Source organism: Colius striatus, chromosome W (assembly GCF_028858725.1).
Source record: "Colius striatus isolate bColStr4 chromosome W, bColStr4.1.hap1, whole genome shotgun sequence".
NCBI lineage: Eukaryota > Metazoa > Chordata > Aves > Coliiformes > Coliidae > Colius > Colius striatus.
Window position 1 is genome coordinate 40,969,618 of NC_084789.1, and position 556,661 is coordinate 41,526,278.

At 53.1% G+C, this 556,661-nt stretch overlaps 17 protein-coding genes and 1 long non-coding RNA gene across 24 annotated transcripts in view; 12 read left to right on the forward strand and 6 right to left on the reverse strand.

The window, feature by feature from the left end:
* Window positions 1-6,398: 6,398 nt before the first annotated feature.
* Window positions 6,399-320,422, forward strand: LOC104557525 (acid-sensing ion channel 2). Its single transcript, XM_062016739.1, has 10 exons — window positions 6,399-6,962; window positions 294,015-294,165; window positions 308,045-308,172; window positions 311,549-311,699; window positions 312,053-312,109; window positions 312,571-312,724; window positions 316,319-316,410; window positions 317,338-317,417; window positions 318,710-318,778; window positions 319,714-320,422. The coding sequence occupies exons 1-10, from the start codon at window positions 6,399-6,401 to the stop codon at window positions 319,813-319,815; spliced, it is 1,548 nt and encodes a 515-aa protein (XP_061872723.1). The 3' UTR covers window positions 319,816-320,422.
* A 17,214-nt stretch (window positions 320,423-337,636) lies between these two features.
* On the forward strand, window positions 337,637-353,458 carry LOC133628451 (SWI/SNF-related matrix-associated actin-dependent regulator of chromatin subfamily D member 2). Its single transcript, XM_062016611.1, has 13 exons — window positions 337,637-337,906; window positions 346,423-346,607; window positions 348,517-348,559; window positions 348,998-349,120; window positions 349,212-349,331; window positions 349,562-349,657; window positions 350,357-350,458; window positions 350,597-350,758; window positions 351,298-351,395; window positions 351,730-351,865; window positions 351,946-352,068; window positions 352,185-352,286; window positions 352,387-353,458. Exons 1-13 carry the CDS (start codon window positions 337,745-337,747, stop codon window positions 352,438-352,440), a joined length of 1,506 nt encoding a protein of 501 aa, XP_061872595.1. The 5' UTR covers window positions 337,637-337,744; the 3' UTR covers window positions 352,441-353,458.
* On the forward strand, window positions 338,033-339,226 carry LOC133628452 (uncharacterized). The gene is made up of 2 exons (XR_009820692.1): window positions 338,033-338,762; window positions 339,072-339,226. It is a non-coding gene; the product is annotated as an uncharacterized LOC133628452 (long non-coding RNA).
* LOC104563039 (26S proteasome regulatory subunit 8) lies at window positions 352,925-357,841 on the reverse strand. Its single transcript, XM_062016612.1, has 12 exons — window positions 357,595-357,841; window positions 356,257-356,328; window positions 356,066-356,135; window positions 355,840-355,937; window positions 355,488-355,544; window positions 355,169-355,399; window positions 354,952-355,078; window positions 354,472-354,662; window positions 354,287-354,385; window positions 354,079-354,189; window positions 353,899-353,985; window positions 352,925-353,641 (listed from the first exon to the last, which is right to left on the reverse strand). The coding sequence occupies exons 1-12, from the start codon at window positions 357,631-357,633 to the stop codon at window positions 353,588-353,590; spliced, it is 1,236 nt and encodes a 411-aa protein (XP_061872596.1). The 5' UTR covers window positions 357,634-357,841; the 3' UTR covers window positions 352,925-353,587.
* Window positions 357,842-357,974: 133 nt separating this feature from the next.
* Window positions 357,975-368,906, forward strand: LOC104562255 (pre-rRNA 2'-O-ribose RNA methyltransferase FTSJ3). Of its 2 annotated transcripts, none has more exons than XM_062016997.1 (22): window positions 357,975-357,992; window positions 358,999-359,103; window positions 360,173-360,278; window positions 360,394-360,440; window positions 360,613-360,692; window positions 361,233-361,332; window positions 361,421-361,615; window positions 361,730-361,845; window positions 362,271-362,375; window positions 362,499-362,599; window positions 362,679-362,759; window positions 362,838-363,002; window positions 363,265-363,400; window positions 363,517-363,731; window positions 363,814-363,934; window positions 364,027-364,120; window positions 364,381-364,531; window positions 366,442-366,518; window positions 366,632-366,734; window positions 366,813-366,996; window positions 367,088-367,182; window positions 368,434-368,906. In XM_062016997.1, exons 2-22 carry the CDS (start codon window positions 359,037-359,039, stop codon window positions 368,621-368,623), a joined length of 2,529 nt encoding a protein of 842 aa, XP_061872981.1. In that variant the 5' UTR covers window positions 357,975-357,992; window positions 358,999-359,036; the 3' UTR covers window positions 368,624-368,906. The 2 variants fall into 2 exon arrangements, with proteins under 2 accessions (XP_061872981.1, XP_061872980.1); XM_062016996.1 differs by lacking the exon at window positions 357,975-357,992 and adding an exon at window positions 358,784-358,897.
* Window positions 368,907-369,282: 376 nt separating this feature from the next.
* Window positions 369,283-376,541, reverse strand: LOC104561440 (1-acyl-sn-glycerol-3-phosphate acyltransferase alpha-like). The gene is made up of 7 exons (XM_062016578.1): window positions 376,357-376,541; window positions 373,432-373,565; window positions 372,950-373,125; window positions 370,847-370,942; window positions 370,416-370,488; window positions 370,112-370,228; window positions 369,283-369,296 (listed from the first exon to the last, which is right to left on the reverse strand). Exons 1-7 carry the CDS (start codon window positions 376,539-376,541, stop codon window positions 369,283-369,285), a joined length of 795 nt encoding a protein of 264 aa, XP_061872562.1.
* A 2,892-nt stretch (window positions 376,542-379,433) lies between these two features.
* On the reverse strand, window positions 379,434-382,510 carry LOC133628434 (proline-rich protein 29-like). The gene is made up of 7 exons (XM_062016580.1): window positions 382,498-382,510; window positions 381,535-381,620; window positions 381,071-381,173; window positions 380,739-380,854; window positions 379,928-380,082; window positions 379,744-379,814; window positions 379,434-379,607 (listed from the first exon to the last, which is right to left on the reverse strand). Exons 1-7 carry the CDS (start codon window positions 382,508-382,510, stop codon window positions 379,576-379,578), a joined length of 576 nt encoding a protein of 191 aa, XP_061872564.1. The 3' UTR covers window positions 379,434-379,575.
* A 10,698-nt stretch (window positions 382,511-393,208) lies between these two features.
* LOC104555978 (sodium channel protein type 4 subunit alpha-like) lies at window positions 393,209-420,716 on the forward strand. The gene is made up of 25 exons (XM_062016701.1): window positions 393,209-393,472; window positions 393,754-393,880; window positions 394,913-395,009; window positions 395,493-395,621; window positions 395,738-395,829; window positions 397,280-397,597; window positions 399,307-399,370; window positions 400,176-400,317; window positions 400,994-401,206; window positions 401,873-402,028; window positions 402,675-402,798; window positions 403,392-403,630; window positions 405,302-405,475; window positions 406,352-406,708; window positions 409,946-410,371; window positions 411,954-412,083; window positions 412,502-412,656; window positions 414,100-414,273; window positions 415,032-415,154; window positions 415,378-415,656; window positions 416,736-416,789; window positions 417,087-417,224; window positions 418,117-418,221; window positions 418,843-419,113; window positions 419,524-420,716. The coding sequence occupies exons 1-25, from the start codon at window positions 393,209-393,211 to the stop codon at window positions 420,714-420,716; spliced, it is 5,544 nt and encodes a 1,847-aa protein (XP_061872685.1).
* Window positions 420,717-425,066: 4,350 nt separating this feature from the next.
* LOC133628486 (B-cell antigen receptor complex-associated protein beta chain-like) lies at window positions 425,067-429,707 on the forward strand. The gene is made up of 7 exons (XM_062016709.1): window positions 425,067-425,126; window positions 426,943-426,961; window positions 427,273-427,302; window positions 428,042-428,347; window positions 428,814-428,932; window positions 429,224-429,265; window positions 429,609-429,707. Exons 1-7 carry the CDS (start codon window positions 425,067-425,069, stop codon window positions 429,705-429,707), a joined length of 675 nt encoding a protein of 224 aa, XP_061872693.1.
* A 4,157-nt stretch (window positions 429,708-433,864) lies between these two features.
* On the forward strand, window positions 433,865-437,359 carry LOC104563029 (somatotropin). Its single transcript, XM_062016581.1, has 5 exons — window positions 433,865-433,874; window positions 434,636-434,799; window positions 435,489-435,605; window positions 435,939-436,100; window positions 437,159-437,359. Exons 1-5 carry the CDS (start codon window positions 433,865-433,867, stop codon window positions 437,357-437,359), a joined length of 654 nt encoding a protein of 217 aa, XP_061872565.1.
* Window positions 437,360-439,660: 2,301 nt separating this feature from the next.
* Window positions 439,661-444,763, forward strand: LOC104555641 (RAD52 motif-containing protein 1-like). Its single transcript, XM_062016708.1, has 7 exons — window positions 439,661-439,747; window positions 440,578-440,757; window positions 441,117-441,239; window positions 441,386-441,548; window positions 442,032-442,130; window positions 443,006-443,094; window positions 444,596-444,763. The coding sequence occupies exons 1-7, from the start codon at window positions 439,661-439,663 to the stop codon at window positions 444,698-444,700; spliced, it is 846 nt and encodes a 281-aa protein (XP_061872692.1). The 3' UTR covers window positions 444,701-444,763.
* LOC133628484 (pleckstrin homology domain-containing family M member 1-like) lies at window positions 443,008-473,369 on the forward strand. 4 transcript variants are annotated; one of them, XM_062016705.1, is made up of 15 exons: window positions 443,008-443,094; window positions 449,314-449,388; window positions 451,876-452,967; window positions 454,385-454,809; window positions 457,803-457,949; window positions 458,454-458,701; window positions 459,615-460,223; window positions 461,305-461,644; window positions 464,724-464,964; window positions 465,475-466,407; window positions 468,377-468,522; window positions 468,706-468,899; window positions 469,528-469,591; window positions 470,227-470,384; window positions 472,482-473,369. In XM_062016705.1, exons 5-15 carry the CDS (start codon window positions 457,908-457,910, stop codon window positions 472,609-472,611), a joined length of 3,105 nt encoding a protein of 1,034 aa, XP_061872689.1. In that variant the 5' UTR covers window positions 443,008-443,094; window positions 449,314-449,388; window positions 451,876-452,967; window positions 454,385-454,809; window positions 457,803-457,907; the 3' UTR covers window positions 472,612-473,369. The 4 variants fall into 4 exon arrangements, with proteins under 4 accessions (XP_061872689.1, XP_061872687.1, XP_061872688.1 ...); XM_062016703.1 differs by having other exon boundaries at window positions 457,861-457,949; XM_062016704.1 differs by lacking the exons at window positions 443,008-443,094; window positions 449,314-449,388; window positions 451,876-452,967 and adding an exon at window positions 454,002-454,054 and having other exon boundaries at window positions 457,861-457,949.
* Window positions 473,370-473,672: 303 nt separating this feature from the next.
* Window positions 473,673-484,388, forward strand: LOC133628485 (rho GTPase-activating protein 27-like). Its single transcript, XM_062016707.1, has 16 exons — window positions 473,673-474,094; window positions 474,332-475,077; window positions 477,624-478,031; window positions 478,394-478,609; window positions 478,782-478,883; window positions 478,982-479,049; window positions 479,121-479,208; window positions 479,985-480,089; window positions 480,371-480,469; window positions 480,553-480,634; window positions 481,393-481,518; window positions 482,340-482,438; window positions 482,601-482,678; window positions 482,789-482,923; window positions 483,733-483,838; window positions 483,923-484,388. The coding sequence occupies exons 2-16, from the start codon at window positions 474,352-474,354 to the stop codon at window positions 484,098-484,100; spliced, it is 2,616 nt and encodes an 871-aa protein (XP_061872691.1). The 5' UTR covers window positions 473,673-474,094; window positions 474,332-474,351; the 3' UTR covers window positions 484,101-484,388.
* A 2,213-nt stretch (window positions 484,389-486,601) lies between these two features.
* On the forward strand, window positions 486,602-489,736 carry LOC133628559 (transmembrane protein 98-like). Its single transcript, XM_062016920.1, has 7 exons — window positions 486,602-486,647; window positions 487,748-488,002; window positions 488,128-488,259; window positions 488,589-488,622; window positions 488,697-488,812; window positions 488,916-488,975; window positions 489,470-489,736. Exons 2-7 carry the CDS (start codon window positions 487,872-487,874, stop codon window positions 489,672-489,674), a joined length of 678 nt encoding a protein of 225 aa, XP_061872904.1. The 5' UTR covers window positions 486,602-486,647; window positions 487,748-487,871; the 3' UTR covers window positions 489,675-489,736.
* Window positions 489,737-490,222: 486 nt separating this feature from the next.
* LOC133628542 (progranulin-like) lies at window positions 490,223-494,823 on the forward strand. Its single transcript, XM_062016851.1, has 12 exons — window positions 490,223-490,283; window positions 491,468-491,565; window positions 491,701-491,778; window positions 491,880-491,964; window positions 492,049-492,152; window positions 492,235-492,376; window positions 492,477-492,583; window positions 492,843-492,948; window positions 493,030-493,127; window positions 493,814-494,050; window positions 494,243-494,545; window positions 494,625-494,823. The coding sequence occupies exons 2-12, from the start codon at window positions 491,482-491,484 to the stop codon at window positions 494,742-494,744; spliced, it is 1,464 nt and encodes a 487-aa protein (XP_061872835.1). The 5' UTR covers window positions 490,223-490,283; window positions 491,468-491,481; the 3' UTR covers window positions 494,745-494,823.
* Window positions 494,824-494,953: 130 nt separating this feature from the next.
* On the reverse strand, window positions 494,954-502,302 carry LOC133628435 (protein FAM171A2-like). Its single transcript, XM_062016582.1, is given in 13 exon segments — window positions 494,954-495,275; window positions 495,518-495,684; window positions 495,686-496,106; window positions 496,108-496,514; window positions 496,516-496,566; window positions 496,568-496,826; window positions 497,526-497,652; window positions 497,739-497,855; window positions 497,980-498,156; window positions 498,249-498,407; window positions 498,500-498,592; window positions 499,872-500,099; window positions 502,203-502,302. Coding segments are annotated over 13 exon segments (2,361 nt in total). The 3' UTR covers window positions 494,954-495,220.
* A 596-nt stretch (window positions 502,303-502,898) lies between these two features.
* On the reverse strand, window positions 502,899-510,301 carry LOC133628562 (integrin alpha-IIb-like). The gene is made up of 30 exons (XM_062016926.1): window positions 510,120-510,301; window positions 509,916-510,046; window positions 509,745-509,842; window positions 509,489-509,654; window positions 509,372-509,421; window positions 509,037-509,082; window positions 508,776-508,904; window positions 508,646-508,693; window positions 508,437-508,480; window positions 508,279-508,338; window positions 507,959-508,011; window positions 507,609-507,826; window positions 507,303-507,485; window positions 507,135-507,180; window positions 506,903-507,007; window positions 506,727-506,782; window positions 506,484-506,635; window positions 506,265-506,378; window positions 505,642-505,712; window positions 505,403-505,550; window positions 505,108-505,200; window positions 504,940-505,019; window positions 504,751-504,825; window positions 504,566-504,668; window positions 504,334-504,486; window positions 504,149-504,250; window positions 503,936-504,049; window positions 503,492-503,599; window positions 503,297-503,419; window positions 502,899-503,077 (listed from the first exon to the last, which is right to left on the reverse strand). The coding sequence occupies exons 1-30, from the start codon at window positions 510,275-510,277 to the stop codon at window positions 502,988-502,990; spliced, it is 3,117 nt and encodes a 1,038-aa protein (XP_061872910.1). The 5' UTR covers window positions 510,278-510,301; the 3' UTR covers window positions 502,899-502,987.
* Window positions 510,302-511,296: 995 nt separating this feature from the next.
* Window positions 511,297-556,661, reverse strand: part of LOC133628535 (G patch domain-containing protein 8-like) — a 54,799-nt gene continuing 9,434 nt past the window's right edge. Inside the window, exons 1-8 of one of the 3 annotated variants that reach the window (XM_062016835.1) lie at window positions 550,973-551,047; window positions 545,234-545,251; window positions 542,721-542,793; window positions 531,057-531,124; window positions 530,501-530,587; window positions 526,847-526,990; window positions 517,412-517,542; window positions 511,297-517,027 (exon numbers count right to left, since the gene is read on the reverse strand). In XM_062016835.1, coding sequence (XP_061872819.1) covers window positions 513,211-517,027; window positions 517,412-517,542; window positions 526,847-526,990; window positions 530,501-530,587; window positions 531,057-531,083 — 4,206 coding nt within the window. In that variant the 5' untranslated portion in view covers window positions 531,084-531,124; window positions 542,721-542,793; window positions 545,234-545,251; window positions 550,973-551,047 and the 3' untranslated portion in view covers window positions 511,297-513,210. Of the gene's footprint in view, window positions 517,028-517,411; window positions 517,543-526,846; window positions 526,991-530,500; window positions 530,588-531,056; window positions 531,125-533,125; window positions 533,156-542,720; window positions 542,794-545,233; window positions 545,252-550,972; window positions 551,048-556,661 lie in introns of those variants that run through there. The other 2 variants (XM_062016834.1, XM_062016836.1) reach the window with 2 other exon arrangements.

Consider the following 556,661-nt stretch of genomic DNA (forward strand, 5'->3'; position numbering starts at 1 on the left):
AGAGCAGCTCTCCTGTGGCAAGTCAGTTGAAGGTGATTTCCCCCACTCCCTGGGGCCATCCTCATCCCAGTGCTGTAAAGGATGAGCATGTAATGGTGAGGAGCTGTAAATGCCTGACTCTGACACTCTGGAAGAGGATGGATTGCATTGCTATTGTGTTGTATCCAACAGCTCCTCCTCAGTTGACTCCTGGTGTCCCAGTAGGAGTGGAAAGCAGCTCATTGCCAAGGTGGGTCTCTCAAGGGTTGGATTGATGCCCATCAGATGTTTTCAAGGAGATGCCACCACCTCTTGAGGCTCTTTTCCTTGCTTGCTGTTGTTAAAACCCTACATCAGGTAAGAGGAAAGTCCCCAAGTCTTTTCCTGCAGGGCTACAAAGCCCAGACTGCACAGAGTTTGTAAGTAACTGATGCCAAAGAGAGTTGAGTTTGGCTTCTTTAGGCTCAAATGGGAAGAATCAAGTGCAGATGGAACAGAGCATCTCTGTGGCTTGAGCCCTTCTCCTTTGGGTTTCATTTGGGAAGTTTGGGGTGGGGGGTTTTGGTACCTTTGCAAAGATGCCCTTGGAGAAAGAGAATCTGGTGAGCTCAGGCTGGATTTTTCCCCCCACTGAATGCACTCAGGGAACCTCTGATGTCTCTCCATTGGAGCAGCAGAGCTCAACTCTCTTCTTTCACCTCTTCAGGCAATCTGAAGGGCTGTGTTTAGCCAGAGCATCAGTGCTGCTCAATTCAGCCAAGGAAAAAGCTCTGTGCAGTTGTTATTGTGTCACTTGGCATTAACTCCAATTCTATCCCATTATATTCCTAATTCCTCCTCAGAAAGGGTTTAAAGTCAGGCCACACCAATAGCAGGGTGTGTGTCACCCACTGACCTGGGAAGCAAAAGAGAGTGCAGCCTCCTCATGGGACAGAGCAATGAGGATTAACACCTCTGGGATTAGTCCCAGGCAGCCTCATGATTGCACTCTAATTAATTCAAGCTGGGATTTGCTCTTGGTACAAATGCAAGCAGAGGTTGGCCACTTGTTGGCTTTGCAAAGTCAATCAGGGCTGGGCAACCCTGCTGTGTCCTGGTGGGAAAGGGGGTTAGAAGTGGATTTGAAAGGTGTTTGGGGGCTGTGGTGTGGCAGGAGCAGAGCTCAATCCTTCTCTCTACTCAAACCATCCCCCTTTCAGGCTGGAAGTCTTCCCAAGGAGAAGCTTTTCCATGAGGGCAGCAGCATTTTCTCCTCTGGCTGGAGCATGTCAGTGGGATAAATCCCTCTTTGCTTCACCTATTATTGTGCTCAAGAGGTTTGGAGTTTCCTCTTGGTAATATCTCCTTGAGCAAGTGTTCCATCAGCATGGTGGATGTCCTGCTGGTGACAGGCTGTGACAATGTCCCCATGTACTGAGGACTCACTGTCTCCTTCTGAAGACCCTGAGGATTGGGTCAAGCCAACCTGGGAAGCTCAAAGAGCAACTCAGCTCATCTTGAAGCATCTCCTTGCTACCAGGGTTGCTTGTAGGAGCTCAAAGAGATGCCTTGTGCCAAGATGATGTCAAATGGCTCAGGGAGATTCCCCTTGGGGAGAAGCATCTCTGTGCCATCTCACCTCCCAGCTTTGTACCTCTGGCAGTAGATTATGTGTTAGATGGTCTTTTTTTGCCTCTTCTCAGTCCAGCCACTTGAGGAAGGACAAGCAGGGTTGCCATAGCAATGCAAAGGATGACTTCTTCATTTGTAGGCTTCTTAATTATGCTGAGAGCTGCATCTGGAGCATTTCAGCTGCTCTGGCATTGAAGAAGTTAAACACAAAGTGGATGAAGTTGGTTGAAGTTCTGGAGTTGTCCAGAAACAATAAGTCCTAACCTTGAATTATTCATGGGCAGTTGAGAGTGTTTGCATTGGCTTCTTGAGGAAGAAGAGGATGAGGTAGAGCTGACACATATCAAGCAGAATCAGATCATGTTGAGATGAACAAGGATCCTTTCAAGGTGCCAAAGGAGAAACATCTTCCTTCATCTCAAAGCTCAAGAGCCAGCATCATTACTTTCATCTCTCAAGGAATGAAGGCACCATTTGCTCCTGGGGATGGAATGAAGGGATGAGAGGCTCCCTGTAATCCCTCCAGCTTGCTCTGCAGGCTGAGCAGGTACCAGGCTCACACCAGCATCTTCAAACCCCTCTTGATGAGCATGACCTCAGAGAGAGGGCTGATAAATGGGAGTCATTGCAGAGAACCCAGGGACTTCAGAGTGAGAGGGACAGGCTGTGAGTGCCAATCAAAGCTGTAGACTGTGGGCTGATTTGGGCTAAGGGCAATCTCTGTGCCCTTGGGAAGCTTCTCCTGCCATCAACAGCAAGATGTAGAGGCTTGACTCTGCCACCACTGAGCTCTAAGTTGTGGAGGGTGAGGAGAAAGACATCTCAGAGCATCCTCTGTGCTGCTGGGGGATGCCAGGCACAGCTGGCAGAGAAATCATCCCCTCCAAATAGTTCTTTCACTGTAAAATGCTGACTCAGCTCTCTGGCCATGGCATGGGTTTAGCAGCAGGGGGATCAAAGTGAAGCATTTATTGTCTTCCAACACCTTCCTTTAGGTCTTTCCTAATGTGGAACCCTCTGAGTGCATTTGGGTTTCTTTCAAGGAGGCTTTAATTGCTTTCATCTTATACCCCATGATACATCCAAGGCTGGTGTTATATACACTGACATCTAGTCAAAAAGCCATTTAACTGAGCCAAAGCTACTTTGGAAGGGACTGGCTTCAAGGCAGACTGATCTAAGTAGCTAAGCTCCCTCTGCTAAGAAGAGTTCTGGGTCTCCAACAGTCTGAGGATCCTGACAACAGGCATTTCAGTGACCAAAGAGACCAAAAAGGCTGAAGCAAGACTGAGAAATAAAGAGAGAGACTTACAGGAGCATCTTGAGCAAAGTCCTTCTAGGTGTTATCCTCATAGGCCAAGTGTTCCCTGGGTTCCTCTTGTCCTCCACAGCCCCTGGAGATGAACATGAAAGCACAGTGGGGCACTGAGGGGGATGTTCTGCTGCTCAATGCCACCACACACATCATCTCCAGCTCTCCTGCACTGCAGCTGCCATTGCTGCTTCTTTTCCTTTCCCTTTTTCCCCTCTAACCAAGGCCAGGGCCACACACAAACCCACCCAACCCAGTGATCTGTGCTGCTAAGGACAGGGCTCTGGTCCAGGGCAGTGGGGATGCTGTGCTGAACCATGCAGAGGGCACAACCAACCTCCTTTGAGCCATTTCTCTGCCTGCAAAGCCAGTCTTGACTCTCTGAGTGCAAACCCTGCAGCTGGGACATGCTTCTGGGAGGGTTCAGCTGGGGCTGTGGGACCAGAAGGGTTTAATCAGGTGGGGAGACTCCTCTCCCATCTCTTCATCAAGAAACAAGTGGTTCAGAGCTGGGATCCCTCACTCTTAGGGCTGCACTATGGGTTTGGGACACAAGAGGGCAGGCAGAGGCTGTGCAAAGGAGAGAGGGCTCCAGAAGAAGTGCTGTCACCCCTTCTCAAGCATCACAAGCCATCTGTGCCACCCTTGTCATGCCATAGTGCAGCTCCAAGCAAGATCACAGCTCCTTTGCTCTGCTCTCAGGACACTGCAGGGTTGATGCCAGTTCCTAGGCACAACTTGAGCCACAGATACTTAACCATGAGCCAACAGAACCTTGCAGTGGTGCCAGATAGATCTGTTGGGTCAACCCTTTCTCCCTGCAGCCCAAGAACTCGACAGAGTTAAGTAACAAAAGGCAGCAGATGGTTTATGGTGGGAGATGCAGCAAACAGCATTGTAAAGGCAGTGCACATGGGGAGCAAATGAGAGCAAATCACACAGGCAGGGAGAGAAGAGACTTGCAGATGGTTTTGGTGATGGGAAGGGGGGAAAAGATCCTGCTCCTGCCAGAAAACTGTAGGGGGGAAGATGGTTTTGGCTCTGCCTTGGGATGATGCTGAGCACAAGGGGCAGTGAGGGGTGCAGCTCAGGACCAGGGATGCTGTGGCCACTGTCCTCAGCTGCTTTCATTCTGCTTCTCACACTTGCTGGGGCTGCTCAGGGTTGTCTTTTCCATCCTTCCTAGAAAGGGAATGAGAAGATGGAGGAGGTTTATCACACCTCACCTTGGCTGCAGGGCCCCAGCTCTGCTTTGTTGAGAGCCTGGCTTTCCATCTGGAGCAGAGATGCAGGAGGAGGGACCATTCCTCACCTTCAGGGCTGATGGAGAGCAGTGCAAGAGAGTCAATCAGCTTCCCATGGCTGCTCCTGCACCTCAGCTGTCCACTAAGGGCAGCTGCAGACTTGGTACAACCTTGAAGCCTTCTGGTTATGGCATTAAAACTGAGCTTTAAGGCAGCAACTTGGTACCTGGGAAGCCCTTTGGAGAAATGCAACTCATGGCTATGCTGCAAGCTTTCTGTGTGACTGCTCTGGAGCCTTTTGACCTTTCCCTGCCTCAGTTTCCCTCCTGTGAAAGGCAGAAGAGCATTGCACTGTGCTATGTGCCCCTGCCTCCTTCCAACACACATCTGGGAGCATCTTTCCTCAAACATCCCAGCTCCAAGTCTTTTAGAGGCTCCAGGAGCTGCTGGGCACAGCCCCATGTCCCTCCTCAGGCTCCCCTCCCTCTCTCCCTCCCCTCCCTGAGCTCAGCCCTGCCTCAGGGCTCCTGCTCCATGTGTGACTCACAGCTCCAGAGAGAGAAGAGCTGAGAGATGCTGCAGCCTCTCTCCTGCTGCTTTTCCCTCCTGAGTCCTGCTTGCTGTTTGCTTTTGGCTCTGAGCTGCACTGTGACAGAGCAGAAGCTTCATGCCATTGCTTTCTCCCCTGCTTGGGCTGCATCTATGTGTGTGCAGGGAGCTCAGGAGCATCCCCCCACCCTTTCCCTTTAATCTCTTCCTTCCAAGCCTTCCCTTTTCCCTCCCCTATTCTCCCCCTCCTGAATTAGCTGCCCACCTCTCCCTGCCAGCAGCCCTTAGCAATAACAGCAGCAGCACAGGACAAAGAGGGGGAAGGGGGGGGAGGTTTTGAGCTGCTGGTTTTTAAAGCCCTGCCTAAAAGGGAGAGGTGAGGAGGAGGAGAGATGCCTGAACCCTGCTTGTATCCCTAGGGCATCACCCCAGCGCTCTGCAAGCTCCCTCCTCCCTCCCTCCCTCCTGCTGTGCTCTGCAAAGCATCAGCTCCGGGAAGCAGCATCCTCAGGCTTTCAGGGCTGAGAATCTCCACAGCTCATTTTGAGCTCCCTCTCTTGCTTCTTCTTCAGCAGAGTGTGAGTGTGTGTGTGTGGAGGGGGGAAGGGGAAGGGGAGGACTTGCTTTCCCATTGGCTCAGCTTTACTTGCCCACCCCCAGCTCTTCCACATCACCTTGGTGTCTCCCTAAATAAAAGCAGCCTTTCTTATCACACCGAGGATATCAAGAGGGAGACTTTGGAATGGATTGGATGTTGCTAGTGAGCACTGTTGGGCTTGTGGGATAAACTGCCAGCCTCACACACCTCTCTCCTGCATCCAAAAGGATTCCTTTACTTTGGACCAGCCTCTCTGTCTTCTGCATCCAAAAGGGATCCTTTACTTTGGACCAGCATCACTCTCTCCTGCATCCAAAAGGGATCCTTTACTTTGGACCAGCATCACTCTCTCTCCTGCATCCAAAAGGGATCCTTTACTTTGGACCAGCATCACTCTCCTCTGCATCCAAAAGGGATCCTTTACTTTGGACCAGCATCACTCTCCTCTGCATCCAAAAGGGTTCCTTTACTTTGGACCAGCATCACTCTCTCTCCTGCATCCAAAAGGGTTCCTTTACTTTGGACCAGCATCACTCTCTCTCTTCTGCATCCAAAAGGGATCCTTTACTTTGGACCAGCCTCTCTGTCTTCTGCATCCAAAAGGGATCCTTTACTTTGGACCAGCCTCTCTGTCTTCTGCATCCAAAAGGGATCCTTTACTTTGGACCAGCATCACTCTCTCTTCTGCATCCAAAAGGGATCCTTTACTTTGGACCAGCCTCACTCTCTCTCCTGCATCCAAAAGGGATCCTTTACTTTGGACCAGCATCACTCTCTCTCTTCTGCATCCAAAAGGGATCCTTTACTTTGGACCAGCCTCTCTGTCTTCTGCATCCAAAAGGGATCCTTTACTTTGGACCAGCATCACTCTCTCTCCTGCATCCAAAAGGGATCCTTTACTTTGGACCAGCCTCACTCTCTCCTGCATCCAAAAGGGATCCTTTACTTTGGACCAGCATCACTCTCCTCTGCATCCAAAAGGGATCCTTTACTTTGGACCAGCATCACTCTCTCCTGCATCCAAAAGGGTGAGAAGCGAAGAATCACCATCCAACTTCCAGCTCCAGCCCAACCCCTCCAGAAGGATTGAATTAAGGGATCCCTCATGGATCTGAAGGACAGCACCAGTGAGGGCAGCATGAGCAGCCTGCAGCCTTCCAGCATCCACATCTTTGCCAACACCTCCACTCTCCATGGCATCCGTCACGTCTTCGTCTATGGACCAGTGACCATCCGTCGCCTGCTCTGGACTTTGGCTTTTGTGGCTTCTTTGGGTTTTCTCTTGGTTGAGAGTTCAGATCGAGTGGCTTTTTATTTCTCCTACCAGCATGTGACTAAAGTGGATGAAGTGGTGGCCAACAGTTTGGTTTTTCCTGCTGTCACCATCTGTAACCTCAATGAGTTTCGTTTCTCTCGGCTCACCACCAACGACTTGTATCACGCTGGGGAGCTTTTGGCTCTTCTTGATGTCAACCTGCAGATCCCTAACCCTCACCTAGTTGATCCAGCTGTTTTAAGCATCCTCCAAGAAAAGGCTAACTTTAAGCAGTATAAACCAAAAGTATTCAACATGCAGGAGTTCCTGGCAAGGGTTGGGCATGACTTGAAGGATATGATGCTCTACTGTAAGTTCAAAGGCCAAGAGTGTAACCATGAGGACTTCAAAACTGTGAGTATGAGCTGATGCTCTGCTTTTGGTCTCTTCTAGGGGTGTGGGGGGTGATGGTGGTGTTGCTTGAAGGTCATTGGTTAAGCTGTTTGGGGATAGTGTGATGACTGAACGCTGCCTGGAAGGAGGAAGAAGAGGCAGCCTGTTGGAGTTTGGTTGCTGGAGTCTTGATAGGGGCTGGCAGCAGGTCCAGCCTCAGTTCTGCATGAGGTCCATGGCTCCCAGGTAGCTGCTTGGTAGCAGATGGGTCCTGCTGAGCATCAGAGGGGGCTTGGGAGTCTCTTGCTCTGGCTAGTGAGCTGAAGAAAGTAGGGAAGGCTGGCAAGAGGCCAGCAAGACAGAGATGGGCTGAGTGCAGTCCATTAGGCACTTGTATTCCCCCAGGTGTTTGGAGCCCTGCTGAAGTCATGGAAGGAGAAGTTTAGTGCTTCCTTGGCTCATAAATCCTAGTTTGCTGCACAGTGTGGGCAGCAGCTGGGTACCCTCCTGATGCTGTGGTAGAGAGGAGAAGAAATGAGGCTTAGCTCTGTCCCCAGTGGGCTGGTGGGGAGGTGGAGTGAGCTGGGTAGCCTGAGGATCCTGAAGGAAGGAGACACTGCTGAGTTTACAGCTTCTGGATGACATTCTGATGGCAGGGCAGGCTGGCTGGGGGAGTGTGGCTGTTAAAAAGCAGCAGCTTCAAACACAACCAAAAAGGAGGTTGGCTGGAAGAAGTGATGCTGCTCATCCCCTGTGTGCTGCTGGGGTAGGTGAAGGTGCTGAGCTGGGTGAGGGGCTGCAGCTCCCACCAAGCTGCTGGTTTGAGTCATGTCCTGGCTGAGATGTAGGTTGGGCTCAGTTGGACTTTGCTCTCAGGCCAAGCTGGTCAGTCTCTTTGCACTAGCTCAGAGGGGTCAGTGAGCCTGGAGGGAGGGATGCTCCAGCTTGTAGGTGGTGGTTGCTCTGGGAGGGATGCTGCTTGTTCTGCTCACTACTCTGTGTCCTGCACATGGGATGGGTTTTGTAGCAGGTCTTGTGATGGTCTGGCTTCTCAGCAGCATCTTTGTTTTTTAGGAGAAGGGAATATTCTGTGTGGCTGATGCTTTTTGGATCTCCCAGCAAAATGAGTCCAAGTGACTCATGCTACAGAGTCACTGCCATCACCTGGACTGTGCTCTCTTAATGTCTGAGCTGAGTAATGTTATGCCTCAGTTATTGCTTGTGCAGAACCCTGATGCCTTGCCCATTTCCAAGTGGATATCCAGGCAAAGTGCTCCTTGTGCCTTGGGCAGATCTGAGTTGTAGACAGGTATGAAGAAAGTCACTGGGAGAAGAGCTTGCTAAAGAAAAGCTATGTGTGATCAGGTCAGGGGAATGGGACAGAAAGGACAAAGAGATGCAGAAGTCCAGGGGACAGAAGAGTTGGGGAGTGAGGATAGATGTCAACAGCATGGATAGACCTTCCCCAAACTCTCCACTGTCTTCATGGGCTTCCCAATAATGCAACAAGCAGCAGGCAGAAGCAAAAGCCTCAGAGCAAACAGCCCATCTGCAGGGCTTGAACAAGCAGATCTTGTCCTTAGGTAAGACAGGAGCTCTTGGCAGCCTCCTTGGGACATGCTGGGGTGTCATCTCCCTGATCATTTAGGTGTTTTTTGAGGTAGCTGCTTCTGAAACAATGATCAGTTCTGTCTTATATAGGAGTTTCTAGAGAGAAACATTGCCTGCTGTGCCTTTCTGCCAGAGGTGTTTCAGTCTCTCTGACTCCAGATAACCTCTCAGGTGATGGCAATGCAGGGAGTAGCACTCACAAGGCATCCAACAAGCTTGTTTTCCTTCCAGACTTTAGCTCTGAGAGATAAAAGGCAGTCAAAAAGGGTCTGCTTGGAAGATGAGTAAGTCTTTCCACAGGGATTATACCTCTGGGCTGAATCAGAACTTCATGTCCTGGATGACTTTTGCATTGAATCACCACTGACCTGTTGCAGCTGCCTGTGGGCTCTGTGACATCCCATCCTATTCTGCCACTTGGAAACACAGAAGCAGCTTCATTGAAGCCTCATCTCTTTCCTCTCAGGTAGCAGAGGGTTTAAATCCCACAGCAGGTTTGGCTCATGTCAGTATGGCAAAGAAGTGCCCAGATTCATGCCCCTGCCAGGGGGAGAGGCAGGAGCTCTGCACTAGGAGGCTGCATCAAAGCAGTTGAAGTCTGCAATAAGGTTTAGTGAAGGAGCTAAAGAAGTTAGTGCAGTGTTGCCAGCTGGTCAGAGGGTGCTGGGTGCAGTGTGTCCCCTTGAGTAAAGCACATGTTGCTTTTGGGAAAGCAGGAGCTGGAGTGGCAGTGCCTGGGCACTTGGAAAACACCACTTTACCCTCCTTCCTCCTTCACTTCCCTCTTTCAATCCTCTGTTGCTGCTTTATTAACAGGATTTGAGCTGTGCTTTCCTTCCACACTCTGCTTCTCCTCCCCAGGATAAGGCCTAATGCCTCTCAGACAACATTTCCCTGGATTGAATCCCTTAAGCTTTGCTGCAGAGCTCCATCCAAAGGGAACCAGCAAGGTCTTAGCTGCTGATTCCTCAGCTGGCATTGCAATGCACTGAGCAGCTGAGAAGATAATGCAGCTCTCTGCTGTAGGCAAAGCACTGAAGAGCAGCAAATTGGCACAATAAGCTTGAGCAGAGCCCATTCCTTTAGAGTATATGGAGGAGGGAAGCCTGATAAGAGCAGCAGCCAAGGAAATCCCCTCATTTGTTCTGCATTGCTCCTCCCAGGAGGTCTCAGTTGCAAATGACCTCACAGATGGCATTTTCCTGGAGTTGCTGTGCTCATGCTGCTTGACATGACATTAAGGTCTTCCCATCCTTACTGCTGCTGAGTGTGGGAAAAGCTGGGGCTCATCAGCTTTAAACACACCCTGGGGATGTCTGTGGGTGTGCTGGAGCTCTTTCCTTGGCCTGCTAGTGTGGTCCTTTGCTTTTCCAACATGGGATGAGCTGGGGAATGTTGTGTGTGTCATAGCACAGGGGAAAAACACTTGGGCAAGCCCATGAGGTGGATGCAGAATGTCTGCTGGGATGATAGCCAAGTAGCCAGGGGAAAGGGGCTACCTCAGTCTCACTCTTGCTGAATGAGCCCCCCAGACACAGAGACAGTGGGGATCCATCCTGGTGCCTGAGCATGTTTTTCAGGCTCACTTACTCAAGGGAATGTGTAGCTTGTGCTTCCTCACACATCCAGTTCCCTTGAGAGGGAACACAGCAGCTCAGCTGGTGCCTGCAATGCCTTTGTTGCAATAGCAGCAAAGGCTGTTTCACCTCTGCTTAGGTAAGAGAGGGGACAGTGACAGAAGGGGGTACTAGGAAAGAGAAAAGGCTTCTTGCATGGGATTTCATATGTTCAGACCCATCTGGGCATGTTCCTGTGCTCCCTGATCTAGGTGGGAGCTGCTTCTGCAAGTGGGTTGCACTGGATGAGCTCTAAAGGACCCTTCCAACCCCATAGAGTGGATGAGGAGATGCAAAGTGTGCTTGGAGCAGCCCTTTTGGCTCCTGCAGCTTGGTCAAAGTGGCTTCAAGTCAGCTCCACTGAGATGTTCAGGTTGGGGGGGGGAATCTCCTTGCAGCAGGTGCTGTCACAGAGCTCAGAAGTGATGGCAAGAAGCCTGTGAGGAGAGTGAGATGCTGGAGTTTGCACCATGCCATTGAGTTTCAACACATGGGCACAGGCACAGGAGGGAGTGGAAGGTTGTTGGTTGTGTCAGTTGGGTGTCTAAAGTGAGCTGGGTTGTTCCTGGGTCATGGATGTGGCTGACATGCAAACCATGCCCTTGAGAAATGCCTAAGTTTCTCTGTCCCTTAAGACTTTAGCTGTTGAATGAGCATGGCACTTGCTTCCCTATGGCACTGATGTGTTGTGTTTCCTTGGTTACTTAACCAAATGGTAGGATGATGCTTTAAAACCCATCCAAAGCTGCATGGGAAGGTGCCAATTGGCATGAAGATCTCATCATGCAAAAGAAACCTTGCCTGAGCCTTGGATGTTTTGAGTGCAAAGGGAGATGAGGCATCAGAGAGGGAATTGGAGGAGGAAAAGCAGAGCACTTGTGTAAGAGCTAGCTGTGGGCTCAGCCACCCCATGCCTGTGGCCTTGGCTTACCCCATGCACCTGACCATTTGAAGGAGAGCAAGAAACCACTCTTGTCTTCTGAGATCCCCATTCATCAGAGCTATTCATCAGGAGGCCAAGTGAGAGCTCCTTTGTAGCTCCATCCTTTGTACCATCCTTGCTGAAGGATTTGCAGGTGAAACAGCACCTGGAGCTGAAGCTCTTGAGACAAGGGAGAAGGGCTGAGCAAGAAGGGTGGCATTAGAGTAGCAAGGACAGAGATGTTTGAAGGCTTGCAAGGCTGTTTCAGAGCTCTCCTGGGAATTGCATGAGGTTTGCCTTTGCTTTGCAATTACCTCTGAGCTTGGCTTCTTGCATCTCAGCTCTAGGAGCTGTAAAATGAGGAGAAACAAAGGGGAAGGATGAGAAATGTCATTCAGCCACCATACCCTGGGGTTTCCTGAGCCCATGGCTCTCTGTAAGCAACCTAATTCATCTTACAGGGTTTCACCTCTTGGATAGAGCTCTCCTGCTTGCTGTCTGCAGTGGCTGAAGGGGGCACCTTGGAGAGGCTTCTTGACAAAGAGTAAATAGCCACCCAGATGTTCCCTCTTGCAGAATCTTTGTGCTTCTCTGACCAAGTGGAGTGGAAATCAACCACTCTGTGGGCTTCATCTAAACACTCTTGGCAAGGTCTTGATCAAGGTTCAAGGTCTGTGATCCCCATGGAAGGAGATGGGCAAAAATCAACTGCAATGGTTAGCAAATGAAATGGGAGAAGTGCTCAGTTAGAGGAGAAAATAGGTGTGGGTTCAGTGGTGGCTTCTTCAAGTCCTTTACAGCCAGAGATATTTAATGGTCCTACAATAACAAGCATGTGTGTGGCTGCTGTTGCTTAGCCCCTCTTGCTGTTTTGGGGTGAGCCTCATCCTTCTCATGCTAAATTCAGTGTCAGTCTTCAATGCAAGCATGAAACATATTGGAAGATGATGACCTGCCTCTCCATGAGCCTGGAAAAGAGTCTGAAGCTGCTGTAGTCCCAGCCCTGAGCTCACCCTGCCCAGCACTACCCCATGGCCCTCAGCACCTCAGCCCCATGGCTTTGGGATCCATCTAGGATCATCCCCAGCTCCCTGGGCAGCCTGGCACAAGGGCTGACATCCCTCTGAGGGAAGAAATGTTCCTACAAGATGAGCACAGCTATGAGAGAACCTCTTAGGGCTCACAAGCTCAAGAAGCTAAGCTCAAGTGCAGTTGAGTTCCTTGTAGGGTGCATGGGATTAGAGGGACACAAATGCCAGTGGAACACTACAGATGGCTGTTAAGGATGAGCTGTGGGAGAAAGCAAGTCCCAATCAATCCTGCCTCTCTTGAACTGCAGTGGAATTTGCCTCCCTAAAGACATGAATGAGAGGGAGATCATGCTGTTAGCTCCCAGAGCTGGGAAATCATTCATGTCTCATTAGCAGACCCTTGGAAGGCAGTTCTAGGACAAGATCTTTGCACATCTCTATGTCTCCAGGGGAAAAACATATCAAGAGGGAAAGGGTTTTTGTGTGGTCTGGACCAATGTGCAAGAAGGTGCCCACAGTGCATTTAGAAGGTTGTGTTACACCTCTGCTTCTCTTGGGGTGATGTGTTGAGTTCTAGCTCCCAGTTCCTCACTGCCAAGCTCTCTGGGCAGGGTGTGAATGAGGCATGAGAAAGGAATAGGAGAGAGTAATAAAGAGGGAAGGTGAGGCAGGAATGGGAGAAAACTGTGGTTGTGGCATGAGGAAGCAAAAGTGTGAGTTGGATCAGAAGCAAGCAAGGGGTTCCCTCTGAAACACAGCTTGGTGACCCTGGAACTGGGCTGAATATTGCTGTTGGAGACTTGTTTGCTGAAGGCAGAAAGTGGCACTGACCTGGCTGAGATCTCACAGGGAGGAATGGAAGCTTTTCCTCTGGGAACATCCCTGTCTTCCAGGCAACCAGTTGAAGAGAAATCCCAGAGCAAAAGACAATCTTGAAGCCCTGGGATGTCTCATGAAATGCAGGTTCTGACTTGCAGATGCTTCTGAATCTGGGAAAGAACAAGCCCATGGAGCAGCACAGGCTGGGGAATGAAGTGGTAGAGAGCAGGGCAGGGGAAAGGGAGCTGGGGGTGCTGGTGGGCAGGAGCCTCATGGCCAAGAAAGCCAATGGCAACCTGGGCTGGATGAGAAGGGCTGTGGGCAGGAGGTGCAGAGAGCTTCTGCTCCCCCTCTGCTCTGCCCTCCTGAGCCTGCAGCTGGAAGATTGTGGCCAGTGCTGGGCCCCTCAGTTGCAGAAGGACAGGGAGCTGCTGGAGAGAGTTGAGTGCAGGGCCACAGAGATGCTGAAGGGAGTGGAGCATCTCCCTTGTGCTGAAAGGCTGAGGGAGCTGGGGCTCTGCAGCTGGGAGAAGAGGAGCCTGAGGGGTGAGCTCATTCATGTTCCAAATGCATCAAGGGTGGGTGTGAGGAGGCTGGAGCCAGGCTGCTCTTAATGAGAGGACAAGGGGCAATGGATATAAACTGAAACAGAAGCGGTTCCAGAGCAACACAAGGCAGAATTTGTCCCCTGCTGAGGTGAGGGAGCACTGGAACTGCCCAGATGGGCTGTGGAGGCTCCTTGTCTGGAGCCATCCCAGCCCCAGCTGGATGAGTCCCTGTGTGCCCTGCTCTAGGTGGTGCTGCTCTGGCAGGGGGGTTGCACTGGATGAGCTCTAAAGCTCCCTCCCAACCCTTCACACTCTGTGATCCTGTGATCATCTGATGTTATTAAGGGAATTAAACAGTCCTGTCTGGCTTTCCCTGGACAGGGGAATGTCACACACTGCTTTCACATGACTCCTCTCTTTCAAAGGGCAGGTTTGAGAGCAAGATGCTTTCTGCTAGACCATCCTCTGAGCTTTCTGCATGTGGATCATTTGTAGCTTTATTTCCTCATAACAGAAGGATTCAGCATTTTTTCTTCCATTTCAGAGACAGTAAGTATCAAAAACATTTGCTTTCCACAAGTTCCATGGGAGTTGGCAGCTGGGAGAGACCCAACCCTTGCTGGGCTTTGCCATTCTGATCAGTCCCCAGTCATCCTGCTGGGACTGCTCCTGCACTTTGTAGCTCCCACCTCCCAAAAGCAGTGGGAGAAGGCACTCAGCTACACAGGGTATCTGAGCATCCACAGCTATTCCCAGCTCTGCAAAGCCCAGATGGCTTCTGCAAGCACCTTCAGGCTAAACAGCATCCCTGAATCAATTGGTGCCTCCCATGTTTCAAATCAGAATCACTGAATGGGAAGGGTTGGGAGGGAGCTGGGAAGCTCAACCAGTGCAACCCCAATGCCAGAGCAGCATCACCTAAGCAGGGCACACAGGGACTCATCCAGCTGGGGTTGGGATGGCTCCAGAGGAGACTCCACAGCCCATCTGGGCAGTTCCAGTGCTCCCTCACCTCAATAGGGGAATAATTCTTCCCTGTGATGCTTTGGAACCTCTTCTGCTGCAGCTTGTCCCCATTGCAGGGGCTTAAAGCACAGCTACCATAGGTAAATTCATGTTGGCCCTTATAGGTTCTGTTATTCTCATCCTTCCATGCTTAGTTTTTTTCTCTCTCAGGAGAAGAAAGCAATGTGTGAGTCAGGTGTGTTCTTGTCTTGCAAAGCCATCCCACCTCCCTTTCATCCCATGCACTAAACCCAGCAAACAGCAGTTGACTTCTTTGCTACAGAAACCTTCAGGCTGCCTCTCCTGAGCTGTGTGCCCAAGCAGCTCCATCTCCCTGCAGCATTTCATGGTCTCATTTGGAAGGGTTTCTCTTCACTTTCTCTCTGGGCAAAGCCAGGCTTAAGAATCATATGGGGAGGGGTTGGGAGGGAGCTTTAGAGCTCGTGCAGTGCAACCCCACTGCAGAAGCAGCTCCCACCTAGAGCAGGGAGCACAGGGATGTGTCCAGATGGGGCTTGAAGAGCTCCAAGGATGGAGCCTCCACACCCTCCCTGAGCCTGGGCCAGGGCTCCCTCAGCTCACACTGAAACAGTTTGGCCTTGTGTTTCAATGGAGCTGTTTGTGTTGCAGCTTCATCCCATCACCCCTTGGATACAACAGAACAAAGTGCTGCCCCAACCTCCTGACACCCACCAGTGAGATCTTGGTCAGTATGAATGAGCTCCCCCCTCAGTCTCCTCTTCTCCAGCCTATTGGTTGTGTGCCCAAAGGTCTCCCTCAGGTCACACCAAGGTGATGTTTTTCAGTCAAGGTGTTGGCTCCTGTCTCACTGCATGAAGGATGGTGATGATTCAGTGATGCAGATGATGGATGTTTCTGCACTAAGCCTCAGTTTTATGCATGTGATTCTTGCTCCTCATGGGGAATTCCTAAGATACCCATGTGAGCAGCTCCACAGAGGAGGTCTTTGCATCTTGCTGCTGTTCCTGCAGGCACCTGGGAGCTCTCAGATGTCCTTTGGACCAAGTGGCTGTGAAGAGCATGCTGGTGCCTGTGAGTTGGGTGGAAGCAATGTGCAGACCTTTGGCTGAGTCCAAGGATGAATCATGTGCTCCACACATTTTGCTCATGTTATTCCACTTTCAAATCCTGTGGTTTAAGCAAGTAGATAAATCCCACTTCTTAAAAACACAGCCCTAGCTGTGAAGCAAAGAGTCTCTTTCTTCTCAGGGAGCCATCCCTTATTCTTTTGAGCTCCATCATGGTTGTTGCTATGCAATGGGAAAGGAGGTTAAGTAAGTGCTGGGGTTCAACCAGGTTCAAGCATAATTCAGAGTGCCCTTGGCAAAGACAGAAGTGGTTTAGTGGGTCTCATTCTTTATTGCCTAGCTGCTTAAAGTGGTGGAGTGGCTCCTTCTTGGGTTTATATGCTTTTGTGAGTGCTGCAAAAGAGTCAAAGAGAAAAGTGCCACTCTTTTCCACCCTGAACCCACACTCAATAGGAAACAATAACACTGAAGACCTCAGAGTGCACTGTGTCATTCTTTCTCTTCAGACACCAAACTCCCCCCTATGAGTCAGGTGGAACAGCTCAGGCATTTGGGAGCTGATGCCAAGGATGCCAGCTGGTACTGCCAGCCCTGCCTTCATGACACCATCCTCTGCCCCTAAGCCAAGGGGGAGCTTTTCTCCTCCCTGCAGGTTGGAGAAACCTTCAGTCCATCCAGGGGATCTTTCCTATGTAGGGAGAGGCTGCACCATCACTGAGCAAAGACTTGCTTAGTGCTCCATCCTTGCCTCTTTGTTTTGCACATGCTGAGATGAGCAGTAGCTCTGAGTAGTCCATGCCTGAGAACTTCTGTGTGGCTACAAGGCAGAATGATAAGGGAGAGCTCCTGGCTAGTTTTGGGGTGTGTGGCTGCTTTATATCTATGTACCTTGCCAAGGATCTGGACATGGACAGTGGAGATGGGTCTAGACTTATGAGGAGCAGCTGAGAGAACTGAAGGTGTTGAGCCTGGAGGCTGAGGGGAGACAGGAGCACTCTGCAAGGAGCTGACAGGAGGCTGCAGAGAGCTGGGGGTCAGGCTCTGCTCCCAAGTGACAGGACAAGAGAAAACAGCCTCAAGTTGCCCCAGGGGAGGTTGAGATTGGAGCTGAGGCAGAACTGTTCCCCTGAGAGGGGTGTCAGCCCCTGTGCCAGGCTGCCCAGGGAGCTGGGGCAGTGCCCAGCCCTGCAGGGATCCCAAAGCTGAGGTGCTGAGGCCATGGGGTAGTGCTGAGCTGAGACTCAAGCTCTTTTCCACCCAAAAGCAGCTTCAAGGGCTTTTCCAACCACCACAATTCTATGTTGTGTGGTTTCTTTCTTAAGGAGATCAGGATGCCACTGGAGAACACGATGGCAAAAGCTAATGCAGAGTGAATGGTGCTCAAAAGCAGCTGAGTGAAGGGCTGTGATCTCTCTGTAGAGAATACAGCAGGGGATAAGCACTGAGAGGGCAAAGAAGCAATGTCAGCTGAATGATGGAGCAATTGGTCATGGATAACTTTGTGTTAGAAGTTAGAAAGGTGATGGGGGGATGAGGTTAATGCTTGAAGGAATGAAATCCTGAAGTAAGTGCTTGATGAGAATCATGGGGATGAAAAGCCAAGCAGGGTTTAAATCCCTTGTAGATGGGATTGTGTGATGTTGTTGCCAGTAACAGGAGGTTGTGTTCAAGGACCTCACCAGCTGGGTTCTGCAAGGTGCTGAGATGCCTGGGAAACCACAGACATGACTTGGAAAGCTCTTTCAGTTCTTGGGAGACACCTTGTGAACAGTGTGTTTGTTGATGGTGAGAAGGCTTTAATATACAGCTGGTCAGGTCTGGGATTAACTCAGACCCTGCTGTATGTCTGGATAGAGAAAGGAATGTCCAGTCCATCAGGGTGCAAGTCCTTTGGGTGCTCAACCTTGGCCAGTGCTGTGAGATGCCATGTGGAGGCTGAAGCAGGTTCTGTGGTTGAGGATGTTGCTGTTGTTTGCTATGAGCTTCTGCTCAAAACACAAGTGCAAGCCACTTGGAGATGATCTCAAGCCCCACAGTCTCTCAGACTCACATATTAATGGCAAATTGAGGATATCCCTGAGTGTCATTCAATGTTTTCACTCCAAGGGGTGGTACAGACCCCTGAGGCTTTTGCTAATGGCCCATTTGACTGAGATCAAGGCACTAAATGTGGGGTTTTTGTTTATCAGCTGTGTTGATGCAGCAATTGTGAGCCCTGGGAATGTTATTGTATTAGACATGGATCAGAAAGATGCTCTGTCATCTCTATTGCTTGCAAGCACTCTAATGTTCTCTCTGATTTAAGAGGTCTCTGAGCAGCAAAAGGAGATAGAAAGGAGGAAAAACATTAGCTAGGCTGATTCTGACCAAGAGAGAAATGCAAACCTGATTTGGAAAGACAATAACACACTCCCTTGGCAGAAATAAGTTAGTTGGTCTTCATTTTCTCCACCTAGGAACTCTGCTTATGGTCTCCTGACACAGAGCACCTGCTCTGTTATCCCATAAGTGAGTGAAAGCAAATGCAGTGTGTTTTCATCACAAAAGGTGGCTTCCCTGCAGGAACACACTGTAGAAGAGGAAAGCCATTTGGAAGTTTGCCCTTTGGTTTCCTAGAGAGACAAGGTTGTGGCAGCACTTAGAGAAATCATGTGCTCTGCCCACAGGGGTTTTCCCTTGCCATGGTTAAAAAGTGCTGCTTGTTGCTATTCATTAGAGCTGTATGGAAACACTTCCAGGCAAAGCTGGAGCCAAGGCAAATGTGCCTTGCAGGGTTGTGTTACTGTTGGCACCCTTTGGTGCTTTGCTGCCTTTACCTATGACCCATCTCCAGAGGGATGACTCTGATGTCATGACCTGTGACATCCCTGCTGCAAAAGGAAGGATGCTCTGGTTAACTAATGCAGCCAGCAAGGAGAGACAGGGAAGTAAATGCATACTGGTTGGTTGGTGTTCTTGCAAATGCAGTGGGAAATCTCAGGGATGCTGCTGATCCCACTGAAGTGCCCTTAAAGCTCCAGGTATAGTCTCAGTCCCTGGCACACTGAAGCACCTCCCTGGCTTCTGTTCCCCTCACAAGGTTTGTTATCTGAGTTGTTATTCCCATCATGCTGCTGGAGAATGGAAGCAAAGGAGGATTGCCTCTGAGAAATAACCTGGGAGCCCCAGAAGGATATAAACAGAGCCAGGATTGAATGGGGTTCTAAAGGCACAGGACTTGTGCAGAAAACACAATGCAAGTGCTATGTGAACCCTGTTGGGAGCCCAATTCACTTTGTTGATAGAGACAGCAATGCAAATTCATCATTACTGGAGATAAACATGTTTGAGTTAATTACTTCTCCCATTTGATGGCTGTGCAAATGATGCAATGACTAATAGAGGCTGCTTTCCTTTCTCCTTTGCTGTGAAAGCCAAGGCTTCATGTGCTTGGGACGTGTGAGGAAAGCCAAGGAGGAGCCAGAAGAGGGGATGGCAATGTCAAGCAGCTCTGAATCTTTCTGAGGGCACAAGCCTGTGACTAGGAAACTGGCCTTGGATTCCAGGAGCTTTTAATCCTATCTGTTTGCCCTCAAATACAGCTGCTGCATGGACAAAATCAGCCTGGCCTTAAAGTAGGTCAGACTTGTGTAGAACTGAAGTCATCTCAGGATGCTCTGTAGAAGAAGTAATACATGTCAGTGTGACACCACTCTGTAAAGTGGCTTTTAATAGACTTGCTCTCTATTTACTGATCCATGGGATTCAGGCAGTGGCTGTAACACAGAAGAAATGCTGCATCCAGCTGGGACAACCCATAGGTCACAAACCTCCCCTTGATGGGATGGACTCAAGTAGAGATGGAGGATGAACACAAGGAGTAAAGAATCAATTTCTCAAGCTGCTTCCAAAAAACCATGGACTTAGAGAAGCAGCATCAGGGTCCTGAGCAGCTTTCCCACATATTTAGGGTGCCAAAACCCTAGTAACTAGTTACTAGTGTAGTGGGTTAGTAGGGATAACTACTAGGCTAGTTAGTCTAGCAGCTCAAGGCTCTGGTGTGTCATGAAGTGACCTCAGATCTTTGTGCACAGTCTGTCAGCAATGCAGCCTGGCTGCTGCTTTAACATCTCAGATGCATAATTAGGCTTCTGAACAGCTCAGGAGCATTTTGGGAGCCAGCAAAGCAACACCACTGAATGCTCATTTGAAGGCACCTGCTCAGCAGCTGGGAGTTTTGGGTTCTCCCTGTTAGCAGTCCCATGGGAGCATTCCCATCAGCTTGGAGAGACACTGATGGTTTGATGCTGGTACTTCCCAGCAGCCAACTCCTTCTGCTTTGATTTGCCCAGAGGTAGCAGTGCCACTGCTGAGCTGCACTTTGCCCTGTTTGCTCTACAATCTGGGTTTCATTTAACACATGAAGCCAATCTGTTTCCTTAAGCACAACCCTCCAGGGCAGCTTGGGAGAGCTGCTCAGCTGCCACTTGGCTTTTAGGGAGGGAAGTGGAATGAAGAGGGAGATGTAAAAGCAGCTCAGCACTGTACCTCTGAGCAACTTGGCCTTCTCCCAGAGCCACCCAACACTCAAACACAAAAGAGAATAGAGAACTAGTATTTAGTGGCTCTCTGAGCAATGCAAAGCTGAAGCAAGCTCCATGGGAGGCATCTATGCATTATTGATGGCTCTGTGTGCTGCACCCCCAACCCCATGAGCAAGTCCTTGTTCAGAGAGGATGCTTTTAACAGTTTAAACCCTCATCTCTCTCTTCTCCACTGAGCTGAGACTGGAGGATATGAAGGCATGGCTGTGTCCCCTGTAGCTCCCCAGGGGGATTTATCAGCCCAGTTGTGTGTGGGATGTGGAACCAGGAGCCTTGAGAGCTCATGTTCCCTGGGCAAGGTTTGGCTGTTGGTGCTTTCACCAGCTTGATTGGAGAGCTGAGCTCTGCTGAGCCAGGCAGCAATCAGCCCTGTATTGTCCCTGTCTAGACAGGGTACTTCTGAGTCAAGATCTTCCAGCTGGGGTGGGTTTGTTTGCCAACCATGCCTGATGGTTTCCCTTTGGAAACGTTGCTGCTTGGTTCCTGCTCAAACCTGCTTCTCAAAGCATGTTGGGAAGCAATTCATGTTGATTTGCTCTGTGATGCACATGAAATAAATCAGAGCACCAGGGAGACAATGCTGCTGTTGGCTTCTTTAAAGTATGCAGAGGTGTGTGTGAGCATTGGTGGATGCACATGTAGGTAAAGAAGGGTTCTCTATGACTACAGATGACCCAGAAGAGCCTCCTTTAGCTGGTAGCCACCTGATCCACAGCCACTGTGGGCACACACAATGGAAAACATGCTGTAAAACACACAAGCACACATGGAGACCCTGTGCTGTGAGTGACTAAAGCCTTCTGTGTTGGTATAAACCACTCAGAGTGACAGCCTGGGACAGAAAGGGATTTCTTTTGCTGAGCTTTGTGTCTGGATGTTGGGTTTCAGAGATGCTGAGGGATCTTGCTAAGCTTCAGAGAGCCAAAGTGGAGCAGAGAGCAACTCAAGGAGGCAGGCAGCTATTTTGTTTCCCTGGAAAAACCTCCAGGAGGCTCATCTGGTCTGGTTCAGCTGCAGCAAAACTCTCTGAAGCAGCTTTGGGTTGAGATGTGGTCACAAATGCTCCAGCAGTGAGGGCTGCCTCTGGTACTGAAGGGGAGAGCTGTATGGAAACCCTGTGCAATGTGCTCTGCTGTCCCTGGCATCTGCTGATGTCTCTGTTTATCAGGCAAGACACAACCCCTGGGGAAGCCTAAGGACAAATTAGGAGCACAGCAAAGAGTGTGAGAAGCAGCAGTCACCTCTCCCTGCTGTGACAGCTGCCAGCAGGAGGAAGAGGAGGGTTGTTTAAGGAGCCAGGTTTGGGTTCAGATAGCCCAGAAGACACATCCTTTAAAGGAGGCAATAAGAAGGCCTCTATAAATCTCTCCAGTTTGTTGAAGAGTGATGGAGAGAGGCCAGTGCAGGGCTACAAAGGTGCTGAGGGGATGGAGCATCTGTGTGAGGAGGAGAGGCTGCAGGACCTGGGGCTGTTCAGCCTGGAGAAGAGAAGCCTGAGGGAGGAACTCATCAAGACTTACAGGTACCTAAATGATGGATGTGGAGAGGCTGGGGCCAGTGTTTGGTGTGTGGTGGCCAGTGGCAGAGGCACACAGACACAGGAGGAGAAAGTCCTTTGAGGTGAGGGAACCCTGGCCCAGGGTGTGCATATTCCCCAGGTCTCACTGTTCCATCAGCTCTGTGAGTTACCCTTACAAGTGCATCAAAGCTTTCCATTCAAGAAGAGCATTTCTGAAGCTGTTCTTTAAAGGCAGCTGTTTTCAAGACAGGATTTCTTAGACCTTGCTTAGGAGCTGAGCTGCTCTCAGGAGAGGAGCCACTTAAGCATTGTGGTCACTTGGGTAGCAGTTCTTTGGAACCACATATACACCTGGTGCAAGGAAGAACTGGGAATGCTCTTGAAGATGCCCAGGCAGAAAGCCCAAGCAAGAAGACCCACAAAGTCAAGAGCAATTGCTAAAAGCTTCTGTTTTACACCACTACTATTCATCCTACCCACATGCAACAAGGTGTCCCATATATCCAGCTGCACTCTTGGTTCTGAGTCTGCTTCAAGGATGTGCTTGATTTCTGAGCTCCTCACCTTCAAGTGGAGGTTCCTCAAACAGAAGAGTTCTTAATCCTACTCTGAGTCCCTAATCAGTGGCACATGAACCTCCCCATGGGCTCATTTGTCTTCTTTTAATCAGTGGGGAAAGTATGAAAGAGGGAAGAGGTTTCTTTTGGCTCTGCAAGCCATCAGTGGCAAACTGTCCCCAGCCTGGTGGTTAAACCACTGCAACCCCCTCCCTGCTTATGAGCCCAAGAAACTACTGTGGCTTGTGGCCACTCACAGCTGTGGGGTTTATGTTTTGAGCTCAAGAGCTAAACTCAACTCCCTACTCACACCAGAAAGCATGTAAGCCTTTAAAGCCATTTCTGCACCCAAGCACAGGCTGTCCAGAACAAAAGGATAAGCTGCAAATGACCCCCAGTACCTAAGGCACTTTTGAGGACAGTTAGCTTTGTGTTGAGGTTACTGAGTGGTGATCTGGGTTGCCCACATTAAAACATACAAGTTCAAACATACTCAGGTCCCATCAGCCCCAGGGCTCTGTAATTGTTCACACTGTCTCAGTGGGATTTAGTGGTAGGTTTGGCACTTTCTGGATCCTCATGTTTGGATGCTGTCCTGCAGTAAGCAGGTTAGAATACATGACTGCAGGTTATAATACAGCTATTTTGCAGTGCAGATAGTCTTTCCCATCACCCTGGCAAATGATCTATGCCAGACATTGCTTAATAACCCATCTCTAAATGTATTGATGCTTTGGCTGCTCTTCATGATCACCTTTGTGCTCCCTTGGTGGTGGTGTCACTGATGCAGCCTGAGCTGGTTCTAGTCTCAGTGGGGCATCTCCTTGTCTGGAGCCATCCCAAACCCAGCTGGATGAGTTCCTGTGTGACTTACTCTAAGTGGTGCTGCTCTGGCAGAGGGGTTGGACAAGATGATCTTTTGAAGCCCTTTCTAACCCTTAAGATTCTGTGATGAGCATGTGAAAGAACAAGGAACTTGTTAATAGGCTTTATATGCTTATGGGAGAGAAAGTGTTAAAGACAGAGACATTACAAGGCAAGTTAAGATTAACAAGTCCACTTTCAGCTTCTGTTTTGGAGCACAGAACAGATGCATCATATGGGGGAATCAGATACCTTGATTCTCTTGTGGTTTTTATTCACTCACTGAATTTACTGGAGGATGCAGAGTGCAAATAACTCAAGGGCAGGCTGGAAATTGATGTGGTTGCACAGGTCTAGGTATAAATCCCCTCCTGTGCTATAGGAGTGGGATAATCAACAGCAGAGGTAATGGCAGCTATATAGCAAGTGAGCTCTAGAACACCATCATATTACCAATGTGGTCTTGCTGACTGCCACTGAATGTGTAAAACACATTCTCCTCTTCATTTGTATTTTATGGCTGTGCTTCTGCTTCTTTCTGCCATGTGATGATGCCACTGGGTAGCAAAGAAGCAAAGAGAGGTTTGCACTGGCCTAGGGACAAGTGTGGGTCACCACATGTGATTGAGAGAGATTAAAGGCAAAGCAATTCAACCAGGGATAGAAGAGTGTTAATGCATGGAGAAACTGGTCAACACAGACAAGAAGCCACAGAAGCAATGGATTTCCCCTGACCTTCTTTGGGTTGCCTGTTTTCTGGTCTGGCAACACTCAGAATACACTGACCTGGCATCAGCAATGGCCACACAAGAGCAGGGAGCAAAGTGACCATCCTCCTGCTAGGGGTAATCATTGAGCCAGCAGTTCCTCTGCATACAAGTGGCCAAAGGTGCTGGGAGGGAAGCACTTAAGTGTATAAATCACTTGTAACTGTGTCCCCAACAAAGCAGCTGGGTGAAAGCTGGGAGAGCTACCAAAGCAACACCTTAGGCTGGTGCTCCTGATGCTCAGTGCACTTTGGCAAGGAGCCAAAGGCCAAGAAGAGAGCAATCCTTCTTGCTGTGGGAGCAGCAAGAGCTTGTTTGGGTGCACACAGGCATTTTCTGGCTGGAGCTGCTCCATGCTGGGTGAGAGCTCAGCTGATGGATGGTACCTAATGCAGCTTCAGAGCTGACAGTACTTAAAGGACCTCAGGCAGAGCCATGGCAGCTGGCCCATGCAAGGAGTGGCCATGACAGGCTATTATGCAGTGATTTTCCTTCAAGGCTTTAGCTAATATAAGAGCAAATTACCTGTGCTATGTTCTGGCCTTGCAAATACAGTCATCTGCCCCTGTTATAAGCATGAGAGTGGGGATAAAGTCTCTTAAGTCAAGGCTTACATCTAGATAGAAGCCAAAGACTATCCCTGGGATATGTCCCATGGGAGGCTCTGACCTTTCTGCAGTCATTCATGTAGTTGGAGGTTGTTTCATGTACTTGGGGATGCAAATTGTACCTGTTCATAGCTGTGCCTCTCTGCTGGTCCTCACACAGCATCACCACTTCTCCTTAGTGCACAGCATCCTTCTCCTCTCCAAAGGCATTTCACCACCTAGACAGCCTGTGGCTCTGTAATCAGTTTGTGATGGGAGATGAAAGGTGGGTTGGAGCTGCAGGAACCATAGGAGAAGGCTCAATGTGTTTGCTTCACATTTACAGCTCATTTTCTTTCCCTCACAGCACAATGTCACAGGCTTTCAGGTCCTGAATGTCATCAAGTTTTTGGGTCTGCAACCCAAAAGAGGGATGGTGTGGGGCTTTTGCCTCAGTTTGGGGTTATAACTTGATAGATCTGTTCCAGAGGGGAAAAGGAATGGGGTTTGCACAGGGAGCTTGCTCAGTTTCCTCTAGAATAAAGACAATTGCTGCATTGTTGCCAGTTCCCTGCCCTCAGAGCTCATTTGTGTCAGGTAGAAACCAGGAGAAAGCAGAGGGAGGAAGACAAAAAGAGACAAGGAATCACTATTGTAGGCTTCTAAGAAGTAAAGAAGAGGGAGAAAAGTGGCTTCTGTCCTTGGTGTTGGGTCATGTTAACAGCATCACAGCTCTACCAGGATTCAGGATGCTCTGAGATAAAGCCAGCAGAAGAAATGAATCCTAGTCAAGACTGGCTGGGATCATTAAGGCAATTTGAACCTAGCCTGGAGCTATGTACTGCAAACAGCTTAAATCACAACCTCTGTGTGACCTTGAGAAAGATTCTTCCCTGCTTGAAAATTCAATTCAGAAAGGGAGAAAGGAGAAAGCAGACAGAATGAGCACTCCAGACTAACCACAGAACACAGAGCTTCCTCATTCCTTCATGCAAACCTTGTTGTTCCATCCTATTTGCATCTGGGAGAGTGCCTGAGGGGTGATTAGGGCATTAGATGAAGCAGGTTTGCAGCCCTTGGTGTATAGGTAGAGTGAAAGAGGCTCAGCATTAGGGGCTGTGCTATCACCTGGCTGTTTGTGATGCAGATCCATACTCTGCATTGCTTGCCAACACCTCCAAGCTAAAAATAGCAACACAGTTGGCACTCAGAAAGAATCAGGCTGGGGAGTGGGGATAGTATCAAGTTGCATGGGCAAACCTCTCATTTGCTTAGTTGTACATGACCAAGTGGCATCAATGACAGAAACTATGAGCAGCATCAGCTACTTGAGAGCATCAGGAAGGTGAGAGTGTGCCCAAGAGCCTGTGCAAGATCAGAGGGGACAAATTAAGCCTCAGAGGTGTTCCTGTTGGGAGCAGAATGTTAAGTAGGTAGCACATGGTCTCTGCACCCCATGGGGAAAGAATCACCTCCATCCCTTCTGATTCACCTGAGTGATGTGAGGTGGGCATCTGAGGTGACATCTGAGGTGACAGAGGAGCTGGGCCACTTGGTTTTGCTTGCAGTTGAAATCTGAGGCTGAGTCCCTGTCCTGAGCTTCATGGTGGGCCACAACCACCCTGTGTCAGTTCTGGTGGCCAGTTGTTGAAGCTGTTGTCTGTACAATGACCACAAGAAGAAAATCACTGACCTAGGCAACTAGCTATGACCACATTTTAGGGTAAGTACCTGACAAGCCTGCTCAAAGAAAGGTTGGCAGGGAAGGGCAAAGGGATTCAGAACATTACTGAAGGGAAAGCAACAAACATGTCACACTGAAGTCAAATTTCACACCTTATTCTGTGACCATTCTGCTGGGTCTATTCATCCACTTCTGACTCTTCAGCCTGGGCCCCATCTGGTTTGCCACCACTGTGCTGAGCTGATGGATGAGGTGTTGTTGAGCCACAACTCTGCTCTCAGCAATGGAACCACTGCTATTTTGATTTCCCACCTTCTTCATCTCACTGTCCACAACCATATCAACATCTGGATTGCTCATCCCCAGCAGAGAAGGATGCCTCAGGGCTCTGGGCACATTTGGGAGTTATTCAGCCTCTTTGGGACCTCTGCTACATGACAACAAACTGGATGATGTCAGCAGCCTGCCAGGAAGAAGAGGAAGGCAGCTCTTCATCCTCTGAAGCTAAGGAGCCATAGAAAAACACTACCACCTTCTCACAGTGGTCCACAAACACTGATGATCCAAGAGAGCTCACATTCCCTTCCTCCTCTCTGCTATCATAGTGATCACAAGCACAAGCAGTGGGCACCTGGGAACTTTGCAAGGGGTGGCACAACAGGTCTTAACCTTGTTGAAGTCACTGCAAGAGTGGAGGATAGCACCCACTGCCTCAGAGGTGGCTGGCAGAGCTTTGTTGCTAGGCTCTTCTCATTGAAGTACCACTGGTTTGGATTGTTCTTGATGTAGTTCTGTTACAGCTTCACTCCCTTGGTGTGTTTCTGTGGGGCAAGTGATTGGGAATAAGTTGTATCCCTTTGGGGTTAACACTAGGCTAAGTCCTTTCTGCATGTGTGTTGCTGAGAGGTCACCTCTCCTCCATTACATTTGTAAGCAAGTGTGATCATGGTGAAATGCCTATTTACAGCCAGCCTTACTCTTTTTTAACAGGTCCATGTGCAGAGCAGCTTTTGCTTCTGGCAGGAACAGACAAACACCCCCCTCAGCAAATGCTAGAGCCACTAGGCAGCCAACCTCTCCACTTGCTTCTGAAGGTTCAGCTATTCTGCAGCTTGAGGTCCATAAGTGAGGTCCTGATGCCCACTGAGGAGGTGAAAGGCAGAGTGCCTGTGGTAATGTATATCCCAGGAGGGCTGAAGTCCTGATGTGACACTCCTGCAGCCTGGCTTTTGGTGTCTTAGGTCACAAAAGCACTTCATGAGATCAGCTGGAACCTTTGGAATGTTGTTTGCTCTGGAGGGAAAGGGGGAGGTAGAAAAGATGGAAGGGTGCTAAAGCTCTTTGTGTGCCAAAGGAGGTCATGGTCCTTTAACTGTGGATACTCCCCCAGGCAGCCAGAACTGGGATGTTGGCATGGGAGGAGCAAGGATTATGTCAGTGTCATGTGTTTCCTTTCTCCACAGCTGCCACTGGATGGGAGTAACATGAATTATGGCCATGCAGGGAGAAGGAGAAGCATTGAACCTGGTACTTGTCACCATGCCAAGCTTGGACCAGCCATCCCAAAGAGGGATGTCACTATGGGTGTCTCTACCATAGGCATTGCCCAGGATGGGGCCATCATTGCCCATAAGAAGAGGAGAGTGGTCCAGGAGTGACCCTGAACACCAGTCTGTGTTTTAAGGAGAGAACATGAGAGCTAATTTTGGATGTCATCTTTCCCTATTTTCTGTAGCAGTTCTCAGCTGTAGGTTAAGAAATACCTAAATACAGTGGCAAAAGCAAGAGCTCCTCCAGCAGAATCCAGGAGACCCAGGTGCTGCAATGACAGACTGAGATCTTCATATGAGAACAAACACAGCTCCTCAGTATCATGTTTTCTGTGGCCCAAGTGGCCTCCAAACTGCAGAGACTGAAACTCTCCTCAATGCATCCCTCTTGTCCTCCTTCCAGCAGTTGTAGTAGCATTCATTCCCTTTGTTGTTGTTGTGCCTTGGGCTGCTGATGTCCTGGTGTGTGTGTTTTGGGTCTCCCATGATGAGGCATCTCCTGTGTGGTTTCTAGGTGGTGATGTTTGATGGATAGCTATAAGATTTGGATGGTTGCAGGCATATCTGGTTCTTGTTCAGACTGTTCCTGGTTGTGTTGAGCATGTAGCACATTGAATTAGCTGGAAAAGGGGGCTGAGACTCCAGTGTAGGGATGTTAAGGTGCAATCTGCTTTCATTTCTGCTCAGGTACATGCTAAAAGGGAGCTATTTAGTTTCTCCTGCTCCAATATAGAATGGGTTGGGTCTTTTACAAATGATACTTGCTGTGAATGAACACTGATGATCATGGCAGAGGACTTCACTAAACATTCTCTCTCTTGGATGATGCTTGTGTTTCTCCCCACCACATTTAAGCTGCTTTTTCCTTGTGAGTACAAACTGGTTGCCAGAGTCTGTTGTGTGCAGCACTGCCTGGTAACAAGCAGCACCAGAAGTGAGCATGTGGCAACATCCCTCCAACTGCCAGACACAAAACCAAAGGAGGACAGATCTCTGCCACCAGGATGGGGAAAAGCTGAGGATATCTGTCATTGCCACTCAATATTTTAGGAAGCTGTGGAAATTGGGAGCATGGTTCTCTTGTCACACATTCATCTGGAGAGATCCTTCTGAAGAGATGTTTCCCAACCCTGCTACTCACCAGTGCAGTGCTAAAGGAGAGACCAGGCTCTGAAGCTCATCACAATCCATCCAAGAAGAGAAGAGATTTCAGGGAGCTGTTTTCCTTCTAGTTAGTTCATACAGATCCAAGCAGCCAGGCCAATCTTTGCATGGACCCAGGCCAAAGGCTGCACTTGCCAGAAGGTGCTGCAGAGATTTTGTGTTCCCTGAGAAAAGGGAAGCAACATCCAAGCACTCTGTGCCTGGTTCTGGAAGAGAAAGACACTAAAAGAAGTGGGATCTAAAGCAGAAGAGTAACTACACACAACTCTCCTCCAAAAAAGATGGCAGAGGTCTTTGCATTAGCTGGACCAGACCTGGAAAGTGAGCTAAAAAGAGGCAGAAACTCTTGCTACCAAGTCTTTCTTCCACAGTACAGTGCAGTGAAGTGTGAATACCACAAATTGCTGTGCTGGTGGGATGCTGAGCTGTCACTCAGTCATGGACATACACTACTCTGATCCAAGTTCCTTGGCAGACATCCCAGGGGAGCAGGTTGGATGGGTAACAAGGACCCATGAAGTAGGTTTGCAAGTTGCCCTGCTGCTAAATCAGATTGGTTTGGTGCTTGAAGCCTTGCAAAGCTTTGAATGCAGCAAAGGGTCACATTAGTAGATGGAGGCACATCCTAGGGTACCAACAAACCCATGCTCACCTCCTCCTGGGGCAGTTTGCTAGAGACAAGATGGGATGGGCAGCTCTAGGAAGGCTCTGGGGAATGGAACCACTGCAGCTCTCAGCCAAGACCATATTACCAGTCCTGGGATTCAGAGATTATCATGTGCCAACAGAAAAAAACCCCCTAACACATGAGATTTGTGCTTGTGGAGCTGCCATCCTGCACAGCTTGCATTGGCAAAGGTGCCCTGCTTCACAATCAGAGCTGGCTCAGAGCTTTCCAGCTCAATGAGTTTTGGTCTGGTTTAGTGGGATTTGGGGCTAAACTGCAATGTGGTGTTGTTTGCAAAAAGGTTGGTCTTTAGAAAGTAAGTTTTAAAAGAGGAATGTTCTACTTGCTATTAGTACAGCAAGACCTTGAGGCTTTTGGCTTTCTGTGGGGTTAAGTGGGCTTTTGCTTTGAGCCTCCTTTTGATTTGAAGGAAGAATAAAGCACCTCAAACCAAGAGATTCCATCTCCAAGAATTCTCTCTCTCTCTCCCTTCTTTTTTTTTCCAACATTTGGCTTGGTTCTTTGTTCAAACTCAGCAAAGAGCAACTGGCAAAATGCTTTGTGAGAGGGCTGGTAAAAGTTTGATAAGGCAAAATGCAGCATCTCTCTGCAGGCTCAGGCAGTAAGTCAGCCCTGTCCCAGCTCTCCTCCTCCCTCTCCTTGCTCACACCTGCACTAAGAAGCAATTGGCTGGTGATTCTAGAGAAATGGGGCAAAAAGAAAAGACAATTCCAGGTTTTCTTGAGTGGTTTTTTCAGCCAACTGAAAGCACTTTTGAAATGAAACATCCCTTCAAGTGCAAAATAATCAAAGCTTGGCTTTTTTTCTTCCAAGAGTCAGATTGACATACACACTAAAAAGCCTGAAATGTTGATGTTCTTCTTTTTTCCCTCCCCAATTAACAGCTTGAATTAACAATATGTCTTAGGAGAAAATGATTGGGGTTTTGTACAGCTGGAGAAAATGATGATATATCCCTTTCTCCACACTAACCATGCTTTACCTCCTACTTGTTACAGCCTTCTGCTCCTGCCAGAATTCAAACACAAGCTTAGTGTTAAAAAGTAATCAAAAGGAAAGAACAACTAAGAGATGCTGTTTGCTCTGATGAAGTGAGACAGTTGCCTTGCACATGAAAGGCAGTATGATAAGTTAACTTGAAAAGAACATCTCTTTTGCCTGAGATGTGCCACATTGGCATGTCACCTATGTTTGGCACTGCCAGCTGGTGTGCAGGGCACGTGGCACTTGCTGCCATGCCACTACTGTGCTTGTAGCCCTTCAATAGACCCCATTCTCCACCCTCATGGCTCCAGAAACTGAGACATGCTTGGGATAGCAGCATCCTGCATTCCTCTTGTCCTACCCTGAAATGAAACACTTTGTGATATGGAAGCTGAAGATCAGAGCACTGAAGGGTGGCACAGGGATGACCTTTCAGGCTACTCCCAGCTGTGCTAGATACAACAGCCAGGGTCACACAACTCAGACTTGTAACTTCTGTATGGCTCAAATTAAGCAAGAAACCCACTTGTAGCTCCTCTGCTCCCATCTGTTTGCTAGACAACAGCAATGTTGTAAAGATAAATAGAGCCTTCAGGTGAAGAGACAGCAGCAGAGAGGAAGGCAATAATGAGTTCTTATTGTCCATGGGGGATAACATGAGGAATAATGTGTTTGAACTGTAGGAAGAGAGAAGTTAGATGTTAAGAAAAGCCTTCTAATGGAAAAGAAAAGGAAAGGCTGGGCCAGGTTGCCTGGGAAGGGGAGTCTCCATCACTGCAGACTTACACAAACATCTGAAGTGGTGTTGGGGCTTGCTGGGGGGTGAGATGGCCAAGCTGACCCTGTGAATCCCATGGACTCTGCAGATGCTCCCTCATCCCTGCTCTGAAGGCACTGAGAGAGTGACAGAGAGGAACTGAGCAAAACTGGAGTTACCATATGGAATCATTTTGGTTATGAAAGACATTGAAGTCCCAGCCCTGCCCTCACCCTGTCAAACTCAATACTACCCCATGGCCTCAGCACATCAGCTCCATGCCTTTGGGATCCCTCCAGGGCTGGGCACTGCCCCAGCTCCCTGGGCAGCCTGGCATAGGGCTGACAACCCTCCCAGGGAAACAGCTCTGCCTCAGCTCCAACCTCAACCTCCCCTGGGGCAACTTGAGGCTGTTTCTGCTCCTTCAGCATCAGGTGAGATGCTCTCCTGAAGCTGAAAGTCCTCAAACATATTGAGGGAGGCACAGAGATGCCCTTGGAGGGAAGTTTTGCTCCAGGAGATACTTTCCCTGGGCACTTCCAAGGGCATTTGTGCTGCCCTCAAAAGCTAGTGACTATTGCCCTTTGGAAAGCCCTGGGGAGGAGATTTGGTTCTCAGAGTGGCTGGAGCATTCTGGAGTGGATCTTTCTGACAGCTCCTCCCAGCCCAGCAGTGCCCCAGCTCTCTTAACATCACCTACTCTGTCTCCTTAAGCTTGGCTTAGAGAGTAGCTTTGCTTGCAAAAGAGCTTGAAGCTGAGAGAGTCCCAGCCCCTGCCCTCACCCTGCCAAGCTCAGCACTAACCCACAGCCCTCAGCTCTATGGTTTGGGATCCCTCCAGGGCTGGGCACTGCCCCAGCTCCCTGGGCAGCCTGGCACAGGGCTGACACCCCTCTCAGGGAAACAGTTCTGCCTCAGCTCCAACCTCAACCTCCCCTGGGGCAGGTTGAGGCTGTTTCTTCTCCTCCTGTTGCTTGTGACTTGGGAGCAAAGATGGTCACTGCTCCCCTCAGGGAGCTGCAGAGAGGGCTCCTGGCTCCCCTCAGCCTCCTCCAGCCTCAACACCCCCATTCTCAGCTCCTTCCCATCATACTTCTGCTCCAGCTCCTTCCCCATCTCTGTACACACTCCAGCCCTTGTAGAACACATGGCACCTCAGCAAAGTACATGCAATACCTCTCACAGTCTGGGCACAGAGCAGAGTTCATGCTTGCCTGGAGATCACTTTTTCAAAGCTTCTTTTCAAAGGCTGAGTTCCTGGGGGTTTGGACATGAAATCCCTTTGGAAATAGCAGGTGTCTGAGAAACAACACAGCCCAGAAGCATACAGAGCTCCCTGGTCTGACCTGATGGCTTAGAGATGCTCTGAGAGAGACTAAGACACAGCAGGGAAGGAGTGAAATGCTGAAGAGAATTCACTAGCTGGGCTCTGCACAGCCCAGCAGTGTTGGGAGGGCAGCAAGGAAGCTGGATTAAAGTGATATCATCACCAACAATGAATGCCAACAGAAGATGGGAGAGGGCAGAGAGGTTTTTAGCTACACCTACAGATTGCTGCTAACTCTGCCTCTTGTGATTCAGCTTGTGGTCAAGCAAAGCTCAGCCAGGTATGAGCTCAAATGACAAGAGATGCTGCCACTTCTGGAGGTTAATAGGAGCTGCCAAGGGGTCTGTGCTGAGCTACTCTGGCTGTAAGCAAACAAAGCCTCTGATGCCTCTTGAGCAGTCCAGCTCTGAGAGTTAAATGTTTGACACTGGTAGGGAAGAGAAACTGCCTCTGGTCACTTCTGCATCTGTATGAGCCAGCAGGGCTTTGCAGCTTTTAATAGATTTAACCCTGTTAGTACCTCCTCCCCAGAGGAGCTGATACTCCCACTGACTTTACAGCTGGGATAATCAGACCCAAGAGAATCTGGCTGAATTTACAGACCTTCACTCCCATCCCAGGTCTACTTAAGCTTCATTAATCACTGCATGAGCAACACAAGCACCCTTGGCTGGTAGGAAGGTGCTGAGCTGCTGCAGCAGCAAAGATCAACTGCAGCAGCAAAGATCAACTGCAGCAGCAAAGATCAACTGCAGCTCTCAGTGCTGCATTCAAAGCAAGAGTCTCAGCCAGCAGCAGAGGGTTGTGTCTCAGTGGGACCCAAGTAGAGCTGGGAAGTTTTTAGTTGAGAGGTTGCTGAACTGAAGCATCCCCCTCAAGGCTTAACAGTTGTTGGGGCTGTCTCATCTCTGAATGCAGGTGAAGGCTTTTTGCTTTGGAAGGAGTCTTCCTCTCCCAGAGACTGTCTTGAAGCATTTCTTTCTGCATAGTCTGAGGTTTAGAGGGCACAGAGAACACTCAAATGCTCTGCTTGATGCCTACTCTGCAGTGTGGGAGCCCACTCACACTCCCAGGGTAACATACCAACTGGTTTCTTTGGCAGCCTTTCATGCCCTGTCTTAGAGAGGGTGATTTCTGCTACAGATTTTGGCTAATAACTGTCAGGACAAATCAATATTGTCCCTGCCAGAGCCAGGGAGTAGGCAAGGAAAGGAGAGAGTCTGTTTTGGGAAAGAGGAGGAGGATTTGGGGATGTTTGCTCCTTTCTGAAGACCAGGTTTCTCTAGCAGGACACTGACTTGATGGAAGGAAGGGGGTAAAGCCTTTATCCCTTGTCCCCTAGCTGTGGTAGGATGGGGAAGGCTCAGCCCACTGAGACTTAAGAGAGTAACAGCCCCTGCATGTGGCTCAGACAGCCCAATTGTGCCTGCACACAGGCTGAGGGTGCTGGAGGAATCTGCTCCAGTCCTTTAGCTGATCTGTACCTCTTCCACCATCACACTGAGGGTTGCACCACCTTGAACCCTCAGAAACCAACTGCTGCTCTTCAGCCAGGGCCTCAAACCTCCCTCTTCCCAGCCCCTGAGCCTGAGGATGCCACCTCTAGAGCCAAGACAGATCCTAAAGCCCCTAGGGCAGGCCCAGAGCTTAGGCTGCTCCACAGAAAGGCAATTTGCCTCTTACAGACAAGCCTGTAGCCTCAACTTTAATTATCAGCCAAGTCCAGCCAAGCAAATGCATCCAGGTTAATGAGCATCCCACTGGCACACACCTTATCTGGGCAGGTAGATGTTTCCCCCTCCTCATTGAAAAGAAATGCTAGTCACTTGGTAACAGTTACCTTAGTAAAACCTAGGGACTTGCTTTATGCAGCTAATGAGACCTCTCAGTCCTTCCTACTTTGCTGGCAGTATCTTCCCATGGAGGCACAGCCATGCTCCCAGGACATTAGACTCAAACACAGGCAAGTCTGGCTCCTTTGAGGCAGCTGATGGAGTTTGGGGTGCTCAGGCAGGATCATTGCCTCAGGGTTTCAGCTGCAGGCTCTGATCTCTCTACTCTTTCATTTATCCATGAATCCAACCTCTTGCCCAGCATCTTGTAGCCTGAGAAGGCAACAAAAAGATGGGGAGTGATGAACTGCTCCCAACCACAGGCTGCAGAAGGAGGGTGGAGGCAAAGGGAGCTGGGACAGCTCTGAGACTGTGCCCTGAGAGCCCAGCTGGAAGGCTTCAGTGGATTGCTCTGTCTAATCACTTGATATTCTTTCCAGTGTTCCCAAGAGCTCAAGAGAGGGAATGGATTAAGCTTAAAGATGATTGAAATGATGTTGTTGTTGTTGTTAGCTCTTAAGATAGGTGATTTGTGTCATGGAACCCTCTCCTCTAAAGACAGTGTAGGATCAGGTGTCTCAGGGTGAGATCAAGGCTGGGAAGGTAATGAGTAACCCTCCACCAGCAAATACTTTTCCTCTGGAAGACCTTGGAGCTTTGCCTGCTTGGCTGCACGATGCAAATGTCACTGCAACACTTGTAGGTGTGGATCAAAGTGTTCCAGGCATCTTACTCAGCTAGTAGAAGCTGAATATCTGTCCATTTGCACAGTAGCTGCATCCAAGTGATTGCAGAGCCCATGCAGATGGTGTTTACTTATGCAAATGAGCATGCAGATATGCTAATTGCTTCCATTTAGGAACCAGGGGAATCTTTGCTTTGCTGTAGCCATAACTTGCAGCTCATGAGGCAGCCTTGTCATCTTGACTCAGGGAAAGCCTAAACACTGTGAAGCAGCTTAAATTGGAGTAGTAGGAAACTTGCTAGAGCATTCCAAATAGGAAGGAGGAAGGGTCCTGGACAGTTGAAAATGGACCAGTTCACTGAGGAGTTTTGATCTGGGTGCCAAGCTTGCAGTGAGAAGTGGCATCCCAGGAGAGAAAATGAAATGAGACCTTTACAGAAGCATCCACCCTCCTCTCTGTGCTGCTTTGCTCTCTCTAAAACCACAAGCAAACCTTTGCATTAATCCCAGAGCTCAGGGATGGGTGAAAACAGGGAACCACACGTGGTACTGACCCAAGAAAGGTGAGAGATGGACAGATGAGGGATGGAGGAGCCAGAGGCAGCTGCTAAGGGAATCCCTGTGCTAAAAACCAGCAGGTAATCAGCCTATCTAATCATGCTTGATAGGCTCCTATCTCCTCTGCACTTCAGAGCCAGCAAATCTCTGCACTGCTATTGATTTTCTGTCTGGATCCTTAGGGGATGGTACTCAGTGAAGATAAGGGCTTTCCCCTTGAGCTGCACATGGAATGAGGCAGGGCTCTGGTGGCTGAAGCACAAGCACCTCCTGCTCAGCCCTTGTTGTAGAAAGAGGAATCATGTGCAAAAACCTCCTTGGCTGGGGAGTTTGTCCTGAGCCTGGTCCTGAGCATGCTGTTGCAGAGCCTCATGGACTTGAGAAGCCTGGGATTGCAAGTGCCACCTCATTACACCTTTGATGGAATCACTTAGGTTGAATAGAGTCACTGATTCAAGAAGGGAAAAGGATCTGTTTCTTGTTTATGGAGCCTAGAAGAAATAGTTTCCCTTTCAAAGCAACCCTCCTTTGTGCAGCAGACACTGCCCTTAGGGTGGCAAAAAGCTTGGGTTTGATGACTTGGCATTTTGTAATGGGAAAGAAAAGGATTGTCAGAAGAACTGGATGGTTTAGCAAGTCCTTGGCACTCCCTGTGAGTCGGTTTCACACTTGGGAGGAGAAAGAGACTGAGGCAGCAGCAGTTATCCTGCCTCTCCCTTGGCTTTGCTGTGTTGGGGATGGGAAGAAGGTTGACAAATTGCTGTCAAGGGCTCAGGCAAAACCCCTGTGGTTGCAGCCAGAGATACTTGCACAGCAAGCACTCTTGGCCCCAAGGATGCTCATGCCCCACATGCTTTGGGGTCCCTCTCATAGAATCACTTAGACTGGAAAAGCTAAATGTCCATGAACCAGCTTTTAACAGGTTAACAGCCAAACAGTTGGGTTTGCTGCTTTTAAATATCTCAATAAGAGGCCTTGAGTAACCTCACCAAGAGCTGAGAGCTGTGATGGGGAGGCTCAGTGCTGTATTAAGAGGCTGAAGGAGGATTTTCCACCTTGAACATACCTTGGGGAGGTGCATATTAATGACTCATTAAAGCAATATATAATGGGCTGTGCAACAGCTACCACACTTTGGCCCCACTCCTGGATTCCCTTCAGATTCAGCTCATCAAAACTTATTTACAACAGCATCTTGTCCTGTTTTGCAGCCTTTCTGTTGTACAAAGGGTTGGCAGGAAGGCTGCCCTGAACTAAAGAGTCATAGAATCACAGAGTCTTAAGGGTTGGAAGGGATGTCAAAAGCTCATCCAGTGCAACCCCCCTGCCAGAGCAGCAGCACCTAGAGCAAGGCACACAGGGACTCATCCAGCTGGGGTTGGGATGGCTCCAGACAAGGAGCCTCCACAGCCCATCTGGGCAGCCCCTGCCAGTGCTCCCCTAAATCCTTGCTCCAAATCCTTGCTGCAAACCCTTTCCTAGCTTGGTAGCCCAGCTCTGGATCCTCTCCAGCACCTCCATGTCCTTCTGGTAGAGAGGGGCCCAGAACTGGACACAGGATTTGAGGTGCAGCCTCAGCAAAGCTGAGCTCAGAGCTCCCTGCTCCTGCTGACAACTCTGTTCCTGAGCCAAGCCAGGATGCCCTTGGCCTTCTTGGCCACCTGGGCACGCTGCTGGATCCTGTTCAGCCCACACTGGCAGGTCCCTGTGTGCCTGGCAGCTTTGCAGCCACTCCTCCCCAAGCCTGTAGCTCTGTTGTTGTGGCCCAAGGGCAGCACCCAGCCCTTGGTGTCACTGAAACTCATGGCACTGAGCTGGGCCCAGCCCTGCAGCCTGTGTGGATCTCTCTGGAAAGCTTCCTCAGGCAGAGCCACACTTGCACCCAGCTTGGTGCCAGCTGCAAACTTGCAAAGGGTGCCCTGGATGCCCTCACCCAGATCATTGATGGGATGTAAAGCAGGAGTGGCCCCAGCACTGAGCCCTGACACCACTCATGACACCAACTGCATTGAACTCAACTGCCCATGACTCTTTGGCCTTGACCATCTCAGCAGTGTGTGGCCATCCCAGCCCAGAAGAGCCTATTTCTCTAAGAGAATGCTGTGGGAAACAGTGTTTGCATTCAAGACTTGTTTGCCAATTCTCTCCTCAAGTACTTGTGTGTGTTTGTTAAATAATCTGGCCAAACTTCAGCTTTGGCAGGGAGTTATCAGCTCAGCAGCTGCCTTTGCCAGGGAAAAGGGCTGGGAAGGTACACTTCAGATTACATGCTTCACAGCTCTAGTGATTCTATTATGTATCTTGCAAAACTTCATGTTTCCCTTAAAGCTTCAGCTCTGGTGATAGAATGGGAACTTGCACACTGATGTCATTACAAGGCTCTGGGCTCTGAGCAGAGCAAAGGTTGCAAGTTAGACTGCAGAGGCTGAAAAGCCAGACTAAATGAAAGGTAGTCTTGTTCCTTTGTTTCATCTCCTTCCTTTAAAGCAAAAGCTCATTATTTGGTGGATAACTAGACAGCTCAGCTAGAGCAGGGCTTCTGGAGGGGCTGAGAGCTCAGTACCTACCCAGACAGACGCAGACATACGTATAGACACACGCACCTGCAAACGTGTGAGCATGTGGAGCTGACAGCAGCACAGAGGGGCAGGGCTAGAGGCTGCCTGGCCACAAACCCCTCCCTGCATGGCAAATCCTCTGCTGGTCCCAACACCCTCCCTGCAAGGAGCTCTTGGAGTGCTGAAATGGGTTGTCAGAGCAAAATTCTCACTGCAATGTTCCAGGCTGCAGATGTCTCAACCTTTAAATGATGTAAAAGCTGATGTTCATCCCTAGAGATCTTGTCCCAGGTTTCTCCTTTCACTCTGTGCCAGAAATGTGAAGAGCCAGCCAGAGTAAATATTTGGCAGAATAGGATGCAAATACCTGCAAAGCCCACTATCCCCCAACCTCTGCCAAGCACTGCAGCCCTCTCTCAATCATCTATGGTGCTATTTAGAGAAACTCTGAGAGCTGCATGAGAAGATGGGAGGATAAGTAACAATTTGTGCTTTACCACAAGCTAGTAATCACAGGATGTCTGCTGAATGTGCTTTGGATGGCAGCAAAGCAAAGGTCCCCTGCCCTGTGCTTCCCTAAGCTGCTTCCCCAGCCCTTCCCAGAGAGCAGAGAAAAAAGTCTGTGGTTTTGATGTGTCACATCCATCAGTGGCTCAATCAGCAGAGATTGTGTAGATGCTGACAAGATGTTTTGTCTGTGAAACTGTTTAGACTGATTTAAAGCACTGGGGCTTGTGCTTTCAGGATGCACAAGTGCCTGGAAACGGTTGTTATGGCAAACATGGGAGGCCTGTCAGAAGCAATAAGCATCTGGAAGCTGGTGTGGGCTTGGGGAGGTGGGTTACTTCCCAGTGCCTTGTTCAGTGAAGGCAGAGGCTGTGTGTGGCTGGGGAGAGGTGGGGATGCTGCCTGTCTAACCTGTAGTCAGTGCTGCTACACCAGGCAAAGACACAGCAGGGAGGCTTTCAGGCAAAAAAGGTGCAAAGATGCATTTGGGACTGAGCCCAAAGTCCTTCAGACTTTGCCCAGTGTCTGGACTCAGCTGCCACGTGGGTGTGTGAATGGCCAAGGTGATGCATCTTCAGTCCATGGCCTCACCAAACACTGGAGAATATGGAAGTAACTCCTGTGCTTTGCTTCCTGAGAGCTGGAGGACTCTTCACAGGCCAGGTTCCCAATGCCTGTGAACTGTGATGGCTCTTTGAACTTAGCTGCTGCTTAAACCTGTGGCAAAGCAATTGCCAAGGCAGAGCAAGGGAGAGCCCTTGATGTGGTGAGTGAATGAGCAAACAGTCCATCCAAAGGGGAGAACTGGTCAGGAAGAAATCAGCTGCTTGAGTCCCCCTGGAGGAAGCAGCAGAGACTTTCAAAAGCAGATGGGTTTCCATAGAAACCTCAGGAAAGGGTCCTGTGATAATCTGAGGGAAGGGTGATTTTTATTCAGTCCAAACAGCTGCCATGAGGTTAAATATTGAAGGTGATACAAACCCCCCATCCCACAGCTGAGCTGGGGAGTTGATTTTCTCCATGCTAAGGTATGTGCCAGGATGAAAGATGAGGGAATGGATTAAGAGCATTTGTCAAGGTTAGATAATGGCCAGCTTCCTAGAAACACTTGAGCTGAAGCTGAGAGCTAGGAAATAACTGGCCTGGAGACAAACCCAACTGATGACAGCATGGTAAAATCATATTTCTTCTAGAAACAGATGATCTCATGCTTGTGTTGTCTGTGGGCCACAGCTAATAATGCTGCTTTCCAGTCAGGCCAGACAATCCTTCCAGGCTCAAGTGAAAATGTCATCAAGCCCTAAGATCAGCAGCACCAATATCTCTTTTACTTTGTCACAAGGCCAATCCATTTTTGCTGGCACTCTTCAGCATCATGGAGGCCACAGCAGGGCAGGGATGGATAATGAACTGCACTGGATTTGACCCTAACCATTCAGCTTTCTGCCTCAGTGAAGCACAAGAGTCATATCTTGAGAGACTCCTTCAAGTCTCTACCTTTTGTTTTGGGAAGCCAGGACTAGACACATGCAGTGGAACTGCACTAAAAATGGCAAAACCCATTGGCTCTATGTGATGGGTTTGTAACCAAGATCCTTGCTGGATGTAGAGACAGTTTTTGCTGGAGAGATCAAATAGTTTTCTGATTGAGAGCACACAAGAAAACATGAAAATCAACATCTTTCATGAAATCAAATCTCCCTTTGCTCACAAGGAAACTTTTTGCTCAACTCACTGTGAAGCTTTCAACTTTCAATGCAGGCAGAAGGATTTGCTTCACAACCAAAAGCACCTTGATCTGAGCTTCAAATGGTATTTCATTGCCAAAATGGTTCTGAATGAGTCTGAAATGAAACCTTTGGCTTTAAAAGCAAGGTCACAAATATTCCATTTCAGCTGTTTCCACAGCCCCACTTTCTTTCCACCCCATTAGTCCTTTTGAGCTCTCCACTTGAGCACTTGCTGACCAAGGATTTCACTCAACTCCCAGACAGGTCCCCTAATTGTAAGGGAGGTATATTTGCATTGCAGCACATTGCACAGACCCAACCCTCACAGCAGTGAATCAAACACTTGTTAATTCAGAGAGAAGAAATAAGTGCAACTCATGTTTCCCCAGATGTGTTATTCATTGTCTCTTGCAAGCCTGTTGAGGTTTGTGAACTGATTTGCTGGCATATGTTCAGTCAATAAAAACCTGCTGCTGGATTTCAAGTCACCCCAAAGTAATGCCTGGAATTAGCCATGCAGAGGGGTTTGTGCTTGCAGAGGGTTAGAACAAAGACCCTTGCTTTTTATCTCATTTGGCTACATTTTGTGTATTGGCTTTAAGTATCAGAGCTGGGAACTGTGGCTGCTGAATTCCACTTATCTCCATCACTAAGATAACACAACAGAGAGCACTTTTAGACATGGAATGGAATCCTCATTGTCTTCATTGAGAGAAATCACCTCAGTTGAAACTCACAGCCACCAATGTATGCCAGACTTAGGGTTAATCACACCATGGACACATCTTTGGGTTAAGATTGCAAAGTTTAGTTGCTCCTCTATAAAAAGGGAAGTGGGGGGAATCTTCTGTGACTTCTCCAGCATCTTTTCCAACAGAGAAGGCATTTGTGTGTGTCTCTATCAGCTCCCACACAACCTGAGCTGCTAACTCTTTGTTTCAGCAAGCCTTGGGCTTTTTATGGGAGTTAAGCAGTTATTTGATAGAGAAATAAGACTCTACATTGGCTCATCCTGTCAAAGTGAGATAATGAAACTGAAACATGTTCCTTTAAACAGTCCAGTGCTGAGAAAACAGTAGCATTTACCTCTGTGGACTTTGAACAAGGGAAGCAAGCAGGAAAATCTCCTAATGAGCAGCCAAACGCTGTAAGAATTAATAAGGATGGATCATTTTTATTGGCTTGACCCAAGGTGCTGTGCAAGTCATTGTGAGTCTCATCAAGGATGTCAGCTTGGGTAGGAGAGGTATAAATTGTCTTTGCAAAGTCAATGGGGATATATCGACCTGTAGAGCTAAACACCTGGCTCTGCCTTTGCTGCTGCAGGATCACGAGGCTGGGAAGTGAGCAGGCTTTAATTGGGAAGGAAAGCAGTTTGCATCTCTGTGCTTCTGAGGCCCTCTTCATTAAGCCAAGGATTAATTTGGAAAGCTTGTTTCCTTCTTTCTGAAAGTTTGGGTTCCACAGATACCCTCTGCTGAGGCCAAGGAGAGCTGTATGACACGCTGGCTGCAAAAGGCTGTTTGGAGAAAGACAGCAGGCAGCAAAGAGCTCAAATGTGGATGTTGATGAATTGCTAAGTAACTAAACAAATTTTCCCTCCTATCATCAGCTTGTAAAATGTGTATGTGGAGAGTGTTCAGGTGTTTGGGGACAAATCTGTCATTAGAATAAGTAAAGCTTGCCATCTGGAGAGGAAATCTGCTTCCTTCTAGATCCGGCTGAGGTCACAGGCAGCTCCACATATGCTATCAACAGAGCTTTTGCTTCCTCAGATGCCACCTGCTTGATAAGCTGTGTTTATCAATGAATAAGGGCTTTAGTTGAGGCCTGGGTATCAATGTGATTATGGTTTAGGTGAGGGGCTTGTTTTTCATGCAGGAGAAAAGCCTTGGGCATTGAAAATGATCCCTAGGGTGGAGTTGCAGGCAACATCCCATGCCAATCCTTCCCTTCCTGACCCTCATGCCTTGTGAGAATTAGTTCTGAGTGCTTTTGTGCTGCTGCTTGTTCCAACAGTGAGTTTTCCACTGACTTGGTTGCTAGGGGAAGCTTCAAACTGAGACCCAAGAATGACCTGTGAGTTCAAGCACAAGTGAGAGAAGCCAATGCTTATCCAACAGGCTTGTTTTCTGGGGAAGTGACTGTTGCTTGCTGCAGGGCCATGGCACCAATGTCTCTTTGCCCTATGGCCCAGAGCCTTGGGAATAAGAAGAGATCTACTGACTACACTTGGTGCACTGGGCAAGGACTGAGCTGCTGATGGCTCAGTGCAATGGGATCATTGGTTTGTCACCTGCCTTGTACCAGGAGGTTGCATATGCATTGCTCTCCTCTGAGAGGAGAAGCTGAAGATGTTGTCTTAGCCAGCAGGAGCTTCCACTGAGGAAAAAACAAATGGCTTTTAATGCTATAGTAAGGAGCTCTCACATCTTGTCTTGCAAGTGTAACAGAAGCTATAATGGGATGTCCATCTCCCTGCCAAGCTTCAGGATCTGGTGTCAGCCCCTGTCATCAATAGGCAAGTAAATGCCTCAATTATCCCAGGTGCCTATTCCTGCTGAGTAGGAGGAAGATACTTGTGGTTATTTTGGAGGTGTGCATTTGTTTGTCTGAAATGAGCTAAGAGATGTGAACATTTCCAATTCAATTCCTCTTTTCTGGGTGGGTGGTTTCCTTCCCTGTAACTGTGTCCTTGTGGCAGAGGAAAGGTGGTTCCTTGGCTGCTGTCCTTATCCTGACCTCATACATACATCAGCCCTGACCTGCTGGGGCACAGCATGACAATGCTCTTGGTGTCTCCAGTGAGCCTCTTACTGAAGGTGGCAGAGATCACCATACTTGTATTTTCAACAGGCACATGGACCCACTAGAGCTTAAATCCCACAATGATTGTTGACAAAGACCCAAAGACACCCAGGAACTGGCAGAGGCTCTCAGTTGCCATCTAACAAAGCAATTTGTTGTCAGTGCAACAAATTGTTGTCAGTCATCCAAGTGCTTGCCTTGACTTCTTTCTTCTGCACCAGAGACCTTGGCAAGCAAATGACATCAAGTCTCTTTTATTTCTCTGGTTTTGGTCCCAATGAATCACCTTTTAAATTAAGGTTCATGTCAGGGAGGTTGAGCCTAGGTCTCTGGCACTGAGTATTCTGCTCTTGCAGTGTGCAGTGTGTGAATGCACCTCTGGGAACTTGCAAAGCCCTATGAATACACACAGGAGATGGAGGCTTTCCATTTATCTAGGCAGAGTGTTCTTTGGTGTTGTGGAAGGTCTGAATGAGAGCTGTAAGGAGAAGAGCTGAACACATGGCTCTCAGTGCTACTGCTGCTCATTCCTTGTTGTCTGTCTCAAAGGGTTTATTCACACACTCAGAGCTCTGGCCTTGAGAATGCTTTGGGACATGTTGTGTCTCTTCAGGATCATGGGGCTGGAAGCAAGGATCATTCAGGCTCTCTAAAGGTTTAAAAATGGGGGGTTTGCATTCAATGCAACAAGCCAGAATTCAAAATCAATGCATTTTGATACTGCTGTTGGCCCTATCTGCTTTATGGAGGAATTGATTGTCATTCAGGTGCTGTCTATAAAAGATAAGGAAATGCTGCTCTAAAGGAGGTTTGTTCACAGAAGGATTTGAGGTTGGAAAATCACTTTGGACACTGTCTCCCATAACATCCTCATCAGAAAGCTCAGGCAGTGTGGCTGGGATGGGTGGAGTTGAGGTGGATGCAGAGCTGCTCAATGACAGAGCCCAGAGGGGGGTGATCAATGGCACAGAGTGGAGCTGGAGGCCTGTGGCCAGTGGAGTTGCACAGGGATGGGTTCTGGGGCCAGTCTTGTTCAACATCTTCATCAAGCACCTGGGTGAGGGCACAGAGGGACCCTCAGCAAGTGCCCTGCTGGCACCAAACTGGGAGCACTGGCTGATTGCCCAGAGGCTGTGCTGCCAGGCAGCCAGATCTCAACCAGCTGCAGAGTTGGGCACAGAGGAACCTGCTGAGGGTCACCAAGGGCAAGGGCAGAGTCCTGCAGCTGGGGAGGAACAAGCCCCTGCAGCAGCACAGGCTGGGGGTCAAACTGGTGGAGAGCAGCTCTGCAGAGAGAGACCTGGGAGTGCTGATTGATAACAAGCTAAATATGAGCCAGCAATGTGCCCTCATGGGCAAGAAGCCAATGGCAGCCTGGGGGCAGCAAGAAGAGTGTGGGCAGCAGGTCAAGGGAGGTTCTTCTCCCTCTCTACTCTGCCCTGCTGAGGCCTCATCTGGAGTCCTGTGTCCAGTTCTGGGCTCCTCAGCTCAAGAGGGACAGAGAACTGCTGGAGAGAGGCCAGTGCAGGGCCACCAAGATGATCAGGGGACTGGAACATCTTTCATATGAGGAAAGGCTGCAGGACCTGGGGCTGTTTAGTCTGGAGAAGAGGAGACTGAGGGGGGAGCTCATTAACATTTATAAATATCTAAATGATGGGTGTCAGGAGGTTGGGACATCCCTCTTTTCTATAGTAGATAGTAACAGGACAAGGGGTGATGGGATGAAGCTGCAACACAAAAAGTTCCACTTAAACATAAGAAGGAACTGTTTGAGTGTTGGGGTGAGGGAGCCCTGGCCCAGGCTGCCCAGGGAGGGTGTGGAGGCTCCTTCCTTGGAGCTCTTCAAGACCCACCTGGACTTATTCCTATGATACCTGATCTAGGAGGGAGCTGCTTCTGCAGGGGGTTGCACTGGATGAACTCTAAAGGTCCCTTCCAATCCCCACCATCCTGTGATTCTGTGTGTCTTCATTGGAAAATCAGCAATGTCTGGTCTCCAGTTCTGTTCCAGTGGTGTTTAGAGAAGGGAAATACTTTAAGGAAGAAAAGTCTCTGATTTCCTTGCAGCTCCAGGACTGGTGTTTGTGTTAATGTTGGGATTCCTTTGGAAGTTTCACCAGGAGGCTCGTTTTCTCTCTGAGACTGCTTTTAATGTCCTTTTTAAGAAGCACCCAAATAGCTAAAGAATAATCCAGCTCTCACTCAAGCATTCCAAATGAGCTCTTTTAGAAAAGGAGACAAGGATTTATGGCTGGTGAGTACTTGTTGCAACAAGCATGGAGAACTGTGGCTCTAATAACAGCAAGATTTATGGTTTGGAATCCATCAGTGCCCAAGTTGCACGAGAGGTTTTTATGACTGCAACTTTGTCAAGACAATGCAGGCACCTGAAGGTTAAGTCTTTATTTTCAGGAGTAAAAGTTCCAACTGGAGAGTTTTTGCTTAGCAGAAAGGATTCCTGAATCATCTGTAGATTAAAGGGGGGGAAATAGCTTTGGTAAGAGGATTTCTTGGGAGTGAAGTGTGGCTGAGGGCAGCAAGGCTGATGGGGCAGAATGAAAGGGAAGGATGTGCTCAGGTTGTTGCTTGCAAAAATGTTCTTCTTCAGGTTTGAAACCCTTTTTCAGTGGCTGCCAAGAAGGTGCTATGGTAGGTGGCTTGCTTTGAGACTCTGACTGTCACTTTGAGCCTGACACAGGGTGGGACAGGTGACAGCTTCCCCCTCTACAGCTGGGTGGTTTGGTTTTAGTGAATGTCATCCTTGCTTGCCATGGGGGTAAGTAATAAATGTCATGAGTGCTAAAGATCTGGCATGCAGGCTTCCTGCTTGTAAGTCAACCCTGTCCATTTACCTCAACTGGCCCTCAGTCTACTCAGCCACAAAGGGCACATCTTGTGTCCTGTTTTCACAGTGTCTCTGCATGAAGTGTGGCCAAGCTCCATTCCTTCTTCCCTTCTGGCTGAGAGGAATGAGCTTGGCTTGATCATTATGTGCCTTTGCAGAGTGATGAGTTCTGTTTCTGAGACCAGCCAGGCTATAGAGGAGGCCAGTGGAACTGCTGGAAAAAATGCCTTTAAGATCTTGCTGTTTGAATGAACTTGGAGTTCTCTTAGATTAAGGTTGTTTGGGGTTTTGTTTCTTTCTGTCTGTCAATATTCTCCTTGTGTTTGCCTTTCCAGCTGGGTTTTTAGGAGAGGTGTTTTCTCTGATGCTATATAAAACCCAAAGCTTTGGCACTAATTAAATGGTTGTGCATTCTGTTTGCCAGTTGGCCAAAAAGCAGCAACTTATCATAGTGTATTGTAATGTCTCTTGTCTAGGAGACACAAGGATAGGCTTTACCTGTTTTGCTTATAGAGATCTAAGTTCCTAAGAGAAGTAACTCACTTCAAATCAAGATGAAATCCTTGTTATTGTGCTGTTTTGTCTCCCAGCTTTACCCCAACCCCCCTGCTCCCCCTGAGCCCATGCTGTGCTTAATCCTGTTAAAGCTCTTTGGCTGCTCTGGATTTTGTAGGTCTGCTCCCCTCCTTCCCAAACTTGTTCATACCTGGAGGGGTTGCAAAGCTGATGTGTACAGGTTTTGTCTCTTCAATATGTATACTGTTTGCTGGGTGAAAATATAGAGCATCACTTTTACCCCAACCCAAAAACACTTCTAAGGAGCTTGCACTACCCAAAAATACCCCAGCACACCCCCCTTGCCAGTGTTGTCTTCTGCACTAGCTCACTAGTACTTCAGCCACAGCCTATGCAGTTGAGCTGCAGCCTTCCTGCTTTGATCCTGCCTCTCCCTGACTCTCACAGCCTTCCTTTTCTTGAGTACAAGATTTGTCTCCTCTAGATGCAGCTGTGCAAATCTGAAGCAGTCATTCTGGGCTTGTTTTGTAGTTATAGAGGAGTGAGATGCTCCCAGAGGGTGATTCATCTTCCCTATCCTACATCCACTTCCCACCAGAGGCATCTTGTGTCCTTCAGGGCTGCCTCCTTCTCTCTGTTAACTCCAAAAGGTAGCCACTCAGACCTAGCTGGTTTTTTGTTTGGCTCAGGCAGAGGAGATGAATGTCCTCACCTGTATAATTAAGCAAAAATACCCCCAATCCTATGTATGACATTGAGTAAACGAGCTGCAAATGTACAAATTAATTCCCCCAAGTCCAGTTGAGAAGCACAGCCCGTTGCACTTCAGCCTAAAGTTATCCTAAATAATTCCTGCTGGCACTTTAATGGTGCTTATTTTGCTGGAATGCTTCCTCTGTGACATTTGCAATGACCTAGTTGACTGTTTTTACAAATAATGACTTAATATTCTCTTTGAAGTAGGAAGTGAAAGAATAAAGGAGTGAAATCGAAACCTGGTAACCTTGCTAGATGTGTTTTAGGTCAATAAATTATCTTCATGCATAGCTTAGGATTTCAGCTTTCCACTTCAGTGGATGAGGGCTCTTTAATGCTTGTTAAAATAGAAGAGAGAAGTGATTGCAAGCTGAAGATGAAAAACATTGAATAATGCAAAGATCTGTGGATTTTGTGATTTTCTTTGGCTGGAGGAGAATAGAATGTTATTGTTTCAGGGCCAGAGAAGAAGCAAAGCTTTCTTTTCAGGACTTTGCACACTCTTGTGCCAAATCTAGTTCTGACAAAGTGGAAGTGTATCACTGAGGGACATGTTCCAGTTGAGCTATGCCAGGGATGGACATGGAAGTGATGTTCTGGATGCAGGTTCTGGAGCCCAAAGTTGATGAAGTAGATGAAGATCTGATTGTAAGAAGCACTTCAAATTGACATTACTCAAAGCAGAATGATGTTTCTCAAGAGACAACCAGGAGTTTTAATGAGGCAGAGATGTTCATGGAATGAGCCTGACTTCCCTCCTGGTATTGTTTTCTCCAGACAGATCCAAGTTGTCAAGGTCACACATTTCTTTAATAAGATATCAGAAAGTTCTGGCAAGAAACTCCAAACTTTTAATGAAAACCTAGTTGGCAGCTTTTTTCATTTCCAATCCTCTCTACAGTCTTTCTGATAAAGTGCAAATCAGATTCTCCAGGGTCTATCCCAGCTTCTCAAAGCATCAGTTTCATTTCTCTTTCTTTACAGCACCCATTTTCTGGGGCTCAGCTCTCACAGCACATGGCTATTGGTGCAATTGTGTTGTCTCAGCTCTTGCCTCCTGGAAGGATCATCTTAAGTGAGACCCCCATGAATCTGAACACCCTGCAACTGGCCATGAGCTCAAATCCTTGGTACTGAAGAGTTGCACTATATTTCTTTTCTGATAGACACAGATGTACTTCACATCTCTAATGTTTTATTCCCTTGTCAACAGATGAGAAAATAATAATTACACCCTGCTCTGCAGGACCAGGAATTCTAATCAACACCAAAGCAGGATCTGTACATAATTAGAAGCTTGTTTTAGTTGCTTTTTTAGAGCACATGAAGTTGCCAGTGTCAGTAAGCTTGATTTAACCACTAAAAGTGACACGTTGTTGTTATCATCTCATTGCAGCAGCAGTTAAAAGCTTCACCATTTGCTCCAAAACAATGAAGACCAAAGACTGTTGCACAAATCAGTCACAGGCACTGTCCTGTTGTCTGAAAAGCTTTTGGTTTTCAACCCAGATTTGCTCTTGAACCTTGTTATTGCAAGGCTCAGGGCTCTTTGTGCCACCCTAGGCTGCCAAGGAAGGTGCATTAGCCCTATAACTTGGATAACTGAAGCATGAAGGCAGATTTAGAAATGGAGTTGAAATGCACCAAAGAACTTGTATTTCACATAGATTTGAGCCAGTCTAGGGTTGGCACCCAATCTCATCAGAGCTTTTTAGCAATTACCTGACCATAGCAGCAGTTTGCCTGTGTCTCACAGGGATAGATGGTCTCCAATGGCTTCTGAAAGATTCACCTCTTCATTTACCCCATGGCTCTCAATTATGCCATGTTCAGCTGGCATGTGGCACAAGATGTTGGCCATGTCTGATGCTGGAGCATGCTTGGGCTCCTCTAGTCTTTAGGACAGTAACTCAAGAGGCAACAATTGGCAACATGCTACATGAAATAGTTAAGGCTACAGGAGCTGCCCATGCTAAAAACAAAGTGGGCTCAAGTCTTGGTGTGTAAACACATCAGAGCTTGGATGTTCACAGTCACTAGAGGTGGAAAAGCACCTGAGACAAACAATGCCATGCAATCTATTTGTGAGAGAGGGGCACTGGTTAGATGATGGTTCCTTAGCAGCCTCCTGCTAGCTGGATACAGTGCTATAACTGTGGTCTCATCTGCCTTGGCATGTCATATTCTCTCATTGACTTTCAGCCTTTAGCTGCTGTTAATTTAAGAAGCTCCCTTGTCACCTCTGATAGAGACTCAGGAGCTTTTCTGGTTGAGAAGAATTGGAACCCATGAAAGACCAATAAAATGCCTTGTATGGCACTGCTTTACCTGACTCCTCTGAATGCTTTGTTTTCTCTAGCTGCATGCTACTCTGCAACTTAGATGCAATGGATCCTGCAGCACTGCTCATGCCTCTGCCTGTGCTCATTAAGTAGACACACATCCTAAGTTGTCTCTTTTTTTTGCCCAAGCACCTGGGAAGTCGAAATGAATGTGAGAAGGCAGGAAAAGAGCTTTTAAACACATTATGAATCCCATTTTAACTCCAGTAATTATAGCTACAGTGTAATTAAGATATTGTGTAGGAAAAGAAAACAAATCTCAACCAGACTGAAATCCTCTGTTAGCATATTGCCATCTGCAGACTTCTCAATCACTACACCTTTTCTACCTTAGAGCAAAATGCTCAACAGCCTCTTTTGCCAGAAACATGGACCCTGCTAAGCACATCTCTCATGCTCACTGAGCCTTGGTCAGAGAGGGAAATGGGTTGGTGTCAACTTTCTCCCCCTGCCTTTCTTCAAGGTGAGAATAAACACATTCAAATGTTGCCAATTACAAATCAAAATGTCACACAAGGAGAAAAACCCTCGTTAGACAGAATTTCTCATTTCATATTGATTGGAAAGCTCCAGCAGCAGAAATGAAAGATGGTAAACTTGGCTTTGTGAACACACACTTTCTTCCAGTTACAAGCAGCAGAACAAGCCATCATGCCTGCAAAACAAATGTAACTGTTTCCTGAGCAGCTCTAACTCAGGAACTTCAAGGGTGATACATTTGCTGGAGGGAAAAAGAACCCCACACTGAATCTTTATCAGTATCACATAGGTGAAAGAAACCTGGAGGTAACAGATCTGAGAGAAATATATTAATGTATGTCAATCAAACTCTTTCAGTATCAAAGGGGTTGAATTTGCTTAGTGATAGGGGATATTCTTACTACAAAAAAAAGAAGGGAAGGATGGATGTTTCTCCCTGTCTTTAGCTTAAGAAGAACTTAAAGTGCTGCAGGGGGTGAGTTTCTATGTCTCGTGTGAAGCTGGAGGTCACAGTAGATGGTGATGATAATATTTCCTTCTAGCCTTAAACAAGAAATGCATCTGTGCAAATCCAATCAGAGCTGATGGGCCATTGAATGCATGTGCTCAGAAATGATATTTTAAGGGTAGAAATGACATTCTTTGCAAGAACAAATAAGCTGTGTCTAAAGGAGGCAGCGGTTGAGCCTGAGAATGGCTGAAGTATGAAGAGAGAATCCCAATCTGCTTCATTGCCTCACAAATCAAACACATGGGCAATAACTCCTGTTTAGGAGAAATTCAGATGAGGAATATGATTACTGCTCTCTGCAGGGGAAAGAAAAGAGCTTTGATGAAATGAAGGCTGGGTTTTTTCTCCAAGTGTCAGGGTCTGACATCACACCTTGGGAAGGTCAAAGCACAGCTCAGGGTGGACTCAGCAGAGAGGGCTTGAGTTGGTGCAGCTTCTCCCATGGATTGGGTTCATGTCCTTTGGTGTGTGCTGGGCAAAATACAGCCCTGTTTCATGGAAATTCAAAGGTGTATGGGACCAAACTTGTGTTTCTTGCCAGGAAAGCAGCTTGAGATTGTATTATTGGGGCAGCTGATGGAATGTTTGTATAGAAGTAACACCCAAGTGAAAGTTGTATCTGTGTTCACATGGATTCAACTTCCAGAATGTCCTGCACTAATTACCTTCCTCCAAATATGTTTTTCAGTCAGAGATAAAGTATGCTTTGCTCAAGCTGAGTATAATGAGCCTTGTGTAAATCCACTGCCAGCTTACACAGGCAGATTCAGCCTCTGCTGAAGTAACACTAGGGATAACATCTTATCTGATGGTCTGGGCTTTATAGAGGGGATTTTGAAGGGTTAAGAACAATTCCATATATAAACCCAACACAATACAAACACAAAGCAAAGATCTGGATGCAGGGGGGGGGGGGGGTTGTGTATCTTTGCACAGCTACTGGGGTTTGCTTTTGGCTGTTCTCCACTTGTTTCAGTGTCCATTTGCATATGTTCAATGCATCCTTGTGTGTAAGATCACTCCATGATGGAAATGCTTCCCATGCAATGAAACATCTGCAGCTGTGGCTGGAAGCAGGTGCTGTACAGCCTGTGTGCAAGTGCCAGCTCTTGGCTCATTTTGTTCTGACTTGTGTCTCTTTTTTTCCCCCTCATTCTGAGCCCTAGAGTTATTTTCCTTCTCCTGGAGAAGGAAAGATGCTCTGTTGTTGGCATTGAAAATGGCAGAGTGGCTGCTCCAGCATCTAACTGGGGAGGCTGGTCCAGCCAAACACCATGAGCAGAGCTGGAGCTGACTTTTATGTGGCACCTGGGAGGCAAGTGTGGGAGGCTAGGAGTGACAGGTAGGTGTGGAGCATGAAGGATGGGGTTCAAACCCCTCAGTGTGCTGCACAGTGCAAGGGTGAAGCTACTTTTAGGGGGTTTTCTTAGAATCATTAGAGGGATTAAGTGGTATTTAATTGGTGCTTTAGCCTTGAGCTGCCCTCAGTGTAGGAGCTGAAGAGCAGAAACAGCCAGTGCTGACTGCAAAGCCAGTGAACTCCAGCCTCTCACCTTCCCTGTCCTCTTGAAAGCAAACAAACAAACACTCTGTTAATTAACTGCAGATGCCCCTACTGGGATGAGTGGTACTGGAAGACATCACCCTGGAGACAGTAAAGTAAGGAGGCTGAAAAAGTCAGTCCAACAGAATAATAACCTCATCCTGGGTAGGAAAAATGAATCTGGGCTGTAAATGCCTCCTCATTCTTCATCATCTGCCCAGTGCTGGTGAAAAGGGCAAGCTGGTAAGAAGGACTCCTGCTCTGATTACCCATGTGAGGGCTTTCTTGCCCTTTGCTGTGGTATTTGCAACATCTGAGATCCATTGTCAAAGGACAATCCTGAGCATAAGGACTCAAGTATACCCAGTGGTAGAGGTAGACCTGGTGCTCAGCTTGCTTTTGGAGCAGTCCCAGTGATTTCCCACAGAAATCCCCAGTGCAGTTCAAAGCTTTCCATTTCCATCACACTGTAGAAAGAAGTTGTAGTGACCAGGGTGGTTTCCCTTCAGCTGCCATCAGTGCCAGAGGATAGTGTGGGACATGGCAGCTTTGCTGGTGTCAGTGCAGCCATGGGCCACTGCAGGGTGATGGACTGTTACATCGTGCTCAAACATTGAGCCAATATGTGTTTGGGTCACCCTGCCAGATCTGATCTGAACAGAAAGCTGTTCTCTGAGTTCCCTTTCAGCTCAGTCATTGCTTTGTGAGATTCAGCCATGGCTGTGTGAAGTAAAGCAGGCCAAGCAGCCACTGAGGTGGCTCCTGTTCCTAAACCTGCCATTTGCCAAGCTGAACAGCTCGATCTGATGCCTCAGTTGCTCCATCTGTGAAATGAAGTGCTATGTTCCTGCATAACTTTCTGGGAGATGTAGCCATGACAAGTGTTATGTGGGAACTGCTGTTCTTGTTCAGGCATACATTAGGTTGGGAGTCTGTTAACTCCCTGCTACCAAGGTTCAAACCATCTGAAAGCACAAACAAGAGAAGCTCTCCTAACAAAACTACTATCTGTACACCTTTTTGTTGGCTCATTTGTGCTCTGTAAGACTTTATTCTTACAGGGAACTCAAAGTTCACCTAGCATGGGGTAAATTTCCTGCATGTTCACAGCAGGGCATGCAGATGTTCCCTGCCACATACAGCACACATATGCTGAGTCCTTCCCATGGTGGAGACACACTCCAGGATCTGCTCTTGGCATGAGATGCCCAGTTAGTGCATTGACATGGGATCTCTAATATAGCCTAATGCTCAGAGGTCTGGATATATTCACCCACAGTTCTGGGGACCTACATATTCAATGACTTCTGAGCCCTTTGCCACACATCAGTGGAATGCTTGAATTGGGAAAGGTTTGTCCCTGGTACTTTTTGTAAGGCTTCTCTACTGTTATTTGGTCATTATTTTCCCTGCTTCTTGAATATGTCAATTGTACAGCTCCATCCAACCAAGAGTTTCACAGAATACCTGATTATTAGAGTTCTTATTCCCAACTTTTCACTCATGAAATCAATTTCAAGGCCAGCAGGAGCTGATGAGAAATGCCAACTGCCATTATACCCCTCTGGGTTTATTTTCTTACACAGGCTTGCACACTGTAATATTTTTCAAGGGAAACCCCAAAAGGCACAGAAAGCAAGGATGCATGGAGGAGACTTAGTGGGAAATGGCAGCAGTTTTGTGCTGTGATAGGATTTCAGACCAGGCAATGCAAGAACCCAGCTACCTGCAGTATCCCATTGATCCTGCTTTTGATTAACTGGTTTTGCAAACTTGAAGTTTCTCTTGTGGCACTCCTTCCAACACCCCTGAACCTCCAGTGAACTTCTCCCAGGGCTGTGCTGGCCATTGGAGGCTGGAAGGCAGAAATCAATCTGTCTTGATTTAATTGAGCTGCTAGCTTTGATTCTGGCAGGGAGATGCTCCCATGAGCCAGAAGAGTCTTGTGCAATTGGATGTTAGCTCAGGGCAGCCCCTGAGGGCCTTCACCTTCCTGCACTAGCCCAGTATCTAGTTTGCAAAGCAGGTACCTTCCAGGCTGATAGAAATCACTCTCAGCTGTTTTTCTCACTGGCCTTAATCCCTGTTGGTGGAGTTTGGCAAATGTTAGTGAAGGTTTAAATCCAGGGAGTGACTGTGCTGAGAAAACTCACAACCATCTGTCCTGGTCAGAGTGATTCCCAAGGTCCTGGAGTGTCTCCTGAGTTGGAAACTGAATGTGAATTGGTATGTGTGATGGCTGCTTCATTGTTAGGATAAACGAGCAGAACAACATCTTTTCCATACATGCAGTTCTTGCAGACTGTCTTAAAGTCTTCACTGTAAAAATACATCACATGCATGACCACTTTTGAGTCCACTCCAGATCCACTCTGTTAATATTACCTGTAAATGTGCTCCAACAGATAATGTCAAAGCAACAGCTGTCACAAAAGGGGGTACTGGACATGTTCCTATGTGATCTGATCTAGGTGAACCTGCTTCTGCAGGGGGGTTGGACTGGATGAGCTCTAAAGGTCCCTTCCAACCCCATCATTCTGTGATTCTATGATTCTAAATCCATGAAGACTGTGCATTCATGCCTGCTTCAAAGAGGTCTGTCTCCTGTCCCACTGAGTGATCATTCAGAGGGTTTCATTATCAGGGAAGACCTGGAAATGCCTGATAATTCCCTGGGGAGCAAGAAGGAAAAGGCATTGAGCTGTCAGCAGCCAAGAAAATATTGCATGGCTGAAACAGGGCACTGGCTGTAAGTCTGGAAGGGTAAGTGGGATGTGCACACATCCCACTCTTCTCCTTTGGTTGCATCTCTTCTGTGTTGAGTTCATCAGTTAGCCTTTAGAGGACAGAACAGAGATGCAGAGTTCACCTCATTTTCCTCTGCAGACTGTGGAAAGAGCTTAATGAATTTGCAAGATGATGTTTAGATGGCTCATGTGGGGTGTGATGGCCTCAGAACAGGGAAGCTTCACCCAGGGTTTATCAAGAGATATGTTGTGGAGTTTATAAAGAACTCTGGATACAGTGAAATAGTTTTGCCAAGGTAGCAGTAATCTTCCTCCAAAATGAGTATTACTGGGCTATTGTAAATGCCAGAGGTAAATTGTGGTGCATAAGGTCAAGGGACAATTGCTTTCATCTAGCTGATATATACTCTGAGAGCCTATTAGTGCATCATGTTTAGTGTTATCCTGGCTGAGTTAATTCAGTCCACCTCTGGCCAAGTGCCACCACATAAACTGCTGACATTTTCATTTCCCTTTCCAGCAGCCTTTGCTGGCAGCACAGCCTCTGATTTCCTCCCACTCAGGTCTGAAAAACTCTGGAAGGATCTCTTTGCAAAACAATTTGATCTTTCACTGCCCAAGGAAACATATTCTGTCAGAAACATCACTGAAAAAATAGATGTAACCAACTCCAAGGGGTTTTATTCTGTATTCTCAGCCAGCACCTCCTGGAGGGAATGGAAAGTGAGTTGGTAGAGGTCTTCACTTATTCTCTGTATCACCTTCAATGGTTGGTCACCCAGAGTTGTTGGAAGGGTCTTTCAACATCTGTAGGAGCTGAGAGGAATGTGTTTCCTTACAGGTTGACTCTTAGCCTCCATGCCTGTGGCTTGTACCACTGGTAACTAGGTTCTTCTGGAAATCCAACCCTCTTTCTCCAGTCCTTTACTCAATTTCCCCCTCAAACTATAATGGATGACAAGACAACACCAACAGCAGTTAGTTTTGGCTCCTATCATTCTGTCTTTACCTCCTCCACAGCACTGGGCATCTCGTTTGCTTTGTCACAGTGCAAAGTGATGAGCTGTGTCCTGTGGGTGCTTGTTTTTCTCCATTAACTGCCCAGGGAGTGCAGATAACTTGTTCAGATGGAGATGCCAACACTGAGCACATTTACATTTGGACAAAGAATATCAGTCCAAAGGGTCTAAGGGGTGACAGTCATCAAGACTTAGGTAGCCACAGAGTGCATGGCAACACCTGAGCCAAGGCATCTAGACAGTTTTCTTCCTTGACAGAGACAACTCACCCTCAGATGTTTGATACAATGACTAATCCATCTTTTGGCTATGCAAGGACTCTGTGGCTAGCTGAGATGCCAATACATGTTTTGCAGATGACTCAGGATGGGATTTAGCTGAAATGCCTCACACAGCTGCAGAGCAATGCCTGAGCCCAGGTCTATGGTCACACATCATCATTTGTCAGCAGCTTGTCTGGCTCTGCTCTGCTGCTATTGGCTTAGGGAAAAAATATCACCTGAGTCTAGTCCTTCTGAACCTGATGACTGATTTTCCCCAGACTCTAGCAATAGTAAGACCAAAATTCAACACCCCTTTTTGACTCTGGTGTTCTGTCACAAGAGTTGAACAGCAAACACATCACTCACATCAGGCATCCATGGCTCTAAACACGTGAATAGCTCAGTCAGAGCAAAAATGCCTCTGAGTAGATGGCTGGGGGAGGGTGGAGGATACAGAGGAAGCTGATGTTGGCTGTTACCTTAGCAACAATCTCCATCTGGTGGGAATCTGAAGCAGGCGGTCTGACCGCTGGCAAAAACTGTTGGAACGTTTAATGACTTAAATAACTGAGTGATTGCAGGCTCTTCTGAAAGGCAGCAGCGTGTAGCCTCAGCTCAACATCACTTGCAACCACAATGGCTGAAGTCAAGACGGTCTTGTTTCACATGCTTAGGCTTGGGCAAAGAAGATGATACAAAAGTATATGCAAGAACCTGTGTAGGAAAGAAAATGGGCCTGATTTTCTACTTAGACCAAACTTCTGCTATTCTAACTCCATGAGGAATTGTCAGTCTTCTTTCTAAAGGGAGACAAGATGGTTTGGGGTATTGCAATACAGGAATATTCAGCTGTTACATAGCATTGTTAGTCCATAGACTTCAGTATCCCATAATGGCACAGAAGGAGAGGTTGCAATTCCACTTGTGTTTCACTTAGCAATGTATTTTAAATATCTTTTCATTATTACTGTGTGTTTTGGTGTGGCTGTGCAACTCCACACTGATGCTCTGGAGAGTCTGGCTGAGCCTTGAGTCATGGAATTTCTGTAGGGCTGAAATCTGTTAATAGAAAAAGATTGGAGTATTGTGGCCACTTTTGGGCTCCCCAGAGGGACAGGGACCTGCTGGAGAGAGGCCAGCACAGGGCCACCAAGATGATCAGGGGACTGGAGCATGTTCCTGCTGAGGAAAGGCTGTGGGACCTTTACTACTGTAAATTACCAAGGTAATTTCCCCCCTGCAAATTGTTTCCCAGTTTACTTTTGCACAAAGTGAGGGTGAGGGAGCCCAGGCTGCCCAGGCAGGGTGTGGAGGCTCCTTCTCTGGAGGTTTCCAAACCTGTCTGTGCACATTCCTCTGTGACTTGATCTAAGTGGGACCTGCTTTGGCAGGGGGTTGGACTGGATGATCTCTAAAGGTCCCTTCCAACCCTCACCATTCTGTGATTCTATGATTCCATGACTGTACAGGGCTGCCTACTTCAGTGGTCCTACAACCACAAAGCTTTATGATCTATTCTAGAGTGCCATCTGTTGTTTCTTTATCTGCAATTAACTTATAATCAAGCAGAGACTTCCACTGGAAGATCCATATTATGTTGTGGAGATCCATATAGTCTAAACCCCTACCCAAAGCAGGGCTCACAGGGAAAAGCTCTTGCCACAGGCACATTCTTGACACAAGCTCTTCTCCCTGAACTAAACTGCTTTGCTCTGGGGGAGATTTCTGATTTCATGTGCATTTACTTTGTGGCTTCTTTCTGACTGACAGGAGGAAGAGAAATTGCAATAGGTTTGATTGTTTACTGTGTTCTGCTGGAACTTCTTCTTGCTATAGACCACCAGTAACTGAGTTATTTTCCTGGGCTCTGGTCCACCCTGCCAGCAGCAACCCTCCCCTTTGGGCTTATAATCCATGCTCCCTTCATAGTCTTGGGTCAATTCCCCAAGTTCTCAATAGTTCCTGGTAAAACAAGCTGAAATACTCATTTCTCTTCACTGAGCCCAGGACAACTACATCAGGAGGAAGGACCTGCATTAATCAACCATTTAACTCTGGCTGGATCTGCCTGGGTAACTGTCAAGGCTTCTTGCAGGATGCTTTCATGTGCTTCAAAGACTCTTGGCTCTGGAGCTGTGAGTGATGACAACTGTAGTGCTTCTCAGGATAAAAGGCAATGGGGTGATATGAAAGAAAGAGATAGAGGTGACAGTCAGGCTGTTCTCTGACCTACTCTCTGTTCTGCAATTTGCAAAAGGTGAGAAGGCTGGCACAGTTGTTCAACTAGGGGAAGCAGCCAGTCAGCACCTCCTAGTCCTTCATTTTATTTCTGTGCATCAGTGATTCAAAACTTGCTCCCTGGAAGTTGTCCCAGTTGTTCAATGATGAGCTGTGTGATATTTGCCTCCCAGTGCATCAGGCCCAAGAAGCTCATGTGCTTTGTGGCAGCTGAACGATTTCATTTGTTCTCAGAATGTTTATTTTGCCTTTTAATGTTTTAAGAAGATTTCCATGCAAGGCTGTCAGCATCATATGTTATGACTGAAATGCTATTTAGCTGGCAGAGCCATGCCTTGCCCTCCCCATACACCCAAAGGGTCCTCAGAGATTCAGCAGTTACTGGTTTTAATGAGAGGGAAGGTCAGAGGTCAGGACATTTTAATGAGCCTTATCAATCTGATGATAAATTTCAGGCTTGGGAAGCTTGAAAGTCCATGTAGGGTCCTGAGTTTGCATTTTATAACCTTATGAAACACAAAGCCTGGCTTCAGAGGAAGTAAGTGAAAAAGACTTTGAGCTCTGTAGAAAAAACAATGAAAACCAAACACAACTCCTTTAGATAAAACTCCTCTGGGATAACAAAGTGGGATGAGCTGTGGCCAAGTGGATTTTCTGCTAGCAGAGAAGCAGAGGTGGAGCTGTGGGGAAAAACACTGTGCCTCCATGCCTTGCACCTAGTCTTTGCCTTGGTGGCAACCACTGTCTGTGCCCTGTTCTGATATAAAACATATAAATCATCTCTTTTGTATGAAGATCTGGCTGTGACTTCCTTGGGCATCAGTAAAGCAAGGAATGAGGTCCTGGGGGCCACTTTGCCACTCCAGATACCTGCCTACTTTTGACTAAGGTCAGTTCAAGTCCCAGCCTTAAAAATGGGTGTTTGGGAATCCTAGTGCCTGGGGTATCTCACTTGCACAGATGAAGTCTGGCCTGAAGTGCTTGGTTCTGAATCCTCTCATGTTACCTACAGAGTGTTACAATTTTGGCCACAGATGAGTAGGGAAATGCACACACAAGTTTCCTTCACTCAGGTAATTTAGGTTTTACAAATGCAGTTTAAGGTTATCTCTAAACTCTCAGTGTTTGTATAAAGGAGAACAACCAGATAAAACCCAGATATCTTGAAGATCTTGTGACATGAAAAACCTTTGTAACAACTGTAGGGGGCTTGTTTTTCAAAATAGGACTCAGTTCATTACAGGTTTCATGTTTATATAAGGATCAGAAACAGGAGATTTCTTTGTCCCAAGCAAACAGATGAGTGTGAGAATGAATACAATGGCAAATGTAAGCTGAATAGAGATAGATTAGCTAAAAGCCTGGACCTTGAGTGTTCCATAGAGAAAATGAAATGAAAAACTTCTTTGCCTCCTTTCTTTTCCCTAAACCTATTGTTGGAAGAAGATTTTGGTCACAGTGATGCAAGATTCCTCCATCTCTATAACTAGCATGTTGCAGCATGTGGGGCTTGAAGATGGGAGGGGATGGCACCATGTTCAAAACACTCAGGACTCCATGGAGTGTGTTTTGTCAATGCATCAAAGCAAGGGCTCAGAGTCTCCCACACTCCAGCTGAGTGCTCCAGTGCTCAGGCTCTTCATCATTCTGGGATGGATTTTCTGTTCTTAATGAAATTTTTCAAAAGCTTTTGACTGTTCTGATGCAAAATGAAAACAAATGTGCAAACCTCAAATAGTTTCCCAATTCATCTTTCCCAGCCATGCCAGATTCATGGAGTGTGTCATTAATCTTTTCAGTATATAGCTGGATTTCTTACTAGGCATTTGCTTCTTGCTTACTTTAGATCTCTAAGTCTCTTGTGTTCTCCCACACTCAGAATATTAAGGGTTGGAAGGGACCTGGAAAGCTCATCCAACACCCCTGCCAGAGCAGCACCACCTAGAGCAGGGCACACAGGGACTCATCCAGCTGGGGTTGGGATGTCCCCAGAGAAGGAGCCTCCACAGCCCATCTGGGCAGTTCCAGTGCTCCCTCACCTCAGCAGGGAACAAATTCTGCCTTGTGTTGCTTTGGAACCTCTTCTGTTGCAGCTTGTCCCCATTGCCCCTTGTGCTGTCATTGCCCATCCCTGAGCACAGCCTGGCTCCAGCCTCCTCACACCCAGCCTTGATGCATTTGGAACATGAATGAGCTCACCCCTCAGGCTCCTCTTCTCCCAGCTGCAGAGCCCCAGCTCCCTCAGCTAGTGCAAGACCATGCCTTTGATCAGCTCCACGCTGCTGCTGCTGGTTAGGTCCTGCCTACCTGGCTCCTGGATAAACCTTCATCTTGTGATGCTTAAGGATGTCAATTGTGACATCCAGTTCCTGAATTCCATCAGTCTCATGGTTCTTTGTAACCCAAAAAGCATTGTGGGATTTGATTTCTAATTAAGTCTCCATTCTCAGACACAATGCTTCCTGCTTTATGAATGGCTCACAAACATGTCCAGTTAACAAACTGCTCCAACAGCAATGAAATCCTTCCACATTTGCCATTGTTACAAGACCAGATAAAACATCCATGGGGAAATGAAACACTGCCTGTGTGTTTGAGTTCCTAGTAGAGCTGTGGTCTTTGTCTATGGGGAGTAGAAATGTGTGGACACAACAGAAATGAAATGTATTAGGCTGGCTCCATGGTTACTAAGAAACAGAAAGATGGTTATTTCATTCCCAGATGAGGAAGGGATGCTCAAGCTGAAATAAAAGTTGTCTTTCTGTCATGCAAGAGCAAGTCCCCTACTAAACCTGCCCAGACAGCAAATGGTCCTGTTTGTTTCACACACTCTGTCCTTTCATGAAAAGTTGATATGCACCTTTGTTGACTTAATTAGTTTGTCTCTCTTTTATATTAAACCACATTGCCCTCAGCAGATCATGTTTTATTCTCAGCAGGAAAAAATAATGAGAAGGAATTACTCCAGATGAAGCAAAAGTTCCTACCTGCTTTGAAACCGAGCTTCAGAAAATCAGCAAAAAGTCAGCCACAGAAGCAAAGGCAAGTGTGAGGTTTGGCAAACACAATCTTAGGCTTCAAAGGGGTGAGGACTCATTCAATATCTACTCAGACACCTCTCTCTGCAGGGAACACCAGACTCACTAGGCATTCAAGGGAATGGAGGAGAAGCACTGCTGCTATTTCTTCCTGACCCTTGGATTTCAACTGCTTGGGAAACATCCCCACTGCCTCAAAACCACTTGGGAAGGAAGGCACCAGGTTGCACTGTCACAATAAACAACAAAACACTTCCCTTGAGTAAGGTTTTCCCACTGCCACTCACTGCAACTCTGGCAGGCTCCTCGCTGCCTCCATTAGTCATCCCTGCCCACCCGCTGATGTTCATCTGATCCTCCTTGCCTACAGACCCATTTCTTTCTCTATGGTGAGCCCTGGCAGGGAGTTTCATCCCATTCAGCTGTTAATATCTGATTATGCCTCTAGTGAAGTGAACACTCATTAAGTTAATTTCAGCAACAATATAAACAGCAGAGGACTAAATTAGTTGTAGGAGCAGAATGTGACGGGCTGGCATCGATGCTTATTTATTGCTTCTTAATGTTGTTGCTGTTGAGGACAGAGTGTGGCTTTGGAGCAACTTTTAGTTGCCACACTTCAAACCTGACTTAAAAGTCCTACAGAGGAGAGTAGAAGTTTGCAAGACCTGGCACAAGTGTGAGGTCTGACTCTCCTGAAAATAATGGATGTAGAGAGAGTTAAGATTGTCTTGTGCTCATATCCCTCCAGCAGACTGACAGCTCTCAGCTGCTTTGTGCTCACTGGTTCAGGCTGGTTCTGGAGGATTTGGGATCATTTCAGCTCACTCAGAGTCTGGTATTTCTAATAGAAAGCTGTGTTCTTTTGTTCTCTTTTGTTTCTTTTTCATTTTCAAATGCCTGCAATTGATTTCCATTAAAATTGTAACTACATTAACATTTGGTGGGGATGGTTTTATTCCCACTGTCTGCAGGACACTGAAATGCACACTCTTAACCTTTTGCTTTCCTCTTGCTGCTGCCTCATTGCCACAAGCTAAAGGCTTTGACTTTTGCTAAAACAATTTAAGACCTGTTACTGTTGATGATGAATGTTGCACAGTCACTGTATTTATAGTGTAAAGTAGCACTGGGATATGTAAATGTTGCCATTAAACTTTCCAAACAAAGCTTAAATGTTGCCATTAAACTTTCCTATTTAAACAAAGCTGGAAACAAACCATTTCCACAGTTCACACCTGCTCCTCTGGAAATGAGAAACAGTGAATTTTTGATGCTTGTTTTGATCTCAAGTTGCAGCAAATATCATTTACTCCTGAAAACATTCTTGTTTCTGTTACCTTCCTTGAAATAAGCAACCTGGCTGTGTTTTCTGGTGCCACTCTGCACTTGGTTTCCCAGTTGACCCAGTTCCTGACTGGTGCTACCCCAGCCCTGGCAAGCTGCTGGTTTCTCAGGTTTCAGGAGCACCATTACTCTTGAGTTTCACAGTAGAGCACAGGAGGACTCTGCAATTGGCAGAAGTGAGCTAATTGATTGCCTCATTTAGCTCTTTGAAGATTGAAACAATTGCATGAAGTCCCTGGCTCAGTGATGGATGGGAACCTGGAAGAGGACAAAAAGCTTTGCTTGTGTTGGGCATGACGTATCAATATAAAACCTGTTGTTTTATCTCCTGTAAGTGTAATTACCTAGTCAGATGAGAGATTATAGCACCCACAGCACTTGCTTTGGAATTAAAGCACTTGCAAAGGCCATGAAGTACTGTATATACTCTGGGGAATCAAATCAACTTGATATCATGGATCATAAAGTCAAGGAGTCACAAAATATCACAGTGGAATTTACGGTCTTGAAGGGTTTCATGGGTCTCACCTTTGCTTTTCCTTCCCCTCCCTGCATTTTGGGCCATTCTCATTTCTCCCAAGTGCTTCATCTGAGATTAGGAGACTCATCAGATGGATGAAGGGGGCTGTAACCACCCACTGCAGCCTTCCTGCCATGCAAACACCTCTCTATGACCCCAGACCTTAATACAACCTTCCCATTCTTCCTGTGCATTTCCCACTCTCTGTTCAGATGTTCAGGCACTGGAGATGGGCAGCTACATGTTGCCACATTCTCTGCATTTGAGTTTTGCCCCAATCTGGCCACTGTTGCAGTTGCAAACTCATTCCTCAAATCCAAAATTCACTTGAGAAGCATGTTAGAGGGAAGAAATTATTTACACCCCTTGCCTCTCTTCTTAGCAATGTCTTTTCATATCTGCATTCTCCTTGAATGCTTGGCAGAAATCCTTTTTAGGTATTCTAACTATTGGCAGCAAGTTGCAGGTAGCAGGACAAGGATTATTGCCTTACAAATGGAACTGCCTGCTTGCTTTCCCCTTCTGCAGGGGAATCCATGAGAAATGGCTGAATGGTGGGCTGAGAATGACTTGGGAATGGCTCATGTACCTTCTATCAGGTTATTTCCACTTCACATTCTAATAAGTCTTGGCAAAAGGATCATGCATTTGCTGGAGTCATACCTCCAGCTCTTAGAGCACATGTATAGAAAGAGCATTTTATAATCACTGTCTTTGCTGTAGACATGCTTTAAATCTCTTATGTTAATGTGTGATGCTTGACAACTCAGAAATCCTCGAAGAATGCCTGGCTACACAGGGAAGAACAGTCTTAGGAAACCACACAAGGCTGGGAATTGCATCTTCAGGGCCCTGTTCTGCACTTCAGAATTAATCTCAGTGTCTTAATGCCTCAGTTTACCCATCTGAACATTAATGTATTCATGGCAAGGCAATGAGATGCTTTGGTTATGGAGCCTTGCACAGGTAGAAATGCTGCTGATGTTTTATTTTAGCATGGGACTGTCTGGCTGAGATCCTGCAGAGTTGATCAGAGTTGATCTTAATTTTCTTTATTGCAGGAAGTGTTACTGTTTTCCAAGTGGGGGGTTTTATTTCTCTCAGCAGTGAGCATTTGAGGTGCACTGAAATAACACACAGAGAAGACAGTTGCAATGTTATATTAACTCCTCCAATGTCACTAACTAAGGTCCAGTGTAAGTGGAAATTCTGTTAGTCCAATTAACTAAAGCAGACACTATTTGCTTTTTTCTTTCTCCCTTTTCCTTTCCATCAACTATTTAACAGGAGACAGCAGGTAAAAGTGAACACACACTGTTTTTCCCAAACATGCTCCAGGCTGTTGAATGTGCTCTGAAGTGTTAATGCTGAATTTGGCTTGTTAAATGAATAAGCCCAGCTAGCTGAGGGGGGGTCTCCTTGTTTCCCTTGCATGGTACCCCAGGTGCTGAGCACAAGGGAAGATCAGCCCCTCTTAGCAAGTGTGAGTGCTAGAGGGGTCTCAGCAGCACTCCCACACTGCCACTGGGATTGTGGCTGCAGAAGAAAAGCAATTGTCACCATGGACACCAAACCAAGGAAGACTAATCAGAAAATATTGATAGGGTAAAATGTCAGTGACTGAAAACTAAACTGGCATGTGAACTTTAAAGGAGAGTGGTGAATCATCTCTTAGAGGTGATCTCTGACTGCAGGGAAGCTTTGGCTTCAGGGAAACCCAAGGGGTAATTTGCATCTTTCATTATTATTAATAGCAGTGTTACAGTGCTGGAGCAGCATCCCAGTGGGCTTAGATGCTGGGTAAATAGAAAACAAAACTGGTGTCAAGTCCTATGAGTTTAATGTCTGAGTACCAGGCAGGAACTAGGAGGTGCTGGAAAGACTGAGCTCAGACCAACATGTCTTAGGACTGCTGAGCCCTGGTACTTTCATCCCCAGACCCTGGAAGGAGCATCATGACAGATACTGACTTTGTCATGACATAGGAAGGTTGCTTCTTCAGGTGCTGCCTTGTCCAGTCCATGCTTGGAGCACTTGCTGCAGAGTAACAGAGCCCTGATGTTCCCTTGGTTAAAACATGTGACAAGATCTTTCAGCCCCTAACAACTGCCATGGGACAGCTGAGATCTGGGAAGAAAATACAGTCTGCTCTCCCAAAAACTAACAAGGACCTTACAACTTTGCCCATTTATCACTCATCAGTTTTCAAATCAGAACCTCCTCAAACCCCAAAGCTAATCAGACACTGATTTACTGCTTGGTTTTCCTATGTAATGTGCAAAAATACATCCACAGGCTTGGCTGTAATGGCATCCTGCAATCCTCTGGAGATCTCTGATCACGTTAGTGTTGAAGCAGTGGTCAAATGCAAAGGGCAGCTTCAACAGAGCCAAGTTTAGAGGAAGTGAAGTAGGAGAGAGGGAAGGCAAAAGTAATTCATCAGCTAATGCAATGTTTTATTGCATGCATGCTAGGCACAAGTAGGTACTTTGCAAACACACTTTCATGTATTTCTGCTTCTCTCAGAATACTGAAATGGTCTTAATTGTGAAGCATCAACCACTATCTGTCACACTGAGATCTGCCTCTGTGTTCAATAGAAGTGTCCCAGAATGGGCTTTCCTGTAGCATGAGATGTGACTGACAGAGACAGGATCTGAGAGATTAAGAGGCCTTATCTCGTTGTGAAAGACAGGGGAACATTGTGAAGTCTCCTCATCAGTGTGAGTAAGCCTGCAGGTACAGCCTCATGCACTCTCAACGTGTCAGGGATGAGTGACAGGGAAGGAGCTGATTCCTAAAGTACAGATCAGGTTTTAGATCAGTTGTCTGAATTCCCTTCTAGGAAATCTCATGAGAACAACACATTGAGAGGATTTATTGTCAAGGAGAAGAGCAAGATAGGTTTGTGGTAATAGGGTAGTTTCCTTTCAGAAGCTTCCAGGGTGAAAATGAACCTTCTTGAACTTAGAAAAAGGAGGGGGAAAAGAAGAGAAAAGAAGAAGAAGACAAAGAAGGTATTTTGTGCTTTTTAGGAAGGTTCAATTGAGGTCTCCTCTCCATAAGCAAACACTGGTTTATGCCCTTCCTTTCCTCATCCCCTCCCTGTACCTCTCAGCAGGTGTAACTACCAGCTTGGGCAGAGCCCTGAGATCATGGAGGTGATGTTTTTCCTTCAAATGACCAAGATGCTGTTACATACTCACTCTGCTCATCTTACTGCAGGGCACTGGTGCTGTGAGAAGGGGAGAAATGGGTCATAAGGGAGACAGCAGGGGAGAGGGAGGGAATGCAAGTCCCTGGGAGATAACTGGTCACTTGGAGACACAGGGTTGTGCAGTTTGCCACCTGACAAGACTGAGCAAACACAAAACATTTCATTTTCCCTATATATTGTTTCAATAACTTGCTAATGCTCATTACCACGGTGTTCAAAAAGTGTGGCAGGAAGAATAGCCACTTAGACAGTCATGGTAAGATTTCAAGTGGTTATTCATGCTGTTAGCTCCAGTTCTGATGTAGATATTTGGGTCATTTGATCCTGTTTGCAAAGATTATTTTCCCCTCCACTTTAATTTCAGGAGATTTTCAGATCTGTTCATCTGAATGTGTTAAATGAATGGTGGTCATTCTGCCTTCTAGGCAGACTCTGAGGTGCCCCCTGAACTCTATGGCAGTTGCATTGTTATTGCTGGATGTTATGATGCTGATTTGTTTTGAAAGACTAAAGGAGTGAGAAGGAAGTTAGATTGCACTATAATTGATGCAGAATAAATCTGACTGCAATCAAGATGCTTTGATTGCAGTCTAGTGGGATTTGTGGGTGTCCTTTTTAGCCATGACATCATGCAAACCTGCTTTTGACACTGTTAGAAGGAATCCAGATGGGAACTGAGGGTGTTGGAAGTACTTCTTTCCAAGTAAGCCTACAGGAGAAGACCACTCAAACCCAACTGGCCACTTTCTGCACAGGGGGAGAGATCAAGTATCTGAGGAGACAGTTAAAGGGACAAATGTCCAGATTCTGCTCCACAATTACTGAGCTTACATTCAAAGCTACAGTGATTTTTCCCTATCAGCATTTCCAACAAAATTCCTCCTAAAATGAGCCAGATCACCCTTTGTTGCCTCAAAATCACCAAACTGCCTCCTCTCATAAAGCTAACATAGGAGAGATTGCTTTGGAATATTACTTATAATCCTTGACATCAGTTCTTAACAGTCAGAGCAGGTGCCTCAACTATTCAAACACAGCAGACCTGAGCTCAGCTTAGCATTTGCATTGTTCTAGATTCACCATGGTCATATTTTTGAACCAAATCCTGGCTGGTGGCCTGATAGAAATGGCCAGAAGCTAAGCAGTACTTCCTTCCCACTGAAATATTTAGACACAAGTAGAGTGCAACTCTCCTCAGTAATAAGAAGAAAATAGTTGAATGTGGTTTAAAGGAGGAAAACAGCAGCTGGACCTTGGAGAATGGCTCATGCTTTCTCAAGGTGATGGCTCCTTCTCCAAGTGTTGCAGTTGCTTCCCCTTGTACATTAGGTTTAATATTACAAGCTGTTCAGTGGAGGTCCAGGAATCACTCCAGCAATGCCTGAGAGTGGTGCAAGCACACATAGGGAGGTGCAACCACATGCTGAGTGTACTTTGTCAGTATTGAGGAGCCAGCATCCTCCAGTCTTCTCACTCAAAGCCAATCAGCAAGCTAAGCAGTTCCTGTGGCATGGGAGTCAGTGATATCTGTGGCAAAACCTGACAATATCTTCTCTGCTGTCTGAAGAAAAGGGGTCAGAAAGAAGAATATTTCACTTACAGCCTTCACCAGTGACTGCAATTCCTTGGAGATTTTTGAAAGAGAAGGACTGCTGTGCTGACAGGGAATTCTTCCTTTTTATTGTGGCACTGGAGCATAAATGAGAGCTGACAGAACATCTTCAGCTCGCCTTTGGCATAGTTTTGTGTTAAATGCTGCTTTAAGTGGAAAGTTTCCTGCCTGGCAGTGGCAGGACACATCAGGCCTTCTTTTCTGTGTAAAGACCTTTCTCCTTTTTCCCCATTTGGGTTGAATTTATTTCTAGTAGCCTTCTGCCTTATTTTATGTTGAAGTATTAAACTGAATAAATAGGGTTGAGATGATTAGAATCCCTAGGTGTACATCTAAAGCATCTCACAAAGCCATTAAGGATAGATAAGAGCTTATTTGGGTTGTGATGAGGTCCTTATGCTAGAGCCTATATAGCTTTAATAGGTTTGCCTTGGTACCAGCACTTAGATGTGTGTCATAGAATCACAGAATGATAGGGGTTGGAAGGGATCTTTAGAGATCATCTAGTCCTGCTGTTCCTTGACCAAAGGCCACATGAGTTGAACTCAGCTCTAGTGCCCTGGACTATATTGGGGGAGATACATGGTGCCCCATGCTTATAGGAGAATAAGGAATTTGCCCTCCAAACTCCATCTCTCATCAGATACAGCATCACAGAACAGAAAACTCAGTAATGCTACAGTTTTGCATGCTGGAGAACTTTGACATCTTTGCTTTTTAATGTGTGGTCACTGTGAAAAGTATTAAAATTGCTTCACAAACCTCCCATCATTTACCCAAAGCTTCTGGAACACAATGCCTCTGTTGCAAATCAAAGACAAGCACTGAGGCCAGAGCTAAGAGAAAGATCTGCAACTTCATGGTAATTAACAAAGACAATTACATTCTTCTAATGAAGGGCTCTGTGGTTCTAATTCTAATTAGGCAGTCATACATACACATGTCTTGCAGGCCACTGAATTGAACAGTAAGCTTTTATCAATGCTTATGCACAGAAATGTGTGCAGTCCCTGTCCCCAAATAATGACAGAATTAATTGTCTTTGTCTGATTCACTGACTTCTTTGTTGTGCAACAGACCCACAATTGAAAGCTGAAATTAGATCCTTTTAAGGAGAAAAAGATAGTTTATGATTCAAGGCTGTGCTGGAGAGAATCTGCTTGTGTTTGAGAGCTGTGGAGTCCTTTGGGAGTTCACTTGGAGGTTCAAGAGCTGAAGGAGGGATTTATGGAGGGTGCTCGTGGAGCTGCTTTCCCTGGAATCATGTGAGGAGTGGCATAGGAAAAAGACACAATAGTTATTGTTAACTCACTGTCCACTTGGTGGGAATGGAATGTAACTTAACAAATGTGAATGAGATATAGGAAAACTCTGGAGTACAGCATTTCCAGGAAAGGAGATCCTACAGTTGCCTCAGTTACAACCTCTCTATATACTCCAGACCTACACAGACAAACACCAACATGGGACTAAAAGTTCTCCAGGTCCCATGTTGTTCTGGCAAGTTGAAGCAGGAGTCTGGTCTCACAGCACCCTGTCTGTAGCTATGTGCCTGGGCATATTCTTGGTCCAGCTTTCTTGGGAACAGGATCCAAACTGATGGTAATACTGTTATGTTTCTGCAGACATTGCTGCATAGAATCCCCAGGGAAAGGCTTTGGAATAACAACAGAGGGGAGAAAGGGGAGGTCTCTTGGCTGAAAAGCATATCTCACTGTCAGTCCTTTCTCTTAGTTATCCAAGGCCAGGGTCATTCACTGGGGTAACTATTCCTCACAGCTCCAGGCAGCTGGAGAGAGAAAGAAATGACAGCTGGCTTCACAGTCAGCTGCCAAGGCTGCTACATGGGCTGTGCAGCTAGAAAAGCCATGACACCAATGAACATTCAATGGTGGGCAGCCTTGTGAAATCCTAGTCACCTTGCTCAAGTTGCCCCAGAAGTGGAACAAGTTTCACAGCACTACTCACACTTAATAGACACCTAGAAGTGACTACACTCCCAAAAGAGTAGGGAGATGGACAAACTGACTGGCTTCAGTAACAATATGTGGGAGTTATGACACCCAGGATTTATAGCCCTGATGTTAGCTTGCCTGTCACAACTCTGCCTGTCACCACTCCTTGTGATGATGATGCCTTCACCCCATCCCTTGGGAAGTGTGCTGAGTGCCCAGCTGCTCCTTCTCTTTATCATATTGTCATCATGTCTCACCTAGAAGGTCTTTTATTTTCCTGGTATTGTTCTTTGCCAGGTGCTGACTCAGCACAGAGTTTTGCTAATTGTATTCAAATTATTCATTGCAGTTCAGATGGAGGCAACCAATTAATCCATTAGAATGTGAAAGATCCCAGCACCTCATCCTTTGTTCCATTTGCAAGGGAAAGCAGCAACCCAGGCATCTCTCAGAGCATGAGTAAAAGGTACCAGAAGCAGCTGATTGAAAACTGGACCTTTCCTGCTGCAGAAAAGCAGTAATATTTTCTTCCTTGTTTGTACTTGGGCAAAGGATGAGAATGGAAAAGGTCAAAGGACTTGTGTTAAAAAGATGTTTCTGACACTATCACACAGAGCAATTTCTGTACTAGTTCAGTTCTCTTGTTTCCTTCTAGAACTGAGACTCCACACCTTATTCCCACTCATTCCTGCCTTGAACTCCTGGAAGTGTTGAAGCATCAAAAATGGAGCAAAGCCACATTTTCTGTCTGAAGCCTGAACCAAGCCTGAGCCATTTTAGCCCAGGTCACTGAAGCTCACAGCTACCAGTGACTGCTATTAAGTCCCTACTTGCACATGAGAGGTAGAGAGGCAAGTAAGAAGTGGCTTTGACAATATATTGAATTCATTACAAAGCAAGGCTGATGGTTTAACACCACATGGGTCTATGATCTATCTCTGGCCTGGCAGCTGGTTTGCTCTTAGCTTCTGAAGTGATTGCAGCTGGCCTCAGAAAGCCTCTGAAAGGCAATAACTTTCCTGAAGGACTTGAGAGTGGATAAGAATTAGAGTGAGATATTTGTTGCTTTCATTTGCTGTAATAAAAGTACAGCAACATTGTGGCTTTCAGTTATACAAGAGAATAATGAGAGGTGCATGTAGAAATACCTGTAAGTGAGGACTTTGACTTCTACCCATCAGAACATCTAAGCTCTCCCACAGAAAATCCTTTCCTAGATTCCATCATCTATGTTGCCTCAAATCAGTTTAGCTCCTGGTCTCCAACAAAAGACTAATTTCACTCTGGCAGGCTGTTCTGGTCCCAGGTCAAGTCACCCTGGTGAGGGCAGGCAGTAGAAATGACAAATGCCTCAAAGGCTGCAATTGTGAGCTTCAGGAGAAAACAAAACAAAGGAGTGCATGAAATAATGCCAGTGTAAAGAGAAATAATGCCAGTGTAAAGATGTTAGACTGGACTTTGCTATTTATCCTTTGTGCTGACACATGGAGTAGGAAGATACTTCACCTGAGGGATCACTAAGGGATTAAAAATGTGTTAGTGAAGTTCCTCTTAGTTACCTTTTGTTCTGAGGGTTGAGGTGTTGAAGGGAATAAAGGTGAAAAAATAGAGGAAAAAACAATAGTACAAAACTGATAAATATCTGTTTGAGTCTTGAGATTATCCAGATCTACACAGGCAGGCCTCAGTGCTTTTACAGGGATATCCATTCTTGTGCTTCCACTGAAATCCTACTCTGCTGATACAAAAGCTTCACACATACCAGATATTTCTCAGTCCACCACCTTAATACACTCATACACCTATTGCCTTTGTATTACAGCCATGGTACCAAAGCTGTGGCCTTACCATCAGTCTCCCTGAAAGCCTTTGGAAAGCTTTGCCTTGAATGATTTCTCAGCCATAAATTCCCAGTGATGGGGATAGACACTTTCTTTCTGGGTGGCAGCTATCTCTGGGATGCAAACTTGCTTTGGTCATGACTTTTTTGGCTGCAATAAACTAGAAGTGAGACAGACTCTGAGAGAGAGACTGTACATGACTGTAGTTGGACATCTTTAGCTGACAATCTCTGATGTATTGCTATCTATCTGTGAAGCTCTTTCTCCCAATCATCACAGTACCTGCCTGCCAAAGCTAATGTTTTACTCTTTTCCTGCAGTTGTGACCAGGGAATAGCTCAAGTTTCGTGACCCTGGAGGCCCCATCAGGACAGATGGACTCACAGTAAGCTGCTGTCCTTACTCTTCTGGTAACTCAATGCCTTTCCCTGTTTTCCCCTGTATTTCTGAAGTTAAGACTTAGACCCTACAGAGCAACATGGATACTTCTGGGCTTATCAAGAGGGATTGGTGATTGGTGTTCTTGGCCAATGTTCTTCCTTCCCCTGAGGATAAGCCCAAAATATTGGAGGTGAGGAGGACAGGAGCTAAGGATATTGTACCCTGTGAGCCTAACTGCCCTCTCTTATCACCACAGCTCCTTCCTCCTCCCACCTGGAATTGCTCAGCAGGCTGTTTCCTGATGCCAAGCTGGTTGCCTGATACATTTTAGCCAGGGATAGAGGCAGGGGTTCAGGAGGGAAGAAAGGAGGTTGATTACTTCTTTGTTCTGCAAAATCCCACACTTCAGATCCCTTAAGGGAATGTACATCTGTACTTGGCTGACTCATCTGTCATCCCAGTAAAACAGCTTGACAGCTTGCTGCTCACGCCTGTGTGCAGACATGGTCACCAGATCAAAGCACAGAGGGTATACATGTAACTTTGGGAACTCCCAGTTTGCTTACTGCTGCTTTCTGCAGAGCTTCTCCAAAGGCTGGGATTATTTTTCTTGTCTCTCTGGATTTACTTGAAAGTTATCTTCTCCTGGTAAAGTACATGGCAAATGAACACACTGATGGTGCTGGCAACTGCAAACAGGCACTTGGGATGACTGGGGTGATGACTGAGAACTTGACAGTGGAAGAGAGAAAGAACAGTACCTAAGGGCCAGATACTTATCCTAGTTGTTCCTTAGGTGTCAAAGGATGTGCACCACATTTCTCAGAAAGCAAGTCAAGTGGATTGAAAGCTGCTGCTCTGAGACTGCTGGGACTGCACACCCAGTGAGCAAATAGCTGACAAGTGACAGGCCAAGTGAGAAGTGCCTGCTCTGTTCATCTGAGGTGGGCTTCAAAAGGAGCTGGGTCCTCCCCACCACACAGGATGGGAGCTGCCAGAAAGTAAAGGTGACCCTGGGCTGTTGGTCTTTTTATAAAACACAGCCAAGGCCTGCTGAGTGCATTACCTCTAATACACCAAAGGTAATTGCATGCTACCTGATTTTGTCTAGCCAGACTTGATTAGTCTGTGTTTGACATATTGATCATGTAATTTCATCAGCCAACTAACCAGCTGGGGAGAGGAGAAAGGATATTAAAGTACTGCATTTTTCTGCCTGAGGGAAAGACAATTCTGTGACAAACCATGTCTCTAAGAGATGGCAATGACAGTGTTCCCTCTGGAGAAGACTCCTGTGGTGGTCCAGTCTTGCCAGGTGTTCAAATCACTTTCTTCCTCCTCTCCCTGTCCATCATACCAGTCTTTACCTGATATTTAATTTGCTCTTCTGCCAAGTGAGAGGTGTCTCACACAAAGTGCAGCATTTCTTATAGTCAAGGCCCTTCAGACTGGGGATCACTGGAGGGGGATACTTAGGGAAATGGTCTAGTGGTTGATAGGGCTGGGACAAAGGCTGGACTCGATCTTAAAGGTCTCTTCCAGTCAAAACTATTCTGTGGTTCTGTAACTTTTCTTGTGTTTAGCTCAGCAGACTGATTGCCCAAAGAACTGCAAGGAGCTGAGAAGCCTCACCCTCCCTGCTGCAGGCCCTTTAGCTCCTGGTGTTCCAACACAGGATTTCAGGGGATTTCATTTCCTTTGCTTAACATAAATTTCTTCCTGGGAGCACAATTTACCATCCTGCTCATCTTACCACCTGGATGCAGGGACCTTCCTCACACAACACTCACAAAGCCCTCCTTTGGCATGCCCTTAACATCAATTCAACTCCTTTGGCCCACTCTTTTAAACAGAGCTTCATTAGCTATTGAGCTGGTGGAAATGTAATGCCTAACCAAGAGAGAAATCTTGCTGCAGTGCAATTAGCTGAAAATTGCACAAGCAATAAGTCTGTAATTGAATTTTTACTAATACACTTTGCCTACATTCTTAATTTCTTTGCACAGAATGTTTAGCTGTGTTTTTCTCTCCAAGAACTAGAGCAACTTTTTTCTTTCCAAGGCAGTTATTATCACACTTCTGCAAGGGAAAGTTAAAATGTAACATTTCACAACTATCTAATTAACTTTCTTTTTGCTCTGTAGTTAAAAGGTAGTTAAACCCCTAAGCAGTCATTCAACTTTAATGAGGATGGCAAAGTAATTGCATATGTATTTCTGTATAATTATGACTTTAATTGCACTACCAGTAGATTTATCTTTTGCTTATTTAGCCAAGCTCAGAAAAGAATGTCTTAAGGATGAGTTGGTGTTTGTTTGGACTGTTTCAAAGAACAACACGATCAGAAACAAGAGTATTCTTGCACATGAGTGTATCTCAGAAGCAGAGGTAGTATTTTTTACAGGTTTAGCATAGGCTTTTCCTGAAAGACAGCTTTAAATGCTCGTTATCAGCTGAGGAGATGTTCAAACTCTTCAAAGATCAGCAGGAATCCAAGGTATAAATCTTTCTAACATCCATTTGTCTGCCTAGTTTGGAAGATTTCAGACAGCTTTGACAAATGATCCTGATACTTAGTTGTCCCTTCCAAAACAACTGAGGCATTGACAACATAAATTTTGCAGGTCTGAGGAGAACCACTTCATGTTTGAAGTAGCTGGGAGTCACTGCAAAGTGTTACCTTCTCAACTTTGCTCTGTCAATGTGGTCCCGTGTTGCTGTGGAACACATGGATGCTCCCTAAGGCCTGGGAAGACAATTTGTCTTGCTGAACATGCAAGTGTAAAAGTCAGGGAAATGGTAATCCTTGTGCTTTTCAAATGAATCCACAAACTCTTGTTATTTCAAGGGGACTGGAAGAAGTCATTTTACAGTGACATTTCAAAGAGCAACAAATGCTACTGAGATAATAAGGCTGTATCTATACTAGTAAATTCAAGAGGCTCACAGGGGTAACACTGATTGTTGCTAAACCCATGTAACAGTCTCTGAAACAAATTTGTTCCATGTTAAGTGGTTTTCTGTATCTCTTGTGTGCCCTTCCAGTAATGATATTTCCTAATGCTCTTCATTACAGCCCCTGGCCCTCAGCTGCTGGGGAATGTGCCTGAGTCTGCATTTCAGCAAAGCTTGTTCATGCTACATGTCTACTTCATATTCTTTTCTTTCAGCAAGATCTGTGCAGTATTTTTTCCATCAAGAAACATACAATAGTGTTAGAAAATACTATGTGAAGGCCAGCATAAAATGAACTTCTGCTGGGTCACATTTATCTTGTGAAAGACATGTGTGGATTGAAGTTCAGAGGAAACCAAGTGCCTGGTAGTATTATACAAAGCAATAAAAATGTGTCAAGATGAAACTGTGCTCTAAAATATTTACCCCTTGTGCTCATAAATATATGCACCATGTATACTCAATATTCTTTCACATCACATTTTTGATATTGATTTCATTCTGGTCTTAGAAATTATCCAGTCACTTCTCAGAGATTCATGATCCTTTGTGAATGGCTCTTTCATTCTCCACACCACCTAAATGTCTCTAAGTTTCTCTGGAAGAAGCTTTCCTTACTCAGAACTTTGTTTCTGACCTCAGAGAAATAATACTAATGAAAAACAAACCCTAAATTTAGATTTTCATTAAAAAGAGCCATTTTGCTCAATGCCTATCACCACAGAAGACCAGCTCTGCAGAGGATGTAAATGCAGAATTGTCATGGATCTTTAGTATAGCTTAGAAAAACTCTTCTTCTGGATCTATGCCTGAGCATTTGGGCTTTGGGAAAGGGTCACTTATGAGTTCATTACAACTGAACCCTGCCTGACATTTCTGGGGAGCAGCAGTATATTAAAAAGCCAGGAATGTGTGGGAAGGTGACCCACACTCACTGCATATAGCTAAGCTTTGTAACTACCACTGCAGTCAGAAAGAGACTGAAAGTCCAGGACAGCAGGAAGACAAAATCAATAAGTGCTGGGATCAGTCTGAAGAGGCTGAAAAGGAAGGATAGAGGCTGAGGGGGGACAGTGGTTTATATCACAGAGAAAGAGCAGCCATGAATATGGTACCTGCTCTGCAACTCAAGCAACCCAAACACTGCAGCTGTTCCTGAAAGAGGAGGAAGCTGTGGTGGGGTTATAATTGAGATGGACAGTGTACACTGCCTGCAATGGGCTTTCCCTGCAAGGATGGGGATGTGGCCCACAGGCTCTGATGACTGGAGCTGAAATGATAGTTCTAGACCCTGTTCTCTGTTTCTCCAGCCTGCTGCCTTATGTGCTATGCCTTGGTAGAAAATGAGCCAGAAAAAGGAGGGGACTCAAGCTGCTGCTTCAGGGTTAAAGCAAGCATTGGTCATGGCACTGGCTGTTCAATACCACCACTGGAAGTCTGTTCCTTTGCTTCTCAGCCACAGAGTCCCACACTCTGTCCATCCCATGTCCATGTGTCCCTCAGCACTGGGCAGGGACAGACTGGGAACAAACACTCAGGCAGATGGAGAGGTCTGGGCAGTTGTTTTTCTGCAGCAATGCTGTCTCAAAACCACTTTAAGAGGTATAAAATGACAATGTAACAGAGTATTAGCTGTGAGTGTAAATCACTGGCCTGGCCAAGAACCCCCTCAGAGATGGAGACTCAGTGTACTTGTGGAGAGGAGACCACTGCCTAATGAGGGGGTAATGAAATGCACCAGAGTTGTCATGAAGTAGTTATTGATCATATTTGCTCCCCTTCTTTCTCTCTCACCTGACTTCAACCATGTCAAGTCTGAAATCATCAGGCTTGTAGGGAAGACAGTGGCCTGCCTACTGATGAACATTACAGGGGACTGTGCCTGGCCAGCAAGTGCTACAAATGCATCTTGTGCACATCCCTGAGCAGAACCCTCCTGGCTGCTGCAGAGGATTTCTAACTCAGGGAGAGTGCTTCCTTTGATCCTTGAGCCTGGCACACTGGATGTGTTGACAAGGACTTATCAATACATAAAAACTGTCAACAGTCTGGCTTTCAGAGCCTTTGCAAATCAGTGCCCTGGGTCCAAGCTATGCAAGCTTTTGCACGTGGAGGGAGTGTTTCAGACTGGCCAGGCAGATAAAGAACAGCTCTTGCAGTGTCACAGGCATGAGATCATTGTCTGGAGAGATGCACTTGCATTGTTTTATCTGTTAAGTGCTTTGAATTCCGTTGTTGCTATATATTTCACAGGCAAACACATTTCTCTTGTAAACAGGGTATCTCTTTAGATGGGGATTGAGATTCAGATTGCCTTTAGTACTCTCAATCCAAGCCACAGCAGACTTTTGGCATATGAGTTTAGGGTAATTAATTTTATCTGCTTTTATTCACCAGATGGCTCCTGAGAATACTTGAAACTAAACAGATGTCTCCATTTGGAATCACAAAGGTGACTGTTTCCTCTTTATCCCACAGTAGATTCTTGGCTTCTAGACTTCACAGAGCATCCCAAAAAACTCATGGCTACATCTTTGTCACTACTCAGTGACCCACAGCAGCAACTGAAGAGTTTTATCAAAGAGAAGGCAGTAGAATTTTCAGAAGAAAAAGCTTGGCAAATAGTTGTTTAAATTGCCCATTCAATTATTTTAGTCTCTATCTCTTAAATTCTGCTGCCTTTCAGGTGGCATCTGCATCTTTGCACTGTTCCTCTCTGCCAGACTGCTATGGTGAACCTCTCTTAAGTGAAGAATTCACTCAGTTCCTTGTTTGGGGCAAGGTGTTCTGTTCTCCTGCCTTTTCACAGTGGTTAGAGGACTCAGAAGGGTCTCCAAGCAAGAACTAAAGCCAGGTAGACTCAGGGAACACAATGTTGTTTGTAATCAGTGTAAACTGGTGGCCTGTGCCCCAATCTAAAATCTGCTTCTTAAACTGTAGGTGTATGATGGGAAAGTGTCAGGTAGATGATGGGAAGTATCAGATGTTGAAGTATTAGAAATCCAGAGGTTTTGCCTGAGGTAAGAAAGGAGACTGAACTTTGCCTGTCAGCTTCCTTCTAATCTCTGCCATGGCTCTGCTCTTCTAGAGATCAAGTTGTCACCTACAAGCTCAGTTAATTAAAGAAGGTAACCCAACCTACCAATCTGCCTCAGCACAGAAGCCCCCAGGCCACTTTGTGTTCATTCATGCTCTGCTGACTACAATGGGGAGCAAATTTCTATCACCAAAGTCAACATCTACATTTAGTGAAATGCACAACACCCAAACCCCATTTAATACATCTCCAGTGACTACAGACAGGCTTCTGAGCTGCTCAGGGTGAATCCCATCCTTTAACCTCTCTGCATAGTCAGGGAAAGACAAGAGGCAGCTCCAGAAGCAAATGAATCCCACATGTTTTCGTTGCTTTCAGAAGGAAAACTGCCTTTTCTGTCTCCTCCTCTCACAAAGTAAAACTAGAAATCAAGGAGACAAAGTTTGGGGGAGGGGGAAAAGCTGTGTACATTTTCTTTGGAGGATAAATGTAAAGAAATTCTATTTGCTTTCCAGCTGTCAGTCCTTCTCAGCACATTTGTGTGATATTTTCCTACTTCCTTTGCAATACAAAGCTACAAATACCCTTCTAAGTGCAAACTGAGATTCTCACACAGTTATGTGTTTCCAAGAGCTGTGGCTGAAAAAAAAACAACCCCTCACTCTAAACCTTATGATTCTTATTTAAAAAATGAAGAGTGCTAGAGACATCAACACCATTGAAATGTGAATTTGAGTTACAAACTATTTATAGAGTGAAAGAGGGAAAGAGAAAATAAAGCAGGATTCCAAATGCTTTTAGAGAAAAGCACAGTTTGCATTTGGATTACTCCTGTGGAAGATAATGAAGAAATAAGTGATATTTGAGGGGAAAAGGAAATCTCTGTAATAAATCATGTCACTTGGCTCTTAGAAAGTGGAATTCATCATCACACTGAGAGCCAACACGTGGCCACAGTCTTTACACTGGGGGTGTCAGAGATCACACAGCTCTTGAGACAGATCCCCAGAAGAGGTGAGTCTCTCTCTTACCGAGCAGATGACTCCTGGCAGCCTTTCCTTCATGAAATGGAACATTTCTTCTGATTATGGTTATCAGCCACCTATTTTTACTGAAAATGGTTACTGAAGTGAGACAGCAGTTATCAGCACAGGTGAATAGCTGTTCACTCCCAGCTCTCTATAAATACACAACTTCTGGTTAAAAATTCAAGGGCAGATGAATAATGAATATCAATGGACACTCATGCATTAAAATGTAATACCAGTAAAGGAAAATGGAAACAAGATGTTTGCCAGGGTCCTGCAGAACAATTACAAGCACTAGTATTTCTCTCTAAGCTTCCTCCACTGAGGTCTTCAGGGATTTCCCCCAGCACTCCTACAAACACACAGGTGAAAGCAGACATCTCAGTAGATAAAGGTGCAGAGGGCTTGGGGCAAAGCTGGTTTTTCTTAATGAACTTCCTAACTGGAATTACTCATTTTAAAACCAGATATGAACATTAGAGGAACACTGAACAACACTGGGAAGCAAATGCCATCTCATTGCTCTCCTCTTCTAGACCACAGAGCTTTTGGGAAGATCTTAGAGACATAGTCACTCCAGCTTATTATGCAAAAGCACAAGTTAAGATGATGACAGGAGACAGCTTAATTCCCTTTCCAGTTCCTTTCTGCTGCCTGGCAGAGCAGCAGGAACTATGGTATTTACACAGTGCAGCTTGGAGAATTGCATTTTTCCACTTACTGTCTTTTCTTCCTCCTTCTCCTCTTTGCCTAAACAGTTTGATTCAAGCTGCCACTCTGAGGTGTTGATACTTTTAGTTGTGGATCCTGAGGAGTCTGAATGTGCCTTAATGACATCAGCTGTTGTTTAGCAGGGTAGATCAAAGGAGGGACTGAGGCTGATGTGAATAAAGACAGAAATCTCCTGTTTACAAGACAAGACTACTCCTTGCCTTGACTTTGTTACAGCCTCCTGATAGTTGCAGCTGGCTGTACTGAGTCATCCACCAGTGATCTGGGATGGGATGTGCAGGGTGGACACAGCTGATGATTTGTATTTATATACAGGTTATTTCAGTTTCCTTGGCCTATCACTTTCAAGCACCTTTCTGACATGTCCTGTGCCAGCAATGACTTTGCTTCACAGGTGATACAGTTCCTGCATATGGATAAAGACAAGCCCTAAGAGCCTCACTGAGTTCTTGGTCCTTCACTCTGGGTTTTGATGCATTAATGAAGAGAAATATAATCCTGCTGTCAGTTTATCCTTTCCCTTCAAGATTTCCACCACTGTTGCAAAGGCAGTTATCTTGTGAGGCAGGTACTGACCCTCACCATGTTATTTAACATTCTGCACTGTTGTTTAGACAGATTAGCCATGAAGTGAGAGCCAGAATTGGGAATGGATTTAGTCCACCAGAAGATATAAATAGGTGTCTGGGGTGGTGGTATTTGCAAAGACTGGAGCTAGATTCCTACTGCCTTTCAGTAAGAGCTAGATGTTATTTCTGCTAAAGTGTCACTGCCTAAAGCTAGGAAGATGTTTTTTTCCCTACAATAGCATTGGGGTTTTGGGACTTCTCAGTGTGGCAAAGAGAAAATGCATCACACAGAAGGGTGTGATTTGGCTTCAGTCCTTGGGTAACCCTGAGCTCTGGCAGTGGTTCATATTTAGCAGCTGCCTTCCTGGGGCTGCCCAGCTCTGCTTTTGCAGTCTTTGGGGCACCCAGAGCCTGGGATTCAAAGACAGACAAAGCTCTCAAGAGGCAGGGGAGTCTTAGCTACATTTAAGAGAAGACTGTAGCAGCACAAGTGCCCACTCATCTCAAAAGGAGGAATTCAGAATAGTGCTGTGCTGTCTCAAGGAGCAAGAGATGTGAGAGACTAACAGTGCTTAGTGCTGAGGCATGACATCAGCTAGGTTTGAAGAAAACCAGGATTCTGAGTCCCATTAACTCAATAACTCCTGTAGCATCCTCTCTACACCAACATGCTGATACAGAATCCCAAAGGGGACAAAAAAGCTCTGCTAGCAAAACATTTTCAGGTGACTGTGGTTGCTAAATGAGAATGTAGATTGGGAGGAGAAGGGAGAGGAAGGTGGGAAAGGAAGTATTTCAGCAATTATACACACAAAATCAGAGACTGGCTGGATGTACTGCAACACAGTCCAGCTGCCTGACTGTGTAATTAAACTCCAGTCTGTCTGGTTGAAATGCAGGAGGCATTTCTGCAGTGAGGTTCAATTAAGAGTTGGTGATGACAAGCAGACATTATGGAAATGTCAAAATTAGCATGTGCTGAATGAGGTTGGATGGCCCTAGCTACAGTCCAGAGGCTCAGAAGGAGTAAGGAATGGAAAACAGAGAAAATAGCCTCACTGTGGCTGCTCTGACCTGCCCTCTGCAGAGCAGTTACTTCACCACATGGGCAACTTCTGCCAGAGCTGGTATTTTGTCAGGGGCTCCTGTTCTGAACTCTCTTGTGGCAGAGTTCTCCTTCCCTATTAACTGATGGGGGGAGCAACACCACCTCAACAAAGAGCAGGCTTTAAAGTTAAGAAGTGATGAAGTTTCTGACACTCATTTCCAGAGCTCCTGGGTTCTCTCAAGGTAGAAAAGGCTGCCTTGTGTTCAGTCTCACTGCTTCCTAATCGGCTGTTGACTTCCCATTGTCATTTTCACCCTGCCCATGCTGCATTTGAAACAAAATGAACAAAACAACTCACAACTAGAATAGCCATGGCATTTTGTAAACTTTAGAGCTGGCCAGGGAGCTCTTCCCAAAGCTCTGTGGGCTTTATTGTCTGTAGAAAATGTAGTTTGGTACAAACTTTGTAGAAATGGTTCAGCCAAACTCTCTGGCTAAGGAAATGAGGAATGTGCTTAGACTAAGGCCCAGCCTTTCTGATAGGAGGCACTGCTTCAGATCCTTTTGGATTTGAATGGATCTTGAGTGTGACAGCAACATCTGTAAGTTGTTGATATGTTGACTAAGATGGGGAAGAAGGGAAGGACTGTTTGTGTTTGCTTGCTTGCTTGCTTGCTTGCTTGAGCTCTCCACCTAGCAATGTTTCTGGAAACAGAGCTGTTATCTCTGCTGTCTTGACAGGGGAACTGACATAGACTTGTTCAAACCACATTAGGGAGCTGTAGTGAGCATCACAGTGAAGCCAAAGCTCTGTTGCAGTTATATGCAGTCAAAGAAAGGGCCCCACTTGTGATAGCTCCATTTCTCCAAGTGTCTCTTTAATGCTGATACAGCCAAAGGAAATATAAAGGGAGAAAAACCCCTTTTTTCCTAAGAAATTGAAAAGTCTGGCTGGCTCTCAGAAATTGCAATGATTATCTGAAAAGAAAACAATAGGCTAAACTGTGTGCAGATGCATATATTGCCCTAATTCTGCACTGTATGAATTTGCTTGGTGCCTGATGCCATGGGTACAAGATAAAGGAAGCCAAACTTATGCCTGTGGGAAAGAGATTATTGAGATTTGAGTGAACACTGGTTGGTGTCCCAAACACAAACTGCCTTGTTATCTCTGCCATCTCTTGTGGTAAGGTGATGGGCAAAAGGGGAGGCAGGAAGAAAGTACCTTTTCCATTTGTCAGGAGGAGATAACTAAGCTAATATGAAATAAAGATTGAAGGAAGAAAAGGATAAGCAAGGGATACAGCTAATTTTCCTGATGAAGCACTGAAGGATGAAAGGGACTTTTTCTTCTATTACTTCCCACCACTCTTTTTCAGTCTGGATGAACATCATTAATTTCTTTCCATAGCTTCATTTCCCACATGGAGCCAAAAAAGGAAGAAAGGAAGCAGAGTTCTCCTCCTCCATGGTTCACTAGGGAGAGGCAGGAAAATGAATTCCTGCATGCTGCAAATTCTGAACCTTGCTGGAGGCAGGGAAGGAAAAAGGAGAAGGAGAGATTAGGCTTCTAGGGAGCCCAGCATGAGGATCTGCTTCTTGCTATTATTAGGGAAGTCACCAAGCTCTTGTTAATAAGATTTTTTAACAAACTAATCAGCAATATTGGATTTTCAAGGATTTCAGAGGGAATTCTTGCTAATTGAGGTGTTTTTTTCCATTAGCAGCTCCCAGCAGGAGCCTCACACACAGGTGGAAAAGCATCACGTATCTTATAAAATCAATAGTGCAGCCAATTACAAAAAAAGCACAATTAGTGTGGCTGATTCAAATTAGAATTGCAAATTCCTAATGGATCCAGATGTCAAGGCTCAGTGAAGATGTAGGAGTCCAGTATGTTTGAATTCAGTGAAAAGGACTGGCAGGCTCTCTGCAGTGACGTGAGCTCCCACTTCACTCCCCACAACAAAGCCCCACGTTGCCTGAAAGTCATTCACACTCTTGTATCTCAGAACATCTCAGGAGGATTTAACCACAGCCCAGCTCCCTGCACTGCTGCTAAAACAATTGTTTCCCTCACACATGTGAAGGGAATAGTCAAATGTGGTTTTGTGTTCCTCCTTGAGCCCAATCAAATGGGAATTTGTAACTGAGAATCTGGTCCCCTCAGCTCAGAGGTGTTGATACCAATCCTCTGAGCTGCAGTGATGCTATCCTTCCCTCCCCAAGCTGTTCTTTGGTGTGTAATAAGATGAAACTTGATCTCTCTGGAGAACAAAGCTTGTGGGACTAGGATTTCCTAAGTAATAAAGAATGAAAGCAGAGGAGGAACACATCCATTAGTGCTTGAATCCCTTGGACCACAAACTGTTGACCTGGTCACACTTTCATATCTGGCCAGAAAATGAAGTGCATTTGGAGCATAACTTCAGGGAAGCATTGCTGGAAGAAATGACATGTATCATAAGAGAGAGGGGCATCAAGAGATAGTCTGCTATTGTGCACAGAAAGTTACTTAGAAGAGGGAGGAAGAGAAATCTGTGAGGGTTTGATTACAAGCTGAATGGCTTGCTGTTGAGCTTGGGGACTTGGCCCTGGCTTTTCAAGTGATGTTTTGGGTGGCATCAGGGTAGGAGTGTCACTGCTCTGACTTTACAGCAGGTTACAATTTGCTACTTGTCCCTATGGATGGGCTGCAATGAAATAGTCATATAAGCAGAAAATAGAGATTATCATTTTTGGTGGCCACAGCCTGGCCACATAGAGTTTGGAAGCACAATGAACCTTCTATACGTTATACCCTTTAGTATATGCACCAAGATGAGCCCTCAGTATGGCTCTCCCTCCTAAGATCTCTCTCTTCAACACTGCATTAATTACTGTTGTCAGAGAGGTGCCTGGAGAACACACTGACAGGATTTCTTTCTGCTAGAAAAGATAGATTCATTTAAGTTGAATTATTTAATGGGAACACATTAGTTTTTCATAACAATTTGTTACAGGAAAATCAGTACCAATTACTCCAACCTCATCTTTCATTTTACAGCATCACTGTGTTTTGTCTAAACAGGGTTATTTCATGTCATTCATACAGTTCTGCAGTTCACTTTGACCCTGTATACAATTAATTTAACTTTAGATTAATTTTGCAAACAAAATTGCTTTGTTGTAAGGGGTTTTTTTTACTTTAACAGCACATTCAGTAGTTTTCCATGGCCACATGGCTCCAAAATCTGGAGCTTTCTGACAAAGTTGCTCTTGATTTGTTTGCTTTTGGGAGGGTAGAGTAGCAGATGCTGGCTAGGCAGCACTGCTCACTGGCAAGCACCAGAATTGCAGTAGGTCTAGTTCTAAATTCCTCTCTCTCTCTCACTGGTAAAATTGAATCTCTTAGATTTGTAAGCAGGGTTCCTGCAAGAAGGGATGTTTTAAGCTGCTAGTCTGGAAATGACAGATAACCCAAAATCAGAGCATGGAAGATGAACAGAGCTAAGAACCAGCCTTATCCTGCATGAATACAGGTGATGTGGCATTAAGGTGCTTTTCAGCTTCTACAAAATGACAATACATATTTTCTGTAGGCAGGCAGAGATGGCACCAGAGCAGCTCTGCTCGCAGGTACAAGCAAACACAGCTCCCTTCCAGCAAAGGAATCACAATTCAGAGATGAGCTCCTATTTGTTTTCCTAATCTACTTGTTGGGCTATTTGGCTCCCTCTCTGCTCACGTAGCTGCTGAGCCCTGGCAGTGCTATGGATCAGCTGTCAAAGAACTTCTGCTGTGAGAGGTCAACCCAAAGCCTCTGGGAGTTGGGGGAGACATCACTTGAAACATCCCCTTTCTTTCCTGGGAATAGGTGCTGAAATTCAGATCCTTTAACACTTCTCCAAGGTCACTCTTCCTCTTTCCCCTCTGGATTCTTTTTACCTCCTTCATCCCATTTTCTCTGCTCAAGTCCCCTTTCCTCAATTCCTATGGTGTTTCTCAAGCTGTTTTTCAAGTGACAGCAGCCTGCCAATACCCAAACTACTTAACTCATGGGCTTTCAGATCAAACAACAGCCACACTCCCTAAAAAGCTACGAGGGACAAGGGACCTTTATCTTTTTGAAGCAGCACACAGCACTCAGTCTCAGGAGGATGAGAACTGCTGGTTAAAACTATGCTGTAAACTCTTCCTTAGAAGTTCATTTGAAAGTCTCCCATGCAGTTAATTCTGTTTCATCACTGTAATAATTTGAGACTGTGTGATCAGGCAAATATTATTCATGCTACAAACTTGGCCCTGATTTCAAGAATGAAAAGGAGAAAACTTGGACTGACATGGGAGCTGATGAGAAGTAGGGAAGGAGCTTTCTTCTCAAATCTTTCTCTTTAATGGTGCTTACTGAGCTGGGGTCTTGTGGGAGTTACGTGTGAGTAAATAAGTAATAACACAGTAAAAGGACTGAACAGAGCCCATTGCTAATGTCATCCTTGCAGCTGATGAAGCAGTTGAAGACTGATGCTGCAGTTTGCCTGGCTAGTGTTCTCCAGTGAGCAGTTGTTTTAGCTTCCTCTCCCTATTCCTCTAACAAAAGAAACGATAAGCCTGACAGAGCTGGGTAATGAGAGTCATTTTCTAGGGAGTGGGATAGCTAACGTTTACATGAGGAAACAGTAAGCTTGAAATAAAGCCTTGTCTTTCCCATTTTGACCCTGGAAGAGGGGCTCATGACTTGTCACACCTACTGTACCATCCTTTCATGCTCTCCTTTTCCAGAAATGCTTTTTCCTCCATCCCAGTGTATTCAAAAAAAGCCTACCTATGAATTTCTCCTTGAAATAATAGGATTGTGTAACATTCTGTTTGCTAATTCTCTCTCCTCTTTGCATAGAGGAAGTTGAAAGAAGTTTTTCTAGCAGCACTCATTCATTTCTTCACTCATCAGGCCTGCAGAATTAAATGCAGCATTTTCTCTCTCCTCTATAGAGAGCTGCAGAGCCTGTTAATTGCATTTTAAACGATGCCTTGCAATTTCTGGTGCTCATTGATGGTGCTCACAGCTTCCCTGAGTCCTGACAGACCTGAGGTGTGAGATTGGCTACCTAGTAAACTTCCAGGGCAGGCCACAGTCACTAAAACTGCAGAGTGAAGGAAGAACAGCAGTCCCTTACCAGAGTTGCACATGCTCAAAGGGTGGCATCTAAATGTTTTTTCAGTACTACTGCAACCAGACCAGTTCCTTTAGAGTATCTGGCTTAGACAGAGATCAGGTAAAGTCCCTGAAAAGATGCCCATACAGGCAATTGCCTTGTGTCCACAGCTGCAAACACACACCTATCAACTGACCTTGTTGCCTTCCCTTACTGCACTCATGTTTGGGGGTACACTGAAGATCAATCACACAGTAGGCTTTGCATTTGGGTCTGATTACTCTATAAATCCCCATGATATATTTTCATGGGGTGCTACACTTATAGGCTGCTGGGTCTCTAGTCACTTTGGCAACAAACCTGAAAGCAGACTCCAGAAGAAAAGATATCCAGGAAGAGACCTTAGGTCTGGCTATCCAAGGGCAGTGTGGATATGGCTATGGGCCTTCCTTCTTGTGGGCTGAGTGCTTGTAATATCCCAGTACAGACAGGCACTATATAACCTCTCCCTCATTTATGTTAGACATTCAGGGGTGTGATGAAATGCCTTCTGGATCTTTCTCTCCCAAGCAGTATATCTGGGACAATTATTTTTGACCAGATAACAAGCTAATCTGATACAGTGCCTAGAATAAACAAGAGAATCTTACAGTGCAGTTTCCTCTGAAAACAACAGATTGAACACAGAGCTGTAGGTAAGAAAATCCTTGCAAGCATCACCTATTAAGCAGTCTTGGGGCTGTGTCCTCAACCAGCAGAGAAATGACCCAGGTTTAAAGCAAGTGTCTGCTTCTGAATCTGAGTTTCTGCTGTGTGCTCCTGGAACATGTGATTATCTATGGAGATGGGGCTCCAGCAGTGTATGCATGGGTAACCCATTAGTGTAAGTGGGAGGGAGTTAGTGAGTCATATACACAGATTTATTTTAGGCAGCATCACTCTCAGTTGTACAGATGTGGTATTGTGCTCTGTGAAGATTTTCTTCCTTTGAATTCAGAGGCTTTGGGGCATTCATCTTTCAAAAGGCTCCTTTGGTGGCATTACATATTTACCATAGACTTCTGACACTTCAGGCTACAGATTGCTATAGACAGATCTATTCTCTTTATACCTTTAGGCTGTACACAAAAGTTACAAAGGGAAAGGGACATTTTCCACTACATATAAAACCACACAGAGTTTCAAATTCTTTTCACAGATTCTGATTTTCAGCTTTTTCTTACCTGATTTAATTGCATTCACAAGTTGTCCTCTTCTCTTCTCTTCTCACTAAAGTAAAATACAACACCTGGGCTCTCTCTCTTGTGTGCTCTCCCTTTTTCCTTTAGCCCAGCATATAGAAGACAGCTAACCAGAAGGGAAACTCCAAGAAGTGTATTGCTCAGTTTTTATTATCAGATTGCCAAGAAACATCAACTAATTGATTGGGCTGACTCAGGTTACAAGAGATTATTCTGAATCTCTTTCTTGAAATAATTAATAGCTAAGGTGCTAGAAAATGGTATTTAAAGAATACAACTCTTCTTGAGGCTTTAAAAGAACTCTAAACATCTCTTGTTTTTCTAATCCTTTTTCCCCCCTTACTACAAATAACTTCTTTACAGCTCTTTACATCAACTCTAAGCAAGTCCTAGGGATCAGGGAATAGCACTTGGGTCTGACCCAGCATTCAGTTCTTCCTTCACAACAGGCATATGTGGTACCATTTCATACCAAAAGCCAGATTTCCTTGATGTTACTTGTGATTGATAAGATACACTGACAGATTGGCATATTCATTTGGTTTAATATTATCTGGTGAATGGCAGATGACTGCATTTGGGAATAAATGTGGACTGACCCTCATCAATTTCTGTTTGTGAAACTGAAGCTCAGTGGCTCTGAAATGCCTAGTTCCCCTTTGTGGTGTTTATGGCTGGTCCCCTGATGAGGTGTTGCTGCTAACTGGAAGAGCATGTAGTATGGATGAATCTCTGAGAGCAGTGTTTGCAGGGAGGAGAGGATTAGATACTTTAGATGTGATTCTGAATTCAAGGAATCGATCTTTGCAGCAGAATTTGCCTTTGGCTGGTGCAATTACCTTAGCTAAGAAATATTAAAGAGAGACAAAACCCACAACCTGCTGATTCCAGCAAAACTCCCAGCATAGATGGTGCTATACTGGCAACAGACCACTTTTGTCAGCTCAACTCATGGCACTTGGGGGCACTGTATAATGAAGCTGGCAACAGCCCTACACTGAGCCTGCAGGAGGAGAGTGTGACAGTCTAGCTATGCCAGAGAGGATCTCTGTTGTACACTAGCCATTATCTACTTCCTGGGGCTGTTCTGATCTTCAAGCATTTACTACTATTTACAGCCTAGCAGCACATTGCTCATGAATGGATTATCCAGCTTTAGCACAGTATGCTCAGAGGCCATGGAGAATCTGGCCTCTGGTTTCCTCTGCAGCTGTTGGAGCAGCACGACGCAGCAACCACCCAAAGCAGCACACACGTGTTAGAGGGCAGGAGTGCAAGGCCCCAGAACTCAGCATTTCTATACCACAGTGACTCAGTGGAGCTGTAACAACTTAAAAAAGCCAAGGCTAATTTTGGTTTCTGTCTTACCTTAGTGTTGTGCAACATGTGGAGGCAGCACTCTCAGCAGTAGCCATCATTGCTTGTAGAGTCTTCAAAACGATTCTTCTGTCTTCCTGTGAATATGAGAACTCAGGTCATCAGCTTCTTCGGGGTCCCTCACACACAGGGCAGTCCTGGATGGGCCGCTCTGATGTGTGTTCATCCTGCAGGCTGCAGCTCCTTTGGTTCCTCTGTGGCCTGCAGACACTCCAGCATGGCCTGCACCACAGATACCTCCTCACACAGTCTCCTGCCATCCAGGTACAGTCACCTGGAGCAGTTGGTGACTCTCAGTCCTGCCATTGCCCTCCATGGGCAATGCTCAGCTGCTCTCTCCACGTGGGCTGCAGAGGGGTCTCTAGTCTGGTGCTTCTCTTTCCCTGACTGTAGCGTATGCACAGTCATCTCCACCTTGTACTGCTCCTCCATCTCCTCTTCTGCTGCAGATTTCCCTTCTTAAACAGTGATGGCAGACCTGCCAGATTGGCCCAGCCAGGCTGGGGATGGGTCCAACTCAGAGCCAGGGGATGTTTCAAGAACTGTGTATAGGGGCAGCACTGCAACCCCTTCCCCCTGTCACCAAGCAAAAAGTAGCTCCGCACAAACCTTATGAAGAAAGGCTATGGGACCTGTTGCTGTTCAGCCTGGAGAAGAGAAGGCTAAGGGGGTCCTCATCAGCACTTAGGAATACTTAAAACGATGGGTGTTGAGAGGATGGGGTGAGTCTTTTTCTGTAGCAGCAGTGACAAGACAAGGATTAGTGGGTACAAGCTAGATCACAGGAAGTTTGACTGGAATATGAGGAGAAACCTCTTTGGTGCTGAGGTGAGGGAGCCCTGGCCCAGGCTGCCCAGGGAGGGTGTGGAGGCTTCTTCTTGGGATGTTCCCAACCCCACTTGGACACGTTCCTGTGCCCTGAGCGAGGGGAACCTGCTTTAGCAGGAGGTTGAGCTGGAGCAGCTCTGCAGGGCCCTTCCAGCCCTCACCACTCAGGGATTCTGTGAATTGCCCTGCTATCAGTCACTTGCTTTTCAAAACCATCCCACCAACAGCTGCTAGATCTCCCTCTGTCATGTTCCCACCTCTCCAGCGCACGTGGGTTCCTTGGCAGTGCGGCCCCGTTCCTCAGGCACGTGCTCCCTCAGGCGCGACCTCCCTCAGGCACGAGGGACCTGCCTCAGGCACGAGTTTCCTCAAGCATGATCTCCCTCAGCAGTGGTCTCCCTCAGCCATGAGCTCCCTCAGGCGCGACCTCCCTCAGCAGCAATCACCCTCAGCAGTGATCTCCCTCGGGCATGAGCTCCCTCAGATGCGAGCGACTTCCCTCAGGCACGACCTCCCTCAGCACCGATCTCCCGCAGCAGCGATCTCCCTCAGCAGCGATCTCCTTCAGGTGCGATCTCCCTCAGGTGCGAGCGACTTCCCTCAGGTGCGACCTCCCTCAGCACCCATCTCCCTCAGCAGCGATCTCCCTCAGGCGATCTCCCTCAGGCGTGACCTCCCTCAGCAGTGATCTCCCTCAGCAGCGATCTCCTTCAGGTGCGATCTCCCTCAGGTGCGAGCGACTTCCCTCAGGTGCGACCTCCCTCAGCAGTGATCACCCTCAGGCGCGACTTCCCTCAGGCGTGACCTCCCTCAGCAGCGATCTCCCTCAGGCGCGATCTCCCTCAGGCGCGATCTCCCTCAGGCGCGACCTCCCTCAGCACCGATCTCCCTCAGGCGCGATCTCCCTCAGGCGCGACCTCCCTCAGGCGCGATCTCCCTCAGGCGCGACCTCCCTCAGCACCGATCTCCCTCAGGCGCGATCTCCCTCAGGCGCGACCTCCCTCAGGTGCGACCTCCCTCAGGTGCGACCTCCCTCAGCAGCGATCTCCCTCAGCAGCGATCTCCCTCAGCAGCGATCACCCTCAGCAGCGATCACCCTCAGCAGCGACCTCCCTCAGGCGCCATCTCCCTCAGGCGCCATCTCCCTCAGGAGTGATCTCCCTCAGGCGCCATCTCCCTCAGCAGCGATCTCCCTCAGGCGCGATCTCCCTCAGGCGCGATCTCCCTCAGCACCGACCTCCCTCAGCAGCGACCTCCCTCAGCAGCGACCTCCCTCAGGCACGACCTCCCTCGGGAGCGATCTCCCTGAGCCGCCATCTCCCTCAGGCGCCATCTCCCTCAGCAGCGACCTCCCTCAGCAGCGATCTCCCTCAGCAGCGACCTCCCTCAGGCGCGACCTCCCTCAGGAGCGACCTCCCTCAGCCGCGATCTCCCTCAGGCGCGAGCTCCCTCAGGCGCGACCTCCCTCAGGCGCGAGCTCCCTCAGGCGCGATCTCCCTCAGGCGCGATCTCCCTCAGGCGCGATCTCCCTCAGGCGCGACCTCCCTCAGCACCGATCTCCCTCAGGCGCGATCTCCCTCAGGCGCGACCTCCCTCAGGCGCGATCTCCCTCAGGCGCGACCTCCCTCAGCACCGATCTCCCTCAGGCGCGATCTCCCTCAGGCGCGACCTCCCTCAGGCGCGACCTCCCTCAGGTGCGACCTCCCTCAGCAGCGATCTCCCTCAGCAGCGATCTCCCTCAGCAGCGATCACCCTCAGCAGCGATCACCCTCAGCAGCGACCTCCCTCAGGCGCCATCTCCCTCAGGCGCCATCTCCCTCAGGAGTGATCTCCCTCAGGCGCCATCTCCCTCAGCAGCGATCTCCCTCAGGCGCGATCTCCCTCAGGCGCGATCTCCCTCAGGCGCGATCTCCCTCAGCACCGACCTCCCTCAGCAGCGACCTCCCTCAGCAGCGACCTCCCTCAGGCACGACCTCCCTCGGGAGCGATCTCCCTGAGCCGCCATCTCCCTCAGGCGCCATCTCCCTCAGCAGCGACCTCCCTCAGCAGCGATCTCCCTCAGCAGCGACCTCCCTCAGGCGCGATCTCCCTCAGGAGCGACCTCCCTCAGCCGCGATCTCCCTCAGGCGCGAGCTCCCTCAGGCGCCATCTCCCTCAGCAGCGACCTCCCTCAGGCGCGACCTCCCTCAGGCGCCATCTCCCTCAGCAGCGACCTCCCTCAGGCGCGATCTCCCTCAGCAGCGACCTCCCTCAGGCGCCATCTCCCTCAGCAGCGATCTCCCTCAGGCGCCATCTCCCTCAGCAGCGATCTCCCTCAGGCGCGATCTCCCTCAGGCGCGACCTCCCTCAGCAGCGATCTCCCTCAGGAGCGACCTCCCTCAGCCGCGATCTCCCTCAGGCGCGAGCTCCCTCAGGCGCGAGCTCCCTCAGGCGCCATCTCCCTCAGGCGCCATCTCCCTCAGGCGCGACCTCCCTCAGGCGCCATCTCCCTCAGCAGCGACCTCCCTCAGGCGCGATCTCCCTCAGCAGCGATCTCCCTCAGGCGCCATCTCCCTCAGCAGCGATCTCCCTCAGGCGCGATCTCCCTCAGGCGCGACCTCCCTCAGCAGCGATCTCCCTCAGGCGCGATCTCCCTCAGCAGCGACCTCCCTCAGCAGTGATCTCCCTCAGGCGTGACCTCCCTCAGCAGCGATCTCCCTCAGGCGCGATCTCCCTCAGGCGCGATCTCCCTCAGCAGCGACCTCCCTCAGCACCGATCTCCCTCAGGCGCGATCTCCCTCAGGCGCGACCTCCCTCAGGCGCGACCTCCCTCAGGTGCGACCTCCCTCAGCAGCGATCTCCCTCAGCAGCGATCTCCCTCAGCAGCGATCACCCTCAGCAGCGATCACCCTCAGCAGCGACCTCCCTCAGGCGCCATCTCCCTCAGGCGCCATCTCCCTCAGCAGCGACCTCCCTCAGGCGCGACCTCCCTCAGGAGTGATCTCCCTCAGGCGCCATCTCCCTCAGCAGCGATCTCCCTCAGGCGCGATCTCCCTCAGGCGCGATCTCCCTCAGCAGCGATCTCCCTCAGGCGCGATCTCCCTCAGCACCGACCTCCCTCAGCAGCGACCTCCCTCAGGCACGACCTCCCTCGGGAGCGATCTCCCTGAGCCGCCATCTCCCTCAGCAGCGACCTCCCTCATCAGCGATCTCCCTCAGCAGCGACCTCCCTCAGGCGCGACCTCCCTCAGCAGCGACCTCCCTCAGGCGCGACCTCCCTCAGGCGCGATCTCCCTCAGCAGCGACCTCCCTCAGCAGCGACCTCCCTCAGCAGCGATCTCCCTCAGCAGCGACCTCCCTCAGGCGCGATCTCCCTCAGCAGCGACCTCCTTCAGGCGCGACCTCCCTCAGGCGCGAGCTCCCTCAGGCGCGAGGCGCCTCAGGCACGAGCTCCCTCATGCGCGGGGTCCTGGCACACGGCGCTTCAGGCAGGCGCGAGGCGCCTCAGGCGCGGGGTCCTTCTGGCACTGGGCGCTTCGGGCGGGCGCGGGGTCCTTCGAGCGTCAGGCGCGAGCCGCCGCCTCAGGCGCGTTGGGCCGGCAGCGCCGCTCCCTCGGCCCGTTCCCGGCCCGTTCCCGTTCCCGGCCCACCCCGCCTCGCCTCTCCTCAGCGGCGTTGTCGTCGTCGAAGCCCTCCCGGAGAACGCGTCAAGTTTGTGTGAAGTCTTTTTAGCTGGGGCTTTGTGCTTGGGATGGAAGCTCAGCGTGAGGGTGAGCAATGGAGAGGGGTCACTGTACTCACTGCGAGAGACTGAGCTGCTTGAATGCCGAGGCCTTCAGCGAGCACCTGGCATCTCTGAGCTGTGCAGCAAAGCTGCTGCCAAGGTGTGGTCAGAGGCTGGTGTACAGGCAAAGGGGACGTGTGGGAAGGAGATGGCGGCGTTTGGAGTGTGCTGGCACCGTGTCCCACAGAACTGATGGGAGGTTGCAATGGTCTTTGCTCAGATTTTACTTGCTACTGTGTTCATGGTGACCAGAAATTGTAGGGAACCTGAACTGAGCTGTGTTTTGAGCAGAATGTTTGAAGATACAAGTGGATTGGTTTCTCAGCAAGCATGGTGGAGATTCAGTGCTGCAGAATGTATGGTGGACTGTTTTAATGTCAAAGCCTCGAGGATTCGGAGCAGACTGCCCATAGAAAGAAGGAACAGGCTCCAGGTTGGAGCTTTGCTAATGCACATAGAAGATTCTAGAAAAAAAAGACATCTCATGTCATAACCAGTCCAAAATTAGGGCAAAGAAATGGGAAGCTTGCTGGAGTATCTCCACTGCAGCCTGCATTTGAGATGTGCCCAGGATACACAGAGCTCCCTAGAAAAGCAGGCTTCCTCCCACACAGAGTTGTTTGCAGGCTCAAGGCTGGAGTAATTCCCATGGAGCACTGGGTTTATACTCTCTGTACTGTCTCTTCTAAGAATCTGGGTCTTTGGATTCTCTTGCCTGCAGAGCTCTGTTTAACAAGGCAAATTGTATTATGGATGTTTTGCACAGCACTTTCTAAACCCAACGTCTCAAATGCGTTAGCTAATCTCCTGTATGTTTAAAGTGCTCAGCAATGATTTAAGAGGGCAGCAATTACTTGACACATCTTTCTGAAGGCTAAACAGTGCAATATGCTGGTATTTGAAGTCTGATCCAGAGTGCAGCATTTCATATGAGGAGCTGGAAACCTCGTTTTGAAGACTACCAGCTGCAGAAGGCGCCTCAGGACCAGTTAAAGCTGCATGCAGTAGCATACTCATGCAGCCACTGGCTACCTGTGCAAGGACTTGAAGCTGCTGGTGGAGGATGGCTGAATTACTGGTGAGTAACCAGTGTTTGGAATTAAAAGTTGGATGAGGGGAGGAATGAGGCAAGAGTCATGAGCATGGAGCTCTTCTGGTTTAAGCTTTTTGCTGTGTATGGTTTGCAAGCACTGGTTTTAGGGGATTATGGTTTCCTAATTTATGCCTATATCTAGGCTAAAACATTGGAGATTGGCTTTGAGAAATTGTTATTCAATGAGACAATTGTGTTAAACCATTATGAAAGTCTTCCAAACAACACAACTCATTTGGCAAATCCATTCAGACAATGAAAGGCCATTTGGCCTGACAACTTCATTTTCCCCTAGAACTGGTAGAAAGTGCCAGTTGGGCAAGCTGGATAATGAAGGGACAGGAAGATTTGTTGAAAGGAGAGCATTGTCTTGAGGTTGGAGCACTGATTTGGGGCTTGATGATTTGTTTGTGGTGTGTTTCTGAACAGTTTCTGTGGAACTTGTGAGAGATGGTTTTGGATTCTAAGTGCTTCAGGTCTGTGCTGAGATGAAGCAGTATATTCCTTCTTTGATATGGTTAATGGAGAGAGTTGGATGTTGCTAAAATATGGTGTAAAAAGTATATATTCTGGTATGTATATTATATATATATTCTGGTTCTAAGGTTGTTTGATGTGGCTGACAGCAATATGTTGTTGTCAGAAGCTTCAAATTCGTGTTGCTCCTGGTAGAGCAAGAATTGGGCTGAGGCTCTTGTGGAACTGCATTTGAGGTACTTGGAACTGTGCATTTGAGGTACTTGGAACTGTGCATTTGAGGTATATGGAATTGTGCATTTGAGGTATATGGAACTGCATTTGAGGTACATGGAACTGTGCATTTGAGGTACATGGAACTGTGCATTTGAGGTACATGGAACTGTGCATTTGAGGTACATGGAATTGTGCATTTAAAGTATATGAAACTGCATTTGAGGTACATGGAACTGTGCATTTGAGGTACATGGAATCGTGCATTTAAGGTATATGAAACTCTGCATTTGAGGTACTTTGAACTGTGCATTTAAGTACATGGAACTGTGCATTTGAAGTACATGGAATTGTGCATTTAAAGTATATGAAACTGCATTTGAGGTACTTTGAACTGTGCATTTAAGTACATGGAACTGTGCATTTGAGGTACATGGAATTATGCATTTAAGGTATATGAAACTCTGCATTTGGGGTACTTTGAACTGTGCATTTGGGGTACTTTGAACTGTGCATTTGGGGTACTTTGTGCATTTGAGGTACATGGTGCATTTAAGGTACATGGAACTGTGCATTTGAAGTACATGGAACTGTGCATTTGAAGTACATGGAACTGTGCATTTATGGTGCTTTTTCTTTGAATTTGCAGATAAGAAAAAGAACTGAGTTGTAGTGGGATTTAACCAGCTTAGTGAACGGTGTACTCAGGGTTGAAATTTTAGCTAGGATCTTATCTGATGTTCAGCTGTGAATCTTTAGGACTTCCATGAGAGTAGCATCCTGACTGCATCGTACTGTTGTGCACAGGTTTGATGCTTGCTTCAGAAAGTGCCACCATTATAGGCATGGCTTTTAACTTTAGGTAATCTTTCTTCCTGAAATCATGCTCTGCTTATAAACTCCTCATGTATAGGCATTTAGATCACACTCTCCAGATGGCTGTGACAAACCCTGCAAACCTTGCTGACCAGCAGTTTCTTTGACCAGGTTTTATTTGACTTTTGGATAAAACTGTAGTAAAAATCCCCATTTTGACATCTTTTGTGTGTTCCTGTGCATCACATAACCCTGTGCATCACATAACCCTGTGCATCACATAACCCTGAGGGTTGTTACTTGGGTCTCCTGGGAGGGTGCTCAGTCTTGGAGCAAACTAATCTCCTTCTTGTACACATTTTAGAACTGCCTAGCTCTGAACAGTAAGCCAGTGGTGGAACTAATCCTTCCAAAGACTTTTGTCTTGGAAAGGGGGAAAGCTACAGGAAGCAGAGAGTAATTGAAAAAGTGCCTTGAACTAATCTCCCCTTAGCAAGCTTTGTGGACCTAAAATGGAAATGGAGACACAAGGTAAATTTTTCCTGATAGAAGGAGAAATGTTTTAGGTGAAGATTAAATCTTTCCTACCCCTTCCAAAATGCTCTCTTGAGGAGACTGGTTGGCCCAAACCAGTTCTGCTGTTGGTGTTGGGAAACCATTCTGCTCACTCATTTCTGTTTCCTTCTGCTTGGTGGAGTGTCCTTCTCTGGAGGTTTCAAAACCCACCTGGGTGTGTTGCTTTGCAACCTGATCTAGGTGGGACCTGCTTTAGCAGGGGGTTGGACTGGTTGATCTCTGGAGATCCCTTCCAACCCCCACCATTCTGGGGTTCTGGGATTCCTCTCATTTTACCTGAATTGTGTTCTAGGATCCTTGCCATTCTTTTCTCACTCTGCTTGCTCTAATTACTCTTCTAATTATTAGTTCTTCATTATCAGCCTATTGCTTCTCTCTGTCTTTGAAGACTCATCTACATGTGCAAAGTATATCCCTTTGGTAATAGCAGCAAGAGCACTGATGATGGAATTTGTCTTCCTTGGGCTGGGAATACTTTGATCAGTTATCTAGGGTGTTTTCCAGAGCTATTTTGGACATCTAGACATGAAGAACTGAACTTCTTTTTTGATATCTAACTAAGAATGAAATGTTGTGTCTGGGAATTACTGGATTCTGATGTGGCTAGCTCTGTTTTAGGCTTCTATCTTATTGGAGAGAAATCACACAAAGACAACTGTAATGGTACAAAAGCCTTCTAAACTGGAGGAGCTGCTGGGGTGTAGGAGTAAGATTTACTGGAAACACACCATTTTCTATTGAAGTAATTCTTGACAAACTAGGGTGGTGGCTTGCATACCAAAGATAGTGATACTAGGAAAATTGTGGCTCTTCTGAGAGTAACTAGGGCACCAAAAGAAATCTGGCTTCATAGATCTGAAATAGATGGCAAGCCTGGATTCTACTCAATCCTTCTAAGTCAATAGCTTGGCTCAGAAGAGATCTCTGGATATTTAGATGTGATGTATGAGAATTGTGGTTGGAACCACAGTTCTCTATTCATGATGACCAGCCTGGAAGTTTTACAACCTCCATAGACATCCCAGGCACTCCAAGAGAAGGACAAAGATAAGAGACAGTTCCAAAGGAGTGGCAAATTGGAGCTGTCACCCCGTTGTGTTCCTCTCCAAAGCCATCTGTGTTTGCAGCTCTTTCAAGGACATGCACTGTGATGAAACCATATGTGTTTTCGTTTGGTAAGGCAGCTTGTGGTGAAAATAGACGGGTTGTTAACAAGACAGGCAGATGGCAGATTTGCTACAGCATCATGATTACTGTACTTTAAAGAGATAATCAATAATCAGGCAATTAGGTTCTTGTTAAATCAGGAGCAGACTCAGAGACATTTTGGAGGATGCATTTTCAAAGCATCCTTCAGAGATTCAGTGATGGAGCTTTGGTGCAGCAGAAGAAATTTCTGCATGAACCTCCTACAGCTCACTTAATAATACATACCTCTTAATCACAAGGAATTGCTCACAGAAGTAGCTGATGGGCAATATGTTAACATTTTATGAACTATATTACATTTCAAAGTGAGTGTTTCAACTTCTCCTTATTTTCTCTCTTTTTTTTTTTGGTAAGACTACTCCTTTTGTGTGTAACTTTTACAGTGCTTTTGGAGACTTTTGACCAAGGTCTGACTTTTAAGATGTAATTTAAAAAGAAGTTTGGTTGAAAACAGATAATAATCTCATTCTTGATTATAAAATGCACCTTTCTGGTAGATTTTATAACTACAAGTTTTAGGAAAAAAAGCTTTAAAGTTTAGGAAAAGGGAACATTACTGGAGCTGGCTGATTATCTTTTAGGTGCCACCTTCCTTTTTATTGAAGTGATTTATTGAAACCTGTATGTTTTTAATCTAACCAAGTAGTTATTTAGCCTAGCCAAAAAAACCCCACACCTCAAAATGAAATACCTCTTATAGAATGAAGTGTAAAAAGCCATGGAAATCATGTCTCATTTGTACAAACCAAAGAGGAAGAGGAGCCAGAGCTGTAAGGCTCTGATGCTTCAAATGTTTAAGCTTAAATCTAAGTGTATGGGGCATAAAACTGTAATGGATAGCTCAGCCTACCAGGCAAAGTTAGAGATCAAGCACATTGAAGTTAAACCAGGCTACAAGTAAAAGATAGAAGAGGTTAATCAAGCTTTGGAACAATTCACTAAGGGCAGTGTTGGATTCTCAACTATTGGCAATTATTAAATTAAAAAGAATTACTTTTCTTTCCCCCAGAAAGATATTTTCCAGTTGAAATATAAAAGAATTCAGGCAAAGCCAATGACTTATATTATGCAGAAAATCAAATCTCGTCTTCATTGTGATCCCTTTTTGCCCTGAAGTCTATGACTTGCTTTGACAGGATTTGGAATGTGTTTCCCTGCCAGCTGTTACCTATGAGATTTGTACTTTGAATTGTTATTTCTCTCCTATTGAGATTGGCTCCTTATGTAGGGAAACTGCCTTTTCTGCAGGCTTTCTTCTGAATGGCCCTGTTGGAGTTTATCATGCAGCCTGTGCTTTTAGGGGCTTTAGTCCAGTGGGAGGAAAATGTCCAATTTGAGTAAATTGAAGCACCTGGCTTTTTGAACAATCTCCCATAAACAATAACTCTTTCAGGAAGATTCATATGAATTCCTGCTGCTCTCATTCAGACCATGACACTTAGAGCAGATGAGCTTGAAATGTGTGTTTCAGGCTGTGGATGTACATGTGCTAACAATACAGTGTTATACCCCAGTTCTGGGATTAAAACATCTTCACTCTCTGAGCTTTTGACTGGACAGATACTTTTAATTTCACTTTTTCTAGCTATAAATAAACTTTTCTTTCATCTATGGTAGCATTTTCTGCTGTAAACTCTACCCCTTTGCCTTTAGGAGGATGTTTTAAGTGATACCAATGTGTATATTTGTGTAATTCAGCCAGATATCTAACCAAAGTCAACAGAGAATCTGTAAGTCTTTGGTTTGTTATGAGAGTCAGGGAGCAGCTCTTCTAACTCACTCATCAATGATAAGGGTTTCACTCTCTGTCAGCACACATTCCACAATAAGCAGGTTTCTGGTGAGAGGCTCTGTGCCATGTTGAACCTGCCTTTGCTGGAGTTTAACTTGCACTTTTATGTAATGCCTGATATGTCAGTCAGAAAATACATTAACCCTCTTGCTCCAATTATATACACAGTAGGTACATTATTGCCAAAGCAAATGAATGGTGAACTTCACATCCCCAAAGAAGCCTCTCTTCTAGTGAGTGCTTCTGGCTGTTCCATATTCATCACAGATAATGTGCTCCCTCACTGCAAGATACATTTAAACAGACTACTTGTAACTCCACAGGCAGAGTGTGTGTTGCTCTTGAGCCTTTAAAAAGCAATTCAGAGAAAGACTCATGGCCTCACAGCTGTCCCAGGCTCTGCACCCTATCTCAACTGCAGCAAAGCTCTGTATCACAAACTACATAAAGAGGATTGGAAACTTCAGCCAGAAACTGCTAACTCATGAATGTGAATCACTTCAGGCAAAGCTGCTGATTTTGCTAACAGTGATAAATGGCAATCTCTTCTCATTAATGTAAGCTTACTCCTTTATGGGACAGCTTTTTGCTTTTCACTTGAAATACGTTTGGGGAGGAGGAGTGAATGTGCACTTGTAAACTGAAATACTGAAGAGTAAAATCTTTAATCCAAATGTTTTGACTTTTTAACTTGCATTTTCATTCCAAAAGTTTTGAGTTTAATCTTTCTAAATCCTTATTTAAAGATATGCCAAAATGGAGGAAAAGAACAAGCCATTTAAAATCCAAACTTGTCGTTTCACCTCATTTATTTTTTAATCATTTCTGAAGCACTGGAACATTTTCCTTTTCTTTCATATGGGAACTGGGCTTTTCTCTCATAAAAAGCACCAGTGATGTTGCTCCTCTATTTACTGCATTGGATTGCTATCCTCTGTTGAAGTGTGCAAAGGTGAAGGTGCTTTTTTGTCTCTTGGGATGTATGAAGGGCTGTGTTTGCACAAGACCTGTAGGGTAGAACCTCAGGCAAGGGCCAAGGATAAGCTTCTCTTCAACTGTGGGAATCAACATAAGATCCATCTATAATCCACACCTGTCTGAAAGAGCAGTCTGTAGAGTGTTCACAGGCATGCTTTGTGTCTCATTCTTTACCTGTATATCCCTGCTTCCAGGTGACATGTGCTTGACAATGTGCAGATATGAGTGGTGTGCTTAGACACACAGGGGAAGCCTTGAGGGATTTAGCATCCTGAATATTCATCTCCTCAGTGGCCTTGCCTCCTGGTTTCCATAGTGACTCTGCACAAAGGCAAGAGACCTGCAGGCTGCTCAGCTGTGTTTGGTTTGTGTTGGGATTTTCCAATCATTCTGATTCTTCCTGTCCAACTGTGATTTTCCAGAAACAGCCTTTCCTTTCTAATGGAGCACCAGACCCACACCTTGCTCTCTGCCAAATATTTGTCCCAGGGACCCCCCTGATATGCACAGCTTCATCCTTCTGAGGGACATAGGGCCCCTGACAACATGTTCTTCAGCCCTTAAAGAGGATTCCTCCTATGCTTCTCTGGTTCTTCTCACCCTTGTGTGCATGCCAAGATGCAACTCTCCCTTTTGGAAGACCAACAGTTGCCTTGCAACACTTCCTCTTGCTTTTGCAAGTACCCTAGGGCTGCCTTTCACTGCTCTCCATGCTGCACATACTTTTATCTCCCTTCAAAAACACCTCCCTCCCTGAATGAAGTACCCTTCTTGGCCTTGTAGTTTCTTGGCCCTTCTGGCCCCTGTAGACTCACAATGTTTTGTGACTACAGGGAACTAGCTATTATGGCTTTAGTACACAGCATGTTGAGAGAGATGTGGTTTTCAGTAAAGGATTTTCTTCAACATGTGTGGAAAATAAAGGAATGGGAGCTGATCATTTCACCTTTGGTAGGGGCACTGACTTTAAGATCCTGGAAATGCAGAAGGTGATGGATGTTGAAGGAAAGTGTTAAGGAGCACTGCAAAAGGATAGATGTGAAAGGGATGTCTGGTTGTCTGGTGCTGCAGTAACCTGCCAGCAGAAGGGTTGTTGCATCAGTGCTTCTTGTGACAGCTTCAGAAACTGTAAGAATGGGCTTAGGTGAACCTACATTTATTTACAAAGCTTATATTTCTAGAGATTCTTTAAAGGTTTCCTTGTAAGGCTCCTTATGGTCATTGGGCACAAATGAACCTGACACTTGGATACTTATTTTAATAGCAGAACAGGTATTGACTAATGAACTAGCAATGAATTAGAGATTGTATGCTGATGGTTACTGTCTCTGGGGGACATTCCTGTTCTAGATGTCTGCTTTAATTATTTCCTTGATCTTTTGTTTCTGTCAGTTTCCTCTTTAGTCAGTGGAGCCCAAGCTCCAGACATTCCTGCAAGTCAGGAAGAAATGAGGTCAAGTAGCTGACCAGATTCTCTGAAGCCACTGCAGAGCACACTGTCACTGTTGATGCAGCTGTAGCTGGCTGAATGCCTTTTCCCAATGTAAAAGCCTATTTTGATCTGAATGAAAACTTCCTGTAAGAAGATATTTAACAGATGTGTATGTTCATATAAACATGTTCTGACATTGTTTACTTTTCCAGCATTCATATTGTGCATTTTTCCTGGTTGTGTTGTCTTGTATTTCACTGTTTGTCAATAGCAGACATTAACAGACACTGCCATTAATGAATATGCAACACAACTATATCAAAAGTGTACTATACTTCAGAGAAGTGCAGCAATTACTTAGCACTAATTGAAAATCTCATCTTTTCTACATCCAAATATCTCTTGTTTATACTGGAAAGTGTGAAGCTGTTTGATTACACCAAGCTGCAGACATTTTGATGAGACATTTCAATCAGTGCTGAATAGCAACGACACTTAATGATGTGCAAACCCCCCTCAAATATAGACTACATTAACTCTCATATGATGTCATACTATCTGTGCCAGTGGGAGCAGAGTGCTTCATGAAATAATGGGGAAATAATAAAACTAATATAAGCTGGAACATAATTCCTTTCCTTTTCTGAGGCTGGGGAATATTTTTAGAAAGTTGATACCGTGCAGAATTTTGTTTTAATGAAGCATTATATCTTGAAAATGAATTGTCAAATGTTAATTTCTGGTGAAATAAGAGTCTCATGAAGTTCAGAATTCCTCAGATTCTCTAGTCTAGTTTTCTAAGAAGATGAGGCTGCTTGTGCATGTGTCTGATTCTTTCTGTTACTGTGTTTTGAACCCATCAGTCAAGTTCAAGTGAATTTAATGAGGAATTAGAGGTCTTGAAGATAAGAAGTCCTATGAATTTAGTGACATTCAAAAGCTAGGTAAAGGCAAGAGATCCCTGAAGTATCTCCACTGAGGAGATGACAATGACATGAATTCCCTTATTTCCTTGTAAGAGGATTCTTAAGGGGGGAAAGTTTGCATCAAGGCACTCTCTGTGATTGCTAGAATGCTCTGTTAGTAGAACTTCCTTCCATAGGCAGGCAGGCATGCATTGTTCCTCTGCTTGTGAAGTGGTTTTATTCTGGAGTTTAAATGTGGGGAGGGGATTCAGCTCATCTAACTCCAGATGCCAGTAGCAAGGCATCTACCTGTTTTGAGTGTTAGTGGAACAAGTGGAAACAGACACTTCCAAATCCAATAATTCTTCCAACAATCTGTGCATGTAGAATTAAGGAGAAGGTGACACAGTTAAAATATACATTTGCAGGTCTTGGTACATCTTATGAAAGGTTTTAGTCTGTGAAGTAATAAATGTTTATGCTTCTAAATGCTTCTACATTAAAGACATCCTCTTTGCTTCCAGTTTCATAGATCATAGAATGGTTCAAGTTGGAAAGGACCTTAAAAGACTATTTAATTCCAGTCCCCTGCTGTGGCAGGGGATACCAACTTCTAGCAGCTCTCAGCAAAAATTGCCCATGATTCCCAAGCACAGCTTCAGATCCAAAACCCAGCATGAGATTTAGTTATCAGGCTCCTACAGATACTAATGAGAAAAAGCTTATTTCCTTTTTCTCATGTGAAAAACACAAAGCCTTGTCCTGCCAGCCTCCAGCTCACTCAGGGGATTGTGCTCAGAGTAGGAGCTCTCTTTGTTTCAATAGAACTGCTCATTCAGGGGAGACATTACAGGGCCAGAGACAGTAAAGCTCACTTTTCTCAGGTTGCCTAGCAGAAGCAGAAGAAAGATGTACCAAAAATATTCCATTTCTGTAAGTGGAACAGCAGCTCTGTGTTTCGTGGCATGATGTTGCTATCATCTTCTTTGGGAGAACATATTTTGGCTTTGTCATCTAGCATCTGCATTCTCTGTATAGGAGGAAGCAAACCAAGCATCATTTAGAATATTTGCACAGAACCTCTCCTACTTGGCATTAAAGTAGGTGTGGAAAACTTTACATCTCAGGATAAGAATCCCACCTCTTCAGGAAGTTTGCTTTCAATACTCCAGTTGTGCTGTTCTGGCTGTGGGGTCTCAGGAAACAGGCACTGATTCTTATCCTCTGTGGACAGAGACACTCAGGAATGGATTCCACAATGTGGTGCTACAGATTTCCATCACAAGTCTGAATGCCAAGCCATATGTAAAGACATTGGATCAACCTATAAACACACAGCTATTCTTTAAATGATGGCTTTAGCATGTATTCCTCGTTTGCAGTCCCTCTAGGAGGGAGACATTAATGTCCATTATAAATATCCTTCAGGGGAAGGGTCTGCATTCTTAAAGGGGAGGCAGCAAGCAGTGAGCCAGGTAACTATTCAGTCAGGGCATGAGTAGCTGCAATTCCTCTTCATAGCTGAGGATACAGGAGAGTGTGTGTGGGGGAATGGGCATGCACGTGTGGAGCTGTTTTGCACTTTGCCATGTCGCTTCTCCAAAGTGACATGCTTCTCAAAAATGACTTTCTGCATCCAACAACTGGAGATGCGTCTCCTGCCTCAGTGGGGCTTTAAGGGTCATGTCTTGTGAATAGCTTCTGCATCCTTGAAGCACAGATGATGGTAATTCAAAGTGGCAGGAACGTCTTCTAGCCCACAGCATCGTCAGCAAGCCAAACTGCTGAGAGATGACAACCCTGCTTCCTCAACAGACTCAGAGCTGTCACTCCCCATTTGGCTTAAACCAGTGAGGGCTCTGCTGAACTGATTTCAGTGAGAACACATAAACTGTAACCAGTGCAAAGGGCACAGTGGAATGAGGTTTGATTCTGAAAAGACTCTGGAGGTGTGAAGGGGATGAGGGAGGCTTGTAAGCCAAAACCAGGGCAGAATGCTGGGTCAGGACATAGAGCTAACTTGCTTGGAGCTGAGGATGATGGTTATAGTATCGAGATGCTGACTCAAAATCTTGCTGGTGAAAGAATACCAAGAGATTATTGTGCTCTGCGTCATCTCTGACAAAAGACTGTTTGCTGCCACAAGACACACACTCAGTAGAATACTCACTGATGGGTTTCAGCAGCTGTGAGCTGGGGCCTCTTGTTTTAGAGCAGGAATTATCCTAGAGCATCTGTCCACACTGACATTATTCAGGCTTCTGAGATTGCTTGTCCAGATTCTTCCACTGTCTCTGTTATGTGCAAATGTGTTTCCAGATAAGCACTTCACTGACCACATTGCCTGTAGAGAAAAAGATGGGCTAAGCACAGGGTCATATAAAAGGGAACCTGTGCCACGAGTAGGGTTGTATAAGAAAGGACCTATCTCATGTTTTTGGAATGGGAAAGAGGGAGAATACTTCCCTGTGATGGGAGGTGTAGCATTTATAACATGCTTGTAGAATGGACCCATGTGCTTTGGTCATGGGTAACTTTACTTCTGGGAACATTTCTACAAGGAAAGTCTGGATATAAAAAGAAGTTTATTCCCCTGAGCTTAGATCTTCCTCTGGGAATGCCACACAAGGATGTGAACTTGTACCAGAACTGGATTGGTAACCACATGGCTAGGTAGATGTCCAAACTGCTGTCAGCAGGGTAATTAGGAGGGAGAAAAGCCTCTTGGATATACACTTTTAATGCACAAATACCATACATCTGCTTGCTAGTACCTGTTCATGATACTTGTACAAACAATAGAGTTTGTATCAAGGTTTTTTACTAATAAATAGCTTTAACTTGACATGTGCTAAGGGAGATTTTGAGTGAGTAACCAATGCTTGTGTAGTCAGTGCAGCTCAGGGTAAGAATTGTGTTCTCATAGACGGCTGCATTCAGGGAGCCACGTTGTAGACAACCCTGTTTGATGAATCCCACCTTACTGGTCAAATTCAAATGTCAACAGTATTTAAACAAAGCATGTTGAGTTTTTTTCTTTTGATAATTTGAGTTTCTTCCATCCAATTTTACGTGAGGTAAATAATACCTGATAGAGACCCATGAATAAAAAACAAGAGCATGTGGGACTCTTGGCTGGAAGTTCTGCAGAAATCCAGCAAAATCTGCTGGGGTCTATCTTATGCTTTTCAGATAGCTTTAATTTTTGTTTAGTTTGAGAGAATCATCTATTTTATGTGCTTGTTGAGTTAGAGTGTCTGGCTCCTTGGGAATTGCTCAATACATAGTTTAATGCAGACATTTCAGAGAGTAAAATAGCTGCAGAGACCTGTGTGTTGAGACAGGCTGCCCTTGTACTGTGTTCCAGCGGGTAAGGTCAAACACACTGCATTAAACCAAAGAGCATGAAAACTCTTGTGAGTCTAACAATTGCCCAAGATGTCTAGGGAATTTATCTGTATTGATTCTTGCAAGAATGCTAACACTTTTACTTGCCAAATTTACCTGCCTCACTGAGAGCTCTGCTGAAACTTATTAATTAGTCCTTTGCAAAGCACTTTGAGATTTTCAGATGAAAGGTAGTATAGAAGTCCAAAGGATGTAAAACATACATTTCCAACTGAGAGCTACAGAAGAGTTGGAGTATGTTGAAAGGATTCTTGCCAAGTAATTTACACTTGAACTGAAGGGTTTGTTTTTCTGGTTTTCTCTATTTTTAAAAGTCAAACCGAAATCAAAAAGTAAACATTGAAAGGTTCAGGATCCCCTGGATAAAATGATGCCTTGCTATTTGCTATTTGTTCAGTTTTGCTAACCAAAGCATTAAGTTTGTATGATTCTCAAGAAGACATAAAGTACATAAAGGCTCATTTGCCTCTCTGAAAGCCAGGTGAAATAAAGCTGTTAAATGGAGGATGCTGTGATGAAACAGACTATGTAGGGAATGAAAAACACTTTGTCTGCTTTCTCAAGTGAGCTCTCTAACATACAAGAAGCAACTAGATAACCCAGAAAAATATCATTAGGCTTGTGAAGATGTGCTAGTGTGGTTCTGTTTAAAGGTGAGGAAAGAGAAAGGAGTAGAGGCAAGAGATGAAAGTACTGTTTTAAGAAAGTTAGACCCCCAAATGACAGATCCTTTTTGTGTATCTGAGGAGAGATTAGCATCTGCTTATTGAAGTTACATTCTTGTTTCCATTTTTTAAGGTCATGTTTGCAGTTTTCCTTAAACACAACAGCTTTGAGGTTGAGGTTGCTGTTGAGACTTATGTCAAGTGCCAGACACATGCATAGATGGAGCCTGTGGTACCCCAGCACCTAGGTGCTGAAAGGAACTTCTCTGCCAATATGTGTCTCGGCTATGCACCAGCTCTGGAGCAGCAGAGCTGTTCTGTCCAGTCAAGAGCCTCAGGGAAATAATTGCTAGTTTCCTCAGGTGCAAAGAAATGAGTAACAGAGTGCTGGGCAGACACAGTTGACAAGAAAGAAAAGATAGAGATACCTCAAGCAGGCTAGGTGGAGGAGGAGTGAAGGGTCCATAAGCACTTGAATCATAGCATGGTAGGGATTGGAAGGGACCTTTAGAGATCATCCAGCCCACACCCCAACATGTAAATTTGCACTCTGCAATTAAACATAGGGGCCAAGCTTGGTCTAGTTACCTAGAAGACTTCCATTGGTCTTTACCAAGTGTCCAGAGGGGCAACTAATTTGTGCTCAGATGAAAGCACCTCTTTTTGAACTACATGAACTTTGCTGTCCTTTGCTATCCACACAGATGTGATGTTTCCCATTCTTGCAGAGTAACATCCACAAAGTCTACAGGTATAACATAACAATGTATGTGGGGAAAGGGGGAGGAGGATATATTAGTTTCTTTTTTACTACTTCTCTTGGGGAGCAAAAAATCTTATCTGAAGGATTTGAAGCCTCTAGCTAATGAGACTTCTTAGTTCCATGTAGGTTGTGCCTTTGTTTGGATGCTAATGGTCTTAAGCAAATTCATTTTGTCACTAAGTATTCACCTTGGCAATTAAGATGTGGCTCTTTCCAAAGGCTCTGTTCATAAGGATATGGCTCTCTGTATTTACTACTTCTGCCCACTTCCTAGTGCTGAATCATTTGTGGATGTTCTCAAATAGTATATTGAATTTTTAATGACAGAAAAAGTAGATGGTGTCAAGATAGTGATTTCTTAAGGGTTTATTTTCCTGAATGGCCCTCCTGAAGCCCCTCTGGCTTCAATAAGTCTCTAAGTAAAACACAGGATAGAAAAGAACAGGTTTCTTGCTCCTCTGTGCATTAACTTGTCCTTGGTAGGTTTTCAGGACAGGCTTGACCTTTGCCTGCTGCTGTCTTCAGGGCTGTTGTTCTCAGCTGGAAACCATGAGTAGCTGTGGACTCAAAGCTGGGGCTGAGAGAATAGGAAAGGCTGGAAACTAGGCAAACATACTTTAGAGCAGCAAACAGATGGCATGAGCAACTTCAGAGAAAGGAACACAACCCATCTCATTGCCCAGAATGAAACAAGGGAATTATCTTCTCTGTAACTCAGAATGGCAGAAAGATTTGTCTGGAAACTTTTAAAGTCCTTTTTTTTCCCCCTGAATCTCACATCAGTTCGTGATCACAGCAGAAGGCTTTAGTCTGGTAATGAAATTCTGATCTGATGAATTATTGACCTTGGTTCCCCTCTGCCCAGTGGCCAGATGAAAAATCTGAGTTACATTCTGCTTGCAGGTGTGTCTCATCGAACTAGCTTGCTCCTCTGCTAGGTCAGCTCCTTCATCTGTACTACACATGATGTTATGCTCAGTGACATTTTCCACCTGGTTTCCTGAGAAGGTCTTGAAAGTATCTATCCATCAGCTGTGACCTGAAGTCTGATTGTGAGCAGTTCTTAAAATAAAATGATGTACTTGCTTGGAGGTTTTCTTGAAGTCTGGGAAGAGGGGAAAGGAAAGAACATCTCTACCTTTACATGAGCCAAGGGTTGCTGCAAAAGAGATTTGAATGCTGTAACAGTGTGTACCCAGAGAATTGTTGCTTTTATTGCACCACAGGAGGGGAGAAATAGTTCCCCAAATCAGGGCTTAATTCTGATCTGTGTTTCAGTCTCTGATCCTATAAGTTTCAAGTACCATGTTTGGATGGAGTCTTCAAAGCTGGGTGGCCTGTTACTTGAAGCAGTATATTTAGTGTTAGCTGTTACCACAGTCCTTTGGACTCTCTTTCATCAGTCACAGTCAAATGTCTGCATTCCTTCCCATTGTGCTACCTGGTAGAAGGGGTGTTAGCTACAGTTACAGCTCTTTTGCTTTCATTGCAATAATGCCAATAGCTCCAGCAAACCCTGTGCTGTGGCATATGGACCAGTCTTATATTGTATCACCTTCACCATTTCAACTCTTTTGGCTTATGCTGATGAAAACAAAGACAGAACTAGGACTTGCTCCATATGGCAGGAGTTATGATGTCCTTCTAACTGCATGAGAAGCTGAGGTTTATATCTGAAATAGTGAGGCTAGCAAGCCCAGGGCAGGGATTGTTCCCTGTACCTCAAGTGCTGTGCTCAGTGTTGTGCTCCTCACACACCATAAGCTTTGGGTAGTCTCAGGTTATTTTCTTTGCAGCAGTGCTGCACCAGAGAGATTATGTCACAGCAAGGCCATGTGAGTGGATGGGTTGAAGCAGAATTTACCAATACAATTTTCATTGACTTTGTGGCCTGGATAAATGCTTTACAGAATGCCAGGACTTTTCTAATTTGGGGGGTTTTTTGTGTACTTAGTTTTCTTCTGTCCAACTTCACTAAAGCAAATCCCCAGATCTTTTTCCCACAGGCTTTAAGATATTTTTGATCCAAAAGCAGAAGTTGAAACCTTTTCTCTGTAAATATTTGTGTGGGTTTTGCATTAATGAACCATTTTTTCTGATATGCTGTCTTGAATTGTGAATCTGAGCTGTTTACCTGGGATTTGTGTTAAAAGAAGTGATGTGATTATGGTAAGCACCTTCTCAGGCACTTCCATTTAATCCCCAATATTTCTCAATTAAAATGATGGCTGTCTTATTCAGTGTCTTCTTCTCCATCTCGTGTGGTTGATGATTCAAGGAAGCAATGCTTTACAGCAGTGATACTCACACAGCTAGAAAACCTGGGACAGTTAAACCATAGGATGAGTCTCAGTCCAGTAGCCTCTGTAACCTCCTACCTTTGCACTTAGCATTGTTATATCCTGTCCTTGCTCATTTGTGAAAGACAAATGAATAAACATAATCTGACTAGCTGTGACAGAGTTTGGGCAGGTTTAATACCAGAGTTCATGCAAGTGCTGTCATAGGCCATAACAAATGAAAACAAAGCAGATCTTGGGTTTACATCTATTACTAGCACAGCATCTTCTAGCTCCACATCAGAGCATTGATCCTGCTTTGATTCAGATAAAAGAATATCTATATCCACACTCTTGTAAACACATTCTGTGGCACCTGGAATGATCTTCTCAGTCACAGCCACATCTGACTTGGTCCTACTTACAAAGAGCTGAAAATGCTTTGAGTAAAGGTAGAAAATGTGTGGGAAAGTGAATCCCACAGAAGCAGAGGTTTCATGCATTTTAACCCCATCCCAAGTATTGCCTGACCTGACTTCTTTGGGCTTCTGATGCAGTTAAGTGAGGCACACTTGAAAAGTCAAAGCATTTTCCCATAGACAAGCAGGGGACTGATTCAGTGAGCCCTGAGCATCACTGTGCACATCTCTGCACAGTGAAACTCTTGCTTCAGTGTGCAGTCCATAGTCTGCCTGTTAAAAACTGTGCAGGGTTGAACAGTACCTGAATTTTCAACACCAAGCCTCCCTCTGTCTAGTCAGAAATCTCCCAATGTTAGAAAGTTGCTTAAGTGAAATGAGGATACTTTGAGGAATGATGATGCCAGATTATTTTGGTACTGTTTTCTGTGGAGACTGGGTCTGTTGTCCAGATGGTGGATCCACCCTCCATATTAAGTAGTGAGAGCCTGTTTCTCTTCCATTGAATTTGTGCTAGTTAAAAAATAGTGTTTTACTGAAATAGAAGAAAAGACTTGGAACTTTTGCAAGTTTTGCAATCACATGCAAATCCTGAGAAGGACAGAAACTGTATCTCCCAAAGAAAACATCTTTCATCTTAATTTCTTATGGAAGTTGGGGTAAACTTATTCTTGCAGAAGATGTAGGATGTTGATTTCCTTTTTAGGACCCGTACTTTCACTTCCTAAACTGCAAAATCTGACTGGTATTGAGTGCTGAAAGTGTGAGAAATAACACTTGCAACAACTGTTGACTGTTTTCCAGCTCAGGGCTGATGTAAACATGATGTGACTAATAAAGGGACAGAGAAATGAATCTTTCTCCCTTGCTGCAGAGAAAGGGAAGGCTCACCCTCATCACTTTACCCCACTGCTTGTTGTTATGCTGTAATAATGGAATGGAGACACAGGGGGCCCCAAGCACTGCTGGCAAGTCCACATCTGTCTGAAGAACTGAAAAGCATCCAAATCTGTCAAATGTACAGCCCTCTCTCTTGCTGATGTATCTCCAGATTTTGCCCAGTGTAAAAGTAGTGGTGTGGAAGTAAGTTGAGGAAACACTTGCCACCACTCAGTGCTGTGTTCCAGACAGCCAAAAAATTGTAAAGCCAGCCAGAAAAAATATTGGGGAAAGGTGTATTCTTTCTCTGCTTTCCTATTTGACATTTCAAGTGGGGTGTTATTTCCCAGTAGGAAAATTCAAATGATAATTTCCCTGCAAGAACTCCAGTGGGAAAAAAATAACACCCTCCATGTTCAAGCCAGCAGTAATTCTGACTCTCTGTGTTCCAGCCACAGTGTTCTGCTGTTTCCTAAGGGAACTGAATTTACTCTGATGAGCAGTATTTCAACTTTTAAGAGAGCTTTCATTTTTTTAGCACCTGATTGATATCTTTCATCTTTCTTTTTTTGTTCATTGAGTTACTTCCAGGGCTTCTGTGATTTTCACCAGAGTGTGTCATATGGAGCCCATTCTCTTGATCAAATGAAACTTTAAGTTGTAATTTGCAGATATAATCAGCAAATTGCACAAGTCAACAACAAAAGCCCATGACAAATTGCAGGTCCCCTTAATAATGAATCATTGCCAAGCATCCAGATGCTGAAGCAAGTGAACTCTTGAATGAACCAGCTCGTAAATCTTTGCATTGAGGTTGAAGAAAGAGGCCAGTGGTGTTTTTCAATGAGTATTCATGGTCAGAGCTGTTAATAGGCAACACCAAAAGGTGTATGAGTAAAAGCAGGTAAATAAAAGTGTTTAATCCTCAAGGCTAAGTCTGCATTGCAAGGCAGAGCTGAAGTTCAGGTAGAGAAATGTATTCAAAAATGGTTTGAGGGCTGAGAAGGGCAATAGTGTGCTCCAACACTGAGTTAACTGAGAAGGCTGTTTTTCAGAGGAATAGCATGTAGGGAAATATGTTTCCTTACCAAAGTTTGGTGTATTCAAACACAAAAATTTGGCTGGAATGCTCAGGCTTTGTGGTGGGTTAACTCTGACTTCCAGATTCCCAGCAAAGCTGTCTGTCACTGGCCTCTTAGGCTGGAGAGAGAATGTCACAAAAGGTCCTTGGGTTGAGATAAGGATAGGGAGGTCACTCTGCAACTACTGTCATAGGCAAAACAGGCTTGATTTGGGGAAATCAGCTTAATTTATTAACAATAAAATCAGAGTAGGATGATGAGAAATAGAAGCAAATCTTAAAACACCTTCTTCCCACACTCAACTTTACTCATGATTTTCTCTTCCTCCTCCCTGCCACTGGCACAAAGGGAGGGGGAAAGAGGAATTGGGCCAGTTCATCACATATTGTCACTGCCTGCCACTCCTTTCTCCTTTTCTTTGCCACACAAACCCAGTACAAACCTAGTCCTTCCTGACAGGCAGCTTGAATAGCTCCTTGGTGAGTTCAGGTGAAGGTGTGACTCTGTACCGTCTATGCTGTGGGTATCTCCTCTGGTTTGAGGTACTAACATCAGTCACAGAGAGCATCAAACCCCTCCTTCTCCTGGCCAAATGGCATCCTGTGGACAAGTTCAGAGCCTCTGGGAGATAGGATGCTATGGCAAGTGTGAGCCCAGTAAAAATGCTCAAATTTCCAGGCAGACCATTATAGTCTATCTTGAACTCTCCAAAATCCCAGATGATCTCGATTTTAGCCTGATTCACCTTGTTTCTGCCTCTGTCTCTGTATGTGCAAAGGAGAGAACAACAGCTACCTCCATTGCATGGTGTTTCTAGATGAAGGTGTTATTTAAGAATGAGGTATTTCTTTCAAAGGAAGAGTCTCTCATCACATTGTGTTTTGTTTGCATTTACTGGCAGAGCTATCATAGTGATTTTATTCTCAATTCTTGGTATCTCTCTGGTTAACTTCTGCCCTGCAAGTGAATGAAACTAATATTTTATCCCCTGTCTACAATATGCTATTTCTTTGGAGTGTAATGAACTTCTTGTGTGTTACAATTAACAAATAAATCCCCATACCATTAAATTAGATCATAAATCTTTCAGTGGAATTCAATACTGTGGTGATTATGTTTTCTTTCCCAGAAGAGATTCTTTAATGATAGGAGCCAGGCAACTGCTGTTCCAAATAATGTGACCCTGAGGACATTCCTTGTGACACATTTGGCCTTTTTCTCTGTGGCTTCCTTCTTTTATAATCATCTCAGATGCAGCTTAAACACAGCAGTGCTAGCTAGTGAATTATAAACCAACTTATATTGCAGAGAAAATGACTTTCTTAGTGGTTTAAGACCACTGCAATTTGGCTGCTTGTCTTCTGGGGAGGACTGGACTGGGAGCTGTATGTGCAAGTGCCTAACACAGAGGAACACTGGGGAAGTGGTGATGTTACTGCAATACAAAAAGCTTTATCAAGTTTCACTCACTGAACATCAGTCCTCTGAAGTCTCTGCATAGCTGTAGTTAGAGCTCACACACTGAAGACAGCTCCCTGTTACATCCCCTGAGCACAGCATCAGACACTTTCGCAGTTCCCTCGCTGCTGAGCTGGGTGCAGCCTACAGAAAAGGCTGCAGAGCTGCAGTGGAACACCAGATAAAGAACCATCAAGTGCACTGACTGACTGGACTCAAGGAATCACAGGGAGCAGGAGGTTTGTGGAGAACCTGACTGTTGGATTGGACTGAAAATGGGCAGGGCCAATTAATGCAGCTTTTGTTTCAGAGCAGCTTGTTATTTTTTAAGGTGAATCATGTTCAAATTAGCAATTCTGATTAAACTTAAGTTAAAAGGCCAAGTCACTATCTTTTCTCACTAGATCTAAGCAAGCAATTTAACAAAGTAAAGCCTGTCTTCACCTTTCTCCTACCCTCAACCTATTTAATCCCTTGGTCTACTTTCCTCCCTGCTGCTCATCAGAAATAGTTTCCTATCTTTAATTGGCAAACAAAGACAACATCTTCAGGGTAGAATGAAGCCAAGTTACTGCCAGCTCATATGGGAGAAAACAATGTCCTCACAATAGATTAAAAATCAGACTCCAAAGGCAACCTGTCTTCTCTAAACAGGAGTTTCCACTGAAACATCAATGAAAGGCTGAGCACAGTGGCTCTGCTTTGTACTCCCCATCCTGCCTGGTAATGATTTAGGAGTTCATATTTGTCATGCTGCTTTTTCTTTGCCTCTTTTTTTAGTACTTTAAAGGCTGTTGAATCCTGGTTGTGGTAAAAGACAATCTCTTGGATTGCTGTATTGCAGGAGAAAACAAGGGTGTGAAAAGAAATCATAGCACTAATCCATGCAGAGCTCGCTCCTTCTGATGAACTGGGTTCTGTGGTGGAAGCTGCCCACTCCTACAGGTCTGACACAGCACTTGGGAAGCACAGAGCTCCTCTGCATCCAGAGGGTTGGCTGGGAATAGTTCAGCACATGGAAGACACTCAGCAGTAACTTTACTCCCTGCTTTTGGCTTATCTGGAGCACATGGAGGGGAAATTCAGACCCCTTCAGTACAAAAGAAGAAAAGATGTCTCCTCCCTTCACATCTAACCCATCAGAATGAGGATTTGTCATCTGCTGCTGCAGCTCCAAAATCAATTAATGAAACATTTTCAAAAGTAAAGCTTCAAATCTTTACTCTCTTCTCCCACCCCAGTTTGTGACCTGACTGGGAACAACACAAAGCTTTCCTCTTGGATCTGCAGACAGCCTGCAACAATAGCTCTGAGACATCTGAAACACATTCATCAAGTCAGTGATGAGGAACCAAGCCACTTACTTCCAGTCACATTTCCATCTCTTTTTCAGAGGTCAATTCTCATTTGCTTTGTGTGACCCCAGAAGCTGGAGCATTAATAGAAGCACCCTAGAACCACTCATGAATTGTACAAGCTTTCTGGTGCTGAGGCAACTGCAGGGCCCTGCTGCACAGCTGACTCATTCTGTAGCTGACAGGAGCAAGCATGGAGAATTCTTCATCAGGTATTTTAAAAGCACACATGGAGGCAGCAGCTGCTGTTAGTGGAGAGGAAATACAGGATCTTTAAAAAAGGATATACATCTTTTTTCCTTCCTAGTCATTCTTGTGCTGATTTCCTTGCAGGGTAGAGCTGGCTTTGTTCCTGTTGCTGTCTATATTTCGAACCTCCTACATGCTACATCTCCACTTCCAGCAATGCTAGATGTCCTCAGAATGGAGCCAAACACTTTCACTCAGATTATGGGAATGATCTGCTCAGGAGTTTAAACATGAATATTGCAATGAGAAGAATATCTCCACTCCCAAACATAATGGTATAGTGCATATCAAGGGCTAAACTTTACCTCCATACCTACCCTACAGCTCACACTTCTTCCTCCTTTCCTGTGCAATCAGCAGCTCATGTGCTCCTGGCTGTGATGATATAGAACTCAGCCACTCTGAGTATCATTCTCCATTAACTGGATGTCCTCCTGCTTTCCCCTGATGACAGCTTTGCCCTTGTCTCCCCTCGTGATGTTTGGCAAAATAATCACACAAGGATCTGTTTGCAAATGGTTAATGCCACTTGAAGCTCACAGTAATCATAAACGCTACTAATTAGCTGCAGCACAAGTCAAATCGTTGATCATTGCCTTTCAGCAAATCAAAGACACAATTCCAATTAACAATAATAATTCAGAACAATTAAGCAGTTACTGCTGGAGTTCTTTTCATCCAAGCTGCAGTGAAATGAACCTTCTCTCCAGCAGGGTTTCAGCTCCTGGGTAAAGGCTTTTGTTGGGGGGGGAAAAATAAAGTAGGTAACAACTGTATAAGGAGAAAAAAAATCAATAAAAGATCATTTGCAGCTTGTAAAAGGTTTGCAGATCCGAGCAGGAGTACTAGATTGTATTTAATAAGGCTTCAATAAATTGTATGTTTACAAGGTAGAATTTGAAACAACTTGGATTGAGGTTTTCAGAAGAGTCCAAGGGGACTTAGAACAAGCTGAATGTTTAAATCTGCAGTGCCTTCTCTCTCTCCTTGTATTGTATTATTTTTTGTGAGAAATTCCCAACTGAATCATTTTAGAAGAAAAGTTACAGTTTGGCTTTTTAATATATAGAAGCTTTCAGCTTTACAAGTTTTCTTATTATAAGATCAGAACTTTTCTAGTGACAGAATGGAGATGGAAATGGGCCAGGAGGGATGTAGGCACTGTTTGCCAACTGGCTGTAATTCTATTTCACCTCTACTATCCACATCTAAAGAAGATCCCTTCTGTATGTGCTAGATTGCTTTGAAACCTTATGCAGTTCTTCCTTTGTATTTGCCTTAGAAGCAGCCAAGGGAGGCTTGGCAGGAGGGATAAGACCAATTTACACTTTCCTTAGTTTCTGATTTTCCTGGATTTGGATTTGTGATCTGACTGTTGGAGCAACTGGGCTTGGTCACTGCAGCTTTGGTCATCCTATCAGAATGCTGCCTACTGAACTGTCCTTTCTAGAAACTGGATAAATAAAGTGGATTTTTGCCATACTGCAAACAACTGTCTGTGCTATTTGCAAGAATACACTTGCAGAACAAAAATGGCACTGTGATTTATTCCTAGGGACAAGGGTGTAAACCTAAACAGCTTCTAGGATGCAGGTGCTGGAAGTTATCCTTTTCATTTCATGGGGAATTTGTTTGGCTGTGAAAGGTCACAGTTATCATACTGTGAGTCTTTGACCTTCTGTGACTTTTTAAGTCCCATGACCTTCTAAACCTTGATCTTGTATGAAGATGCTGATTAAGATTTTATGGAGAAGTCATTGAAATGGGGTAGTTAGAGAAGACTTGAAGGCTATGATGGAGCACACCATTTTCTATTATCCCTCCCATGCTGGTTCTCATGGAAGCTGTAGAAATCCATCTCCTTGAGGAAGGGGTATTTATTGCATTCAAGCATCTCCACTGGGAAGCAGCTTCCTCCTTTGCTAGAGACATCACAACACACATTGCTTCCCTTGATCACATCTTCTTTGCAATTTGTCATTAATATAAACATCTTCTTTCACTTTACAGTTTTTCTGGCTTTCATCTTGATTCAGTGGATCTTTCATTTCCAGACAAACCTTCATATGGAGCCAGTCTTTGTGCAAGTGATCTCACATGACCACTATTTGATCTCTTTTTCATAGCTGTAACAGCCTTGACAGGCACAGTGTTTGGCTTAGGGAATCCACTTTCCAGCTCTCTGACTGCTTTCCTTTGTTTTTCTTACACGTGGCTTACTACTTTCTTACTGCTCTTAGGGGAATGCTGCTGTTCCACTGCTGTTCAGGGCTCAGGGACCTTGCAGCTTGGTGTTTCAGCAGCATGAATTATGTCTGGCATGTGTGCTCCTTGAACAACTTCCCCCCTTCTCTGCATTTCACTTTGCCTAGGGCTGGTTTTTAGAAGTTGAAAGAGATGAAAACCTTGTAATGTTATTAGAAACATCGTTACCAAAACTGATTTAAAAATAGCAGTCTATAAAAATGCATGGTCCCAGATGACCTGAAAGGAGGGAGGATGGAATAAAGAACTCTACACTTCCTAAAGGTGACTGCATTTGTTTAATGAGTGAAGAAGCTGGTGCAAAATCCTTTGTATATAGCTCAGTAGTGCCTGTGTCCATGCACATTTGAAGAGGAGGAGGTCATGAATTGGCAAAAATTCACATTGAATAGCTCAGGAGCTGTTTGAGTAGTAAGAGCAAAAGACCCAAACCAAAGCTTTTGTGTCTTTAAAAGAAATTATTCACAAATAACTGTTTCGAACTGTTTGGCTGCTCCTGTAAGGCAGGTAAATACCCTCTGCTGAGACACTTTGTGTTCTGTCACAGCTGACATTGCTGTGAACTGTGATGTGGATTGTGAGCTGTGAGGGAACACACACATTTTCATGCACTAGTACTCAAAGTCCACATTAGGGTTTTAAATTTAAACATCATGGCAATGCCACAACGTGGAGCAAAGAAGCAATTTGAGCCCCCAAATCCAGGTTGCAACAACATACTGTGTCACATAGGGCACGTCCTGGGGTCCACAGTGTACTCTTGCCCCTCTTGCAAATCACACCATTGCTCTGGGCATATGTTTCCCTGCCTGCTGAATAAGGTTAGTAATGTTTCACCATGGGCTTTGAGAGGTCTGGAGAGAAAGTGCCACTCAAAGCTATAAGAGTTGAGGTTTGCTGTGACAGTAACTGATAGAAACAGAATGACTGACTGGCTTTCAGGCATGCAGTCCTTGAAGTTTGTGGGAGAGGTAATAGCTTTTATTTGTTCTACTGATATGGCTGGAAGAAAACAAATCCTTGAATGTTTGTGTACCTGCAAGTATATCCTATTCCCTCCCCACCCCTAATCCATCAGTTGTTCAAATAAAAAGTATTACCTCTGCCTGAAAACCTCGTCTCTGATACCCTAAGATCATCACAGCTGCAACTCTGCTATGAGAGCTTGCTATTACAATGCTAATAAATGGCATCTTTGTCACCCAGTAGCTATGGATAAAAGGCCAAAATGAGGACACTGGGGAACACTTCTTGACCACGTTGCAGTTGCCATGTTTCTGCTCAGTGATGGCTTTGGATACAGCTGGAAGTCTGTTGTGTGCAGGTGTTTGGGTCCAGGGGACACACAGCTGCCAGTGCAGTGCTGGTTTTTAAAGATGAGGAAGACAACCTGGACAGCTCAAAGCTGTGCTGAGATGACAGGCAGGGATTAATGAACCCAAATGGCATGGCAGCCTTTAGAATAGTAGCCATCAGTGAGTGGTGCTGTGCTGGTTGCAGAGTGCATAATCCCCTGTAGATGAGAAATGGATGAGATGCCAACATCAAGAACTCCACTGTACCAGTAGCCACCAGTGAACATCCCTGAAATGTCTCTGTGACACACACCTCAATTTCTGCTGCACTAGCAAGTAAAATAACTGTGTTATTTTAAGTGTTAGTTGCAGTGTGTTTGAGCAAAGCCACATTGGGCCGTTTCTGTCCACTTAGGTGATGCTGTGATGCCTTTATGGAACATAGAACAGTCTCTCTGGCTCATGTGCTGCTCAATTGGTGGCATATGGTGCTAGTTCATTCTGGAACTGCCAGAAAAGCTGCTACTGGTGCTGTGTTCTCACTCCAGGTGAAACAGCACAGCACGTGTTCCCAAATAAATCCTTGTAGTGAAATTGCTATATAATGATTATACTGATTAATCTGAGAGCCTATGCTAATGAGACCAATGCAAAGTCATCTGGAATCCCAGAGGGTCTACCATTCTACTTCAATATGTACCACTGTAATATTAGGGAAGGAAAGATTTTGCTAGCAGAGGGAAACATGAATAATTTATTGCTGTGGATAATGGTAAATAGTCATTACATATTCCTCCTTTCCTTTAGATGTACTGTGCATTTGTTAGAGACAATCTTTGTTCAGAGGAAAGGATTCTTTTAAACAGGGAAGTGATGCACAATGCCTTGCAAATTATAGTCATGTGAATGGGGCAGATAGTACCACGGTGTCTGACAGTTGCCTGTGACATCAAATTAGTGACTCAAGTCCAGCAGGCAATTTTTTTGCTGGATCTATCTGTATTTGCAAAGTATAACCAAAACAGGGGAGGCCTGTTTACATGTAAGAAGTCTGTGAGGGATCTTGAGTAATGACCCCCAGTCCACTCTCTTTGAAAGCAGTGAAGTAACTAACTATTAAGGCAGAGAGCTTTGGGAACACATCTGCTGTCCCCAGACAGCTGCAGAGATCTTCTGCACTCCACTGAGCTCAGCTTCACAGCAAACCATCCACTGAAAAGCCTGTAACTCCCAGTGAGACTAGCACTGGGCTCAAGTGAGCTCAATGGAGGGATTGAGAGAGAATGCTGAAGGAGTCATCTTGTGGAGCACAGATATTCCTTGTGCTCAGCTATGACTGTCTGTGAGGGTAGTGTCTGCACTGGCATAACCATTCTCAAGTTAGAACCAAAGGGATTTATCCAAGTACTGCTGTGTATTGATAATCACAGATGGCTAACCAGAGATTGCTCAACAGCCAGGCTGCATGGAGCTTGCTATTAGTTAGAAGTCACTTGAGGATGATAGAATGCTGCACTGACCTGCCAGTGGGTAACTGACTGGAAATCTGTCCACTACTGATGTAAGCTTAGCTGCTGGAAACTCATCACTTCAAAAAACCAACTGTCCTCATTTCTGATCAATGCACAGCTAGAAACCTGCTCCTTAAAGTCCCTGTGCTTTAGTGCCTCCTCTGCAAACAGGGAAATACTCCCTACACAGATTGGTTTGTTCCCTACATAGACTGTTAATTGGATCAAGGATGTCCTCCTTATTAGTCATGGTGGTAAGAAAGGCTGGGAACATCATCCAGGTACAATGCTGGGGAGCTCTGAGTCCTAGGCAGTATGTGCTGATGTGCTTGAGCTCTCTATCACTGCAATATTGAATTGTTCAGCTCCATGGACCAAGGGTGAATCATAACCAGGATGCTGCTGTCACCCTGAGAATATCTTACAAACCTTATGTTAGGATAGTGTTTGTGGCATGCTTCATTGCCTTGCCACAGCTGCACACCCATCCCTTTGGACTTGCTTCTGGACCAACCAGGGCAGGTCTCTGTAACAGCTGGGATTCCTGGCTGGCTGAAGACACTTTGGCACTGGCTTGAGGGGACAAAGCAAGGTGTAGCACCTATCCTCATTCCATCAGATCTGTCTGTCCTGCATTTAATTTAGATGCAGTCTCAGTTTGAACCTGTCTGTGGAATATGTTTTGCAGCAAACTGGGCAGCCTGAGGTTTGAAAACAGTCTGTGTGAGCAGTTTAGTCCTTCTGCATGCTCTCCAGCACTGCTGAGGGAGGTTACAGGTCTCTGCCCTTCTCCTCCTGTTCATTGCCATAGGTGAGCACTTCTGATCTGACAGCTAGAATTGTTCACTAGCCCAGTTCTATCAAAATGATCTGGATTAGCTTAAAACATTGCTAATAGTAGGGTTTTGTTTCTTCATTTGTTTTAAACTCATTTTGACAGAACCAGGTTAGACAGCAACTATATGCTCAGTTATGCCAGCTGATGTCAGAGGCTGGTAAGCTCTTGACCTATCTCAGCTGAACCCAAAAGAGCATTTATGATGCCAGCTCACTGAGTCTAGTGTCTGCCTTTGTCTCTGGTGGCAACTGGTTCTGTTACAAACAAATGTGGCCTGGAGGTAAGCAGGTTTTTTAGGCCCTGACATCCTCCTTGAAGAAGACTGCTGGCAAGTTGTTTTTGGAGGAACAGCAGGTTGATGGAGAAGAAGGAGCAATCTGGGTTGTAGCTTTGACATCACCATAACCTGCTTTGCAATAACTTATCTTCATGCAGGATATGACTCTTCTGTTTAGCCTTTTGGGGTACAGGATGCTTTTGGCCTTGTCCACACAGACAGAGTAATATGGACAAGGGAAAGGACATACACAGTGGCTTTAAAGCTGAAAGGAGTCTCCACATTCTCTGTGGAGGGCATTTAAAAGGCTGATGTGCCTTTGTTCAGCTGTGCTTTTTCACTCAGCAAATTAGCCTGACAGGACAAGGGCCATCACAGGGGAGGGGCTGGATGTAGGATAAAACATCCACTTGGAAGAGCTAAATTCTTCCTAAAAGATCAGTGGAATTAACTTTTTATTGTTGAGAAGCACTGATGCATCATAGGTGAAAGCCTGCTGCAGTGTGTCAAAGCAGGAGCAGAAAGAAATCTGTGTGTTTGTGGAGGGGAATTCTGGTTCATTACATACTTGAGTGAACTGAAAACTAAACACACTATCCTCCAGGATGTCTGTTATTGAACAATTCCATCTTCAAGGTACCCAAACTCTGGAGTTGTGATCAAAACCAGTTATTAGATCAGTTATTAAATCCTTCCTTTTTGGCACTTTTAAAGTGCCTTCAGTTATTAGATTCCCAGCTTCAAGTACTTGGGGCTTGAATTTCCTGCAGTGTACTTTATAGCTCTGAAAGATCTGGTTTAAGAAGTTTAAAGATGAGAACTGAGGGGCAAGTTCTGTTGCTGGACAAACTTCTTCTCTGATTTTGAAAGTGTATGTTCCTGAAGGGAACTTTGGAAGCAGATATGGTGCTCAGCATGAATTTACACTTATGTTGAAGCTCAAGACCTTGTAGGATGTCTGTCCCCAGGGCTGATGCTCTACATCTTTGAACAGTTCAGCTTTTGGACATAACAAGGAGTGGACTAAGGCCTGGTTTCCCAGTCTCCAGCCCTTGGCTTGATCCACCAAACTCCCAGAGATTGGCATTGAAACTTTTCAGCTTCAATGGGCTTGTGAAGCTACGTTTCTCCCCTTTATTTTGTTGCAATGTTTCTTAGTGTGTTTTCTCTCCTGTCACTTTTTGCTCAGGTAAAGCTGGATTGGGTGTTATGAGAAACGTGGCAGGGCTGGGAAGGTGGGCCATTAAATAAGTAATGTCAACAAGATGTTTCTCAGCTCCCGTGGAGCTGTTAATAACCCTTCCTCTATGAAGCTCTGCCAAGTTTGTTTGCCTCATCCAAACCCAAGCAGAGAGAAACCGACTCCTTTGGCTTGTTTAATCACTTTCATCATCCAGCTGCAGCTCCCATAGTCTCTGATGCAGTTTCCAGAGTACAAGGAATACAGGCAATTTCAAACAGCTAAAAAAGGAGAGAAAAAAGGGGCATAGTGGCAAAATTCAGGGTAATAAAGGAGTAGAATCTCCTCTGCTGGCACTATTCATCTGTATATTTGAGATTACTTTGAAGCTCATGTATCTGAAATTCCTCATTAGAAGCCAAGAGTAGATACAGGAGGCTCTGCTTCTAATCTGTATATGAGAAGATCAGTCCAACCATGACCTCCCTCTATCCACTTGATACAACATTTACTTCAATCAAAGAGATAATTAAACTCCTGAGATGAGAAATCCCCGTGGTTCATGTCCTGAATTGAGTGCAGCAAAAGTTCTGAAGTAATAAAACAGCAGAACCCTGAGTTATAGTTGGAACCAGACAGTGCCTAAGGCATAAATACAAGGGAGTAACTTTTGTCAAGGATGTTTGAATCACCCTAAAGCATACTGCAGGAGCTCAAGGATCTACAGCCTGGGCATGCCAATCAGAACTCCACTGAATGTAGATGATAAATGGTAGGGGAAACCATAATGATGGGCATAAGGGTGAAGCAAGATGCTGGGACTGTAGAGAGGTTGATACAGCTTTGGATCAGATTCATTAGCTCAAATGCTAATCCAAAGGGAGGGCTGGCACAGCTACAGATAATGACAGAGGAGGCAGAAGGAAAACTGTCAATGTGATGGTTTTTCATTAGAAGCTGCCCTTTTGTTGAAGTTAAAGCTGTTCAGGAGAACATGGCAATAGAGATGGTGGTTGAGTAATCCTGTGTTTCATTTGACCCCAACAAAACAGATATGATACAACACATGTAGTGCATTCACATTGAAATGGTGCTGCAATATGTGCATGAAAGTGACCACACTGCCTATCTGAAATGGCCTGTTGACTCCACATGGAAGAAAACAAGCCATTTCTTTTCCCATTAGAAAATGCTGGGCTTCCCTTGGGTTTGAGATGAAGACAGAGCTGATTTTCCTGCAAAATCAAAACTTGGGTTGTGATTAAAGATGTAAATCAATTACCACCAAAACTGGCAACACTGCCCCCTTCCAGCCTCTCAGAAATTAACTTTCCTCTGTTTTCTTGCTTCCAATATCTGACCTTCCTACTAGTACAGCTCTCCCTGGGGCTGTCAACTCATGAAGTCCCATTTTCTTATGAGTAGAGCAGATCACTTTCAAATGGATCAGTCCAACACATTCATCATTTGATTGCCAGTCCACACAAGCAGGAATTAATGGCTGGGTCATGAACCCCTTGCTCCTTCACATTCAAGCGTGGTTACATTTGTAGAGTTTTCTCTTGCAGGCAGGTTTTCAGCATCAGAATATGTCTCTTGCTGCCTGTGGAGCTGCTGTGACTGTGAGACTCATGTCAGAGACTTCCCAGGCCCTGGCTAATTATACTCTGTATGCCACTGGAATGGGAGAGTTCATTTGGATGTCATCTGCTGGTCAGCTTTTGCCTTGAAGCAGAAAAATGGGGTGCCCAAGTAATTAGGATCCTAATTCCTATCATTGCACATGCTCTGCTTGTCTACTGTAAATGGCTGATCCTTTCTGAGTCTGCATAAATATGTTGTTTCCTTCTCCTTCACCCCAAGGCAAGGGATTTTATGCAACCTCTGGAGGTTTCCTAGGATTTGAATCAGGGTCACAGGCTTTCAGTTTCTGATGTTTCTGGTTAGCAATATGTTTTATCTTTCCTTTGGAAAACATGATCTTAAAGAGACTGGCTAGGAAGTCTCTGAGCTCCTTCATAAAATAAAGTAGCTCATGGAAATAAAATGTGAACAGCTACAAGCCCTGCTGTGCCTGTGTATTCCCTGGCTCCACTCTTCCTCCTCCCTCCTCCTCCTCCTGCTGTGCTAGGTGTGGGAGAGAGACTTTCACCTGGATGAGGAAAGTATTAGATGGCACACAGCATTATGTGGTGACAATCAGCACAAAAGGATCCTAAAGCATCCCTAAGAATTATGGATAAGAACCACCAAAGATGGTCCAAGTTGGCTGGAATCACAGTTAAACTCTAGGTCACTGCTGTGCTGCTGCTTTGGTTGTGCAAAGAAGAGTGCTTTGGGCTCAGCTCTGCAGTCTGTTCCTCTTTTCCTCTTCTGTTCTCATAAGCTCAGAAATCCCCCAAAGCACCTGTGCGTCCTTCTCAGAGTATCTATTTACAACCATGTGTCATTTCCTCATAAACATGGGATGCATATGATTATTTTCCAGCTTTTAGCCTCAACATGGAGCTTCCTATGATGCTCTCAGGTGAGGTTGGTGCTAGTGTGAGGCAGAGTGCTGATAACAGCAGAGGACCAGAGCCAGCCTAGTGGGAAAAATACCACAAAAATTGTCTTATCTCTTGTATGATGCCTTTAAAACTGAGCTACAAGTGGGTGAGAGTTAACCTAAGTACCACCATACTTCTGAATGGTAAACTCTGCTTTGTCACAGTACCACTTGTGTTTCATGCAGTGGGCAACAGGCACTTCTCAAAATTACACACACACACTTACTTAGACCTATGATCAAGTTCAGAGCTGCATTATAAACCTCTCAAGATTTTAAACACCAGCATTCAGCTTTGGCTTTTCCTCTTACAGCAGGGAGTGCTCCAAGGATTGATGATGACCAAAGATATTAGGCACTAGAGAAGAATCAGTGGTCTGGCCAAGGAGTTTATAACATGCTTTGAAGCTGGTAATAGGTGTTTAGTATCACTGGAAAGAGACAGTTCCTAGCTTCCTAGTGAGGTGCATGACTACTTGCTTCTTTTCCTGGAAAGTCTTGAGCTATCCAGCTGCAAAATGCAATTGTCTTGATCAGCAAAGCTACACTGTGTCATTCAAAGAGGTTTATTATAGTTGCCTGCAAAGCCAGTGTAGTTTTCTTGGTGATCATGTGGAATCAAGGTATGGACAGCTCTGGGCCCTGGGTACAGCAACAGCAGTACAAACCTTACACTATCTGGAGCTAGATTAACAAATAGACCTGGACAAATCATATCTTAAGGAGAAGACAACTACCACTGCCTGACAGTGAGATGGAGGTGGATCTTTTCTCCTAAGTAACCAATGACAGGGACAAGAGGAAAGGGGCTCAAGTTGCCCCAGGGGAGGTTGAGATCAGAGTTGAGGCAGAACTGTTTCCCTGAGAGGGGTGTCAGCCCTGTGCCAGGCTGCCCAGGGAGCTGGGGGAGTGCCCAGCCCTGGAGGGATCCCAAAGCTGTGGCTTGGACTCAATAATCTTAAAGGTCTTTTCCAACCAAAATGATTCTGTGATTTATAGGACCCTGTTGTCCCAGACAGGGAAGAGGCAGCTAAGCCTGAAGGGCTCTTGCTTTCCCTATGAACCTGCAGCAGAGAGTGAAGCAGGTCAGAACCAATTATCAGCCAGTTTCTAAGCAATAACTGCAAGGCACCATGTAACCTCCCCCTTGACAATATGTTCTTGTTTCCATTATGTGCCAAATAGATAGAGTTTATAATCCCAGAAGTTAGCTTTTCACCTCAGTCCTTCAAGACTGAACTTTGTTATTATGGGAAAAAGCATGATGCTCCTGGCCTCTAAAGTGCTCAGTTCATTAATTTACCTGCAGAAGGGTCTTTCTTCTGCATAATGACCACCTTGGCTGAGCATCTTAGATAATTACTGAGGTATCTGAGTGCTGCTTTCTAAGGAGGCTTTTGCAATTGATGAGGAGTCTAGGGTGATTTAAACCATACAGCTTGTTTGCACAAGCCACAAACAAGTAAAGTTATTCAAGAGACTTACACAAAACCCCCAAATTACCCCTATGACAGAGGAAAAGTGAAGCCTGAAATAGGAATGTGTGTGTCTGATGAGCTGAAAGCTCCAAGGATCGTTTTTGTTGTCTTTGATGCCTCTTGTGCCTGGCTTATCCATAAGACTGTGTCACCAGAGGAAAGTTCCATGTATTTTCATGCAATTCTCTTTCTAATTCCAAGCTGAAACCACCAGCAATTCTAATCCTCCACAATGAGAACACAAGGAATGGCTGTACTTAGAAGTACAGGCACCACAAAGCCTAGTGGAAAATGAAGTGGGATTAATTGAACCATATTATATCCTGGTATCAAATACTCTGTGGCTCAGAATCATAATCACATGACCCCTGCTCAATATTAATTGTGTGACAGCTGAGTTTTGGTATGAACAGTTTCCACCTGGAGCAAATACCAGGTCATGCAACACAATTGAATCCTTTTTCATTGCAAATGAAGCTAAATTGCTCCATCTTGCTTTTTCTTGGCTTGAGAGGAGCCACACAGGACTACTAACATTGCTGAGCAGATGCATGGGCTCTTGCTTAGCCACTTGAGCATCCCTGAAGAATTGAAGTGGCTTTGCTTTGCTTTGTCTTAATTTGTTTTAGATGAGCTCAGTCACTTCAAGAAGTTCATTTTAAATCATTGTCATGAGTGTTTGGTTGAAAAACAAGCCCACAGTGTATTAAGTTTGCTTTTCTCTTCTTTCTGCAAGCTTTTTTTTCCCTACAATGGATCAACAAAGAGCAGTCTTCATTTAAAGTGGGGAGCAGAACCAACACAACCTTATTTCAAAGCTTCTTCTGATTTGGTTCTTCAGCTTCCATCCTGACAGTAGTTGGGCTTCAGTAGCTGTTTACATTTAACTCCAATAACATACCATAATGTCCTATTAACTGCTAAACTAATGATCCTAGACCTAGCATTTTCATGAGGACCTTGCCCCATTGAACTGCCACTCCTCAGATCATTTTCCCTCTCATTAAAGTAATTAAAGTCAACATTGTTGGAAAGACCTTCAGGCAATCAAAGACAGAGCTGATACTAATAAGCAAAGCAACATCCACATTTCTGTTTCTTTTGATCTGCAGTTTAATTGCTGCTAAGCCAGGCACAGAGCCTGTGGAGATAGGTTTTTCTCTACATGCATTTAACCTGCTGTGAGGGAAGGCAACAGGCAGCTGGAAAAGAGCTGTTCCCCTCCAGCTACTTTGCTCCAGGGAGGCAATTCTGACAGTGCAATGAAGTTAGCCTGGTATCCCACTTGCCTCTGGACCTTCTTGTTCCCTCACTGCAACAGCAAGAGCTCCTGAGTGATTGTTCTTCACCATAATAAAGGAGTTCATGGTGAAGGAGGCAGAAACATAGGAGGGAATGAGGATTTTAAGTGTGGTGTTGGTGCAAAGCAAAGGCATCATCAGCTTCCTTGGGTAGCAGCCATGCTGCTGGCTTCTGCCTCTCTGACACTACAGCTCCAAACACCCAGCAGCCAAAGAACTCATTGTAACCATCCCTTATCTGCTACACAGAGATGAGGTGATTATCAGGTCTTACTCTGTATTAATATAAGTGTTGAGGATTGCTGTTGGTAACATTGGACAAGAGCCTCAGCTCCCACCAGTGATCTGTCTCTTGGTTTCCTTTTAGTGTGTATTGCTCACCTCATCACCACTTTCTGTCTCTGCAGCACCATGCACAGGAGAAGCCTGTTCAGCCAGCATCTAGGTTGAGTTGATGGCCCATTACTGTTAAATAGCATATTCATCCTTCCTTTGTGTTAGTTCCTGGTGATGCTCATTAACTATCACATGGGTCAATTCAGCCAGAGGTGAATCTACTCAGGGAAGGCTTGGAGCTGGTTTGATTTAAGGGAGAAGTGTGGGAGCAAAGAAGGGGAAGCTGAGACTGCTGGTAGGAGTTTTTAGGTCAGTGCATCCCATCTGGTGATGCTGAAGCTTTCAAAGCCTTTAAGATAAGCATGTTTTAAATGGTGACTGTTGTGCTGCCTCTAGAGCTTTTCTCTCTCATCTTTTCTTTGTGTTGGTCCATGTGGAATAAGCACCTCAGCCCTCAACTGTCAGGTGAATGATTGCAATGTGTGCTGGGGAGACTGGAAAATTAGGTTATGTCTCTATGCAAGTGCACTTGATTGACTTTACCCATGGGGTTAGAAAAGTAACACCCAGAACAAAGCCAGAGGAACCAGCAGCTCAAACTGTACTTGTAAATCACATCCAGATCTTGCAAGACTTTTGTAGAGGTTCTTAACTGGCATGGACAGGAATTTGGAAGCTTGGTGTTATATCCTTGGCTCAGACCTTGGAAAGTATCCAGACTTTGACAGCAGTACTGTCCTTAGGTCTGTCTTCAGCTGATCACCTTTCCATTGAACCCCAAAGCCCAGGAGAAGCTCAGATAATTATTTTCAATTGGTTTTTGGGTACAGCTGATTAAGAGTGACTGAGGCCATAATGAAAGCTGAGCAGCTCTCCATGAAAACCATTTGGTTTTAGTCTCCCAAGCTGGAATGGGAAAATTGGGATTAAAGCTAAAGAGGGAGGAACAATTAACCAAATTCCTCAAGGGGGCCAATTATGGAAATAAAGCAGCTTTAGTGTAAGAACCAGGGAGCTGGTTTGGAGCTGGTTTGGAGCAAGGGAGAGATGCAGCTGTGAAACAGTTACCTCAGCAGAGCATGGGGCAGTTCATTATTTTGTGCTGTAAATCAATGTTGTTTAAGGATTTTGAAGACCAGGTCATCTTGTTGCTGTTATTTTAAACCCCCTAGTGCAGTAAAAGTACTGCTCCAAAGCTGTGTTCTCAATGGTTATTGCCAGCTTAACCTGTAAAAAATATAACTGACAGCTCTGCAGTTTTGTGACAAAGGTTAAATTCAGCTTTACACGGACCTGATTTCAATTTACACAGAGAAACCCTGCTCCAGACAGCTGGTGTTTCTTATCAGAGGAGATTACTTGTTTGCTGAATAACTCCTTCTAAATCTTTTGCAACTGCCTGCAATCAGGGCTTAGAGCTCATGTCTTCTACCATCTCCAGACAGCCTGAAAATGGGCTTTTGTTATCACTTGTATGCAGTTGGCTTTTCAGCAGCCATGTGGAAAAGAAACACCTTCAGATCTTGCATACAGGGTGAAGCAAAGAAAATGTGTCGTGGCACAACTGCTTTCAGGAATCTGAGGAAGCAGAGATACACTGGGGGCTGAGAGTTTGAGCTGATGGGAACTCTTTACTTGCTGATGTGTTCTGCTTTGCTGTGAAGGCAGCACTTGAACACTGTGGCTTCAAAGTCCACCAGCTACTTTGAGTCAAATGGAGCTGATTTCTCCTAATAGCTGGTATTTTTTGCCCCTTCTTGTTCTGGTTGCTCCATTGAATCCCTTTCACATGCTAGGAACTTGCCTTTCTGAGCCCTGTGTAGAAGGAGGATGAACTCACTGTGTTTGTGCAGGGCTGAGAATTGGGATTACATTCTGTATCACCATGGGAAAATTGCTGAAGTGCTGGGACCTTCAGTTTACAAACAGTGACCCTTGCAGTAATGACCTGCTGTAGGTGGAATTGCTGGATCTTTCAGCTAGTTTATAGCACACAATGGCACTTGACTTATACTTTGAGTTCCAGTTATCACTCTGCAAAATGCTTTTGGGTTAAAATTGTGTATATGCCTGCTTCCACGTGAGCTATTTTGAACAGTTTCAGTCATTTCTGAGAATGAGACATGGAGAAAAGACATCATTAAGTAGCTGGAGAGGAAAGGGCAGCCCCAGTGACCTTCCTGCTAGCATTTCTCAACTTTCAGCACACCATTTTGGAACATTAATGTTACTTTAACATACTGTTTAGCACAGAATTATCCTCCTTTGCAGAACACATCGAAAATATTCTATGCCTAGATGCAAACAGTGTAATAGTGAACACAATAAGGTGGGCAAACTTACCCAAGTATCACTAAGTGGTCATATACTTTAGGATTTTTCACAGCCTGATGCTCTTACCCCTTCTGCAATGATTCCTTTTAGGGGAAGGATATTATACTCTTTCTGTGATTTGGCAATAAATGCTGAACAGCTCAGCTCCTCTGGGACTGGAAGTAGGAAAGTAAGTGAGAGGATTACAGGTTTTAAGTGAAGCTGTGGATGACTGCAAACAATTATTGAATGAGTAAAGGCAAAGTCAATATCTCCTTGAAGGAAATAAAAGAGAAATCTTGTTTATTGCAACAGAAGCCTATTGTTCCCTCTAGTTGGTGTTACATTAGATGGGGAGGGAGGGATTTCTATCCAACCACATATCTGGCAGGGAAGGGGGGACAGCTACCCAGTTTCTCTCAACCTGTGGCAGCCAGTTGGGATGTGTAGCTAGTGGTGCTGTAGCTAGAACCAACAACAAAGTAATCCTTTTAAGAGGATTTCAGAAAGGATTTCAGCAGAAACTGTGTCACATACCTAAGTAAAACATGTTGCTTCTTGGGGACAAGATGTGGATGAAGCAAAAGGCCAGAGTTATGCTGTACCAAAATTGCAAAGGCTCCCATTTTTCTATCTTACTGGTCACTAACAGGGAGTGATTGGTCTGTTCAGGTCTTGTTGGACTTCTTTTAGCCTGTCATAAAACAGACTCTCCTGTGAATGGTTATAACAGTGCAGAGCTCTCACCATGGATGCTAAGCTCAATTAATTTGTTAAGTGCTTTGCTCTTTGGATGAAAACTGAATTTGAAGTATTGCTGTGTTCAACTCTATTTTTCTTTGCCATCCATGCTGAGGGTGTCCAGATGCATTTCAGACTGACAGAGTCTCAGTGTGTTTCTTGCTGTGCTTTCTCTATGGATTATTTTTATATCCTCTTAATTCCAGCACTCCGTGTGCTTCTTACACAGACTGTCTGCAAAAGCCATAGAGACTAAGAGAGGAGATTCCTTGGGTAAATAGTAGCCTTAATTAAAGTGCCAGAGTTTCATTTCATTTATACAGGAATTTGAAAGTAACAGATTATAGCTGTGGGAGGGAAAGAAGTCAAGTGAATGGAGTTGAAGAGGCTGGGCTCAGGTCTTCACTGTGCAGCAGTGGACAAGTCCCTGAGTCTGTAATCCTCATTACACAGAGTGGAGTGTCCTACTCTTTGGTCAGATGATGTAAAGCTTTAGGTAAGCACTACATATTTGTTATTCATGTAAAATGAATCCTTTAGTCCTGCAAATAGGAATAATTTCTGCTCCCTTTGTGGAATAACAGAAGGTTGGAACTGCTACAGAGGCAGGCAGACCTGTAGCTGCAATAGTGATGTGATGGAACCAGCGTGCAAATACTTCACCTGGTTTTGATGACCTAACTGTTGGATGTCTGAGACAGATCTCCCTTCTATAGGCAAGGAAGAGAAACAATCTTTCTGAGGAGTGCTCTTACCTACCCAGCACACCTCAGGAATACCTGTTTCTCTTCACTGACTGCAGATGGAACCTCTGTGATTAGCTTAGACTTAGATCTAACAGTTGTCTTTGGGACAGCTGTTTGACCTGTTGTCCCCATTAAGCCTCTACAAAGTTCAGGATGAAGCAAGGCCTGGCTTAGCCTTACAGCCAACCTCAGAGTTTCACAAGGATGTAGAGGCTTGTGGTGGTTGTAGGTTGCTGTGAACAGGAGTGCAACACCCCTCCACACTTGTTTTGCCATTGCTGGGTTATTTCATACCCACAGATGCCATAGCCAGCTTGCACTGTGCTCTCTGCATGTATTGTGTGGTATGTTTGCTTGGCAGACCTGGTACCCTGCTATGACAGTAGATTTAGTTGGTTTGAAGGTGCTAACAAGCTGTTAACTTCATGCTAACAGATGTTTCCATTCTTTTAAAAGCCATTAGGTAGACAACTGATTGTTCTCTCTTCCCCATTGGGGCTCTGGTGGAGTCTCTGGGCAGACTTTCCTGGATATATCTTCCAGCAAGTAAGGGCTTGGCAGAAAGATCCCCACATCATGAAAGAATCTGAATAGACTTATCTTTTGAGAACAGTGGTGATGCTCAGCATCCCTGTGCCATCTGTGTCCTCCTGCTGTCCACTGGTGCCTGCTGTGCTGTAAGACCTTAGCATCTGGCTCTCTAGACCTGAATCCTTGGCATATGATCCCCTGGGGAGTACAGATGACCTATGGCTCTGTGTGCAGAGTGGATGGCTCCCTTACATTTGAAATCTCTAACAGACAACCAACTATAATATGGTTAGGATTAGGAAACCAAATATAGGAAATGATGCTTTGTTTCTGTATGTTTTACTGTGCTGAACTGACAGTTTTACATAAGGTCTTCATCCCCTTGGCTATACACAAATAGGAGAGAAATTTCCCCAAGTCATTTAGGCATCTTCTTCTGTACAATCTTAGAATCTCTTGATTTCCATGGGAGGGAATGTTAGTTTGCAGCTCATCTGACCCTCTGCAGCATAAGCTGAACTGCACCCTGTGAGGCAAGGAGCATTATGGATGCAGAAAACTGAGCTCATCTCTGCCCTAAGGGTGGTAAGCAATCATTACCTGACATCTTGCAAGTTCTCTCACAGTCCCAGGAGCAGTTTATAAGCGTGGCTCCAATTCTGCTCACTGCTGAGTGACTCCACTGATACCATTAGAAACAATGTGTGGAAAACTTTATCCTTTGGGACCCCATTTCTTTCTGTCTTTGAGGAGTTGCAAACAATGGAGTAATGGCTGTAAAAGAATTACAATGCACTTTAATAACTAGAACCTTGCCAGGAGTATGTTCTTTGTATAGAAATCAGGATGATCACAGGAACTCCAAGTTAAATGGAACTGTTGTGAAGAAGATCTCAGCAAAGGAGGTCATCTGTATCTCTACACTCCCATAGAGCACTAAAGAATTACAGAGCAGATGACCTACTACCCTTGGTTTTGTATTGCTTCATTCACACCATCCAACTGCCTTAACTATGTTGTCTGCCCAGGGAGGACAGAACAAATATTCTCTTTGAAACAGCAGATGCTGCCAAAAGGGTCATGATGTCTTAAACAGGTTTCTGAGGTGCACTGAGTGACTGTGGTAGAGATTGTGCTTGAAAGGTGCAAAGGGAGGCATCATGCAGAGCATAGATGGGCACTGCTAATTCTGTCTTGCACTTGGGCTCAAAGGACCCTTTGGTCATGAATGAAGGAACTGGCAGTTTGCTTCATAATTCTTCCTTACTCTTGAACAGCAGAGTTTGGTTTTATCTCATGCTCTAGTCTGTCATCTGTCTTTGCCAACTGCTGACTGCCTTCAGCATCAGGGAGTTATAGTGAAGAAGAATGACAGTTTGAAATGTGTGTGAGGACAGAGTGAGCAGTGAAGAGTGTGGAACTGGTGAAAGATGAGATGTAAAACTGTGACACTGAACCTTTATTGGATCTGCTGACATAGATGATTCAATGGCTTTGAATCATAGGTTTACACAGCTCATTACCTACTCTGTGATATCCAAGACTCTTTCTGTAGAATCTGGATTTCTCTTCATGCTGGCTGGTGAGCAAACAGAAAGGAGAAAGAAAATCATGATCCTTGGTTATATATTTAACATACTTCATGGCAAGACCTTTAAACCTTAAGCAAATGAGCTTCAAGGACCATAGGTCTGCAAGTGCAAGCAATCCTGTGAAGCTTGAGAAAGGATTGCTTGAAAACTGGGTGGTTTGTACCCACCAGGTGAACTAACCACCTGGAAGCCTCACCCAGAGAAGTATTTCTCCCATTCCCAGTGGGAAGATGAGATAGCTCCAGCAGTTCAGTATGGATCATATGGCTAAGTGTTTTAACTGACAGCTGGTTTTAGTCTGTGCATCTATGACCTAGATGACCAGCTTCCTTCTAAGTGGGCATCCTTGTATTGTGCTACAGAAATCCTGTGTTGCTTCTACTCAAATGGAAGTACCAAAAAGCCCTAAAACTTCATGTGAAATGTCTCAATTCCAGAAGTTGTCATGAAATTCGTGGTCATTTAAAAATGTATGTATGAGTTACACCCCTTTGGATTCAAGGAAGCACTTGCCATGCTCCTCACAGATGATTTTTGTATTGAACTTTGGGTTTCTAAATGCTTGATTTACTCTGAAGACAAATGTTGAGCTAAAACAAATGCCTTATTCAGGGAGCTTCTTTCTGAAGGACTACTTTTACCTCATTAATGGGCAGGAACTTAAGCCATGTTTTATGAACAAACTGGTATCCATTCATCCCTCCTTGGTGTGGCAAGTTCACTTCTGAGGTCAAGTAATTTGTTCTCCTGGTATTTTTGCTACTGGTGGATGTTAGACAGTTGATTTGTGTGTGCTGTGAAAACGTCAAAATGGATGGAAAGTGTTTGTTGTTTTAAGTGCCAATTTTTACTTGGCTCTGAGAGCAATGAGATGAAGGCAGTGCCTGAGCAGAATAGGTTACTAGCTAACAAATGGAAGAGAGCATGCTGTGGGAATTCAAACAAGGAACACAGTGGAGAAGGTGTAATGCTTCATGCATATTGTGTAGGTTCATATTTATGCTGGAAAAGGACAGAACGGGGTCTGTCTTTTTTATTCATGTCTATATTCAAACAAGAACAGAACATGACTAGGAAACTAAATCCTTTGCTAGTGCCACTTAGCAGATGGCCCATTAGTGACAGGATTAGATTTGCCACTGCACACACTTCAAACAGATCACAAGTTTAGGGAATGAGTTTCCCATTTTCCATGGAGACAGATTCAAGGAGCAGGTCAACAGGAGCAGGCAAGAATGGGAGACAAAGAACCTTTTCCATTGTCTCTAACTGGGACAAAACAGGACACAACTGAAACCAGCTTGTCAAGTAACTATGCTTGAAAGGAATGAAAGATAAGGGGTTGGATGTGTCACTGGAATTGACTGATTTCTCTGGCAGGGCCATTTGCTTCCTTTGAAAGGAAGCCACTAGGGTTACAGCTTTGAATGTTGATGTTTGCAAGGTGTGCCCAGCAAACAAAAGCTTTTGGGAACATGCATTAGTTTCAAAGATGAGTGAACAGTCAGACAGGACTGGACCTGCTGAGAGGGGACTGACTTGGTGCAATGAAGCCCTGTCATCTAAAAAGGATGTAAATCACAGCTGGAGAATGTGCTTTGATTTATGAAGGCTTTGATGGGATTCTGCGTGGCAGATGGCCCTGCAGCTTTGGTAGAGGGCTGTCTTGTGTAGGTGTGTATCATAGGGTGGGCTACAGAAGCACATATTGCACTTGCAGAAATTGTCACTGCAGCCTTTGACAGTTCATATATAATGAGGTTAATTTCTCAATGACAACCACAACCAGCTCTTTAAACTTTTTAACTGGTGTCCCTCTTCCTTGCCCTTTCTTTTTGTCATGTCAAGCACTTCATTTGGCAGTATCATCTTCACATTAACTCTATATTTTACCCATGTTAGTATATTCTCCTCAAACATCATGTATTTGGGGATAGTTCCCTCTGTAGATCAGATTATTTTAAGCTACAAAGCTTCTATGAGACATAAGAACTATGTATTTCAGATCAAGTACGAGCCAGTCACTGAGTTCTTACTGTAAATATCTTCTCCTTCACTGTTGTATAGAGAGTGAGAAAAGAAATCCTTTGAACTCTTGGTACTGATAGTTTATGCCTCATCTTAAATTGGTGTATTGAGAGTCCTGGGGGATGGTGCAAATAGGAATATGATGCTGTCAGCTTCAGTTTTTGCTTCAAAAGAAGAAGTAGGCAGAGATTGCAGTTGTTTTCTTTGTGTCAAGGGAGCAAGATGGATAAAAACAAATCCTTTCTTCTAGTTTCCACCATTGGAAATGAATTCTGAAGGTCAGAAGACTGGTAAATACTGGAGTTGAAAGAGTTCCTTCTAGTTAAAAATCTTTAACTTATGGAATTAGAATTCACTGAACACAAAACAACACAAGATGGGGTTAAAGGATGATGGGAAAAACCAAAGTATTGGCTTTGGGAACTTTTGTTTTTGCAGGGAGGAGGAGGCTGTTTCTAGAGTCTAGGGGTAAATGGCTCTTTAAATCAGACAAGAACATCCCAAAAGTCCATAACTATGTTATGAAGTGAAAGATTGCTACTTCCAGCAGAGATTTGCCTGTGCACAGCAGCTTTGTGTGCAGGGCCTTGGGTCAGTGGGGTAAAATCAGCCCTGCTGATTGGAGCTGTAGGCAGCCAACAGTCCTGGGGAGTTGGAGAGATGCAAGTTTGAGATCCAGCTCTGTCTGATCCAGGCACACACAAACGTGGAGGTCCCTTAATGTAAGATGTGTAGGTTTCTTCCCCAAGTTTGGAGTGTGAAGCTTACAAAATGCAAGTACCTGGTAGAGCAGGAATGTCCAACAGGAGGCTCTGCAATTAAATCCTGGTCAATAAATGTCTTGCAAGCATGTTCCCTAATTCCTGGGCACAGATAACCAGAGGAGTCTCTTGCCAGTCTGTTGGACATTTCTTACAGAGGCTCAAATTCTCCATGGGCAGATCACCCTCCTTTGGGAAGAGCAAAGGCTCATTATGGATGTGGCACTGTCATGGGTTTGTGTGGAGCTGTTTCTGGGAATAACAGATGACTCCTGTAAGAAGTTGCTCAAACCCTTCCCTGGCTCTAAGTCAGACTCAACTCTGGGGCTGAGCCAATTGGGCACCTCTGCAGTCACTTCTGAAGAAGAGGAAGCCACAAGAGGAGGATTTATCTCTCTGGGAGGTAGTGGAATGAGAGAGAAGTGACTGTGCAGCCCCCACGGTGAGTGGAGGAAGAGGAGGGGAAGTGTGCTGAAGCACTGACTCCCCTGTGTCCGTGGAGAGGAGTGGTGATGCTGAGATCTGTCAGCATCTCATGAGGACCCCATGCCAGGAGTGACTGTGCCCAGAGGAAGCTTTTTAGACTTTTACTAGAGGAAGGCAATCAAAGCTGGGGAGGAAGCAAAGGACAGAAATGGAGGAAATGTAAATGCCATGTTTTGTGAAAGTAGTGAAAGAAAAAAAGCCATCAAAACCTTCCAATTATAAACTGAGCCTGCTTGTCAAAGACTCTTCAAGATGCTTTTAGATACACCAGCTCTCTAGCAGCAAGAATTCCCCTACAAATGTACATGATGAGAGGATGAGAAGAGCTGTAAAACCTATTGTTTATTCTTGGGTGGTGTTCAGGGTGCACTGATGCAAACATGTCATTTGCTATTTCAACATCAGCAATCTCTTTGGGCTGTTATTGCTGTGTGTAAATTGTACCTGTTGCTGCATATCTTGGAGAAAGGTACATTAGAGTCCCAAGTGGGATGTCTTGCTCCAGGAAGCTGTCAAGTTTGGCCTTTCAGCTTATGTGCAGAACTAAAAAGGTGTTGTCTTGTTGCAGAATTGGCCTTTCCACTCTGAAGTCTTCCTTGTCCTGAGCAGACCTGTATTGGAGTGAAGCAGCTGTAAGAAGGAGCATATGCTGGGCTTCTGCTCCTCTTTCCTGACACCTAAATAGGCTTTATACTTGGACTAAACCAATGGCAGGATTAAAGATCATCCCACATTAAGGCTTGCCTGTTGCTTAAGGGGCAAATCTTGCCTCCCTTCTCCCAAATAAGGGCTTTTGCAGGGGTGTTTGAGTTATATACCCCCTGGCACATGAACTCAGTCCTTTGACAGTCCCTCTTCCAGTCCCACTCAGTTGTTTTCCACTGGTGAACTGCCTGTGTGAAGTGCTTATAAAACAGTTTACCAAAGTGCTGAAGCAACATAACTCAAGTGAGGGGCAAAATAGTAAATGCACTCTGGTAGAAAGTTGATCTGTCTTAGACCAGCTCTGAGGGACCTCAGGGGCTCCTGCTTCCACATGCAGAGGCTGCTGGAGTCCAAAGCACTGATTCAGTTGCTGTTAGCCTTTGGTTACATCTCAGAAGCAGCTTACAGCTGCAGTATCCTCACTGGGGTTTTAGGGTGGGTTTTTTTAATTGCTTCTAGGAAGGATGCTGCCATGTGCATTTACCTGGCTCTAGAGAGAAGAGACCAATCCTAATTATTTTGCTGTCTGCTGATGAGAGCAAATAGAATAAACACATCAGGCAGTGAAATCTTCCTGTGCTTCATGACCCTTTTGCCTGCAGATCTACTTTGTACTGTGTTCTTCCAGTGATACAGGCATAAGAGCAAAGTTATCCATCAGAGAACTGGGTCTTGGTAGGCAGGAGTTTAGTGGCTCAGTGGCAACCAACAAACCTATGAACCACATCCCCACCTAGCCAGAGTAGCAGAAGACATTAGGGACTACCAGGCAGTCTCATGCAGAGCTCAAAAGGGGTAATTTCAAGTCATACAGCTGTACTTTTCCTCTGTGCTGGGAGTTCTGACCCCATGCTATATGACTTAATCAGGAGATTTAGCAGAACATGTAGCAGTGTTACTAGATGGTATGTTTACATTGGTTAATTGCAAGTACTTTTCCCTGGAGACTAATTACAGTGAAAGCCATTAAATCACAATTAAGATTTGTTTGAATATCCAAAACATTATGGATATCATTTCTGGAAACAAAACCAGAAGTGTAGTAGTACTTCTGGCTGGTCCCAGACTGCAGAATCTGATCCCTTTTCTCAACCTGGCTTAGTGAGTCCAATATCTCCCACCAGCTGCAGTGGTACCTGATACTTCTGAGAAAGTCAATTTGTTCTCTTGAAGACTGTGCACCTTTCTGAAGGGTAGGAAGTGCACTCATGGAAATCCATAGATCCTTTTGTCTGCTGGAACCAGCTGATTCTTCCAAGTATAATGCTTTAAGGAAACCAGTTCTGTTCCTATAGAGTATTCTGATGATACATAAGGCTACTTGCATCATTATTTCTATGATTGGACATTAGAGAGGAAAATCATTAGAGAGGAGAATCTCTCCCTGACCTCAAGACACTGCAGCTTGATGATCCTTTGTTCCTCAGTTAGTGGTCTGAAATATAAGTGCACTGAAAGGGGTGAATTTGGCCCATTGGCTCATCCTCTTTTATCACACCCTACATATGACTGTGTAGGCAAAGGGCTGCTGATACAGATTGGAGCAGGATACTATTAGTTGTTGAACAGAGAAAGTTATGGTTCCTAAATCTGGTCTTCTAGCTCCACATGTAACATCCCTAAAAACTGATATATACAGGTAATGCTTTAGCTCAGCCTGGGGTCTAGCACTGAGCTCTCATACTGGTGGTTTGGTTTTTAATGATCCCTGTGTAATATCAGTAAGAGGAATTGCAATAAAGATATTAAATACAGGGCATCTAACTTGAATGACTCAGCTGAAGCAAGACTGTCTGTGGTTCAACAAAGAAAGATAATAACTATAAATTCCTTTCTTCTGTCACATCTGAGATGTGATTTACTGAGCTGCTGGAGGTTTGTTTAATTAACAAAGAAAAGTCAAATCCTAAATCAGGTAGGAATATAGCATGGAGCAAATGCTCTGTGTGTTTTCTTTTGCTCTGAAAAGTCTCTTTCTAGTTACCTAGGCTTTCTAGTTTGTTCCAGGTGACATGCTGAAGAAGTAACCAACAGTGGGGACAATCCTGCAAGCTAATTTTGCATGAGTTAATGGGATTGTGCTTTAATACAGAGCAAGTCTGGGTTGTGTATGTGTTTGTACCTTCCTTAAAGACAAACAATAAGACTCTCTCCCTCCAAATGCTGCTCTTGCTTCTGATCTTGTCTTTTGGCCAAGATATAGAGCTCCACTGAAACACTTCTCCCATAGATACTTCTCCCATAGATACTTCTCCCATAGATACTTCTCCCATAGATACTTCTCCCATAGACACTTTCTGCTCCTCATGGATTGTTTTCCTGCCAATGGATCTTTATCACTGTTGTGGAGAAGTCCCAGTCCAGCCCTGGGGTCAGCACCCAGCTGCTGTGTAGCACTAAAACCTCCTGTGGATGTTATTCAGGCTCATCTACAGCACTGTTGCAGACTGGTAGGTGAAGACAACAGCCATTTGTACTTTGAGAAAGCAAATCCTTTGTGTGAACTCAACTGAGCTTCTTAGACATACTCTCAGAGAGTGTGGAATTGGGATTTGATTTGATTTTCCTTGAGTAGCTAACAATCCTGCTGTATCACAGGCATTGCTATTAGCCAGGTAATTACAAACCCATCATAGAAAAGCAGCATCTTCAATCCAGCTCAATACGAATTTGTGTCATATTTACAGTGACAGCAGGCTTGTCTTCCCAAGGAATACTGAGGTAATTATCTCCTTCTAAGAATACAGCAACAAGCAGACATTTCCTTTAGAGGAAAGAAGGATGTAACCAACTCTAGAGCCTGCTGTTTTAACAGATTTTGTTTCAGCCTGCTGGCAGTGGTGTTCCCTTGCTTTCCCTTTCACTAACACAGAGGTTCAGGTTTGAGAACAAAATCTGAAGGAATGAACCAAACTTTTAGGGACATAATTTAAATGCAAGGACTTGAGGAAAGGAATTCCTAGATCATCTCTCAGCAGAGGGAAGAAGTGGAAATCACTGGAACTCTCCCTCCATCATCTTAGTTCTTCCTCCAACCTCTTTGTCAAAAGGGGTTGTTGGGCTCCTGTGTGCAGGAGCATGGATGCAGCCAAGCAGTGGGGCTGAAGGTGCCTCCTCTTCTCCATCAGTGCTTCTGGTTTTGTTGTTGCAAAATGAAACTTGGATGTGGGGAAAATATCAATGCAGCCAAAGCTGACAACAATGAGTGTCCCTCCTCCTTTCTTGGGTATTTTTTGGTATCTATTTCTTCAACCTTGTATATTGGGTAAATCTCCTCTGCCAAAAGCAGTTGTCTGCCCTACACTGTGCTCATGAGATGTCCATAATGCAGTCACCAGAAAGCATTGTGATGAATAATACAACCTATAAATGGTTCTGCTGCTGTTTGGCAAGGGCAGCTGGATTGGATTGGGAATGCTGGGTTTTTGCTTTTAGGTAGTGGGCTTACAAAAATCACCATCTCCATTCACACACTACAGAAACAAGGGAGATGTCAGTGATAAGCATTAATGCCATTATTCCAATAATGAATTCAGCTGCCTTTTCCTCTCCTAAGGGCATTATTTCCCCATAAGAGCTCCTTTGATAGTATCCTAGCATCTCCTGGGACCCATCCTAAATATGATTTCTTTTCATTCTAGTTCTGCCTAGTTTACAGTGGGGCATAGAGCAATTTGAGTCCTGGAGCAGGTAATGTTTCAACAGAAAAGAATACAAATGAAATGCAATGCACATGTTGCAGCATGTCAGATGATATTTGTATGGCTTCCAGGTTAGCCAGTTGTGGTAACTGATGGTAGAAAGCAAAGGTGTCCAAACAGTTGCAATGGGAGGATGCTGTCAGTGTCCTTCAAGGCAAAAAGAGCAGAGACCATGGAGCTGCAAAGCCAGAGGAGAGGAGTTAGAGCTCTCAGTCAGTGCAGCTCAGGAGTAGGGATAACTGTCTGTGTGTCAGGGAAAGGGTAATGAACAGTGGCTCATTCTACAAACACTGTGTGTATAAGCTCTTTTGTATGTATATCTGTAGGCTAACAGGGCAGCTGGAGATGTTTTTAAAGAGAAAAGGCTTCAGAGTCAGTTTTGAACAGTGTAAAAGCTGAGTCTACACCTTTGCTTGGCCCTTCTCCATTCAATTAAACCTGAATCAAGGTTGATTGCATTGAATTCATTCTATGCCAGCCTTATCCATTGTTTATAAAGAAAATTTAAGAGACATAAAGGGTTTTAAGGATAATAAAAATAGGTTAAGATTGTGTTACCATGCTTTGAAAGGCTGCTTCTCACTCTGGTCATTGAAAAGGAGTTAATGTGCCAAGGATGCCAATGGCAACTAGACTTTCCCACCTTACTGTGAAATGAGGTTACCCAGGGCAAAGCAAACTCATTTTTATATACCTATAACTCTGTAGGCCTGCTTTAGGCTTTGCTAAAAACAAGATTCTTAGAGAAGCCATAAATATTTCTGATTTCCAATTACAAGGTCTCGAGTTCAATCCCAGCAATCTACCATCACCTGTCAGTATCATAGAACCCTTTCAGCTGGAAGAGACCTTTAAGGGCATCAAATCCAGCCTGTACAAGCACAGGAGTTCACTAGAAGTCTGTTATTACAGTCAGTGCAGATGTGTGCCTTTTCTCTGTTGAACCATCACACCCCCACAGCTGAGCACACTGAGGTACCTGTGTGGTACTCAGCCTCCTGTTTGATTTGCTTAGCCTTATCTTTTTCAATACCAAACTGCTTCAAGACAATGTACCTGTCTTATGTGTAACTGTGCTGTCTGCAGGAATCAGGTTGTTCCCTGCAGGAGAACAGCAGCTCTGTATGCCCTGACCTCTATGATGCACACACAGGAACTGTATCACCACTGCTTTGTGTTCCTATTGATTCCATGAATAAATGATGCACTCCTGTAGTGCTGAAGTGCTAACTATAGTTTCCTTAAGGGTATAAGTGCCAAGCTAAATAGTTAAAACCCACATAAGTAACTGAAGTATCAGCCTCTCTTCAACAGAAAGAGATTGGGGTTATAATTTCATTTCTCTGAATGATCTCCTGCCTTCCTGGTGCAGAAGTTTCTCTGGGAATGACAGCTTATTTACAAGGTTGTGCCACCGTGTTTCTTTTTGTACCAAAACAAGGTTTGTGCTGCAAGTGTATCAGCAAAGTGCTTTAGTGTTTCCCTGACACCTAATGGCAAAGGTGGGTCAGTTCATAAAGCAGGGAGCATCTTGCTGAGGTTCAGATAGTGAAATCCTTCATGCTCTGCCATTTGGGCTTTTTGTTTCTTTCTGGGTTTCACAACAGACAGGGAATTTGGGGCCTTTAAGAGTAGCACAATGATGGTAGCAAAAGATTTCCTTAGTTACTCTTCAACAAACCTCATCTTTAAAGAGCATTTCAAGAAGGGAGATCACTTTGCCACAAGGCTCAGGGGAACCTGAGACAACACCAGCAAGGGAATAACAGGTAGGAGGAATATTTTTTCCACCAGGAATGACTAACTTTGGCAGGGAGAAAAGGGTTAACATAAATAGCAGAGTTCATTAGAAAGCAGGCTATGGAGGAGGATAATCCAAGCAACACTTTGAGGCACATCCCATCTAGACCTTGAGTTATATAAGGCTGGTGGGCAGGGAGCTCTGGAAGGCAGGTTTCTGATCTACCACTTGCTGTGAGTCAACATGTTAGCTTCCAAGTGCTTTTCAAAGCACATCCTTCTGAACAGGGTAGAAGAAAACATTAAAAAGAGAAGAAAAGTCCATAGGCTCTGGACAGATGCTGCTTTTTAACTTCTTGCTTATTGGGTAAGTTTATGAAAGGAGGTGCTGTTCTTTCCCCACTCTTCATCATTTTGTGCATTGAGGCTTAGTGCTCACCAGCTGAGCCACAGAAAGCTCCTCTAGAAACTTTTTGTCCCACCAGTCTTCTAGGTTTTATTTGAGATCTTCTGAGGAGAGGTTTTCTCAGGTGGTTTACTCCATGACTCCAGTTAATCTGAAGGAGAAATATCCTCATTATGTTACCATTTGGCAGCATTTTCTACAGACAGCAAAATATCTTCTGCTTTGCTGAGATCTCCCCCTTGTAGCTTGGATAAATGGTGCAAAGGATACAAGAATTTGGACATGTGGATAAATTAGTAAACCTCCAAGAGTTTACTGGCCCAGAGATCTGATGATTCTTGCTAAGACACTTCTGCATGCAGCTGATTTGTTGGTGATGTAGGGGATAGAGATGCTTTGGTGTCTAGTGAGTGTCCTTGTAAGACATTAATGAAGTCAGACTGTGTTTGCTGTGTTAATCTTTATGAGGACTTTCTCTAGTGATGCTGTAATGCAAGTGTAATTGTAACCAACAGAGGAAGAGCTATGAGAAATACTGTGAGGTATCTAACCAGCACATAGAGTTTACTGCTGCATCTATACATTCTCTTCATCTGGGGATACAAGCAGAGTAGTTAGAGACAGGAAAACCATTCTGTTAATGGGACATCTTTGCTATGTCCCTTAAAGTGTTTTTGTCAAGTCAGAGAGTGAACTAGTGAGTACAGAAATTGGCTTGAAAAGCTTCTATTGTCAACATTGCCCTGGATCCTATGTATTTCCAATGAAATGATGCAATCCATGTTGCAAACCATGCTGCTGTGCCTTCACTACCAACACAAGGCAAGGCATCTGGGTGGGAGCTAATCTGTGGTTACCTAACTGTACTTGTGCTTTCAGCTGCAGAGCTACATGTAAAGCCATTCTTGACCAGCTATTTTGGATCAGCTGTGTGTGAACTCTCATATTTCAAATGTCTCTTTAAAAAGTTTGAATTCTGTTTAAAAGTGATATTAGTAAATATAACTAGTGTGGGAAAAGTCAGAGCTAAATTCTCTTTGTGCCTTTATTTTGCCCCTACTGTAGGGAAACTTTGAAAATGGCCTTGCAAAGGTCTCTGAGAGATCAATTTAATCTGCTGGGGTTTCTGTCTCCAGCCTTGTCCCTCTTGATTTGATTGTATTTTCTAGTTGTCTGGCTGTCTCTGTGTAAAATCATCAGAGCTGAGCTCTCCTTAGTCTCTGACTCAGGAACAAGTCTAAATGGCACAGAACAATGCCTTAGGCAAGCTGTGTGGCTGACTCTTGGGTGAGCTGAGCCCTTTGGAAATGCATTGCTAGTGGTGGCTAATTGCTTGCTGAATTGGACTTTTGGAGAGAGGAATTGTATTCTAGGAGCTACTGAAGCTCACTACATGATCTTGCAAAGAAGTGCAAAGCTGACATGATCCTTTCATGAAGTACACTTGTCATTCAGTAGTCACAGCATACCCTTCTTAGCCAAGGTGCTCTGCTTTTTAAGTTTCCACCACTGCATTACCAGCCACTTCTCCAGAAGTGGTTTGTTTCATCTTGGAGTTTAACTCCTAGTCCCCACAGAACCACAGAATCACAAGGGTTGGAAGTGACATTGAAAGCTCATCCAGTGCAGCCCCCCTGCCAGAGCAGCAGCACCTAGAGCAGGGCACACAGGAGCTCATCCAGCTGGGGTTGGGATGGCTCCAGACAAGGAGCCTCCACAGCCCATCTGGGCAGTTCCAGTGCTCCCTCACCTCAACAGGGGAGTAATTCTTCCCTATGTTGCTTTGGAACCTCTTCTGTTGCAGCTTGTCCCCATTGCCCCTTGTGCTGTCACTGCCCATCCCTGAGCACAGCCTGGCTCCAGCCTCCTCACACGCAGCCTTGATGCATTTGGAACATGAATGAGCTCAGCCCTCAGGCTCCTCTTCTCCCAGCTGCAGAGCCCCAGCTCCCTCAGCCTTTCAGCACAAGGCAGATGCTCCACTCCCTTCAGCATCCCTGTGGCCCTGCACTCAACTCTCTCCAGCAGCTCCCTGTCCTTCTGCAACTGAGGGGCCCAGCACTGGCCACAATCTTCCAGCTGCAGGCTCAGGAGGGCAGAGCAGAGGGGGAGCAGAACCTCTCTGCACCTCCTGCCCACAGCCCTTCTCATCCAGCCAGATGCACACCATTCCAAGCAGGAGTCAGTAGGTGCTGTGCTCCTTTGCTTTTCCTTGTCTGCCATTATTTCTTTTCTCTTGCTTTGATTTGATTATCCCAGCTGATATGGAGCTGGAGGTTCTTTATTGCTCTGATTGTGGGATGTTGTGTTTTCTCTTGCTTTAATAAGAGTCTTGCCAATTTGTTTTTCGTCTCTCTGTGTCTTGAGGCCTCTTGGTTTTGATGACAATTTCACAGCTTATGTTTTCCCAGTGTTTAGGATGAATGCTCCTTAAGTTTATCACAATCCTTAGGCATCAGCTCAGCAAGATATCTAAGCATGTGCCTGATTTTTAGCATATGAGTAGTTCCAATGATATCAAGGGGATTTACTACACATCTCTTGAAAAAGAGACATAACCATATGTAATGTGCTGAATTGGGGGCTTTGTGCTTTCCAGAACAGCTTCTGAAATAAGAAATCCCAGCCTTGGTATTGTCTTGAGAATGGTTCCTTCATGTGTCATTAGAGATTTGTCAGACTCAGTCACTCAGAGATGATGAGTCTGTGTTCCCATTCATAACAATCAAGAAATATTTCACAAGATAAACTATTGAAATGTATCTTTTACTTTGGTTAAGGGTTGAGTTGCTCTCAAAATGTTAAGTATAAAAATTAAGTATTGAAAGTGAAATGCAGAACATTGAATTTCATAGCTCTGGGAGCCCAGAAAAACACCAACTGTGATTCTGAATAGATGGGATTTTGTCCAGTTCCCATCTCTGGAGAGGTTTAGGACTTTTCAGTGAAATCTTGAGTTGTCAAAAAATCAATTCTTCCCAGAAGCATGCTAGTTCTAGTGAAAGATTGTCAATTAATACAAGTTCTTACCTCTAAGTCAGGAAGAATGTTTGATTATCTGTAAGCTCCATTTTAGAGGAAGGTATTGAGGCCAAACTTGCCAAACACTCCGACTGTTGAACCTCAGAAATATCTTTGGGGCAAGTTTCAGTGAGCAAAATAAGGAATCCATAGGGAAACTTTCAATATGGGCAAAACATCAGAGTGCACATAGTGGGTTTCTGCCTAAATACCAATGTGTTTCCTATGCATCTTGGAGAGGGAACTAGAGAGTTGGCAAGTTGGCATGGAGTCTACTGTAGAAGGGATCAAGTATGTCCCTGTACTGACAATTACCAGCTAGCCAAATACTTTTCTAAGTGAAAAGAACTTACCTCTTTCTTTTGGGTTGCTGGTTCTCCCCCCTTCACTTCCACAGGCACATGTTGGAGTTTTTTCCCTTCTTCTGTGCTTTATGAAGACTGTTGGTGTTATGTAGAGAAAAAGGAAGGGAAAAAATTACAATGATAGAGCTTTAAAGAAAAAAAACCCCAAAGAAATGACAGACACTGAAGAATTGTGAATTGATTGACACTAGTTATCTTGTGTCTTAAGAGAAACAACCTTACCAGTGTGTTTGGTTCAATACACATCCCCTTATGGTTGCCTTTCTGGGGATGGAGTGTTTAGAACAACCACAGTAATAAAAGCCCCAGTCAAAAGACACTTCCCACCCCACCTCTAAGCATACTTTTGATGTTTCTACTGATTGCACATAAAACATGGTCTGTGAAAGTCTTCAGGTCTCTCATTTGATGCTGCAGACATTGGTGTGGCATCTGGGCATTGCCAGGGGTCATCTCACCAGCACCACCTCAGATTCCTCTATCCCTCCCCTACCCAGTTCAAAATACAACAGACACTCATGGGGAAGTATGTGCCAGTGATCAAAAGAAGGCTCTGTAATAAGAGCTCTGTTAAGAGCTAATGAGACAGTAATTGTGGCTCAATTAAATACTAGCTAATTGCTGTCCTTGCATAGTTACTGAAGGCAGTGGCAGCTGCTAACTACAGCCTGTGAATTACCAACTGGACCCAGGACTAGCCCAGGTATCACAATTCTTATCATGTGTTGTATTTCATTTTAGTTAGGTTTAAACTGATCAGAACATAGTGTTTTTCCACTGGTCTAGACATCATGTTGCTGCTGGGACTCTCAGCAATGCTGAGATTTAGGAAGGTAGAAATCAATGGGAACTTCCCAACAGAATCAGCTCAAGGTCCCCCTGCAAACTTGCAGTTCTGTTGTGGGAGTATTGAAGAGCTGGGGAGTTAATGTGGCTTCTGTGGGCTGGGCATGACTTTCTCCCAGTTTTCTCCAGTTTCCCCTGAAAGCCTTTCCTCAAATTCCAGCAAGAGGAGTCCTGCATCACTTGCTGAAGTGGGTGGAAGAAAGTAGTGGGAGGGATCCTTAGTCCCTTCCTAGGAAAGAGAGGGAACAGAGTGGTTGGGTCTTGTGCTGCTTATTGTCCAGAGGGATTCTCCAGTCTTTCTAGAACCTTCACCAGGCAATGCTATCACAGAGTAGAAATCTCATGTGTTTTCCTTCCCTTTTCCATCCCCTGAAATACTGAAATCATGACTTTGTCCTTGCTGTGTAAATCTCTGTACACATTGCAGCACCAAGTACTCCAGCTTATCCTGGCAGCCCTGGCACCTCTCACTGATGGAGAAAGAGCCTGTGTGGGTTAGAACAGGACAAGCAGCCTCCTAACAAAAAATAGACACAACCTCCAGGGAGATGATGAGTGAGGGGAAAGCTAGGAATCATGTCCATGGACTACAACTGAGGGTCATTCTCCAGTTCAGACTGCTCTGTGGTGAAGATGCTCTGTGAAAAGTGACAAGTTTAAGGGGTTTTTCTTATTTCCTAGAAGTTTTCCTCATTTAGAGGCTTTCTAGACTAACATGGAGTCCTGGCTTATGTTTACCAGGCAGAACCTGGGTTTGCCTTGGATGCTGTGCAGTCTGAGGACTTTCACAAGCCCAGCTCCAGGGCAAATTCATCTTTTTCCCTCTGAGAAACAGTTAAACGTGAAATATTAATCTATTGAATGAAGCCTTTGATATTCTCTCTGCTGTTTTTCTGCCTCATTAAACACAGACCATCAATTAAGCAACAGTGGCAGATAGGAAAAGGCAAAATGGCTTGGAAGTAATTGGCCTCTCTTGGATCTTGGAGGAAGAAGCCATAATTGTCTATAGCAGTGATGCATCTGTCTGTCTGCTGGGCATTTCTGTATGCAAAGAAACATCAAACTGTTCCAAACTTAAGGCCTTTTACATTGCAGAATATATTTGGGAGCAGCTCCTTGTCTGTGGAAAAATGTTGCTAAGTTACAGAGTGAACATTTTGGAACAAAGAAACTCATTTCTGGGGAAAACAAGTCCTTGTTTCTTCCAGCAGTCTGTCTTTTCACAGCATAACAGGCAGAGATTATGCACATAGATGGGTTTGGGGCTGCTTCTTGCTTGTGCTGAATCTGAGCAGTGCTGACCATTTAAAATGCCATCTGTTCCAATATCAGTGCTTGGAGAAAATCCTCCTTGGGGTTATGTCTGCATCAAGCATGTTGATGGATGGACAGATTGACTCATTCTTACTGTACTTGCAGTTGAAGCCATTAGAAAGGGATTTTGTCATCATGTGGAGGAGGGAGGAGATTGTAGGAGGACTCTTGTGACACTGAAAACTTATTGCTGTAGTGAGAGGGCTTCAATCTCTTTTGATAAAGAGTGCTCTATCAGGCAAGAGTGGCCTCACCCTGAGATACCTGCAGAGAAGATGGAACAGATATAGCAGGACCAGACTAAACTAAGGTAGGACCAGATTAGAGACAGCACAACTGTCATGAGAAAGCCTGAAAGTGTCATTAGAAGGAGAAGAGAGGACTTGAAAAATCATCTCAGATGATAAAAAAGAAACATAATACATTGGGATTCCATGTTTCCTACTCAGCACACAAGCAGAGACCCATATGTAGCTAGGCTGGATACAGACTCATCACTGAGACTGGCTTTTTGGAGATGTGATAGTTCAGACACCATAAACAGGACTCTGTTTTGGCACTGAAATCCATCAGTGAATGTATGGCCCCTCTCCAGCTAGGGAAGATATGCTCTGGGGGCTGTTTGCCTTAACCACTGTGTTGATAGTGAGATCCAGATACAAACTCCTTTAAAAATCATCAGTGGTATAGATTGAGGGGTGGATCTTGATGGTGCTGTTAAAAGCTACTGTAGCAAAGAGCAGAGAAATAAACAGCCTGAAAGTTGAGGACATAAAAAATAGGAGATGATCTGCATCAGGCAGGCAAAATCAGAGTGAAGACACAGAGCAGTGATGTGGAGAGAAACATACCTAGTGCCTGAGTTGTGGGCACTGACAGCAACACTATAAATGCCTGGAGAGTAAGAAGCTACTTTGCAGAGGTGTGCAATCAATTACTGCACTAGGTGAGTAAGAAGGACTAGTTGAAACTGCTTCACTGAAATGACTTTGACAGTATGCTGGATTTGTGACCTTTGAGAAAAAGAAAGTGGCTGCTTTCTCCCCTAAAACTTAAACTGCTGAAAAGCAACCATTTCACAGGAGTCTTTTTATCACTAGAAATTCTACCAAGAGAACTCCCAAGTGCTCTTCATGGCAACTCAAGGCAAAACAGCTCGTTCTGTTGGTTCATTCTCTTATTGCCTTGATTATTTTTTAATGAGAGCAATGCCTAGTGCCACCACTGACTCACAGGAGCCAGGATGAGCAGGTTACAGCCCTGCAGAAATTGGTTTCATTATGTTCATGGACTGCTAGTGTGAGGAAAAAAAGCTTATTTGTGGAACTAGAACTTCAACCATCAGAGGCAGCCAGCAGTTTGTTCCTTATCAAACTGACAAAGTCCATGTCAGAAGTGAGAAGTATTAAGGACTACTGCAAAATTTCACAGGGTGGCTCTCCTTAAATCACTGGAAAGAAAATACAGCTAAAAACTGCATCATTAGCATCTCCTGGGACTATGTGGAGTGGCACAAGTGGGAAGGAAAGGTGCAGGGACCCCAGGAAACCATCTAGTCCATCCTCTCCCCCACCCAAAGCAGGCTCAGCATTGAATTAGGACCTGCTTGTTTAGGGCTGGATCCAGCTGGGTCTTGAAAACCTCAGAGCCACACAATGCAAATGCAAGAGAAGATGTGCTCATGTGCAGTGAGAGGGCTTCTCCTTTCCAGCCATGTGCAGAGGAACAAATGTTTTATCACTTGGGGAGTGCTTTTTTAGAGGCTGTCCATGTCTCCCTAGGAAACATCACTTGGCCAGCAATACAAATGCTGGGTGTTAAAGCCAGGTCCTTCTAGAAAAGTAGATTTAAGAGATTGAGTGCAATACAGAACAGGCTTGTCACTGGCAGAATAAAACAGCAAGGAAAGGAGCTGTTAAAAAATGGACAGACTCTTGATACAGCAAAGATACAGCCAGAGAAGATTCCCAGTGTCTTCTCTAACAAAGGGAAGTTCCTGGCAAGATTCACCAAAGCTTTTTCAGCTTTAGCTGCCAAAAATCAGTTTGTGGCAGGTGAAAGTAAATGATGAACAGCTATCTGAGGACTGCAACCTCTCATCTTTGTATAAACAACTTTCTAGACCAGCAGCAAGCTTCTAAGCAATATCTTAGTCAGTAAAGGGCTCAGTAGGCTATTTTGGAGGCACAGGAGCTATTTGAAATGTTGCAGTTTTGTTGGCTCTGCCAGAGAGATCTCAAAAGCACTTTTGACTGGACCTAAGTGCTGTTTTCTGTTTGTTGCCATGTGAAGCTCAGGAATAGAAATGAGCTCCAGTCAATCTGTGCTAGTCTTTTGGGACTCTATACCCCAAAGTCTGATCAAAGGAAAGCATTTTAGTACACAAAGTGTTTGGTTTGCCTCATTTTCATTTCATATACATTCACACCCTGAATCCTAGTTCATCAGCCTGGAGCATCACAAAGCTAGATAAAGAAAAGATCCCTGGGTTTAGCATTAAGCAGCAACTTGCCTGTGAGATTCATTCTGGGCCTCAGAAGAGCTCTATGAGGAAAAGACAAGGAAACCTAAAGGAAGCCCAAATGCCTACCAAAAATCTGGGGATGTGCAGGACTTGCCTCTGGACTCTGTTGGCAAGACATTGATTGAAAGAGACAGTGTCCAAGATTGCCACCAGCCCTTCCTACCAGCTTGAGGAAGTCAGAGCCACGTGTGTGCTCCGAGCTCTGTGTGTCTGAGTCACAGCTACTTACACATTGATGGTGCCACCAAGTTTTTCAGTCCTCTTGAATCTTTTGGACAAGGGAGTTAGGAGCCTTCAGGGCTGGTGGGTGGGAGGAGGAAAGAATCTCTGTAGCCTGTTGTGTACCTCCATGCTGCTTGGTAGGATGCTGCAGCCTGCCCTGGGAGCCCTGACTCACCACAGCAGCAGGATCAGTGCCTACTCATTAGGATGTCATTTACATTAGGTCACATTTCAACCTGTGCTGTCATTATCATATTGGTGTGTTTTCTGTGTGATAGAAAAGATGAGAAGCAGTTCAGCCAGGTATCAAAATGACTGACAGCCTGGGGAAGCAAAGCTGTGACTACACTGATTTGTCCCTTGAGAGTGCTTTGACATGGAGTTCTGCTCCAGGTATTTGTTTAAGGAGTTGGCACATAGATTAAGACTCCAGCATGGGCTCATGGTGGGGAAAGGCAAGCAGGAATGTGTACAGAGGAAAGAGGTCTCTGATGTAGAGTTGGAGAGGTAGAAACTGCTTAGAGGCAGGCTTTGTAACTGCCTCCAGCCTAGGGAGTATAAGCACATCAGATGATGTTTGCCAGCACATCCTTCCTCTGAGCACCTCTGCTATTCCCAGTCAGATTAGTTCCATTTACATGGCAAAATATTTCTAAGCACCAGCAAGGAAAACTCATCCTGAGATCAGAAAAATAATAATAGTAACTCTTAGTCCTTAGACAGCACTTGGGAGCCCTCAGAGCTCTGAACAAACATTACTTAATGAATCAAGCTGTGCTGCTGCTTCTGCCCCATCTCTGGCAAGAAATGCTGCAAGAGGAAAAACTTGCTGACACGTTTGTGCTGAGGGAGCCTGAGGCAGAGGGTAGTGTGGCTCTAGAGCCATGGTGCTGACAGGGGTAAAAATGGATCATCATGTCAGCAGATCTGGTCAGGATGTGTGCAGGGTTCATCCCTCCTAGGCTGCTATAAATGCAGATTCATTCTGCTGGAGGCCAGGGTGTTTTTATGGCTGGAACTCCATCCATAGGAAGCAAAAGTGTTGCATAAAGTGCAAGTGCCATCCTCACAGTCCTGGAGCCAAGCTCACTGGTGGTGGAGGGAAAAGCTCTGAGGCTTTCAAGCACAATTCTAGCTGTGTTTCTAAAAAAAACAGGAGCAGAATTTGGCCACTTTCTGTCTTATCCTTGTAGTTCTCAAAGTGTTTGTCCAGTTTCCCCATCCTCACAGCAGGGCAGTACCACGACCTTGCAGAAGATCCTCCCTGCCATTTGGGATGCTGTAGGTGTTGTCCCATTACTTCTGAGGCACTGTCTTGCCTTAAACACCTCTTCTGTCCTCTTCCTAAGAGTGACTAGACAGTTGCAGTGCAAAATGGCAAGTAGTAAACATCTTTATTCCTGTAGTCAGAGTGATTTTGGAGGATGGAATGCCTATTTCAGAGCTTCTCCCAAAACAAGTTTCCTCTGAAACCCTGGGGCACAGCCCAGGAGAGAGAATGAAAAGCCAGAGCTGCATTGTAAATCCTCCTTTAATCTCATTAACTCAAGTGGTTTGTGGCTCAAAGGACTCACTGTATTTATGGCATGATTAAATGCTTGGATAAATAACAGCTATTAAATGGGCAGTATCTAGATGCTACTGAAACAAGATAACAAATGGCTTTATTCCCTCTCTTCCCTTTTCTTCATGGTTCTTCCCCCCCTACCAATTGCTGGTCCATAGAAATAACAGTGACAGGACAAGTTGCTGCATCTCTGACAGCTCTTTGCTACTGCTGAAAAAGATGAAGGGGGGAAAAAAATACCCATGTATTCACTTCAGTCGTGGCTTTCAGGCTCTTTCCAGGAACTGGAGTTCCCTTAGACTAAAGAATTTACCTTTGTGGAGAGAAACCTCATCTGGCTGGGCAAGACTTGCTGCCTGTGTGCTCATACTGCTTGGCTTAAATGCTCCCATGATGTTCTGTAATATTAATGAATGATGTAAAGAAAGTGAAGTACTGCTTAAGGAAATGATGATAAAGTGTTCCCAGGGATTCAGCTGTGGGTTTGGAGCCACGTGTTCTTTGAGTGGAAGAAAAAGGGGGGGGAGGGAAATGCAGGGAATTGTGGTTTATTGGTGGGGGGAGATAATGTCCCAGCTGTTTCCCTGGTCCAGGCTTGGACTGGTGGAGTCAAACAGACCTTCCCAAGGACCTGCCAACTCCACTGGAACACACCAGCACCTCTTTGGCCTCAGATCCCATCTCAAAATTAGTCAGAGGTGTTTTGGCAGAGGTAAACTATTGGAGATAAATCCATTAGCCAGTCTTTATAGGTTCCTGTAGTCTCATTCTGTGACTAAAAGGTTAACTCTAAAATGTGGGATAAAGCCCAGACTGAGCAAGTCTGAAACATGAGAATTGAGATATTCATGCACTGGGGTTTCTCATTATTTCAGATCAAAAGAGCTTTTCACTCTCAAAATGATTCCAGATTAATTAAGAAATAAGAAGTTAAAAGGCATGTGTAAGGAAATTCACTTCTGCTGAACCCCAAAAGGGTTTCTTTTTCATTTCAATTTGCAAAAACAAACCAAAAACCCCCCAACCCCAAATACTTCAGATGGAGCAGAGAAAGATTCTTTTCTCTCTCTCTGTCTATCCATTTTTGCTATGGCTCCTGAACTCAAATTACCATTGTTCACACAGCTCCAATCTGATGTGCCCTCTTTATCTGTGCATAAGAGCAAGGTCTTCTGAGCTCTACAGAGAGGCTGAACAGAGAAAAGCCTTTAGTGAGAACAGAAAGCATGAGTGGGCAGGGTGGCTGAGGAGGGAAGGCAGGAACAGGGGATCTGTACAGAGGATCTCTAAGCCTGGGCTTTCTCTTGCTGACAAGTTCTCTCATGTTGTTGTAACGTCTGATTCTCTCCATTTGGAGTTCTTGCTGTTCCTTATGCACATGTGAGCCCAGACACACAGTAGCCCTGAGGCAGCCTGCAGGTTGTGGGAGAGGCATGTTCAATGCTTTCTGCTGGCTGGCTACTTTCTGATGCCCCCTGGCAGCATGAAATATGTTGGCAGAGCTGGTGACACTGACTGGGGATGCTGAGCAGCAGAGGACCTGCTGGAGCACCAGGAGACTGCAGGCAGGGGAAGAAATCTGCTCTCATAATGACTTTGTTGTTGAATAGGTTTGTAGCAGAGGGAATTCTCTGAGGGATTCAGAGGTAAATTGTAAGGTGCCAACAAACTAAAACTCCTGGGGATTGCCCAGGCTCTGCAAGGCACTGTGAGAAAACCTGTCAGGAGCCTCATGGTGCCTGAGAATAGGATGGTGTCACTTGTCTGTGTAACCAGCTTTTGGCAGGGCTTACAGCTCCTACCAACCTGTGGCTGTGTTAGAAGCCAACCCACAGGGACAGCAGCTAGTAACTAGTTACAGGCTCTTTTATGCAAGTTGCATATGTTTTCAGCTCTGGAGAGCTCCCATTTAACTCTTTCAAGGGTACTCAGCACACAGCCTGTAACACACAAGCCAAGGCTGAGCTAACCCAGCTCAAACTGCAATAGGCAAGTCTTTGGAAGTAATTAGCAGGATAGACCTAAAGAGCAATGTATAACCAGTGTAAAACTGCACAAATATCCCAAGGTGTGCACATTTCTGCAGTTACAAGGAGCTGCTGTATAGTTTTAGGCTAGTCTGTATGTCATACAAGACTGGTGAGGCACTTCAAGTGCAAGAGCTGTGGCATGAATCATGCTGCGTTTCCATCTTGGCTCTTGGCTTTAGCAAGCATTCTCCATTGTCAGAGTAAGGCTTCTCTAGCAGATTTCACTTGGGAAACAGCAGCCACCTCCTGGAGATGGAAACATGTCCCTTGCCAGGTCCACTTCATTTTACCCCATGAACACAGGAGCTTCCTTTATCTAAGGAGCATCTTTTATTCACATGTCCATGCACTCCACCCTGGTGACTCTGCAGCTGTTGAATTACAGCAAGTGACAAGAAGCAGTAAGGTACAGATGAGATGGAGAGAGACACAGTGCACAAAAGGCCCATAAAGTTGCTGGAAAGCCCTTTTTATCTCCTGCCAAGGGCCAGGGCTAATAGAATTGCAAGGAAAAGCTCAGCATGGGAGATGAGAGAGATGGCAGCAAGCTTAGAGGAGGAGAAGCAAATATGGGAGGGAAGCAAGGATGTATCTGTGTCTAGAAAGGAAAGGATAGCTGTCCAGATTCTTGACCAGTCCCATCAGCCATGTGAAGGGTATTTAATCTTCATCAGGGAGAAGGAGGTGTCTCATGATGAGAGTTTGGTAGCTCATGTGTTCTGGCTTTATAACAGTGACAGTTACTTTGCTTTCCTAAAGCTTCAATGATCCTGGTGAAGGCAAAGGTGCTTTTTATCCCTCTGCACCTCTGAGACACTCTCTGTAATAAGGAGGGCTGGGCAGTACCTGGAATTCTGCTGCCTAAATCTGGGGTTGTGAAAGGGTCTTAGAGCTCAGCAGAGAGCTTCTTGCTGATCCTATTACACTTGGGGAAACAAACACTGCCAGGCAGCCCATGCAGGAGAGAGCTCTTTGGCTCAGCACTGGTGCTTGTGGCTAAACCTCCTTCCTGCAGTTGCAGTGAGAACAAAAGAGATTGTTTTCCTTGAGAGGTTTAACTCACTGAGCAATTATTCATCCAAGTGACTCTACTGCAAAGCTTGCTTTGTCTCTGCTCAGGTTTTAGCTGAGAGGAGCTTGAATAATTGAGAGCCAGGAGTTTTGGGGTTATTTCTATTTGATCTCTCATTTTCCTCTTCCTTTCTCTCCCATCCCATTGCAGTTATATATCTTTAAACTCAATTCCTATTTTCTTTTGTTGGAATGATCTTAACTTTCACTGGGAGAAATATCTGCTACTTTGGGTGGAATTCATCTCTTTTTAACTGTAGCTCCCAGGATGGGAGAGAACAGCACCAGCCTCCAAATTAATCCTGTCTCTACAGTCTCAACTATTGACTCCAACATCAGTGTGATTCCACTCATAGCTGTGTAGATGAGATCCTTCTTAAACATGTAGACTTTGAGAAGATGACAGAGGAAGATGCAGAGTAAATTGCATTATAGAAGAGCCTCAGCCCTATTCCCAGACTAGGCAATGCCAGGAGGAAGATGCACAGCAGATAGCAACCCATTCTGAGTTGAGCAACCCATTCTGAGTTGAGCAAGCCATTGCCCAGAGAAGGCAATGAGATCATGAACAGCATTTTTCTGAGCTGTTGGACGAGCATCCTTCTCTCTACTCCTTTCCATGCTATCCATCATCAGTGTCTCTCCTTCAGCAGCAGGGCAGTAGAGATGGCAGCAAACAAGAGTTACCTTGAGCAGGGAGCATGAAAAGTGAGTGGTATGAATGCACAACTGTGTCTGCTCATGGGACTGTTACTTGCAAAGCACTTGCTTTAGCATGGTGGCAGAAGGCTGTGCTGTTCATCATTACTCCAAGACAGTGTGAGAGGAAAGATCCTGACCTCCAAAACTGGACTGAGAAGCATCCAAAGAGACCATAGGAAACAAAGACTGGGTTTGTCTCTGCATAGCTGTCAGAGTGCCAGGTATCAGGATCTCAGCCCCTTTTTTCTGGTGATAAGCCCTGGCTGCTTCTTCACACTCCAGCAGCAGTTGTGTGCTAAGGCTGCAGTATATATTGTCCTCCTTGTAATGTACCTTGTGCATTTTGGGGATGCAAAGTGCTAGTGAATGCAAGCCTGATTCACTACATGCATGCAGGTTGTGCAGACAGCCTTATCAGAAGATATTTAGGTTTCAGCTACAAATATTGAGCTTTTAATCAGACTCTGATTAAATTACTCCAGCTTATCAGCTGAACCAGAGGAAGTGACCCCATAGATTTCACTTGAGCTGCAAGCCAAACTGCAGTAGCTTGTTGCAGTGATTAATTTGGCTTCTTTTGCAAGAGTTGGCATTCCATTGCTTGTGGGAAGATTCACTTCAGCAGCCTCTGTTGGACTCACACAATCACAAGGGCTGGAAGGGACCTCAGGAATAGCTCTTTCATTTCAGCTTACTGATGTTTTATCTGCCCCCAACCATTTGCAATCCTTCCCCAAACACAGAGCTGCAAATGCTGAGTGCCTTTTTTTGGAGGTCTGGTTCATCCATTCCTTTGGGGCATATCCATGTAGGAACACCTGAGCTTGAGTTCACCCTCATCTTAACCCAACTAGGAATGTTGCCAGCTAGCTGAAGCACTGCAGCTCAGCTCAAGTGAGCTGCCTTAGCAGCTCAATGCCTTATTGAACCCATCTTATAAAGAGTTTTTGGTCAGGACACACCATTTGCAATGTTTGCAGTAATCCAAGTTTTGACTTGCTGGAAGGAGTAGAAAGAGCTGGCACTCTTTTAACACTCTTTTTTTACACTATACTACATTAATTTGCCTGTTGTTATTTATTTGCTTGCATATTTAAACCATATGTTTCTCTGACAACATGCACTTAGCTCTTGCCATCACTTATCTTACTACTGGGGGAAATTTCCTCCCAAGGCTTGAGGTTTGAAACTTGGCAGCACATACATCCTAAGCCAAGGGGTTGCTAGCAGTTACAAGTAAAGCAGTTAATTACTCCTGCAGACCTCTGAATACAACAGATTTTGGAGTCAGTTTAGAAGCAAAATTGGATGCAAAATGGCCTAGAAAAATTGAGGGTTGTGTTCTTCATTACTATGTTGGAAAGTATAAACTGAGAATAACCTACCTGCAGTCTCTCCCAAGAGTTTCTCTCATCCCTTTCAAGGATGGAAGACTTGAAGAAACTCACTCAGCACTTGATTTCTTGAACAACATCTTTTATTGACTCATTCTTGCCTTCTGGCTGCTCCAGTGATACCTGGAGTTGATCTAAAGGCTGCTGCATGCAAATAGATATTCAAAACACTTCTGTAGGGCACCCTGTCTACTACTTAGGAAAGACTTATTGCCTGGATGCTTTGACCTCTCCTTGTCTGTGAGAATGCACATAAAACAATGCTAATTTGTCTGGAAATGATTCACATCAAGACAAAAATATCCTTCCACATGGGTATTAGTCTCTTTAGATTTATCCTTCCTGCTTAGTAAGTAAATTGAAATGTCTTTATGACTCCATCCTATCACATGAAACATTTTATTGGCTTTATAAGACCTTGCAAATCACAAACTGAATACATTTTACGACACAACAAGCTGTGTCTTGGTGCTTTTCAGAGCCTGGGAATAGAAATACAACTGACTTTGCATGTTTTGATTATAAGTTTTCAGTCTGAGGGACTCAAACCTATCAGCTTTAATACTAAAAAGATGATATTTGCCTGTTTGGGGAAGTTGATTCTGGGAAATTTCATGATATGGATTGTTGTTTTTTCACTTGGATTATTGTAAAGGTCAGAATTTCTCAAGGAATGGAAATGAATGAATCCAATGGACTCAACTTTCTGCTGCTTCTGCAAATCAAGAGAAATCTGATAGGAAATGTTTGACCCCAAATACTGAAGAGGCTGTCTTGAGAACCTGATAAAAGTTCAGTTGCCAGTTGAAATGTTGCCATAGAACATCCTTTGCTTCAACACCTCCGTGCTGCTAAGTGTTATTCTCTTACACACAAGGACTTCAACATCTTCCTCATCCATGCCAAAGAAATCCTAATTTTCCTTCAGACCAGCAGCATCTATTCCACTTCTGACCTGGAGCATGCTTTAAACTCCAGATTAGACCTGGGACTGTCTCAAGTTTGAATGTGAGAGCTGCAAACAGGAATAATTCTGTTGCTGTGATGAAGCAGCCCATTAAGAGCTTCTTCCTAGGTAGTTTAATTAAAAGATTAGATTGTAGATTGCATTGAGATATTAGAGAGCAGTTTGTTAGAGCATATTTAAACTCATGGCTGGAACATAAACAGGCATTGCACCTAAGAAATCTGCAGACAGTTGGTGAGCAGAACTGTGCCATAGAAGCACCTGCTTCCCAAACCCATCCTCCTTGGTACCTCTTATTGCTCTAAGGAGATGTTCAGGAGGGCAAAGGCTGTGCAAGGGAGGATTCAGTTTGCAGGCTGAGGCTGCTTACATGGAAAACAAGTCTCCAGGGCTACCAAGATACTGAGGGGACTGGAGCATCTGGGACTGGAGCATCTGTCTGACAAGGAAAGGCTGTGGGACCTAGGGGTGTTCAGCCTGGAGCAGGGAAGGCTGAGAGGGGATCTCATCAATGCTGATCAATCCCTAAAGGGTGGGTGAGTGCCAGTGCAGCAGGCAGGAGTGTACACTGCTCATGCAGTGACCTTCAGTCCTCAATCTGCAGTGCAGAGATGTTCCATTAATATCACTGCCCTAGGGGCTGCAGAGGCCATCCTTGCCTTCATTCCTTCTCATTTCTCCTCCTACTCTCCTTTACCCCTAATGGATGGGAGAAGATGGATAAGGGGAGGATAGAAATGGGATTTTTTTAGCTCCAGAAACAGTTGGGAAAAGACAAGAGCTGGAAACTGATGCAAGAACAAGTTGTTGGAAATGCTTTAGGACACAGAGGCAGAAGTGACTGGAGAGAGCTGGATTCTCACCCATAGAAGAAGGAACTGACAAAGGGAGAGATTAAGCATGATTCTTCCAGGAGAGAGAAGGAAGAACAATGCAATGATGGTAACTTTTTAGCTCTCATGGGAAACAGATCCAAGGGAGAAGAAATAAGGAGTGAGCTAGGCATTCTTCATTTGATAGCAAGCTTATGAGCACAAATCATCTCAATGTAGAGGAAGAATGGAAGGCTCAATAAAAGGCTGTGTGGCAAAAGATGAGCTTTCCATTGATTTCTTGTTTCCTTACTGTGTTTACAGAGAATGGAAAGTAGGTTGGATGGGAAAAGCTGGGCTTTAGGAATAGGCAGTGTGTGGAGGGACAAGGGATTAAGACACAGGAGGGGAGAGAAATCCCAGGCTAAATGAAATCATACAGTGGATACTATGAGAGTCCATAGAAAAACCTTTCCCAGGTGAGCCCCACAATGCTAAAGGGATGCTGGAGGAAAACATTCAGTAGGGAAAGAGAGGCAGAAATGAGAAGTTGAACCTGAGGTGCCTTTTTCAAATGCTTTCCTTTTGAAAGCAGCCAGGGATCTGAGCTTGGCTTCAATACCTGGCAACTACTAAATAAATAACCATGTTTGTTGAGCATATGAAAGATAGAAGGATGATGAGTAGTGGCTAACCTGGGTTAGAAAAGCATCAATCATGTCAGATAAATGGAATTTACTCCTAAACTAGGGAAAAGCTTTTTGGGTAGTAGGAAAAAAAGGGATGCCATGGGAGCAAATGCACTTCAATGCAAGGAATATGACATTTCATAAGCATGTTAGAGAAATCTAGTCTAGATAAAACCACAGTAGGATAGGCCAGAGGAAGGTGGAAGGATTAATTAAGTCAGGTTTCATTAGAAGCTGTCCTGTATCCAGTTTTGCTCAGTACTTCCATTAACTGAGCCATGTGATGGTGGGTGCATTTGTGACATCTTCAGAAGGCTGAGACTAACAGTGTGTGGATCATCTTGACAAATAGCATGTCAGAGAATGGTTTCATTCAAATACAAATAGGCAGCAAACTGCTGCTACCTGAAATAGCCAACACTCATCAGGGACACAAGTGTGTGTTTGAGAATACAGATTTGGGATAAGAGGTGGGAGCAGCCAGGTTTCCTACAGATATTAGTGTAAAGAGAGGCTCAGTGTGACAGTCACAGAATCAGAATGGTGGGGGTTGGAAGGGAACTTTAGAGATCATCCAGTTCAACCCCACTGCCAAAGATCCCCCTCAGTCTCCTCTTCTCCAGCCTTTCCTCAGCAGGAACATGCTCCAGTGCCCTGAGCATCTTGCTGGCCCTGTGCTGGCCTCTGCAGCACTTCCCTGTCCCTCTGCAGCTGGGGAGCCCACAACTGGCTCCAGGACTCCAGATGAGACCTCACCAGAGCAGAGAGGGAGCAGAAGCTCCCTGGCCCTGCTGCTGGATCCACACTCTGCTGGATGCCCCCAGGCTGCCATTGGCTTCTTGGCCACCAGGGCACATTGCTGGCTCATGGGCAGTTGATTCTCCCCCAGCAGTGCCAGGTCTGTCTCCTGGAGCTGCTCTCCAGCAGCTCACCCCCAGCCTGTGCTGCTGCAGGGGCTTGTTCCTCCCCAGCTGCAGGACTCTGCCCTTGCCCTTGGTGACCCTCAGCAGGTTCCTCTGTGCCCAACTCTGCAGCTGGTTGAGATCTGGCTGCCTGGCAGCACAGCCTCTGGGCAATCAGCCAGTGCTCCCAGTTTGGTGCCAGCAGGGCACTTGCTGAGGGTCCCTCTGTGCCCTCACCCAGGTGCTTGATGAAGATGTTGAGCAAGACTGGCCCCAGAACCCATCCCTGTGCAACTCCACTGACCACAGGCCTCCAGCTCCATCCTGTGCCATTGATCACCCCCCTCTGGGCTCTGTCATTCAGCAGCTCTGCATCCACCTCCCCTCCACCCATCCCAGCCACACTGCCTGAGCTTTCTGATGAGGATGTTGTGGGAGGGTGTTGTGCCAGCTTCACTGCCTTCTTGCCACCTAATTGTGTATCCTGGAGTTAATGGAGAGCAAACTGTACCATGTCAAAAGTTCAGTTTCTAACACTTTCTTGCATAAATCACCTTATTCTACTTTCCTTACATGTGATTCTTGGTGTATAGATATCATGGCCTGACTCTTACAAAAGGTATTTAGAGTCATCTTATGGTCTTTGATGGAAAAAAATCTCTGGCCACTTAGGCCAACTTAGACCTCACTATGACAAAAGTTGGAACACAAACAGTTCCATTTAAACATAAAGAAAAGCTCTTTCAGTGCTGAGGTGATGGAGCCCTGGCTCAGGCTGCCCAGGGAGGGTGTGGAGACTCCTTGGGAGGTTCCCAGACCCACTTGGACATGCTCCTGTGCTCCCTGATCTAGGTGGGAGCTGCTTGTGCAGGGGGTTGCACTGGATGAGCTTTAAAGGTCCTTTCCAACCCCACCATGCTGTGATTGTGTGAAACTGCAGCAAGATTCTGATCTAGGTGGGAGCTGCTTCTGCAGGGCAGTTGGATCTCTAGAGGTCCCTTCCAACCCCTACCATTCTGTGATCCTATGATTCAGCTTGGACAGCAGTGAAGTCTTTCCAATGCTATGAGTAATGATGCACTGAAATGGATTACTTGACAAATCCTCTCCCAAATGACAAGTTGCTTTTGTGTGTGATGCCTTTCTGCAGAGCCAGGCAGCTGGCTCCCAGTTGAGTTCCATGCAGGCTGTCACAAGTTGTAAACACACATTGCTCTCTCTACTGGAGCCTACTCCTGTTACTTGTTTCCATTTAGTTTTGTCAAAAGCCATTCAGGCTAAAAGGGTCTGTTGTTTGCATAGTGGAGCAATTGTGCTAATAATAACAACATAGAGTTGTGCTTTGTTTTCATATTAATTGTAGTGACTTGGATGCAGCAGCAGCTTGAATATATGAATGACTAAAAGAGGCAAAATGTCTCTAGAAGTAGCTAACACTAATGTCAGGCACTCCATTTTACAAGCAGCCTGAAATGGGTTTCTAATAAACCCTTGAAAGTGGTGTAAAGTCTGTATGAAGTGTCACACCTCATCTTAGGAAAAGGGATTTTAAATAGCTCTTGTAACTAACTATTTCTTTATTGTTATTACATCATTCACACTATTGTTGGAAGCATTCAATGCTTTTCTGTGGTGGAGCCTGCTCACTGCTCTTCTTGGTTATCCTGGATTGTATGCTGGGGCTGTGCTAAGATAGAATCTATTAGAGAAGAAGGCTTGTGCATTCTCTGTGCTGGTCATTCATGCTCTTCCTTTGCTCCTTGTCAGCATCTATTGCCTTTGTTTAGGGTGAAATCTATTGATTGTGGTTTCAGATCCTTCCATGCTGTTATCTGGCATGAAACCCTGAGGTTATGAGCTATTCTGATGAGGTTATGAGCTATTCTTGTTCTTATTCTTTAAGTATAACTTAAAAATGATGACATTTTCCAAACCTTGCATGAGTATCTGGTGAAATCCAAAGCAGGTTTAGGCTAAATCCAGATGGGAAAGTGCTGGTTGCCATTCATTTGCAACTTGAAATAAGACAGGCCTTGAAGAGGTCTCTAGGGGTCATTGAATCTAATGTATTTTGCTCTAAACTCACATTATCCCTACCCAAAGCACATCTGTATTGTTACACTCCAGTGGCACTGGTTCCTCAGCCTCCCCAGACAGTGTGTGCTGCTGCTGTCCTATCCTTTCCATTGCATCCAAGCTTTGATTCCCTCTTGAAGCTAAACCTCCTTATGCAGCCTTTGCAGACCACAGAGATGCTGCAAAACCTTTTCAAGGCAGTGCTCTTGTCACTTGGAGACTGAGGACTTCAAGTTGTACCAGTGGCTGGCACAAGAGTGCTTGCTAGGAGGGTCTGTGCAGCAGCCAGCAGAACCACAACCCTTCTGTGCCTCTGGATGGGGTGAGTAGGGATTTGACTTCCCAGCTGTTTCCACTGGGAAGGGGATGAATTTGTTTTGTTCCCACCTCTTTGTGTGTTGTAGCCATCAAATAAGCACAATAAAGAGCAAATCAGAGGGAAGGAGCTGTGCTGTACAGATTGTTCCCTGTAACATCAGACCTTCAGCTGCTGTAACACCAACAGTATAGCAACAGCAGTCACTCCCAGCTCTACAAATACACACTGGCACAGAAGGGACAGCAGGCATGGTGTATGTGAGATAGTCAAGTGACGGACATAGTGGCCCATCTACTGACTTACACCATGATTTCTTGCACCTGGTACAGGTTCTCCAACCTATTCTTGCCATCACCTCATCTTTCATGTCCTACCTGACTTGCTTTCAAATTCTAATACTCCCTGTTTCTTCTCCTGAGGTTTTCTCTTTCTAATGAAATTGCACCATCTAGGGTGAGAGACCTGCAGAACTCTGTTGCTCTACAGCTGATTTTGGAGACAAAAGGAAAGCAGATGCAAGAAACACACCTGGAAATGAAAGGACTTGAGTTGAAGGCAGTCATCTGCACCAGAGGTTCAAGACCAAGCAGCTGTGAATGCTGAGGCAAACTAGGAACCAGTGTTGGGTTTAACTAATCACAGGGCTGTGCCTGATCTCTGCACTGACTAAACCATGGGTACATGTACAGCATTCTCTTACTTACCTCTGCAGTTTTCCTTGCCCATTAGGCTTTGCAATGCACAGCACTCCTTCTGAGACACCCACAGCAGCAAAGCCCTCTAGACTCATGTGCTCTGCCAGGCTTGTGATGCAAAACTGAGCTGCCAGGCTTGTGATGCAAAACTGAGCATCTCCTGAGAGCATGATCAATTTTGGCCTTCATCCCTTGTGTGTACATTGTTCTCTTTCCCTTACACCCTGCAGCAGGGAAGGAGTCTGCAGCTGCTTGGCCAGAGGACTTGTCCTTCCTATTAGTGTTTGAATGAGCTTTGTTTAATCAGCAGAATCTCTAGTTGGAGCATCTCCTGTCATGCTGGCAGGCTGCTTAGATCTGCAGGCAAGGTTGATGGGAAGTGATCTAAGCTGAGCTGGCAGACACCAGCCCTCACTGGGACACATCCCATCCTTCCCCACTTTGAGCCAGAGGGAAAAGGGAGCCAAAGGCACCAAGTGTGCAGAGGTCACAGCATGCAACTCCACAGGAGATGGTTCAGAGAGTTAGTGTCAGCCACTTTGTGTCTCAACCATATCACTTCAGCCTGCATCTTTCTTTCTCTTTTGTTTTTGCCACTCTGGAGGAAGACAAAAGCTTCATCTCCAAGGTGCCTGTTGCTGTATCAGTCAGGGCTGCACCAAGTGGGGGAGAAGTTATCCAGTGCTTGTCTCCTGCAGGTCCCTGGCCACTGTGCTCTGCTCTGGGATTGATACTTGCTTTCCCACTAGCACATGGAGCTGATGACACATCTTTTCCAGTGAGGCTTTAAATCTGCATTGAATAGACATTGAATTTCCAACTGAGGAAGCATTTTAGCATCCCTGAGGTGATGGAGAAAATCCCTCTGTGGGGTGAGTGGATGTTCTGCTGTGTAGCACCCTCTTGGCTGAATTCAACTCAGTGTTTGAAGTAGAAATAAAAGAAACCTTTCAGCCTTATCATGGGCAGCAGAGAGAAAGAGGCACTTTTCTAGCAAGATTTGTTTCATACCAAAATGTCTGTATTAAGCAATTTATCTGCCTGTCTCCTTCCATTGACTCTGAGATTAGACTTTGGCTGATTCTAAATACCTGCAGTGCTTGTATCTCTCTCAGATCAAATCAGGTGAGATAAATCCACTCCACTATCTTCTCTCTTTCCCATGGCTTGTGACACAAATGAAAGAGCTCATTTTGTTAAAGCTAATCAAATAGAATTGGTAGAAATCCAGTAGAGGTTTGGATTGAGTGGAGCCAAACATCTACCATGTGAATTTTCAGGTATATTTGTGCAGAAGGCCAGTAAAATAACCCCTAAACCTGGGAAGCAGCTGGGAAAAGGGACTAGAGCTGGCTAAATAGGATGTGTTTGGCCTTGGCTCTGCTAGGAGGATCACAACTTTGAATCCATGTCATCTCACTGAAGTAATTCCCTGACAAAATGCCACAAGCAAGCAAGGCACTGGCCTGTTTACTGCACAGTTCACAGAGTCATTTTTAAAGCATCCCCTGGATGTGCTCAGCTATGAGATATAGAATCCTAGAATGGTAGGGGTTGGAAGGGACCTTTAGAGATCATCTAGTCCAAGCCCCCTGCAGAAGCAGGTTCACCCAGCTTGGAGATATCCCTTCACTGCCCCTTGATTCCAAGAGCTTGAGAAGAGTAGGATGGATGGATGGATGGATGGATGGATGGATGGATGGATGGAGAAAGGGAGAGGAATGGAAAACAAGCTCAGGTGTCTTTGGTGAGGTGCTGAAGATCCAGGAGCAGCTGTGAATTAAAGAACACCACAGTTCAGGTCCAGGTCTTGATTCTTTCCATCTTGTGTGAATTATTCACTGTATTAGAAGGAAGACCCCCTCACCCAAATGAATCAGCTGCCATCTAGTTGAATAAGCTCAACAGCACACACCTATCTCTCTCTCCTGCTGTGCACAACTGCTGACAACTGATTAGCATCTGACACAAAGACACTAATCACTTGAGGGCTGCAGTAATTGATCAAGCCAGGAGCTGAACTGCTCATGATTTGGAGACCCCAGAGCACACCTGCACCCACCCCATGGCTGTTCAGCAGCAAGGAGGAGAAGGACTGGCAGGGCTGCATTTGAAGGACTTTTGTCTTTCTTTTCCACTCTGCCAGCTCAGCAGCAAATTGGCCAATTCCAGGTGAATATGACTGCAGAACAGAGATGTTCCTGCAACTGTAGAAGTAAGTGTTTGAGTAGGAGGTGGAGACCTTGTAGATGCTGCATGAAGAACTTCTTGTGGGAAGAACTGCTCCTGCTTGTGTCCTGTAAGAGAATGTGGAGTGTAACCCTTCCCCAGTAAACAGGCAAGAGAAAGAATCAATCCCAGCTGACTCCTGTTGGATGGCAAAACCAAAGGACCACACAGCATCTTTCCTATAGTAGATAGATATTTATAAATGTTAATGAGCTCCCCCCTCAGTCTCCTCTTCTCCAGACTAAACAGCCCCAGCTCCTGCAGCCTTTCCTCATATGAAAGATGTTCCATACCCCTGATCATCTTGGTGGCCCTGCACTGGCCTCTCCCCAGCACTTCCCTGTCCCTCTTGAGCTGAGGAACCCAGAGCTGGACACAGGACTCCAGATGAGGCCTCACCAGGGCAGAGTAGAGGGGGAGAAGAACCTCCCTTGACCTGCTGCCCACACTCTTCTTGCTGCCCCCAGGCTGCCATTGGCCTCTTGCCCATGAGGGCAGATTGCTGGCTCATATTTAGCTTATTATCAATCAGCACTCCCAGGTCTCTCTTTGCAGAGCTGCTCTTCACCAGTTTGACCCCCAGCCTGTGCTGCTGCAGGGGCTTGTTCCTCCCCAGCTGCAGGACTCTGCCCTTGGTGAGCCTCAGCAGGTTCCTCTGTGCCCAACTCTGCAGCTGGTTGAGATCTGGCTGCCTGGCAGCACAGCCTCTGGGCAATCAGCCAGTGCTCCCAGTTTGGTGCCAGCAGGGCACTTGCTGAGGGTCCCTCTGTGCCCTCACCCAGGTGCTTGATGAAGATGTTGACCAAGACAAGCCCCAGAACCCATCCCTGTGCAACTCCACTGGCCACAGGCCTCCAACTCCATCCTGTGCCATTGATCACCCCCCTCTGGGCTCTGTCACTCAGCAGCTCTGCATCCACCTCCCCTCCACTCATCCCAGCCACACTGCCTGAGCTTTCTGATGAGGATGTTGTGGGAGACAGTGTCCAAAGCCTTGCTGAAGCCAAGGTAGATGCCATCCACTGCTGTTCCCTCATCTAGCCAGTCAGTTATGCACTCATAGAAGGCATCAGGTTGGTCAGTTTTTCTAATGAGGAGCCAGGAAAGGCCACAGTCTCTGAGCTCCAAAGAAATCCAGAGGCTCCTGAGTTGGAGTTGTGGAGTCCAACAACCTGCTTTGCACAAAATGACCTGTCAGTCCTGACAGACAGCAGTGCCCAGCACCTGCACTGCATGATGCAGCCTGAGCAGTGTTTACTCTTCCAGCAGCCCTTGGGCTCCAGCAATTTATCTATTTCTGTGCAGAGGGTACATGACCTTTAATACAGAGCAGAAGCAGAAAGGAGCTTGTTGGTTCTGTTAATAGAAATGGCCCTGAGTTGCACATATCTCTCTGTCAAGCTAATGATGAAGAACATTGTTTCCAGCTATGTACCCTGTGTGGGGCTAAAGTGCCAGCACACCCTCATCTCACATATGCCTAATCAGCATCCCAGCATACTGTCTCTGCTGTCCATGCCCTGTCATAGGAGTCACCCCAGGAGGTATCACCCTCAAAAGGATCTAGGCAAAGACTTTTCCTTTTGGAGAAACCTTGTGTTGCAGCCACTCCATGGTTCTGTAATGTGAGGTATGGAACTGGGCTGACACCTGGAGATGCTCCAGACTGGCCACTAACATCCCTCCACTCATTAGCTAGCACAGTGGGAACCTGACAGCCTTAAAGGATGTACTGAATCTCTTCCATGAAATGAGCTCAGCTTGTTTCTGTGTCATGGTTTCCCATGATCTGGTTAAACTTAGGAGAAAGGTGAAGGGGCACTTTGCTCATGGAGACAGCCTGAGCTCTGGGCACAGCCACTGTGGCATTGCAGGGTTGCAGGGCAGAGAACAATCTCCTCTTCTCTGTTTGCACTTACTTCTTCCTCCTTGCTTCTGAAAGTCACAAAAGAATTTCTTGCAGCACTTCCCAACCCCTTGGTAAACCACTTCTTACAGACAAGAGTGGCAGTCCCAACAATATGATGCTCTCAGCTGCTTAGCACATCCTACCTAGTGACCCAGCAATTCCTATGGCATCCCCAAGGTGAGTTCTCAGGTGCTGAGCCAGCTCATCAGTAAATCTCAGCGCTGAAACAGATTGTTGCCTTGCTATCTTACAGCCTTGCCTCCTCTAGTGCTTTTTCAGCTCATTTGTTTGCTTGCTGAGTGCAGGTTCTGAGCTGCTCTCCCTGCAGCAAAGCCAGTTGTGAGACTCTGGCGCCATCCAGGGGTCCTGGGGCTCATTGCCAGCTCTCCCTGCAGCTCTTACCTGGTGGAGATGGTTCTCTGCACCCACTCTGCCCTGCCACATCCCACTTGGTTTCATCACTAAAACCCCAGTGAAAAGAATTCCATCCACTGGATCAGTGCACAGGAATAGTGCTGGACCCATCACTAGCTGCTACCCAAAGAATCACTCATTAAATTCAGGCTATTGCAACCAAAACAAAAGGATTACAATTGGATGGGATGTGCTTTGAGGCTTTTTCAAGTGAATATTCTCTCAGAAGAAACTCCTTGCATTTGTTTTGGAGATATCTGGTCCTGACCATGGCTGGAGCTGGCATGATGGCATTTCAGGCTGGGTCATAGACATCATTCATCTGCTCTGACAATGAACAGGTCAGGGAGGGATTGGAGTTGAAATGGAGCACTGTGGGAGTTTGTGCTCTGGTTTTGATGTACAACTGGGTTGTATCTCACCACTCACCAGCATTTTTGCTGAGGGATGCTGTGCATTGTGGCTTTGTGTGCTGGGACTGCAAAGAAGAACATCCAACTGATAAAGGCAGCTGTGAGGGAACCTGATTGCATCTTAACATCCCAGTATTTAAGCTAACTCTGGAATATCCTTCTGCTCTCTGACATCTGGGGAGTTGTTTTAAGTCCCAAAGGGTCTTTTGAAACTTAAGGACAAAAGCTTTCTTTAGTTGAAAGCTCTGCTTCCTAGTGCAAAACAGTGTGCAGAGTAATTCTCTGACTGCCTTTGTTCTATAGCACTGCCTGCACAAAACAAACCCCCCAACTGATAGCTGACAAATCATGCCTGGTGTCACCAGCAAACATCTGTGTGTCTGTGTGATCTGCTGCTATGGAAATGCTCATTCCTGTACCCTCTGTTCCTGCAGCAAATTGCTCCCTCCCCAGTGACCTCAAGTGCCCCAGTGCCCTGTGTTTTGCTGCTGGGAGCCAGAACAGTTCCCTGCATTTATTAAGTTGAAAAGCACACTTTTCTTCTAGCCTGGAAATGCATGAGAGCTGAATGCTGATTCAGGAGCTGTGTGCTTGTCATATAGAAAGCCATATTAGAATGCAGCCCCAGTGTTACACTTTTAAAGACACTGACTAAATCCCATTTGTTTCCAGGCCATCACACATAGGTGTGAGGATGCATTTGGGAAACTGTTACATGCAACTGATTCCACATATCAAAGGCCAAGGATGCTCCCAGGCACCACATACTCATGTCTGTCTTTGATCAGCTCACCTGAACGTTGCTTTTCACCACCACAGGATCACAGCAATGCTTTGAGACAACACATTTCCAGCTGAGAGAGAAGTACCAGTTGATGGTTCTGCTGAACACCATCCTATCCCACAGTTTACACCTCCAACCTTCCCTCTGCCCTCTCCAACCATCTGCCTTGCCAGTTCTCATCTATCTCTGCTCTTTCTCCTTGCTTGTGCTCTGATATTTCAGCAGGGATTGAGATGCCCAGTTCCCTCAGTGCTTGATGAGGGATGCTTGTCTTTTTGGATGGGGGTTTTTGTGCAGGAGGAGTCCTTCTTGTCTAGAAGGAGTTGCAGTAAGTGGATTAATCTCTTCCCTTGCATCTGAAATCACAGCTTCAGCAGAGACTTTCCCAATGTAGATTCCTATGTAGACTTTTCCTTCTTGGAACTACCTTAATGTGTAACCAGTTCTGCAAAGGGTGGCTGAGGGGTAACCAAGTTAATTGGCTCTAAAGTACAGGGCAAAGTGGTATCCAGACACTCAAATAAGGTGTTTTCATTTGAGTTAATCTGAACTAAATGGATTGCAGTGAGTGGAGCATCTGCCTTGTGCTGAAAGGCTGAGGGAGCTGGGGCTCTGCAGCTTGGAGGAGACAGGGGTGAGCTCATTCATGTTCCAAATGCATCAAGGCTGGGTGTGAGGAGGCTGGAGCCAGGCTGTGCTCAGGGATGGGCAGTGACAGCACAAGGGGCAATGGGGACAAGCTGCAGCAGAAGAGGTTCCAAAGCAATATAGGGAAGAATTATTCCCCTCTTGAGGTGAGGGAGCACTGGAACTGCCCAGATGGGCTGTGGAGTCTTCTCTGGAGCCATCCCAACCCCATCTGGATGAGCTCCTGTGTGCCTATGCTGTGTCCCAGCATAGCAAGACCTGTAGCATGCCCATGTGGGCTAGGAGAGATCAAATTGAAGAAGAACACTTTAGAGACCTTGCTAAAAGGTGGGTAGGGCAACATGCATTCATTTACTTACAGGTTCTCTTCAGTCAAGCTTCTCAGCCACCAAAGAAGTGGGTCACAGTATGGCTTCATCACTCTGGACCCCAAACAAACTGCTCAGTGACTCTGGTTTGTCCCTGTTTCCATACTTACTGATGCTTGCTACTACATTGGATTAGTCTTACAATGTCTGATGGGAATATGGCCACAGGAGGTTGAGGTTGGAGCTGAGGCAGAACTGGTTCCCTGAGAGGGGTGTCAGCCCTGTGCCAGGCTGCCCAGGGAGCTGGGGCAGTGCCCAGCCCTGGAAGGATCCCAAAGCTGAGGTGCTGAGGCCATGGGGTAGTGCTGGGCTGAGCAGGACTTGGACTTAAAGGCTTTTTCCAAGCAAAATGATTCTCTGATTCACAGTGCTTCTTCCCCCAAGCTCTGGTCTGTTTGTACAGAGTATAGAGGGCTGTAGCAATGCCAAGTTTAAACAATAAGACTCCAGACTGCACAAATGAAGCTCCAAACCCCTTTGGGACTGGTTTTCCACCTGATTTGCAGATGAAATGCAGACTAAACTTCAGGTTTCCCCTGGGTTTCTGCCTCCAGCCCCAAGTGATTATCTCTGTATGACCTGAGGGCTTTTTACTTATCACCATCACTTAATTAGAGGTGCAGAAATGGGGTGGTTTAGCACCACCTGGTACTTTGTGTGCATTCATTTTGCTGCTCTGTTTTCCTCAAATCCCCCACTAGATGGTGTGAAGGGACTGGAAAGAGAATTCACTGTATCAAACCCAAGCAACTCCAAAGCCCTGAAGTATGGGATGACCCCATGGAAGCCAAAACATTCCCTAGTCCTGCATTCTTCACCCAAATTGAACCCTTTTGTAATGTAGAAGGTGTTTGAAGGAGTCCAGGAATGCCCAGCCCCAGAGGATGAACTCAGTGTAAATGGGAGGTTAACTCTGTCCTTTGGAGAGTCAATTCTCTGCTCTTCATGCCTTTGGCTCAATGAGGAGACAGGACTCCTCTACATCTATCTGACACATCATTTACCCAAGCCTCAAAGCTCTTCATTCCTCTCTCCCTCACATAAAGCCCAAGAGGAGCTGCTTGGAATTCCCCATGGCAATGTGTGGGTTGATCCCATCAAAGCACCTTCCTCTTCCACCTGCATTTCATTTCCAAAGCACAGCAGGTCAGGCTGGGTTTGGGAGCAGAGCAGGACTTGCCTCATTTGATCCATCACTCTGGCAATGATGAACACTTGGCAATGATGCCAGCTGCTGGGGATACTCTCCATCTCCAGATCACCATTAGAAGGAGGCTGGTTGGTACCTAATTGTGCAGTTGGCTAATGAAGAGCTTTGTGGAAGAAAGGCAGAGTTTGAGTTGTCATTTGGAAGCTGGAGGGCATCACACTGGGAACACCTGATGCTCTGCTGAGTGGCACATTTCTGCTGTGAGCCTGGGGGAAATTCCCTTGGCAGGTGTCTGGAGGAAAGTGGGCTTTCATTTCTCACAAAGTCTTTAGTCAGAAGGGAACAGAAGTAAGCAAACAGCTGTGAAACAGATGAGCTCCTTCCCATATGTCACCCCAAAGAGCTGCTCTTTCTCTGAAGCTGTACATTTAGAGACTGAGAACTGTCAGTTCTCTCTCTACTCCTTGGTCCTGGGAGAGAAAACTCAACCAAAATCTTCAAAGACCAAACAGCTTGAGTTGATTTGATTTGGGTGATTCTCTCCTACCCCATCACAGAGTTGATTTGAAAGAAGACAGACAGGAGAATCATGAACATCACACCTGGGACAGATGCAGAAAGGAGGAAAAGAGAAGTGAAAAGAGACAAAGACATGCAACATCTGAGTACAACCCTGTGCTGCCTTCAGTACCTGCTCATGAGTGCAGATTGCTTGTGAAGATAGTCATTTATAACATCCCCCAAGAGCTGGTGTGGAGCCTCCAGCTCATCCTGGTCACTTGGCCAGCACCCAGCTGGCTGTTGTACTGGGAAACAGCTCAGTGCCTTGCTGCTGGCAGGCACATGGTGTCCCAGTTAGCAGGCAGAAGCTAATGTGGTGATGACCTTCATCTCATACCCTGAGACAGGGCACAGAGGCACCATGTTCCCTTCCTCCTCCTCTGCCAGGAGGCAGCTCCTGGGCTGACATTCAGAGGATGCTGCTCAGCTTTTACATCCCTCTGCAAAACTCTCCTTGCACACAGTAACACTGAAAGAGCCTTGCATTCCCTCAAGCCCTCCTCATCCTCCTTCTGGAGGCTCTTGCAAAGCACCTTTGTTACTGTTTAGAAAGGAAATTGGAACTCTTGGGACTCTTTCAGAGCATCATGCAACAACCAGGAGGCAGTGTGGGGTCAGAGTCAGTGCAGGAACATGCAGCAATCTCAGGCACAGTAGCCCAGATTGCTACCCATGACTGACAATCCCCTTTCTCTGGAGCTTTAGAGAGCTTTAAGGCCAGAAATGTCAGACACTCACTGTGTTATGTTTATGATGCTTCACTGTGGTGGCTTGGCTGTGGTGTCTCTAGTGAGGTCTGGAGGAGAAAAGTTACTTTCAGGCAAGTCTGAACATTCCCCTTCATGGAAATGAAACACATCAGCAACATCTGTCCTGCTCCTCTCTTGAAACTTGGTCTAAAGAGATGTCTCACAGAGTTCTGCTGTTGAATGCACAGAGGAGTTACTGTGGCCATTCATTTAGGAAAAGGTACAAATTCCTAAGGTCAAAAGTGTGATTTCAAGCTGCTTTGTGCAGCCTGGATGCTGCAGAATGAAGGATAACCACATCCAGGTTAAAAGAGCTCAATTATCAGGACTTCCAAAGCAACACAAGGCAGAATTTGTCCCCTGTTGAGGTGAGGGAGCACTGCAACTGCCCAGATGGGCTGTGGAGGCTCCTCTGGAGCCATCCCAACCCCAGCTGGATGAGTCCCTGTGTGCCCTGCTCTAGGTGCTGCTGCTCTGGCAGGGGGGTTGCACTGGGTGGGCTTTGAGGTCCCTTCCAACCCTTCCCATTCTGTGATTCAGTGACTTTCCTATGCCTCAGCACTGTGTCTGACATCTGGGTCTCCTGCAGTCTTACCCTTCAGGACTGGTAAAGAACAAAATGAAGTCATCTCACCATGTTCCAAGGAGCCAAGCTCCAGTTTCTGTGTTTAGGAAGCAACCTGAGAGACCCAACTTTAATTAAAGAGGGAGATTTCATGATGGACAGGCACAGCACAGAGGTAAATGGCTGTGCAAAGTCATCCCAGTGTGTGTGACAGCATGTGAAACAGTCATGCATTGAGATTTTACACTTCAGCAGCAAGGTGGCATCACCTCATCTCCAAACCCACCCTTATATTACTGATGGCTTCATACTCTGCAAGAGACACACAGCCTGTGTCTTTTATCTCTATGCTCTTCTTGCAGAGAATCAGTGCAAAGTGAGCCTGCAAGATTGTGTGTCCACATAGTGTGATGGCAAAGAGACACTGTGTGTTATTGCAGTGTCTGTGTGTGACAAAGCTCAATCTATACTTAGGCCCATGGTAGGGATGAGCAAGTCAAGATTTTAAGCACAGCTTTGCAGCTGAGCTGTGTGGTGCTTGGGTTCTGTTTGTGTATACTTAGAGCTGTAACTCTACCACTCATACATGCAGAGTCACATCAGTCCCAAAAGCTCCTTCTTGCTCCTTATTCCCACCTCAGAGGCTCCTGCTGTAGGCACAGCCCTCTCCTTGGTGCCACCAAACACTGGTGAAGCTCCTCAGAGAACCAACCTGGGTTTAAACTAACCCAGAGGATAAAGATAAACATCCAGTTTAGGGCCATGGATCAGTGGTGGGCTTGGCAGTGAGGTCAGTGGTTGGACTTGATGAGCTTAAAGGTGCACAAGGCACATCCAGTTTAGGGCCATGGGTCAGTGGTGGGCTTGGCAGTGAGGTCAGTGGTTGGGCTTGATGAGCTTAAAGGTGCACAAGGCACATCCAGTTTAGGGCCATGGGTCAGTGGTGGGCTTGGCAGCCTGAGGTCAGTGGTTGGGCTTGATGAGCTTAAAGGTGCACAAGGCACATCCAGTTTAGGGCCATGGGTCAGTGGTGGGCTTGGCAGTCTGAGGTCAGTGGTTGGGCTTGATGAGCTTAAAGGTGCACAAGGCACATCCAGTTTAGGGCCATGGGTCAGTGGTGGGCTTGGCAGTCTGAGGTCAGTGGTTGGGCTTGATGAGCTTAAAGGTCATTTCTAACCCAGACAATTCTATGATCCTCTGATTCAATACACTAGTGCATCCCCAGAAGTGTTCCCCTTGCCACCCACATGGCTGTTAGGTTCAGTGGCATTTTCCATACATCTCAAGAGAAGTTTTGCCCCCTCCTAAAGCCTCTAGTCCCAGGAGTCTCTTTAGCTGCAAGCTACAAAGAAGCCACATATCAGCCTGGCACCTTTTGTTCCTGCAGGGCCAAAGTCCTCCACAGATGGAGAATTCAGAACTGGAGAGAGTTTGCTGAGGTACAGATCCCTGCTTGCCTGGGCTGGCCACTCATCTCTGCCTGAGTCCTTTATTCCCAAGTAAAATAAAAGGAATGAGTGTTTGATCTAGTTACAGTAGAGCCTTAGCTCCAAAAAACAAGTGTCATACATCACCTTGGTTTCTGTTGCAAGAGAAGAGGGAGCTCTTGTCCCCAGGGCTGCCAGCAGCATCAATCACCAAGAAGGTGCTTTAATGGGAAAAAAGGATGATCTATTTTTGGCAGGGACTGAGAACTTTACTGTATCAGTTCTCCTCTGCCTGGTGGCTTTTGTGTGTATGTGGGATGCTTTCTCTTTGATCCTTTGTGCAAGCTTATTATGCAATGCAAACTCAGATGAGTAAGCTGCCACTGGGGAGGTCACAGAGCCAGGGTTAGACACATTCCCTGGAGGAGCAGGAGTGGAAATCAAGGGGTTTTGTGGCCCTTGACATTCCTTTAGCTTTGAGGTACTGATGTGGGTCTCTTGGAAGATAAAAGAGGTAAAAAGAAGGGAATGGACAATCCAGCTGTGCCTGAGACACCTCTGTGTGTGTGCAGATGAATTCCCACTGAGCTACAAAGCTACAGGGCCACATTGTCAGGCTTAGAAGACAAATCTATACCTGGACAATTAGGAAATATGGATTTTTATCCTTCACTCCCTCCCTTTTCCCTCCTCTTCCTCCCTCAATTTAATAGAAATTCTAGGCTTCAAAAAGCCTTTCCTCTCCCATGCATTTCTAAATGCTAGTGGGGAAAATGTTGGCAACATGAAATCCATACCCTCCAAATGAATAGAAACCAGATTCCAAATGAATGGCACCTCAAATGCTTTCTTAAAAGTCCCCTGAGCTCACTTCATTTTCCAGGCAATATCCTGATTGCCAGACTGTGTGTTTGTGCTTAACACTACTGCCTCTTAAGCAAACCCACCCACAGTAGCTATTTCTAACACAATCTACTCTATGTCTCTAGGTACTTAGCTCTTCTTTACCCCTGAAATATCAGAGTGTGTATTTACTCCTCAGGATCTGGCCACCAAGTGGTAATTGCCCTTTAGAGTCTGAGGAACATGTTTTCTAGCTACATCCTCCTCCAATTTGCAATCCCCAGCTGGAGAAAGAGCTGAAATCAATGAGAAACAATTTGTTGTTCCTGCAGTGAGGCTCTGACAAGTCATATGCTTGGGCAGATGCCTGGTGCCAGCTCTGGTAAGTGTGTGTTTGAAGCCTGCAGAAGAAATTACATTGTCTGTCATTGTCAGCATTATCAAGAGCAGCCACAAACCAAAATACATTTGAGGATGATAGATAATTCTTTAGAGCAAGAAGCAGGTAGATAAAGCTGGATCCTAGAGCAGAAAAGACAATGTTATCCATCATCAGTAACGTTATCTCTGAGGTGTTGGAGCTATCAGCTCTAGGGACCAGGGTACCAAATCTGAAGGATTGATTTAGAATGGATGGGAAGGGGGAAATAGCCAAAAAGCAACTGCTGCAGCAGCCTGGAGAATGGCCTGTGGGAAGGAGTGGAGTGAAGGTGGTGTGCAGGTTTATATCCATGACAGTACAAGCAGAAGTGTGTGCTGTGGAAACCTGGGTGGATCCTGTCAGGTGCCAGAGCTTGCATCTCCTGCTTATAATCTTGAGCTCACAAGCAGGGAAGTAATCTCCCTTTTCATGCCTGGGCTTCTCCTTACCCAAGTGTGCCTATGATCCCTCAGGGTGCCCAAGGCATTCACACCCACTTGAAGTAGCTCAGGCAGCTTGCAGTGAGAAAAAGCCAGGCAGGGTGGCACTATTGTAGTAATGAAAGAAGCTGGGAGACAAAGGCAGTGTGATTCATCAGCCCTCTGCAGTGGAAGTGTCCATGCCACAGTCCAGATTCACTTCACAACCACAAGAGAGCAAAGAGGATGAGCCACAGGTTGCTGGGCCATAACCACACAGCTACATTTGGTCAGATGAGCCAGGCATGAGACACACTCACTGCTCTGACTCCATCTCCAGGGTGCTTTTTAAATGCTATGGCAAGGCATCAAGAATACTTCATGATCTGTGAAGAAACACAAAGAGTGAGTAAACCCAAACTCTGCCAAGCATTGTCTACAAGTGTCTCCACACAATGCTGTCTGAGCTATTCAGGCTGGGCTGAAATCTGGCCTGTTCTTTATATCAGTCTGTTAAAAATAGCCAGGATGTGTTTATTGTGCCTCTAGTTGTGCCTTTGGTGTGAATTGGAATGGAAATTGCAATTTTCAATAGCTATTTAATCTCTTGCAAAGTTAAATCCACCTGATAGATGGTGGTGGTTGTAGTGCAGGGGCTGTAAAGCCCATGGCAATACCCCTTCTGAGATCAGTGACTAGCAATGGCAGGGGATGGATGGGTGGATGGGTGGGTGGGTGGATGCATGGATGGGTGGATGGATGGATGGATGGGTGGGTGCATGGATGGATGGGTGGATGGATGGGTGGATGGATGGATGGATGGATGGATGGATGGGTGGATGGATGGATGGATGGGTGCATGGATGGATGGGTGGATGGATGGGTGGGTGGATGGATGCATGGATGGATGGATGGATGGGTGGGTGCATGGATGGATGGGTGGATGGATGGATGGATGGGTGGGTGCATGGATGGATGGGTGGATGGATGGATGGATGGATGGGTGGGTGCATGGATGGATGGGTGGATGGATGGATGGATGGGTGGGTGCATGGATGGATGGGTGGATGGATGGATGGATGGGTGGGTGCATGGATGGATGGGTGGATGGATGGATGGATGGATGGGTGGATGGATGGATGGATGGGTGGGTGCATGGATGGATGGGTGGATGGATGGATGGATGGATGGGTGGATGGATGGATGGATGGATGGGTGGATGGGTGGATGGATGGATGGATGGGTGGATGCATGGATGGATGCATGGATGGGTGGATGGATGGATGGGTGCATGGATGGATGGATGGATGCATGGATGGATGGATGGATGAATGGACGAATCCACTGTGACCAGGAATCATTAAGACACAAGCAGAATTACTGATGAGACACTGGACAGCCTCATCTTTAATGAAGACAGCAATTTCTTAATCAAAGAGTAAGGGTTGGAACTGATCTCTTCTCCCCCCTCCAGCCTCCCCTCCTGCTGCCCTTAATGCCTGTTGAGCTTTCAGAGTAGATGAGCCTGTTATTAATACTTAGAAAAAAAAGAACCAGATGATTTTGTCTCAAAAGCTCTGAGTGAATTTCCTGAGCTGCAGGTTGCATCCCAGCATGCTTTCATTGAGAAACAAAGGCAAGTGTTCATTAGAGCTGGTTGAATTGGCTGGTGACGTAGCTGAGAATCCATTTGTGGAATAGAAACCCCCCTTAGTTCCATGAATAAACACACCCAATCCATCACACATTTTTAACACAGATGGGTTCATACATTATTGAATCCTGGATGTGTCACTATGAGCCTGCATTTCAAACCAGTGTAAGCAACAATGGCTGGAGGCTCATTTATCAGGATGAAAAGTTGCAATGACACATTTCAATCCACTTGGCCAAAGCACCATTTCACAAATGATGGCAAACAATAACCTGCAAACAAAAAGCTTCCAGCTTTCAAAGTGCTTTTCTTTCTCTTACTAGCCTGGTTTGGAACATCTTTGTTATTGTTTTGCATGTCTCCTCCTCCTCTTCTCACAGTGGATAAATGTTGGAAGAGCATTCTTTTGTGCAGTCCAACATGTGCATTGTCCTTGTCTCTTGTTTCTCCCATGAGCTCTGAACAAAACAGCCCCAAGACTCTTCCAGCAAATGCTGAGGCATGACAGAGAGAGCATTTGCTGGAGGACAGACACTTGTGGCAGTGCTCACAGACTCCCAGGAGGAGCAACAGCATTACACCTCTCACCAATCTCCTTGCCAATAAGACTCACAAAGACTGTTCAACAGCCTTGTTATTACTGTCAGTTCTGTTCTCTCCCTCATCACTTCTGGACCACTGAGAGGCTAAAATATTAAGCAGGACACTGATGAATTTCAGGCTGAATTCTGTTCATTCATTCCTGGCTGAGTTCCTACTTGCAGCCATAACTCCACTCTACTTAATTCAGACAATTTATGGCTTTAGCTCTGTCAGGTGCATGCAAAAGTCTCTATTGGTTCCTCATTAATAGGCCATTTTCCCCCCTTTCTGGAGCCCATTACCTTAGTAGATTTTGTTTTAATAGGGGGGGAAATATATATCTAAATAGAGCAAAAAGTAAGAGGTCTCAGTGGCAGTGTGTCAGCAGATGAGCCACAGAACCCTCCTGTAAAGACAAGGGGACTGAGACAGCCTGACACATGGTGCATGTCACCCAGGGCTGGCTTGAAAGTCACCTACACTCCTCTGAGAGCTTGATCTGAAAAAGCCTTGTTTCTTTTAATCTCATCTTCTTCCTCAGTGGGTTTGACCTTGCTGCTCTGTGTCAGATGCTCCCTGACACTGACCTTGGAAGAACCTGCTTTTATCCCTTCTCTGTCTTGAATATAACTCTACATCTGGTTTGGTTTGATTGCTTAGCATCCATTTGTCTGTGTGTGGCTAGAGCTACCTATCTCTATCTATTGTTCCCTATATCTATGCACATGTCACTTCTGTAGCATCTGAGCATCTGTCTGGTACAGGCAAAAGTAATACACTAAACTGTTCACCCACCTAGCAGCCCTCAAATCTCTGTGGGCTTGGATTGACCCATAATTGGAGTGAGACAAAACCAGTTGATGTGCCATATTTCCCATTTAGAAGCAAACAAATACATCTGCCTACTCATTTGTTTTGCCTGAGTGAAGAATTCATCTCCAATTTGGCCTCTGTGTGTACAGGAGTGGGGGTGGAATTTCCTTTTGAGAAGCTCAAATGGTTTGATTTTGATGGTTCTGCAATGAAGCACTTTGAATTCTTCTGAGGAAAGTGTTTTGTCTAGAAATGCAGCTTTCCAGAGTGATTTTGAAAGCTTTTCACTAGCTGAAACATTAGGCATTTCATTTGACTCAAGAGTGGAAGGGGTGATGCTGCAATTCCTGCAGCTCCATCTCTCAGCATTGTGTCTGATATTTGTGCAGCAAACAGTTCAGCATTGAGCTGTTGCATTGTTAGATGTGAGTGTTATTCATCTCTGGCTTCATCAGCAAAGGAAGGAGACTTGGTTCCTCTGGTTTGCTTTCCCAGCAGCATCACACAGCACCTTGCTCTTTGGAACACAGCCCCTCATGTTCTTTGTGGCACAGTGAGGCTTGGTTTTAGCAGGCTGCAATAGAGATGTGGACTCACCTGGTGGTACTTCTGGCTGAGGTGGAAGCATCAAGCACAGAGCTTGTGGCTCTGCCAGTGGTCTGAAGCTCAAATCCAAAGCAAATGATGATTTCACAGGTGTGGTTTCATCCAAAGGTTCTGAGGACCCAGATGAAGAGGTGTGGGACATTCTGTTTGAAGCATGTTGGAGCAGCAGCCAGATGTGTTTGATTAAAGAATCAAACTGATCCTCTTTCTTTGGCATCTTGGCTTTCCTCCCCTCATCATTTCTTTACTCCTCCATGCTTTTTATTGATCAACTGGGTAAGAAAAGGAGCAGCCTTAGCATCTTTTTCCTCTTGCTCCTCCCATGGCCATCAGGACACCTTGCAGAGATGTCCTTCTCCTCCCACCCAAGTGACATTACCTCTGTGTCTCAGCAGGCTGCCTGGCTCTTCCAGCTACAGTTGGATTGATTTGAGGTTTAACCAACAAATTCAAACCAGCAAATGATGCTGACACACAAGACCCTGTTGCAGGGTCAAGCTTCATCATAGGTTAAGTCACTGGTGCCTCTGATGAATGATTGCACTCTCCTGCAGCACAATGTGCCACCTAAGACACTTCTCTGCAGTCACTTTGAGAGCTGCACAAGTGAGTTAACTCTGTTCAATCTGATGGAGACCAAGAAGGGAGAGAAAGGACAGAAAGACAAATAGAAAGCATCTTATCTGTCAGCCTCCCTCCTCTCCCTGCCAGGAAAGCTGCCTTCCCTCACTGCAGCACTGGGAAGAGAAGTGAGCAACAACTGTGAGCCAGCAAGAGCTTCTTCAAAGGCATTTTACTTATTGATCAGGTCATCAAAATGAAAAGTGATGGTTTGATCTCTATCAAAGCAAAGTGTTTCTCTTCATTTTGCCTTTATTTGTTGACTCTAGGCTCTTCCTTCCCTCTTAAACACAAAGATGTAAAAGCATCTTCATGGATGAACAAGAGCTGGGTGTTGGACTTGCTGTGGAGGGGAAAGTGAGGCAAGATTTTCATCTCCTTCCAAGTGTGTTGTTGGCAACTCAGCTTTTCCCTCCCACATGATGAAATCTCTTTAGTCTGTGCACATGAATGCCACTGGCCAAAGCAAACCCTGTGAGTCTAATTAGTGCTTGTGTCAAGGCAAAGCTTGGACACACTCCCTACATCACTTCCCAGCTCCTGCCAATGTCTCAGCCTAACAGGGAGGGTGTGTGAGCCTTGTGCAAGATGCAATCTGCACTTTCCTTTCTCCCTTTAAGCACTCTCAGCATCTCTTCTCCCTCCCAGTTCTCTACTAGGTAACCTGGATTCAGCACAAGTTGATCATTAAGCAGTAGGAGTTACTATTTGAAATCTATACCCTCACTAACGAGGCCATTCTGTTTCACCCCAGGTAAAATCCACCCCTGAGCAGAACAAGGCCAAAGCATCATTTAAGCTCCACTAAACCCTTGAAAAAGAACTTTCCCCAACTCTGAACACATCCATTCTTTTCCATGGAACATAAAAACCTACCAGATTGTACCAGGGCTCCCATGAGTATCAATTCCATCTCCTATTAAAGCCTGGCTTGTGTGTCTCTGCTGATAGCAAGCTTGAAAAGGCATTGTGAGCAGAACAAAAGTAGAAAAGTCAAGAAATGCCAAAGTATTAAGATAGGAAGAGCACTCAAGTCTTGATTTCATAGCTGACAGGTGCCTTGAGAGGAGACCAAGCAATGGAAATGGAAAAGCATCATGGCTTTGCCAAAGGCAAGGGCTGAGCTGGGTTGAATCCACATCCACTATTCCAGTCCTGAGTGACTTCCAAGCTGTTCCAGTCTCCAGCCATTTCCAAACTCCTGCAGAATGTGACAAAGCAGGGGAGAAGTGGAGGGCAGGCTTGAACAAAGCTAGTTGTCAGACAGAGAGGGGGAAAAGGATGAGAAGCACCTCTCTAGTGGATGGGTGGATGGATGGATGGGTGGATGGATGGATGGGTGGATGGATGGATGGGTGGATGGATGGATGGGTGGATGGGTGGATGGATGGATGGATGGGTGGATGGATGGGTGGGTGGATGGATGCATGGATGGGTGGATGGGTGGGTGGATGGATGGATGGATGGATGGATGGGTGGATGGGTGGATGGATGGGTGGATGGATGGGTGGATGGATGGATGGATGGATGCATGGATGGATGGATGGATGGATGGGTGGATGGATGGATGGGTGCATGGATGGATGGATGGATGGGTGGATGGGTGGATGGATGGGTGGATGGGTGGATGGATGGATGGGTGGATGGATGGATGGATGGATGGGTGGATGCATGGATGGATGGGTGGATGGATGGATGGATGGATGGATGGATGGGTGCATGGATGGATGGATGGATGGTGGATGGGTGGATGGATGGATGGGTGGATGGATGGGTGGGTGGATGGATGGGTGGATGGATGGATGGGTGGATGGATGGATGGATGGATGGATGGATGCATGGATGGATGGGTGCATGGATGGGTGCATGGATGGATGGATGGATGGATGGATGGGTGGATGGATGGATGGATGGGTGGATGGATGCATGGGTGGGTGGATGGATGGGTGGATGGATGGGTAGATGGATGGATGGATGGGTGGATGGATGGGTGGGTGCATGGATGCATGGATGGATGGAAATACTCCAGAAGAGTATTTCATGTGCTATACCATCGTGTGTGAAAAGAGAAGCATGACTGGGGCTGTGAATTGCTACATAGCCAAGTGGTGCCTTTTGTGTGAATTGGAATGGAAATTGCAATTTTCAATAGCTATTTAATCTCTTGCAAAGTTAAATCCACCTGACAGATGGTGGTGGTTGTAGTGCAGGGGCTGTAAAGCCCATGGCAATACCCCTTCTGAGATCAGTGACTAGCAATGCCAGGGGATGGATGGATGGATGGATGGATGGATGGGTGCATGGATGGATGGATGGATGGATGCATGGATGGATGGATGGATGGAAATACTCCAGAAGAGTATTTCATGTGCTATACCATCATGTTTGAAAAGAGAAGCATGACTGGGGCTGTGAATTGCTACATAGCCAAGTGGTCTGGTTGCCTGGAGGACAGGAGCCAGAGGCATATGAAGGTCTCTGAAAACATTGGGACAGACATATAGCCCAAATGTGGGGACTTTGGCAATCTCAGACTGTGTTAGTTGAGTACTAACTGGTATTGGAGTGTGGGAGGCTGGGGATGCTTTACCAGCTGACTGCACTGGCTGTCTCTGTGTGTAGCCAGGGGAAAGAAACAGCCTCCCTGGATAAGGCTGAGAGTGGGATTTGGGTGCTCTGAACCCTCATCTCTCACTAGTGACTGGGGGTATGGTGGGAGCACTCTGCCATGGGCTGAGTTTGAAAGACCAATCTTTAAAGTCACAAAACTGGGTTTGTCCCTCAGGCTAATTTTAGAATCCACTTATAATGAGGAAAAGATCTTGAAAGGAGACAAAAAACCCCACTAAAACTCACTCCAGAGATGTAGAGAAGACAGAGCACCTGGAATAGTCTCAGCTTAAGTGGGGAGAACCCCCCAATCTTTACTTGTCTCATGTGAGGGCTTGGAGAAAAGAATCCTTGTAAAAGGCAGAAAACTTTCTTTCTCCTTCAAGATCTAATAATTCTGACAAGCACATTGCAAACATATCAGAGAAGATCTTGCTGGCCCCAGATGGAAGAGAGGGAAAGCAGCAAATGGCACATTAACATATTTCTGATTCTATTCCAACCTTCCTGCAAAAAAAGGGGGATTAATTCATTAATTCATGGAGCTGACAAGCTTTTTGCTCCTACTTCAAGAGCCTCTACATCTGAGGCAGAATCCTTTCAGGGAAGGAGAGAGACTTTCACCTCTCTGCTTAGGCTGAGCCTAAGCTTCAGCCTTGTGCTTGTATCTATCTTTAGAGTCACATTGTGTGATCTCTGGAGAAAGGCTTCACAGGAATTGGGTGAGAAGTGGTTTTCACAGTCTGACAAACTTACACATCCTACTCCAAGGAATAGTTAATGCCTTATACAAAGTGCAGCAAGAAGAGGTGCTTTGATGGTTGAGGGCACTCACATGGAAAATGACACACACACACCTTGAACTTGCTGCTCTGGGGAACAGCTTCAACCCAGTACCAACAAGTCTTTTTATCCAAAGAGAGTTGAGAGAGACCTAAGGTTGCTGAATGACCTGCTGAAAGTGGGAGGATTTCTCCTTGCATCATCCTGGAGAGCCTCATCCCACCCCTTCCCATAATCCCAACAGTCAGGAGAATGTTAAGAACAGATGAACACACATCTGCCAGGGCCACTCTCATCCCCAGTGGCAACAGGCTGAGTTTCTCTTTGATTGTATGCTCAAGGCTGTGTCTGTTTTGAATTATAACCAAGAAATCCACATGGTGCTTGAGAAACTTTCCAAGAAAAGCAAAAGTTGGTGGAGAAATTGTGTTTTGCCATTATGGCTTCTCTGAAAAAGCTCTTTTTAAAGTGTTAACCCAATGCTTAAGGAGTTCTGAGAGCTGCAATGCTTAATGTAGCAGCACAGGCTGGGGGTGAGCTCATTCATGCTCCAAATGCATCAAGGCTGGGTGTGAGGAGGCTGGAGCCAGCCTGTGCTCAGGGATGCCCAAGGGGCAATGGGCACAAGCTGCAACAGAAGAGGTCCCAAAGCAACACAAGGCAGAGTTTCTTCCCTGTTGAGGTGAGGGAGCACCTCCCAGATGGGCTGTGGAGTCTCCTTCTCTGCAGAATGCATTATCACATGTGCTATATTTGATATGTCAAAGAAGATCCCTTTCCTCTTCTACAGCTTGCAGTGTGATGTTCTCATTAGCCCTGGCACTGAGAGCCAGCCAAAGACCTACCACAATTAAATCACCCACTGCTGAAAGTCAGCCTGATTAACCTAGCTGGAACAAACTAACAAGGGAGATGGAGTCAGGGTGCCCTGAAATGTCTCCATTAGAACTTGATGCACTGCAAAGAAAAAACACATCACAGTTGTGGCTTTTGGAAGCAAAAGGTCATTTTTTTCCTCTCTCTCTTTTATTAGACAGAAAAGTAACAAAGGAATGAAGCAGCATTCTCCAAGCAAAGTTGATATTTTCCATTGCAAAGGGCTTTTTTGCTTAGGGAGAAGGTTTAGTGCTGCTGCATTGAAGTGCTGCATGCCCTAAGGACCATTCATGTGTGAAGCATCAAGCAGTGGCATTTGGGAGCCAACAAGGGTTAACTTGTCCTGTGAGCTTGATATATTCATTTCCACAGGTCATTTTATTACTTGCTCTATGTAGTAAATTCTCTGCATCATTCTAATTACTTATTGATTGGCTGCTGGTGCATTGAAACATCAAGGTCTGGCTCCTAGCTGAGGCTTGTCAGGGCAGCACCCACATGAAATAGCCTGGCACCTCCTTTGTGCTTTATCTCTGGGCTGCACAGCTCACACCAGCTTGTCAGCTGCTCTGCAACATCACCTACATCCAGTTTTTATCTCCAGGAGTAAGGCAGCAGCTCCCAGCATAATGTTGCATGGTTCTCTCTCCATTTATTTAGTGCTAATGGGGCTCACTGAGTGGATGCAGCCTGGGATAATCCTGCTGTATGTAAAGCTTTGCTTGTCCCTTGTCTCCTGAGCAGCTATGGTTTGAAACACAATGGTTTTTAGTGCTTTGCCACTGAGCTGTGCTTCAATTCAACAGCTGAGTGACAAGCAGAGCAGGAGCACTGACCCCAAAGCCATCCCAACCTCATCAGTCTGCTTTCTATCCTTTATCAGTCTCAGAAGAAATCTGGGGCATCTTTACCCTGGCCTCCAACTCCTCTACAAGGTCATTGTGTGACCTCACGTGGCACCTATGCCAGAGCTGGTTATGAATCAAAATGAGGGTTTCCAAGGCCCTTCTCTTTAGCTAGAAACCTTGAATTATTTGTACTATGTTAATAAAGTTCATCTAGGTCACCTGAACTGCCTCTCAGGTGTTAAACAGGTTACACACTGAGTGCTTGAATTGAACAAAGGCACAAGGTGGTTTAAACATTGACTGATAGCCAAGCAAGAAGAAGTTCTAAGGAGTAAGAAACAAGGGGTCAAGAGGACATGAGAGGGATGGGAGATGTCTGTGAGATAGGATGGGAGAGACAGCAGTGACTGGGAAAGGACACAGAGGGTTCAGCATGACCTAGGTGTGTTATACACTCCTGCTATGAGATGGGAAGGTGCAGCTCACCTCAGTCCTGCTTAACTCTTTGTGCATCCTCAAAGATGCCTGGCTGGTACAAGGATGGGCCAGTGAAGAAAAGAGGGGCAGGGTTTGATAATCAGTGTCTTTGCTATCAGTGAGACAGTCCAGTCCTGCTTTGGTAAGAGAGGAAAGGAGAGAGACAGAAAAACCCCATGATAGCAGGCAGAAAATGCTGACTCAGCATCACATTAGGAGAGCCAAGCTAATTAGGGCATTCCCTAAGGAGACTAAAACCATCTTATGGCTGAATACCTGAGTCAGATCTTGCACATAGCACTTCTCAAGAAGTTCTAGAACCTTCCTGAAATGCTTCTCTTAATACTCCTCCATGGAAATGATGTGGAGCTGCAGGTTTGGCAATGTTTGATTTGAATAGCTCTTGTTTAACATCCTCTTTAATGATATTGAATTCTTCCTCTGCAATCAAACACTGCTCAGGGCCATTGCAAAGTAAAAGTGGTTCATCATCCTTCTAGGATATGAATACATCAGCTAAATTCTTTGCAAACACAACACTCAAACATTTCTTGACTCCTTCTGCTTGCTTGGGGTTGCAAGGTTAATTTGCCACCCTGTCTACTACCAGAGCCACTGAAACTGGATTCTTTTGGTGGGGTTTTAAAGGGAATCTGGAGTGATCAAAGGATAAAACAGTTTAGGGATTTTCTAAGGACTTTTTAAGGGGGAGAATCAACTGCCCATGAGCAGCAACCTCATGGGCAAAGCCAGTGGCAGCCTGGGGGCATCCAGCAGAGTGTGGGTCCAGCAGCAGGGCCAGGGAGCTTCTGCTCCCCTTTGCTCTGCTCTGCCACATGTGCTGAGGCCTCATCTGGAGTCCTGGGGCCAGTGCTGGGCTCCCCAGCTGCAGAGGGACAGGGAGAGAGGTGAGCTGAGCTGAGGGAGCCCTGGCCCAGGCTCAGGGAGGGTGTGGAGGCTCCTTCCTTGGAGCTCTTCAAGCCCCCTCTGGCCACATCCCTGTGCTCCCTGATGTAGGTGGGAGCTGCTTGTGCAGGGGGGTTGCACTGCATGAGCTCTAAAGCTCCCTCCAAGCCCCCTCTGGATACATCCCTGTGCTCCCTGATGTAGGTGGGAGCTGCTTGTGCAGGGGGGTTGCACTGCATGAGCTCTAAAGCTCCTTCTAAGCCCCCCCTGGATACATCCCTGTGCTCCCTGATGTAGGTGGGAGCTGCTTGTGCAGGGGGGTTGCACTGCATGAGCTCTAAAGCTCCCTCCAAGCCCCCTCTGGACACATCCCTGTGCTCCCTGATGTAGGTGGGAGCTGCTTGTGCAAGGGGGTTGCACTGCATGAGCTCTAAAGCTCCCTCCAACAACCCCCTGGCCACATCCCTGTGCTCCCTGATGTAGGTGGGAGCTGCTTGTGCAAGGGGGTTGCACTGCATGAGCTCCAAAGCTCCCTCCCAACCCCACCATTCTGTGATTCCATGATTTCTATGACCAGAAATACAGTAAACACATAGGCTTGAGGGTCCTGCTCCTGACAGTGCTTGTGTAGTTCCTCCACCAAACCCCCTTGCAGTGGGGGTTGCAATGTGTGTGCACAGAAACCTGCAGTTCTAGGGGAAGAAAGAAAACCACTCTCTTCTTTTTCTCTCCAAAGAATTTTTCAAGGGAAGCACTGACAAGAAGTTCTCTCTTGTGAGCAGACATGAAGGATACTCCTTCAAACAGGGTACTCCAAACATCACTCCTACATTATCCCTCTGATGCTGTCCTGCAGGTACTGAGCACATCACTCCCACCCAAGTGATGGGAGAGAGGTGTTTCTGCTACATGAGAGGGTTTTAAGGAACAAGTGAAGCACAGAAGCATTTCTCTATGTGTGATCACTTCTGCCAGGGCTTTAGCTCACATCTACTTGCAAAACAAGAACTACTCCTTCCCTTGCCTGCTCTAAAAATCACACACTGCTTTGAAATGACTTTGCCTCCTCCTTCAACAGTTGATTTTTCCCCTCATTGCTTCAGCTTGGCTTCTCTTCTTCAGTCTAGGAAGAGCAAAACCAAGCACTTGTGTGTTTGTTAGTAGTGTCTCTGACATTTCACAGGAGCCTGGGAGCTGTCAGAGCCATAAAGCACAACATCAAATTAACGTGGAGGTTTTGCTGAGGTGGTAATTACACCCTTCTGTGCTGTGCTGAGCTCGTGGGGTTTGAAGTGTAAATGTGGAAGTTGCATCAAAGTTCCATTTCTGAGACATCAGGCTGGGACATTTGTCCTAGAGCTCCTTGGGAAGGCTTCTGCAGCCCCAGGCAACAAGGAGCTGAACATGAAGCAGCTTCTGTCCTTGCAGCATGGAAAGCCAACAGCATCCTGGGCTGCATTACAGAGTGTTGTCAGCAGGTCAAAGGAGATAATCCTGGTCATCCATCCCATCCAGGAGTGGGGACATGCATCTGGAGTGCTGCATCAAGGGCTGGGGTCCCTAGGACATGAGAGACATGGGCATAGTGGAGCAAGTGCAACAAAAGGCCATGGAGCATCTGACATCCAAAGAGAGGCTGAGCACTGCAGTTCAGTGTGGAGAAGGGGTGGCTCAGGGCATCTTTCAAGGGGTGTAACTGCACCCTGTAAACAGACAGTAAAGACAGAGCCAGATGCTGCTCAGGAGTGGCTAGTAAATAGAAAAGGGGCAATGGGAGAGCAGGAGTGGCTAGTAAATAGAAAAGGGGCAATGGGAGAGCAGGAGTGGCTAGTAAATAGAAAAGGGGCAATGGGAGAGCCAGATGCTGCTCAGGAGTGGCTAGTAAATAGAAAAGGGGCAATGGGAGAGCAGGAGTGGCTAGTAAATAGAAAAGGGGCAATGGGAGAGCAGGAGTGGCTAGTAAATAGAAAAGAGGCAATGGGAGAGCCAGATGCTGCTCAGGAGTGGCTAGTAAATAGAAAAGGGGCAATGGGAGAGCCAGATGCTGCTCAGGAGTGGCTAGTAAATAGAAAAGGGGCAATGGGAGAGCCAGATGCTGCTCAGGAGTGGCTAGTAAATAGAAAAGGGGCAATGGGAGAGCCAGATGCTGCTCAGGAGTGGCTAGTAAATAGAAAAGGGGCAATGGGAGACACTGGAAGGGGCTGCCCAGATGGGCTGTGGAAGCTCCTTCTCTGGAGCCATCCCAACCCCAGCTGGATGAGTCCCTGTGTGCCCTGCTCTAGGTGATGCTGCTCTGGCAGGGGGGTTGCACAGGATGAGCTTTGCAGGTCCCTTCCAACCCTTCCCACTCTGTGCTTCTGTGATGAGCCCCAGGAGCTGGATGCAGCCAGGTGTGTGCTTTCATTCAGCCTCTGGTCTCATTAACATGGGAGCACTGGCATCCATTCCAGGAGAAGGTATAGAATACACCTGATAAGGTAGAACAGACAAAGCCATTAACCTGAAGAAACAGATGGATGTTCTCTTCCTCCTAAAGCCTATCAGAGCAGATGACAAGAGACAGACATCTCCCTGCTGCAATCTCTAGTCACACAGAAGGCAGATATCATTGCATGGCATTAGACTGCTTCTTTCAGAGAGCATCTCCACCCATCTGCAATCTGTGTAAGGCTTCCATCCATTTAATCTCCTTAATGCTGCTACTCACAAGAAGTCTTGTGAAGCTGAACAGTGCTGTCAGTCCACAGTAGGCAAATGAAGTGCCTCCTTACCTTCAAACACCTTTTCTCCCTGCTGTGGCTGAGTGTGCAAGCTCCCAGTTTGCAGAGAGAGATGCACCAAGGCATAGAGCAGAGCTTAGAGCTGGAACAAGAGAGGTGGGAAAGCCCCTCATGTACCACTTTGAGCTGGGAAGCTCCACATTGCAGGGTAAAAGCTGAAGATCAAGGTTAACATCCTCACCTGAGGGGCATGCTGATGTGGCAGGCTGTGCTCCTCAGGGGGGATGCCATGGGCTGTGCAGGGGGTCAGGGCTCCCTCCCTCTCCCATCCTAGGATGCTGCAGCACTGTGCTCCCCCTCTTAGCCCAGGGACTCTGGGGGATCATTCTTCCAGGAGCATGCACACTGTAGACACACACAGGGGGTTTTTCACTCCTTTCTCCTCTACATCTAGCATTTCCAAAGCAAGGGCATGATCTATTCATCCTTTGGACCTTGAAGGGCAGATGCACCTGGCTTTCAAGTAGCTGTCTCCTTGCATCAGCTGAGTATCTGCCCTATGGGCATCACATTAATCCATCCCCATGTGACATGTCTGCAAAGCAAATAACAGACATTTCTCTTTCAAGTGCTGTGCATCAGTGTAAATGTTACTGTACAAATGCATCCAAGAGCCTCATCTGCCAGCTCCTCACAAGATTTATGAGCTAGTGAGCTTCCACACACATAAATTATGGTCACAGCTACTAATTATTAAGAACACCCTGTCATGAAAGCTTGCAACATGTCTCTTGCAGAGAGGGAAAGAAGGTTCTGTAGCTTCTGTGTCCATCCACACTGTTATTTACCAACAAACTTGAGGTCTCTTGATCTGCCCAAAGACAGATCAACTGCCCCTTTCAGCCTGCAGCAGAGCAGGGTGTATTTGCTCAGGAGTCTTTGGCATTTTAGGGAAGGGATTGATGCAAAACCCTTATAGGCTTTGAATGCTAAAATCAGTTGGATATCCATTCTGCATATCCATTGTTGGATATCCATTCTGGAATACATTCCATTCTGGAAGTCTCTGGTGATACAAACCTTCTGGAAGGCTCAGAAGGATCCTGTTCCACACAGCCTGTTCTTTCTGTCTTGTGATGATCAATGCAAGAACAGAATAAGCTGCCTTTGGGACTTGTAAGATACATGATGCAGAGATCAAATATTGTCAAACACTTTGCCCAAAGGCTAAAAGGAAACACATCTGTTGGGGGGTTTAGAGTGCTGATCAGATGGGGTCTGTTTAAATGCACTTCATCCCATCTGTCCTCTTTCTTGCTCTCTGTTGAACCATGGTTATGGTTTCCCTGCCTCCATGTATCTTAGGCTGTCATGTCATAGCAAGCTTGTGATGTGACACAGGGGAATAAGAAGTGACAGGATAGGAACAGCCTGATGGACTCTGAGGCTGCAAACAGAGGTGAAGTGAGTTATTTTAGGCTGGGATGCCAACATTTGCCAGATGATCCAAACCAGACCTGACAGATGAAAGGGCCAAGCTGCTGTTTTCAGCCTTGGTAAGGGAGCTTACTGACCTTTAAAGGTGGTTTAGCACATCCCCCACTGCTGAGTCACAGTGAGCCAGCAGTGAATGGGTTGATGTCAGTGCCTGTGGAGATAGAATGCTGTCATGTAAGGCACAGTATGCTGGAGGACTAGCTCAAAACTTGGCTGTTGCATTGGCCTGCCAATAGACCCAGAAGCAAGTTGCTCCAAGCTGAAGTCACCTTAGATCTAAATGCTGAGCAGATGCCTAAGACAATCCTTTCAGCTCCTCTCTAGTCAAGAGAGACAAGCATGCCTCAGGGATGCTACAGCCCCTTGCAAGACAGACATCTGAGACACCTGGAGATGAGCTGCTGTCTGGTGCTCTCCCATCTCTAGGGATGCTTAAAAGTGTGTGTGTGTGGTGGAGAATGAGTGATGGGCATAGACAGAGACATTCAACAGTTAGATGCTAAGTGAGGTGAGCAGGGGAGCTGGAGTGGATGATCTTTCACATTCAGCTCTTTGCCCACTTGAAAGAGGAAAGAAAAGCATTACCTTGCAGTCAGTGGCAACAGCAAGTGCTGAAGCAGGGATTCAGTTCAGCTCCAGGAGCTCTTGGAAATAGCAAATGCATCCATATGTACAGACCTCTGTGTCTTACACTTCAGCTAAGGTTGTTTCCCAACACAAGCCACTGAGCATCAGGGAGGTTTGCTGGGAGACTTGGATAATCTCTTTGCCTTCTGGCATGAAACAATTCCTTTGACTGTTAGTTGTGCTTTCTCTCAAATGATGGCCATCATACAACTTGTACAGATGCTCTTGAGACTGTGCATAATGCTCAAGTCTGCCCTGGGCTAAAAGGCTTTTCCATACATTAACAGAGTGTCTTGTTATTTATGACATTGCCCCTGCTAAGTCAGCAGGGGATGCTCAGAGTTGACTTTATACAAAGTGAGACCTCAAAGTATTTCCCAAATGGAAAACTTGGTGCTTAACCTTAAAGAGGGAAGCTCTAAGCATCTTTCCCATCCCAATCCATGAGAGAGCTCTGTGCCTAGCCCATGGACCAATACTGCTTGTCCAATCCATCTCCAACCCCTCCCTAGAAAAGAAAGAACTCTTTAACTGATCTGTGTGCCAGAGGAAACTTTGAGCTGTGACAAGGATGGATTTGGGGGGTTTTTCATTGTGGAAAGGGAAGAGAGAGCATCTGCCTCCTGCATCTGCCATCCTATTTGTATTAGATCTCAGGAGCTAGCAGCCTTTGTCAGTGCTTCCCACAACTTCTCCTCAAAGCTCTAATGAATCCACATTTGTGCCCAGTCTCATGTCTCCCCATGATAGAATCTTAGGAGTGTGTTGCAGTTTAAAGCAGGGAGGAAGATGCTCAGGTTAAAGGAAGAGAAAGGAGAAGGTTCCAGCACAGAAAAGCAACATTTCATTGCTGCTCATGGTGAGGGATTGGTTTTCTCTTGTGTAACCATGTGGACTTGAAAGCATTAGCTCCAATTTGAACTCCTGAGTTACAAACCTCCAAAGCCCAAGCTGTTTGCTGGCAGGTTACCAAAGCATTTGCAAAACTTGAGGTGAGAGAGGCACAGCATGTTGCAAAAGTGGATGTTCCAGCCATGATTGAAGAGCTGATAGAAGATGCTTTGTATGCCAAAGCCTCATGGTGCTGCTGGTGCATTCAAGCCCATCTGCAAGATGACTGAGAAACATTGCTGCTGCTCTCTTGGGCTTCCACATGGGATGAACTGAGGCTCACATGCAGTTAATATGTTTGCTAAAAACACCAAGCTTCCCTTGGGCTTCAGCAAACAGTTGCAATGAGTTAAAGGAGCACTGGGAGTATAATATTAGCTATGTTATTGCTTTGTTATATTGCTGCTGCAGGAGGTAAAACTCTTCTTGTTATATATGAGAGGGGAAAGAAAACACTGGAGTGACACTTCTCAGCCAAGAAAAATCCATGCTCTGGCTGCACTCTCAAGAGCTCCAGGGCCAGAGAGTAAAGCAATGAGATCTCAATGCTGATGTTTGATATATAACAGTGCAGGAGGAGCTCAGAGCTGGGAGGGATTGTTGGGGCTGCAGTGGGTTTGGGCTGAGGGTTGCATAGGCTGGGTAGCTCTGAGCCCTGCTGCAGGGTGTATGGAGCATATATATGAGTGTGTCTTTATGGATCTAAAGAGAGATACAGAACAATTCAGTGCTGCCTTTTATCCCAGCTGTCAGCATGGCTTCACTCCTCTCAGTGTGTTTCATCCTCCAGCACTGTATCCTATGGACCAAAGATGCTTTCAGCATAACAGAAAGTGCTGCCTTAGCAGAGAGGGATGGGCTTCAAGTTTTACTTGCTTACTTAGAAGATAAACAATGCTGGAAGGAATGGATCCTCAAATCCTCATTTAGCTTCTTGATTAAACATTGAAAACATTACCTAGGTTCCACACAAGACCAGACTGCTTATTAGCTCTTTAGTTGCATTAAATAGATCAAGCTCATTCAGCCCTGGCAACCTGCCAAGAACAAGCACATGGTTTTCTTTAGAGACAACTTCAAATCAAGTTTATTGAAAAGAAACCTCCAAAAGAAGCCATTTGAACTGGGTGTATTGTTAAAAGAAAAATGGGAGATGGGAATTGTCTCTAAATGATACAATATGAGGGAATGAGCAGCAAACATCACCTTGGATGCTTCAATACCAACTCTGCCTCTCCCTGGGGTTCTAACAGTGGGGGGAAAACACTGTATGGAAATGTATTTCCCAAATCTAGATGGGATTTTGAACTAATTGATGGGAAACCTGCAAAGAATTGGCTGCAGATGTGCATGGTGCATGTGGTCAAAAGGCAGCATCGTGCTGTGGGTGGAAGGGAGAGGCTTCCCCCAGCTGGGGGTTCTGCCTTTGGCTGGGGATTGTGTGTGCAATAGAGGCTTTTACAGAGTGACTCCAGGAGGGTGTAAAGCTTCAGAATATAAAGCTTACCTGGGAGCATTTGCACTTCAAAATAGGTGATCATGCCTCTGCAGGGGGGGTTGCACTGGATGATCTCTAAAGATCCCTTCCAACCCTTAACATTCTGTGACTTGGGAGCTGTGCCATGGCCTGTGTTGATGCCTGGAAGAATGGGTATGAAATGATGCTGCATTTCACTATGCTCACAGTTTCTCTCTGCTCTTACAAAGGTTGTTTTGTGTAGTGATAGATGACAAACTCTCCAGAGACAGCCACTCAGTGCTGAGTACCCAAGGAAAACAGAGCACATGCTGCTGCATAGCTGACAAAAGCTATATGGATGCTTTCTGGCAGCTCTTCCCTCTTGTCATGAATATCAGACACCAATTGTAGCATAAAGTCAGTAATCTTGATCCCTGTCCTAAGAGCTGACTCAGCAATTCAGCAGCACTTGAAATCCTGCTGAAAGGAGAAACTCAAGAGCAGCATGAGATTGCCAAGTGGGTTTGAAGCTTTCTACATGCTTCTTTAGGTTGATGTAAAGGGATGGTGGACCTCAAATCCTGCTGGATGCCCACAGTGGGAAAGCAGCAGGGTGGGCTCAGCATTTTGTAGAAGGTATGGAAATGAAAACCTCTCTCTCTAGTGATGGTAACATTGCCTGGTCACTGCAGGACCCAGAGAGTTCTGTACATGGACAGTAGGGAGGAAAGTTCTATGCTGGTGGGCAGCAGGATGAGCAGGAGCCAGCAATGTGGCCAAGATGGCCAGTTGCAGCCTGGACTGGGTTAGAAGGGCTGTGATTCCAGCTAGAGCAGCTCTCCCAGCCCCATGGGCATGGGGTAGAGCCCAGCTCTGGCTGTGTGCTGCAAGCTTGCAGCATGCTGACTCTCAGGGCTTAAAGCAAAGGTAGATTATTCCCTGTCCATGCACAAACAAAACTCTTACCATTACCCTTAGGGTTTTTTCCCCTTGCTTTACTTTTCCTTCCCCCCTCAATTTGGAGAGCTAGATGAACAGAAGTGAATTGCATCAGTCCCAGGTTGCAATGGGAGAGTGCTTTCAGTTGATTTAAAGGAGGGAACACTTGGGATAATGAGACTGGAATTAGCCAGTAAATAAAGTGCAACATCTCCTCCTGCCTCCACTTTCATTAGATTGGATCCACTTGGAGACTGAGCTGTCAGGCAATAACATGTACACTGCCTGTTTATAGGCAGCCTGTTGTACTGCATCTTCATTGTGTGACCCATTTGAATGGAGCTGCCAGAGGGTATCATGCAGCAAGTGCTCTGTCTGCAGCCAGACTGCTGAGGAATTGAGGCTAGAATAGTATGAAACACCCTGGAATAATGAGCTACCTTTTGCTGTTGATGCCAGCAGCTCTGCAGACAGCAGTTGAGTGTGATTCCTGCTTTCTAATCCCATTGCACAAGTGGAAATAGTCTGTGGAACTGATGAGTGAGCTGAAAGGCTTCAGATGAGGGCAGTTCTGGGTTAGAAACCACAGCATCCCTGGGATGCTCTCATCCCTGCACCTGCTGCAGAGAAGACACCATGGATGTGAGGAAGGGCTGTTTGAGAAACATGCTGTGGCATTAGGGAATCACATCAGGCCATGCCAACCTTCAGGCACACTTACAGCAAGGGGAAATCAATATTGGATACAGTTCATTTCAAATTCCCAGCCACTGATGTGTTAGGAAAGGACCAGATTAACATTCACTGTATCCCACAATCACTGTTCTCCCCCATCTTTCACTGCACAGCCTCTGGAAGCAGCACTTGAAGGAGAAAGAGATGGGAGATCTCATTTAAGTGATGTGAACCTTTGTGCCACAAGGTTTTTAGGTCCATCTGGACCACATCACCATGGTCAGACACAAGTTGATGTGAGCTGCTGGATGCTGGCATGGGGAAGCATGGTGCAGAGCTGAGGATGCTGTGCTGTACTGCATCAGGTTTAGCAGCTTGCTGTGATGGTCATGTACCATCCAAACTCACTTAGCTAAATCCTTCCTGAAAGGAGTTGAGAGTGCCAACTGAGGCCAGATGCTCTGGAAACAGAGATGTGAAATGACTGCAGCCCCATCATTTCAACCTCTCAGCACACAGAGGGAGCTTCAATTCCCAACATCCCAGAAACAAAGGGGTTGAGCTCTGCTGTGTGTCCATGTGCACCTGAAGTATAACTGGAGAGGGTGCCCAAAAACACCCTGTGAGAGACTGAAACACATTTGGAAGGGAAAGAATGAGACAGGACTTTATTTTTAGAGGTAGATGGTATTTTTAGGTTACCTTTTTTATCCCTGTCAACTAAAAACCTCAGTGGATCATCTGATTGAAAACATCAGGGAATGAAAGAGTGGAGAAGTTCCAACATTTTCTGTTGACATTTGCAAAACAGAAAGTTTCAGGTTTTCTATTTTGGACCAAAAGACATTGTGAAATTGGGGGGGGGGAAAGAAACCTTGAAGAGCTGAAACCTCAAATGAAACATCTCCCTTTGTTTCTCTCTTGTGTTTGCATGCTGGGGATCTTTTCCTTGCCTCTATCTTAGAGACTACTGAAAATAGCTGGGGGTGCTGGTGAGCAGGAGCCTCATGGCCAAGAAAGCCAATGGCAAGCTGGGCTGGATGAGAAGGGCTGTGGGCAGGAGGTGCAGAGAGGTTCTGCTCCCCCTCTGCTCTGCCCTCCTGAGCCTGCAGCTGGAAGATTGTGGCCCCTCAGTTGCAGAAGGACAGGGAGCTGCTGGAGAGAGTTGAGTGCAGGGCCACAGAGATGCTGAAGGGAGTGGAGCATCTGCCTTGTGCTGAAAGGCTGAGGGAGCTGGGGCTCTGCAGCTTGGAGGAGACAGGGCTGAGCTCATTCATGTCCCAAATGCATCAAGGCTGGGTGTGAGGTGGAGAGGATCTGCACATTGCCATGGCAGCAGTGCCCACTGCCCCCAGGGACTGATGAGGCTGCTCTTCACTGACCTGGATCCTCACTCTTCATGGGGTTGGTTGTCTTTGATTTCAAACTCTTTGGCAAGGGATGAAAGTGATTCATGTGGTGTGGTGGGATTCTGAGCCAGCTGTGGTGCTCCTAGACAGAAAAGAGAACAGTTAAGCAACAGCAAGGCTGAGTTAGACTTTGTGAACCATTATGTTCACAGCTAATTCTACCCAATTTAGCTTCCATCCCAGCACTGTTGTCCCTCCTGAGAAGACTTGACCCCATTTCTCTCATCTTGGATGAATGAGTGGAACTATTTGAACATTTCTCTTCAAACACAAGACTATTCAAGTGGTTTCCAAGCCCCACCAGTGGTCAAATAACAGCCACTCCTTAGCTCAGCCAAGGCTTTTATCTCATGCTTGCCAAAAGTGGTACTGGCAAATCTGGTCCTTTCTCATTCCTCCACCTGTGATGTTGGTGGTGATGGAGAGAAACTGTTGGAACTCTTGTGTCTCCCTGGTTATTATCCACTTGGCAATGCAGTATGTGAACTACAAGTGGTCCAAGGATGCCCAGCATCCTTAAGCCCACATTGAGAGGCAGCATGGCACTGATCTCCAGACATCTTGAAGGTTCAGGTTGTGAAATCACTGAATGGGACCTTTAGAGATGATCCAGTGAAGCCCTAAAATAACCACATGCATCTCATGCTTACTAACACATGGTTTCTTAGCAAGTTTATGAACTCTCCAGTGATGTTTTCTGTACTCCAGGATCCAAAACCAAGCCAAAACTGCAAAGTGTGTGTGCATATGTGGCTGTAAAAGCAGGCAGGCTCTGCAGGCATAGTAACACTATGATGGTTACCATCCTACCTTTGCCCACATCATTCCTTCACACCATTTTCCTTGTGAGAAAAGTGGCAGCACACCCACTCTCCCACCTGAAGCAGCTTCTCTCTTTCTATCTGGCAAGCCTACAAAGGTGATAAGCCCATTGGTTTTCCTTGTGTTGCCTTCATGTCTGGAAGTTAATTGGCAATTAAGGTGAGAAAAAAAGCAGGCACTGGCTGACCTTTGAGTTTCATAGAGGCTCTTCTTGTAGAGATAAATAATGTGGGTGATGGGGACTCAGTGCTGCAAAATACCCCATGATCCCAACAGTCTCCACCAGTAAATCAGAGCCTCATGATGCTCTAGCAGTACCAGCCAGCCCCAGGAGCATCAGCTTATTCCACACAGTGACAAACTCAGTGAGCAGACCCAAACTGGGACTTCTTCTTCCAGCTGGAAGTTTGGGTTTAGTGAATGAAGCCTTTGCAGACTCCATCCAAATGGACTTTGCATCCATTAACTGGATGGATACCCAACAGTTACCTTTAACCTTCATCTCTTTGCTGCTCTGCCTGTAATTTGTCTTCTCTTCCACTCACTTGGGTGGATTGAAACATGCAACTACTGGAATCACACATCCCAGGCACTGCTTTGCATATGAAGTATTCATTTCAAAGCCAGGTTACATGATGCTCAGCCTTCTTCAGCACTCATGCCATGCTGCACACCCAGCCCCAGCCACTGCAGACCAGCCAGGGTTGGCTTTATGTTCATTCTTTACTCATTTCCACTTAGCTGCCTGATGCCAGCCCATAAATAATGAAGCCCCATGGAAGTGGCATCTCCAGATGTCATCACAGTTTGATTGCAAGGTGCCATGACTAAGACCAAAAGAGCCATGAATGGTTCTCAGGGTGGAGTGGGCTGGAATATCCTTTCTGCTCCTCCATTAATCATCTTTTCTACTCCTCCAATGAGGCAGATGGTCCCTAGAATAGGTGGTTTTACTATGGCAGAGTCTTGATAAGCCCAGGCTCTGAGCCAAGGAGAAGTCCCACAGATCTGGATACATCCCACCTAACTTAATGCTTGCAACTGAAGCACCTAAGTGAGAAGACTGATGAAAACAAGGAGCAATGCCTTACTGTGCAACCCAAGGACACTGAGGGACTCTTGCTTTGTGGATCTAAATCCCTCTGGAAGGATCTCACTCTATTATGAGCAATAGAACTCTTGAACACTTCAGCTTAGTTTGTACTCTGCTTAATAAGTGTCATACTCTGCAAGATGCATCTAGATCAAACCATCCTCAGGTGGAGTGGCCATGTGCTGGGTTCTTTGTGCTGTTTTCCTCCAGCTCTCATGGTTCCAGGTTAGCTTCAAGGCACCACCTTTGATTTCCCCCAGTCTCCATTGTCCCAGCATCATAGAATCACAGACTCATTCAGGTTGGAAAAGACCTTTAAGGTCATGATGTCCAACCATTAACTCAATACTGCCACAGCCACCACTAAAAACCTTTCCCCACATCCATCATAAATCATAACAGTCATGTTTGCACCTCTCTACCCTGGTTTGTTCCACACCTATAACTTGCTTAGGACATCTGGGAAGGCCATTTCAGAAATCAGCTCTGGGAAAAGGTCCCAGAGCAAAGCTGGAGGTCCCAGAGCTAAGCTGGAGGTCCCAGAGCTAAGTTGGAGGTCCCAGAGCTAAGTTGGAGGTCCCAGAGCTAAGTTGGAGGTCCCAGAGCAAAGTTGGAGGTCCCAGAGCAAAGTTGGAGGTCCCAGAGCTAAGTTGGAGATCCCAGAGCTAAGTTGGAGGTCCCAGAGCTAAGTTGGAGGTCCCAGAGCTAAGTTGGAGATCCCAGAGCAAAGTTGGAGGTCCCAGAGCTAAGCTGGAGATCCCAGAGCTAAGCTGGAGATCCCAGAGCTAAGCTGGAGATCCCAGAGCTAAGCTGGAGATCCCAGAGCTAAGTTGGAGGTCCCAGAGCTAAGCTGGAGGTCCCAGAGCAAAGTTGGAGATCCCAGAGCTAAGCTGGAGGTCCCAGAGCTAAGTTGGAGGTCCCAGAGCAAAGTTGGAGATCCCAGAGCAAAGTTGGAGGTCCCAGAGCTAAGTTGGAGATCCCAGAGCAAAGTTGGAGGTCCCAGAGCTAAGTTGGAGATCCCAGAGCTAAGCTGGAGGTCCCAGAGCAAAGTTGGAGGTCCCAGAGCTAAGCTGGAGGTCCCAGAGCTAAGTTGGAGGTCCCAGAGCTAAGTTGGAGGTCCCAGAGCTAAGTTGGAGGTCCCAGAGCTAAGTTGGAGATCCCAGAGCTAAGCTGGAGGTCCCAGAGCAAAGTTGGAGGTCCCAGAGCTAAGCTGGAGGTCCCAGAGCTAAGTTGGAGGTCCCAGAGCTAAGTTGGAGGTCCCAGAGCAAAGTTGGAGGTCCCAGAGCTAAGTTGGAGGTCCCAGAGCAAAGTTGGAGGTCCCAGAGCAAAGTTGGAGGTCCCAGAGCAAAGTTGGAGGTCCCAGAGCTAAGCTGGAGATCCCAGAGCTAAGCTGGAGGTCCCAGAGCAAAGTTGGAGGTCCCAGAGCAAAGTTGGAGGTCCCAGAGCTAAGCTGGAGGTCCCAGAGCTAAGTTGGAGGTCCCAGAGCAAAGTTGGAGGTCCCAGAGCAAAGTTGGAGGTCCCAGAGCAAAGCTGGAGATCCCAGAGCAAAGTTGGAGGTCCTAGAGCTAAGCTGGAGATCCCAGAGCTAAGTTGGAGGTCCCAGAGCTAAGCTGGAGGTCCCAGAGCTAAGTTGGAGGTCCTAGAGTTGGCAGTGCATCTAGTTCTTCCTTTCCTTCTACCCCTGCTTCTGCAGCCTGTGCCCAAGATGTTTGCTTACAGGTCTGCTTTGGAGTAGGGGTGGATGTGTCTTTAATAAGCTACCCTAAGAATGAGGTAGAGCTTCATCACTGATGCAGCAGTGCTAGGGCATCAATCATACAGTAATTCACACAGAGGAACTAGATGGGCTCAAGATGCTTTAGATGCAATAGAACAGAGATTGCATCAAAAAGGAGGCAGCTGGGACAGGTTTCACCAGAAGCAGTGTGTTCATGATAACCCTTTGGATTTTCTCATCATTGACATTGGTAGCTGAGCTAAAGACAAGCAGATCTCATGCTTTGATACAACAAGGCTTAACCATAAGCATCAGGAGCTGAGGATTGGCCAGAACCAGAGCTCATTAGTAAAGGATTAGTAAAGGATTCTTGAGAAGCCCATCAAAACACTGCTGGACCATGGAGCAACCAAGGAGCCAAATCCCTCTGCTGGTGTGGAAGAACTGACCTGGAGCAACTCTTTCCCTCCAGCCCTGCTCCTAATCAAATCCCTTGGAACAAATGAGTTGTACATTGGGATAAAGGGAGGTAAACCCACCCTGAATAAATGGTATCAGTTCAGTGAAGGGATAATTGCATGTGTGAGGAGGAGCTGATGTGGTGATTTACACTCCCTGACTCCAGCCTCAGCCTTGACTTCTCTTTCTCTAACTGGTTGGCTGTTCCTCCCCCAAGTTATCAATTGTACCTGATGTGATTGCATCATTAGTCCAAACCACTGGCTGGAGACAGCAATTTGCTTCTCATTAGGAGAGAAACTTGGAGATTGTTTGCCCTGAGAGGTGTCAGGTGCTATTACTGTGTTTCTAAAGGCAATTAATACAATCAGCAGAGCTTGGAAGGCTCAAGGGATTGGTAGGGGAAAGCTTTGCTTCAGCTCACTGCTTTGAAGGTGACCTGATGTGATAAATAGCTGTTAGTTCTTCCCATCTTGATTGTGGCTTTGGGGAAGCAAAGAGGAGAGAGCAACCCTGCCATAGCCCCTGATGAGCTGAAGCAGAGAAGCTGCCCCCACACTGTGTTAAATGATGAACCCTGGAGAGGAGACTCCTCCTCTGTGCCTTGCAGCTCCTACACACCTCAGCAGTGCTTGGAAGGGTTTCTGGAGTTGTTAAGTGGCCACTGATGCTGAGCTGTGCTCCTCTGCTTGCTTACTGAGTGCATGGGCTATTACTGAGCATGCAGCTCACTGGAGTGAATGGGAATCCCTCATTAGTGAGCTGAGCATCCTTTAGTCCATGGGCTTAATGGGAGTTTGGTCCCAGGGTTCCCCTCCTGCAGAAATGAAGCAACTCAGCAATGGGCAAGGAGAGGAGGTGATGGGCTGCCAGCAAGGGATGTGCAAGGAAAGATGGGGCTGGGTGGAATCTCTCTCAATAGGTGGCTGAATTCATTGCAGAGCATCTTTTGAGAGCAATTGAGTGGCTAATAGAGTCTGAATGAAGCTGCTATAGAGTGTGTGGGAATAACAGGCTCATTATATTTCACTGGGCATCCCTTATATCCAAAGGGTGATATAGTGAGGAGAGAGGGGTGGAGGAGTCACTGATTGAAGTGAGACAAGAAAGGCTTAACAAGAGGAACTTTGTGCAATGTAATTGCAAGGAGCAGAACCTCACTGGGAGACCAATTACACAGTGTGACAGTGCTAAGGGAGAAAATACAGGAGCTGTGCCACTTCACATTGGATTTGGAGCTGAGCAGGGGCTAGTTTGCTTCTGGTCTTCTTGGAACCCTTGGCTTTGGAGCAGCCTCAGTTCACCAGAGCAATTCCAGCCCCCAAGGGCTGTGTCCTGAGAGCTTGAAGTGCACCATGAAGGAGAGAACAGGGACATCATATCTCCCCAACCTATTCCCATTCACTCTTCCACAGCCCCAAGACTTGGGACATATCCCTGCAGCTGCCCACAGGCTCAGTGGGGCACTTTGAAGTCTTCTATCCCTCCTTGCTAAGAACTTTCCCCCTAAGACCTTCCTGACTTATATTTCCCCAGTTGCTGTGTCTGTGCTCAGTTCCCTGTTTGGGGTCTGTGCTGCTTTGGTTGCAGCTCAGGCAGCATCAGGCATTGGCTTGCACCAGCCATTCTGCTGGCTCTGACCTACCTACTGCCCCTTGGCAGAGGTTGGATGCTAGAGAAGGATGTACCTGGATGCACTGAAGCCTCTAAATGAACCAGCTGATATATGGGCTCATTGAATACTCTTGTCAGCTTCACTTTAAAGCAGTTACTAAGCTGCTTCACCCTCCACAAGGTCAGAAAACCAAGCAGCTCTGACCAGCTTTTGGGTTATCTGTCTCCAGAGTCTGGTGCATCAGTGGCAGCACCTCAGAGTCTGCATGGCCAAGAACAGATTAGCTTTGTCTAACCTGAGCTGATCTTTGATCTGAGGTCTTCCTTGAGGTCTGATGACTCTGATAAAATCCCCTGGAGGAGCACAGCCTGGGAAATCCCTCAGAGCATGATCCCAAACACAAGGTGCTGAGGTCTGCAGTGACCACACAGCTCCTATCCCATTGCCATGTGGAGTTTGGATAGGTCCAAGCATGCTAATTAAAACCACAACTCTCATGCTTGTTATAAAGGGGTTGATTTTCTCCAGTGAGACCAGACTCTTAGGTACAAGCATTATCTTTTATTAGATCAAGTAGAGTAGAGAAGCTTTCAGGCACACTTGCTGCTATTCAGTCTGGAATAGAAGCATCAGCTTTGAAAGCTAAATGCAAGTTGAAGATGATTGCTGAGAGTTTAATTAGAGATATTATCAGTTAGTTCATCTCTGAAAGGAAAGGTAGGTGGTATGCATGCAGCAGAGAGGATGTTAGTTCTGGGGAGAGAGAGATGTGATGCTTGTCTCCTAGGAGAAGAACAGAGATAGCTTAGAGCCTGTGAGCACACACAACACATTGGTGATGACTGCAAAGCAATGTTCCCATTTCAACCATCATCACACAGTTTTCCTGCTGCTGGTGGAGGCTGGAAACTTGCTGCCCATTCTTCAAATCATAGGGGGTTGGGAGGGAGCTTTAGAGCTCATGCAGTGCAACCCCCCTGCACAAGCAGCTCCCACCTAGCACAGGGATGTGGCCAAAGGGGGGCTTGGAGGGAGCTTTAGAGCTCATGCAGTGCAACCCCCCTGCACAAGCAGCTCCCACCTACATCAGGGAGCACAGGGATGTATCCAGGGGGGGCTTGGAGGGAGCTTTAGAGCTCATGCAGTGCAACCCCCCTGCACAAGCAGCTCCCACCTAGCACAGGGATGTGGCCAAAGGGGGGCTTGAAGAGCTCCAAGGTAGGAGCCTCCACACCCTCCCTGAGCCTGGACCAGGGCTCCCTCACCTCCCCTCTCTCCCTGTCCCTCTGCAGAAGCTCCCTGGCCCTGCTGCCCACACTTCTGGATGCCCCCAGGCTGCCACTGGCTTTGCCCACAATGTTGCTGCTCATGGGCAGTTTATTCTCCCCCAGCACTACCAGGTCTGTAGAGCTTTGCAGAATGGGGAAAACCCAATTTTTACACCATGCACCAGTGATGAATTCCCATCCTAGTGTCCTATTTTATTGCTGCTTTGCAATTTCCCCACTGTCTCCATGCTGCTTTAAATACTGCTTTAGCCATGCACAGTTTCACAAGCTCACCCCTTCATTTATCAGCTTGCCACTGAAGACAATAACCTTCCCACTACCTGGGGTTGAGCACAGCTTATTTTGGGAAGCTGGAGTGCAGAACTGAAGAGGAATTGATGGACTGCTTGGAGAAAGAGTGACATAGCCTTCAATCCTCTCCAATGTTGCATAAGGATTCCCATCCTTGCAGTTAACACACAGGATTGTTGTTAATAACCTCCCAAAAACCTCCCCCCAAGACTTATCTCTGGAGCCCATTTGATGCCTTAGCTACAAGTTTTTCTTAGAGGAACTATTTTACATCCAATAATCCACTTTTTAATGACAAAGATTCCATCTCAACTCTCCACTAAGATGTATTAAGTCACAGAAGCACAGAGTGATGGGGTTGGAAGGGACCTTTAGAGCTCATCCAACTCAACTCTCAGACATTCCAGCTTGGGTGATGTGTTACCCCAAGATTCTCTTGAGACAAACACTGCTTTGGGTACCTTTCAAATCCCTTCTAATTGTCAGCCCTTGCCCAGGCTGCCCAGGGAGGGTGTGGAGGCTCCTTCCTTGGAGCTCAAGACCCTCCTGGCCATGTTCCTGATGTAGGTGGGAGCTGCTTCTGCATGGGGGTTGCACTGGATGAGCTCTAAAGCTCCCTCCCAACCCTTCCCAATCTGTGATACTAAGTCAATGCTAAAGATTAAGTATAATTAGACAGGATTAGGTAGCCTGATGTCTCTTCACAGTGCCACTTTGGCATCATCTGCTGTCTTCTGCTTACATCCATGTTGTATATTCCATGCTGACATGATCCATGGAACCAACCTAAACACTGAGCTCCTCTACCCAGCCTGCTGAGCCCATGGCAGCATTGGACCAGGGCAAGTGGCTTTGCTGAGGTGTGTTTGCTTCTCTCCTGTTTCACTAAAGGAAGGACTGAGTTGCTTTGGTTAAGCCTCATGCTGACAGTAACATCACCATTAAGATGTGACCTGATGTAGGTGGGAGCTGCTTCTGCATGAGGGTTGCACTGCATGAGCTCTAAAGCTCAACCCCTACACTCTATGATTTCATCACCAAGCTCCCCTGAGTCCTAATGAAGAACCCCACATGCATTTGAACCAAAAATGGCTCCTTATTAGTTTGTTTTGTACTCATTCTTTCATTACCTTAAGGACACCTTCCCCAGCTGGTATTTTCAGACTGTTTCTGGTCTTTAGCTTCATCTCTGATTATAAAGGGCTTTTTTTTCCTCCTTCTTCTGCATCTCTTTTCCTCTCAAACTTGCACTAAGCTGTAGCTTGACTGTCAAGCTTCTGGGCATGCAGCTAACACATGCATCAGGAGGAATGCCAGATGCCCACTACTGGGTTAACTTCCAGCTCTTTGCCATTTCAATACCATCCTATGGTTCTTACCCATCCTTGTGTAGCCCTTTGGTCCCTGTGAAACCCATTCTGCTGCCTCCTCTAGTGTTGCCTGTAGTTCTGTTGCCCAGGGAGGGTTTGGAGGCTCCTTCCTTGGAGGGCTTCAAAACCCAGCTGGCCACATCCCTGTGCTCCCTGATGTAGGTGGGAGCTGCTTGTGCAGGGGGGTTGCACTGCATGAGCTCTAAAGCTCCCTCCAAGCCCCCCTTGGGCACATCCCTGTGCTCCCTGATGTAGGTGGGAGCTCCTTGTGCAGGGGGGTTGCACTGCATGAGCTCTAAAGCTCCCTCCAAGCCCCCCTTGGGCACATCCCTGTGCTCCCTGATGTAGGTGGGAGCTGCTTGTGCAGGGGGGTTGCACTGCATGAGCTCTAAAGCTCCCTCCAAGCCCCCCCTGGATTCATCCCTGTGCTCCCTGATGTAGGTGGGAGCTCCTTGTGCAGGGGGGTTGCACTGCATGAGCTCTAAAGCTCCCTCCAAGCCCCCCCTGGATTCATCCCTGTGCTCCCTGATGTAGGTGGGAGCTGCTTGTGCAAGGGGGTTGCACTGCATGAGCTCTAAAGCTCCCTCCAAGCCCCCCCTGGATTCATCCCTGTGCTCCCTGATGTAGGTGGGAGCTGCTTGTGCAGGGGGGTTGCACTGCATGAGCTCTAAAGCTCCCTCCCAACCCCTACACTATGATTCTATGAAGATGGGGAAGATGCTGTCAGCTCATCAATGAGTTCATCCAACCCACATGGGCTTCAAGAAGGGTGAAGTAGGGTTAAATCCAGCCAAAGAGAAGAAACAAAGCCATTGCAATAGCCTAGCTTGCTTCATGGTTAACTTTCAATCTCTTCTCTTGACTCCAGTGTGACTCTTCAACATTAATTGTGGCTTGCTGATGCTTTGCAGTCATTGTGTGCTGTTTCCCTGAGGAAAGCTCCAATGCAGGCAAGCCATGTGGCTTGCTCCAAGTTGCCTGCTGGGTTCACAGACACATAAGATGCTCAATGAGTTGCTTAAGGTCACCCAATGAACCTTCATGGTAATAAAACACAATGGTCCATGATGACATTTCAGTCTCTCCAAGGCAAAACTTTGCACCACTTGCAGTTAACTACCTGCTCAGAAATCAAAGAGACTGAAGCTAGATGATGATTAGATGATGTAGTTGCATGTACAGGGAAATGTTATTGCTGATGCCATCATCTCTAGGATTTGCAGTGGAAGAAATGCTTTAGGGCTTGGTAGTTTGCTCCCAATGCATGCCAATGGCAAGCCATAAGTGACTTAGTGTTGGAGGCTTTTAACACCAGGGCTCTCAGTAAGATTAAGGAGTAGGACAAGCAGAGATCTGGATTCCAGGCACCAAACCTGCTCTTTGGCTAGTTTGCATCACCCTTTGGATGTTCATCATGGTAGTATAAACTGAGGGGGGTGGTGGCCAGAGCCTTCCCATTCCTAGGTGAAGGTCTACCTCCTTGAGCAGATGTAGCTAAAATCTTAATGGCAAGTAGAACTAATGAGAACACTCCCAAATGCATCAGCTACTCCTCTGGCTGAAGCCAAAGGGATCATTTTGACTTGTATTTGCTGTTTCATCTTATTGCCCAATTACTGTAATCTCAGCTCTTGCTTTGAAAGGTCAGCTCTGCCTTTTCTTTCAGCTCAGAGACCAGGGACTGAAGAGGGTTTATCCATAGGTAATCAAGCCAGTGTAATGGCTTGAAACCATCTCAGCTCTTTCCCCATTCAGCTGGTGGAAGTGATCTCATCTCAGCAGTGCCTCAGGTTCTATTTAACACAGAAGAAAAGCATCTACATTAGGCTGTTATTGGGTCCATTCCCATCCCTCAGCCTGGCACATCCCATGCTAAGTGGTACTCAGTGGAGTGGTCCAAGGTCAGTGTGGCATCAGTGGGGATGATGCTCCTGGGAGCTGGTGTGACTTGTTGTCTTCCCTCAGCCACCATCCCTTCATCCCACAAGACCTGCTTGGTCTTGGGAAGGAAGATGATAGGAGGAAGGTTTTACCCCTCATACCAGATCATTTTGAAGCAGTTGCTGTTTGCAGTAGGCTCAAGAAGAGTTAACACAGTGCAGTGAAGAAACATGTGGAGTTTTATACTGTGTAGAATGAATGTGGCTCAGACTGAGTGAAAAAAGGACTGAGGAATAAAATCCACAAGCCTATGAAGCTGGAGAACCAGCTTGGCAAATGCAAGGGCTTGAGTTCCTCATGGAGAGCAGGGTGCATGGCATTGTCTGACTGCTTTTGAAGCTACAGCTGACCCTACTGGTTGCATCTCCAATGGGTATGTGACTCTCACCTGATTAATACATTTGAGGACATAATCACTGACACATTAGTTGCAACCTGATGGCTTTTACTTGGCACAAGCCTGTGAGCAAGGTCTGGTGGCTTCTGATGTGAGAATCCCTGGGAATTGATGCTAGAGGTCTTCAGATGGATAAGGAGACATCCATGGGAAAACAAGTCAGGAGGATTTGAGGGAGCTGAGTTATCCTGCACTTAGAACCAGCAGAGAATCCTTTTGCTGGGAAAGAGTGGTTGCAAACAGCAGGGATTTGCCAAGCTAAGCTGCTCTAGTGAGCTTAGAGATGGTTCTTCCAGGGAAAAAGGAACCTTCTGCCCAATTGACAAAGTAGGGTGAGGAGACCAAAATGAAACAGCTCAATTCCTCCTGAGTTGCTATTTGCAGGTACCACTGGCTGAGACTTCTCCACACTCCTTAGCACTGAGTAGCTGCTGAGCATCACAGGAGGAGGGAGCTTTAAGGAGGGAGGGGAAGGTTTGGAGGCTTTTGGAGACTGTTCCTTAGTGTCATGGAAGTCATTGGAAGAGATTTAGCACAGCTTAAACTCTCTCCTAGTAGAGAAATGGGCTTTCTCTTCTCCTCTTAGCCTTGGTGCTCATTGCATCCCTCATCTCCAAGATGCTGCCTCCACTTGTGTACTGCTATGGGAAGGAAAGTGCCTTGGGAAGCAAAGAGGGAAGAGCTCAGGTTATCTTACAGACTCTGTGTCTTATAGATTAGTTGCACCACCTTGCAAAGGAGGGTCCTTCTCAAGTCATAGCTTGGAGTTTATTCTTCTACCTGATGTCTTCTGGGTCTCACTTTGGGCCAAAGGACTTTCAGGGTGGATTCTGAAGTATTACAGGCAGGGCAAAAGCAACAAACCACTCTAATTAATGAATCCTTCAGGGTGATTAAGACTGCCAAGAAGAGAGCTGCAGGTTGATACCCAAACAGGTCAAACAAAACCACTTTCCTCTCTCTTGGCCAGGCTGAGTCCATGCAGTGCTTGCAGGAGTTGAGCCTCCAAGCCCTTTCATTCTCAGCTCATCATCAGAGAGAGATGGATTGAAGCAGAGAGAAGGCAACAGTGTCCATGAGATGTGTGTTCCTTTCTGCTTTGTGACTAACAGATTCCTAATGATGCATCCTTTATTGTTTCTATTGTTCATATCTATTTACCTCTCCCATCCTCTCAAAGCAAATAAGACCTCCAGAGTGGCTTCAGCACCCATGGGAGCCTCCCATGCCCATCCCACCACTGCCCTAGTGTCAGGAACATAGACACTTGCTTAGCTTCAGGCACCAATCCATGATGCTGAGGGAGCAAAAGCACCATGACAGGGTGAATGGCTTTTGCAGAGATGATGCTCAGTTAGTCTGGAGTCTTTAGAGTCTGGAGGGAGGGGATTGTTGATTTCCATCACATCTCACATGCACAAGCAGCAGTGTTAGTGGGGAGGATGCTGTTTTCCCTCATTTAGGCTAATCCTATGCAAAGAGATGACATTGGAAGAGCTTGGGCAGTTGGAACAAGTGGAGATGCCTACATGCCTACAGTTTCCCATCTGCTTTCTAACAGTTTCTAACCCAAGCCCAGAGAGTGGGGAAAAACCAGAGATGATGATGGTCTGACCCAATCCTGTGATCCCAACAACACATGGACTTAGGTAACCTGTACCCAAGGCAGCATCTGCCCTGTCCTTTCTCTAGCTGTGAGATAACTCTGGAGTGTTTTATCACCTGCAAGAATAGAGCTTAGCTCCAGCCCCTATCCTTCCCAGGGCAAAGCAGTGATTTGCTTTAAGGCTTTCATATCCCATCACCTGCAAGAATAGAGCTTAGCTCCAGCCCCTATCCTTCCCAGGGCAAAGCAGTGATTTGCTTTAAGGCTTTCATATCCCATCACCTGCAAGAATAGAGCTTAGCTCCAGTCCCCATCCTTCCCAGGGCAAAGCAGTGATTTGCTTTAAGGCTTTCATATCCCATCACCTGCAAGAATAGAGCTTAGCTCCAGTCCCCATCCTTCCCAGGGCAAAGCAGTGATTTGCTTGAAGGCTTTCACATCCCATCACCTGCAAGAATAGAGCTTAGCTCCAGCCCCTATCCTTCCCAGAGCAAAGCAGTGATTTGCTTTAAGGCTTTCACATCCCATCACCTGCAAGAATAGAGCTTAGCTCCAGTCCCTATCCTTCCCAGGGCAAAGCAGTGATTTGCTTTAAGGCTTTCACATCCCATCACCTGCAAGAATAGAGCTTAGCTCCAGCCCCTATCCTTCCCAGGGCAAAGCAGTGATTTGCTTTAAGGCTTTCATATCCCATCACCTGCAAGAACAGAGCTTAGCTCCAGCCCCTATCCTTCCCAGGGCAAAGCAGTGATTTGCTTTAAGGCTTTCATATCCCATCACCTGCAAGAACAGAGCTTAGCTCCAGTCCCTATCCTTCCCAGGGCAAAGCAGTGATTTGCTTTAAGGCTTTCATATCCCATCACCTGCAAGAATAGAGCTTAGCTCCAGTCCCCTATCCTTCCCAGGGCAAAGCAGTGATTTGCTTTAAGGCTTTCACATCCCATCACCTGCAAGAATAGAGCTTAGCTCCAGCCCCTATCCTTCCCAGAGCAAAGCAGTGATTTGCTTTAAGGCTTTCACATCCCATCACCTGCAAGAATAGAGCTTAGCTCCAGCCCCTATCCTTCCCAGAGCAAAGCAGTGATTTGCTTTAAGGCTTTCACATCCCATCACCTGCAAGAATAGAGCTTAGCTCCAGCCCCTATCCTTCCCAGGGCAAAGCAGTGATTTGCTTGAAGGCTTTCACATCCCATCACCTGCAAGAATAGAGCTTAGCCTCAGCCCCTATCCTTCCCAGGGCAAAGCAGTGATTTGCTTGAAGGCTTTCACATCCCATCACCTGCAAGAATAGAGCTTAGCTCCAGTCCCTATCCTTCCCAGGGCAAAGCAGTGATTTGCTTTAAGGCTTTCACATCCCATCACCTGCAAGAATAGAGCTTAGCTCCAGTCCCCATCCTTCCCAGGGCAAAGCAGTGATTTGCTTTAAGGCTTTCATATCCCATCACCTGCAAGAATAGAGCTTAGCTCCAGTCCCTATCCTTCCCAGGGCAAAGCAGTGATTTGCTTTAAGGCTTTCACATCCCATCACCTGCAAGAATAGAGCTTAGCTCCAGTCCCCATCCTTCCCAGGGCAAAGCAGTGATTTGCTTTAAGGCTTTCACATCCCATCACCTGCAAGAATAGAGCTTAGCTCCAGTCCCCATCCTTCCCAGGGCAAAGCAGTGATTTGCTTTAAGGCTTTCACATCCCATCACCTGCAAGAATAGAGCTTAGCTCCAGCCCCTATCCTTCCCAGAGCAAAGCAGTGATTTGCTTGAAGGCTTTCACATCCCATCCTATGCATTATTCCTGGAGCCATTGACAAAAGCCTGGATGAGAAACTCCTCACATCTCCTAGATTTGCTCTGCCCAGACTTCCACCTTCCCATTGTTAGCATTGCAGAATGCAACCATGGATTGCATTTGCTTCCTTTGCCTGTTTCTCCCCAACCACAATACCCTGCAGGCAGCTCAATTCCACTTGGCTTTTTACTCACACAAAGAATTCAACAAGTCATTGCAAGTGATGCAAAAGAAAACTCAAGGAGAGCACAGCTCAAAGTGTAAAACAGTAAGTTGGATGAAGAGAAAACTTCACTTTGGGCTTGAAGCTTATAGTCATCTGCTTAGAAAGTTTCCAGCTATCTTCCCTAGCCTGGGAGTGCAGCTAAAAACTCTACAAGCTGTAGCTTGAGGCCATTGTTTATATTTGTTTGCCTTTATTGCTGATGCCTTGCAAACAGCTCATTAGCTAAAGCTGAATGCTTCCCAGGGATGGGTTGGAGCCACAATCTGGCTCCCATTTCATCTGGCTTGCCCTTGGAGCACAGTTTGTTCCATCATTGCCTTTGAAGAGCTTTCTTTTCCAAAGAGGGGAAGAATGGTTGCTATGAAGCAATGCTTATCAACATCCATTTGTGTGTGAGTGGAACAGCATCAATGCTTTCTCCATACTCTTGGCTGCAGTTTCTCCTCCCTAATGCTGGCACAGCTCTCACTGTGTTAACTGGCAGGGTGTGCTTTAACCTCCCCCAGCCTTGGACATGTGGAGATAGGGCTGAAGATGCATCACAGCATCTCAAGGGTTGGAAAGGACCTCAAAGCTCATCCAGTGCAACCCTCCTGCTAGAGCATCACCACCTAGAGCAGGGCACATAGGAGCTCATCCAGCTGGGGTTGGGATGGCTCCAGACAAGGAGCTTCCAGGCTGATATGATTGAGATGAGCACTTCAGAGTATACCTGAAGTATATGATCAGCATCATCCTGCCTGAGCAGCATCACCTAGAGCAGGGCACATAGGAGCTCATCCAGCTGGGTTGGGGATGGCTCCAGACAAGGAGACTCCACAGCCCATCTGGGCAGTTGCAGTGCTCCCTCACCTCAACAGGGAAGAAATCCTTCCTTCTGCTTCTTTGGAACCTCTTCTATTCCTCTTCTATTGTATTGCACCCCTCTGTGCAATGCCTGCAAGCCTTTCCCCAGCTGAGCTCCAAGGGCAGTGCTCCCCTGCCCTGTGACACAGCACAAGCAGAATGACCATGGAAGATGGTTATGCTGCTTCTTTTTCCTGCATGACAAAACTAATGAGCTGCAAGAAGCCTACCCAAAGAATCCTCCATATACTTAAGAGGCATCTTTTCTTCTCTGCCTTGGTTCATCCTATTAATCTCCCTCTGTCCTTCTCCCTTTCTCTCTCATGAGTCATGACCTTTCAAAGCTGCCTTCTTTCCAGCACTGCCACCTTCTCAATAGCTTCTTTAATGTTAAAAGTCCCTGTCAAGTCATTCTTTGAGGTTCCCAGCACCCTGGTTAACCAGTGTGTCATTAGGACAATACACATCACCTTTAACCACTGTGCCATTAGGACAATACACATCACCTTTAACCACTGTGCCATTAGGACAATACACATCACCAGCATCTCTTACACAAAACAGCAGCTATTTTGTCTATACAATCCATTACAGCATTGGCTGCTCTCCAGCTCTAGAGCAATTGAATTACAATCAACAGAGTCTCCAGAGTCTCCAGTCTCCAAGTCCCATCATGGTTGGGCTGATACTTCACATTCTAAGTTGCTGCTTCTTCTTTATGGAGAGCTGGCTGAACTCTTTAATGCATCAGCCCAGATCTTTTGGGTTGATATATTTGGCCTTTTCCCATTCTTATAAAACCTTTCTTCCCCAAAACACTTGGAAAATCTGAATGGAAAGCCTTGTGGACTGACAAGTGTGGCACTGTGGCTTTGATCCTCTCCATCCCTCTGTCTCAATTCACAAGGCATGTGTCCTGAGTTCCCTGGTGCTCTCTGAATTCAGGCAGTGGGCAGCAGAATATGATCCATCTGTCTGAAATATAGGTGTCATTTTTAGGAAGATATGAAATGCATTTCTCTCTTTATGTGTCTATTAAAGTCTCCTTGTCTGGAGCCATCCCAAACCCAGCTGGATGAGTCCCTATGTGCCCTGCTCTAGGTGATGCTGCTCTGGCAGAGGGGTTGCATTGGATGAGCTTCCCAGGTCCCTTCCAACCCTTGTGGTTCTGTGATTTATTCAGCTGATCCCCATCCCCAAAGCTGTGGGAGAGCAATTAAACCTTTGGGAGAACAATGAAATCTGCTTTTGTACTTTCCTTGTTGGGACAGAACACATGGATTCAGTCCCCAAAGAGGACACCCATCTTGTAGCCACATGGAAGAGTCAAGAGCTATATCTGGTGCCTAAGTTAACACCACAAAGCAAACCCAGGCCCTAACAATGCCCTTTGAGATGGAGATACCTGAGGCTGTCACTCATGACCCACATCCTAAGGGAGAGCTGTGGCACTCAAACCCAAACCATTTCTAATGGCATGATGCTCAGCTTCAGCAGTTCAGCCAAGCTCTTAGCTCCCATATTTACATCAGCACTCATTCTCATCTTCAACTACAACACACCCCAAGCCCTCTTTGTGCTTCTTTAGGGCCTGATGTCACCAAGCTATGAATCAGGGACACAGTGGTGGTGCTGCAATACCAGTGGTCAAGGCAATGGTAGATGTGATGCCCAGGTCTGTGTCCTATCTCACACCTTCCCTGAGAGTCAGACACTGGCATCCCCTAGCAAGCTGCCAGCTTTCTGCTTGGAGACCTGGATCTAGGCTGCTCAATCTATTCATTAATGACCTTGCTGATGGAACAGAGGCACTGGCAGGGAGTTTGCTGATGATACTGAACTGGGGGCAGTGGCTGCCACCCCAGAGGCTGTGCTGCCATCCAACCAGCCCTGCACAGGCTGGAGGCTTGGGCATAGAGACAACCAATGCCATTCACCCAGTGTAGTCTGGCATCAGTCATGGCCACAGAGATGCTGAAGGGAGTGGAGCATCTCCCTTGTGCTGACAGGCTGAGGCAACACACCCTGCAAACACTTCAAATGCATCTTTTGAGGCAGCTCTTGCCATCCAGCACAAGTCAGCTCAAAGAGCTTTTGAAGTGGGATTATACACTTTATCTTGTTTCCTCTTTTCTTCTGTGTTGAGGCATTTTTGCTCTTGAAGCCACATTAGGCAGAAGGCAGAGAGGGGAAGCCTCTTGTCTGTTTTGCATGAGGCTGCTTTCCAGCAGCACAGCACCAATCCCTTTGGCCAAGGACAGGCTCAAAAGAGAGCTGTTGATCTAGCAAAGGCTATTTGCTCTCCCCACAAGCCTCCCTTTGAAAAGATAAACCAACATAAGCCTGAAAGTGAACCAAAGAGTACCAAAGTGATAGCTTTAGAGCACTGAACACACCTCCACCTCCTCCTGCTTGCCTGCTGTCATCCTCCTGCTGCTTCCACTGACCTGGGAAGCCCCAGCAATGATGCTCAGAAACATGGGCTGCCCATTAGGTCCAAAAAAGAGTCTCAATCAATGTATTTGAGGTGCTGCCAAGATCCCTCCTTAGAAGCAATAGCAATATACCCTCAGCTTCAAGACCCTTGTAAGCTCTGCTGTCTGTTGCTGCAAGTGCAAGCAATGCTGCTAGATCTTGAGCAGATAAATGCCACTTATCTAAAGGGCATTTGCTGCCTGATAATGCTTTTCCCTCCAGCTACAGGAAAAATAGCAGCTGATAAATGGTAATCATGCTGTTTAATCCACTGCTGGGATCCTGCAGTGATGAGCAAAGGATAGAACTTCTAGGCATGTACTGAAAGTGCTTTTTAGACCATCTCCCAGGCCTTTGTCCAGATGGAGCTTCCAATTGAAAGCCTCTAAGAATCAGGAGGCTTGGATCTAATACCCTGCTCTTGCATGACTTTGCACTGCAGCTTTAAAGACCAACCCTGCAACTCCCCCAGCTCTGCCTGCAACTGCCTCCACCACCTGCATCTTGCATGAAGCATGAGCTGATGATCCCTTGCCTTTGAAGCTTCATCCTTGGGAGCTTCAACCATCCTTGGATGATGAGCTGTCCTAACCAAGGAAAGCTTGGTTCCATGTTTCTGGTAGCCTAGAAATGAGTGTATCCCTTGTTTCTGTGTCTGGCAATTCAAGGCTGCAGCAGCCACACATCCCAACCCACCCTGAGTGCAAGGGAATTTTGGCAAAAGCTCAAATCAGCTCATTTGTAAGCAAGAGAATCTCAATGTGCAAAGGGCAGGTTGAGTCCCTGAGCAATAAGCAACGTGAGGATGCCAAATAGACCCATTAGTGCTGCAGCCAGGGCAGTGCCCTCACAGCAAATGAGAGCAAGCCAAAGCAAATCCATCCTGGAGAGGCTGGGGACACTGGGATGATACCTGCTTCTCTTCAGATTCTCCTGGAAAGACTTGCTTCTTGCACTTGCTTTCTGACTCTCCCTCTTCTCCAGCCTCAAATACCTCATCTGATGGGCTGGCACCTTGCAGGGCTCTGAGTGATCACCTCCAGAGCCAGCATTGCAAGATCCCTTCAGCAACCACTTTCCCTGAGTACAGAGCCCTGTGGATCTGGAGGCAAGGAGTGATGCCACAGACAGTGCCAGTTGTTTGGAGGAGAGAGATGCCACTGCAGGGAGGAAAGCTGGTGCAGGGAATCCCAAGCTTGACAGGGGACTTTCAGCTATGAGATGAGGATATGAGCAGGGATGAGGCATCCTTTGCAGCCAACACATAGAGCTAAAGATGCAAGAACAGACTGAAACAACATGTCTAGAGTCTCAAAGTGATGTTGTGCAGCCCCTGCTTTGAATCCTGCCTGGATGATGAAGGACAAAGCCAAGAGGGAAAGGAGATTTAGGAGCATCCAGGAGATGTTTTATGCCTGCAGCACTGGTAGGAGAGATTAGGCTGGGTCATTAGCAAGCCCCAGGTTGTTTGCTTACCCTAACCAGCCTATGCAAAGGTAACAAAGGCAGGAGGATTGTGCCTTTCCCAGTTGCAGGGCTGCTTGGTGCTTTCAACTCCAGGCTGCAGCTCTGTGCTTTGCCACACCAGCCTTGCTCATCCTCTGAAGGCAATTCCTCTGCAACATGTTTGCATTACTCTAGGCTCCATTCCCTCTCTGTGATCTCTTTCCCAAGGCAGCTTCTTGCAGGGAGCTCAAAGATAAGCTCCAGATTGCCAGGCTTGAAGAGAAAGAAGCTTTGAGGTTGCCATGCCCCATTGTAAGGAGTGGATGTGTTTCAGCTCTGCTCTCATGTGTGAAGTGGCATTGCCACTGAGATGTTGAGGGATGGCTTTTGCTGATCTCCAATGAGCACTTATCCCTTTGGAAAGGGACTGAGTTTAATCCCATCTGCCAGAGCTGCTGGCTATAATGTGTCCCAGCATCCCATTACAATTGCCATTGACATGCATTACCTTTCCCTGGGAAGGTTCCCTCCACTTCTGCCTATTGAATTAAATGGCTCTTATGAAAACAGAGCAGGGCTTTGGAGAGATTTGGGTGTTTGATTGTTACCCTGGGAGGCAATTGATGCTACTAAATCCCTTACCCAACAGCCTGCCTCTGATTCCATATCAAGCACAGGAGTTGCATGGGCTAATTCCCTTCCCACCAAAGCCACCCATAAGGAGGGACAGAAGAGCTGTGTCTGTGTAGAGAGGATCAGAGTCAAATCCTGCAGCTTTCAGACTATTTCACTTGTCTCCTGTTGTTTCCAAGCAAAGAGGTGACATCCATGATCAATGCTAGTTGAATCTGTGCCTTGTGCCACCAATGGCATCCACAACCATGCTTGGGAGCTAATGATGTCAGTGAGAGGAATCATTAAAGCCAGGCTCAACTAAAGTAGAGGAAAAACATGTTCTAGAGCAGATTGGAAAGGAGATGAAGATTTGATCCCTGTGATCTATATTGATGGAGTCATTTCCCATATGCTCATCACTAGGAGAGTGTCATTAATCACACAGGGGCTCTGCTTAAAGGCTCAGGCAGTGTCATTCTGTGCCTAGGCACAGCATTCCCATGCAGAAACACACAGCCCAAGCATGTGTTTGACAAGCAGAATCACAAAGCCTTTGATTTCAAGCATTAGGATTTAACAGCTGAGGTCTTTCCTGAGCTTGAAGCATGACAACAACATACAGGAGGCCAATGTGAAGAGAGTGTGCATGGCTCTTGCCATGAGGTCACAGGGAGAAAGGAGGGTGCTGGTGATGAGCAGAACTTAAGAGCTGAAGCTGGGCTTTGTGCTTTGCCAGCCCAACAGAAGGTGGAGTTAATGGTGCCTGCAAAAGAGAGTCTCAAGTCCAGCGTGTGCAGAAACTGCTGACTCAGCAATGAGTCCTAAGAAGCTGCCCTGGGGCAGAGGGATTTGAGTATCTATTGCCAACAGCTTCCAGCCAGTGCATGAGTGGCACATCACAGGGAAGGTGCTGCTTAGAAACAACACTGTCCCTTGCACTGTATTGAAGAGGTGAAAACATCCCCCTACTTTTAATTACCAAAGACATCTATTCCAGTGGCTTATTCATCACCTGCAGCTTTTATCACCTTTGTAGCTTCTAAATGCAACAGCATGCCAGGGCCAGAAGCAATAAAGCCCTTATTCTCATGCAAATGTGGAACAGCAATCAGGGGGGATGCAAAATAGAAGGAAGAGGTGAATATTTATCAGTGCAATATTGCCCCAAAGCTCTCTGCAGGATCTCATTGGTATTTAACCATAGGGCAAAGAAGACAGAAAGGCTACAAAGTGGATTTGTGTGTGTAGTTTTTGGTTACACAAATACAGGAGCTGAAGCCCTGGAAGCAAGGCAAAGCAACTCCAAGAGCCCTGGAGAAAGCAGCTTCCCACAATCACATCTCCCCTTTGCAACCTTAAGGTGTGGGAGCTGTGTGTCCTTATGCTTTCACACACACTTTCATCCTGAGCACCACCAACTGGGCTACTCTTGGCCAAGCCAAGATGAAACACCATGGGGATATTCAAACTACCACCTAAATCATCCAGTCTAGTGTCTTTCTTTATTGCCTTGTGCTCTGTGGATCAGCAAAGTGGTTTCTTTGAAGGGCTCTATGGATTTGCTCTTGTGCTCTGGGTTGTGTCTGTACTCAACTCAAAGGCTGAGGGAGGGAGGGAGGGTTTCCTTAGGTTGGTTTTAAGGAGAAACTGCTGGAGGTATGTATGTATTAATGAATTTGTACTCTAAGACAGCAATCCCCATAGAATTTTACCTCTAGTTGCATCACATCATCTGCAAACAAAGGCAGCATAAGAAAGGCAAGGGGGAGAGTGGGTAGAGAAAGAAGGATGGGGTATCCTATTCCCTTCTGGCCCTTTTTAGCTGCAGACCTTCAGCAAAACTAGTCTTTGGCTTTATTCAGCCATTGCCTGCTAAAGATTGATCCCATCTTAACTCCTTTCTTCAAGCAGGCTTTCCCCTGCAAGCTCCTGGTGCAGCAGGATCACATCAGGCAGAGATGTCTCTGTCCCAGGCTCAGTGCAGAGGCAAATGCACCTGGGGTTGCTTTATCACAGCAAACACACTGGTACAGAGATGCTAAATCTAATCTGAGCCAGACTGAGGAAGAAACACTGACTCTGAGCATGGTCTCATGTAATCAGGGGAGGCAATGCTTGGCACACACAGGGTCTGCAGTGAAGTGAATGGGTGTTTTCCCTTCCTTTTGCAGGGCTGGGCATGTTTTTCTCTCCAGTCTCTGCACATCTATGTGTTGGCTCCTTTACCATTATCTCTCATTCCCTTTAAACAAATGCTGTCTGGAAACTTGCTCACAATACCCCATCAGCCATCCATTAGCTTTTCAGCCAAGAGCATTCACATTGCCTCCCATGCTGCTCCTTACACCTGAGAGCAACCCTCTGCCTCCAAAGCTTCTCTTTAAGGGAAAACATCCCTCCCTGAACCCCTTTCCCTGGGAAACAACTTGTGAGCAGAGAACAGCTTTGCCACATCCCTCTCTCACTGTTCCCAGCTGTTGGTTTTGATGCAAAACCTCTCCCATCTTTTCATCCTCCTCCTTTTTGTACCAAACCTGACACAACTGGGTTATAGGTCTTGATCATAGAACTAATAACTACAACTACAAGTTGTTTTCCCATCTTTTTGGGAAGCTCAGAGTCCCACTGCTTTAAACCTCCTTGTTTTTGAGCAGAAACTGTCTGCAGCTTGCTGCTCCAGATATTGATCCCCATCATCTATTGAATTTCTCTGCAGGCAAAGGAATGAATTAAAGTCTATCAAAACAGCAGAGCCCAGCAGCAAATGGAGGGTATTTGGGCAAAGTTCTTTGTTGTAGCAAGCAAACAAAAGTGGGAATCCTTTGTTTCAAACCCACAAAGTCCTGAATTGCTTTGGGAAATAGTGGCTAGGCTTTTCATCTGGAATATATAACCCCTCCTGAATCTTGGGTTCATCAGCCAGCCACAGGTTGATCTTTCAAGGTCCCATCCAACCCTTGGTGCTTCTGTGAAAGCTCCTCTCCTGGAATGGCTTTTTTACCATGCCCAAAGGTCATGTTGAAACCACAAGCTCCCAGTCACAGGTTTCCCTACTTGGGGACCAGAGGAGATGCTTTCCTCCAGCACTGATATGAACATTCCACCTCCAAACCTGCACTGAACATGTGGAAGGTTTTATTGCATAAGATAAAGTAGCCAAGAAGGTGCTTTTGGGACATTGAGGGATGTGATGTGCAGCTCAATCTTGGCCAAACCATTGATGTAACCATATCACAAGTCCTCTTTGCACACAGGAGCTTCAGAGAAGGGACAGCTTAACATACCAGCACATGAAGGGTGTTCTCTACAAGCACAGCAGCTGGCTGCCAGCCTGTGGTTATAATGACTCCTAGCTTGGATACTTGGCAGCTCCAACACTTAGAATGCTTTCTTTCCACTGTCTAGAAGCATGGGATGGTGAGGGTTGGGAGGGAGCTTTAGAGCTCATCATGTGCAACCCCTCTGCAGAAGCAGCTCCAAACTACATCAGGTCACACAAGAACATGTGTCCAGGAGGCTCTTGAAGAGCTCCAAGGAGCCTCCACAACCAGGTTCTACCAAGTGAACTGAAATAGCTACAACAGCCACAGCCTCCCAGTTCTGCTGCTCAATGCTTGTCTAAAGTCTAAGCTGATCTGGAAGAGAAATGGCAGTCCAAGGCTTAGTAGAACAAGGGCAGGAGGTCCTGGGATCCCTCACCAACCTCAGTAAGCCTCAGTCTTTGGCTCCCTCATCCATCACTGGAAGGTGAGCACAAACCTGGAGGGTGAGCACAAAGCTGGAGGGTGAGCACAAAGCTGGAAGGTGAGCACAAAGCTGGAAGGTGAGCACAAAGCTGGAGGGTGAGCACAAAGCTGGAGGGTGAGCACAAAGCTGGAAGGTGAGCACAAAGCTGGAGGGTGAGCACAAAGCTGGAAGGTGAGCACAAAGCTGGAGGGTGAGCACAAAGCTGGAGGGTGAGCACAAAGCTGGAAGGTGAGCACAAAGCTGGAGGGTGAGCACAAAGCTGGAAGGTGAGCACAAAGCTGGAGGGTGAGCACAAAGCTGGAGGGTGAGCACAAACCTGGAAGGTGAGCACAAACCTGGAGGGTGAGCACAAACCTGGAGGGTGAGGACAAACCTGGAAGGTGAGCACAAACCTAGAAGGTCTGCAGAGTGCTTGGAGCTGCCTGTGCTGCTAGGGTTGGTTCCTGAGCCTCTGAGCTCAGCAGCCAGCACTGGCTGAAGCATCAGGAGGAGGGAGAATAATCCCCCATCATCCAGGATGCTGAAGCTGTCTGCACAGAGAAATGATGTGTGAGTGATGAGGATGAATCCTGCTCCAACTGGAGCTCTGCCTCCTGCCAGTTAATTATTGCAGAGGTTTGTAGGCAAGGCTTTGCTGTGATGGTGACATTGGTTAATGAATCTCCTTTTGTTAAAATGCCTCCAGCACTAAAGGCTCCAGGCAAAAGGGGCAGGGGGCTGCCATCAGGTTGTGCCAGCATGGCTGGCTCCTTCTGCTGTGGTAAATTAAGCAGAAGCCTTGGCAATACTGGCCCAGGGGGTGTTTTTCCCTCAGTCTTTCAGCTGCCTTTTGGGCTGCAAGGAAGAAACAACACTTAGTGAAAGGGTTTGGGAAAGGTCCCACCTGCCCCTTGCCCATAGACAGGGCAGACTCTTGTTGTCCAGCCAGTGCTGCTTGATGTATTCCTCTGCAAAGGTTGTGTCTCCCAGGCAATGCTCTTTGGAAAAGGCTTTGTACAAATGGGATCTCCCAGGCAATGCTCTTTGGAGAGAAGCCTGTGACTCCCTTGGAACAAAGAAGTGGAGAAAGCATGAGAAAGGCTTGGTAATGGGAACCCAGCAACCATCAGGGTGACACTGACTCCTCTGAGCCCTCCCTCTGCTGTCACACTTGTCCTCCTGCTGCCATTCCCTCCTTTTCTTCTACCAAACAGCCACTTGACACAGAAGCAGAGATGCCAGGGAAAAGGCTTTTAATTGCTGGTGCTGTATTGTATGAGGGAATTGTGGTGTAGGCACCTACCAGGGAGATGCTGCTGCTCCACTCCTCTGTGCATGGATGACCCACAGGGTGGATCAGGGTACCACAGGTAGAGCCAGACCTCTGGAGATGAACTGTCATAGAATCATGGAATCATAGCATCATAGAATGGTTTCAGCTACAACAGAGCTCATGGGGTGCAACCTCTGGCTCAGCCCCATCAGCCACCAGCCCATTGCCCTCAGTGCTGCATCCACCCAGCTCTGAAACCCCTCCAGGGATGGGGACTCCAGCAGCTCCCTGGGCAGCTGTTCCAGTGCCTGACAGCCCTGGCACCAAAGCAATTCCTCCTCACACCCATCCTGAACCTACCCTGGTGATGCTTGAGGCTGTTTCTTCTTGCTTGAACAGCCCAACCCCACCTGGAGCAGCTGCCTTTTAGGTAGCTGGAGAGAGCCAGAAGGTCTTCCCTGAGCCTTCTGTTCTCCAGGCTCAACAGCCCAAGATCCCTCAGCCCTTCCTCAGCTGAGACATGCTCCAAACCCTTTCCCAGCTTGGTAGCTCAGCCTCTGGATCCTCTCCAGATGCCCTGGATGCCCTCACCCATATCACTGATGTGATGCAGGAGTGGCATCAGCACTGAGCCCTGACACCACTCGTGACACCAACTGCATTTATGTGTGTGTGTGTAAGTCCTCCTCATCCATTTCTGCACACATTGGCTGGTTTGTGCAACATTTCACCTCATGCTCAAGGATTTTAAGCTCTTTCTGGTTTAGTGGGCTCCTCCTTAGCTCATCTTACAAACACCAAAGTGTCCCCCACAAGAAACACTTTGGGAACTCAGCCTTTACCCTGCTGGTGGAAGAAGAACTTGCCACAAGCTTTCTTTTCCCACATGAGCCTCTTGATTTTGCTGCTTTCTCAAGGGTTTCATTTCCAATCCCAGGTTGCAGCCTCATCCCTCCCCCAGCAAAAAAGCTGCTCTTCAATCATTGAGATTCAATTGACTCTTGTGGAAGGCTTTGCCTTAATCCAGTGCAGAAAGGTACATTGATAAACTCTTAAAGGGAGCAACACTTTGCATCTCATCAGCTCTTAAAGGCAACTGAGCAAGTTAAACAGGGGCTAGGAAGACTTTAATTAGCCTGCCATAGATGCTGATCTGCAAAAATAGGCTCCTTCTTTATTGCATTGCTTCCAAGACTCTGGAGCAGGTTGATTCTCTGCTTAAAGACATCTCCCCCATGTGCTTTGTGCATGGTGGCCATGCAAATAAATCCAGTGGCCTCAGGGGCATTGCTACTGGTTGAGTTGGTCATTCAGCTGCAGACAGCTTGGCAACTTATTCCAGCCTCTGTGCTAATGAGCACAGCTTGCATTTAGACTAATTGGTCACTTGTCAAGCTTTAGTCTGGGGATTTAATGCACAGGAGGGATGATGTTGGCATGTGCTGAGTGATACAGAGAAAGAGCAAAGCCCATCTGCTATGGAGGGCTCAGCTTTATCCTTGCAGGCAGAATTGGCCTCTTCCCTCTCCCCCTTCAGGGAAGAGACAGATTTGGTGCAAGGAGGATGAGCTGAGGCAAAACTGGTTCCCTCAGAGCCTGTGCCAGGCTGCCCAGAGAGCTGAGGGAGTGCCCAGACCTGCAGGGATCCCAAAGCCACAGAGCTGAGATGCTGAGGTTAAATCTCATCCCATTAATGATGTGATGCTACTCCAACTCAACAGATGTGCTCAAAATCCTTTCTCTTACCAAGCTGGAGCCAAACCCTTCTTTGTTTCCTTTTTAACCAGAAGGGATTTCATTAAGGAGCCTCTGTTTGATGCTCTGTGTCTCCTCTCAGTGACACTGCATGATGATAACTAAGAAAGGTCTCAATGAGAGCAGAGATGCTCCAGCTTTGCACAATTCCCAGCAGCAGCACTCTGGCAAAGGCTTGCTCTGCCAAATGCTTGTTAATGAGGGATGCAAGCTGCTCCCAGAAGCTTTGCAAGCTGGGAACTGCTGCATTTACTCACAGGCTCTTGAAAGAGCCAGGAGGACACAGGGAGATCCCCAGGAACTGTGCTAATGAAGAAGGAATGCTTGAGCATGATGGCTGATCACTATAGAAAGAAAATGAATCAGGGAAGCACATTGACCAGTCAATTCTCTCTTATTCAGAAGGCAGGAGGATTTAATTAAGTCTAAATAGCACTTAGTGAATACTCAATGGATTGATGGGCTGAATACTCCAGAGAGGGTTTGATTGGAAGCTCTGCCTCATTCCCTGGATGCTTGAGCAAAAGTCAAGAGATGCTTGACAAACCTTGTTCTTCTCAAGGCTGGAGGCTGTGATGTTCACTTCCAAACCCAATTCTCCTTTCAGGAGCTCACTGGTCCTCAGTCTTTGCAGAGAGATGAATCCTTTGCAGTTGCCAGTGGGGTAAATCAGTAGACAGCACCATACAGATAGATGCCTCCTCTTGCAGCCCTCTCAGTTTAAAGGCTGAGGCTATTTTCACCCTGGTGATATGCCATGAGAGCTCCTTGGCTGATCATCCCTCTGCTCTACTGTGGGCCAGGTGAATGTTTCCCTGCTCCTTGGCTCAATCAGCCCCAAGAGAACACATTGCCTGCCAGAGCATCCTAGTGGAGCCTTTCCAAGCAATCCTTCTTTTACAGCTCCTTTGGCAGCTTTTCAGCCCATCCTTCTTCTTTAACCAGCAGTAAATGGGGCTTTGATGAGGGAAACCATTTCTTAAGCAGCAGAATTAAGTCTTCCAGTGAAGCTTTTTGGGCTTTGGATGGTAGCCAGGCTTCTTTTGCAATGGGCAGGAGACAGCATGAGCAGCTCTCAGGGGTGTTTGTTAAAGAGATGCTGCCATAGAGTCAGAGCATGAACCTCTTCTGTGGCCTGGGTGGAATGATCTGAGTCCTCAGGCAGAGAAACAGCTTCTTGGTGGCATATGGATAATGAGGAGCTTGGCAGTGTGAGGTGGGGAAAGGTCTTTCCCAACCAACACATGATTCTTTGGAGCTTTTTCATCAGGCTCCTGTTTCCCCATCAGTGAGGAATGAAAATGCAAGTGTAAATCCTCCCAGTCCTTGGCCAACCAGGACTGGCATGGATGCTTCAGGGAGCCTCCCAATGCTTGGCCAAGCAGGACTGGCATGGATGCTTCAGGGAGCCTCCCAATCCTTGGCCAAGCAGGACTGGCATGGATGCTTCAGGGAGCCTCCCAATGCTTGGCCAAGCAGGACTGGCATGGATGCTTCAGGGAGCCTCCCAATCCTTGGCCAAGCAGGACTGGCATGGATGCTTCAGAAGCCTCCCAATCCTTGGCCAACCAGGACTGGCATGGATGCTTCAGGGAGCCTCCCAATCCTTGGCCAAGCAGGACTGGCATGGATGCTTCAGGGAGCCTCCCAGTCCTTGGCCAAGCAGGACTGGCATGGATGCTTCAGGGAGCCTCCCAATGCTTGGCCAAGCAGGACTGGCATGGATGCTTCAGGCAGCCTCCCAATCCTTGGCCAACCAGGTCTGGCATGGATGCTTCAGGGAGCCTCCCAATCCTTGGCCAACCAGGACTGGCATGGATGCTTCAGGGAGCCTCCCAATCCTTGGCCAACCAGGACTGGCATGGATGCTTTAGGGAGCCTCCCAATCCTTGGCCAAGCAGGACTGGCATGGATGCTTCAGGGAGCCTCCCAATCCTTGGCCAACCAGGTCTGGCATGGATGCTTCAGGGAGCCTCCCAGTCCTTGGCCAAGCAGGACTGGCATGGATGCTTCAGGGAGCCTCCCAATCCTTGGCCAAGCAGGACTGGCATGGATGCTTCAGGGAGTCTCCCAGTCCTTGGCCAAGCAGGACTGGCATGGATGCTTCAGGGAGCCTCCCAATCCTTGGCCAAGCAGGACTGGCATGGATGCTTCAGGGAGTCTCCCAGTCCTTGGCCAAGCAGGACTGGCATGGATGCTTCAGGGAGCCTCCCAGTCCTTGGCCAACCAGGACTGGCATGGATGCTTCAGGGAGCCTCCCAATCCTTGGCCAACCAGGACTGGCATGGATGCTTCAGGGAGCCTCCCAATCCTTGGCCAAGCAGGACTGGCATGGATGCTTCAGGGAGCCTCCCAATCCTTGGCCAACCAGGACTGGCATGGATGCTTCAGGGAGCCTCCCAATCCTTGGCCAACCAGGACTGGCATGGATGCTTCAGGGAGCCTCCCAATCCTTGGCCAACCAGGTCTGGCATGGATGCTTCAGGGAGCCTCCCAATGCTTGGCCAAGCAGGACTGGCATGGATGCTTCAGGGAGCCTCCCAATCCTTGGCCAAGCAGGACTGGCATGGATGCTTCAGGCAGCCTCCCAATCCTTGGCCAAGCAGGACTGGCATGGATGCTTCAGGCAGCCTCCCAGTCCTTGGCCAACCAGGACTGGCATGGATGCTTCAGAAGCCTCCCAATCCTTGGCCAAGCAGGACTGGCATGGATGCTTCAGAAGCCTCCCAATCCTTGGCCAACCAGGACTGGCATGGATGCTTCAGGGAGCCTCCCAGTCCTTGGCCAAGCAGGACTGGCATGGATGCTTCAGGCAGCCTCCCAATCCTTGGCCAACCAGGTCTGGCATGGATGCTTCAGGGAGCCTCCCAATCCTTGGCCAACCAGGACTGGCATGGATGCTTCAGGGAGCCTCCCAATCCTTGGCCAAGCAGGACTGGCATGGATGCTTCAGGGAGCCTCCCAATCCTTGGCCAACCAGGTCTGGCATGGATGCTTCAGGGAGCCTCCCAGTCCTTGGCCAAGCAGGACTGGCATGGATGCTTCAGGGAGCCTCCCAATCCTTGGCCAAGCAGGACTGGCATGGATGCTTCAGGGAGTCTCCCAGTCCTTGGCCAAGCAGGACTGGCATGGATGCTTCAGGGAGCCTCCCAGTCCTTGGCCAACCAGGACTGGCATGGATGCTTCAGGGAGCCTCCCAATCCTTGGCCAACCAGGACTGGCATGGATGCTTCAGGGAGCCTCCCAATCCTTGGCCAACCAGGACTGGCATGGATGCTTCAGGGAGTCTCCCAATCCTTGGCCAACCAGGTCTGGCATGGATGCTTCAGGGAGCCTCCCAATCCTTGGCCAGCCAGGACTGGCCCAACAAACCCATCTGAGGAGGTGTGAAAGGCAGAGGGATGGCAAATCCCACCCTGGGGAGTATCTCTCCATAGAGAGCTGCATCTTTTTGGCCCCTTCTTGAAGCCATGAGATAAATGACCTAGTACCACAGGTCCTATTGATAAGGCTGCTCTGTGCTGGTCCATGTTGCTCCTTCCCAACACTGGAAGGGTTGTTGTTCATCATGAAGCCTTAATGCTCTGCTACATCTCCTCTGTGTCTCAAAGCTAACAGTAACAGTGGACAGTAGGGCAATTCCTACCACCTCAACCACATTCTCAGAGCCCAAAGTGCCACCCTACAAGCCCTTTGCATTTGCTCAGCTCCTTTGCTCCATCCCAGCAACAACAGAAGCCTTCACATTCAGGTGAGCATCTCTCCTTGCCATCATTGGCACAGCCCAACCACCTTTGTGCAGCAATGGCTGATCAATTCTCCTCTCTTTAGTGGGCTGCCTCTATTGCCCACACCCCAAATTCCCCCTCTAGAAGGAGCTGTGGGAGGAAAGAAGAGACAAGAGACTTGTGGGAGAGTTTGACCTGTGAGCTGGTGGCAGCTCATCTGCTGGGGTTGCACATGGAGCCATTGGCTTCAGGCTCATGCCTTGCTAAGCTCTGCCCTCCACACCTCCTGCTCCAACTGGTTTTAAAGCACAATGATTGTCTTGTAGCTGTTCTACTGGGTCAATTAAATCTCTCTCCAATGTATTTCTCCTTGTAGCCATAGAAACTAAGGGAATTTATAGGCACCACTCAGTTGCTTTGGCTAAATCTGTGCTGGGTAAATAACACCATGCCAGGGAATAGTTTTTGGGGTACCAAAACATGCTCATCCTCACAGTGCTGTTGGTATTGTGCTCCCTGGCACCTTCCCTGATGCCTGGGCACTGCTGAGCTTGAACAGGAGCCAAGGTTTGCTGGCAAGAGGCAGCTTGTTGTTGCAGCATGGCTTTGGGAAGGACTGAGGAGAGTTGGTCTGCTCCTGGCTGCTGCAGAGGGAGCAGCACATTGCCATCCCATAACACAGTCAGGACACAGCAAGTCTTTGGGAGCTTGGCATCAGCATTAGTGGGATAACACCATGTGGTCTTTGGCAGATGGTTATCCTTAGAGATAATCATCCTTAAGAGACAGTCCTACTTGATTTAGGGGCTCTGTACAGCATCCCACATCCAGCAGCCTTCTTGCAAATAGGAGGGAGGCTGACATCCAGTTGATGGGGAAGAAACAGGCACTTAGGAACACTTAGAGCTTCAGACTAACCTTCTACTTGATCTCAAGTGAACCAAGAAAGCAAACCAAGAAAGGTGTTTGTGGTGTGGCTGTTTGGGATAGAGACATTGAGTGCTGGGATGTGGCACTCCATTGCCAAGGCTTCAAGCATGCAAAGGCAAGAAGCACTTGGCTGACTTTCCCATGCACCATTCCCTCTTGTGCTTCTTCTTCTTCTTCTAATGCCTCATTTTTTCCCTCCCCACTCCTCACAACCCAACTGGCATCCCTAGATCCAAACCCAAAGCATCTAGTGTGAGGGCAGAGCATCTGCTTTCCACTTGACACACACACACAAGCTGTGGCTTTGCCATGCCTGGAATATCCTCCAGCATGGAGATAAACTTGGTGTGCCAGGAGACTCACAACCCTCCTTTCTGCCCAAGAAAGGTGCATGCAGCTTATTCCTTCTTGAGAGATGCATGGCTAACCCATCCTGCACAGCTCCAGGAATGATAGAATGGGAGGGTTTGGAGGGAGCTTTAGACATCATCCAGCTCAACCCTTTGCAGAAGCAGCTCCCAGGTCTCACATGAACATGTCCAGGTGAGTTTTGAAGCCCTCCAAGGAAAGAGCCTCCACACCCACCCTTTACCAGGCAATTTACTGCAGTATTTAATTGGCCTCATCACACTAAAGCTTTCCCTAATGTCTAACCAAACTATCCCTTGCTAGAATTGAAGCCAAACTGCTCCTTGTCCTACATCAAAGCTCATTTCTCCAGGATGGATGGCAGGGGCTGCAGCAACACAAGCTGAGGAAGAGGAGCTCTTTGTGCAGTGCCTTCTCCTACAGCTCTGTGCTTTGTACAGTGCTGAACACATCAGGGATTGAATGTGGATTGATCCTTAGGCAATCTTGTTCTAAACATGATGAGAAATCCCCTTCAACTCAGTTTCAACTGGGGAAAGCCTTTGAAACCATGGGTAGAGAGGATCTTGACCTCCCTGGAGACTGTGGTGTCTAGAGCAAGTATCCAGGAGCTGCTCTTATTACAGGAGGCCTTTAGAATAAGAATGATGAGGAACAAGCTGTGTGATGGATGGGACACACTGGGAACAGTCAGAAGCAGCAGCTTTGCTCTGAGTTGCATCTCAGACTTCCCAGAGCATCACTATTGAGCCAGAGCCTGGCTGATCTCTCAGCTTAACCTTTATTGCATTTGGATTTGAGACCCAAACCATGCAGAAGGCAAAGATTTGAAGGGAAGGAGGTCTCCCAAGCAGAAGTCTGCAGAGGTGATGGTGTGAGGCTTTACAGCTGCCTCCTCTCCCCATCTGCAGGGCTGAAGTGATACAGGCTGTGGCTGCAGGGCTGAGGTGATGCAGGCTGTGTCTGCAGGGCTGAGGTGATGCAGGCTGTGGCTGCAGGGCTGAAGTGATGCAGGCTGTGGCTGCAGGGCTGAAGTGATGCAGGCTGTGGCTGCAGGGCTGAAGTGATACAGGCTGTGGCTGCAGGGCTGCAGTGATACAGGCTGTGGCTGCAGGGCTGAAGTGATACAGGCTGTGGCTGCAGGGCTGAGGTGATGCAGGCTGTGTCTGCAGGGCTGAGGTGATGCAGGCTGTGGCTGCAGGGCTACAGGCTGTGGCTGCAGGGCTGAGGTGATGCAGGCTGTGGCTGCAGGGCTGAAGTGATGCAGGCTGTGTCTGCAGGGCTGAAGTGATGCAGGCTGTGTCTGCAGGGCTGAAGTGATACAGGCTGTGGCTGCAGGGCTGAAGTGATGCAGGCTGTGGCTGCAGGGCTGAGGTGATACAGGCTGTGGCTGCAGGGCTGAGGTGATACAGGCTGTGGCTGCAGGGCTGAAGTGATGCAGGCTGTGGCTGCAGGGCTGAAGTGATACAGGCTGTGGCTGCAGGGCTGAGGTGATACAGGCTGTGGCTGCAGGGCTGAAGTGATACAGGCTGTGGCTGCAGGGCTGCAGTGATACAGGCTGTGGCTGCAGGGCTGAAGTGATACAGGCTGTGGCTGCAGGGCTGAGGTGATACAGGCTGTGGCTGCAGGGCTGAAGTGATACAGGCTGTATCTGCAGTGATACAGGCTGTGGCTGCAGGGCTGAGGTGATACAGGCTGTGGCTGCAGGGCTGAGGTGATACAGGCTGTGTCTGCAGTGATACAGGCTGTGTCTGCAGGGCTGAAGTGATACAGGCTGTGGCTGCAGGGCTGAAGTGATACAGGCTGTGCCTGCAGGGCTGAAGTGATGCAGGCTGTGGCTAAAGGCTTTGCCAGCTTTGGGATGGGGTTATGTAAAAGCAGACAGGTACAACAAGCTTTGGGATCATTCCTCCAAGCCCAAAAAGTGCTTCCTAGCTCTTTAATGGTTTAGGAACAAGAGCAGGGCTTAGGTTCACTGCCTGCTCTTCCTACCCCATCTGCTCCCAGGGATCTTTTCTGACCCTGGGGAGGACAGAGCAGTTGCCCCAGCTCCCTGTGGCCATTCATCAGCCTTTATTTCCCAGCTTTCCTCCTTGCTCAGTGTTTTCTGTGCCTAGTCCATGAGAGCAGCAGGTAGAGCTCTGCCACATGTGCTGAGACCTCATCTGGAGTCCTGGGGCCAGTTGTGGGCTCCCCAGCTGCAGAGGGACAGGGAAGTGCTGCAGAGAGGCCAGCACAGGGCCAGCAAGATGCTCAGGGCACTGGAGCATGTTCCTGCTGAGGAAAGGCTGGGGATGGGCAGGCTGGAGAAGAGGAGGCTGAGGAGGGAGCTGAGCAACACTTCTACATCTCTAAAGGGTGGGTGTCAGAGGCTGGGACCAGTGTTTGGTGTGTGGTGGCCAATGCCAGGACAAGGGGTGATGGGCACAGGCTGGCACACAGGCAGTGCCCCTGCCACACTCCTTTGGTGCTGAGCTGAGGGAGCCCTGGCCCAGGCTGCACAGGGAGGGTGTGGAGGCTCCTCAGGAGGTTCCCAACCTCCCTTGAACACATTCCTGTGCCCCCTGAGCCAGGGGAACCTGCTGTAGCTGGGGCTGGGGCAGCTCTGCAGGACCCTTCCCATCCCTTTCATCCTGAGCTTCTATGAAGACCAAAAGTCACAGAGGCAAAACCAAACCTGGCTGTCTCCAGCAGCTCATGTGCTCATCTGATGAGGATGCCCTGTGTGCTCTGAAGAGCTGCTAACCCAGGGTAGCCAAGACCCACATCTGCCCTGGTGCCCAGCAGAGGGTGGCAGAGCTCCATGCTGAGCAGCCCAGAGGTTCTAGAGCATCCTGCTGCCCAACAGGAGCACAAAGCACAGAGGTGCTCAGGCAGCCCTTCCACTGAAGTCTCTGGCAGCTCAATGACTCAACATGGATCTGATTTAGCCCTCCAAAGCTGTTCTTCAAGCTTTGACCATGCAGAGAATGGCAAAGCTCATAGGAATAGGACAGTGAGAAAGCATTTCTAGAAGGGGCTTCTGATGCTTCCAGATGGAACTTTCCTTGGAGATGCATCACTTGTCTGTCTTGAGGACACCTCCCTCACCTAAAGACCAGCAGATCTAGGGATTGCTGGTCAAAGGGATGCACCAAAACACAATCAAGGGGTCAGTCTTGCAAGCTGCACCCTACAAAGGTCACAGTTGCCACATGAGCAAGCTCTTTGGTGGAGAAAAGGCAACCTTGGGATGATCATCTCAGTGCCTTGGAGCTGGGTGGGTTAATCCATACCTAACCCATCTCCAAGCAGAACAGCCTCAAAGCCCAAGCAGCAAAAGCCATGAACATGCAGCCAGGGCTTGAATGGCTTCTTGAAATCCACCTGCAAAGCTTGACATAGAAAATGAACCTGTTTGCCCATCACATCAACCCCTCTCCTGAAGCAGAAGTGTGCAGAAGGGCCTTTGGCTGGGCTGTTGGGTTGCACATCACTCAGGTTTCAAGCCTCAAGTGCTAGTTGATATTCTGGATCAGTACCACTGCTTCTGCTCAGCCTGAGAGAGGCATTTCCAAGCCTTAAAAACAAGTGTTTTGATAGTGTTTGATGTAGAGTACACACAAGCAATTGCAATGTAATAGCCTCTATGTTAGCCAGCTCATTTCTGCATCACTGTGGCTTATGTCTTTATGTCTTTAGGCTATTAAATCATCCCTAGGGTCTCATGTTTCCTTACATCCTCTAACACTGTTTCTTTTATGATAGGCTAAGTCTCTAGATGGGAGATTAAGTTTTACAGTGTGATGCTTCAATGCAATTGCTTTTCCTTACCACTGCTTGGTTCTGCAGACTTCCACTTGCATGTGGGATGAGATTCCTGCATGCAGGAGCTGCTGACTCTGCTCCAGATCCTCACACATCACCTCCCACCTCACTGCACAATGGCTAAAGGTGGCTGGCAGCACCTGGCTGGAAAGGAGGGACTTTAGGGAGAAAAGAAGGGTGGGTGTGAGGAGGATGGAGCCAGGCTGTGCTTAGGGATGGTAAATGATAGGATAAGGGGCAATGGGGGCAAGCTGGCACAGAAGAGCTTCCAAACCAACACAAGGAAGAGTTTCTTCCCTGTTGAGCACTGGAACTGCCCAGATGGGCTGTGGAGTCTCCTCTGGAGCCATCCAGAGCTGGATGAGTCCCTGTGTGCCCTGCTCTAGGTGATGCTCTGGCAGGGGGGTTGCACTTCTTGCACCCCAGGAGGAGGAATTGCATTGGGTTTGTTTCATTCACAACCCTTGTTTGCCACAGCTACAGAGACCTTCCTGGGCCAAAGCTCAGTTATCATGCACCTGGACCTCTTGGGAAGGATCAGGAGATGCTCAAGCAGCTTAATGATGGGACCAGTGAAGCAAGACAGAGGGTTGTGACCTCTTGTGCCCATGGTTATGTGGAGAGGTGTGAGGGGCCATCACCATGCAGCAAAGGTGATGCTTGTTGATCCTTTCTCTCTTTATATCTCCTTGCTTTCAGCTCTCCAACTGCCCTGCCAAGCAGCTCCTCATTATACAAGTCCCCAAACATATGAAGGGGAGGGATCCCTTGCCTCAAAGCTTTCTGCCCAGCTGCTGGTGCTTGCTGAGGTTGTGCTCAAGCTTTGCAGAGGGGGAAAAGATAATGTTTGCATCTTGGGTCATGAGCTCTTTAGTGTGATGCTGATGGTTTCTAACACAACTAAATGAGCAGCAGCAGTAAAGGCAATGAAGTGAGGAGGAGGGGGTTGCTTTCTATTGGAGTCCTGCTGCTGCTTCTGCTGGGTCTCCCTGTGGTCTGATGATGTGAAAAGCTTTTCTGCACAGTGGCTGGGCTTGAGCAAAAAGAAGGGGAGGTGAGAAAGCATCCTCTGTGTTTCTAGCAGGTGGTCACAGCAGTAGGGCTTAGAACTAGGAGCTAAGTGTCCATCCAGCTTTGTTTCCCTGGCTGAGAAGGGGCTGAAGTGACTCAAACCTGAGCACAGACCCAACTTCTGGGAGCATCTTGGTTCAAGCAACATTGAAGCTGAAGATGAACACCTGGTGTTTTCTACTTGCAGTCTCCTATTTGAGGGTCTCAATTTCACCCAGACAACCTCCAAATGGTTTGTGCATCTGCACCAGCTTGGCACCAATGGGCTTCATGGGTGTTGGACCAGCCCCTACCTGCAAGATCACACTGTAATGAGGAAGCACATCATGATTTGGAGAGGGGGGAAGGAAAAGATAATGATGTGTTTATGAGCATCATTTATTCCTGTAGAGATTGGCCAGTGAAGCAGGGAACTGGCCAGGCTCTCCCTTTGCTTCATCTCTCTGCACTGTCAACATTGCCATCAATTACCCATAAAAAGCCATTGTGGAGTGATGATGAAAGCTCTCCCATCTCCACAACACTAATCCCAGCTCTGGCTTTTAATGGCCCAGAGCCACTAAACACATGATCTATGGTTTGTTGTGAGGCATCTGTAAGGGAAGGGAGGGTGGGATGAGGGGAGGAGGAAAGGGAAGGTGATGGAGGGATGTTTTTTAATGCCCTCATTGCTAAGGAACTTCAGAGGGAGAGGGAAGAGTCAGAACCAGCTTGAGAAGTGGCACAGTAAAAGGATTGCCAGTGCTTGTGTTTTACCAGGGGGTGAACAAAACCATCCCTCTAATATCTGTGTGTTTATTTAGAAGGGCTTTGAAAGCCTCTGCTAAAGCTGAGGCAGCTGTGTGAGATCCCTGGCATCTCAGCTCACTTTGATTGCTATTTGCATCTCCCTCTGCAAGAGGGAAAGGTGAAGACTACTAAGCATGAGCTCCTTGGTCCAGCTGCCTTGAATCAATGCATTGAGAGCCTAGAGACTCAGAGGGGTGGGAAAACCTCTTTTGATGGGGGGAAAAAAGATCTATCCTTGGGGAAAAGGGGCAATCCCAGAGCTGAAAGCAGGGAGAGAATAAAAGGCAAGCAACCAAAGGGCTCAGCTCATCCCTGGAGCCAATCATCACAAAGCCAAAGCATTAACCAGCAAGTGGCCAGCTCAACACATGGAATGTTCTTGGCTGCACAAGCTCCATCCTGCAAACTGGGAACCACTAAGTGGGGAATGCAATGTCATCAGAGCAACAGATGCCCCTCAGCTGCTTTGCCCTGGTCCTGCCCTTGCCAATAGCCTCTGGGGAAAGGTTTTCACATCATCACAACAAAGGGGCTGGGGCTGCATCCTCAGGCAGCAGAGAAAGGAGGAGGGAAGGGAGGAGAGCTCAGAGGGCTGCACTGCTGAGCTCCTGGGGTGCTGTGTGCTACCAGAAAGCACAAGCTACTAGGTTGAAAGCCCTCTTTCTCCATGAAAAGGCAAAAGCACTGTAACATAGAAGCAGAAGTCTGGGGAAGCAGAGTTAGTCCTTGCTTTAGCTGCTGTGAGTCGTGTCTAGGGGGTTCATGGAGCTGGAGTCTGCTCTCTCTCAGGCTCCCTGAGCTCTAAGACAAGCTGTCAGCCTTGAGCAACAAGCATGTTTGAGGGAAAGCTGGTAACACACTTAACTGCATCCAAATGATGCTGCATGTTCTTCCTTATTAACCACTTCTTCCTGCTGCACAGCCCACAGTTGTTTGGTGAGGCAGCAGCTCTGCAGAGCTGTACCTGTGATGCAAAGCACCCTTTGGAGCTGTTTAGGCAATGTTTGGTGAGGCAGCAGCTCTGCACAAGTGTACCTGTGATGCAAAGCACCCTTTGGAGCTGTTTTGGCAGTGTTTGGTGAGGCAGCAGCTCTCCAGAGCTGTACCTGTGATGCAAAGCACACTTTGGAGCACTTTAGGCAGTGTTTGGTGAGGCAGCAGCTCTCCAGAGCTGTACCTGTGATGCAAAGCACCCTTTGGAGCTCTTTAGGCAGTGTTTGGTGAGGCAGCAGCTCTGCACAAGTGTACCTGTGATGCAAAGCACCCTTTGGAGCTGTTTAGACAGTGTTTGGTGAGGCAGCAGCTCTGCACAAGTGTACCTGTGATGCAAAGCACACTTTGGAGCTGTTCAGGCAGTGTTTGGTGAGGCAGCAGCTCTGCAGAGCTGTACCTGTGATGCAAAGCACCCTTTGGAGCTGTTTAGGCAGTGTTTGGTGAGGCAGCAGCTCTGCACAAGTGTACCTGTGATGCAAAGCACCCTTTGGAGCTGTTCAGGCAGTGTTTGGTGAGGCAGCAGCTCTGCAGAGCTGTACCTGTGATGCAAAGCACCCTTTGGAGCTGTTTAGGCAGTGTTTGGTGAGGCAGCAGCTCTGCACAAGTGTACCTGTGATGCAAAGCACCCTTTGGAGCTGTTCAGGCAGTGTTTGGTGAGGCAGCAGCTCTGCAGAGCTGTACCTGTGATGCAAAGCACCCTTTGGAGCTGTTTAGACAGTGTTTGGTGAGGCAGCAGCTCTGCAGAGCTGTACCTGTGATGCAAAGCACCCTTTGGAGCTGTTCAGGCAGTGTTTGGTGAGGCAGCAGCTCTGCAGAGCTGTACCTGTGATGCAAAGCACCCTTTGGAGCTGTTCAGGCAGTGTTTGGTGAGGCAGCAGCTCTGCAGAGCTGTACCTGTGATGCAAAGCACCCTTTGGAGCTGTTTAGGCAATGTTTGGTGAGGCAGCAGCTCTGCAGAGCTGTCCCTGTGATGCAAAGCACCCTTTGGAGCTGTTCAGGCAGTGTTTGGTGAGGCAGCAGCTCTGCAGAGCTGTGCCTGTGATGCAAAGCACACTTTGGAGCTGTTCAGGCAGTGTTTGGTGAGGCAGCAGCTCTGCACAAGTGTACCTGTGATGCAAAGCACCCTTTGGAGCTGTTCAGGCAGTGTTTGGTGAGGCAGCAGCTCTCCCAACTGCATTGCTAGGGAGCCTCTGCCCCAGGGAAAGCCCTGCCTAACAAAGCTAGTTCTGTGGCTGGAGCCAGGATTGCTGGGGGATAAGCTGAGGCAAAGCAGAGCTTAACCTGGCTGACCCCAGGGATGAGGCTGTGGGGATGCTTTAGCTCTATTGCAAATGGGGAGCCCTATGTGTGGCTCTCCCACTTTTGTGGCTGATGCACTTGCCAAGGCTGAAGCTGTGGACCAACAGAAGGAGTTGGGGATGCTGCTTGTCCTTCCCAGTACACTGTGGCTCTAAATGGGACCAGCACCTCTGGTTTGCTTTACTCCTCAACTAGATGACATCCTATCTCATCATGCTCCTGAAACACATCCATTTAGTGTAGGTAACAAAGTCTAGAGGCAGCAAGATTGCATCTCCCAACCCCAAAATAGTCAAGCATATGCAGGGAGGGAAAAGCTCTAAATAAACAAAAGCCACAATCTGCTCTTCCAAAAATACATTGGAGTGGTGTGTGCACAACAGACTGGGTTCCCCTCAGGGCCTTTCCAGCAATCCTCAGGCTTCCACTGGGTAACAGCTCTGAGATGGTGACATCTTTTCAGCCCTGAAAGGCTCAGAGGCAGAGGAACTGCAAAGGCTTTGAGTGGGAATAGCTTGGCATTGGGTTCTCTTCTGAATGGCAGGGGACACAAGGCTGCTGTGGGAGAGAGGAGGTTTGAAAGGAGGTTGGAGGAGAAATGAGGCTGCTGCTGGGATGGCTCTAGCTAGGGATGGCTGTGACCAGGGATGGCTGTAACCAGGGATGGCTCTAACCAGGGATAGCTGTAACCAGGGATAGCTGTAACCAGGGATGGCTTTAACCAGGGATAGCTGTAACCAGGGATGGCTTTAACCAGGGATGGCTGTAACCAGGGATGGCTCTGACCAGGGATGGCTTTAACCAGGGATAGCTCTAACCAGGGATAGCTCTAACCAGGGATAGCTTTAACCAGGGATAGCTCTAACCAGGGATGGCTCTAACCAGGGATGGCTCTAACCAGGGGAAGAGGGGTGGCCAGGGCAAGGTGAGGGGGAGGAGAGAGCTGCCTTATGCTTTTGTGTTTCTCTTGGTTTCCCTTTCCCATGCTGTCACACCTGAGAGAAGGAGAAATGAGAGACATCATGCCCAAGTTGTTTCCCCTTTCTTCCCCCTCATGGTCCCATCCCACAGCCCACCTCCATGGCTGTGCTCAGTGGGCCCCTCACTCCCTGCCACAGGGACACTGAGGGGCTGGAGATGGCCAAAGAAGCTGGGGAAGGGGCTGGAGAACAAGTCTGATGAGGGAATGGGGGTGTTGAGGCTGGAGGAGGCTGAGGGGAGCCGGGAGGCCTCTGTCCTGAGGGGAACAGCGGCAGCCATCTTTGCTCCCAAGTCACAAGCGACAGGAGGAGAAGAAACAGCCTCAAATCGCCCCAGGGAAAGGTGAGATTAGAGCTGAGGCACAACTGTTTCCCTCAGAGGAGTGTCAACCCCTGTGCCAGGCTGCCCAGGGAGTGCCCAGCCCTGCAGGGATCCCAAACACACAGAGCTGAGGGCTGTGGATTGGTGCTGGGCTGGGCACTGTGAGGCCAGGGCTGGGATTTGGTGAGCTTCAAGGGTTTTTCCACCCAAAATGATTCTCTGATCCCAAGCAGCACTTCAGCCATCCCAGGTCATGCTCAGCCCTCCTCACCCATTCAATCAAGAGCCTTCTGCCAGGGCAGAATCACTTAAACCTTTGAGGAACCTCACAGCTGAGGGGCTGGAGATGGCCAAAGAAGCTGGGGAAGGGGTTGGAGAACAAATCTGATGAGGAAAAGCTGAGGGGATGGGGGTGTTGAGGCTGGAGGAGGCTGAGGAGAGCCCTCTCTGCAGCTCCCTGAGGGGAGCCGGGAGGCCTCTGTGCAGCTCCCTGAGGGGAGCAGCGGCGGCCATCTTTGCTCCCAAGTCACAAGCGACAGGAGGACAAGAAACGGCCTCAAATCGCCCCAGGGAAAGGTGAGATTAGAGCTGAGGCACAACTGTTTCCCTCAGAGGAGTGTCAGCCCCTGTGCCAGGCTGCCCAGGGAGTGCCCAGCCCTGCAGGGATCCCAAACACACAGAGCTGAGGTGCTGAGGGCCGGTGCTGGGCTGGGCACTGTGAGGCCAGGGCTGGGATTTGGTGAGCTTCAAGGGTTTTTCCACCCAAAATGATTCTCTGATCCCAAGCAGCACTTCAGCCATCCCAGGTCATGCTCAGCCCTCCTCACCCATTCAATCAAGAGCCTTCTGCCAGGGCAGAATCACTTAAACCTTTGAGGAACCTCACAGCTGAGGGGCTGGAGATGGCCAAAGAAGCTGGGGAAGGGGTTGGAGAACAAATCTGATGAGGAAAAGCTGAGGGGATGGGGGTGTTGAGGCTGGAGGAGGCTGAGGAGAGCCCTCTCTGCAGCTCCCTGAGGGGAGCCGGGAGGCCTCTGTGCAGCTCCCTGAGGGGAGCAGCGGCGGCCATCTTTGCTCCCAAGTCACAAGCGACAGGAGGACAAGAAACGGCCTCAAATCGCCCCAGGGAAAGGTGAGATTAGAGCTGAGGCACAACTGTTTCCCTCAGAGGAGTGTCAGCCCCTGTGCCAGGCTGCCCAGGGAGTGCCCAGCCCTGCAGGGATCCCAAACACACAGAGCTGAGGTGCTGAGGGCCGGTGCTGGGCTGGGCACTGTGAGGCCAGGGCTGGGATTTGGTGAGCTTCAAGGGTTTTTCCACCCAAAATGATTCTCTGATCCCAAGCAGCACTTCAGCCATCCCAGGTCATGCTCAGCCCTCCTCACCCATTCAATCAAGAGCCTTCTGCCAGGGCAGAATCACTTAAACCTTTGAGGAACCTCACAGCTGAGGGGCTGGAGATGGCCAAAGAAGCTGGGGAAGGGGTTGGAGAACAAATCTGATGAGGAAAAGCTGAGGGGATGGGGGTGTTGAGGCTGGAGGAGGCTGAGGAGAGCCCTCTCTGCAGCTCCCTGAGGGGAGCCGGGAGGCCTCTGTGCAGCTCCCTGAGGGGAACAGCGGCGGCCATCTTTGCTCCCAAGTCACAAGCGACAGGAGGAGAAGAAACAGCCTCAAATCGCCCCAGGGAAAGGTGAGATTAGAGCTGAGGCACAACTGTTTCCCTCAGAGGAGTGTCAGCCCCTGTGCCAGGCTGCCCAGGGAGTGCCCAGCCCTGCAGGGATCCCAAACACACAGAGCTGAGGGCTGTGGATTGGTGCTGGGCTGGGCACTGTGAGGCCAGGGCTGGGATTTGGTGAGCTTCAAGGGTTTTTCCACCCAAAATGATTCTCTGATCCCAAGGAGCACTGCAGCCATCACATGTCATGCTCAGCCCTCCTCACCCATTCAATCAAGAGCCTTTTGCCAGGGCAGAATCACTTAAACCTTTGAGGAACCTAACAGGAGCAAGAGCCAAAGAAGAGGCTTCTCAGGCTTGGAGAGTGAGGCTTGTAGCTTTTAAATAAGGCAGAAGAGAGCATGGACTCATCTCACAGGGCTGGCAGGGGACAATTACAGCACACTTTATGTGCTCTAGCTTGAAGGTAGTTCAAAACAACACTGGCAGGCTTTTGAGCACTCACAATTCAACCATCATGCACACATCACAGTTTGCTGGAGCAGAAAGCGATGCTCTGGAAGACAAAGCAGACTTGTAGAGAGAAGCACTGGTAATTATCATATGCAGCTCAGCCCCAGCACAGGTTGCCTGGTTCATTTGGAAACTGTTCAGTAGTTAAAAGGGAACTCTTAAGGTTCTCATTATGCAATGAAGGCTTTAGTGAAAGACTCATTAATCTGCAGCGCAATTAGCCAGGCTCCAGAGTTCAAAAGGGATTCTGTTGGGTGGTGACTTTGCTCTTGGATGAGATATCTATGAGTGCTTTGATAGGATCTTCTTGCAGGCTCACACAGACTCAGTTTGGAACAATAGAAACACAACAAAAAGATGAAGCTTTAGTTCATTTTCAGCCACTCTCTTATATCTGAGTTCTCTGCTTCTCCCTAATCTCTGCTGTTTGTCCCATCTCTGCTTCTCCCTAATCTCTGCTCATTGTCCCTGTGGGAAGGTTGGTATCTGGTGCTTGGATGTAACAGCACTCAGATATCACAGGAGGCATTTCTTTCTCAGAACCATCCAACCAGGCAGGTATCTTTGAGTTCACTTATCAGCTCTGCCACTGCATGGCCATCAACCCCACCAGCACAGCCCAAGTCTGTTGTCTTGGCATCATAAAGCTGGGCAAATGGTGGAAAGATGAACACCATCACTGCATGGAACACACTTTCTACCCCCAAACTGAATGATACAGAGATTGGAAGGATCTGAGCATTGGTTTTTTTCCCTGAGAGGGTTATGAAGCATTGGAATGGGCTGCCCAGGGTGATGGGGGAGTCCCCATCCCTGGAGATATTCCCAAGATGAAGGGCTGAGGGTTTAGTTTAGTGATAGGCTTGGTTAGTCATTGGACTTGATCTTAAAAAGGTCTTTTCCAACCAAAACAATTCTATGATCTTCAGTTTTACCTCCTTGTGGCAGTAAATCTTTCCATCCAGGCCCTTCAGGAGTCCTTTCTGTCAAGCTGAGACTGCACAAAATGGCCAGATTGCGTTCTTCAGGCCTTTCCTAGCAGGGGAAAATGAGGCTTCCCATTACTTCTATCCTGCCTTGTCCACAAATAGCTCCTGTGCTGGCTCAGGTAAAGCAGACATTTTAATCTGTCCCATGTCTACTGGCTAAAAGGTGATTTGAGAACATAACAGGTTCTCCAAGAGCTCCAGCTTCACCTGGGTGAAATAACATGCCAAATCCTTTTGTCTCAAGAAGAAGAGAGATCCAGCTGCAGCAAAACTGTTCCCTGGGTGAATTGGCAGCTTTGCAGAATCACCCCCAACACACACAAACAAAAAAGCTCCTGGTAGTTCCATTCACACCCCTGGTTATTGACAATACCTGGCTTCCAAAAGGGAATGTTTGATATTAGGCAGGTAAAACATTCCACTTAACCCACAGTTGATTTCTTCTTTCCCTCTTTCTGATTGACAAAGCATTTCAAGGGTTTGAATTTCAAGTTGACCCAAAGCAGGTTTTTTTTATCCCTGGGTTTTATTTGTTTGAAATTGGCAGTGAAGCAAAAAAAAAAGCCCCCTCAATTATTTACACTGTTCTACTTAGGATGTACCTACCTAAAGCTTGTGATAAACAATTTGCTTGAGTAGATGCTGCCAGGGAATGCAAAACCCTGCTGCAAAGGGGAGGGGGGTGGAGGGGAACCCATGTGAATGTTGCTGCTGGGGGCTGAAGAAGCTGAGGGTTTCCTACTGCTCCTGTAGCTGCCTTCAGTTTTCCATTCAAACCCAAAGCTGAACAAGGCACAATTCAATCAGTACTGGAGGAAGATTCATGTCTCAACCCCCTGGGTCCCATCTCTGATAATGGCTTGTAAGAGGATGCTTAAGGGAAGAGCCTGTCCAGGTGAGGTGTGTGAAAATGCCATCTCCCTCCCAGGCATACACAGCTCAAAGACTGATTTCTGCAGCCACCTCCCTGACCTTTGCCTCAGAATCAGATCATTTTGCTCATCTTTAGCAGAGATTCAATTAATCTGCTTGCTTCTGCACTGCAACACATCAGGAGAGTGCACACATCTCGTTCCAGCAGCACTTGTGGCTCCTCACAGCTGGGAGTAGTAAAAAGCAACCCAGGGCAGTGACTTTTTTACATCCTTTCAGTTCAGAGCACACATTTATATTCCTTTACTCTCTCTTAGATGTCTACACAGACACTGAAGGCATTGATAGAGGAGATCCCACTTGGGCAGAGCATCTTGGGTGGAGGTATCTTCCCCCAAGCCTCAAGTCCATTGCTGGTCCAGAGCAGGTCATAGAAGGGGAGGGGTTGGAAGGGACCTTTAGAGATCATCCAGTCCAACCCCCTCTGCAGAAGCAGGTCTGCACTGATTGCAAAGGGAGTCCCCAAGCAGCAGGTTTCATCTGCCAAAGCCATTTGTCTCAGGTGACCTCCAGCCACAAGCAATGAGGAACACACAGTTGCCTGGACACCTGTAGCCTCCAAGCCCTAGAAATGCTCTTTGCTTTCCTAATCTTCATTTGTGTTTGGTGAGCTCCTTGCTCATGAATGCTTTAGAGGTTGTTCAGGTGGTGAAAGGAAGGAAGGGAGGACATTCAGGGTGCTAGGCAGATAAAAGCACCTTTCATTCAGCAGGGACCACGAGATCTCTGCAGCCTCACAGCTGAGCCCAGCTTTGCTTTCCAGCACTGTGGCCTTGAGTTGGTTGTGACTCAGCTCTCAGGTACATGGTTCATACCCTGGGATTTCCCCTTTTGCAAACAGAGCTTGGAAATGTGTGGGTTGCCTCATCTGTGGGATGGAAGGGAGGTTCACCTCCAGGACTGTAACCCCCTGGAGTATCAGTATGTGATGGTAGCTCAGCAAGCTAAGATGAGGAGTTAGGCTTCCAAAGGATGCTTCATCTCCTCCTTCCCCTGGGGCTGCTTTGGGATGGGTTGTGTGACTCTGTGAAGGTGCTGGTGTGTGCAGAGGGCAGTGTGCTAGCCTGGCTGAGCCCCACAGCCAAGAGTTCACCCATTAGCTCTGGCTGTACTGAAAACACACCCAAAATAGATTCAGCCCCTTTACCCAGGTGTCACTTTGAGCTTTATCAGGATGGATCTGCTTCATCCTGACCTTGCCAGAGGCCAGGGGTGTCCTGGATTGTCTCTTCCAATGCTGGGCTCACTTCTTGGCTCTGTGTGGTGAGCAGACAGCCCATGCCCCCAGCTGCAGCATCCTGCATCCATCCCACGTCTCTGCTGTCTGCAGGCAAGAAAGGGACAAACTCCTTACGATTGGACTTAAGCCTTTCACCTAAGATCTTGGGCCATCCCTTAGAACAATCTGTCTCCCATCCTTCCCTTAGAAAGCAGCTGCAACTGGGCCTTGAAGAGCTGTGATTTCATGAGGTATTATTGCAACAGCAGCTTAGAGCTACAAGGAGATTGAAATGGCCTTTACGTGTCATCCCGAAACATGGTGCAGCCGTGAGCTCTCAGCTCAGCGCTCCCCAGGGACAGCACATGTGATTGAAAGGTTCAGCAGAGGTGGAATTGCAGCTAGAGTCCACAATGTGAAAGCTGGTTGCTCTGCAGAGGGATGGGGAATTGATTCCTGGTCTCATAAAGCCACCTGGTCTGTCAGCATCGTCTCCTGGAGGACGTGGTACCCAGGGGAGATGTTCTGGGTGGCACTGGTGCTGTTGTGGTGGTGTGGTCAGTGCCCAGGGGGAAAGAGAGATGACTTAACAGCTTCTAAGTCTTGTGCTTGGCTTTAGCATGTCTGGATCATCTGCTGTTGCTTATGGGAGGCTTTTTGGGGGGGGGTTTTAGCAGGTGCTAACTGAGCATCCCTTGCCTTGTTATTAACCAGCCTCCTCTTGTGCTCCTTCCAAACTCTCCATCTATTGCTCACCTTCTCCAGCTTTCCCTGGAGATGCTTTGCCCTTTGCAAGTGGCAGTTTTGCTCCAGCTCTTTCAAATCAATGTCATTTGTGCTTTGCAGGTGGCCTTTGTTTGCTTTTATTGCAGCATCCCTCCCTTTCCCCCCTTTCCACTCCCAGAGCTTTGCTCACAGTGGAGATGCTGCCCAGGGCCCTGGCTGCTGGAGACCAAAATCCAGGGTCTCTGTGCCTGTTGCCACCTCTTGGTAGGAGTAAAGAACAAGTAAAGCTTGTGCCCTGTGTGATTTGCAGACAGCTCCTGGGATTCTCCCTTCCCCTCCATCCCTGGGGATGGCAACATGACAGCAGTGAGGACAGCATGGACCAGTGAATCATGGACTGTGGCTGAGAGGTGGAGGAAAGAGCTGGATGTGCATGTGGCTGCAAGAGCAAGGAGGGAGTGGACAGAGAAGGAAAGTCTTTCCTTTTAGCACTCACTCTGCTTTACTCCTGGGGCCAAGTGTGAGGAAATAAAGACAGCACAGGGCTTTGCTGAGGAATTGGTACCTTCTGTTTTCAACCCTTAAGGAATGGCACATGATAATAGCTGGTAACTCCCAAGGAACTATTGCTTTTACCTCTTCTTTTCCCCCTTTAAACTGAACAAGTCTGACTACAGACATGAGAGGAGCAGGTTTGTAGCAGGAAGGTCTCCTTCTGCCCACCTTGCTGAGGATAATGCTCTCATTCTGCCTCTCACACCCAAACATGCATCTGTGGTTGATTTCTGTTGAAGGAGACACCTTATTCTGGCTTATAGAGAGTGAAACAGCAGTAGCAATCTCCCATGCCTGGTTTTACAGAGAAAACACATTTCTTAAGGACTCTGAACCTTTGTTCCCTCATCCTTGTGCATTGGGGTTGTGTGTGTGTGTGTTCTCTCAGCACTGGAGACCCTCTTTACCTCTCTCTATTATTAATCTGCCATCCTGGGGCTGATTCTTTGCAGGTTTGCAGCAACAGGCTGGCAGCTGAGGGCCATGGTTTAGTGGCAGACATGGCAATGTGAGCTGAGTGCTTGGACTTGCTCCTTTGCAACCAAAATGATTCTGTGCCCCAGGAGCAGCTCCTTCCCTCCTGGGGCTTTGTCAGCACCCTCTCTGCAGGCTGTGCTTTGGTGGTGGCATTTCTTTATGGATGAGAGAGTGCTTGAAGTGCAAATAGGAATTCATCCTGTGAGTTTCATTCTCTTGGGAGGATTTGATGCTCCTTAGTCAACGAGGCAGGACTCAGTAACCCTCATGTAGGTGTTTGATGCCATTGCAGACATGCAGGGGCTGTTTGAGACCCTTGTAATCTAGAACTGGGCAGTCTCATACCTGCCTGGGGTGTGCTGAACACATTTGAGCAGCTGTAAGCCCACCCTGTCCATCTCCAGCCATGGGCAGACATCCCTGCATATACACAGACCCAAGCCAGGCCAGAGCTCAGCTCAGTGGGAGAAAACCAACAGCAACTGTTTTATTCCTCTCCTGAGCCTTCCCAGCCTTTGGCAGGATCCAGCCAAAAGGACAGAATATCAATTGGTATCTCTAGAGGGGAACAGAACAGAGAGAAAAGGGCAAATCCCCTGAGGATGAAGCTGTCTCTGCACAATGCTGCTTACAAGCTCTACTAAGCACTTACCTTGGCCCTCTGACCTGCTGCTGTGCCTCTCAGCAGTGGGCTGACTCCCTGTCATTCCTCATGAGGCATTTTGGAAGCTCTCTCTCTGCTCTCAGCTGAAAGATCTCTGGCTCTGACTGTGGGAAGGGGTTGGCTGAGCCACCCCATGCTGACCCCTCCAGGTGCTTTACCATGGGGGATAAATGACAGTGCAAGGGCCACCCCATGACAGGGAGAACCAAGGACTTGTCCTGATGGTCATTGTGCTGGAGAGGATGGCTGAGGTGTTAATTAGGTGGTTTTAATTGGAAGGAGCAGTGGCAGTCATGCCCTTCAGCCACTGCACCCCAATTCTGCATGCAGCCTGCTCCTGGACCAATTCCAGCCTGGGAATGGGATGCAGTGCACGCTGCTCCAGCCTCCTACACCAAGGACATGAGAATGGAGCCAAGTGCTGAGGTTCAGGGGAATATTTACTAGAGGTCTCTCTGCTCCTGGCCTTCTCCCAAGTTGCTCCTCATCCTTTCCAGGCTCGTTTGTGCTGTGTGTTGTCTCATCACTGCTCTGAGAACGAGCTGGCTTGGTACCTGCAGGAGTCTGGGCAGGCAGGGAGTGTGCCTTTGGGATATGGAGTCTTCCCTTTTTCCCCTTCTCCTAAAGAAACAGAGTGACCTTGGCACTGCAGGGATTCAGTAAGAAGAAAAAAACTCAATAGATTGGCATTGTAGTGGATTGTCCTGGCTCAGATGAGCTGGTGGGAGAAGCTCCAAATGCTTCTCTTGCTCCTGGGGTGGAGGTTAAAAAGGCAGCATGAGCTGCTTTGCTGCCCACAGGCCAGCTTTGTGCAATGCAGGGACAGAGAGGAGCCACTAAAAAGAACACAGGATCCTCTCTGGATGAGTGTACTGGCTAGAAAGCCCAACAGGCCACAAAACCTGGTGCCAAAAGGTGTCAGGCTTGGAGGATGCTCTGGAGGGGATTGCTAACTGCACCCAAGGGCAAAGCCTGTAATGTCTGTGTGCCTGAGGGTCAGACAAGTGCTGCTTTAGATCCAGGCAGCTCCAATTCCTCAAAGGCAACAACTCCAGAGGAGATAAAGGTGATTGCTGTCCCAAAAGCCTCGTGGCATATCCCTAGGGGCAAAGAGCTGTTCAGTAGGAGTGACTGGCTAGGGCTGAGGTCACCATGTGCTTCTCTACACACTAGTGATGCTTGTCCCTGCTGGCTTGGAGCTCTGGCAGCTCTCTATCATAAAGATAGAGATCCCTTAGCCTTTCTCTTGGTAAGGAAGAGATTACCCTCAAACCTCATTGCTCTGCTCCTGGCAGAGCTCCTCCAAGGAACATCTCCAAGAGAAACTCAGTAAAGAGGGGCCAGAGACCTTTATTGTTGCAGATCCATTGCCAGGCCCTTCCAAACCAGTCTCTTACAAAGCAGTTTGTGATTAAACCTTACAAGTAAATGAAAGGCTTGTTGAAGATGTGCCATCCACTGAACAAATCAAATGCATTCTGCTGCTTGGGATGACTAACAGGAGGAGGACTGACCTTCTCCTAACTCCTTCTGACTTGGTGATATGCTGCATACTTATTAGGTGTTGAAATACTGTATTTACAAGGGGATACATCTGCCTGGGTTACCTCTGCATGTGCCTTGCATTCTGTTTTGGATTGCAATGGCTATTTTTAGCCCAGACTGATGGCCTGGTGGATTCCCATTATAGCTACAGAAGGCTCCTCATCTCAGGCTGGCTGGAGTTGAGGACATCCAATATTGCTGTCAGCCAATTAGCACAGCATGGTGTAGACTTGGTTGTTATGGCTTGCTTTAAATGAGGATCCAGAGGCACTGCCTGAGTCAAACACACCCCCACACATCACAACACAGAGACAGGCACACACACAGCTTCTAGAGGCTAACAAATAAACACAGGGAAGAGTGGGCAAGAGGAGAAAGGACTAAAATGGGCTTTGAAATGGTGTTTTGGGAGATGGGAAGAATGTGAGCTCCAAAGCATCACCCTGAGAGCTTGTGCTCATCTGCCACCTTAAGCTTTAATGCAAGGGACCCATCCTGGTGCATGATGAGGACTCCAAGCCAGTGAAGCTGAGGAGGTGCTTGGAAGAGCAATGAAGAGGGATAAAGTGGGGTTTTTTTTTCCCTCCTGTGTGAACTGGGAGCAGCTCACCTGGATCTGCACATCCAGATGCTGCTGTTCACAGAGGAGTTCTCCAGCCCCAGCTTGCCCAAGGCATGGTGTGACCTCCCTCAGCCAGCAGCACTATGGCAGGCAGGAGGTGACCTTCCCTTGGACACAGCTCCCCAGAGACATGTTGTCTGCTGTCTTGGTTTGCTCAGGAATGAACTTCTAAGCCAGAGGAAAGGTTCTGAGAAGAAACACAAAGGTGACAACGTCCTGGGGGGTGTTGGAGTGAGGAGCTCAGGAGCTCAGCCCTCTTCCCTGCCTGCTCAGCCTCTCTCCCTCCCCTCATCAGCACAGTTTAGCAAGCAGCCCTGTTTTATTATGTACCCTTTATTTCTTCCTAAGCATCCCAAATCCCAGTGCTCTTAGCAGTATCTTCTAACAAGGAGTGTATCAAGTGAAAGCTGGGGGATAGGAGGCTAATTGGGAGCTTCCTGAGGGACATTTTAGCTTAGTGCTAAGCAGCATGAGCATCCCTCAGCCTCTGTTTCTGCTGTAACATTAACAGGTGGCTTGATTTGCTTTCTGTGTGTTGGCAGTCAGGGAGAGCAAAGGGGATTTTATGGGCTGCTCAAAGCATTTTATTAACCCTCCAGCCCCAGCACTGCTGCACTCAGCCTGGGCTCTGTGCAATGCCTTGTGAGTGCCACTGCCACAAGCCCTCCTGGCTTCCCATGAAGGGCTAGGTACATCCCAGCTGGTTCTGCTAAGGACAGGGATGAGCATTCTGGCTGGGATCAGCTCCTGGGGTGGCAGCAGGAGCAGGGCAGGGATTGTCCCCTGTGCTGGGCCCTGAGGATGCTGCAGCTCCAGGGCTGTGCTCAGTGCTGGGCTCCTCACTCCCTGCCACAGGGACACTGAGGGGATGGAGATGGGCAAAGAAGCTGGGGAAGGGGCTGGAGAACAAATCTGATGAGGAAAAGCTGAGGGAATGGGGGTGTTGAGGCTGGAGGAGGCTGAGGGGAGCCAGGAGCCCTCTGTGCAGCTCCCTGCCAGGAGGCTGAGGGGAGCAATGACCATCTTTGCCCCCAAATCACAAGCAACAGGAGGAGAAAAAACAGCCTCAAGTTGCCCCAGGGGAGGTTGAGGTTGGAGCTGAGGCAGAACTGTTTCCCTGAGAGAGGTGTCAGCCCCTGTGCCAGGCTGCCCAGGGAGTGCCCAGCCCTGGAGGGATCCCAAACCATGGGGCTGAGGCCATGGGGTAGTGCTGGGCTGGGCAGGGTGAGCTCAGGGCTGAGACTGCAGCAGCTTCAAGGACTTTCCCAACCACAATGATTTTATGACCAAACACACAGCAAGGCCATTCCTCAGTACAGCCTAGATGAGCATCTTTAAAAGCTGAGCTCTGTACCTACTCTCATGTCCCATTGCAAGCTTCAGAGGAGGATCTTCATCATAAAACATTTCACTGAGCCAGCAGAGATTTGAAGAGGGAAGAACTCAGACTTCATAATATGCTGCAATGGAGTTGCTACAGCTCAGTTCCTCAGCTGGCAGCAAAGTGAGCTCCTGCAACACCTCCCTGCTGAGCTCCTGCAACACCTCCCTGCTGCTTGTGCCTCAGAGCTGCTGTGAGCCACTAATGCTGCCTGCTGTGCCCCATACCCAGGCCTGGGGTCAGGGACATTGCTGGGCAAGTAGTCCTGGGCTTCCCCCTCCAAAACCAAAGTGCATTTCTTCCAGGAGACTATCAACTGTAATGTGTGAGGTGATCAAAGTGAGAGTTGGCTCTCGAGAGAATCACAGAACCCCACAGTGCTGGGGACTGGGAGGGTCCTGCAGAGCTGCTCCAGCCCATGCTACAGCAGCTTCCCCTGGCTCAGGGGGCACAGGAATGTGTCCAAGTGGGGTTGGGAACCTCCTGAGGAGCCTCCACACCCTCCCTGGGCAGCCTGGGCCAGGGCTCCCTCAGCTCAGCACCAAAGGAGTGTGGCAGGGGCACTGCCTGTGTGCCAGCCTGTGCCCATCACCCCTTGGCCTGTCACTGGCCACCACACACCAAACAGTGGTCCCAGCCTCTGACACCCACCCTTTAGAGATGTGTAAGTGTTGCTCAGCTCCCTCCTCAGTCTCCTCTTCTCCAGCCTGCCCATCCCCAGCCTTTCCTCAGCAGGAACATGCTCCAGTGCCCTGAGCATCTTGCTGGCCCTGTGCTGGCCTCTCTCCAGCATTTCCCTGTCCCTCTGCAGCTGGGGAGCCCACAACTGGACACAGAGACTCCAAGTGAGTTTATTCTCCCCCAGCACTGCCAGGTTTGTCTCCTGGAGCTGCTCTCCAGCAGCTCACCCCCAGCCTGGTCCAAAATTCATAGAAAAGCCCAAAACAAAACAGAATTCATTAGCAAACACCTCATTTAATCCCCCTGCCAAATCCTTGTGCCCCCTAATCCTTTCATGTTCCTGCTTAGTCTATAAATAAGTCAATAGTATTTAAGCCTTAGGCATCCTGTGGTTTCATATATATTATAGATCAGAGCTGCTTCACTGGTTCATTTGTAGCTTCTCCCTTCTCCAGGTAGCTGTTTGTCTCTGTACCCCACTGCACAGAGCACTGTGGCTGTTGTTTGGCTTTTCAGTGGCACCCAGCAGATGTGTGGGGTAAAATCCAGGTACATAAAAACTAGCCAGGACCTGAGGGAGAGCAGAATTTGTCCCATTGAGTAGCAGAGACAAATGATGCTCTGAGAAATGCTTTGCAGGACCTCACTGATTCATCAGCATCATCTTCAGCAAGCTTTACACATCCCTTGATTCCAAGTGCATTGAAATACCTGAGAGGGACAAAGAGCAGGGCTGGAGCTCTGGGAAAAGAGTATTGTTTGGGCTGCACTAAGTTCCCTCTAGCTTTAAACATGTCTTTTACATGACATTTGGAAAAGGCCAGAATGCTTCATCATCAAAATCTGGATGTGACCTTTGGGATGCTCAGTTGGAGGTGGGCAAATGCTGCTGGTCCTTGCACTGGGGGCTGGAGCTGTGACCTTTGGGATGCTCAGTTGGAGGTGGGCAAATGCTGCTGGTCCTTGCACTGGGGGCTGGAGCTGTGACCTTTGGGATGCTCAGTTGGAGGTGGGCAAATGCTGCTGGTCCTTGCACTGGGGGCTGGAGCTGTGACCTTTGGGATGCTCAGTTGGAGGTGGGCAAATGCTGCTGGTCCTTGCACTGGGGGCTGGAGCTGTGACCTTTGGGATGCTCAGTTGGAGGTGGGCAAATGCTGCTGGTCCTTGCAGTGGGGGCTGGAGCTGTGACCTTTGGGATGCTCAGTTGGAGGTGGGCAAATGCTGCTGGTCCTTGCAGTGGGGGCTGGAGCTGTGACCTTTGGGATGCTCAGTTGGAGGTGGGCAAATGCTGCTGGTCCTTGCACTGGGGGCTGGAGCTGTGACCTTTGGGATGCTCAGTTGGAGGTGGGCAAATGCTGCTGGTCCTTGCAGTGGAGGCTGGAGCTGTGACCTTTGGGATGCTCAGTTGGAGGTGGGCAAATGCTGCTGGTCCTTGCAGTGGGGGCTGGAGCTGTGACCTTTGGGATGCTCAGTTGGAGGTGGGCAAATGCTGCTGGTCCTTGCAGTGGGGCTGGAGCTGTGACCTTTGGGATGCTCAGTTGGAGGTGGGCAAATGCTGCTGGTCCTTGCACTGGAGGCTGGAGCTGTGACCTTTGGGATGCTCAGTTGGAGGTGGGCAAATGCTGCTGGTCCTTGCACTGGGGGCTGGAGCTGTGACCTTTGGGATGCTCAGTTGGAGGTGGGCAAATGCTGCTGGTCCTTGCACTGGGGGCTGGAGCTGTGACCTTTGGGATGCTCAGTTGGAGGTGGGCAAATGCTGCTGGTCCTTGCACTGGGGGCTGGAGCTGTGACCTTTGGGATGCTCAGTTGGAGGTGGGCAAATGCTGCTGGTCCTTGCACTGGGGGCTGGAGCTGTGACCTTTGGGATGCTCAGTTGGAGGTGGGCAAATGCTGCTGGTCCTTGCACTGGGGGCTGGAGCTGTGACCTTTGGGATGCTCAGTTGGAGGTGGGCAAATGCTGCTGGTCCTTGCACTGGGGGCTGGAGCTGTGCTGGCTGTGGAGGGAGGATGGTGCAATAATACAGCTTGAAACCCTTCAGTGTGCTCCTATAAACCATGCAACCAGAAGCATTGGTCCTCTAACAGCTAACCAAGCCTAGGAATGCTTCTCACTGGTGGCTTGATTTTGTGTAGATCCATTCAAGGATGGCTTTTTCCTTCCAGCAGGGCCTCAAGAGCAGCATGCTGACAAGTGAATTCATTAATGTGATGCTTAAGTGAGATGGAGATGTGCAAGGGAACCTTTGAGAGGTAGGAGCCCAGCTCTTGGGGGGTTTCTTCAGCCTGAGGCCAGCCAGCTGCAAGGCTTGTGTCAAAACACTGGCAGCAGCATAAAGAAAGGAGCCTGGTCTCTGCATGGACTGGGGAGCAGAAGGGAAAGCAGCTCTGTTCTCATGGCAGGTGATGAAGCCTCTTTAGTCCCTAATCCTTGAAACAGCAGAGCACAGCATCACAGAATGATGGGGATGGGCAGGGACCTGCAGAGATGCTGCAGCTCAAGCAGCTTCCCCTGGCTCAGGGGGCACAGGAATGTGTCCAGGTGGGGTTGGAGAAGGAGCCTCCAAACCCTCCCTGGGCAGCCTGGGCCAGGGCTCCCTCCCCTCAGCACCAAACAACATTCTCCTCACATCCCAGTGGCACTTTCTGTGCTCCAGTTTGTTCCTGTTACCCCTTGCCCTGGCACTGGGTTGTGTTTTCTGCACCATCACTTGTCAGGACAGAGCCCCCCAGTGTTGCCACTTTGAAGATACCAGCAACAAGCCTAAAACCATGTGATTAAAGGGAACAAGAACAACCCTGGTGTTAAATTAGTATGGACTACCTTGTAATTAAGTTAAGATTAATGGCAACAACTGAGTTAAGATTCTGTAACAGTAATTAGCAAGGAAATTACAACAAAGGAGAAGGGAGCAACTCAAAAGTAATTACAGTGTACACACATTAAGATCCAGCCCTGGCAAAAGAAGATGCATGGAGTGAGATAACTACACTGCTTTCATCCTGCACACAGGAGCACAAACAGTGCAGGGGGAACAGCCCAGAGCCTTGTGCAACTGATCCTGGTGGCTTCTTTGCAAGGTGACAAACCCAAATGTGGTGCAAGACAGAGCTGGCAAGAAAAGAAGAGCCTCAAGTGCATCCTTCAGGTGTGAGGGATGGAAGGAGTGTGGTTTGCACTGTCCCTGCAGCATTGCCTCTCCTCAGCTCTTGTGTTTGTCATGATGGGGTGGCTTTGGATGGTTCCACACTGCTTTCAGGATGGCTCTTGGACCAGGTGAGGATGGATGGGAATGGATTTGCTCCCTTGGCTGTCTCATGATGCTCAGTGTCCTTTCTCAGGTCTCACATCCTTATTAAGGGGGGGAAAGGTTGTTGTTGTTGTTGTCTCCCAAGTTTCTTCTACAGTTCTCACCATGGTTGTGTCAAACATTCCACAAACATGAGGGGATGAAGAGGAGGAGGCAGGGAGGTTCTTAACACTTGATTTGGGGATGGTTTGTGTTCTGTTGCATGATGGAATCAACCCTCTGACTTCTGCAGACCTTGTGCTGTCACAACCCTCTTCTGCTTAGATCACAGAGGCCCAGAATGATGGGGGGTTCTCCTTGTGTTCCAGCCTGGGCCCATCACCCCTTGCACAACAAACACTGACCCCATCCTCTGACAATCACCCTTTAGGGATGGATCAGCATTGCTGAGGTGCCCCTGAGCTCAGCCTCCTCTTCTCCAGGCTGAACAGCCCCAATTCCCTCAAGCTTTCCTCCTCACACACATGTTCCATCCCTTCAGCATCTTGGCAGAGCCCTGTAGCCCTGGCAGCACCCAGCACTGAGGGTTCTGTGTCCTCTGGTAAGACCTTGAGCTGCTCCTACAACACAAAATGCCTCAGAGACACAGACTGAGCAATTAGTGAAGGTTCCAAGCAGTTTGGAAGGCAGGGGCAAAGAGCTCATCCACTGTCCAGGGATGAAGAAAGTGGTGCTGTGTGTGCAGTTAGACTCACCTTAGGGTCTTCTGCAAACCCTTTCACCTCTTTTGCCTCTTTCCAGTTGCAAAACAAGCCTCTTGGTGCTTTCCTCTTCTCAGATAAGCCCCTCAAACCTGGGTTCACCCCCCTCTGGGCCAGGGAAAGGCAGCTGAGCTGCCCAGAGCTCCAATCCTGAGTCACTTTCTCCCTCACCCCACAGTGTCACAAGATGACAAAGCACCAAATTGCATTCAGGGTTTGTAAATGTTGGGTGCAGCTGAGCTGAACCAGGCTGCTTTGACAAATGAGGGAGTGGCTGATGCTGCAGCACAGGTCATTTGTTAGGGAAGCAGCTTCCCCATCCTACACCTCCTCCTCCTCTCCTGTGGTGGTGTTTTCATGTATATGTTTGATTTGAGCCTTTCAGAGCTTTGATTCATTGCCTCAGAGCATTTGAGGTGCAGACACCAGCCAGAGCTGCATTGTAAGTAGGCAAACAGAGCTGGGTGAGGAGCAGGTTAATGTTAGAAATGCACCTGAAATGTTTAATACAGAATCAAATGCCTATGCTGTTACCTTCTTTCTAGGTCCTTGCAAGCAGCAGCTGCTTCCCTCTGCCCAGGGTGTGTGGGATGAGGGTTTGGTGTCCATCAGGAGCAGGGGATAACTGCTGAGTGTGTGCATGAGGAATGAACTGCCTGGAAAGTGTAGGGCAGAGGGTGATAAGCAGGAGGTGAATGCATGGTCTAATGTGACACCCACACAGAGGAGAGTTGTAGCTTGGCATCATTGAGTTCCAAGCTGTTGGCTGCTGTGTGGCAAAGCACAGTTCCACTGCCACCCTCTCCAACCCTGGTGAAGAGCCAAAGGTGATGGGTTGAGTGTTGGCACAAGACTCTTCCAGCCCAGCAATACCAACACAGCCTGGCTCAGGTGGCATGAAGGGTACCCAAAATCACAGACCCACAGAATGGCAAGGGACCTCTAGAGATCATCTAGTCCAACCTCCTCCTAAAGCAGGTTCATCTAGGTCACACAGCCAAAACCCAGCCATGCACCAGCCACCAAACATCACCCACAGCTATCAGCCAAGCAGATGTTGGTGCCACTCTGGCACTGCTGGCATGGCTTTGGGCACATGTTCCAGGGCATCTCCTTAAGCTGCCTGCTGTTTTTCACTCAGCACACCCCAACCAAGGGGCTTTTTGTGGCCTGATTGACCAAGCTATATAAGATTTGGCTCATTCTTTACAACAGAATTCACCTTAACACTGTCCCCTGCAGCATATAGCATGCAGGATGGTGCTGGGCAAGCAGAATGAACTGCTGCTGGGTCCTGAGAGCCCCAAGCTGCCTGCACACATGCATATATCTGGCCATGCACTCAAACCTTGCACCCCACATCCATCTCTAACCCTCACCCCTTCATTACTAGAGGACTGAGTGCTCCCCAGAGCCCCACACCTAAAGGCAAGAGGCTGTTTGGGTGCCAGCCATCACACCAAATGTCTCTGCAACACAGGAGGCAAGATTTGGCAGTGCAATAGCAACTAAGAAGCTATTTCCACTCCAAATGTCATTCATGTGACTAAAGTGGCTTGTAGTTGAAGGGCTGGAGCTGACAACTAACCCACCCCAAAGGCAGCTGGTGCAGAGAGAGAGGAGAGGCAGCAATGGAGCTCAGTTATTGCAGTGCCTCATTTGCTCTGTTCAGAGTAGAAAGCTGCAGTCTGGCTGCAAAGGCATGGAGCCCAAGTGATTTATGAGCTCCCCCTGCAGATGATTGCTGCTGGCAATTGCTCCAGCAGAAAGTGCCTGTGCAAGGCTCCTGCACCTTCCAGCTCTCCTCTCATGCATGGAGCAGGCACTGGAGAGATAAATAAGCAGGAGGCAGCGTGGAGTTTGAAAGGAGACAAGTCAATCCTGACTTATTGTTATTATCTCCTAATAGTTTCCAGTGTATTATTCCAGAATTACTCAGTGAATCATGCTGACACTTTGCAGGGACTTACTCCCAGGGCTGCCTCTGAAGGCATCATCACTCTTGCTTGCAGAGGTGATGCCCACATGGGGCAGAGCTGCAGCCATCCCATTGCTGTTGGACATGGCATCTGCTTGGTTTCACTGACACTTCTTCATCTCTGTAAGGAATTCCTTGGCTAAATACACCCCAGCTGGCTGATGGAGAATAGAATGGGGAGTAAATCCTTTCAATAAGCCCAAGGAATATTTCATTCAAGCTCTAAATGAAACAAGCTTTCCTCCAAGTGGCTGAGAGGCTGAGATCTGCAGACATTCCTTTCTCAAGCCCTGGTCATGCTAGAATACAGGGTTTGTAGAGAAGCTTCTCTCAGTGTGTCTCACTTCTTTCAGTGGCACTTGGCTCCCTTTGCAGCCAAACTGGGTTTTACTGGGCAGGGCAGAGGCCACTCAGCACCTCAGCTCCATGGCTTTGGGATCCCTCCAGGGCTGGGCACTCCCTGGGCAGCCTGGCATGGGGCTCACACCCCTCTCAGGGAAGCAGCTCTGCCTCAGCTCCAACCTCACCCTCTCCTGGGGCAACTTGAGGCTGTTTCTTCTCCTCCTGTTGCTTGTGACTTGGGAGCAAAGATGGTCACTGCTCCCCTCAGCCTCCTGGCAGGGAGCTGCACAGAGGGCTCCTGGCTCCCCTCAGCCTCCTCCAGCCTCAACACCCCCATTCCCTCAGCTTTTCCTCATCAGATTTGTTCTCCAGCCCCTTCCCCAGCTTCTTTGCCCATCTCCAGCCCCTCAGTGTCCCTGTGGCAGGGAGTGAGGGGCCCAGCACTGAGCACAGCCCTGGAGCTGCAGCATCCCCAGAGCCCAGCACAGGGGACAATCCCTGCCCTGCTCCTGCTGCCACCCCACTGCTGAGCCCAGCCAGGATGCCCATGGCCTTTTTGCCCCCCTGGCCATGCTACTGCCTCCTATTCAACCCCCCTTTTCTATCCCCTCCCCATCCCATCCCACTACCAAAGCCAGTTCCTATTGCTGTGACAGCCTTGTCTAATGCCATGCCACTCTGCTTGTCTGCAGTCAGTGTTACTAGATGAAAAGCCAGTGTGTGTGTGGTGTGAGGCAGCTCCCTTGTCAAGCAAGACAAAATACACTGCTGTTTGATGTGGCTGTTTCATTTCCCAGTGACAGAGCAGTCTCACTTGCCATTGTGGATGAGGAAACACAGTCTGGCAGTGTGAGAAGTGGCTTGGGGAGAGCACAGAAGCCCAGCATGATGGGGGGCTGCAAGGGTCCTGCAGAGCTTCTCCAGCTCAAGCAGCTTCCCCTGGGCATAGGAATGTGTCCAGATGGGGTTGGGAACCTCCTGAGGAGCTTCCACACCCTCCCTGTGCAGCCTGGGCCAGGGCTCCATCACCTCAGCACCAAAGGAGTTGCTCCTCCTGTACCAGTGGAACCTCACCACCAGAAAAGCAAACCAGAGCTTCACCATTGACTCAGCCACACCATGGGGTGAAAAGAAGTGATGTGGCAACCCCAGCACCATGCACCTGCAGAGAAAGTTCATTTGGAGTTGTTTAAACACTTGGCCCATGGTTCAATGGGCTCATCCCTTCATGTTTCAAGGCTTTGCTTCTCAGTTGCAGGCTGTAGCTGCTGTAGGTGGGGAGGTCTTTGCTTGTGCTTTGCTCAGCCCATCTGCACTCAGACCCTGTGTGAGTTTCCCCATCCCTCCAGCACAGCTCACTGGGGCTTCTCCAGCAATCACCTCTTCTTTTTGAAAGGCTCATCCTTAGCAAATGCTTCAAGCTCCATCATCCCAGCTCAAGCATCCCAACCTGCTGCTCCTGTCTCCAGAGCATTCATCCCCCTTCCCAACAGGGAGCTGGTAATCAGTTTGCCTTAACAACCAGGGGAACATGCTCAGGCTGTCAGCCAGGCTACTGCTTGTTTGGAACACAACCAAGAGGTGGTGATTGTCAAAGCAGGCATGGGGTGTGTGTGTGTGTGTGTACACACAAACCCAGCTCTGAGGAAGCTTGGCTGAATCTGGGGCGGCTGTGCTGCTGCTGCCTGGATATAGAAGCCCAGAGTTATTCTGGTAGCTGATTCAATCCCTTTTAAGATGCAGGAAGCTGTTACTCATGATAGTAGCTCCAGGCCATGTGCTCAAGCTGAATTACACCACCAAGCTCGTGTGGGTGCCTCAGGTTTTTACACCAGAGAGGTGAGGATCTGGTCCATGGCTATTGCAGCTGAATCAGGCCACACCAGTGTCACTTCACATAGCTGTAGGCATGTTTTGCCTTGCAAGTCTCTTTTATCCTGCCAGAGAAGTCTGAAGGGACCTAAGGGAGGAGATCCAACCATATTAGATTAGGCAGACAACATCCATGTTGCATTTATGAGCTGCTGCATCCTCAAGGTTGAGTGGCTGCAAACCCCCCAAGGAGCCTGAGGACAAGCTCCCTGCCAGGGCTGCAGCCACCATCCTGCCAGCCCAGGCACCAATCCCACTGGGCAGTTTGGCTGAGCAGAGCTTTTGCTCACACTAACAATCCCTGCCTCCTCACCCTGCTGTTCCTTGGTGTTGCACAAGCTCTCTGCTCTGCCTGCTGCACACTGCTTGGAGCAGCAGCATCCCTCCCAGCTCCTTAGTCCCATGAATCATCAGCTCATGGAATCATACAGTGGTTTGGGTTGGAAAAGTGCTTGAAGCTAAGTTCATTTTCTTCCCAGTAGCTGGTGTGGGGCTGTGTTTTGGCTTTGTGTTGGAAACAGTGTTGGTGACAGAGGTGTTTTTGTTACTGCTGAGCAGGGCTCACACAGAGTCAAGGTGTTTTCTGCTCCTCCCTCCATCAGTGAGGAGGCTGAGGGTGCACAAGAGGTTAGGAGGGGACACAGCTGGGCTAGCTGAGCCTAACTGACCCAAGGGATATTCCAGCTGATGTGATATCATGCTCAGCATGTCAAGCTGGGAGAAAGGAGGAGGAAAGACAAGGGAACATTGGGAGTGATGGTGTTTGCCTGACCAAGTCACTGTGCTGCAGCCCAGCTCTGCTGGAGATGCTTGCCCATGGGAAGTGGTGGATGAATTCCTTGCTTTGCTTTCCCTGTGTGTGTGGCTTTTGCTTTCCCTGTTAAACTGTGTCTCAACCTCTGCATTTGCTTCCTTCTGATTCTCTCCCTCATCCCACTGGGGGGGGATTGAGTGAGTGGCTGTGTGAGGCTGGGGTTAAACCACACCACAGCCCTTAACTCTCCCCTGAGAGCCCATAAACTGTCCATCCTGAATCCCTTTCCAGTGTGTGCAAATGCAAGATAGTTGGTGCTGCAAACAGTGGCACAGGCATAGCAGGAGCCCTCTGCTCCCTCCCAGGAGGTGTGTGAGCTCTCTGCCTTTGGCTAATGCCATGGGGCTGGCTTTCAGAGGTGCACAGAAGCTCCCTGTTTCTCACCATGCATGCTGTGGGAGCTTGGTTTGGAACCCTATCTGTTGACATTCATGAGTGCACTCCACATTGGATGCTCTCAGAAGGGATGTTTGTTTGTATCAGCCTCCCCTCATCCCAGCACTGGCATCAAAACCAACCTGTTGCTGAGCACCAAGGTGTAATGGCACAGTGTCACAGTAAAAGTGGGGATGCTGCAGCTCCAGGGCTGTGCTCAGGGATGGGGCACTCACTCCCTGCCACAGGGACACTGAGGGGATGGAGATGGGCAAAGAAGCTGGGGAAGGGGCTGGAGAACAAATCTGATGAGGGAATGGGGGTGTTGAGGCTGGAGGAGGCTGAGGGGAGCCAGGAGCCCTCTGTGCAGCTCCCTGAGGGGAGGCTGAGGGGAGCAGTGACCATCTTTGCTCCAAAGTCACAAGCAACAGGAGGAGAAGAAACAGCCTCAAGTTGTCCCAGGGGAAGGTGAGATTGCAGCTGAGGCAGAACTGTTTCCATGAGAGGGGTGTGAGCCCCTGTGCCAGGCTGCCCAGGGAGCTGGGGCAGTGCCCAGCCCTGCAGGGATCCCAAAGCTGAGGTGCTGAGGCCATGGGGTAGTGCTGAGCTGGGCAGGGTGAGCTCAGGGCTGAGACTCCAGCAGCTTCAATGCCTTTTCCACCCAAAATGCTTCTCTGCTTCTCTGCTTTGTTACCCCCAGCCTTGCAGCTGAGCTGGTGGCTGCTCTGTGCTGACACCTCCCCAAGAAACAGATTGTGCCCCAGCACCACTTTGCTGCCCAAAACCTGTGTCTCAGCACAAGAACAATGCAAACTGTCCCAGGCCAAGCTTTCCACAGCCACTTTTCCCTCTTAAGCTGGCTCTAAGATCAATATTTTGAATCCTTCCTTCTTATTTTTCCCCCTAAGGTCAGCATCAGGTGTCTCCAGTTATCACAAAGCATTTCCAAGGGGCTCAAACAGGGGATGTAGGATGGATGCTGGGCTCATATTACAGAGTAGCCAGAAGGAAAATGAAGAGTTTTGCTTTGCCCTTTATTTCATGGATGGTTTGAGGAGGTTTTTTCAGAGTGGAAGATGCAAGCTGGCAGATTTCCAGCTGCTCTTCCCTGCCTCCTTTCCTTGAGTGCCATCACTTCTCATGGCAGTAATCCTGGCAAGGTGGTGAAAGGAGGTTTGTTCCCTAGATTTTAAAGCCTGTTGCATTGGCACAAGCCAAATTGCTTCCTTGGAGCATCTTGTGGACAGGATTATTGGCAAAACTAAAGTTGTGTGGTGTTAAAGCAGCTCCAGATTCTTAGAGACAGAAAGGAATCAGTGGGCTGCTCACAAGGAGGGTGCAGAGGAGATCAGGGGGACTCAGCTTCACCAAGGGGAAATCCTGTTTGCCTAACCTGATATCTTTGGGAAGGGTGAGAGTGTCACTTCAAACCTCCCCCACAAAGCATTTCTTCAGAGAAATGAATCCTCACAACATCTTCAGTGTCATTCCTCATGTCCCTCCTGGAGGAATCTGGTTTCTTTTCCCCTGGGCAGGATGGAACAGCTTCCCAGGGGGTGGATGAGCAGAGAGAAGCCAAGCTGCATCTAAGCCAGGTCCTTCATGCTGTACCAGCCTATGCCAGGGATGCTGCTGGTCTCTACTGGTGAGTCAGGCAGGGAAACTGAGGCACAGAGCAAGGTGTCACACCTCAGAGCAGGTTTTGGGATGCTCTGCCCTGGCTGCCAAGCCCCAAGGTCAGATCCAGTCAGGATGGGAGCTAAACCTCCCCCAAGCACCTTGCAGAGCTCCTCAGGACCTGCAGAGGTGGCTTTTCCCAGCCCAGCAAGAGGTTGAGGTGAGGCTGGGACAGTGGCCACAGCCAGAGCCTGCAGTGAGGATGAGGGTGCTGCATCCCTGCAAGGTACAAACCCCTCCTGCAGCCCAGGCTGTGCTGATGCACTAAGAAGCAGCACAGGGAACATTGGCTGGATGCAAACTGCACACACTTCTCTGTGTGGGATGGCACAGCCCCTTTTCTCCTCCCTCTCCAGCTCTGCTTGCATTTAGAGGCTGTTTAGGTTGTGGGGCCAAATCCCTCTTTCTTGTTCCTCCTCCTGAGACAATGTGGTGATTCTCCCTCTGAAGTTCTTAGGGAAGGACCCAACTTTGCAGTCAGGGAGAGCAGGATCCAACCCTCAGTGTTTTAAAGTCTCCCAGCCTTGGGTTTGCTGGTGGCTTTGAGGGGTTTTGTTTTAAATCAATGTCACTTCACAATTACATAACTGCAAAAAAAGCAGCTGAAAAACTTAGGGCTGGTGCTTCTATTTTATCAAACCTTGCCTCCATTAGGCTTCCCACACAACTGCTGTCACCCATTAGGCTGCCAAAGACATGGTAGATGGATCCTTTCTGTTTGGCAGCTCGACAGGTAGAGCCCCATCATTTACCTGCCCCATCAACCAGCCCTGCTCACCTCATACCCAATAGCCCTGCACTTGGAGCCAAGGCTAAGAGGGATACTGGAGATCACAGGCCTTTAACACCCACCCCACTGTCCTCTTGAGCTTGGCTAAATCCCAGCAAGAAGGGGAAAAGCTTCCACTTGGTGTCCAGCAGCTGGTGTTGGGAGAGTTTGCAGTGACCTATCATTCCCCCCCCAAGGAACTGATGCTGAAATGCTGAGCAAGCTGAAGGGAACTGGAGCATCTTGAGGGCTGGCAATGCCTTTGAAATGGTTTCTGACAGGAAAGCAGAAGGGATTTGGATGTGATGGAGGAAGGAGAGTGTTTGCCTTGGGAAGTGGAGCTGCAAATGCCCCCTGATGGCTGCAGCCAGCCTCCCCCCTCCCTTTGCTCCATGGGCTGAACGTGCTGAGGGCACAGGTAGGTCAAAGCTGAACCTGCTGGAGCTTTGCCCTCTTGTGCTTGCAGCTGCATCCCCACAGGGACACTGGCAATGTTTAGAATCATCACATGTATTGATTTCTTCCAATGTGACCTCTGAGCTCAGGCAGAGCTCACAGCAAGAGCGTGATGTGCCCTCCCCAAGCACTGCTCCCTCTCTCCTGTCCTCAAGGCATCAATCTCCCAGGGGACTCTGGATGTCTCATGCCTGCTCTCCATGCAGAACTCAGCCAAAAAAACCCATCCCCACCCCCAAACTTGAGTTTCTGCAGCACCAAAGTGCCACAAATGGATCCCAGCAGCAGAGAGCTTTGAGGATGGGGAGCTTTTAGTGGCAGCTTTGGGGGCAGATCCTAGCTGAGGGTAAGGGAGGCACTTCAAAGCTGTTTCATCCTTAAAACTTCAGCCAAAACCTCTGTGGGGAAAGCCCAGAATGACCCAGGGAGGGAAATTTCCAGCAGGTGACCTCCCTGCAGCAAATAAAGGCACCTCCAAGCTCTAGTGCTGCAGGATGAAAGTCTGACATGGCTTCATTCAAGAGGTGACCATCCCCTTTCATCCCAGGCAAGCTGTGCTCACAGGTCACTAGTTGAAGGCTGATTTCCCTGCCTCCCTCCCCTTGCTGCTATAAAGAGTGAGGCTGGGGCAGCCTCTTTGCTTGGCTTTGAAAGTACAGCTTGAAGAGGGAGGAAGGGTTATTCCCCACCTGGCTCCCAAAAGAGTCTTCAAATAGGTAGGGAAGGCAAAGAATAAATATTAACTGAAGAAATTGCTCCTTTAACTTGATTTAGAAGCAAAACTCCCTGGGAGGGAGATTCTTTTCAGTCCCCTTCAGCATCTAACCACAGATTGCCTCTCTATTTGCTAGGTCCAGGGGAAAAAAAGGCTTCAGCAGAGGCAGCAAAGGTGGAATTAAGACAGCAGGAGGATTTTCTCTCCAGACAGAGGAGGTGACATGAAATATTCACCAAGACTCCTCCAAAGTGTCCTGGTGTGACTGCAGAAGCTGATGTGCTGCTGTTGAGCCTCAAATATCTGCCATGAAGCTCCAGGGTCCCTTTTCCCAGGCAGATTTTCTCCTTGGCATCTAAGATTGTGAAGCCAGGTGAGGTCCAAAAGAGCTTCCAGATCTACTTTCACACTCCTGGCTTATGTTCCATGTAGTATCCAGAAGTATCCCCTTGATTCAGGGGATGCTCCTTCCCTCTCTTCTGGGTGATGTCTGATCCCCCCACCCTCCAACTCACAGCCACACAGCCCAGGAGCAAAGCAGAGGTTGGAACAGTGAAATGAGGGTTGTGAGGGGTATTTTTTCCCCCTTCCCCTGGTTTCTTTTTGGGTTAAACCAGAACATCTCTGAAGATGCACCAAGTGGGGAAGAGCTCTGGAGTGGGATGAAACACCCAAGCTCATCAGAGCCAAGGCTTAAGAGAGCAGGAGCTCAGCCAGCACAATGCCAGGAGACTCCAAGCAAACTTCAAGCCTTTATATCCAAGAAGGTGAGGGGGAAAGAAAGACAGACAGACAAAGAAATGAGAGCACAAAAGGCCAGCTGCAGCCCTGTGCAGCTCCAAGGCTCAAAAGGTCAGAGAGGCAGGAGCTTTCTCTCCAAAAAGGAGACAACATGCCATTTTCTTTGTTGGCCTCCTGAAGGTGGAATCATTCCTCCAGCCTCTGTGTCTCTCACATCATTCTCTTGCCTGCCATCTCTCAAGGCTCCTTTTGAAAGGCTTTGCTTTCTCTTGCCTCACCTCTGTGTGTTGTGTTGTGGATGGATGGGTTCAGCACTCCATCAGTGAATACCAAGAGCTCAGGTATGAGGTATCAGCCTCCTTTTCTCTCTCCATGTTCTTCCAGGCCTCTAAAAAGCACATCAATGGTTTGCTCAGGCTCTCAGAGTGCTGCCTGACCTCTCCTACCCAGCACAAGTGATGGAGGGGAGGCTCTGAGTCTGCTCCAGGCCACAGGGTCAGTGAAATGAATGGAGAAGTGGGTTGTCCTCATAATCCCTTCTGCCTGGGGTGGTCCAAGATGAGAGAAGCACAGAAGGGGAGGGCTTGGAAGAGACCTCAAGGGATCATCCAGTCCAAGCTCTTGTGCTAAAGCAGGTCCAAAGTGCCCCAATCCTTGATGGCAGATTGAAATGCAAGAGAAAAGGAGCTGGGTGATATCAAAGAGCCTGTTAGAACTTTGCTCAAAAGGCTTCACATTCCACTTAGTCCTTAAGCAATCCAGAGGCTCTTTCATTTGTTTCACTCCCTCTCCTCTTCAGTGGAAAACAGGGATGAGGGGGGAGAAAAAGAGGGAGATAACTGGGAGGATGCCAGCTGAGGAGCTTAAACTAGATGCAAATCATTCCTCTTTTGTACCTGCAGATGAGAAGTACATAGAGGTACACTCAGGCATTTGTGTGTGTGCATGGTAAGGTGCTGCTAATAGGCAATGAAATGGTAAATATAGGTGTGTGTGGATTTGTTCCTTGAAGGGAAGTTGCTGAGTGATGGTTACATCAGGAGATGCCAGCTCAGGCAATTAGAGGACATGGCACAGCCCTGTGCTGTGTGGCATTGCAGGGGACCTGTGGTTGCTTCCCAAAGCCTCTGGTTCCAGCAAAGTGGCTCAGCATCCCCTCCCCCAAAAACCTAGGGGGAAGGAAGGTTAAATCCTTGCAGACATTCAAGGCAAATGTGACACCTCTATGGAGGAGTCACACTCAGGTCACCTCACACCTACCTCCAGGCAAATGTGACACCTCTATGGAGGAGTCACACTCAGGTCTCTGCCTCCAGCTCCTCCCCAAAGCTTCCTCATTAATACTGAGCAGCCTTCTTTGCTTCTCCCACACTGCAAGTCCCAGAGAGCAGCAGCATCTTCACTCACCTGGGCATTTGCTTCATCTCTCTTGGGGCTGTGGGGGTTGTTTCACTGCACCCACAAGGCAAGGGAAAGGAGATACCCAAACTCTCCCTGGTCCTGGCTCTGGAAGCAGGGCTGGCAAATACAAACCATGCTAGAATGCATGCAGCAGATGAAGGAATAATAGTGACATTTCACTGCTGTGCCTTCAGTATTTTGTCATGGACCAAGTGGTAGAAACACACAGAGAAATCCCTCTTAACAGCTGGAGTGCAGGGAGGCTTCTGCTCTGAGCATCCTCAGCTAACTGGGAGATGTTGAGCTGGAAACTCAACAGTTTCCCTCTCAGGGCAAAGCAAACAACCCCCTTTTTGGAATAAAGGCATTGTTGAGAGTGGCAGCTGGTCCCCCTGGTCTGGATCACACTGGCTCTGTTGTACTCTGGGATTTGAGGCAGCAGTAATAGAATTAAGGCTGAGGTGGCAGCTTCCATGGAAACCCAAGTGGTTTCTGACTTGCCCATCACATGCTGGCTTCAGCAGGGATTGGTTTTGCAGAGCCATTAGGTCAAGCAGAGCATCCTTCTGGCAAGGTTGGGTGTTTGAAGAACACAGCAGAGGAGCAGAGCTTGTTTGGCTCTGGTAGCCTGACCCCATGGCATGTTCCCCATGGTCTGTTCTGTTGGATGTCTTTCTCACTGATGTGGGTGAGGGGATGAGGGAACCCTCAGTAAATCCACAGGTGGCTGGGTGTGGAGATGTGTGTGAGGGTAGGAAGGGGCTGCAGAAGGCTCTGCTCAGGCAGTGGGATGAGGTTGAACAAAGGCAAGGGCAGGATTCTACCCTTGGGACTCCAGGCTGGGGCAGAGGGGCTGGAAGCTGCTGGAAAGGACCTGGAGGGGGGTGAATAGAAGCCAGCAGCATGGCCAGGGGGGCAAAAAGGCCAAGGGCATCCTGGCTGGGCTCAGCAGTGGGGTGGCAGCAGGAGCAGGGCAGGGATTGTCCCCTGTGCTGGGCTCTGGGGATGCTGCAGGGGTTTTAAAGCTTTTATTTGATGCTTTTTGTCTTCAGCTGAGCTGATGCTTGAGTGAAAATGAAGTTTCAAATGCAGGCAATGACTTTGGCTTCGACTATTGGTGTTTTCTTCACCTTTCAGGGCCATGAAGGTTACATTTAGGGGGGGAACCAGCAGGGTTCATTTCCAAAGAGACTTGTTGATTAAGAAGCAATAGCTATTGATCTCAGCTCTATTCTTCCCTTCCCTGCATCAGCTTTTTAAGCTGCTCTGGCTGTGTTCAACAATTAAGCAGGGCTGTGATGAAGCAAGTGCCCAGGGGGAAGCAGGTAATGGCAGGTGCTTTCTCAACTGGAATAACAGGGATGGTGGGTGACCAGGCAGGGGGAGAAATCTCCCCCCCTATGGGAACTGTAAGGGTCAGGTTTAGTCTGCTGTGTCCTCATCATGTCCTCATATGGTGCCTTTTGAATTTCAGCTCCAGGTGAAGCTAGTCTTGGCTCTTCAAGTCCTATTTACAAGTGAAGAAACCCCCTCAGAGCCAGGGAAGAGGTTGAAAAGGAGCCAAGGGGGGGTAAAGTCCAGGGCTGTGTTGTGTTTTGTGGGGGAGGGAAGGTTTGAGGATGTTTCTAAGCAGGGACCTGTTATTTCTGGGGCTCTGTATCAATTTCTCCTGGGTGTAAAACTCTCCAACAGCCTCCCAGAGATGCAGTTGGGATGTTTATTATCCTGTGAGTGAGAGCAGGGGGAAAACTCCCCCTGATTTCAACAGGCAGGAGGCAAAAGGAGCCTGGACCTGCTTTGAAACCAGGCTGAGAGTGGGAGCCAGGTACCAACCTCAGGCCTTTTTGCATTCACTTCAAGAGAGGTCAAGGCCATCTCTCTGGCTCTGAAAACCATTTGACAACGAGGGATGCTCAAATAAAAGCCCTGCAGAGAGTGCCCTTGAGCACCCAGCTGAGCAGGGACACCCCAAACCCAAGTAAAGCTGAGCCCAAGGTGTTTGTGCAAGTCTTTGCTGCTGCCAGCTCCAGCCCAGAGCCTCTCAAATGGGGGATTTGTTTCCCCTGGGGCTCCCAGGGCTGGGATTGGGCTTTTAGGGGCTGGTTCATTGGGATTTGGGGGCTGGCTCCTCACTCAATCGAGGTTTGGTAGCAACAAGAGAGAGAACTCTCTGCAAGAGGCCAGAGATAACCAGGCTGTAACTGCTCCATCTATTGGGTAAAGATGTAGAAACAGCTCCAAATGCACAGGGGGAAATGAATTGAGAGGGAAGGAGGGGGGATAGCAGAGGGGATTCAAAGCAGTTGTTGCCACTTCCAGCTTAATTGGGCACAATTATAGGAGCGCTTCTCCGTGCTAGTGGAAAGCAACACGGAGGTAACACGAGCTGCTTTGCAGAGAGCTGAGCAAAGCCATCAAATTAGTCAAGGGGGGGTTTTTTGGTGCCTGTTCGATAAAAGGAGCCTCCTGTCTCCTGAAGGGCTCGCTGGGCTTCAGCACGACGTGGGGAGCAAGGGCTGGGGAGAGGGGGATGCTTTGCTGAAGGCATTTGTGCAGGGGAGAGAGGGGATGCTTTGCTGAAGGCATTTGTGCAGGGGAGAGAGGGGATGCTTTGCTGAAGGCATTTGTGCTGAGGAGAGAGGGGATGCTTTGCTGAAGGCATTTGTGCTGAGGAGAGAGGGGATGCTTTGCTGAAGGCATTTGTGCAGGGGAGAGAAGGGGATGCTTTGCTGAAGGCATTTGTGCTGGGGAGAGAAGGGGATGCTTTGCTGAAGGCATTTGTGCAGCCTCACACTCGTGGAGCAGGGAGCAGCTTTGCTACAGAAAGCAAAAAGCAGCCCCCCATCCCCTCCCCAACCAACCAACCACTCTCCCAAGCGCTCCCAGCAGCAGGCTGCAAAGCCTGCCCGTGCTCCTTGAGGCTTTGCTAGTAGCGGCCATGGCACGTTCCCCTCCTCCCCCGAGGATGCTGAAAAGCAAACTCCAGCTGGAAGAAGGGAGGGGGAGTTTGTCCCCAAACCCTCAGCCCAGGCCGGCGGCAGCGGCGATCCTGGGAGCTTCCCCAGGGCTGCCGGAGGATGAGCAGCGGGGGGAGGAGGAGGAGGATGAGTAGCGGGGAGGAGGAAGATGAGTAGTGGGGGGAGAAGGAGGATGAGCAGCGGGGGGGGGAGGAGGAGGAAGATGAGCAGCGGGGGGAGGAGGAGGAGGAAGATGAGCAGCGGGGGGAGGAGGAGGAGGAAGATGAGCAGCGGGGGGAGGAGGAGGAGGAAGATGAGCAGCGGGGGGAGGAGGAGGAGGAGGAGGATGAGCAGCGGGGGGGGGAGGAGGAAGATGAGCAGCGGGGGGAGGATGGAGGATGAGCAACGGGGTGGGGAGGAGGATGAGTAGTAGGGGGAGAAGGAGGATGAGCAGGGGGGAGAAGGAGGATGAGCAGCGGGGAGGAGGAAGAAGATGAGTAGTGGGGGGAGAAGGAGGATGAGCAGCGGGGAGGAGGAAGATGAGTAGTTGGGGGAGAAGGAGGATGAGCGGGGGGGGGAGGAGGAAGATGAGTAGTGGGGGGAGGAGGATGAGCGGGGGGGGGAGGAAGATGAGCAGCGGGGAGGAGGAAGATGAGTAGTTGGGGGAGAAGGAGGATGAGCGGGGGGGGGAGGAGGATGAGCGGGGGGGGGGGAGGAAGATGAGCAGCGGGGGGAGAAGGAGGATGAGCAGCGGGGAGAGGATGGAGGATGAGCGGGGGGAGGAGGAGGATGAGCGGGGGGAGGAGGAGGATGAGTAGCTGGGAGGAAGGGGCTGAGCATCCTTTTCTCCGCCTCCCGAGCGCGGCTGGAGCTTGCACCTCGCCAAAGCTTCGCCCCGCTCTTCCTCCTCCTCCTCCTCCTCGGAAGCAACACAGCAGGCAGGACAGCATGAGAGCCACCCGGGGCAGCGTGGAAGCAGCTCAGGATTAAGCAAGCAGGCGGGAGCTCGGCCAGGAGGCGCTTGGGCTCGGGGAGGGCGAGGCGAGGAAAGGGGCGAGCCCGGCGGTGCGGGGAGCGGCGGCATGTGAGGCGGGAGGAGGGAGCGGGATCGTGTGCGTGTGAGCGAGAGGCGGCGGCAGCAGCGGGGCCCGGCATGCCGCGCTGCCGGAGCTGCCGGCCGGCCCAGAGCTCGCCGGCGGTGCGGCGCTTCCCCCGCGGCGCTTCCCCGCCCCGCTCGGGGCGCCGGGGGGCGGCGGGGCCCGGCATGGCGCGGCGCGGGGAGCGCTGAGCGCCGGGGGCGCGGGATGGCGCGGGGCCGCCGGGCGCTGCGGCTGCACGGGCTGCGCTACGCGTGGTCGCGGCGGGCGGCGCTGCCGCGGCGAGCTCTGTGGCTGCTGGCGTTCTGCACGGCGCTGGGCTTGCTCCTCTCCTGGTCCTCCAACCGCCTCTTGCACTGGTTGGCCTTCCCTTCGCACACCCAGGTGCGCACGGAGTGGAGCCGCCAGCTGCCTTTCCCCGCCGTCACCCTCTGCAACAACAACCCGCTGCGTTTCCCCCGCTTGTCCAAGGGGGATTTGTACTACGCGGGTCACTGGCTGGGTTTGTTGCTGCCCAACCGCACCGCCCGGCCGCTCCTCACCGAGCTGTTGCGAGGAGACGAGGCGAGGCTCCGGTGGTTCGCCAAACTGGCCGACTTTCGCCTCTTTTTGCCTCCTCGTCACTACGAGGGCATCACCGCCGACTTCATGGACCGCCTGGGCCACCAACTAGAGGACATGCTGCTCTCCTGCAAGTACCGCGGCGAGCTCTGCGGGCCCCACAACTTCTCCGCGGTGAGTGAGCCCGGCCAAGCCGCCGCTCCCCCCGCGGTGCGTGTTTTTCCCACGGTCCTGCTCCCCCCAAGCCCGTGCTCCCTCCCCGGTGCGTGTTTTTCCCACGGTCCCGCTCCCCCCGCGCTCCCCCCCCCCCGGTGCGTGTTTTTCCCACGGTCCCGCTCCCCCCCCCCGGTGCGTGTTTTTCCCACGGTCCCGCTCCCCCCGCGCTCCCTCCCCGCTGCGTGTTTTTCCCACGGTCCCGCTCCCCCCGCGCTCCCTCCCCGCTGCGTGTTTTTCCCACGGTCCCGCTCCCCCCGCGCTCCCTCCCCGCTGCGTGTTTTTCCCACGGTCCTGCTCCCCCCAAGCCCGCGCTCCCCCCCTCGGTGCGTGTTTTTCCCACGGTCCTGCTCCCCCCAAGCCCGTGCTCCCCCCCCGGTGCGTGTTTTTCCCACGGTCCCGCTCCCCCCGCGCTCCCCCCCCGGTGCGTGTTTTTCCCACGGTCGCGCTCCCCCCTCGGTGCGTGTTTTTCCCACGGGCGCCGCCGCTCCCCCCGCGCTCCCCCCGCGGTGCGTGTTTTTCCCACGGTCGCGCTCCCCTCCCCGGTGCGTGTTTTTCCCACGCTCGCCGGCGCGTCTCGCTGCGGGGAGCCCTCGGTCTCCTGGTGTTTCTCTCCCGGGAGCTGCCCGTGGAGCTCTGTGCGGGAGTTACTCGCTTGTCCTCGGGACTAAAGCTCGTGCTTTCCGCGTTTCTGGCTGGCAGCGGGAGGTGCTGAAGGGGTTTGTTGCTGCGGGGTGATGTAAAACTAAACCGCTGCAGTTGCTTCTATCACCTTTTCCTTGTTGCTTTTCGGGGTAAGATGCCTCTCTCGACTTCTTGCAGCTGGGAAGCAAAGTGAGCTCAGGTGACCTTAATTTGCAAGCGCCGGTTTAATCAGGGGGTAGACTTAATTAGCTGCAGGTGAACTCAATTAGCAGGTGCCCCACCCATCGGGCTGAGGGGATCCGGAGTTACTTTGGGCAGGGGTCAGCGTGGGGTGAGCTCCTTCTGCTTTGCTCCGGTCGGCCGCCCAGCGAATTCCTCCCGGGTGAGTGGAATTCCTCTTGCTGTGTGGTGATTTGGGTTGCAAACGATGGCTTCTGCTAATTAAGGTTGTTGTTTTTACCTTGGAGAAGGTCGTGTTCCCCTCCCTCCATGTGTCCCCCCCCTCCCTCCCCTCCCCTGTGGTGAGTGTGGATGCTCCATGGGCTGGAGTTTGCCTCTGTGGGCTCAGAGTGGTTTGCAAACCACTCTCTGCTTGAAACAATTGCTTTGGGACTGTTTTGCAAGCTAGGCTGCAATGAGAGGAGATAGGGAATGGCAAGAGCTCCAAAGGAGAGCTGAAACCACACTCCCTTGAATGACCCTTTGGTGCTTCATTGGTAGCAGCTGGCTGTGGGGTTTTTCTTGTGCTGGAATATTCTGCTCTTCTCATCTCTGCAGCTGTCTAGAGGTGTACACTGTCATTAAACACTTGTGCTGCTGTCTGGAGGGAGAGATAACTAGTTAAAGCTGTTGCTGCTCCTCACCCTGGAGAGGAGCTTGAATTCCCTGCTCTGGAAGCACTAGCACACCTCAAATCAAAAAGAGGTTCTTGTCTCTTTGGATTTGTCACATCAAGCTTTGCTGGCTGGTAGATTGGAAAGGGGAGGAGAGAGAAGAAATGAGGGATGAAGTGAGCTGCCCAGCAGCCTTTGAGGTAGCACATGCTGCTGCAAAGAGGAGCTTAAAAACATTGATGAAAGCAGCATCTCCAGGCTGAGGCTGCAGAGCAATGGAGTGGCAAAGGGAAAAGTGGAAGCAATGGGCAGTGTGAGCTGTGAGAAGCTCTTGCAGCCAGTTTCCAAGCGTGGTGATGTGTGCTGGTTGGCAGTAAGGGCTTTGCCAGCAGGTTTGAATGAAGTCTTGTTGTGGTGAGCAAAGCAACGTGCTTCACGTTGTCCTTAGAAACACAAAGCCTGGAGCTCTGTTTTGTCTCGAAATGGGGAGTGATGCAAAAGCTGAGGGCAGACTCTGATGTGACTGGTTCCTAAATGCTCCACAGCAGCTGTTTGATATCACTAAGGGGAGGTTGATGAATGTGGGCTTCAAGCAGCCCCTACAGAGCTGAAAAGCTGCCTCTGGAGGGTGGGAGGGAAGGAAATGAGGAGGAGTGTGAGCCCTGAGAGTCTGGCTGGAAGCTTTGTAGGATGCCAGGACCTAGCTTGGGATGCAGGGGAGTGCTCTCCATCTCTCCTGCCAGACCTGGGTTGGAATCTCTCCCCTGAGGCAATAGGAAAAACACAGGGTGGATTTGTTTCCCCTTCTTCTCCCAGAGCCACATGGGAGAGAGATGGAAGCCCTCTGTGCTGAGGGCATCTGCATGAAGTGTGTGGGCTGGGAGGTAATGCCAGCTCCCTCCATCTCAACATCCATCTCTAGAGCAAAAGAGAGGGAGTGACCTCTGTGTTGTCCTTGAGTGAGAGCTGAGGAGCTTTTCCAGCTGGGAATCCCCAGCAGAGAGAGTGAGAGGTGTTCTGGAAGCAGCTTCTCTGGGTGCTGGTGTGTTGGGGGGGGACCTTGCTCCCCAGGACACATGCTCTGAGATCAAGGTACCAAACCCAGGGATTAGGAATTGCTTTGAGAGCTGTGACATGAGCAGCCCCAGCCATCCCTTTGCTCTGGGTCACTTGGAGCTTCTCCTTTCCCCCCCTGAAGTAGCTGAGAGGAATTGTTGATACCATTAGGGTGCAGTGGCACTTGTGCTCCTAAGCAAAACCAACATGTGTCAGCAGCAATGGGTTGTTGTCCCCCAGTGTGTGTAACTATGGGATGGAGGAGGAGATCTGCAGAGCTCAGCTGAGTGTGTTTAGCTCATGTAGGAGCTCTCAGGTTTGAATGAACTCTCTTGCAAGGTGGGTTTTGGCAGCTCTGCAGCTGCATGAGGGTGGTTGCATGGTATGGAGCTTGGTACCCTTCAGCCTATTCCTGTGGCTTCACTTATTTCTATAGGCTTGGACTTAAAATGAGTTGCATGGGGTGATGTTTGTGCCTTGACTCCCAGGCTTTAAGGGAAGAAACTGGCCTGTCATAGAATGGAGAGGGTTGGAAGGGACCTTTAGAGACTATCCAACCCCTTCTTCCAGTTTCTAACACAGTCCTGGCAGTTTAATGGTTAAAGGTGGGATCTGCTTTCCTTTGCAGGAGTGGCCTTGTCTGTCTTATAACCAAGTATCAGGATTAAGTGTGTGACTGTTTGGCTGTGCACCACTTGAATTTGAGTGTTGATTTATTCCACTGAGCTCTCTTTGCCTCCAAAAGGTTTCCCTTGATTACCCTCTCCTCTGCTTATTGATTGCTTTTGCTTTCTAAGCAAGCTATGGATCCATCCCATGGGTTAGGATTGCTGGGCTAATTAACCTCAGGTAATAACCTTCCAAATGAAACTTGGCACTGCCTGGGACACTGGATCCCACACCCTGTCTTGTTGCAAGATGGGCTTTGCAGGGAGCGATGACAGCTTGCAGCCCCCATCCTCATTGCACCTCCATGAAGCAGTGCCACCAGTCTGGATGGATTGAGGCTGGGAGTAGCTGTTAGCACTGTGCTCAGCATCACTGTAACTGACTGCACAGTCATTCCCCCCTGTGCATGTGGTTTGGGTTTGGTTTGGGAGGCTTTGCTCACTCCACTACAACCACAACTGTGCAACTCAATTCCTCTTTAGACCCCCCCACACCTTGCTCTGTTACACTTGGGATGCTTTTTGCCTTTGGTGCCAGTTCCAAACACAACTGGTGTTGCTTTGGAAGGGCAGTAGGTTGTGTTTCATTCCACTGATGTGAGGCTCAAGCTTTAAATACACTCCCAATGTGTACAAGTGGAGCCAGTTGGATTCAATCTCCCTCATTAAAGCAGCAGTGCCAAGCCCATGCTCTCCTCACCAAACTGCATGAGGTAATGTTGCTAATTTGGGGGGTGTGGTGGTGCAAAATCCAAGGAGGAATTAGGATTGAACTGTAGCAAGTGCTGCTTGAAACTCTGACAGATGGACTGGCTCCAAAGAGAGGCTTTGGGGTGCTTTAATGTGTGTTTGGCTCAGTTGAGCCCTGTACTCAAGTTAGATGGGCTTGTTTTACTGTTGAGGTGATGGGGACTGAAGTTAAGCTGGGGAGGAAGAAATGGAGATGATGTGGCTCAGAGGTTGGCATTGCTGGATCCTGGCTGGGTGTGAGATGGGCATCAAGCTGCTGAGGAAGGGTCAGGACCAAGGGGACACTGGGGAGTCTGTTATCCACCCCCCCAAGGCTGCTGGGGTTTGCCCTTTGCTCAGGGTGATGCCTTTTAGCCAGGGTTAATGGAGCTGGAGGGTTATGTGTGCTCCTCAGGCCTTTGCAGCATCCCCACCTGGCTCCTGTAACTGGCACTTTCCCCAGCAGGATGGTTGGAATTGGAGCTGGGATGAGCATTTTAGTTCTAGGCTCTTGTTTTCCAGCCTACCTTTGGACTTGCCTCCTCCTGACTTGGCATGGGCTTGCTTGCATTCCCTTTTCCCCTCCTCTGTGTTTCTGCTCTGTCTTGCCTTTTCACTGCCTCCTTCACCCTTTCCCAGCCCAATCTCTCTCTGCTACCATATAACCCAGCCCAGAGGCACCCCATGACCCTGGACTATGTTCCTCCATCCACCTTTCCCCTCTCTCTCTCTCTCAAACTGGGGAACCCTCTTGCAAACCCCTGGACTAATGCAACTGCTTCACTTTGCTCTCAGGGAATCCTCCCTCTGATGGTTTCTTCCCCCCCCCCCTTGAGCTCTCATTTCACACACTGGTGCACAATACAACTGGAACAGACTCAAACCTCTGTGGTTTGAAGGAGAGGGTTTGTTCCCACCCCCCCTCTCCCTTTGGAAACCCAACTCCTGGCACCAAGGCTGTGATAGAGGGAATTGTCCCATGGCTTGCAAGGAATGGATGTAACAGTGACAAGTGACTCATTGTAGCTCTTTATAGGCTCCCAACATATGTTCCTGCCAAGAAATAACCTCATCCAGTGGCTTTATTAGAGCTGATGCATCAATGCTTGCCAAGTCACTCTTGTGGAAGGACCCCAATCTGTGTGAGCAATGGGCAGGAGCAAACCAGCATCAGCAGCTTGACCTTAGAGCTGTGTTCCCTTTAGCTACAAATCACTTCCAAAGCAGCACAGATTGAAGAGAGAGAGATGGAGGGCTTGGGTTGTGACTGGAGAAAGGTGGCTTTGGCTTTTCACTGTGGAGCAAGTGATGGAGAGGAGGCTCAGAGCATGGTGGAAGGGAAAGGCAACCAACCCCTTGCTTCAAAGAGAAAAGTAGGCTTGGTGTGATAAGGAGGGGGAAAGAAACAGAGAGGAGACCCCACAGAAGGTACCAGAAAGTACCCAGGGAGCTGGGGTCCTCTCAAGCCTCTGGAAGGGACCTGAGGCTCCTCATTGCCTCCATCTCTGGGATGGTGATGACACTGGGGCTGAGCTCTCAATGTCTCATCCCCTTTCCCCAATGGTAGAGGTTGGAAGGGACCTTTAGAGATCATGTAGCTGCTGCAATCCCCAGGAGGCAATGCAGGGGTTTATATGAGCTGCTGGAACTGGATGTGGAGCCAGCAGTTGCAAAGGGTCAGTGGAAATGTCTTGAGTCCCTAATGACCCTGAGAAGGTCAGAACTCAAGGCATTACTCCCTGCTCTGAGCTATAGCTCAGTTGGAAGGGACCTCCAGCAGCTTTCCCACCCACATTCACCTCCTGCAGCTGGTGGGTGAATTCATCCCTGAGCTCAGCCTTGCAGGGTGCAGTGGCAAGAGGATGGATTTGGGACAAGGGATATAAAAAGGGGATTAAGGAGAGATAGAAAGCATTGAGAGCAGCTTGGGTCCATGCAGGTGACTCTGGGCAGCTTGTGCAAGGGGAGGGGAAAGCTGCTCAAGAGGGTTTCCTTCTGTATGGTCAGCATGATGCTCAGAGGCTTTTGTGACCTGCTAACCCATTTAAAGGCCTCTTTCTGAGAGGAGAATCTTAAGGGTGAAAGAAAAGTGCTGGAACAGCTCTTGTCCTGTTAAATCTGGTCTTGACATGGCTGCAGTGAGGGATGCTGCACAGCCAGGCTGGATGGGGATGCTCCTCAGGAGTGATGCTGGAGCTACCAGATGCCTTGGATGGACTCATGCTCAGAGGTTTGACTTGTGCCCTGACCCAAGGAATAAGTGCAACAAGGGTGTGAGATACCTCAAAAGATGCCCTTTTGATGCTAGACATGAAGAAAACAGGCTGATGTGGGCATCCCAGGCAGAAGAGAGGAGGGTTCAGCTGACAGCAACAAGCTGCCTGCACTGTGCACACAGCTCATTTGCTCCCTTAGCTTAAAGATAGAAGCTGGGGCATAATGAGGCTGAAGCTCATTGTGATGAAGATGTGCTGTGCAGCAACAGGCTGGGCTATGCCATGGCTTAGTTTCTACTCTGCCTCTGGAAGTTGTTTGGGAGCTCTGGGCTTCATTTAGTGGTGTGTTGTCACTAGTGTGGGAAGCCTTGCAGGAGAATGTCTTGCAGCCCTTGTTGCAAAGACTGGCAAGGTGTTGAGGGAGCTTTGGAGCTCATGCAGTGCAACCCCCCTGCACAAGCAGCTCTCACCTACATCAGGGAGCACAGGGATGTGTCCAGGGGGGGCTTGGAGGGAGCTTTAGAGCTCATGCAGTGCAACCCCCCTGCACAAGCAGCTCCCACCTACATCAGGGAGCACAGGGATGTGGCCAGATGGGGCTTGAAGAGCTCCAAGGTAGGAGCCTCCACACCCTCCCTGGGCAGCCTGGACCAGCCCTGCTTGGGGCAATTGGTTCTGGGTTTGCACTTGGTTACCTCTGCCTTGGTTTTGTGCTATGCCTGCAAGTGGAGGAGCTGGTGTTGGGCTCCATCTCCTGCATGCCAGTGTTAAAGTCACTCTGCAGGGGAGATGGAAACTGCTGCCATGTCCTTACCCTGTGCTCTGGGCCATGCTTCACCCCCAGAATGAGTAGGGAAGGCTTTGCTATCTCATACCCCTCCTCTTATCCATGGTACACAGGACCCCTTGGTGCCCCCATGGCACAGAGCAGGACAACCCAGCAGTGAGTGAGTACAGAGACTTTGAATGTGTCAAACAGGAGCTCCCATCATGTTTGAGCTGCCAGTTAGCTCAGTGTTGTGACCAAAGCTCCTGTGGCTTTGCAATGAGCATCACTGGGACAAGTTGGCTCCTTCCACCATCACCCTGTGCCTCCCTGTCCTTACAGCAGCATCCCTATGCCAGCATCTCCCTCCTCACATCACCTTTCCCCAGCACCCAGCTGAGCTCACATCATGAATCTTTGATCTCCCTGAGAGAGCAACACTTGGAAACAAACCTCAGCATTGGAGCTTTGAGGAAAGGAACATTTATGGCTGAGCAAAAAGCCTTGGGGGGGTTCCTCTGTCAGTGATGGAGGTGGTTTGCTCCCTCCTTAATTAGATGAGTCCTTTAGCTTGCCTGGCCAGCTGCTCCCTTTGCAGACAAGCAAAAGCATTTCCAGCATCACCCTCCTGCTGCTTTCATCTTGGGCAGGAGCTTGGTAGCAATTAGTTGCTGTTGGAACAGGCTGCTGTGGTGTGGAGCAGTGACAGGAGCTGGGATGGGGAGGGCTTGGAGGAGAAGTGGTACCAAGACTGATGGGTAGGATGCATCAAGGCAAAGGGGTTCTATCTCATGGCAGCTTCCCTTGTGTAGTTTGGCATGATAATACACATCTCATTGTGGGGGGTTGTATGTGTAGAGTTTGGATTTGGGGTGGTTTTTAGTCCCATTGTGACTCCCCAGCTCCTGAGCATCTCCTTCTTATCCACTGACCTTGTTCTCACATTGTCTCTCCCTTTTGCTGCTGCAGTTTAGCAACTGCCCAGCAACTTCTTCCCCTTGTGCAGTGTGGTGGTCACAGAGGGGTTCCCTCTGTCACTAATTGACTCAGCTTTGGTCCATCTGGTGTTGAGAGATCATAGAATCACACAGTGGGAGGGATTGGGAGGGAGCTTTAGAGCTCATGCAGTGCAACCCCCCTGCACAAGCAGCTCCCACCTACATCAGGGAGCACAGGGATGTATCCAGGAGCCTCCACACCCAGAGGGAGCTTCACCCAGAAGCCATCCCCTGCTACCCACACCTGGCCACACAACCCCCCTCCAAGTCAGTAGCACATGAATAGCCTCTCTGCCACCAGGCCAGCAGCTGGGATTGATGGCTCCAGCTCTATCTCATGCCCAGGAGCTGCTGTGCTGCAGGAGGGACCCCAGCAGGGAGCTTTGCAGGATGCTTCTCCCTCAAGTGACATTGCACCCTCACTCTGTTACTCCACAATGCTTGCACTGCAAGAAGCTGAATGGCAAATGAAGCTTGCCATGTGTAATGCATCACTCCCCTCTCCTCCTCAGGAGGAAAAACCCCCCACCCAGGCAGTTTCCTAGCAAGGAAGAGTGCCACTGCTATTTTTGACCAGACCATTGCCATGATTTCAGCCTTTTGCAGAGGGAGGATTCAAGGCAGGGACCTTGCCCAGCCTGACTTTCACTTACAGCCCTTCCAGCTTCCACTCCCTGCTTATTCTTCCCTTGACCTAGTTTCTTCCAGCTTGTGTTTGTGCTAATGGCACCTCTTGTGCTTTTTCCCCTTGGTGGGACTTAGAGTGATAGATTTGGAAGAAGGGATTTGATGCCTTAGTTGAGCAGGAGGAGGGAAGGTGAGGAGTCAGAGCTGATGTGACACAAGCAGCTGGAAGGTTGCTTGGAATCTCTTAAGGAAAGCTTTCCCCTTGCTCATGAGGTTGCCTTGCTTTCCTGCACTCAATTTATGGCCATGCCAAGCTGCTCTGCAAGTTGCATTTGTCTAGGAGAAGGAGGCTGCAGCTCTGAGCTGATGGGCAGCAAAGGGGTTTGGTTCAACAGCATCATCTCCTGACCTCCTGCCATCTGCAGCAGGGTTTCTCATCACCTGCCATGTGCTTAGAAGGTCTGGCTGCAGTTTCTTTGCCTGGTTTAAAAGCCCAAGAGCACAGTGCATTTACACACAGCTGCTTTCTACCAGGCTTTAATGCCAGCTCTGCCCAGGCAGCCACTTTCAAGCCCTTGCTAAGTCAGGCAGGGACATGTAGCATCATGGCAAGGGAGCTCATGGCTCACCCCTTGGAAGCATGGCATTGCTTCCTTCCTACCAAAGCAGAAAACATCCACCTTTAGATGTCACAGGGATTTCTCCCAGCCTCTGAGTCCTCCCCATGTGATGCCACTGACCCCCAGGGCTGCAAAATGCCCTGTAGACAACTGCAAGCTAACTGGCTGCTGCCCAGGTGAAAGCAGCTCCTCCTGAGCCCTGGGGCTGGAATGAATAACCTGGCTGCCTGGCAGAGGATCTCTGCTGCTCCCATGCCAGGTGCACAGGAGCTGTGCTGCAGCACAGAGCCATCAGAGCCTTTCTCCCCTCAGCTCCTTGGTGAGGAGCCCAGGCTGCCCAGGGAGGGTGTGGAGGCTCCATCCTTGGAGCTCTTCAAGCTCCCCCTTGGACACATCCCTGTGCTCCCTGATGTAGGTGGGAGCTGCTTGTGCAGGGGGGTTGCACTGCATGAGCTCTAAAGCTCCCTCCAAGCCCCCTCTGGATACATCCCTGTGCTCCCTGATGTAGGTGGGAGCTGCTTGTGCAGGGGGGTTGCACTGCATGAGCTCTAAAGCTCCCTCCAAGCCCCCCCTGGATACATCCCTGTGCTCCCTGATGTAGGTGGGAGCTGCTTGTGCAGGGGGGTTGCACTGCATGAGCTCTAAAGCTCCCTCCAAGCCCCCCCTGGGCACATTCCTGTGCTCCCTGATGTAGGTGGGAGCTGCTTGTGCAGGGGGGTTGCACTGCATGAGCTCTAAAGCTCCCTCCAAGCCCCCTCTGGATACATCCCTGAGCTCCCTGCTGTAGGTGGGAGCTGCTTGTGCAGGGGGGTTGCACTGCATGAGCTCTAAAGCTCCCTCCCATGCTGTGGTTCTATGCCATGAACTTGTCCTCACTCAGCCCTTCAAGCCATGAGCTGCACAGGAGGATCCCACAGCTCAGGGCTTTGGGTTGCCCCAGCTTTCCAGCCCTGCTCAGCTGCAATAGCCTCCCAAATGCATCAACTGGGGGGGTTTGGGGAGCATGGAGTGATGGCAAGTGGAGCTGATGGGAGCATTGCATCCCCTGCACCAGCATCAGTGCATGGAGCTGAGTTTGCTTTGAGAGCATCATTTCCTACCTCATCAAATCAAAGAGCATGAAAGCACAGCTCCATGCTTTGAGGAGCTTTGTCCCAGCAGCTTGTGCTGCAGCACAACTGCTTTTCCCTGGTCTTATTGGTCTGTTGTATAATCATGATCACTTAGAGACAACAAATGCCAGCCTTGGCTGAGGCATTGCATCAATCACAGCTTTCTCTGGTACCACCATGGCAGCAAGGTGAAGCCTTTGCAACATAAACCCAGAGGTCATACCCATGCAGAGCTCATGGGGCACTCTGCTTCTCTTCCCACTTAGGTGGGAGAAGGGTTCTTTTTGTCTACTTTGAGTGAAAAGATGCTGAATGAGAGCACTGGGGATGCTTTCCTCTCAGAACCTGCTCCCTACTGTGGTTTTAGCCCCAGATGTGGCAGGACCCATGTATTTCCCATCCAGTGCAGCATGTGTGATGCAGATCCAGCCTCTGAGATGAGAAAGACCCTTGCAGAGCAGCCTGCAAGCACCAAACACCAGCATATACTCATGAAGGGACTCCTTCAGATGGCAACTGATGCTGCCAGGTAGCTCCAGAGGGCACATCTTGTCCTGCCACTCTGGGTTTGTGTAGCTGGCTGTGCCAGCAGCTCCTTGGATGTGGTCATGACAGGATTGGCATGTTTAAAGCTCATGATTGGAGATGCTGCTGGGTACCAGGGGTTGGCAGAGGGAAGCTTGAATAAGGTGGCTGTGGGAAGAAAAAGGTACAAGCCCTTATGGGGTTCAGTCTTCATTTCCAAATGGGATTTCACAGCTCCCTTTGGCCTCAGGTTTTGTAGAGCAGCTGCTTTAGACCCTCCTGGAGCCTCCTGGTTTAGTGCCATAGAATCACTTTGGTTGGAAAAGACTTGGAGGCTGATAGTCCCAGCATTACCCCATGGTCTCAGCACCTCAGCTTTGGGGTCCCTCCAGGGCTGGGCACTCCCTGGGCAGCCTGGCACAGGGCTGACACCCCTCTGAGGGAACCAGTTGTGCCTCAGCTCCAATCTCAGCATCCCCTGGGGCAACCTGAGGCTGTTTCTTCTCCTCCTGTCACTTGTGACTTGGGAGCAAAGCTGGTCCAGCACAAAGACTGAATGGTGCTGCCTGAATGTTTCCACTCTTGGCTTAGCCCAGTCATTAATTAGCAAAGGCAGCCTCTAATTGGGGCCTCACTGAGCTGTATCTACTCAGGGTGATCTCCCACCTCCATCCCTTTAGCCAATTTGTTAGCTAATTGATAGGCTGTGCCTTTGAGTAAGGGCAAAGCAGGTGTGTGCCTGTCACCAGCATCATCCTCCTTGTTAATCCTTCTCCTTCCAGCTCTGGTTCCTGCTGCCTGCAGCTAATGAAAAGCCTCTTGGCCCCTGCTAAACAGCTCTCTGCCTCAATTAGTTAGCACAAGCTCTTTGGGAGCTGTGTTTAATTGGGGTTGCATTTGGTTGCATTCAGCTGGGGGTCAGCTTGCACCTTGGTTGCATTCACCTGGGGCTCAGCTTGCACCATAACTCTGCTCATACACTGCCCAGAGAAGGATGGCTACAAAACCTCATGCTACTAGCTAATAATTAGGCTTGATTGAGACATATCTAGCCTTTATAAAGCCCTGCATGCTCAAGGTGATCATAACAAGCTTGGGTTCTTGCACCATGTTCCCTCCCCATCCACAGGCCAGTTGCATGCTTTGTGATGATTGCAATGGTTTAATTGATGCTGCAAGTGGGAGATGATGTCAGGGCTCAGAGCAGCTCATTAGAGCCCATTAAAGCTCCTCTCTGAGAGGCTTCTCTGGAATTAGAGGCTTTAACCTTGTTGAGTTAAAACTCCAAGCCAAGTCAGGGCTGCTTCACTCTGAGGTTAATGTGCTTTGGCAATCCACTTTAGATTCCTTTCTCTGTTTCCCTTCTCAGCTGCTGCAGTGGGCTCAGGATAAAGCAAACCTGCTCCTCCTGAAAGCCTCCCTGCCTCAGGCTGGTCCATGCACATCTTGGTAGCTGTTGGCATACAGTTGAGCAGAGATGTGGGGTTGTTTTGCCTCCTTCTTGTTCATGTAGCACATCCCAAGCTCAGCCTTGAGCCAAGACTCCCCTTTCACATACCTTGAGCCCTGCATCCCTGCAAGCTGCCTTTGGTCCCATCCACTTGACTCACTGCCACACTATTGCATTCCTTCAGGGAGGGAGGAGGAGGAGGATGGATTTGTTATCTACAAAGCTGACCTGGCTGTTGGGGGGATGCTACATGGCCAGGTCCTGGTAGGGTGTGATGCAAAGAGCCACAGAGCAGCTGGAGTGCAGGGAGCAGCACTCACCCCCCCCAAATGTGATGAGTGGAAGGAGATTTGAGCAAAGGCTTAGGAGTGGTTTATTTATAGCATACAATGCAAAGGGATTTGGGGATTAGAGCTTTGTTGTGAGGGCATCCTTTAGCAAGTTGGCTGATGCTCCCAGCCTGTGCTGCTGTTGAGCTGGGGAGAGCAATCCCCTGCAGCAGCACAGGCTGGGGGTGAGCTGCTGGAGAGCAGCTCCAGGAGACAGAGCTGGCACTGCTGGGGGAGAATCAACTCATCTGGAGTCTGTGTGTCCAGTGCTGGGCTCCCCAGCTGCAGAGAGGCCAGCACAGGGCCAGCAAGATGCTCAGGGCACTGGAGCATCTTCCTTGAGGAAGAGGAGGCTGAGGGGGGAGCTCAGCACCACTGACAAGCATTTCAAAGGTGTCTGTCAAGAGGATGGGCATTTAGTGATGTGGTGAGGACCAGGTGAGGCTGGTGACACAGCTGAGGTCACACAGGGAGGCAGAAGGATGGGTAGAGCCCTGGAGTGATTGCTCTGTAAGATATTGCCTCATCTATCTGTCTTGATGAGGCAGAACAGCAGCAGTAGGTGTAACAGAGCTGTAATGTGTGCTTTGCCCAATGCAAATGAGACTCTTTGCCTCCCAGATCCCCTCTTTAGGAGCACATTTCCATCCCAGCCATGGTAATTGCTTGCATGGAGGATGAATGAATTCCCTGGGCTCTGAAACACAAAGCCAACCTGGCTGCCTGTGGGGCTTGGTGTGCTCAGCACCTGCAGAAATGACTCCCTAAGCAAGCAAGGCTCAGGGCAGCCTTGGTTGGAAGGGCAGGGATGTTACCTGAGTGATGGCAGAGGTTCAAGGCTGAGCAACAAGTTGCAAAGCAGGTGACTGACTCAGAGGTGTTGACCCAGAGCAGGTTGGAGATGGGCAGAGGGTCTGTGTCTGTCCTCCCCAGCACAGCACTGAGGGCTTGGTTGGTTTAGGTGTGGAGCATCCCTGAGCACCAAAAGGCATCATCACAATGGGAGCCCTAAATGCCTCCTGCTTCCTCAGGGATGATTTTTAACCTCTACAAGGGGTTTGTGGGGGCTTGCCATGTGGGATCAAGTCTGCTGAAAGCAAAGGGATGCTCCTGGACTGTTCCCAGTGGGGAGGGAGGGAAGAGCTGAGCCACAGGATTCCCTCCTGGTTAGCAAAGAGAGTTTAAACCCATGTGGGTGTAGTTCAGCTTATCCTCAAGTGGGGATGGAAGGGAGCTGGTGCCTTGTGTCCTTGCAGCAATCTGTTGTTGGAGCTGGTGTGTTGCTGATGGGTGACATGAAGAGAAAGGAATCAATCTGCTCTGCTCCAAAGCCACTGACCTGGATAAAATAGCCCAGGTAGCTGTTAACCCTGATGGGCTCCATCTGAGCTCATAAATGTTGTGAGATGATGAGGCATCATCTCCAAAGATGATGAAGCATCCCTCCAAAGCATCCCTCCAAAGCAAGCATCCCTCCAAAGCAAGCATCCCTCCAAAGCAAGCATCCCCCCAAAGCAAGCATCCCTCCAGAGCAAGCATCCCTCCAGAGCAAGCATCCCTCCAGAGCATCCCTCCAAAGCAAGCATCCCCCCAAAGCAAGCATCCCTCCAGAGCAAGCATCCCTCCAGAGCATCCCTCCAAAGCAAGCATCCCCCCAAAGCAAGCATCCCCCCAAAGCAAGCATCCCTCCAAAGCAAGCATCCCTCCAGAGCATCCCCCCAAAGCAAGCATCCCTCCAAAGCAAGCATCCCTCCAGAGCATCCCCCCAAAGCAAGGATCCCCCCAAAGCAAGGATCCCCCCAAAGCAAGGATCCCCCCAAAGCAAGCATCCCCCCAAAGCAAGGATCCCCCCAAAGCAAGCATCCCCCCAAAGCAAGGATCCCCCCAAAGCAAGGATCCCCCCAAAGCAAGCATCCCCCCAAAGCAAGCATCCCCCCAGAGCAAGCATCCCCCCAAAGCAAGCATCCCCCCAAAGCAAGCATCCCCCCAAAGCAAGCATCCCTCCAAAGCAAGCATCCCTCCAGAGCAAGCATCCCTCCAGAGCAAGCATCCCCCCAAAGCAAGCATCCCCCCAAAGCAAGCATCCCTCCAAAGCAAGCATCCCTCCAGAGCAAGGATCCCTCCAAAGCAAGGATCCCTCCAGAGCAAGCATCCCTCCAGAGCAAGCATCCCTCCAGAGCAAGCATCCCTCCAAAGCAAGCATCCCTCCAGAGCAAGCATCCCTCCAGAGCATCCCCCCAAAGCAAGCATCCCCCCAAAGCAAGCATCCCCCCAAAGCAAGCATCCCCCCAAAGCAAGCATCCCTCCAAAGCAAGCATCCCCCCAAAGCAAGGATCCCTCCAAAGCAAGGATCCCTCCAAAGCAAGCATCCCTCCAGAGCAAGCATCCCTCCAGAGCAAGGATCCCTCCAAAGCAAGGATCCCTCCAAAGCAAGGATCCCTCCAAAGCAAGGATCCCCCCAAAGCAAGCATCCCCCCAAAGCAAGCATCCCCCCAAAGCAAGCATCCCCCCAAAGCAAGCATCCCTCCAAAGCAAGCATCCCTCCAAAGCAAGCATCCCCCCAAAGCAAGCATCCCCCCAAAGCAAGCATCCCTCCAAAGCAAGCATCCCTCCAAAGCAAGCATCCCTCCAAAGCAAGCATCCCTCCAGAGCATCCCTCCAAAGCATCCCTCCAGAGCATCCCTCCAGAGCATCCCTCCAAAGCATCCCTCCAAAGCATCCCTCCAAAGCATCCCTCCAAAGCATCCCTCCAAAGCATCCCTCAGCTGACAGAGCAGAGGTGACAAATCCATCTCCAAAGCCAGGGGACCAAATGGCACAAGTGAAAAGCAGTGGCTTGAGGAAACAGATGGCTTTAGTGACAGATTGCCTGCCCTGGCTCACACTAGCAGCTCAGTGCTCTGCAAGCTGCCAGCCTCTCATGTCTGCAGCATGTCTGCCATCCCCTTCTGCTCTGCAAAGCCTCCTGATTGATTCACTCCCAACCCCAGGCAGTCACCCTCAGCTTGGCTTTGGCTGTTTCCATCAGTGCACTGGGGCAGAGTGATGCTGAGGTCTGTGTAGCATAGGCTGAGCTCTCCTTTTGCTTTTCAGCCCCCTTTAGCTGCTAACAAGGAAAGCCAAGGAGCTGTGGGGATGCACCCACTGGGTGAGCTGGCTGTGTGTTGACTTGCATGTGTGGTTTGCAAGCAGAGGTCAGTTCAGCTGCTTGAGGAGGGTTTGAAGTTGCTGGGGCTTGTGTCTGGTTCAGGCTCTCAGCTCTGTGTTTCCAGGCAGTGCAGGGTTGGAATCCATCTCTAAAGGGGCAAAACCCAGTATCTGGGGTGGTTTGGGAAACTCCTTTGGCCTAGGAAGAGCTTTGAGTCCCCCTCAAGTGCTGTGAAGGTGTAAGAAAGGAGCTGATGGATGGCTCAGCCACAATGTCCTGGGAAAGCTTTGAGTTAAAGGATGAAAGCAATGCAGCTCTCTTGCTCTAGTGGCCTTTGAGCCATGCAGAGTGATGGGGCAGCAGTCATTGCAATGCAAGGTTAATGCTTTAGCCAAAGGATGCTGCTAGAGCCTGTCCCACTTGTGGGAGCTTTGGCAATAGAGAATGCAAAGCAGTTTTGTTGCTGTGCTGTCATTCCCAGTCCTTTCCCCCCAAGGCTTTGCAGGGCTGTCTCCAAAAGCTGGCACACAGCAAAGGTGCTCCTTGGATGCTGGTGAGCAGCAGAGCCTGCCTGTGCTGTAAATATAAAGCTCTGAGGAAGGATTTAGCTGAACCCAGCAGGAGCCAAGTGGGTTTGGCCAAGAGCATCATCTCTTGTAGCTGGACATCTCACTGCTCATGACCTTTGGTACCACAGCCTGCAGCTCAGCTCTAAGGGACTGTGCTTTGGAGATGCAACTTGCTTCATTCCCAAGCATCAGCTTGGGTTTTAACCCCTGCTTGCTGGGCCCCTGGAGGCAGGAGGTGATGGTTGGCATGTCCTCAGGGATGGTGATGATGGAAGACTGCAGTTGCTGCCCTTGGCTGTGCCCAGATGGAAGCAGGGGGATGAGGACAAAGATGTGCCTTGCTCTCAAGAAGGAGCTGTGGCTGAGCTTGGAGCTGAGGCAGAACTGTTTCCCTCAGAGGGGTGTCAGCCCCTGTGCCAGGCTGCCCAGGGGGCTGGGGCAATGCCCAGCCCTGGAGGGATCCCAGAGCCACAGAGCTGAGATGCTGAGGGTAGTGCTGGGCTCAGCAAGGTGAGCTCAGGGCTGGGACTGCAGCAGCTTCAAGGGCTTCTCCAACCACAATGATTCAGTGATGCACTCAATTGCTTGCCATGGCAACAGCTTTGTTAGAGGGATGTTGTGCCCCAGGGAGCAGTGGGTGCAGCTGAAGGGTGGAAGAGGAAAGGCACTGTACTTGCAGCACATCCAGAGGTCACTCTTTGAAGTGATGGAGCCATCAGAAGAAAGGCAAAAGGAGGCTTTTGTGCTAAGTTGGGAGCAGCTCTCACTCAAGTGCTTGGAAGTTGAGTGCAGAAGCAATTGAAGGGCTTCAGTCATAGTGCTCTGACTTATGCCTTTAGTTCCATGGCAGCAAAAAGCAAGCTGCAGTGCAAATCCCCTGGATGCACATTGGCCATAAAACCATCACCTTACCATATGGCAGTGGCCATTCCCACTTAGCCATGGGTGGCCAAGCTGGTCCTGAGCATCCCTTTCAGCCCAGGTTGCTGGGTGAGGACAGGCTTTGCTGCTTCTTGCACCCTTCAGGTTGAAGTTGTAGCTCTCAGGGCTGGAAGAAATAAAAGCCTCCCAGCACTTGAAGCTTCAGTGGCTGCAGGGAAAAGCTGCTTTGGGTCCATCTGGTGCTTCAGTGCTTAAGGATGAGGGAGCAGTTGGTGCTTTGCCTTCACAGGAGATGTTGTCCCATTGGGAGGATTTGGAGCTGTTTGTGCTTTGCTCACAGCTCCCTCCTGCAGCAGCTCTTTCTAGGCAGGGGCTGGCCTGAAAATGCAGCTGCAAACAATGGGAACAGCTCTATAATGAGGAGCAAACACTTTCTGCCCTTGCCAGCATCTCAGGAGGCTCCAGCCAACCTCAGCCTGCCTCAGGTCACAAGCATCCCCCCACCCCTTGCTTTGGCTTTGGGGGGGATGCTGCTTGATGGATTTGAAGGTGCATGAGAGCTGCTAATCAGCTCATTTGATACACCCCATCCTTCCCTTGCCATTACAAGTGCAAATGCTCCCTCCAGCCTCTTTGCTGAGGTTGCATGGAAACCTGGAGCAGGATGAGTGCTGGGGGGGATCCAGGGGCTCCTCTGGCACCCTCTCTGGAGGTTATATTGGAGCAATATTGCCCATTGCCAGTCCCAGGGCTGGAGGCTGAGCTGTGCTGCTGCAAAGGAGATGAGCAGAGGTGATGGAGAACAACTCATTAAAGGAACCAGTGGGGAGAGCTTAGGAAGGCAGATGGTAATTACCATCCAAATGAATCCTGCCACTAAGCCAATACCCCCAGGTCCTTGCTGCTGGTGCTCAGGGAGGACAAATGCAATCCCCCCATCACCCATCTTCTCTTTCCACACCATCTGCTGCTTCCTGAGGGCACTGGCCAGGTTCTTGCCTTGACCTCATTCAACCTGGCTCTAAGTGGTCCCATCTCAGAGCACTGACCTCATTTCACCTGCACACAGTGCAGGTTGTTGCATGCTCTGAGTGGCCTCACACTTGTGCTGGGGCATTGCCATTCAACCCACCCCATCCTCTGCCCATACCCAAACCATTGCAAATAGAGGCTCTCACCCAGCTTCTGAGGCTCTGCTGTTGTGCAGGGTCTTGGGAAATGAATTGATGCTGATGGTTTGTGGTCAGGGGAGAAATGGACCTTGGTGGGAGCACCCAGGGATTGTTCCCTCCAATAAATAAGTGAGGCTGGTGGGTCAGAGCTTGTGGCAGGCTGCTGCCAAGCACCATCCCTGAGGCAATTCAATGTGCTGGCCTGTTGTGCTTCTGTGTCAGTGATGCCAGAGTGAAGCTGTTGACCAGGGGAAGATGTGGGGGTGTGAACTGGGCTGCACTGAGTGAAGGGGGCTGCTGTCCTAGAAGATGGAATCACAGCATGGGAGGGAGCTTTGGAGCTCATGCAGTGCAACCCCCTTGCACAAGCAGCTCCCACCTACATCAGGGAGCACAGGGATGTATCCAGGGGGGGCTTGGAGGGAGCTTTAGAGCTCATGCAATGCAACCCCCCTGCACAAGCAGCTCCCACCTACATCAGGGAGCACAGGGATGTGGCCAGGGGGGGCTTGGAGGGAGCTTTAGAGCTCATGCAGTGCAACCCCCCTGCACAAGCAGCTCCCACCTACATCAGGGAGCACAGGGATGTATCCAGGGGGGGCTTGGAGGGAGCTTTAGAGCTCATGCAGTGCAACCCCCCTGCACAAGCAGCTCCCACCTACATCAGGGAGCACAGGGATGTGGCCAGGGGGGGCTTGGAGGGAGCTTTAGAGCTCATGCAGTGCAACCCCCCTGCACAAGCAGCTCCCACCTACATCAGGGAGCACAGGGATGTGGCCAAGGGGAGCTTGAAGAGCTCCAAGGATGGAGCCTCCACACCCTCCCTGGGCAGCCTGGGCTCCTCACCAAGGAGCTGAGGGGAGAAAGGCCCTGATGGCTCTGTGGTGCAGCACAGCTCCTGTGCACCTGGCATGGGAGCAGCAGAGATCCTCTGCCAGGCAGCCAGCTTATTCATTCCAGCCCCAGGGCTCAGGAGGAGCTGCTTTCACCTGGGCAGCAGCCAGTTAGCTTCCAGCTGTCTACAGGGCATTTTGCAGCCCTGGAGGTCAGTGGCATCACATGGGGAGGACTCAGAGGCTGGGAGAAATCCCTGCACAGCTCCTGAAGGGCAAAGAGAGGCAAAGGGCCTTTGTGGGGCTTGGTGCCAGCAGCTGTACAGGAGCCAGCAGCATGCCCAGGAGGGCAAAAAGGCCAAAAGCATCCTGGCTTGGGTCAGACATAGTGATGGACCCATTGTGCTGAGCTCTGGTGAGGCTGGGAAGCTGGTTGGAAACCCTGGCCTTGTAAACACATCTCTGACAGCTTTCAGGGCTCTGTTGTCCAGAGCTCCATCCCCATTACCCTGCCTCTGGAGGCTCCTTGTGTGGAGCCATCCCAAGCCCAGCTGGATGAGCCCCTGTGTGCCCTGCTCTAGGTGGTGCTGCTGCTCTGGCAGGGGGGTTGCACTGCATGAGCTCTAAAGCTCCTTCCCAACCCCTCCATCCCCATCTCCATCCCCCTTGGGAACCCAAATCCCCCCCTACATGGGAACCCAAATCCCTCCCTACATGGGAACCCATCTCCATCCCCCTTGGGAACCCAAATCCCCCCCTACATGGGAACCCATCTCCACCCCCCTTGGGAACCCAAATCCCTCCCTACATGGGAACCCATCTCCACCCCCTTGGGAACCCAAATCCCTCCCTACATGGGAACCCATCTCCACCCCCTTGGGAACCCAAATCCCTCCCTACATGGGAACCCATCTCCATCCCCCTTGGGAACCCAAATCCCTCCCTACATGGGAACCCATCTCCATCCCACTTGGGAACCCAAATCCCCCCCAACTTGGAAGCCCATCTCAGCCCTGTTTGCAGAGCTGCTGGTGGCCTGGAAGCCTTTGTCTGAGCTTTGCCCAGAGCTCCTTTGGAAGAGAGAAGGCCAAATGAGGTTGAAGAAGAGCAGAAGGGATGGAGGGAATCTTCCCTCGTTATCCCAAGTGGTTTTAACTGTTATGAAAGGAGGAATAAACTCTTGAAGTCTCAGCAGAGTGAGGCATTAATGGGATCCTGGCTTTGTGTGTGTGGGGAGAGCAGAGGCATCACTGCCATGGCATCCTTTGGGTGGAAGGAGCATGGAGTGGTGATGGACTGACCTTATGCTTGACTACAAGCTCCAACACACAGTGTCCACGTGTCCCTTGGAGATGTAACCTGGAGGCACTTGCTTGATGCTCTCAAGTGACTCTCCCATCACTTGCTGGGTGTTAGGTTGATGGGAAGAGGTGGGAAATCCTTCACCCTTTCCCTCATTTGTCTCCTCACAGGTGTTTACAAAGTATGGGAAGTGCTACATGTTCAACTCAGGAGAAGAAGGACGACCTCTCCTCACCACAGTCAAGGGTGGAACAGGCAATGGGCTGGAGATCATGTTGGACATACAGCAGGATGAATACTTGCCAATCTGGGGAGAAACAGGTGAGCTTTTTCTTGTCCCTCTCCCAAACATGCTCATACTGTTGCTTTTTAACCCATTCCCATCTCACCTTTGCCACCCAATGCCTAAAGCAGCTCAGCTGGGACAAGGGTGGGCACCTGGGGGTGGCAAGAGGTGTGGTGGCACCTTGAGATGCTCCAGCATTGTCCCTACAGAGGCATCTGGGTGGCCACATTCAATGTGGATCTCCAGCTGCTGTGTTTTCCACCTCCTTTATCCTCCTCCTCCTTCATCCTCCTCCTTTATCCTCCTCCTCCTCCTCCTCCTCCTTTATCCTCCTCCTCCTCCTCCTCCTCCTTTATCCTCCTCCTCCTCCTTTATCCTCCTCCTCCTCCTCCTCCTCCTCCTTTATCCTTTATCCTTTATCCTCCTCCTCCTCCTCCTCCTTTATCCTCCTCCTCCTCCTTTATCCTTTATCCTTTATCCTCCTCCTCCTCCTCCTCCTCCTTTATCCTCCTCCTCCTCCTTTATCCTCCTCCTCCTCCTTTATCCTCCTCCTCCTCCTTTATCCTCCTCCTCCTCCTTTATCCTCCTCCTCCTCCTCCTTTATCCTCCTCCTCCTTTATCCTCCTCCTCCTCCTTTATCCTCCTCCTCCTCCTTTATCCTCCTCCTCCTCCTCCTCCTCATCCTCCTCCTCCTCCTTTATCCTCCTCCTCCTCCTCCTCCTTTATCCTCCTCCTCCTCCTCCTTTATCCTCCTCCTCCTCCTCCTTTATCCTCCTCCTCCTCCTCCTCATCCTCCTCCTCCTCCTCATCCTCCTCCTCCTCCTTTATCCTCCTCCTTTATCCTCCTCCTCCTCCTTTATCCTCCTCCTCCTCCTTTATCCTCCTCCTCCTCCTTTATCCTCCTCCTCCTCCTCATCCTCCTCCTCCTTTATCCTCCTCCTCCTCCTTTATCCTCCTCCTCCTCCTCCTTTATCTTCCTCCTCCTCCTTTATCCTCCTCCTTTATCCTCCTCCTCCTCCTTTATCCTCCTCCTCCTCCTTTATCCTCCTCCTCCTCCTCATCCTCCTCCTCCTCCTCCTTTATCCTCCTCCTCCTTTATCATCCTCCTCCTCCTTTATCCTCCTCCTCCTCCTTTATCCTCCTCCTCCTCCTCCTCCTCCTTTATCCTCCTCCTCCTCCTTTATCCTCCTCCTCCTCCTTTATCCTCCTCCTCCTCCTCCTCCTCCTTTATCCTCCTCCTCCTCCTTTATCCTTTATCCTCCTCCTCCTCCTCCTCCTTTATCCTCCTCCTCCTCCTCCTCCTTTATCCTCCTCCTCCTCCTCCTTTATCCTCCTCCTCCTCCTCCTCCTTTATCTTCCTCCTCCTCCTTTATCCTCCTCCTCCTCCTTTATCCTCCTCCTCCTTTATCCTCCTCCTCCTCCTCCTCCTTTATCTTCCTCCTCCTCCTTTATCCTCCTCTTCCTCCTTTATCCTCCTCCTCCTCTATCCTTTGCAAATGAGTCTCTTGGAGCCCCTTTCAATCTTGTGCATCCCTTCAAAACTCCACATTTCTTGGTGTGGTGGCTGATTTTGGGGGGTTTCAAGAGACTCCCACAGCCCCAACAATGGTTTCCAGTTGCATAGACAAGAGCTTTGCCTTCCAGCCTTCCAACTCATCCTCCAAATCACCCTGATGTGGGCTGAGGGAGGGAATTGCTGAGCTGTGGTGTGGCTTGGAACCCTTCCAAAGGCAAAGCAAGTGCACAACAGAGTTGGGGAGATGATGGGCAGCATCTCCCTCTGATGCTTTGTCACTTCTGGGGAGCTGGTGGGAGCAAGAAACCACCCCACTGATGATGTGGCCATGGGATAGTCTTGAGTCCCTGTTGGGTTTGGGGATCCCTTTGAGGTTCCCTGTGGAGACACAGAGCTGTTGTAGCTTTAGACTTGCTTTTTGGAGCTGCCCTGAGGAGGAGAAGGAACCCACTTAGGAATGAGCTGCCTTCAGAGCTTTTCTGTCCTTGCCATGTTGGGAAAGGTGGATGAGTCCAGGCTCATTGCACAAAGCAAGGGGAGAAAGAAAGATGAGGGAGGAGATTCAACCAGGTCTTGTTGTTGTCTTGTGCAAGGGAAAGCTGAGCAGGAGAAGCTGTGGCAGATGGGATGCCCATCCCTCAGAGCTCAGGGTGGGATGGCAGCTTCTGCTCTTCTCCCTCTCTTCAGACCACTTTCAAATGCTTCAAGGCATGGTCCTGTGCTCTAAGAACCAACCCCAGGGCCAAAGCTGTAAGCAAATGTGATGTTACAGACCCAGGTAAAACAGCTCCTTGACTTTGGAGCTTGTAGAGCATGAACAAGCCTTGCAACAAGGGACTTTTGAACCCTCCACACTCACTCAGTGCTTTGTACAAGTTGTCTCCAGCCTTCATCCAGCTCTCTGGACACCATGAGAATAAAGATGTGAAGTGTGGTTGCCATGGAAACATGTCACTGAGCTCTGAGGAGGTAAAGGGAAGGAGTTGATGCTATCCAAATATTTGCATAATACTGGGAATGTGTTTGGAATGAATCCTCAGCTGCTGCCACTGGGGACTGCACACAGTGAAGAGCTTGGTCAAGGGCACACAGCTCTGGTGGGGAGAGATGTGGAAGGGGCTGCCCAGATGAGCATCCCAAACCCCAGCTGGATGAGCTCCTGTGTGCCCTGCTCTGGGTGGTGATGCTGCTCAGGCAGGATGATGCTGATCATATACTTCAGGTACACTCTGAAATGCTCATCTTCATCATATCAGCCTGGAAGCTCTTTGTCTGGAGCCATCCCAACCCCAACTGGATGAGCTCCTCATATCACCCTGGAGGCTCCTTGTCTGGAGCCATCCCAACCCCAGCTGGATGAGCTCCTGTGTGCCCTGCTCTGGGTGATGCTGCTCAGGCAGGATGATGCTGATCATATACTTCAGGTACACTCTAAAGTCCTCATCTTCTCAATCATATCAGCCTGGAAGCTCCTTGTCTGGAGCCATCCCAACCCCAGCTGGATGAGCTCCTCATATCACCCTGGAGGCTCCTTGTCTGGAGCCATCCCAGCCCCAGCTGGATGAGCTGTGTGCCCTGCTCTAGGTGATGCTGCTCAGGCAGGATGATGCTGCTCAGGCAGGATGATGCTGATCATATACTTCAGGTACACTCTGAAGTGCTCATCTCATATCACCCTGGAGGCTCCTTCTCTGGAGCCATCCCAGCCCCAGCTGGATGAGCTGTGTGCCCTGCTCTAGGTGATGCTGCTCAGGCAGGATGATGCTGCTCAGGCAGGATGATGCTGATCATATACTTCAGGTACACTCTGAAGTGCTCATCTCATATCACCCTGGAGGCTCCTTCTCTGGAGCCATCCCAACCCCAACTGGGTGAGCTGTGTGCCCTGCTCTAGGTGGTGATGCTCAGGCAGGGGGGGTTGCACTGGATGAGCTCTAAAGCTCCTTCCCAACCCCTCCCCATCCTCTGCTGTTCCAGGTGGGAATCACAATGCCCCCAAAAAGAAAGCTCAAGTGCATGGAGGGAAAATGAAGGATGGGAAAGGTTTGGAGCAGGGAAAACTCTTTTCCAGGAGCTGAGGAGGAAAGCAGCAGCCACAGCCTGGGAGTAGTGTAGGTGGAAGCTGCAGCCAGTCATACACATGGCACAGAGGCTCCCAAATCCTCTGGTTACTCATCTTTGTCTCACAGGCTGAGGTGCTGAGGAGTGATGGAGCTGCAGAGGGTGTTTGTTTGATTGCACTTGACAGGGGAAGTGACAGCAAAGCAATGCAAAGAGAGGAGAAGGAACTCTGTAGCTTACTGCTTGGATGGGGAAGGGAATCCCAGTGCTGCTTCATCTCCCTGGAGTGGCCCAGTGACCTAAGAGAGCAAGAAATTGGGACTCACTCATGCACCAGGGCTGGAAATGAGCCATGGGAATTGTTCTGTGGTTGTGGTTGAGGACTTGGCAGCTAAAGATGAGCATCCCATGGCAATCTGGGTGGAAAGAGAAGAGAGGTGAGAAATGCACTTGGCCATTGCACTAAGCAGCAGCATGAAATCTAAAGCCCAAGGCTTCAACCCACTTAGGAGCCTGGCAGGTGGTAGCAGCTATTGTTGAGCTCAAAGGCACTGGCTACAGAGCTTTGGCTGTGGGTCACCCAGAGAAAGGGCTGAAGGTCATTCCCTTCCCACCCAATCCATTGCAATTTGGCTTTTTGGCTTCCCAATGGGACTCTTGGAAGGTCCCACTGGGTCCCACATGCTCAAAAGCATCTGTTGGTGGCCAGAGGGAGCTCCCCCTGCAGAGGACTGTGGTTGGGGAGCTCAAGGATGAAGCTGGGTGCTGGATGCTCAGCCCTGCCCTGGGCATGGCTCTGGGGGGAGCTGAGGTGTGTGTGGCAGCTGGTATCTGCCTGATGAGCTCTTTTCTGCTGAAGGTGAAGTTTTCAGGGCTGTGTTGATGGATCTACTGCTTGCTTTGTGCTTTGGGACTTGCTTTGGGCAAGGGAGGTTGGACTAGATGATGTCTTAAAGGTCCTTTGCAACCCTTGGTGAAGGTTGGGGTGCTCCAGGCATGAGTCCAAAGGGATTTGCAGCACAGATCACCCAGATTCACTCTTTACTTGCAGCACCACTTGTGGCTAAAGACAGAGCTGTTCCTCCTCATTGCTCACAACAGCCCTTGGGGTGCAGCAGCTGAGGCTTTTGAGAGCAAGGAGGGCCACTTGGTTTAGCTCAGGGGTCAGCTGTGCCTTCCTCCTCTCCCTAAAGCATCCCCAGCTCCAGCTCTGGCTCTCCAGCTGTGCAACCTCTGTGCACAGCACATGAATAAGCTCAAGCCCTGCAGCATTTGGTTTGCCAGCTGTGGAGAGGCACAAAGCACTCACTGTCATGCACTTCTGCATGTTAACATGATTAGTGGTGGCTCTTTATAAACCCAGGCTTCTTTTTGCCTCCAAGACATGGGATGCAAGTGGAGGAGGAGACAGCCTGAGCTAGGTCAGGGCTGCAAACCCACCAGGCTCCTGGCATGGGCTGGAAATGAGCTGGGAGTGGAGGGATGGAGAGATGGGCAGCAGCAGGTATGAGCTGGGAGTGGATGGAGAGATGGGCAGCAGCAGGTATGAGCTGGGAGTGGATGGAGAGATGGGCAGCAGCAGGAGAGGAGCTGGGAGTGGATGGAGAGATGGGCAGCAGCAGGTATGAGCTGGGAGTGGATGGAGAGATGGGCAGCAGCAGGTATGAGCTGGGAGTGGATGGAGAGATGGGCAGCAGCAGGAGAGGAGCTGGGAGTGGATGGAGAGATGGGCAGCAGCAGGTATGAGCTGGGAGTGGATGGAGAGATGGGCAGCAGCAGGAATGAGCTGGGAGTGGATGGAGAGATGGGCAGCAGCAGGTATGAGCTGGGAGTGGATGGAGAGATGGGCAGCAGCAGGAATGAGCTGGGAGTGGATGGAGAGATGGGCAGCAGCAGGTATGAGCTGGGAGTGGATGGAGAGATGGGCAGCAGCAGGTATGAGCTGGGAGTGGATGGAGAGATGGGCAGCAGCAGGTATGAGCTGGGAGTGGATGGAGAGATGGGCAGCAGCAGGAGAGGAGCTGGGAGTGGATGGAGAGATGGGCAGCAGCAGGAGAGGAGCTGGGAGTGGATGGAGAGATGGGCAGCAGCAGGTATGAGCTGGGAGGGGATGGAGAGATGGGCAGCAGCAGGTATGAGCTGGGAGTGGATGGAGAGATGGGCAGCAGCAGGTATGAGCTGGGAGGGGATGGAGAGATGGGCAGCAGCAGGTATGAGCTGGGAGTGGATGGAGAGATGGGCAGCAGCAGGAGAGGAGCTGGGAGTGGATGGAGAGATGGGCAGCAGCAGGTATGAGCTGGGAGTGGATGGAGAGATGGGCAGCAGCAGGTATGAGCTGGGAGTGGATGGAGAGATGGGCAGCAGCAGGTATGAGCTGGGAGTGGATGGAGAGATGGGCAGCAGCAGGAGAGGAGCTGGGAGTGAATGGAGAGATGGGCAGCAGCAGGAGAGGAGCTGGGAGTGGATGGAGAGATGGGCAGCAGCAGGAGAGGAGCTGGGAGTGGATGGAGAGATGGGCAGCAGCAGGTATGAGCTGGGAGTGGATGGAGAGATGGGCAGCAGCAGGAGAGGAGCTGGGAGTGGATGGAGAGATGGGCAGCAGCAGGTATGAGCTGGGAGTGGATGGAGAGATGGGCAGCAGCAGGAATGAGCTGGGAGTGGATGGAGAGATGGGCAGCAGCAGGTATGAGCTGGGAGTGGATGGAGAGATGGGCAGCAGCAGGAGAGGAGCTGGGAGTGGATGGAGAGATGGGCAGCAGCAGGTATGAGCTGGGAGTGGATGGAGAGATGGGCAGCAGCAGGTATGAGCTGGGAGTGGATGGAGAGATGGGCAGCAGCAGGAGAGGAGCTGGGAGTGGATGGAGAGATGGGCAGCAGCAGGAGAGGAGCTGGGAGTGGATGGAGAGATGGGCAGCAGCAGGTATGAGCTGGGAGTGGATGGAGAGATGGGCAGCAGCAGGTATGAGCTGGGAGTGGATGGAGAGATGGGCAGCAGCAGGAGAGGAGCTGGGAGTGGATGGAGAGATGGGCAGCAGCAGGTATGAGCTGGGAGTGGATGGAGAGATGGGCAGCAGCAGGTATGAGCTGGGAGTGGATGGAGAGATGGGCAGCAGCAGGTATGAGCTGGGCTCACACCACTCTCTCCACAGCCACAGCTTGTTGGCTTTGCAGTGCCAACTGCTTGACCATAAGCTCATCCCAGTTGAGGTTCCTCTCCTGCTGGTTGGAAACACTCAGCTCCCTTCTGCTGTTTGCCTTGGGTGTATTTATAGAGAGGATTCCTTGCCTTTCATCTCAGCAGAGCCCAAGCTGTGTTGGATTGCTCCCAAGGCTCCTCTTGCCATCCCAGCAGCTTTGCTTGTGCTCCTTTCCCTGCCTTGAGCCATGCTGGTTGAAGTTCCAGCTGTCAGGGCATTGCTGGGATGCCCTGGCTTGCAGGCAGCATTCCTTGGTGGGTGTTGGCAGCCTAAGAAGGGAGCTTTGGGTGCTGGAGAGGGTGGCTGAGCTCACATCTGGAGTGAGGGAACTCCATGAGCCATGAGATTTCTCCTCTAAACAGGATCACAGAGTGGGAAAGGACCTCACAAGAGCATCCAGCCCCACCTCTTGCAGGTTCTCCTTGCTCAGGGGGCACAGGAATGTGTGCAGGTGGGTTGGGAACCTCTTGAGAAGCCTCCACACCCTCTCCCTGGGCTCCCTCACCCCAGAACAAACATCCCCTCAACATCTGACCTGTAGGGACTGCTCAGCATTGGTAAGGTCATCTCCCAGCCTCTTCTCCAGCCTAAACAGCCCCAGGGCCCCTTTCCTCAGCAGGAACTGTCTTGGTGCTTGCTGGCCAACACTTTGAGCTCTCAATAGCAGGGAAAGCATTGCCCTGACTGATGGAACTGAAGCCCTTGGGCTTTCACCTGCCTCTGCTCTGCCAAAGGAGCTCTGTCCTGGCAGTTTGGCATCTTGAGGCTCCTCCTTTGCCATCAACACAAGTGGTTCCTTAGCTGGTGAGTTCCCCAAAGTGCTCTGCAGTCACCTCACCCCAACACACTGAGATGAAACAGCCACAACCACAGCTGGCAGGGCACTAAGCCATGCCCTTGAGCTTTCCTCTGCATGGTACAGACCTCTGTGCCCATCACCTGCCTCCAACCAGCTTTGTCCACCAGCAGGGATGATGCACTGTGAACTCCAGAGCTCCAACCTGGCTTCATGCTCCAGAGCTGGGAGCAGAGTCTTGCCTGCAGGAATGTGTCCTGGAGAAGGGGGACCAGAGGAAAAGAAGGACTTGGAAGCTCATTATAGCTGCAGGAGGAGAAAAGCAAGCAGGTGATGGGGAGGCACAAGCCTGGCTGGAGAGGGAAGCCTCCCACCACTCTGTTCCTTGCAGGATTTGGGGATAGTCTTGCCCTGGTAGGATTTGGGAGCAGATCTTGGGTGATGCTGAACTGATGGGAGCTCTAGAGCATCCTCCAGGCTGGAGAATGAAGCACAGAGGAGCTGGACCTGGCACAGCTTCATCTCCCAGCCTGGAGGTGGTGATGGGGTCACTTCATGGGCTGCTGACCCACCCCAATCACCTTTTGGCTCACTTTGGGACCTTCATACCCATGGATTGCCCATTCCCAGAGGGGTGTTGGGATGCAGAGGGGCTGCAAACTATCCCTGGCACCTCTTTGGAGCTTCAATTGATAAAGCCATGACCTGCTGAGTCCTCTACCAAGCCCCTGGAGGTGCCACCTCCCTTTTTGGCAATGCCAAAAGCTGTCCTGGCCCTCTCCTTCCATCCTTGCAGCCACCCCAAAGTAGCAGCAGGGTTTCTGGGTGAAACCTCCTTGCATCTGGCTCTAGTAACAGGCAAAATTAGCAGCAGCTCTTTCCTTTCCCTGCTGCTGAAGGGAAAAAAAACCCTTTAGAGGAGCTCTAAGCTCAGCTTGCTGGAGTCCTGCCCCTTTCTCCTGCCCTGGGTATTATGTAAGAAGCCTTTTAATAGTACCCAGCAAGACATATGGCCCCCTCAGCTTTAGTATGCCAAGGCAAGATGCTGCCCTAAAAATAGCAGGTGTGCTTGATGTAGTCTGCTCTAACACCTTCTGTTACTTGGGATTGCTTCCCAGAGAGCCTTGGGATGGAGTGAGCAGCAAAACCCTTCATGTCCTGGAGCATTGGTGTGTTGGGGGGTTATATCCCAGCTGCATTTACCCCAGTTCCACTCTAGGAGTCACACAGGGCTTAAATCCCAGCAGGTAACCAGCTAAAAGCATCAGTTCTATGCTGGGACCAGGCACAGAGGCTTCACTGGTGCTTTCCAAGCCTTTGGCTGGGCAAAGTCCCTCTCCTGGTTCCCCACATCCATCTCCCTGGTGCAGGCTCTGCAGGGCACAATGTTCTTGTCCTCTTTGCTCAGATCCCTTCTCACCTTTGTTGCTTGGCCATAGAGGAGCAAACAAGAGGTGGCTTTGGGGTGAGGGCTGCTGGAGGAGCTGAGGCCAGGGAGCAGCCCCCTCTCTCTCTCTGCTCATGCCATAACCTCAAGAGATGCTCTCAGCATCTTTCAGGCACAAGGAGATGAGGGGTTGCAAAGTGTTGCCTCATTCAAAAGGAAGAGAAGGGGAAAGAGGGGGCAAAACCCCTCTGACTGGATCCCAGGAGATAAGAGGAGGGACTGAAGTGCCTCTGGAGCTAATAGCACTACCCCACTTGCCTTTAGGCACAAGCAAGTGGCCTTTCATGCTGGTAAGCCTTTCAGCTGGGGGGCTTTGTGGCAAGAGCTTGTGATGATGCTGGGTTGGCCCTGCAGCATCTGTGAGAGCCTGGTACCCAGATAGGGGTGTGCAAGAGCTTGTGATGATGCTGGGTTGGCCCTGCAGCATCTGTGAGAGCCTGGTACCCAGACAGAGGTGTGCAAGAGCTTGTGATGATGCTGGGTTGGCCCTGCAGCATCTGTGAGAGCCTGGTACCCAGACAGAGGTGTGCAAGGGCTTGTGATGATGCTGGGTTGGCCCTGCAGCATCTGTGAGAGCCTGGTACCCAGATAGAGGTGTGCAAGAGCTTGTACTGATGCTGGGTTGGCCCTGCAGCATCTGTGAGAGCCTGGTACCCAGATAGAGGTGTGCAAGAGCTTGTAATGATGCTGGGTTGGCCCTGCAGCATCTGTGAGAGCCTGGTACCCAGATAGAGGTGTGCAAGAGCTTGTAATGATGCTGGGTTGGCCCTGCAGCATCTGTGAGAGCCTGGTACCCAGATAGAGGTGTGCAAGAGCTTGTAATGATGCTGGGTTGGCCCTGCAGCATCTGTGAGAGCCTGGTACCCAGACAGAGGTGTGCAAGAGCTTGTAATGATGCTCAGTTGGCCCTGCAGCATCTGTGAGAGCCTGGTACCCAGCAGCAGTCCTCCAGGGAAGGGGATTGTGTTGAGAGAGGACAATGTCTTGGTCCTTGGGGACATGGGAATGTCTCCAGAGGTGATATCTTGATCTTTGGGCTCCTAGGAGAAAGAGGACAAGGTTGAGGGGCTTGGATGAGCTGAGTGGTCTCCCATCAGTCCTCTAGGGCTATAAGCTGTGGACTGTTGGGTTTCCCATCCTACCTCCTCCCCTCTCTATGCCACAAACATCTCCTGGAAGGCAACTAGTGGAGGTTTCCCCATCACCTTCTACAACAGGGACTCTTGGTCCAGCCTCTCTGGGGCCTCAGCATCAGCTTCTCCCCACTCCCCTTGGGCCAGCTCTGGTCCTGCCCCACTCTCAGGAGCAACCAGATCCCTTTGGCCACACAGATGAGACCACACCAGGCTCCCCACTCCCTTAGGTCACCCTCACACCATGGCTTGTGTCCTTCTGGTGCAGGGGAGGAGCCAGGCTGGGCTCCCACATCCCTCAGGGACTGGGATGCAGCCCAACAGGACACATGAGACTCCTCCTGGCAGCTGCCAGAGCTGGTGCCAGACACCTTCTCTTCATCTGTGGGGAAAGAAGAGGGAGAATTCCTAGCCCCTGATTGCACCCCAAACAGCAAGCAGCAAGCCCAGCTCCCAGGAGCAAAGCAGAGAGCAGCAAACCACACAGAGCTGTGAGCTTCAACCCCCTCCCCAAAGCCTCTTGCAGGCACTTGGAGGTCAGCTTCACTTCATCCCTTGGTTACCAAGCAACTTTAAGGCAAGCAAAGCCCAAGCACTTGGCACAGAGAGTGAGCACAGGGTGGGGGGGAGGCTGCAACTGGGTTTTGCTGGGGTTGAACTGGTTCCTTTGCCATTGCACACTCCTTTGGCAGGAGGCTTGTGGGGTCTGGCAGTGGGAGGTTGAGGGAGGGGAGGGGATTGTTCTCATCCCTTAATCCAGGAGAAATAGGGGTGTTAGGCACCTGCTGAAGGTTTCTGCCCAGGTAAGGGGCTGGCTGAGGTGAGAGTTGCCTTCCCTGAGGGTGTCTGAGCCTTGCAGTGCTGAGCTGTGGGCACATGAAGGGGGGAGCTGAGGATACCCAGCTGGGTACCACGTGCTGCTGAGGGATGTGGGAGGCAAGCAGGAGGCATTTAGGGTTCTTTTTGCTTCCCCAGAGCAGCTCAGGGTGCTTGGCCTCAGGGCTGAGGGCTGCTGTGGGAGGTGGAGGAGCACTCCCTGTGCTGGGTGGTGTTTCCATGGCAACAGCAGGCAAAAAAAAAGGATGCTAGGGGGGAAAAAACTCAAGGAGATGAACCTCAGGCTGTCACAGCTTCTCCTGAGCTTGTCTGAGGCAACCCCCTGCTTGCTCCTGGGGAGCCTTCCTCCCTGAGGGAGATGAGAAGCCAAAGCCTTTATGGGGCTGCTGCTTGCTGCTTGAGCTTGCAGATGGTGCTGCCCATGTCCCTGGAGGATGCTGGACCTGTGGCACAGAGCCTCCCTTTGCACCTCCTCTGGTTCCCTGCAGGCACCAGTCTCTAGAGTCCATCTCCCAGCCCAAGGAGCACTCTGCCACCCCCTGACAGGGAGATGGGGTCAGTCTGTGCTCCCCAGGAGCAGGACAAGAGAAAACAGCCTCAAGTTGCCCCAGGGGAGGTTGAACTTGGAGGTGGTTCCCTCAGAGGGGTGTCAGCCCCTGTGCCAGGCTGCCCAGGGAGTGCCCAGCCCTGCAGGGATCCCAAAGCTGAGGTGCTGAGGGCTGTGGGGTTGGGGCTGGGTTGGGATTGATGCTCAGCAAGATGTTTTGCAAGGCAAAGGGTTCCATGGTTGTGCTTTGCTGGGGCTCCTGGGGTGGTTTGGTGTGGGGCAGAGGTGGCAGGTGAGAGCTGGAGCTTTAGTGTGTGCACAGGGATGTAAATGCAACCCTCTGTGCTTGAGCTCCCTGGCTGCAGCTCTGCAGCCTCAGGCTGCCAGCCAGCCTTTGCCACAGAGCCTTTTGGGCTGAGCCAAAGTAAATGCACCCCAAAAGCAAGCAGTGGGTGCTCCCCAAGGTCCTGGCAGACCTCTCCTTTCCTTCCCCTGGCAGGAATTACTCAGCCAACACTGATGAGTCTCAGCCCCAGCACAGAGCTTGAAGCTGAGGAGGGCAGGGCCAGGGCACTTTGCATCAGAGGGTTTCCTAGCAGGGCTTTTGCATCCTCCTCCCAGTGGAGCCCAGCCCTGGAGCATCTCAAGGAGTATCCAGAAGGGATTGCTCTCCCTTCAAAGCCAGTTCCATGTTCCTACTTTCCATCCTCTGGCAGTGCTGCCTTGGCTTTGGCAGCTCCCCTCCAGAGCCCTCTTCTCTCCTTATCACCTTGTAACCCTGAAGAATTAAACCCCAACCAAGGCCAGTTGATGCCAGCTGCCTCCCTGGTGTGTCAAACCCACAAGCCCTGGGCTCTTGTGGGTACCAGAGCTGAACCCTCCCCAGGGTAGGTGCAGAAAGGGGCTGGATGCTTTCAGATGGAACATGTTTCCACCAAAGCAGCTCCAGTTGCCCAACAAGTGAGGCTAAACAGAAGCTTTCTCCTCCAAGTTGGCAGGTAATTAGTGGAAGAAGCATATGGTGCCTCCTCTGGAGTGTTGGAAGGGGATCAAGAGCAGGCAGCAGGTGGGATGGGGAGGAGTGGGGGTGCTGTGTGGGTATAACAGGGCTGGGGTTGGATGTGGAGGAGCTGCTGGGGTGTTGGGGAGAGGGTTTGAGCACTGGTTCACCCCTGGGGGAGCTCAGGGGCTGCTGTAGAGCAAGGCTGAGCTTGGCTGGGGCTCCTCTGCATTGCCAAGGGCTTGAGGCTCAGGGAGAGGCTCTAATGGGGACCACACAGGGCTTGAGAGAGAGCTTGGGCATGTCAGCATCCATGGCATGGCTCTGAGGAGGGAGAGCAGCTTGGTTATGGCTGGGCCAAGCAGGTTTTTGGCTCCCTGTTGGGTTGCAATAGCCCCCCACCATGGTGGGAACAGGAGCTTGGGGCTGAGGGTTGGTGTCTTCTCCTAAGACATGAGGAAAAGCTGTGCAAGGGGAGGTTGAGCTTAGAGCTGAAGCTCCAATCATCCCTTTGCCAGGCTGCTCAGGGAGCTGGGGGAGCCCTGGAGGGACCCCAAAGCTTCAGAGCTGAGGCCATGGGGGTTGTGCTGGGCTGGGACTGCAGCAGCTTCAAGGGCTTTTCCAAGGGGTGGTTGGCTGTAAGGAGAAGCATGTGGATGCTCATGTTTAGCCTGCCAAATCCATGCCTGAGCCCATTCCCAGCTGTGCAGTCTCTGATGGCATGATGCTGGCTCCAAGGAAACCTCAAGGGAGGGAGGATGAGCCCTGTGCTACCCAACTCATTGAATCCCTGCCAAGTGTGGGATGGGGCAGTGAAGATGGGCTGCAGCCATGCATTGGCCACCTTATGGATGGGAGAACACCTGGTTTTAGAGGGGGAGGAGAGAAGGAGGAGGTTGGTTTAGTAGCATGGGGATGCATTCTGGCCCTAAATAGCAGCTAGAAGGTAGATGGCACCTTCAGGCCAAGCTGGAGGAATGAGCTGTGGGACAGGGAGGAGGAAGCAGTGGGGATGCTCTTGCTCCTCATGAGCAGCAGAGGAAGCAGTGGGGATGCTCTTGGTCCTCATGAGCAGCAGAGGAAGCAGTGGGGATGCTCTTGGTCCTCATGAGCAGCAGAGGAAGCAGTGGGGATGCTCTTGCTCCTCATGAGCAGCAGAGGAAGCAGTGGGGATGCTCTTGGTCCTCATGAGCAGCAGAGGAGGGGGGTTTGGGCTGAGCTGTGCTCTGCTCACACCAAACCACTGCTGGGTTTCCTTCCTCCATGGCCAGAAGCCTCATGCTGCAAGTGCAACACTCCCAGTGGCTCATCCCTTGCTCTCCATGGAGGTGGAAACCATCCCACCCAGCACTAACCTCCCCCCTCTCCTTCTCCTTGCAGAGGAGACAACGTTTGAGGCTGGAGTCAAAGTGCAGATCCACAGCCAGGCTGAGCCACCTTTTGTCCAGGAGCTGGGTTTTGGGGTGGCTCCTGGCTTCCAGACCTTTGTGGCCACCCAAGAGCAAAGGGTAAGTGCTGACTTTCATTTAAGCACCCAAGAGCCCTGCAGTGGCTCCAGCTGAGAGGTTGCTGCTGTGCCCTGAGGGCTCTCCAGAGGCATCTTGAGCACACTTCAATGCTTTGCTTGGAGCTGGTTGCTGCCAAGGCACCTTTCCCATTGTGCATGATGCTTGGCACTTTGGCCACAAGGATGAGCTTCATCCCTGGTCACTTCCCAGCCTGCTCCCAATGCCTTGGGTACCATAAAGTGCCCCTGGGGAGGTGTGTGGCTTCCCTTTTGCTCTCTATCTGCAAGACCCTGAAGGCTTGACAGCACTGAGCTCTGTGTTTGCATGCTCTGGCCCTTGTTGAGCTTTAAAAGCAATGCCCCCTTGTATTTGGGTCACTTCAGTGGCACATGAGCAATTCATTTCTCCTGCTTCCTAGAGGCTGCCACATGCTACAGGGTGTTTGCTGCACAGGTTCTTGCAGTTCCCTCACCCCAAGCCCCTTTGATTCCTCCCCAGGGCCTTGCTGAGCAACTCAGAGCTAGTGCCAAGCACTTTGAGCCCAGCACTGGGTGTGGAATGAGGCAGCTTTGCCTTGCTGTGGCCCTGGGAGCTGTGCATTGGCTGGGAGGCAAAGGGGATTTATTCCTTGGGGGAGGGAGGGATTAGAGAGGCTCATGGATTTATTTCAAGCTCAAATCTATCCCTTCATCCCTCATCCCAGGCTGGGAATGAGAGTATTTAGTGGCCTCTCCACCCTGGTTTGCTCCCTTCCCAGTTATGCAGCAGCTTAGTGCAAGTGAGGGCTTGTGCCTTAGAGCCAGGGGGGGCTAAATCCTGGGTCTTTCAACCAGGAGCTTTGCCAAAGCCCCTCCTGACAAGCAACCTCTTGCCTGGGAGGTGATGCCTGAGCTCTTTAAACCTCCCTTTCAAGTCAGCTGGCCAGCCTTGGGAGAACAGGAGCTATCACTCCCTCTTGCTGCAGTGGCTCAGCCCCTCTGATTCCTGCACTGAGCACTTTGGGGAGCTGCAGCTGGGCTTTGTGGAGCACTAAAGAGAGAGAAGGACTTGGTTATGTGGCTGTGGGGCATGTGCTGAGTCTCTCAGCCCCCTGAGAGAACTGGGAACAGAAAGGTGAGGACAAGAGTTGCTTACATCAGGCAAAACCACCTGGGAAGGGCAAAAGGAGCTTTGGTGGGAACAAATCAGCTCTGGATGGTGAGGCTGGGAACTGTGGCTCCTCTGTAGAGCTCAGTCTCCCTGTGAGCTCCTGCATCTGGCTGGCTGCTGCTCAGCCAAGACTTTGCTGACACATTGCAGAGCAGGAGGGAAGCAAGCAGTCACTCCAGCTCTAATTACCATGGAGGTTCCAAGCTAATAGCCCTTGATGAGCTCCCTTGGAGAGAGAGAAGAGTACATTGACTTGCTCAGAGGAGGGAGAGGCCAAACCCTGCCAGCCCCAGGGAGGTTTGGCTCTTAAATAAGCAGCACACATTGGTCTGGCACACTTCAGGTGAGTCCTTGCAGCAGCTCAGCTTCCAACCCAGCCAGGGTTGGAGGTTTGGTTCCAAACACCACAGCTGAGGGGCAGAGCCAGCAGCAAGAACCCCCTGGGCTGTGGGAGAGAGATGTAAGAGGTAGGGATGGCTGGAAACCAAGGCAGCAGCCAGCTGTCCCACCCAGCAGGGCTCTGCTCCATCACCAGGGGGATGCACTGAGGAGATTCCCTTTAAAAGGGAAACATTTCTTAGCTGGAGTGTCCTGTCAGCCCCAGAACCAAGATGCTCTCCTCCAAAGCAGCCAATGCAGAGCTAAATGCACCCCAAGAGGCTTTTGCATCTGCTTTGGAGTGTCAGAGAGCAGTGGGGAGAGCAAAAGCCTTGGGGTGTGGGAGGGGAGATGTGCTGTACCTGTGCTCAAGAAGCTGGGAGGGATAATGTGTGTGTGTGTGGGCAAGGCAGCTCTCAGTGAGGTTGCTCTCAGTGGTTCCCTGCATGGGGATCCCTCTGCAACCTGCAGCATCTTTGCACTTGGTGCCAGAGCTTTGCACAGCAGCAGCCAGAGAATCATTTGGGTTGGAGAAGCCCTTGTAGGGTCATCACATCCAAGCCCAGCACTACCCCTGAGCTCCAGAGCTTTGGGAACAAGCTGACCATCTTCTCCCAAGCTGCTTTGAAGAGCTGGAGCTCTGCTCACACACAAGGGAGCAAACCACAGGCTCCCAAATACCTCACACCATGGTTATGTCATGGTTACCTCAGCTCCATCTGCAACCCCCCCACTCCTGGCTCCTCTTTTCTCCTCCTTTTCCCCTGCAGAAGGATCCCAAACCCAGGCTCATGGGCCACCAGCAGGTGTTTCTGTGCTGCTTTTAGCAGGTGATTCATGTCACAAGCTTTTTAACAGAGGGCTTTTTGCTCAAGCCCAGCTGCTTTGTGCTTGGAGCAAAGCACAGCAAGCTGGGCACTGCCCTGTAAAGGCCAGGGAAGGAAGGGTTAGGGGAAGGAGCAGAGCATTGAGCAAAGGGCAAGGCTTGCCAAGCTGCAGCCAGAAGGGGAATGAGGCTGTGGGGGACCAGCCAGTGAGTGGGAGAGCAAAAGCCTTGGGGTGTGGGAGGGGAGATGTGCTGTACCTGTGCTCAAGAAGCTGGGAGGCAAGAGGGATATGTTGGAGCTGGCTCCTTGCTGCTGCTGGTCCCTAGGTGATGTTGGAGCTGGCTCCTTGCTGCTGCTGGTCCCTAGGTGATGTTGGAGCTGGCTCCTTGCTGCTGCTGGTCCCTAGGTGATGTTGGAGCTGGCTCCTTGCTGCTGCTGGTCCCTAGGTGATGTTGGAGCTGGCTCCTTGCTGCTGCTGGTCCCTAGGTGATGTTGGAGCTGGCTCCTTGCTGCTGCTGGTCCCTAGGTGATGTTGGAGCTGGCTCCTTGCTGCTGCTGGTCCCTAGGTGATGCTGGAGCTGGCTCCTTGCTGCTGCTGGTCCCTAGGTGATGCTGGAGCTGGCTCCTTGCTGCTGCTGGTCCCTAGGTGATGTTGGAGCTGGCTCCTTGCTGCTGCTGGTCCCTAGGTGATGTTGGAGCTGGCTCCTTGCTGCTGCTGGTCCCTAGGTGATGTTGGAGCTGGCTCCTTGCTGCTGCTGGTCCCTAGGTGATGTTGGAGCTGGCTCCTTGCTGCTGCTGGTCCCTAGGTGATGTTGGAGCTGGCTCCTTGCTGCTGCTGGTCCCTAGGTGATGTTGGAGCTGGCTCCTTTGCTGCTGCTGGTCCCTAGGTGATGTTGGAGCTGGCTCCTTTGCTGCTGCTGGTCCCTAGGTGATGCTGGAGCTGGCTCCTTGCTGCTGCTGGTCCCTAGGTGATTTTTCCCCCCCCTCCTCCCCTTGACAGCCCCCTCCTCCCTGTCTTGCAGCTGACCTACCTGCCCCCTCCCTGGGGTGAATGTCGCTCGGCGGATCTGGGCTTAGACTTCTTTCCTGTTTACAGCATCACAGCCTGCAGGATCGACTGTGAGACAAGGTACATCGTGGAGAACTGCAACTGCAGAATGGTTCACATGCCAGGTGAGGCTGCTGGGAGCACCCAGAGGCTCCCTCCCACCTCCCTTCACCTCCCTTCACCTCCCTTCAGCCAACCTGCCTCAAGGAGCTGAGGCTTGAGGTTGGTTTTCCTAAGGATGCTGGTTGCTTTTGTGCAGTGCCCTGCTGGAGAAGTGAGGATGGCAGAGGTTTGATGGCCTCAGTTAACATCCCAGGGGTGTTGGGTCCTCAGTTGGCCTCATGGGAGAGCTGGGGTGGATGCATGGTAGCAGATAACTGCAGCATCTTGCCCAGCCTGAGTCTCCTTTGCCAAGGGCACGTTGTGGAGAGCCCAGTGGTGGGCAGTTTCCCCTGATGGTTGTGTCCTTTCCATGCAGGGGATGCTCCTTTCTGTACCCCAGAGCAGTACAAGGAATGTGCAGAGCCTGCACTTGGTGAGTACCAACAGATAGCCACGTGTGTGCCAAGCTGGAGGAGCCTCAGCAGCCTCCAGCCTGGTGGGACTGGGTTTATCTGCAGCCCAGGGATGGGTTTGGATGGGACTCTGATTTGATGGGAAGGGCTGGGTGCAACCCTGGCATGAAATAGCTTCTGGTTCTGTGTGGGACAGGGGAGCAGTAGGAGGGGAGCATCTCTGGGTGTGGGTTTGGGATGCAGGGACATGGTGTAGGGTGGATTTAGGAGGTTCAATCACCACATGTGCCCTGACCAGAGTGAAGCCTCCAGTGAAAGGTTTCTCCCCAAGCTAGTGGGGAGAGAAATGTGCACATGGCTGTGCAATGAAGGGGAAACAGCCAGGACTGAGATGTGACTCCCTCTCTGGGTGCCCCAAGCTCTGCTCCCCCAGCTGCTGTGTGGCCCTGACTCTCCCACCTAACCCTGTCACCACCTCCAGGCTTGCTGGCTGAAAAGGACAGCAGTTACTGCATCTGCAGGACACCCTGTAACCTGACCAGGTACAACAAAGAGCTCTCCATGGTCAAGATCCCCAGCAAGACCTCAGCCAAGTACCTGGAGAAGAAGTTCAACAAGTCAGAAAAATACATCTCGTGAGTGGGGGAGAAAAGTCACTTCAGGGGCTGGGGAGAGGCTCTGGGCAGCTGGGGGCCTGGGCTGCAGGGGAAAGAGGGGCTGCAGGGCACAGCTCCTTTGCTTCATGGGCACAGGGGCTGCAGGGCACAGCTCCTTTGCTTCATGGGCACAGGGGCTGCAGAGCACAGCTCCTTTGCTGCAGAGGGGCTGCAGAGCACATCTCCTTTGCTTCATGGGCACAGGGGCTGCAGAGCACAGCTCCTTTGCTTCATGGGCACAGGGGCTGCAGAGCACATCTCCTTTGCTTCATGGGCACAGGGGCTGCAGGGCACAGCTCCTTTCTTTATGGGCAGAGGGGCTGCAGGGCACAGCTCCTTTGCTTCATGGGCACAGGGGCTGCAGGGCACAGCTCCTTTGCTTCATGGGCACAGGGGCTGCAGAGCACAGCTCCTTTGCTTCATGGGCACAGGGGCTGCAGGGCACAGCTCCTTTGCTTCATGGGCACAGGGGCTGCAGGGCACATCTCCTTTGCTGCAGAGGGGCTGCAGAGCACATCTCCTTTGCTGTATGGGCAGAGGGGCTGCAGGGCACAGCTCCTTTGCTTCATGGGCACAGGGGCTGCAGAGCACAGCTCCTTTGCTTCATGGGCACAGGGGCTGCAGGGCACAGCTCCTTTGCTTCATGGGCACAGGGGCTGCAGAGCACATCTCCTTTGCTTCATGGGCACAGGGGCTGCAGAGCACATCTCCTTTGCTTCATGGGCACAGGGGCTGCAGAGCACAGCTCCTTTGCTTCATGGGCACAGGGGCTGCAGAGCACATCTCCTTTGCTTCATGGGCACAGGGGCTGCAGAGCACATCTCCTTTGCTTCATGGGCACAGGGGCTGCAGAGCACATCTCCTTTGCTTCATGGGCACAGGGGCTGCAGAGCACATCTCCTTTGCTTCATGGGCACAGGGGCTGCAGAGCACAGCTCCTTTGCTTCATGGGCACAGGGGCTGCAGGGCACATCTCCTTTGCTTCATGGGCAGAGGGGCTGCAGGGCACAGCTCCTTTGCTTCATGGGCAGAGGGGCTGCAGAGCACAGCTCCTTTGCTTCATGGGCACAGGGGCTGCAGAGCACAGCTCCTTTGCTTCATGGGCACAGGGGCTGCAGAGCACAGCTCCTTTGCTTCATGGGCACAGGGGCTGCAGAGCACAGCTCCTTTGCTTCATGGGCACAGGGGCTGCAGAGCACAGCTCCTTTGCTTCATGGGCAGAGGGGCTGCAGGGCACAGCTCCTTTGCTTCATGGGCAGAGGGGCTGCAGAGCACAGCTCCTTTGCTTCATGGGCACAGGGGCTGCAGAGCACATCTCCTTTGCTTCATGGGCACAGGGGCTGCAGAGCACATCTCCTTTGCTTCATGGGCACAGGGGCTGCAGAGCACATCTCCTTTGCTTCATGGGCACAGGGGCTGCAGAGCACAGCTCCTTTGCTTCATGGGCACAGGGGCTGCAGAGCACATCTCCTTTGCTTCATGGGCACAGGGGCTGCAGAGCACATCTCCTTTGCTTCATGGGCACAGGGGCTGCAGGGCACAGCTCCTTTGCTTCATGGGCACAGGGGCTGCAGGGCACATCTCCTTTGCTGCAGAGGGGCTGCAGAGCACAGCTCCTTTGCTTCATGGGCACAGAGGCTGCAGGGCACATCTCCTTTGCTTCATGGGCACAGGGGCTGCAGGGCACAGCTCCTTTGCTTCATGGGCACAGGGGCTGCAGAGCACAGCTCCTTTGCTTCATGGGCACAGGGGCTGCAGAGCACAGCTCCTTTGCTTCATGGGCACAGGGGCTGCAGAGCACATCTCCTTTGCTTCATGGGCACAGGGGCTGCAGAGCACATCTCCTTTGCTTCATGGGCACAGGGGCTGCAGAGCACAGCTCCTTTGCTTCATGGGCACAGGGGCTGCAGAGCACATCTCCTTTGCTTCATGGGCACAGGGGCTGCAGAGCACATCTCCTTTGCTTCATGGGCACAGGGGCTGCAGGGCACAGCTCCTTTGCTTCATGGGCACAGGGGCTGCAGGGCACATCTCCTTTGCTGCAGAGGGGCTGCAGAGCACAGCTCCTTTGCTTCATGGGCACAGAGGCTGCAGGGCACATCTCCTTTGCTTCATGGGCACAGGGGCTGCAGGGCACAGCTCCTTTGCTTCATGGGCACAGGGGCTGCAGAGCACAGCTCCTTTGCTTCATGGGCACAGGGGCTGCAGAGCACATCTCCTTTGCTTCATGGGCACAGGGGCTGCAGAGCACATCTCCTTTGCTTCATGGGCACAGGGGCTGCAGAGCACATCTCCTTTGCTTCATGGGCACAGGGGCTGCAGGGCACAGCTCCTTTGCTTCATGGGCACAGGGGCTGCAGGGCACATCTCCTTTGCTGCAGAGGGGCTGCAGGGCACATCTCCTTTGCTTCATGGGCACAGGGGCTGCAGGGCACAGCTCCTTTGCTTCATGGGCAGAGGGGCTGCAGAGCACAGCTCCTTTGCTTCATGGGCACAGAGGCTGCAGGGCACATCTCCTTTGCTTCATGGGCACAGGGGCTGCAGGGCACAGCTCCTTTGCTTCATGGGCACAGGGGCTGCAGAGCACAGCTCCTTTGCTTCATGGGCACAGGGGCTGCAGAGCACAGCTCCTTTGCTTCATGGGCACAGGGGCTGCAGGGCACAGCTCCTTTCTTTATGGGCAGAGGGGCTGCAGAGCACAGCTCCTTTGCTTCATGGGCACAGGGGCTGCAGAGCACAGCTCCTTTGCTTCATGGGCACAGGGGCTGCAGAGCACATCTCCTTTGCTTCATGGGCACAGGGGCTGCAGAGCACAGCTCCTTTGCTTCATGGGCACAGGGGCTGCAGAGCACATCTCCTTTGCTTCATGGGCACAGGGGCTGCAGAGCACATCTCCTTTGCTTCATGGGCACAGGGGCTGCAGGGCACATCTCCTTTGCTTCATGGGCACAGGGGCTGCAGAGCACATCTCCTTTGCTTCATGGGCACAGGGGCTGCAGAGCACATCTCCTTTGCTTCATGGGCACAGGGGCTGCAGAGCACAGCTCCTTTGCTTCATGGGCACAGGGGCTGCAGAGCACAGCTCCTTTGCTTCATGGGCACAGGGGCTGCAGGGCACAGCTCCTTTGCTTCATGGGCAGAGGGGCTGCAGAGCACAGCTCCTTTGCTTCATGGGCACAGGGGCTGCAGGGCACATCTCCTTTGCTTCATGGGCACAGGGGCTGCAGAGCACATCTCCTTTGCTGCTGCCTACTTCTGCCTGGCCTGTGGCCCTCAGGGACCTCCCCCAGCCCTGGCTGTGTTGTTACCTTGTGGAGAGTTATCCCATGTTAAGCACCTTTGGGTGCAGTGCTCAGAGCCTGAGAGATCTTGGGGAAGCATTTTCCAGCTTCTCCCAGAGTCCCAACAGTGGTCTTGGGTCTCCAGGAGATCCTGTGGGTTGCTGAGGACCCCAGCAAGAGAAAATCAGCAGAGAGAAGAGAGGATGAAAGCCCCTCAAGCCCTTTCATTCCTCTCAGAGGCCATGAGGCTGCTGGTTGCTGCTGGACTGATGCTCTTGTTCTCTTCCTACAGAGAGAATATTCTTGTGCTGGACATATTTTTTGAAGCACTCAACTATGAGACAATTGAGCAGAAGAAAGCCTATGAAGTGGCAGCCTTACTTGGTAAGGACAGCTCAGGGCTGCAGCCTGGGTGAGCCTGTGCAACAGCTCCTGTGTGTTTGTGGGACAAGAGAGATGCTACAAGTGGGTGCTCAGCTTGCCTTGAAATCCCAGCAAGCTCCAGACCCCCTTCCTGGCTTTCAACCCTCTCTGTTTCCCTCCCAACACCAAACCATCCCAAGGAGTCACCCTGTATCACCTGGGAGAGGTCACCATGAGCTGCTCCAGCTCTGCTTGCTACCAGGGCAGTCTCAGGCTCAAAGCAGGTGCTCTGAGGTGTGGAGGACAGCTCTTTCACCCATCCACCCATCACCTCTCACATGCTCCATCACCTTTCCTGGCAGGCCCCTGAGCTCGATGGAGGAGGTGGAGATGGTGTTGGGTTGGTCAACCTCCACCTGCCTCAAGCTTTATGGGGTAGCAGCTACAGATCTGGCTGCTTGGGACCTGCTGGGTGGAGGTGTTCAGGGAGGAGAAGCAAGCATGCTCTGTGGCCCACACTCAGCCTTGCAGCCTCTCCATGTGCCTCCCTTTATCCCCAAAGCCCTGCTGGGATGCAGGGAATGCTCAGCACCTCCATTCATGTGGAGCTGGGGCATCCCATGGGGCCTTGGGCTGAGGGGAGCAGAGCAGCTCATGTCCCTCTGAGCCCTTCTGCACCCCAAGAGTGCTGCAAGGCAGGCAGAGGAGCCTCTTGAAGCCTGACACACTTGCACAACCTTCCACAGGGTCACCAAGGGGATGGAACATCTCTTTAAAGCCAGCAGCATCCTCCCCAGGCTGCTTTTCATCCCCTTAGAGCTGTTGGGGGGGTGGAGGACACATCCCCTCTCATCTCCCCTCACTCCTTGGGGGTGGCAGCTGCCTCACCCTTAGAGAGGTGCCTCCAAGAGGGGTGAAATCCATGCTGGTGTTCTTTGTGTCTGCCAGGTGACATTGGAGGCCAGATGGGGCTGTTCATTGGTGCTAGCATCCTCACTATCCTAGAGCTCTTTGACTACATCTATGAGGTAAGACCTTCCCACCCCCCCTTCCTCCTGGCTCCTCTGGCAGGCTGGGGCTTTGCCAGCCTTGCTGCCAGGCTGGGGGTGGTGCCACACAGTTCCCTTTGCTCCTTCCCTTGGGTGAATGAAGCAACTTGTGTTGCTTGGGGTGCTGGGCAGGCTGCTGCATCCTCTTGTCTCTGTCCCCATCATCAAGGTCTCAATCCCAGGCAGCACCCAAGAGGAGCTTTGGTGTGGTCCCTCAGCTCTTGTAGCCAAGAGCAGCTGCTCTGGAGTCAAGTGCAAGCTCTCCTGAGTAGGAAAGATTGCAATGGGCAGGCTGGGGAAGGGGACATCCCTTCCTGGCAGCTTTGTCTCCTCCTGCAGCACTCAGGATGGTTTGAGGCTCTTTTTAGCCTCAGCAAGTTCCCCTCACCCCAGTGAAGGCTGATGCATCTCCCAGGAGCCTGGGAAGCTCTTCTGTGCCTCAATGCTCCCACTTTGGCCTTTGCCCACCTCCCCTACATGGGTCACAGTCCAAACCAACCCTTCCCTGGAGCATCCTCCCCTCCCTAGTCATTGCTTTTCCTCCCCAGTCTCTGTGGCCAAGCTGCAAAGTGCTTCATGTCAGGGGCCAGCCTCGTGGGTTTTGTACCTCAAAGGGGAAAGTGAGGCTCTGGAGAGGGGCTGCAGCTGGATGTGAGCCACTGAGGCCCCAAAGTGACCTCACCATGCAAGTGTGTGGCCTGTTTCTTGCAGGAGGCAATGGGTTTATGGCTTAGGATGGTGGCAAGGGGGATGCAGCCACCTCTCCTCAGCTGCTGCACATTTTAAGGAGGGGGTGGGGGATGGCTTTGAGCCCCCTGCACCCAAACACCCACCAGCCCCTCAGAGCTCTGTCTCAGCTCTGTATTCTGATGGGAGCAGGGATTTGGAAGCCTGTGGGATATTGGTCCAAGCCAGGTGAGTGCACAGAAGCATCAGGGGCAAGCAAAGCCTGTGTCTCACTGCAGATCCCAGGCTGAGTGCACACTGCTTCATCCAAGCCTCCTGTTCCTCATGGAGGGGAAGGAGAACCCCAAGTTGGGTTTGTTTGCTTCTGTTTTACTCCTTCAGCTGCTTAGGAAGCTTGCAGAGAGTTTCCTCTTGCTGGTTCAGGCTGTTTCTCTTCTTCTTTGTGGGTAAAGATGGCTTGAGAGAGCATCCCCTCTGCTTGGAGATGCTTGAGAGAGCATCCCCTCTGCTTGGAGATGTTCCCATGGGCTGCCTGTTGCTGCACACCTTAACACAGCCTCTCTCTCTCTTTCTCTCTCTTGCAGCTCATCAAGGAGAAGTTATTAGACCTGCTTGGCAAGGAGGAAGAGGAAGGGAGCCACGATGAAAACGTGGTAAGGAGCCTCCCAGGGAGGCAAGAAGCCTTTGCTGTGGGCAGAGCTGGGCCAGAGGATGGAACAACAGAATCATTGCTTAGGCTTGGGGGAAAAAGACCTTTGAGGCAGCATGTTCCAGTGCTTAATAAGCCTCTGAGTGGAGAAGTTCTTCCTCATGTCCAATCTGAACCTCCCCTGGTGTAACTTCAACCCCTTGTGTCCTGTGGTTGGTTATTGGAGAGATTGACCCTCCCCAGCTCACTCCAGGCTCAACATTCTCCTCAGCACACTTGTTCTCCTTCATTGCCCAGCTCTGGCCACCTTCCAGTGATGCCTGTGCAAAGCCATTTGAGAGCTGGGCACAGAGGAACCTGCAGCAGCACAGGCTGGGGGTGAGCTGCTGGAGAGCAGCTCCAGGAGAGAGACCTGGCACTGCTGGGGGAGAATCAACTCACCTGGAGTCCTGGGGCCAGTGCTGGGCTCCCCAGCTGCAGAGGGACAGGGAAGTGCTGCAGAGAGGCCAGCACAGGGCCAGCAAGATGCTCAGGGCACTGGAGCATGTTCCTGCTGAGGAAAGGCTGGAGAAGAGGAGATTGAGGGGGGAGCTCATTCCTAGTGACCAAGATCTCCCTGGTGGGTGTCAGATTGGGGCAGCACCTTGTTCTGTTGTAACCAAGGGCTGATGGGATGAAGCTGCAACACAAAGAGTTGCATTGAAACACAAGTGTGAGCTGAGGGAGCCCTGGGGCTGCTCAGGGAGGGTGTGGAGGCTCCTTCCTTGCAGCTCTTCACCTCCCTGTGCTCCCTGATGTAGGTTGAGCTGCTTCTGCAAGGGGGAAAGTTGCACTGCATGAGCTCTAAAGCTCCCTCCCAATCCCTGCCACCCTATAATGCTCTGATGGTGAGTTGGGAAGGATAACCCTTTGCTCTCCTCCTTGTTTTTATGCCCACAGAGCACTTGTGACCCCCTCCCCAACCACTCAGAGAGCATCAGCCACACTGTGACGGTTCCTCTGCAGGCCACGCTGGGCACGCTGGAGGAGATTGCCTGCTGACCTCCCCTTCCACCCCCTCCCACTCCACAGTGCCACCACACCTAAGGGAGGCCAAGAAAAGTGCCCAGGAGAGCAGGGAACCAGCTCAGGTTTGCAAGGAGGGGACCAGGCCAAAGGGTTGCCAATGAAAGCAGTGGGATGAGCAAAGCAAAGGAAGGCAATGGCTATGCATTTAAACCAAAATCAAGCTCTCTATTCTCTCCACACTCAAAAGCAAGTGAGAAGCACCTTGGACTTGTGTTGTTCCTCTTGGAGGAAGGGGTTTTTGGCACCAAGCTGGAAGGGCAGCAGCTCCTTTAGCCCCCTCCTCTCCCACCTCAGCTCCCATTGCCCAGAGCCACTTGCATGCCACTTGTTTTTGCCAGCTGGAGAGTCAGCTCTTGGCTTTAGGAGCTCTGTTCCTCTTTGCAATCTCTGCTCAGTCACTCCCAGAAGGAACTCAGCCATGCCCTGACCTCACCATTACCAACAGCCACAAAAACCCCCCCAGAGCAGCTCTTTGGGAGTCTTTCTCCTTCCTTCACTCCTTGGGGCTCAGGCTGTGATGCCTCTGGAAAGCTGAAGCCCAGGGGGGGATAAAGCTTGCCAGGCAGCCCAAGGTGAGCAGCATCCCTGCACAGGGGCCTGGAGCTGGCTCTGGGGGGTGGGTGATCAGGGGGATGAGGGAAGGGGCTTCATTCTCTTTTTTTATCCTCCTCCTGATTGTTTTTTAGCTCTGATGATGATGATTTGGGGGGGGTTGGGTTTGGGGTGGGGTGTTTTTGGGCCCTCCCTTCCCCTTCCTTCCTGGATGCTGTGCTTTCTCCTCCTTCTCATGACTGATATTAAAGCTGGTCTTGTGGAAATGGGAGGGCTGTGTCATTTGTGCCTTGTTCCCTTCACACCTCACCTCAGAGCACAGCTTAAATCCAGCCTCTGGCTCAAGTTGCCCAACCTTCAGGGCACAAAACCCCAAAGCCCATCATCCTGGGTGTTCCCCAGGGCTGTTCCTCACTCCTTTGACCCTCTTTAACCCCTTTTAGTGTCCTCACAGCCCTCTTGATGGCACAGGCATGATGCCATGGCCATGCTCAGACTTGTCTCATCTGCTCCATGAGTCCAACTCTGTGTCTCCTCTCTTGGGAGTCTCAGTAGTGACCAAGAGGTTGAATAGAACTGAGTCTAAGTGATGCTCTTTCACCTCACACCCCTCCTGATGGCACAGGCATGATGCCATGGCCATGCTCAGCCTTGTCTCATCTGCTCCATGAGTCCAACTCTGTGTCTCCTCTCTTGGGAGTCTCAGTAGTGACCAAGAGGTTGAATAGAACTGAGTCTAAGTGATGCTCTTTCACCTCACTAAAGAGACAAAACCCTCCAGAGTCTCAGCAACCAGGAGCTTTAAATAGAGCTGGGACCAAGTGATGTTGTTTTACCCCACTAAAGGGGAGAAACCAAGTTCCCTGGAGCACCAAACCCTGCTGGTTTAGCAGCCTGAAGGACTGGGAGGAGGATGGGCTGGGTGTCTCTGCAGCTCTGCTGCTGAATGGCCAGTGACTGTCAGCACTGGGGTGGCCACTTGACCCAGTCAAGTTCCCAGCCAAGCAGGTGCTTTGTGGGGATGATACACAGCCCACAAAGCCTCCACCAAGCCAGGGAGCAGCCAGAGGCCTTTCAGGCAGCTCTCTGCACTCATCCAAGCTCAGCTCTTAGGGGGGATGTGTTGGGTGGCATCTCAGTGGCAGGAGGGCAAGGTGGGGTTGAGCTGCTGCAAGAAGGGCAGGGGGTAAGGGATGCACATCCACCCACAGCTCTCACCCTGGCTGTAAAGCAAGGTTTGAAGCTGCCAGGAAACCTCCAGAAGCCCTTTAGATGGTGAGCCAGGACCTACAGGTTAAACTGAGCAGGCTAAAGGATGCAATCACCTCAACCAGCTGCCTTCAGACCTCAGCCTCAGCACTGGAAACAACACTGTGCCCTCCTTGTGCTCCCCCCAGCCTCCTCCCATCTCTCCACATCACTTGTTCCCCTTTTCTTACCTGCTTTTCCTCCTTAGCTGTCCAGTCCCTGTGCCCTGGCTTGCTGGGAAGGAGCCTGTTCATCCCTCTGGGTTCTCAGCAGGCAGCAGATTCACATCCTCCTGCTCTTCCATCACTCCTTGGGCTGAAAGTCCCATCCTTGGGGCATCAAAAGCTCTTTGCAACCCTCCTGTGCTCTCAGGCAGCACTGTGCTGTGTCTCACACCAGCCACAGTCACTGAACTCCAGAAGTCTCCACGATGTTTCTCCCTTCAGGGTGTCAGAGTGCTGCTGCAGGCTGTGAAATGGGGATTGTTACAGAGGTGCTGGGGGGAAGAAACCCAAACAAGCAAGCAAACCCCACCTACCATCTCCTCATGTTCTCTTCAGTCTCCTGATGCTCTTTCCCACCTCCTGATCCTCACACCAACATCTTCATCCTCTTACCTGACTCCTGATGCTTCTCTCCCCCTCCTTATGCTCTGACCCTCACCCTGATGCTCTTTCCCACCTCCTGATCCTCACACCATCATCCTCATCCTCTCACCTGACCCCTGATGCTCTTTCCCACCTCCTGATGCTCTTTCCCACCTCCTGATCCTTACAACATCATCTTGATCCTCTCACCTGACCCCTGATGCTTCTCTGCCCCTCCTGATGCTCTTTCCCACCTCCTGCTCCTCACACCATCATCCTCATCCTCTCACCTGACCCCTGGTGCTCTTTCCTACCTCCTGATGCTCTTTCCCACCTCCTGATCCTTACACCATCATCTTGATCCTCTCACCTGACTCCTGATGCTTCTCTCCCCATCCTGATGCTCTGACCCTCACCCTGATGCTCTTTCCCACCTCCTGCTCACACCATCATCCTCATCCTCTCACCTGACCCCTGATGCTCTTTCCCACCTCCTGATCCTTACAACAACATCTTGATCCTCTCACCTGACTCCTGATGCTTCTCTCCCCATCCTGATGCTCTGACCCTCACCCTGATGCTCTTTCCCACCTCCTGATCCTCACACCATCATCCTCATCCTCTCACCTGACCCCTGATGCTCTTTTCCCCCTCCTTATGCTTTGACCCTCACCCTGATGCTCTTTCCCACCTCCTGATCCTTACAACATCATCTTGATCCTCTCACCTGACTCCTGATGCTTCTCTGCCCCTCCTGATGCTCTGACCCTCACCCTGATGCTCTTTCCCACCTCCTGATCCTTACACCATCATCTTGATCCTCTCATCACCTGACTCCTGATGCTCTTTCCCACCTCCTGATCCTTACACCAACATCTTAATCCTCTCACCTGACCCCTGATGCTCCTTTCCCCCTCCTTATGCTCTGACCCTCACCCTGATGCTCTTTCCCACCTCCTGCTCCTCACACCATCATCCTCATCCTCTCACCTCTCCCCTGATGCTGCTCTTCACCTCCTGATCCTCACACCATCATCCTCATCCTCTCCCCTGATGCTGCTCTTCACCTCCTGCTCCTCACAGCATCATCCTCATCCTCTCCCCTGATGCTGCTCTTCACCTCCTGATCCTCACAGCATCATCCTCATCCTCTCCCCTGATGCTGCTCTTCACCTCCTGCTCCTCACAGCACCATCCTCATCCTCTCCCCTGATGCTCTGCTCCACCTCCCCATTCCCTTTCCTGCAATCTCAGTGATCAAAGCTTCAGATCTTGAAGCTCAGAATCAGGAGGGTGGGAGAAGCCTCCCAGGAGGCTGCATCATCCCACCAGGGGTTTAGAACACTTGTGGTGCTGTGCTCACCAGAGAGGAGCTATTTAACACTACCTGGAGGCTATTCAGTCCATGCTCCCCCCCTGTTCTCCATCCTCAGAGCAACCCCCAGCATCAAACCTCCCCCAAACCCATGAGCTCACCTTCCTGAGGAAAAGCTGCTCTCAATTAAAACACCCCACAGAAATCACTTCACATTGGGGCTTGTTTGCTCTTCCTCTTCCTCCCACCTCCTGGGGGAGAAAGGTGACATTCCCTTCACAGTTTGGAAGGTTCAGGAGGAAGCCTGGAAACATGCAAAGAAAACTGTGATTCTCACCCAAATCTGCTTCCATCCCCCTCCCCAGGGAGCTGCTGAGGCTCAGGGCATTGCACAGGGCTTGGCAGCATGGGCTCAGCCTGCTGCTAATGCCATGCCATGGCCTGCTGGAGGCTTGGCTCAACACAAGGACAGGTCTCCTGGCTCTTGGCTTCATCCCCACCAAGATGGAATCCTGGAGGAGGCAGGAATTGGAGCTCCAATGTCCAGAGGAAACACCTTGGCAGCCTCTCCTGATCCTTACACCATCATCTTGATCCTCTCACCTGACTCCTGATGCTCCTTTCCCACCTCCTGATCCTTACACCATCATCTTGATCCTCTCACCTGACTCCTGATGCTCCTTTCCCACCTCCTGATCCTTACACCATCATCTTCATCCTCTCACCTGACTCCTGATGCTTCTCTGCCCCTCACCCTGATGCTCCTTCCCACCTCCTGATGCTCTTCCCTACCTCCTGATCCTTACACCATCATCTTGATCCTCTCACCTGACTCCTGATGCTCCTTTCCCACCTCCTGATCCTTACACCATCATCTTGATCCTCTCACCTGACTCCTGATGCTCTTTCCCACCTCCTGATCCTTACACCATCATCTTGATCCTCTCACCTGACTCCTGATGCTCTTTCCCACCTCCTGATCCTTACACCATCATCTTGATCCTCTCACCTGACTCCTGATGCTTCTCTGCCCCTCACCCTGATGCTCCTTCCCACCTCCTGATGCTCTTTCCCACCTCCTGGTGCTCTTTCCTACCTCCTGATCCTTACACCATCATCTTGATCCTCTCACCTGGCTCCTGATGCTTCTCTGCCCCTCACCCTGATGCTCTTTCCCACCTCCTCCTCACACCTTCATCCTCTCACCTCTCACCTCTCCCCTGTCTGCTCACCCATCACCTCCTGGCAGCTTCCAAATGCAGCAGCTAATGCCATGGAGAGAAACTGGCAGGGAGTTGGGCAAAGAACCTGCTGAGGGTCACCAAGGGCAAAGGGAACAACCCCCTGGAGCAGGCCAGGCTGGAGAGCAGCTCCAGGAGAGTCACAGAATCCTTTGGGGTGGAAAAGACCTTTGAGATGAGTCCCAGCCAAGCACAGCACCAACCCATGGCCTCAGCACCTCAGCTTTGGGATCCCTCCAGGGCTGGGCACTCCCCCAGCTCCCTGGCACAGGGAGCTCAGATGTTGCCAATGTGTCACAAGAAACTCCTTCCCTGCATGCATGGCAAGAAACAAGCAGCAATTTGTCTTCCCCATCACTCTGCAACCTGGGAGCTGGGCTGGCACTTGGGAAGAGCATCTTGGCTCTCTCTCAGCACCTTGACCTCTCCTGCCACAGACCCCCTGCTCTGCCTGGCCTCTGGGGTTCATTTTGGTGGGGAAGGGGGTGTGTTTGTACAACCTAAGCCTAAGGTTGGTTTAAAGAGAGCATCAGCTCCTCTAGATGATGGTCAGAGAAGGAAATGACCATCTGTGCTCCCTCCCAGGCAAGGAGAGGGCTGGGAGTGGGGTGGTGGGAGCAGGATGAGCAGCACAGGGCAGGTCTCAGGGGTAAAGATGGGGTGTTGCCCAAACTTGCAACTCTTCACCCTTTACTCTCAGCCTCCTTTAGTCCTGAAATCCCCACAGTCCTCCCTACAAACAGGAATGAATGATGTTCCACCACCTCCTGAGGTCAGAGCTGCTATTGCTTATCTGGACAAGGGAGGAATGACCCCAAGGTGAGATCCCCAACATGTGGGGAGCTCAGCCCCTCTGCAAGCAAACGTGGGGAGCTCAGCCCCTCTGCAAGCAAACGTGGGGAGCTCAGCCCCTCTGCAAGCAAACGTGGGGAGCTCAGCCCCTCTGCAAACAAACCTGGGGAGCTCAGCCCCTCTGCAAACAAACCTGGGGAGCTCAATCCCTCTGCAAACAAACGTGGGGAGCTCAGCCCCTCTGCAAACAAACGTGGGGAGCTCAGCCCCTCTGCAAGCAAACGTGGGGAGCTCAGCCCCTCTGCAAACAAACCTGGGGAGCTCAGCCCCTCTGCAAACAAACCTGGGGAGCTCAGCCCCTCTGCAAGCAAACCTGGGGAACTCAATCCCTCTGCAAACAAACGTGAAGAGCTCAGCCCCTCTGCAAGCAAACGTGGGGAGCTCAGCCCCTCTGCAAGCAAACCTGGGGAGCTCAGCCCCTCTGCAAACAAACCTGGGGAGCTCAGCCCCTCTGCAAACAAACGTGGGGAGCTCAGCCCCTCTGCAAGCAAACCTGGGGAGCTCAGCCCCTCTGCAAACAAACCTGGGGAACTCAGCCCCTCTGCAAACAAACCTGGGGAACTCAATCCCTCTGCAAACAAACCTGGGGAGCTCAGCCCCTCTGCAAACAAACCTGGGGAGCTCAATCCCTCTGCAAACAAACCTGGGGAGCTCAATCCCTCTGCAAACAAACGTGGGGAGCTCAGCCCCTCTGCAAACAAACGTGGGGAACTCAATCCCTCTGCAAACAAACCTGGGGAGCTCAGCCCCTCTGCAAACAAACCTGGGGAGCTCAATCCCTCTGCAAACAAACCTGGGGAGCTCAATCCCTCTGCAAACAAACCTGGGGAGCTCAGCCCCTCTGCAAACAAACGTGGGGAACTCAATCCCTCTGCAAACAAACCTGGGGAGCTCAGCCCCTCTGCAAACAAACCTGGGGAGCTCAATCCCTCTGCAAACAAACCTGGGGAGCTCAGCCCCTCTGCAAACAAACCTGGGGAGCTCAATCCCTCTGCAAACAAACCTGGGGAGCTCAATCCCTCTGCAAACAAACCTGGGGAGCTCAGCCCCTCTGCAAACAAACCTGGGGAGCTCAATCCCTCTGCAAACAAACCTGGGGAGCTCAGCCCCTCTGCAAGCAAACGTGGGGAGCTCAGCCCCTCTGCAAACAAACCTGGGGAACTCAGCCCCTCTGCAAACAAACCTGGGGAACTCAATCCCTCTGCAAACAAACGTGAAGAGCTCAGCCCCTCTGCAAGCAAACGTGGGGAGCTCAGCCCCTCTGCAAACAAACGTGAAGAGCTCAGCCCCTCTGCAAACAAACCTGGGGAGCTCAATCCCTCTGCAAACAAACGTGGGGAGCTCAGCCCCTCTGCAAGCAAACGTGGAGAGCTCAGCCCCTCTGCAAGCAAACGTGGGGAGCTCAGCCCCTCTACAAACAAACGTGGGGAGCTCAATCCCTCTGCAAACAAACGTGGGGAGCTCAATCCCTCTGCAAACAAACGTGGGGAGCTCAGCCCCTCTGCAAACAAACGTGGGGAGCTCAGCCCCTCTGCAAGCAAACCTGGGGAGCTCAATCCCTCTGCAAACAAACGTGGGGAGCTCAATCCCTCTGCAAACAAACGTGGGGAACTCAATCCCTCTGCAAACAAACCTGGGGAGCTCAGCCCCTCTGCAAACAAACCTGGGGAGCTCAATCCCTCTGCAAACAAACCTGGGGAGCTCAGCCCCTCTGCAAACAAACCTGGGGAGCTCAATCCCTCTGCAAACAAACCTGGGGAGCTCAATCCCTCTGCAAACAAACCTGGGGAGCTCAGCCCCTCTGCAAACAAACCTGGGGAGCTCAATCCCTCTGCAAACAAACCTGGGGAGCTCAGCCCCTCTGCAAGCAAACGTGGGGAGCTCAGCCCCTCTGCAAACAAACCTGGGGAACTCAGCCCCTCTGCAAACAAACCTGGGGAACTCAATCCCTCTGCAAACAAACGTGAAGAGCTCAGCCCCTCTGCAAGCAAACGTGGGGAGCTCAGCCCCTCTGCAAACAAACGTGAAGAGCTCAGCCCCTCTGCAAACAAACCTGGGGAGCTCAATCCCTCTGCAAACAAACGTGGGGAGCTCAGCCCCTCTGCAAGCAAACGTGGAGAGCTCAGCCCCTCTGCAAGCAAACGTGGGGAGCTCAGCCCCTCTACAAACAAACGTGGGGAGCTCAATCCCTCTGCAAACAAACGTGGGGAGCTCAATCCCTCTGCAAACAAACGTGGGGAGCTCAGCCCCTCTGCAAACAAACGTGGGGAGCACAGCCCCTCTGTAAGTAAAACAAGGAGAGCCCAAAAGCCTCCACAGCCCTGGGTGACAGCAACTCAGTCCCCCCCTCCTGACCCTGCTGGCAGCTGGATGGGAGTCAGCCACACGAATCTGGGCAAAACCTCCTGAACTCAGTGGGGAGGGGTTGCAGGGCAAGTCCTGGATGTGCCCACACCTCAGCCATGGGCTGGGAGGCAGCAGAGCCCCAGGCACAGGGTGTTCTGCTGGGGTTGGCTCCAAGGGACTCCTCATTTGTTTTTAATGACATTGTTTACTGGCAGTAAAACCTCCTGGAGCAAAAACTTGTCTTTGCTAATAATAAACAAGCAAATAACAATGAGAGGGAGAAGGAGGAATGTGTGTGTGTGTCTCTTTTTAAAGGCATCAGGGTTTGATTGGATTGATCCTGGGTAATAAAGCTCAGCACAATGGGAGTTGTTAAGCTGAAACTGAGGTTGTAGATCTCCATCAGTAATTGAAGTGGGGAAAGAGGAAGGAGAGCATTGCATGAAGAGCCACCAAGAGCTTACACAAGGCTGAGAAAGGCAGGAAGGTCAAAGTGAAGGTTCCTTTGGTGCTGGGGGGTCACAGCACTGGATGTCACAGCACCCCAGTCCCAGCTGGAGCTGCACAAGAGGCTGGCAGCATCTGATCAACCCTGCTCTGTCATCCTTGCCTATTGTCTTGTTGCTGCTTCCTTGCAGAGCCAGGGATCAGACATCTCCCTCCCCCCAGCCCCAGCCTTTGCCTGAGCATCACCCAGCCCACAGAGGAGGGACTGAAGAGCAAGCACTGAAGCAAGAACTCCAAGCACAGCACCAAGGCTGCAGTGCTGAGCCTTCCCTGTGCATGCAGGAGGAAGAGGGAGGAAGAGGAGGGAGGGAGCCTGGCCTCAACTCTCCCAGTTCACCTCTTTGCAGGGGGTCCTTCACACAAACAGCACAGAGGAGGCAGGAGGCTGAGCTGCTCTTTGCAAAGCACAGGGAGAGAGGCAAGATGAAAGCTTCATCCTTTAAAGGCTGGCTGCCTATGAGGGAAGCCAACAACACTCCATCAGGCTGATTCTTATTTAAAGCAGCCAATGGAAGACACTTGGAGAGGATTTAAAGGCAATAAGGCTTGACTAATGCCCCCTTGCTGAGCTCAGGCAGCAGCACTTCACCAGCCATGCAACACTGGAGATGCTGCAAGTGGCTCCTTCACTTTATTCCCCCCTCAACATGCACTTGGACATGAGATGCTCCCTGCCTTGCTTTGCAGCTCAAGCCATGGACCAAGACAGGCTTCCACTTTCCTGCTCCCCCATGCAAGCAGCTCACTCCCTCCACAGCTTTCCAGCTTGCACTGGCCTGTTTTCACTTCCCTCTGAGAACATGAGGCTGCAGAGCAAGTGTGAACTGCATGGGAGACACTTAGGAGGAAGCCTCAAGGGTTAGTCCATCTACATCTGGCCACCTCAGAGCATGTTGTAGCATCCATTTAGGTAGGGTAGGAGAAGAGGTCTCTGGTTGGGGTTGGCAGCTCTGCTCAAATGCCTGTCCATGAAGGCAGATTGGCCTGGCTCTCCACTGGAGCAGGAGCCAGGCTGCACACATACACAGACACAGGGCTGTCTGCATGGCCAGGGGCATGGTGGGTGCAATGGGCAGAGCTGCCCAAGCAGTTACCCCTCATCCTGCCCCTGGCCACCACACAACAGTGGCCACAGCCTCTCCACACTTGCATTGATAAAGTCACCTCTCAGCCTTCTCTTCTCCAAGCTGAACAGCCCCAGGTCCATCACACAGAGATGCTCCAGCCCCCTCATCAGTCCCCCTGGTGTGGGGGTGCATTGCTGAAGCCTTTGGAGCATCACAACTGCTTGGAGCTGGCTTGTGCAAGTCAAGTAACACCAAGAGGTCTCTCACCTTGACCCCAGCTCTCACCAAGCCTCTAAATACTCCACCAAGCCTGTAAATACCCAGAGGCATCAGCACAGAAGCCACATGCTCCTTCCCTTCTTTGCTCCATCAGCAACACAGCTCCTGCCAGCACCCCTCTTGCCCTTGGCATGTGTTTGCATCCCTCTGAGGGGACCTGGAGCAGCTCAGCACCTCAGGTAAATCATTGTGGCACTTCATTTGATCCAGGGTTTAATGTGCATGTATCTCACACACAAGTGTGTTGGCCAGGCAGGTGCCAAGAGGCTGGGGTCAGTGTTTGGTGTGTGGTGGCCAGTGCAAGGACAAGGCACAAACTGGAACACAGGCAGGAGAGGAGCAAGTCCTTTGGTGTGAGGTGAGGGAGCCCTGGCCCAGGCTGCCCAGGGAGGGTGTGGAGGCTCCTCAGGAGGTTCCCAAACCCACCTGGACATACTCCTGTGCACTCTGAGTGAGGGGAACCTGCTTGAGCAGGGGCTGGAGCAGCTCTGCAAGGCCATTCCCATCCCCACAGTGTCATGTCCCTGGCACAGGCAGCTGCTGCCAGCACCAAGAACAGACCCTGATGCCACCAGTCTGGTGTTATTCACCCACAGCCTGGGCTAATGCCCTTCTTGTGGGGTGCACCCAGGTCCCTGTGCATGGCAGAGGCACCCAAGAGCCCCTGCACTCAAGAGCTGGCTGGAGGAGATGGAAACAGCATGGGGCTGCAGTCCCCTGGCTCCAGGTGCCCATCAGATGCCCCAGTGATGGCTCAAGCCCAGGGCCCTACAAGAGAAAGGCTTTGGCTGAACATCTAGGAAAGCTCACTTCCTTGCAAGCAAACTCCACACAAGGGCACAGAAAGCTCACTTGAGGAAAGAGCCCTGGGAGCTGCTGCTGAGGAAGCTTCCCAAAAGCTGAGCTGGAGAGTCCCAAATGCCCTTCCACTCATTTTAAGGCTCCAACATGAACATGGGACTGGCCACCAGTGCCCAGGGGTGAGACTTCAGCCTAAGGATAGCAACAAGCTCCACATCTCTGCCTTATTCCTCTCCTCTGTGACCAAAGCCCAGGCTAAATCAAACCATTTTAAGTGGCCAGGAGCCTCTTCCAGCCCCCTGTGCTCATCAAGCCTGATTGCATGTTTGCCCTCCTTCTCACTCCAGCCTTTTCCTCTCATTTAGATGACTAAATAAACACCCCCAAGCCCCAGGAGCTTGTCAGTGATGACATTTGGAGTAATCCTGAGTGTTTTACCTCTCAAAAACCCCAAAAGCTTGGCTGCATGTGTTTGCTTTTTGGCCCTCAGCCCTTGCTCTTTGCTTTCTAAAGGCATTTAGCTGAGGCAATGGCTGGTGGCTACCTGGCACTGGGCAGTTTGAGAGCATTAAGTGCAGATGTGCAGCCACACTCCCCATCAGGCTGCTGGGAGAGCACAAGGCAGCCTGGAGCAGTGGGAAAATGAGGAGAGAAATGGTCATTTCAAGAGGATAATTGAAGGGAGAAGACAATTCTCATTTGGCTAAGAGCAAGGATTGTGCAGCACAGCCCTGCAGCTCCCAGGACTTACCTCAGGGGGAAACTTGAAGCTTCTCATCCTCACTTCTTTTTCTACCTCATCTCTTGCTGATGCAGCCAAAGCCCTGGGAGCAGCAAAGGCCTCCAAGCAGCAGAGCTTCTTCTCACTTCACCTCTGTTCTTCTCCAGTTGCATGGGAATGAAAGGAGGATGATGTGGAAGCACTGATGTGCTTTTTGCCTGAGGAGTTGGGATGCTTTCCAGACCTTTGTGGTGCTTTGGGAGCTCGTTGCTTTGCACTTGAGGCTTTCAGTCCTCTCCTTCTCCTGGCTGGATGGTGTTGGCAACACTTGGAGATGCTGAGACACAAAGAGGATCCCTGGTTAGTGCAAAGGCAGCAGAGGAGAATCAAGGACATGCTGCAAAGTTTCCCCATCAATACAACTTCATGCAAAGAACCAAACAACTGCTTCAACTGGGCAGAGCTGGAGGACAAAACCTGCAACCAGCCTGGACTCCAAAAGACCTCAGATGGCATCAGTCTCACTCAAGCACCTCAGCACAACTGATTTAACTGCTTAAACCTCTCAAGAGGTGCTTGTGTTTGGGGCTGGGGGAGGTTTCTTGGGAGCTTTGGCCTTGGGGAATACCATTTTACTCCTTTGCTGGGGCAGGAATTGCCAGCAGCCCTTTGCCCTGTCAATACCTTGTGGAGCTCCAAGAAGCTCTTTGTCCATTTTCAGCATCACCACTCTTCTCCCAGAGACATAAACCCCATGAGCTGGGGGGAAAATGCTAGTTGTGAGCTTTGGTACAAGAAAGGTGTAAAGCAGGTGACTGGTGAGTTAAAAAACCCATGTCAAAGTGCCCCCAAAACGTTGTTGGTGCTGCCTGGGAAAGCATCCCTGTGAGCATCCCTCCCTCTAGTGACTAAACCCTGGCTGTACAATCCCCTCCTTTGGCTCAGGGACACACACAGGAGGGGTTTGGGGCAGGTCCCTCCACAGCCAGGGAAGAGATTGAACACCACAGCCAGTGTGTTTGATAGCAAAGGGTTGGTAGATCCCCTCCAAAGCCTTGTCAGAGCTCAGGGTGTAAAGTACAACAACCCCATAGAGGAGGATGGATGCAGGAGCAAATGAGAGTGGAGGGCTCCCTGAGGCACAACCAGCCATTGACATCCCCAGCCCAGGAGCTCCACACACAGCCTCTGCTGGGACAAGATGCAAAGGCTGAGTCTGAGCTCCACCACAAACACAGATGGCTCAGGAAGCATCTTCCCAAACCACTGCCCATCCTGGCAAAGACACTCAGTACCAATTCCCTCTCCTATTGCAGCCTTGCAGTCAGCACAATGCAGAAACCAGACTCAGCCCCTTCCACATGTTGGTCCAAGGAGCATCCCTGTGCTGGGATTCCCCAGGAGGAAAGTCCACCCTCTGCTGCTACCCTGTGGGAAGAGCCTATCCCACATCTGAGCCCACCAAAGGGGGTGCAGCAGGATGCAGCAGCTGGGGATGAAGTGGGTCAGCCAGGCAGTTGCCAAGGAGATGATGCTCTTCCCCATCCCACTCCTGACCTTTGGGCTTTAAATGATTCCCTGCCTGGCTATACAAAGCAACAAAAGCATTTAGCACATGTCTAAGTGTCATTAGCAGGGTCATTTGCACACACTGGAGTGGTAACTATCATTAAGAGAGTGATTTCAAAGCAGCAATAAGTCAGTCAGAGCTGATGTGATCTCCTCAAAGCAGTGCCCATCCCAGCCAGGAGCTGACAGGCAGCTCATAGCCCTCCAGGGTAGCTGCCTCCTGCTTTAGCCAGTCTGCCCATCAAGGCCAGACTCAACAGAAGGGTTTGGGTGGTGTCCAGATCCTCAGCAGCAGGGTGGGAGGGCTTTGAGTGCTGAGGGGGAGCATTGGCACAGGGATGAAGGGCCCAGCAGCATCCCATTGCCAGCAGCTTGTGGCACACACAAGCCAGAACACACCTCCAGCAGCCTTTGCCTCAGCTGCACTCCAGGGGAGGATTTGTCTCACTGAAGAGAAGCTTTTGCAGCCTGACAGCACATCTGTGTGCAGAGCCAGGCTGATGGCTGTGTGACACCCTACCCCCATGTCCACAGCCCTTCAGGACCCTTCCCTGAGCTGTGATCCCAGCCCCTCTGCACACTCCCACTGCTGCCTTTGCTCCCCATCACCACAGAGGGCTTTTTCCCCTTGGTTACAAGTGCTCCAGGGGACAGGCCACTGATCTCCAGCCCCCTCAGTCTCCCCTGGCCCTGCAGAGCAGGGGTTTGATGCTTTCCTTTCCCTGCCAATGCAGCATTAAGACATCAGAAGAGGCCTCAGGGCTGGGCTGCAGCCAGGCTCCAGCATCAAACACAAACCTGTCAGTGAATAATGAGGTGGGAAAAGGCTCCAGAGCCCAGCTGTCAGGCACAGGCATCTCTTTTGCATGTGAAAAGCCCGACTTCCCTGCAAAGCCACAGTGAGGGGTTGACAAGATGAGCCCATCCTGGGGACTTTAAAGAGATTCCCTCTCCAAGGAGGAGTCCTGTCATCACACCAACCAAGGGAAGCAGCCCTGGGTGCTTGTACTGAGCCATCACCACACTGGAGTCACTTTGTTGCTCTTTGAACAGCCTCAGCTAGAAGCAAAGAGTTATTAAAGCCCTCTAATCACTCTTGTCACTGAGCACACAGGGTTGTGAGCACCATCAGTGGTGGAGCCAGACTAGAAACCCTTGCAAGGGGGACAATGAGCAACCAGAGATGGTCACTTCTGCATTTATCCAGCACAAAGGTGACCACATGGAGCCTTTGAGGCTTTCAGGGGCTTTTTGGTCCCCATTTCACTTGAGGTGTTTCATGCCAGTGCTTCTCCTCCACCATGAGTGTCATGGGGACAGCACAAGGCTGGGTAGCACCAGTGTGAGGAGGGAAGGATGCTCATGGGTACCCTGAGGGTCTGGGGGGAAATAAGGCTTGTCCCTGGCAAAGGGACAACTGCAGATGCACCTCATGGCTTTGAAGTCTCCTATTCCTCACCCTTACTCCTGCCACAGATCCACAACTCAGTCATTGAGACCAACTTGCTGAGCACCACAGGCCACTTCATCTCCCCCTGGGCCCCAATAACTCAGCTGGGAATGAAGCATGTCTCAACCCATCCAGCCTGTGCAGAACAGCCCTCCCCTGTTCCTTAAGAGGTTGACTCACATGCTTAATCACCCTGTCTGCTCAGAGCACCAGCCTCATTTCTCACCCAATTCCCTTCCCAGGCACCACTTCTCTCTCATACTCTCATTACACTGCATGTTTTGCTCTCCCTAGCAGAGTAAAGCCACCTCACAGCCTTCTTTTTGAGGGGTTGAATAACACAAGCTCTTCTTTACCTCCCCCATCACACACTTGCTCCTCTTTGCCCAACACTAAAACAGCACAAAAGCATTTTCCCTGCACCCATCCCAAAGGGCTGATGGTACAAGCTGCCTTTATCCTCCTCATCTGCACCAAAACTGCTCACCCAGGTGTTTCAGAGCTTGATAATGGACACTTGGTACCATTTAGCCATTGCATTGATTTGCATGGATGAGATGAACACCAATGACATGCTCCCAGGGTTGCACATTGCAGCTGAGCTGTGGTTTCCAGCTCCTCTGACCCCAGGGGGTGATGGAGCCGTTTGCTTTGCAGGCAGGGAGTGAGTGTTTGACCCCAACAAGCCCAAACCTCGAGGGATTTGGTTGGTCCCAGCCCCAGAAACAAACAGGAGGTGCTGGCTCCACTTTTCTCTTGCTCCCCTCATTTAAGGGGATGCAATGTAATGGGAAGGGCACAGCATGGACATGGAGACCCTGGTGTAGGGCAGGAGCATGCTCTGGATGTGTCTGCTTGTCCCTTCATGTCCAGTGCCCCTGCTGAGCCAGGGACAAGCTGCAGGAGTGACTTGGTGGCTCCAGCAGCTCTATGTGCCACCACAGTGGTGTTTCAGCGCCCTCTTGCGGCCAAGCCCAGACTTTATGGAGAGACGCTGGTGGGAAGGTTTTGAAGCAACTTCTCCACTGGGATCAACCCACAGACAACTTGGGTTTAGAGCTTGGCAATACCATGTGCCTCGGGTCACCCTCAGCCAGGAAGGGTTGGGGGAGACTTGGGGGGGCTCCCTGTGAGGATGGGCAGCCAGCCCATCACTGCCAGAGAGCTGTGGGAGGATGCAATGGGGTTGGAAATGATGCCAGAGATCTGCCAGGAGACCCAGCTGGTTGCTGCTGAAGCTAAAGCTTCCCAGTGTGGTGCATCCAGCATTTCCAGCACTAACAGGCTGTTTTAAGATGATTATTCTGCTGCTCCCTTTTCCCTCTCAAAGCATCTTGGCTCAGCTGGAAAACACACAACTTGTCCCAGCTGTGTCCCATGGTACCAAACACCTCCTGAGCATCCAAACTCAACCCATGGGGAGGGAAGGGACTGAGGGGGCTTGTCCCCAGCCTCCAGGCATCACAGCTCAGCCCATCTCACAACCTGCTGGCAGTGGATAGAGTTGGACAGGCTCCAGAGTCAGCCTGAAAGCTTACAGCTACCAAACAACAGTAAAGTGGGATGACAAACTCAATCTCATTACAGCTCAGAGAAGGTTAAACAGGAGCCCTCTGGCCAGAATCACTTTAACTCCTACTGCCAGGCAGCCCTTCCCTGCACAGGTAAATGATTTAAAACCTGAGTTGTGTGGCTGATAACTCAAAGCTTAAGCATGTGCCTTATGTTAGGTGGCAGAGCTGTGTCACAGGCTGGAGCTGGGACAGATTTGAGGGGAAGCTTGCAAAGACTCATGGTTGGGTGAAGATTGTGCAGCATGTCATGCAAAGCAGAGAAACACATCTGCTGAGTGATGGAGATGGCCCTGTAACCTTAACACTTGCTCACCCCATGCTCAGCATCCCCACCAGCACTGGGAGAGCTCAGCAGCCATCAGCTCAAGCTGAGGAGGGACACCACAGAGCCAATGTTCCTAGAGCTGGGAGGGGAAACCATCCCTAATGATGCTCAGCTGCCTGTGGATTGCTGGGCTCAGGCTGCAGCTGCCCTGGGAGCCACAAGGTGATGGGTGGCTCAGGCAGCACACAAAGTGCTCACAGCTGCAGGCTGTTGGTGGGATGAAGCCCTGCAGGCTCCCAGCTGGGGCTGCTGGAGTCCCAGTGAGGTGGGAAACGCCCCAACGCCCCTGGCTCGGGGCCGGCACGCACGACACGGCATTTCACCGAAATAAGCCGCTTTTTGGGGTGTTTCTTGCCGGGTCCTGCCGCCCGGCCGCCCGCCGGGAACGCGCCTCACGGGAACGCGCATGCGGCGCGCTGCAAACCCACGTGTAAACACACACACACACACACACACACGGCTGCACAATGGCAGCCTGGGGGCACTGCCAGTGTGGGCAGCAGGGCCAGGGAGCTTCAGCTGCAGTCCTGGGGCCAGTGCTGGGCTCCCCAGCTGCAGAGGGCCAGGGAAGTGCTGCAGAGAGGCCAGCACAGGGCCAGCAAGATGCTCAGGGCACTGGAGCATGTTCCTGCTGAGGAAAGGCCGTGGGCCCTGGGGCTGGTCAGGCTGGACAAGAGGAGGCTGAGCTCAGGTGGAGTTTATCAGTGCCAATCAATGCCTGAAGGGCAAGTGTGGGGAGGGCAAGGCCAGTGTTTGGTGTGCTGTGCCCAGTGCCAGGACAAGGGGTAATGGGCAGGGGCTGGCACACAGGCAGTGCCCTGGCACAGGAGCAAGTCCTTTGGTGCTGAGGAGAAGGAGGCTTGGCCCAGGCTGCCCAGGGGTGTGGAGGCTCCTCAGGAGGTTCCCAACCCCACCTGGACACGTTCCTGTGCCCTGAGCCAGGGGAAGCTGCTTGAGCAGGCGCTGCAGCAGCTCTGCAGGACCCTTCCAAGCCGCCTCTACCACTCTGTACCACCGCCCCACACCCTCCCACCGCCGCAGGGGCTCGTACCTGTCCCTGGCCATCCCCTCACGCCTCCGGCCGCGCATCCTCCAGCTCCCGCCACCGCACGTGGCCCCGCACACGGATCCGCGCGTGTTCCGCGGGGGCGGGGCTTCACGGGACGTGGGCGTGGCTTTTTACCACGGGGCGTGGCTTCAGCGTGGGGGGCGTGGCTGTCGACATGGGGCGTGGATTCCCGAGGGGGCGTGGCCTGCTCGGGGGCGTGCCCTGAGCCGGGGGCGTGGCCTGCTCCGGGGCGTGCCCTGAGCCGGGGGCGTGGCCTGCGCCGGGGGCGTGGTCTGCGCCGGGGCGGGCCCGGCGGGCGCCGCGCGCTGACTCCGTGTCCGGGCGCCGCCGCCGCCGCTCCCGAGTAAACAGCGCGGCCGGGGCCGCTCCGCTCCGCTCCCGCCCGCTGCAGCCCCCGCCATGGCCGGCCGCGGGGCTTTCCCGCTCAGCCCGCTGCCCCCCGCCGCCGCCCCGCCGCCCCCGGGGCCCGGCGCCGCCATCCTGCGGGGCCCCAGCCCCGCTCCGGCCGCTGCCGCCGCCCCGGGCTATCGCGCCATGGGCCCGGCCGCCGCGCAGTACCAGGTGAGCGGCTCGGGGATGCGGGAGGTCGGCGCGGGACGGGACCCGGCGGGCAGCGGGGAGGCCGCGCGGGGGGTGGCGGGCGCGGGGCCGGCCGTTGGGGCCTTCCCGGGGCTGGCGGCGGGGCCGGGCCGCTTCCAGCCGCCGGAGCCGCCCCGCGCTGCCCCGGGCTTAGGGGCGCAGCCTCCTCCGCCGGCCCCGCTCGAGCCCCGCGGCTGCGCTGCTGCCGGGTGTCGGTTGGGACGCCTCCACGCGCTTCCTCTTCCCCTGCGCTCGCTCGCAGTGAACCAGCCCCGCCCGGGGAAGGCGACGGCAGCGGGGAGCCGGAGCGGAGGAAACGGCCGGGCTGGGCGCCCGGGGACGCTCCGCAGCCGTTGCCCGCAGCACGGAGCTGCCTTGAAACCTGTTTCTCTGCGTCTCTGGAGAGGTGGAGGGAAGCGCTGGGGCTGCTGAGGAGCCGGGGAACGAGCGAAGTAAAGCAGAGCAGGGAGCAGCCCTCCCAAAGCTGAATCCGTAGGGTTGGAAAAGACCTTTAAGATCGTCCAGTCCTCCAGCTTGAAGGTCTCCGAAGTCCATCCTGCTGCACGCCGAAGTTTCCAGCTCCTCCTTGCTCAGGAGTTGGTTTGGGGGGGTTAAAGCCCGGTTCTGCAGGGAGGGTTGGAATGGAGGAGCCTGGTTGTGCAACACGTTCCCATCCGGCGCTGCTCCCCTCCTCCGGGGCTGCTGCCGCCTTTGTGTGCCTTCAAACTTGACAGAGACGTGGAGCTGAGGCGATTGCCAGCACTTTAACACAAGATGAGGAAGCAAGTCCCCTCTGTTTAGCTTTCAGACCCCCTCAGGAAGGTGTCGGTGTTGCAAGGTGAGATGGTGTGGCCAGGGCAGGCTGAGCAAGGTTGGGATCCGAGATGCAAAACGCACCTGAGGAGCTGGAGCCTGCTGGAGCAGGCAGGAGCTGCTCTCTGTGCTGGCTGCTTGCTTTATCCCCTCTCCGTGGCTGTGGAGCCCCAGGGGCTTGGCTCTGGCTCTGAGCTGCATCTGGCTGGCAGCTGGGAGGGGAGAGGGATGTGATCTGGGTGTGATCCCCAGCGTCTGCCCTTTGTTTGCTAATTGCCAGGGTAGGGAGAGCAGCTCCTCCTCTCCCAGTAGCCAACCCCCTCTATCCTCACAGGGCTTCTGTGCTCCCTGATGCCTTGGCTTCATGAAGGACTTGGGGATGTGGGCAGGAGGAGACACAGCAGGCCTGGTGCTGGGCAGTGAGTGCCTCCCTGTGCTTAGGGGCCCTGTAATCACTGGCTAATTAAACATCTGCTCGTCCTTTGGCCACCCTTGCATGCCTGCTGCTTATTTCCTCGTGCCTCAAACAAGGAGTTGGAAGAGTCCCTTGGGGAGTTCCCTGTGGGAGCTGCTGTTCCCAGAGCAGGCAGGTGCTGTGCTCAGAGCAAAGAGAAGAAGAGGAGGGTTGTTGCTGCAGGAGGAGGGTGCTCAGCTGAGCTGGGCAGTGAGCAGAGACCCTGTGCTGTCCCAGCCCCCAGCAGCCAGGTTGAGTTCAGCATGAGGGAAACCTTGTTTTGTTTGTTCAGGTGGGAGGTTCAGGCTTGGCAGAGGTTTTATTGCCCAGTGAAGGGGTTGGTGGCGTGGCAGGGAGCAGGTTTGGCTCTGTGTGGTGGAGATGGGAGCATGCAGAGCCTGGCTCTGACCTCAAGGGTGGCAAGGAGCAGCATTCCTTAGGTGCCTCGTTCCAAAGGCTTGCATTGGTGCTTGCTGGTGAGAAGAAGCTGTGTTTCTGTGGGACAGGAGGGCTGCTGGGCTTCCAGCAACTCTGAAGGCAGCTCTCAGGGATCCCATCCCTGGGCAGGCAGCAGGGTGAAGGGATAAAGTCACTCGGCCAGGATGGAGGAGCTGGAGAAGTGGGCTGGGACAGAGCCAGGGGAAAGGTGGCCTGGGCATGTTGGAAAGGGTGCAGTGCAGCATGGGAGAGCATGGGAGAGCTCCACCTCATGTTGGGAGCAGAGGAAAACAGGGCTGGAGCTGCACCAGAGAGCTCTGCAGAAAGCTGCTGGGGGCTGGGTGACCTCACCCTTCCCCAGGGATGTGGTTTCCAAGACAGGTTTCATCACAGCCTGGGCCTGAGTTCTCTGAAGCAGATGAGAGCTCTCCTCTCAGAGCAAGAGGCAGGAAAGGCAACAACACACACCACAGCACCCTTTGCTTCTCCTGAGGGAGCGTGGCAGCCAAGTTCCAGGTGGACATCAGCTCCAGGACTTGCTGTTGAAGGCTTTCACTCATCTTCCTCCAGCATTCCCTGGGCAGTTTCACACCAGGCACCTCTCATCTGCCCTTCCCACGTGCCTCCAGGCTGCTGGAGTTCCTCTTTCAAGCAGGAACCCAACACCTTTGTTCCTTGTTCCTGCTTGTGTTAGTGCCCATGTTTGGGTTTGAATCCCTGAGCCAGACCACCAGGGGGTTCAGATACACAGGTCTGTCTGCACCCAAACACCTCCACTGGCACTTGAAACGTTGCCAGCACGTGTCCTGAATCTGCTGCCTGGCTTTGCCTGCTGCTTTGCCCTTCTCCCTTTGCTTCCCTGTTGCTCACCTAGGCTGTGGCTTTTAGGTGAGAGGTGATCTTGGCTCCTGGAGCTCCTCCTGAATCAAAACACAGAGGGTTGAGGTGGTTTAGGGGCTTGCTGGGAGCAGGCTGCTGCAGCATCTTGGTAACAACAGCACCTCAAAGGAACAGACCTCTGCCAGCACAAACCCAGGCCCTGCCTGGCACCTTCCCAAGAGAGATTTGCTCACAGATAAGACTGAACAAAGAGGGGGAAATCACTCCTTTGGGAGGCTGCTCCCATTCCTCCTGGAGCCCAGGCTTGAGCAGTGACTTTAGGCACAAGCCCAGCCTGGTGTGGAGCTCAGATCCTGTTTGAACAGGGATTTGCCCAAGTGGGAAGTGCTGCTGTGTGAGCACGTGGGGAGGACCTCAGAGGGAGAGCTTGGCATCCATCCAGGGCTGTGCTTGCAAAGGATACACCTGGGCTTTGCTCCCTGATCCTTGTGTGCACAGAGTTGGGTGCATGGGGGCTCTCACCCTGATCCTTGTGTGCACAGAGTTGGGTGCATGGGGGCTCTCACCCTTGTGTGCACAGAGTTGGGTGCATGGGGGCTCTCACCCTTGTGTGCACAGAGTTGGGTGCATGGGGGCTCTCACCCTGATCCTTGTGTGCACAGAGTTGGGTGCATGGGGGCTCTCACCCTGATCCTTGTGTGCACAGAGTTGGGTGCATGGGGGCTCTCACCCTGACCCTTGTGGGCACAGAGCTGGGTGCATGGGGGCTCTCACCCTGATCCTTGTGTGCACAGAGCTGGGTGCATGGGGGCTCTCACCCTTGTGTGCACAGAGTTGGGTGCATGGGGGCTCTCACCCTTGTGTGCACAGAGTTGGGTGCATGGGGGCTCTCACCCTGATCCTTGTGGGCACAGAGTTGGGTGCATGGGGGCTCTCACCCTTGTGTGCACAGAGTTGGGTGCATGGGGGCTCTCACCCTGATCCTTGTGTGCACAGAGTTGGGTGCATGGGGGCTCTCACCCTTGTGTGCACAGAGTTGGGTGCATGGGGGCTCTCACCCTTGTGTGCACAGAGTTGGGTGCATGGGGGCTCTCACCCTGATCCTTGTGGGCACAGAGCTGGGTGCATGGGGGCTCTCACCCTGACCCTTGTGTGCACAGAGTTGGGTGCATGGGGGCTCTCACCCTGACCCTTGTGTGCACAGAGTTGGGTGCATGGGGGCTCTCACCCTGATCCTTGGGGTGCACAGAGTTGGGTGCATGGGGGCTCTCACCCTTGTGTGCACAGAGTTGGGTGCATGGGGGCTCTCACCCTTGTGTGCACAGAGTTGGGTGCATGGGGGCTCTCACCCTTGTGTGCACAGAGTTGGGTGCATGGGGGCTCTCACCCTTGTGTGCACAGAGTTGGGTGCATGGGGGCTCTCACCCTTGTGTGCACAGAGTTGGGTGCATGGGGGCTCTCACCCTGATCCTTGTGTGCACAGAGTTGGGTGCATGGGGGCTCTCACCCTTGTGTGCACAGAGTTGGGTGCATGGGGGCTCTCACCCTGATCCTTGTGTGCACAGAGTTGGGTGCATGGGGGCTCTCACCCTGATCCTTGTGTGCACAGAGTTGGGTGCATGGGGGCTCTCACCCTGATCCTTGTGTGCACAGAGTTGGGTGCATGGGGGCTCTCACCCTGATCCTTGGGGTGCACAGAGTTGGGTGCATGGGGGCTCTCACCCTGATCCTTGTGTGCACAGAGTTGGGTGCATGGGGGCTCTCACCCTGATCCTTGTGTGCACAGAGTTGGGTGCATGGGGGCTCTCACCCTTGTGTGCACAGAGTTGGGTGCATGGGGGCTCTCACCCTTGTGTGCACAGAGTTGGGTGCATGGGGGCTCTCACCCTGATCCTTGTGTGCACAGAGTTGGGTGCATGGGGGCTCTCACCCTGATCCTTGTGTGCACAGAGTTGGGTGCATGGGGGCTCTCACCCTGACCCTTGTGTGCACAGAGTTGGGTGCATGGGGGCTCTCACCCTTGTGTGCACAGAGTTGGGTGCATGGGGGCTCTCACCCTTGTGTGCACAGAGTTGGGTGCATGGGGGCTCTCACCCTGATCCTTGTGGGCACAGAGTTGGGTGCATGGGGGCTCTCACCCTGATCCTTGTGTGCACAGAGTTGGGTGCATGGGGGCTCTCACCCTGATCCTTGGGGTGCACAGAGCAAAACAGATGAGCATGAGGAAGAGCCTTTCCCCCTTGTCAGGGAGATGCAGGGCAGAGCTGTGGGCTCAAGGAAGGTGAGGACAGGCTGTTCTCTGCTTTGCCTCCAGCCCAGCTTCTTGTGCATCCATCCTGCAGTTCCTTGCTCCCTTTGTTTCTCCCCCCAGCCTCTCATTTGTGGCCTGCTCCTTTCCTGGAGAAGGGGCCCTGGGCAGGCAGGGAGGTGCCACCATGCCAAGGAGCATCCCTGGAGCAGGCTCCCAGCCTGCTGTTTGGAAGCAGCTGCCTGTGAGCAGAGCTGCCCTGGGCTGAACCGCTGAGGCAGGGCCAGCCCCCTTCGCTCTTCTGCCTCGGGCAGGGAGCACAAACAAGCTGCTTTCTGTCCCTTTTCCAAAGCTGGCTCTCGGTGGGGAAGGCTGGATGAGCTCCAGGTCGTTCCTCAGAGCTGAGCTTGCAAGCTTTGCCCTTTGTGTGCCCCGCTGGCTGGGGCGGCGCCCCGAGGGAAGGGTGGGCAGAGGGACGGCAGTGAGCTGGGGAGGGGTGGGCAGAGGGACAGGAATGAGCTGAGGAAGGAAGGCTCTTTGCTTTCAGCTACCCTCCTAAAAACAGCCTGAGTTTTGTCTTGCATGCTGCCAATATCCAAAGGAGGGGGGGAAGAGGCAGGAGGGGAGGGGGCCTCAGCAGAGCCGCTGCTTGGACGCAGGCAGAGGCTGGTCCTGCTTTGCCAAGACACTTCTCTGGTAGCAATTAGCAGGAAACTGAAAGGGAAAAAGCATCCATGTGGAGGATTCTGCCTTCCCCTGTCCTGTGGGTCTGTGCTGGGCTGGAACTGCCTCTCTCTCAGCAGCTCAGCTGTGCCTGATGGCTCTCAGATGTTTGTGAAGTGTGACGGATCCATTGGGCCTCGAGCTCAACCTCTCCCTGCTGACACAATTGTCTCCTTGCAGCCTCCAAAGAGCAGATGGGAGCTGTCAGATGCTCCCTCAGATGATTTCAGGGTTGCCTCCAAGCAGGTTTCAGGGCTGGGTCAGAAATGTGACCCATGGGGTGGTAGGGGAGAGCTCAGGGTGTGGAGAGGGGGGAGATGTCCCAGCTGAAGGAGCATCACCATGTGTGGACAAGGCCTTGCCCTGTCATACCCTGTCCCAGAGGGAACCTCTTTGACTTTCAGACCACTTTCCCTCTGGCATTGCTCACCAAAAGCCTCCCCTGGGCAGCTGGCTCCTTGCAGGTGGCTCCTTGCAGCCTCAGCAGGACACAGCTTGTCTTAGGGCTCCTGAAGCTCTGATGTCTCAGTTGCCAGCTGCTGCTCCTGGCTTCTGTGTTCTGCACAAGCTCTTGCAGGTGAATCAGCAGCCTTATGGGAACACAGCTCTGCTGGAGCCACACAGTGGCTCAGTCCCTGTGCTGCCTCTCCCAGAGCAAAGAGAATCACTGACTGGGCTTGGGAGGCACCTTTAGAGCTCATCCAGTGCAACCCCTCTGCCACAGCAGGTCCCACTTAGCTCAGGTCCCACAGGAACTGCTGCAGGGGCTTGTTCCTCCCTCTGCCCTTGGTGACCCTCAGCAGGTTCCTCTGTGCCCAACTCTGCAGCTGGTTGAGATCTGGCTGCCTGGCAGCACAACCAGTGCTCCCAGTTTGGTGCCAGCAGGGCACTTGCTGAGAGTCCCTCTGTGCCCTCCCCCAGGTGCTGACCCAGACTGGCCCCAGACCCCATCCCTGTGCAACTCCACTGGCCACAGGCCTCCAGCTCCATCCTGTGCCACTCATCACCCCCCTCTGGGCTCTGTCATTCTTGCCTTGGGATTATTTGGAGGGAGAAATTGGCTCCAGCCTTGTAGCAAGGGCAGCTTGGCAAGCCCCAGGCTCTGGAGGTGCTGCTTCAAAGGCAGGCTGAGCAGAGGTGGAGATGGGATTTGGTTGTGTAACAGGCTCAGGGTGTGCTGTGGAGCTTCCACGTGCAGCACTAATCCTGAGCCCTGCTGCTGCTCCCTGCTCAGCTCCAACGGGGGTTTTAGGCTCTCCCAAGCACTTGCAGAGCCAGCAGGAGCACCTCAGGCTCTTGCTGTTGCATTTCCAGCCAGGAGGTGAGTGTGTTTTGGCTAAACCAAGGCTGTGGAGGACGGGCAGGCCGTGGGTCCTGTGCTCCCAGCTCTCCCCTGCCAGGGCCTGGCACTGAAATCCATGCCCATGTGCAAAGGAGCTGATGCTGTTGGCTGCCTGGGCTGCTTGGGGATAACCAGGTGGCTTCTTTAGCTCTCTTGGTGCTGTGGGGGATGTCCTGGCACAGCACTAATGTTGCTCTGCTGGCTTGGTGACTCCCTCAGCTTCACACCTTGGCAGCAGCAGAGCTGGAGGATCAAAGGATGCTGCCTGGCTCTTGGCTGGGCCCTGTGGAGCAGGCTGCAGCATGTCAGGGCTGCCAGTCAGTCCTGGGGGGATGTGGACTGTTGCTGGAGGCCCTGGGGTGCAGACCTGTAGCAGGGTGGGTGCCAGTGTGCCAGAGGGAGGATGCAGAGGGGCTGGGAGGACAGCTCTGCCTCAGAACCCCGTGCAGGGGTGGCTGGATGTTGTGTTGTGGCTTGTAACTGCTCTTTCTGGGTCGTTGGAGGGGAGAAGCTCTTGCCTCCATCCCCTGTGCCTGGCAGTTTGGCTTCCTGCCTGCTGGTCCTGCTCCCCTCCCAGGCTGTGCATGTGCACTTCCCAGGGAGGATCCCACAGCCCAGGCCCAGGCCTTTGTGGGCTCTCACCCTCGTGACAGGGCCTCGTGATGCTCCAGCCTGCTCATCTCCTGCTGCTGCCACTGGCTTCTGCTCCATGCTCCTGTGAGCCTGGGCTGCTGCTGCCACTGGCTTCTGCTCCATGCTCCTGTGAGCCTGGGCTTCCCTTGCTGCTGCCACTGGCTTCTGCTCCATGCTCCTGTGAGCCTGGGCTGCTGCTGCCACTGGCTTCTGCTCCATGCTCCTGTGAGCCTGGGCTGCTGCTGCCACTGGCTTCTGCTCCATGCTCCTGTGAGCCCGGGCTGCTGCTGCCACTGGCTTCTGCTCCATGCTCCTGTGAGCCTGGGCTGCTGCTGCCACTGGCTTCTGCTCCATGCTCCTGTGAGCCTGGGCTTCCCCTGCTGCTGCCACTGGCTTCTGCTCCATGCTCCTGTGAGCCTGGGCTTCCCTTGCTGCTGCCACTGGCTTCTGCTCCATGCTCCTTGCTGCTGCCACTGGCTTCTGCTCCATGCTCCTGTGAGCCTGGGCTTCCCCTGCTGCTGCCACTGGCTTCTGCTCCATGCTCCTGTGAGCCTGGGCTGCTGCTGCCACTGGCTTCTGCTCCATGCTCCTGTGAGCCTGGGCTGCTGCTGCCACTGGCTTCTGCTCCATGCTCCTGTGAGCCTGGGCTGCTGCTGCCACTGGCTTCTGCTCCATGCTCCTGTGAGCCTGGGCTGCTGCTGCCACTGGCTTCTGCTCCATGCTCCTGTGAGCCTGGGCTGCTGCTGCCACTGGCTTCTGCTCCATGCTCCTGTGAGCCTGGGCTGCTGCTGCCACTGGCTTCTGCTCCATGCTCCTGTGAGCCTGGGCTTCCCTTGCTGCTGCCACTGGCTTTGCTCAGCCCAGTCCTGCTTTCCAGCCACTTGCTGCAGCTTCCTGGGCTCCTGCTCTGTGCCTTGCCCACACCTCAGGGCTGGTGTCTGCTCAGCAAAGGTGACAGCCCTCCCAAGGCCACCTTTAACACTCACTCTCTGTGTCTCCCCTGGCAGAGGCCTGGCATGCCACCTGGCAGCAGGATGCCCATGGCAGGGCTGCAGGTGGGACCACCTGGAGCGCCCCCGTATGGAGCAGCCTCCCAGCTGAGGCCTGGCCTGCCCCAGGCCATGATGGACCCCTTCAGGAAGCGCCTGCTGACCCCCCAGGCACAGCCACCACTGCCCACCCAGAGGAGAGGGTAAGGGGCAGAGCTGGGATGGGCATCCACAGAGGGCTGGAGGGGGGCTTCAGGGCATAGCATGAGGGTGGGAGGGTGGGGAAGGGACTTTTAGAGCTGCTCATGCTCCAGCAGGTTGCCCTGGCTCAGGGGGCACAGGAATGTGTCCAGGGGGGAACCTCCTGAGGAGCCTCCACAGCCTCCCTGGGCAGCCTCAGCTCAGCACCAAAGGAGCTTTTCCTGTGCCAGGAGCACTGCCTGTGTGCCAGCCTGTGCCTGCTTCCACCTTGTCCTGGCACTGGGCACCACACAGTGGCCCCAGGCTCTGACACCCACCCTGTAGGGACTGAGCAGCGTTGCTGAGGTGCCCCTTCAGCCTTCTCCTCCCCAAACACCTTCAGGTCTCTCAGCCTCATGCTCCAGTGCCCTGAGCACCTTGGTGGCCCTGCACTGGCCTCTCTCCAGCAGTCCCCTGTCCCTCTGCAGCTGAGCAGCCCAGCACTGGCCCCAGGACTCCACATGAAGCCTCAGCACATGTGGCAGAGCAGAGAACCTCCCTTGAGCTGCTGCCCACGCTCTCACCCTGTGTCCCACAGCTCCCTGCCCTGGGGAGCTCTTGCCACGAGGGTGAGGGCAGAGGTCACAGAGCTTGCAGCTTCCCCAGGCTTTGCTCTCTGTGCCACTGCCCCCTGTGTCTGTGTGTGTGCCAGAGGCCCCAGCACTGGCTCCTCAGGGCCTTTCTCCTTCCTGGGGAGGGGTTTGTGCTGGCTCTGGGGGTGGCAGCTTGCAGACCTTGGGGCTGCTCCATCTGTGGGGCTTTGCCAGCAGCTCCTCCTTTGTTTCCAACACTGTTAATCCCTTTGCTGTGTTTCTGTTGGCCACGAGGGTTTCCTGATGCCTGTTTCTCAGGGCAGGGTCCTTTGGTGCTCACACACTGCATCCACGTGCTCTGGCTCCATGGCAGGGCTGGTTGGGGACAGCTCAGATGGCCCTGTGACCCCTCCACACACACTCACACAGCTTGTGTGTGTCCCTTGGGTGCTGGGGATGAAGGACAAGGGTGCAGCTTGGCCCAGAGCAGGGTGTCAGTGCCTTGGATGAGGCTGTGGCTGCGTTCCCAGGGGCTGGCTGTGTGGGATCAGCTGTGCTCAGCTGCTCAGGCATCCTCACTCCTGGCTGGCTGCACAGCAAGGCAGCAGGCTCTTCCAGCTGCTGATGGGGGGTGGCCAAAGAAGCAATTTCATCTGGCAAGAAAAGCTCAAAGGATTAGCTAAGGCTGCCCTCCCAGTGCCTGCCCCTGCTCCAGCAGCCCTGGGGAAGCCAGTGGACCTTGGACACCTCGTGATGCCTCTGACACTCATGTGGCTGAGAGAGGGGAGAAGAGCCCAGGGCTGTGTGGCCTGACAGGGTACTGCAAGCTCAGAGAGAGCTAAAATGGCTGTGAGCTGGGCTGCAGCCCTGCTGTGGCTCTGCAGGCCCCTCTGTCACAGGGTGGGTTTGCTTTAAGCTGCTTTCAAGTGAGCTCCTTGGAACTGAGCTTTGGTTTGTGGAGCTGGGTGAATGTGAGGGATACTTGCAGAGTCAGGAATGCTGTCCTGCAGGTGGGAACATGCTCTGCAAGCACCTTCTTGCTTGCTTGCAGCACCAAAGCAGAGCCAGGGACTGCATTCCCTTCCCTTGGCTGGATCTGCTTGCTGCTTTGCTTCCCAGCACTGACAGCTCATGCTCTCACAGCATTTCTTTGTTCCTCTCTTCCAAGTCTGTGTCCCAGAGAGCAGCCCCCAAAAGAGGATTTGTTCCTGGATGGGGCCACAGGAGCAGAGCTGCCGCCTGAGCAGCTTCCCCTGGGGCAGGCAGCACCCACAAGAGCTGCAGGAGGCTTTTTGTCTCCTCTTGTTGATTTCTGTGCCTGTCTCTGTGCTTTCCACAGGGTGAAAAGGAGGAAGATGGCAGACAAGGTCCTGCCACAGAGGGTGAGTTGGTGCTGTGGCACGTGGGGAAGGAGCTGAGCTGCCAGAGGCTGGGTCTCTGTGGGCAGAGTGGGGATCTCACTGGTTCACATCCTTGGCACAAACCAACCTGGAAGGTTTCCTCCTCCTCTGGGGTGGTGGCAGAGGTTTGGGGTGTGCACACCATGGACAAACAGGACTTTCAGAGACTCCAGGAGGAGCCTCAGCCTCTCCTGGGAGTCCCTCTTGACAATCCATTCCCTGCCTGTGACCTCCAGGCTGGCAGCTGGTGACAGGCTCCAAAGTGAGCTGTGCAGAGCAGCTCTGAGGTTTGGGGAGAGCTTGACAGGGCCAACTGACGCCACACTCATCCCTCAGTGGCTCTTTGGTCGTGCTGGGGCTGCTGTGGGGGTTTGAAACTCCATCCCAGTCCATGAGAGACTGGTTGCTTGTGTCTGGCAGATCAGAGAGCTGGTGCCAGAGTCCCAGGCCTACATGGATCTCCTGGCCTTCGAGCGCAAGCTGGACCAGACCATCGCCCGCAAGAGGATGGAGATCCAGGAGGCCATCAAGAAGCCTCTGACGGTGCGTGGGAGGGAGCTTGAGCAGCCCCTGAGGGTGCTGCCAGTCAGCCCCTGGCTCCAAGCATCCTTTGCATGTGCTTTGTGGCCCACAGCAAAAGAGGAAGCTGAGGATTTACATCTCCAACACTTTCACCCCGGCCAAAGAGGAAGGAGAGGGCGGGGAGCGCGTGGCCTCGTGGGAGCTGCGTGTGGAGGGCAAGCTGCTGGAGGATGTAAGGCTCCCCCTGCCAGCCTCAGTGGGCTTGGCAAAGCCCTTGAAGCTCCTGGAGTCCAAGGCCTGCTCTCACACTGCCAAGCCCACCATGGCCCTCAGCAGTGTGACTGTGTTCCCAACAGGGACCAAGTGGTGGTGTGAGGAGCGCTGGGCCTGTGTGCTGGGCTGGATTTGAGCCTGTGGGTGCTGGGAAGGATGAAGCCAAGTCTTTCTGCCTCTATTTTACAGCCCAGCAAACAGAAGAGGAAGTTCTCCTCCTTCTTCAAGAGCCTTGTCATTGAGCTGGACAAAGAGCTGTATGGACCTGACAACCACCTGGTGGAGGTGAGGCAGGAGGCTCCTGGCCACAGGCAGTAGCCAAAGAGTGATGGGGGGTGGTCCTGCTGCTGTCCCTGGGGGGGCTCAGCTCCCCTCAGCTTGTCCTGCTGCCAGCTGGGCTCCAGCAAAGTGCTTTTGGTTGCTGGGAAGCACTGCCAGAGCCTCCTTTGGGTGATGGCACTGCTGGCAAGGCTCCTGCCTGCTGGGCTCTTCCCCTCCCTCACAGAAGTGGGAGGCTGCAGTGAGGCTGTGGCTCTGAGGGACAGCCCTGGCTCCCACACAGCTCCAAAAGTCAGGCCCAAGTTGAGTGATGATGGTGCAGAAAGGCTCCTTGGTACCTCACAGGCCTGCTGCCTTGCTGGAAGGGCCTTGGGCAGATGAAGCACTGCCTGGGAGAGGGGGATCAGGGCTTCTGGGGGGCTCCTGCAGCCACCTCATGCTTTTTCCTCAGGAAATGTTTCTGTGGTGGGGATGAGCCCCTTTCACATGCAGGGTGGTCTGTGAGTGGTGCAGGATTGATCCCACATTGATCCCAGGAGCTGTTTGAGCCCTGGACACGAAGCTCTCCAAGCTGTGACTCCCCCAGCACATCCCCTGTTATCTGTGGCACTGGCTGAGCTCTCTGCCTCCCCTAGAGCAGCAGGGGAGCCTAGAGGGGTCTGTCCTGCTCCTGGAGCTGAGCAGTGTCCCTTTGGTGTCTCACAGTGGCACCGGCTGCCCACGACCCAGGAGACTGATGGCTTCCAGGTGAAACGCCCCGGTGATGTCAATGTCAAGTGCACCCTGCTGCTCATGCTGGACCACCAAGTAAGGGCTGCACAGGGCAGGGCCTGGCCTGGGGGAGGTGCAAAGGAGCACACAGAGCTCCAGGCACAGCCCCTGCAGTGGCACAAGGGTTGTGTGGGACACAAGGCACCAGCACCCCCCAACCCTGTGTCCCCACAGCCCCCACAGTATAAACTGGACCCTCGCCTGGCTCGGCTGCTGGGGGTGCACACCCAGACCCGGGCCAGCATCATGCAGGCACTGTGGCTCTACATCAAGCACAACAAGCTGCAGGACAGTCATGAGAAGGAATACATCAACTGCAACCGCTACTTCCGGCAGGTCAGCCCCAGGGGCTGGGAGCACAGCCCCCTCCTCCCCAGGAAAAGCATCCACCAGCCCCCTTTAGCACAGAAGCCCACAGTGCTGGGGGTGGAAGGGTCCTGCAGAGCTGCCCCAGCCCCTCCTACAGCCGGATCCCCTGGATCAGGGGGCACAGGAATGTGTTCAGGTGGGGTTGGGAACCTCCTGAGGAGCCTCCAAACCCTGTCTGGGCAGCCTGGGCCAGGGCTCCCTCAGCTCAGCAGCAAAGGAGCTTCTCCTCCTGTGCCAGTGGAACTCTTGGTGTTCAGTTTATTACCATTACCCTTTGTCCTGTCCTTTGTACCACACACCAATCACTGGCCCCGTCCTCTCACCACCAGCCCCTGAGGTGTATTGATCAGCATTGATAACAACACAGACAGGCCCCTTCCCCAGGCTCTAGCTTGCATCTCTCAGCTCCCCCACAACAAACCAGGGCTGGGCAAGTTCCCCTCCCTCCTCCCATGGCCATCCCTCCCATGCAGGGCCAGCAACCCTTCTGCTTTGCCCCCTCCCAGATCTTTAACTGCGTCCGCATGCGCTTCTCCGAGATCCCCATGAAGCTGGCGGGGCTGCTGCAGCACCCAGACCCCATCATCATCAACCACACCATCAGGTGGGGCTGGAGGGGGGGAGCTGTGGGTGCAGGGGCAGAGGTGCCACCCCATCAGGGTGCAGGGGCAGAGGTGCCACCCCATCAGGGTGCAGGGGCAGAGGTGCCTCCCCATCAGGGTGCAGAGGTGCCACCCCATCAGGGTGCAGGGGCAGAGGTGCCTCCCCATCAAGGTGCAAGAAGGGAGAGGGCTCCAGCCCAAAGCAGCGGTGAGGAGTCACTTGGGAGGGGAAGGATCAGCCAAATAACTCTGGGGGAGGTTTTGGGGGGCAGTCAGGGTGGTATCAGGGTGGAGGCTGAGCAGATGCACCCCCCAAACTCTTGGTTTCCCCCCCAGTGTGGACCCCAATGACCAGAAGAAGACAGCCTGCTATGACATCGATGTGGAGGTGGACGATCCCCTGAAAGCTCAGATGAGCAACTTCCTGGCTTCCACCACCAACCAGCAGGAGATTGCCTCCCTGGATGCCAAGGTGGGCTTGGTGGGCAGCTGTGTTGTGGGGGAGAAGGTCCCACAACCCCCTTTTCATCTCACCCTTTGACACATGCCCAGATTCACGAGACCATCGAGTCCATCAACCAGCTGAAGACGCAGCGCGATTTCATGCTGAGCTTCAGCAACAACCCCCAGGATTTCATCCAGGAGTGGATCAAATCCCAGAGGAGGGACCTCAAGGTAAAAGCTCCTGGTGCTGGCAGGAAGGGATGAGGCTGAAGGGATCCCTCCTTGGTGCTCAGCCTCTGTGTGTGTGTGTGTGTGTGTGTGTGTCCCCAACCCTGGCTTTTGCTCAGATCATAACAGATGTGATCGGGAACCCCGAGGAGGAGCGACGAGCTGAGTTCTACCAGCAGCCCTGGGCCCAGGAGGCTGTGGGCAGACACATCTTTGCCAAGGTGGGTCCCTGAGTCAGGATGGCAGCAGGGGAAGGGGGGAGGGTGGGTGGTCCCTGGGCTGCAGCCCCTCTCCTTGCCTGAGCACCTGCGTGTCCTCCAGGTGCAGCAGCGGCGGCAGGAACTGGAACAAGTGCTGGGGATCCGCCTCACCTAAGGGGCTGTGGGAGCTGCTCTTCCTCCTCCTCCTCCTCATCCTCCTCCCTCAGCCTCATGGTACTTCTGACTGGAATCAAAACACAGCACTTGCACACAAACCCTATGTGCCTGGAGGGCCTGGGAGCCCCCTGGCCTCCCCCCCCGGGCTCCCCTCAGGCAGAGCTCAGTGGAGGCTCCCCCACAACAGCCCTCTTATGCTTTTGCATCCTTTGCCTCTTCCCCAGCAGCCCTCCTTCCTCCTCCTCCTCCTTCCTCCTCCTCCTCTGGTCCCACAGCCCTCCTGGAGTTGCTGCCCAGCCCTCCCTGAGCCCAGCCCCTGAAGGGCAGCTTGTCCTGCCCCTATTGCAACCAAAGGCCCGTCCTTCCCTCCCCCAGCCCCTGGCCCAACCTTTTGCACTATTTCTTTGTTTATTTTGTTGAACAGGTTTTATATAAAAAAGAGAAAAAGGAAGAGAGAGGGGGGAAAAAAATAGTAGGAAGCATTTTGTACAGTTAATATATTGAGTTCCTCTCCTGCTGCACTCATGGCCTCCAGCCATGCAGTTGCTTCAGGGTGGGCTCACAAGGGCTGGCTCAGCCCAAGCTTCTTGTTTATAGCTAAGCAAGGTGTTTAGGGTGAAAGTTGTTGACAATCAGTTGATTACTCTCCCTCCCTCCCCCATTCCTTGACATCATTAACAACTCATCTTGTGAGCTCTGGGGAGGGGGAGAAGCTCTGTCCCTGGGGGCACTGAGGACAGCAGGGCAATGAGCCACAGCCGTGGGGGGGTGCAGGGAGAGAACTGGAGCTACTGGGGAAGAGGGGGAGCACGGTGCTGGGGCTGAAGGGATGGTGCCAGTCCCCCCTTGAAGTGCCTTAACCCCAGAGGCTCCTCGGGGCAGAGCAGCTGGGAGGGGAGAGGGGGCGTTTACATATTCCAGGGTGTATGGCTCAGGGGTACCTGCTCTGCCTCTCCTGTAACCTTTGGTTTTTTGGGTCTATTTTGGATATTTTCTAATAAAACCAGTTAGCAGCAGCTTCTTTGTGTGTGTGTGTGTGCTGGGGGGCTGCAGCCCCTCCCTTCCCCCAAATCATGTCCCAGGTGTGGCCAGGGCAGCACTTTATTGGAGGCAGCACAACCCGAGGAGAAGCCCCAGCCTCACCCTTACTTCCACAGCTTCTTGATGGACATGTTCTTCTCACTGTCCTTCTGCATCACCTGGGAAAGGAACAAACAATTTCCAGCCCACAGCCCTGCAAGTTGGGTACAAACAACCCCCCAAATCAGCCCAGCCCTGCACAGGGAGGGCAGCGTGACTCCATCACCTCTTCCACCTCATCACCAGTGTGGGGACAACCCTCTCTGACCCCACAGCTTGATTCCCTCAGAGCTGTGCAGGACACTTTGTGCCTCCCCAAAGTGGAGCTGGTGGTGGAGGAACTCCCCCCTTTCTCTGCCTCCTCCACAACACTCACCTTGGCTACAGCCATTTCAAAGTCTTCTTGCGTGACGTGCACCCGCCGCTCCCTCAGGGCGTACATGCCAGCTTCCGTGCACACCCCCTGCCAGGGAGATCAGGACACAGGGAGGTCAGAGGACAGAGGGAGAAGGGAGGGCAAGCCCAGGGGGGCACACACAGCCCCTGTGCCCCTCACCTTGACCTCAGCCCCCGAGGCGCCGGGCATGAGCTCCGCGATCTTGCGCAGGTTGATGCCGCGCGTCAGGTTCATCTTCCGCGAGTGGATCTTGAGGATGTCCAGGCGAGCCTGGAGGAGGAAGAGGAGGAGCAAAGAGAGCTGAAGGAATCACAGCCCCCTCCAGGGAAGAGCAGTGATAAAAGGAGAGAGGGTAACCCCAACCTACCTCCTCGTTGGGAGGGGGGAACTCGATCTTCCTGTCGATGCGGCCGGGGCGCAGCAGAGCCGAGTCCAGGATGTCGATGCGGTTGGTGGCCATGATCACCTGAGCGGGGAAGGGGAGAGGAGGGGACACAAGTGTCACCCTGCTGGCAGCACAGGGGCCTGCCTGGGGATGGCCACCTTCCCTACCTTGATGTTCTTGGTGGCCTCGAAGCCATCGAGCTGGTTGAGGAGCTCGAGCATGGTGCGCTGCACCTCGCTGTCCCCGCCGGAGCCGCCCTCCAGGCGCGACGAGCCGATGGAGTCGATCTCGTCCATGAAGATGATGGAGGGAGCGTGTTCCCGAGCCATGACGAACAGCTCCCGCACCATGCGGGCACCTGGGGGGCACAGAGGGGCAGGGCCTCACAGCCACAGCCCTGCAGCCTGCCCCTGACCCACCCAGCACCAGCTGCAGAGCTGCCCCAGCCCCTGCTCCAGCAGCTTCTCCTGGCTCAGGGGGCACAGGAACGTGTCCACCTCCTGAGGAGCCTCCACACCCTCCCTGGGCAGCCTGGGCCAGGGCTCCCTCAGCTCAGCACCAAAGGAGTTTGTCCTCCTGTGCCAGGGCACTGCCCCCCTCAGCTTTCCCTAGCCCAGGCCCCAGCAGGCAGCTCTCCCTGCCCTTACCTTCCCCGATGAACTTCTGCACCAGCTCGGAGCCCGACACGCGGATGAAGGTGCAGTCGGTGTGATGAGCCACAGCCCTGGCCAGCAAGGTCTTGCCTGTGCCTGGGGGGCCGTAGAGCAGCACCCCCTGAAACAGCCAAACACATCCCCCTCAGCACCCCTGCAACAGCCACACACCCCTGCAGCAGCCACACAGCCCCAGCCCAGCAGCACTTGCCTTGGGCTGGGCGATCCCCAGCGCCTCGAAGAGCTCGGGGTGCTTGACAGGCAGCTCAATCACTTCCTTGATCTCCTTGATCTGCTTGTCCAAACCTCCAATCATCTCATAAGTGGAATCTGGGACCTTCTCCACCATCATGAGGGACACCAGAGGGTCCACTTTGTTGGGCAGGATCTTGTGCAGGGTGTAGCTGTCGTTGCGAAGGGCCACGCGGCAGTTGGGGGTCACCTGGGGCGAAGCAGAGCGTGGGGAGGGGGCTCAGCACCCCTGGGGCAGGGTAAGGGGGGTGGCCAGGACCAGGCCTCATCACACTCACATCATTAATGTCGATGTTCTTGTCCACATCCACCACAAACTTCCCCTCTGGGTGCACCTGGAAGGCAGCAGTTGTGAGGCATTTCTCCCTCATGGCCACAGGAGAGGGAGAGGAGGCAGCCAGGGAGCTCAGGCACAGCCAAACACCCTCCAACCCCCTCCCCTCCAGCCTGGGGAAGCTTTGAGCCCAGGAGATCCTTTCCCTCTGGACAAAGAGCTCTCACATCACATCTTTTGGGTGTTCCATCCCCTCTTAGCTCATGCTCACACTCACTCCCAGCCCCGTGAGGGCAAAGGGAGGGTGTCAAGCCCCAGTTGGCTCAATCTGCCCCCAGGGCTGCTCAGCCTCATACCTTGACAAGCACTTTCTTCTTGTCCATGGCTCTCACCACCTCACCCACGTAGGAGCCCTGCTCCTGCAGCAGCTGCAGCTCCTCCCGCAGCAGGCGCACTGGGGAGAGGGAGATGTGCCCTCAGCCCCCTGCCACACAGCCCCAGGCAGGCCAGGAGCCAGCAGCCCAGCAGGCAGGAGCAGCCCCAGAGGCCTGAGAGAGGAAAAGGAGGAGAGTTGAGCCCTACCCTTTGCGTTCAGCTCGTTCCTCTGCGCTTGCAGGCGCCGCAGGTTCTGGCTCTTCTCGTTCACAATGAGCTGGGGAGAAGGAGGATAAAGCTCTGCTGAGTCCCACACAGCACTGGCAGCCAGGCAGGTGCCAGGATAGTGCCCTGGAGAGGGAGCAGCCCTTGCCAGCAGCAGGGGGCTGTGGGCTCACCTGCAGCTCCTCGATCTTGGACAGGTAGTACTGCCGCAGCCCAGTGCCGCCTTTGCCCTCATCCATCTCCATCTGGGACACAGCAGAGCTCAGCAGCGCCGACTTTTACCCTCAGGAGCTCCCCACTGCCCCCTGGAGCCCCCAAACCTGCCTGTTCTCCTCCAAACCCGCCCGTTCCCCTCAGCCCCAGAGCCCCCAAACCCGTCTGTTCCCCTCAGCCCCTAAACCCGCCCGTTCCCCTCAGCTCCGGAGCCCCCAAACCCGCCCGTTCCCCTCAGCCCCGGAGCCCCCAAACCCGCCCGTTCCCCTCAGCTCCGGAGCCCCCAAACCCGCCCGTTCCCCTCAGCTCCGGAGCCCCCAAACCCGCCCGTTCCCCTCAGCTCCGGAGCCCCCAAACCCGCCCGTTCCCCTCAGCTCCGGAGACCCCAAACCCGCCTGTTCCCCTCAGCTCCTGAGCCCCCAAACCTGCCCGTTCCCCTCAGCTCCGGAGCCCCCAAACCCGCCCGTTCCCCTCAGCCCCGGAGCCCCCAAACCTGCCCGTTCCCCTCAGCTCCGGAGACCCCAAACCCGCCCGTTCCCCTCAGCTCCGGAGCCCCCAAACCCGCCCGTTCCCCTCAGCTCCGGAGCCCCCAAACCCGCCCGTTCCCCTCAGCTCCGGAGCCCCCAAACCCGCCTGTTCCCCTCAGCTCCTGAGCCCCCAAACCTGCCCGTTCCCCTCAGCTCCGGAGCCCCCAAACCCGCCTGTTCCCCTCAGCCCCGGAGCCCCCAAACCCGCCTGTTCCCCTCAGCCCCGGAGCCCCCAAACCTGCCCGTTCCCCTCAGCCCCCAAACCTGCCCGTTCCCCTCAGCCCCCAAACCTGCCCGTTCCCCTCAGCTCCGGAGCCCCCAAACCCGCCCGTTCCCCTCAGCTCCGGAGCCTCCAAACCCACCTGTTCCCCTCAGCCCCCAAACCCGCCCGTTCCCCTCAGCTCCAGAGCCCCCAAACCCGCCTGTTCCCCTCAGCTCCGGAGACCCCAAACCCGCCCGTTCCCCTCAGCCCCCAAACCCGCCCGTTCCCCTCAGCCCCCAAACCCGCCTGTTCCCTCAGCCCCGGAGCCCCCAAACCCGCCTGTTCGCCTCAGGCACCCCCCGCGCTCCCCATTCCCCTCCCGCCGGCAGCTCCCGCGTCCCCGCGTTCCCTCGCAGCCCCTCACGAGCCTCCCCCGCTCCCCGTGGCGCCGAGTCACGGTGCCCGCCAGGCCCCGGCCGAGCACCGGCGGCAGCACGGCGCGTCCCGCGCAGCCCCGTGACGGCCGCTTCGGCCCCGCTCAGCCCCACCGCGGCCCGGCCCCGCCGTACCTGCTCGGGCCCGTCCACCGCCATCTTCTCCGCCGGCATCGGGCCCGGCTCCGCCGCCGCCGCTAGAGATGGCGGCCGCGCCGCTTCCGCCGCCGGCGCATGCGCAGCCACGGCCCGGCCGCCACGTTGGTGCGGTCAAACGGGATGGCGCCGCGCCGTAAGGGCCCGGAGGAGCGAGGCCGGGCCGCGAACGGGCCTCCGAGGGAGCTCCTTTCCGTCCCCTTCCCCCTCCTCCCGCCCGGCGGCGGCGGGGCGGGCGGCGGCGGGGCGGGCGGCGGCCATGGCGCCGCTCTCAAGATGGCGGAGGGGAAGGGGAAGTGAGGTGGGTCCCGGCAGGCACGGCGGGAGGGCGGCGCGGGCACGAGGCCGCACCGGCACCGGCAGCAGCGGCGAGAGGGGTGAGAGGGGAACGGGACGGGAACGGGAACGGGGCTGGGGATGGAGCTTGGGAACGGGACTGGGAACAGACTGGAGATGGACTGGGACTGGGACTGGGAACAGGCTGGAGATGGGCTGGGGACGGGAACGGGATGGGAATGGGGTTGGAGATGGGCTGGGAATGGCACTGGGACTGGGACCAGACTGGGGATGGGATGGGAACAGGGTTGAGAATGGAGCTTGGGAATGGGACTGGGAACAGGCTGGAGATGGGCTGGGATTGGGACTGGGACTGGGATTGGACTGGGGATGGGAACAGGGTTGGAGATGGGATGGGACTGGGGCTGGGGATGGAGCTTGGGAATGGGACTGGGACCAGACTGGAGATGGGCTGGGATTGGGACTGGGATTGGACTGGGAATGGGAACAGTCTGGAGATGGATTGGGATTGGGCTGGGGACAGGATGGGAACAGGGTTGGAGATGGCATGGGAATGGGGCTGGGATCAGCCTGGAGCTGGGAACAGGCTGGAGATGGGCTGGGATTGGGACTGGGACTGGGAATGGGATGGGAACAGGATTGGAGATGGGATGGGAACAGGGTTGGGGATGGAGCTTGGGAATGGGACTGGGAACAGGCTGGAGATAGACTGGGATTGGGACTGGGGACAGGAATGGGATGGGAATGGGGTTGGAGATGGGCTGGGAATGGCATTCGGACTGGGACCAGACTGGGGATGAGATGGGAACAGGGTTGAGAATGGAGCTTGGGATTGGGACTGGGATCAGCCTGGAGCTGGGATCAGCCTGGAGATGGGCTGGGATCGGGCTGTGGCTGGGAATGGGGTTGGAGATGTGATGGGTTGAGAATGGAGCTTGGGAATGGGACTGGGATCAGGCTGGGGAAGGGGAGAGCCCGGCACAGGGTAGGTGCCAGTGCCCTGGGGCACAGCAGGGTGGGCATTGTCCCAGGGGGTAGGTGCCAGTGCCCTGGGGCCACCACAACTCCCTGCTCCCCTCCCCACAGGTTGTGCTGACTGACTGACAGCAGGTCCCGGCCCCAGCATGGGCAAGAAGAGCAAACTGGGCAAGAGCCGGCGGGACAAGTTCTATCACCTGGCCAAGGAGACTGGTGAGGGCTGCAGGCTGTGCCCTGCCAGCAATGGGCTGCTCTGGGCAGGGCTGGGCACGAGCTTTGCTGAGCTGCTTGGGTGTAAAGATCTGTGGGCAGTGGAGGTAAATGCAGTTGGTGTCACGAGTGGTGTCAGGGCTCAGTGCTGGGGCCACTCCTGCTTCACATCCTATCAATGATCTGGGTGAGGGCATCCAGGGCACCCTTAGCAAGTTTGCAGCTGGCACCAAGCTGGGTGCAAGTGTGGCTCTGCCTGAGGAAGCTTTCCAGAGAGATCCACACAGGCTGCATGGCTGGGCCCAGCTCAGTGCCATGAGTTTCAGTGACACCAAGGGCTGGGTCCTGCACTTGGGCCACAACAACCCCCAGCAGAGCTACAGGCTTGGGGAGGAGTGGCTGGAAAGCTGCCAGGCACACAGGGACCTGTCAGTGTGGGTTGGACAGGAGGCAGCAGCGTGCCCAGGTGGCCAAGAAGGCCAAGGGCATCCTGGCTTGGCTCAGGAACAGAGTTGTCAGCAGGAGCAGGGAGCTCTGAGCTCAGCTTTGCTGAGGCTGCACCTCAGATCCTGTGTCCAGTTCTGGGCCCCTCTCTACCAGAAGGACATGGAGGTGCTGGAGAGGATCCAGAGGCTGGGCTACCAAGCTAGGAAAGGGTTTGGAGCATGTCTCAGCTGAGGAAGGGCTGAGGGATCTTGGGCTGTTGAGCCTGGAGAACAGAAGGCTCAGGGGAGACCTGGCTCTCTCCAGCTACCTAAAAGGCAGCTGCTCCAGGTGGGGTTGGGCTGTTCAAGCAATAGAACAAGAGGAAATGGTCTCACATTGCACCAGGGCAGGTTCAGGATGGGTGTGAGGAGGAATTGCTTTGGTGCCAGGGCTGTCAGGCACTGGAACAGCTGCCCAGGGAGCTGCTGGAGTCCCCATCCCTGGAGGGGTTTCAGAGCTGGGTGGGTGTTGCACTGAGGGCAACGGGCTGGTGGCTGATAGGGCTGAGCCAAAGCTGCACCCCATGAGCTGAGAGCTCTGCTGCAGCTGCCAGGATTCAAGCTGTGCCCCCCTGTCCCTCCCCCAGGCTTTCGCTCCCGCTCCTCCTTCAAGCTGCTGCAGCTCAACAGGAGGTTCCAGTTCCTGCAGAGGGCTCGGGCGCTGCTGGACCTGTGCGCAGCCCCCGGCGGCTGGTGGGTGCTGCCCTCCCTCTGCCCCCACTGCCCTGCCTCCTGGGGCTTTGCTGCCCTTGTGGCTCTGACCCCAGAGGCCTCAGCTCAAGCTTTCCTTCCTCTCTGCTCTCTCCAGGTTGCAGGTGGCATCTAAGTTCATGCCAGTTTCCAGCTTGATCATTGGTGAGTGCTGGGACTGGCAGGGGTGCTCTGGGGACAGGGAGCTCCACTGCAGCCCCTGGATGTGGCCAGAGCAAGAGGTTTGGGGGGGTGTTGGTAGGTGGAGAAGGTGGGTGGGGAGGCTGTGAGCCCAGTTTTGAGGAGCTGTGATGTTCATATCCCTTCCTTACCCCAGGGGTGGACTTGGTGCCCATCAAACCCATCCCCAACGTGGTGACGCTGCAGGAGGACATCACCACGGACAAGTGCCGCCAGGTAGGGACCCAGCAGCCCTGCCCTGGGCATCCTGTGCCAGGCTGAGCCTCAGCAGCTCCCCTGCCTGCCATGGGAGGGGTGGGCATCACCCTGCTTGCCATGGGAGGGGTGGGCATCACCCTGCCTGCTCTCCTACTTGCTATGGGAGGGGTGGGCATCACCCTGCCTGCTCTCCTGCTTGCCATGGTTGGAGTGGGCATCACCCTGCTTGCTATGGGAGGAGTGAGCATCACCCTGCCTGCTCTCCTGCTTGCTATGGGAGGATGGGCATCACCCTGCCTGCTCCCCTGCTTGCTATGGGAGGAGTGAGCATCACCCTGCCTACTCTCCTGCTTGCTATGGGAGGGGTGGGCATCACCCTGCCTGCTCTCCTGCTTGCTATGGGAGGATGGGCATCACCCTGCCTGCTCCCCTGGGGCTCTCTCAGGGCTGGGATGAAGAGAGGGGGCTGAGCTGAGCTGCTGGGGCTGGAGGGTGCTGCCTGTTGGCTCCTGCAGAGAGGGATCAATGAGTTAAAGCCTCATCCCCATCACCCCTCAGGCCCTACGCAAGGAGCTGCAGACCTGGAAGGTGGATGTTGTGCTCAATGATGGAGCCCCAAACGTGGGAGCCAGCTGGGTGCATGATGCCTACTCCCAAGGTGAGACCTGCCACTGCCTTGGACACCCCAATTTGTGCTGTGGGATGGGGACAGCTCCTTTGACAGCTCCTCTCTCCCCTTGCTCCAGCCAACCTGACCCTCATGGCTCTCAAACTGGCCTGTGAGTTCCTCTGCAAGGGGGGCTGGTTCATCACCAAGGTGTTTCGTTCTCGGGATTACCAGCCACTGCTCTGGATCTTCCAGCAGTTCTTCCACAAGGTCCAAGCCACCAAACCACAAGCTTCTCGAAATGAGTCTGCTGAGATCTTCGTGGTGTGTCAGGGTGAGCAGCCAGAGGGGAAACCTGCAGCTGCAGGGCCTGAAGGAAGGAGAGAGAGAGAGAGGGAGGGAAGGATCAAAACCCAACCTACTGATAGTTCTCCTTCTTCCATCCCAGGGTATCAAGCTCCAGATAAAATTGACAGCAAGTTCTTTGACCCCAAATATGCTTTCAAGGAGGTGGAGGTTCAGACCAAGTCTGTCACTGAGCTGGTCAGCAAAAAGAAGCCCAAGGTATGAGCCAGGTGGGACACACAGGAGTGGAAGACACTGGGCTAAGCAAAGTTGCATCAGGAGGTGAAAGGGATGGGGGTGGGAGGTGGTGGAAGAGGCAGGTTTGGGGGAGGTTTGGAGCCTTAGAGAGCAGTGACAGGGAAAGGGGGATGGGAGTTGTGCTGGACCAGAAACATCTGAGTGGGTTTGTGTCTCTGGGGGATGCCTTTAGGACACAGACCAGCAAAGGGCAATGCAGTGGCACAGAGCTGCCCCTTCCCTGGGCCAGAGGTGGGGCTGAGCCCGTGGGGCTGAGCCCATGGGGCTGCCCACTTGCCCTCGGCCCTGTGGGCACGGTGAGGTGGAGGCTGCAGCAGGGCAGGGGTGAGGTGGCATCCTGCTGCCTGTGCCCTGGCACAGCTCATGCAGCTCCTTTCCTCCCTCAGGCAGAGGGTTATGCTGATGGGGACACCACCCTCTACCACCGCTTCACCCTCATGGACTTCCTCAAAGCTGCCAACCCCGTGGATTTCCTCGCCAAGGCCAACGAGGTGGGTGCTCAGAGCCAGGGGACACCTGGGTGCCACCTGCCACGTCCCCAGCAGCACAGAGCAGACCCAGTTGGCCCAGGGCTCCTTTCCCCATGCTGAGGGGAGGCTCTTTTTGGCCTGTAGATCACGCTGGGGGATGGGGAGCTGGAGCAGCACAGCTCCACCACCGAGGAGCTGCGGCAGTGCTGCAAGGACATCCGTGTGCTGGGACGCAAGGAGCTCAGGTACCAGGGGGGCACTGGGCTAAGGGCTGTTGTGCCAGGCCTTGGGGGGTTGCCTCTGACACTCTGCCCTCCCCCACAGAGCTCTGCTCAACTGGAGGACCAAGTTGAGGCGGTTTTTGGCCAAGAAGCTCAAAGAGCAGGCAAAGGAGGTGGATATCAAGTAAGAACAAAAGGGGTGGCCCTGGTGGGATGGGCCTGGCTTGAGGAGGGATGGTCTGAGCTCCTTCCTTTTTGGCAGCCTGAGCTCTGGGGAAGAGGAGGAAGGCAAAGAGGAGGAGAAGGAGGAGAAGAAGACGTCGCCAAAAGCCCCAGCCGATGAGGTGGGGAAGGAGGAAGAGGAGGAGGAGGAGGTGGAGCTGGCATTGGCAGAGATGAAGGCCAAGGAGCTGGCAGAGCTAAAGAGGTAAAAGGATGTCAGAGGTGGAGAGAGAGAGGAGCATGGGGAGGCTCCAGCTGTGGGCACAGAGGGTGGTGGGGCAGAACCTGCCCTGCTTTTGTCAGCAGAGGGTTTGGTGGGTCTTGGGCTCGTTGCTCCTCCAGGCAGCTGAAGCTGGGGCATTTGGCACCCAGGGGGCTGTGGATGAGCTGAGGGAGGGGGATGTGCATACTGAGGAGGTGTGAATGGTGAGGAAAGGGACAGCAAAGCATCCTCCCTTTGCCTCCAGAAAGAAGAAGAAGGTGCTGAGGGAGCAGCGGAAGCAGCGCGAGCGTGTGGAGCTGAAGATGGACCTGCCCGGCGTGTCCATCGCCGACGACGGCGACACCAGCATGTTCTCCCTGCGCTCCCTGCACAGGACCCCGGTGGGTGTGGGGCAGGGGGAGGCCAGCCTGGCCCAGCCTGAGGGTTGGGGCACTGCTGGGTATGTGCCTGAGGAGCTGGGGACTTCTGGCTTTGAGTTTCTGACCTTGTGTTGCAGCTGCTGAACGAGATGAGCCGTGGGGACATGGCAGCAGCAGATGCTCTGCTGGAGATGGGGCCTGGGGATGATGATATTTACATCTCAGACCATGAAGGTGATGATGATGATGATGATGTGTCCTTGGCCAGTGATCTGGATCCAGAGGAGCTGCTTGAGATAGAGGCTCGTCAGCGGCGGCTGGAGAAGGAGAGGAGAGAGCAGGGGGGAAAGAGGTGAGGGTCTGGAGGGGCTTCCCTGGGGTAAAGGCTTCCTCACCCTGCCTGGGGTCACACATCCTGCTGCTCCTTGTCCCAGGGCAAAGCCTAAGCAGAAGGAAGAGGAGGAGGAGGAGGATGAAGAGGAGAATCCTCTGCTGGTGCCTCTGGAGGAGAAATCGGTGCTGGAGGAACGACAGACCAGCCTGTGGTTTGGGAAGGTGAGGCTCAGTGGGCCCAGAGATGCCAAGGCAACCCCTGCCCCAGCTCTGCCCTGTGTGCCCTGACCTGAGCCCCTGCTCCCTGTGCCCAGGACGCCTTTGCTGGCATCGAGGATGATGCAGATGAGCAGCTGGAGCTGGGCCAGTCACAGCTATTGGCTGAGAAACAACGTGAGGCTCAGAAAGGTGAGTGTGGGGGGCACAGAGGGGCAGCCCCACAGCCCAGGCTGGGCTCAAACCATGCTGGCAGCAGGGCTGGAGAGCTCCAGGGCTTGTTTCCAGCCTCTTTGGCTGCACAGTTAATAAACCATGCTGGCAGCAGGGCTGGAGAGCTCCAGGGCTTGTTTCCAGCCTCTGTGGCTGCACAGTTAACTGAGTCTTTAGAGGAACGATGTGCAATAGGGTCTGGCTCAGCCCTTTCTCACCTGAGAGTTCCTTTTCTCCAGACAAAGCACCAAAGAAAGGGCAGAAGGTGGTGGTGGTGCCCCAGGAGGAGGATGCAGCCCAGCCCCTGCCTGCTCCAGCCACAGCCCCTGGGGCAGAGGAAGCTCTGGATGCTCAGAGCAGCGACGATGACAGCAGCAGTGACGAGGAGAGGTGAGGGCTGAGAGGAGGGAGCAGGGGGGATGTCTTCCCTCAGCCCTGGGGAGTGGGAACCCCAGCCCTGGGCAGCTGGGAGGTGAGGACACCAGTCCCTGGGAGGTGGAGACCCTAGCTCTGGAGAGCTGGGAGGTGAGGAACTGAGCCCCAGGGAGCTGGGGACTCTGGCCTTGAGGAGCTGAGAGATGGGGACCCCAGCCTCAAGGAACTGGGAGAAGAGGACTCCAGCCCTGGAGAGCTGGGAGGTGAGGACCCCAGCCTCAAGGATCTGGGAACCCCAGCCTTGGGGAGCTGGGAGGTGAGGACCTCAGCCCTGAGGAGCTGGGACATGGGGACCTTAGCTCTAGGGAGCTGGGAGGTGGGGACCCCAGCCCTGGAGAGCTGGGAACCCCAACCCTGAGGAGCTGGGAGGTGGGGACCTGAGCCCCAGGGAGCTGGAGACCCCAGCCTCAAGGAGCTGGGAGGTGGGGACCCCAACCCTGGAGAGCTGGGAGGTGGGGACCTCAGCCTCAAGGATCTGGGAACCCCAGCCTTGGGGAGCTGGGAGGTGAGGACCTCAGCCCTGAGGAGCTGGGACATGGGGACCTTAGCTCTAGGGAGCTGGGAGGTGGGGACCCCAGCCCTGGAGAGCTGGGAACCCCAACCCTGAGGAGCTGGGAGGTGGGGACCTGAGCCCCAGGGAGCTGGAGACCCTAGCCTCGAGCTGGGAGGTGGGGACCCCAACCCTGGGGAGCTGGGAGGTGAAGACCTCAGCCTCAAGGAGCTGGGAACCCCAACCCTGAGGGAGCTGAGAACCCCAGCCTTGAGGAGCTGGGAGGTGGGGACCCCAGCCCTGGAGAGCTGGGAGGTGGGGACCTCAGCCCTGAGGAGCTGGGACATGGGGACCTGAGCCCCAGGGAACTGGTGACCCCAGCCTCAAGGATCTGGGAACCCCAGCCTTGGGGAGCTGGGAGGTGAAGACCTCAGCCCTGAGGAGCTGGGCCATGGGGACCTTAGCCTTGGGGAGCTGGGAGGTGGGGACCCCAGCCCTGTAGAGCTGGGAGCCCCAACCCTGAGGAGCTGGGAGGTGAGGACTCCAGCCTGAAGGAGCTGGGGAGTGGGGACCCCAGCCCTGTAGAGCTGAGAGCCCCAACCCTGAGGAGCTGGGAGGTGAGGAGCCCAGCCTCAAGGATCTGGGAACCCCAGCCTTGGGGAGCTGGGAGTTGGGGACTCCAGCCCTGGGAGCTGGGAACCCCAACTCTGAGGAGCTGGGACATGGGGACCTTAACCCTGAGGAGCTGGGAGTTGGGGACCCCAACCCTGTAGAGCTGGGAGCCCCCCAACCCTGAGGAGCTGGGAGGTGAGCAGCCCAGCCCTGAGGAGCTGGGACATGGGGACCCCAACCCTGTAGAGCTGGGAGCTGGGAACCCCAACCCTGAGGAGCTGGGAGTTGGGGACCCCAACCCTGTAGAGCTGGGAGCCCCAACCCTGAGGAGCTGGGAGGTGAGGAGCCCAGCCTGAAGGAGCTGGGGAGTGGAGACCCCAACCCTGTATTGCTGAGGACCCCAACCCTGAGGAGCTGGGACATGGGGACATTAACCCTGAGGAGCTGGGAGGTGAGGAGCCCAGGCTGAAGGAGCTGGGAGTTGGGGACCCCAACCCTGAGGATCTGGGGAGTGAGGACCCCAACCCTGAGGAGCTGGGAGCCCCAAGTCTGAGGAGCTGGGACATGGGGACCCCAACCCTGAGGATCTGGGGAGTGGGGACCCCAACCCTGAGGAGCTGGGAGGTGAGGAGCCCAGGCTGAAGGAGCTGGGAGTTGGGGACCCCAACCCTGAGGAGCTGGGGAGTGGGGACCCCAACCCTGAGGAGCTGGGAGCCCCAACCCTGAGAAGCTGGGAGCCCCAGCCCTGCGTGTTCCCCTTCAGGCCGCTGGTGGCAGCGGGGCAGAAGCGGGGCCGCGCCGAGCCCGGCGGCTTCGAGGTGGTGCCCATCGAGGACCCAGGTGAGCTGGGGGTACTGTGTGTGCCCAGGGGGTGCCCCAGCAGCCCCTCTCTGTGGCTGTGGGGCAGGCTGAGGCCACATTCCCCAGCCCTTCACCTGTTCCCCGTGGTGCAGTGAGGAGAGCCCAAGTGCTGGACGCCGAGGGCCTGGCGCTGGGCTCCGTCATCGCCACGTCCAGCAAGGCCAAGCGCGACCTGGTGGACGACTCCTTCAACAGGTAACCCTGAGGGGAGGCCGAGCTCAGGGAGCCCCTGCTCGGCTCCACACTCACCCCAAAGCCTCCCCATGGCCTCAGGTACTCCTTCAACGAGGAGGAGGGCGAGCTGCCCGAGTGGTTCTGGCGGGAGGAGCAGCAGCACCGGCGCAGGCAGCTGCCTGTGGACAAGCAGACGGTCGAGGCCTATCGGCAGCGCTGGCGCCACATCAACGCCCGGCCCATCAAGAAGGTGGCGGAGGCCAAGGCCAGGAAGAAGAAGAGGGTGAGTGAGGCTGTGGGTTTCAACCCCTCAGGCCTTGTGTGGGTTTTCCCATCCCTGCTCGTGCCTCAGCCTCGTTTGTGCCCTCGGGCAGATGCTGAGGAAGATGGAGCAGATGAAGAAGAAGGCCGAGGCCGTGGTGAGCACGGTGGACATCTCGGAGAGGGAGAAGGTGGCTCAGCTGAGGCGGTGAGTGGGGATCCTGGCACGGCTGGGGATGCCCTCTGCTCCCCAAACAGGAGGGATTCAAGAGGAAACAGCCTCCAGGTGCCCCAGGGGAGGTTGAGGATGGAGGGAGCTGGGGGTCAGCCTCTGCACCCCAATAACAAGAGGCAACGGGCTGCAGTTGCCCCAGGGGAGCTGGGGGTCAGCCTCTGCACCCCAGTAACAAGAGGCAACGGGCTGCAGTTGCCCCAGGGGAGCTGGGGCTCAGCCTCTGCACCCCAGTAACAAGAGGAAACAGCCTCCAGGTGCCCCAGGGGAGGTTGAGGATGCAGGGAGCTGGGGGTCAGCCTCTGCACCCCAGTAACAAGAGGCAACGGGCTGCAGTTGCCCCAGGGGAGCTGGGGTTCAGCCTCTGCATCCCAGTAACAAGAGGCAACGGGCTGCAGTTGCCCCAGGGGAGCTGGGGCTCAGCCTCTGCACCCCAGTAACAAGAGGCAACGGGCTGCAGTTGCCCCAGGGGAGCTGGGGGTCAGCCTCTGCACCCCAGTAACAAGAGGAAACAGCCTCCAGGTGCCCCAGGGGAGGTTGAGGATGGAGGGAGCTGGGGGTCAGCCTCTGCTCCCCAGTAACAAGAGGAAACAGCCTCCAGGTGCCCCAGGGGAGGTTGAGGTTGGAGCTGAGGCACAACTGGTTCCCTCAGAGGGGTGTCAGCCCCTGTGCCAGGCTGCCCAGGGAGCTGGGGGAGTGCCCAGCCCTGGAGGGATCCCAAACACACAGAGCTGAGGTGCTGAGGCCATGGGGTAGTGCTGGGCTGGGCAGGGTGAGGCCAGGGCTCAGACTCCAGGACCTTAAAAGCCTTTTCCAGCCACAGTGATTGTGTGATCCTCCCCCATCCTTCCCCTCACCTGCCCTGGCTGGAGTGGGGTGGGTGAGCACCCTGGGGCACCAGAGCCCTTTGGGGTCTGAGGTCCCCAGGTGCTGTGCAGCACCCAGGACCTGCTGAAACCTGGGGCATGGCAGGAGCTGGAGTCCCACTTGGGGATGAATGGGGGACAGCCCTGAGCCTCCATCTCCCCCAGCTGCTGTGATGGATGTTGTGCTGGGCCCTGTTGCTGTGCTGTGCTGGCCCTGCAGCCACCCCACAGAGCGTGCTGAGGGGTGTCAGAACCACCCCAGGGTGGGGTGTGAGAGACACCCAGCTGGACACCCCCTCAAAGCCAAAGTGGAGCAGCTGAACCTTCATTGATGTCCCTTGCCTTTCCCTTTCTCCCACAGCATCTACAAGAAGGCTGGGCTGGCCAAGGAGAAGAGGCAGGTCACATACCTGGTGGCTAAGAAAGGAGTGGGACCCCGTGTGCGCCGGCCTCGGGGGGTCAAAGGCCAGTTCAAGGTGGTGGACAGTCGCCTGAAGAAGGATGTGAGGGCTCAGAAACGCCAAGAGCAGAAGAAGAAACGCCACAAGTGACGTGGGATCAGCTCCAGCTTTGGCTAAGGACAGGTTCCTGCCTTTCCCCTACCTTCCCCCTGGCCCCCTGCCTCAGCTTTGGGCTTGGCCTTGATGGGATGTTGACCCATGGGGCAGGGAGGCTTTGGCTGACCTTAGCAGCACAGGGTGGATTCCCCCAGCCCAGGGCCCACAGAGGGGTTGCAAGCTCCCTGGGGCCTGGTTGGTGGCAGGACAGTGGGTGCAGAAGTGAGGGGGCTCTGCACAGAGCAGCTCCTGGCTTCCAGCACGATTAAACCTGCTCTGAGGCAGCACCAGGATGTGTTGTGAGTGCCATGGGGGTGAGAGGCTTGTGCTGTGAGCTGCCTGCTCTGTTTGGTAGAGAGGGGAGAGTGGATGGAGGGATATCCTTGTCCTGCCTCCAGGGTGATGCTGAGGACACCATGGCTGTTCATCAGGGCCATGGGCTGGTCCAGGCCCATGGGGTGGATGTGCACTGGGTAGGGGAATGTGGAGGGTGAGGAGTAGCATGGGGAGGGGACACCTGAGTAGGGGAGGAGCACAGGGACCTCCTCACCAAATCCCACTGCTCCCCTCTGGCTTCTCAAGGCAGAGGCCACTTGGGTGTTTCCCAGCCCTGGGTGCTCTCTGCAGAGCTACAGCACCCAAACCTTCCCCCATCACCTTTGGGAGCCTGCCCAGGGCACGGACCACCCAGCCAGGCCCTTCTGAGCTGTTGGACTTCACAGTTGCTCTTCTGTGCACTTACACCTTGGCCTTAAGGCAGGGCCAGACCTAACCCACCCCATTGGAACCCTGCCCAAGGCTCCTCTCACCCCATGCAGACACTGGGGTGTCCCCAAGGGAAGGAGATGAGTCCCCTCAGCACCACACACACACCTCACACCAGGTAAGGGCTGTTTAATCTCACACCCTCAGCATCAAGGACTCTCTTCCCATGTGGTAACATCCCCCAAGACCCCTCCCCACAACCCACCCCACCCTCTGTGCTCTGGAGCCCTCCCCAGAGCCAGCTGCAGCTTGCAGGAGCCCCTGGCAGAAGCCACCCAACAAGCCCATGGGTGAATCCCAGCATGAGGAACTGGTGCAGTGACCCCCCTCCCCAGCAGCCACCCAGGCTGCCAGGGTTTGCATCCCAGGGCCAGACACTGCTCCAGGTTCAGGGGAGACAGGCAGAACCCCAGGGAGGGGATGCACAGTCACAGCAAAAGGGTTTAGGGGCACTTTGCACTGTTTTAGGGTGCTGCTTGGGCCCCATCCTGCCTTGCCCTGCTTCCCCTTGCACCAGGGCACCCTCCTGCTCTCCCAGGTCTGGTGGGCACATCCAAGGTGGGGGGGAAACACAAAGGGACAGCATGGCCCAGCTTCTGGCTGTGGCACCTCCCTCATTTCCCCCAGGGGCTCAGTCCTTGTGCCTGGTGGCTGCTGGGGGCTGTGTGCTGCTTGGCCCTGGGGCTGCTCAGCGCTGCTGCCCAGCTCTGGCTGCACACAGCCCAGCCAGGGCATCAGCCATGGCCTGCCAAACAGCCTCTGTCAGCCCTGGCACATCCTTAGGGCTCAGGCCCTGGGTTTCCACCCTGGGGAGGACTCTGATGGTACATGTCCCTGCAGAGAGAAGGGAGAGGCTGGGCCTGCTGTTAGATGAACCCACCACCAGCAGCAACAACCAGGTCTCCCCCTTCCCACCTCCATCAGCATCACTTGTGTGTCACTGAGACCTTCAAGCCCCAGGTGCCTCATCCCTCCCCCCAGCTCTGCCTCCTGCCACTGAGGCTTCTGAGCCATCACTTACCAGAGGTGAATTTCTTCTCCTTGGAGCTGAAGAAGTCCCAGTATGGAGAGATCACAACAGGGAAGATGGGAACCTGGAGGAGATGGAGGCTCAGGGCTGTCCCCCATACAGATTCATCCCCAAGTGGGACTCCAGCAGTCCCAGCCCAGCACTACCCCATGGCCTCAGCACCTCAGCTCTGTGTGTTTGGGATCCCTCCAGGTCTGGGCACTGCCCCAGCTCCCTGGGCAGCCTGGCACAGGGGCTGACACCCCTCTGAGGGAACCAGTTGTGCCTCAGCTCCAACCTCAACCCCCCCTGGGGCAACTCCAGCCCGTTGCCTCATGTCACTGGGGAGCAGAGGCTGACCCCCAGCTCCCTGCATCCTGCTGCCAGGGAGCTGCAGAGAGTGCTGCTGTGTGCCCTCAGCCCCCTGCTCTCCATGCCTTTACCTGAGCCTTCACAGCCAGGTGGAAAGCCCCACGCTTGAAGGGCAGCATGGACCTGCTCTGGTTCCTCGTGCCCTCGGGGAAAATCCACACTCGGAGCTGGGAGAGAGGGGGAGACGTGAGCATGGAGCCTGCCCTGGCAGCTCTGTCAGCAGCCTGGCAGCTCTGGGAGCTCTGCTCAGCACCCTGGGAGCTGTGTGAGCTCTGCTCAGCACCCTGGCAGCTGTGTGAGCTCTGGTCAGCACCCTGGCAGCTGTGTGAGCACCCTGGGAGCTGTGTGAGCTCTGCCCAGCAACCTGGGAGCTGTGTGAGCTCTGCCCAGCACCCTGGGAGCTGTGTGAGCACCCTGGGAGCTGTGTGAGCTCTGCCCAGCACCCTGGCAGCTGTGTGAGCACCCTGGGAGCTGTGTGAGCTCTGCCCAGCAACCTGGGAGCTGTGTGAGCTCTGCCCAGCACCCTAGGAGCTGTGTGAGCACCCTGGCAGCTGTGTGAGCTCTGCCCAGCACCCTGGGAGCTGTGTGAGCAGCCTGGGAGCTGTGTGAGCTCTGCTCAGCACCCTGGCAGCTGTGTGAGCTCTGCCCAGCACCCTAGGAGCTGTGTGAGCACCCTGGGAGCTGTGTGAGCTCTGCCCAGCACCCTGGGAGCTGTGTGAGCACCCTGGGAGCTGTGTGAGCTCTGCTCAGCACCCTGGCATCTGTGTGAGCACCCTGGGAGCTGTGTGAGCTCTGCCCAGCACCCTAGGAGCTGTGTGAGCAGCCTGGGAGCTGTGTGAGCTCTGCTCAGCACCCTGGCAGCTGTGTGAGCTCTGCCCAGCACCCTGGGAGCTGTGTGAGCACCCTGGGAGCTGTGTGAGCTCTGCCCAGCATCCTGGGAGCTGTGTGAGCACCCTGGGAGCTGTGTGAGCTCTGCCCAGCACCCTGGGAGCTGTGTGAGCTCTGCCCAGCACCCTGGGAGGTGTGTGAGCACCCTGGGAGCTGTGTGAGCTCTGCCCAGCACCCTGGGAGCTGTGTGAGCACCCTGGGAGCTGTGTGAGCTCTGCCCAGCACCCTGGGAGCTGTGTGAGCTCTGCCCAGCACCCTGGGAGGTGTGTGAGCACCCTGGGAGCTGTGTGAGCTCTGCCCAGCACCCTGGGAGCTGTGTGAGCTCTGCTCAGCATCCTGGGAGCTGTGTGAGCACCCTGGGAGCTGTGTGAGCTCTGCCCAGCACCCTGGGAGGTGTGTGAGCACCCTGGGAGCTGTGTGAGCTCTGCCCAGCACCCTGGGAGCTGTGTGAGCACCCTGGGAGCTGTGTGAGCTCTGCCCAACACCCTAGGAGCTGTGTGAGCACCCTGGGAGCTGTGTGAGCTCTGCTCAGCACCCTGGGAGCTGTGTGAGCAGCCTGGGAGCTGTGTGAGCTCTGCTCAGCACCCTGGGAGCTGTGTGAGCAGCCTGGGAGCTGTGTGAGCTCTGCTCAGCACCCTGGGAGCTGTGTGAGCACCCTGGGAGCTGTGTGAGCTCTGCCCAGCACCCTGGGAGCTGTGTGAGCTCTGCTCAGCATCCTGGGAGCTGTGTGAGCACCCTGGGAGCTGTGTGAGCTCTGCCCAGCACCCTGGGAGCTGTGTGAGCACCCTGGGAGCTGTGTGAGCTCTGCCCAGCACCCTGGGAGCTGTGTGAGCATCCTGGGGGCTGTGTGAGCTCTGCCCAGCACCCTGGGAGCTGTGTGAGCACCCTGGGAGCTGTGTGAGCTCTGCCCAGCACCCTGGGAGCTGTGTGAGCACCCTGAGAGCTGTATGAGCTCTGCCCAGCACCTTGGGAGCTGTGTGAGCTCTGCCCAGCATCCTGGGGGCTATTTGAGCACCCTGGGAGCTGTGTGAGCACCCTGGGAGCTGTGTGAGCTCTGCCCAGCATCCTGGGAGCTGTGTGAGCACCCTGGGAGCTGTGTGAGCACCCTGGGAGCTGTGTGAGCTCTGCCCAGCATCCTGGGAGCTGTGTGAGCACCCTGGGAGCTGTGTGAGCATCCTGGGAGCTGTGTGAGCTCTGCTCAGCACCCTGGCAGCTCTGTGAACTCTGCCCAGCACCCTGGGAGCTGTGTGAGCCCTGGCCCCCCTCCCAGCCCCAGCAGCCCTCACGTTGTCCCTCCTCAGGGCCGTGGCTGTGCGGGAGATGACGTCGATGGCGTCGTCTCGTCTGTGGCGGTCGATGAAGATGATGCCACTGAGCCAGCAGGCCCAGCCCACCGTGCCCATGTAGAGCAGCTCCTTCTTGGCAATGGGCACACAGCGCTCAGGAATGACCTCCACCATGCCTGGAAGGTGGATGGGAGAGGTGAGGATCCAACCCTGCCTGGCAGTACCCAGAAGCAAGCCAGCACGGGGCTGCAGGGAGCCAGCATCGTGTTCCATCCTCCCACAACACACCCAGAGCCCTGAGCAACATCCCAGCAGCATTTCTGGCTTATTCCTGCCACAGGACCCTGGATTAATCCTGCTTCTGGATAAATCCTCCCCAGGGTGATCTTGGTCTACCCCTGCAGCACCCTAAAAGCTGCCTGTGCATGGATGAGCCACCCCCCACACACACCCCCACCCCCCAAACCCTTCCTTGCACGTACCCAAGAGGTCAAGGGAAGCTTGGTGGTTGCAAACTATCACATAGGGCTCCTTGGTGTTGAGATGCTCAGAGCCCCACACCTGCATCTTGATGCCATAGAAGCGTTTGAGGGGCAGGATGGCAGCACGCAGGAGCCTAGGGCAGAGGAACACACGTGGGGAGCAGATCCAGAGCACTGGGGGAGTCTCCAGCCTTCCACTATCACTCAGTGCAAGATGGGCCAGCCCAGAGCTGCTCTGCACAAGCCAACAGGGTGTCCCAAGGTGGGTCTGTGTGGGCTGAGTGATGCTTTGCTTGCTTTCAGGCACAACTGGAGGCTGCGTGGCTCAGGGCTGACCTTGCCAGCACACCCAGGCTGACACCAGCTGCTCCCTCCCTGTAGATGCTGCTGAAGAACAGGCAGCACAAGCTGGTGGCATTGAGAATGAAAGCCCATCTGCCTAGGGATGATGGGAAAGCAAGAGATGGAATATCTGCCTGCAGGCAAGGTGCAAATCATCACATCCCAGTGAGGGCAAGTGCCACTGGTGAGATGAGCCTCCCCCTGAGGCTTCCCCATGGGCACAGCTGGGGCTGGGTGGGAGGGCTGGACACACAGACCCCAGGCTCTCAGAAGATGGGACACACAAAGGAACAGTCTTGAGACAAAGAGGGCTCACAGGGAGGCAGATGTCTCCAGGGGTTGTCCAAAGCAGTGCAGGCACCAAGCTTTGGGCAGCAGCTGGAGGGGGAAGAGAAGCAGAGCAGAGGAAACCAACTCAGCTTCTATTCATCAGGGGACATCACAAAGAGCAGCTTCCCTGCAGTGGCAGGGAGAGACACAGAGTCATTTTGGGTGGAAAAAGGCTTTTAAGCTGCTGCAGCCCCAGCCCAGCACTACCCCATGGCCTCAGCACCTCAGCTCTGTGCCTTTGGGATCCCTCCAGGGCTGGGCACTGCCCCAGCTCCCTGGGCAGCCTGGCACAGGGCTCACACCCCTCTCAGGGAAACAGTTCTGCCTCAGCTCCAACCTCAACCTCCCCTGGGGCAGCCTGAGGTTGTTTTCTCTTGTCCTGTCACTTGGGAGCAGAGCCTGACCCCCAGCTCCCTGCAGAGTGCTCCTGTCTCCTCTCAACCTCTTCTTCTCCAGGCTACACAACCCCAGGTCCCTCAGCTGCTCCCCCATCAGATTTGCTCCCTAGAGCTTTCACCAGCAAAGAGATGGAGGTTCCATCTGTGCAGATGGGAAGGGGGAGCAAGGAGGAGTAAGTGGCAGCAGCCAGGGAGGGTTGGACAGGAAGGGTAAGGTCAGGATGGCAGAGCTGATGAAGGGTGATGCTCAGTATGAGAGGAATGGAGTGAGGATGGAGCAATGGGGATTGCAGCATCCCCAGAGTGCAGATAAAAAGCTGCCACGCTGCTGGGTGTTGAAATGCAGCACTCAGGCAACCCACAGCACCAAGAGAACCTGGGCCAGGGTCTAGTGCTTGCTCACAGGGCAGGGGACAGGGAGGGATGAGAAACAGCTTAGGAGAAAGCAGAGGCAAACCCAGAGGAGGAGGAGACATGGTGCACAGGAGACAGCAAGGGCTCAGCACCAGGGAGGGATGAGAAACAGCTTGGGAGGAGAGAGCAGAGGCAAACCCAGAGGAGGAGGAGGAGACATGGTGCACAGAGGGTAGCAGAAGCCCACCCCTCCTTTGGGAGCCACAGCCTCAGAGATGCCCATGTGTGCAGGGAAGCAAAACAACTGGTGCCAATGCCCTGGAGCCAGGATTAATGGCAGGGACAGGCTGCAAGCCGGAGGCTTGGGGATTTGGAGGCTGAGGAGGAGCTGGGCTGGGTGTGCTGCTCAGGAGGAGGAGGAGGAGGAGGAGGAGGAGGAGGCTGCCAGGTGCTGGTGGCAGGGTGAGTCACGGCCACGTCACGCCAGTGCCACCAGCTCTGAGTGGGGGATGCTTTTCCTTTCACCCTGATGTAATTAATCCCCTCCCTCCTGCTATGCTGCCACAGCCAGGAATCCAGCACCAGGGTTGCAACACCCTTCAAAGCCACCTCCTTCCTCTGGGGCTGCTGTGCTCTGGGCTGCCAGCACTCCCCTGAGCAGGGCCAGGGCTGCATCGTGCCCCACAGCTGCTGGCACCCAGCCATCCCACAGCCTGGCACCCAGCCATCCCAGAGCCTGGCACCCAGCCATCCCAGAGCCTGGCACCCAGCCATCCCAGAGCCTGCCAGTGGCTGCACTGCCAGGGAGGTGGCAACAGGCTGCATTTGCATCCTGCTGGTGGTTGTGCCTTCAAGCCTTTGCCAAAAGCCACCCAAGCTTTGCCTGTCACCCACCCAGCTGCTGACTTGCTGTGGCCAAGAGGGATCCCTCTCTGCTTCACCCTCCAGTCCTGAGCCAGCTGCTCACCTCCAGCAGCCTCCCTGGCCATGGCCAGCACCTCTTCCCCGTAGCACAAGATGCTGATGTCCCTTTGCATTGCCACATGGACAGAACCACAGCCCTGGCTGTGGCTGCAGGGCTCAAGCAGTGGCCAGCACAGAGCTGTGCCTATGCACCAGGCAACATGTGGATGACAAAGGCCCTCCCAGGCTAAAAGCCAGCAGAGCTGTCACCCACAGGAGGATCCCTGCTCTGGGCACCTCTCCTGGCACCACAGAGCAGCAGCAGCTTGTTCTGATCCACAACCATCACTAAGGCTCATCCCACATCCCTGCTGATCCCCAAACCTCCCCCTGCACACTCTCAGCTCCTCAACCAGGAGCTCCCCAGTTGCAGCCAAGGCTCCAGGAGCTCCCCAGTTGCAGGCAAAGCCCCAGGAGCTCCCCAGTTGCAGGCAAAGCCCCAGGAGCTCCCCAGTTGCAGGCAAAGCCCCAGGAGCTCCCCAGTTGCAGGCAAAGCCCAGGCATCTCCAGCCCAGAACACCCCCAGGGCCACACTCACCTCATGTTCTCCACAGAGCGACCTCGAAAAGCCACCAAAGGGGCCAGGAGCGTGGCCATGGCCACCACCCAGCAGTTGAAGAAGGCCACCTTGCACAGGTAATGGAAGGTGGCATTGTAGCAGTAAAGCAGCAGGGCTGCCAAGGGAAGGAGGAGCAGCAGCCCTTGGAGGAGCAGCACGGCCATGTGTGGCAGCAGGAGGGTGCTGAGGAGCTCAGCCTACAGCCCAGGGAGCAGAGGGAGTGACAGGGGGATGCTGAGAGCGTGGCAGGGCAATGGGCTGGCTGAGCAGAGCAGAGTGTGGGTGGTTGGGGCTGGCCCAGGGGAAGCTGCTGTGTGCATGTCACCCTGAGGATGGGCTGGCTCAGGCAGCAGCCAGGCTGCCCCACCAAAGGGTAGAGAGGGGTGATGAGTCAATGGCAGGGACCCTGAGTCACCCTGTCACTGCTGACAAGGGCCCTCCCAGGCTAAAAGCCAGCAGAGCTGTCACCCACAGGAGGATCCCTGCTCTGGGCACCTCTCCTGGCATCACAGAGCCTGAGCCTGGGGTGGCAGCAGCTGGTTCTGATCCACAGCCATCACTAAGGCTCATCCCAGACCTCTGCTGATCCCCAAACCTCCCCCTGCACACTGTCAGCTCCTTGCACAGGAGCTCCCTGCCAGCACTGCCCAGTAGCCCCCAGTCTGGGCTGCAGGAGCCCCTCTGCCCTTCCCCTGCCATCTGTCCCCAGGGTGCAGGTGATGCCATGGGGGTGTGTGCCCTGCCAGCCCCATGCTGAGGGCAATGCCAAGGGCAATGCCAGCCCTGCGTGCAATGCAGCTCCATGCTGAGGGCAGTGCAAAGGGCAATGCCAAGGGCAATGCCAGCCCTGAGGGCAATGCAGCTCCATGCTGAGGGCAATGTCAAGGGCAATGCCAGCCCTGAGTGCAATGCAGCTCCATGCTGAGGGCAATGCAAAGGGCAATGCCAGCCCTGAGCTGAGGGCAATGCAGCCTCATGCTGAGGGCAATGCCAGCTCCATGCTGAGGGCAGTGCCAGCCCTGTGCTGAGGGTAATGCAAAGGGCAATGCCAGCTCTGAGCTGAGTGCAGTGCAGCTCCATGCTGAGGGCAATGCCAGCTCCATGCTGTGGGCAATGCCAGCTCCATGCTGAGGGCAATGCCAGCCCCATGCTGAGGGCAATGCCAGCCTCATGCCCCACTTGGCAGCCAGGGGCTGCATTGCATGAGGTGTTTACAGGGCTGCAATTAGCACCCACAGGCCTCTAATTAGGCTCCCCTTCCGCTCTGCTGCTTCCACACTGGGCACACAGGCTGGGGGCCAGCCCTGGGCTGCCCTTTTGGGAGCTCTGAGCTTGCTTTGCCAAAGCAAGTGCTTGTCATGGCAGAGAGCATCCCTTTCCCTCCACTCTTCCTCCCTGGCCCTGCTCCACGTGGCTGCAGGTGCCTCTGGCTTCAGTGGCTGCCTGATGCTCTCCAGCTGTCCCAGTTCCACCAGTGTGACCCCAGCAAAGGCTCCAGGGTTTCTTTTCCCCTGAGAAGCAACTCAAAGCAGCAGGCAGCTGCTCCCTCAACACCCTCCTTCCCCCAGCAGTGGGATGGGGAAGGAGAATCAGGGGAAAGAAATGTCAGGCTCGTGGGTTGGGATGGGAACAGTTTCACAACTGCACTGGGAGAGCATCATCAGGCCATGAATCACAAAGCACAGCAGCAGCATTGCAAGGAGAAGCAAGAACACAGCAAGAGGGAGGGGAGGAGAGCCAAGGGATGCCCCAGTGCAGCCCCTGCCTGATGCCTGGGCTGTGGTTTCCCCTCCCCAGCACTTTTCCCCCCTCCCAGTTGATGGGCTGTGGGGTGGCATAGATCCTTGGTTAGATGATGTCAGCTGTCCTGGCCATGCATCCCATGTCCCCCCTCACTGGCAGGGCAGGGCAAGCTGGGCAGTGCTTCCCTTGGGCAGCAAATCCCAACAGCAGCCTGTGAGCAACATGATTCTCACCCCCAAAAGCCAAAGCCCAGCTGCTAGGGAAGGGAATTCACTGTATCCCAGCCCAAAGCAGGGCAGTGATGCAATGCCCATTGCTCCATCCTCCCATTCCTCTCGTTATTCTCATATTCAGGCTAAGCTTGGGCCACATCTGGAGCTCAACCTCCCTGCCCACCCCATGCCAGCTCACTCCTCCTCCTCTTTCTGGCTGTGGAAACCTTTGTGCACCAGCCTGCTTTGGCACCAAGGTCAGCTTTGCTGGGGGATGCTCTCCTTCCCTGCTGCTGGGCTTCTCCCACAGGCAGAGCTGCTTTCCAACAGGACTGTGCCCCCTCCACGTTTGGGAGCTTCTCCTCCAGCTTCAGGCTGAGTTTTGCTGCAGGGGAGAGATGTGCCTGTGCCAGAGCACAGCTTGGTGCTGAGCTCAGGGAGGATAAACCTTTCCATTGGGAGCCCAGGGGAGAGCCAGGGCAGTGTCCCAGGAGGGGATTGAAGGTGCTGTTGCTTGGGTACCAACATGCTCTGAGCTCCAGCAGCCCTGAAGTCTCCTGCCAGCAGCTCTGCTTGTGAAGCTGGGATCAGAGCAAGGCTGTTGCCCCTAAGTGAGGCTGGAGAGGTGGCAGAGGCAGCCCATTCTGCCTCCCAGCAGCTTCTCCACACACCCCCCAATCCAGGGCTGCAGGAGGCTCATCCCCCCCAACACCACACAGCCTGGAGAGAGCTCTGCATCCAGGCTGCTTAATTACAGAGGCTTCATTAGTGACAGCAGGACACTTTCTTAACAAAGCCAATTAATGACAGGCTGCTTGGAGATCTGAAAGGGCCTGATGAAGACCAGGACCATGTGGGCTGCCATCACTCCCCTCCCTCCCCTCACACAAGCTCGTGGGGACACAGAGCAGCTGGTGCCATGGTAGAGACACATGTGCCAGGGCTGGGCTGGCACAGCAAGTGTGCCAGGGATGTGCCCTGTGCAGAGCATGGAGAGGAAGCCTGTCCCTGCTGGGGCTCACACTGGTCACCTGGGGTTTGGTGCCAGGCTGACACCCTGAGCCTTGGAGAGGGTTGTTGTGGGGAGGAGGTAAATGCACCCAGCAACATGCACTGAGGGCATGAAGCTTCCTCTCCATGGAAGGCTGGGGATTGTGCAGCACCACTGCTCAGCACCCTCAGGATCATGCTGGGCTCCAGGGCTGGGATGTGCAGGAGGGATCTGTGTTGGGCCAAGTGGAGCTCACAGCCTCTCCTCCACCACGTCATAGTACTCTGCAGGGAGAAAAAGGGACCTGGAGCATGGGCAAGGATGTAAGGAGCAGGGAGAGCTCAGGCTTTGAGCAGGGGCTGCCCAGTCCATGCCCACTGAGGCTCTCCTGGAAGGGCAGGGGGAAGAGCAGGTCCTTACCTGAGGCTGGTGGGACGTTGGCTCCCACTGTCCCTGTGGCACTGGGGGGTGGAGGGGGAGGCACAGCACTGCTGGAGAGGAGCAAGGGGAGGAGTAAATGCCAGCCTGCCACTGTCCCCTGGGGCCTCAGGGACAGCACACAGCCCCATGCTGGGTGCCATGGGGCAGCAGCCTGGCTACTCACACCTCCTGATCCTCGGGCAGCCAGCCCGTGCCCAGCGGCGCCTCAGCCTGCCCTGGCACTGCCCACGCCAGGAGGGGAGCAGGCCTGGGGTAGGGGAGGTAGTGGTGGTGGAAAACCACAGCCTCCTCTTCCTCATCAGTCTCCAGAGGCATCACCTGCAGGGATGAAGAGGCAGAGCTGTGCCACAGCCCTCGTGCTCCCCAAAGCAGCACCCAGAGAGCTCCCAGCCCAAAGCAGCACCGAGGGAGGTGCCAGGGAGCTTTGCTTGGCTCCAGGGGCTCTGCCAGGCTCCAGCTGCTTGGCTCCAGCCCCATGGGCAGCCAGGGAAGAGGGAAACCCCACCTCAGAAGGCTGCTGGGAAGAGGCAGTGTGGTGAGAGGTGGGAGGGTGGGTGTGGGTGAGCTGGTGGGCACTGGGCAGGCGGCACAGGAGGGGCAATGCCTGGAGATGCCATCTGGCAGTGAGAGGCAGCTGCCTGCAGCCCAGCTCTCAGCCCTGCTGGGAAAGCAGCCTTTGCCTCACCCCACAGGGATGAAATGGTTGAGAAGGTGTTGTGAGCCCTTGCAGAGCCATCCTGCAGCCCAGTGCTGCCCGTGCCAGGAGGGGCCTGGCTCTGCCCAGCACCCCGAGGCAGCTGGGTGGGCTTTGTGCTGGGTCAAACCCACACACAGAGCCCTAAAAACCCCAAAGGGCTGCAATCATCAGCCAGGTTCTGCACCCACAGTGTCCTGAGCAGCTCTGGGAAGGTCCCTTTGCCCCATCTCTTTGGTTCTTTTGGTTCCTTTGCCCATGCAGCATCCTTGGCCCTTACCTGGGCAGCATCTGGGGCTGGCCCAAACCCAAAGGCCATGAGAGCTGACACAGCCAAGCTGTTCATCACCACCTGGTGCATCTGGGAGCTTTGAATCATCATCAACTCAATTAAATCTGCCAGAGAGTAAGAGGCTGGGAGTCAGGGAGCATCCCCCAAACCAGCCCAGACCTCAGGGGTGCCAACCCCCCCCAAAACCCATCCTATGGGGCAGCACAGCCACTAAAGCACGGCACCCCAGCCCTTCCCCTCCCTGCCTGCCCCCCACCTCAAAAAGGCTGCAAGAAGAGGCTGAAATGAAGCTGCTTGGAAGGCTGAGGGTGTCTACTCACCTCCCTGGAGCTGTGGGGCTCCAGAGGGGGGGCTGGGGGTCACCAGGGTCCTGGGAAGCTGCTGGAGGATGAGCAGCGGCTGCTGTGGCGGCTGGGTGGGCACCTGAGGGGCAGGAGGGGAAGGGAAAGCCAGGCTGGCAGCCAAGGAGGGGGGACAGGAGGTGTTGGCAGTGTTGGCACCCAGGGGGAGTAGGGAGGAGAGCCTCAGGGGGCTTGCACTGAACCTTCTCTGTGTGGGGCTGCAGCTGTGCCAGCCTGGCTGAATGGTGCCCAGCCCTGGGGCCACGTCCCTGTGCCTGCCCAGGCTCTCCAGGGAGCAGGGTGGCATTTTGCTTTGCCAATCCAGCCCCTGGCACCCAGCCCAGCCCCTCTCTGCTCCCCAACCCCCCCATTTCCCCCCCTTACCCCTTTGAGCCTTGACCAACCCATCAACCCAGAGGCAGAACCTGCTCTCCACGCCTTACCCTGGGTGGGATGATGTAGGTCCCTGCTGAGGGGTCCCCCCAGACCCCATGGGGGTGCCCTGATGCTCCCACCTCCATGGCTGGGGCTGGCACAGGGCACTGGGGCTGGCACAGGGCGATGGGGCTGGCAGAGCTGCTGCAGGGCTCGTTGCTATAGCTGCTGGGGCTAAACAAAGCCTCCCTGGAGGTTTGGCCACTGGGAGAGTGGCCCTGGGCTGCTTTTCCCTGCAGTGTACCCCAGGATAAGCCTCCCCCTGCAAAAGGCTGTGGGGAAGGGGTGCTTTGGGCTCCATTCTCAGGTTCCCAACCCCACTTGGACACGTTCCTGTGCCCCCTGAGCCAGGGGAAGCTGCTGGAGCAGGGGCTGGGGCAGCTCTGCAGGACCCCTCCAGCCTCCAGCACATGCTGCTCTCTCTGCAGGGGCCCCTGCTTGCAGCACACACACACTGAGCAGCAGCAAGGTTTGGCACAGGAGCTGAGCAGCAGAGCAGGAGCTGCCAGGGTGTGATGGGTGGCTGGCAGACAGGGAACACGGGGCTGTGCTCTGCTATGGCCCAGCAGCAGTGACTCACTCAGCTGCCCTCTGGTAAGTGGGGGAGGACAGCCAGGTGACAGCCCATCCCTTGTGCCAACCCCCTTTCCCAGAGCCAATTTGGAGCCAGAGAGCTTCCCCAAATGAGGAAACAGGGGCAGGAGGCAGTAACCTTGCCTAAGACTCAAGGAAGGTGAAGTAAGCAGGACTGAGGCAACACATCCCCCAATAATCACTGCTGGCTCCTAAAGGACATAAACCAAACCAGTCCAAAAACCAGTTTGGCATTGCACTTGAAGCCAAAGCCCAGAGACAGGGCAGCCACTGGGCACCTGGGCACACACCTCTCAGGGATGCTCCTTGGCTCCAGGAGGAGAAGTGAGTGAGGTTTGGAGAGCTAATTGCAAACACAAAGTGTCTCTTCCACTTACCAGGAGGTCTCATGCTTCTAATACCTCGAGTCCCATCTTCATCCTGAGCCCCAGGGCATCATCCAGTGTCCTCTGGGCTCTGAATCATCCTCCTCAGACTGTTTCCTCCTTGCAGGGCTTCAAATGAAGAAGGGAGGCTGGGGCCAGCCTCCTCCTCTGCTGTCAGGTGGGATGGAGGTAACACAGTCACATCCAGCCCTTGGTAAATGAGCCTTTGCTGCTTGCAAAAGGATTGTTGCAAGTGGCTCAATCTGCCTGGGAAATGCCTCAGTCAGCTGCAATGCCAGGCAGCAGCAGCCCCAGTGCTGGGCTCCTGGGAGCAGCCCTGCCTGGAGGACATCCCTCTGGGAGCTTCCCCAGGCCTTGAGCACTGCCACAAAGCCTCAGAGCCACTCCCAGCCAAGCCCTTGCTGCCAGGGATGTGCCCAAGGCAAACCTTCCCCTCCCACCCCCTGCAGAACACCATCCCCACTGCTCTTGCCCAGCCAGGTGGCATCCAGAGGTGGCTGGAAGGTGCCCTGTCCTGGGGGTACCCTGGGGACAGGAGGTGTTTTGGCTGGAGCCATTGGGTGGCACTGCTGCCCCACACACCATGGGCACTGACACCTGATGCAGCCCCAGCCCTGGGCACACACACACACAGCCTGCAGGGACCCTGGGCACAGCCAGGGGCTTGCTGCCTGCTGCCCCAGCTGCCAGCACACAATGACTCTGCCCAGGGCCCTGAGAGCACCCAGGGAGTGAGGTGAGGGGGTTCCAGGGCTGGGGGGGGTGTGGGCAGCCAGCCCCATGAGTGTCCAAGGAGCCAGGAGGGATCCCCCCAGGGCAGCCCTGGGCTCAGCATGGATGGGGAGGGGGCTCAGGGCTGGGAGAGCTGTGCCTTTGCCTGCTGCTTTGCTCCCTGCCTGCATGGCTTGCACCCAAAGTGCTGTTGGGAGGACCCCTGGGCACCCCAAGCTCCTGGTTCCAGCTGGCCTTTGGCTGGTGTTGGGGGCAGAGCTGTGCCTTTGTGCCTGTGCCCAGTGCTGGAGCTCCTCTGGCTTCCCAAAGGGCAGGAGCCACATGGCAGGGTTCCCAGCCTCACCCCAGCTTCCCTCTAGGCAAAGACCAGTGCAGCTCTCCTGGGCTTGCCCAGGCTGGGTTTAGGGGCAGCTGCTGCCACCCAGCTCCTGCCTTGAGCAAGTGGAAAGTGCCCAGAGCTGTGTGCAGGGGATGCCCTGTGCCCCTTGGTGCAGGCTTTGCTCTCCAGCTCCCTGTGCTCTCTGTGGCAACCCCCTGGCTGGTAATGTGAGGCTCTTCCCTCTGAGCCTGGGCTCCAAGGCACAAAATCAAGAGCCCTGGGGTCAGGTTTTTTCACTGAAGTGATGCTCCCCAAAGCACAGCTTCAGCATGTCCTGCATGGAGCTAAGGCTCTGGGCCATGCTGCACCACCCCAGGCACAGGACCCAAGAGGGACATGATGGAGCACCAAGCAGAACTGAGGCAGGAACCTTCCCTTCCCAGCTCCTGGGTGCTCACATCTCCAGCCCTGGCCCTGCTTTGATGGATTGCATTGCAGGCCAGTGAGCAGGAGGAGCCTCAGGGCTGCAGGAAGGGAAAGGCAAATTGCCATGGGAATGTGTCAGCAAGGGGTGCCAGGCTGGGGAGGGCAGGAGCTGCAGCTCCCCCCAAGCCCACAGAGTCACTCCAGGGTGTCTGGGGACTGGACAAGCAGCAAAAAGGTTGTGCAGAGCTGTGTTGGAGAGATGAGGAGTCCCCTCTGACCAGGCTGGTTTGCTTCCACCACAGCCCTTGGGCACCCTAAAAAGGGGTGAGCCCTGCAAGATGGGCACCTCTCCACGCTGCCCTCCCATCCCTGGGTGCCCACTGAGCATCCTTGGTACCCCCACAGCTGTGTGGGCATGCAAAGGGCCCATCAGGAAGGGCAAGAGGGGAGACAACCACATGGCATAGCCCCTGGTTTGCACTGTCCTGTGCTCTGCCTCAGCCCCTGGGCATGCTCCCAGGCAGGGCCCATGGCAAGGGACACAGTCCAAGCAGGGTGAGCCTGCAGGGCTGCTCATCCTGCCCTTGAGATGCTGCTGGTGGGCAGTGAAACAGGCTGCTGGGGCAAGCTGCAGCAGCAGCAGGGGGTGAGCATGGAGGGGATGGAGGAGAAATGCCAGGCACCACACACTTGCAGATAAGTGCCCCTGGCACAGCAGGAGAAGCTCCTTTGGTGCTGAGGGGAGGGAGCCCTGACCCAGGCTGCCCAGGGAGGGTGTGGAGGCTCCTCAGGAGGTTCCCAACCCCACTTGGACACATTCCTGTGCCCCCTGAGCCAGGGGGAGCTGCTGGAGCAGGGCTGGGGCTGCAGCAGCTCTGCAGGACCCTGGCAGCCCCCAGCACTGTGTGATTCTGAGAGGAGGAGCCATGGCTGGTGCTGCAGGATGGCAACAACCCTCCCAAAGTGCCCCAAGCTCAGTTGGCAGAGGGCTTGGCACCAAACCCCCTCCCTCCCTTGCAGTTGTCCCTCTGCTCTTTCCAAGTGCAGGTCACTTCTGGGAGAGATCAATGGGGAGGTGCTGGCTTGGGGGGACCTTTCCCCACCTCCCATGCAGTGCCAAAAGCAGCCTGGAGCCACCTCCACGTGTGTCCCAGGCTGTCCCAGCAGCATGGCAGCGGGCAGGGGGTGGCAGTGGCACAGGGGCACAGGGGGGCTGTGGGTGCTGGCAGCCCTGTGATTGGTGCAGCTGAGACAGGGCCAGGGCTACCTGAAGGACCCTGCATGTCCTCAGGTTTCACTCATGACCATCTGACAGCAGCAGCAGCTGCTCTGCCAACAGGCACTCGCTGAGCCAAAGGCTCCAGGAGTCGAAGGAGAGGGAAATTGGGGCCCTAAAAGGTCTCTCCTTGGGATTTTGCTCTCTCCACCTGACAGTAAGTACTGGCTTTGACCCTGAGCTGCTGCCAGGCTCTTGGGCAGGGTCTCTGGGCTCTTGGAAGTCCGTGGGGTTGTGGTTCTAGGTGAGGCTGGAGTGGTGGAAGCAATGCCAGGGGCTTCAGTGCCTGAGTGCCAGAGGTGGCTGGGAGCAGGACAGCCCCCACCATCCCTGGGCTGCTCTTAAGGGCTGTAGGCACCCTTCAAGACCCCTCAGAGTAGGAAACAGCCTGGCACAGGGGCAGCAAGTGCCCACAAAAGGCAGAGGCAGGGCAGGGGGATGCAGGTGCCAACGGGCACCGATGGCCCAGCAGCCACAGAGCTGTGTGTGGGATGAGAGGGGCCAGTGGGGGATGTGGCTGGTGAGGTCCCTGAGCCACCTTCCCAGGCTCAGCAAAGGAGCTACAGGCTGGGCTTCAAAGTCACAAGTTGCCTTTCTTCTGCCTTCTCCTCCTGGAGAGCTAAATATAAACCAGGACTTGGGCAAGCCAAGGTTGCAGGAAAGGTCTGTGCAGGGCTCCACTGTGTCTCCTTTTGGAAGGGCCCTGCAGAGCTTGTCCCCTGGTGGGGAAGAGGGGAGGGACCCCCATGGGGATGGGGGGAAGGAGGTGGGACCCCTCTGCAGAGCCAAAAGCACGGTGACAGGGTGGCAGGGTGGCAGGGAGGGGAGGGGGTGGCATTGCCCCACTCTCATGGGGGGCTGCAGGGTGTGCACCCACCACTGATGGCTTTGGGGTGCTGGGGGAGGCACTGGGTGAGCCCAGTGTGGGGTTCAGAGCTCAGAGCCCCCCCAAGGGCAATGGAGAAAGGAGTGCCAGGGTGGGCTCCAGCTCATTTTGGGGGGGCTGAATCCCCTCCACTTGCTTGAGGTGGGAGCACAGGGCTGTGCAGAGCTCCCATCACTCACTGCATGGGGCATTGTGGGGTTAATCCAGAGGGCAACCAGCCAGCCCAGTGCTCCCCACATCCCTCCCCACAGCACCCATCCCTCCCAGGCACATGCTGCATCCCTCCTCTGGCTCTCAGGGTGAAGCTGCTTTCCCTGAGCTGCTTGCTGAGCTGCAGGAGGCAGTTTGCAGAGCAGCACAAGGATTCCCTCCCCTGCCCACACTGCTGCTGCCCCCACAGGGCTCAGCCTGGGCAGGAGCTGAGCAAAACACACTGAGGAGGGTTGAACAAGGGGTGACAAGGCCAGAAATGCCTGGGCACAGCAGGACAGTCCCCCCTCAAGCCCCCTGAGCACAGGTAGCTGAGGGGCTGATGCTGTGAGAGCTGGAGGTGCCTCCTCCAGCCCTGCCTCTCGTGCTCCTGGCAGAAAAGGGGCTTTGGTGGTGGGAAGTGCTTCAAGAACACAGAGTCCTGCCTCAGCTTGGCTGGCTAAATGCTGAAAGGGAGTCTTCTCTTTCCCAGTGTCTGTGCAGAAGAGTCCTGAGAGAGCAGCAAGGAGGGCAAAAAGCAGCTCTGGCATCAGCCAGGGCCAGCTGCTGGGGATGGGGATGGGAGAGCAAACGGCTGCAGGGGATGGTGTGTCACCCAGCACCAGGGCTGTGCTCAGCAGGTTGGACTCAGGAGGTCCTTGGGGTGAAGGGGAGGAAGGGGGAGAAGGTGGTGGATGCTTTGGGGAGTTGTGAGGGGCAAGATCCCAGCTCCAGCTCAGGAGCTGCTGGGAAGGGAGCTCAGCTCCTGGGCCCATCTCTCCAGTTGCTTGGTCATTGAGACAGCCCTTGGGAACACCTCAGCTTCGAGTTCCCCTGCTCCAGATCCTGAGCTGGATCTGAGTGAGGTCCCTCAGGAGCTGTGGGGGAGGTGGAGGTGTGAGGCTCAGCACCAGGAGCTGGGCATGGGGAGGGTTGTGATGCTCGTGCCTTGCAGAGTGGCTGCTATTGAGGTCCAGAGGCTGTGGTGGCAAAACGAGCATCCTCCAGCCTCAGGATGCTGCAGGGACCCTGCAACTGCAAATCCCACAGGGCATCAGGTCTGGGACCTGCTCCCAACAGTGCTCCTGGGCTGCCAGCTCTGCTCCTGGGCTCCCAGCACTGCTCCTCTGGGAGCCAGAGGGCTGAGTCTCCCCTGGCATCCCTCCAGGCTGGCTGCATCACTGCCCCCTGTGCCCCCCAACTCTGAGGGGACCACCTAGGGGGGTGCCAGGTCCTGTGGCCCCACTCCCATCCTCCTCCCTTCCCCCACACTGCCCCCTCTCTGCCTTAGCACTGCTCAGGGCTCAGATCTCTTTGACATGGGAGCTGCTGGCAGGGAGGAGCAGGAGCCTTGGCTGACACCCGAGTGCAGGCAGTGGGCAGTGGGCAAGCACAGGGTCCCTGCTTTAACCCTTCCCCACCTGCTCCAGCCTCCACCAGGGCCAAACCCAACCCCTCCTCCTCCTCCTCCCCCAACAGGCAGCCCCCCCAGCCCAGGAATCCCCTCCCCAGGGGTCAGTGGGGACAAGGGGATGGGAAAGGGGCAGGGATGGGGTGATTCCCCCCCCAGGCTTGCAGCAGGAGGAGGGGTGAGCACGTTGCTGCAGGATGTTGCAACCTCCTATTTCCATCTGTGGCCCCAGGAGAGTATCTGAGGACTTCACAGCTTCCAGCCTGTGGATGCCACCCCAGCACAAAGCTTCCAGCACACCCAGGGAGCCCTGAGAGGGTCAGAGGCAAACTCTGCAGTGCCAGAGCTCCAGTGAATCCAGGGCACTCACTGGCTGACGTGAGTTGCCACGGCCTTTCTGATGCTGGTGGCAGGAGCAGAGGGCTTGTGGCATGGCAGGGAGCTTTCAGGGGGTTAGAAGTTGATGTCCAGGGGAGGCTGGTGTGTCCCTGCAGTGTTTCCAGCACTGAGGATTACAGGCTGGGGCTGGAAAACTGCCTAGAGGGAAAGGATCTGAGGTGGGGAGGTTTGGTGCCAGCAGCTGAACAGAAGCCAGCACGTGCCCAGGTGGGCAAGAAGGCCAGGGGCATCCTGGCTGGGCTCAGCAGTGGGGTGGCAGCAGGAGCAGGGCAGGGATTGTCCCCTGGGCTGGGCCCTGAGGGAATGGGGGTGTTGAGCCTGGAGAAGAGGAGGCTGAGGGGAGACAGGAGCCCTCTGCAGCTCCCTGCCAGGAGGCTGCAGTGAGCTGGGATCAGTCTCTACTCCCAAGTGATGAAGAACAAGAGGAAAAAGGCTCAAGTTGTCAGGCTCAAGGCTGGAGCTGAGGCAGAACTCTGAGAGAGGTGTCAGCCCCTGTGCCAGGCTGCCCAGGGAGCTGGGGCAGTGCCCAGCCCTGGAGGGATCCCAAAGGCACAGAGCTGAGGTGCTGAGGGCTGTGGGTCAGTGCTGGGCTGGGCAGGGTGAGCTCAGGGCTGGGACTGCAGCAGCTTTTCCAAGCACAACAACCCTGTGACTCTCTGCCTCTGGTGATTTGGCTCTGCAAAGGCAGGCAGCCATGGCACAGGCTCAGCCACATCTTTGCAAGGAGCTGGGGCCAGGGAGGAGTGTCCTGTTTGGCACATGCAGAGGCTGCTGCTGTGGTGGCCCAGGGAACAGGGGCTGCTGCCTCACCTCCTCCCAGCTCAGCCCTGGGCTCCTGGGTGCCCTTGTCCCAGAGCACACACAGGGCAGGGGCTGGGCTGGCTGCTGCCAGCAAACAGGCTGCAGAGCATTTTGACACCTCCTCTTGGTTTACTTAGGAAAGGCAGCATGTAGGGGGCAGAAAGCAGCCCAGCAGCATCATTCCCACACTCCAGCTCCTTCAGCACGAGCTGGCAACCAAGGGCACACAAACTGTGGCAGCACCACTGCTGGGACACCAGGGAGTGACCTTGGCTGCTCTGGATCAACCTGATGACATCTAAAGAGTAAGAAAACACTTCAAATCCCCCCAGGAATCCAAAGGATCATGCAGGGAAATGAAGCATCTCCTTCTTGCTCCCTCATCTTCCAAGGCCACCACTGCTTTGAAAGCAGAAGGGGAGAAGGGATTGGGGTGCCTGAAGTTCTTTTAGGGGTGGTTTCTTTGCATGGCAACTGAACAGCATCTGCCTTTAAAACAGAGCAGCCTGAAAACACCCTGAGCCTATGGTGGGCTCAGAACTGCTGCAGAGGGGGAGGCTGGAGCCAGCCTGTGCTCAGGGATGCTAGGACAAGGGGCAATGGCTATAAACTGGCACAGAAGAGGTTCCAAAGCAACACAAGGGAGAGTTTCTTCCCTGTTGAGGTGAGGGAGCACTGGAACTGCCCAGATGGGCTGTGGAGGCTCCTTGTCTGGAGCCATCCCAACCCAGCTGGATGAGTCCCTGTGTGCCCTGCTCTAGGTGATGCTGCTCTGGCAGGGGGGCTGCACTGGATGAGCTCTAAAGCTCCCTCCCAACCCTTGAGACCCTGCAGTTATTTGCAGAGGAAACTTTGGGAGCCTTCATGTCTCTTCCCAGATAGTGTTGGCTCATTTGCTCTGGCCCAGCTGCAGGCTGTTTGATCCCAGTTACAGCTCATCTCATCTTGAAGCTGCTGCTGCAGTTCCAGCCCCTGCTCAGTGTGCTGCAGGGCATCAAGCACAGCTCCTCACCCCCTGTGCTCACTGTGGGCAGGAGGAGGAAAACCTTTCCCCCTCCACTCTTTCCATTCCCCCACTTCTTCTTTTCCTCAGAACAGGAGGGAATTAACACCCTGTGGGGCCTTTCCCAGCTGTGACATCCCTGGGACAGTGCTGGGAGGCTTTTCCTCCCTGCAGCTGGCAGACTTCAGCACTAAACACCACCAAGCAGAGCAGAGATACCCTGAAGCTCAAACAGAACTGCTGGCAGTGGGTGGTGATGTGCAGCAGCATCACCTGCACCCAGAGGGGTTTGGGGCTGTCTGGGGTGTCTCTGGCATGACAGGATTTGGCCCTATTCCTTTGTTGAGGTGCTGGGCAATGGGGCTGGAGCACAAGGGTGCTGGGGAGGGGCTGAGGGTGTTGAGCCTGGAGATGAGGAGGCTGAGGGGAGACAGCAGCACTCTGCAGCTCTCTGCCAGGAGGCTGGAGTTGAGGTTGGAGCTGAGGCAGAACTCAGGCACCCCCTGAGTGAGCCATGGGGTCAGGCAGCATGAAAGGAGGGTGCTGGGAGAGAGAGAAATGGCTGCTGCAGAGCAGAGAAGAGGGTGGCTGGTGTTTGTAGCAGCACTTGGGATGTGCCTGAGAAGCAATCCCAGAGCTGTGACTCATCCTCAAACCCTTCAGTCCCAGCTGGTTCCCATTGCACCATCCTGACCCACCCAGTGACCTCAAGGGGGATAAATAAGTGAGGGATGGGGATGGCTGTTCCTTGTGGGTGCAGCCAGCCTCTGGAGGCTGCTTTGGAGGGAAGTGGGGTGTCCCAGGAGGCTTTGGGGTGCAGGTAGTGCTGTGGGGGTGTGTTCTCAGCATGCTGGGGGTGGGGATTGGCTTGTGTGTACAACAGGGTCTGGTTTGCAGAGCTCTTGAGCTGCTGGTTTTGGCTTATCTCCCTTGCCATGAACTTGTCATAGCTGCAAGAGTGGGGGTCAGCTCTGGGCACCCTGGCACAGGCTGCCCCAGACTTGGCTGCTTCTTGGCTTTGCTGCAGGAGCTGCTGGTCTCCTCACTGATCCCTGCTGCAGGAGCTGCTGGTCTCCTCACTGATCCCTGCTGCAGGCAGCCCCCTGTGCTGTGCCCTTGGCTGAGCATCACCTGGCTCTGCTGTTTATTGCTGAGTGAGGCTGATTGACACTTGCTGATGACCCTCAGGGTTGTTTTCTGTCTTGGGCTTGTGTCCATCTCAGTCTCTTCTGGGATCTTTCCAGTGTCTCCTATCCAGAGGATGAATCTTGAGGCTTTTGGTGGGGGAGGGCAGCTCCTTGAGAGGTGTTTGATGGTCTTGCTGTGCCACTGCAGACATTCAGAGGGTCCTTCTCCCTCTTCCTCAGCCCAGAGGAGCTTATTTTCTGTGCAGGGATGAAGTGCCAGCTCAGGCTGGGGTGACTGAGCAGTCCCAGCCAGGACCCTGCCACCCTTCTGTCTGTCCTGGTTACCCAGAACCCATCCCACAGCACCTCTGGTAGCTTTCAAACCCCTCCTCTTCTTTTGGAGGCACATTCAAAGGGGAGCCCATGCACTCCTGAGCAGGCAGCTGCTCACTGGTAATTGCTGATGCTGAACTGGGAGGGAGTGAGGAGCCCATGGGCAACAGCTCCAGTGTGTCCCAGTCAAAAGGGACCCAGCTTAGCTGGGACTCCAGCCTTTAAGATGGCAATAACTAGATCAGAGTGTGGCAGAGACATTTTAAGTGCCTGGTTTCTTGGCAGCAAAGCCAAAGGGGCAAGAGTCTGCCTTCAGTGAGGGGCTCTGGGGGTGGAACCCAGGTCCTGGGGAGAGCTGGGGCTGAGCCCCACAGCCCAGGGGGGTGATTTGTGCCCTGGGCAGCTGCTGCACACAAACTGCATTTACCTATCAGAGGTGCAAAGAGTTTGATCTGTGTTATTTATAGGAGCTGCTATAAATGTGCCAGGCTGGGAGCAGAGGGGTTGGACACCTCCCAGGGGGAGGTTGGTGGGACCCAGCTACACACACTGATGTGGGACCTGGGCACAGAGGGGTGCTGGGCTGAGCCTCTCACAGAGCCTGCATTTGGCTCTTGGCTCCTCCTCTTTTTGGGAAGCAGCAATCATGCAGAGATGCTGCTGGCCCCAGGGCTGAGGTGTGCAGGAGTTACACATAGCTCTAAGCCCTCATCCTGCTCCCTGGGCTCATCCCACTAGTTCTGAGTGGCCAGAGCAGGGCCAGATGTTGCACAACACCCCAAAATCCCCCTCCAAAGCATTTCCATGCCCAGGGCAAAGTCCCTTTGGGACTCCCTGTTCACACTTGGGCAGTGCTGCCAACCCCCAGGGGCTGCTCCATCAGCCTCCAGCTCAGCCTGGCACTGCAGGAGGGCTTCATCCTGCTCAGAGGAAGAGGAGACAACGGGCTGAAAGCAAAGCTGGTGCTGCCTGAGCTTCCCCTCCTGCTCTCACTCCTGCCAGGGAGGAATGAGCAGAGTCATGGGGCTGCAGAAACCTGACTCCTGGGGTGATGGCTGGTGGCAGCTGGAGGCACAGCCACCTCCTGCACAGCACCAACGGCAGCCTGGCTGGGATCAGCACTGGGCTGGCAGCAGGAGCAGGGCAGGATTGTGCCCCTGTGCTGGGGAAGGGGCTGAGGGAATCACAGAATGGGGTTGGAAGGGAGCTTTGGAGATCATGCAGTGCAACCCCCCTGCAGAAGCAGCTCAACCTAGATCAGGGAGCACAGCAATATGCCCAGGAGGGTCCTGAAGCCCTCCAAGGAAGGAGCCTCCACAACCCCTCTGGGCAGCCTGTGTTGAGCCTGGAGAAGAGGAGGCTGAGGAGAGACCTCCTCCACACTTCTAAGGACCTAAAGGGTGGGTGGCAGGAGGATGGGGAGACACTTTTATTCAGCAGCAGGACAAGAGGTAACAGGCACAGGCTGGAACCTTTTGGTGCTGAGCTGAGGGAGCCCTGGCCCAGGCTGCCCAGGGAGGGTGTGGAGGTTTCTCAGGAGGTTCCCATCCCCAGTTGGCCACATTCCTGTGCCCCTGAGGCAGGGGAAGCTGCTGGAGCAGGGGCTGGAGCAGCTCTGCAGGACCCTTCCAGCCCTCTCCTCTCTGTGACTCCGCTCCCTGTGTATCTGCCATCAACCCACCGAGCTCCCTCCATCCCTTGGCTTCAAGAGCTGAGCAAAAAAAGCCCCTGGGGCAGCAGCCTTGAGCCCTTTTTGTCCCTTCAGGCTGGGCACAGGCACCCTGGGAGCAGAATGAGAGCATGGCTGGCCTGCCACACATCCCGGGCCCCGAGAACCTGCGTCCCTTCAGCCCGGCCTCGCTGGCGGCCATCGAGCGGTGCAGGGCTGAGGCTGAGGCTCTCAGGATAAAGAGGCAGCACGTGGAGCTGCCTGAGGAAGAGGAGCTCAAACCCAGCAGTGACCTGGAAGCTGGCAAGAACCTGCCCCTCATCTACGGCGACCCGCCGCCGGAGCTCGTCGGGACGCCCTTGGAGGACTTGGACCCTTTCTATAAGGATAAGATGGTGAGAGGTTGGAGTTGAGCCCATGGGTAGGCTCAGTCTAAAACTCAAGGGAAAGACCAAAGCATTGGCTTCCTCTTCTTCCCACCAAGCCCCAGGGTCTCACCTGAGCCCATGGTGGTGACCCACAGCCTGGGGCTGCTGCGGTTGCTTCCCCTCTGTCTGTCCTTTGGCCGTGTCCCACGGCTCTGGGGGTGCCAAGCACGCAGAGGTGTCGCCTCTAACGGCAGCACTTGGTCCCAGGGGGTGCTCCAGGGGTTAATCCATCTGTGTTTTCTCCACAGACCTTCATAGTCCTCAACAAAGGGAAATCCATCTTCCGCTTCTCGGCCACCCCGGCCCTCTACCTGCTGGGGCCCTTCCACCCCATCCGCAGGGGAGCCATCAGAGTGCTCATCCATTCATATCCTTGTCCCTCTGTGATGCTGCTGCACTGCCAGGTCCAAAGCCTGATGCCTCAGAGTGCCAACAGCCCTGGCAGAGGGCTCAGAGGAGTGTTTCGTGGTGGTGCAGTGAGCAAATGTCCTGGGTCTGCTGCCTCCGTGGCCAGAACTGGTCAGGCATCATGCTTCGGCCCTTGCCCAAGGAGAGGGTGCTGGAAGGCTCTGGGAACCTTGCCTGGCACCAAGAGGGCAAGTCTTGGTTGGAGGAGAGTGCTGGAAGGCTCTGGGAACCTTGCCTGGCACCAAGAGGGCAAGTCTTGGTTGGAGGAGAGTGCTGGAAGGCTCTGGGAGCCCTGCCTGGCACCAAGAGGGCAAGTCTTGGTTGGAGGAGAGTGCTGGAAGGCTCTGGGAGCCCTGCCTGGCACCAAGAGGGCAAGTCTTGGTTGGAGGAGAGTGCTGGAAGGCTTTGGGAACCCTGCCTGGCACCAAGAGGGCAAGTCTTGGTTGAAGAGAGTGCTGGAAGGCTCTGGGAGCCCTGCCTGGCACCAAGAGGGCAAGTCTTGGTTGGAGGAGAGAAGGAACCTAAATAGTGGAGCTTCTCAGGAAGAGGTTTGAGGTCTCTGAGGTGTGGGGAGACTTGGAAAGGAAGGAAAAGGTTTACAGGTCAGGAGATCCCATCCAGTCTGAGGAGTGGATGAGTTGGGGAGCTCCAAGGGAGAGGGAAGCAGGGATGGAAAGGCAGGGAAGGCACGAGGATGGGTGGGAATTGATCCCAGCACAGCTCTGGTGACAGCAGGGTTGGGGGAAAGCTGTATCTTGGGGTGATGGAGAAGAAGGAGCCCGGGGGACAAGAAGGGAAACAGAGGCAGCAGCATGGGGATGGGGAAGGGAGGAGAAAGGGGGACTAAGGGGAAAGTGTGAGCACAGGACTAAGCTGGGAGAGAGCTGCAGGAGCATCTCTGAGTTGGGAGCCAGGACGAGAGGAGCCAGGGTGCTTGGTTCCATAACCATGGGGAAAGGGGGAGTCTGGGCAACAGCCACAGCATTTCTCCTTAACCAGCTTTTAAATTATTCAGCATGTTCATCATGGTCACAATTTTAACCAACTGTGTGTTTATGACACTGAGCAACCCCCCGGCGTGGTCCAAGAACGTGGAGTAAGTCCCTGTCCCCCTGGACCTCCCTCAGCCACGGGGTCATCCCAGCTTGGGCATCCTCAGCTGAGGGAGGGGATTAGGGACCCAGGCAGCCTTCAGGAGAGGAGAGGCCTGGTGGGGGTCCCTGTGGCAGGAGATCACAGCAGGGCAGGTTGAGGTGGGTCAGCAGGGATAGTCTGGAGATGCTGAGAGGATCTGTCAATGCAAGCAGCCCCAGGTGGGAAGGGGGAAATCTGCTGTGCTCCAGCTCAAGTGGGGTCTCCCCAGGGTGGGGGTGGGACACCAGCAGGGACCTGGGGTGTTGCAGATCAGGCACCAGAGGGGTTGGCACCTCAAGCTGTCCCAGCTTGCCTTGTGAGATGAGGTGGAAGCCTCCCCCAGTGCTGAAGCAGCCTGAGAAAGCAGCAGCTCAGGACCACACGTCCCCCACAACCCTCCCCCTGAGCTGGCCCTTGGACCCAGGGCGAGCTGTTGCTGTTTCAGATACACCTTCACTGGCATTTACACCTTTGAGTCCCTCATCAAGATCCTGTCCAGAGGCTTCTGCATCGATGACTTCACATTCCTGAGGGACCCCTGGAACTGGCTGGACTTCATGGTCATCTCCATGGCGTGAGTGTGCTGGGCTGAGGGCAGCACAGGGGCTCTGGCCTCTGCCCCCTGGCCAGCAAGGAGGAGAAATGTGCCTGGCAGAGCCCTTGAAGACCTTTTTGTCTCCTGTCCTGCAGCTACATTACTGAGTTTGTGGACCTGGGGAACATCTCAGCTCTCAGGACCTTCCGTGTGCTCCGTGCCCTGAAAACCATCACTGTGATACCAGGTGGGATTCTCTCCTCCTTATCTTCCCTGTCCTTGAGCTCAGGTTTGCCCCCAGTCCCCAGCAACTTGTTCCTTCCTAGGAGAAACCAGGGTGGGTGAGGTATTGGATCCCCATGCATCAATTTCCACGTGGTTCAGCTTTTGGGTCTGGTCCTGCTGGTTTTACACCTCGGCATTAGCTGCTCTCACTGGTCCCAGCTGTGGTACCACCTAGTGTTAGCTCACAGAAATGAGCCACCTCGCAGAGGTGTGAGGTGGGACTAAGAGCAATTCCCTTGGTGAACAAGCTCTGGTGTTCCCTGCTGTTTCCAGATCTTTAGAGTTCATGTTTGGGTGAGGGGGGGTTTATTTTGCCTCCATCAAACAGGCTCAAACGTGCATCTAGCAAGATGTAAGCTGCTGCTTTCTGTCCTGACAGAAGCTCAATGCTCAGAGCTGCTGGTGGGAGCAGCATCAGGGTGTCCCAGCACCCCCCACCATCCCTGCAGAGCTTGGAATGACATCCCCTGTGTCAAAAGCCCACTGAGGCTCTGTGGGGGAGCCTCCTCTGGGGAGGAAAAGGCGATGCTGAGGGGCAGAGATCAGTTAATCCTGATGCCTCACGGAGGTGTCACTTTGCCACCTTCATTCAAACACACTGGGGCTTCTCCAGCTTGAAGGGATGAGGCTGGAGGGTCAGCCTGGACTCCAGACCACCCTCAGGGCTGCAGCACCTGGGGGTGTTGGGCCACCAGAGACTGAGAGTGATGCTCAGCATCTTCCAGCTGGGCTGGCAAAGAGCTTTGCCTTGTGCCACAGCAAAGTGATTGAAGCTGGGGAAGGGGCTGGAGAATGAGTCTTGTGAGAAGTGGCTGAGGGAATGGGGGTGTTGAGCATGAAGAAGAGGCTGAGGGGAGACAGCAGCACTCCCTGACAGGAGGATGGAGTTGAGGCTGGAGCTGAGGCAGAGCTGTTTCCCTGAGAGGGGTGTCAGCCCCTGTGCCAGGCTGCCCAGGGAGCTGGGGCAGTGCCCAGCCCTGGAGGCATCCCAAACACACACAGCTGAGGTGCTGAGGGCTGTGGTGGGCTGGGCAGGGTGAGGGCAGCACTTGGACTCCATGAGCTTAAAGGTCTTTTCCACTAGTGATTTGGGGCAAAGAAGGTCACATTTTGGCATTGAGGGGGAAACAAAGCCAGAAGGGCTTGATGGCTGCCAGGCTGGGGTGGGCTTTGGCTTGCACCCAGCTTACAGCTGGCACAGGGAGGCTTCACTGGCACTGGTCTAAGGGTGACAGTTTGGGGAGGGAGGGTTTGTACAGGGCCTGAGGGGGCAGCTGGAACACACCGTGGGGCACAGAGCTGGGAGCCTGAGCTCGTGCAGCCAAACCGCTGACATCCCAGAGCCAGGAGCACCATGCCACCATCCCACTGTCAGCCAAGGGAGCAGCTCAGCACTGCCACCTCTGTCCTAGGGCTGAAAACCATCGTGGGGGCTCTGATCCAGTCGGTGAAGAAGCTGTCAGACGTCATGATCCTCACGGTGTTCTGCCTGAGCGTCTTCGCCCTCATCGGCCTCCAGCTCTTCATGGGGAACCTGCGGCAGAAGTGCGTGCGCTGGCCTCCCCTCAATGACACCCTCCTGGGGGACCTGGAGCTGGGCAACGACACCTTGGCCAACACAACCTTCTATGGCAACCTCAGCAGCAGCTTCTTCTTGAGCAGCAACTTCAGCAGCAACTTCAGCAGCAGCAACAGCACCTTTGACTTCGAGGCTTACATCAATGACGAAGGTAACGGCTCCTGCGTGCCCCTCTCTGCTGCCACATGGCCCTGGCTTGCTCCTCAGCCTCTTCCCCTGTGTCAGACCTTCCTGCCAGGGTGCCCTGCTGGGAGCTGTGGTGGCTGGGTGAGAGCAGAGCAGTGCACACTCCCAGGTTGGATGGATGGGATTGAATCCTGGGCGAGTGAAACTCCTCCAGAAGGGTTTCACTGTGGGGAAAGCTTGGCCCAACCAGCATCATCAGCTCCCCTGCTTGCTGCTGAGGGCACAGCAGCTGGGCACTGTTGGACCATCTGGCACAACCATCCAGGAGCAGATGGGACTTTGGGTGGGAAACCAGAGGGGAGGATGCAGGAGTGACACATCTCACCCCTTCCACTACTGCATCAGAGCTGGGTCCTTCCCCAAGTGCTGCTGTGAGAGGTGGGACCAAGCAACAGGTCCTCAAACAGATCTCCCAAGTTTGCTGCTTTCCTACTGCTTCTTTGGCCCCAAAACCTGTGGTGAGCTTTGGTTTGGGGTTTCTAAGCTGTGTGGAAGTGTCAGTCTCAGCTGGCAGAGCTCCACAGGGACAGGGAAAAACCTCTTTGGTGCTGAGGTGAGGGAGCCCTGGCCCAGGCTGCCCAGGGAGGGTGTGGAGGCTCCTCAGGAGGTTCTCAGCCCCCCTTGGACATGTTCCTGTGCCCCCTGAGCCAGGGGAAGCTGCTTGAGCAGGGGCTGGGGCTGGAAGAGCTTTCGAGGTCCCTTCCATTCTGTGGTTCTGTGATGTTTCACATCTCATTAGGGCCCTCAGCAGAAGGTCAGCTTACATCTCAGCTGAGCTACTTTGCCCAACTGTACAAGCATCCCTGGCATTAGTCACAGGAAAGCTTCTTGGTAGAGGTGCAAATTCAATCCACAGGATCTGATGAGTGCAGTGCAAATAGCACCAGTAGCCTGTGGCCATGCTCCTGGGGTTTACAGCTCTTGGGGCCAAGCCAAAAGCACATGGGCTGGAGTTTCACAAGCCAGACATCTCCCTGGTGAGCCCAGGCAGGTTAAATCAAAGCCTGGTGGCACGAAGCCAGGCAGAGCTGGGGATGCTTTGAGGAAGCTCCAGAAAGCCCTGGGTGGCTCCTGGGAGGGCTGTGCTGGGTGATACCCACTATGAGGTCCAGTTGTCTCCTGCCACGTCCTGGGGGTCTGCAGGTGCTCACCCACGTGGCCCTGGGGTGGGTGACCTGTGGTGGCACTGCTTGGCAGCTCCTGTGGCTCTGGGTCTGCTCTCAGGCTGGAAGGAGGAGCTTTAAAGGCCTCTGGTCTGTGAATAAGGTGTGTTTTCTCACCAGTGGAAGGCAACAGGAGCAGAAGTGAGCAGTTTGCCCAGGTGTTTTGGGCCCCCTGTGCTCGGTGCCCCCCTGGCAATGCTGTTGGGTACCTTTTGCCATCAAACAGACCAGCCCTGCCCATGTGTTAACTCATCTTCCCAGGAGGCCTGGCCCTGGCCAACCTGGCTGCTTCCAGAACAATCCCTTGAGCTTGGGAGCCATTTAGTTGGGTTGGTGAAACAAAGCCATGAGCTCTCTGAGCTAGTGCCAAGGAGTTCAATGCAAACAGCAAAGTCAGCAGAGGACAAACCCCAGTGCCCAGTGCTGGGATTCAGACAATTCCCCTGAGCAGCTGCCAAGGACTTGCAAATCAAGGGGTTTCCTTTCTTTATGTCTTTCCTCAACTGCAAAGCCAACTTCTACTTCCTGGAGGGAGCACTGGATGCCCTGCTCTGCGGGAACAGCAGCGATGCTGGGTGAGTGCAGGCTGGGGCAGGAGCAGGGCTGGGATCATGGCTCTGCAGGGGAAGGGTTGGGGAATCCCAGCTCTTGGAGGGGGTATCAGTATGGGCATCCCAACTATTCCTCCTGTGCTGGGCTCTGGGGAGGCTGCAGCTCCAGGGCTGTGGTCAGTGTTGGGCTCTTCACTCGCTGCCAGAGGGACACTGAGGGGCTGGAGTGTGGCAAGGGGCTGGGGAAGGGGCTGGAGCACAGGGGTGCTGGGGAGGGGTTGAGGGAATGGGGGTGTTGAGTCTGGAGAAGAGGAGGCTGAGGGCAGATAGGAGCACTCTCTGACACTCCCTGGCAGGAGGCTGCAGGGAGCTGGGGGTCAGGCTCTGCTCCCCAGTCATGAAGAACAAGAGGAAAGGGGCTGCAGCTGCCCCAGGGGAGGTTGAGGCTGGAGCTGAGGCAGAGCTGGTTCCCTGAGAGGGGTGTCAGCCCCTGTGCCAGGCTGCCCAGGGAGCTGGGGCAGTGCCCAGCCCTGGAGGGATCCCAAAGGCACAGAGCTGAGGTGCTGAGGGCTGTGGGTCAGTGCTGGGCTGGGCAGGGTGAGCTCAGGGCTGGGACTGCAGCAGCTTCAAGGGCTTTTCCACCTCAAATGATCCAGTGATTCTCTGATGGCACCAGCTTGCAGAGGGCACTGATCTGAGCCCTCTGACTGCCCCAGCCAGGGCAGGGGGAGCTGTGTCTGCTGAAGCATCTCAGTGGAGCTCAGCTGTGGGTGCAGGCTGGGCAGTGCCAGTTGCTCACCCTGCTCTGCCCCTGTGGCTCCTTTGGTAGGAAGTGCCCTGAAGGGTATGAGTGCATGAAGGCAGGCAGGAACCCCAACTACGGCTACACCAGCTACGACACCTTCAGCTGGGCTTTCCTGGCCCTCTTCCGCCTCATGACACAGGACTACTGGGAGAACCTGTTCCAGCTGGTAGGCACCCAACCCTTTCCCTTCCTCTTTTGATGCTGCCCATGGTTTGAGGTGTAAAAACCAGCCCCTGGGCTGGAAAGTTGGGGGAGGTTGCCCTGTGGTTTCTGCCCCTCTCCGTGGTCAGCAGAGATGGGGCATGGTCCCCTCCACTCCCCACTGTGGTTTCCAGGTGTGCTGCCAGATCTGTGGGGGGAATCAGGGCTTTGTAAGGGTATCTCTGGCTTGAGCTCAGAGAGGGGGTAAGGGGGGAAAAGCAAAGTCAGTTGAGCCCTGTGTTGATTCCTCAGGGGGAGGCTGCAGGCACTGGGAGGTCTCAGCTGGGCCTGAGCTCTCTGTCTAAAGGCACACGAGCCCTCAGAGCCAGGAAAGGGCTGCTCCTGGCCCAAGGGTGACACCTGAGAAGTTGGAGGCTGAGAGCCAAAACGAGCCTCAGGTGGAACATTGGCCCCATCCCCACACACATTTGCAGCCCTCGGGCTCCCAGATAATCCACCCAACCCCTGTGCTGCAGGGACATCAACCAGGCAATGACCAACCTTTGGGGGAGATGAGAGCAAGGTGCTGTAGCTGTGCCACAGAAGGGGAGGGTGTCCTGGTGCCAGAGCTCTCAGCAGGAGCATCCCCAGCCCTGGGGCTCTGAGGCAGAGCTGCCAGCCTGTGCCTCCTCTCTCTGCAGACGCTGCGTGCGGCGGGGAAAACCTACATGATCTTCTTCGTGGTGGTCATATTCCTTGGTTCCTTCTACCTCATCAACCTCATCCTGGCAGTGGTGGCCATGGCTTATGCAGAGCAGAACGATGCCACCATGCTGGAGGAGCAGCAGAAGGAGGAGGAGTTCCAGCAGCTCATGGAGCAGCTCAAGAAGCACCAAGAGGAGCAAGAGAGAATGGTTGGTGGGGAAGGGGGAGGCCATGGTGGAGGGACCTGGGGAGCAGGGGGAGCAAAGGGGAGGCAGCAGTGAGCATGGTGGTGCTTGTGTAAAAGCCCAGAACAAGCCCCATTTGGTGCATGGACCTTGGTCAGAGCCCCCAAGGTTTTGCTGCTTGAGGGGAAAAGCAGGTTTGAGAGACTGAAGGCAGAAGTGAGGAGGTTTGCATAGCTTTGTCTTCATGGGTTATTCACCCTGAAGAAATCTTCCCTGTTGAGCTGAGGGAGCACTGCAACTGCCCAGATGGGCTCCTTGTCTGGAGCCATCCCAACCCCAGCTGGATGAGCTGTGTGCCCTGCTCTAGGTGGTGCTGCTCTGGCAGGGGGGTTGCACTGGATGAGCTTTGCAGGTCCCTTCCAACCCTTGAGATTCTGATTCTGTTCCCCTTGTGCTGCTGAGGGGAGAGTTTGGGATGGGGAGGGGGTGAGGGGAGAGGAGGGGCTTCGACTTCTATTGGGCTACCACAGACTGCTGCTCATCAGCACCTGAGTTTGCTGCCCGGCAGCTGCAGCAGCAGCAGCTTTGGGCCAAGTCCCGCCCAGGCAGGCGCTGGGGCTGGGCTCTGCCCCGTGCTCAGCCTGGCACAGCAGGCACAGGGGGGGCTGATGCGGCCGTGGGCCGGTGCAGTTGCAGGAGCGACACTCCAGCAGCGGTTCCCTGCCCAGCAGCACGGCCGCCAAGGAGCAGGACTCGGACCCCGGCGCCGAGCAGGACAAGGCAAAGGACTGCAACGGGCAGGTGGTGCCCAGGGTGGTGCTGCAGCGCTCTGCCACGGTGATGGACGTACGTGCCGGGCTCCGAGCCGCCCCTGGAGGGCGCCCTGCGGAGGGACGGGAGGGACGGGCTCGCTGGGGCTCGGGGCCCGTGAGCCTTTGTGCAGCCCGTCTGTGCGTCCCCGTGCTGCACCCCGAGGTCTCTGCAGACCATGCCCTTGGTTCTGCCTGCTCACTCACTTCATCCATCCCTCCATCTATCTGTCCATCCATCTATCTGTCCATCCATCTATCTGTCCATCCATCTATCTGTCTGCCTATCCATCCATCTACCTGTCTGTCTGTCTATCTATCCATCTACCTGTCCATCTATCTATCTGTCTGTCTATCTACCCACCCATCCATCCATCTGTCTATCCATCTGTCTACCCATCCAACCATCTACCCATCCCTCCATCCATGATCTAGTCTGCCTTTGGCACAGGCTGCCCAGGGAGCTGGGGAGTGCCCCTGGAGGGATCCCAAAGCCCTGGAGCTGAGGTGCTGAGGCCGTGGGGTGGTGCTGGGCTTGGTGATGTTAGGTTAGTGGTTGGACTCCAGGAGCTTCAAGCTCTTCTCCAAGCAAACCCAACTCTCTGGTGTGTGTGATTTCACCTGCCAGTGCATTACCCCACCTGCAGCACTCTGCCTTCACCCCCTGTGACCTCTCCTTCTAGTTCAACCCCACCAACGAGCCAGAGAAAACTGACCACAACCACCTCACTGTGGGCAACCAAGATGGGCCAGGCCTGGAGAAGAGGGCAGGGAGTGCCATCAGTGTCATCTCCAACGCCATGGAAGGTACAGCCCTGTCCAGCCTGCCTGTGTGTTGCCACCTGGGTCAGCCCAGCTGTGGTGCCTTGCAGGGCTCAGGGTGCTCAGCTCTCCCAGGTCTCAAGGGCTGACTCTGGGGTGGCCAGAGGGGGCCAGTGCACTGCAGTGATGCCCAAGCAATGCTTTTCAGCTCAGCCAGGGTGATGCCTGGAGGCAATAATTCAACCTCTCATGCAAATGAACGGGGTTGCAGTTGATTGCAGCAATCTGCTGAGTCAGCTGAGAGCTGCTGAGTGGCTTCCCAAGAGCTGCTGCCTCAACCTCAGCTAAAACAGCAATGTCAGCATGGCAGGGACACCTCAAATCCTGCCCAGAGGCTGAGAGCAGGATCAGAGCCACAGTTCCTGGCTGGATCTGCCTTTCTGTCCTGATCTGAAGGAGAAGGTGTGCAACCTCACTGTCCCTGGGCAAGAGAAGCCTCCTCCTTTTAGCTCTCAGATGGCCTAGGGCTGGGTCAGGACCTCAGGAGAGGTCTCCTCTGGGTGGGTTAGCACTTGCTTCAGCCAGGGGAAGGACAGGACAAGCCTCCACTGATGACACTTTGCTTCCTCTGCCCTTAGAGCTGGAGGAAGCTCACCAGAAGTGCCCGCCGTGGTGGTACAAATTCGCCCACACGTTCCTGGTGTGGAACTGCTGTCCTCTGTGGGTGAAGCTGAAGGAGTTTGTCAAGCTGCTGGTGATGGACCCTTTTGTGGACCTGGGCATCACCATCTGCATTGTGCTCAACACACTCTTCATGGCCATGGAGCATTATCCCATGACAGAGGAGTTTGAGAACGTGCTGAACGTGGGGAACCTGGTAGGCAGCTCTGAGAACCTCGTGTAGAGCCTCAGCAGCCACCTCTCTGGGGTGGGCAGATCCCCTCTGCTGCCCCTGTGCCACCTGAAGGGCATGGCATGCCTGGGAAGCTGTCCCAGCTGCTGAGGAAGTGCTGCAGGGCTCTGATGGCAGCATCCCCGTGGTGGCTGGGCTCCAGGATGGCTCAGATGAAGGGAGCTGATTTGGGGGTGGGATCCATCATCCTTTGCTCATCTTCTGCTGCAGCTACTGTCTCATCTCATGAGCATCTGCAAGCCCCTGGCTTTGCAGGGCCTGTCCTGAGCCATCTTCTCCATTGCAAGCAGGGGCTGCTGCTCCAGCCCTGGCTGCCACCACTGTGTCCTCGTGATGCTGGGTGGGTGTGTGGTGGAGCAGGGGCCAGTTCAGATGCTGGGAGCACAGGAGTCCCCACAGAGCAGGAGGCAACAGTGGTAGGACTTTCCCCAGTGAAATCCCTGCAAATCTGGGCAGTCCTGGTTTCAGGGGTGTACTGAACAACCAGCTGTGGCTGCTTCTGCTTGGACCTCAGCCTTTCATGTGGGTGCAATCTGCTGGTGGGACAAGGCCAAAGAGGCTCCTCTGGGAAAAGCAGCTCAGGCACGGGAGGACTCACTGTCTCCTCTCCTGACACCTTGCCCTGCTCCAGCACCTGCTGGGGCTGTTCTGGGTGCAGGCACTGGAGTGACACATGCTGGTGCCCGGGCTGTGGGTGGGCTGAGGCTCAGCACACGGCTGCTGTGGCTCTGGTTTCATTCAGGAAATACAAGAGGATTAATTGGCTGCTGCTTGGGGCACAGTCACAAGCCAAGACAGGCCCAGGTTTTCCTCAGGGCTGGTGGCAGTTTCTGGCTGAACATAGACCCCAGCGCTGGTGAGGATGGTGAAGGGTCAGGAAGGGATGGGAGCAGGAGAAGCAGCTCCCACTGAGCATTGGTCTCTCCCCACATCTCCTGCCAGTGCTCAAGATGAACGTTGCAGTGAGGCTGTCAGAGACTGCAGGCAGCCAGGCTGTAAGTGGCAAGAGCAGGGATCAGCTGGCAGGAGCAGACAAGGGGCATGTCAGGGAGCATCCCTTGGGATGCTGGTGCTGGAGTCTCCTGTGCATCCCAGCAAGACCCTAATCCAGGGGGAATTTGTCACCATCCCCTCTCTGCACAAGCCCTGTCATGCAGCTGCAGCGAGGATGGTGTTGTCACATTGCTGGTGCTGCTCTGGAGTAAGGTGGCAATGCACAGTGCCTCTGCAGCCCAGGGAAAGAGCCATGTGCAAAAGCCATGCCAGCTCCCACAGGGCTCAGGGAGGGGCAAGGACATCCCAGTAGCAGCCCAGTTCCCAGAGCTGGAAGTCTCTGTGATTCAGCAGCTACTCAAAGGGAGTCTCTTTGCCAATTACACTTATTAATCTCCCCCTGCCAACGTGCCCCTGTGAGACTCTCCAGAAGCAATCAGTCACCAGCACTCCCAGCCTGGCTTCACAAACCACACTGGGCAGCAGCTGAGGACCCTACTTCCCAACTGGGACTGGACCTAGTGGCAGAAACCACCAAACAGTGCTGCCCAGCCCCCAGCAAGCCCCAGCACTGGTTTCCCAGCCCCCAGCAAGCCCCAGCACTGGTTTCCCAGCACAGTGACAGTGTGCTGCTTCCCACAGGTCTTCACGGGGATCTTCACAGCAGAGATGGTTCTGAAGCTCATTGCTCTGGACCCTTATGAGTATTTCCAGCAAGGCTGGAACATCTTTGACAGCATCATCGTCACCCTGAGCCTGGTGGAGCTGGGTCTGGCTGACGTGCAGGGGCTCTCCGTGCTGCGCTCCTTCCGCCTGGTGCGTTCCCCGGGGCTGGGGTGTGCTGGGGGGAGGTTGGATGCTGTTGCCACTGGGGTGGAGGCTCCTGCAGCCTCCTTTGTGGCAGTCACAGCATCACAGAATAGCAGGGGTTGGAAGGGAGCTTTAGACATCACCTTGTCCCAGTGCCCTGAGCATCTTGCTGGCCCTGCACTGGCCTCTCTACAGCACTTCCCTGTCCCTCTGCAGCTGGGGAGCCCACAACTGGCCCCAGGACTCCAGGTGAGGCCTCAGCACATGTGGCAGAGCAGAGCAAAGGGGAGCAGAAGCTCCCTGGCCCTGCTGCTGGGCCCACACTCTGCTGGATGCCCCCAGGCTGCCATTGGCTTCTTGCCCACGAGGCCACGTTGCTGCTCATGGGCAGTTGATTCTCCCCCAGCAGTGCCAGGTCTGTCTCCTGGAGCTGCTCTCCAGCAGCTCACCCCCAGCCTGTGCTGCTGCAGGGGCTTGTTCCTTCCCAGCTGCAGGACTCTGCCCTTGCCCTTGGTGACCCTCGGCAGGTTCCTCTGTGCCCAGCTCTGCAGCTGGTTGAGATCTGGCTGCCTGGCAGCACAGCCTCTGGGCAATCAGCCAGTGCTCCCAGTTTGGTGCCAGCAGGGCACTTGCTGAGGGTCCCTCTGTGCCCTCACCCAGGTGCTTGATGAAGATGTCCCTTCAGTTGTCCCTTGTTAAAGCTATCACTCACAGCCAAGCTGAACATTTAGGACCACGGCAGCCTGTGCTCTTGGGTGTTGAACCCTCGGGTGGAACTGCCACGTGAAGGCCAGCTCCCAGCCTCTCACCCTGCCCTACACCCCGTGGCACTGAAAGCCCCCCCTGGCTGCAACCAGCACCTTATGTCCTTGCTCCTCACAGATGAGGGTTTTCAAGCTGGCCAAATCCTGGCCCACCCTCAACATGCTCATCAAGATCATCGGCAACTCGGTGGGCGCCCTGGGGAACCTCACGCTGGTCCTGGCCATCATCGTCTTCATCTTCGCCGTGGTGGGGATGCAGCTCTTTGGCAAGAGCTACATGGAGTGTGTGTGCAAGATCTCCCTGGACTGCACCCTGCCCCGCTGGCACATGAATGACTTCTTCCACTCCTTCCTCATCGTCTTCCGCATCCTCTGCGGGGAGTGGATCGAGACCATGTGGGACTGCATGGAGGTGGCCGGCCAGACCATGTGCCTCATCGTCTTCATGATGGTCATGGTCATTGGGAACCTGGTGGTGAGTCTCAGAGCCCCAGGGAAAGGGAGGGTGAGGATGTCATGGCATGGGGAGATCTCTGCCTGTCTGCTCAGTGCTCAGCTCAGTTGATAATTAACCATGAGCAGCACCCTGCCCTCGTGGGCAAAGCCAGGGGCAGCCTGGGGGCATCCAGCAGAGTGTGGATCCAGCAGCAGGGCCAGGGAGCTTCTGCTCCCCTTTGCTCTGCTCTGCCATATCTGCTGAGGCCTCATCTGGAGTCCTGGGGCCAGTTGTGGGCTCCCCAGCTGCAGAGGGCCAGGGAAGTGCTGCAGAGAGGCCAGCACAGGGCCAGCAAGATGCTCAGGGGACTGGGGCATGTTCCTGCTGAGGAAAGGCTGTGGGCCCTGGGGCTGCTCAGGCTGGACAAGAGGAGACTGAGGGGGGAGCTCATTCCTAGTGACCAAGATCTCACTGGTGGGTGTCAGGAGGTTGGGGCAGCACTTTGTTCTGTTGTAACCAAGGGCTGATGGGATGAAGCTGGAACACAAACAGCTCCATTGAAACACAAGGCCAAACTGTTTCAGTGCTGAGCTGAGGGAGCCCTGGCCCAGGCTGCCCAGGGAGGGTGTGGAGGCTCCTTCCTTGGAGCTATTGAGACAGTGCTGAACCCAGGCCCTGTGCTCCTGGGTGCTGGTAGGAACAACCTCCCCCTGAGCAAGCTTTTGCAGATGCCCATCATCCCCAATCCTCCCCGTGCTCTGGGTGCTCTCCCAGGGGTGCACAAGCTCCCTGCAGCTCCTTTCCCTGGGTGCTGGTGCAGCCCTGCTCCCCAGCAGCCTCACTCCCTGCCCAGTGCCCTCCCCTCTACCCTGAGCCTCTGGCTGCAGGTCTGTGAGTTCCAGGCGAGCCTGGAATCCTTTCTAAACTTGGTAACCCTCTCCCTGGCTGTTGGAGGCTTGTTTTGCAGGCTGTGTGGGCCCTGCTCTCCCTGCTTAAGGAGCAGGGCGGGGGAAGGGGGAGGAGGGAAGCACGGCAGCTTGCCCAATCGCTCCTATTACTTGCCGGGGTTGTGTAAGCCCTTTGGAATTTGCTTTGAAAAACTATCTGCCAAGGGAGCTGCTGCTGCTGCCTCCCCACTGCTGATCCCTGCTCCAGCCCCGGGCTGCCACAGCTCTCCAGAGGGGGAGAAAGCAGCCCCAAGAGAAAGCCAGACCACCCCGTGGCTTGGGTCAGGGGTAGGGCAGCTTGGAATGTCCCACTTGGAGGGCAGAAAGTTGGGATTCGGGTGCTTCCCTGGCTCGTGGTCAGGTATTTGGGGCTTTGAACTGGACCTCAAAGCAGCACCAAGAGCCACAGAGCTCACCCTGGGGTCTGTGCTGGGCCTGCGTTGGTGGGGAGCAGTGTGATGTCCCCCCAGGCTGCTCATCACCAGCACTCAGCAACAGTTTGTTATCCCACCTTTCAAAGGGGAAGGCATGCATTGGAATTGAGATGCTGAACCAGGCTGAAAGTGCCCCTTAAGCAGCAGGAGCACCTCCAGGACAAGTCTGCAGGGAGTGCAGCTTAGAGAATCACAGCTGAGCCTCCCTGGAGACCCTCCCCAAAAGAGCCACTGCAAACCTTTCCTCTTCTGGAGCCAGGTTGGGGAGTAGGACAGCTTGTCCAGCCCTCCAGGAGCCTCTCCTGGAGCCAGTGTGAAGGCAGCAGGGCTTTCAGCTGATGGGCTCAGAGCTGCAGCCTGACCCTGCTCCCAGGCTCCTCCGCAGCTCCCGCCGTGCTCTGTGCCGCTGCTGCTTTAAAGCCAAGCACACAAACACGAGCCTGCAGCAGCACCATCCCTGCCCTCTCCCTGCTGTGCCAGGCTCTGCTGGCCGTGCCTGTGCCAGTGCTGGGCTCCTGGAGCCCTGCCCAGCCCGTGTGCCCGGCAGCCCAGCTGCAGGGAGGTGTGTGTTTCTCCCCCACTTCCCCTCCAGAGGCACGAGCCTGACGCTTTGTCACCCTTTACCCTCGGTGACACTTGGAGCATTTCCTTTGGGGTTATTAAGGGAAAAGGGAGGAAGTCAGTCGGGTGACAAGGGAAGGGATTCCTGTCAAAGGGAAAAAAAACCAGCCAGAGCCAACAGCAATTATGGGCTGCAACTGGTGCTTCACGTAAGCAAGCGAGGGGCTGGAGGGGGGTTATTTAGAGAGGCGGTTTAAGTGGTGTGGCATGAGCCATGTGAAGACAGCAGTGACCTTGGATAGCAGCTAATTCCCATCTCAGCTCGCTGCTGGCACCCACAGCCACAAAGCCAGCTCGCTGCTGGCACCCACTGCCACAAAGCCAGCTCGCTGCTGGCACCCACAGCCACAAAGCCAGCTCGCTGCTGGCACCCACTGCCACAAAGCCCAGCAGCTGTGTGCCCGGCCACGGGCCGCTGTGGCCGCGAGGGCACGGCTGGGAGAGCCCGGCCCGCTGCCCTGGGCTCCTGGCAGCCAGCACGGCCACCCCTGCCAGGCCAGGCTGCCCTGGGCACGTTCTGGGTATGGGGGAGTAGGAGAGAGCTCAGGGAGACAGGAGGCAGCTCGTGCTCAGAGCTGTGTGTTTGCATAGTTCAGCTCAGGGGGACAGGGAAGTGCTGGAGAGAGGCCAGGGCAGGGCTATCAAGATGCTGAGGGGCTGGAACATGGGTGTGAGGGGGAGAGGCTGAGGGAACTGGGGCTGTTCAGCCTGGGGGAGAGAGGCCTGAGCTCAGGGGCATCTCACCAGCACTCATAAGTACCTAAAGGATGGGTGTCAGGAGGATGGGGCAACAGTTTCTTCTGTAGTGTCCAGTGCCAGGACAAGGGGTGACAGGAACCAGCTGGAACACAAAAAGTTCCATTGGAACATGAGAAGTTCCACGGTTTGGGATCCCTCCAGGGCTGGGCACTGCCCCAGCTCCCTGGGCAGCCTGGCACAGGGGCTGACACCCCTCTCAGGGAAACAGTTCTGCCTCAGCTCCAGCCTCAACCTCCCCTGGGGCAGCCTGAGGCTGTTTCCTCTTGTCCTGTCACTTGGGAGCAGAGGCTGACCCCCAGCTCCCTGCAGCCTCCTGTCAGTGAGTGTCAGAGGGCTCCTGTCTCCCCTCAGCCTCTTCTCCAGGCTCAACACCCCCATTCCCTCAGCCCCTCCCCAGCACCCCTGTGCTCCAGCCCCTTCCCTGGCTCTGGCCACGCTCAATCCTCCCCACAGCTGCTGCAGGGAGGATGCTGCTGGTGCCCAGCAGTGCTGCCACTTGCTTTCACCCTCTGCAGGTGCTGAACCTGTTCTTGGCTCTGCTGCTGAGCTCCTTCAGTGCTGACAGCCTGGCAGCATCTGACGACGATGGGGAGATGAACAACCTGCAGATTGCCATCGGCAGGATCAGCAGAGGCGTCGCCCTGCTGAAGGGCTCCGTCCTCACGCTGCTCCGCGGGCTCTGCAAGGCCAAGAAGGTGGCCCCAGAGGAAGAGCAAGAGCCCAGTAAAGGGGACAACGTGTTGAACCACGTGGACACTGGCCAAGAGGCCAAGCTGGAGTATTTGGATGGAGTGGCTGGCAAAGAGTATTTCCTGATGGATGAGCTGGATCACATGAACTTCATCACCAACCCCAACCTGACGGTGCAGGTGCCCATCGCCTCGGAGGAGTCTGACCTCTACGAGGAGACCAGCACCCAGTCTGACACTGAAGACACCAAGGTAACAAAGGCAGGTGGAAGGGTTTCACCCCCCAAAAAACTGGTATTGATCCCCTCCTGCTGTGCTACTCAAAGCATCGTGGATTCATGCAATGGGAGGGGTTGGAAGGGAGCTTTAGAGATCATCCAGCCCAGCCCCTGCTCAAGCAGCTTCCCCTGGCTCAGGGGGCACAGGAATGTGTCCAGAGGGGTTTGGGAACCTCCTGAGAAGGAGCCTCCACACCCTCCCTGGGCAGCCTGGGCCAGGGCTCCCTCAGCTCAGCACCAAAGGAGCTTCTCTTTATGTTTCAGTGGATCTGTGTTCCAGCTCTGGGTTTGGTTCTGTGTGGGTTGGGGGTTTTCCAACCTGGCATTTCCCAGTGCAAGCTGGAGGTGGGTGACCTGATTTGGGTCAGGCTACGGGGTTGTTGCTAATACCAGAGACACCCTGAGCACCCCAGGGTTGGTGGAAGGCTCAAAGCCCTCAGATTAGGGTTAAAGATGTCCCAGAGGAATTTGATGCCAACAAATGTGCTGATGGCACTAACATTGGATCCAGTGCTAATGCCTCAGAAAGCATTATCGAGGAGGGCACGAAACCAGAGGGAGGAGCTCAGCACAAGTGAACATGAAGCAGTGCACTTTGGATCCAAAGCTGAGGAGACAGCTGATGTTGGCATTGCTTTATCGACCGAGTCCTGAGCCGGTCCTGGACGCGGGTTGCTGCTGCCTCGGTGCGCTCCCACGGATCACCTGCAGATGGAGGCAGAGCCCAGCACACTACCTCCCACCTCCCTGCTGAGGATTGCCGGGGGGTTCTCTGCATGGGCTGCTCGGAAAAGCGCTGATGAAGGTCCCCTTCCCTCCAGAGCAGCTCCTTCCTGAGGCAAAGCTGTTTTCCAGGCTGATGGCAGCAGCGTGGCTGCTCTCCTCGAGCACTTTGGTGCTTGTGGTTGATTTCTCAGGGCAGAGCAGCGAGGAGGTTGTTGGTGTGTGGCTGGGCAGAGGTAGTGCTGTGGCTCACGGCTTTCCCCAGGGCTTCTTGCCTCCAGCTCCCATCCTGCTGGGCAGGGTGATGGCTGCTGAGATGCTCTGAGCTGTGGGGCACCACAGGAGAATGGTGAAGTGCTGTGAATTATGGGGGTGACAAGGCAAGCCTGGGTGTGCAGCTCCTGGATGCCAATGCTCTGTGCTGGCAGGGCTGGGGACAGACCTACCTTTGGCTGGAAACATCCATCCAGGCTGGAGGTGCCATACCAGGTGTGGGATGGAAATTGCCCTGAAAACCTCTTGGTTACAGGCATGGAGGGCTCAGGACCCCCCAGGGATGGAGTTTGAGGGACCATGCAGTGGGACTACCACAGTTATCTCTGTCTCCACCCAACAGAACCTGCCCTGGGCACCAGCACTCAGAGCTCCTGGTTTCCAGGAGCATGCCAAGTGCCTCTTGGGCACTTCTCCCCTGATCTACAGGGTGGCTGCACTGGTTCATCCCAACCTTGTGCCTCTGCAAGACTTCTCCTGGAGGCAGATGGCTTCTGGAGGCAGCCAGAGCCCCAGGAGCATTCCCTGTGCAGGGTCTGAATGCCCCTCTCCCTTTGCAGAACCCCCTCTCCAGCGACAACGCGTCGTCCGTGTGCAGCACCGTGGATTACAAACCGCCCCAGCCCGAGGAGGAGGAGGTGGCTGAGGAGGCTGAGGACAGCAATGAGCCTGAGGAGTGCTTCACTGAAGGTGAGGGACAGGCTAGGACAGGGCAGCCCGTGGAGAGGGGTCAGTGGGTACAGAGGGGCTGTCACCAACCAGTTTTTCAGTGTTAACAACCTCGTAGCTCAGCCCAGTTCCTCCAGGGGGGTCCCCTCACACACCCACCACCCAGCCCAGCAGGACCCTGCCCCAATTTCCACCCAGGAGAGGATCACAGAGTCATAGAATCACAGAATGGGAGGGGTTGGAAGGGACCTTTAGAGCTCATCCAGTGCAACCCCACTGCAGAAGCAGCCCCCACCTAGATCAGTCACACAGGAACGTGTCCAGGTGGGTCTTGAAGCCCTCCAGGGAAGGAGAGAGAGCTTAAAGATGACAACAGAACTCTGGTTGGTGGGAACACCTTGACCAGGAGGTAAAGCACAGCCCTTTGTCCCCTCCCCAGCCTGTGTGAAGAGGTTTCCCTGCCTCTACGTGGACGTGAGCAGCGAGAGAGGGAAGGTGTGGTGGAACCTCCGCAAGACCTGCTTCCGCATCGTGGAGCACGACTGGTTCGAGACCTTCATCGTCTTCATGATCCTCCTCAGCAGCGGGGCGCTGGTAGGTGCCACCTTTCACCCTCCCCTGTTCTGCTCTGCAGCAGTTCCCAGCTCTCTGGGAGGCCAGGAATGCTGGCAGAGCCCTTTGGGCATGGCCTGGTTGGCTTCTGTGTGCAAGGACACAGCTGTGGGTGGGTGTTTGATTTAAAATGCTGTTTGGCTCAGGTCTGCTCAGCACACAGCCCAGTGAGGGGGTCTGAACATCCTCCTCTTGCCCTCCTAGAGCCTTGCATCAGTACAGTCACTCCTAGACCAGCCTCCTCAGGTGTGGGCTCGAGGGGATGCACCCACCCCCAGCCTCTTGACGTCAGCCATGAACTACCTGCCCTGTCTGAGCTCTGTGTGGTGGTCCCTCACTTCTGTGTCTCCACAACAGGCTGTTGGGAGGTCTTTTATGAGTAATTCATGGTTATTATTTGGCCATTCAGCACTTGCAGCTGCTGCCTGGTTCACCTTCCCCAAACCTGGGCATTCATTGAAACCAACCTCACTAAAAAGCTGTGTCAGGCTGTTGAATCCCCCCTGAGCATCTGGGTTGGATGCACTCGGAGCTAATGCACAGAGCTGATGGGGGGAGCAACTTCAGTGCAAGCTTGGAAGTCAAGAGAGAGGGAGAGGAGGATGTCTGAGGTTGTAGCCAGTGCTGGAATCAAAAGCTGTGCTGCAGCACCTGGGCAGTGTGCCCACACTTGTGTTGGACATCCGTGGGCATGTGGCATTAACCAAAACTCCCAAGAGCATTTCCAAACCTACCAGTGTATCCAAAGGTGCAGGTGGGTACCCTGGCTCTTGGCTCCTGCTCACACTGGTGGGATTGTGATGCAGCTGGACTTCTTAGCCTAGAGAAGAAGAGATTGAGAGGAGACACAATCACTGTACAGCTCTCTGAAGGGGAGCTGTGAGCTGGGGGGTTGATCTCTACAGTAACAAACGACAGGTCACAAGGAAATGGGTTGAAGTTACACCAGGGGAGGTTCAGATTGGACATGAGGAAGAACTTTTGCACTGAAAGGGTTATTAAGCACTGGAACATGGTGCCCAGGGAGGTGCTGGAGTCCCCATGCCTGGAGCTACTCCAGAGATGAAGTGCTGAGGGATCTGGTTTGGTTTATGGGCTTAGTTTATGGTTTAGCTTCTGGGTTAGTTTAGTGAAGGGCTTGGCAGTGTGAGTGGTTGGACTTGGTGATCTGGAAAGGTCTTTTCCAACCATTATGGTTCTCTGGTTTGCTCTTCCTTTGGCACAAACACTGCTCCACATAACCAACAAGAACTTGCAGACGAGACTTAGACCCCCACCTTGACCAATGCCAGCTGGAGCTCGGCTCTCCACTTGTACAGCAGCCCCAGGGAAGCAGGGCCAGGACAGGAATGGATGTGGCTGCCCAGAGCTGGGCAGCATGGCCAATGGCACAATGACTGTCACGTAGCTCCACGCCTCTTGCAGGCCTTTGAGGACATCTACATCGAGCAGCGCAAGGTGATCCGCACCATCCTGGAGTACGCCGACAAGGTCTTCTCCTACATCTTTGTCATTGAGATGCTGCTCAAGTGGGTGGCCTATGGCTTCAAGGTGTACTTCACCAATGCCTGGTGCTGGCTGGACTTCCTCATCGTTGATGTGAGTGAGATGGGAGATGGGAAACCTTCCTTGGAGGGCTTCAAGCCCCACCTGGACACGTTCCTAATCTAGGTTGAGCTGCTTCTGCAGGGGGTTGGGCTGGATGAGCTCTAAAGCTCCCTTCCAACCCCTCCCATCCTATGATACTGTGCTAGCTGATGAGCAGCTCCAGGGCTGTAGTTAGCCAAGGGATTTGGGAGCTGGCTCTTAGAAGTCAACACATATTGTGTTTTAAAGGACAGTGATCTAGGTGGGACCTGCTTTAGCAGGGGGTTGGGCTGGATGATCTCCAAGAGCTCCCTTCCATTCTGTGATGGGGTGGCTGTGGAGCAAGGGCTTCAAGTCATGCTCCTCCCCAGGAAGGGCCACTTCTCTCCCTGGCTGCAGAAAGCCTTTCAAACCTTCTATTTTACACTCCTGGACACGTCCCTGTGCACCCTGATCTAGGTGGGAGCTGCTTCTGTGGGGCAGTTGGACTGGATGAGCTCTGAAGGTCCCTTCCAGCCCCCACCATGCTGGGATTCTGTGTTGTTCCACACCACCACAGTAGAGATGTGAAAGCACACAGAGTCTCCCAAGTCTCACCCTTGTGCCTCCAGGTGACTGGTCACCAGGGCCCCAGTCTCCATGTCCCAGTGCTAATGGTCACCAGCCTGAGGGAGTGCTGGGGAGAGAGGGAAAGGGCTGCTCCTTCAGGGGCATGGCTCAGCTGTGCTTCCATCTGTGATGCTCCTAATCCCTTGGGCTGCTCCTTCCAGGTTTCCCTTGTCAGCCTGACAGCAAACTGGCTGGGATACTCTGAGCTGGGAGCCATCAAGTCCCTGAGGACACTGAGGGCTCTGAGACCGCTGCGTGCCCTGTCCAGATTTGAAGGCATGAGGGTAGGTGTCTCCCTGCACGCTGCTGGGTCTGAGGCGGGCGTGCGACGTGGCTCAGCAGTCACCTACAGCAGGGAGCCATCCCAGCTGGTCCTCCACATCAACATTGATGCTGAGGTGCCACTTTGATGCTGCTGGGTGAGGGGCAAGGCTGGGGCTGGGTGGCACATCACGGCCTAAGCTGCTTCCCTAGCCGTGCCCTCCAAGGTGTTTTCTCCCCTTGCAGGTGGTGGTGAACGCCTTGGTGGGCGCCATCCCTTCCATCATGAACGTCCTGCTGGTCTGCCTCATCTTCTGGCTGATATTCAGCATTATGGGGGTGAACCTCTTTGCAGGGAAGTACTACCGCTGCGTCAACACCACCACGGGGGAGCTGTTCGACACCAGCGTGGTGAACAACAAGAGCGACTGCATGGCCCTGCTGCACACCAACGAGGTCCGCTGGGTCAACGTCAAGGTCAACTTCGACAACGTGGGCTTGGGCTACCTCTCCTTGCTGCAGGTGGTAGGTACTGAAAGCTGCAGGGCAGAGCTGATCAGCTGAGGCAAGGCCCACGCTGGGCTTCGTTGCTTCTGAGCTGCAAAATCGGTATTGAAGGCACAAACCCCCCTGCAGGGGCAAAGAGAGGGATGAGGAGGGGGAAGCAAAGGGTGGTGCTGAGTTTGGGCAGCTCCAAGCTTGGGGCTGGGATATCTCCTACATCTGGGGGGTGCAGCAGTGAGGGGCAGAAGGGGCTTTGTTTCCCCCACCCTCATTTGAACAGTGGAGCCTGCTGCAGCTGTAGGCTGAAAGAGCTTTGCACGGGGATGGTGACTGGAAAGAGAGTGTGTGTGTGTCTGCTGTGGGGCTGTGCTTCCACTCACCACCCCCAGCTGAGCCAGCCCAGCAGAGAGGGAACTGCTCACCACAGGTTTCACAAGAATCTAGGTGTGAGCTCTGTTATTGAGTGGGCTGAGGTTACTCCCATCAGATGCAGGGGAGCTGGTGGGCACAGAACCCACATCGAACAAGCAGCTTTCAATTCAGCTCCCTTCACACATTTGTTTCTCCATCAGGTTCAGGAAACAAGATCATCAGGCTTTTTGGTTTAACAAATCAGCAGTAAAAGATGCTGCATCCCCCCTCCTCCACACACTCACACACCTCCCACCCCAGCACTGGGATCCAGCAGAGAGCAGAGGTGCAGAAGTCAGGGCTATGGGGGTGGCAGAGGTCGTGAGCTGCCCCCAGCACAGCTCTGCCGTGGGGAAATGCACTTTGCTTTGAGGGGAAAAGGGTTGGTTGCTGCTTTTCCCCAGCCTGGCTTGCAGTGCAGCTTTGGGAAGGCCCTGGTAACCTCAGCCACAGAAGGGACAGGCTGTGTGTGCACAGTGTGCACGTGCAGACGTCAGGATTTCTGTATCAGGGCGTTTTTCATGTGGGTTCAACACTTGGTCCCTCTCCCGTCGTTCTCCTGGGGCTGTAACTCCAGGCTGAGCATGTCTGCTCACAGCTAAACCCCAAGCACTCACCCATCCTCCTCCCTTCCCTCCCTTGCCCCAGGCACCTCCCAGTGAATCTGTTCTTCTCTGCTGTTCCCCCAGGCGACCTTCAAAGGCTGGATGGACATCATGTACGCAGCCGTGGACTCCCGTGAGGTGAGGGCCCGAGCACAACCAGCAGCAAACGTCCCTCAGCCCGCTGTGCCAGCTCCCCCTGGCAGGCTGGGAGCAGTCCTGGGGCTGAGGAGACGCTCAGCACGGGCTGGGAACGGACCACTCAGCCTCAGCATCCTCTCTGCTTCTGCCCATGGGTGCTGGGGGAGGTGCCTGCATCCCACCTGTGGCTTTGGCTAGCACATGGGCCAAAGAGTGGAGAGATGGCCCAAACATCCCCCCTGCTGAGAGAGATTTCTGGAGAGGGTCACCTTCACATTGTCCATCTCTCCTGCTCAGATTGAAGACCAGCCAGTGTATGAGATCAACCTATACATGTACATCTACTTCGTCATCTTCATCATCTTCGGCGCCTTCTTCACCCTGAACCTCTTCATTGGTGTCATCATTGACAACTTCAACCAGCAGAAGAAGAAGATGAGTATTTCCTGGCTCCTGCAGCCTGTGTTGCCTCCTGGGGCACAAGTCCAGGATGGAGGCAACCAGGACAGTCGTGGGGCAAGGGGACCAGGGCCACTGTGCCTGGCGCTCACGTGAGCTTCAGGGTCCCTTTGCAACCCACATTGCTGGTATCCACTGCTGGCTTCCCCCTGCCAGAGGGAGCAGGGCTGCTTTTGTGTCCTGGCCATGGCATTTACAGAGGGCCCCAGGGTCCCTTTGCAACCCACACTGCTGGTATCCACTGCTGGCTTTCCCCAGAGAAGGAGCAGAGCTGGGTTTGTGTCCTGGCCATAGCATTTATGTGTGGTTAATGGGTGCAGAGCATGTTTCCTCCTCCCCGTGCCACAGCAGGCAGGGCTGGACCCCTGGGCCAGCACTCATTGCTTCTTTTTGCCCCTCATGCCCCTTTCTCAGCATTTTTCCATGCACCAAGGAGAGACTCAGCTTCTGCTTTCAAGCAGCCACACAGCACAGGGCTGACAGGAGGGAGGGGAACACGGAGCAGGATGCTTGTGCTGAGCGAGCTCTGAAGCCCAGGGAGGTGCTGCCTCAGTCCCTGCACGATCTGGCCAGCAAGGAGGGGGTGACCCTGGCAGGCTCTGGGGTGCCCCACTCGCTGCAGGGGGCTGGGATGCAGCATCTCAGTGCTGCAGGAGGAAACTGCAGCGCTGGGCTCAGCACCCATGGGCTGAGGGGAGGCAGCACAGAAAAGGGCAAGTGGGGAGGAAACGGGTTTGAGCGGGTCAGTGCAGCCAGCAGTGCCTGGCAGGAGCTTGGCTGGTGGTGCTTGGTGGGAAGGTGCATGGTCAGAGATGTTTGGGAGGAGGAGGTGAGTTCCCAAGACTAACTGTAGCTATTCCCTTTATACTTTGGAGGCAAAGACATCTTCATGACAGAAGAGCAGAAGAAATACTACAATGCCATGAAGAAGCTCGGCTCCAAGAAACCCCAGAAGCCCATCCCCAGGCCCTCGGTACGTTGGGTTGCTCACCCTGGAGTGGAGCAGGGAGGGACTACTTCAAACCTCCAGCTGTCCCAAATGAATGAGAAGGGTCTAGGAAAGACCATTCACTGGGGCAAGGAGCCAAATCTTGCCTCTCCATTGCTGCTTTTCAGACAGGGCCTTGCTGAGAGCTGGGGCTTCAGAAGAGGTTCCATGTGCTTCTCTCCCAGCTCCCTTCCACAGCTGCCAGCTCCTCTCTCAGAGTGAGTTGCTCAGAGCAAGCTCAGTTTCAGCACTCCTAGAAGGTTCACTGGTCCCTTCACAACACATCCTCAGTTGTGACTTGGGTTAGACTCTGACAGCCCAGCTCAAGCAAGGCCTTTTCCATCTGTTTATTTCTGCCCTGTTAGCTGTGGATAGAGCGAGACAACTGTCCCCGGTGCCCACACAGCTTCATCCTGCAGCGTGCTGGGTACCCCAACGTAGCTTTTGTGGCCATGAGACCTGTGTACTGGCCAGAACCCTGAGCTTTCCTATGCTCTTTTAAATCTGGTTCCTTCCTCTCTCTGTGATGTGTCCTGTTGTGTGTGTGTCTGTTCCCATGCTCCCACCTCCGCTTCTCCACCATCACCCGCCTGGCCCTAACGGCAGAACAAGTTCCAAGGGATGGTGTTTGACTTTGTCACCAAGCAAGTGTTTGACATAACCATCATGATCCTGATCTGCCTCAACATGGTGACCATGATGGTGGAAACAGATGACCAGAGCGAAGCCAAGACTTCTGTCCTCTACAAGATAAACCTGGTCTTCATCGTCATCTTCACGGGCGAGTGCGTGCTCAAGATGTTTGCCCTGCGCTACTACTACTTCACCATCGGCTGGAACATCTTTGACTTCGTGGTGGTCATCCTCTCCATCTTGGGTGAGTCCTGCTGGTCCCACCAGTTCCTCAGTGAAGAGTGGAAGTGGTTTAGGAGCTCCCCAGCCACCAAGCTGTCACTGGGCACCCCCTTACACCCACTTTTTGAGCAGGGCCGAGCCAACGAGACCCTGAGACGAGACAGAGGTGAGGCCACCCCGTGGCACCGAGCCCGGATGAGGGGAGGGGGATGTGTCTCAGCCCTCCTTGGTCTTGGTTTCCCTTTGTCTGCTGGAACACAGCAGCCAGCATGTAACCTTTGGGTCTGGTTTGCAATGCGCAGTCCCCGTGGCTGGAGGAGCAGAGCCGTGTGTCACTGGCGGGGCCTCTGGCAGCTGGAGCACGGCGGCTCCACGTCGCCTCCCCGTGTCGGCTGCGGAGCACGGCAAACTCACCTCTCCATCCCTTCACAGGTATTGTCCTCTCAGACATCATAGAGAAGTACTTTGTGTCACCCACCCTCTTCAGGGTCATCAGGCTGGCGAGGATCGGCCGCGTGCTCCGGCTCATCCGAGGGGCAAAAGGCATCCGGACGCTCCTCTTTGCTCTCATGATGTCCCTGCCTGCCCTCTTCAACATCGGCCTCCTGCTCTTCCTCGTCATGTTCATCTACTCCATCTTTGGGATGTCCAACTTTGCCTACGTCAAGAAGGAGGCTGGGATAGACGACATCTTCAACTTTGAAACCTTCGGCAACAGCATTATCTGCCTCTTCCAGATCACCACATCAGCGGGCTGGGACGGGCTCCTCAGCCCCATCCTCAACAGCGGGCCCCCGGACTGCGACCCCAACCTGGAGAACCCCGGCAGCTCGGTGAAAGGGGACTGTGGCAACCCCTCCATCGGCATCTTCTTCTTCTGCAGCTACATCATCATCTCCTTCCTCATCGTGGTCAACATGTACATCGCCATCATCCTGGAGAACTTCAACGTGGCCACGGAGGAGAGCAGCGAGCCCCTCTGCGAAGACGACTTTGAGATGTTCTACGAAACCTGGGAGAAGTTTGACCCAGATGCCACCCAGTTCATCGAGTACAGCACCTTGTCTGACTTTGTAGACACCTTGCAGGAGCCACTCAAAATTGCCAAGCCAAACAAGATCAAGCTAATCACCATGGACCTGCCGATGGTTGCCGGGGATAAGATCCACTGCCTCGACATCCTCTTTGCCCTGACTAAGGAGGTGCTGGGAGACTCTGGAGAGATGGACGCCTTGAAAGCCACCATGGAGGAGAAGTTCATGGCTGCAAACCCCTCGAAGGTTTCTTATGAACCCATCACCACCACTTTGAAAAGGAAACACGAGGAGGTGTGCGCTACCAAAATCCAGAGGGCTTTCCGGAGGTACCTGCTGCGGCGCTCGGTGAAGCAGGCATCCTACATGTACCGGCACAGCGAGGACGAGGACGCCCTGAGGGAGGGGGCTCCCGAGAAGGAGGGTCTGATTGCCACCAAAATGCACCAGATGTATGGGAACAGCGGGACAGATGTGGAGGCAGCCCCTGCCTTTGGTCTCGCGGCCGTCCCCAGCGCGGAGCAACCGGCCGCTCCCGGCGAAGCCGAAGCGAGGGGCGACGGCCGCGTCGTGAAGGAGTCGCTGGTGTAGCAGGCAGAGGCTCCCACCTCTGGCCCGGCCTGGAAAGACTTGAGTTGTGTCTCCTCTCCAAGAGCTCTTGGGTGCACAGGTCACTAGATCTTAGCTCAGGAGCTGACTTGAGCTGTTTCAAGCAGACACCTGGAACGTTCGACGCGGGATCTCTGCCTGCTCCTGTTTTTTTTACAGCTGGCTGCACTTGCAGAGTGTTGAACTGCTGCTGCTGAGAAGGACGTGTGAGATCTGCTGGTGGCAAGAGAGAACCAGCTGTGGTTGTGGAATGAGCTCCTCGGGGCAATGTTGTTTTTGCTGTCCTTACTCCTCACTTCACAAGCCAGAGGTTCTCTTGTACGTTGTTCTTCCAGGGAGCAGCCGGCGAAAGATGAGCCAAGGGAAAGAATATGAAGGATAATCCCAGGAAAGCCAAGGTTTGGTGAACAAAAACCTCCAAAGTCTTAAAGTAGCACCTTTCTTTTGAACATATGAGTAAGCTTGATGGGTTATATGATCTATATATATATATATATTTGTTGTTACATGCAGAGAAAGTGCACTTATGTCTTAATGTGTTTGCCTAGCCAAAACAAAGCATCTGCAGGTACCTTCTCAGGGTTAAAATATCAGGTTTGAAAGGTCTCTGAATATGCATTGGCACTGTAACTCATTCAGGTAGGGATGGAAACGTGTTTCTTCTCTGTTCTCCCCTGTCACCCAGATTTCGTGGCAGGAAAGCAAGGGGCAGAGGTAGGGGGTGGAAAAGCCTCCTCCGAGGATCCTCAGTGCCCCTTAAGCACAAGCTGGGGGGTTTCCTCAAGCCCCACAGTGAGAGGAAAGGTCCTGCTGGAACGCCCCTGGGGATGGGAGCAGGGTGTTGAATGGTCCTTGCATGGAGCTGCCTCAACAGGGTCCCTGAAATCCCACCCAAATGCCCCCAGTGCTTGGGCAGAGCATCCTTCCCTGGGCTGGGGCTCGTGCTGGGGTCCCTGCAGAGCAGCAGGCAGGTCCTCAGCAGGAAACCTGGCTGCCCAGGAGCATGTTCCCAGGGGGGAAGCATTTTGCTGCTCTTCACACAGGTGAGCAAAAGGGAAGTGAATCAAGAGAAATGTGTAAAAGGCCATGAGTTCATCCCTGAACTGTCTTCAGAAAGGGGGGAAAAAACCCCTTTTGAAGATCAAACCTCTCGAGATCAAACCAAACACGAACCAAAACCTCTTCCAGTTAAAAAGCAAGGGCTGCTTCTTGAAGCCAAAGGGTCTGTCTTTTTGTATCATTATGGTAACTATGGGTTGCTTTTTGCCTTTTCATTGGGGCTGCTTTTGGTGCTGAGCCATGCTGGCTGGTGGGGCAGGAGCAGTGCTGAGCTCGTTTGCATCCATGTGCTGCCAGCCGGGTGCCAGGGCCAGGCTTCCCCTGCTGTGATGTGGTAGGGGCATGCTGCTGCTGCTGCTCCCAGCCCTGGCACACTGGGTTCCAGCCCTGGTTGTGGTTCAGCATGCTGGGTTCCAGCCCTGTCATGCTGGGTTCCAGCTCCAGTTGTGGTTCAGCCCTGGGTTCCAGTCCTGGCACGCTGAGTTCCAGCGCTGGTTGTGGTTCAGCATGCTGAGTTCCAGCCCTGGCACGCTGGGTTCCAGCCCTGGTTGTGGTTCAGCATGCTGGGTTCCAGCCCTGGCACGCTGGGTTCCAGCCCTGGTTGTGGTTCAGCATGCTGGGTTCCAGCCCTGGCACGCTGGATTCCAGCCCCAGTTGTGGTTCAGCCCTGGGTTCCAGCCCCAGTTGTGGCTCAGCCCTGGGATGCTGGGTTCCAGCCCCAGCTGTGGCTCAGCCCTGGGTTCCAGCCCTGGCACGCTGGATTCCAGCCCCAGTTGTGGCTCAGCCCTGGGTTCCAGCCCTGGCATGCTGGGTTCCAGCCCCAGCTGTGGCTCAGCCCTGTGTTCCAGCCCCAGCTGTGGCTCACAACCTTTGCTGCTTGTTACGTGTGTGTCGTCAGCGCTGGGGGAAACGCCAAAGGACAGGATTTGTGTGTGTGAGCTAAAGCCACTTCACTTTGTACATTTCTTACAATAAACCAACGTGTAAATGGTCTGTTAGTACGCCACCAAACGTGTTGATGTGTGTTAGAGGGGAAAACTGCTTTCCCTGCCCCTGGGAGGGGTAACTGCCTCCTCCCTTTGCTGCAGGGCCCTTGAAGGTGCTATTTCAGCAGCCATAATCATAATGGTGGGGGTGGGAAGGGCCCTGCAGTGCTCATCCCCCCTGCTAGAGCAGCTTCCCCTGGCTCAGGGGGCACAGGAACGTGTCCAGGTGGGTTTGGGAACCTCTCCAGAAGGCGCCTCCACACCCTCCCTGGGCAGCCTGGGCCAGGGCTCCCTCAGGCTGAGCTGGGAGAGGCTGAAGGCTGCCTGAGCTGCTCCGTGCTGCCACGTGGGAGCAGCTTCAGCATCGCGGGGAGAAGGCGACGGGGCTGAAGGAGGTTTCTGCGTCAACGTGCGGCTGGAGGAGGAGCTGCCTGGGGAACCCACTGACGTCCCTGAGGGCCAGGCCCCAGCCTCCCTGCTCTGTTTGCTGTCCCTTGGAACAGCTTGTCCCCAGGGCTGGTGTAATTCAAGGCAGGAGCATCATGGTACCACGCAGGTAAGAGGGTGGAAGGGAGGAGGTGGCACAAACCCCCAGTCCCCGGCCTCCAGCGGCGGTGAAACGCAAGCCCTGGTGAATAGGGATGGGCTGGGGAAGGGTGCAGCTGCCTGGCAGCAGCTCTGCTCTGCCCACAGAGAGCAGAGGGCTGGGGAGCCAGGGTGGCTCAGGGGATGACATGTGGGGACATGCAGACCATCATGTCTCTCTCCACCTCACGCCACTGGGTACTCAAGGGGAGACCAAGCCCTGCTTGAGGGTGCCAAGGAGCCTGCAGGCAGCCTGGTGGGACAATCTGGCAGCCATCACTGCAAACCCTCTTTAATTTGTGCCCTGCTCCTGGTTGTACCCTACAGGGCTCCTCACAGCTCCTATCTCCAACCCTAGGGCTTGATCAAAACCCCTGCAGTGCCAGCCAAGCCCATGGGCATTCCCCATCTCTCCCAGCGAGACCTGGCAGCAGGGACTCAGCAGCCCCAATGTGGACAGCGTGACCCGTCTGCTCTACCAGGAGAAGGCAGCTCTGCAACCACCTCTCCTGGGACCATCCTTCCTGTGGAAGCCCCTCCAGACCCAGTGTTTGTCTGGAAACCTTTCTTTTCCCCACTTCATGTCCTGTTGCACACAAGGTGAGGCTCAGGCTGGTTCCCAGCAGCCACTGGATGCTCAGAACCAGCACAGACCTCACCAAAAACCTGCAGAAGGTGAGGGTCTGGGGAGGCCTCAGGCACAGGCAGCCAGGCTCTGGGGACCACCACAGCTGGCAAAAGCACCCAAAGGAGAGAGCATGGCTGGTGCCAAGGGAGGTGAGACCTTGTTTTGGCCATCTCTTCTTCCACATTTCACCATTCATTGAAGGGCAGCTGTGGGGATGCTCTGGGATGCTGGGGATGGGAGTTGGGGACCGGTCCCACTGCACCTCACAAAGAGCAGGGGGATTGAGGAGCATTCCTCGAAGATCCCCTCTTCCCACACCATTCCTGCTCCCACTCTTGCAACTTGGCCCATCACCTGCAGGGTTGGATGGGGGGAGATGGGCCCACTCTGCTGTGGGGCTGGGGTGCAGCCCTGGGGGCAACCCCCTCCTCTAACCCCCTTCCTGGGGACATGGCAGTGCCAGCAGCCACACTCTGCTCCCTGGGCACATCCCCTTGCCCAGCCCAGGTTTTGCATCACTGAGAGCTTTGCAGATGGGTTAATTTCATAGAATCACAGTTGTTGAGATGGGGAAAGGCACTTAAGCTGCTGCAGTCCCAGCCCTGCCCTCACCCTGCCCAGCCCACCACTAACCCCTGGCCCTCAGCACCTCAGCCCCATGGTTTGGGATCACCCCAGGGCTGGGCACTCCCCCAGCTCCCTGGGCAGCCTGGCACAGGGGCTGACACCCCTCTCAGGGAAAAAGCTCTTCCTAAACACCTCCAGTTCTGCTGCAGATCCCCACTAATTGTGGCCACCTCCATCAAATTACCCCACCACGAGGAGCAGAGCCTGGGGACAGGAGGCTGGAGGGAGCCCAGGGCGCAGGCACCACCCACCCCAGCGTCTGCACCACATTCAAAAGCAGCCCCAAGGGGAAAGTCCCCACGGAGGAGGATTTACATGAGCAGGAAAGGGGCTGTCTCACAGGAAAGGGGCCGTGCAGCCTGGCCATTTTTAGGCTGGGGCTGAGCGGGTGGGAGCAGCCGCTGCCCGTTGCAGACAGGGCTGGTGCCTGGATGTGGGCACTGAAGGATGGCTGATCTCTGCACCAGGCTCTGGCTGCTCCAGGCCAACCTCTGGCTCATGGCTCTGGTCACAGGTAGGTGTGGAAAAAGGGGCTTTGAGTGTCAGAGCCAAGGGAGCTGCCCCTGGGTGGTTCACTGAGCCTGTACCCAGCCATGGCTTTACATGCACGGGGTTTAAACCCTCCACGGGCCCAGCTCTGCGCAGGAAGCAGCCCCTGGGGTGGGAAGGAGCTGGGAGGGCTCAGGGCTGGCCTCCTGCCTTGGGTTTTGCTTCCCATCTGGGTGCAGGTGGGATGCTTCCTTGGGCAGGCAGCTGGCCCTGGCAGGAGCCTGATGCCAAGCGGGCGCAGAGCCGGCCCGGCTGTGGTTGCAGGTGGCACGAACAAAGGGTTTGGGGGGTATTTTTTTAGCCATCTATTGCTCTCAGGGACCTGAGGATGGGGCCAGCACACTGCTGAGGCCACATCCAAGCCATGTCACTTTGCTCCATGGGATTTGGTGCCTGGGAGCAGAGGAGAAATGGGAGGGAAAAAGCTTTTTGTGGGTCCTGTGCTGTTCCCCTTTGCATCTCCATGGAGGAGCAGCAGCTAAACCCAGGACACAGCTCCTGTCCCCTTCATACCCCTCATTCCTGGGGCAAGGACACCCACAAAAACCTGCAGCAGATCCCACCCTCAGCTGGGGAATCTTGTGCCCTCAGGAGAAAGGGCATTTGAAGGGTTTGTGTTGGGTGGCCACCCAAGTCCAGGCTCAAAGTCTCAGGGTTTCACCCTATCTCTCATGGTGGCTTTGAGGACAAGGGCAGTTCAGCCCATCAGTGGCTGCAATGGAGATCTTGGCTTTGAGGGGTGAGAGAGTTTTCAGGGTGAGAAACCAGCCTGGTCTTTGTTTAGAAACACCAACAAGAGATGGAGAGCAAAGGTCTGTGGTTGTGGGTGGCAGGGACACGTACCCAAGGCACAGCCTGGACAAGCCACATCTCCCCACCTCAGAAAAGAAATGAAATGGAGCTGAGGGGGAGAGTTTGGGTGCAGAGATGTAGGTGCTGGAGCTAAACAGGGCAGCACAAACCTGGGAGAGGCTCTGGGGCAGGGAGAGGAGCCCACAGCTGAGCCAGGCTGCTGCTCGGGACAGGGAGATCAGCAGCAGCATGGCAAGGCTCAGGGCAAAGCTCAGCCCAAGGAGCTGAACCTTCTCCTTCCTCTTCTGGGGGGAGTTTTGCAGCTGCCCCGAGGTGCTGGGTGGTGGTGGAGCCCCCACCTCCATGCCAGCTTCCCCGTGATGGGGTTTGGCAAGTATTCGTCAAGCGATGGAGCTGGGCACTGAGGCGCTGCAGTAAACAGGGCTGGTGCTTCCTGCCCACCTGCAGCAAGAGGAACTATGGCACAGGGCTCGTGGGCAGGGGCACCCAGGGGTGCTGGGGGGTCCCCACCTCACCCTGCTTCCTCCCACAGCTCTCCATCAACCCCTGTCCTGGGAGGCTGTTTGGTCTCGGGGTCTGAGAACCCCTCTGGCCATCACTGAGCCTCAAGCCCAGGGAAACCCCAGCAGAGAAAGTCTTTCTGGTTGATTCAGAAAATGGAAAGTGTAAATGAAGAGGAATGAGTCTGTCTGGCCCTTTTCTGAAGTGCCAGCCTAGGGGGATATTAATAGTGACAGCAAGTTGCACTGGGACATAAACCAGAAAGAAACACAGAGAGAAGGGAGACACGAGGGGAGACATGATCCACCCTGACAGGAGGCTGCAGTGAGCTGGGGGTCAGGCTCTGCTCCCCAGTAATGATAGGAAAGGGGCTCAAGTTGCCCCAGGGCAGGTTGAGATTGGAGCTGAGGCAGAGCTGTTTCCCTGAGAGGGGTGTCAGCCCCTGTGCCAGGCTGCCCAGGGAGCTGGGGGAGTGCCCAGTTCTGGAGGGATCCCAAAGGCATAGAGTTGAGGTGCTGAGGCCATGGGGTAGTGCTGGGCTGGGACTGCAGCAGCTTCAGGGGCTTTTCCAACCCAAATGACTCTGTGATTCTAAGTTGAGGAGCTGGGATGGCCACAGAAGGGTTTGCACCCACAGCTGCACTGCCTCAGCCTGCTGAGTGAGCAGGGCTCTGCTTGATGTCCACCCCACACAGACCCGCAGAATGTGCCATCTCACCTGGGACATCCTCCACGAGCTCCCAGCCACCTTCTCAGGGCTCCTTCTCCTGTCTTGCAGGTGCGATCTCAGCAGACAACAGCAGCACCTGGAACAACACAGGTAAGCTTTCAGTCCCACCGTGTGTCCCCAGGGTCCCTTCCATCCCCACTGGCTTTGCCACCAAGGTGCTGGTGCCCTGCAGAGCTGGACATGTCACATCACCCCCAGGCCTTCTCCATCACAAAGGCTGTGACCACAGCATCTCCCCAGCCCTGCACAGTGCTCTCCCTCTGCAAAGCTGGATCCCTTTTGTCTTTCCTCAGCACAGAGGTTTTTCCTCTGCCTTTGTGGAGCACGTTCCACGACCAAGCTGTGCCCTGGGATCAGCTCTTGTGCCATTCCCCACCCACTGAGCAGGAGATGTGCACCACAAACAAACCCTCAGGCTCCCCAGCTCTGGGACCAAAACACAGGCAAAAATGCAGAGTGCAGGGGAAAACAAATGTGGCAGCACAAGAGGAGCCAGGGAGGGAGATGGGTCAGCAAAGGGCCCACGATGTGTGCTGGCTTGGGCTGTAATTTTGGAGCTGGGACTAACAAGATGGACCTAGAGAGAGGTGGGAGCAGCAAAAAAGAGAAGTGAAGACATTCCCACAGAAGCCAGCAATTGCCACTAAAACATGTTCCCCCCAAAGTCTCTGGTTTCTACCCCCAGATGATGCCGATTCACCAGACCAAAGCTGAATGGGAATGGAAAGGGTTTGGAGCTGCTGGAAGGGGTGTGGTGGGGAGCAGCTTTTCTTCTGCTGCTCCCTGGGTGCAGGGAGCCCTTGCTGACCGTGCCCTTGTCCCTTGGCAGACGCTGGGTGCCCCATAATGCAGCAGCGTTTCGTGCCGGTCAGGAAGAACACGGCCGTGTACTTCATCTGCTACTCGCCGGAGCCGCACAGGCTGCAGTGGTACAAAACGTTCCCCGACAGCGAGGAGCTGCACGAGCTGGGTCACAACACCTCCAGCTACAGCATCCAGAGGACAGACACCTTCATCAACCTCACCATCCCCAGCGTCACCCACGGGCACAACGGCGTCTACGTGTGCGACAGCGCGAACCTGACGGCGGAGAGGAGGCGGCCGCGGGCGTGCGGGACAGAGCTCAGGGTCATGGGTGAGTGGCAGCTCCCCGTCACCTCCCCAGCAAATGCTCTTTCTCCTCCTCTCACCCTTTCCCCCACCATCTGAGCCCCACATGGTGCTGCTGGGATCCCTTCATGTTGAGCTGTAGCTGCTCCGTGGCACCACGGAGGTTTCTTTGCTCGTTGCCAGCCATGGAGCAGCAGGACAACCTCTCCCAGTTGCCCTGGCACATCCATCCCACAGAAACACACCCCAGGCACTGCGTTCCCCCAGTTCAGCAGATTTTTCCCAGTCCTGGCTGCTGGTGGGTGCTGCCTGAGGAGTCTCATCCCTGATGTCAACCCTGAGGGCTGGCACTGCTCTGGTATCTCCCAGGGGAGGGGATGCCACCCTGCTCCCCTTCTTGCTGACACATCAACATGCCAAGCTCATCCCTGCTCCCCAGGAGCCTGGCACAGAGGTGGGACATGGGGCTCTCCCTGTACTGCTGCTCCTAGGTCACAGCACCCTCCAGCAGTTCCAGAGCAGGAACACCCTGAAGGATGCCATCATCATCATCCAGTCCCTCCTTCTTGTCATCTTCATCAGTGTCCCTGTGCTTCTCTTCCTAGATAAAGTAAGTGACAGCATCTCCAGCAGTGGGGATGTCCCCAGCTTCACCCCAGTGCTCACAGCACCATCCTGCACCCTGGCCAGGACATAGCTGGGGATGGGCAGATGCTGGGTTTGGGGCTGCTGGGAGCATGGGTAGCTGAAGTGGGAAAACAAGCATCTAAAATGGTGTGTGGGACTGTGCAGATTTGCCTGTGGAAGCAGTGGGACCTGGCCAGGCATGGAGGAGGCTGGGGAGAGGGGAGGGGGGGATCTTGGTAGGTGCTGACACCCAACCTGTGACTCTTCTCCATAGGATGAAGGCAAGAAAAGCCCAGAGGAGGATCACACCTATGAGGTAACACTGCATTCATCACACAAGTACCTCTGTAATATCAACCCCAGCCTTGAATTAGGCAGTTGAGGCCTTGCTGGGTGTTTCTTGGGTCCCATCAGCCCTTGTAGGGCTCAACAGGGCATCTTCCTCCCAAGTGCCTGTTGTACATCTGGCAGAAAGAGCTGCTTGTAAAACCAAGCCAAGCCCTGAGCATACCCAGCCATGTCTTGTCATCTTCTCCCCTCTCAGAAGCTGCCCCAGTCTCTGTGGGAATGGTCTGGAGATAGGTGCCCACTTGGGGTTCACGAGGGGAATGGAATCATGGTCCTCCTCCTGTGTCTCACTCTCCCTCTTCTTGGTGCAGGGCCTGGAGGTGGAGCAGATGGCCACCTACGAGGACATCACTCCTTTCCGTGACGTGAAGGCCAAGTGGACAGTTGGGGAGCACCCTGGTGAAGAATGAAGGGTCCTGTGCCCACAGCCAGGCTGGCCCCAGTGGCACAGCCCCCTGGCAGCACCCTGCTGGGACTGGCCTCTGCCTCCTGCCTTGGGCCACAGCTCTGATGGACCCCTACAAACCATCTCCATCTGGCACAGAGCTGGGGTCCTGCCACCCCTGGGGTGCTGGCTCTGCCACAGCCAGGCTGTGCCCACCCAGGCTGCCCTGCCACGCTCTTACCACCCTCCTGATGAACCCCTAAAGCCTCTGTAGAAATTAGGAGCCACCTGCAATCCCCCTGGTAGCAAACCAGCCCCAAAACCCGGGGCAGCCCCCCGGCACAGCGCTGAGCTCCCGCACCGTTAACACGATGGGAGCACCCGGCTGCATGCTGGGTCTCCTCCAGCCCCACCTTCCCTGGGAAGGAGAAGACAAGGGCCCTCGTGGGCTGTGAGACCCCACTGCACCCTGGCAGAGGAGCTGAGGAGAGCAGCACCACCTGGGTGTCACCAGAAGCGGATTTGAGGCCGCTGCTCACCTCTCAAGCCGTGGATGTGTGCAGCAGGACAAGCTGGCAGCTGTCTGAGATGGAAGGTCTCCCAAAGACACCTCTTTCTCCCCAGAGACTACCAGAAAAAGCTGGAAGCCAGATCTCACCCAGAGGGTCTCATGCAGGGAAGAGCTGGTCTGTGTCATGAGGACATCCCCGTGGTGAGGGTCATGCCTGACCCCAGAACCCAGGGGAAAGCTGCCCACTGTGGGACACCAAGGTCCAACTGCTTTTGTCCAAGTCCTAATAAAGGTAATGGGTAAAGTCACACCTTGCTCCAACCTGGCACACCCAGCCTGAGGGTGTCAAATAAAACTGTCTCCACTCAGTTGCATGCACATGTGTGTAAATGTTACTGAAACACCTTCAACTGATTCATGGGAGAAAGGAGCATCCACTGTGAGAGCAGTGAACTGGCTGCCCCTGGATCCCACCCCTGGCAAGATGCTGGGGCCAGCTCTCCATTCCTTCTTGTTCTCAGTTATGAAATGGAAGAGGAAGGCAGATTTTTCTGCCCTTCTCAGTTCCCAACTGCTTTCTGAGCTCAGCATAAACAACTCACTCAACTGACTGAAGGAGGATCTGCTGCTCACACCTGGGGAGGAAGCTGCTGAGAGCAGAAGCAGTTTCAGTGGCCCCAGTTCTGCTCTGCTGCTTGGCCACCCTCTTAGGCTTTTTGGCTTCCTTTCAAATGCCAGAAGCAAAGAGATATCTCTCTAATGTTAGTGGTTTGTTTTAAATGCTTAGACTCATTTCTAGGGAGCCAAGAGATAGAGTTGGGTTTCATTTTATACTGAGAGAGGTTTGCATTTAAAACGTGTGTGTTGGTCTCTGCTCCCCAGTAATGAGTGACAAGTGGAAACTGCCTCAAGTTGCCCCAAGGGAGGTTGAGCTTGGAGCTAAGGCAGAGCTGTTTCCCTGAGAGGGGTGTCAGCCCCTGTGCCAGGCTGCCCAGGGAGCTGGGGGAGTGCCCAGCCCTGGAGGGATCCCAAAGCCGTGGGGCTGAGGTGCTGAGGGCTGTGGGTCAGTGCTGGGCTGGGCAGGGTGAGGGCAGCAGTTGGACTCAATGATTTTAAAGGGCTTCTCCAATCTCAATGATTCTGCTTCAGTGTCCACAGTCCAGGCTCTGTATTTTGTCCTGCTTTTACCCCCACCATCAGCAGGATGCCCAAGCAGACAGACTGAGTTGCAGTCCTGGATCTCTTCAGCCTCATCCTTAGAAACAGCTCCAGTGAAACAGAGCAGTTATAACTCCAGTGACCAAAACCCACCAATTCAGCCTGAAAAGGAATGTTTACATTCTGAGCAGTGAGCTAGCAGAGGTAGCCAGCCACTGCTTAAAACCCCTGCCAGCCATGCTGCTGCCCACCCAAGCACAGAGCCCGGGCTGTGAGCCAGCAGCTGCCTCCTGGGTTGGTAGCCACCCGTTGCAGCTCACCCACCAGCCTGCCAGGTCCTCTCCACACAACCACCCTGGGCTGGGGGGTCAGGATGGAACATCACTCTGCTGTCCATCTGCTGCTGCTGATGGCTGGGGTAAGGTGGGTGGACGTGGAATCACCCTGCAGAGAATGGATGGGATTTGCTCTCTTTCAAAAGGGAAACTTCTTCGTTTTGGGTCACAAGTGCTGGCATCTGAAAGCTAGAAAGATGCCACGCTGGTATTTGAGAGCTGCTTATGCAACTGTAGCTCTGGCAGTCGTGTGTTTGCCCAGCCCAGCCTCTCAGTGTCATGCCACTGCCTTCCCCACAGAGCTTCTGCCTCATTTAATGCTCACAGACCATCAGGGACAAACCAAGCCTCAGGGGAACAGCACAGTCTGGATGATCCTAGCTTCTCCCTGCTTGGCTGCAACATAAACACCAATGATTTAGCACCCTGCTTCCACTGAGAGAGCCAGAGAGGCAGCAGGGCAGCAAGGCAGGGGCAGGACTCGGGTGCAAGGTGCTGCAGCTGCAGTGGCTGAGCATCCTCCTTCCCCAGCAGCAGGGCCTGGGCTGGGCTGAAGCTGCTCTGCTCCTCTCTGACAAACATTGACATCTTTAAACACGACCTGGAGCAGAAAAACACGCCCAGATGTTGCTGGCTATTGGGTGACTGGATACCTGATAGCTGCAGGACCCACTGTTCCCTCTCCTCTAGGGACTGACATTTACTGTGTGACACCCCCACGCCTCCAGGGAGCAAACAGCCAGGGGCTTCTCGGAACAGAGCGCGCTCGCTCTCCCCAGCATGGTTATTAAGCAGCTCTCACACCCTCTGCTCCAGCTGCCCCTGGGAAACCAGAGCAATGCCAGGGGGAAACAGCAAACCCAGGGCCTGGGGGAGCCAAATCCCCACCCCTGAGCAGGGAGCAGGTCCTGAACCTCAAACAAAAGGCTAAAGCAGCGTGGCTTGGGGCAATTGGCACCTTACGGGGAGTAAAAGCCCTTTAAGCTCCCCTAGAGCTGCCCAGAGAATCACTGAAGCATTTCAGTTGGAAAAGACCTTCAAGATCATTGGGTCCAACTGCTGCCCTCACCCTGCCAAGCCCAGCACCAATCCACAGCCCTCAGCACCTCAGTTCGATGGCTTTGGGATCCCTCCAGGGCTGGGCACTCCTCCAGCTCCCTGGGCAGCCTGGCACAGGGCTGACACCCCTCTCAGGGAAACAGTTCTGCCTCAGCTCCAGCCTCAAGCCCCCCTGGGGCAACTTGAGGCTGTTTCCTCTTGTCCTGTCATTACTGGGGAGCAGAGTCTGACCCCCAGCTCCCTGCAGCCTCCTGTCAGGGAGTGTCAGAGAGTGCTCCTGTCTCCCCTCAGCCTCCTTCTCCAGGCTCAACACCCCCATTCCCTCAGCCCCTCCCCACCATACTTGTTCTCCAGACCCTTCAACTATCTGCCTCATTTTGCCCCCAAACAAGTGTAGGTGTGGTGCAACCTCTCCTCTTCCCCATCTCCTGTACACTCTCTCCTTAACCCAGAGATGTTTCACATTGGCATCTCAGCCAAGAGCATGAAGATGCTCACAACCAGATCTTCTCACAGCTCTTTGTCACACCTACAGCAAACCAGCTTACCAAAACTATGTGCTGAACTTCTGAGACCTTGGTACAAATGGACAGGAGCTACTCAGCAGAAATAGGTTGTGTCTGACATCCATCCAGCCCTAACTCCACTAACAATCAAGGGGAAAATATCTCACTGGTTCTGAAGGCAGAAGCCTCCCAAAGTGGCCAGTCAGCCCTGTCAACTGCAGGCCAAGGCTGCAGAGCCACGCAGGAAAAGGGGGTGGACATGGCAAATTCCACCCTGGAAAAGCAACTGATGTGATTTGAGCAGAGTCTTCCAACCACCAAGAAACTTCAACAGCAGAAGATGGTGAAATCCTCCAGTACTGGTTTCACCTGCAGGCAAACAACCTCCCCAACCTTTCCATCTATGGATAAGCAGCCCCACTGAGGCAGCACCATTGCGAACGCTTCTGCATTTATGCACAGAGAAGACAAGAGAGGTGTTGTTGTGATCAGGAACACATATATGCATTTTAAACAGACCCCCTGCTATATAAAGTGGTGGCTCACCAGTCACCTGGATGAAAAGAAGAAACACTCAGTGTCAAGCCACACCTGAGCAGCTCAGCGGGCAGAAATGGCTCCAGGTACTTCTCTTTATCTCAGTTTCGAAGGCTGGCTGGTGCTGAGGGTGGGGGGAGATGATGCTGAGGTGGGCTACACACACTCAGTGACAGCCCTAAGATGGGGCAGCTTACAAATCAATGAAGGGAAATACCTTTCCCTACAGTGTGGCTTTAATCCATTGATTAACTTAGCTCAACTTTAGCCTTAGCTGAGCAAGGAGAGGGTGCAGAACATGAGCCACAGTTATAACAGTTATTAGTAACATAAATGTTGGCAAGGATGCTAAAACTCATCTTCCAAGTCTAAGACAGGGATGATGTCTAACACATCCTGGACCTACAGACCCCAGGGCATTCCTCCACTGGAGGGGATTTGCCTTGGAGGGCTTCAAGACCCTCCTGGACACGTTCCAGTGGGAGCTGATCTGGGTGGGAGCTGCTTCTGTAGGGGGGTTGGACTGGATGGGCTCTAAATGTCCCTTCCAACCCTTACATGATGTGATATGATATGATATGACCAGATCCTACAGGTATTGTCTCAGAGAGCAAAAGTAGCTGGTCACAGTCCATGTAATGTCATCAGCTCTTGGCCTAGTGAAGGCAGACAGCTGATTTCATTTGATTTTGGGGAGGCTTAAGCTCACCCACAGAGTCCATCAGACATAAGGAAGGTGCTCAGCCAGCACAGACAGAAGAGGCTGGGAACTCATTCCCAGCTGCCTCCCTCCTCCTCAGCAGTCACTAAAGGACTGCTGACACCTTTCCTCTCCCCTTTGCTGCAGGGTCATGGTTCTCTCCTCTCTTCATTGCTGTGATCACTCTGGGCCTGCAGTGGCCACAGGAAGCTGCCACCTTCCCAGCCATGCCCCTTGCCAACCTGTTTGCCAACGCTGTGCTGAGAGCTCAGCACCTTCACCTCCTGGCTGCCGAGACATACAAAGAGTTTGTAAGTGTCATGGCCTCTTGGCATCTCCTCCACATAAGCTTGATGGTTTCAAGGCCACATGACTTCCTAGAAACACAGATCTTTCAACTCTTGGTGTCATCTCTGTCAGCTCTCAACGAGGAGAAAAGGTCTTAACAGGGCAAGACAGGTTATGTCCCATCTGGGCCCCGTCTCCTCCTCTCTCAGCTCTCTGTCCCCACCTCTGATCCTGCACAGTGCCCTCCTTAGGGCCTCACTCTCAATCCTACTGCACAGAACCTCAAAGAGAAGCAGTGGGAGATAGCACAGATACTTTGCAAGGCTTTCCTCTATCAGTCACTCACAGCCCTGGCTGACTCCAAGTGCTTAAAAACCACCTCTGTCATTGCCAGGAGCTGACAAGAGCTGTCCTCAGGGGCCATCTGCTTCCTTGGGGTCACCTACTCCTCAGGAAAACCTGGTCTGAGGGTGTTTTCCATTCACTTTAGCACCTTGGCTTAACAAGAGACAGACTTTTAGGTCCAGTAGCTACTGTGCCAACATACAAACTCCTGTGTCCACATACAAACACCCACCACCCTCTACAGATACACTTCTTGTCTCCCACTTATTTCTCCCAAAGCAGAACCATTCGAGATAGCTTGGGAAAAGCATTTCTGGCCTTCCCCCAGCCCCCAGGCAACAGATATGTGTTTGGGATGTCTCCACAGGAACGTACCTATATCCCAGAGGACCAAAGACACGCCAACAAAAATTCCCAGGCGGCATTCTGTTACTCAGAAACCATCCCTGCTCCCACGGGGAAGGACGATGCCCAGCAGAAATCGGTGAGTTCTCTCTACTGGGGCCAAGCACAGACTTATTTGAAGAGCCCAGCTGTGCTTCATCCCAGCAACAGAGTGTTTCCATCTGTGAGAACTTTAGGGCTTCATTCCTCCTCTCCCTGTTTTACTATTTAAACCCTGCATGAAGACAGCATAACTTTTGGGTTATAACTCATGTGAAATCCCATTCCCACCCCAAGGGTGAGAAAAAGCCTCTAGTCTGCACAGGATGGAGGGCTGGGTGGTGCTCCTCAGCTTGCAAGCTTGCCTGTAGCTGCTGAAACTGCAGCAGCAGTGGCACATCTTTCAACAGCTTTGACCCTTTCTTACTTTCAGGACATGGAGCTGCTTCGCTTTTCCCTGGTTCTCATCCAGTCCTGGCTGACCCCAGTGCAGCACCTAAGCAAGGTGTTCACAAACAACCTGGTTTTTGGCACCACAGACAGAGTGTATGAAAAACTAAAGGACCTGGAAGAGGGAATCCAAGCTCTGATGAGGGTAAGTTGCAGTATGTAGAGTGAGTACAGAGTAACAGGTCTCCCAAGCATAGGGCACTCATCTCTCAGGGTCTTCCAGAGGATCCAAAGACCATGAGAAATCTCCCCATCATCCCCTCTGAAGACCAATAGCATCCTTTGGACTTTGCTTACACTAAGATAATGAGATCATGACCCTCTGCTTCACATGTTTCATCATGGGAGAGCATGAGAAAACACATTAAAAGTGCTAATAGCCATTGCCATAACCACTCAGCAGCACAGACCAGGAAGGTTATAACAGCACAGACCCAAACTCATGCCAAACCCAGCACCAAAGAACACTCAGTTGCTTCCATCTGCTGTAGCATTATGTTTGCTACATCTCCATGCAAAATGCCTCAGATTTTGGGAGCTTTGCAAGCTGGCTTTAAGAACCCATCATCAATCATTTACAATCATTTACATCTTCTAGCATCTAAATAACTCTGAAAGTCAGGCCCTGAGAGTTAACAGAGATCTTCTGTCCTGACACTCCTGGAGTAAGTAGGTGTATGTAGCAGTACTATTTGCTCTCCATTTGGTATGTGTTTAAAGCAGTACACAGGGGCTGGGCAAATAATCACATTTGATCCATTTATGACCCTGTTTACTTAACCAAAACTGTCCAGTTTATTGTGCCAGCTGCTGAGCAAAGCAGGGCAGGAGGAGTGGCAGACTGCACATCTCTCAGCTCCAGTTGCACGTGGCCTGTGTTAGAGCTTTGCTCACTGGGAAAGGGAGAATTATCTGCCCAGGTGCCCCTTTTCTTGGCTAGACCCTGCAATTTTCCCCTTAAGACCCCAAAACACAAAGTTCTCCCTCTTTGCAGCCCTGTGTCCAGCTCTTCTGCTGGCAGTGCTTTGTGTACCTTTATTATACCATTATAAGCACATAAACTCAAAAGTACATTGGAAACATGACTGAGGGGGAACTCAACCTCCTCTAAAGCTAAATGAGAGCCTTGGCAACGGGTTTTGGGGAGGATGCTCGTCCCTAGGTCGCTGCCAGCTCTCCCAGCACCTCTCCATCCCCTCACAGGAGCTGGAGGACCGGAGCCCGCGGGGTCCCCAGATCCTCAAGCCTACCTACGACAAATTCGACATCCATCTGCGCAATGAGGACGCCTTGCTAAAGAACTACGGCTTGCTCTCCTGCTTCAAGAAGGACCTGCACAAGGTGGAGACTTACCTGAAGGTGATGAAGTGCCGGCGCTACGGGGAGGGCAACTGCACTGTTTGATGTCGGGGATGACCCGGCCCGGCCCCTCGGCAGCCACGGCCGCCCCGCTGCTTGTCAAGAAACTCGGAGAATAAACCCGCTAAAATGAACGTGTGTCTGGCTCGTGGGGCTGGGAGGGATGAGGCAGCGCTGGGACAGGCCTGAACCATGGAATCAGGCTGGCGGGAAGCTCTTTAAGCTCGTTGAGTGCAGCCCCGGCCCTCACACGGCCACCGCGAACTCGCGGCCCTCGGCTCTGTCTTTTCAACCTCTCCAGGGATGGGGACAGCGTCTCGCTGCGTAGGCCCTTCCAGCCCTCAGAGGCACGGATTGGAGGCTGCGGAGTGCGTTTTGGGGGCCTTTCCCCTCATACCCACGGGCGGGCTGAGGCGAGGCTGAGGCGGGACTGAGGCGAGGCTGAGGCCTTGCTGAGGCGGGACTGAGGCGAGGCTGAGGCGGGACTGAGGCGAGGCTGAGGCGGGACTGAGGCGGGGCTGAGGCGTTGCTGAGGCGAGGCTGAGGCGGGGCTGAGGCGGGACTGAGGCGAGGCTGAGGCGAGGCTGAGGCGGGACTGAGGCGAGGCTGAGGCGAGGCTGAGGCGAGGCTGAGGCGGGGCTGAGGCGGGACTGAGGCGAGGCTGAGGCGGGACTGAGGCGGGACTGAGGCGGGGCTGAGGCCTTGCTGAGGCGGGACTGAGGCGAGGCTGAGGCGGGACTGAGGCGAGGCTGAGGCGAGGCTGAGGCCTTGCTGAGGCGGGACTGAGGCGAGGCTGAGGCCTTGCTGAGGCGAGGCTGAGGCGGGGCTGAGGCGGCACTGAGGCCTTGCTGAGGCGAGGCTGAGGCGGCGCTGAGGCGTTGCTGAGGCTGAGGCGGGACTGAGGCGAGGCTGAGGCCTTGCTGAGGCGAGGCTGAGGCGGCGCTGAGGCGTTGCTGAGGCTGAGGCGGGACTGAGGCGAGGCTGAGGCCTTGCTGAGGCGAGGCTGAGGCGGGACTGAGGCGGGACTGAGGCGAGGCTGAGGCGAGGCTGAGGCGGGGCTGAGGCGAGGCTGAGGCGGGACTGAGGCGAGGCTGAGGCGGGGCTGAGGCGAGGCTGAGGCGAGGCTGAGGCGAGGCTGAGGCGGGGCTGAGGCGAGGCTGAGGCGGGGCTGAGGCGAGGCTGAGGCGGGACTGAGGCGAGGCTGAGGCCTTGCTGAGGCGGGACTGAGGCGAGGCTGAGGCGGCACTGAGGCCTTGGTGAGGCGAGGCTGAGGCGGCGCTGAGGCGTTGCTGAGGCTGAGGCGGGACTGAGGCGAGGCTGAGGCCTTGCTGAGGCGGGGCTGAGGCGTTGCTGAGGCGGCACTGAGGCCTTGGTGAGGCGAGGCTGAGGCGGCGCTGAGGCGTTGCTGAGGCTGAGGCGGGACTGAGGCGAGGCTGAGGCCTTGCTGAGGCGAGGCTGAGGCGAGGCTGAGGCCTTGCTGAGGCGGGACTGAGGCGAGGCTGAGGCCTTGCTGAGGCGAGGCTGAGGCGGCGCTGAGGCGTTGCTGAGGCTGAGGCGGGACTGAGGCGAGGCTGAGGCCTTGCTGAGGCGAGGCTGAGGCGGGACTGAGGCGGGACTGAGGCGAGGCTGAGGCGAGGCTGAGGCGGGGCTGAGGCGAGGCTGAGGCGGGACTGAGGCGAGGCTGAGGCGAGGCTGAGGCGAGGCTGAGGCGGGGCTGAGGCGGGGCTGAGGCGGGGCTGAGGCGAGGCTGAGGCGGGACTGAGGCGAGGCTGAGGCCTTGCTGAGGCGGGGCTGAGGCGTTGCTGAGGCGGCACTGAGGCCTTGGTGAGGCGAGGCTGAGGCGGCGCTGAGGCGTTGCTGAGGCTGAGGCGGGACTGAGGCGAGGCTGAGGCGGGACTGAGGCAGGACTGAGGCGAGGCTGAGGCGGGGCTGAGGCCTTGCTGAGGCGGGACTGAGGCGAGGCTGAGGCGTTGCTGAGGCGGGACTGAGGAGAGGCTGAGGCGGGGCTGAGGCGTTGCTGAGGCGGGACTGAGGCGTGACTGAGGCGTTGCTGAGGCGGGACTGAGGCGAGGCTGAGGCGGGACTGAGGCTGAGGCGCGGCTGAGGCGAGGCTGAGGCGGGACTGAGGCTGAGGCGCGGCTGAGGCGAGGCTGAGGCGGGACTGAGGCTGAGGCGAGGCTGAGGCGGGACTGAGGCTGAGGCGCGGCTGAGGCGGCGCTGAGGCGAGGCTGGGCGGGAAGACGGTGGGCGGGAAGCGGTGGGCGGGAAGACGCTGGGCGGGAAGCGGTGGGCGGGAAGCGGTGGGCGGGAAGCGGTGGGCGGGAAGCCGGCCCCCTCAGCTGAGGCATGGCGGACGTGGTGGAGTTTCGGGTGCCTGTGGCCGGCGCTCAGACGCTGCTGGTCTGGGGGCTGGAGCCGGAGCCGGGCCTGGAGGTGAGGAGAAGCCTCGGACCGGGGCTGGAGAGGGTCCCCGAGCTCCCCTTCCTGGGGCTGAGGCACAGGGCCCTCCCTGCCACCCCGAGTCTCAGTCCCTCTGGAACCAAGGCCTGCGTTCCCTTTCATCTTTACTGATGGCTTCACCTTTGCGCTGATAACACAGTTTTTACCCCCCCCCCCCTTTTCCTTTCGGGGGGGTTTTAGTCGTTTTTCAGCTTTGAGGTTGCAAAGCCAAACGACCAAGGAGGGAACAGGAACCCCGTTAGTTGTGAAGCACTGTGCTGGTGTTTCACACAAAGCCTGGGCAAAGCAGGGTGGCAGAGAGCAGGAGGACGGCTGCCGAGGCAGGTCTGTCAGCCCTCTCCTGGGGTAGAGGCTGAATGGTAACAGAGACGAGACAGCGGCAGGGTCAGAGGTCCTGCCAGGCTCAGCTTGTGGACTTGTGCTCGTCTTCAGCCTCACATAAGGCATAAGCTGGAACACAAAAAGTTCCAGTTAAACATGAGGAAAAGCTTCTTTACTGTGAGGGGAGGGAGCCCTGGCCCAGGCTGCCCAGGGAGGGTGTGGAGGCTCCTTCTCTGGAGGTTTCCAAACTCCCCTGGACACATTCCTGTGCCCCTTGAGCCAGGGGAACCTGCTTGAGCAGGGGCTGGATGATCTCTAAAGCTCCCTTCCAACCCCCACCATTCTGTGATCCTATAGCTGTTAAACACTACTAAAGACTTTGCTGAGTTTGTAGGTATTTAGGCTGCTGCTCAGCCCCTGGAGCACCCACCAGACATTTCTAAAGAGCCTTGTTGATTTGTTCCTCTTGTTTTTCCCCTCAGCACTCCCTGTTTGTAGCGTTCTCCAGGTTTGGGCCGCTCTACTCCGTGCGAGCACACAGCAATGCTGCCGTGGCAGGGCCTGGCTGTTACGCCATCATCAAGTTCTACTCAGCTGGAGATGCCAGCAGAGCCCAGCGCACGTGCAACGGACAAAGGCTGTTTCAGAAGTTTCCAGTGAAGGTAAGCACAGCAGCCCCAGGTGTGAGACCTGCAGGGCTCAGCACCGTGACCCTTGGCATGGCGTAGAATCACACAGAATACTTGTTGATCTCAGTCCTGGGCTAAGTTTGCTGAGCACTACCACCATGGCAACATCCCCCACCACAGGCTCTCAGCATTTAAGCAGCATCTCTCCTCTGGAATAATGTGTAGGGCTGGTTGCTGGGTAAAAAAAAAGTGTTTAACACAAGTCAGAAGCGTGCAGGCAGTCAGGGAATACGCTGCCTTCAGGTGACTCTCCCAGAGCCATCAATGGAGTGTCTGCAGTGGGAACCTTGCAAGCAAAGCCTGGCTAACCAGGGTTCTTCTCTCCTGGACAGGTTTGTGTTTGCACCAAGCAGAAAGGATTTGAGCAACAAGTCCTTGCTCTCAACAGCACCAAGTGCCAGGAGCTGGCCAACCACTACCTTGGCTTTAACGGCTGGTCCAGTCACATCATCAGCGTAAGAGAGCCTTTGATACATTCATCCATCATCCTTCCCCTCATCCTCTTCCTGATTAGAGTGGTTGGTGGAGGAAGGAGAATTGTCCTCCAATCAGCTGCCCTTCCTATTTAATCCAAATGAATTGCCTCTGGTCTTCCCAACAGCTGCAGAACGTGTCTGGCTTTGAGGATGAGAACGAGGAGGTGGGGAAGGCGCCCCAGCAGCGATGTGTGACATACCTGTGTGCCGTGGAGCTGGTGCTGCCCCAGCACAGGCTACGCTCCCTGGGGGCTGCCCTGGGCCAGGCACACCTCCAGAAGCCTGAGGGTAAGTTTTTGGGTGCAGCTGGCACAGGCACTGGTCAGTCTTATGTCTGCACAGTGTGGGGGTCTGATATTGTGTGAGTGTAGCTGGAGGCAGGGATCTGTGCAGGGCCTTGGGAGCTGCTGTGCTGCTCAGGATCCTGAACACGCTGCTTCCTGTCCCCGCTTCACACCAGTGTCACTTTCCTACCCTCTGCTCTCTCCCTCTTGCCTGCAGCATTATTCATTCTCCATGTGACTGTGTCTGTGGCACAGCTCTGGTGCCAGCAGGGCTCTCCACTGCCCCAGGCAGGGTCCTGACCCAGGCCCCAGGACTCCGTGGGTTAGCACACAAAGCCCCTGTGAGGATGCAGTGACTCCTGAAACATGATCAGCTTTCTTACCAGCTCCATAAAGCTGTGTGTGTGTGTGTTTGTGTTTGCAGCTGATGTGCTTCACGTGCAGAGTGTCATCTTAATGTCAATAACATGCTACTTGTTGTGTTCAGATCCTCTGGAGATGATCACCACCTCAAGAAAAGCTCAGAAACTGGCAGCTGGGAAAGCTCTGTCCAGTGCCTTTCAGAAAATACTCCTCATAGTCTTAGGTAAGGCCCATTTGTGTATTAAACACTGGGGGGTGGGCTAATGATATTACAACTTTTGTGATAATTGATGTGAATTCTTCTTCTCTGAACCTTTCTTGGGATTCATTGAAACTGGGGGGGTCCTGGGCAAAATGAAACTCCTGTTGTGGTGTGTAATCCTTTCACACAGTGTGAGTGAAAGGGAAATCCATCAGGACATCAGGTTTCTTTATGATAGGTCATGAAACTCCAAATTCTGGAGTGTAAATGCTGGCAGGGAGAGCTTATTAACACTGTGCATACCAGACAGGGATGTGAGGAAGTTCTGCTTCCAGGGTAACAGCAACTGGACAGTAGCCCTTTACCTGTTCCTGTCCTGCTTGCAGCCAGCCAGGTGCCCCCAAAGGCCTGTGCCCCACTGGTGTTGCTGCTTTGGGGCTGCTGTCTCCTTTGAGTTTTTATCACAGAAGCTGGCTCTGTGCCTACCCAGGACCTGCTACATCTGCTCTCTCTGGGCTGCAGGTCTCGTGCTCTCTGAGCTTTTAGGTGATGCCTGTTTATGTGTCTGAGCACTTTAGTCTTTTATGTTTATCAGGACAGGCCCTGGTGGGATCAGGTGGGTGCCACCACCCTTGTTTCACAGAGAGGGGCCTGCCATCTGCCAGATTCCTCCCCTGGGTTCTCTAAGGTGTTCTCTCAAAAGGTGGGTCTCTATTCAGCTGGTTTGCAGTGCTTCTTGCCCCCTGATCCATCACTGCACCCTCCTCCAGACCAACCAGCCAGCCACTCTGAAAGCTGTTCTGAGGCAGAATTGTCCCATTGGGATTCAGAGCAGGTTTATTGTCATTGCACACAATTGGAACTAACTGTGTCTCTGGCTGTTTATTCTGCTTCAGAGAATGGGAAAGTGGCTGTGGAGTACAATTCCTCCCAGGAGGAGCCCATGGACTCCTTAACAGAAGAGGAACTGAAGGGGCTTGTTCAGGTAAAAGCAGATGTTTCTCTTTTACACTGTGTGTTTACAGCTAAGGCTTGGAGATGGAGTTGGTAACTCCTACAGCCTCCTTTTATGCAGCAATGACCTCAACTTAGATCCCAGGAAATAAATGCATCTTGGAATTATAGAATCACAGAATTGTTTTGGCTGAAAAGCCCTTGAAGCTGCTGCAGTCCCAGCCCTGCCCTCACCCTGCCCAGTCCAGCACTCCCCCATGGCCCTCAGCACCTCAGCTCTGTGTCTTTGGGATCCCTCCAGGGCTGGGCATTCCCCAGCTCCCTGGGCAGCCTGGCACAGGGGCTGACACCCCTCTCAAAAGCTCTGCCTCAGCTCCAATCTCAACCTCCTGAATTGTACAGTACACCAAGGTTGTAAAGCTCCTACCTTTTTGGGTGCAGAAGTGCAGGTGTATTTTAGATGGCACAGGAAAGTGAGCAGTTAGGGTCCAGGACTGTTGTGATGCAGGTGATACATCTCTCACAGTCTCCAGCACTGCTTATAGAATCTGTGAGAGTGGAAATCCCAGTAAAGCCACAGTGGGTGAAGCCAAATGATTCTTTAATGAGTTCTTAAATAAATCAAACTCCCCCCAGGTAGAAATGCACTTCATAAACTTCTCCTTACCCAGAGGGAAAAGATTGTCTCATCAGGGCCTGTCCTGAGAAGCAGAACAGACTGAAGTGTTCTGATACCATAACAGGCACCACCTGAAAGCTCAGAGAGCACAAGACCTGCAGCTCAGAGAGAGCAGATGTAGCAGGTCTTGGATAGGCACAGAGCCAGCTTCTGTGCCATCCCTGCAGGGATCTGCCTTCGGAGGCCACAGTGGTGCCTCACTGAGCACAGGGTCCAACTCCTGCACAGAGGAAGCGTCTGACCAGCCTCGTGACACACTGTTCCACTGGATGACACTCAGTCACCTCATGTCCACAGGCACAACTCTCTCCCTTTCTTCCTGGAGAGCAGCAGTAAGACAGGAGTACTTTGGAGTGTGAAATAACTCAGATATTGTTTTGAAACCCATTGAGAAAACACAGCTGCTGCTGGTTTGTTCCCTCCTTGTGCTTTCCTCTGGCACAGCCCCTTCTGTCTGACCTCTTGCAAGCCCACAGAGGGCTGACCTAACCTGTAATGACCAGAAAAGAAGGGAGTAGCAAAGTGAAACAGAAAGCTTCTGCAACTCCAACCTCTCTTGAAGCAGAAGAGCCAGCCCTGCCCTCCCCTTGCTGCCTCACCTCCCCTGGGCTGCTGCGTGGGAGGGAATCTGCGCTTGCTCTGCTCAAGGCACCTTCCAGAAGAGGAACAGACAGGGATTTGGAAGGACTTGCTTGGGAAGAGAGTGCTTGGGTGGCCTTTTAAGTTCATTGCCTCGTGATGTCAGTCTTTCCAAAGCAGAAACATTCCTGAGTTGATGTTGTTTCCAGGTGCAGAGGGGTGAAGCTGAACTATGGTGCAGAGAAACACGTTTACTGCTGGTTTCTCTTCCCAGGTCAACGAATTGTCCTTGCAGGAGTTTGAGCTCGAAGAAGAAGAAGTTTTGTCTGCTCTCAGTTTGGATGAGGAGCTCCCTGGCTGGGAGCTGCCATCTAATTAGTGCAGCTCTGCCTTCCCCTGGTTTCCCAAAGCTCTGCAGGGTTGGGGTAGGACTGAAAGCCGAAGGCTGTGCAATGACACGTGTGTGTCACAGCCAGTGGTGCTTTTCTCTCCAAGCAGCAGAAGAAATGGGCAATAAAGCTACTGTTACTAAAATTAAACCCCAAAATAGATCTATATACACATACATTGGGTTTGGAGAAGAGGAGGAAGTGTTTTCCTGTCAACTTATCCAGGTCAGCTATATATGGAAGGCAGCTTAACAGCGTGATTATTGTTTAGACAGCACAACAAACAGATGTGCAGAGCACTCCTGGAAGAAGAAAAGGAACAAGGCCTCCCTGCAGGAGTTCAGGTTGGCTGAGATCAGCAGGAGGAGATGTCTTACCAGCAGGAGTAGCTGTGGTGCTGAGGCACAGAACAGTGTGGCTCAAAGCGAAATTCCCTTTCAAGGAGGAAGCCAAAGTCTCAGGATGTGTTGAGCCCCAGCTAGAAGTAGTTGGGGTGTTATCTTTGTCTCATTTCAAACAGGGGTTTTCATTAATGGAGTCAGATGTTGGAACCTGGTGTGATGGATGAGTGGAGCCCAGAGGCAGCACGAGGAGTGGGAAGGGGCAGCAAGCTACCTGCATCCTGAGGAGGTGTGCTGGGGGTAAATGCTTATTTGATAACAAACCCCTGCTCAGATTTTCTGACCTCTCTTTTGATGCTTGAAAACTGGGAGAGCTCAGGGAAGAGCCCCAGGAGTGATTTGAGATCCCTCTTGAAATGAGTGTGACCTGGTTCATTTCACAAACAGAAGGAGAAGGCTCTGTTTTGCTGAGGGGCTCCTCCTGACGCTCCTGCTGGTACTGTCCTCTGCCTATCCCTCAGACCTCTGCTCCCCAGCACACCCCTTGCAAACATGCTTTATTCCTCCTCAGTTTGAGGCTGCAGCCAGAGCAGAGCAGGGTGCCAGAGAGGCAAACTGCAGCTCTCATTTCCCCAAATCCAACCGAGCAGGAGGCTGCTGCCCTTTCCCACAGAGCCTGGATGACTTTCAGTTGACCTCAAGCTAACAAATGACCTCCCTTGCTCTGCTTATCCAACACTTTTTGAGGTGAGAACCACCTGGAGCAAAGCAAATGCTGCCCATGCCTTGCATATCCAGATGAGTCCTCCCTCTTAGCAGAGAAACAAATGTGCAACCCCAGACTGTCACGTGGAAGTGCACTGAGCTCTCTGCCTCTAACAGTGCCTGGAAGGGAGCAGAGGAACATTCAGGGGTGGGTTTTTGCTCCTTGAAGTTCATTTTTTCACAGATTTGTAGGGTTTCCTGTGTGGTTCAGACAAAGGAAGTGTGAAACAAGAATGGCAAGGTTTGCCCTGCTCTCTGCCCTCTGCTTGGCCGCCGTCACGCTCTCGTTTCTTATCTTAAAGGCTAAGAGACAGAAATAAACCCCTCAGAGCTTTAGTGCCCAGACTGCCTGAGCCTGAGAGGAGCCACAGTTACAGTCATTTCTCCACACAAACCTCAGGTCAAAGATAAAAATACTACTTGTGTGGGACAAGCTGACAGCAAGGGAAGCCCTGCTGTGGATTTGGCTCGTGAGGGTCATGGTTTGGGTTCCACCTCTCTTGTTATTGGAGAAGCTGAAATGAGAGAGGTGTCCCAAACTCCCCTCTCTGCTCATATATGCAGATCACTGTAAGTATCTCAGCTCCAGCCCCATGTGTGATGGGGCTTATTGAGTGTGGCCCTCACCTGCTTGTGTTTCACCCCCAGAAAGGGAGGCTTTGTGTTTCCCAGCATGCACATGGGCTTGGAAGGAGCCAAGTCCAGGCTGGGTTTGGCCTTTCTGGAGCTGCTGCTGCAGTGAGTGAGCTTCAGGGCTGCCTCTAACCCTTGTCTCAAGCTGGGGAATGGTGGAAAACAAAGTAGTGCCAGTGGAGAAACAGGCCTCCAGCCACACTCCCCTTCCATGAGGCTGAAAACTGAGCTCCCTAAAGTACTGTGGAGACTGCACGTGCAAAGACCTTCCTCCCACCACTCAGCTGCCTCCCTGGGAGCTGCAGACCCCATCTCCTACAGAAGAAAGCTCATGCTCTAATCTGAGATGCCTCATGTCTGCCCAGGATTAAGCTGATTGCTCAGGCTCCCTGTATTGCTCATGGAGAGGAAGAGGCACTTCCCATTCATCCGAGGGATCCTGGGAACCTGAGGAGGGGATGAATCACTCCCCAAAGAGATTTCCCCTTCTGTTTGCTGCAGAACAAGCCTGGGCAGCTGCTTGGGCTGAGACAAGGAACCTTTAGATTGCTAAACCTAGGCCAGGTGTCTACAAGCCTGTCCCAGCAGAGCTGTGCATGGCAGTGGAGTTGAGGTTTCCCTTTCACGTGCCCTTTCCACACTTCCACATTTGCTGTAACCTTTTCACTGAAAGGGATGTAGAAGGGAGGAACTGAGAGAAAAACTAACCATTTTGGTCACATGTGTGTCTCTGAGCCTTCAGACAAGTGCTGGTCATGTTGTTGTGGCTGCCTGCAGCAAGCAAAGCCCTGATGGCACAGGGGAAGGCAGGCTGCAGCTGTACCTGGCCATCCAGGTACACCCTCAGCTGCTCAACTGTGCCTGCACACAGAATCTTCCCTGTTACCAGAGAAGATAATCAAGCCCTCAAATCATTCAGGTGGCATCTGAGCTAGAAAAAACCCCCAAATCTCTGAGGTGAAAGCTCCCCCTGCTCAGGAAGGTTACAGCAGGTTACACAGCAGAGAGCCAACAGCAGAGCCACACAAGGCCTGAAACCAGAGCTGTGTGACACACAGTGGCACAGCAAATGGGAGTAAACATGACAGTGCAAGTGCAACCAGTGTTCTGTGCTCTGCCTTTAGCAGGGATTTGCTTTGCAATGAAACCCTGGCCATGAGGAACAGGCCTTGGAGCTCCTTCCCTTTTGTTTTGGCAGCTCCTTCGAGTTAGGAGAGTTTCTTTCTAGGGTATTTCCTGAAGGCTGTTTGCATTTCTGACCCTTTCTGTGCTAGAAAGCCTCCCTGTTATTTTTAGAACCGTGACTAAATGTCTCCTGCTCAAAAGCTGGCAGAGCTGAGGAGATCAATGCAGAGGGCTGCATGGCCCACAGCAGGGTGAGAGATCCCAGCCTGCTTGTCTGCAGCCACACCAGCAGCCATTTCTCCAAGGCTCATTGTATCCTGGGATAGAAATAGATTAAGCACATGTGCACTTCATTTCCTCTCCTTGACAGGTTTAGGGGAAAAAGAGAGAACAGCAGTTTCCTGCCTGTTCTACCTTGGATTTGCATATTTCCTCCCAATCCATACTGCTGTGCTCCAGCTTCCTGTGGGACAGGCACAAGTCATCCCTGTCCCCAGAAAGCTTGGTGGAAACCTCAGCACACAGATCTGGAGCAGCACTTGCCAGGGGAGGCAGTTCTTACAGAGGCTGTGGAGTGTCACCAGGTCTAAAGGTAGATGAGGGAGGAACTCCACAGTGAGCAAGAGCACCTAAAGGGTGAATGCCAACAGGATGGGGTGACACTTTGCTTTGTGGTGGCCAGTGGCAGGACAAAGGGTAACCAGGCACAGGCTGGAACACAAAAAGTTCCCCTGGCACAGGAGGAGAAGCTCCTTTGGTGCTGAGGTGAGGGAGCCCTGGCCCAGGCTGCCCAGGGAGGGTGTGGAGGCTCCTCAGGAGGTTCCCAACCCTACCTGGACACGTTCCTGTGCCCCCTGAGCCAGGGGAATCTGCTGTAGCAGGGGCTGGGACTGCAGCAGCTCTGCAGGGCCCTGCCAGCCCCCACCATGCTGGGATTCTGTGGTTCTGTGCCTCTAAGAGCACATTTGCTGTCTGTGAAGTACAGAACCTCCTTGAACCAGCACCATGTTCAAACAGCAGCAGTGGGAGCCCAAGGGGATAGATAAGAAAGAAACACTGAAGATAAGAGAGTTTATGGACAGTGGAAATATGGAAAAGGAGGCTCCACAATGACATCCAAGTCCTGAGGGCAATGGGGGAAGAAAAGAGAAGGTGTGAGCTGAGGAGGAATGAGAGATGTTGTGTTTTCCAGAAGAAACACTTCTGGGCTTTTGCTCTTTGAGCTGGAGATAATCAAGACCTGATGTATTGTGTGAATGAGCCCAGGAGCATCTGTTCCTGCCTCCAGCCTTCATCCCAGCCCCTTCCTCAGCACTCAGCCAGTGTTTTTCTCTTCAGGCTGAAATTTCCTATGTTTGTTCTCCACTTGAAAGGAAACTCTTTGGGGAGGTGCTGAGTCGAAACTGCTCTGCCAAATCCACATCTGCCATCTGTAACAGTCAGCTGGATCCTCCCCCACCACAAACCCACCCCTCACCCAGTCAGGAGCTAGCTCTCAGGATGGAATCATTATTCCCACATTAACAGAGATTTGTGTGCCTTGCTGTGAGGAGAGCAGAGATCCAGGAGCAAACCTGACTGCTCTCCCAACCTCATTGTGCCAGAGGCAGAAAGACAAGAGGGCTTTGAAGCATTTGGTTAGAAGTGGGTCCCTCTGTGAGCAATCACCAGGGCCCTGGGCTTGTTCTTGGAGCAGAGTTCTGGTCATGCCACCTGACATTTTGATGTGTTATTTTCAGGGAGCTGGATGCAACAGAAGTGACTCAGCAGATGCTGCTCACACTGCTCCTGACAACAGCCCTCCTGGAAACACTGTGAGTAGCCAGGGACTGGCTCCCAGCTGAAACAAGGGGGTGTGCTTGGGAAACAAACCCACCCAGTAACCCCAGTAAGCTTAAGGCTTGTTATTTACTTCTGAGAACCTCTCAAACTCACCTGCTCAGAAGCAGGACTTCACCTTTCCCACAGGGTTGTTTTAACTGAAGGTGGGGGGATGTTTCTCTTTCAGGTTGTATTTTGGGACTAGTTCCAGCTTCTAAAGGTAAACCCAGCACCTGGATGCCACAGGACAAGCCTGTCTTCTGCTTGAAACCTCCCTCAGAAATGAGGGGAACATCTTTTGTCTGTTGGGATTTCCTTTTCCAGCCACAGTGATTCTCTGAGTGGGGCTGAGGGGGAGTTTCCCAGAGCTGTAGATGAAATGGAAGCAAACTGTGTGTTACCCAGGTTGGATTCACAGGCATGATGATGGGGATTTTCTTCTCCAGCAGCCTCTTATCTTTAGCAACCATGCCAGTGATAGGGCCTGCTGCCTCTGCCAGGGGAAACACACCACCCAAACCCTGGGGAGGACCAGCAGGTTCCACATGAGAGCCACCAGTGCTCCCCAGTGTGCTAAGCTCCCTGAGGATGTCAACAGAGGCATCAAACCTTCCCTGATTTCCTTTAGCTTCAGGAGATGCTGTAGCTTAGTCCCATTTGAGAGGTTCCCAGGCAGCATTGGCCACCTGAGTGGCATCAGTCCAGCCTGGTGGCTCATGGCCAGGCCCAGGGACACTAGATCTGGGCAGACTCTAGAGGAGCATCACTCATGTGAGGCCTTTAAATCAGGCCAAAGGCCAGTGCAGGAAGCACAGATGGGACATGGGAGACATCAGCCTGTGCTCCCTGAGACACAGGCACAAAAAGTTCTCCTTTGAGCACATGACTTGGAAAAAACAAAGTTGCTGGTGATTACAAGTATCTTCTGTGTCAAATAGTATCTTGAGGAGGAATAGCTTGCTGGGCTAAACAAACACAGGAGCTTCCAATCCACACAGCACATCTAGCCAAGGAAACCATGCCTGCCCACTTCTGCTCCCAACCATTGGAAGGCACCATCTGCTCATAAAGCCCCCAAAGTTCCCCTGACAGCCTCCTGAGCCTCTCCAGTGCCACTATACCTTGAGCAGTCACAGCTCAGCAGCACAAGGGGTCCAAGACACAGCACAGACATGGCCAAAGGGTCTGGCAACATTGCTGAGCTGCACCTCAAACCTGCCCCATACACTGCAAAGCCCAAGATGCCTAAGCCTGGATGCTCCTAGGCAGGCTCTGCAGGAACCTCCTGCAAAGCACCATGTGTTGGAGGGAGGCTGGGATACACAGGTTCCAGCACTCACCTGAGTGAGCTCAGAAAGCTGCCTGGTCCCTCTGCTCCCCATGTGCAGGAGACGAGGACAGTGTCCCAGTCTCCCCTGCGGGCTGTGAGGTGACACCGAGCACCGTTACTCTCTCGTGCAGCGTGAGCAACGTGCTGTCCTGCTCAGTCTTTGCTCAGGGTATGTCATCCTATTCAAAGCTGAGACAAGCTGCACTTCTGCAAACAGAGGTTTTCAGGGTCCCCAAGGAAGTCACTTTCAAACTGGATGTGGACAAATGAGCCTGACCTCACCAGGAGCCTGGGGAGAACAGGCTGCTGAGCCATTTAGGGCTAAGACACTTGAAGGGATTTCTGTGTCAAATTTCCTCTCATTTTAACAGGGATTAATAAAAAACAAAGGCCCAAATACCTTTGTAATCTACAAATACTCTTGCTCATGTCAGCCTGCATCTGGCATGAAGCTCTCTGCACAGCAGGATCAGAGATAAGGTCGTGTTTGCAGCCTTGGTGGAGGACTCTTAAAGACTTATCCCACTGTGCAGACCCAGCCTGTGCCCTTTCCATGCCAGGCCAGGAGCCCTCTGGGGCTGTTTGCATTGCTCTGGGTCAAATGCTCACATCTTCCCCCTCAGCCTGGGTGATGGGAGCAGAGCTCTCTGTTCTCAGGGGCTCACTCTGGCTGCAGATTGTTGCAGGCAACAACCCAGAGGCGTTTGAGCGTGAAGCCCCGAGTTTCCTGAGCGCAGGGAGAAGGGCTCATGGGGACAACTCATCAGGGACAAACACCCTGTCTTTGGGTATTCTGCTTTCCAGGCTTACTCTTGAGTTTAAAAGCTTGATGGTGATTCTGACAACTCAACTCTGGCTCATGTGGGGCTGTGGGATACTCTGACAGCAAATCCTTTCCTTGTTTCACACCGATCCAAACACAGCCCTGGGAGACACCAGAAAAGCAACAGCTATCTGTTGTGCCCCACTGAGAGAATCTGATTGATTTAACAAGACTTTCCCTGTCTGCAACACATCCAGCACTCAGCTCACACACTCCCTGCTCTCACAGAGCAGCTCCTGCTGCTCCAGGGAAACCTTTGGCCCTGTCTTTTGGCAGCGAGCTCCTCGTGACGCCGAGTCACTGATCTGCTCTCTTGGTGTTTTACAGCTCACACAGATGCTCTGGCAGAGACAGAAGGAGGAATGATGGAAGCAGAACAATGCAGCAAACTGAACACACCAGCTCAAGCCCCAGGAGCCTTCCTTCAGAGACCACAAAAGGGTAACACTTGGGTTCTCCTGAGCCTGCCCAGCACTGGTGGGGATCTCAGCAACCCCAAGGGTCACATTGCCAGGACAAGTCCACCTTCCCCTCAGCACCTCTGCAGGCAGGAGGGGGTAAAGCCAGTCAGGAGCTGATGGTGATGCTGCACAGCCTTCAATGCACGGGCTGGACCAGTGGAACTGGTAGAAGGAAACTGTTTTCTAGCAAAGGGACTGGTGTCTGAGCTCCAGAACAAACTGCACGAGGCTCAGAGTGTGGTGGCTGTGAAAAACACCATCTCACCCCTGCTAATGCCTGCAGGACCAGGGGCACCACATTCCAGCTGTGGAGGGAGAGACAAGCATGGGCTGGCTGGCAAAGGAGCATGACTTAGGTCTGAACCAGGCAGCACAAAACCCCTGGGAAGCAACTGGCAGGTTAAACCTCACTGACAACATGCAGGCATCACAAACATGCACAGCTCCTTGAAAACACCCCCTTCCACTCTCCCCAGCAGAGAGTGTTTAGCCTGGTCTTGAGGCCTCAAAACTAATCCAATGCTGTGGGAGAGACCAGGAAAACTCATGGGACAGGAGCCATGGAGGATGCAGAGGAAGCACTGCCTCCAAGGCAGGACTACAGAAGCACAGGCAGGGGGACAGCCTATGCCTGAATAAAAGGAACCTGCTTTTCTACAAGAGCAATGTCTGACACACTGACAGAGAGGAAAGCCCAGCAGAGACTAAACACAAAGCAGCATTTTCTGTGTAAGCTGTGGGATAACAGCAGCCTTCCCCCTGCAAAGGGCATGTCAGAGGTGTTCTGTGGCATGGCCCTGGCCAGGGGGTGGGCAAGAGACCCACAGAGAAGGGAGGAGAGATACTGGATGTGTCCTTCTGGATTACAAGGAACCAAAGGAGCAACACTTTCCTTCTCTCCCAGTGGCAACATCTGCAGTGACAGGCTCTGGTGTGTGTCAGCATCTGTCTCATGGAGGTAAGCTGATAACTGCTTTGACAGACAGCTGTCACTCAAGCTGGAGCACACAGGGCAGGGCTGTGCCTTCAGGAGAAGGGGTAACAGGCACAGGCTGGCACACAGGCAGTGCCCCTGGCACAGGAGGAGAAAGTCCTTTGGTGCTGAGGTGAGGGAGCCCTGGCACAGGCTGCCCAGGGAGGGTGTGGAGGCTCCACATGCATCAGGGCAAAGATGGCACAATGGTGGAGCAATGAGGAGGCAGCGTGCCCACAGAGTCTCAGCCTCCCTGCAGGACCCTTCCCCTCAGGGAAGCCAAAAACAAGCCTTTTGATTCTCTCAAAGCCTACCCATCCATTTCAGCCTGGGGTTAAGCAGGAGGGGAGTACCCTGCAAAGCCCTGCACTGATAAGAGAGGCAGACATAAACGTTGGTGAGATTAGGAGAGCTCTGGGAGTTGAGGTCATGCTGGAGGCAGGGAGAAGCAGGGAGCTGGGAAGTGAGGATGGGCCCTTCCTAGAAATGTGGCTGCTGGCACAGACTTGCACATGTATGTAAGAGGCAGGGGTGAAGGAAGCACCTTTTAGCCTCCTTACAAATCTTGATGTTCTGAGTCTCCTTCAGCAGTTTGCTCCCAAAACCCTGCAGCCAAAGCACCTGCAGATCACACCCAAGAGTCCCCAACCCCCAAAGCAGCAGTAAATCACACCCCTGCTGTTCCACGAGCAAGTCCTTACCCTGAGCAACACCTAATCCCCAGCCACGTGGCCCTGGCTGCTGGAGACTCCCCACTGTGCCTTTCAGACACGAAGGCTCCCGCGTGGTCTGCACATGCGGGTGTGTGCACAGTGTGTGTGTGTGTGTGCAATGCACGCGTGTGTGTGTGTGTGTGCAATGCACGCGTGTATGTGTACAGTGCACGTGTGTATGTGTGCAATGCACGTCCGTGTGTGTGCAGTGCACGTCCGTGCGCGCCCCCGTGCGCGGCTGCCAGCCCCTTGCACAAGCGCGCGAGCCTCTGTGCACACGCATGTGCGCGGCGCGGTGACGTCACGAGGGGCGGGGCGTGCGCGCACTTCCGGGTTCCCCGGGCGGCGGCGCGGAGCCGGTGAGCGATGGGGGGGGTGGGAAGGGGGAGCATTGGGGGGGGACCCAGACCGCGGGGGGTCCGTGGGGTGCGGCGTCACGCGGGGCACAGCAAGGGGTGCCTTCTCCCGCCGCAGCAGGTCGGCTGGGCCGCGGCCCGACCCCCCCCGTGTGCCCCCCGCGGCCCTCAGGCTGCCCACCCGCGGATCCCAGCACGGGCAGCCCCGGGGCAGCGCCGTGGTTCACTAGAAAGGACGTTTTCTCACTCCAAGGCAGAGGTTGCAGGAGGCTTTGAGTGGTTCTTGTGTCCAGCTGAGTTTCAAGAGCTGTTTTCTTGTTGCCTTCCTTGCAGCGAGCCCTGCTCCGTGCTGAGGGATGCTGAGGGATGCCAGCTGCCCACCCTACCCACTGGCCACCGAACCAACCTGGAAACTCCAGCTCTGGGAATCCAAAGTGGGACAAAAACTGGGAGTGTAAGCACAGGGCCATCTCCCTGCCACGCTCTGAGGCTTTCACAACTCCCTGTGCCCTTGCTGCCCAGCCCCCTTGGCTGCAACGCTGGGGAAAGCCAAGCTGAGCCTTCCCTGCAGCTCCCTGCAGCCTGGCACAGGAGCTGGCAACAGGCTGGAAGGAGTTGTCACTTTGGAGGGCTTGAGAAGCACAGTCCTGCTGTGGAGGGCAGCGCTGGACACTCAGCAGGCTCTGCTGCCGCCCCAGGCAGTGGGGACACGAGTTGGAGGGGTTCAGCAGCAGCACTTCTGGCCTGTCCACACTCAGGTTGGTCAGCTGCAAAAGGAGGATGTTGCTGTGGGGCAGAGGGTGGCACCTTGGTCTCTGTCTCTGCTCTCTGTCCCTTTGCTGTGGGGCAGAGGGTGGCACGTTGGTCCCCATCCCTTGTGATGCCCGTGTTGCTGTAGTGGGAGTGATGGCAGAGCTGAGGGTGAAGGTAAGGATGCTGCTGTGAGCTGGGGCTGGGCTCTAGCCCTGCCCTAACTCTTCCCTAATTCTTTTCAAGGGCTTTCCTGCTCCCAGGCTCCCTCAGCTTGGGGCTGCCTGGGATTTGAAGCTCTATGGTTGTGGAAGCTCCTTCTCTGGAGGTTTCCAAACCCACCTGGACACGTCCCTGTGTGACCTGATCTAGGTGGGAGCTGCTTTGGCAGGGGAGTTGATCTGAATGAGCTCTGAAGGCCCCTTCCAACCCCTATGATTCTATGATTCCCAGTCTCTGGGAGGAAGGCAGAAGCTGGGAGGAGGAGAGGCCCATCCCAGCACCAGCCCTTGGACCCACAGTCCCATCAAAGGCCTCACTTCCCTGGGGCAGAGGGTGACTGGTGCAGCCCTCGTGCTTGGAGGATGACTGGCTCCGTGTCCAGGCCTTGAGTCACCCTGTCAGGCTGCTGTCCTGGGCTGCTGGTTCCCTTTGGCTGAGCAGAAGCAGTGACCTGCTGTTTATTTATAGCCCAGGAGCACGTCTCTCCTGGGCAGAGCCACAGGGCTGAGCACTGGGACAGGGGCTGTGCCTCTCCTGGCCCCAGCCTGGATCCCCACCAGCCCTTCCCAGAGGAGATCTGGCAGTTTCACAGCACTGTGGTGAGCCAAACAGCTCCCTTCTCTTCTCTGGTATCCCAGCTCTCTGCCTGCTTTTCTTTCTCTCTTGTTTTGTCCTCTGGGTTGATGTTGTGCTCTGTGAAACCTCTGGGGTGGTGACCACTGGGGAACAACGTGGGGTTCAATCCCATCTCTTATCTTCTCAAGATCACAAGGAATCAGCTGTGGCTTTCCAGGAGCTGCCTGGAAGTGCTCCCCAGCCCTCTGGTTCCTCTTCTAGAAGGGCTGCTGCTCTGATTGCCTCGTGTTTCACTTCTGGGTCAGGTGCAATGTGCCTGGGAGGTGCTTCCTTGCACTTGTCATGCAGGAAAACGCTGCCCCACCAACAGAAGCTGGGATCCAACTGGTTGAACTGGTCATGGTGGGAGCAGACAGGCCCGTGGTGAAGGTGCTGGGTGTTGTCCTCCACCTCTCAGCCCCTGCAGGTGCTGGGAGGGGTGATGCTGGCAAAGGAGAGTGGATTTGGGGCAGCACTGCTGTCACCTCTGGCCCAGCACACCGGGGTGGCCGAGACAGGGAGAGCAGAGCTGGCAGGTGCAGCTGTGGAGCTGAAGCACAAGGGCCTGAGAAATGCCCCTGTGTGCCCTGAGCTTGCTTCTCCCACCCTTGGGTCTCTCAGCCCCCAGCTCTGGCACCTCAGATTGGTCTTGGGTGGGATTGTCTGGCTTGTTGGCAGGATGTGTGCAGGAGGGTGGTGGGGAAAGTGGCAGAGGCTGCCCTGAGGAGCCTGAACCTCCCCTGTGGAGGGCAGAGCTGGGGATGGCTTTGTGTGGTCCCCAGCAAGCCCTGCTGCCACTTGTCCCCTCGCTCCTCCCAAAAAGCCCCCGAGCCTCCAAGGCAGAGGTGAAGGTTCCTGCAATCCCTGTGCTCCCCCATTCCTCTGCTGCAAGCCCAAGAGAGGAAATCTTATGACAAGTGGTGGCAAAAGCAGCTTCCTTTTCTTTGAGTGTGGCTGTGTGCTGGAAAGAAGGAGGCTCCATGCAGGGCTGTGTCCCCAGAGAGAGCTCTTGCCCTGCTGGTGTGGCACGTGCACAGGGTGCTCTGCCTTGCTCTGCGTTTGGGATGCTCTGGCTTCAGGCTGCTTCAGACTGGGGCTGCTCTAGATCTGAGCCTTCAGGACTGGCCTGTGTAGCTGCTGCTCTGCTAAACATGTTTCTGCCTTGGTCTGATGGCTCACAGGGCAGGGAGAAGCTGTCAGCTCAGGCTTGGCTTGGAAATGTGCAGTCTGGGTGCCACAGCAAGCCCCACTGACAGCTGCTGGGCTCTCTCCTTCTCCATGGGGATGACAAGTGCTTCCAACACTTTTCTTCTCCAATTTCCCACGTCCTTAGCAAGCTTTACAGTGGGAGCTGGTGCTGGAGCAGCTCTCAGCCCCTTTTCAGCACCAGGACATCATCAAGAGCTCTGCTCACAGAGCCTCCAGGCACAGCTCGGGTTCAGCACGACAGGCCAGGAGGCAGAAGTCAGTGGTCCCATGTTTGCAATCACCCTGCAGTCACAGAGGCTGCCACTGCCCTCCTGGCTTTTGCCTGGGTTTCCTGCAGTGGGAGGGCACTGATTTTACTCTCTCCCACCAAAAGCAGCTGCAGCAGAGCAGCCCTGCCATGGGCAACCCCCAGGAGTGGGGGAATCCCCGGGCTCATCTGCTCCTGGCCAGGGCAGCTGGAAACCTGACAGAGAACCTCCAATCCTTCCTTCCCAGAGAGCTCTGTGCCATCAGGGGAAGGGGATCCATCCCAGCTGGGTTCCTCCAGCACATACCAGAGTGCTGAGCTGCCATGGGGCTGCTGGGGGTGGGTGACACCTCTCTGGCTGGGCCACCTCGATGCCACTCACCTGGGTTTTGAGTGCCATCCTTCAGTCTCACTCACTAAATCCCTGGTGGTGTAGAAACAGAAGGGAAGCAGTCCTGAGCCTCACCTCAGGTTTAGGGTTGCCTGCAGGCAACTGCCAAGGGTTAATTATCCCCTGTCCATCTCTGGGCCATGCTGTGCCTTGCCTGGCTCTGGCCAGTCCCAGCCAGGCGTGGGATGTGTTTCGGTGCAGCCCGTGGCTCTGGGATCCAGCTCCCTGGCCCTCAGCTCTTGCAAAATGCCTCAGGGTGTGATGTGGCACCTCATCTGGGCCTCTTGCCCTGACACTGGGTGTCCATCACCTGACAGGTGAGTTCCTTCCAAGCCAAGTGGCTGCTCAGACGTGCTCCTGCTCCTTCTCCCAAAGGTGACATGTGAAGGCAGCGCCCAGCACGGGGAGAGGCAGCAGCTGAGATGCATTCGAGCCACGCTGATGACCCCAAGGAAGCCATACAGGTGAGCTCACCCTCCCCACAGTCCTGCCACTGCCCTCCACACACCAAACACTGGCCCCAGGCCCTTTAGGGGCCCCCTTGAGTCTCCTCCAGCCTGACCAGCCCCAGGGCCCACAGCCTTTCCTCAGCAGGAACATGCTCCAGTGCCCTGAGCATCTTGCTGGCCCTGTGCTGGCCTCTCCAGCACTTCCCTGGCCCTCTGCAGCTGGGGAGCCCTGAATGATTTGATATCCACAGCAGAAGCACCCCACACCCTCCCCCCAGCAACCCCATGGGCTCTGAAACACCAGCTAAAACTGCATCAATTACTAATTGCAAGAGAGAAAAGCCAAGTGAGGTGTGATGCCAACAGGGAGCCCCCAGCAGCCGCTGCCAGGTGAGGGGCTGCACTCACATGGTGCTTCCCTCTGGATCAGCCCTGCAGTTTCACAGCCCTTCTACATGAAATCTTTCCCACCCCTTATGTTTTTCCCCCTGAGCCAAGCCTGTCCCTCCTGCCTTGCAGCTGATCAAGAAGCAGCTGGTGAATGCCATCAAGGCCCTGCAGAAGCAGTACGTGACCTCCGACGCCATCGTGACCAGCGACGATGGGAACGCCAACACCCTGTGCAGCGCCCTGGAAGCTGTCTTTGTGCATGGGCTGAAGGCCAAGCACATCAAGGCAGAGAGTGGAGGGAAAGGGAAGAAAGGAGGAGGCCGAGGAACGCTTCCCCAGCCGGTTTTCTGGGGTCTGCTGAAGAGTATCACCCACCGGTGAGTGAGAGGTTCAGCGGCCCCTGCACGCTGGGCTTTGTGGGGCATGGTGAGCAGGAGGGTGGCTGGGGGGAGAGATGTCTCAGGGAATCACACAGCCACAGCATCTCAAGGGACCTGCAAAGCTCCCCCTGCCAGAGCAGCATCACCTAGAGCAGGGCACACAGGAGCTCATCCAGCTGGGGTTGGGATGGCTCCAGACAAGGAGCCTCCACAGCCCATCTGGGCAGCCCCTGCCAGTGCTCACGGTGAGCAGGAAGGTGACTGGATGGGAAGAGATGTCTCTACTCTGTCCCTTGTTCTCAGTCCCTTAAAAGGTCTTTGCAAAGGGTTGCTCTGGTTTCTGTAGCATCTGCAGGGCTGGTGGGAGCAGGGAGCAGGAGGATGAGGGAGCTGAGCTTCAGGGCAGAGCAGTGGAGGTCAGCAAGCTGAGGTGGCTTGAGGAGCTCAAGCTGACCTGGCCTCTTTTCTAGGGAGGGGAGCTGCTGCTGCAGCTCTCACTGTGTCCTGGCTGATTTTAAATGTGAAGCTTACATTGAAACACACAGTTGTCACCGAGGAGTGTCCAGCCAGAGCAAACATGCAGGGACAGAGGGGATTTCCCTCTCTGCATCCTTGATCCAGAGGGACTGCTGTGTGGGAGATGCCTCCAGCCAGGGAGAGGAGCACCCAGAGGCACCTGAGGGCTGCCTGGGCTTGTTTGCTTTGAGGCACTTGGGAACTCTTTGTCTTTCCTCCATGGAAAACCACAGTTCCCATCAAGCAAAGGCACTTTGCAAGGCCTCTGTCCCAGCTCCTCAGCTCCCCATGGCAGAGCAGCTCGGGGAGTTCCCAACGGAGGATCCACCCCTGGTGATGAGACAGAAACAGAGCTGCTCACATCCCTTTGTGTTCCTTCCCTCCCCTTCCCCAGAAACATCGTGTCAGAGCTGGAACAGCTCATCTTCATCAACACAGACGTGGGCAGGTGCCGGGCCTGGCTCAGGCTGGCTCTCAACGATGGCCTCGTGGAGTGTTACCTCAAGCTGCTGCTGCGGGACAGCTCCCGCCTGCCCGAGTACTACCAGCCCTCTGCTCTGCTCCTGGATGCCGAGGAGTGTGAGTTCCTCCTTAGCTACCTGCAGGGTTTAGCATCCTTAACCTTTGAGCTCTCCTATAAATCAGCAGTGCTGAATGAGTGGACTGTCACCCCCCTGGCCCTGTCGGGGCTGTGCCCCGCGCCCGAGCCGCTGGAGCCGCTCCCGGCCGAGCCGCGCAGAACGGCCTCGCTGGGCTCCATCTCCCAGTCCTCGGATGACACCGACGTTCAACCTCCTGCCTTAGCCATTGGCAAAGCCAGCAGCAAAGCCAAGCTCACAGCCTCCTCCTTGAGCCTCAACACCACCAGCTCCTCCCAGCTCTCGTCCAGCCTGGGCTCCGACAGCATCCCCCCGGCCCCCGGCGCCCGCAGCCCCGAGCCGCTCTCCTGCGACTCCGACCCGGGCACGGCCACTGCTGGGGACCTGGACACATCGCTGCAAGAGTGAGTCTTTTCCTACATCTCCTCTTCAGAGGGATTCTCTAAGCCTCTCCTTTGTTTCCTCTCTCTGGCAGGGAGGCTTTCTCCTCTGGTTTTGTTCCTCCTAGAGCGAGCCTGAAAAGTAACAAGGAACACTCAGTGTGGCTTGTTGGGACCCTGCTGCCACGGCACATGAGCTCCCAGCCACTCAAGTGTGTGTCTGTCCTCTTTACCAGAGCAGAAATGCCACTCCCCAGCCCCAGGAGTGACACATCTCCCTGGCATACAGCACGAGATGCTCCAGGGCCTTTCTGCAGGGTGAAAGAGTTTGGTCTAAAGGGTTCTAATTTGCAGCTTTGGTAGACAATTTAGGGGAGGGAGCTTGTGAAGTTTGTCATCCTTATGAGTTATTTCTGCCCAGCACAAAGATTTCCAGCTGGTTGGATAAGCTCTGAGGCATGAGTAATGCCAGTAATGCTGGCTGTGAAGGAGCCAAGGAGCCTGGCCACAGGGTGCTGGTTGGCAAAGGCACCCTCCTCCTGATAAAGGGCTTCAGGAGGGTTTAGGGTCTGTCCTTTCCCCATCCATAATGGCACTTTGGGGGGAACCTGCCTTGATTGGATTGAACTCCTGAGGGAAACACGTCCCTTGACGCTCTCCTCTCGGCCTGGCTTAGGTTGAGCTGGCTGGAGCTGAAGCTGGGGCCCTGAGAGCAGCCTCTCTCCTGCCTGGGCTCCACTAATTGCTCATTAAAGACGATGAAAAGCTTTGCAGTTTGGCCCAGGGTCTGTGGCTGGGTACGTGTCTGGCAGCTGTCTGTGAGCTTGAGGGGAGCACCCAGAGCCCTCCCTCCAGCAGGAATGTCCCTGAGGAGCACAGGGCTGTGCAGTGAGAAGCCCCCTTTGCAGGCAGGCTCCTTGCCCCCAGGGGACTGGGCTGTAGGGGACAAATGACATGTTTTGCTCTTGGCAGGGTGGGTGCCACGGGGGTGTTTGCACACCCACGGGTGCTGCCAGCCCACGGGAAGCCAGCAGTGGGGCCCTGGCTTTGGGGGGGTCATCATTTGCTTTTATGACATTCAAGCTGCCCCCTTCTCTATTTCCAGGGTGTTGTCTGAGTTCAGCAAAGCCAAGCCAAGCCTGGAAGGCCCTGAGGGACGACCAGTGCCCAGCGAGCTGAGCCGCTCCCCAGCCACATCGCCCAGCCCCCTGGCACCGGCCCACGCAGCTCAGCAGCCACCCCCTCCCAACAGCATCAGCTCAGGCTGTGCCCAGCTGGGCAGCACAGTGACCAGCAGCCAAGGGGGTGGAGATGCAGCTCAGCACACCAGCTGCACAGGCAGAGGAGACACGGGCAGCAGTGGCACACGCGGTGGCACAGAGGCAAAGCAGCCAGCCCGCAGCCCCACGGCCGAGCACCTCCTGTCCCCTCTGCTGGGCTGCCCGGTGAGTGCCTCAGCTCACTTGCTGTCTGTGGGTTTGAACCTGCTGAGGGTCACCAAGGGCAAGGGCAGAGTCCTGCAGCTGGGGAGGAACAAGCCCCTGCAGCAGCACAGGCTGGGGGTGACCTGCTGGAGAGCAGCTCCAGGAGAGAGACCTGGCACTGCTGGGGGAGAATCAACTGCCCATGAGCAGCAACGTGGCCTTGTGGGCAAGAAGCCAATGGCAGCCTGGGGGCATCCAGCAGAGTGTGGATCCAGCAGCAGGGCCAGGGAGCTTCTGCTCCCCTTTGCTCTGCTCTGCCACATGTGCTGAGGCCTCATCTGGAGTCCTGGGGCCAGTTGTGGGCTCCCCAGCTGCAGAGGGACAGGGAAATGCTGCAGAGAGGCCAGCACAGGGCCAGCAAGATGCTCAGGGGCTGGAACATGTGTGTGAAGGGGAAAGGCTGTGGGCCCTGGGCTGTTCAGTCTGGAGAAGAGAAAGCTGAGCTCAGGGGCACCTCAGCAATGCTGATCCATCCCTAAAGGGTGGCAAGAGGATGAGGTGGTACATTTTCCTTTTGTTTCAAGTGCCAGCACAAGGGGTAACAGACACAGGCTGGAACACAAAGAGTTCCAGTGGCCCAGGAGGAGCAAGTCCTTTGGTGTGAGGTGAGGGAGCCCTGGCCCAAGCTGCCCAGGGAGGGTGTGGAGGCTCCTCAGGAGGTTCCCAAACCCACCTGGACACATTCCTGTGCCCCCTGAGCCAGGGGAAGCTGCCTGAGCAGGGCTGGGGCTGCAGCAGCTCTGCAGGGCCCTGCCAGCCTCAGCCTTCTGGGATTCTGTGTTCCACTCCCTGACCAGCAGATGGAATGGCAAAGGAAACATAACCTTGGTGACAGCTTATGAGTAAGCAGCAGTTCCTCCACACTCCCCCTCTGCTGCTTCCAGTCTCCTGACAGTGAGCTGGTTGGAAGGTGGTGCTCACATCTCCCTGCACCCCATGGAGCTGTGTCCATGCAGCTTCCCTGGAAGAAATGAGGTCAAAGTCATTATTCCCTGGGCAAAGGGGCAGCAAAGCTTTTGAACCCTGCCAGTCCCTGGCCCTGAGTGGAGCTGCAACAGGAAGCCTTGGGGGTTGTTGATGATACCTGGAGAGTGATGAGCTCTTGCACAAATGTGGCCAGGGGCTGTGTGCAAGCTGATAAAACAGCCTGAGAGTTCTGTTTCTCGGGGGGACTTTTCCTTCATTCATGGCCCGTGTAAGAGGAGGGAAAGGAGCTGACAGGGCAGGAAACTAATGTCACTATTCCAGCAGAAAACTGTTGAGCTTTGTTCCCAGAGCAGGCTGGCATTCCCTGCTGCTCTGGGGACTTGTTCTTCACTTATGGTCCATGCCAGAGGAGGGAAGAGGCACAAGTCCAGAGCGCTGTGCTCCCAGGGCAGGCAGCATTCCCTGTGCTCAGGCTGGCTCAGACACCAGCGGATTTCCCCTGCTGCCACCGAGGAGCTGATCCTCTTCCTTTTGCTTTTAGGAACCTCTTTGAACAGCCCTGGCCTCTGTCTTATTTGTTACTGCCTTTTCCATCCTGATTCCCATTGTTTCCATCCTGGTTCCCATCCTGTGGTTAGGATATACTTCATCCCCCCCCACCTCCTCCCCAAACTGTCCCTCTTTCTGCTCTCAGCTCTCTCCCAGTTATCCCATTTCCTCTCCTTCCTCGTGGCCTTGGGCCAGTTTGACCTAATCTATGTATAACATATGGTGTCAACAGGAAATTCCCCCCTGCTTGCACATGACTCACACAGCAACCTGCCTTCCTGCTGCAGGGGTGAGCCCAGCCTGCCCAGGCACTGCCCTGCCAGCTGCCCCCGGCCTCACTGCAGGCTGCTCACGTCTCTTCTGCTCTCTGTCTCTCACCCAGAGCAAAGGCTCTTGGAAAGCAGGAGGGAGTTGTGGAGAGGTGGGCTGCAGCCTTGGAAGGGGTACTCTGGGTCCAAGGAAGCTGGTGCCTTTCTCTCTGAGCTGTGTTGTGGTTTGTTCCAGTTCAGGGCCCTTGTCCCAGAACCTCACTCAGCTCCTGTAGCCAGAGAAGTGAGCAGCTGTGCTGTCACTGCCCTTACAGCTTCCCTCTGCCTGTGGGTCTCAGCCCCTCCTGACAAAGGGTTTCTCTGCCTTCCCTGCCTTGCTCTTTCCCTGTACTGACCAGGCCTGCTGTTGGGAGCATCTGCCTGTAGGCTGGAGGGCTCTGTTCCATCCCAGTCAGCTCTGTGCCTCTCCTCAGACCCCTTCATCCCTGAGCAAGGATGGCACCACTGCTCCAGGCAAAGCTCCTGCCCTTCCATGGCAGGGCTGCTCCTTCCCCTTCTATCACAGACACTCCATGGACCTTGTCTATGGTTGCTGCAGGGAATGTGCTCTCCCTCTGAGTCCCCCAGTGAGTTGAGGGGCAGAGAGCTGATCACTTGGGGTTTTACAATCCCAGGATAACCCCCATGTTGGGCAGCTGCCAGCACAGTCCCATGGAGGGGTGGGAACAGCCCCCATGGAGGGGGCAGCAAATCACAGAATCCTTTGGGTGGCAAAGCCCTTGAAGCTGCTGCAGTCCCAGCCCTGAGCTCACCCTGCCCAGCCCAGCACTGAGCCACAGCCCTCAGCACCTCAGCTCTGTGTCTTTGGGATCCCTCCAGGGCTGGGCACTCCCCCAGCTCCCTGAGCAGCCTGGCACAGGGCTGACACCCCTCTCAGGGAAACAGTTCTGCCTCAGCTCCAACCTCAACCTCCCCTGGGGCACCTGGGCAGGCTGCTGCCTCCTGTTCACCCCCCTCCAGGCCCTTTCCCTCCAGCAGCTTCCCAGCCCCTCTGCCCCAGCCTGGGCTCGGTGAGGCCCAAGAGCAGGACCCAGCCCTTGCCCTTGTTCAGCCTCATCCCACTGCCCTCAGCCCATGGCTCCAGCCTGGCCAGAGCCCTCTGCAGCCCCTCCTGCCCTCACACACATCTCTGCCCCCAGCCAGCTCCAAGTCCCTGCAGCCTGACTTGTTGGGGGGGTGTCAGAGGTGCTTGGCCAGGTTTGGTGGTTAATGTGTGTCCTGATGTCTTCAAACAGAAAAGAAAGAGCTGGATCTCAGAGGATGATTTCTACAGGCCCTCTGCAGGGGATGCCAGCGAAAGCACAGCCAGCACCAATGGCTTTGGGCCAGAGGAGGCTGCTGAGGGCCCAGCCCCAGGGCTCCTGAGTGCTCTGGACCTGCAAAGGCCGGCGCTGCCGCCCTCGGACGACGAGAAGCCCAAAGGGTCGCCTGAACGGGAGCAGAAGGGCTTCAGCGTGGTGCATCGCAGGCAGATGGGTACGTGCTGCTGCCCCTCTGCTGCTGCCAGCCAGGGGCTGGGGGAGCTGCCTCAGCTCAGGGGCTGCTGGGGCCCTTTGGTGCTGCACAAGGCAGCGGGAGCAGCTGCCCTGGGCGTTGCTGAGCCCACGGAAAGGGTTGGAAGAGGAGGAGCGCTGGGCGCCTCGCTCTCCTTGTCACCTTTGTGCTGTCCCTCCCAGCCTCCAAGTGCAGGTGGTGGAGGCCACAGCCCTGTAAGGTGTGAGGCCACAGCCCTGTAAGGTGTGAGGCCACGGTGCTGGTCACAGCCCTGTAAGGTGTGAGGCCACGGTGCTGGTCACAGCCCTGTAAGGTGTGAGGCCACGGTGCTGGTCACAGCCCTGTAAGGTGTGAGGCCACGGTGCTGGTCACAGCCCTGTAAGCCCCTGCCTCGCCCCTGGGAGCCGGCGTCCCTCCACCTGCAGCCTCTTCCCTCCTTCATTTCCCCACTGTTCAACTAAACCCCTCCTCTGTCCCACCCCTTCTCCCCAGGTCTTTCCAACCCTTTCCGTGGGCTGCTGAAGCTGGGCAGCCTGGAGAGGAGGGGAGCCATGGGGCTGTGGAAGGAGTTCTGGTGCGAGCTGTCGCCGCTGGAGCTGCGGCTGGAGCTGAGGCAGGACGGCCGCGTGTGCCGGGAGAGCTTCTCGCTGCTGCGCTGCGAGGCCCCGGCGCCCAGTCACGCCGACGGGCGCTTCCAGCTCACCTTCCTGGGCAGGAAGCTCCACCTCAGAGCCTCAGGCCGGGATGAGGCCGAGGATTGGCTGGACAGGATCCGGGAGGCGTTGCACAAGTGCCGGCCGCAGCTGGGGGAGGGGGAGGAGGAGGAGGAGGAGGAGGAGGAGTGGGAGACGCTGGAGGATCTGGAGGATGGGGGCGAAGGGCAGCCGGCTCAGGGGGACTCTGCTGCTCTGCTGCACTACAGCAACGTGCCTGGGGGCAGCCAGGACTGGACTGTGACAGCAGAGCCCGAGCTGGATGCCATCAAAGAGGCCGTTCTCTACATGGACCTGGACAAAACCTGGGTCCCTTTCGTCTTCTCCCTCTCCTCTGAAACTCTGAAGTGCTTTAAAGTCAGGAACAATGACAAAATCTTAAGCAACAGCTACAGCATAGGCAGCATCCAGGACATCCTCCCAGACAGCAGCCTGGGGGGACCTGCCTTCTTCAAGGTGCTCACCTCCAAAGCCGTGCTGAAGCTGCAGGCCGAGAGCGCCCCGGAGGCGGCTTCGTGGCGGGAGCTGGTGCGAGACGCCCTCACGTCCTACCTGGAGAGGGCAGAGGAGGCTCTGAGCCTGGCTGGCAGCTTGGATGGGCACTGCCAGCTCATGCTCAAGAACACTGTGAAGGAAAATGGCTTCATGTTGCAATACCTGGTGGCCATCCCCACGGAGAAGGGCCTGGACTCGCAGAGCTACATCTGTGCAGGTACACAGATACATGTGTGTGTGCCAGCACCCTGCCCTCCTGGGCAAAGCCAGGGGCAGCCTGGGGGCATCCAGCTGACTGTGGGCAGCAGGGCCAGGGAGCTTCTGCTCCCCTTTGCTCTGCTCTGCCACATGTGCTGAGGCCTCATCTGGAGTCCTGGGGCCAGTGTGGGCTCCCCAGCTGCAGAGGGACAGGGAAGTGCTGCAGAGAGGCCAGCACAGGGCCAGCAAGATGCTCAGGGCACTGGAGCATGTTCCTGCTGAGGAAAGGCTGTGGGCCCTGGGGCTGCTCAGGCTGGACAAGAGGAGACTGAGGGGGAAGCTCAGCAACACTTACACTTCCCTACAGGGTGGGTGTCAGAGGCTGGGGCCAGTGTTTGGTGTGTGGTGGCCAGTGACAGGCCAAGGGGTAAGGGGCGGAGGCTGGCACACAGGCAGTGCCCCTGGCACAGCAGGAGAAGCTCCTTTGGTGCTGAGCTGAGGGAGCCCTGGCCCAGGCTGCCCAGGGAGGGTGTGGAGGCTCCTCAGGAGGTTCCCAAACCCCCCTGGACACGTTCCTGTGCCCCCTGAGCCAGAGGAAGCTGCTTGAGCAGGGGCTGGGGCTGCAGCAGCTCTGCAGGGCCCTGCCAGCCCCCACCACTCTCTGATTCTCTGATACTTGTCCAAAAACTCAGCTCCATCATGGAGGAGGGTGTTAGTTCAGGTTCATGAGGCCACATCACATTAGAGACACCCCCAGTGCTGCTGCCCTGTTCCAGGCTGCTTTCCCCAGCCAAAGCCCAGGGAGCACCAAAGCCCCTCACTGAGGCTCCCTGGCCCCAGCCAGTGGCTCCTTTGGGGTCCTGTGTGTCCCCCACAGCCAGTCCCCATCCCACCCAGCACAGCTCCAGCTCTGCTGCCACTGAGACATTGGGAGCTTGACTCAAAGGCAACCTCAGATGGAGGAGGAGACCCAGGACTCCCTCCTTGAGCCTCGTGTGGCCTCAGCCTGTGGGGCAAGTGTAATGCAGAGCAAATGCTGTTTTTCCAGTTGTGCAGCACGTGTCCATGGGTGTGACAAGCTGCTGGTGCACAGCCTCATCCCTTCAGCCCTCAGCTGCTGCCTGGGGGTGCTGGGGCAGTGCTGCTCTCAGGGGGGGTACTCCCTGACCCCCACGGGGTGGGGGCTCATTTGCTCTTTCCCTTGGGGGGTTCATTCAGCTGTGGGTTTCTCTCCTGCTCCCTTGGCATCTCTCACACCCTCCAGCAGGTTGGTGGTTTTAATCTCTCCTCTGGGTTCTTGGTATCTGTCTTTTGTTCCCTTTCTGGTTGGGCTCTGCCTTCCCCTCCAGGCTCTGTCCTGCATCACCAACACATGGAGCAGCAAAAGACAAGACACTTCTCATGGGTGGGTTTTCTTGGGGAAGGGGGGCTGCCTGCCCAGCTTCCAGCTCCCTCCCAGCCCCATGCCCGTGCCTGGCACAGGAGGGCTTTCCTGCTGGCCATGAGCATGAAAACCTTCCCTACCCACAGCCTGAAGGTGAGCTGGATTCCTCCTGGGCTACCTGCTGCTAGAACAAAGGCTTTCTATTGCCTTAACCCACCCCTTGCAGATGAGGATCCCCTGCAGCCGTGCTTTTGGTACCCTGCAGTGCAGAGAGAAGGGCTGAGTGAATGGAGCAGAGCTGCTGGGGCACGCAGGTGGCATTTAGGTTCTTCCCTAAACCCTTGGGATGCTTCCAGAATCCACTTCTCCTAACAAACACACCCCAAACCCACCACACAGTCGACTCACTGGATGGACAGAAGTGGCTTCAGGGAGCAGCTCTTAAATCAGAGCCCCTCACCTGCAGGGAAGGGCTGGGGAGCTCCCACTGTGCTGTAGCTCATCTCCAACCCTTCCCAAAGCTTTCTCTCCTCCCTCCCTCTCCCACCCGGCAGCGGTGGGAGGGGGTTCCAGGGGCAGGCTCTCATCACCTGCCTCCCCTCAGGCTGCTCCAGGCAGATCGGCTTCTCCTTCAGCAAGCCCAAGCTCTGCTCCTTCTCTGGCCTCTACTACTGCGACAGCTGCCACCGGGACGACGAGACGGTGATTCCCTCCCGCCTCATCCACAACTGGGACCTCAGCAAGCGGGGGGTGAGTCGGGGCAGGGGCGGGACGAGCCTCCAGCCTCCGCCCCAGCTGCCTCCGGGGCCATCCGAACGTTTCCACCCTCGGCAGAGGTGGCAGCGCCCGCCCCCACCTCCCCCCTTCCCCGAGCCTCCCCCCCGGGCCGCTCCGAGCGCTGTGCTGGCCTCTCACCTCCCCTCCCCGCCTCAGGTGTGCAGGCAGGCCTTCAGGTTCCTGGGGCAGATCGAGAAGCAGGCGCTGCTGGACGTGCAGCGGGTGAACGAGAGGCTGTACGAGCACGTGGAGAGGATGGGACGCATCCGGCGCCGCCGCGAGCAGCTGCAGCTGCTGGGGGATTATCTCACCGTGTGCCGCAGCGGGGCCCTGAAGGAGCTCAGCAAGAGGTGAGGCCCCTCTCGGGGTGATATCTCCCCCTCTGTGCACCTCAGTGATCTCCTCACCCCCCCTCGTGCAATCACAGACTCGTTGTAGGTGGAAAAGCTGCTGCTGTCCCAGCCCTGCCCTCACCCACGGCCTCAGCTCCTCAGATCCCTCCAGGGCTGGGCACTCCCCCAGCTCCCGGGGCAGCCTGGCACAGGGGCTGACACCCCCCTCAGGGAAACAGTTGTGCCTCAGCTCCAATCTCCACCTCCCCTGGGGCAGCCTGAGGCTGTTTCCTCTTGTCCTCATCCCTCCCAGTTGGAGCAGGGGCTGGGGTTTAGCTCCATGTCATGTGCTGGAAGGAGCTGCCCATCTGTTCACTGGGTTAACACATTGAGATATGACTTAGAAAACACCTTCCTGAGGGAGGAGCCTCTGGCTGGACAGGAAACACCTGGCAACATAGATGAGGACTTTATTTCTTCCCCCACCATTCCCCCTGGCAGCACTCAGGATGTGACACAACACAGACCTCAGGCTGGTGGGCATTTTCTGCAGGACTCTGTGTCATCCAGACTCCTCCTTGCTCCCAAGCTGCTGGAGGTGTGATGGAAACCCATCTACCACCTTCCTCTCTCTGCTTCTTTGCAGGCTGGACCACAGGCACTACCTCTTGGAGTGTCCCCACAAGTACAGCGTGGCCGATCTGAGGCAGGTGAGAGCCTGTCCCATGCTCAGGGCTGGGGGTTGGCTGCTGACAACACCCTGGTTCCTGTCCAAGGGAGACACCATGTGAAGTGTGGTGCTGCTTCAGCTCTGCTTTGCTGGTGCTTTCCTCCTGCATATCAGCTTAAAGGCAAGTAACTGCCTTGGGTTTCACTTGGCAAAGAAGGAGCCTCCACACCGTGCCTGGGCAGCCTGAGCCAGGGCTCCCTCCCCTCTGCACCACTTGAAACTACAAAGTGCCACCTCATCCTCTCACCACCTGCCCTGAGGGATGGATCAGCACTGCTGAGCTCCCCCTCAGCCTTGTCCAGGCTGACCAGCCCCAGGGCCCACAGCCTTTCCTCAGCAGGAACATGCTCCAGTGCCCTGAGCATCTTGCTGGCCCTGTGCTGGCCTCTCTGCAGCACTTCCCTGTCCCTCTGCAGCTGGGGAGACCACAACTGGCCCCAGGACTCCAGATGAGGCCTCAGCACGTGTGGCAGAGCAGAGCAAAGGGGAGCAGAAGCTCCCTGGCCCTGCTGCTGGATCCACACTCTGCTGGATGCCCCAGGCTGCCAGTGGCTTTGCCCACGAGGCCACGTTGGTGCTCATGTGCCCACCAGCACTCCCATCTCTGCCCCACAGATAGCTGATGGTGTCTTTGAGACCTTCCTGCAGTCTCTGCTCCAGTTTGCCTCCCACCACGTTTACAGCTGTGACCTGTGCACCCAGCGGGGCTTCATCTGCCAGATCTGCAACAGCAGTGACATCATTTTTCCCTTTGAGTTCGACACCACGAGCAGGTGAGTGGCCTCTCCCCCCTTCCCCCTGCCCTGGGACCACCCCAGCCCCTGGGCCATCTCCTGGGGTCCTCACAGGGGCTTTCTGGGCATGGAGTCCCAAGAAACAGCTCTGAGAGCTTTGGGCATCCTCATGGTGCCCACACAGAGTCATTGTGGGTGGAGTGAAGCTGCTGCAGTCCCAGCCCTGCCCAGCCCAGCACTACCCCATGGCCTCAGCACCTCAGTCCCATGGTTTGGGATCCCTCCAGGGCTGGGCACTCCCCCAGCTCCCTGGGCAGCCTGGCACAGGGCTGACACCCCTCTCAGGGAAACAGTTCTGCCTCAGCTCCAGCCTCAACTCCTCTGAGGGAGCTGCAGAGAGTGCTGCTGTGTCCCCTCAGCCTCCTCTTCTCCAGGCTCAACACCCCCGTGCCCTCAGCCCCTCCCCAGCACCCCTGTGCTCCAGCCCCTTCCCCATCTCCAGTGCCTGGCTCTGGCCACACTGCAGCACCATCTCTGTGGTGATTTGGTGCTGAGTGCCATCCTGGCAGAGAAGCTGAAGAGGCTGAAGGCAATCCCTGGCAGCCAGGAGCTGCAGGCAGTGCTGAGACCAAGGCACTTGGGCACCCTGTGCTTGCAAACATGTGCAGGGCACCTGAGCAGGATGGTTCCCTCTCCCTCCTTGCAGCAGGGACGGGATTGTGCCTGTTACCGAGGGCAACGTCCCCAGGGGGGAGTTTTCCCCTGAGAACAGAGCGTTTGGGCTGTGGGAGGAGCAGCCCCGGGGTGCTGAGCTGGGCCGGCCGCAGGGCTCCTGAAGCTTTGTTGACCTCTTTGGCTGCTTCCTGGCGGAGGAGGGGGGTTGTGCGGCAGGAAAGCGCCTCAACCACCATCCTCGCCCGGCTCAGCGCGGCTTCCTGCGCCTCTGCCCGCCCCCGGCCACGAGCACGCCGGGCCGGGCCCTTCCCCTGCGGGCTGCCAAGCCGGAGCCGGGCGCGGGAGGCTCCGCGGGGCCGGGGCAGGGAGCCAGGCGGCGGCCCCGGCGGCTCTGCCATCCCCTGCCCGCAGCAGCCCGGGACTGCGGCCACCGGGCCGGGGCAGGAGCTGGCCCCGCCTGCCCATGGCTGCGGCTGCTTCTCCGCCCCCTCTCCGCTCCTCCCCTGAGTTACTGGGTGGAATTAGCACACGGGCGCTTAGAAGGAAGCCGAGTGGGCCTCGGTGCTGCTGCTGGTGAGCTGGGGCAGGAGCACAGCGTGTCTCAGCCCTGCAGCAGCCCCGCTCTGGCTGCGTCCCTGCTGCTCACACAGCACACTGCTGGGACCCCAGCTCCCTGCCACACGGGTCCCACCATCGGGGTGGGGGCTCCTGGCTGTACCCCAGCCCCAAATGCAGCCCCAGCTGGGCTCTCCCTGCCCTGTCCTGCTGCAGGCTGTGATGGCTCAGCCTTGGAACTCGGGCACCTCAGCCTTGGAACTCGGGCATCTCAGCCTTGGAACTCGGGCACCTCAGCCTTGGAACTCGGGCATCTCAGCCTTGGAACTCGGGCACCTCAGCCTTGGAACTCGGGCACCTCAGCCTTGGAACTCGGGCATCTCAGCCTTGGAACTTGGGCACCTCAGCCCTGAAACTCAGGCACCTCAGCCCTGAAACTCAGGCACCTCAGCCCTCAAACTCAGTATCTCAGCCTTGAAACTTCCCCCAGCCTTGAAGTTTGGTGGCTCAGCCTTGAAACTCAGTATCTCAACCTCGAGCTTCATCATCTCAGCTTTGAAACCCGGTATCTCAGGCTCATCATCTGACGGCTGAGCTCTCTCAGCCTGGAAGTGCCACCACTGTGAACCTCTCCCCACATCCCCCTCTCTCATGTGTGAACCAGCCACAAGTGTGAGCAGCTGCCTTGAGCTGCTCCTCCCGGGGCTGCTGCCGCTCCTGCTGGCCGCTGGAGGTGAAGCTTTAGCTGGGGGGCTGCTGCCGGGGCTGCAGCTGAGCCGGGGCTGCTGCCAGCGGGGCCAGTGCGGAGGGAGCAGAGAGCAGGCGCTGCCCCGGCTCGGCACACGCCGGCTCTTTGATGCCACTCCCGGGGGTGGCTTTGTTTTCATGCCTTTTGGCTTCTTTTAGGTGCAGCGAATGCAAAACCGTCTTCCACCGAGCGTGTGAGGCTGGGGCCGGGTCGTGCCCGCGCTGCGAGCGCCGGCGCCGCTACCAGCGGCTGCTGCAGGGCGAGGCTGCTGCAGAGAGCGGCCGGTAGCACGGACCGGCCCCTCCGGCCCCGACCCCGCCGCTACCAGCGGCTGCTGCTGGGCGAGGCTGCTGCAGAGAGCGGCCGGTAGCACGGACCGGCCCCTCCGGCCCCGACCCCGCCGGTCCCAGCGGCCGCTGCAGAGAGCAGCCGGTTCCTGCGGAGCGAGGCTCCCGCCGGGCAGAGCCGACCCCGCGACCCAGCCACCCCGCCGCCGCCTCGGCTCCTCCTCCCCAGGGCCCGGCGGGGGGATGTGATCCCGCCCCGGGGCTGCCGCTGCGCCTCTCGAGGCTGGGGATGGATGATGTGAGCGGCTGCTCCTGCCCCACCTGAGCAAAGGGCAGCCGCAGCTTCCCAGCCCCCTACTCACACTAAGCCGCGGATGCCCCCGGGAACCCTTCTGGTGCCAAGCTGCCGCCTCCCCTGCGGGGCCAGCCCGGGGGCTGCGGGTCGGGCTTTGCAGGCGAGGCTGTGGGTGACTGACACTGACTAAAGCTTTAGTTTTTTAGGATGTTGGGTACTGAAGAACCGGTATTTTTTTACTGGGGGGTATGGGGGGGGGGGTTGCACAAGCTGCCCTGCCCCGGGGAGGGGGACAAAGTGACACTCGTGCCTTTGGGAGGGACCCCAAAGGGTCACTCCGGGCTGGGGGGAGCATCTGCCAGGGAAGGGGCTGCTCCTCCCTCTCCATCCTCGGGGCTCGTTTTATTTGCCTCTCACAGCGCCCCCTCACCAAGCAAAAGGAATAAAAGTTGATTTAACAACCAGGGGAGTTGTTGTCGAGGTTTGTCCAAGGGCAGGGGCAGCCTGGTACCAGCTGCAGCTCCAGGGCAGGAGGGGTGGGGATGGGGATGCTGCCTGTCCTCCGTGCCCATCCCGTGTCCTCCCTGCCCATCCTCTGCCCTCCCTGCCCATCCCGTGTCCTCCCTGCCCATCCCGTGTCCTCCGTGCCCATCCCATGTCCTCCGTGCCCGTCCTCCCTTGTCCCTGCCCGTCCTCCAGGCTCCTGGAGGCTGTTTGAAAGCGCCTTCCCCATTTTCCCAGTCCCGCTTCCCTCCCCACTGCCGTCGCCGTCTCCGGTGGTTTTCCCCCACCAGCGCTCCCGGGAGGGTTTGGGCTGCCCGGGGACCCTTCAGTGGGACTCCCTGGAGAGATGCGGGCAAGAGCCCGGGCGGGGCAGCTCCCGTGAGACCCCCCGCCATGGGTTTCTTCCCCGGGGAGGCCGTGGCGGCGGATCCCGGCTGAGCCGCGGGGCAGGGCCCTTCCTGCAGCAGGAACCTCCCGAGGAGACGTTTCCTCAGCCACGCGGCTCCATCGCCCCGACGGGAGGGGACAGGGGTCGCGTGTCCCCCCCTCCAGGCCGTGCCGGGGGCCGGGCAGCCGCCGAGGAGCCCGGCCCCGTGTCTGGTCGAGGCAGGAAACGGGGCGAGTCGGGCCCAGCCCGGCGCGGCGGCAGCGGGAGGCGGCGCCGTGAGCTCCGCGCCCGCCGCAGGTGAGCTCTGCGCGCCCGGGGGCTCGGCGGGCTCGGGGGGCTCTGGGGGGCTGGGGGTGGTGCGTGGCCAAGGCGGCGGCTCGGGGGCTGGTGGAGGCGGGTGTGGGTGCGCTGTGGGACGGCCGCGTGGGGCCGGGGCTCAGCGGGGACCCCTCGGTTGGTTTCCTCCGGGGTCTCCGGTAGCCCGAGAAGCATCGGGAGTTGCCCTCAGCCCCTTCCCCGGGCCGTGTCCCGCAGGCAGAGCGGCCGGGGCGGCCATGGAGGCGGCGGAGGAGGCGTTGGTGCTGGTGGAATATGGCTTCGAGTACCGAGCCAAGGACGGGACCCTGGTGTCCATCAAACCCAACGAGCGCTACGTGCTGCTGAAACGCACCAACCCGCACTGGTGGCACGTCAAGAGGAGCGGGGACCCCCGACCCTTCTACATCCCTGCCCAGTACGTGAAGGAGCTGCCCCCCATCGCTAGCCCGGCCCCGCTCGACCCCTCACCGCCGGGACATGCCGTGCCAGCCCCGGGCACGGGCACAGCCACGGGCACGGCCACGGGCACAGCCACAGCCTCGCTCCCTCCCCGGCCAGACTACGAGTATCGGTTCATCGGCGCCCCCCAGACAGAGGAGCCATCCAGAGGATGCTCAGTGCCCAGGAAGGACTCGGTGCCCAGGAACGACTCGGTGCCCAGGAGGGACTCGGTGCCCAGGAAGGACTTCGTGCCCAGCAGGGACTCACCACCAGTGCTCAGCTCTTTCCGGGTGCCCCCGGGGCTGAGCCCCCACACCTCTGAGCCTGTGAGACCCTCGCACTCCCTGGATGACCTGGCACGGATGACACGGGCACCAGCTGCTGCCACCAGCGTGGGGGCACACGGGGACCCCCTGGCACGCGCTCAGCCGCTGGGGAAGAGCCGCTCTGAGACCCTCTACCCCCCTGGCAAGGACAAGGACACGGGTAGGAGGTGGCAGCGGCCCAGCCACACGGTTCAGGTACAGTGACATCACCAGTACTGCCCCCAAAAGCGGTGCTGAGGGGTTGGGGGGGGAGGGCAGGACCCCTAGCTGATCCAGAGCCCCACGTCCCATGACCCCTGGCACAAGGCAGAGAGGTGGCACCCAGGGTGTCCCTGGCACCGCTGTCACTGTCAGGACCCCCGTGTCCCCTCCCTGAGCTGACCCTGGCAGGCAAACCTGAGGGTAACATCCCCCACACACAGCTTTTGCCTCCTCAGGGAGGGGGGGAGCGACCCCCACACCAAGCACCCCCCCTCTGGCACCCCCCATGCTCAGCCTCCCCTCCCCACGGGCACCCCCAGCCCGGGGTGAGGGGCTCAGGGCTCTCAGGGCTCCCACACCCCGTCCCAGCAGCGTTTCCGGGGTGAGAGGAGGCACAAAGGGTTAACAGGGAAGCGCTGGGACTCCTCCCCGGGCTGCTCCCTCACCTGGGTGCAGCACCCACTGCCGGAGGTGGGTGCTGGGTGCACCCCACCGCCCCAAAAACCACGCCAGTAAGTAGCGAGGGACCCTGCCCTGCTCCCCCCGGGGCTCCCCCCTGCACCCCTCCTGCGGGGACACCCGAGGGGAGGGGGGACACCATCTACCCACATGGGACCCCCAGAGCACCGCCACAGGCTGGGGCACAGCGGGGTGAGTCGGTGACAGCAGAGAAAGGGGGTCCCACGTCCTTGCCGGCACCTCTCTTGGGGTGCACCCGCAGCACCCTGAGCCTCAGCACCCCCCATTCGATGCTCTGAGTGCCTCGCGGGGGGGGTTATCAGAGGGAAAAGGGGGTGTTGGGAGGGTTGTGACGTTTCCACCCCATTTTCCACCCCTGACCTGCCTGTGGCAGAGGAACCCCCGCAGCTCTTTGCACCCCGCTCAGCTGCGGGGCCGGGGGGCGCTCCCGGTGCGGGGGGCACACGGGCTCCTGCGGGCAGGGGATGGCAGAGCCGCCGCAGCCGCACCTGCAGGGGGCTCACCCTGCCTTGGCACCGGCATCACCCCGGGCCGGCACCGTCCCGCCGCGCCTCCGCGGGGCCGGGGGGCGAGTGGAGGTGACGAGAAGCCCGAGAAACGAGGCGATTCCGCCTCGGGGCCAGGCGCTGCGCTCGGAGGCGGCTCTTCCGCTGCGGAGTCGGGCAGGAAGGGCGGCGCGGGGCGGGCGCAGGCTGCGGCGCTCCCGGAGCCCCCCGCTGCCCCCCGCCCTGCCCGGTGCCCGGCGCCATGGGCGAGCGCTCCCGGAGCGGCGTGGCGCGGCTGCTGCGCTTGGGGAAGGTAGGCGGCAGCCGTGGGGGTCGGGGGAGGTGTTGGGGGGTCGCTGCCCCCCGCTTTCCCCACTGCTCCAAGCTCCCACCGCGGGTGTTTGCGCTGTGGAGGTGGCACCGGGCACTGGTGGGTGCCAAGGGATGTGTCACAAAGTGGTGAGGGGCACCCAGCACCCACCCCACCCGGGGGGGACAAACCCCCAGGGGTGTGCCCGTGGGAGGGAGGGAGGTGCTGGGGGGGACTCTGTGCTGGGGGGGCTGCCATTGGCACCCCCATGTCCTGTGTTCCCAAGAGCAGGGTGACCCCTGGCACCGGGCTTCCAGCCCCACTCGCTGCAGGGGGCTTTTGGGGGGCAGGGGGAGGGTGATGAGGGGGATGCTCAGGCTGGTCTGTGTGCGTCCCCCCCCCACTCTCCAGAGTGTCCCCAGGGTTGCTCCACCTGCTGTGTCCCCCCCCTAACTGGGTGACAACAGGCAGGGCTGGGCTTGGGGACCTTTGTCCCCAAGGCGGTTGGCAGGAGGCTGTAAACCCGGGGAGATCAAAGGGTGCCAGGAGGGGACTCCCCACCCCTCCACATCCCAGTCCCAGGGCATGTGTCCCCCCAGCCCCCAGCAGCCCCGTGGAGCAGGGCACAGCCCGTGCCAGGGGTGCTGGGGGCTTTGTTGTGGGACGTGGTGCTGTGGCCTTCGGTGGGGTCAGGGTGCTGGGGCGGGTGGCAGCGGATGTGGGTGCTGCAGACGTGGGTGCAGGGGCTGAGGGTGCTGCTGATGGGTGCTGTCAGGGCTGCAGGTGTTGGGGGTGCTGACTGTTTGGATGCTGGTGGTGTAGATACGAGTGCTGGGTGCTGATGCTCTGAGTGCAGATCCTGGAGGTTCTTGTGATCACAGAATCGTTTTGGGTGGAAAAGCCCTTGAAGCTGCTGCAGTCCCAGCCCTGAACTCACCCTGCTCAGCCCAGCACTGAGCCACGGCCCTCAGCACCTCAGCTCTGTGTGTTTGGGATCCCTCCAGGGCTGGGCACTCCCCCAGCTCCCTGGGCAGCCTGGCACAGGGGCTCACACCCCTCTCAGGGAAACAGTTCTGCCTCAGCTCCAGCCTCAACTCCTGCCAGGGAGTGTCAGAGAGGGCTGCTGTCTCCCCTCAGCCTCCTCTTCTCCAGACTCAACACCCCCATCCCCTCAGCCCCTCCCCAGCCCCCTCGTGCCCCCCCAGCCCCAGGGATGTCCCAGGAGCCCCGTGTCTCACCTCACTCATCGCCATCCCCACCCCCAGGCGCAGAAGGAGCCCGAGGAGTCACCCGCCCCCATCTACCTCAACATCCAGGAGCTGCGGGAGGAGGCGGCTGCGGGGGCGGCCCCGGAGGAGCCCGGCGGCTCGGGGGGGCAGTGGGAGACCCACACGGACACGAGCACCGGCCACTTGTTCTATTACAACCCCGGGACGGGCGAGAGCACGTGGGACTGTCCGTTCGGGGAGGATGGAGTGAGTGCCGCCTCCTCCCCCGCCCCCAGCCCCGACGGGCCGCCCTGGGAGCAGCAGCCGGAGGGAGGAGGGGGACAGGGCTTTGGCTGGCAGTGGGTGGCAGGAGAGACGGCGTGGGACCTCCCCAGGCCAGGAGACGGAGCTGGCTGCCAGCAGAGGTACCCTGGGGGCACCCGGTGCGGTGCCATGGAGCAGAGGGTGAGCACCCAGCGAGGCACGGCGGGAGGGGAGGGGGAGGCAGGGGTGGGGATGGAGGGAGATGGAGGGGGAGACAGGGATGGAGGTGGAGGGGGAGACAGGGATGGAGGTGGAGGTGAGATGGAGATGGGGGTGGAGATAAGGATGATGAGATAAAGAGATGGGGATGGAGATGGACACAAGCTGGAGATGAGGATGGGGATGCAGATGGATGAGATGGAGGTGGAGAAAGGGATGAGATCAAGATAGAGATGATGGAGACAAGCATGAGACAGAGGTGGAGATGGAGATGGGGACAGCCTGGGCTGGTCGTGGCTTGGGGATGCAGATGCACAAGGTTTTGTCCTGTCTCTTCTCTCCAGCCACCCACTCCAGAAACAGACTATCCCGACCTGTCAGCGGATGAACTGGAGGCTTATTCCGAGGAGAACTACTCACCTGCAGGCTCCTACGATCAGGGGGGCACTTTCTGGCTGTCCCCCAGGCCCCCTGAGGAGCTGGGCTCACCCCCGGGCTGGTATGGGCACAGCCACCCCGAGGGGACCGTCTTCTGCCCCGAGTACTTCACCCCCGACACGGTACGGGGCTGGGACTGGGGGTAGCAACACAGATGGGGGGTTTGGGGAGGTCTCCAGGGGATGGGCATCCTCAGGGACTCATGAAAGCAGAAGGCAGGGGCTGTGGGGTGCAGGGGGTGCCCAGCACCCATCCAGCACAGCGTCACCCCATCCTCCCTCCCCCTGTCCCCAGGCAGTGGCTGGTGGCCGGCAGGAACGGGCCAGCAGCGGCTCCAGCCAGGACAGCGGGCTCTTGGCCTGGCACAGCACCGTGCCAGGGCTCAGGGAGGACAAGGTCAGGACTCTGAGCAAGCAGCCTTCCCCTCCTGCCCCCTGACCTGCCCTGGCACTGGGGTGGGCAAAGCTGAGCCCGTGCCACGCTCTGCCTTCCAGCTGAAGAGCCTGGAGAAAGCCGGCGTGCTGAACAGGACCAAGACGGTGGACAGGGGGAAGAGGCTCCGGTGAGCACAGGGCACTGGGGAGGGGTCCTGGGAGGGGGAGGGACCCTGCCTGACCTCCCTCTGCTCCCCAGGAAGAACTGGAGCTCCTCCTGGACCGTGCTGGAGGGCAGGATCCTCACCTTCTTCAAGGACTCCAAGCACTCGGCTGCCGGTGCCTTGGTAAGAGCCCCGACGGCCTCTGTGGGGCCAGCACATGGGTCAGCACCCACGGCATGGGGCCAGCACCCACGGCATGGGGCCAGCCACCATGGCATGGGGCCAGCACCCATGGCATGGGGCCAGGCAGGTGCCAGGGCACCCTAAGAGGCTCCCAGAGCAGGGAGGAAGCGGTGCCTGACCCAGCCCCTCCCCGGCGCCCGGATGCAGAAGCTCTTGCGACACCCTGCAGCGACAGCGGGAGGGGAAGGACAGGGCACAGAACCCCCTCGGGGGAGGGAACGGGGTGCTGGGCCCACAGCTGGGACAGGGGTGCTGGGGTCGGGCTGGGGGGGCCCTTCTGGGAAACAGGGAGGGAGAGGGGCTGGGGGAACAAGGGAGCGTGGCCATGGCATCCCCAAAGCAGAGCAGAGGGGAGGGGCTGATGCTCTTCCCCAAGGACTGTCCCCTCCCCAGGGGCTGTCCTGTCCTCTCTGGGGGCTCTGTCCCCTCCAACCCCATGGGATATTGCAACAGGGGCTCTGTAGCTGAAGCCCCCTCCCCTGGGTCCCTGGGCAGGGTTGGGGCTGTCCCAGGGGTGTCCCCAAGCTGGTGCCACGGCAGCAGCACAGTGTGAGACTCCAGGGCCATAGGAGGGGACAGACGTGTCCCTCAGGGGACATTTGCCCCTCCTGCTTTCCTAGAGGACCCCCCCACACCCCCACACACCCCCTGGCAAGGTGGGGCAGCAGCGTCCCCATCCCCTCCGGGTGGGTGCCAGCCTGGTCCCTGCCCCGCAGCGGCAGCCCAGCACCCTGAGCACCCCCGAGCACACCGTGGAGCTGAGCGGGGCCACGCTGGCCTGGGCTGCCAGGGACAAGTCCAGCAAGAAGCACGTCCTGGAGGTGAGCTGGGTGACAGTGGGGTGGGGGATCCCCACGAGGGGTCTGGCACGGTGGCACCCACCCTGCTCAGCCCAGCGCTGAAGGGAGCGGTGCCAGGGGATGTCCCCAAGAGGGGCTTTTCCTCCTGGGCTTGGCACGGGGAGGGGGTTTCCAGCAGCTCCCCCGCTGTGGGCACCAGTGCCACGAGCTGGCTGCCAGTTCTCAGCCACAACCCCACACTGAGGGCACCGAGACAGCCCCCCCAACCCCACCCTGACCCCCCCCAACACTGCCCCCTGCAGCTGAAGACGCGGGAGGGCTCCGAGTTCCTCCTGCAGCACGACTCGGAGCAGGTCATTGTCGCCTGGCACAAGGCAATCGCCGACGGCATCAGCAGGATGGTGAGTGAGTGCCCACCCCCTCACCCACCCCCTGCCACGGGCACCCGCCTGCATCGAGGGGTTTCACACTGCCCCTTCCCCAGGGCACCGACCCCCCTGGCGAGGAGGAGGCTGAGAGCGGGGCGGAATTCGGCTCCCGGGAATTCGGCGACGAGAGGAGGGCGGGTGAGTGAGGCACAGAGGGGAGGGAGCCCGGGCACCCCATGGGCACTGGCACAAACCCACCCACGGGCACAAACCCACCCCTGGGCACAAACCCACCCACAGGCACAAACCCACCCCCGGGCACAAACCCACCCACGGGAACAAACCCACCCCTGGGCACAAACCCACCCACAGGCACAAACCCACCCCCGGGCACAAACCCACCCCCTGGGCACAAACCCACGTCCGGGCACAAACCCACCCATGGGCACAAGCCCACCCCCTGGGCACCCCGCGGGCACCGGCACAAACCCACCCCCCGGGCAAAAACCCACCCCCTGGGTACAAACCCACCCCGGGCACAAACCCACCCCTGGGCACAAACCCACCCATGGGCACAAACCCACCCCCTGGGTACAAACCCACCCCCTGGGCAAAATCCCACCCCGGGCACAAACCCACCCCCTGGGTACAAACCCACCCCCTGGGCAAAATCCCACCCCGGGCACAAATCCACCCCCGGGCACAAACCCACCTCCAAGCACAAACCCACCCCCAGGCACAAACCCACCCCCTGGGTACAAACCTACCCCCCGGGCACAAACCCACCCCCAGGCACAAACCCACCCACAGGCACAAACCCACCCCGGGCAGGGGGAGGGAAGCGGCCGCCCCGCCGTGCCCGCAGCTCCCTGCGGTGCCAGGAGCCCCCTCCTCCCCCCAGCCCGGCCCCTCGGGGCGCTGCTGACGTGTCCCCCCGTGTCCCCTGTGGCCGGCAGTGCCCGGGCAGGCCGTGGGCAGCGCCAGCGGCGAGAGCGAATCCAGCAAAGTGCGGAACAAGCTGCGCAAGTTCCTGCAGAGGCGGCCGACGCTGCAGTCCCTGCGCGACAGGGGCTACATCAAGGGTGGGTGCTGGGATGGGGCTGAACCCCCCCGGGGGGCGCGGGCAGCCCGGGGCGGAGCCGGGACGCGGCACCTCGGTGATGGCTTCGAGCGCATCCCGTCCCGTCCCTCCCTGCTGTCACGGGGGGGCGGTCACGGGACCCTCGGGGATGTCACCGGCTGTGTGTCACTGTCCCTGTCCCTGCGCCGGGGATGCCGCGGCTGATGCTCCCGTCCCTGCCCTGGGGACCCCGCGGCTGATGCTCCCGTCCCTGCGCCGGGGATCCCGCGGCTGATGCTCCCGTCCCTGCGCCGGGGACCCCGCGGCTGATGCTCCCGTCCCTGCCCTGGGGACCCCGTGGCTGATGCTCCCGTCCCTGCCCCGGGGATCCTGTGGCTGATGCTCCCATCCCTGCCCCTGGGATCCCACGGCTGATGCTCCCGTCCCTGCCCCGGGGATCCCGCGGCTGATGCTCCCGTCCCTGCCCCGGGGATCCCGAGGCTGATGCTCCCGTCCCTGCCCCGGGGATCCCGCGGCTGATGCTCCCGTCCCTGCCCCGGGGATCCCGAGGCTGATGCTCCCGTCCCTGCCCCGGGGATCCCGTGGCTGATGCTCCCATCCCTGCCCCGGGGATCCCGTGGCTGATGCTCCCATCCCTGCCCCGGGGATCCCGCGGCTGATGCTCCCGTCCCTGCCCCGGGGATCCCGCAGCTGATGCTCCCGTCCCTGCCCCGGGGATCCCGCAGCTGATGCTCCCGTCCCTGCCCCGGGGATGCCGCGGCTGATGCTCCCGTCCCTGCCCCGGGGATCCCGTGGCTGAGGGTGGTGGGTTTTGTTTTGCAGACCAGGTTTTCGGCTGCCCGCTGCAGGCGCTGTGTGAGCGGGAGCGGGGCACGGTGCCGCGCTTCGTCCTGCTCTGCATCCAGACGGTGGAGAGGAGAGGTACCGGGGGGGCAAAGCCAGGGGGGCTACAGCCTTCAGGCTCGGGAGTTCCAGTGCAGGGGCACTGCCACCGTGTGCCACCCGCCTCGGGCATCTTCCACCACGTGGGTGGCCGGAGGTTGAAGTGGGAGCTTCCTCATCCTCACCCCCATCCCCTGCCAGGTCTGGACATGGACGGGCTGTACCGGGTCAGTGGCAACCTGGCCACCATCCAGAAGCTGCGCTACAAAGTGGAGCACGGTGAGGGCACCCGCGGGCACAAGCAGGGGGCGAACGGGGCATCCCTCCTCCCCTCCCCACGGGGCTCCTGGGGCTCTGGGAGCTGCCTGAGGTGCTCCCTCGGTCCCCAGACGAGCAGCTGGACCTGGATGACGGGCGCTGGGAGGATGTTCACGTCATCACCGGGGCGCTGAAGCTCTTCTTCAGGGAGCTGCCAGAGCCACTCGTCCCCTTCGGCCACTTCGACAAGTTCATCGCGGCCATCAGTGAGAGCTGGGGGTGGGGACAGGAGGGGAGGGGCTGGGGAAAAGGATGAGGACAGGGATGAGATGGGGAAGGAAGGAAATAGAGATGAAGGTGGGATCAGAATGGGGATAGAGGTGGGATGGGAAGGGAGGGGATAAGGATGGGGATGGGATGGGGACAAGGGTGGAGATGGGGACAAGGGTGGAGATGGGGACAAGGATGGAGATGGGGACAAGGATGGAGATGGCCACAAGGACAAGGATGGGGAGGGGATGGAGAAGGGAGGGGATAAGGATGGGGATGGGATGGGGACAAGGGTGGAGATGGGGACATGGATGGAGATGGGGACAAGGATGGAGATGGCCATAAGGACAAGGATGGGGAGGGGATGGAGAAGGGAGGGGATAAGGATGGAAATGGGATGAGGAAAGATGGGGATGGGGATGGGGATGAGGATGGGGATGGGGATGGGGATGGAGATGGGGATGGGGATGGGGATGGGGACAGGAGGGGAATAGGGATGAGGATGGGAATGGACACGGAGACAGGGATAGGATGGGAATGGAGATGGGATGGGGATGAAGATGGGATGGGGATGAAGATGATGGGGACAGGAGTGGGGATGGGATGGGATGGGATGGGATGGGATGGGGATGGGGATGGAGATGGGATGGGGATGAGGATGATGGGGACGGGGACAGGGATGGGGATGGGGATGGGGATGGGGATGGAGGTGGAGATGGGATGGGGATGAGGACAATGGGGACAGGGATGGGGACAGCCTCTGGGCCAGCCAGAGCCAGTCCCCCTGCCCCTGCCGCCCTGGCAGAGATGCAGGACCCGAGCAGACGGAGCCGCTGCGTCCGTGAGCTGGTGCTGTCCCTCCCTGCCGCCCACCACGACACCATGAGCACCCTGTTCCGCCACCTCTGCAGGTGCCAGCCGCCCCCTTGCCCCCTCCCCTGCTCGCCCAGGCTGGCTGAGGGGCCGTGGGTGACGCAGTGGCCGTGCCCGTGCAGGGTGACGCAGCGCAGGGAGCAGAACCGCATGTCTGTGCAGAGCCTGGCCATCGTCTTCGGGCCCACGCTGCTGCGCCCGGCCAGCGAGGAGCCCCCCATGGCCGTGCACATGGTGTTCCAGAACCAGGTGGTGGAGCACATCCTCAACCACTGCAGCTCCATCTTCCCCGAGGGCTAAACCCTGCCCCCCGCGCCCGGGGGAAGGACTGGCGGCTGGCACCGGCCCGTGGGCACGCTGCAGGGAGGGGGGGTGGAGCTGCGGGCACCCCGAGTGCCCCCCTGCCAGCCCTGGCTGAGCCCCAGGGGGCTGCGGTGGGGGGGGGTCTCCCATGGATGAGGTGGAGCCCTGTGGTTGCTGATGTGGTGGCCCCAGGGTGGGAGGATGGAGGTGCCAGGTCGGGCTGTGCCCGTGGGGACGGGGGGCAGGAGCCCACCGCCGTGTCCCCAATAAAGAGCGCACTGAGCAGCGAGGATGAGGCTGTGGTGGCACCCCGGGCACACCCCCAGTGCCCTTTGTACCCAGCAAGCATGAGGGGACCTCCTCATCCCCAGAGGGCAGTGTGGGGACCGTGTGCCCTGTGCTTTGGGACGCCCCTCCTGGGTGGCATCAAACTCACAAGTGCCACCCAGTCACCCTGCTGCAGTGGGGACACTTGGGGTCACCATGGGGATGATGTGGGGCACAAGGAGGACAGAATGGGACGTAAAAGGGACATCAAAGGACCTTTGGGATGCAATGGGGCCACTAAGGCATGGCAGGGACAGCAGGAGGATGCTGTGAGACAGGAGGAGGATGCTGTGAGACAGGAGGAGGATGCTGTGGGACAGGGCAGTGGCATCTGGGGACACAACGGGGACAGCTTGGCATGTGGCCGGGGTTTGGGGCACAGTGGGGGCGGTTGAGGTATGGAGGGGACAGTTTGGGGGTCGGCAGGGACACCTGGGGACTTGGGGGTGCTGGGGACACGGGAGTGGCACTTTGGGGGGTGATGAGGACACTTGGGACACAGGAGTGGCACTTTGTGGTGCAGGGGGACCCTTGGGGATGTCAGGGGGACACGTGGGGTCATGACAGACCCTTTGGGGTGCAGTGGGGAGGTTTGGGGGCACAAGGGGATGCTTTGGGGAGCACGTTGGGTTGCAGTGGGGACATTTGGAGGTAGCAGGAGATACTTTGGGACAGGGGATGATGCTTTGGGGGTGCGGGGGGGGCACCTTGGGGCACCAGGGGATACTTTGGGGACCCTTTGGGATGCAGTGAGGAGGGTTTGGGGACACAGTGGGACAGCAGGAGATGACTTGGGGACAGGAGGAGAAGCTTCGTGAGGGCAGCGATGGGCAGGACCGGGAGAGCCCGAGACCCTGGCGGAGCCCTGGGGCCCCCCCGGGGCGGGGCGCGGGGCGGGCCCGGGGGGGCGGGGGCAGCATCCCGCTGCCGGCCCCGCTCCGCGCCCCCCGCCCGGCTCCATCTTGTGCGCGGCCACCGCGGAGCGGCTCCAGGTGCGGGGGGGGTTTGGGGGGTCGCGGGAGGAGGAGGCTCGAGGGGGGGGGGTCACTCCGCCCAGCCCCGCGCAGGGACCCGCCAAGGGATGGGGGGGAGCGCGGCTTTGCGGGACGGGGCGGGACCGCGGGCGACCCCCCCGGCGGGACCCAGGGACTGGTCGCTCCTCCCCCCGCCCCGGCGCCGTGCGGGACCCCAGCAGCGATGCCCCCCTGCTCCATGGGACCCTCCGGAGCGTGTCCCCCCTTCGCGGAGTTACGGGACCCCCGGGGTCGTGAGGGACCCCTGGGAGCGACGTCCCCCCCAAAGGCTGGGCAGGACCCCCCCCCCCATAGAGACATCCCCCCCCCTCCTGAGACCCCCTTATGGAGACATCCCCCCGCTGTGGGACCCCCCCATAGAGACACCCCCCCGCCGTGGGACCCCGAAACTTCACCAGGACTCCCCGACCCCTTCAACAACATCAGCTGCCCCCCACCCCGAGCCTAACTGGGACCCCAGACTCCCCTGGACAGCATCACCCCCCCAGACCCCTCCCAACTACATCACTCCCCCCAGAACCCCCCCAACACCACGGTCTCCCCTCCCCGACTCCCCAGCAGCAGCAGCGCCCCCCCCGTCCCCCCTCAGCTCAATGCTCGACGTTGCACAAAAAGGATCCGACCCCAACCCATCCGGGAACAGGGACCCCCCCAGTGCCGGGGGTCGGGACATCCCCCCCAGGGCTGTCACATCCCCCCCAGGGCTGTCGCATCCCCCCCAGGGCTGTCACATCCCCCCCCAGGGCTGTCGCATCCCCCCCAGGGCTGTCGCATCCCCCCGGGACCAGGCACCAAGGGGTTACGGCGCAGGAGCGGCTTTAGCAGCCAAAATCCCTCTTAAGGCATTAATCGCAGTGGGAAAGGGGGCGGGGGGGGGTTGCGGGACGGGGCCACTCTGTGTGTGTGCGTGTGACCCCCCCGCATGTCCCCAAGCCCCGCGGGGAGAGGGAGGGGATGGGAGAGGAAGGCGATGGGACGCAAACCGCTGCAATTGCCGGGCTTTGGGGGAAGGCAGAAGGCGGGAGTGAGGCTGGACGGGGCGGGGGGGGGTGTCGGTGCTGTGCCCCCCCTGCCCGGCGCGGGGGGGCCCCGCATGAGTCAGGGTGTAAAGGTCGGGCTGCGGCGCTCCCGGGCGGGTGCGGAAGTGCCGGTGCCCGCGGCCGAGCCCCCGGGGCAGCTGCAGGTACGGACGGGGCGGCCGCGGCTGGGCATCCCCCCACAGCCCCGCGGGACCCCCACACCCCGCGGGACCCTCACCCCGCCAACACAGGGAGCCCGCCGGCTCAGCCCCGGGCTGCTGGGCCCTGAGGCAGGAGCGGCCAGCGAGCTGCAAACCGCCACCGTGGGGATGGGGGATGTGGGGGCTGCTTTGGGGAGGGCTCAGGGCAATGGGGGCTTCTGGAGGTGCACGTAGGGATAAGGCTTTGGGGGGTCTCCGTGGCCCCATAAAGACAGGACCCCCGTAGGGACTGGGCTCAGAGGTCCCCATAAGGACAAAGCTCTGGGGGTCCTCATCACCCCATAGAGACAGGTCCTTGGGGGGGTTCCATAACCCCATTGGGACCAGGCTTTGGGGTCTCTGTAGCCCCATAGGGATGGGGGTCCCCATGGCCCCATAGAGACAGGTCCCCATAGGGATCAGACTTGGAGGGTCCCCACAGCCTCATTGGGACCATGCTTTGGGGTCTCTGTAGCCCCATAGGGATGGGGCCCTGGGGGTCTCCATGGCCCCATAGAGACATGTCTCCATAGGGATCAGACTTGGAGGGTCCCCACAGCCTCATTGGGACCAGGCTTTGGGGTCTCTGTAGCCCCATAGGGATGGGGTTCTGGGGGTCCCCATGGCCCCATAGAGACAGGTCTCCATAGGGATCAGATTTGGAGGGTCCCCACAGCCTCATTGGGACCAGGCTTTGGGGTCTCTGTAGCCCCATAGGGATGGGGTTCTGGGGGTCCCCATGGCCCCATAGAGACAGGTCCCCATAGGGATCAGATTTGGAGGGTCCCCACAGCCTCATTGGGACCAGGCTTTGGGGTCTCTGCAGCCCCATAGGGATGAGGCTTAGGGATCCCCATGAGGATAGAGCTCTGGGGGTGCCCATGGTCCCATAGAGACAGATCCCCATAGGGACAAGGCTTTGGGGGGTCCCCACAGTTCCACTGGGACCAGATTTGGGGTCCCTATAGCCCCTGCTGCATCCCCCTCGTGCCCCAGGGCTGGCACTGCCCTGGAAAAGCCCCTTGGGACTGTGTGTGGGTGACTGCCCGTGTTTTGGGGTGCAGGGTGCGTGGCGAGAGCCCGTGCAGGGGGCTTCCCAAGCCTTGGGGTGCCCCCGGCAGCGCAGCCCCCTCCGTGCCCGGATGGCAGCAAGCACCTGAGCTCCCCCCCTGGCAGCGGGGCCCGGCCATGGAGACCGTGGTGATCGTGGCCATCGGGGTGCTGGCCACCATCTTCCTGGCATCACTGGTGGCACTGGTGGTGGTGTGCCGGCAGCGGTACTGCCGCCCCAAAGCCCTGCGGCACCGCGCCGACACCAGGTGAGCGCCCGGCGGCACCCCCTGTGCCCCTGTGCCAGGGACACCCACAGCCGGGGGCACCTGGGAGCCCTGGCGCCAGGGTGGCACCGTCCCCAGGGGTGTCCCCGTGTGTCCCCTCACTCCAGACCCATCGTGGATCTGATGGGCACAGCCGAGACGCCGTCGGAGCCGTCGGAGCTGGAGCTGGACGACGTGGTGATCAGCAACCCCCACATCGAGGCCATCCTGGAGAGCCAGGACTGGCTGGAGGATGCCTCGTGAGTCTGGGGCACCCCAAAACATGCCCCTGCTGCTGCTGGGCACCCCCAAGCGTGGCATGGCAGAGATTCACCCCCAAAATGTATGTCCCCACTGCAGGGGACCCCCAAGCAGTGCCAACCCCACCCCAGCATGGGATGGCAGAGATTTGAGGGGTCCCCAAGGCATGGGCAGTGGATTTTGGGGTCCCCAAGGCATGGGCAAGCCCCCAAAGGGATGATCCCCAAGCTGGGGGGTGGGTGGGAGTGTGCCAAGGCTCTGGGGGCCACGGGAGCTGAGGATTTGGGGGGATGTCCCCCCACATTCACCTCCCCCTCCCTCTCCACAGGGGTCTGGTGTCCCATTGCATCGCCATCCTGAAGGTGAGTGCTGGGGGTGGCACTGATGCCACTGTGCCCCCCCTGTCCCCCCTCCCACCGTGTGTGTGTGTCCCCAGATCTGCCACACGCTGACAGAGAAGCTGGTGGCCATGACCATGGGCTCAGGAGCTCGCCTCAAATCCCCCTCCAGCCTGGGGGACATCGTGGTGGTGGCCAAACGCATCAGCCCCAGGTGACAGGGGGGTGGCAGGGCCAGGGAGGGGGTTCTAGGGGGGAGTCACTGTGTTTGGGGGTCCCCACTGTGTGCCCTGTGGCTAAGGCTGGCCCTGCTGCAGGGTGGATGATGTGGTGAGATCCATGTACCCACCGCTGGACCCCAAACTGCTGGATGCCAGGTGATGGGGGGTGATGGGGACCCTCCCTGGGGAAAGGGGAAACACCCATGGGTGTCATTTGGGGGGTTCAGGGGGGGCACACCGGCATCATACCCCATGATTTGGATGGTGGGCATCCCCAGGGGTGTCATTTAGGGAGTGGGGGGGGACACACCAGCATCCCACCCCATGACCCAGGGAGGGGGGGATGCCCATGGGTGTCATTTAGGGGTTCAGGGGGGGCACACCAACATCCCACTCCAGGGAGGGGGGGATCCCCATGAGTGTTGTTTAGGGGGTTCAGGGGGACACACCAACATCACATCCCATGACCCAGGGAGGGGGGGATCCCCATGGGTGTCGTTTAGGGGGTTCAGGGGGCACACCAACATCCCACCCCATGACCCAGGGAGGGGAGCAGAGCCGGGGAAACTGAGGCAGAGCAGCAGTGTGTGTGTGTGCGTGGGGCTGTGCGTGGGGCTGTGCGTGGGGTGACGTGTCCCCGCGTGTCGCAGGGCCGCCGCGCTGCTGCTGTCCGTCAGTCACTTGGTGCTGGTGAGCCGCTCCGTGTGCCAACAACCCTCCGCTCGCCTCTGGGTCGAGCGCTCGCTGGCAGCGGCCGAGGAGCACATGGCAGCCCTGCGCCAGGCTGCCCTGGCCACCGAATCCCCCCGCCCGCTCCCCCCCGAGCCCTTCCGCCACGAGCAGTCGCCCATCTGACCCCCCTCCCCTCCAATAAACCCCCCCGGGAGCCGCCCGGGGGCATCCCACCCCCTGCGAAGGGACGGGGTGTGTCTGGGGCTACGTTGGCACTGTGGCTTTTGGGATGGAGAGGGGTTGGGAGAGGGGGATTGGGAGGGTTTGGGGACGTTGAGGGGGGTCTGGAGGGGTTTAGGGGGGAAGGAGGGGAGTTTAGGGGGGATTTGGGAGGCTTGGCAGAGGGTTTGGGGGCAGGTTGGGAGGGTCGGGGGACACCGAGGGGCTTTGCGGGGGAATGGTGGGAGTGCAAGGGGCCGTGGGGCTGTGTGGCTGAGCGGGGCCGGGCAGGGGTCGCGCCGGGACCTCCCCGGGCTGAGACCCGACACACTCATCGCACCCAACGCGCTCCGGGGGGGGGGGGGGGGGGCTGCGGTCACGTGGCGGTGCGTCACGCGGCGCCGAGGGCGGGGTTACGCTCCGGCCCCCTGCCCCGCCCCTTTCCGCGAGCTGGCCAATGGGAGCCGGGCAGAGCGGCGCTGTTAGCCAATGGGGAGCGGGGGGCGGGGCTTGGGGGGCTGTCCCGCGGCGCGACCCTGGCGGTGCGGCTGTGACCCCGCGCGAGCTGCAGCGGTACCGGGCGGGGGGCGGCGGGGGCGGGCGGGGGGCGCTGCCGGCCCTGCGACCCGCTGCAGCGGCCGGGGGCACCGGCAGTCCTGGGCGGGGGGGCACTGGGAGGTCCGGGGGGCACTGGGAGTCGAGGGGATGGGGGTACTGGGGGATACTGGGAGCACTGGGAGGCACTGGGAGGTCCGGGAGGCACTGGGAGTCGTGGGGATGGGGGTACTGGGGGATACTGGGAGCACTGGGAGGTCCGGGGAGCACTGGGAGTCATGGGGATGAGGGGTACTGGGGGATACTGGGAGCACTGGGAGGCACTGGAAGGTCCAAGGGGGCACTGGGAGTCGTGGGGATGGGGGTACTGGGGGATACTGGGAGCACTGGGAGGTCCGGGGAGCACTGGGAGTCATGGGGATGAGGGGTACTGGGGGATACTGGGAGCACTGGGAGGCACTGGAAGGTCCAAGGGGGCACTGGGAGTCATGGCGGTGGGGATACTGGGAGGCACTGGAAGGTCCAAGGGGGCACTGGGAGTCATGGCGGTGGGGATACTGGGAGGCACTGGAAGGTCCGGGGGACATTGGGAGTCATGGGGATGAGGGGTACTGGGGGATACTGGGAGCACTGGGAGGTGCTGGGAAGCACTGGAAGGTCCAAGGGGGCACTGGGAGTCATGGGGATGGGGGTATTGGGGGATACTGGGAGCACTGGGAGGCACTGGAAGGTCCGGGGAGGCACTGGGAGTCATGGGGCTGGGGGGTACTGGGAGCAGGAGCTGAGCCCTTTCCTTGGCAGGGTCCTGGCGGCTGGGGTGGGGGGGCAGTGCCCAAGGTCTGTCCGTGCCTCAGTTTCCCCCTCCCGGTGGGGAAGGGCGCAGCAGGCGCGGGGGGGGCACAGCACGTGGGCACGGGGAAGTGAAAGTGATGTGGAAGTGGGGCGGGGGGGGAAGCTCATGGGGCCCCCCCACATCCTGCACCGCAGGGAGATGGCATCGGGGTGCTGCGGCTGGCACCGGGGGTGCCACACACCGCACTGGGCACCCCGGGGAACCCCCCGCAGCCCCCCAGCAGCCTGGGACGGGGGAGGGCACCGGGGCTTGCCCAGCACCCACCTGAGCTTGGGGGGTGGCACCAGGGCGCTGAGCTGGGGGGAAACTGAGGCACGGGGGGGGTCCCGCGGGGGGTCGGTGCCCACAGGTGCCCCCGGTGCCATGAGGAGCCTCGTGCTGCTGTGCCTGGCGCTGGCTGCAGCCCGGCAGCCGTGTCCTGATGGGCAGCCCTGCCCTGCCCCCCCGGTGAGTGCCAGGGGAGGGGGACCCCTCACTGACCCCCCCCCGTCCCATCCTGACCCCTGGTGAGTGCCAGGGGCTGGGGACACCCCTCACGGACCCCCCCAGCCCTGGTGACCCCCGGTGTTGCCCCCACCCCAGGTGGTGCCCGCCAGCAGCGCGGGGCTGTGCCAGGATGGCTCGCCGTGCCCCGCCACAGCCTCATGCCCGCTGCCAGGGGTGAGCATACCCCCCCTGCCTCAGTTTCCCCTTCTCCCTCTATCCTTTGGGGGGGTCTTTTCACTTCCCCCCCGCCTCCACGCCCCTTTCTCTGCCCGCAGGACGTGCCCTGTGCCCACGGGCACCGCTGCTGCCCCCGAGGCTCCCGCTGCAGCGCCGACGGCGCCTCCTGTGTCACCTCCCCTGGTATGGCGGGGCTCAGGGGTGGGGAGGGGGGCACACAGGGGTGGGCACAAGGAGGGACGTCCCTGACCCCACACCCACCCTCAGCCCCTCGTGCCATCCCCTGCCCCGATGGCCACTCGGAGTGCCCGGACGATGCCACGTGCTGCGTGACGGAGGGCGGCGCGTGGGGCTGCTGCCCCATGCCCCAGGTACGGGGGGGTTTGGGGGGCACGTCGTGGGGGTGGGCACGGAGCACAGGGTGGTGACAGGGGGTGTGCCTGGTGCCCGCAGGCCTCGTGCTGTGCCGACAAGGTGCACTGCTGCCCCCACGGCACCACCTGCGACCTGGCACACGGGCGCTGCGTCTCGCCCGCCGGAGCCCTGCCCATGGGCACCACCTTCCCCGCCTGGAAGCGCCAGTCCCCGGCCTCAGGTAAGGGCTGTGCCCACCCCGGGGGAGGCGTGTGGGGGCCGCAGGGAGGCGGTGGGGGCGCGGGGAGCCCGTGTCTGTGCCGTGCCACCCTTCCTTGCAGTGGTGCTGCGCCAGGTGCTGTGTCCCGACGGGCGCTCGGCGTGTCCCGACGGTGCCACGTGCTGCCGCCTGCCCACGCGCCACTTCGGCTGCTGCCCGCTCCAGAACGTGAGTGCAGAGCCCACGCTGGGCAGCCTGTGCCCACCAGCACGCCCCCAGCACACAGGACCAGGGGCCACCCTCCCCGTCAGGGACCGTACCCGCCATGCCATGCACTCTAAATTGGGCCCCCCATACCAGATTGGGCACCCCTCTGCCATGCCCCCCCGTATTGAGTACCAGGTGCCCTGCCCCTGCACCAGCCCCCTGCCCATCGCCCCCTCTGTCCCTGCTGGCACTGACACTGCCCATGTGTGCCCCATGCCAGGCCGTGTGCTGCGGGGACGGGCTCCACTGCTGCCCCCAGGGCACAACCTGCGACCTGGAGCGTTCCACCTGCACCTCAGCAAAGCCCCTGGCACTGCTGCCCAAAGGTGAGAGCGCCCCCCACTGCCCCAGGGACAGCCCCCCCAGCGCTGGGGGGCACCCCTCCAGCCCTGACTGCCCCGTGCCAGGGCGGGACGTGCGCTGTGACGACCAGACGAGCTGCCCCGATGGGAACACGTGCTGCCGCCTCAGCTCCGGGGCCTGGGGCTGCTGCCCGCTGGAGCAGGTCTGGGGGGCACCTGGGGGGGTGAGGGGGGGACAAGGACACCCTGGAGGTCACCACTTGGCAGGGGGGACCCACTTTGGGGTGGGGGCTGAGGTGTCCTTGGTGGGGGGATGGGGCTGGAGGGTTCCTGGAGCTGGGGCACGAGGGGATGTGGGGCATTCAAGAGGGCACCTGTGCCCTGGGTGGGATGGGGGCTGGTGACCCTGTGGCCTGGCAGGGATGGTGGCCAGCGTCTCCTGTGCCCCCAGGAGGGACAAGGGCAGATGTCCCCTGTCCCTCTGGAAGGGATGATGCCTGCTGACCCCTTGCTTCAGGAGGGACAAGGGAGATGTGCCCTGTTCCCCCCAAAAGCAACAGTGGCTGCTGTCCCCTGTGCAGGGTGATGTCCCCTGTCCCCAGGCCCCCAAGCATGGGGCTCCCACTCCCCTGATGGCCCATGAGCATGGAGGGGAGGGGGCTGACACGCCTTTGCTAACTGGGACCAGTTTAAAGGCCTTGAGGCCACTGGGATGCTCAGGGACCATCGTGTGACCCGTGGGACACACACACAAGGATGACAAGAGGGTCCCCATTTCCCCACCCCTCCAAGTGGGGATGGAGCTGGGGGGGGACGGACGGTTTGGGGGGGTGCCCAGGGGTACAAACTGTTCTCAGCTCCCCCTCCCCTCCACGTTTTGCCCCCCCAGGCCGTGTGCTGCCCCGACCACGTGCACTGCTGCCCCCAAGGCTTCACGTGCGACCCCGAGGGGGGCAGCTGCCTGCAGGCGGCGGCCGGGGAGCGGCGGCCGTGGCTGCGCAAGAGCCCGGCGCTGAGCAGCACCCGGGCTGGGGGCGTCAGGTGTGACCAGGAGACCAGCTGCCCCGATGGCAGCACGTGCTGCCGCCTCAGCCTGGGCACCTGGGGCTGCTGCCCGCTCGAGCAGGTCCGTGGGGGGCGTCCTGGGATGGTTGGGGGGGGGGGGCTGTGCCAGGGTGGGAGGGATCATGGGCACAGGGCCATGGGGTGCTGTGGATGAGGTGGGGGGTAGATGGGTCAGAGGGTGAGATGCCACATGGGCACCCCCACGACTGGGTGCCCCATTAATCCCCCTCCCTGCCTCCTTTATCCCACCCAGGCCGTGTGCTGCCGGGACCACGAGCACTGCTGTCCCCAGGGCTACACCTGCAACGAGGCTGCCCAGAGCTGCGAGAAGCTGCTGCTGCCCACCCCTGTGCTGCTGCCCACCCCTGTGCTGCTGCTGCCCACCCCTGTGCTGCTGCTGCCCACCCCTGTGCTGCCAGCCCCCCGCCCAGCCGGGGTCCCCATGGCGCTGCGAGCCCCCGGGGCCGTGCCCTGCGATGCCACCCGCTCCTGCCACAGCGGCCAGCGCTGCTGCCGTGCCCCGGGGGGGGCCTGGGGGTGCTGCCCCTTCCCGCAGGTGAGTTGGGGAGGGCATCAACACACCCCCACACCCCCATTTCAACCCCCCAGCTCCTCAAGGCCGTCTCTCCCCGCAGGGCTCCTGCTGCTCCAACGGCCGCCACTGCTGCCCAGGGGGGTCCCGCTGCCTGGCGGGGGGCTGGGGCTGCAGCCCCCAGCGCTGGGACCTGCCCCCTCCCCGCAGGGGCTTGCTCTGATGGCTCCAGAGTCACCCTCAGCCCCCCAGCCCAGCCCAGCCCTGGGAGACGCCGCTTCAATAAAAGGTTTCTAGGATAAGCCCCCTCCCCTCTGTGCTCCTCGAGGGGGGGGTGGCAGGGAAACTGAGGCAGGAGGTGGAGGGAAACTGAGGCAGGAGGTGGAGGGAAACTGAGGCAGGAGCCATAGGAGGGTGGGTTTTTCCCTTTTTAATATATTAATGGCATCTGAGGCCGAGGCAGCAGCCCCAGCCCAGCCCGGCCGGGCGCAGGCGGTGCCAGGGGAGGGTCCCCCCGTGCCCCCGCCCCCCAGCCCAGCCCTCGCTGGCTTCTCTTCATCCTCACCACGTAGAAAACGTTTAGAAACAACGGTTAAAATCCAAAGCCGAGGGTGGTGGTGGGGGGGGAATGTTTAGGAGAGGGAGGAGGAGGCACATGGATACCCCCCCCTTCATCATCCTCAGCCCCCTCCCCAGCTCCTATGGCAGCTTGGAGGCACCGCTGGCCCGGGGGGCACTGCCAGCCCCCCCTGCCCTGCAGGGACACAAGTGGGGATGGGGCTCAGCATATGGGGGGGGGGAAACAGTTACACCCCCAAAATGAAAGGGGGGGGTGAATGGGGGGGGCAGGAGCAGTGGAGGGGCTCATGGATGTGGGATGGGGGGGATGAAGGATGATGGGTGGGATGAAGGATGACGGGTGGGATGAAGGCTGAGGAGGGGTCGTGACCCTCCGTCTCCGCCCCCTCGGGCTGTGCAGCCCCCTCCCCTCCTCACCTGACGTTGAAGACCATCAGCGGCCGCTCCTCCCGTCGCTGCCACGGGCTTTTGCGGTCGCCCCCGTCGTCGCCCCCGTCGCCGCCCTCGGCCATCGCCTCCTCCTCGGGGCTGGTCAGCGAGTCGCGGGGGGCTTCGCTGGCGCTGCTGCGGCCGCTGCCGCCCCCCCCGCCGCCCCCCGGCCGCCGCTTCCAGCAGAGGAGCCAGCGAGCTGTCCTCGGGGGAAGCCGCGCCGGGGGGCGGCCGCGACCCCCCGTCCTCTGCCCCGGCCCCCAGCGCTCGGGGGGGCCGGGGCGGGGCGGCGGGGCCCGGGGGACCCCTCTCGCCGCCCTGCAGGTCGATGTAGGAGTGTCGGACCTGCGAGGAGCGGCCGTCCAGGGACACGAACCAGGCTCGGGGCGGGGGCGGCCCCGCCAGCTCCAGGAGCGGCTGCCCCGCCAGCGCCTGCAGCTCGCCGTTCAGCTGCGCCACCGCCGACCCGTCCAGCAGCACCGGGATGGCCACCGAGCCGCTCACGGGCTGCGGCCCGCGGGCCGCCCCCCAGCTCTCCCCTTCCTCGAACGCGGGGCCGGCGGCCGGAGCGGGGGGGAGCCGCCGCCGCCGCCGCCGCCCCGGCAGCCCCGTCGCCGTCGGGGGGTCCGTCGGGCTCGCCGGGGGCCAGGCGCATGTACCGGGCGGGGATGAGCAGGGTGGGCATCACCCCCCGGTACACGTCGTCGGGGCCCCCCGCCCGCTCCAGGGGCCCGCACAGCAGCAGGGGGCCCGGGGGGGCCAGCGAGGGCGGCCGCGGCGGCGGCTCGGGCGGCGGGGGCTCGGCCGCTTGCCCCCCGTAACGGGCAAAGCCGGGGGGCGACGGGGGCCGGGGGGGGAAGGCGGGGGCGGCCCGGGGGTGCTCGTCGGGGGGCTGCAGCCCGTCCACCGAGCGCGCGGCCCTGAGGCCGAAGGCTTCCCCGGGCCGCCCGTAGTCGTCCGGGGCGGGGGGCTGGCGGCGGCGGGGGGGGCGCCAGCGTGGCGGCGGCGGGCCGGGGGCCGGGGCGCAGCTGCGGGGGGGGCCGGCGCTTGGAAAAAGTCCGGCCGGGCCGGGGGCAGCTCCCGGGGGGCGGCTGGGGCTGGGGCTGGGGCTGGCGCGGGGGGTAAGGTAGGGGTGGGCACGTCCGTGTCCCCCCCCGACGACGCCGTCTCCAGGTGGCTGCCCCCGCACAGCAGATCCAGCTGCGACACGGACGTGGACTGGTCCCGTCGGGCAGCGTCCAGCGGCCCCGGCAGCGGCAGCTTGCGGTGCTGAGCCCGCGGCTTCAGGCACCGGCGCCTGCGGGGACCGGCAGCGCCGTCGGGGGCTGGGAACGGGCTGCGCTCCCTCCTTACTCGCCCAGAGGGGGCTGCAGGGTGGGGGCTCCCAGCGTGGGGCAGGGCAGCCCTTCTAAAGCTACAGGGCACCCAGGGGTGCTGGGAGGGGTGCACAGCCTCCAAACCAGCTACAGGGCACTCGGGTGCTGGGAGGGCTGCACAGCCTCCAAACCAGCTATAGGGCACCCAGGGGTGCTGGGAGGGGTGCACAGCCTCCAAACCAGCTACAGGGCACTCGGGTGCTGGGAGGGCTGCACAGCCTCCAAACCAGCTATAGGGCACTCAGGGGTGCTGGGAGGGCTGCACAGCCTCCAAACCAGCTATAGGGCACTCAGGGGTGCTGGGAGGGGTGCACAGCCTCCAAATCAGCTATAGGGCACCCAGGGGTGCTGGGAAGCAGTGCAAACCCCTCACACCACCTACAGGGCACACAGGGTATAAGGGGGTGGTGGCTCTTCCCCTACCCAGCTATGAAGCACTGGGGGTACATGGGGCTGATGCCCACTCCCCCATCAAAGCCATCTGTGGGGCACCCAAGGGTTTCTCCCCTCCCCATGCCCAGCTGCTGGGGAGTGCCAGGCAGGATGGGGCGGGAGGATGTGTGACCCCCCTCCCAGGCGGCTGTGGGGACCCCATGGAGGGACGGATAGGGGGTGCTGACCTGCAGTAGTAGATGAGGAGGCAGAGGAGGATGAGGACGAGCAGGGCCAGCGCTCCCAGGATGGTGAGGAGGAAGATGGTGTGGTAGGTGGTGATGTCTGTCACTCCCGCCGCCATGGTCACCAGCCCTGGGGCACAGCGGGGTCAGAGGGGGCTCTGCCAGAGCACCCCAGGGCACCCAGGGCATGGGGAACCTCCCCCCCACACCCCTTACCTGTGCCAGACGAGGGCAGAGCCGCCGCCCAGTATCCCAACTGGGACGAGACGAAGGTCCAGTAGAGCTGCCGCCCCTCCTTCCGGATGAGCCCCGTCCCGTTGCGCACCCACAGCCCTGCGAGCACACACGTCCAGCCCCCGCCGCGGGGGGCTCAGCCCCTCCCCCCCAAACCCATCCCACCCCCCCAAACCCATCCCACCCCTCCCCAGCAGCTCCCTCCGCCGCCCCCCACACTCACCGCTTTTGGGGTCAAACCTCCAGGCTGGCACGCTGCTGCCTACCAGGGAGCCGGCGTCGGGTGCCAGGGGGATGGAGAGCTGCACCGGGCCGGCCAGGGGCACGTCCGTGCCGTTGCCCGTGAAGAGGTGCACGCTGAGCGCGGCCACGGGCAGCAGCTCCAGCCAGCTGGCATCGGCTGCGGGCACAGGGCGCGGCCGGCGTCACCTCGCGAGGCGGCAGAGGTGGGGGGTCCCCGGAGCCCCCCTCCATCCCCTCCCCTCCCCGTACCGCTGCCGTCCTGCTCGGCGCCGAGGAAGGCGGGGAAGGCTCGGGCCGGGCCGGGGCCGGTGGCCGCGGTGAGGGACGCGGCGAGCTGGCTGTAGGTAGAGCTGCGGGGCAGACGCGCTGCCCTCCGCGGGAACTGCGCCCACGGCTGCCCGCGGGCACCTGCCGACGGGACGGGGCGGGTGGCAGCGCGCAGGGGGCCGGCACCGACCCCCTCCCCTGCCCTGCCCCAGCCCTCCGCTGCCATGGCTCACCTGGCGAGCCCAGGAGGATCTGCACCAGGTCCTCGTAGAGGATGAGGGTGGCGGGACGCTCGGGGAGCAGGTAGAGGCTGATGGAGGCGTACACTGCGCGGGGCACGGGCGAGGGCACCTCAGCAACGCCCGTCGTACCCCCTCCACAGCCCCCCAGAGTGGGCTCCGCAGAGCAGGTGGGGATGGGGCAGTGAGGGAGTGGATGGGGCAGTGAGGGCACCCAACACGGACTATGTACCCCCCAACTACTCCTGGACACAGCCACGTGCGCCCCCAAGATCCACAGGGCTCCCCGCTCCTTGCACACCCCCACACCCACTGTCCCGCCCACCACATGCACCCCCCAACCCTGCACCCTCCTTCCTTGTGAGACCCCCAACCGTGCACCCCCTAAACCTCCACCCTCATTCCTACACCCCCTCCAATGCCTGCACCCTCCCTCCCCACCATCTCTGCACCCCCACATCCCCAGCTTTGCACCTTCATCCCTGCACCCCCCAATCCCTGCACCCCCATCCTCACACCCTGCACTCCCTGTGACTCCAATCCCTGCCCCCCATCCCGTGCCCCCCCAGCTGAGCATTCCCACGTGCCCCCCTCAGCAAGGTGACCCCATCGACGCCACGCTGCCCCGGGACAAGGGCTGGCACCCGGCCCAGGGTGCCCCCGCTGCCCCCCCGCCCAGGATGGGGCACTTCAGGGCCAACAGGACACTGCCACCCTCCTCCTCCCCCTAGAAAGGATGGAAGCCTCCAGTAAAGGATTGGGGACTCCTATAAGGGCACAGAGATCCCCCCCCAGTAAGATGCCAGGGTGCCCATATAACCCAGAGCCCCATATAACCCAGTAAGTGCTGAGGTGCCCACTCAGTCCCAGCGCTCCCCATAGGGTCCCCATATGGGATGCCCCATATAACCCATAGCCCCCCATTACAGTGCTGGGAACCCCCATCACATCCCAGAGCCCCCCAGCATGCTGTTGGGATGCCCATCATGTCCCAGACTCCCCAGTAAGGTGCTGGGGTGCCCACTGAGTCCCAGATCCCCCCAGTAGGGTGCTGGGATGCCCTATATAAGGTGCTGGGATGCTCCATCAGGGCCCCCCAGTAAGGTGCTGCAATGCCCTATATAACCCAGAGCCCCCCCAGTAGAGTGCTGGGGTCCCCCATCATGCCCCATCCCCCTGTAAGGTGCCAGGGTGCCCCCCATACCCCATCCCCCTGTAAGGTGCCAGGGTGCCCCCCATACCCCATCCCCCTGTAAGGTGCCAGTCCCCCCATGCCCCATCCCCCTGTAAGGTGCCAGGGTGCCCCCATGCCCCCTCCCCCAGCGAGGCGCCGTGCCCCCCGTGCCCCAGGCGGGCAGTGACTCACGGGGCAGCTTGCTGACGTGCCAGGGCACGGAGGCGGGGAGGTGGCCGCGGCGGGTGGCGGTGACGAGCACGCGGGTGCCCAGGCGGTACGGGACGGGCAGCAGCCCGGTGCCCTCGGCGTCCGTGGTGCCCGCGGCCAGCGAGCTGCGGTTGCCGAACACCTCCAGGGCTGCGTGTGCCAGCGGTGCCAGGGACCCGCTCTCATACACCTGCACCTTCAGCAGCACCTCTGCGGGGACAAGGGGGGGAGGTGGGCACGGGGCGCCCACCCCAACAGGCAGCGATGGGGAGGGGGTGGGGGAACGTGCTGGGGGGGTGCGGGGGCATCCTGGGGGCATGGGGGCATCCTGGGGCAATAGCCAGCATGCTGGGGGCATGGGAGCATCCTGGGGTCATGGGGGCATCCTGGGGGCATGGGGGCATCCTGGGGCAATAGCCAGCATCCTGGGGGCATGGGAGCATCCTGGGGGCATGGGGGCATCCTGGGGGCATGGGGGCATCCTGGGGGCAGAGCCAGCATCCTGGCAGGGTGGTGGGACACATATCAGGAGAATGGTGAGACCACCCTGAGGGGTCATGGGCACCATCCTGGGGGGTTCCTGGGCACCATCCCAATAGGGTAGTGGTACTGATCCTGGTGGGTCACAGCCTCCACCCCACAGGGGTATGGGCATCATGCCTGTGCCCACCCCGTGCCCCCCTGAGGGGAGTGGTCAGGGGGGCTGTAGCTGCAGGGTGCTGTGCCCACATAGGCGGCTGCGCCCCATCCTGTGCCCCTCAGCCCCCCCACAGGAGCCACTGGGGCCATTCCCCCCTCGGGGTGCAGCTCACCCGTGTTTGGGGGGGTCCCCACCCCCGAGGCAGGGCAGGGCCGGGGGGCAGCACGCCCCTCTCCATGCCCCCGCCCCCCCCAGGGCTGGCAGCTCCCTGCGCATGAGCCCGGGGCCCTTGGCAGCCGGCCCGGCCGTCACCCTGGCAACGACCTCCTTCATCCCACCGGGGCCAGCGGGACCCTGTGCCACCCCCGGGCAACGTCCTGCCCCCCAAAACCCCACCCCACCGGGCAACCCCCCCCGGCCCCAGCCTGATGCTGCCCAGCTGGGCCAAAGGGCCGGGGGAGGGAGGAACTTGCAGCAGCTGCTTGGTGCTGGGGAGGGGGCTCCCGGGGGTGTTCCCCCCAACATGCCAGGGACAGCTGGCACCCGGGGGCAGGAATGTCCCCAAGGCCACGTGTGGGCCACCCGCAGCTGCCGGGGGACAGCTGGGACCCCTTCAGAGAGGGAGGGCACGGTGCCATCCCCCAGTAAAGGGGAGACACACCCCTCCATCCCGTTCTCCATGGGCACAAGCTCCCCCTCCGAGGGGTCCCCAGCTGGTGGCACAGGGCACGCTGGCACCTCCCCAGTGCCTCCCAGTATGGCCTCGCGGTGCCGTGCTGGGGGGAGGGGGTGGTAGCAGGACCTGGGTACCCATCCCTGTGCCCCGTCACCACTGTCAGCACTGCTGGGGGTGCCAGCCCGAGCCTGCCAGGGGCAGGGACTCCCCCTCACCCCCCACCCTCACCCTGGCACAGGGCTTGGGGTGCGGGTGAGGGGTCTCAGGGAGCCACGGGGACCCCAAAGCGTCACACTGCACCCCAAAGCCCACCTTGCCTGCGGGGACCAGGCAGAGGTGGCTGCAATGGGGTGACCCCCACGCCCTGCCCAGGATGCCCCCCACGATCATCCTTCAGCCCTGGGGGCCGCTCAGGACCCCTACCCATCCTCTCACCCCCCTGTACTCCCTGCGCTGCGATTCGCCCCCTCCCCACCACGTTGCATCCCCACCCTGCACCCCATGGCCTGCGACCACCCCCCTCCTTGCACCCCCAAGCTCTGCCCAGGGTTCCCCCCCACCCATCCTCATCCTCTGCCCTGCGACACCCCCCATTACGTCGCAACCCGCGCTCCGCCCGCCCCCCCCCCCTCCATCGCGCACCCCCCGGCCCGAGACCACCCCCCACCCTCCCGCATCCCGCAGCTCTGCCCACGACACCCCCAGACCCCGCTCCCAGCTCCTGCACCCGCGGCGCCGCCCCCTCCCCAGCCCCCTACACCCAGCGCAGGCCAGAACCGCCCGGGGAAGGGGGGAGACGATGGCAGCCAGCGCGGGGGGGCCCCGGCAACCGCGGCCGGACGAGGCGGGGGGCAGCCGGGGGGTCGGGGCGGGGGATGCAGGGGCCGGCGGGGGTCAGGGCGGGGGCCGGGGCGGGTCGGGTCGGGGCGGGCACCTCCCCGCCGCTCTCCCCCCCCCGCCCGCCGCCGCCGCCCCCGCACACAAAGGCGCCTCTCACCGTGCGCTCCGGGCTCCGCCGCGCCCCGCGCCCGCCGCCCGCCCGCGCCCAGCAGCAGCAGCAGCAGCGGCAGCGGCGGCAGGAGGCGGCGGGGCCGCATGGTCGCTCCGCGCCGTTACCCCGCCATGCCCGGCCCGGCCGCCGCCGCGGGGACCGGGCTCCACCTGCCGGAGCCGCCGGGCACGGCCGCCCGCCCCGCCCCGCACACCGACCCTCCCGCAGCCGGCAGCCCCGCCCCCCGCACCGCCCCCCGCACCGACCCTCCCGCAGCCCGCAGCCCCGCCCCCCGCCCCGCCCCGCACACCGACCCTCCCGCAGCCTGCAGCCCCCGCCCCCCGCACCGCCCCCCGCACCGACCCGCCCGCAGCCCGCAGCCCCCGCCCCCCGCACCGACCCTCCCGCAGCCCGCAGCCCCCGCCTCCCGCACCGCCCCCCGCACGGTCCCGACGCCGGCAGCGCCCCCCGCACCGCCCCCCGCACCGCCCCGACGCCGGCAGCGGCACCTCGGGGCTCGGCCCGGGGCCACTCCCTCGGTACCGACCCCCCAGCCCCGGCCGTGCCCCACTGCCCCCCGCCAGACCTCCCCTCCCCCGTGCCCCCCACGGACACCCCCACGTCACCCCACGGGCACACCAGGGGGAGCAGAAGGAGGTTTAATGTTGGGGGGCAGCAACGGGGCGTCGGGCCCCACGGGTACCCGAGGGGGACGGGGACACAGGGGAGGGGGGTGACCTGGGGGGACACGCTGCGGGGCGAGGGCGCAGGGGGGACCCTGCGGGACCCCTCTAGTCCTGAGCCCCGCTTGGCTCCTGGGGCTGGGCTGGCTCCTGCGTGTCCCCGTCGGTGGGAGGACGTGTCCTCTTGAAGAAACCCATCTGCAAAGGGACACGGTGACAACCCGGCCCGGGGACAGCCCGGTGTCACCCCCGGGGACCCCCAACATCGCCCCCGGCATCAGCCCAGGTGCTGCCCCCTCCCCTGGCCGCCGCCCCCAGGGCCGCCTCCTGTGCCACGGGGCCACTCCATGTCCCACCGCCATGCCTGGGGGTGTCCCCGCTGCCCCCCCCGTGTCCCCCCACTTCCCTCCCACGCACCTTCCACATGAGGAGGATGAGGAGGGTGAGGAGCAGGAGCCCGGCCAGGACCCCCAGCACCACCCACCACACGGGCACGGCCCCCTCGCCGTCCGGGCTGGCGCGCATCACCTCGGTGACAGCCTGCAGAGGGACGGAGGGTGACACCGCGCCGCCGCCGCCGTCCCGCCCCCCCGGGGCTCGCCGCAGCCCTACCGTGGCCTCCCCGCAGGGCAGGACGCGGGGCCGGACGCGGTAGGGCACGGCCGAGGTGTTGAACCGGGCTCGGGAACGGACGAGGAACTGCTTCAGGAGGTGCTGCGGCTGGGGACGGCCGCGGGGACACGCGGGGACACGCGGGGACACACATCAGGGCTGCGGGCTGCCGTCGGGGCACCCGCGGCCCCGCACCCGCCGTCCCCAGAGCCGCTCCGGGCGGGTCCCCGCGGAGCTCGGTGCGGGAGGGGACGCGGGGGGGGCACCCCGGGACGCGAGGCCGCTGTCCCCCCGCCGTCCCCCCGCTGTCCCCCCCGCTGTCCCCCCGCTGTCCCCTCGCCGTCCCCTCGCCGTCCCCCCGCCGTCCCCCCGCTGTCCCCCCGCTGTCCCCCCGCTGTCCCCTCGCCGTCCCCCCGCTGTCCCCTCGCCGTCCCCTCGCCGTACCTGCCGCAGCGTGTCGGCGGACAGCAGCGCCCGCACGCTCACCAGCGCCCGCTGCTCCCTGGCCAGGACGGGCACCCGGCAGCTGATGCCCACGCACGGCCCCGCGCCGCAGCCCTGCCACACACGGCGGGCACCGTCCTGAGCCCTGCCCCGCGCGGGGAGGGCACAGACAGCGCCCCGCGGGTGGGCACGGACACGCCCCGCTGAGCTCACCACGGTGATGGGCTCCTCCGGCCCCGCGCCCGCCGCCTCCCGGCGCTCCCGCCCGCGGGTGCCGTTCTGGGGGGCTGCGCTCGTGGCCCCGGCCGGCTCCAGCTGAAGGAGATAAAGGGGGTGTGGGGGGCGAGGACCCCTCGCCGGCCTCCCCCCCAGCAGCCAGCGCGGGTGCCGGCCCGTACCTGCTGCGGGTTGAGGCCGGGGGGGCGGGCGCAGTCGATGCCCCCCTCGGTGCCCAGCTCCAGCAGGTACAGCAGCACGCGGTCTCCCAGCTGCGTGGGGACGTCGAGGCGCAGGGTGACCCCGCTGACGGTACTGGGCCCCTTGTTGTGGAGCTGCGGGAGGAGGGGCAGGTGGCATGGGGAGGGGCCGGAGGGGACGGCCCCCCGGGCACCCCTGGGTGCTGCAGCCCACCTGATAGACGTGCTCCAGCGTGATGCCGCGGTCCTCCGGGCGCTGGCTGCCCGCCGCATGCTGCCAGCTCAGGGGCAGCACCGTGGTGGCAGGGAGGGATTTGCTGGTGGGAGATGGGGGTTAATGTCCCTCCAGGTGCCCCCCGGTGCCCCCAGTACCCCCCTGCAGCCCCCGCCAGCCCTCACCCTCGCAGCTCCATCTCTGCCTCTGCCTCCACGGGCACCGTCACCCAGGCGTTGCTGGGGCTGGGGCTGTTCTTGCTGTGGGCACACAGTGGGGTGAGGGGTGGCCACCGAGGCTGGGGACACGCCGAGGCCACCAAGCCCTGGGTGATGGCACCGGGCAGGGGACACAGGGGGGTGGCACAGGGTCACCTCCGCAGCTGCAGCTGGAAGGTGATGGCGTCGCCCATGTCCTCCAGCCCAGACACGCTCAGCTCCACGACCACGGTGATCTGGGGGGGCACCGGGGGGTGACCCACTGCCATCAGCCATCCCAGCCTCGGTGCCAAGGCGACGGGCTTGGCACCCTCGCCCCCTTACCCGGGCACCCGCCTTCATGGGGTTGCCCAACTCGCACAGCACCACGTGGCTCCCGTTCTCCTTCCTGGGGTTGCAGCTGAGCTTCTCCTGCCCCTACAGGGTGGGAACACAGCGGGGGGGGGGGTCACCCCACGGCCCCCGCTGTGCCAACCCCTCCTGGGACCCCCCTGGTGCAGGACGTGAGCCCCCTCCCCACACCGGGCATCACCACCAGGCACACACGGAGCGTGACGGCTACCAAGGGCAGGGTGAGACCCCCCCTTCGCCCCCCACCACTCCCCCGGCGGGCACCCACCGGGATGCTGCTGCGGGCAGACTGGTAGTGGGTGCCAGGGGGCAGCTGCAGCCGCAGCTCGGTCTCGAAGGCGCCTTCGCCCTGGTTGCTGGCGTTGGCTCGCAGGCGCAGCACGGCCTCTGCCCCGATGAGCAGGCGCCTGCTGGGGCTGGGGGGGGACACACGGGGGGGGACACACACGGGGCTCAGCACCCCGGGGGGGGCAGCGGGCACCCAGCCGTGCCCACCCGGGCGCTCACGTGTCGGCGGCCAGGCGGAGGTCGGGGACGCAGATGTTGTCATCGCCACAGTCCTCCAGGATGATGTGGGTCTGTGGGAGGGGCACAGGGGGGGAGGAGGTGGGGTGGGAGGGGAGTCACTGGGGACACAGAGGAGTAGAGAGGGGACAGCCCAGAGAGGGACTGGGGTGACAATGAGGGGCGTGCAGGGACATGCCAGGGAGAGATTGGAGGTGAGGGAACACCCTGAGGAGGAACTGGGGACAATGAGGGGCACAGGGGAACATGCCAGGGAGCGACTGGGGACAAATGAGGAGCACTGGGGACATCCTCAGGAGGGAGCAGGGACAGCAGAGGGGGGATGACATCCTGTGAAATGCTTTGGGAGAGCGGGGAGGGTTGGGGACACATCCCAGAGGGGTAATGGGGACAGTGGGGGGGGTAAGAGGGACACGGAGAGCAGGGGTGGGTGGTCAGGCTGGGGACAGTGGGAGGGACAGGGGCCGTGGTCCTGGGAGGGACTGGAGACACTGGGGACATGCTGGGGTCTGCAGGGCCGGGCTGCAGGGTGGCAGCAATTGCCTTGTGCTGGGAATGCCCAGATGAGCCCCTGTGGGGTGTCCCCAGCCCAGCGTGGCCCCTACCTGTGCCTGCACCAGAGTGTCCCCGTAGAGCACCAGCCCCGGGCTCCCCTCGGGCAGTGCCAGGCTCAGGCTCAGGACCACCGGGCTCAGCTTGTCCTTGAAGTCGGCCTCGTCCTGGGGACACCCATGAGCAGAGCACCCCATGGCAGCCTGTCCCTGCCCCCTGTCCCCACCCCTGTCCCCATCCCGGTGGGGCCGCCGCCGTGCCCGCGGCCGTACCCGCAGGTATGCGGTGAGGTTGTGGCACTCGGGGGCTGCCCCCGGCCTCGGGGACAGTGGCCCGTGCCAGGAGGGCTGGTGGCCCTGCAGCAGCAGCACCCTCCGGGACAGCCTGGGCTTCAGTCGGTCCAGCTGCAGCTCGGCTTCGAGGTCTGGGGGGCACAGCGTGGGCAGGGGGGGGACATGGCACCGATGCCACCCCCGATGCCACCCCGGTGCCCCCCGATGTCCCCCCGTACTCACGGACGTTCGGGGGGATGCGCTGGCCCGTCACACTCACACACAGCACCACGGGGAAGCTGCAGCGGGGAACAGCACCCAGGGGTGCTCAGCAACCCGTCACCCTCCCCAGGGCCACGTCCCCACGGCCGGGGGCGCCCAGTGGCAGTGCCCCGTGTCCCCAGCGCACGGCTGCTCACCAGCTGACGCGGGCACCGGAGCCGGGCAGGGCACACGCCAGCACCGCGGGGTTCAGCCCGTCGGGGACACTCAGCTGCGTCCGGGCCAGCACCACGGGCTGTCCCCTGGGGCACGGGGACACAGAGGGTGATGCCACAGAGGTGGGTGCCAGGGGGTGATGCCACAGAGGTGGGTGCCAGGGGGTGATGCCAGGGCCGCGCTGCCGGCAGAGCCGGTGGGACGGGCACTCACCAGTACACGGCCACCTTGGCTTCCCCGTACGCCCCCACCAGCAGATCTGCGGGGACAAAGAGGGGCTCGGTGACGGGGCAGCGGGGTGGCAGTGGGGTGGCAGCGGGGTGGCAGCGGGGTGGCAGTGGGGTGGCAGCAGGGTGGCCTGGCCACACAGCGAGGCTGTACCCGGGTAGCCGTTGCCATCCAGGTCGGTGGCACCGCGCAGGGCGAAGCCGAAGGCGGCGGCGCCGGGGAAGGGGCTGTCGAGGCGCTGAGTGGGCACCGCTGCCAACCCCTCGCTCTGCCCGCGGAAGATGAAGACCTGCCCGCTGCCGCCGTCCCCCCCCGACGGGGCACCCACGGCCACGTCTGGGGACACGGAGGGATGTGAGAAGCCGCCGGCCCCGGCCCCGCCACCCACCCGCCAGCCCCTGCCTCAGTTTCCCCGGCGGCTCGGCCCCGCCGCCGCGCCCCCTCCGCCCCCTGCCCGGCCCCGGTACCCGCCGTAGCCGTCCTTGTCCAGGTCCCCGAGGCTGGCGATGGCGGCGGCGAAGCGGCCGTAGGGGTGGGTGCCCGTCAGGCTCTGGGAGGGCTGGGCGAGGGGCCGCTTGCCCCCTCCCAGGTAGAGGTAGAGGCAGCCCAGCTCGGCGCGGTGCCCGTCCGGGCGCCGGGCCATGTACAGCGGGGCACCCACCAGCACGTCGTCCCGCCTGCGCCCGGCACGGGGGGTCAGCGCTGCCCGCGGCTGGGGGCACCCGGGGCTGTGCCGGGGAGCGGGACAGCACCCCAGGGTGCCCCCAGGGGGGATGGGGAGGGTAAGGGGGCACGGTCCTGGCGCTCACCCGTCCCCGTTGACGTCGGCCACGGCCACCGTGTGCCCGAAGTACGAGGCCACCTGGGAAGGGTCCGAGTTGGGGTGGCATCGGGGGGGGGTGGATTGTGACAGGGGTGACGGGGGGGATGAGGAGGGGGGACAAGGAGAGGGGACTTGGGTGCTGTGGGGTGACAGGGCAATGGGCAGGGTGTCAGTGGGCACCAAGGAGCTGGAAAGGGGCAATGGGGAAAGGAGGGCAGTGGGGTGGCAGGGCAATGGGCAGAGTGCGTGGGGTGATGGCACGCGGGGTCTGGGGGCAGGGGGTGGCAGAGCAGGGGCAGGGGGTACCTGCTCGCTGGCGATGCCCTGCAGCCGGCGCAGAGTCACCCCCACACTGAAGATCTCCACCTGCCCAGAGCAGCGTCAGCTCCAGGCCCTGTCCCCATCCCGGGGGGCCACCCTGGTGCCCCCAGCACCGGGCACCCCCACAGCCAGGCACCACTCACCTCACCCCTCGTGTTGCTCTTGTTGGGGACCCCCACCACGTACTCTGTGGGGGACAACATCCCTGAGTGTCCACACTGTGGCATTGGGGTGGGCACAGGGACACCCCCGTGGGCACAGGGGCGAGCTCTGTAGCCAACGCAGCCCACGTCCCAGCCCCCTGGGTGCCCAGGACCCGTGTCCCACCCCCCCAGCACCCTCCTGGCCGTACCTTTGGTTTTGGGATCGCCATCGAACTCTCCCACAGCCACCGAGTACCCTGCGGGGAGACGGGCAGCGGTGACCCCCGGCCGTGCCCCGGCACGAGCCGGCTGTGGGGCTGCCCCGTGCCCACTGCTCACCCCGGTACCCGTCCTCGTAGTCCAGGGACATGGGCTCCTCCGTGGGCCGCCCCGGGCCGCCTGCCCACAGCAGGGACTTGCCGTGGAAGCGGCTGAGGATGGCATCCAGCTCCACCGAGTACAGCAGCCCTGGGCACGGCGGGATGGGCGCTCACAGGGCGCCTGCTGGCCCCCGCCCCGGCCTCACGGTGCCTCAGGGGGCGTCTCCCAGCCCGGGCGCCCTCCCCTCCCCGTGCCCACCCTGTGCCCGGCACGACTCACCCATGAAGTAGTACCCGCCGGGGGCACCCAGCACCAGCGTCCCGTCCTGTGGGGCGAGCTGGGGTCAGCATCCCCGCCGGGGCACCCCCAGCCCAGCCCCCCCGTGTGCATCCCCCCACACCCGGGTACCACCCCAGCCCCGCCGCGGCGCCCCCGGGGGCATCCCCCCACACCCGGGTACCACCCCAGCCCCGCCGCGGCTCCCCGGGGGCATCCCCCCACACCCGGGTACCACCCCAGCCCCGCCGCGGCGCCCCCGGGGGCATCCCCCCACACCCGGGTACCACCCCAGCCCCGCCGCGGCGCCCCGGGGGCATCCCCCGGCCCCATCTCACCGCGGTGGCGGCGGCGCTGAAGCCGATCTCGCAGTAGCGCCTGTCGTAGGCTGCGGGCACAGGGTCAGACGGGGCGGGGGCGGGGGGCACCCGCTGCCCGCGCCCCCCGGCACCCACCGTAGCCGCTCTTGCGGTAGGCGCCGGCCATGAAGCGGTCGCGGCAGGGCGCGTACCAGGCGCTGCCCGGCAGCCCCGGGGCGCGCAGCCAGCAGCTGCCGGTGGGCGTGCGGAACGCTTCGTGCTGCCCGTCCGCGGCGTTCCAGTGCTGCAGCGGGGCGCAGGCCTGCCACGGGACGGCGGTGGGCACGGTGGGGCTGGGGGCCGGCTCACACCCTCACCCCAGGGGCGCCCTCCCAGCGCCGGGGGTACCCACCACCAGTGTGCCGTTCCAGCTGGTGACCGAAGCCCCCAGCCACTGGTGGGACTTGTAGGTGTGGAGCCTCAGGTTGTTGTGGGTCTCGGTCTCGTCTCCTGCAGGAGCAGCAGAGGGGGCAGCGTGCCAGGCCGGTGCCCCCGCAGCGCCCCCCGCAGCCCCCCCACGCACCCGCGGTGTCCATGGGCACGGGCTGGCAGGGGGTGTCGCCGGGGGGCCAGGAGCAGAGGAAGACGGCGCCGGGCTGCACCACGCCGGGCTGGGACGTGTTGGCACGGGGAGCTCCCACCACCACGCCGAGCCTGGCACGGGCAGAGCGCTGTCGGTGCGGGGCGCGGGGGCACGGCCGCCCCCCGCACCCCAGAACCGCCCTACCTGCCCTCGGCCAGGTGGAAATCCAGCGAGAAGCCGAAATAGCTGCCGGGGGGACCCTCGTAGAAGGTGGAGTTGTCCCGGAGCAGCCCCATTGTGGGGGCCAGGAGCAGCAGGGCCAGCAGCAGCAGGGCCCGGAGCAGCGTGGCCGGGGATGCCATCGCCTCGCGGCACTGCGGCTCGGCACGGCTCGGCTCGGCTCGGCACGGCGCTGCCCGGCCTTATCTGGGGGATGCAGCCGGGGCCGGGCACGGCGGGGCCGGGGGGGCACAGGAAGGGCTCCCCCTGCACACACAACGGCTGCCGCAGCTGCAGAGGGGCTGGGGGAGGTGGGGGCACACGCTGCTCTCAGCCTGGGGGTGGAGGGGCCTGTCCCGGGCTGGCAGAGCGGGGCAGGGGGTGGCCGTGGCACTGGGGGGGAGCAGCACAGCAGCCTGTGCCCACCACTCTCCTTCCAGCCAGGCTGAGCCCCCCAGACCCCCCCGGGCTGCCTATCGCGGGGCGCAGGCGGCCACAGCCCAGCCAGAGGAAACGCAGCAGGGAGGGGGATCAGCCGCTGCGCCCCCAGGCTCCCCCGCGGCTGCAGAGACACACCAGGCACTGCCACCAAACAGCCCCCAACTTCCCCAGCCCAGGGGCACCCCAAAACCCTCCCAGGGGGGCGGGGGAAGCCGTAGAATGAGCACCCACACTGCAGGGGAACGGCTCTGGTGAGGGTGGGCGCCAGAGGTGGGATGGATGGTGCCAGGGTGGGGAAACAGCCCACAGCCAAGCAAAGGGTCCCCTGGTCAGCAGGGAAAGGTGCCCATCCAGCCGGGTCCCCAGCAGCTCTGGGAACGGCCACGGGAGCTGCTTGGCTGAAGCCTCATGTCCCAGCCCAGCACTAACCCCACAGCCTCAGCACCTCAGCTTTGGGATCCCTCCAGGGCTGGGCACTGCCCCAGCTCCCTGGGCAGCCTGGCACAGGGGCTCACACCTCTCAGGGGAAAAACAAAGCACCCACAGCCACCCTTGTGAGCTGCACAAGCTGGATGGCAGCAGCAGAGATCCCACCCCCTCCAAAGAACCTGCACTAACTCCAGTGCGTTTTCTGTGTGTGCAGCTCAGCATCTTCCCCCCCAACACTCCAGTTGCAAGCAGTTTCAGGCAGGCAGCTCCCTCTCGTCCCACACAAGCACACTTCTCCTCCACAAATCATGGGTTTATTAGAAAGGTTTCCTTTCCCCTCATTTTACAGCATATATATATATATTTATATATATATCTTATGTGACAAAGTTAAATACAGTCTGTTTATGCTCGTTAAGGAGAGGTTAATTATCTGTAGCACTATTGTGGAAGTCAGAACCCTCCCCCCCTCCCCAAGCCCTGAGGGCAGCGTGGAGGGTGCCAGCAGACGCATGTTGAATCTAGAAGCTCATGAAGCTCAGCACTGAGACGTTAACACTGTGTTCTGTTAGTTATTTACACACAAACCGAGTCCCTGGCTGGGCGTTCCCACCGTTGTGTGCCAGCCTGACCCCTTCCAACACCAAGTGCCTTCCTCTCACAAGCTGAGGCTGGGGAGCTTTGGGGTGTTCTGCCCCCATGTGGGTCACATCCTGTCTCCCCCCACTCGGAAATCGGGCCCTGCAAGGTGAGGAGGACCCGAGGGGGTGATGCTGGGGATGGGGCAGAGCTGGGGGAGGGACGCAGAGCCTCTCCCCGGGCTGAGGCCGGGTGGAGCAGAGCAAGGAGGGGGTGGGCAGGCTCCTTCCCCAGGGGCCTGGGGAGGAGAGACAGGAACAAACCCCATACAACAGCAGGTGTGTGCATCGTCTGGGGCGATCTCCCACCTGGGGCTGAGGCTGCCCTGAGCCCACAGCCCAGCTCCAGCCCTGGCAGACCCTCACGCCCCGTCTCCTCTGCACAACGCTCCGTGGAGACTCGGGGAGTCCATTTTCTTCGTGGGGTTTGCTTTTGCTTTGACATTTCCTAGTACACAAAAGCTTCCCAGCCGCGTGAGCTGGCTCAGACAGACGCCCTCAGCCGCTCTGCATCTGGCTGAACTCTCCGTGGAAGCTGCCCCAGCGTCCCTCCCTCCAGCCGTGCCTCGCACCCCAGCCGGGTACCGCTGAGACCGCCTCTACAAAAGCTTATTGCAGTATACTACAAATGTAACCTTTTTTCATCTGAGCTACAAAAAGCAGCATCTTTGTTTTACAGAGATCAGTGCAATTCTTTACATTAAAAAAACAAAAAACCCAAACAGAAACCAACCAACCAGGAGGATCCTGCACAACCGCCAGGAGCCCCGGGCTGACACAGGCGCTCGCCCTGCCCCGCTGCATTGCTCCGGCTCCCACGGGCACTTCTCCTCTCTCTCTCGACCCTCTGGGCTCTCTCCCCACGGAGCAGCTGATGGAGGGTCAGTGTGGTGGTTTATTCCCTCCCCCGCTCAGCAGAAACGCCCTGGGGAGCCGCTGCAATCCCCGCCCCCGCCGAGCCTGGCTGGGGTCAGGGCACACACAGTCTCTCAGGCTGCAGAACATCTTGTTTCCACCTTTGCTGCTCACACCGAGGGGGGAAAAAAAACCCCTCCAAGCCCCGAAGTCTGGAGGGAGAGGGTGGGGAGGAGGCTGTGGTGCTGCTCTCCTCGCCCCGGCCGGGAGTGACCCGCCCCTGCCGGGATTCCACCCCGCTGCCTGCTGCAAGCAACGACCCCGTGAGAGGCCCGAGAGCGCCGTTGGTGCGGATGAACCCTCGTTTCTCGTGTGCAGGGCGGCAGAAGGAAAGATGAGCGTGTGGGAGAACCCAGGGAGTTCAAACAACAAACCTTTCCAAGGGGCTGGGGCTGGACTGCACGTCGGACGGTCTCTCCTGGCACAGAGAGCGCTGCCCCGTGCACGGAGCCGCCGGCAGCCACACGCCGAGCGGCCGGGGCCACGCCGCTGCCCGTGCCCACCCCGCCAGCCCTCCTCCAGCCCTCCTCCAGCCCTCGGCTTCTTTGGCTGCTAAAGAGCGAAAGGAAATCCTCCGGCCTCCCCCGGGGGCCGGAGCCACGTCACCCCCCCGTCCCGCCGCGCGCCCGGACGCCCCTGCCCGCCGGCTTCCTTCATGTGCCGTGGCTGGGCGGGTGCTGCAAGTCCTGTCCTGAGAAGATGGGGTGCAGCAGGGGGTGCAGGTGCAAGGCCGTGGCGGCGGCGGCGGCGGCGGGCCGCGGCGCCAGCAGCGTCGGGTAGAGCGCGTGGGGAACCGGGTGGAAGGCGAAGGGCCCCGGGTGGATGGCGGAGGCGGGGATGATGTGGATGGGGTGGCTGGCCAGGAAGGTGGCGGGGTGGCCGGGGATGATGGAGTGGGTGAGGTGGGACAGGGAGATGGGCGTCAGGTGGGGCTGCGGGATGTGATGGACCTGCGCCAGGGGCTGCGGGTGCGGGTGGATGCCGATGGCGGCGGCGGCGGCGGCGGCGTGGTGCTGCAGGATGGCGTGTTGCACCGTGGTGATGGACGTGGCCGATGCCGCGGCCGCCGCCGCCGCCGGCTGCTGGATGTGGATGGGCTGCAGGGCGGGAGCGGCCGGCGCCAGGGCCGCCGAGGCGGGGAAGGCTTTGACCTGCTTGGCCAGGAGCTGCTGCTGGATGTGCTGCTGGGCCGCCTGCTGCAGCTTGCTGTACTTCTCCATCTCCTCGGGGGTGAAGGTGATGGGCTGGCTCTCCAGCGGCGCCAGCGACGAGTCGTCGCCCTCCCGCTCCCCCTCGGCGCTGGGCTCCCCGCTCGGAGGCACGTAGCCGGGGAAGTGCTCGACGTCCGGGACCAAGGGCATCAGGCCGGCTTCCACCGGCAGCGCCTGCCCGCCGCCGTCCCCGGGCTCCAGCCCCTCGGTGCCGTCCGCCAGGAAGCCGTGCGGCATCACCAGCTCGCCGGAGCCGAAGCGCTTGGGCAGCGCGGGCGCCTCCGGGGGCAGCGACGGCATCTCCGCCGCGGCCTCCTCGCGTTTCTGCTCCTCCACGGGCTCGTCCTGCATCGCCATCGCGGCTTCTTCCAGGAGAGCCTGGCCGGGCAGCTGAGCCTCCTCCGCGCCCTGGGAGGCGTCCTCGGAGTCCGACAGCTCCTGCTCCTCGCCCCTCTCCAGCCCGCACTCGTCGTACCGCTTGGCGTTGGGCTTCCGCACGGTCGGCAGCTTCCCGATCAAGGGGAGAACCGGCTTGTTGCCCAGGGAAGGAGGAAGCTTGGGGCCGAAGTAGCCCTGGGGAGGATCTTTGAGCTTGATGCCCACCTTGTTCTCGTCGGCCACGCAGGGCTTCTTCTCCACCTTCCTGGACTGGATCTTCTCCAGCAGCAGCTTAGCGGTGACCGAGTTCCTCTCCTCGGGGCTGCAGTCGCCCTCCGAGGCCCTGCCGGTGCTGGCGCCGGAGCCGCCGCTGCTCTGGGAGAGGGAGCCGGGCCCCTTGGCGTCCTCCCCTTTGCCCTCCTCCTTCCTCGGCGGCCCCGCTTCGCCCCGGCCCCCGCGGAAGTACTGAGGAGACTGCGAGCGGTAGATCTTGGACCTGATGAAGTCCCTTCTCCCCGACCTCCTCTCCTCGGGGCTCTCGCGGCCCCGAGAGCCCTTCCTGGAGAGGGACCGCTGCGAGCGGCTCCTGGCGCTGCGGCTGCGGTCCCGGCTGTAGCTGCGGCTGCGCTTCCAGCTGCGCCCCGTGCCGCTGCGGCTCCTCCTCTTGCTGCGGCTGCGGCTGCGGCTGCTGCTGCGCGTCCTGCCCCGGCTCCTCGTCCGGGACCTGCTGCGAGGAGCGCTGCGGCTCCTGCTCCGGCTCCTCGACCCGCTCCCGCTCGAGCTGTAGTCGTCATCGGACGAGGAGTACTTGCAGCGCTTGGAGCGGCGCTCGGAGCCGTTGGAGTCGGAGCGCTTGGAGCGGCAGCGCGAGCGCTCGCTGTAGTCGCTGTAGCTGTCGTCCGAGTAGCTGCGGCGCCGGCTGTAGCGGCTGCGGCCCGAGGAGGCCGCGGAGCTGCTGGAGCAGGAGCCGCGCGAGGAGCGGCCGCGGCCCGAGCGCGAGCGGCTGCGCGACGCCTCGCTGCCCGACTCCGGCTCGTCGCTGTCGCGCCAGGGCGACTTCTGGCGGCGGCGCTTGCGCTGGGAGCCCTCCTCGCTGTCGTCGTCGTCGCCGCTGCTCTGGCGGCTGCGGCGGCCGCTCCTGCCGGGGCCGGGGCCGGGGCCGGGGCAGCGTCTCCTGGAGGCGGGGAGCTGCTGCGGCTCCGCTCTGTGTTTCCTGCCGCCGTGCTCCTGGCAGGAGCCGCCGCCGTCCTCTCTCCTGGCGCCGCTCCCCTCCTCGGCCGACGGGCCCTTCCTCGCGGGCTCCTGCGAGCGGCGCTTCCTCCTCTGCAGGTGGCCGCAGTCCTCGGGCACCTCGGGCTTGGGCGCCCGCTCCGGCTCGGCGGACAGCGAGGACTTGCCCTTCTTGTGCCGGCGCCTCCGCCGTCTCTTGGGCTTCTCCTCCCCCGGGTCGGCCTTCCTGCCCTTCTCCTCCGCCTCCTCCCTGTGTTTGCGTTTGTGTTTGCTGGACTTTTTGTGCTTCTTTTTCTTTTTGTGCTTGTGGGACCGTCCAGCCTTGCCCTTGCTCCTCCCGCCGTCTTCCCCCTCTCCCTTGCTGCCGCTGGCCGCACCAGCCTCCTGCTTGCTCTGGGGGCCGCAGGTGGACAGAGGTTTGCTTTCCACCTTCAGAGCCGAGCCGCCGGCCGCGCTCTCTGCCTCCTTGGCTTTGCCCGTGTCCCCACCGTCCGTGCCCTGAGCGGGCTCTCTGCCCAGCCCCCCGGCGTCCTTCGGCCTCTCTGCCCCCTTCCCTTTGGCGTCTTTGTTGCGGGAGAGCTTGAAGTCGAAGTAGAGGGGGTTACAGCTGTAGGAGACGGACGGCTCCGCTCTGGTGAAGATGAGAAGCTCTGAAGGCCACTGCAGGGTCGTGCTCTCGTCTTTACTCAGGACGGGGAAGAAGGGTCCCGTGGGGTGCTTTGGTCCTTCAGAGACGTCCTTGGAGCCCGAGCCGGGCTGGGCGGCGTCTCTGGCGGGGTCTGCCTCGGGCACGCGGCTCTCTGCCAGCTGCTTGCTCTCCTGCTCGCTCACGTTCTCTAGGGCCTCTTTCAGCTCGGGTTTGCTCTGCTGAGCTGCAGGTTCAGCGGGAGCCGGCTCCTTCTGCTGCCCCATGCTCTCAGCGGCCTTCTCCCCCTGCTTGGCAGCTTTGGGTCTGGGAGAGGTGCCCTTTTTACCTTCGTGGGGGGGTTTTTTGTTCGCATTCTCAGCTTCCATTTGCTCGGTAGACTTCATGAAAAGCAGGAATTGAAAGTTAGGCTTCACTTTGCAGTGGGCTGGGGGGATGTAGTGGTAGTATTCCGGTTCCACTGCCGTCGGTCCGTCCTCTCGTCTCATCTTCTTCAGCTTGGATAAGGTGGTGGCTAAAGAGCCGCCGTCCTTGTCGTGCTGCTCGTCCTCCTCCGCCTTGCCGTCGCAACTGTTGGTGCCTTCGCCCTCGGCAGACTTCTGCAGGCTCCCCGCGTCCGAGGAGCCCCTCTCGTCAGCTTTTGCTCCGTCTGCAGGGCTCGACTCCTCCCCGTGGTCCTTGAACACCGAAGCTATGGTCTCGAGCTTCACCGGAGTCTTCTTGGCAAAGGAGAAGGAGACGCCGATCTTCTGCAGCGGCGTGCCCAGAGCGCCCTTGATGCCAAAGCTGATGGCCTGTGCCGCCTGCAGCGGCGCCTGGCTGGGCACGGCAGCGCCACCCGCTTGCCCAGGGCTGAGGAAGCCTCTGTCCGGAGTCAGCTCCGCAGCCTGGCCACCGGGCGCCTGCACGAAGGAGCCGCTGTTGGCCGCCGCGTCGTCGTCGTCTCCAGCTTCCTCGTCCACGGCCACCGTGGTGGTTCTGAACATGGGCCCGCTGCCGGGAGCGCTGTACCAACGGGGCAGAACAGAGACAAGAGCTGACTGCCCGCCTCCAGCTCTGCACCTGCGCTCAGGCCTCGCCTCAAGCGGGCTCCCACACCTCTGGGGACTCTCGCAGCCAGAAACAGCCACTAAAGAGAGCAGGACGCAGCCTCTGGGGCTTTGTAACCCCGTTCAGTGACCGAGGAGAACTCGCTGCTGGGCGAGGCAGCGTGGGGATGGCCTGGGCTGCGGCTCGGCTGAACTCAGCCCTACCACAACCTTGCAGGGGGCCAAAGCTCGAAGCTTTGCCCTCACAAGCTGCTCAGGATTGCAGGAGCGAGAGGGCAGCTGGTGCAGCCCAGGGCTGCAGGCCCAGGGCAGGAGGGGCTGGGGGCTGGCCTGGACTCACCACTCGGGCTGCCTCCGCTGCTCAGCCAGCTCGTGCAGGCGCCGCAGGGCTTTCTCCTGCTTCCTCTCATCCTTCCGCGACCTGGACGAGACGTTGCGTGCGAACTCCCTCTGCTTGAGATCCTTCAACCTCTGAGGCAAAACAAAGCAGGAAGGGATCAGGGGAAAGGGTCTGGGCTTGGGCAGCTCAAAGCGTGTCTCTGCTGGGTAAAGCCCCTCCCCTGGGACATTTCTTGAGCTAGGATGGAGCAGCAGCATTGTAGCTCAACAAACCAAAGGCAGCACGTTGCGTCCTCCCAGCAGCTACAGGGAAAGACAGGTCACTACTCTGGGCTAGGACTTGCTGGCTGTGGATATGTTTCCCAGTCAAGGTTACTGGTTTTCTTTAGCACGTACAGGAAAGCTGATTCCCAAGTGACAAGCTCACTCTGGAAGGAGAAGGCGGGAGGGGGGAAGAGGGTTTGCTTTGCTGCTCTTGCAGGGTGCAAACTTGACAAACAGCGCAGGACACGAGTCTTTACAGCACAGGCCAAAGAAGAGGAAGGGATTAGCTGGTGCCAGAGGGTTACCCGGGGCTCCACCTTACAAAAGCAATGTACACCTTACATTGGAGGAGGTGCCGAAACCTCCCACGGGAAACAAGTAAAACACCACACACCACAACCAGGGACCTGCCCACAACCAGAGACCTGAACCATAAACAGGGACCTGCACCATGAACAGGGACCTGCACCACAACCAGAGACCTGCACCACAACCAGAAACCTGCACCACAACCAGAGACCTGCACCAGAAACAGGGACCTGCACCATAAACAGGGACCTGCCCACAACCAGAGACCTGCCCACAACCAGAAATCTGCACCACAACCAGGGACCTGCACATAAACAAGGACCTGCACCACAACCAGAGATCTGCACCACAACCAGGGACCTGCACCACAACCAGAGACCTGCACCACAGCCAGGGACCTGCTTCCCTCCCTAGTTCTGAGACTGTCTCTCAAGCAAGGAAACACTGGAAGGTCTTTTGGGGTTGAACATTTCAGAGGGCAGAAGCACCAAGTTCCCCGGGAGTTGTGGCATGTGAGGGAGCAAAGCCAAACCCAGGCGATTTCCAGCGTCCCAACGCCACTGAGGCAATGCAGAGATCCAGCTCCAACAGAAATGGCACAACCCAGGCTTCAGGAACATTTGTGAGAAGTCCTTGTCTCAAAGCACTAGGAGAAAGGGGGCTGCTGCTTCCCCTTCCACTACATGTGAACATTCACAAGGTGTTTCCTTAGTGTCACACACAAGCTGAAGTAGCAGCGAGCACAGCAAACACAGACCTCTGCCACCCCAAGGGACTCCTCTGGACTCCCCTTCCAAAGGCCCCATTCCAGAAGCACTGTGGAGCCAGCTTTCACAGCTTTCCAGCATTACCTGAAAGACTCAATGTCCTGTGAGCAGCAGCCACTGCAGGAAACCCCTCCCCCAGCATGAACTGTCTGTGCACTCCAAATCAACCTGCTGCCTGGCTGACTCTGCCTCTTCATGGAATCACTGTGGGTGGAAAAGCCCCTGAAGCTGCTGCAGTCCCAGCCCTGCCCAGCCCAGCACAACCCCATGGCCTCAGCACCTCAGCTTTGGGATCCCTGCAGGGCTGGGCACTCCCCCAGCTCCCTGGGCAGCCTGGCACAGGGGCTGACACCGCTCTCAGGGAAACCGCTCTGCCTCAGCTCCAGCCTAAACTCCAGCCCCCTGTCAGGGAGTGTCAGAGAGGGCTCCTGTCTCCCCTCAGCCTCCTCTTCTCCAGGCTCAACACTCCCATTCCCTCAGCCCCTCTCCAGCACCCTTGTGCTCCAGCCCCCTCAGTGTGTGTCTTGTAATGAAGTGTCCAAAGCTGACCACAGCCAGACCAACCCACACAGAAACAGTGGATCTGAAAACCACCCCAGCAGTTGAAATGAGAGGAATGAAGTTGGCCCAATGTAAAGAGAACATTGCTTTGTGAGAAGGGGGAAGATCTGACGAGACAGAGGATTCTCTCACCTAAACTGTGTCTGCTAAATGCAGCTGAGCATTACCAAAACCAGAGGGAGAGGACACACAGAAAAAATACAGCTATAGACACTGGTAGAAAAGAGACTCACTCTTGTGATCTGGGCTCCCAGATTAGAAGGGTTTGCTTTCAGTACATCAGCTGAAAATGTCACATCACACAGGGAAACAAAACACAACAGAAAGTAAAAATGTGACACGGGTGGAAGAGAGAAAAAAACCCCCTCAAAGGCAAGCGTGGCTAGACAGGCCCTGGGAGCAACTGGGAGCAACTGGGAGCTGCTCTGGGGAGGGGGGAGGAGGCAGCCAAGCTACAGGAGCAGCTGAGGGAGTGTGGAGCAGCAGAGGGGAGGCACAACCACGGACAGACACAGCACTGATCCCACCTGGAACAACAGAGCTCCTTTCACCAGCACAAGTAAAGGGCTCAGGGGGGTTGTGGGGGCTGGTGAACCTTGAATAGCCATTCTTGTGTTTTTCCAAGAGGGAGGTGAGGAAAACTCCCCAAAAAGGCCTGAGCAATGCTATCAGCTCCTTCAGGCTGGCTTCAAAAGCCTACCCAAAGTGCTCCAGGGAGCTGAAGTCATGTTCCCTGGGTGCCAAGGCTCTAGATCACTCATCCACTTGGAAAACAAATGACCCAGCTATTTCCAGCAGAAATGACCTGTGACCTTTTCCTTTAAAGAGGGAGGTGCAATGGGGCACTGGGAGACCCCCCTGTAAGCATGTCCTAGAACAGGCCCAGCAGCCCTGCCCTCCTCACAGCACACAGCTTTAGGGACAGCACAAGGACATGGAGGCTGATGGTTTGCTGTCTCTGCTCCCCAAAGCCTCCCTCCTGCTCTCTTTCTGTGCAGCACTTGTGAAGTAGAAGCAACAAAGTGCAGAGCAACTGCAGGCCATGGAGCTCCCAGCTCCACCGCTGTCTGTGCCTGCTGGGATCACACACCACTGACCACGGCCTCAGGAGTGCTGAGAGCTCATCACTCCTCACACTGGGGAGGTCTGTCTGACTTTACAAAGCTGACTCTGACATCTCAAGGCTGAGTAGCCCAGGGGGCAGAAGGAAGGAGGAGCTGTCTGGCTATATTTAAGAGAGAAAGGGTTGGAAAGGACTTTTAGAGCTGCTGCAGCCCCAGCCCTGCTCCAGCAGCTTCCCCTGGCTCAGGGGGCACAGGAACGTGTCCAAGTGGGGTTGGGAACCTCCTGAGGAGCCTCCACACCCCTGGGCAGCCTGGGCCAGGGCTCCCTCACCTCAGCACCGAAGGACTTTCTCCTCCCAGGCCAGGGGCACTGCCTGTGTGCCAGCCTGTGCCCGCTGCCCCTTGGCCTGGCACTGGGCACTGCACCCTGCCCTCGCTGTGCTAATGCAAAAGGTGAGGTATGGAACACGAGGAAGCTCAGCATCTTTGGCCTAAACTGATGCATCTGTCATCAGAAATGATTTCTCAGGCTTGCAAGGAGCCAAGTTCCAAGGAACCTGGCTGGGCTGTGTTACCCACATGTAACCTGGGGCAGGAGCCAGCCTGCTCTAACACCAAACTGCTGCAGATTGGTGCAGTTCATGGGCAGCTGAGCAGCACTGAACTTCTAAACCAGTCACATCTCATCAAAACATCCCATCAGAGTAACCAGACAAAGGCCAGTGGATTCCCAGCCAGCTCCAGCCATGCCTCCCCTCCTCCCCAGCCCTCGCTGGGGTGAGGCAATTAAAAGCCTGCAGTGCACTGTCACAGTAGCACAAGGAGGATGCTGAAGCAATGAAATGCTCCTCAGTCTCCTCCAGCTCTCAGCCTTCCCAGAAAGCTATTTGAGCTAAATCAATATCTAAGCTAGGCTTACACTCAAGAAATGTCCATCTAATCCTTAGGCAAGTGTTCATTACTCTAATCCTCCCAGAGCTCTAAATGACTTTTGGGACCACAGCATACGTGTGGGTGATCACAGAGGCTGGATGGCTGCAGGAGGCACTTTGCACAGCTGCCCCTTCCCCCAGCACAGCAAAGGCACTGCAACAGCAATCCAGCCACTCCTTTATCCTCAGGGAGCTTCTCCCCAGCAGCTCAGGGAAAGAAGCCCTGGGAACACATCTTGGGGTGAAACCAGCCTGTTCAAGTCCTCCCACAGTACTCACAGCAAGACTGTAATTTCTTCAGCAGAACCAGAGCCACTGGCCTCTGCTAAATCAGCCCTGTAGCCTCTGTTCAGTCAGCCCTCCAGCTTCATGCTGCTGTAGGACTGATGCTAGGAAGTGTTCTTTCTTCCCAGGCAGTGTTTGCTGAGGAAGCAGAAGGCTTCTCTGAGCAGCACCACGTTTAGCACTGTAGGATGAGTGCTCAGGAAGCCAAGGATTCTTTGGCTCATGGTTTATTATTTCAGCTAGAAGAAGGGCCAAGGCTAAGCCCAGTGACTGGCAGACAAAGATACAAATCACTACTGCTTGAGTTTATCCCAAATTCATGCACCCCAGGAGCAGCACTTCACTCCCTGAAGCCTCCCTCCACCTTGGCTCTGTGCTTTATGAATAGCTGCCGCCCACCTCAGCTGGGTAACAAAGAGCAGGGCTGGAAGGCTCCAAGAAAATCACTCAGAAGGCTCTAAATTTGCATGAGAGTGCAAATGCAGCTCTTACAGAGCAGCTTTTCTGTAACATCTGCAGCCACCTGAGCACTCCAGCACTGTAATGGCTTCATCCCCATCAGGCCTGGCTGGCAGGGACCCCCTTGGCACCCAACCACATTACCTCACAAATCACTGCACTCTGCCATCACTTAAGAGCTCTAGAGACAGACAGTTCAGAGTGGTTCAATAGGGGGTGATGAGCAGCCAGAAAGTGTCCCTAGCAGGAGAAGCACTCAGCACAGGCTGTAATTCTGCCTGTGGGATGGCTGGGAGGTGAGGTCTCCCTGGCACCAGAGCTCAGGTTCAGCTGCCACAGCCATGCAGCTTCACTGAAGCAAGGCTCACTGGAGAGGCATTGCAGAGCAATGAGAGATCACATTCTCAGCATTAAAAACCAAATCAAAGCACTGGCACTGCTTTCCTACACCTGAAGAGCTGAGACATGATATTCAGGAGAGGAGTGGCATGGATCAGTGGGATCTCTGCACTGGCAGCTCCTGTGACAGCACAATCCCATCAGAGCCCACTCCTCCCCTGCCATTGTTCTCCAGCCTCTCTGCCAATCCCTATTAAATGAAATAATAACAATGTGCTTTTCATCCCATGCCAGCAGATTTCTGCCTTTCTGAACTTTTGCCTTGCACAGAAGCTCTGGGGAGTGAGCTGGATGTGAGCTGAGAGGATGGCAACCTTCAGCATGACACAGGGAGAGCACAAGCCCTGCTTCTGTTTGGTGATCTACATTCCTGGCACATAAACAGAGCAGAGGGGCAGGAAACTGCAGTTCGAGTTCATTTCTTCCCTGACACCTCATTTGCACCTCAGGGAAACAGAGCAGGTGTTAATGGCACACAGATAGCCCAAGGCCACAAGCCTGCTGGCCCTTCAGGAGGCCACCATCCCTCCCAAGCAGTGTCCAGGCCTTGCAAGCTCCAGGCTGGCTGTACTGACCCCCCTCCAAGCAGAAACACTCTCCTCCAAACGTGTTTGCCATCAGCTAAAACAGAGCTAGGAAAAATACCTTTGGTTTTCTGAGGGTAAAGCATTTGTGGAGTGGAAAAGCCTCCCATGTAACACCAAGTATCTTGGAGAGTCTCTCTTCAGGCTTCAGCACTCCAGCTGTGCTCGAAGACTTTTGGAAAGCACAAGTCTAATTCCCCCCAGATGAGAAAGCTGAGGCTTTGGGGTCAGGGGACTCACTCCTCAAGCACAGCAGGGACTGGGCTGGTTATTTTACTGATCCCCCAAAGATCTCCTTTATGCAAATACATCCCCTTTGTTCTTTTGTGAAGAGAATGTGGGCAGAATTAAGCCCCTCCAGCCCCAAAGCCACACATTTAGGCACAAACCCAAGGGAAGCCAGGGAAGGGACTGCATTTCTGTGCTGGTTTGCCCTCACAGCTAACCTGGCAGAAGTGCACCCACAAACATGGTTGGCTTCCACCTTCACTGCTGGGTCAGTGGCTCAGGAAACATCTCAAGCTTTCCTAGGCATGGCAGAAGGAAAGCAGTAGCTGTAGCTGTGAAGTTCTTGGGTGAGGTGAAACATCCCCCACCCCCCCAGTAAAAGCTGACTGGAAATGCTGTTAGGTACACATGAGGCAATGGGAAGCACAGCAGATTGAGCAGGCTGCTCTAAGGGATGACACACACACAGAGATGAGCTTTATTTGCTGTTAACACAGAACTGGGTACAGCTCCACATAAGGCAACACACCACCCTTTCACACCAACCTAACAGGAACTATTCTATCGTGGTGCCAGGACCCAGTGAAGGGCCCACTCGGGTGTCACTGCCTGAGTCTGGAGCACTCAAGGACTGCAGGAGCTCTGGAGCATCTGGACATCACCTACCTGCAGGAGAGCAGCACAAAAACACACTGGGTCCACCCTGGCTAGCCAAGTTCCTCACCAGCTGCACAAGTTTGCTTTCCTTTGCATTTGTCTGTTCATTACTATTACTCTGCTGCCAGTCAGGAACTTCATGGGTGCTTCAGAAGCCCCTGGTCCTGCTGGCTGCCAGGCTCAAGAGCTTAACAGCTGGGTTTCTTTTAGCTGTAAAGGCATCAGGAGCTTTCCAGGGTACAGAAAGTGATGGCATCTGTGACTGCAGCCTTGTTCAGTCACTCACTGAAGGGTCTTGAAGGGGACTGAGTTTATGGCTCCTCTTGCAGTGCAGTCTGTAGGACTCCAAGCTGCTTTTAGTTCCCTGCCTTCCCCATACCATTTGGTGGAGAGACTTGCCATTCTTTAACATCCACACTTCTTGTTGCAAGCATTAACCCAATGAAAGGAAAAGAAGCCTAGAGAGAGCAACACCTCCAGGCAGGTGTTTCAGAAATAAACAGCCCAAGGGTTTGGGATAACAAAGCAAAGATGATCTTCCCAGTGAAGGTAACCTGAAAGTACAGCCTCTGGGGTAGAAGCTTGGCTGTTGAGGTCCATTCAGATGTATCCAAATGGCACAGGAAAGCAGTGGAGTCAGGAAACAGTAACAATAAAACCTCCCCTTTAATTGTTTGGTGTGGGTGAGTCCAACATGTACCCAGTAGGGATCAATCCACTTACCTATCATCCCTGTTTGGCAATAATCCTGAGTTCCTTCCTGGAATACAAGACAGTGTCTTTAACTCGGGAGGGGAAAGGGATCTGAGGGTGGAACATCTACTTACAGGGACAGCCCCACGCTCACTGAGCCACAGGAGGAAGAAGCAAACACTGGGAGGCCGTGGGTATGAGCAACTAAAAACGACTTGGAAGCAAAACTGAGCCCGTGGAAACCTGTTCCACATGCTAAGGAGAAGGCAAACCCAAAGCAGTGTGGCCTCAAAACGACCACTGAGAAGACAAAGTGCTGCAGGTAATGTATGCCAGGCTGCTCTGCTCTGCTTATCTAAGCTACTTGTCTTTCCAAGGCAGCTACTGATCAGTCTCTTGTAAGGAAACCCCAAGGATTTCTGTGGGCCTTGCTGTAACCCTACCTTTGTGTCAGAGAGGTGAAATGTGGAACAGCAGTGCACAACAAAAAGCTCAGCAGGTCTCTTTTGCTTCAAACTACCTTCACACTTGGAACAGACTCAGAAATGAGCCTGGCTTGGGCAGTAACCAACCACCCAGCTGAGACAGTGTTACTGGTGCAAATGGACCCTCATTATTTGTAGGCAGGTTCAAGTTCCCCTCCTGAACACTGACCCAACAGGGTGACACACATTTCAGCACGCCACAAAGCTGGACAAGCAGGGCTTTTTTCCCCCAAGCAAAGCATGATTGCTTCATTGCTTAAATCCTTGTGTGACTAGAGAGTGATGCTGGGTATGTAGGGAGGGTCTGAAGGCTCATCCTCTGCCAAGTCTGCCTCAGGTCACTGCAATGGATGAAAAGGAGCTAAAAACATCAGTTCCTTTAAAACTAATCACCAGTACCCAAGTTCTTTTTACCAATGAGAAGATGCTGCTGCTCTGGCTGTTGTCAAGATGCTTTTCCTTCAGGTCACTCTTCCTGCTCTCCTGCTGCAATACTCCTTTTATACCCCAGAGGGGTGGTTGCTTTCCCCGGGTTTAATTCCACAGCACCTCTAGATGTTAGAATGAAACCCCTCTCAGCCTTGCCAAGCTGGTGTGAGTCCCCCTGTTAACCAGCCCAGGGTTTTAAACAGGAGTTGGCATCACCAAGGTGCATCCCCACGCTGGAAGAATGCCACACAAGCCAGTCCTTGCAGCTCCTGAAGAGGTGCTGTCACTGCACTCGGGTTTCAAGCACCTCCATGGCACGGTTTAGATGAAGCAGGCTGTATCAGGTATCAGGACTGTACCACTTGGCCAATGGAGCCCTTTTTCCCAATCCAAGGTGAAGGGATGAATTTCTGCTCTTAATTGAGCACACAGTTCATCCCAGTGCTCCAGCAGACACTGCCCTGCTGTGAGGATGCCTCTTCAGGCTCCCTGAGGGAATTCACATTATCATATCCCACACTTAATACCCAGGAAAAACAGAAACCAGACTCTGCAATGCCATACTCTTGGTTTGAAGCTGTTACCCACTGCTGTCTTGCCAGATCTAGTACTCTACAGCACACCCTCCAAAAGGCATCAGCACTTTAATGACTGCATTGTCAGAATTCAAGGCTGGGAACATCCAAAGCCCTCCTCTGAGCAAATCCATCTCTAGAGGAGCAGCACACTGCTACCTGCTGTACATTCACATCTCATCTAGCAGCTTCAAATGGTCAAACAGGTCAGGCTGCCACATGAACTCCTGTTATTTACTGTGCAGTATGAAGTGTCAGGTAGATACCACAGCACATCCCTGCCTCAGGATGAAACCCAGTTACACACAGGTGCTGAAGCCAGCTTTCTCCTGCAGGCCACAGGCTTTGGGAAGGGTTTCCTTTGTACAATTCCTTTGACACAGCCCATTATTTCCTCACCTGTTTTCAGCCACTTGACAGGACACAGATTAAAATGCACACACATGGCACCTCAGCAGTCTCCAAAGCTGTACTAGGTTAAAAGCAGAACCAAACTGGGAGCCATCCATATCCATGCATCCCTTTCCTGGTTTAACAGCAGCCCAATTCCTGCTCTGGGGTCACTCCAAACTGGGCTCCTTGATGCCAGTCACGGGGTGGGTTTATTGCTCACTGTTTTGGTGGGCACAGGAATCTTAAGCACTATTCCTGGGGCTATAAGGAACACAGATACACTGGGGAAGCTGAAAGTATTAACCACAAACAAGAGCACTGCAGTGAAAGTGTGCTGTCAACACTCAGTTACCTGCTTGTGAGCATGATCATAGGAGTTGATGTGGTTGTCAAACTCTTGGTGCTTTTGGTACTGCTTGTCACAGAGCTCACAGTAGAAATTGGCTCGGAGGTCTTCCAAAGCTTTGGCAATGGCCTTCTCTTTATCAACATAATCCTGCAAAGTGAACAAGAAAACATTGCTCCTGTTAAAGCTGCTGTAAAACAAGCTGGAGGACAATGAACTAGTCCTTTAAGGAAACCCAGTCCTGAAGAAAACACACTGATGATTGCATTTATGAAGCTGACCAGTCTCTGCAAATTACAAGGTACAAAGGGTAACTTTGCAAACACCACCAGCCATGCTCCACTCAGCTCCCTAACACACCATCACCTTGCCATCAGCACAGGTATCAGGAAAAGGAGATGGCTCCAAAAAAAGCAATCTAGTGCAGTGTTGTGGCTGGCTGAGGAGAGCCTGCTGGAGTGTCTGGGAGAAAAACAGCGGGTCAAAGCTACCACAAACAAGCTGGCAGCTGCCTGCTCACAGGGCATGCACAAAACAGGCACCAAACCAAGGACCATCACTGCTTTTGGAACCCAGCCCCAGAACTTCAAGTGCTGACACTTCCTTCATTTTGAGGGACAGGAGGTAGCTGCTTGATCTCAGTTTGCCTGCAAGTCAGCAGGGAAGAACTCAGCTGTGTGGCTGGGAAGGCACACGGGGAGCTTGCCTCACTTGAGCATCACTCAACAGTCACTGAAACCTTCCCAGGAGCAATAACTGAGCTCAGAGACAGGGACTACACTGGCAGGAGGCACAGGTAGCTGCTGTTTCATAGAAGAGGGGAAGGGAGATCAGCTTAGAGGTTGCAGACACTGGTTTTTATCTGATGTAATTCACCATTCGTGTTGGTGCAAAATCAAACCTCAAAGCAAAGGGGAGGTGTTTAAATTGGCCACATCGTCCCCTCTTTTGCTGAGAAGAAAAGCAGAAGTGTTAGGGTTGGCAGTGGCAAAAAGCTCTGGGGCTCTGTGGAAACCCCAGTCCCTCAAGTGGCTCTGAGGGCTTGAAGTCCTCCATGAGCCCCAGGGCACAGGCACGGCTGGTGCAGAGCTGGGGGCTCTGGAACACACTTGATGCTGAGACACACACAGACACAAACACACCTCAGGGCTGAGCAGCTTCTTCCTCTAGCCAGGTCCTTTTAATTAGAACCCCACCAGCAAAACTGATCCAGCATGAGCACTCCTCAGGAGGAAGCTGGGGAGGGTTTACCTGAACTAGAGGGCAGAGTTTATGATGCTGCACACTAAAGGCCAGAAGCTGAGCTCCAAAGCATGCTGTGTTAACATTGGCCATACCCTGTAGAGCAGTTTGCCAGCTCTATCCTGACTAGAATAAAGAGCAATTATGCCTGTCAAAACAACCTCAGAGTTTAAGAGCTTCCACCTTCAAAACAAACTTCCCAGGGGACAATTCCTGGTGCTAACAAGAGCAGGGAGCAACATTTCACAAAGATACACTGGCAAGGCTTTTTTTCCCCTTCTCTTTTTGTTTCAGGTTTGGTTCAAGGCAAGATGGTTCATCTCCCAGTTACCACATCAAAATGACATCACAGTAACCTTGCTGAGCACGTGTGCTAGAATGCAAAAGTCACACAACAGCATGCCAGCACCCAGAGTGTGTGAAACAACCTGCTGCTCCAAGGTAGCCCCTCTACACCATCTAAACTGAGGAAAACAACAGATATACTTCCAGTTCCTGCTTCCATCTAGTACCACAGGCCCTTGGCAAGGAGAAAAAAACCTACCAACACAACTATTTAGAGGTTTGAGCCTGAAGCAGGTCCCCAGGAAGACAAGAAAGGAAAACAGAGCAGTGGGGGATCTGCAGAACAATGGCATTTAAAGTTCCTCTGAAAGGCTGCACAAGCTTCCTGCCCATGGCCAGGCTCTGTCTTCAGAAAGCATCCCGTGGCTAAACAATGAAAACACAGCCACTGGAGTGATCAGGAGCTACACAAAAGAAGGGAATTAAAGAACATTTCTTGGTTGCTTCTTGGTTGCAGAGTTGTGGGAGATTCCTTTGAGGCTCCCTGAATGGCTAATCAGGATGCAGCCAGAGCTGGCAATTGCATAATGGGCTCCTGCAGAGCAATGGACAAAAATGATGCTTGCAGAGATTTTTCACAGATTAATCCAGAAATGCAAGAGCTCAATGACAGAGCATGCTAATAAACACACAGCTGAGCTGGGAGAGACTGCTCCTGCTCCACGAGTTCCTAGAAACAAACAACTGTGCTGGATAAGGGCAGGGAGACAAAAGTCTGAGGGCAAACTGCATTTGAAAAGGCAACTGCAGCCCCCAAGAACTTTAACAGACCTGAAACAAAACCTCACTACATGCAATCCACCCAACAACTCCTACCAGCCCTCTGAAATGAAGAAATACTTTGTGCTTGACAGCTGCTGCTGTCTGAGGATGGCCAGCATTGCAGCTGAGTCCTGGCTGCAGAAAGGCATCCAGCCTTTTGGCCACCAACAGCACAGCCTGGGCTGTGAGCAGCAGGTCACCCCACAGACACAGCCAAGCCTCCCCTGCCTGGGCTGTGAGCAGCAGGTCACCCCACAGACACAGCCAAGCCTCCCCTGCCTGGGCTGTGAGCAGCAGGTCACCCCACAGACACAGCCAAGCCTCCCCTGCCTGGGCTGTGAGCAGCAGGTCACTCCACAGACACAGCCAAGCCTCCCCTGCCTGGGCTGTGAGCAGCAGGTCACCTCACAGACACAGCCAAGCCTCCCCTGCCTGGGCTGTGAGCAGCAGGTCACCCCACAGACACAGCCAAGCCTCCCCTGCCTGGGCTGTGAGCAGCAGGTCGCTCCACAGGAGATGAACAACAGAGAGGAGAAATATCTTCAAGGAGAAGGTGCACTTGGACACATTCAGCCCCAGCTGTGTAGCCCTGTTTAGAGAGCATGCTTCTCCTTTAAAGTGTGCCAGAAGAGATCATTTACTGCATTCAGCTCCCAACTAATAATTAGCTTTAAAAGTAACTACAATGGCTTTTATTTTTAAGTGAACAAACATAACAGCAATTCACTTCCCAAGGCAGGCCAGGTCTCAGCACATGCCACTCCACGCCAACACCATGGATCACTGCAAAGACACCAGTCTTTGCCTTGCACAAAAGGCCCAGAGGTTTTGTGAAGCCCATGGAAAAGCAGGTAGACATGTATTGAGCTGAATGCTGCCTGAGCAACTCTCCCAGAGACACAGCTCATCCATTCCTCCAAACTGGAGCCACGTCCTGACAGGGACTGGGACAGGATTCACACAATGGTATCATGAGCTGCTCATTGCTTGCTCCACAACACAAGGTCTACTCCACCTTGACAAGTGCCCATCTGACCTCTGCAGCTGCAGGTTTGTGTGCTGACAATGTGTCAGGTTCACTAGGAACAGAACAGGAGCAAAGCAGACAGAGGAAACCCTGTTGCTGTCCCTCAGCTCTTACGCAGCTACACAAACATCAAGGTTAACTCCAGGGAGCAAATAACCAGCTTGCTAGGATATAAATCAGCACATAACCAGGAATCCTTAATTGCTGCTACCATTCCTGCTGCCCAAGCCCTGCCAGAGGAAATCCCCTCCCACTCAGCCCACAGGAACTGGGATGTTCAGTACCTTGTACTTCTGCCTCAGCTCCTCGGTGTCTTCCTTCTCCACCTCCAGTACCCGCCTGCGCTCGGTGGCATCTTCAGCATAGTCCAGCTTTGTTGGGAAGACAGAAAGCAAAAGCAGGTGTGCAATTTTTCCCATCAACACTGTGCAGTACAGAGCCCAGCAGCACGCAGGGCTTCAGCTGAGGTTTGAAACACAATCTTTGCCTGTTGCGCTTCTCTTTCCCTACTGTGTTACCCCAACTGAAAACCCAACCGAATAACTTTGTCATCCCAACTGAAACGGTGCACTGATCCTGACAAGGTGAAGGCTCCCAGCAACCCATCCACTGCTGGCAGCAGCCTCAGCTTTGCTGAGTGAAATCACAAAGCCCAGGCACTCTGGATCGTGCCCAGACCTGGGGCTAAACTCGGCATGGCTGTGCGGGGAAGGGTCTTCTCGCTGTGCTGATTTAAGAGGAAGCTCTTTTTCACTTTTGAAGCCCAGACCCGTGCTTTTCTATCTCCCTGAGGGCCATGCAAGGAGTGAGGGGTGCAGGGCAGCAGCTGGCTGAGCTTACCTCCATCTCCATCCTCCCCATGCCCATGACATCATACTTGACGACGATAGGGATGGGATCTGTCCTCCCTGCAAGAGGAACACAACACGGGAGGTGAGCGGCCGCGCTGGCACCACCGCTCGCTTTACACATTGGGTTTGGGTGGTTAGAGATCTTGCCTTGGAGTGCAGAGACCAGAAAGCTACAGTGAACCAAACACAAGCCATTCTCACAGCTTACAGCCAAAGCTGCTCCTGGGCTCCAAGCTGCCTCCAGTGAAACACAGCCCAGTACTGACAACGGGCACTTTTGGAACATTAACTGCTCACGCCAAATATTCCTGTGCCTCATGTTCAAGCCTGACAAGTCCTGGGGCAGGGCCTGAACAGGACTTGAGAAATGAACCTTCCCCTCTACGCTTCCACCTCAGGCAACGCAGACTCCTCAGCTCCTGATGCAAGTGAAAGAGCTGTTCAATACACTTGACTGCTCTGCAGCGTTCATAAGTGATGAGGATGCTCCTGTGAGAGCCGTGGAAGCCTCCCTCCCTCCCTCCCACCGACTTCTGCCCCTTCCCAAGGGGAGGGAAAGCTGACTGAGCAGCTTCTTTTGCCCAGCCCAGGCCTGATGGTCAGGCCCCTGCTTCCCCTGCTCCAGCAGAGATGCTGCAGCCCTGGCTGTGGCCCTGTAAGCTGTGAAAAGGACTCTAGTTGCGAAGAAAATTGACTTGGAACTAATCGAAACTATGCTGGAGAGTTTATTTTTGTTGGAAAACAAAAAACCATATCTTTAATCCACTCATAACCAGCCAAACAAAGCAAAATGGGGCAGACAAGCACTTTACTACCACAGCTTTTGATCTGGTTGTCGAATTGTTGGTGTTGTTGTTACATCACAACTGGCGCTGTGGGTTGTGATGTAAAGCCACGGTACTTACCTTCCCCGCTGCCAACCCCTGAGGGACAAAACACAAGCTTTACTTCCCTTCTCACCACTGCCCTTGGGTTTTGGTGTAAACAACTGGTTTGTTATACACACATACACATCTATTATACCTTTGGGCTACAAGATCTCAAGGTGTGCAAATGATGCCAGACAGATTGCACTGGTGTGAGGTCTCAAATCGCCCGGGAGAAGCTGCAGAGGCTTTGGCTTCTCCCAGCTCCAATCACAGCTTTCCCATCTCCTGCACAAGTCACAGTCTCCAGGCTCCACCAGGCCTGCCAGGGAAGCTGCTCTGCTCAGCCTTGGGGCTTTTTCCAAGCACAGAGGCACGTGGTTGTCCCTCAGAAACGAGCCCCTGGAGCGAATTGGGTGGCGTCACGGATTTGATGGGCAGATATCTGCCGAGCCCAGGAGGACTCTCACACTGATCCAAGACAACAGCTTTGACTTTGGGTGCTTTAGGTGTTTGCAGGTGTTTCTCTTATGCCCAATGGTATAATAAAGTAAGCAGTGACTGCAATTTTTAGCAAAAGGACCAAATTAAAGGCAGGTTATAAAGATGACTTCCTGAGTGCAACATCACTTTCGTAAGGTGTCAGCCAGGGGTTTAGTGGCCAGGGCTGAACCCAAATGGAATGGCTGCCAGCAGCTGCCAACAATTAGGATTTATCATCTCTTTTTGGTTTGGTTTTTGGTTTGGTTTTTGGTTTGGCTGGTTGGATTTCTCCAGCAATGGAGCTCTTTCCTCCTTGCCCCGGTAAAGCCCTGTGTACAGCCAACGCAGCAGCACTTTTGCCTTCTGAGGTGTTTGGGTTTGTTTTGTCTTTCAGAAGCTATTTGGAAATTGCAGTAGCAAGTGCTAGTGCCCATGGTGTTGGGGGGGGGGGGGGGGGAATAAATCAAGTTTGGACAGTATTAGAAATTGACATTGGAACTGATTTTGGCAGTTGTAACACAAACAGAAACATCCCTTCTTAGCGATACCCTTTAATGAACGAGGATCAGACAAGTGTGCATAAAGAAAGGAAAGGAAAGGAAAATGAAAGACCAAGCAGAAGGATGATGGCTACAACAGAGAAAGTAAGCCTAACATATTGGTGCACTGATGACAAAAGGAGTAATTCAGTCTGAAAAGAAAAAATTACCACTGCTAAGTTTACCATCACCACAACAAGTCCAGGATCATAACGCTGTAAAAAAGAAACACCATCTGTTAGGCAGAAACCATCAGGGGCACAAAACAGGCCGTTTGTAGGGTGGGTTACAAGATATACCACAGTAATGAGAGGCTTCTTCCTCATCCCTCCACCCCATCACCACGTTTTGCCCCGAGGAAGGGGGGAGCACGTCCAGCTCGAGCAACTGTTACTTGTTTTCATAGCTGTGAGCACCATGGAATCATGGAAGGGGTTGGAAGGGAGCTTTAGAGATCACACAGCCCAACCCCCTGCTCAAGCAGCTTCCCCTGGCTCAGGGGGCACAGGAATGTGTCCAGAGGGGTTTGGGAACCTCCTGAGAAGGAGCCTCCACACCCTCCCTGGGCAGCCTGGGCCAGGGTTCCCTCAGGAGCACCAAAGGAGCTTCTCCTTACGTTTAAATGGGAATTTCTGTGTTCCAGCTTCATCCCATCACCCCTTGTCCTGTTGATACAACACAAAAAGTGCTGCCCCAACCTCCTGACACCCACCACTTAGATCTTGGTGACTATTAATGAGCTCCCCCTCAGTCTCCTCCAGAATCAACAGCCCCAGGGCCCACAGCCTTTCCTCAGATGCTCCAGCCCCCTCAGCATCCTGGTGTCAGAAGGGGATGAGCACCTGCTGACAGCCCAATTGCAAGGAGCCACTGAGGCACGCTCAGGCAGGTGGTGTCCAAGGAAATAAATCAGGATCTGAAGGCAATGACAAATATTTTGGGCCCAGGGGGCCTGGACACGAGGGGAAGGAACAGGCTGCAGCTGCCAAGGGCTAGCTCTCACCCTGCTGACTGCCAAGCAGGCTGGGCAGGAGATGGAGAACAGCCAAAGGGGAAAGTGAGACTTTAAAGTTCTCCTTTTAAAGAACTTCCTCAAGCAAATTTATTCCAGAGCTACTGTGCATGACAAGGGGCTCTGGAGCAGTGTGTAAACGTGGCTCTCCCACCCTGGGGGACTCCTGGGCTTGGGGTCCCTGCTGACCCTTTGCAGGTGACACTGACACACTCTGAATGAACAATCTGGGCTTTCAAGAGAGGCCCAGAATTGCCACAGCTCGGGGCGCTGTGCTGGCTCTGCCACATGGACATCAAACCTCCCACACAGTAAAGCACACAGAACACACAGGGCTGTGGCCAGCCCCCATCCCCCAGATAAATGCTTTGTTTTCTGAAACAGGCCACAAAGTGCACAGGTTACAAGCCCAGAGCAGGTTGTTGTATCAAACCACATCAGGGATAAAAAAACCTCTGTGGAGAGGAAAAAGTATAAACCTCCCGTGGGATGGGAGCAACAAAGAGCTTACACGAGAGTCACACCTTGCAGAAGCCCCTCTCTTCAAGTAAATTCAATGTTGAGTCATCTCCTTAATTCAGAAATGAAACCTCCAACCCTCCATGGGGGCATTTCCCCAGCTTGTGGAGAACTGCTCAGCCTCAGAGGGGCTGCAAAGCCACGTCCCTCGCCAGCAGCGGGGAGCAGGCGGCGGCCGGCGGCCCCTGGCTGGGCAGCCTTCTCCTAATTCACTCCTTTATAATTGCTCCAAGAGCAGATGATTTGGCCACCAGTCTTGGGGAAAGAGTTAATCCCAATGCCTCAGGGCTGTGCTGTGACACCCAGCCGTGCTGTGAGCAAGGGTGCTGCTGCCACAGCTGCCAACGCGGGGCATGTGCTCAGTCTCTGCACACAGCGGGTCGATGCTGCTCCGTGACTGAAACAGGACCTGCACCAGATGGACCTGCCATCTGAGCCTGTCTGGAAGCACTGCCATTGTCAATGCTAGGGCCTATTTTATCATTTGTGCAACAGTCAAAACAGCTTCCACAGCCAATCTGCAGACTCAGAACTCCTCCCTCCCTCCAGCAATATCACGCACTGCAACAGGCAGGAGACGTTTCCAAAGGTCTGTTTGGCAACAGAGGAAGGGCAGGATGCTCCCACTGAAAGAAACCAAAACATGTATCCCCCAAACTAAGCATGAAGGTAACTCAATCAAATATACTTCAGTACATACATACATACATACATACTGCATGTATGAGCACATACTTCAGTACACACAGCACAGCCCAGGGACACACTCAGCTCTGTTGGGGGGTGGGGAGGGAGGGAGGTGAGGAGGGGTCAGATTAGCACTTTGCAAGCTCTCAAAGCTTCCCTGGGTCTGTTGCATGCTTTGGGAGGCAGCAGCTCTCATGCAGAAGGGGAGAGATGAGGAAACCTGCTCATCCCTACTGGTGAACAAGCCCTGGCACACTCTGTGGTGCTCCTTCCTGGCTACAAATGACGCTGTGTTACCAGGCTCCTTTGGATTGCTGCAAGAAGCTAACAAACAAGGGTGACCTTTTGCCTTGGTCTCCCTTGGGAACTGAATTTGTGAGTTCATGCTCTTTCTGTCAGACTTCTGGAAGGGGTCACAAATAATCAAGAGATCCAAGCAAAGTCCAGAATGTCTGTCATCCTCAGTGACAAGCACTGAGGGCCCAGCGAGGAGAAACTGTTTTGCAAGGACACAAACTGCTCTGTAAGCTTCATCCTTACTAAGCACGAGAGAAAGGGCAAGGGAAAGACAAGGAGCAAACACCACAATCACATGGAAGACTTCAAACAGGGGCTCAAAGCTTCTTTGACACACAAGCCAAGGTTGACACTTGCAGAAGACCAAGTAGAGCTCCCTGAGCTTCTGCAAGAGCAAGCACATAAAGCCTGAGGCAAAACCCATCCCTAACTCAAAACGACAATCAGCAGCATTGAAGAACAACGTGGAGGATGTTAGAGCAAGAGCATAAACCTTGGCTGATCTAGAAGCAAGAGGAGAGGTAAGAGTCGTTGTCTAACTTCACCTTGGTAAGTGGAGAGGGCTGAAGAGCTGCCAGAGGGGAGGCAAGGCTGGGCATGACACATGAGCACTCCTCACTTCCCACACACTCATCTCTCCCCGTTGAATGAAGCTGCTTGAACACCAAGGGCAATAAAGCCTGAGACTAAGCCAAGAGAAGGCCCTTCCCTGTCAACACACGTGGCATTGAAAGAATAACCATTCACTGACTCCACACACTCAAAGCCATAAACTTATCACCTTGCATGTTCCAAAGAAAACAGAGCAACTGCTTCCCCCAGAGGGGACGGAGGCACCGAGCAAATCTTCCTCTGGCTCTGTGCTGGCGTGGATTTCCACGTGGGGAGGAAGCTGGCTGTGATGCCAGCAGCCCTGCAAAGCCACCTGCCACACATTTTGCCAGGCTGACTTCAAAGGAAGAGATTGGTCTTAAACCTAAGGCAAGGAGTGACACTGCAGACACAGCTCGGCTTCCCGTGGGGACACGTCGAGATACAAGATGAGACTGTTCACAGCTACTTCTTGGGCAAGGCTGCCAAACCATCCCCATGACTAAAGGCACCCTCAGACATTTTTCTCTCCCATATTGGCTTGTATTTGTTACAAAGCCTCAGAACCCAGAAAGCAGTGGCACAGCCCCTCATTTCCTCCCACTGCTTTGGTGGGGGCTCCTTGTTCTGTGCTCTGGAGGCCTGACAAACATCTCCTCTGTCTGCCTCCATGAGGTCAGGGGATGCAACAAATGGAAAAGATACATCAATATGTTAGCTGTAAGTCCTTTGGCCAACTGGTGACAGAGTCAGGATTCAAGACCTCTGGAATTCAAACCCTGAGCTTGTTTCTCCAAGGCACAGCTGCCAAGTGATGTTTGTGACTGATGTCAGTTGCTCCAGTGGTCAAAGCTCTGCTTGTTACTCCCCCTACATCTAAGGAAAGCAGCATCCAGAAACCATGGTGTGCATCACCCTCAGCCCCTGATGTGGGTTTGGAACAGTGACTTGCTGCAGCTCCAGCTCAGAAGGGAGCATTAGCACAGAGGCTGTTTGCTGCCTTAGCCACAGGATCACTTCTTCACCTGCAGGCTCTCTTCCTTCCTCCCCTCTGCACATCCCTCATTTCCTTCAGACAATTCTGTTCTTTTGCTCCACTCATCCCTTGCACCAAAGGGAAAACAAGAGCCTGTCTGAACAGATTCAGTGAAGAACGTGCCAGCTCAGAACTGCACCGTGCTGTGACTGAAGGGGGGAGTGCTGCCTACATTTATCAGCACAGAATTTGCAAGTCAGACCACAAATCCTCTTGTGCCTTTTTTTCTTTCCACTGAAAACCACACAACTGAAAGAGTTAGATGGCAGAATTGGGTTCTAGCAATCTCTAATCAGCCTCACATACCCGACTCTTCCACTTCTGTAGGTACTTTACAGGCTCATGAAAGGATAAAATAAACCCAAAGCTCTGCTGGGCACACTTTGAACTGCCACCAGTACAACTGCACCAGGAGTTAGCAGCACACCTCCCCCAACAGGCACAGCAGTGCCTTGGCAAGCTGCAAAGGGTTTATTGGCTTGAGCCTGAATGGAAGGGCACAAGGAGGCAGGGAGGGGTTTGGAGCTTCCCACAGCAGCGAGCAGGGCTCTGACTGCAGCCTCCACCCTGCCAGTGTGACATCGGTGGGAAGATTCAACCAGCCTTTCAGAACACTTCTGCTGAAATGATGCCAAAACTTGGCTAAAAACAGAAGCTCAAGGAAGTTATTACTGAAGAGGAATCAGGGGACAGAAGGCATTTCATTTGGACCACAGGCTACAGGTTAATGTAGTGCTGCTTCACCAACTGCCCCTGAAGGGACTCCCCCTTTCTAAACACAGCCACCTCCTGCCTTCTGCAGAACTGAGGTGACCCAAGCCCTGCTGCCAAACAGCATCCCACAGGGTGCTGCCATCCTCCTGGAAACTTCACTTGTTCTCACACCCAGTCACACTTTCATCATGACAACAATCAGTCCCCTCCAGACACCCGAGGAGCAAACTTCATGTGGCAAGTTCCAAGGCTCCATTCCAGCTCTACACTAAACCCCTGCATCACCTGAACTGTTTGGCTTGACAACAGGAACACTTCAGAGTACTCATGCTGTGACAAAAACATACATTACCTGCCACTGTAGCAAGAGACAAGGTTCTGAATCACCTCCCAGAAGACCAGGGTAATCCCAGCCCTGGGAATACCAGGGGAATGTCAATTAAATCAGTGCTTTTAAAGGTATGGAATGGGATGCTACACAGTGTGTGGTGGAGGGAAACTCAATGCAGCTGCTTTCTGTGCAGGGTGAGGAGCTAAGTATGAGCTGGACCTGTCCACCAAAGCTGGTGAATGCTTCCTGCAGGTCACAGAGGGGTGAGGGTTGGAAGGGGCCTCTAGACATCATCTAAGTCCAACCCTCCTTCCACACAGCCAGCAAAGCCCAGACAAACCTTGTGAGCTGCCTGCTCTGTGCCCTCCCAACTGCCTCTTATTTGCAGCAAGCCATCCCTTCAGAGCTGCCCACCCTTCTCCTCCTCACACCCCCCACTGTGAATTAACTCAGCAGTACCAGGACAGGGGCATTAACCTGCCTTGAACACCCACTTGCTTGCTCCCAGCTGCCAGGCTTGCCCTGTCCTTACTTAGCATCTGCTCCCCACCACACGCCCACCAGTCCCACCTCAGCCCAGAGAGCCATCAGGATCTTTGGGCATGACTCCTCAGTTGAGCTAGATGACTGAGTCAAGAGAGCCAAATGAACACACCAGCCCACCTGAAATGCCAGGTTGTTTCACTGGGTGTCCTCTTTGTTACCCTCCTTCTGATAGGTGAAGTCACATATTCCCCCTAACAGTGTTTGTGTTTCCCAGGGACAGCATCCACATACTCCCTTCAGCTTTCCCTCATCTGATTAAAGGAGATAAAACTACTGTTTTTAGTCCTGCACCTGTATCTCTACAGTACTAGTACCTCATATTGAACACCAAAGCCCAAAAGCAGGTTTTCAGCACAATTATCTTCTCCTTAAACAAGATCTGTCCAAAACCTGAGAACGCTGGGAAAAGCTTACACAAATCCTTCCACATCTATGATCCAAATGGTACCACTTCTGCATGCTTTTAATACTTTACCTGAACATGAAATCCTCCAACAGGAATCATGAGAGTATTGGAATTCAAGACTTCACTCAGCCCTCTCACTCCTCTTCTGACTTGGGTGACTCCTGTGACTTAGCCCTCTGTCCCATTCAGCACAGGACTCCACACGAAGGTCAGCCAGTGTTTTTAACCACATCTGTTGTTAGCTTGATTTTTCAGTAGCCCACAGAACTCAACATCACCAATTATGTGTGTTCCCTCCCTCCCACCCAAGAGGAAACAGCCTCCAATCATCATTTTCTCATTTGTTAGCCCACAGCCATCACACACACCACAGAAAAGTGGTTCCCAAAGCCACACTTGTCCAGGTTAAACAAGATCCCTGTCACTGGCAACCCTCTCTTCTTCTTCTTCTTCATGTTCCTTTGCCCTTAGCAAGCTGGAGCTTCATTTCCAAATATAACACAAGTTGTTTGTGGGGGAAAAAGAAAGGGGTGAAAAAACCATGAGGAGAAGAGATGAGCAGAGGAGTGACTCTGCTGAATTCCTTATGAGCCTCCCTGGGCCAGCATCCTAATGCTTGCATGGCCAGGAACGGCCAGCACTGGCCCTGCCTCATGCTCCACTCATCTAAAATAAAGCACAAGATGCAGATGTGTTCCAGCTCAGCTTCTCTTTGACCCCTGTGACGTTAAACAGATGGATGACTTGCTTTCTTACCCAAGCAGCTCAGCTCTTCCAACAGCTCCACTCGTTAAGGAGAGTTACAGCCCCCAGCAGCTGCCCCCGTAGGCACAAAGCCACTCTGCTGCTGGAATTCTGCAGAGAATGAGCCAATCTGCTGGGTACCTTTGTACCACACCAGCAGATTTTTACTGACAGCAGTTTGCAAGTGTGAATTGTAGGCTGCTCCAGCTCCCACCCAGAGAAACAGCTCAGCACTCCTGGCGCTGGGTGACACGGAGCCGTCCCCGTGGTACAGCCCTGCTGCCACATCTGAGCAGTCCTCACAGGAGACATGAGCATTTCTGACTGGCATGTGTCATGTAGTATAACATTTAGATTCACTGAAACCACACAGGAGGCCCCAGTTCAGACAAACAGCTTGAATTCAAAGCTATCTAGCAAAAGTAAGCACGCTGAACTCTATCTCCTGTTAATTGGAAGCCAACTGCAGGGAAAAGGGAGGAATGCAACATCAATTCCACACATGTAAGCCAAAATGTAGGGGTTTGAGGGTTGCAAAGGCCTTCTGCAGGGAGGTCACACATCCCATCCACAGCCAAAGACTCCTTGGAGTGGTTCTGCTCCTGCTGTACCTCTTAACCTCAGGCTGCTGAAGGCTTTAGGCCCCAGCACAGCAGGGAGCAGGAGGAGTTAATGACAGATGCTCCGTGTCTGCTGTTCCTGCATCTCTTAGAAACCTCTCCTGGTCTTTTCTGAGGAAGAAAGGGAAAGAACTGTTGTGTTTTGCTCTCCAATTGTCAGTGTACACCAAGTGGCTTCGCTCTTTGAGCTCCCAGAGTAAGATGAAAATTGGATGCAAATGTTTCCCTTCCTGGCAGTTTCCATTTGGATTTTGGACAATCTACGATTCACATAAAAAGGTCACTGGGTATGGAATGGAACACTCCCAATGTGACCATCACCAGGGACACAGCTAGAGCCTGAGAGGGAGTGTCTGTGATGTCTGTGTGGAGCAGCAGCACTGCTCTGCATCCTCTGTCTGCTGGGGCAGCCATGGGGCCTGTTTGTGCCTCTGTCAGATGCACAGGGTGCTGCTTCCCTTCTGGCAGCTGATCAGCACCGTACCTCCCCAAAGCCTGCAGTAGGAACCTTTCAGCACCTACCTGGGTTAACCTACACAGGCTGTTTTCACTCCTACATTTCTACTCAAAGCCAGAAGCTGCAGGAAAGCCCTCAGAGCCCATACCCACCATGTGTCTGTAGCTTCTGGCCACTTCAAATCACCAGAGCTTCAGTAACACGCAAGTAAGAGCCACGGTACAGCCTCAGTGCTTTGAAAGGCACAGTGGGGAAATCTACAGCAGGACAACTGTCAGAATGCAAATGCTGCTGAGGCCCAGGGACTGCCCAGGACACAGTGGCATCACCCTCTTGCCCCAGACTCAAGACAGTCCTCTGCTGCTCACTCCATCGGGTCAGTGCCCACACCACCTCGTGGCACGGGGCCCCTCGGGGCTGTGCTTTTGAATCCAGCCGGCAGAAGGCTTTAGCTTCTTTCAAGTCTCCGTATTTCCACACTGCTTGACTCACAGAGGCAATAACAGGGGCACCCAAAAAGAGAAAACACACCAAATTACACATCCAGTGAAGGCCACGACAAAAGCAGAAGCCCAAGAGGTGACAGGTACAACTGGGTCCTGAGCACTGGCACGGGACGCGAGGGGGATGGAGCAGTGCCATGCATCAACCACAGGACTCCCGAGGGAACCGTGTTAGAGGAAGCAAGAAGCATTAACCACCAAGGCAGTCCTGTCTGAGCAGTTAGAATGCCTCAGTCCAAGAGATGAGGAATGTGCCTTCCCAGAGCCTAGAGCCTCGTTACCTCTCGGCCGTCCTCCACAGCCCAGAAACACTTATCTCTAACGGGCTCACTGTAGGGGCACTGAAGTCCAATTACAGGCTCCCAGGTCTTCAGACTAAAGCTATGGGAACATGAGTAAATGACTCTGAGGAACTCATGAGTGTGCTTGAGTTTCCAACACTTCAAGAGGCTTCTACAGAAGCCACCTGGGCACAGTGTTTCATGAGAAATCCCGAGTGCCCTGACTGGCAGGGTCACGGCAACAGGCACTGACAGGAAACACCACTCACAGTGTGTGCCAAGGCAGCATGGTTGTGTGCTGGCATCCTGAGCAGGGCACACCAGGAGCTGCTGGTCAGGGCAGGGGCTAAAGCCAACCCCATGACCTGGGCAGCACTGGCTCAATTGAAATCACAGTATTTAGTGTCACGGGAAGAATTTAGGCTCAAGGTGCATCGGTTCAAGTGGCACTATGGTGTCCCAAGGAGACTGGCTAAATCCCTCACAAATGGATGTAAGAGCTAAGTCAAACCCCTGAAAGCCCCCTGGACAAACTAAAAGTGAGCCTCTCCCATCCATGAGAACCTCTGCCACCACTTCCAGTCTTCAGTGGGCCCTTTTACTCGCCTTCTAATGGCTTCTGACACCACTGCGAGACATGCAGACAGGTCATCCTAACTAGCTGGTGGTTTTAATTCTGCTCATGTCAAAGCACCCAGCCAGCAGAATGTCATTATAGTTTTAGAAGCTGCACAACTACCTGTTAGTAAAGTAGGCAGTTAATTCACCTCCCTCCACAAAGGCCAAACAGGGCGGTTCTTACACGTACACGACACACACGCACCATGTCTAACCTGTACCAGCGAGGGAGGCAGCAGCTTCCGCTTGCAAACTGCTAAATATGAGACTCAACAACAGTGCATTTGTTTGGATTATATTAACAATGGAAAGACCAGCCTAATCTAGGAGCAAAAAGCAGGAATCATTTGGTTAAAGACCGAAGCTGGTGTTGAACGTTCCGGACGCAAGCGACTGCACTTACCCTGCAGCGACTTTCCCAGTCCCTGGCCCAGCTTCCAGCCATGTTTCTGCAGTAAGCGATGTCCAATATTGTCCTGACAGACAGAACAGAGAAAACAAACCAAAAATATTCCAATAATATATTCTTCCCTTCCCACTGACATTGAAACATGTGGATGAGCAAGAGGTTTTCTACATAGATAAGGCATGCAAAAAATAATGCTACAGAAAAGGCAACGTGTGCCCAGGAGAGGGGGAAGACAATGTCAAAAATTGCTGGCTAGAAATGTTTTCCAGGGGGAAGGGGGGTATCAGGGGAAGGTCACTTTCTGATGGTGTGCTGGGCAACTTTAGTGCATCACATCTCAAAGGAAAAAAATAACAACAACGACGACAAAAAAAAAAGAGCAATGTAGGAGAAAAGAAAGTGTACCAATAAAAATTGACAGTAAAAAGCAGGAAATCAAGCTATTGAGACAATCATTTCCATCACCTAGACAGCACCACTTCAGATTTGTTGTAGGGGGAGGGGTTTTTTTTTGGGGGGGGGATTTTTGGTAAAGAAAATCTACAATGTGTTTAGTCATTTTGTTTGTGTGTCAGGCTTTTGTCAGACTTGAGTAAGTTGTAAGTGCAAGACTGCCCCACCACTAGAAACCAAAACACAATCATAGCAAAATCCAGGCTCGACTTGATTGGGTTTTTTTGGTATATATGTATATATAGATATATCAACTAGCATGCAGCCAATATTAAACTGAAAATACAGTGAGGTTAGTAAACCAAAAGAAACAAAAAGAAAATCAATTAAATCAAATGAGCTCAAGCACAGACTGGGTGATGCATTTCACATGGAAACTAACCAAAATACTAAGATGTTAGAATGAAACAGGCCTAGCAATAAGTTACCAGCGAGGAACCATTAGTGCATGTAGGGGAAACAATAAGCATAATGTCTCATCTTCCTCCAAAACAAACACAAAAGCCTACTTTGGAATAGGTGGGAACGTACTGAGGCAGCAATTCGGCGTCAGCATTTGAAAACAGGGCTCTGAGTGCAACTCTTGATGCTTTTAGGCAACATTTCTTCCCCTTCCAAAACACAGGAGTGCTAAAGGCACCCTTGGGACCATCTGGAGCTGACAGCTTGTCCCTCATCCATTGCTTCACTAGCAGTGACTGACTGCCAGCTCCTCGAGGGACTCTCAGCTAGGACCTGTTCACCTCCCCATTGTTAAACAGAAGTCACAGAATCACAGGGTCTCAAGGGTTGGGAGGGAGCTGGGAAGCTCATCCAGTGCAACCCCCCTGCCAGAGCAGCACCACCTAGAGCAGGGCACACAGGAGCTCGTCCAGCTGGGCTTTGACACAGTTTGCAGAACTCTGGTGAATCAGCTTGAAAGACACAATCTTCCCAGAGCTATTGCTGCAGGGATGCCTTTCTCCTCAGAAAGATTCTGTCCAGGAGAACTTTCATGTCTTTTGTTGAATCCTGCCATACCACTAGAGCCAGATATTTAGCCTCAGTGTTTTTCAAGGCAACAGTGTGTGTTTTTGCCACGCTCTGGGCTCAGGCTCTCCCTCAGGATGGAATTAGGGCTACTTGAAAATAAACCAAAACACAAAAGGACAACTAAGGAAATGTCTGGTTGTAAAAGCTGAAAGCACAGAATGGGAGGGTTGGAAGGGAGCTTTAGAGATTACCTAGTCTAAAACCCCTGCTAAAGTAGGGCCACCTAGATCAGGGAGCACAGGAACGTGTCCGGGGGGGCTTGAAGAGCTCCAAGGAAGGAGCCTCCACACCCTCCCTGGGCAGCCTGGGCCAGGGCTCCCTCACCCCAACACTGTAACAGTTTGACCTTGTGTTTCAATGGAACTGTTTGTGTTCCAGCTTCATCCCATCACCCCTTGTCCTGGCACTGGATACAACAGCAAAAAAGTGCTGCCCCAACCTCCTGACACCCTCCATTGAGATCTTGGTCACTATGAATGAGCTCCCCCCTCAGTCTCCTCTTCTCCAGCCTGAGCAGCCCCAGGGCCCACAGCCTTTCCTCAGCAGGATCATGCTCCAATCACTATATCCAAAAAGAAGCCAAAATGAAGAGATGTGGATTCTTGGCCCAAAGCCCATGGAGAAGGGGAAGGCTGCCTGCTGGGAAGCAGGGGGATGACTTACCTGCTGCAGCCTGTTTCTCCAACAGCCACACCTGCACAGTCCTTCCTGCAAAAAGGGGCCCTGAGTTCCAGGGGGTCGTGGCTAAGGCACTGATTGTTGCACTGTTGGCACTGCAGCTGGAGCTGCCACAGCAGCCTTGAGTTTGGGTTTAAAAGCCCACGCTGACAAAAACGGCTGCTTGCTTTTCAGAACCACACACACACAGAGAAAAGGAGGAGTCCTTTGCAATCTTTGGCTAAGTGGAGATGAGACATTGTGCTGACTGCACCGTGGTATGAATGCACTAAAATAAAGACAGATGAAGCAGTATGCTATTTCCAAAAGCAGTGCAAGTGGAGTGAAAGCATTTCCATACGAACCTGGCTTTAAAAACTGGGCTGTCAAAAGAACAGTTAAATGTAACACAAAGTAAGAAACTGTCCAATCACTAATGGTAGTTTATTTTTTTTCTTGCTTTTGCTTTGTTTTCAATTCACTGCTTGCAAGTAATGTATTTATTAAACAAGAGTGAAAGCATAAAAGAAATTCAACAAGTCAAGAGCAGCTGGGAGATTCAGGAGCGGTGTGTTGTGACTGACACAGTGAAGGGGGAAACAAATGTTAAAGGGGGACAAAAAAAACCAAAAGAGAAGAATTTAGAAGGGTTATACACATTAGCACCACTTTTACAAAACCACTCAAGAGGATGGCCACAGGTTGCTTGCCAGCAATTGGAATTAGGCCTCAATATTGTCCTGCCCCAGTTCCCAGAAGGATGGGGCTCACCCTCGGTCACTTCCATTTGCTTGCTTCAGCACTGAATCTACCTCCTGGTTTTAACTGAAATGGGGCAGCTCCTGATTCACTGGTTAGGGGGAATGACTCTAAATTTTAATGCCAGCATCTGAGCTGGGACCTAGTCCTTATTCTGCTCGTTTCTAGCCCTGCTCAACCTCCCATTTCCAACGGCCACCTCGAGCCTCTCCCCAGAGCAGAGCAGCAGAACCGCTCCTCAGCAAAGGCAAAGCTGGCAGGCCAGGCCTGCCAGGCTGCCCCACGAGAGCCATTGCACAAAGCCTGGCAGCCTGAGGAGTAGCCAGGGCTATTAGGTGCAAAGTTTGCCACTGGGCAGCAAGTGTTGCAGCAGCTGGAATGGGTTTTTGTTACTGCTGAGAGCTGGCAGCAGCCTCCTCACTTTGACACTGTCCTCTTGCAGCTCCTTGTGTTACAGCACAACCAAAAACTAGTGAGGCAGCCAAAATAAATCTCCCCATTGGTGTTTGGATGAGCAGGTGAGTTCCCATTTACCATCCAAACTGCTCACACCAGCAGAACTGTCTGTCTGGGCACCCAGTGACAGAGCCAAGGCCAGACAGCAGCTGGGGGTGCTCAGCATAGTGCAGAGCAGCTCAGCAGGCTCTGGATGGAGCCATTTCCATCTCCTGGCATTACCATCACCCACTCTGGAGCTGCTCAGTAGCGAGCATTTCTGTTTACAGCTGGAGAACTTTGCATTGCAGATGAAGGGCAGCTTTTCTGAAAGCATGTGGGACATGTTTGCCTTCACCAAACAGCACCCTGGAAAAAACCTCATCCGAAGTGAGCTGCTCCAGCAGCTCCAACTGGCCTACTCAGCCCCCTGTCCTGATGCCCTCGTTTGCTTTCCATGGGTGTCAGCAATCCCTGAGCAGGAGCAAGCCCAAATTTCTGACCAAAAGTCCTGGCCAATAGAAAGGGAAAAGGCACAGATGGAAAGATGCACACCAGAAAGGAAAGGTTTTGCTGCAGTGGGTGCGCTGAACTGTGTTTTGGATACATCAAACCAGTAGTTTTGCCCAAACCCAGGTTTTCTGTAAGATGCCCAGGTGCCCACGTGGCTCTCTCAGCCTCAGCAGGAGCCATACATCTCTTGAGTGGCTTGTAAGCTGTGCTGACTGTGTATGGAGGAATCTATAAGCAAGGATTGGATGCTACTGGGTGAACCCATGCAAACAAGAGGTTGAAACAAAAAAGATTCCCAAAACAAAACCTAGAGCTCACTACAGATGACACAATGAAGGCCAGAGAGAAAAGCCAAATAGTAATGCTACACCATTCAGCTTCAAGAAGCACATCATTTGTAGCGCTGTCCACATCGGGCTGCTGCTAAACGTCAAATCAGCAGCCTCACCAATGACACTTTGGAACTAATGGAGTCCACAGATCTGTACAGATATCCAGTGCCACACAGCCCAGCCTCAGCTTGTGCACCGCTACCGACCGCAGCCCGACAGCTCGTGGAGCTCAGGGAGCCGTGTGTGTGACTGAGCAGGATGAGAGAGAGGGGAGGGGGGAAAGGACATTTGTTAGTTATGACACGGACAAACTAACAAGCTCCAGAGCAAGTGGGTGATAATGCAGTCTGGCCTCCAACCTGCAGTGCTGTGGGCTCCCTCCCTGGCACTCTGCATCTTGCTTATGTGGGCTCTAAGGGTGTATTGCCATCTCCTACCTGATGTGCAGGGCTGGGCCAAAGCAACCCATCAATTCATGGCAACAAGAGTCAGGAGACGTGTGGAAATAAGGCATTAAGGTGAAGAGAATCTGGATTCTATCCAAGCTGCAATACTTTGTGACTTCCCATTGGAGTACCTGAGCTCAGTGTACCTCAAAGGGTTTCAAAATGCATGCATGCAGCTTCTGGAGGTTAAGCAAAGGGTGAAGGGCTGTGGTTTCTCACAGGCCAGTGGCTCCACTGGCAGGAACAGCCAGGCCAAGTGCTGCATCTCTCCAACTAGAGCAAAAAGAAAAGCTACTGTGTGTGGGGGGGGAATTCTACCCGCATTTGCAGCTATGAAGAGTTCATTGATATGAAATATTTGCCTCAGTTTAGTAATGGAAACTAGCTGGCTTGTTGTTTGGGCTGTGGACATCCACTGGCTCCTGTCAGCTCTGTTTCCCAGAAATGTACTTTGGTTACGGTCGCGTGTTTCAGTCCAGACATCTTTGGCCTAAACAAGCTGCACAAAGCAGGATTTCCACTGGAACAACACTAAGTGAGCTAATTGAGGACACAGTTCAACATTGTAATGATCTGTAGACTCCCAAACCTATTTTTCCAGCCACCTTTGAGTTGCATGCTGTAGCAGTACAGTCAGCACCTCTCAACAGATAATGCTGCAGAGATGGATCTCACTTCAGTGGTGATTGTCCAATGTGTACTTCAAGAGAAACCCTCTGCCCCTGGGATTTCCAAATGCAAGCTACCTTTAGTCTTCAAAGCACTTTCATATAACTAAGGAGGTGTGAGGAGCTGCAAGAAGCACATTTAAGAGTACACCTAAGTCTGTAGGATAACCAAACTTCACATTCTTAACTGGAAAGTGCTTTGATCTGCTGTTATTAACACCCTTCCTTCCACACAAGACATTGCTCACCCAAACTACTTCCATAACCATGGGCTCTTCCTGAGCAGATCCCTTTTCAAAGGCTGGTTGACTTGCTAACACAGAACTGGGTAAGGATTACAAAACAATTTGTTCTCTTGTAAATATTCAGATGTGTGGGATTTGCACACGATGCACTTGTCCTCGCTCCCTCCCTCTCACTTGCAGCTCAAGGATGTTATGCTCACCCACAGTCAAACAGCCTCAAATACAAGAGGGCAGGAAAAGTGGTATGAACAGCTGGTTCCTAGGGAGAGGTCCTGCACAAGAGGTGCACCACTAACCTCTGCCAAGGTCAGGCTGAAACTGGTCATTTGCCAGTTTCAAAAGCACACAGGTCATTCCTAGTGTGGAAGCAAAGTCATTTGCCCAGGTGCCAGGAAACTGCTTCCCAGCTACACCATTTCTTGGAGAGACCGACAATGTGTTCAGTGAAGGCCCTATGAGGATCAATCTGAATAGTCACCAGTTTGTTCCTGACTGGTTTCTGACTCTGGGTTGGTTCATGAGACCAAAAGGCCACTCCGTGCAGCAGTCACAGCTTTTGAACTCTGAGACTGGCCTGTGAAGGCAGCTCCTGTGTGCTCAACACTGAGCACTGTGACAAGGCACAACACTCAGTTACTCTGTTCTGTGACTCCTTCCTAGAGGAGCGAGGCTGAGGCCCTACACCTCAAATGCTTGTTTCTCTTACTAGAAGTAAAAGAGCAGCAAAATAAGTGTAGTTTAAAGTAAGAACACTTGAGGGTTTAACTTGTTCTCCTCCCACAGAAGTAAGCTCTTCTCTTTTCTGCTTCATCAAACTCCCCAGATTTAACCTTTAGGCTGGACTGGAACACATTAAAACCTACTCAGAAGGTACAGAGATTAATAACCTCCCATTATTTGGATGGTGAGATCCATATGACTTTAATACCAAAGCTGCAACTTCATTTTTCTGCCACAGCTCAGCATGAATGCAAGTGCAGCAAAGCCCTTCCACCTGCAGGTGCCCCAAGCTGCCCCCAGCATCCCTGTTCAGCTTTCACATGCTTGTGTGGGTGTGACTCCCTCCAGAACCCCAGAGATGCAAGCTGGGACCACTCCTACTCCTCTGCTTGGGAAAACACTCGGGAGCAATCGGATAACCAGTCTGGTCTGTAAGGAGCATCGGAATGACTTTGAGACACTCATTTCCAGCGTGGCACAGAGCAGGCTACCAACAAATATCTCTCATTCCATTTCCATAAGGGAGCAGGCTTGGCATTTTGATTCACATCCCCATAGCCACACGTTGGGATTGAAGCATTCAGAACACTGAATCCAAACTCCCATCTCTGCAGCATTATCTCATGCGTCATCGGTTACCGCCATGCCTAAATCTAGCATCATGCCAGCACATTAAGACAGTAGGTACTATATGCAGTGTTCACTGGACCAGAAGAACAGAAATAAGAAAGGGGAAAGGAAACCCTAGAGAAGAAATGAAAAAGGCAGACCGTGCAATACAAACCAGATGATGGCTGCTTAGCTACTATGGGCCAACTGCTGCGGAAGAAAAACGGCGAACACCCCAAGTTGGGTAAGTGCTTTTGTAAACATCTAACACACACACACACAAACACACACACACACAACACCAAACCTACACACCAATGAAAAAGAGATAGTAACCTTTTGCTAACACTAAGTTTCTTCCAGGTGCAGGCTAACGTGAGGAAACTTTAACAGAGAACTTTATTAATAGGGAAAAGGAACACTGGGGAGGATTTCTTAATGAAAAACAAGCTGGTCTGAAGCAGGAGTCCACTGAGGCACCCTGGATTATTCACTACAAGCTTTCTGGCTCTCTCACAAAACTGCTCAGGAAACTTGGCTGAAGCCAAGTGCCAAACGTGGGTCTGGTTGAGGCTGAATGAGCTGCTGTGCCTCAGAGCAGCAGAATCATGGAATCACAGCATGGTGGGGGTTGGGAGGGAGCTTTAGAGCTCATGCAGTGCAACCCCTCTGCAGAAGCAGCTCCCACCTAGATCAGGTCACATAGGAATGTGTCCAGGTGGGTCTTGAAGCCCTCCAAGGAAGGAGCCTCCACACCCTCCCTGGGCAGAAGATGCTTTGCAAAGGGGAAAATCAAAAAGCTTCCAAGAGAAACAAAAAAAGCTTGAAGAGGGTAAACCAGAACTTGTTGTTTTCCCCCAGCACATGGCTGTTCTGTCCACAGCTCAGCCAAAGGAAAGCTGTGCTTTACAGACCCGCTGTACAGCTTCAGACTGGGGGAGAGGGATGCTGGGTTAACACCAGGAGGCATCCAGGGCTCATGCTGGCACTACACCAGCAGCTTTCCAAAAACATCAACTGAAAAAAACCCCATATGATCCAAATGTCTTTTGCTACACTATTGCACCAGGTTGGCACAGGAATTAAACCGAGTTTTCCAAGCAAAGTATCAAAACCCAAACTGAATCTCCACCAAGGGATGTATTCTCTTCCATCTCTTCTCAAATCTCTTATGCTCAACTACAATTTCAAGTTCCCTGTATTTTAGGACAACTACTAAAAGATTCAATCCCAGGCCCACTTAAACCTCAGCATGCAAATTTCCCAGAGCCAATGACCCCTGTGCTCCTATCAAACTGGACTGCATTCACATCAAGTACCATCCGGTCACGGGCTACTCGCTGCTGGGTTGGTGCTGGTGCTGAGTGTGGATCTTACCGATTCTATAGGCTTGTCTAGAGATGCTTGCTCTATCTCCAGGTGCCCTTCTTCATATTGATCAAAGTGATTGCCCTGAAAAAGAAGAGAAGGGGTTAGTCCTACAGCAGAGAGCACGTTTCCAACAGTCTGGTGTAACTTTGGTTAAAAGATGAATGTAATGCACATGGGTTCAATCCAGCACATTGGCTGGAAGAACAAAAACCCACTTGTTCTAAAAACAAAGTCAATTTGATGATAACCATAGGAGTCAGCAAAACAGCAAACATTTCTGGTGACAACACCGTGGGTTGGTCTATGCAAACCTTAGCCATAACCACCTGTGCTGGCCCTGAACTCACACAGGGCAAGAAGCAGCAGGAACCAGCCCCACCAGCGCTGTACAGGGAGGTTCTGTTGTCTTTTCCCTTTTAGAGCAGAGCAAAGCTTTCCTTGCAGCAGGAAATCCAAACTGCTCCAGGCATATGTGGAGTTTCACACACCTTCAACCAACCAAACCCCACAGTGGTACCAAAAGGAACCTCTCCCCATTCCCACAGCATTTGTCTGTGGTCTGGGGCAGCCCTTTCCTGCAGAGCAAACTGTTCATGGAAGTGATCCCCCCACACACCCACAGCCTGTAGTTTCAACCCTCAGCTGTGCCCCACGCCTGCTGACCAGGCAGCCACACGAGCACACGTGTTGGCACACAGCAGCCCAGGCCAGACTCACAGAACAGCTTATCCCACACGTCCCAGCTTCAAGCACGTGCGAGCACAGCGTCTGAAAGTGCTGCCCAACAACGACAGGAGCCAGGGGGGTGCCTGAGGGAGGTGATGGAGGTGTGCAGGTGCTCTCACAGCAAAGAACATGCCAAGGAAACCCCAGCAAAGCCAGTACATCCACTTTGCTGCTTCACACTCTTGCAGCAACACTGTGAAACTCTTTAGTCCAAAGGAACATTCAGGGGGATTTATGCTGTGCTGTGCCCAGGGGCACTCCCAGGGGAACCTCCCTCCCTCCTGCCCAGCAGGGCCCTGTGAGCACAGCACATGAACAGCCATGGGAGCAGAGATCAGAGTCAAGCAATCCTCCTCAAGCACCCCTATGGCAAGATTCCATCTTTCCATGGATATTAAGCAGCAGGGGTCAGGAGCTAGGAAGGCAACTGGCAGTCTCTGGCTCCAGAACACCCCTTGGTGCTGGAACACCCGTGGGAATGGCCATTTCAGGAAAAAACCATCTGTTGTAGCTCTGTGGAAATTCCAGAGGTTTCTGAAACCTCAGATTCCTGACATTGCAAACATGGGGATCCATTCCTGGCCATTCAAGAGGCCTGTGATGCACTGCCCCAGAAAGGAAAAAAGATCTGGCTTTCTAGCTGCCAACTCCAAACAGGAGACATGCCTGCAGCTGAGATCAGCACTGAAGCCATGCAAGGAGGTCTTTTTGGCAGGCTCTCCTGCGCTCCCTGGGCACCACTCAGCACCACAGCCCTGGGAAAGCCCAGGAGGTGCTGCAGCCTTGGCTGTCACCCCGCTCCTCCCCCAGGCCCCCAGTGCCACTGAAATGCTCTGGCTGCTCCAGCACCCCACACCTGGCAGCTCTTATTTGCATCCCAGCCCCACAATGACTCTGAGCAGGAACACCCAGCACCACTGCCAAGAGAAACATGTTGCTACTCTCCTCATTTCTACCAACACCAACTTTTCCTTCTGCAAGCACTTTAATGAAAGCCAGCACACCAAGCAAATGCTGGCTGGAAGGGGCTCTGGGTCGAGTTTTATGAGCCAGGCACCAGCCTTCAAAACCCCTCTGGAAGGAGCCTTGTATCCAGTGATTCAAATCTGCAAGAGACCATTTTGACAAAAAGCTCTTGCCAAGAAAACATACTTTGATGCTGGTGCCCCAACTGCCAGCCCATCCATCATCTGCAGGCCACAGTGCTAATTCACCCAGGCCACGCTCTGCTCCCAGCAGCCTTCTTTCCCACGGCCTCCCCAGAGTGAGTTTGGGGCTTCATCTGCCAGCAGCAATCCACTCCCATCCCTTTTGGTTTTTTGGACAGCCTTCAGAAGCAAGCTGAAGGCAAGCTTACTATGTGTATGGAGTTGAGCTGCTTCAAAAAGCTAGCACAGTGTGGACTGTCAGCAGGAGCAGGGAGCTGATCATTCCCCTGTGCTGGGCTGCACCTCAAACCCTGTGTCCAGTTCTGGGCCCCTCTTACAAGAAGGACATGGAGGTGCTGAAGAGGATCCAGAGGCTGGGCTACCAAGCTAGGAAAGGGTTTGGAGCATGTCTCAGATGAGGAAGGGCTGAGGGATCTTGGGCTGTTGAGCCTGGAGAACAGAAGGCTCAGGGAAGACCTTCTGGCTCTCTCCAGCTACCTAAAAGGAAGCTGCAGCCAGGTGGGGTTGGGCTGTTCAAGCAATAAAACAAGAGGAAACAGCCTCAAGTGTCACCAGGGCAGGTTCAGGTTGGATGAGGAGGAATTGCTTTGGTGCCAGGGCTGTCAGGCATTGGAACAGCTGCCCAGGGAGCTGCTGGAGTCCCCATCCCTGGAGGGGTTTCAGAGCTGGGTGGGTGTTGCACTGAGCGCAATGGGCTGGTGCAGAGGCTGCACCCCATGAGCTGAAAGGTCTCTGCCAGCTGAAACCATTCAATGACTCTGTACAGACTGTACATGTATGTGCTGTGAAGTCAGGGAGCCCAGTGGGGAGGAGACAGAAAACCTGTGTCCATGTCAGAAGGACAAAGCCCAGCCCTCCCCAGCAGCAGTGCCCAGGAGAAAAGCAGCCAAGTGTGCACATGCTGGTGGTGAATTTGCACTGCTGACTGCTTAATGCCAGCAACAACACATTTATTAACACTTGGTACATAAAGCAATTAACGCCATGTAACATTTAGTTACCAAACACTTGAAACAGTCTCAGCACAAACACAGCCCTGCTTCTCCTCCCCAGGTCTTTTCCTCAATGTGACTTGCTGCCTGCAGGTAGCTCTGAACATGCCAACTAAATTACCTGGAGCTGGCAAAAACCTTTCTGCCTACTCAGTCTCCTTGGGCACGCTGCCTGCCAAGGCAGTGGCAATGGTTTGTACAAAGGCAAGGGTCAATTCCAGTTGGAACACACACCTCGCTGAGCTGAGGCCGCACAACTGCATTCTTCTGTGCTTAAACACAACACCTCCTCCCAGAAGGTGTGCAGAAGCCTCAGTCCATCACAGCCAAGTGCAAAGGAGGCATAAAACCCCTCTCCAAGCTCTAGAGATGCCACTACTGTCCGTCTCACCTTTTGGGGTGTATGTTTTGGTGGGTTATTGTCACGCAGTGTTTACTTTGGGGGTTTTGTTGCTGGGGATGGGGTGTTTGTATTTTACACATAACAGCAATGCTAACACCAGAACTTTCACAAGAGGCAGGCTGCTTCCCAGCACCTTTAAGTCCTGGGTAAGCAAATGCCACCTGAGTAGAAGGGAAGAAGCCCTGGTGGGATGCTGCCAGGCTGCTGGGAAGCTGACTAGTACAGGCTGGGTAATTTAAGGCACTGGAATAACAAAGTGTCCAATCTGAAGTGCAATCAATACTCATCACAGAGACTGTTCTTTATTTATCACTCAAGTATTGATAAAGGGAAAATTTCCCTTCCAGCATAAAGCAGCTTGCCCTGGCAAAAAGCAAGAGGGAAATCCAACAGTCACACTGAGGGTGGATTCGAGGGCGTGTTGGGCCTGACGGTGCCTAACGAGCAGGAGAACAGTGGTTGTGGCTTCCAGGGGCAGCTTGTTAAGGCAAAGCTGGCTGCCACCGTGGCCATTCAGAGCTGGGACTCTGTGGAGCTGGAGGGAGCACAGTTTGTCCCTTTGCCTCCTCATCCCTGGAGCTGGCTGAGGAACAAGCTGGGGGGAATTCCATCTGTTTTCCTTCTCCAGTCCTTCAACCTGGCACATCAAATGGATGCAGGTAGTGCTTCTGTTTTGCTCTACCATAAAACAACAAATCCCTTTCATGTGTCCATCTAACAATGTATTGAACCATAACGTTGAATGTTTTGAGGATAAACTACATTTTTTGCAAACAGGAACCACAACCATTGACTTCATGTCAATATGACTTTGATATGTATCTTCTGCAGATTGAGGGATGCTTCCCTCTTTGGAACAAACCTTGAAGTGAAAAGGAGAAAGCAATCCTTACAAAATGGATACCAGGCCATAAAATAACAGCTGCATTAAACCTTTAGCTATTCAGAAACTACTCTTCCCTCCCTGGATTTCAGAGATGAATGCAGTGCTTTTCTCCCACTTATCCTCTGCCTCTCTACTTTAAAGCTGCCTCCTTCAGGCTTCCTCACTTCTGCTTTGTAAAACAAGATGTGCTGCACTTCTGTTACTTTCTTGCAGATGCCATCTCCATCCTGAAGCAGCGAGGCAAATAAGATGAGAGGGCTCCAGGTAAGCATCGTTTATTGCTCTCACTTTGTGCTCCAGCACTAGATACACTTCACTACAAGCACGCTGGAATTCACTGCTTGGGTGAGAAGCAAGGACAAGCCTTCAACATTCCTCATTACACTCCAGGCACACGGAGTGGTTTCCCTGCCGCACTCGCCTCCAGGAGCCAGTTTGTTTGCCCCCTGTCTCTCTGTGTGTGTATTACCATCTGAACTTTGGCTACCCACCCGTTTTGGTTGCTCACAGTCACATGGCCTCTCCTCTCTTCACTTTCCCATTGTTTGATCTTCCCAGGAAGCTCTTCACCAGACCTGATGTCTTGGAGCTCTCAGACACACCTAACCCTCGAGTTGGGAATACAACGGACTAACAAAAGCTGCCTCCCCGCAGGATTTTACACCCTTATTCTCCCTTATTTGGGCTGTAAATACTTCAGAGCTCTGGCCCAACAAAACTACCATTTTGTCCAGGATGAAACCCAGTGGAGTCTGTGCATTTTCTGAACTCAAGTTAAATAGCTCAGGGGAAAGAGAACTGCTGTTTCTTGCTTACTGATAAGGTCACAAGCACTGTACCAGGGAGCCTGGTCAGTATCATTTCAAAACAATTAGGAACTTAATCACACTTTCATCCCCAAATCTTTAGTGGCAAGCATTGTTGAAGTGACACAAGGAATTGTTGATTTCAGCCCATTTACCCAAGTTTGGTATCACATCATTCACTGTCTCCCCTCCACAAGGCCCCTTTTCGCCATGGTGGGCAGAGACAAAGCAGCTAAGGACACACAGATCTTACTGGGAGGGCTCTTTTCAAAGCATCTTTACAAGGCAGAGGAAAAAACACATTCTCTCCTTCCCTCACACTCCCCAAAGAGGAGATATCCAAAACCAGAGTGACTGCTGAGCAGTGCCTTCTCTAAGTCACCTACGGCATCCCCGACTCCACGAGGAGAGAATGATGAGTCACTTCAGCTGCTCCAAGGCTGTGAGAGCTCCCTGGATATTAATTACTGGACTGCTCTTTCCAATCTGTCCAAGCACAGAGGATATTGAGATGTCAGCATGCAAAATACCCTGCACACAGAGCACGTTGGTGACGGGAGTTAGTGGCTTCTTTTATGAACAGCCCCAAGTCACCCAGGTCGCCACTGAGAAGTCAGTGTGGCAGTCTGAGCTTCAGACCTTGAAACAGGGCTCTTACAGGGAGATGGGAGAAAACTAACACAAAGGAGGAGTACAATGGAGACGGGAGAGCA

Coding starts and splice junctions, on each gene's coding strand:
- LOC104557525 (XM_062016739.1), top strand. CDS start 6,399: ATGGATCTGAAGGACAGCACCAGTGAGGGCAGCATGAGCAGCCTGCAG. Junction 294,166..308,044: donor GCCAATCTGGGGAGAAACAG/GTGAGCTTTTTC, acceptor TTCTCCTTGCAG/AGGAGACAACGTTTGAGGCT. Junction 317,418..318,709: donor TCTTTGACTACATCTATGAG/GTAAGACCTTCC, acceptor TCTCTCTTGCAG/CTCATCAAGGAGAAGTTATT.
- LOC133628451 (XM_062016611.1), top strand. CDS start 337,745: ATGGCCGGCCGCGGGGCTTTCCCGCTCAGCCCGCTGCCCCCCGCCGCC. Junction 337,907..346,422: donor CGGCCGCCGCGCAGTACCAG/GTGAGCGGCTCG, acceptor CTCCCCTGGCAG/AGGCCTGGCATGCCACCTGG. Junction 351,866..351,945: donor TTGCCTCCCTGGATGCCAAG/GTGGGCTTGGTG, acceptor ACACATGCCCAG/ATTCACGAGACCATCGAGTC.
- LOC104563039 (XM_062016612.1), bottom strand. CDS start 357,633: ATGCCGGCGGAGAAGATGGCGGTGGACGGGCCCGAGCAG. Junction 355,938..356,065: donor GAACGAGCTGAACGCAAAGG/GTAGGGCTCAAC, acceptor CCCTCTCCCCAG/TGCGCCTGCTGCGGGAGGAG. Junction 355,079..355,168: donor TGGGGATCGCCCAGCCCAAG/GCAAGTGCTGCT, acceptor TGGCTGTTTCAG/GGGGTGCTGCTCTACGGCCC.
- LOC104562255 (XM_062016997.1), top strand. CDS start 359,037: ATGGGCAAGAAGAGCAAACTGGGCAAGAGCCGGCGGGACAAGTTCTAT. Junction 360,693..361,232: donor CCACGGACAAGTGCCGCCAG/GTAGGGACCCAG, acceptor ATCACCCCTCAG/GCCCTACGCAAGGAGCTGCA. Junction 363,732..363,813: donor AGAGAGCAGGGGGGAAAGAG/GTGAGGGTCTGG, acceptor TCCTTGTCCCAG/GGCAAAGCCTAAGCAGAAGG.
- LOC104561440 (XM_062016578.1), bottom strand. CDS start 376,541: ATGGCCGTGCTGCTCCTCCAAGGGCTGCTGCTCCTCCTTCCCTTGGCA. Junction 373,566..376,356: donor CGCTCTGTGGAGAACATGAG/GTGAGTGTGGCC, acceptor CCTCTGCCCTAG/GCTCCTGCGTGCTGCCATCC. Junction 373,126..373,431: donor AGCTTCCCTTGACCTCTTGG/GTACGTGCAAGG, acceptor TCCACCTTCCAG/GCATGGTGGAGGTCATTCCT.
- LOC133628434 (XM_062016580.1), bottom strand. Junction 381,174..381,534: donor CCTACATCATCCCACCCAGG/GTAAGGCGTGGA, acceptor CCTGCCCCTCAG/GTGCCCACCCAGCCGCCACA. Junction 379,815..379,927: donor CTGCCCGAGGATCAGGAGGT/GTGAGTAGCCAG, acceptor GCTCCTCTCCAG/CAGTGCTGTGCCTCCCCCTC.
- LOC104555978 (XM_062016701.1), top strand. CDS start 393,209: ATGGCTGGCCTGCCACACATCCCGGGCCCCGAGAACCTGCGTCCCTTC. Junction 399,371..400,175: donor GGGAACAGCAGCGATGCTGG/GTGAGTGCAGGC, acceptor CTCCTTTGGTAG/GAAGTGCCCTGAAGGGTATG. Junction 412,084..412,501: donor TGAGGAGTGCTTCACTGAAG/GTGAGGGACAGG, acceptor TCCCCTCCCCAG/CCTGTGTGAAGAGGTTTCCC.
- LOC133628486 (XM_062016709.1), top strand. CDS start 425,067: ATGGCTGATCTCTGCACCAGGCTCTGGCTGCTCCAGGCCAACCTCTGG. Junction 427,303..428,041: donor CAGCACCTGGAACAACACAG/GTAAGCTTTCAG, acceptor GTCCCTTGGCAG/ACGCTGGGTGCCCCATAATG. Junction 428,348..428,813: donor GACAGAGCTCAGGGTCATGG/GTGAGTGGCAGC, acceptor TGCTGCTCCTAG/GTCACAGCACCCTCCAGCAG.
- LOC104563029 (XM_062016581.1), top strand. Junction 434,800..435,488: donor CCGAGACATACAAAGAGTTT/GTAAGTGTCATG, acceptor ATGTCTCCACAG/GAACGTACCTATATCCCAGA. Junction 436,101..437,158: donor GAATCCAAGCTCTGATGAGG/GTAAGTTGCAGT, acceptor ATCCCCTCACAG/GAGCTGGAGGACCGGAGCCC.
- LOC104555641 (XM_062016708.1), top strand. CDS start 439,661: ATGGCGGACGTGGTGGAGTTTCGGGTGCCTGTGGCCGGCGCTCAGACG. Junction 439,748..440,577: donor AGCCGGAGCCGGGCCTGGAG/GTGAGGAGAAGC, acceptor TTTTCCCCTCAG/CACTCCCTGTTTGTAGCGTT. Junction 441,240..441,385: donor GGTCCAGTCACATCATCAGC/GTAAGAGAGCCT, acceptor TCTTCCCAACAG/CTGCAGAACGTGTCTGGCTT.
- LOC133628484 (XM_062016705.1), top strand. CDS start 457,908: ATGCATTCGAGCCACGCTGATGACCCCAAGGAAGCCATACAG. Junction 464,965..465,474: donor GGTGCATCGCAGGCAGATGG/GTACGTGCTGCT, acceptor CCTTCTCCCCAG/GTCTTTCCAACCCTTTCCGT. Junction 468,900..469,527: donor CTGAAGGAGCTCAGCAAGAG/GTGAGGCCCCTC, acceptor GCTTCTTTGCAG/GCTGGACCACAGGCACTACC.
- LOC133628485 (XM_062016707.1), top strand. CDS start 474,352: ATGGAGGCGGCGGAGGAGGCGTTGGTGCTGGTGGAATATGGCTTCGAG. Junction 480,470..480,552: donor CCGACGGCATCAGCAGGATG/GTGAGTGAGTGC, acceptor CCCCTTCCCCAG/GGCACCGACCCCCCTGGCGA. Junction 482,679..482,788: donor GCGCTACAAAGTGGAGCACG/GTGAGGGCACCC, acceptor CTCGGTCCCCAG/ACGAGCAGCTGGACCTGGAT.
- LOC133628559 (XM_062016920.1), top strand. CDS start 487,872: ATGGAGACCGTGGTGATCGTGGCCATCGGGGTGCTGGCCACCATCTTC. Junction 488,260..488,588: donor GACTGGCTGGAGGATGCCTC/GTGAGTCTGGGG, acceptor CCCTCTCCACAG/GGGTCTGGTGTCCCATTGCA. Junction 488,813..488,915: donor GCCAAACGCATCAGCCCCAG/GTGACAGGGGGG, acceptor GCCCTGCTGCAG/GGTGGATGATGTGGTGAGAT.
- LOC133628542 (XM_062016851.1), top strand. CDS start 491,482: ATGAGGAGCCTCGTGCTGCTGTGCCTGGCGCTGGCTGCAGCCCGGCAG. Junction 491,566..491,700: donor AGCCCTGCCCTGCCCCCCCG/GTGAGTGCCAGG, acceptor CCCCCACCCCAG/GTGGTGCCCGCCAGCAGCGC. Junction 492,153..492,234: donor GCTGCTGCCCCATGCCCCAG/GTACGGGGGGGT, acceptor TGGTGCCCGCAG/GCCTCGTGCTGTGCCGACAA.
- LOC133628562 (XM_062016926.1), bottom strand. CDS start 510,277: ATGGCATCCCCGGCCACGCTGCTCCGGGCCCTGCTGCTGCTGGCCCTG. Junction 509,422..509,488: donor CTACCGCAAGAGCGGCTACG/GTGGGTGCCGGG, acceptor CTGTGCCCGCAG/CCTACGACAGGCGCTACTGC. Junction 507,827..507,958: donor GCCGACGTCAACGGGGACGG/GTGAGCGCCAGG, acceptor TGCCGGGCGCAG/GCGGGACGACGTGCTGGTGG.